Consider the following 576,716-nt stretch of genomic DNA (forward strand, 5'->3'; position numbering starts at 1 on the left):
CTCCCCCCCTCCCCTCCATCCCCCGATCTCTTTCCCCACAGCCTCCCAACACTGTACCTGGTAGTCTTGTCTTGTCGCAATACAGCACCTGAATGTCCTGTTAGGCAGCGGTCATTTCTCTCACCCCACCCATACCCCACTATTCTTTCCCTATCCGTGCCCCATTCAAGACTGCTGCTTCCATTTGACACAGTTGCATTCTGGCCTAAATGACTGGAGATAGTGATCATATGATCATGATGCATGGTTGCTTGTGTGAATGTGTGTGTGTTTCCTTTCTGAAGAAGGCTTTGGCTGGAAGCTCAATGTGTAGCAGGCTTTTCATTGTGCCTGTCTACAGCTGCATGTGTCATCTTTATGGTCAGAAAATCATGCATAAGATCGTCAGCTATATCCCAAAAACTTATGCGTAACTAAAAACGAAAACATGGATTGTGAAAGATTCCATTGACAAGATGGAAATTTAGTTAGCCCTTCTAAAACAAGATCTTTCAAAACATCTCGGGTTCCTTGGTTGATGTTTGTTTGATGATTTTTCTGTTATTTCACCAGCATGAGTGGTTAGCATTGTCAAAGCTTCACCCTTCACCACCAGCAGTGGTGGTCAAAGAACCTGAGGCAGAAGCCACCATAAAAAATGATATTTTGTCAGGATATGATTAACCTCAAATGTCTTTGTTTATATTTGCTATTGTTTGCTGTGAACGTCATGTAGCTTTTGTCTAGATCTTATTGGATATGTCAGTCCCTCACTTTTCAAGAACGTGACAAGGGAGGTCAAGATAAACTATTGTCCTATCCCAGTTCCCCCAGTCATGTCAAAAGTATTTGAGAAATACTCTTACTCAAACAAAAAATTGAATATCACAATGGCTTTTCATTCTGTAAACCATGCAGGACCATTTAAAAACTGGCCATGGGGGGGGGGGGGGGGGGGAAGATGGTTTAAGAATTAACCAGAGAGGTATGCGAGTTCCCCTACTTTTTGTTTTTCTATATTCTGGCTGTGTGAAGAAGCCTTTCTTTACCTTGTTACCAAAAATGCACGCTGTTATAACAGTTTCAAGCAGCATCATAGAGATGCATAGTTCATGAACAAATTAGTTCAAGTGAACTATTTTTGGAAAGGGACTGTTGAGAGTTGTCTTTCTTAAGACAAACTTGGCTGTTGGCTTCTGTCTTGGCTCTTTGGTTGACGTTTGTCAATGATTTTTCTGATGTTTCACAAGCACGAGTGGCTGCCATTGTCAAAGCTTCACCCTTCACTACCAGCAGTGGTGGTCAAAGAACCTTAGGCAGAAGCCAACAGATAGTTTGTCAACAAGTGGCCACAAAAGGCTTAACAATTTTGTCTTTCTTGTAGTGAACTAATGGTCATTTACTCCTCAGTTCTTTTAACCACTGCAAGTTATAATGTGCATGGGTGAATCTCCCCTCCTTTGATACTGAATACACACCACTCCCAGGACCTAAGATTTCATAGTTCTGAAGTCATAATGGTGAACCGTTTGAACTGCGTCTGCTTGTAAGACTGAAACCCTGCTCATAAGACTGAAACCATTCCCTTAGTTCAGTCTCCAGTTACAACCTTCCCCTCCCTTGATCTTGAGTACATCTCACTTTCTGTAACACGATTGCTATTAGGTCACACAAATTTTATTGTTTTTTTAAACCTGATTTACCCAGTATCTAAAGTTTTCTTTCACAACTTTAGAATTAATTTTTGTGAGCTATTGAATAAGAATGAAATTGTTTCTTCTTCTATATCTTTTCAGATAATATAAAGAACTACAAAGCAGATAAACACTGTTGGTGGGAGTGAGAATAATTTAGTCTAGTAGTTTCCACTATACCAGTTCTCAAAGAAAGGCTTAGGTAAAAATTGAAAGTGCTCAGTCAATCCTAACAAAAAGATTGTGTGTAAAAAAATAAATAAAAATAGAAAAATAATTTTTTTTGTGGAAATATGCACACTGGGTTTGTTTCTAAAGTCCATTCAATTTTTGCAGGCAGCAAAATTTTGCTTTTTGAATGACTAGTTTACGGGTTTTTCTATAGTCTGATTAAAATTATTTGATAGTTGGCATTTAACATGTTGTAGTTGGTTTTCTCCAGTCAGAGCACTCAACATCGCACCTAAACCATTTGCCATTGCCGTACTGCTGCAACAATTAGTTCACTTCCAGTACCTCATCCAGCTTTCTTTCCTGAAGTGTTTGGATCCTGAATCCTGGGTCTGGTTCTTTTATTTCACATTTCATTAAATGTGATACCCACATCGAAAACAACACACACACACACACACACACACACACACACACACACAATGATGTTAACGACATCCACAGGTTTCATAAACAGCACAACCAAATGCTACTGGATTCAATATGATTTATACAGTTATTATAATAAGATATATCGGCTTAAATTAAATAAACTTTGCACAACATTGCATGAAACTGAATTTTAGAAGGCTGTCAATTTATCATTGCAACTAGGACACTAGTCATAAATACAACAGCATCTTGCAGTGTGATGGTATAGCAGAGCAGTTAGCTTATTGAGCTGGCATGCTGGAAGTTTAATGTTCGTTTCTCATTCATTGAAGTGAAATTTTTAATTTTCCTAAATCTAATCCAAAGATTTTGATTATTGTTGCTCAAGCAATACCTATGTTTTAGCTTTTTTTTGTTATTCTAGCATGTATTCCACTCTGATGCACCCTAAAGCATTACAAGTCTTAAGTTTCCTTCTTAATTACAGTGCTACGCATTTAATCCAGGTAATTCTTGTACCAAAATTCACCGGACAGTCGTTTTCCTTGTGGCCAGTCATGTGCATATTGAAGTGTCATTCAAATAAGTATATCAGAAAAAACCACAACAATATAGCATAATGGGTGCATGTTTATTGCACTGGCGATTATTGGGTTTGTTTCATTACCACTGGACTACACCGGTGACAAGCCAGCAGAGAGGCAGCAGCATAAACCTCCATAACCGTAAGCAACTGTGCATGAAGAGGCAAAGGCTTTGGAAGAGAAGAATTCAATAATGTAACAACACATGCAGAAGTACGTACAGCATGTTGTTGACAGCCATGTTCAGCTCATCATGAACAGACTACAGCAACTTTGCTCTGGCTGTGAGTGATGCACAGGTTTGAGAAACTGTGCTGCTGTTATGCTGAGCACCTCTTCTCCACCCCCATTACTCTGTTACAGGACTGTTCACCGATCTGCTCGCGCGAGATGGTTTTCACTCATGCACCGAGCAAGGTGGCATAATGGTAAGCACACTTCATTTGTATTGAGGAGGATGACAGTTCAAATCCGTTTCCGACCGTCCTGATTCAGGTTTTCCATTATTTCCCTAAGTTGCTTCAGCAAAATACTGGGGTGATTCCTCTAAAATGGCATGGCCGATTTCCTTCTTCATCTTTGTCTCTTTCTGAGATTGTGGTCCATCTCTAATGACTTCAATGTCAGTGGGGTGTTAAACCCTAATCTTCTTTCCTTCCTTTTCACTCACACCGCAGCAGGAGCAGTTGGCCGGTTCACAGTGACTTAAGGGCACTGATGGTAGTTCTTCAGAGATGTATCATTTCACAGTAACTACTTAATGTATTTATTTTCTAAGTCTGTCGTATTGAAGACAGATGACAATAAAATGTAACTTCCATTTCTTTTAATTTTTGAAGCAAAGAACATGAGGAAGCTAAGAACTAGATATGATATTTCTTACGACTGATGCAGGTGGATGAATAATGTCGTTTTCAGATGAAGTTTAAATTGACAGTGTGTCTATTATTTCTCAACTGTGTTTTTTGACAGTTCACCATACCCTCCATGTTACTTAATCAAAATAATGATTGTGACATAATTTTCAAGATTTTGTTGACTAAAGAAAAATACATAAATAGTTTAGTTTTGGCTTTTGTTGAAAAACTTTAGTTTGAGACCATTTTTATAAAAATTATTTGGAAGGTGCCATCTATTGACAGTCTGTTTAACTTATACGCACAACAATGTATAGCTGTTTAGTTCTGTATGCAAGAGTAGTATATCACGTGGTTTCGATCATATGTGCAGATGTACAGAAATTGGCAATCTGATTTTACTATTATGCAAAACAGCTGTTCGAGATGTTCACTTTCTTTGAGCAATCATTGCATAATGTGTGATACTGTGTAAAAATGATAAAACAATGTCCATTAAAAGTAATCTTCTCTATGGCCTTTAATAAAGCACAAGGTCCTGACCTCAAAGGTCAGGATTGTATTTATCAGACCCAGGCAGCAGTGCCAGCCAAGCAATAGTAGCAACAGGGAAGTAACCTATTTTGTGCCATTTTACAAGCTCCTAACCAGGAATGAATTACACAGTTTCATCTATGTGCTTTTGTTGTTTAGGTTATGAATTTCTGCTTTTAATTTAATATCTACTAGACAGTTCTCATGATTTCATTTGTGTCAGAAAGCAGTAGATTTTTGACATTTTACAAGTTCCTAACCAGGAGCAAACTATTTAGTCTCACTTGTTTGCTTTGGTAGTTCAGTTTTTAAATATCTTTTTCTTAATCTAATTTACTTGACACAGTTCTTAAATTTTTGTTACTGTCTACAGTAGAGTTACGCAGTGCCTGTCGATAGTCATTTACTTGTCTTCGTATTGCAGCTTTCCACCATGTATGGATAGGAACTGTGGTTACTGTGTGTGGATGCGATCTAAGTTTGTGACACTTTGATCTCAGCTCCAAGCTGTGTTGGCTTTGGTTGCACAGCTTGAGGCTGCAGTTGATGGGCATCACTGTTTCAGACCGGCTGTGGGCCAACTGATGTCCAGCCCGACCCACAAGTCGGTCAATCAGTCCACACCGGTGGCCAACCCGGTTACTACTCACATTGAGGTTGACACCTCACCCATGCTTGAGTGAGAGGTCACATTGGGGCATGGCAGGCTGCAAAAGACTTCCAGAGGGGCCAAATGTAAGGCCTCCCTGGTTAGTCTGACAAACAGGTTCCAGGTGCTATGTGTGGCTGACAATTTCCTCAGCCAGATGTACCTCTCAACCTGCTAGATCCAGGCAGTTACAGAGGGTCAGATTGTTGGTAGCTGGAAGCTCCAATGTTGAGCATGTTGTGGGGTCCTTAGGGCCAAGGCTGGCAAGGAGTGGAAGAAAGCCAGTGTCCAAACTGAGAGGAGTCATTCCAGACATGGCATAGATCCCACTGGATGCCATGAAGAGCACAGGGTGCAGCCAACTGCATGTGGTGGCTCACATTGGTGCCAGTGGTCGGCCAAGATGAGTCATAAATCCAGAAATCATTACAAAAGTGCATGAAATGGTCATGGAGGATCACCGATTGAATGTGTGTGAAATTACTCACACTTGTCAGATGTAATCTGAAAGGGTATATGACATTTTAACTGAAGAATTAGAAATGAAAAAATTATCTGAAAGATAGGTGCTATGACTCTTGACACTTGCCCACACGAATGTGATGTTGCCATGGCAAAATTACACGAACTAAAGAATGAATTTGTTGCCACACCCATGTTATTCACCTGATATGGCTCCATCAGACTGCCATCTCTTCCCAAAACTGAAAATTTTTTTTGGTGGATGAAGATTCACTTCAAACGAAGAATTGATAGCTGGAGTTAACAACAATTTTGCAGGCCTGGAGGAAACATTTTCGAGATGGGATTGAGGGACTGGAACATTGTTGGACCAAGTGCATGAATCTACAAGAAGACTACATTGGAAAATAAAATAAAGTTTCAGTGATTTAAGTACTTTTTTTTCTATTCCATTCTGAGAACTTTTCAAATCACCCTTGTATTTGAAAAATACTGTTGTGTGCCATGCTATCATGCATTAAAAGTGGACACAAAGTATAACTTCTGAGCTGTTCTACACAGCTCTAGAGCTACAAATCCATACACAATTAATGCAGTGCAGTGTGCACATTGCCTCAGGCAAACTATGTGTGATATGGAGCAATAAGTGGTACAAATGCTACTACAAAGCACACAGTGACTATGAATCAACAATGGCTGCCATCAGAGCTTTTATTAACAGATTTGTGGGCAGGCCCCACACTGGTCTGCTTACAGAATGATTCGCATTCAGTTTTTGCAAGAACAGACATAGTGCTGATTGTATCTTCTGGATCGCCTTGCCATGATTGCCAACACAACCACCTTATACACACAACCTTTGTGCAACACGAGCATCACGTTCCCTTTGTCAAGTGCACTATGTTCGATGGGTCCAGCAGAAGTTGGTTCTGATAGTATATAAAATATTGGTATTCACAGGATAGTGTTCTGCTACACAACAAGCAACACTCCCACCATTCTGACCTGAACAACTGTCTTTGTGGTTTTAGATGGCTGAGTGTATTCTACCCACATGAGGCACTGTTAATGACAATTCATAATTGGTAATGCTAATCTGTCACCTTGCGGAACACGCAGAACTGATAAGCGACATCATTCTTCCTCCTCCACCGCTCAACAAATATGACACAATGAAAACAGTTCTACTAAAACCCATCACTTGCACCCCTGAACAACAGGTGCAGCAAGTCATTTACAATGAACAGCTCATCAAGGGAACTCCCTCACAATTCTGGCACCATTGTTTGCTAGGGGATGGATTGTGAATGTTACATCTCAGCTACAGGTTGCAGTGATTGATCAGAAGACGAAACTACTGGACAGGAAGTAAGCCATAGCAAACAGACTCAGACATTCAACACAGGCAAAACATCAAATTGGGCACCCATGCCTCATCTGCTCAGCTGGCTGTCACATGTTCCAAACAATTGTGACACCGCCCAACCTCAAGTGAAGCAGACATCACGAGTTCCCCTACATGCACCGAGTCACCACCTGACATGGCACCACAGCAACAGCCAAGTCCACTGCATTAGCTGACACTACCCACTCTCACTCGCAATACTGGTGGCGTCATGTGCAATACAGTATATTAGCACATAAATGTCATCAGCCTTGCTAATACCCAAACTACAACCATGGGACGAAATAGGCATACTGCACCACATTACATCAACAAGTTACCTCCCCTCATCCATAGCAACTTCATACAACAGAGGCCTACATGTTTGAGATCATGATACTAATCTCTACTTTCCCACTGACACAGGATCAGATGTGTACACCTTGACTCACCCACTATATGAACCACACGTTGCAAACATAGGACTGCAGTGGAAATTCTAAATTTCAACCTCTTGTCTGGCCTCTAACATGATGCTGTGACTTCATCATAGGATGTGAATTTAAATTCACCCCTGCGGATGACCCACATCATGGCCTTCATCAACAGTGGTCTAGTACTACACGAGTCAGCTACCACGCTACAAGCAAGTTTTAGATTAGATTGACTTTGATTCCAATTGATCCGTGGTGAGGACATCCTCCAGGATGTAGAACATGTCAGAAAAAGAACAATACATGACAAATTTTTACAACTAAAACAAATAAGCTAATGTACCATTCCACTGGTCCCAAATGGAATGATCATCATTTTTTAATGAACACTATACTCAGCTAACATTGTTTGGACACTAAAAATACAGATAAGCATTGTTCAGAATATGAGTACTGTGTGTCAGAAAGAATCATAGCATCCATTATTTACATATCTACAACTACTGGCACTCTCATCCATATATATTTATGAAATTATTATCTCTTTTACACCAGACAAGAATTATTTGAGTAAAATTATTCTATTCACTCATAAGTACAACTCAAGAAACAATATTTTATGCTTCCCACACAATGACTGTATTGATAATTTGGGCTCGACATAAGCTGTTACATATACCACTAAGTATATATAGCTGTTTATAGAAATATCATATTAGTATTGCATTGTTCTTTATTAGTGTAAAACTTTTTGTAACTGTAGTCCAAATTTCTGAGATTTCTTCTAAAAGCAAACCAAATGGTTTACAAATGTGTGTCATGAGATGAATAAATTGCAATTCACATTTCAGTTATTATTATAAATTAGTAACAAAAAAGATACATTTACAGTCGTCTGCAACCCATCCCTTCATCCATTTCCCAAATCACTGTTATATGAAGGTTTAATTCTTACATGTGGGACAAAAGTTGATGAATGAAAAATAGTAGAAATTTAGATTTAAGTTTTTTTAAATTTATTTTTTATAAATAACTTTGACAATGTGATATTCATATATAATACTCTGTATACAAAACACATATACTGTTAATAACAACTTAGTGGAAGAATCAGATTGTTTTCTTTGTTAATATCTAACCGTCAATTTTCTATCACACCTGAATGGGTGAATTAGAAATTTTGGTAGATATGATTCTCTGGAGTTTTATTTCTGTGTTAGCTTCTCTCTTTTATACAAACACAATCATATAATTTACTTCTTGCAATAGCAATGACATACTGTACTATACAATTCTCAAAATAAAATGGAATGAAATAAATAAGGTGATACACATCATGAACAATGAGGCTTTCTTAATAGTTTTTGAAGACTCCTTTCAATGCCATCATATCTTCCTTGTTCTGTTTCCCATTAAGGCTTTTATTTATTTGCTAATGACCATATGCAGTCTCACATTTCTTCATTAATTAGTCTTCAAGATGATTTTTTATGCATTCTGTTCCTGTAAGACTGAAGAAAACAAAAAAAATCAGTTGTCTATATGAGTAGAAAGTGTATGACACCACAATTGCATACATAAAATAAAAATATTTTAAAATTATGCACTTATATTACATTAGTACAATGATCAGTGTTTGTCTTTTATTTTATATTTCTCATCACATTTTGTTTTATACTGATTTTAAACTATAATAACTATGACCTTAGATTAGGGTTTTAATAATATTTAGAAACTGGTTTCTATATTAAGAAAGTATGTGGTTCACTGCTACAGTGTGCACAGCTAGCATTTTAATGTCTCCAGTTTCTCTTAAACCTGTGTAGATTACAGAAATAATAGCATAAATGTATTAATGTTTTAATAGTATGTTGAGATGGAGAGGGGGGGGGGGGCAGAAAAGGAGTTAGTATCTATGTTTGTCTGTCCAGCTTCTCTGATTGTCCTTTTAGAGACAACAAATCTTCCTCAACTGAACTACCTACTGTGGCATTCATTATTGTAAATCTTTGATGCACGGCAAGATGTGCAGCACATATTACCTTATTACAAAAGTATAAACATGAATTTCACTCATTACACACAGTAGCTTCCGAAGCACTGAAATCGAGACTGTGATGTGCTTTTGTCAGCCAATCATAACTCATGTCACATGATCTTGCCAGCCTATGACAGCAGATATTCAGAACGTAGGAAACATCATATTATAGTCTAGCTACATCATTGTTAAGTAGCATGAACACACAAATAGAGAAGTTAATTATTTAAATTAATATACACTCCTGGAAATGGAAAAAAGAACACATTGACACCGGTGTGTCAGACCCACCATACTTGCTCCGGACACTGCGCGAGGGCTGTACAAGCAATGATCACACACACGGCACAGCGGACACACCAGGAACCGCGGTGTTGGCCGTCGAATGGCGCTAGCTGCGCAGCATTTGTGCACCGCCGCCGTCAGTGTCAGCCAGTTTGCCGTGGCATACGGAGCTCCATCGCAGTCTTTAACACTGGTAGCATGCCGCGACAGCGTGGACGTGAACCGTATGTGCAGTTGACGGACTTTGAGCGAGGGCATATAGTGGGCATGCGGGAGGCCGGGTGGACGTACCGCCGAATTGCTCAACACGTGGGGCGTGAGGTCTCCACAGTACATCGATGTTGTCGCCAGTGGTCGGCGGAATGTGCACGTGCCCGTCGACCTGGGACCGGACCGCAGCGACGCACGGATGCAAGCCAAGACCGTAGGATCCTACGCAGTGCCGTAGGGGACCGCACTGCCACTTCCCAGCAAATTAGGGACACTGTTGCTCCTGGGGTATCGGCGAGGACCATTCGCAACCGTCTCCATGAAGCTGGGCTACGGTCCCGCACACCGTTAGGCCGTCTTCCGCTCACGCCCCAACATCGTGCAGCCCGCCTCCAGTGGTGTCGCGACAGGCGTGAATGGAGGGACGAATGGAGACGTGTTGTCTTCAGCGATGAGAGTCGCTTCTGCCTTGGTGCCAATGATGGTCGTATGCGTGTTTGGTGCCGTGCAGGTGAGCGCCACAATCAGGACTGCATACGACCGAGGCACACAGGGCCAACACCCGGCATCATGGTGTGGGGAGCGATCTCCTACACTGGCCGTACACCACTGGTGATCATCGAGGGGACACTGAATAGTGCACGGTACATCCACACCGTCATCGAACCCATCGTTCTACCATTCCTAGACCGGCAAGGGAACTTGCTGTTCCAACAGGACAATGCACGTCCGCATGTATCCCGTGCCACCCAACGTGCTCTAGAAGGTGTAAGTCAACTACCCTGGCCAGCAATATCTCCGGATCTGTCCCCCATTGAGCATGTTTGGGACTGGATGAAGCGTCGTCTCACGCGGTCTGCACGTCCAGCACGAATGCTGGTCCAACTGAGGCGCCAGGTGGAAATGGCATGGCAAGCCGTTCCACAGGGCTACATCCAGCATCTCTACGATCGTCTCCATGGGAGAATAGCAGTCTGCATTGCTGCGAAAGGTGGATATACACTGTACTAGTGCCGACATTGTGCATGCTCTGTTGCCTGTGTCTATGTGCCTGTGGGTCTGTCAGTGTGATCATGTGATGTATCTGACCCCAGGAATGTGTCAATAAAGTTTCCCCTTCCTGGGACAATGAATTCATGGTGTTCTTATTTCAATTTCCAGGAGTGTACATACAATAGAGCCACAAGGAAAGCTTAGCTTTCACATATAATATTTATTGTAAAAAATTTGTTGTTGTTTCTTCTGAGGCTCAGTGAGGAAGGATCCCAAGAGCACCAGCTTAAATTGCAACAGCTGAATATTTCTGACAAACATGATTATATATGTCACAGCAGTGCACTGGACATTTCATGGGTCACCAGGGTGACACCTTTTTAAGATGTAGGCCTATCGAACAAAATTGTGCCAGTAAAATTTTAAATAATAGCATAATGCTTCTTAAACAACCATTCACAATATTTTCCTGCAGCCTGTTAGAGAGTAAACAGTTGAGACATCATGCTCATTGAAATGACACCCACAAGAAAGACCAATCAAAAGCAGTTTGTTGTTACAAAGTATTGCATAGTCTTTTGACGCATTTTGGTGTCAGCAGACACTAGGGTGTGCACTGTATTTTGTTGTTATACATGGTGCATTTTCTTTGCACTAAAGTTTTATTTTGGTGTTACTCCGTAGTTTATGTTTTATTGCTGCAGTAGCAGCCTAAAGTAAAATTTTTTGCTAGGATACCAGTTCTTATCAGTCAAAATTACAAAAATTTAACAGGAAACTAAAACAATGAAAGTTCACAGAATTCTAAAAAATTCCCAGGTTTCTCCCAGATAAAAAAATTCCTGTGTTTTTCCTGGATTTCCCGGTTGTCCCAATGTGTATACATCCTGTGCACACATCCACAAAAGATAATTTTGTGCAGCTCATGTGACAGTGATGGTGTTGTGTAATACGAATTGTTTCCCTGAAGTGTAACAATCACTGCTGACATTTACTGTCAGTGAGTGAAGCATGCTGCACATGCAGTCTGAGAACAATGACCAGGAAGACTGTGTGAAGTGATGGTACTCCATGCCTGCATTCTGCTATAGTGACAAAAAACACTGTACAGGAGTTGGGTTGGGAAGTCATTCCACACCCACCTTATTCACCTGACATTTCCATCTTTTCCATTCTCTATGGAACATCCTTCAAGGATTATCCCCCCCCCCCCCCCCCCCCACACACACACACACACACCGGATGAAAATGTCCTCGAAACAGGGCTTGATGAGTTCTTTGCCTCAAAACCACGTGAATTCTACAATTCTGGAATTGAAAAGTAACCCCAACATTGGCACAGTTGTAAACAGTGAAGGATATTATAATATTGATGACTAATGTCTCTGTTATGCGTATCTGTTGTGTTTATTAGAGTCATGGATAAACACTATGAAATTGTGCACCAGACTAATATAGCTAGATCAAGCCTTTGCATTTCCCTTTCCAGATTTTGTAGCTACACAACCACCTTAAAAGTTCTGATATTCCACACTCTTGACTTGTAGAATGTTGTTCTTTCATCGGATAGCCTATATAACAATTTAAAATAAAATTAATGCAAGACAAGAGTATTTAAGAATAGAGTTTACAGCTGTTAATGGGAATTATATGCTGGTACGAAGATGATGAAATGAAGTAATGAAATAAAGTAATGCTGCAGAACAACCATAGTTTTGTACATTTCATTGATAACTATATTTTTTTGCCAAGAAGTGACAGAAGACTTAGTTCACATATTTAAAGCAAATTGGTGGTTGTGATGGTGATGATGGTGGTGGTGCTGATGGTGTGTGTGTGTGTGTGTGTGTGTTCACACGTGTCACCACTTATTTTTTATTTTATTTATTTACGTGCCAAGTTCCATAGTACCAAATTGAGGAGCAAATCTCCAACCAAGGTCATGGGATGTGTCAGTACATGAAATTACAATATCAAAGTAATAACTGATAAAAATAAAATATTTATGAACCCAAAAAAGTCAAGCCATAAGTTTCAGTAAATGCAGTCAACAATATGACATAAGAATCAGCTTAATTTATCAATGAATTCCTCAACGGAATAGAAGGAGTGACCCATGAGGAAACTTGAGTTTTGATTTGAACATGCTTGGATTACTGCTAAGATTTTTGAATTCTTGTGGTACCTTATTGAAAACGGATGCAGCAGTATACTGCACACATTTCTGCAGAAGGGTTAAAGAAGTCTGATCCAAATGCAGGTTGGATTTCTGCCAGCTATTAACTGAGTGAAAGCTGCTTATTCTTGGTAACAAGATGATATTTTTAACAAGAAACAACAGTAAAGAATATATATATTTAGAGGCCAATGTCAAAATACCCAGACTAGTGAACAGGGGGTAACAAGAGGTTCACAAACTTACACCACTTATTGCCAAAACTGCCCATTTCTGTGCCAAAAATATCCTTTTAGAATGGGAAGAGTTACCTCAAGATATAATACCATATGACATAAGTAAATGAAAATAAGCAAGGTAGACTAATTGTCAAGTCAATCACTTACTTCAGATACCGTTCAAATAGTAAAAATGACAGCATTAAATCTTTGAACAAGGTCTGGAACATAGGCTTTCCACAACAGTTTACTATCTATCTGAACACCTAGAAATTTGAACTGTTCAGTTTCACTAATCATATGCTCATTTTGTGAAATTAAAATGTTGGGTTTTGTTGAATTATGTGTTAGAAACTGTAAAAACTGAGTCTTACTGTGATTTAGTGTTAGTTTATTTTCTACAAGCCATGAACTTATGTCACGAACTGCTCTTATTGAAACTGAGACAATGTTGCACACAACATCCTTTACTCCCAAGCTAGTGTTATCAGCAAACAGAAATATTTTAGAGTTACCCGTAATACTAGAGAGCATATCAGTTATATAAATAAGGAACAGGAGTGGCCCCAACACTGATCCCTGGGGCACCCCCCATTTGACCATACTCCACTCAGACCCCACATCACATCCATTCTCAACACTATGAATAATGACCTCTTGCTCTGTGTTCCTAAAGTAAGAGGTGAACCAGTTGCGAGCTACTGCCTGTATTCCGTAATGGTCCAACTTCTGGAGCAATATTTTGTGATCAACACAATCAAATGCCTTAGTTAAATCAAAAAATATGCCTAGCATTCAAAACCTTTTGTTTCACCCATCCAGTACCTCACAGAGAAAAGAGACTATAGCATTTTCAGTTGTTAAATGACTTAGAAAGTTGTATACATGGAAAAACCCTGGAGATACAAAGGTATCAGATAGATTATATAATGGTAAGACAGAGATTTAGGAACCAGGTTTTACATTGTAAGACATTTCCAGAGGCAGATGTGGACTCTGACCACAATCTATTGGTTATGAACTGTAGATTAAAACTGAAGAAACTGCAAAAAAGTGGGAATTTAAGGAGATGGGACATCTACATCTACATCTACATCCATACTCCGCAAGCCACCTGACGGTGTGTGGCGGAGGGTACCTTCAGTACCTCTATCGGTTCTCCCTTCTATTCCAGTCTCGTATTGTTCGTGGAAAGAAGGATTGTCGGTATGCCTCTGTGTGGGCTCTAATCTCTCTGATTTTATCCTCATGGTCTCTTCGCGAGATATACGTAGGAGGGAGCAATATACTGCTTGACTCTTCGGTGAAGGTATGTTCTCGAAACTTTGACAAAAGCCCGTACCAAGCTACTGAGCGTCTCTCCTGCAGAGTCTTCCACTGGAGTTTATCTATCATCTCCGTAACGCTTTCGCGATTACTAAATGATCCTGTAACGAAGCGCGCTGCTCTCCGTTGGATCTTCTCTATGTCTTGTATCAACCCTATCTGGTACGGATCCCACACTGCTGAGCAGTATTCAAGCAGTGGGCGAACAAGCGTACTGTAGCCTACTTCCTTTGTTTTCGGATTGCATTTCCTTAGGATTCTTCCAATGAATCTCAGTCTGGCATCTGCTTTACCGACAATCAACATTATATGATCATTCCATTTTAAATCACTCCTAATGCGTACTCCCAGATAATTTATGGTATTAACTGCTTCCAGTTGCTGACCTGCTAGTTTGTAGCTAAATGATAAAGGATCTATCTTTCTGTGTATTCGCAGCACATTACACTTGTCTACATTGAGATTCAGTTGCCATTCCCTGTACCATGCGTCAATTCGCTGCAGATCCTCCTGCATTTCAGTACAATTTTCCATTGTTACAACCTCTCGATACACCACAGCATCATCTGCAAAAAGCCTCAGTGAACTTCCGATGTTATCCACCAGGTCATTTATGTATATTGTGAATAGCAACAGTCCTATGACACTCCCCTGCGGCACACCTGAAATTACTCTTACTTCGGAAGACTTCTCTCCATTGAGAATAACATGCTGCGTCCTGTTATCTAGGAACTCCTCAATCCAATCACACAATTGGTCTGATAGTCCATATGCTCTTACTTTGTTCATTAAACGACTGTGGGGAACTGTATCGAACGCCTTGCGGAAGTCAAGAAACACGGCATCTACCTGTGAACCCGTGTCTATGGCCCTCTGAGTCTCGTGGACGAATAGCGCGAGCTGGGTTTCACATTACCGTCTTTTTCGAAACCCATGCTGATTCCTACAGAGTAGATTTCTAGTCTCCAGAAAAGTCATTATACTCGAACACAATACGTGTTCCAAAATTCTACAACTGATCGACGTTAGAGATATAGGTCTATAGTTCTGCACATCTGTTCGATGTCCCTTCTTGAAAACGGGGATGACCTGTGCCCTTTTCCAATCCTTTGGAACGCCGCTCTTCTAGAGACCTACGGTACACCGCTGCAAGAAGGGGGGCAAGTTCCTTCGCGTACTCTGTGTAAAATTGAACTGGTATCCCATCAGGTCCAGAGGCCTTTCCTCTTTTGAGCGATTTTAATTGTTTCTCTATCCCTCTGTCGTCTATTTCGATATCTACCATTTTCTCATCTGTGCGACAATCTAGAGAAGGAACTACAGTGCAATCTTCCTCTGTGAAACAACTTTGGAAAAAGACATTTAGTATTTCGGCCTTTAGTCTGTCATCCTCTGTTTCAGTACCATTTTGGTCACAGAGTGTCTGGACATTTTGTTTTGATCCACCTACCGCTTTGACATAAGACCAAAATTTCTTAGGATTTTCTGCCAAGTCAGTACATAGAACTTTACTTTCGAATTCATTGAATGCCTCTCGCATAGCTCTCTTCACACTACATTTCGCTTCGCGTAATTTTTGTTTGTCTGCAAGGCTTTGGCTATGTTTATGTTTGCTGTGAAGTTCCCTTTGCTTCCGCAGCAGTTTTCTAACTCGGTTGTTGTACCACGGTGGCTCTTTTCCATCTCTTACGATCTTGCTTGGCACATACTCATCTAACGCATATTGTACGATGGTTTTGAACTTTGTCCACTGATCCTCAACACTATCTGTACTTGAGACAAAACTTTTGTGTTGAGCCAACAGGTACTCTGAAATCTGCTTTTTGTCACTTTTTCTAAACAGAAAAATCTTCCTACCCTTTTTAATATTCCTATTTACGGCTGAAATCATCGATGCCGTAACCGCTTTATGATCGCTGATTCCCTGTTCTGCGTTAACTTTTTCAAATAGTTCGGGTCTGTTTGTCACCAGAAGGTCTAATATGTTATCGCCACGAGTCGGTTCTCTGTTTAACTGCTCAAGGTAGTTTTCAGATAAAGCACTTAAAAAAATTTCACTGGATTCTTTGTCCCTGCCACCCGTTATGAACGTCTGAGTCTCCCAGTCTATATCCGGATAAACTGAAAGAACCAGAGATTGTACAGGGTTTCAGGGAGAGCATAAGGGAACAACTGAGAGGAATGGGGGAAGGAAATACAGTAGAAGAAGAATGGGTAGCTTTGAGAGATGAAATAGTGAAGGCAGCAGAGGATCAAACAGGTAAAAAGATGAGGGCTAGTAGAAATCCTTGGGTAACAGAAGAAATATTGAATTTAATTGATGAAAGGAGAAAATATAAAAATGCAGTAAATGAAGCAGCCAAAAAGGAATACAAACATCTCAAAAATGAGATCAACAGGAAGTGCAAAATGGCTGAGCAGGGATAGCTAGAGGACAAATGTAAAGATGTAGAGGCTTATCTCACTAGGGGTAAGATACACTCCTGGAAATGGAAAAAAGAACACATTGACACCGGTGTGTCAGACCCACCATACTTGCTCCGGACACTGCGAGAGGGCTGTACAAGCAATGATCACACGCACGGCACAGCGGACACACCAGGAACCGCGGTGTTGGCCATCGAATGGCGCTAGCTGCGCAGCATTTGTGCACCGCTGCCGTCAGTGTCAGCCAGTTTGCCATGGCATACGGAGCTCCATTGCAGTCTTTAACACTGGTAGCATGCCGCGACAGCGTGGACGTGAACCGTATGTGCAGTTGACGGACTTTGAGCGAGGGCGTATAGTGGGCATGCGGGAGGCCGGGTGGACGTACCGCCGAATTGCTCAACACGTGGGGCGTGAGGTCTCCACAGTACATCGATGTTGTCGCCAGTGGTCGGCTGAAGGTGCACGTGCCCGTTGACCTGGGACCGGACTGCAGCGACGCACGGATGCACGCCAAGACCGTAGGATCCTACGCAGTGCCGTAGGGGACCGCACCGCCACTTCCCAGCAAATTAGGGACACTGTTGCTCCTGGGGTATCGGCGAGGACCATTCGCAACCGTCTCCATGAAGCTGGGCTATGGTCCCGAACACCGTTAGGCCGTCTTCCGCTCACGGCCCAACATCGTGCAGCCCGCCTCCAGTGGTGTCGCGACAGGCGTGAATGGAGGGACGAATGGAGACGTGTCGTCTTCAGCGATGAGAGTCGCTTCTGCCTTGGTGCCAATGATGGTCGTATGCGTGTTTGGCGCCGTACAGGTGAGCGCCACAATCTGGACTGCATACGACCGAGGCACACAGGGCCAACACCCGGCATCATGGTGTGGGGAGCGATCTCCTACACTGGCCGTACACCACTGGTGATCATCGAGGGGACACTGAATAGTGCACGGTACATCCAAACCGTCATCGAACCCATCGTTCTACCATTCCTAGACCGGCAAGGGAACTTGCTGTTCCAACAGGACAATGCATGTCCGCATGTATCCCGTGCCACCCAACGTGCTCTAGAAGGTGTAAGTCAACTACCCTGGCCAGCAAGATCTCCGGATCTGTCCCCCATTGAGCATGTTTGGGACTGGATGAAGCGTCGTCTCACGCAGTCTGCATGTCCAGCACGAACGCTGGTCCAACTGAGGCGCCAGGTGGAAATGGCATGGCAAGCCATTCCACAGGACTACATCCAGCATCTCTACGATCGTCTCCATGGGAGAATAGCAGCCTGCATTGCTGCGAAAGGTGGATATACACTGTACTAGTGCCGACATTGTGCATGCTCTGTTGCCTGTGTCTATGTGCCTGTGGTTCTGTGAGTGTGATCATGTGATGTATCTGACCCCAGGAATGTGTCAATAAAGTTTCCCCTTCCTGGGACAATGAATTCACGGTGTTCTTATTTCAATTTCCAGGAGTGTAGATACTGCCTATAGGAAAATTAAAGAGACCTTTGGAGAAAGGAGAACCACTTGCATGAATATCAAGAGCTTTGACGGAAACCCAGTTCTAAGCAAAGAAGGGAAATCAGAAAGGTAGAAGGAGTATATAGAGGGTCTATACAAGGGCGATGTACTTGAGGACAGTGTTATGGAAATGGAAGAGGATGTAGATGAAGATGAAATGGGAGATATGATACTGCGTGAAGATTTTGACAGAGCACTGAAAGACCTGAGTTGAAAGAAAGCCCCCGGAGTAGACAACATTCCATTAGAACTACTGACAGCCTTGGGAGAGCCAGTCCTGACAAAACTCTACCATCTGGTGAACAAGATGTATGAGACAGGCGAAATACCCTCGGACTTCAAGAAGAATATAATAATTCCAATCCCAAAGAAAGCTGGTGTTGACAGATGTGAAAATAACCAAACTAACAGTTTAATAAGTCACAGCTGCAAAGTACTAACGTGAATTCTTTACAGACGAATGTAAAAACTGATAGAAGCTGACATCGGGGAAGATCAGTTTGGATTCCATAGCAATGTTGGAACACGTGAGGCAATGCTGACTCTATGACTTATCTTAGAAGAAAGATTAAGGAAGGGCAAACCTATGTTTCTAGCATTTGTAGACATAGAGAAAGCTTTTGACAATGTTTATTGGAATAATTTCTTTCAAATTCTGAAGGTGGCAGGGGTAAAATACAGGGAGTGAAAGGCTATTTACAATTTGTACAGAAACCAGATGGCAGTTATAAGAGTTGAGGGGTATGAAAGGGAAGCAGTGGTTGGGAAGGGAGTGAGACAGGGTTGTAGCCTCTCCCCGATGTTATTCAATCTGTATATTGGGCAAGCAGTAAAGGAAACAAAAGAAAAATTGGGATAGGAATTAAAATCCATGGAGAAGAAATAAAAACTTTGAGGTTCGCCGATGACATTGTAATTCTGTCAGAGACAGCAAAGGACCTGGTAGAGCAGTTGAACGGGAATGGACAGTGTCTTGAAAGGAGGGTATAAGATGAACATCAACAAAAGCAAAACAAGGATAATGGAATGTAGTCAAATTAAGTCGGGTGATGCTGAGAGAATTAGATTAGGAAATGAGACACTTAAAGTAGTAAAGCAGTTTTGCTATTTGGGGAGCAAAATAACTGATGATGGTCGAAGCAGAGAGGATATAAAATGTAGATTGGCAATGGCAAGGAAAGTGTTTCTGAAGAAGAGAAATTTGTTAACATCGAGTATAGATTTAAATGTCAGGAAGTCGTTTCTGAAAGTATCTGTATGGAGTGTAGCCATGTATGGAAGTGAAACATGGACGATAAATAGTTTAGACAAGAAGAGAATAGAAGCTTTCGAAATGTGGTGCTACAGAAGAATGTTGAAGATTAGATGGGTAGATCACATAACTAATGAGGAGGTATTGAATAGAATTGGGGAGAAGAGAAGTTTGTGGCACAACTTGACTAGAAGAAGGGATTGGTTGGTAGGACATGCTCTGAGGCATCAAGGGATCACCAATTTAGTATTGGAGGGCAGCATGGAGGTTAGTATTGGAGGGCAGCGTGGAGGGTAAAAATTGTAGAGGGAGACCAAGAGATGAATACAATAAGCCGATTCAGAAGGATGTAGGTTGCAGTAGGTACTGGGAGATGAAGAAGCTTGCACAGGATAGAGTAGCATGGAGAGCTGCATCAAACCAGTCTCAGGACTGAAGACCACAACAACAACAACTTCTAACATTTTGATATAATTCCCACTTTGTTCTACATGATATCTGTATCCCACTAGTCAGACACCCAGGCTGCCTTTTACTGTTAGTATCCCATTTAAAACATTCTAATGGAAAGCAACTCTCAAAGAGCATGAGATGTGTTAATGAAAGCATTATATTTGTCATCTATGTTATCGGCACTATAAGCATCCTGCCACTCTTACTCCTTGATGAGTTTTAAATAACTCCCTATTGCTGTTGGATTAACTTTCCAACATAGTTTGTAATTATATGTGACATTTGTTTGAGTAGAAAAGCCTTTTAGTGTTAAAATTTGTGCCTCATTATCTGAAAGGTCATTCACCCTATTACTAAGGGAATGCCCATCAAGTAATGAAGAATGAACAAAAATATTGTCTATGGCTCTGCTACTGTTCCCCTGCACCCTAGATGGAAAAACACAGTCTGCATCAGATCATATGAATGTAGGAAGTCTACCAACATCCTTTTTCTTGCACAATCATATGCAAAATTAATACTGAAGTCACCATATATAACTAATTTCTGGTACTTCCTATAAAGTGAATCAAGATCCGTCTCTAGCTTGAGCAGAAATGCTCTGAAGTCAGAGTTAGGGTACCAATAAAAAACAAAAATTAGAAGTTTAGTTTCATTAAATTCAACTGTCCCTGCACGGCATTCAAATATCTGTTCAGTGGAATGCCGTGAAATGTCTATGGGCTCAAGTGGAATATTGTGCTTTCTCTCTCTCTCTCACTAATCTCTACCCTGGTAAAGGAAGCCTCTGAATTGTCAAATTATTTAAGTGGTGCTCTGATATACCAATAATTTCAGAGTCAACATCTATGAGCAGTTCACTAACTTTAATATCTCTTATATTCTAATGAAATGTGCTAATTCCTCCTTTACTTGGAAACATGACATGCTCTGAAGGTGATTCCTTAGTTAGAGGGACTTCCTCTAAGCAGGCATACCTATCAGCTGACTTCAATCTAAAACAGGTGCAGCTCTAACACCAACTACCACAGGAATTTTTCCATTAGTGATCCCACCACCTTCCAATACAATGTCAGCTATAAGCTTTGCCAGCCTTCCCTTCCCAAACCTATTGAGATGCAGGCCATGCCTAGTGAAACTCGATCTACTGATAGACTCGACTGGCACCACTGCAGTATGACACATGTCCTCTGCCATCAGTGCCCTCTCCAGCCCCATTTTAATGCACCTAACAGCGCATTAAGATGAGGCCAATCATGATGCTGAAACAATTGCAAAAAATGCACATTAGTGCCACCAGTTTGAATAGCTATCTTTACCAGGCCACCACCTACATCATATTCTCCATCCCTATCAAGACTGTTCCCTGCTCCACCCACTATCACTACCTGACCCTCCTTCATAAAATTCCTACATAACTCCCCTATGCTGTCAGTCACCAGAGCCAACCCTGCACTAGGCTTCACAATGCTGGTGACCTGGTACTCGCTCTCCAACACTTTCTGCAACTGCTGGCTCACACATCTACCGTGTGAACTACCTAGCAGCAGAACCTTCATCTTTCTGTTAGACTTTATAACTGACTTAGGGCTCCTATCTGCTGAGGACTGCTTCATGTTTCCTACACTTACAGCTACAAGAGGATCCTCTCCACTCAACTCTGACAGTTGGTCAAATCTATTTCTTATACACAAAGCACAACTGTCTGAACACCTCCTCCTCATAGTTGCCTTCTTGTCAACCGCCAGTTCCCATTCCCCAGCACCCTTCACACCCTCAGCCTGTCTAGTTCCTCCTTTGTGTATTGTAACTGCACCTGAAGGGCACAGATATTACTCTTCTGCTCCTCTATCAACTTATTTTTACTACAGATTCTGCATTCCCAAGAGAGGATCTCACTAGAATACCCACTGGCTTCCCCACTGCATTCCCCCCAATGAAAATACTTTGAACAAATCACACACCGTAACCCACTTCTCACAAACCTACAACAGAGCCCACACTTCTCACTCATTGTACAATTTTACAATTACTGAAAATAACTAAACATCTACGTTACCTAGGTTCAGTTTCACCAATAGAACTATTTATAGAACTAACAATAGCAGTCTCTAAATTCTCTCTCTACTAAGAAAGAAACAATTTTTGTTAAACTACTAAACCACAAAACTAACATTACATCATCAGCAATCAACACATCTACTTATTAGCAAAATGTAAAATATACTAAGAATGTGAATGTTTACATACTGACTAAGAGAAAAAATATTAAAATGTAATTCACACTGCATTCAGCATTCAGATACAGTATGAACATAATGAACAATTTATATTTTCAGATACAATCAGAGAATCTAGCAAAGTTCATATTACATACAGACAACTTGTATAACCACTGAAGTACATGTTTCACAGTTCTAAAGTTGTACTGATACCCAAGCTACCAACTTTTTTGATTGATTTTTACATACTGAATTCAGGAAAGAATAAGACTTGTTTGGATAATTATTTCATTTTGATAACTCGATATAATGACATGAAACAGTAGTAAAACAGTAGTAAAACCAACTGATTTGTATATAAGTACAACATAACTTCTGCACAATTTCAGTGCAGTAATGTGTTCACTGAAAATTTGTGTGTGTGTGTGTGTAAGTATAATCTAACTTCTGCACCATTTCAGTGCAGTAATGTGTTCATTGTAAATAAGTATTACAGTAGTTGTATTATATGTTTATTACCTTATAAATAAATAAAAAACTTTTTTATTTTAAATTCAGTGCATTAGTATTTGTAAAATGACTCTTAGTGTTCATTAAAAAATGACGATCATTCCACTTGGGACCCGTGGAATGGTACATTAGCTTATTTGTTTTAGTTATAAATATTTGTCATGTATTGTTGTTTTTCTGACATGTTCCACATCCTGGAGGACCTCCTCACTACGGATCAATTGGAATGAAAGTAAATCTAATCTAATCTAACAACATATGAAGACTGTGGTCAGCTGATAATGTTGATAGTTGTATGCTTTGTACTTAACAGTAAGGAGTGTTAATGATTTGCTTCCCAATCACCGTTTTGTATTGCCACTTGACATAAAACCACAGTGTGCAATTTAAATGTCAAAAGAAAGACATTTAAGGACAACCTGAAGCCAAAGGAATGTCTAAGAGTCAAAGACACTCTTTAATTTCAGCTACAGCTTGAGTTGTGGCCTGTATATTTTTCATATATATTACTTTTTCAATTTTCAGATTAAATTTTTGAGTTAACAGCTTTTTAATAACTTACTTCCTCTGCTATGATCTTCAGCTCTTCTGAGACAACCTTGCCTGTTTGTTCAACCATACTGTGGAATATACCGTTCTTGTCACTGAGCAGGACATGCGGATGGTCAAATTCCTGAAATTAGATTCAGTAGTACGTATCACTGACAGAAAGAGTACAAAAAGAGAATATTTGTTGTTTGAATCAGTGAGTTGTGACAGTATAAGACACAATATTTCCTTGTAAATAAAGAGTATGATATAATACTTATGAAATGTCATGAAGATCACTGGTTTTTTCTCATACTGCACAAATATTTTACAGGACTTTCATTTGTCACAACACACTAATTCCACTAACATGAGTTATACAGGGTGGTCATAAAATGTCTGAAAAGCTTGTAGTGATGTTGTAGGGAAAGTTGTACTGAGACATAAATGTTAAGAAAAAAATTCGATACGTTGTGCCGTTTCCAAGTTACGTAGCTTAGAAGCTAGCCAATTAGGTCGTTTCGCGCTCAGATTCAAACAGCCTAGAAGGGGCGGTATTGCCAAATGTATTCTCCATGTGGTTTGCTCAAACTGAACAAGAGAGCAATAAAAATACGGGAAAATATTCACCTGTAGCAGGGATCGAACCCAAGACCAACGGGTCAGCAATTCCGTGCGGTACCATTTACTCTATGACAACATCCGACTCCAATCGTCTTGGCCTGTGTAGTGAACCTTTATCTGCTTGTCATTCGATCACCATCGGGAAGTGTATGTATGCAGTCGATCTTTGTTGGAAGCCTTAGCTGTGAAGGTACATGGAAGCAGGTGTGACAGAACAACAACGGAGGTAGGCTTGACACACATGTAGTGGTAACACAGCATGACATCAGTACTCCTTCGAGAAATATGCTGATATGCATTTAGCATATGGTGCTGTGGGTCAAAATGGACCGCAGGCTCGCAACATTTACAACACAATATTTCCCAACCACGTTATTCCGTGTGCGAATACCTTCATAGCAGTTGACAGACGGTTAAGGGAGACCACAAGTTTTGCTGTAACAAATGTTGACGCTGGACGAGAATGCTATGTATGGAACGTTCAATTAGAAGAAAACGTTCTCGATATGGTTGCTAGAACACCTAGTACCAGCTCGAGGGCCATTGGTAATGCTTTGGGGGTAAGTAAAGTTATTCTGATGTTCTTAATGTATGCCTGCAAACCACACATGGTAAAATTTATCCGTTTGTTTGTCGCTACAGGTTTCGCATGCTGTAGTATTGGACATCCTACGTGATGAAGACCTATTTCCGTACCACCTACAGAAGGTGCACGATGTGGTGGAAGGGGACTATCCCTCTCGTTACTAATATTCTGTGTGGCCTTTAAATAAATTTAACGAATATCCGCATTTCAAAAGGATGGTGTTGTGGACAGACAAGGCATATTTCACCAGAGAAGGACCATTCAACTCCTGAAACAGCCACATTTGGACGGATGCAAACCCGCATGGTATTTACGTTAAATCATATTAGCTGAGGTTTAGCATAAACATTTGAGCAGGTATCGTGGGTGACTGTTCAGTGGGTCCCGTCCTACTTCCCCCCCCCCCCCCCCCCCCATTTAAATGGACAGACTTATTTAGCATTCCATGAAAATGTCCTTCCGCTGTATGTAGAAGATGTTCCACTGGCCAGAAAAGAAGAGAATGGCAGCATTTTTTGCAACTGATGTTGGATACAATGCACAAGAGTCATACAGTGAGAGAAAATGTTTTTCATCTGAAAAGAAAGGTGCATTGGTCATTGGCAGCCTTAAATTCTGTCACTGTTTTTTCATCAGTCGAAATCAACATGCAGCTAGGCATTCATTTCAAAAATAAGTCTGTTTTATTATTATTATATAATATTATTATTATCTGTATTATTTATTTATTACTCAGCTTCAGCTTCCTCTGTCACATCTGCCTCTCCTATTATTTTAATATTATGGAAGCCAAAATGTTGCTTGAAGTAATCAAACCAACCTGAGCTGGCCAAGATAGGTGTTGGATCGACTTCTTCCTTTTGTTAAATTGGCATACAAGGTCTTCGCTTTAGCTTGGATAGTTGTTTCAGGCAGAGCCATGCACTATTGGTTATGATGCCCAGTCCACTGGCTTAGCATTTTTTCCATTATTTCCATCATTTTTCCAGCAAAATTTACTCATTTCAGTCAGAGTTAAGTTAAATGAAGATAGAGCAGTTTTTCAAATTGATCCCGTATGTCATAAATAGTTCTCACAGTGGTTCAGTAAGTACCAAAGCACACTGAATGTGTAGTGATACAAAACTTCTAACCTTGTTTCTACTGAACATGACCTCCTTACACAAATCTTTCTTTTGACATGGACACCTTCTCTCCTTTACCCAATGTTTTAAATACAAACCCTGTCAAGTGTTCTACTGACCTGAAATGATGATTCATGTGTCAACAAACACAACAGAAGGTGCATGGTGAGGTATGCTGACGTATTAGTGCTTCCACATACTGTTAACAGAATGCAACACTGGAGTTAAAACTAAACTCATGTATATGCAAGAATGTGGATAATGAATGTGCATATAATGGGGTCTATCTGTATGTATCTGTAATGTGTAATAAAGCAAGTATGTATCCTATTCTTCAACATTTCTTTCAAATTGACCCTATACTTTAACTGAGTTTAAGCTAAAATACTGTGTGCATCAGGTTTGAAAATTTTATGCTAATCTACAAACTGAGCTTTTAATCTCCAACTGTGCAAATATAGGTACAGTTTCCTAGCCAGATGTAAGACATTATTCAGTCAGAATATTATGATACAGGCATACTGTGGGAATGAGAAAGTCTAAGTCACATGAAGGGGATGCGACAAGTGTTGCTGATATTGAGAAATAATGGGGAAAATGGGAAAAACTGCTGATTTCATTTACCCTAATGAGGGCAGAAAGTTGTAGCATCAAAACTGAAAATAAGAATCACGTAAATTGCAAGGCTTATCACAAGCCCACATCCTGCCATTGTGAGCATCTAGTAAAGATGATTCTCATCTCTGTCTCATCCCAGAATGTGCCCACTGGATGTGTGCACATGTCATAGAGTGTAGCAGATGGCAACCTGTGGCATATATGGCAGTATAGTACTGTGACAGAAAAACACAGAGCACACCATGCAAATGCTCATAGGTATACCATCACTGACTGAATAACGTTCTCAATTAAGAGACATGGGCAGTCATGGTTGAGATAGCTGATTAGGTGAATCACCTTTCAGTTACACTGAGTTACAGTTCTCTTGTATTTCACATGGTCTAAAAATATATTCTCTGATTTTTACTACAAAGTGAGAATGATGAAATAATTTTTCTCTTATATGGAAGACTACTGTAAATTTGTAGCAAGCTATTTGTAGTGTAATTTGTAGAAATTGATGTCTTTACTGACTGGACACAGAATTCTTCTTTTTGTCTTCTATCACCTTCTTTGATATTAAAGTTTTTACTTATGTCATTTAAATTATTTCAAGCATATTTACAACTTTCTAGTATAGATAGCCCTATACAGTGGAGCAGGAAGAGTGATGACTTTTCAAAGAGGGATTTGCAAAAATCTGTTGCCAAGAATATTGCATTGCTCTTACACTTTTTTTCTAAGTTAAGAAAATGACTAAACTAGGTGACATATTACCACAAAATGGGCAGAGTAGGCAATTCAGACAGAATGAAAGTTGTTAAAACAAAAAGTAACTTCTAGAGCAAGAAGAAGAAAATAACAAGAGGGATTGTTAAATTTACAAGTAAAACATAAATGTTAACAGTGATGGTAAATGCAAATATAGTACTGAGAATATTCTCTGATAAATTCCACAGAGTGCAAAATGAAGTCATCCAGGTATAAATGAAAAACTGAAGTAAAATAAAAATGGGATAGGGTGTCAATTATTTGAGATGAACACATTGCCCTTAACAACAAATAAAACTGAGACATGTCAGTGACTGTGAGTTTATTACTATTTCCAGCAGATGATTTGGAAGTTTCAAAAATCATTAAGGAACTAAAAAATAAAGACACAGATGGATTGGACAGAAAATCAGCAGACATGTTTAAATATCATGTTAAATATCTTACAAAGCCTCTGACATGTTGATAAATCTAGTAATGAAAGAAAGAGTACTACCAAAATGCCTAAGGAGAAGCAATGTAGAAACAATATTTCAAGGAGAGGATAAAGGCTACCCAGGAAACAACAGAAGCATAACTATTTATTACACCTGTTCAGTCTAAAATAGCAGAAACAGTCATTAAGGACAGAATGATAAATTTCACACTAAAATTGCAATGGCAAGTTTCATACCAAAGATAATTGGATCCCTGGATGATCAAGAAAAGTATCTAGTGTACTTACACCTTTCCAAAGCTTTTTGTTGTGTCTTTTCTCCTAGAGAAACCACAAAGCTATGACATAAGAGGCAAAGCTTCCATTACTATAAAACCTTTTCTTGAAAACAGACAGCAGTGTATAGAGAGAAAACATAAATCTGGAAATATTGAAAATAGTGCGTAGGTTACACTGATTCTCTGGTGGTAAAGCATGAAGTAGCTCAGGGTTCAGTATTGGAACCTAGATTCTTTATCTTGTATATAAATGACATGCTCTGTGCTATAAATGAAAAGATGCTCATGTTGCTAGTGACACAACTCTACTGGTGTGCAGTGACTTAGTAAAGCATCTACAAAGGAGAGCCAGGGAGGACATGCATATGGCAGAAATATATTACAGAGAAAAAAAAAGAAACCTGTTCATAAATAAAAAGAAAAAATACATGCACAGAAATTCAAACAAACAGAACTAACAACACAGAGGATTTTATTCTTTGCAGTGGGGAACCAGACGTAGCATAATTTCCTAGGAAGAGAGTTGGACAGACTTCTGCTATGGGCAAAACCACATTAACAAAATCTACTCAAATATAAATTCAAATATATTTTGCTGGGTACTGAAACTTAACTCAGATCATATTTTAGACATTTTCTGACATCCAGAGTGTAAAAAAAGCTATTTGTGTCTTACATCTTGTGCTGGAGAGGAGCAGCAGGAGGAATGGCATTCCGGCCTGAGATGCTACAGCTGGCGGTCATGTGCATGAGGAGTACTTGCTTGTGCATGTGAATGGTGTGTGTCTGACTTTTGCTGATGAAGACTGTGGCCAAAAGCTTTTTGTAAGTGTCTTTTAATTGTGGCTGTCTGCAACTTAACATATCTTCTTTATGGTAAGTAGCAATCTGTCTTTTCCTACATTGTTGATATTCCTACCTGGAATTTCCATTGTTTGATTTAACTAAAACAAAAGATGTTTATGTACACTTTATTATTTTTTTATGCATATAATATAAAAGATGCTTCTATGAGTTTGATAAACTCATTTCAGATTAGAAGAAGAAAGATTAAAAATGGTGGTGGGCCACATCATCTAATAAATACAACAAATACATGAGAAGTGAAGCATTTAGCAACTGTTAGAACTGAATCCACAATTTGCTCTTCATGGCAGAAGGCTTTGGTACAGGCTGACTTCTTTAACACTTATAACAATGAAGCAAGTATATTTTGTGAATAAACATCCACTGACTGCCTATATTTTGGTTTTTATATTTTACTTCTGATAAATATTAGGAATGAATCTGAGGTCTAATCTACCTGCATTTTTATTTTTAGATTTCATTTTCAACATGTATCAGATATAAAATCTAAAAACTGAAATACAGAAGGCTGACAAACATTTATTCATAAAACATATAACTTCTATTCTCTCTATGCGCTGCATGAAAGTATTATGGATTCCTTGAAAAATTTTACAAAGTGTTTCATTTTTTGCATCTCTATTGCTATACTCCTAGTGTGATGTGTCCCACAAACTTCTAATTTCTTTAAATTTCTCCAGAAATGGAGTCATTAAAGTTTTGTCTGTTTTGCACTCTGTCATGAATGATAGAACAGCATTTAATCCCATAAGCAGTGACAAAAGATGAACTTTTCTCAGGTGGTTGGCAAGACAGCACTACACATGAAAGAATTTGTTGGGTGAGTATTGGAGGAGATCAGCTTGTCAGGTGGTCATACTTGACTGACATCATAACAAGAAAAGTTGGTTGGTCGGTTGGCCAAAGTGTCTACATACATCCAATATGTCAGTTGGTCGAAAGATGCATGTGTAGGGGCCTTAAGTGGTATTTTGTCTTTGGTTTTGTACACTGTAAAGAAATATTTCTGTACCAAATAGCATACTGTAACATAATCACGTAAAGGCTGTTATAGTTGCAGAGGTACTTTCATTATAAAACATATTTAAGATTCTTAATGATACAAAAGTAAAAAAAGTAGTGTGATGTATGTAGTCATATTGTAAATTCTGTACATTTGTCCTAAACAATGTGAAAGTATTATGCCCATATACAGGGTGTTTCAAAATGAATACGTGGGTTTAAAAGCTTTGTGGTATTTATTACATTCAATTTATAATTATAAATAATACATCAAATGAAAGAGCAACTCAAATAGTTTCGTTTGTATACCACTGTGCAAATGGAATACTATGGACCCAAAAGTGAGTGGAGGACATGTTGAGCAAGTGAGAGATTTTCACGAGTAGCCCCAAGATATCAGTTTGCTAGGCTAGTCCTCATGAACTAGCAGTTCTAGTGAGGTATGTATGGAGGCTTTTAAGGAGATACTTTCTACAATGTCCTTATCATTTGCAGTTTTTACAGACTTTACACTCTACAGAACATGATTTACCTGCAAATTTTGCAAACTAAATGTAACTTCATGATGATGAAGATCTTCAGTGATGAATCGACATTTCACCTTAGTGAAAATGTCACCACACATAATGTGCACATCTGGGGGTCACCAAATCACCACAGGATGGTACAGATGCAGCGAGACTCTCCTAAATTAAATGTTTTATCTGTCATATCCTGGCAGAAAGTTTATCAGTGAAGTAACTGTAACTGGTTTTCTTATCTTCATGTGTTAGTACAATAGCTCTTTTCTCAACTGGAAGAAGGTGAAATACAGAACTTTACTTGGCAGCAAGATGGTGTGCCACCTGCCTGTCATAACTCAGTATGCAGTTGGTTAAACAATGTTCTGCCTGACTGCTGAACTGGCTGCAAGGGGCCAGATGACAGAGACTGTTTTGTATGATCTCCACCTTCACACCCGATCCGATGCCATGCAACCTTTACCTTTGAGGGTTCATAAACCATCATGAGTAGTGTCTTTGCTACCAGCTGATCCAACTGCCTTTCGAAATAGCGTTGTTGCACTGATCAAGACATGGGAAGAATTCACATATCGACTAGATGTGTGGTGAATGGTGCTCATATTGAATGCTTGTAAGAAAAACTGTTTGAGTTGCTCTTTCATTTGATGTATTATTTATAATTGTTAGTTTAATGTAATAAATACTCCAAACCCTTAAAACCCGTATATGCATTTTGAAACACCATGTATGTACAAATATATTGAGCTGAGGTCAGAGCAGGTTGATAAGCCTACTCTGTCAAAGGTAGAAGGAGGAGTGTGTATATATTTTCTTGTTTTTACATTCATATGTAATGAAAAATATAACATTTATACATATGCTGGATGACATTCATGCAATGCAAATTTTCAGCAAATGAATATATAAATAAGAATAATTGTTCCAATAGAGATAAAATAATAACAAGTTACATTTAAATACTAAATTTTTCTGTAAGTATTGCTAGTAAAATTCCTGTTGTAGATACACTGAGTTTCAGTAACTAGTGTACATAAATTTATTGTGCTTGCTTTCTTAAATAAAAATTTGATGTATTTGGGCCTGCACTATAACTCATATTTTGTTGTAAGTTTGATGATGACTATGTCCACAGCCTTCATGAAATTTTTACATTAAATCATTCCACTTTAGGCTGTTGAAACATTACTTATTGTGATTGCAGTTTCGCAACATGGTCATTTTCAAACATTGTGGGTGTTGTAATTTAAGTGTTTAGATCATTATTTCACCATATTTCTAATGTGTATGGTATATAGACAGCAGATAAATTCACATCATCAAATACAACTTCTGTTACACAGCTTTATATTATTGAGTGCGTTACAACATCCCACAATGCTTGAAAATGACCATGTCTCAAAATTGAAATCAAATAAATAATGTTCTAACAGCCCAAAGCAGAATGATTTCATTTAAAACTATTTTGTTATATTCCATGCAAAGTTTTCTTCTTTCATTATTTTGTTGCAGCTCTACGACCTGAAGTAATGTCTACAACCAAAACTATGGACCACAACTTGAGCTGTGTCTTATATCCTATTAGCATACAATCTTCTGCATCCAAATCTTTAAAAAACATGAATTACCTCTTCATATTTGTAAAATAATATTGTCTTCTTGCTGGAAATGCATTCTTACCTTGAGTTTACCATTGTCCATAACTAGAACCTTATCACTGTCCATAATTGTATGCAATCGATGAGCAATGGTAAGTACTGTACACTCAGCAAACCTCTCACGGACTGTTTGCTGAATAAGTGAGTCAGTCCTGAAATTACAGTTATCATTCAGTCAAAATGAGATTTCAAAATGGGGGTACCTACCTAAAGCACATAAAATTAACTATACTTTGAAACAAACACTGATAAACTGTGAAATCCATTTGATCACATATATTACTATATATGTCGCTTTTGTACATTTGTGACTTTCACTATGAAGAAAAAAGCTATTTGCAGTCAATAAGTTGGTGTATGCATCTCAAAGTAAATTGGAAGTTTAGTGAATTCACATGGTTCACAGCAGGGATGGCTAGAGGACAAATGTAAGGATGTAGAGGCTTATCTCACGAGGGGTAAGATAGATACTGCCTACACGAAAATTAAAGAGACCTTTGGAGAAAAAAGAACCACTTGCATGAATATCAAGAGCTCAGATGGAAACCCAGTTCTAAGCAAAGAAGGGAAAGCAGAAAGGTGGGAGGAGTATATAGAGGGTCTATAAAGGAGCCATGTTCTTGAGGACAATATTATGGAAATGGAAAAGGAGATAGATAAAGATGAAATGGGAGATATGATACTGTGTGAAGAGTTTGACAGAGCACTGAAAGACCTAAGTCGAAACAAGGCCCCGGGAGTAGACAACATTCCATTAGAACTACTGACAGCCTTGGGAGAGCCAGTCTTGAGAAAACTCTACCATCTGGTGAGCAAGATGTATGAGACAGGCGAAATTCCCTCAGACTTCAAGAAGAATATAATAATTCCAATCCCAAAGAAAGCAGGTGCTGACAGATGTGAAAATTACTGAACTATGAGTTTAATAAGTCACAGCTGCAAAATACTAACGTGAATTCTTTACAGACGAATGGAAAAACTGATAGAAGCTGACCTCGGGGAAGGTCAGTTTGGATTCCGTAGAAATGTTGGAACATGTGAGGCAATATTGACCCTACGACTTATCTTAGAAGAACGATTAAGGAAAGGCAAGCCTACAGTTACAGCATTTGTAGACTTAAAGAAAGCTTTTGACAATGTTGACTGGAATACTCTCTTTCAAATTCTGAAGGTGGCAGGGGTAAAATACAGGGAGTGAAAGGCTATTTACAATTTGTACAGAAAGCAGATGGCAGTTATAAGAGTCGACAGACATGAAAGGGAAGCAGTGGCTGGGAAGGGAGTGAAACAGGGTTGTAGCCTCTCCCCGATGCTATTTAATCTGTATATTGAGCAAGCAGTAAAGGAAACAAAAGAAAAGTTTGGAGTAGGTATTAAATTCAATGGAGAAGAAATAAAAACTTTGAGGTTTCCCATGACATTGTAATTCTGTCAGAGACAGCAAAGGACTTGGAAGAGCAGTTGAACGGAATGGACAGTGTCTTGAAAGGAGGGTATAAGATGAACATCAACAAAAGCAAAACAAGGATAATGGAATGTAGTCGAATTAAGTCGGGTGATGCTGAGGGAATTAGATTAGGAAATGAGACACTTAAAGTAGTAAAGGAGTTTTGCTGTTTGGGGAGCAAAATAACTGAAGATGGTTGAAGTAGAGGGTATATAAAATGTAGACTGGCAATGGCAAGGAAAGTGTTTCTTAAGAAGAGAAATTTGTTAACATCGAGTATAGATTTAAGTGTCAGGAAGTCGTTTCAGAAAGTATTTGTATGGCGTGTAGCCATGTATGAAGTGAAACATGGACGATAAATAGTTTGGACAAGAAGAGAATAGAAGCTTTCAAAATGTGGTGCTACAGAAGAATGCTGAAGATTAGATGGGTAGATCACATAACTAATGAGGAGGTATTGAATAGAATTGGGGAGAAGAGGAGTTTGTGGCACAACTTGACCAGAAGAAGGGATTGCTTGGTAGGACATGTTCTGAGGCATCAAGGGATCACCAATTTAGTATTGGAGGGTTGCATGGAGAGTAAAAATCGTAGAAGGAGACCAAGAGATGAATACACTAAGCAGATTCAGAAGGATGTAGGCTGCAGTAGGTACTGGGAGATGAAGCAGCTTGCACAGGATAGAGTAGTATGGAGAGCTGCATCAAACCAGTAGTCAGTAGCTAATACACATATGCTGATCTAATGTAGCGATTCAAGAATTTCTGTGTAAATTCTACAACCACTCAACCTTCTAACGTCTTGAACACACAATATTCTGGATATGAGTGTGGGATGGTAGAATCCTGCCTACTGTGCATCACATGTTAGTGTGTGCAGGTTTAAAATCAGTTGCATGGAGAAAGTAGACCCAGTGGTCAGACGGCAACAACAAGTACCTGTTGGGCAATCCGTAGATGTTTTAGTGAGTGTGTAAGGAAGAACCATGGAGTTTATATACAGCTCTATGCTTATAGTGTCATTGACTATTGTTATTAAAACAAGAACAGCTGAAAAAGTACTCTTGTAGACTCTTGACGCAACATCATTTGAGGTAAGACTCATTTTTATGATTCCTGTTAAGAAAGGTCATGGTATCCAAGAAAATGTTCTTTTAACTGTAATTCAATTTGTTTCTAACATCCAACTATATAAAAGACTTGCAGGAAGTTACACATTCATGTGGAAAGTGGAATTTTTATTGTGTATGGAGGTCAAATACATCATTAGTTGATGAAAAGTAAAGTTTTTATGTCTACTTATTTCATAAGTAGAAAGAGTCTAAAAATTCCTGTACCTAGCATTATTCGACAGAGAAGAAGTCAAGAGGGTTTCTAGCAGCCAGTTATCCAGTAAAGAAGAGTGGCTACAAATTCCAAGTAAGTCATCTCGTAAAGAAGTGGGAGGTGGTTTGGGGGAATATGCTGATATAACTCAGATCCACACTCACACTTTAAGTCATCAGAACGTTAGACTAACAATAAAGTAGATCAAATCCAGAAGAAGTATATAAGTCTTGGAATGTGCTAGAAAATATAATCTCCAAATTTCTATAATCATATAAAAATGCTAATGGGCACTTTTAAATCACATTTATGGAAAGAGAGAAAATTCAGGAAAATGGAATAGTAACAAATAAAAAAATTTCAATGATATGATGCTGACAATAAATGAAGCTTCTTACTCAATCAGACAAACAAAAAGACAATATGAGGGCAGTTGTGACTGTGAAACTGAGTAAAATTTTCAAAAGAATAACACCAGAACTATTTATACAACTAAAACTCAGCCAAATAGGTACCAGCTGCAAAATACCTGCTTTCAGAAAGGAAATGGACAACCAAGGTAATTATAGAGACTTTTCTAAATATTTCAAGAACCTTCTAAAATGCATTAAGCCCACATAAAGATTGCCATCACAAATTGCTCTAAAAACCAATCCAACTTGACAAGCACCAAGAGAAAAGGAAATTGATAGAGAAATCAAAAGCCCAAAAAAAAGTACAAAGCATTAGTGGAGATGGAACTATCACAGAACACCTGAGTCTGCTGGCCCAAAAACATTAAAATAAATTACATTTATCACACTTGACCCATGAAGCCATTTCACATGCTATTTACATTTGAAAGAATTAACCCATTTGTGTCATAACATTGATCTATTTACACACATAATACCTGATATGTAGATACTGTGTTGAAACATATAGTCCAAACCTTTATATACTGTTGTTATTATTAATTAAAAAAAGCTCAACTGTGCTGTCAGAAATAAATTATGGGAACCACTGACTCAGTTTGGAAGAGCAGGAGCAGAATGTGGTGCTACATGGGGCATGGGAAAAGGACTGATATATCAATGCTGAACTCTACCTGTGCTGCAGTGTTTTAATGTAGATTTTTTTTTCTTTGTATTCTTCCTGTTCGTACAGCGCATAATTGAAGCAGAAATGCTTATCTAGCCCTCCACTGCCTATACAATTGTGGGTAACCATCTGTAAAACATACTGAGGTTGTACAGCAGAACTGAACCAGTACAATATGGGCTCGAAATGAGACAGCACTCACCTCCACAATCTAACAGTCTTGATTCATTACCACACAGCCACCTTCGTGGCTTAACAGTTTAATTATTTCAATGCAATACAACACACAGTGTGACATTTAACTATTTATTTGCCTAACCAATGAGTTTTCCTTTGCTATGTGATTGAAGGTAAACTGAGATAAGTAGCTTTGGTATGCATGCAAAACATTTAGCAGACAAAGAAAATTCTGGATGTCTGGAAATCTGCATTGACACACCCACTAAATAAGATGGGAGACAGAACTGATGTTAATAATTATAAGAAGGATTTCCCTTCTTCCAGTCACATATGAAATGCCATTAAAATGTCTCCTGAAAAGAGACAACAACAGCAACTTGAATGCAAAAGTGGCAGATGTAAAAAAAAAGCGTTTCAGACCAAATAGTTCTTGCCCATTCAAATTTTAATTCTGAAATTAATCCACAGACATAAAAATTTGAGATATGAAAGTAGATTGCAACTTTGTAGATTTTTTAAGAAGTTTATGACTCAGTGGACCACAAGTCTCTCTTTCAAATTATGAAATAACAAGGACTAAACCTCCAGATGACTGCAGTTATTAGTGAAACACTAAGTAGTACAAAATCTAAAGTAAAGTTCAAGGGAGAAATTTTGAAACTTAAAACAGAAGTGAGACAAGGTGAGAGACTCTCTCCCATTGCTTTGCAACAGTGTCTTCCAAAAGTAATCCAAAGGTGGTCAAAACTAAGATTAGAGATTAAAATTGATGAGCCAATCAAATTAGAAAGAACCAATATTAGAACAGATAGAAAACTGAGACACTAATACAAAGCAATCAAACCAGAGTGGCTTTATAAGTCTGAAACAATCATTTCAAAAAGAAATAAGGACACTGCAGAAATTCAAAAGAGAGAAAGAGAAGTCTTTATGAATATTGTAGGTCCAAATTACACTAAAGAGGGAACACATACACTAAGAGCGAACAATAAAACTGAAAAGATTATTAATAGTTCCTGGATATCAAGAAACACAGGCTAAAATTTTATGGACATGTTAAAAGAATGAAACCGACCTGCTTAACTAGACAGGTTGTAGAATTCTACAATAACTGCAGTAAAAGAACAATTTAACCAGTAAAATGACTCAGTTTAGTGGAGGACGAAGTGAAAGAAGCAAGAATAACACAACATGATACATCTAACAGAAAAAAAAAATAGGTACAAATTTCACAGTTGGATAGTTGACCTGGCAGAAAAATCCATGGAGAATCAGAACAAATAATGATGGCAAATGTGCCCACACTGAGAGAATGAAAGTGATATGGACACAAACAAAAGCTAAAGCGAAACTCTAAAATCCCATTTGTTGTAGATGGTGTGGTCTGGTAAGTGAATAATAGTAATATTTGATGAACTGTTAACCAACTCCTTTTCAAGGTCAGTGAAAAGTGAAAAGGCTGTAAAGTTATTATGAGCTAACAGAGATGATTACTATTTCATATGTAGTTCTCATCAATAACTTGTTAATAATTTCCAACAGATATAGCATTCAGTTGCTAATAAACAACCATCTCATATTTTCTCAGTTATGAAACAAGCATCCATAATGAATGGAAACAACTTACACAGGATCCACATTAGCTGTTGCTTCATCAAGAACAAGTATTTTGTTTTTGCGAATAACAGCTCTTGCTAAGCAAATCAGCTGCCTTTGGCCAACACTGAAATTTGATCCACCCTCAGTTACCTTAAAATTAAGCCCTGCTGATGTTTCATTTATTACTTCTTTCAGTTCAACCTGTAAATTCAGAGAAAACCAAATATTAACAAGATCTGAGACAATATAAAAGCACTATTTGCATTGTCAAATTAGCAACAAATAGAGCAGACTGATCCACACTTAAATGCTGGACAAGACAGATGAGGCCACTGAAGTCTCAGCAGCCACTGAAAGTGGTCATGTGTGTGTGTGTGTGTGTGTGTGTGTGTGTGTGTGTGTGTGTGTGAGAATTGTGCTTGTGTGAATTTCTGTATTTCTGTGTGCATTTTTCTGAGGCCATGCAGCTCATGTTGATGCTATGTTTGGAGAAAGACAGAGGCATTAGCACGAGTTTGTACATATCTTAGGAAAACAAAAAGTCACTACAACCCAGACATAAGCTGCAAAATTAATAATGGAAAATTCAGGACAGAATAACAAGAATATTAAGAAAATGTTACATTGCTACCAACCACATACACTGAAGATCCAAAGAAACCGGTACACCTGCATAATATCATGTAGGGCCCCTGCAAGTATGCAGAAGTTTGGAGAAAGACAGAGGCATTAGCACGAGTTTGTACATATCTTAGGAAAACAAAAAGTCACTACAACCCAGACATAAGCTGCAAAATTAATAATGGAAAATTCAGGACAGAATAACAAGAATATTAAGAAAATGTTACATTGCTACCAACCACATACACTGAAGATCCAAAGAAACCGGTACACCTGCATAATATCATGTAGGGCCCCTGCAAGTATGCAGAAGTGCCACAACACGACATGGCATGAATGCGACTTATGTCTGAAGTAGTGCTGGAGGGAATTTACACAATGAATCCTGCAGCACTGTCCATAAATCCATGAGAGTATGAGGAGGTGGAGATCTCTTCTGAACAGCATGTTGCAAGTCATCACAGATATGTTCAATAATGTTCATGTCTGCGGAGTTTGGTGGCCAGTCGAAGTATTTAAAAAACCATTTTTTCTTTGAAAGCAAAAAATTCAACTGGTGTTAATGACATCTCTAGCAAATTTTTAAAAGCCTGCTGCAATGGATTCAGTGAAGTCCTAGCTCATATATTCAATGCCTCTCTCAAACAAAGTATTTTCACTGAAAGGATGAAATATGCTGTTGTAAAGCCCCTCTACAAAAGAGGCAATGCCTCAGATGTTACAAACTATGAGCCTATCTCTCTTTTGACTACATTTTCTAAAGTTCTCAGAAAGCTAATATATGCCAGAATAGTCAGTCCCCTAGAAAAACATGCAATAATTAGTAAAAACCTGTTTGGATTCAAAGAAGGTATCTTCACAGCTAAAGCAATATTTTCATTTACGAATAACGTTTTGGAATGCCTCAAGAAAAAGACATTGCCTGTGGGCATATTTTGTGATATGTCTGAAGCCTTTGACTGTGTTAGTCATAGAATACTTATAGAGAAGGCATGCCACTATGGACTCCGAGGACAAATGGGCAACTGGCTCAAATCCTAACTACAGGGCAGACAACAGAAAACAGTGCTATGTGGTAACAATAGGCTCTGTCCCTAGTTCCCTGCTATTCCTCATTTATATCAATGACCTACCATTGTCCTCAAACAAAACGAGCAATTTTACAATGTTTGCTGATGACACAAGTATTGTGATAGACAGTAAGATACCCTCTGATCTAGAATTAAATGACAACCATTTACTTGAGGATGTTATGAACTGGTTCACAGTAAATTCTCTATCAAAACTAATTATATTCATTTCCATTCTGGTCACATAAGTCCACAGGAAATAAACATCTTACATGAGAGTCAACAGATAGAGAGAGCAGATTGTTTGAAATTCTTGGGCACATATATAGATAGCAGGCGTAACTGGAAACAGCACCTCAACCAAACCCTGAAAAGGCTCAGCTCAGCAACATTTGCCAGTCAGATAATCGCCAAAATCGGAGACGTCAATGTCTCACGATCTACTTACTTTGGCTACTTTCATTCACTTACGTGTTATGGAATAATCTTCTGGGGCAATTCACTACTATTGAAAAAGGTTTTTACAAGTCAGAAAAGGTTGTCCAAATTTTGTGTGGAGTGCCTCCAAGAATCTCATGTCGCAATGTTTTTGAACAAATAGGGATCCTGAACACTACTTCACAATATATCTTTTCAATCATGACATTCATGTTTCACACTCCTCCTCAATATGAAACAAATGAAATGTACCATCACCATAACACAAGGAGGAAATGTGACATACACTTTGACCTGAAAAATCTGTTCCTGGTGCAAAAAGGTGTGAAATACACAAGCACAAATATCTTCAATGCACTTCCAAGTAGTATAAAGTGTCTACGAGATAAAAAAGTACTATTTAAAAATAAGCAAAAGTTCTTGCTTGAAAAAAGTTTCTATTCTCTAGACGAATTCTATAGCAGAGATAGCTAATTTAATTTCCCAACTACTATTGTATATTCCTGCCTCAGTATATTTTACTGTGTTAATCATATTAATTGGTGATCTGTAAAAAATTGTTCGGACAAAATCAGAATGTTATATCTGGAACTCTGCTTGTGAGTGTAATTTTATCCTACTGATTGTGTTTCCCACTCGTATCATTAATCTTTGTTTATTGTCCTTGTGGAAACTAATGTAAGAATGAACTAATGTATTTGACTCGTTCCACATCCATGCCTTAACACGCAGAACTGGATCTATGGAATACATATTGCAATAAATAAATAAAATAAAATAAAACTCAAAAGAGTGTTTCTGGAGCCACTCTGTAGCAATTATGGACATATGAGGTGTCACATTGTCCTGCTGGAATTGTCCAAGTCCATTGGAATGCATAATGGACATGAATTGATGCAGGTGATCAGACAGGATGCTTATGTACATGTTACATGACAGAGTCATATCTAGACGTATCAGGGGTCCTATATCACTCCAACTAACGTCCCCCACAGCATTACAGAGCCTCCACCAGTGTGAACAGTCCCCTGCTGATATGCAGGGTCTATGGATTCACGAAGCCCATGTCGATCCTGTTTTGTTGAATGGTTTTAATATGTTGATGGCCCAATCTGCAGCAATTTGTGGAAGATTTGCACATCTGTCATGTTGAACAAATCTCTTCAGTTGTCATTAGTCCCATTCTTATAGGATCTTTTTCTGGCCACAGTGATGTTGGAGATCTGATGTTTTATTGGATTCCTGATATTCATGGTAGACTCATGAAATGGTTGTATGGGAAAATTCCCACTTCATCGCTACCTCGGAGACGCTGTGTCCCATCACTAATGCGCCGACTATAACACCACATTCAAACTCACTTAAATCTTGATAACCTGTCATTGCAGCACCAGTAACCAATCTAACAACCATGCCAGACACTTGTTATCTTATATAGGCATTGCTCAGTGCAGTACCGTATTCTGCCTGTTTACATATCTCTGCATTTGAATATGCTTGCCTATACCAGTTTCTTTGGTGCTTTGGTGTAGAAGAGACAGTGAGTTGCAGATAGACACAACAAAAAGACTGCTGCACATTTGAGCTTTTGGCCATAAAGCCTTCTTCTGAAGTAGAAAACACAACAATTCGCACAAGCACAATTCACACACACATGACCACTGTCTCTGGCCACTGAGGTGAGCCAAGGCCACTGAGGCCTCAGCAGCCAGAGACAGTGGTCATGTGTGTGTGAATTGTGCTTGCTTCAGTTTCTGCGTGTATTTTTACAAGGGCATGCAGCTCTACTCTATGGTTAAATGATGATGGGTAAAATATTCTGGAGGTAAAATAGTACCCCATTTGGATCTCTTGGTGGGGACTATTCAGAAGGATGTGTTCGTCAGGAGAAATAAAACTGGTGTTCTACGGGGGGAAGTGTGGAATGGATCCCTTATTCAGGCAGTAAGGTTAAATAGTTTAAGAAGGGGAATAGATAGTTTGAAGTTAGATATAGTGCAAATTAATGAAGTTCAGTGGCAGCAGGAATAGGACTCCTGGTTGGGTGAATACAGAGTGATAAATATACAATCAAATAGGGATAATGCCGGAGTAGGTTTAATAATGAATAACAAAATAGAAATGCAGGTAAGCTATTATGAACAGCACAGTGAAGACACTATTGTGGACAGGATAGACATGAATCCAATAATAACAACAATGTCCCCTTGATTCCAGCCAATCACAGCACCAGCACAGGAGGGCCATTTGGCTGATGTTACAAGACCCAATCATTTAGTAATCCAGAATTTTCCTTCTGCAACTACTGAAAAGGCTGCTGCCCCTCTTCAGGAACTACACATGTGTTTGGCCTCTCAACAAATCCTCCTCACAAATAGTACAGGTATCTGTATCAGTGAGGCACACAAGCCACCCCACCAATGGCAAGGTCCATGGTTCATGGGGAGTTGATTTGAGTATCACAAATGTTAACATATGTAAAGGATGTAACTTGTCATGCAATTCCAGTTTTATAAGCAAGAGGTGTTCTTAACTTTACTCTTATGACATGGAATTTTGGAACAGAAAGGAAATATGAAATATTCATACTTCAAAATTTTCTAGTAATCTGTGTAGTAGTTCCTCACTCCCCTATTTCTCTATGTATCTTACTTTTGGTGATCACTTATTTATATGAGTTTATTTATTTATTCCACATTCCATGGATCCATGTAGGAGATGAATCATAACTCCACTGATAAACTTTCGGGGTTTTTTCAGGGATACCTTCTGAGCCCAAAACTCTGGCAGCTTGTTACAGAGTTATTGCATTTCATTTAGTTTCTTGCCTCAATTGGATTTGTACCTATATTGCCCTGAAAATAGTGCACAATAGTACAATTGTCAAGGGTATGTGATGTGTCTTGTTTGGAAACAAACATGTTCCATTTATTGTTCTAACAACAGTGATGCCCACTTTACTCTTCATTCTCAATGTTACATTCAGTACTGCTTGGTTCCATCTCTGGATTGAGTTTCTAGCAGTATTGGTTATATGTTAAAAGTGATACCTAGAAGTATGGATAGGTTTACTGACAAAGAGTTCAAGTCCAGTCTACCATAAACTTCCATGTGTCACTAATACATTGTATATCTATGACATCAAATGAATTTGCAATCTGTGTATAAGTTTAATAATATCTAATGCAACTGTAACTCATCAGACATGTAAAATAAAAGAAGTATTTATACAACAGTTTTAAAATCATTCTTCAAGTGTATAAATTATAAGAAACCAAAAATTATAAGAAATAAATTCTTATAAGGATGTAAATGTGAGTAAAGCAGTGAAAAAAACCACTGTTCAAAAACTTACTGCTTCCAATGCCTGCCACAGATCAGCATCTGGAAATTCATCAAATGGATCCAAGTTCTTACGGAGAGACCCAGAGAAGAGCACTGGTTCCTGAGGGATTATTGAGATTTTAGGACGGAAGTCATGGAGGCCTATAGTACTTGTGTCTATGTTGTCAATCGTAATTTCTCCTTCTATGTTTGCTAGCCTGAAAAGTGCAGCAATAAGCGATGATTTTCCAGCTCCTGTTCGACCAACTATGCCAACCTGTAACAGAAATTTTGCAATAATCAGTCTCAGTGAAACAGTCTATTAATTTATAAATTAAATGCATGAAACTATAGTTAATCTGTCTGTAAGTGTGTCAGTTACACTGTGAAAGGCATACTTGATATTAAGAATGTGATTATCAGTTATTTGTAATATTGTGGATCACCAGAGTATTATAGTTTTCTTTCCTTGTATGTCATTTTGTATATTTCAGTCTTTGATTTTTTTGGAACAATGTACAGTTTAGGCTTTTTACATGTAATTAAATGTACTTTCCCAGTTCTGAGGCTATTAAAACATTATGCTAAATGTGCTTCTTCAGTTTCTCCATGTATATTTCTTGTTCGAATATCCACAGGTGTGCTGCCGGTCCATAGTGTCCAACGGGCATAATATTTTGGGCGATCAGACATGTTGTCATTCTCATGTGCACTGACGAACTGAGAGCTGAGTAGGAACTGTCTTTTGCCCACCAAATAAAACACGAGCATTATTGGGAAGTGTCAAAGATGATCTCGGTTTGCGGAGGGCCAGCATGTACCAGACTCCATGTCAATGTGGGAAGACCTATATTGGACAGACGGAGCGCACCATCGAAGATCGTTGCTGAGAACATCAGAGGCACACTCGACTTGGGTACCCCAACAAGTTGGTGGTCGCAGAGCACTGTTTGTCCGAAAATCATGAAATGGACTACCAATATACCAGGGTCTTGGCACAGACATCTAGATAATGGGACAGTGTTGTTAGAGAGGCTATTAAAATTCATACCAGGGACAGACTCATCAACCAAGATTGCAGCTACAACCTCAGCAGGGCATGGGAACCAGCACTGAGTCTAATTAAAAAGATGCTCAGCTAAGGAAACGAATGGGCGACTTGGGCGGATGAGGCAATTACACCGACACCATCACAGACGCCGACGCCAGCATCTCAGCGAGCGCTTATGCGTGGGTATGGACTGCAGAGAGAACGCCTTGCAAGGGGAGGAGATTTAGGATGGCCACCCGCTCTCAGGAGCTCAGTTCATCAGTGCCCCTGACGATGGCGACATGTCTGATCACCAAAATATTGTGCCCATTGGACACTATGGACTGGCAGTACACCCATGGACTGTTCGAATTATGGCAGTTGTTTCCAGTTTAGTTTAATTTAAAATTAATCAACTTAAGTTCCACTCTCTATTAAAAAAATGAGGAACTCTATTCATTTGCTTAATTTTGTTTAGTTATGCCTGCTAACTGTAGTTTCCTCTTCTTCTTTCTTCTATCATTTCTTTTGTCTACCACATTTTCTAGCTATATTATCTGTCAGTAGCTTAAAAAGGTAACCACTGTAGGTTTTCTTGCATTATCCTTTTGTCATTCACTTATTTTATCAACTCTGTCCTGACAGACATTTATACTATATAGTCAAAAACTCTTCGGCTCTGTATACTCTATGCACACCGATCAAATATTCAATTGCATCAAATATAAATGATGCAGACCATTCTTAGTTTGAGCATAAGAAACCCATAAAGTTTTCACAGTATACCGTATTTACTCGAATCTAAGCCGCACTCGAATCTAAGCCGCACCTGAAATATGAGACTCGAAACCAAGGAAAAAAAAAATTCCCGAATCGAAGCCGCACCTGAAATTTGAGACTCGAAATTCAAGGGGAGAGAAAAATTATAGGCCGCATCTCCAAATCGAAACAAAGTTGGTCCATTTTAATATGAGACACAATTTAGGTCGAATGAATGACTATACAGCTACAGTAGTTTGGTTCGAGTTGTAAGCTTAGCAGTTAAGCTTTACCAGGTAGCCATTGCAATGTGTCGGGCGCTCCGTCCGTATTTATACAGGTACCCTTCCTTTTCCATGTGCTTCGTCTGGTTTGAATTGATTGCTTATTTTTCTTTGATCTGATAAGCGCAGTTTTCTTTGTTATAGGTGTTTATCACTCTAAGCTGAAAATGCATTACTGTACTGTGTCATGCATTGTTTGTCGCATTCTGATAGTGCGTGTTTACGGTCTGTCGCCGCTCGCGGCATGGCTTGCTTTTGTGCGTGCTACCACCGCTTTTTTAAAAAGAGAGAGAGAGAGAGAGAAACAATGGCAAGAAACTGCTATTTGTTGTTACTTACACTGCTGCTTTCTTTGATAATGATAAACAAGAACCAACTAATAGACTGCGTATGATAAAAGATGTTCTGAACGAGACTTTAGCGAAAATTTTTCACCGTTTGAAAATCTTTGCATGCGCCTCTTTATTACATTACATTCTACACAGAAATTAGAGTCATCTTAGATTTAAAAATCTAGTCAATGGCTGTGCTCCATTTCTCACTGTATCACTATTAAGCATAAGAATAATACGAATATAAGCATGACATGATATGTATATTCTTCCGCGTTTGCTGTTGTCTCACTCTAGTTTCGTAGTTTATTAGGCAGACAGGATTTAAATGAGACAGCAGCAAACATGAAACAATACATGGCAAAATGTTTATATGTGTATTAATCATATGGTGATGAGAATACTGCATGTGATTCACAATTTATAAAAGTTCCTATTAGCAACCATCTCTTCTCACAGTTAGGAAAAAATTCAGAACGTAGAGCTGGCCATATTGACAAACATCCCAAACAGTCTTGCCAGTCGGATTTTCGAAGTACATTGAAATGCTGCTACATTCTAAGATGAACAACACAGAATTTGTATTTACTTCATTGGATAATGTATGAAAATGCAGTGGTCGAAACTCGGGGCAGAGAAAATAGCTCGTCTTCCACCTTTTTTTTAAAATTTATTTACTGACGCACAGGTTTTGGCGCCAGTATTTATCTTTGTGCCTACAACGCATGCCTGTGTAGTGCTACATATATTCGATGGCAGAAGTAAGTTGTGGCGGCACCCACCAACTTTTTTCAGAATTTCCGCTTGCTTTGCACTTGATTCTAAGCCGCAGGCGGTTTTTTGGATTACAAAAACCGGGAAAAAAGTGCGGCTTAGATTCGAGTAAATACGGTACATATACAGGGTTATTACAAATGATTGAAGTGATTTCACAGCTCTACAATAACTTTATTATTTGAGATATTTTCACAATGCTTTGCACACACATACAAAAACTCAAAAGTTTTTTTAGGCATTCACAAATGTTCGATATGTGCCCCTTTAGTGATTCGGCAGACATCAAGCCGATAATCAAGTTCCTCCCACACTCGGCACAGCATGTCCCCATCAATGAGTTTGAAAGCATCGTTGATGCGAGCTCGCAGTTCTGGGATGTTTCTTGGTAGAGGAGGTTTAAACACTGAATCTTTCACATAACCCCACAGAAAGAAATCGCATGGGGTTAAGTTGGGAGAGTGTGGAAGCCATGACATGAATTGCTGATCAAGATCTCCACCACGACCGATCCATTGGTTTTCCAATCTCCTGTTTAAGAACTGCGGAACATCATGATGGAAGTGCGGTGGAGCACCATCCTGTTGAACGATGAAGTCGGTGCTGTCGGTCTCCAGTTGTGGCATGAGCCAATTTTCCAGCATGTCCAGATACGCGTGTTCAACCGTTTCTTCGCTCACTGCAGGCCGATCCGTTGATTTCCCCTTACAGAGGCATCCAGAAGCTTTAAACTGCGCATACAATCGCCGAATGGAGTTAGCAGTTGGTGGATCTTTGTTGAACTTCGTCCTGAAGTGTCGTTGCACTGTTATGACTGACTGATGTGAGTGCATTTCAAGCACGACATACGCTTTCTCGGCTCCTGTCGCCATTTTGTCTCACTGCACTCTCGAGCGCTCTGGCGGCAGAAACCTGAAGTGCGGCTTCAGCCGAACAAAACTTTATGAGTTTTTCTACATATCTGTAGTGTGTCGTGACCATATGTCAATGAATGGAGCTACAGTGAATTTATGAAATCACTTCAATCATGTGTAATAGCCCTGTACTTCTGAGAATATTATTATAATTAGTGCAATCACAGGCTTACAGTTTTGTAACAGCAGTAATAATAATAATAATAATAATAATTACATATGTCAACACCCTAGACCAGATTCCATTAAAAAAACAGTATTATTACTTGGAGACTTAAATGTACAAATTGGCAAAGTCAGTACAAATCTATAGTAGGACAATTCGCTGCACATGAAAGAACCTATAAAAATAGAGAAAGACTCTTAAACCTGTTCAGATAGTTTAACATAGGACTAAAACCAACATTCTTCACAAAACTTCCTAGAAAACAAACTACATGGATATCAATCACCATATCCGATTTGTGGTGGAAAACAACTTGATCGTGTTGGTCAAAGTAGACACTCTGCAATGGAGGTACTTATTGTACAAGTTGCCAGGAGAGTACAACGTCTTTATCATTAAATTCAAGATTAGACCAGTATTTAGAAAAAAAGAACCAAAACCAACCCAAGAAGTTTGATATGTAGAGAAAATAACTACAAAATGCAGTTTGAAAAATAATGCATGAATGTTGGGAAGTGCTTCAAAGACATTATTCAGTCTGCAGAAGAAGCTATTCCCCTTAAAAAGAAATTAAAAGATTCTTGGTAGAATGATGATTGTGATGATTATCAAGAGGCAATGTGCTTGGAACATCTCGAATCCAGATAAAAATAACAAAAACAGAAAAAAAATTATAGAAGCAAGGAAACATGCATCTAAAGATCTCAAAAATATCAGGTTACAACATATAAAAGATTAACTACCGTCAATTGAGCCACATTTTAAGCACAACAACACAATGAACTTTTATAAAACAGTCAAAATAATTTAAAGAAATGCACACCACCAAGTTGCAGTTTATACATCCAAAAACAGAGAAGACTGCACATAATAGGACAGTGAGCTGCAGAATACTTGCGGACTACTTCAAAGAACTACACAACTGTGATCCACCAAAAGAAGACTTTCATTTTGATAATGTAATCCAAATATTTATTTATTTACACATCAAGTTCCTTAGGACCAAATTGAGGAGCAAATTTTCTAGGTCATGGAACATGTCAGTACATGAAATTACGATGTAAAAGTAATAACAGATTAAAATAAAATGTTTATGAACCCAAAAAATGTCAAGTCATAAGTTTAAGTAAACAAAATCAACAATACAACACCAATCAGATTAATTTTTCAAGGAACCCCTCGACAGAATAGAAGGAGCAACCCACGAGGAAACCCTTCAGTTTAGATTTGAAAGCACCTGAATTACTGCCAAGATTTTTGAATTCTTGAAGTAGCTTACTGAAAATGGATGCAGCAGTATACTACACACTTTTCTGCATAAGAGTTAAAGAAGTCCAATCCAAATGCAGGTATGATTTCTGCCAAGTATTACTTGAGTGAAAGCTGCTTATTCTTGGGAGTAAGTTGATATTGTTAACATGAAATGACAGTAAAGAATACATATATTGAGAGGCCAACGTCAAAATACCCAGACTAGTGAACAGGGGTCGACAAGAAATTTGCAAACTTACACCACTTATTGACCGAACTGCCCGTTTCTGATCCAGAAATATCCTTTTAGAATGGGAAGAGTTACCCCAAAATATAATACCATATGGCATACAACCAGTCTCAAATACCAACAACAGAGGAAATCCTAGAATCATAAAACAACATAAAAATAACAAAGCATCAGGAGAACGTAGTATAGCTGCTGAATTGTGGAAACACTCTAATGAAAATGTTAGTCTATGTCTAACAGAAATCATTAATGAAATTTGAACAACTAACAGTTTACCATCAGACTGGACATTGGTGTTGACATGTGCGCTACATAAAAAAAATGAAAGAAAACTGAACCTAACAATTATAGAGGGATCTTGTCCATGGCAGTTTTAAAGAGATCAGAAGGCATACTCACCCACAACTAGGAAAGTATCAAGAATGATGTAGGAAGGGAAGGTCTTGTGCAGAGCAAATACTAAATCTAAAGAACATAATAGAAATGGAGAAAACCAGGATCTTGAAATACATGATAACTTTGGCATAATTGAAAAAAGGTATATGACTCAACTTACAAATGCATTGATCAGCATTATAAAAGAATTCAGACTCAACAATAAAATGACAGTAATAATTAAAGGAACTTTAACAAACACAACACTGAAAGTAAAATTAATGGATAAACTTTCAAAACCTTTTGAAATAAAATCAGGAGTAAGACAGGGTTGCTTCACCACTTTTACTTTTCAACTGCATTAGAGAAGGTAGTGAGAGAATGGAGGAAATCCATCAATACTAAGGATGTTCAATTAAGAATAAATTCAAATAAAAACACCATAGATTGTCTAACTTCTGGAGATGACATGGCATTAATTACTGACTCACTGAATAATGCCAAAGAACAAATCTCAGAACTACACAAACAAGAAGATGCATTAGTGCTAAAAATATCATTTGAAAAGAACACAAAAATAATACAATAATAGTACAAGGAACTAAAATTCTGGAACCCCTTTAAACTTTTAAAGACAGACTAAGAAGAAAAGATTGGAGATAGACTATTTAGTTTTTACAGATGACATAGACATAAAGATAGACGATTTTGAAATATCAGCAGTAAAAATGAGTAAATTACTGTCCTGAAGTATGCAGCAGAATAAACATACTTTCAAATATCTCCTTTTTCTTCTTGTCACTCTCTCTCTCTTTTTTGGGGGAATGATGGTAGTTGGGGGTGGGGTGGGGGGGACCCAGATGTTATGTCAGATTTCAAGGACAATACAACATATTAAACACCAAATACCAGACACGCTACAGAACAGCTTTAAATATCTGAGTGAATGGATTATAGCCAAGGGGCTAGGTAAAGAAGCCCTCAAAGCAAGAGCCATAAAAAGCAATAGCCTTCCATACCACATGACATTTACAACAAAAAGTGCTTTTCCATAACACTACAATTCATCAACTCTGTTCATTCACAAAACCAGTAAGTTTATGTGCATCTGAGTGTCTTATCCTCTTTGGGGGATCTTTACTAGTAGGATTACAAAGAAAAGAGAGAAAGATCTAACACAGTATACTGGAACCAAATTATAAAAACTGCATCTACCCAAAAAATCAAATAAATAAAGATATTTTAAAATATAAAACATTATGGACACATTGCACAAATCCAAAGTTCAGTTTTATCGCCACATAACAAGAATAAATAATTCCAAAAGGACAAAACACATCTTTAGCATGTTTCACTCAAAATCGGAAAAAAGAATACTGTGACCAAAAAATACCTAGAGGAAATCGGTACATAACTGGAAGTGTCACAAAACAGAGACATCTTTAGAAAGCTGTAGTTATGTTTGGAACTTCTAAGATGAGAAGTAAACAGCTGGTGCCAAATGGTGAGACCCTGCTAGACAAACTTCACTGATGAAAAAAATCTGGCTTCAAACTGAGAACATACAAAGTTGGCATCTGCCCGTAATGCTTTGTGTTGTTACACACTCTGTAAGTGGACAGTGCTGCATGCAGAAAGTGCTTCTCTTTCTGAGTTACATGAAACATGGTCCTGGGGGATATCATAATGGTTGTAAGCTTATCTGCATCTTTAGATAGGTGTCTAATAAAAAATAAATAAATGAATAGTTTTACTATTACATATAATCAACAGTAACTTCATAAAAATTTATTAATGGTGTGGAACATGGATATACTTCAAATGCTTGGAAAGTTAATGAAGTTACTACTGGTTCAGAACTAAATAATTTGAGTGCTTCATAATAATAAATCAGTAACAAAACAATTCACAACTAACCTTTTCTTGAGGCATTATAGTGAAATTTAAGTCCTTGAGTACAGGTGGAGCATTTTCACTGTACTTTAAGAACACATGATGAAACTTGATTTGTCCTGCTGCTGGCCAGTTGGAAAGTGGTGTTTTACCTGAAGCATTAAATACAATACACAGCAACTATTAATTACATATATAATTAAGTTTTCAGAATAGTGGAATATGTAGCACATTTGTGGCTGTGATGTTAATATGCAACTGTTGCTATTTGATAAATATCAGTGTGGTTGTGTAGACATTTATCTACTGTTATGTGTGAGTTGTGTTTTCATGTGTGTGTGTGTGTTTGTGTGTGTGTGTGTGTGTGTGTGTGTGTGTGTGTGTGTGTGCGCGCACGCACGCACATGCGTGTGTTCACATGTACGTCTGTCTATTGTTGATGACGGCTTTAACGGCTGACAGCTATAACTGTGAGAGTCGTTTTGCTGTGCCTATCTGCGGCCTTGAGGCAGTGTAACTCATGGTATACAAATGATGCAGTCTATATTCATCCAGTATTGCAGAATAAAAGAACTTAGTAACTTCCAATAAACTTTATACATGATCTGAAGCCTCTATGAAACATTTTGTCACCGCACCCATCCCCCTCCCCCCCTCTGCCTCCCCACTTCCCTACCCCCCCCCCCCCCTCCACACACACACAAAATGGCAAAAGCAAAAAAAGTTCATCATTTACTACATTTCTGCTGTTCATGCAGTAAAACTTCAGCATCCAGAATGACATTTAAATTTATTACATCTTTATTACAAACACTATTATGAAAACATTCCATAGACAGTATCCACATACACAACTGCATGTATCTGCATCATTATATAACACATAGTTCAGGAGATATTACATCTAAACACTGAAATGCGTTAAAAACTATCTTTTGATGAAAGCAATGTTCGATAATGAGGGTACTTAGTGACTTCTACCAAACTTTTAAACATAATTCAGACATTTTCTAAAGTTTTTCTCACTTACATATGTAACATCAAATATTTAACACATAGCTCAATTTTAAAGGAATCAGATATTTGAAGCTGTTTCATAAATGGGATTTTGTTCTTTAATGAATCTGGGGTGGGGAGTATTGTCACTTTTTCAAAACCTCTTAAGTGAACCAGTGCTCCAAAGAAGCTTTAAATTTTTGGCTCAAATGTGTCTATAACTTTCCTCTGTAATGGTGTGAAACTGTGGCAGCCTAGGATGTACCACATTATTCTTTTCTTTCTTTTACATATAAAAAATTCCAGCATACATGCAGCTGGCATTGTGCATTTGGGCTCTGAACTGGTCTGGTGTATGATCAATTCCCTATAAATTTAAAGGAAACAGTGTTAATTTTTTTTCAATTAATTTTATATTTCATATACAGTTTTATGCCAGACCATTATATATACTTTTAGTAATACACTCCTGAAAATTGAAATAAGAACACCGTGAATTCATTGTCCCAGGAAGGGGAAACTTTATTGACACATTCCTGGGGTCAGATACATCACATGATCACACTGACAGAACCACAGGCACATAGACACAGGCAACAGAGCATGCACAATGTCGGCACTAGTACAGTGTATATCCACCTTTCGCAGCAATGCAGGCTGCTATTCTCCCATGGAGACGATCGTAGAGATGCTGGATGTAGTCCTGTGGAACGGCTTGCCATGCCATTTCCACCTGGTGCCTCAGTTGGACCAGCGTTCGTGCTGGACGTGCAGACTGCGTGAGACGACGCTTCATCCAGTCCCAAACATGCTCAATGGGGGACAGATCCGGAGATCTTGCTGGCCAGGGTAGTTGACTTACACCTTCTAGAGCACGTTGGGTGGCACGGGATTCATGCGGACGTGCATTGTCCTGTTGGAACAGCAAGTTCCCTTGCCGGTCTAGGAATGGTAGAACGATGGGTTCGATGACGGTTTGGATGTACCGTGCACTATTCAGTGTCCCCTTGACGATCACCAGTGGTGTACGGCCAGTGTAGGAGATCGCTCCCCACACCATGATGACGGGTGTTGGCCCTGTGTGCCTCGGTCGTATGCAGTCCTGATTGTGGCGCTCACCTGCACGGCGCCAAACACGCATACGACCATCATTGGCACCAAGGCAGAAGCGACTCTCATCGCTGAAGACGACACGTCTCCATTCGTCCCTCCATTCACGCCTGTCGCGACACCACTGGAGGCGGGCTGCACGATGTTGGGGCGTGAGCGGAAGACGGCCTAACGGTGTGCGGGACCGTAGCCCAGCTTCATGGAGAAGGTTGTGAATGGTCCTCGCCGATACCCCAGGAGCAACAGTGTCCCTAATTTGCTGGGAAGTGGCGGTGCGGTCCCCTACGGCACTGCGTAGGATCCTACGGTCTTGGCGTGCATCCGTGCGTCGCTGCGGTCTGGTCCCAGGTCGACGGGCACGTGCACCTTCCGCCGACCACTGGCGACAACATCGATGTACTGTGGAGACCTCACGCCCCACGTGTTGAGCAATTCGGCGGTACGTCCAACCGGCCTCCCGCATGCCAACTATACGCCCTCACTCAAAGTCCGTCAACTGCACATACGGTTCACGTCCATGCTGTCGCGGCATGCTACCAGAGTTAAAGACTGTGATGGAGCTTCGTATGCCATGGCAAACTGGTTGACACTGACGGCGGCGGTGCACAAATGCTGCGCAGCTAGCGCCATTCGACGGCCAACACTGCGATTCCTGGTGTGTCCACTGTGCCGTGCGTGTGATCATTGCTTGTACAGCCCTCTCGCAGTGTCCGGAGCAAGTATGGTGGGTCTGACACACCGGTGTCAATGTGTTCTTTTTTCCATTTCCAGGAGTGTATAAAAGTTTACCTAAAAGACATAATAACTTTTCTTGTACTATGGAACATAATTAGAAATTGCAATATAATCCCATCTAATTCTATAACCAGAATATTATTTAATTATGTTGAGCTGTGTTAAGCATTTTGGGAACAGTGAGAAAGTGTATGGAGGACATATGTGAAGTGCGGATGTTTTATTTTATTGAAATTTATGGAAAAGTATGCATGGGAAAATCTCGTGCAATTGTGAATCATGTGACATATGATATGTACAGTAACCATGCTTTTGTATAAAGCCATCCAGAATGAAAGCTAGAAGTTAAGTGAATTAATATCTTATTTCTGAGAGTAATTTGGGCCTTCTTTTGTTTTTATTTGAATTTGGTTTCATAAATTTAGAAGTTCTTCCTTATTTACTTTCTGCAATATACCACTGGATGAGTTAGGGATTACCTTGGTTAATTGGGAGCAGGAAGTTTTCCGATTGGCCCTTCAGATCATCAGCTAATGAGAATTAAGTGCTTCCTGCACTTAGTGTAGGGCACTGTGCTGTAGTTTAGGGTTTAAGGGAGTCACTCAGTAGCCACCTTTCAATTCTTTTACCATAAATGTGAAGTGACTACAGTTTCAAATCATTCAGTGAAATTTTGAGATTTATATGTGAATTAGTTTGGAAGCTATTTGCAAAATTTCTGATGCACTGACAACTCCACGTGGCATGTCTCATGAACATTACAGAATATTATGATGATCATTGAACAACCTAAAGTAGTAAGTTGCAAATATCTGTGGGTCAGTGACTATTTACATCATAGAATTTATTCAGGTTCAACATACACTCCTGGAAATGGAAAAAAGAACACATTGACACCGGTGTGTCAGACCCACCATACTTGCTCCGGACACTGCGAGAGGGCTGTACAAGCAATGATCACACGCATGGCACAGCGGACACACCAGGAACCGCGGTATTGGCCGTCGAATGGCGCTAGCTGCGCAGCATTTGTGCACCACCGCCGTCAGTGTCAGCCAGTTTGCCGTGGCATACGGAGCTCCATCGCAGTCTTTAACACTGGTAGCATGCCGCGACAGCGTGGACGTGAACCGTATGTGCAGTTGACGGACTTTGAGCGAGGGCGTATAGTGGGCATGCGGGAGGCCGGTTGGACGTTCCGCCGAATTGCTCAACACGTGGGGCGTGAGGTCTCCACAGTACATCGATGTTGTCGCCAGTGGTCGGCGGAAGGTGCACGTGCCCATCGACCTGGGACTGGACCGCAGCGACGCACGGATGCACGCCAAGACCGTAGGATCCTACGCAGTGCCGTAGGGGACCGCACCGCCACTTCCCAGCAAATTAGGGACACTGTTGCTCCTGGGGTATCGGCAAGGACCATTCGCAACTGTCTCCATGAAGCTGGGCTACGGTCCCGCACACCGTTAGGCCGTCTTCCGCTCACGCCCCAACATCGTGCAGCCCGCCTCCAGTGGTCAGTGGTGTCGCGACAGGCATGAATGGAGGGACAAATGGAGACGTGTCGTCTTCAGCGATGAGAGTCGCTTCTGCCTTGGTGCCAATGATGGTCGTATGCGTGTTTGGCGCCGTGCAGGTGAGCGCCACAATCAGGACTGCATACGACCGAGGCACACAGGGCCAACACCCGTCATCATGGTGTGGGGAGCGATTTCCTACACTGGCCGTACACCACTGGTGATCATCGAGGGGACACTGAATAGTGCACGGTACATCCAAACCGTCATCGAACCCATCGTTCTACCATTCCTAGACCGGCAAGGGAACTTGCTGTTCCAACAGGACAATGCATGTCCGCATGTATCCCGTGCCACTCAACGTGCTCTAGAAGGTGTAAGTCAACTACCCTGGCCAGCAAGATCTCCGGATCTGTCCCCCATTGAGCATGTTTGGGACTGGATGAAGCGTCGTCTCACGCAGTCTGCACGTCCAGCACGAACGCTGGTCCAACTGAGGCGCCAGGTGGAAATGGCATGGCAAGCCGTTCCACAGGACTACATCCAGCATCTCTACGATCGTCTCCATGGGAGAATAGCAGCCTGCATTGCTGCGAAAGGTGGATATACACTGTACTAGTGCCGACATTGTGCATGCTCTGTTGCCTGTGTCTATGTGCCTGTGGTTCTGTCAGTGTGATCATGTGATGTATCTGACCCCAGGAATGTGTCAATAAAGTTTCCCCTTCCTGGGCCAATGAATTCACGGTGTTCTTATTTCAATTTCCAGGAGTGTATAAATTCTGGCTGCTTTATGTGTGAAGACTTCTAGCCAAACAGTATAACAGTGAACTTGCAACAATAATAGATTTCTGACAATAATTGCATATTTGATATCCATTTAAATTTGTTTTAGAGGCAATAAAACAGAATTATGTGAACTTTAAACTTTAATGCAAGTAGACAGAATCCCAAACACCTAATATTTTGTTATGAACTTACAGGTAGTGTCTCTGAGCTTGAGTTATGCAGACTCTGTTAGGCGAATATTAATCAGTGTTTCTTCAAGGCTACTTTTCATTGACTGAACTAGTATCTATTTTCACAGAGTGAAGGGGATGGAATTCAAGAAGCCTATCGAGACAGGAAGACTGAATTTTCCACATTGGAACTAAAACACAGACTTTTAGGCTGAACTGTGATCTGAAGTATGTGTAGAAAGAGCTGAAAAGAACCCTCCCCACTGCAACCCTGCAACATCACCATCAGGTTCAGCAATGCTTCAAACAGCAAGGTGTTGACAAATGCCAAAAAATGGCCAGAGCTGAGTTCAGATGAGGTGTAATATGTTTTAATGATGTCTCATTGGCACCAAATTACATAGAAATTCTGCCCAATGCCACTGTGGACATGTCACATGATGGGAAGGTCATCACACTATCTCTTACCCACATTTCACTACTTCTTCTGATGCCTCTGCTATGGAAGTCAGAACCATGATGTCCACTGTTGAAATCATGTGGTTTTTTATGAGGGGCTGAGGAAATCATTTCAGACAAACTGCTGCTCAGAATTGACATGAAAATTCCTCAAAGGGTGGCATAAAGAGTGTCAATGAAAACACCCCTTCCCTGAGGTAATTGATTCCCAACATTTTGTGATGAAAAACGACAGTTTACAGGGTGATGGACAACAGGATAACATTCTTGAAATCCACTGACATTGCTGACAACCCCCTGGATGATTCAATTCTTCTCTAAAGACGATGGGGGCCTGCAGTCCCATTGAAAATGATTGCAACCTTTTGAAGTGTATGGAAATGACAATTTTTGCTGTGGTGTGCAGAGTGAAGCACCAGGAATTGTTCAAAACCATTCCATGAAATCTGAATATGATCCACAGCAGCAAAGGTTGTTTATGCTTTTTCAGTCCTCGTATGGCATGATCATGGGAGTGTGCGACAGTGACACATTCATGAATCAAACAACAAATTGTGATGTAATTTGATGCTAATGTGATATCATTAACCCACCTTACACCTCTCCTGAACTTCTGAGGTATAGCTTCCCCCCCCCCCCCCCCCTCACATAGTTGACCCCTTGCTGTTTGAAGCATCACTGAACCTGAGGGAGATGTCACAGGGTTCCACGCTTGTGCACCATCGCAGAGGAATATTTAGGCACCTTTGAGACAAAATTCAAACTTCTGTGTTGCAATAGGAGATAATTAAGGAGTTTTGAAAAAGTGACATTCTAATTTTTCTTGCACAGCGTATTTTTCCAAAGCAACACTCTCTTTCTAATTCTGCTATGTTACGTTTAGTCTTACTTATGACTTGTTCTATATATTTGAAGATTCTCTTTTATGCTGTGCTTTATGTGCCATGAATGAGTGAAACATTGAGGGAAAAAATGGAAATTTTCATTTTCATAATGTTTTGTCTTTTCTTGTGAACTGTAGATTCCTATTTGTAGCTGCTTCTCTGAATAACTTTATATTTTCGTTCTCCTAACCTGGAATGACTGCTTCAGTTAACTTCCTTGCCTGTCCATTTTACAAACAACACATTTCTTTTTTTTTTTTAAGTATAGCAGTCTTCCAGACTATAGAGTAGTAGGAGCCTTTAGTTTCACAGAAATCGTATCTGTATAATGATATCATCAGATGCACTTAATTTCCAGCTATATACTCTTAGTCATTCTGGTGGCCACAGAAAAGTGTCTAACAATTATTTCACTATGTTCGTCAACCTATTTTGGTCTTTACCATCCTGGTATGGCATAAATAGAGAAACACTGTGACAAAGGAACAGTCTTCAAAATATAATCAAATGTTTAAAAAATTGAAATATTGTATATGTTAAGAGCATTAACTGCATGTTCCAGCAATTGGATTTCATTTCAATGGTCTTGGGAAGCAAATGATAACATAGAAGCCACTTGAAGAAATATGGAAATGTCACATGTCCACTACAAGCAAGACAATGTTGAAATGGTACCCAAGCTTGGAACATGAGCCTTATTTATTGTAGATACCCCATAAAATGGCAATTATATGGAAAATCATCATACTATAACAATCAGTGTAAAAATGAATAGAAAAGACCATTACATTTGATGTACTTAAATATACAGTAAATAAAAAATAAATTGTACTACTTGCTGCAGGCATTCATGGCTGAATATAACACTTATGTTTTGGTAGTAATAGAACATGAGCCAAAGCAGGATGAAATAAGTTATTTTCTGTGAATCTTAAACCACTCTGTAAATACTTTTTTTAAACTCAAGTAAATGCATGCACTCTCCAGGTGTCACTGCTTCTGAATTGTGTGGATGAAAACCTGCTGACCAACATAAACTTGGCTCTCATACTTGTTTAGTTAACTCATGTTCAATCAATCACTATGTGTCATTGCTTTTTTATTCTGAACTCACTGTTTTTAGGGTTCCATACCTCAATTGGTAAAAAAGGAACTCTAATAAGATCACTCTGTTTCCCATCTGTTTGGGTGCCTTTCTAAAAAAATTGGTAGATATATCAAGTTGAAATTTATATCACTTCCTAAGATCCCTGGTTCCTAGGCGATGTAACATACTACAGCTTCTAGATCAAGACAATCAAAACATACGGCCATTTATGCCACCTATTTTGATACATGCAAAAACACTCATCAAAACCTATAGCGTACTTCCTGTTGGCACATAATAAAGAAATTTGGCAATAAGCAAGATTACATACAACAGCCAAATGAAAAAAAAAAATCTGAAAATTGTGAATTTGTAATTATATCACATGAAAAAAGAAAAAAAAAATTATTTTGTTCACAGATTGCCTGTCTATCTGTTAAGACCCATTTTCCTCAGTAATAGGTCAATGTATTTGTTTCAAATTTATGTCACTTAATGAGGTCAATGGGCCTTGCCAGTGTAAAAATTTTAAGCATGTAAGTCAATGCAGTCAAAAGACAGGCCATATATTTTCATACTCACAAACTCACTCATTAAATCCTATAGAGTACTTCCTGCTGACTGAGAATCATGAAACTTGGAGAGAAATAAGATTTCACAGCACAAATAAAGTAAACAATCAGAAAACTATTAATTTGGAACTACATCACACAAATTTACTTACTTTTTTGTCATATGTTATCAACTATCTCTCTGTCCGCCCATCTGTTAAGGCATATCAAATTGAAATTTATGTAGTATGCTTAGCTCTATAAACACTCAGTGACGTAAGATAGTAAAGCTTCTAAGTCAGTGCAATCAAAAGATACAGTCATTTACATAACATATTTTGATAGTTGCAAACTCGCTCATTAAAATCTACAGGGTACTTCCTGTTGACCTAGAATCATGAAATTTGGCAAGAAGCAAGGTTTCACAGCACAAGCAAAGGAAAAAAAAAACACAAATTGTCAATTTGTAATTATACCACTTGAAAAAATATTTCTTTTGACATTCTCAACAGTCTTGGAATTTCTGGAACCAATATCTTGCCAGTTGTTGTTGTTGTGGTCTTCAGTCCAGAGACTGGTTTGATGCAGCTCTCCATGCTACTCTCTCCTGTGCAAGCTTCTTCATCTCCCAGTACCTACTGAAACCTACATCCTTCTGAATCTGCGTGGTGTATTCATCTCTTGGTCTCCCTCTACGGTTTTTACCATCCACGCTGCCCTCCAATACTAAATTGGTGATCCCTTGATGCCTCAGAACATGTCCTACCAACCAATCCCTTCTTCTAGTCAAGGTGTGCCACAAATTTCTCTTCTCCCTAATTCTATTCAATACCTCCTCATTAGCTATGTGATCTACCCATTTAATCTTCAGCATTCTTCTGTAGCACCACATTTTGAAAGCTTCTATTCTCTTCTTGTCCAAACTATTTATCGTTCGCGTTTCACTTCCATACATGGCTGCACTCCATAAAAATACTTTCAGAAACGACTTCCTGACACTTAAATTTAGAATCGATGTTAACAAATTTCTCTTCTTCAGAAACACTTTCCTTGCCATTGCCAGTCTACATTTTATATCCTCTCTACTTCGACCATCATCAGTTATTTTGCTCCCCAAATAGCAAAACCCATTTACTACATTAAGCGTCTCATTTCCTAATCTAATTCCCTCAGCATCACCCAATTTAATTTGACTACATTCTATTATCCTCATTTTGCTTTTGTTGATGTTCATCTTATACTCTCCTTTCAAGGCAATGTCCATTCCATTCAGCTACTCTTCCAGGTCCTTTGCTGTTTCTGACAGAATTACAATGTCATCGGCGAACCTCAAAGTTTTAATTTCTTCTCCATGGATTTTAATTCCTACTCAGAGGTTTTCTTTTGTTTCATTTGCTGCTTGCTCAACATACAGATTGAATAACATTGGGGATAGGCTACAACCCTGTCTTACTCCCTTCCCAGCCACTGCATCCCTTTCATGCACCTCCACTCTTATAACTGCCATCTGGTTTCTCTACAAATTGTAAATAGCCTTTCGCTCCCTGTATTTTACCCCTGCCACCTTCAGAATGTGAAAGAGAGTATTCCAGTCAACATTGTCAAAAGCTTTCTCCAAGTCTACAAATGCTATAACTGTAGGTTTGCCTTTCCTTAATCTATTTTCTATGATAAGTCATAGGGTCAGTATTGCCCCAAGTGTCCCAACATTTCTATGGAATCCAAACTGATCTTCCCTGAGGTCAGCTTCTACCAGTATTTCCATTCATCTGTAAAGAATTCGTGTTAGTATTTTGCAGCCATGGATTATTAAACTGATAGTTCAGTAATTTTCACATCTGTCAACACCTACTTTCTTTGGGATTGGAATTATTATATTCTTCTTGAAGTCTGAGGGTATTTCGCCTGTCTCATACATCTTGCTTACCAGATGGTAGAGTTTTGTCAGGACTGGCTCTCCCAAGGCTATCAATACTTCTAATGGAATGTTGTCTACTCCTGGGGCCTTGTTTCGACTTTGGTTTTTCAGTGCTTTGTCAATCTCTTCATGCAGTATCATATTTCCCATTTCATCTTCATCTGAATCCTCTTTCATTTCCATAATATTGTGCTCAAGAACATCGCTCTTGTATAGACCCTCTATATACTCCTTCCACCTTTCTGCTTTCCCTTCTTTGCTTAGAACTGGGTTTCCAACTGAGCTCTTAATATTCATGCATGTGGTTCTCTTTTCTCCAAAGGTCTCTTTAATTTTCCTATAGGCAGTATCTATCTTACCCCTAGTGATATAAGCCTCTACATCCTTACATTTGTCCTCTAGCCATTCCTGCTAAGCCATTTTTCACTACTTGTCGATCACATTTTTGAGACGTTTGTATTCCTTTTTGCCTGCTTCATTTACTGCATTTTTGTATTTTCTCCTTTCATCAATTAAATTCAATATCTCTTCTGGTGCCCAAGAATTTTATTAGCCCTCGTTTCTTTACCTATTTGATCCTCTGCTTCCTTCACTATTTCAACTCTCAAAGCTACCCATTCTTCTTCTACTGTATTTCTTTCCCCCATTCTTGTCAATCGTTCCCTAATGCTCTCCCTGAAATTCTCTACAATCTCTGGTTCTGTCAGTTTATCCATGTCTCATCTCCTTAAATTCCCACCTTTTTGCAGTTTCTTCAGTTTTCATCTACAGTTCATAACCAATAGATTGTGGTCAGAGTCCACATCTGGCCCTGGAAATGTCTTACAATTTAAAACCTGGTTCCTAAATCTCTGTATTACCATTATATAATCTATCTGAAACCTTCCAATATCTCCAGGCTTCTTCCATGTATACAACCTCCTTTCATGTTTCTTGAACCAAGTGTTAGCTATGATTAAGTTATGCTCTGGGCAAAATTCTACCAGGCAGCTTCCTCTTTCATTCCTTACCCCCATTCCATATTCACCTACTACATTTCCTTCTTTTCCTTTTCCTACTCTCGAATTCCAGTCACCCATGACTATTAAATTTTTGTCTCCCTTCACTTTATGAATAATTTCTTTTATCTCATCATACATTTCATCATTCTCTTCGTCATCTGCGGAGCTAGTTGGCATATGAACTTGTACTACTGTGGTAGGTGTGGGCTTCATATCTATCTTGGCCACAATAATGTGTTCACTATGCTGTTTGTAGTAGCTTACTCGCATTCCTATTTTTTATTCATTATTAAACCTACTCCTGCATTACCCCTGTTTGATTTTGTATTTATAACCCTGTATTCATCTGACCAGAAGTCTTGTTCCTCCTGCCACCGAACTTCACTAATTCCCACTATATCTAACTTTAACCTATCCATTTCCCTTTTTAAATTTTCTAACCTACCTGCCCAATTAAGGGATCTGACATTCCACGCTTTGACCCGTAGAACGCCTGTTTTCTTTCTCCTGATAACAATGTCCTCCTGAGTTGTCCCCGCCTGGAGATCCAAATCGGGGACTATTTTACCTTTGGAATATTTTACCCAAGAGGACACCATCATCATTTAACCATACAGTAAAGCTGCATGCCCTCAGGAAAAATTACAGCTGCAGTTTCCCCTGGTTTTCAGGTGTTCGCAGTACCAGCACAGCAAGGCCATTTTGATTAGTGTTTCAAGACCAGATCAGTCAATCATCCAGACGGTTGCCCCTGCAACTACTGAAAAGGCTGCTGCCCATCTTCAGGAACCACATGTTTGTCTGGCCTCTCAACAGATACCCCTCCATTGTGGTTGCTCCTACGGTACGCCTATCTGTATCGCTGAGGCACGGAAGCCTTGCCACCAACGACAAGGTCCATGGTTCATGGGGGGTGGATCTTCCCAGTATCAATATAAATAACAGGCAAAAATCTTTGATTTTCTCAATTCCTGGGCATAGATGAACTGTCTATATACATTATTAAGTTTGTACAGAACCTTCAGTCTCTGAGTCCCACTCCCACCTGGCCAGTTTTTATTTAGTTAAATCATTTTAGCCTCTTACTATTTGGCATCCATTTCTTATACCAACTCACTAATTTTACTTCTTATTTTTTTGTTTTCATATAACTTTTTCCCTTTCTGGTTCTTTTGTTCCTTTTTTAAAAATTTTTCACTTTAATATTTTTTTTTATATAGCTAGCACACCCAGCAACAATTCGCAATTGATTAATATGTATGGGAATTGCAGCAATGTAGGAAAAGATAGATTGCTGCTTACTGTAAATAAGACATGTCAAGATGCAGACAGGCACAATAAGACACTCACATAAAGCTTTCAGATATAGCCTTCATCAGTAAAGACACACACACACACACACACACACACACACACACACACACAAAAGCAAGCACACCTTTTAAATGCACAACTGCCAACTCCAGCATATCAGGCAGGAATGCAACATCATGCAGGGTGCAAGCAGCAATCTGGAGGAAGTGGAAAGGATAGTAGTGGATGGGTGGGGAGAGAGACAAATGCTGTCTGGTGCAGTGTGCAGAGACTAGACTGCAACAGGTGTAGCACCAGGAGGTTGTGGTGCAGAGAGGTGGGGAAAAAAGGAACAAAAACAAAGAGGAGTGGGGAAGGACAGATTGATGCACTGGCAGAGGGCTACAAATAAACAGGGTGGGAGATGAGAATGCAGAGGAGATGATAAGATAGAGGGAGTGGAAACTGTTGGGTGGAGAATGTGAGGACATTATGTTACCATAGTTAGGACTGGGATAATTATGCGAGCGGAGAATGTGTTGTAAGGATAACTCCCATCTGTGTAGTTCAGAAAAGGGAGGGAAGGATCCATGTGTCTCGGGTAGTGAAGCAACCATTGAAATAAAGTGTGTTATGTTCAGTTGCATGTTGAGCCACAGGGTGGTCTACTTGGCTCTTGGCCACAGTTTGGCAGTGGCCGTTCATCCTGGTGGACAGCTGGACAATATAAAAAGCAGGGCTGGTAAATAACATGGCTGCTTTTACAGATGGCCCAACCTCTGATGGGTTAGGATAAACCTGTGACAGGACTTGAATAGGAAGTGCTGGATGGCTGGACTGGGCAGATTTTGCACCTGGGTCTTCCACAGGGATATGATCCTTGTGGCAAGGGGTTCGGACTGGGAGTGGCACAGGAGGGCTAGAATGTCGTGGAGGTTGGGTGGCAATGGAACACCACTTTATGAGGAATGGGAAGTCCCTCATTTTAGGGCACAATCATTACGTAGGTAATCAAAGTCCTGGTGAAGTGTGTGGTACAGTTGTTCCAGTCTGAAGTGCTACTGGGTGACGGGGAGGACACACCACTGTGGCTGGTTTTCGGGGTGGTGGGAGGATTATGGTTGTGAGTAGAAATGGCACGGGAAATCTGTTTGTGGACTAGGTCTGTCTGTGAAGGTGTGGAGGCCTTTGTGAGACCCTCAGTATACTGAGCAAGGGAGTTTTTGGGACTGTAGATATGCCTCCCGGGGTAGACAGACTATACAGGAGGGATTTTTTGGTGTGTAAGCGATGACAGCTGTCAAAATGCAGGTACCGTTGGTAGTTGGTGTGTTTAATGTGGACAGAGGTGCAGATGGAGCGATAAGAGAGGAGAAGGTCAACACGTAGGAAGATGGCACGCTGGGTTGAGGAGGATCATGTGAAGCAAGTGGGAGAGAAGGTGTTGAGGTTGTGAAGGAATGAAGATTGAGTGTCTTGACCCTGGGTCCAGATCTTGAAGATATCATCAATGAACGTGAAGCAGACTATGGATTTGTTGTTTTTGGAGGCTAGAAAGGTCTCCTCCAGATGTCCCATAAAAACGTTGGCATAGGAGGGTGCCACGCAAGTGCCCATGCCTGTACCGCAGATTTGTTTATATTCCTTCCCATCAAATGACAAGTAATTGTGGCTCAGGATAAAGTTAGTAAGGTGTATGAGGAATGAGGCATTGGGTTTGGAGTCCGAATGACATTGGGAAAGGTAGTGTTCAATAGCGGTAAGACCATGGGCATGAGGGATGTTGGTGTATAGGAAGGTGGCGTCAACAGTGATGAGTAGGGATATAGGAGGCAAAGGGGTGGGGATAGTGGGGAGTTTCACTTTTCATGCATTACTTGTGTACACCTCATTTTGCAAACTTATTAATGAACTCAGAGCTTCTTCATTATAACTTTCCACACAGATGTAATGTCTGCACACATCGAGTGCATTCAGTTTAGGTGTTTTAAGATTGAAGTTGTCATCTCTATCTTCTCACAAGCACTTGATGCTGGTCCATCTTCTTGATCATCCCTGCATTGTTGGCAACCATCTGTTATAATCTCTTTATCCTGTAGTTCAGCACACTTGGTGAGATTATCATCACAATGTACAAAATAGTCAAAATCTCCACCCTCCAGTAGAGCTAGCTTATTACCAGACATGACTTCACCATCACCACCATCATCATCATTGGTGGCAGTCTCTAGTAAAGCACCATTTTTCTGGAAACAGTTGTTGACTGTGGAAGATGACACCAGCTGTCAGGGAGCCAAAATTTATTCCATGGCTTGTAGTAATTTGATGGAGAGGTGTTAATTTCCTGCATCAGTCAGTGCTATCAAATGATGAAACAGTTTTTTTCTACAACACACTTTGAAATTTGCAATAAAGCTCAAAACAAGCAGCTGCAGAACACTGGTACAGTTTGGAGGGAAAAATTCCATTGAAACATTTTCTAAAGCTACTAAGACTGGATGTGCTGCACAGAAATCCATAAGAAGAAGGATCCTCATTTTTCCTTTTGCATTCTAATGTTCAATTTTTTAAACCACTGTTCCATTAAAATTACAGTTGCCCAAGAAGTTTTCCTGGATTTGTATTCCATAGGTTTTCTCTTTACACCTTTGAAACACACCAGATTCTTAGATTTTCCTATCACAAGTGTGGGAAGTTCATCAGATCCATCTGTATTTGCAGAGAGAAGAACTGTCACAGGAAAGTGCCTTTTCCAAATCTCCTTATCTCTCTTCTTACTGACAGCCGTATTTTGTTGGTCTTGCACCCAATTCTAAAAACTTGTTCAAAATGTTTTTTCTTTTGCTGATGACTATATATAGGAGCAATTGGCAACTGGTGGACCACAGTCCAGGTCCAGATTGCTGAAGGTCAAAAACTGGACAGCCAAAAATATTTTGAAATTATAAATTATGTACTCAGATTATGTAAAAAACTTTTCTGTAGATAACAATTCATTTGAGTGCCACCCTTACAATTTTTTTTAGTAATGTATAGTTGACTGCTGAATAATTAGAATTCTTAATCATTAGCTGCAAGTACATTAAATGTAATGTTCCTATCATGTGCAGCACAGGAGAGTGCACTGAAGAGCAGGTTCAGAAGAGAGGAAACTGGCTGGCAGTCACAGCATATTATGTTGATCCACATAAAAGCTCTGTACACATGAATGCAACAAAAATATTATTTAATGAACAAGAAAATTTTGTAAATAAATTTCAGACTCTGGTAATTTCTGAAATCTCTATTAAATCAACCATTTTTTGTGCTCATAACTCGAACGATAGCTTAATGCTACTTTATGAAACTGCGAGTGTGATCACTCGGTGCCGGCAAGCTTTGACAATGAAGCACCTCCTTTGCAGTGCAGCTCCATTGCAGTGTGGCTCTTTTGACGGGCAGCAACATACACTTTGACATTGAGGTACCTCCTTTGCATTGCATCACCACTTGCTGTGTGCAGAGTGTTGGTGTTTTTATACAGACTGAATCTAAATAAAGCACACTACTTCGTCAGTAGTTGTTGGGATCTTGTACAGAGCATTTCATTATTATCGAGTCTTAGAACATTTCTTTTGTACTGATATGGATTCTAAAAAGCATAAAGTTTATAGTCAACATAGGAGGTTTTTGACTGAGTGGACTGAATAATATTGTTTTACAATGCCTGATAGGTCTGGAGCTGTTCCAATTTGTTTCATAAGCAACAGAACTGTTACTCTTGTTAAAAGTGCCAATTTAAAGTAACAAATCTTTAGCAGTTCCATAAAAATTTTCCTCTAGGTAGTGAAGCTTGTCAAGAAAAACTCCAGGCATGTTTAGCTTCTTACAAAAAAAGCATGGCATTCCTAGTTTGCTCACTGAGTGAGTGGGAAAAATCTGCAGAAGCAGTGACGCACATGTGATGGACAGCTAATAAACACCAGAAGCCATTTTTGGACTCTGAGATAGTAAAAAATGTGTATTGGAAGTGGACTTGGTATTTTTTGAAGATGAAAAGGATCCTGTTACCGCAATTCAATGTATTCCATTGCCAGCAAGAAGTAATACAAGAAGAATTTAAATTCTGGCTGCTGACAATAAAAGTAGTTTGTTCGAATTTCTGCAGAAGCTGCCTTACTTTGGCTTAGCACCAGATGAATCATATGCCATTGTTGATGAAGGACAAATGTCCACTTTTGTGTGATTTTTTTATATCAAAAGCAAAGAATTTAAGAAAGAATTGGTAATAGTATTGCCTTTGAGAAGCAAGACTCATGGAGAAGATTTATTCAAGACTGCAGATGACTTAATGACAAAATCAAACAATTTTTATTATAAAATGGTGCCACTTTCAACCAACAAGGTACCAGCAATTATAAGTAAAGAAAAAGGAATAATAAAGAGAATCAAAGATAAGACTACTGGGCTACTATCATGTCAGTGCATAATTCACCAGACAGCCCTTTGTGGAAAACTTAGGGTGACTCTGAAAGAAGTAACATACAGGTTGATCAAGGACTTGTTCTGCTCTTCAACACAGACAGTTCAAAGAGTTTCTTTCCAAGCATGATTCGGCACATTCTGACTTACTGTAGTACAACAGTGTTCATTGGCTAAGTGAAGGTCCGTGATTGAATGTTTTGGGAAAATACAGTAAAAGAAGAAAACTTGGATTCATAAGAATCAAAAAACTGTTGGAGTTCCTAGCAAACAAATTCAATATGCTAGCTGTGGCTTTCTTGAGAGACAGTCTGGAACATTGAAATGCACTCAATACTGAGCTACAAGGAAATGGGAAATTAATCAGATACAAGGTGTGTCTTCTTTCTGTCACAAGCTGGATATCTCTGAAAAGCAAGATGTTGTTGGGCATACAATAATCTTCAGCTTGTTAATTATTATTGCAAATCAGATTCTGTAGTAGTATTCCAATTATATATTGATGATCCATAAATACTACTTTCCTGTTTTCTGTGAATGCCAACTGTGAGAAATGAAACAAAACAGAATGTTGTTGGGCATACAATTTTGTTTAAAATATATATAGTGAGCAAGAATATGTATGGGGAAAACAATTTTTCTAATGCTTTAATTGCATTACTATCATAGTTAAAACTGACTGAGACAAAGAACACAAAACCACACATATTCACAACAGAGCTGTGCATAGTACTTTCATTCTCACAGTCGGTTTTAAAGGAAAATCTGTACACTGTTGTTTAAAAAAATATATAGCCTATGTTCATATGAATGTTTAAAGAGTGACTTTCAAAAAGCACTTTCCAAACTTTTTGCTCATAATGTTTTCCTATTATATGTACATTTATGTATTATATGCATAAAAAATGTATCTATATCCTACAGTCATCATAACATTTATTATAGTAATGTGTATAAATACGAAGTAAATCAATCAAGAACCTTCCAAGATTTTTGGCAACAATGTTTTCTCTTTATACATGGTATATATATTTATGTATTATGTGTATTATAAAATCTATAATGTATGTTCACCAAACATTCATTAGTGTATCATGTAAAAATAAGTAGTAAATTGAATAAATCAGTCAAGTACTTTGCAAGATTTTTGATAACGACATCCCCCTCCCCCCCCCCCCCCCCCATTATATTAAAAATGTATTAATGATTATAAGATGGCACTGCAGTAAATGTATAATAACGCTCATATTCAAATGCAATGCTGTGTCAAAATTTGAAACCAATTGGTAAAGAACTTTGGGAATTTATTATTTTGAACAAATGAAGATTTACATTTTTATTTATATAGATGATGATGAAAATTTTACAAATATCAGAAGTTTCTTAAGTATAGTATCCAGCAACACTAGAATGTCATAAAATCATATATACCTTATTCTGAAGATAAGGAAGAAATGGGATGTGTTGTAAAATATGGGTTTAAGAAACATGTGTAGGTTGACAAGACACCTAAAGAGTAAGCATTTTTTTTGCATACATGTCTTTAAAATGAGGTGTTAAATGATGTAACTGCATTAAATCTCTGACAGCCATAATTTCTTTCCTATTTTCTACCATTCCCTACTATAGTCAGGACTTACATTTACTGACTCTACTTTTATATTTCATTTGTGAGATTATTTGATTTCCCACTGCACTGTTTTTAAATCTTTCTTTTCAATTTTTCTTTTTATTTATCTTTTTGTATATCAGTTTCCAAGTTAGTTTTACTTTCACTAATTGTTTCTTTGCTCTTCACTTTAAGTACAATGGGGTCAATTTGTTCACAGTTGAACCTTTCGTTATTATTTGTATGTGGTGTTCTTCCATTCTTAAGTGTTATGAATGACTAGTATCTCTCTTTTCATCACACTGATTTCCAGAAAGCTGTCATGGATAAAATGCATGAAAAAATAAGTAAATAAATAAAAGGACAGCAGAGGACTTCAGCAAGTGGCACTATCACACAGAGGCAGTGCACTGGAGAAGAGTATGCTGAAAGACATTTGTACTATTGGGAGTCATTGAAGGCCATCAGGGTCTCATGTCGCTAATACAACAAATAGTGACAGAAAAGATATGAGGATTTAGGACATCTGTTAATGTTGAACCGAAACAGCAGGAAGTAGCAGTATTGAATGACACCATCAACAAGGAGGAAGTAACATTGCTATTTCAAAAAGAAGTTTTTCAATCATTGTCACCAGCCCATATGAGGTAGATGTACATTGAGGGATGGAGTCAAAAATTCCAGACATATGCTGCAACTGTCACACAATACCCAAGTTCTTAATGATCATTTACAACTGACTACCTCAAAAATTCTATGGCTGTGCAGGAAAACTTGGAGACTTGAGAACCGCTTGGTGGTATACTTTTATTATAGGTGCCACTTGCATTGCATATACTATTGTATGGAAAGAAGAACATCAATTAACAGTCCCTTCTGAGCACAATGAGCATCTGCAGGTGACTACAACAAGCCTATGAGATGAAGTCCACTGCTGTAGTCCAGTTAATATCTCTCTCCAACATGCCACAGAAGTTCTCCATCACCCTTCAGAGGTTCCAGCTGCTCATTCAGCTGTTGAAATCAAGAAAACTAAATGAGGTAACCATCTATTGAACTGAGACCACCACAGATGAAAATCCAACATGGACAGCAGTTGCCCCAGTATTATACAGCTACCAGAACTGCTTTCCAGATATCATCTAAAAAGGTGAGGATGATGATTCTACACCAAGTAAACAAAAGAGCATAGACATTGTCCATGTTAATCACACGAAGTCCTATCACTGTCCTGGAATGTAGAGTGGTGATAGAGCCAACTGATGCTACAAAAATGAAGACCTGTCGAATGATCGCAATGCCTCGATGGAAGGATTTATATTTTACTTTTGCATGGATTATGATGATATGACTACATAACCAAAATTTGAGAATCCGTCAGCAATGGCATAAGAAGGATTACTAACTATATCCAGATCCAGGATTCTCTAGTCCATTTTGAAACAGTGGGTCATTGTTCTGTGAAGAGGGAGAGAGCAATGCTCCATGCTGTGCATCATACACCATAGTGTAGCAGTTATATGAGTAGTTGCTAGTTGGCAATTTGCACATCTCTAGTTTGATTCCCACCTTCTGCTATAATTTATGAATTAATGTTTTTAATTTCAGAAAGATTCCATGACTTGCTTATTTATCAAATATTGTAATTCACTAGAAAATTCTATTTAAGAATAGACAAGGGTCTTCTCAGCTGAAGCAGGCAATTTAGCTTATAATGTAACTTCCCAGCACACCTCTTTGTTCATGAAGTAACAAAGTAGCTGATACACTATAATTTAAAGTTCATAATATTTAAATTCAGTATTACAATCATACTTATCACTCTCCATAAAAATTAAAAAAGATAAAATTGGTGGAAAAATGCTTTTGTTTATGAAATATTAATTGACTATGTCTCTGTGGTTAAGAAACATAGTTTATATAGACTTTACACATCAATCTTTGTGTGTAAACTTCATATATCTTTGTAATTGGCAGCAAGTAGTGTGAGTCTGCCTGTCCTGCAGGGATGGAGAAAGTCAGATTTTCATGGTTGCCCTATGGAGCCAGAATGTCTTACTCTGAGTAGTAGTTTAGCAAAACTGAAATATTGTAAAGCTACAATGAGTGTTACCTGATGTTAAAATAAGTCTGATGTTCATTAAAACTTTTATATGAGTAAAGTAACCAGCATCATAATATTATTTTATCTTACATATCTTCAAGTTACAACTCAGCTTTGTCTAGCAGGAAGGAGAATCTATCATCTAGACAAACAGCCGAGCAACAATTACGACAACCACAAAGTAAAGTAGAAATAATAAACTTTGATTATTCTACCTGGTTTGTATTTATTTTGCAAATGCATGCACAGTCAGTACCTTGGGAAATTTGCTAATTTCTTTATTACTGTGATTACTGTAGTCAGCTGAGCAAGGGACAATTCAGAACTTGGAGTCACTATGTTTGGGATAAAAATAAAGATATTGTTAACTGAATTAAACAGAAACTTATTTCCAAACAAAGGATGATAATTATGATGTACAATAAAGAACTGGCCTAACTAACAATGTCAGTGCATACAGACAAGAGAAGTATAAAATATTCATATTTTTAAAATTCAGTATTTTTATTAAATTTTGTGTTGTGTAATGTAAAAGTGAGTAATATTGAAAACTGTGGAACTAATGTCTGAAGCAGAAATGTGTGGGTGTGAGAATCTGTCAGACTTGGGAGACTACACAAAAACAATGGAACAAGAAAGTAGTGTGTTTGAAGTATTAGAACTGAGAGTAGTAGACTTGAAAAGTTCTTTTGTTGGGGCTATATCAAGAAAAAATTAATGCTTTGAAAACAATAGGACTATTGATTGAACAATCTACACAACAAATCTGAAATTTAGTACAAGACATAAAAACATTACATGATGAAGTACAGAAACTTGTAAAAATGTATAGGGTTCTGCTTTGAAAAATAGCTTTATCTCTGCTGACAGTAAAAGTACAATGGTCATTTTGTAAGTAAGAACTGATAGTGCTTCAGGCCTGTGCAACCTGTCACGTGACGTCCATTCATGGTCGACCGCTCTTGACCAGTCTCTCACAACATCACTACTATGTTTCACATCTCTGCCAGTGTTGGTCATATGGATATACTGCTTTGTTTGTCACCATGTCAATCAGTAATTCCACAAATAATGAATTGCACTCAGTTATTTAGTTCTTAAATGCAAAAAGAGTTCATCCTGCTGAAATTCACTGGCAGTTTGTTCATGTTTGTGGTGCAGGTATAATGAATGATGGTAATGTGTGTAAATGATGTTGGCTGTTTAATGAAGGAAGAACAAATTTTGATGGTGAAGAATGATATGGATGGATACTGTTATAAATGAAGACTTGACACAAAAAGTCAATGAGGCAATTCCCCAAAACAAGTGCTTCACTATTGACGAGCTGCATCAGAAGCCTCCGCAACTCTCAGGACCAGTAGTTTTTCACATTGTTACTGACAAACTTCACTACAAAAAAATCTGCAAGATGGGTGGTGAAAATGTTGACAGAAGAACACAAAACAATGTGAATGGAACATGCTTTGCCCATTTTGGCATGCTATCACAAGGATGTGATGAGTTCTTGAGTCACATTTTGATCAGTCATGAAACATGGATTGTGTACTACACTCCAGAGAATAAACATCAATCCAGTGAGTGGCATCAATCAAAGTCCCTGATGAAAACTCAAAAATTCAAACAAGAACCTTCAACAAGAAAAAGCATGGCCACAGTTTTTTGGGACAGGAAAGGCATTCTTCTGTTAAACTTTTTGCCAAGAGAAATGATAATAAATGCTGAGAGGTACTGTAAAACATTCTTAAAGCTTAGGTGTGCTATTCAAAATTGCTGGAGGGGCTGCTCTCTAGTGGTGTCAATCAGTTTCATGGCAATGCTCAGCCTCACATTGCAAAATGAAATCATCATGTGGCATTGAAGGTCAGGAGGCCCCAGTCAGGGAAGTCTGGCCGACAGGTTGCAAATCTTATTCCAGGTGACACCACATTGGGCGACTTACATGTCAGTGATGATGAGATGATGATGATGGGGACAACAAAACACCCAATCCTCGAGCAGAGGAAATCTACAGTCTAGCTGGGAATTGAACCACAGCCCGCAGCACGGTACACAAACATGTTACCACTCAGCTAAGCAAGCGGACATTTCATGTTGCAGAAGAACAAAGATGCAATTGGACAAAATTGATTGGAATTACTGGATCATCCATCATTCCATCATAAAGCTCTGACTCAGCACCATCAGACTTTCATCTGTTTCTGAAACTGAAGGAATTTGTTGGTGACAAGCCCTTGGAAAATGTGACATGTTGAATGAATCTGTTACTAACTGGTTTAACAGTCAGGTGGCAGAATTTTTTGATGCTGGCGCCATGACTTGACAAATGTTTAAATGTACATGGTGACTATGTTGAAAAGTGAAAAAAAATGTGCATATTGGAGTTTGTAATACAACTTATGTTCATAAATAAAGTTTCTATTACTCCATTACAAATTGTTCTAACTTTAAAAATGACCCTTGTATTTTTTAACTATCAACAACTGAAACATAGGAAATGTTGACAAAAAGAACGTATATAGTGCTCATGAATGACAATGCTGAAAATAAAGACGAAAATGTAAATAAAAATGTGAGTGGCCCAGATAAAGTGTTGGTAGCTGTTATTAACCCTGTAGCTAGTGCTGAAGAATTGGGAATGGCTGTTGTAGCTGATACAGAGGACACTGTGACTAATTCATGTAATGTTGTGGTAGATATTGGTCTTTGAGGGAAGTAGAAAATTTTTGTAGAGATGCTACAGATGATCATGTTGTTATTAACCCTGTAGCTAGTGCTGAAGAATTGGGAATGGCTGTTGTAGCTGATACAGAGGAGACTGTGACTAATTCATGTAATGTTGTGGTAGATATTGGTCTTTGAGGGAAGTAGAAAATTTTTGTAGAGATGCCACAGATGATCATGTTGTTATTAACCCTGTAGCTAGTGCTGAAGAATTGGGAATACCGTATTTACTCGAATCTAAGCCGCACTTTTTTTCCGGTTTTTGTAATCCAAAAAACCGCCTGCGGCTTAGAATCGAGTGCAAAGCAAGCGGAAGTTCTGAAAAATGTTGGTAGGTGCCGCCACAACTAACTTCTGCCGTCGAATATATGTAGCGCTACACGGGCATGCTTTGTAAGCACAAAGATAAATACTGGCGCCAAAACCTCTGCGTCAGTAAATGAATTAAAAAAAAAATATGTGGAAGATGAGCTTTTTTCTCCGCCCCGAGTTTCGACCACGGATTTTCATACATAACTCAACGAAGTAAATACAAATTCCGTATTGTTCATCTCCGAATGTAGCAGAATTTCAATGTAATACGAAAATCCGACTGGCAAGACTGTTTGGAATGTTTGTCAATATGGCCAACTCTACGTTCTGAATTTTTTCCTACATGTGAGGAGAGATGGTTGCTAATAGAAACCTGATGAAATGTGAATCACATGCAGTATTCTCTTCACCATAAGAATAATACGAATATAAACATTTTGCCATGTATTATTTCGTGTTTGCTGCTATCTCATTTAAATCCTGTCTGCCTAATAAACTACGAAACTAGAGTGAGACAACAGCAAACGCGGAAGAATATACGTATCGTTTCAAGTTTATATTCGTATTATTCTTATGCCTAATAGTGATACAGTCAGAAATGAAGCACGGCAACTGACTAGATTTTTAAATCTAAGATGACTCTAATTTCTGTGCAGAATTTGATGTACTAAAGAAGCGGCCACAAAGATTTTCAAACGGAGAAAAATTTTCGACTAACTCTCATACAGAACAATGTTCTATCATACGCAGTCTATTATTTGATTCTTGTTGATCATTATCAAAGAAAGCAGCAGTGTAAGTTAACAACAAATAGCAGTCTCTTGCCGTTGTTTCGGTTATGAGACAATTCCTCTCTTTGTTTTAATTGTAAGCGGCAGTAGCGCGCACAAGAGCAAACCATGCCGCGAGCGGCGACAGGCCGTAAACACGCACTATCAGAATGCGACAAACAAAGCATGACACAGTACAGTAATGCATTTTCAGCTTAGAGTGACGTAAACACCTATAACAAAGAAAACGGCACTTATCAGCTCAAAGCAAAATAAGCAATCGATTCAAACCAGACGAAGCACGTGAAAAAGGAAGGGTACCCGTATAAATACGGACGGAGCGCCTGATGCATAGCAATGGCTACCTGGTAAAGCTTAACTGCTAAGCTTACAACTCGAACCAAACTACTGTAGCTGCATCGTCATTCATTCGACCTAAATTGTGTCTCATATTAGAATGTACCAACTTTGTTTCGATTTGGAGGTGCGGCCTAAAACTTTTTTCTCCCCTTAAATTTCGAGTCTCAGATTTCAGGTGCGGCTTAGATTCGGGAAAATTTTTTTCCTTTATTTCGAGTCTCATTTTTCAAGTGCGGCTTAGATTCGAGTGCGGCTTAGATTCGAGTAAATACGGTAACTGTTGTAGCTGACACAGAGGAGACTGTGACTAATTCATGTAATGTTGCGGTGGATATTGGTCTTTAGGGGAAATAGAAAATTTTTGTAGAGATGCCACAGATTATCATGTGGTTGAGACAGACTGTTTTCCTGTTGTGAACCTCCAACATGAAATGCAGAAAGTCTTGTAGAACACAAATTTAAAAACAACAAAATTGTCAGGGAAGGGCTGTCAGAATTCTGTGAAACATTAAAGCTTGACTGGTGGGAGGAGTACCTGTATGTACTGTGCAGGAAGTTTAACATTAGTTGTGAAGAATTTAATATTAATGCAGTAAGCAATGATGAAAAATTTTGAGTATCCCACTCTCTTGAAAGAACAGCTAATCAGAACTTTGCAGTGAAACTAATGGAAAAGAATACTAAAGTATATGAATGTTAAGTTATGCATGTGCTATTTAACCAACTACACAAACTTGGAGTGAATGATAGATTAGTAGTGAGACTGTCTGGAAAAGGTAACAGTAAATTTATTTTTTAATTTAACTTTTTAATGGATAAATTACTATAAGATTCTTACTGAAAAAGATCAAGCACCCATCAGATAAGAATATATTTCAAATGAACAACAGTGATCATAAAAAAATTCTTGTCTGTTACAGACTATACAAAATATTTTACTTTATGTTTTGATAATGAACATTGTCCTGTCCTGTTAGGCTGTACTTTATGAATGAATTCTAATATATGTAATGGTAGGACTGGTAATGTACAGTGATTATCTAATCCTTTTGCTTCTGCTATGTCTACTGTTTATGATTTGAACTATATTGTAGGATGATTAGCACTATAAAAAGAAGCATGTTATAATTCTAGTGAACTGAATCAAGATCAAGGAATAAACTACTTTGTGATATGTAAATTTTTAATTCTGTCCGGTTTGTCAGAAAACTTTGAAAGATAAATGTTTGCCAGTATTTAAAAGTAATATTATCCCCCCCCCTCCCCCTCCCCCAGTGAACCATGGATCTTGCCATTGGTGGGGAGGCTTGCATGCCTAAGCGATATCAATAGCCGTGCCATAGGTGCAACCACAACAGAGGGATATCTGTTGAGAGGCCAGACAAATGTGTGGTTCCTGAAGAGAGGCAGCAGCCTTTCAGTTGTTGCAGGGGCAATAGTCTGGATGATTGATGATTGACAAGCAGCTCTACCGAATGGTTAAATGATGATGGAGTCCTCTTGGGTAAAATACTCCAGAGGTAAAATACTCCCCCATTTGGATCTCTGGGTGAGGCCCACTCAGGAAGATGTAGTTATCAGGAGAAACAAAACTGTCATTCTATGGATCGGAGCACGAAATCTCAGATCCCTTAGTCAGGCAGGTAGGTTAGAAAATTTAAAGAAGGAAGTGGCTAGGTTAAAGTTAGATATAGTGGGAATTAGTAAAGTTCAGTGGCAGGACGAACAGGACTTCTTGTCATGTAAATACAGAGTCATAAATACAGAATCAAATATGGGTAATGCAGGAGTAGGTTTCATAATGAATTAAAAAAAAAAAAATAGGAACGTGGATCGACTACTATGAATAGCATAGTGAACACATTATTGTAGCCAAGACAGACACGAAACCCACACCCACCACAGTGGTACAAGTTTATATGACAAATAGCTCTGCAGTTGAGGAGGAGATTGTAGAAATGTGCAATGAGATAAAAGAAATTTCCCAGATATTTAAGGGAGATGAAAATTTAATAGTCATGGGGGACTGGGATTCGACAGGAGGAAAAGGTACAGAATGAAAAACAATAGGTTAATATGGACTGGGGGAAAGAAATGCAAGAGGAAGCCACCTGGTAGAATTTTACACAGAGCATAATTTAATCATAGCTAACATTTAGTTTAAGAATCATGAAGAAAGGTTGTATACATGGAAGAGACCTGGAGGCACTGGAAGGTTGAATACAGAATAGTAAGACAGAGATTTAGGAACCAGGTTTTAAATGATAAGATGTTTCCGGGGGCAGATGGACTCTGACCACAATTTATTGGTTTTGAACTGCAGATTAAAACCAAAGAAACTGCACAAAGGTAGGAACTTAAGGAGATGGGACCTGGGTAATCTGAATGAGCCAGTGGTTGTAGAGAACATCAGATGAAGCATTAGAGAATGATTGACAAGAACAGGGGAAAGGAATACAGCAGAAGAAGAATGGGTAGCTTTGAGAGACCTGGTAGAAATCCTTGGGTAACACAAAGAGAGATTTAATTTAAATAATGAAAGGAGAAAATATACAAATGCAATAAATTAATCAGGTGAAAGGCAATAGAAACTTCTAAAAAATGAGATTGACAGGAAGTGCAAAATGGCTAACCAGAAATGGCTAGAGGGAAAATGTCAGGATGTAGATACATATATCACTAAGGGTATGATAAATGCTGCCTACAGGAAAACTAACGAGACCTTTGGAGAAAAGAGAACCACCTCCATGAATATCAGGAGCTCAGATGGAAAAACCATCCTAAGTAAAGAAGGGAAAGCAGAAAGGTGGAAGGAGTAAATGTAGGGTCTATGCAAGAGAGGTATACTTGCAAGAAATATTATGGAAACTGAAGAGGAAGTAGATGAAGATGAGAAGGGAGATATGACACTGCATGAAGAATGTGACAAAGCACTGAAAGACTAAATTCAAAACAAGGCCCGGGGAGTAGACAACATTCTGTTAGAGCTACTGATAGCCTTGGGAAAGCCAGACATGACAAAACTCTTCCATCTGGTGAACAAGATGTATCAGACAGGTGAAGTACCCTCAAACTTCAAGAAGAATATAATAATTTCGATTCCAAAGAACGCAGGTGCTGACAGGTGTGAAAATTACCAAACTATCAGTTTAATAAGTCACAGTTTCAAAATACTAACATGAACCTTTTACAGAAGAATGGAAAAACAGGTAGAAGCCCACCTTGGAGAAGATCAGTTTGGATTCTGGAGAAATGTAGGAAGACATGAAGCAATGTTGATCCTACGACTTCTCATAGAAGGTAGGTTAAGGAAAGGCAAACCTATGTTTATAGCAATTGCAAACTTAACAATTATGGCTGGAAAACTCCCTTTTAAATTCTATAGGTGGCAGGGGTAAAATACAGGCAGCAAAAGGCTATTTACAATTTGTACGGAAATCAGAAGGCAGTTGTAAGAGTTAAGGGGCACAAAAGGGAAGCAGTGGTTGAGAAGGGATTGAGACAGGGTTGTAGCCTATCGCTGATGTTATTGAATCTGTATATTGAGCAAGCACTAAAGGAAACAAAAGAAAAATTTGGAGTAGGAATTAAAGTCCAGTGAGAAGAAATAAAATTTTGAGATTTGCCAATGATATTGTAATTCTGTGAGAGACAGCAAAGGACTTCAAAGAGCAGTTGAATGGAATGGTCAGTGTTTTGAAAGGAGGATATAAGATGAACATCAACAAAAGCAAAATGAGGATAATGGAATGAAGTCAAATCAAATCAGGCAATGTTGAGGGAATTAGACTAGGAAATAAGAAACTTAAAGTAGTAGAGGAGTTCTGCCATTTGGGAAGCAAAATAACATGATTGTCAAAGTAGGGAGGATATAAAATGTAGACTGGCAATGGCAAGAAAAGCATTTCTGAAGAAGATAGATTGCTACTTGCTGTAGAGAAGACATGTCAAGTTGCAGACAGGCATGATTAAATGACACTCACATATAGCTTTTGGTGAAAGCCTTCATCAGCAGACACACGCACACACACACACACACACACACACACACACACATGCACTCACACACACACATCACACACACACATACACACACACACATACACACACAAAAAGCAAGCACACCTCACGAACACACAACCACCAACTCCAGCATCTGAAGCCAGAGTGCAACATCCCATGGGGTGCAAGCAACAAACTAGATAGGGTGGGAAGGGGAAGGGACTGTGATGATGATGATGATGATGTTTGGTTTGTGGGGCGCTCAACTGCGCGGTTATCAGCGCCCGTACAATTACCCAATCTTTGCTCAGTCCAATTTCGCCACTTTCCTGGATGATGATGAAATGATGAGGACAACACAAACACCCAGTCATCTCGAGGCAGGTGAAAATCCCTGACCCCGCCGGGAATCGAACCCGGGACCCCGTGGGAAGGGACTGTAATGTATGGGTGGGGAAGGAGACAAACACTGTCTGGTGGAGTGTGCAGAGACTGCACTGCCAACAAGTGCAGTCAGGCTGAACACCTCAGACACACTGTCCAGCAAGTTCAACAAGGTGGAGGTTTCCTGCTGTTTTGGTGTGGCATTATGTGAGGCCGACGTACACTGCTGGTGGTCATGGAAGGCACCGTAATGGCTGTACGATACGTGAATGCCATCCTCCAACCAACAGTGAGGAATTCGTCTTCATGGATGACAATTCATGCCCCCATCGTGCACATCTTGTGAATGGTTCCCTTCAGGATAACAGCATTGCTTGAGTAGAATGGCTAGCATGTTCTCCAGACATGGACGCTATTGAACATGCCTGGGATAGATTGAAAAGGGCTGTTTATGGATGACATGACCCACCAATCACTCTGAGGGATCTACGCCAAATTGCCATTGAGAAGTGGGGCAATCTGGACCAACAGTGCCTTGATGAACTTATGGATAGTTTGCCATGATGAATACAGGCATGCATCAATACAAGAGGACATGCTACTGGGTATTAGAGGTACTGGTGTGTACAGCAATCTGGACCACCACCCCAGAAGGTCTTGCTATATAGTGGTACAACATGCAATGTGTGGTTTTCATGAGCAATAAAAAGGGTGGAAACGATATAGATGTTGATCTCTATTCCAATTTTCTGTACAGGTTCCGGAACTCTCAGAACCAAGGTGATGCAAAACTTTTTTTGATGTGTGTATAAGAAAAAGATCATTTGCTACTCACTGAAAATGTGACATGTTGAGTTATAGACAGGTACAACCAGAAGACACTTTACACATTAGCCTTTAGCCAAAACCTTCTTCATAAAAGGAAACACACACACATTCGTTCACACAAGCAAGAACATCTCATGCACAAATGACCACCAGCTCCAGCAGATTGGGCCAGAATGCAGCTGTCTCTTATAATGGAAGCAGCAGTCTGGTGGGAGTGGAGAATGGGATGCAATAGTAGGGTATTGGTAGCACATGTGAAGGAGCCATTCCATACCAGACTGGAAGTGTGTGTTGCCACTGTCAGTGGTCATTTGAAACACAACCTGTGACGCTAAAATGTCTTGCTACTGTGCAGAATCTACATAAATGTAGGAAGATACAAGGTGACTTAAAACAATTTTCACGGTGAATGCCAGCAAGCCCTAACGTGGAAAAATGCAAATTAATGTGGATGAGTAGGAAGATCAAACCTGTAATGTTCAGATACAGTGCTACCAGTGTCCTGCTTGACACAGTCAAGTAGTTTAAATATCTGGGTGTAACTTTGCAGAGTGACATGAGGTGGAATGAGCATCTGAGTACTGTGGTAGGGAGGGAAAGTGGTCGGCTTTGGTTTATTGGGATAATTTTAGGAAATAGTGGTTCTCGTGTACCGGAGACCACATATAGGATGCTGGTGCAACTTATTCTTGAATGCTGCTTGAATGTTTGGGATCCATACCAGATTGGATCGAAGGAAGGCATCGAAGCAATTCAGAGGTGGGTTGCTAGATTTGTTATCGGTAGGTTTGAACAATACATAAGTGTTACGGAGATTCTTCGGGAGCTCAAATGTGACTCCCTGGAAGGAAGACGATGTTCTGTACAAGAAATGTAATTGAGAAAATTTAGAGAACCAGCATTTGAAGCTGACTGCTGAATGGCTGTACTGCCGCCAACATACATTGCATAAGATATGAGAATTAGGGCTCATATGGAGGCATACAGACAGTCCTTTTTCTCTCACTCTATTTGCATGTGGAACAGGAGGGGAAATGACAAGTAGCGGTATAGGGTACCCTTCGCCATGCACCGTACGATGGCTTGCAAAGTATCTATGTACATGTATATGTAGAACTAGTGTATGCACATGCATTGTTCTTTAGTGGGATCTCACAGGTATTGTATAAGTATCAGTGTGCAGACTTTTCAAAATGTGATCGTTCATACTAAAATCCTGCAACAAACACCACTGACATTCTAATCTACCCTACTTTTAGTTTGTTAAAGTTGATAGGCATTGTTTCATTTAAAAATTGCATGTTTGCACCAAAAATATGCTTTTAAGTACAATTACAATCTGTTGATTGACTAACAATATGAGCCCCAGACAACCAATCCATTCTGTGACAACTGCACTTCATAGCTCTTTCCAGTTCCGCAATATGTATGTTGCATGTTTAGGGGATTCACCCTGTATATTCAAGGCAATTTCCAATACAGCATCAGCTCAGCATCACCTTAATCACATCATTTCTAGAAAACATGTAGACAACTTACAAGAGCAGTGTCCTCCGCATTACAAAAATAAATAAAAATATTCCAACCCTAGTATATGTACTATCCAAATTATAACCACTCAGTACCTGTTCATGGCTTTCCTGACTTTCAACTTATGACATTTTCAAAATCTACTTATGTGGTCTGAAATGTAATTTTCTCCTCTAAAAACAACAGTCTCCTCAGAGATGTAGTTGGGATAAGTGGCAGATACATATGGGGGGCGTGCGGGGCATGCGCCCCCCCTTGCGGGACTGCCTGCTTTGCCACCCGCCCCGCCCCTGGCCATCAGCCTGCACGCTATTCGTTCTTATCTTTCGACAGTCGACTCGACTGAATCGAGTTATCGAGTAACTGTACTTTCCTATGTAGCATGCGCTTCGGTGTCACAGTATTTTATACATTTCTGTCTGCCACGTAGATAGCTAACACGTACCCATGAGAAAAGTCATGGCAATTCTAGTGATCTCGATATGTTATTCTGTCTGGCATTTGTTCAAGAAAAGTTGTGAATATTCTACTGTTTTCTTGTACAGAGAACCTTCAATACATAGCGTTATAAATATGGACTATTCACCGAATAGAAGCTAGTTTACATTCAGAAGCAGAAATATTAAGACTGAAGAATGAATAAGTAAAAAGTCATAGTTGTAGCAAGCGCAAGTGTGGAGATTTGTCAAGAGTGAGAGTTTTCAATTGATTGTGAAGTATTAATAATAACTGTGAAGTATTAATAATAATTGTGAAGTATTAATAACAATTAATCAATTTCAATAAAACTTTGTATGTGACTTGATTATTTTTTATTATGGTAAAAGTAAAGTTAGCTCAAGATGTCTTTAGCACCCCCTCCTTGAGGTTCTTCCGTATCTGCCACTAGTTGGGATGAGATAGAAAGTTATTTGGCATGAAATCTACTACATTCTTAAGACAAAATTCACTTTGTTGATTCAGCTTTCCATGACCATTCTGTTCATGTGCTGACAATAAAAAATAAATAAAAAAAAATTAATTAATTATCCCACCCAACAATTTTCACCCCTCTGTCCTATCATCTCCTCACCATTCTTGCCTCCCACCCTGTTTATTTGCAGCCCTCTACCAATGCATCTGCCCATCTTTCCCCCCTTCTCTCGTGTTTTGTTCTTTTTTTCCCCACCTCCCTGCCTCACATTGCTTCCAAACACATCTCCGACGATTGTCTGGTTGAAGCCATATGTGAGACTCATCAGTGAAGAGAATGTGATGCCAATCCTGAGCAGTCCATTAGGCATGTTGTTGGGCCCATCTGTACTGCACTGCATGGTGTCGTGGTTGCAAAGATGGGCCTCGCCATGGATATTGGGAGTGATGTTGTGCATTATGCAGCCTATTGCACACAGTTTAGGTCATAACATGACGCCCTGCAGCTACATAAAAAGCATTATTCAACATGGTGGCATTGCTGTCAGGCTTTCTCTGGGCCATAATCCATAGGTATCTATCATTCATTGCAGCCTTGGGTGCACTGAGCAAGGCATGTCATCAACAGTTCCTCTCCCTCTGTATCCTCCATGTCCGAATAACACCGCTTTGGTTCACTCCGAGACGCCTGGACACTTTCCTTGTTGAGAGCCCTTCATGGTACCAAGTAACAATATGGACATGATAGAACTGTGGTATTGACGTCTAGGTATGGTTGAACTACAGATAATACAAGCCGTGTACCTCCTTCCTGGTGGAATGACTGGAACTGATCGGCTGTTGGACCCCTCTGTCTAATAGGTGGTGCATGTGCATGGTTGTTTACATCTTTGGGTGGGTTTAGTGACATCTCTGAACAGTCAAAGGGACTATGTCTGTGATACAATATCCACAGTCAACATCTATCTTCAGGAGTTCTGGGAGCTGGGGAGAGTAAAAACTTTTTTGATGTGTGTATTATTAAATAATTATTATAATAAATGGGAAATTTGGACAATAATAATGATACAAATAGTAGGAGGATTGAACATGAAGGAGTATTTGTAGTAGAAGACTACCAATATCCATTTAATAATATCAAAAAGTTAAAATAAGTCCTACCATAACAAAAATTTATTATGAATGGTATTTGAAAATGTATTAGCTAGAATTTTGAGAGGGTAAGTTATGAAATATGTTGAACTAAAGGATGACAGCACTAATTTTGCAATCTCAAATTTTGATAATGTATTTTAAGAAATGGTTTAAATATTTATAGCATATCTACAGTTTCAATTTTGACCTATTCTTTATGACTTCTCTGAGAGAGAGTTCACATTATTCTATTTCTGCCAGAAACTGTGTCACTCCCAGGTATTTAAACTTGGTACCCATTAAGCTATGCATAATGGGTAATATCACCAAGAACTAATTAGTGATGTATTTTGTAGCTGACATTACAATTATGCAAGGACATTTTATTAAGCTAACATGTGAAAAGAGTTTACACTCATGTAAAGGACAAGCTATTAAGTCAAGATGTGAAAAGGGTTCACATTCATGTAAATGACATTATATCAAGTCTGGATGTAAAGAAAGGAATGAGATGATGTAATAACACCGACCTGGAAAAGACTGAGTGAAGGTAAAAAAGGTTTTTCACATTGTTTTGTAATGTGAAAACTATGTACATGTTTTATCAGCTGTGAAAAACACTTATAAATGAAATAAATAGATCATTAGGAATTGTATGCCAAATACAAAAAATATTTTATATGAGAAATATCAACACTAATTGTTCCATGTTTAGTACTGTTTAGTTAGTTAACTAATTATTTTCTAATGGCATTTGTAAATGTCTGTCAGTTTTCTGTTATTATCTTTAAAATAGCGCTTAATTATCATGAAGTCAATACATGTTAATACATGTTAAACACATGCAATTTTTAAAAAAGTCAGTTGTACCTTTTATATTTGTTGAAAAAAACAACTTTGGTCAGATTTTTGTTCTCATGATGATGCTTAAAAAGGTACTGATGGGCTGTTATAGAAATGCTCAACACATCTCGTTTTTGGGAAGTATCGAAGTTGCTAATACACAATAATTAAAAGTTAATAATATTTAAATTCAGTATTATAATCATACTTATTGCATTCCATAACTATTCAAAAAGATGAAATAAGTAGAAAATTGCTTTTGTTTATGGAATATATATATATATATATATATATATATATATATATATATATATATATACCTAAAAACAAAGATGATGTGACTTACCAAATGAAAGTGCTGGCAGGTCGACAGACACACAAACGAACACAAACATACACACAAAATTCAAGCTTTCGCAACAAACTGTTGCCTCATCAGGAAAGAGGGAAGGAGAGGGAAAGACGAAAGGATGTGGGTTTTAAGGGAGAGGGTAAGGAGTCATTCCAGTCCCGGGAGCGGAAAGACTTACCTTATGGGGAAAAAAGGACGGGTATACGCTATATATATATATATATATATATATATATATATATATATATATAAACAAAAATGATGTGACTTACCAAACGAAAGTGCTGGCATGTTGATAGACACACAAACAAACAAAAACGTACACACAAAATTCAAGCTTTCGCAACCAACGGTTGCTTCATCAGGAAAGAGGGAAGGAGAGGGAAAGACGAACGGATGTGGGTTTTAAGGGAGAGGGTAAGGAGTCATTCCAATCCCTAAGGTAAGTCTTTCTGCTCCCAGGATTGGAATTACTCCTTACCCTCTCCCTTAAAACCCACATCCTTTCGTCTTTCCCTCTCCTTCCCTCTTTCCTGATGAGGCAACAGTTTGTTGCGAAAGCTTGAATTTTGTGTGTATGTTTGTGTTCATTTGTGTGTCTGTCGACCTGCCAGCACTTTCATTTGGTAAGTCACATCATCTTTGTTTTTAGGTATTTGTATATATATATATATATATATATATATATATAGTTATAATAGAAGGAAACATTCCCTGAAGGAAAAATATACCTAAAAACAACTCTTTGTCTTTAAATATGTCTGCTTGTGTCTATATATGTGTGGATGGATATTTGTGTGTGTGCGAGTGTATACCCGTCCTTTTTTCCCCATAAGGTAAGTCTTTCCGCTCCCGGGACTGGAATGACTCCTTACCCTCTCCCTTAAAACCCACATCCTTTCGTCTTCCCTCTCCTTCCCTCTTTCCTGATGAGGCAACAGTTTGTTGCGAAAGCTTGAATTTTGTGTGTATGTTTGTGTTCGTTTGTGTGTCTGTCGACCTGCCAGCACTTTCATTGAAAGCTTGAATTTTGTGTGTATGTTTGTGTTCATTTGTGTGTCTGTCGACCTGCCAGCACTTTCATTTGGTAAGTCACATCATCTTTGTTTTTAGGTATTTGTATATATATATATATATATATATATATATATATATATATATAGTTATAATAGAAGGAAACATTCCCTGAAGGAAAAATATACCTAAAAACAACTCTTTGTCTTTAAATATGTCTGCTTGTGTCTGTATATGTGTGGATGGATATGTGTGTGTGTGCGAGTGTATACCCGTCCTTTTTTCCCCATAAGGTAAGTCTTTCCGCTCCCGGGACTGGAATGACTCCTTACCCTCTCCCTTAAAACCCACATCCTTTCGTCTTCCCTCTCCTTCCCTCTTTCCTGATGAGGCAACAGTTTGTTGCGAAAGCTTGAATTTTGTGTGTATGTTTGTGTTCATTTGTGTGTCTGTCGACCTGCCAGCACTTTCATTTGGTAAGTCACATCATCTTTGTTTTTAGGTATTTGTATATATATATATATATATATGTTTGTGTTCGTTTGTGTGTCTGTCGACCTGCCAGCACTTTCATTTGGTAAGTCACATCATCTTTGTTTTTAGGTATATATATATATATATATATATATATATATATATATATAAAAAAACTCTTTGCCTTTACAAATGTCTGCTTGTGTCTGTGTATGTGTGGATGGATATGTGTGTGTGTGCGAGTGTATACCTGTCCTTTTTTCCCCCTAAGGTAAGTCTTTCCGCTCCCGGGATTGGAATGACTCCTTACCCTCTCCCTTAAAACCCATATCCTTTTGTCTTTCCTTCTCCTTCCCTCTTTCCTGACGAGGCAACCGTTGGTTGCGAAAGCTAGAATTTTGTGCGTATGTTTGTGTTTGTTTGTGTGTTTATCGACCTGCCAGCGCTTTTGTTTGGTAAGTCTCATCATCTTTCTTTATATATATATATATATATATATATATATATATATATATCATTATAATAGAAGGAAACATTCCACGAAGGAAAAATATATCTAAAAACAAAGATGATGTGACTTACCAAATGAAAGTGCTGGCAGGTCGACAGACACACAAACGAACACAAACATACACACAAAATTCAAGCTTTCGCAACAAACTGTTGCCTCATCAGGAAAGAGGGAAGGAGAGGGAAAGACGAAAGGATGTGGGTTTTAAGGGAGAGGGTAAGGAGTCATTCCAGTCCCGGGAGCGGAAAGACTTACCTTAGGGGGAAAAAAGGACGGGTATACACTCGCACACACACACATATCCATCCACACATATACAGACTCAAGCAGACATATTTAAAGACAAATATCTTGTCTTTAAATATGTCTGCTTGAGTCTGTATATGTGTGGATGGATATGTGTGTGGTTGCGAGTGTATACCCGTCCTTTTTTCCCCCTAAGGTAAGTCTTTCCGCTCCCGGGACTGGAATGACTCCTTACCCTCTCCCTTAAAACCCACATCCTTTCGTCTTTCCCTCTCCTTCCCTCTTTCCTGATGAGGCAACAGTTTGTTGCGAAAGCTTGAATTTTGTGTGTATGTTTGTGTTCGTTTGTGTGTCTGTCGACCTGCCAGCACTTTCATTTGGTAAGTCACATCATCTTTGTTTTTAGATATATATATATATATATATATATATATATATATATATATATATATATATATATATATATATAGAGGGAAACATTCCACGTGGGAAAAAAAAATATAATTAAAAATTAAGTATCAATCTCCTGGTTTCCCACCTCCGGAAAGGCAACTCACTCACCCTTCACAACCATTCCAGCAAACCTCAACCTCCTCTCATTGCACACAAACCCAGTCTCTCCCATCTACTCAATCTCCCACTTCCAGCTCCACTCCCTCCAAAGCCTCAAAATTCCAATCAACACAATCTGGAACCACAACACCCCAATTCAGTAGTTAACCTCTCCTCCAAACCTCTCTCCCAATCCGAAACCTCTGTCCTAGCCAAAGGCCTCACCTTCAGCCCCACTCCCAGATTTAACCAAACAGCCCTTGTCAAAGATTTACTGTCCTACACCCGTACTCTCTGCTGGAAATATCACTTTGCCACGAAGAAAAATGATCCTAATCCTACTCCTAATGATCCAACTCCCCAAGATACTATCCAAATTGAACCATGCCTGGAACAGTTCCGTCCTCCGTCACAGCGGGACCCACCTCCTCTTCCTCAAAATCACCCTCTCCTAACCTTCCAGGAATTTCTGACTTCCAGCCTTGCCTCTCAATCCTTCTTAAAAAACCTTAATCCTACTCCCAACATCACCACTGCTGAAGCCCAGGCTATCCGTGATCTGAAGGCTGACCGATCCATCGTCATTCTTCCGGCGGACAAGGGTTCCACGACTGTGGTACTTGATCGTCGGGAGTACGTGGTTGAGGGACTGCGTCAGCTTTCAGACACCACTACTTACAAAGTTTGCCATGGTAATCCCATTCCTGATGTCCAGGCGGAACTTCAAGGAATCCTCAGAACCTTAGGCCCCCTACAAAACCTTTCACCTGACTCCATCAACCTCCTGACCCCACCAACACCCCGCACCCCTACCTTCTACCTTCTTCCCAAAATTCACAAACCCAATCATCCCAGCCGTCCCATTGTAGCTGGTTACCAAGCCCCCACAGAACACATCTCTGCCTACGTAGATCAACACCTTCAACCCATTACGTGCAGTCTCCCATCCTTCATCAAAGACACCAACCACTTTCTCGAACGCCTGGGATCCCTACCCAGTCTGTTACCCCCGGAAACCATCCTTGTAACCATTGATGCCACTTCCTTATACACAAATATTCCGCATGTCCAGGGCCTCGCTGCGATGGAGCACTTCCTTTCACGCCGATCACCTGCCGCCCTACCTAAAACCTCTTTCCTCATTACCTTAGCCAGCTTCATCCTGACCCACAACTTCTTCACTTTTGAAGGCCAGACATACCAACAATTAAAGGGAACAGCCATGGGTACCAGGATGGCCCCCTCGTATGCCAACCTATTCATGGGTCGCTTAGAGGAAGCCTTCTTGGTTACCCAGGCCTGCCAACCCAAAGTTTGGTACAGATTTATTGATGACATTTTCATGATCTGGACTCACAGTGAAGAAGAACTCCAGAATTTCCTCTCCAACCTCAACTCCTTTGGTTCCATCAGATTCACCTGGTCCTACTCTAAATCCCATGCCACTTTCCTTGACGTTGACCTCCACCTGTCCAATGGCCAGCTTCACACGTCCGTCCACATCAAACCCACCAACAAGCAACAGTACCTCCATTATGACAGCTGCCACCCATTCCACATCAAACGGTCCCTTCCCTACAGCCTAGGTCTTCGTGGCAAACGAATCTGCTCCAGTCCGGAATCCTTGAATCATTACACCAACAACCTGAAAACAGCTTTTGCATCCCGTAACTACCCTCCCGACCTGGTACAGAAGCAAATAACCAGAGCCACTTCCTCATCTCCTCAAACCCGGAACCTTCCACAGAAGAACCCCAAAAGTGCCCCACTTGTGACAGGATACTTTCCGGGACTGGATCAGATTCTGAATGTGACTCTCCAGCAGGGATGCGACTTCCTCAAATCCTGCCCTGAAATGAGATCCATCCTTCATGAAATCCTCCCCACTCCACCAAGAGTGTCTTTCCGCCGTCCACCTAACCTTCGTAACCTCTTAGTTCATCCCTATGAAATCCCCAAACCACCTTCCCTACCCTCTGGCTCCTACCCCTGTAACCGCCCCCGGTGTAAAACCTGTCCCATGCACCCTCCCACCACCACCTATTCCAGTCCTGTAACCCGGAAGGTGTACACGATCAAAGGCAGAGCCACATGTGAAAGCACCCACGTGATTTACCAACTGACCTGCCTACACTGTGAAGCGTTCTATGTGGGAATGACCAGCAACAAACTGTCCATTCACATGAATGGACACAGGCAGACAGTGTTTGTTGGCAATGAGGATCACCCTGTGGCTAAACATGCCTTGGTGCACGGCCAGCACATCTTGGCACAGTGTTACACCGTCCGGGTTATCTGGATACTTCCCACTAACACCAACCTGTCTGAACTCCGGAGATGGGAACTTGCCCTTCAGCATATCCTCTCTTCTCGCTATCCGCCAGGCCTCAATCTCCGCTAATTTCTAATTTCAATCTGCCGCCGCTCATACCTCACCTGTCTTTCAACATCATCTTTGCCTCTGTACTTCCATCCCGACTGACATCTCTGCCCAAACTCTTTGCCTTTACAAATGTCTTCTTGTGTCTGTGTATATGCGGATGGATATGTGTGTGTGTGTGTGAGTGTATACCTGTCCTTTTTTCCCCCTAAGGTAAGTCTTTCCGCTCCCGGGATTGGAATGACTCCTTACCCTCTCCCTTAAAACCCATACCGTTTATATATATATTTTTCCTACATGGAATGTTTCCACAAACACAAACATACACACAAAATTCAAGCTTTCACAACCAACGGTTGCCTCATCAGGAAAGAGGGAAGGAGAGGGAAAGACGAAAGGATTTGGGTTTTAAGGGAGAGGGTAAGGAGTCATTCCAATCCCGGGAGCGGAAAGACTTACCTTAGGGGGAAAAAGGACAGGTATACACTCGCACACACACACATATCCATCCGCGCATACACAGACACAAGCAGACATTTGTAAAGGCAGAAAAAGCTTTTGCCCGGGGTGATTTAGGGAAATCATGGAAAACCTAAATCAGGATGACTGGGCATGGGATTGTACCGTAATTGTCCTGAATGCAAGTCCAGTGTGATAACCACTGCACCACCTCGCTCGGTATGGTAGAATTGATTTTGCTATTGTAATTATGGAGTAATTAATGATTAAGGTTCCAATATTTCCAAGTCATAAAGAGACAGCTAATTTTATGTTTTGAAGCCAGAAATTGTTTGGATACCTAATAAAAATATGACACAATGATTTTTCAGTCAGAATAATACATACTCATGTTTTAATTTATGTTAGTTAACAGAATTTTAATTGCAACCATATTTAAATGTAAAATTTTAAACATACAAAAATTAATTATTTGCATCTAGGCCTTTCAATCAATAAAACTAATCACTCTGTTCACCTGAAAATGAAAGCATGATTTTTCTTTAAGTCAGTTAAATAGTGTATGCAAATTAACGAAGTATACTGCTGCAATGATAAAACATGTATTTATAGTCTTAACAGAAACAGATTCTTTCCTATCTTTGTATGAAATTATTCACTTTTATTCCATGTAAATTTCTATGTAATTTGGGAAGATATATGTAAAAAAACTTTAATTTTATAAAGGCAAAATTCAGTATGTAACAAAGACAGTAATTGTTTGAAACCATATAAAAAGAGGCAATTTGTATGCTGCTGAACTTCAGTCTTAGACTGAATTTTGTATCAACAGCATGTCGTCAGTCTTTGTAAGTTCTACAATGTGCGTTCACTGCTGAACATCTAGCGTGCGAAATAAAATCATTCGTACACTTGAAGCACAAAACCTTATTTGCATCATTACATAATTTCTATGTGATGACGCAGTAACATCAAAATGAACCTACAACAGTATCAAGAATCAGCACCCCGGATTACACAAGATATGTATAATAGTTGTGGAAGATATTTTTTTTATGCTGATAATGTGTGGTAAAACATGGCATACTGAACATTGTTTTTCTTGTGTTTAACTACACTACTCATCCAAACTTCACCACAAAAACATTTTTGCCATGTTTATTACAATAACAATTTTGTGCATTTTGTATATCTTTGGAATTGTCAACAACTAGTTGGAGTCTATCTGTCGTGCTGAGATGGAGTAAATTGGTCCATCATTGTTGCTCTATGGAGACAGAAAGTATTAGTTTGAAGTATATGTTTAGTAGAACTGAGTTGCTGCAAAGTTACAGCGTGTGTTATGTGATGTTAAAAAATGTTTGGTGTCCATTAAAAACTTTATCTGAAGAAAGTAACCTGAACCGTAATATTATTTCAACTTCAAGTTACAACCCACCAATGTCTTGCAAGAAGGAGAACCTACCATATTAGACAAACAGCCAAACAACACTTCTGATGACCACAAAGTTCAGTAGAAATAATAAACTTTTGATTATTCTACCTGCACTTGCTCATACTAATTTCTATGTATTATGCAAGTGAATGCAAAGTCAGTGGTTTGATAATTTGTTTATTGCTATGATTACTGTAATAAACATAGCAAGGAATGGGTCAGAAGCTCAATCTTTACTTGTGGGTGTGCTCAATAAACATGCTTTTAGCATAAAGTGTTAGCTTTTGTTCACAGCTCTGCTCTCATAACTGGTACTCATTTCAGGACTCTACATGAATTATCCACTTCATAATACTGTTACTGAACTTTTAATAAATAAACTTACCAGAAGATGATTCAAGAGATGGCTCTGGCTTCAAACCAGCAAACTCTAAGACACGTTCTACGCCTGTCATCTGGTTTATAAGTTCAGCTGATTGACGTATTCCCCACTGGAACATTCCCATTAGATTGAGAGACTGAGTGATTGCCAAGCCCACACTACCACCAAACATATCTGCAAGAACATTCAATTACAGGAATTATGATTGTAGAATTTCAAAAAAATTGTCACTTAGCATTACTTATAAATGTTTCTTATGTAAAATGATACCCTGTTTAGTATAATTATCCATCCAAAAGGAGTACTTTCCATTTCACGACAGCTTTCTGGACAAATAAACATTCATTATTATTAATGCAGTTTACGAGCATTTTCTACAGCATATGGAATTAGAATTACCTAGGCAAAACAATAAGGTGTGTGAGTCATCTTTACATGTATTGCAGATCACCAGCCCAGTAAATAACTTCAGTTTTCTTTTTCTTGGTTGGAGATATAATCGTATTGGATGTTGGGTTATTATGGATATGACACTAGTTCAGGTTGTGCAGGATGTGGGAATATATCATATGTTAACTTGTTAAAGAGTGTGCATGATGCTCAACTGAACTGATTTAGAGGAACCATGAAAAATTTAATTTTGATGGCCATTTCAGGCGAATGTTTAATCAGAATCCTAGTACCTTATCAGTGTCCCACTTCATTCTATTACCATTACCTTGTAATTTTAATCAGTTGCAAATTTTCCTGCAAAAAAGTAATCATGTAACTACCTCCAACACATATGTAAAATTAAAAGTATTATGTAAGTGTAGTCTGTGGCTGAAAATGTGGGAAGTGGTGATGATTTTTTGACATACAAGTTCTCGTTAATGTTGACAGTCACCATGCTCATTTATTCAGAGATGCCACAGTAACTCACAAACATAACAACAGGTTTGATTAAAGGAATGGAAGTCTAAGAATAAACAGCATTCAGATGCTAATGTTACAGGCAGCATCTACAGTTTCATTTAAACCAAATATAAAATCAAGAAAAACTGACAAGGTACTAATCCCCATTCAAATATAGCAAATCCAAACTGACAGCTCTAGAATGAAGGTTAATTTTTTGGAATGTTATGAGAAAGTATTTCCCATTAGCAGTGTCAGGCACTAGTGTCTGTGAAACATTAGACAAACTAAACAACACAAATTATTCCAGAATCTGAAGAATTACTCAGTAGTAAATAAAAAATAAACTGTCTCCACAGTCAGGATTCTTCTGATTTGTGGCAGTTTTCTAGGCAATGAAGAAAAAGGCAGCTGCCTTTTCTGCACTCTTGGTGGAATGTGGTACATTCATATTGATTAATGGAAAATCTCATATAAAGATGTGAAACAAATACTAACAAAGAGATAGAGGGGCTGGCCAGTACTTACCTCAGCTCAGTACAGCCGATAGATACACACAGAAAACAGAACCGAAAATTTACATTCCTAGCTTTCGGAATAAATGTTCATTCATCAGGTAGGAGAGAGGGGAAAGGGGAAAGGAGAGAGGGGAAAGAAAGGGAAGAAGGGAAAGTGGATTTCTTTCCCCTCTCTCCTTCTTGATGAAGGAACATTTATTCAGAAAGCTGGGAACATAAAGCTTCGGTTCTGTTTTTTGTGTATCTATCGGCTGTACTGAGCTGAGGTAAGTACTGGCCAGCCCCTCTATCTCTTTGTTAGTACATTCATATTGCTAGTATCGACAGTTTTGAGAGGGCTCTGTGTATACGTATGTACAAAAGTCGATTAGCTCTGTGCTGTGAGGGGTTCACTGTGTAAAGAGAGATGTAAATTGTATTCAACTTTTCATTAATAAATATTCTTAATGTGGTAGCAGTTCACAGCTATTAATTAAAAAGAATATTGTTATACGGAAAAAAAGTGATTGGGTTGCACTGAAAGGAAGGCTGTTATTCAAAAAGTGTGCTTTGTGACAAGCTACAATTGTCTGATGAAGAAGACTATAGGAACTGGAATTGGCAAGTGGAAATGTATCTGAAAATGAAGAAATGCTATACTGTGACTTCAAGAGCAAAAATCAGTAAAGACAATGCCAGAACTTGGGGCAAGAAAATCTGATCACAATGAACTGCATATATGGAGCAATTTTGAACAAGCATTTAGAATTCATGAGCGATCAGGAAACTGCAATTGAGATAATGAGCAAGTTTGATGAATTATACTCAACAGTACTGGAATTTGTGTGCAGGAGGTTGGGTTGGGTTGTTGTGGGGGAGGAGACCAGACAGCGAGGTCATCGGTCTCATCGGATTAGGGAAGGATGGGGAAGGAAGTCGACCATGCCCTTTGAAAGGAACCATCCCGGGATTTGCCTGGAGCAATTTAGGGAAATCACAGAAAACCTACATCAGGATGGCTGCACACGGGATTGAACCGTCGTCCTCCCAAATGCGAGTCCAGTGTGCTAACCACTGCGCCACCTTGCTCAGTGTGTGCAGGAACAAATTGGACAAGCTGAGGTTAAAAGACCATAGTGACATGGCAATATCCGTCAGCATTTTTGGGAAAAAAGTGAACAAATTAAAATCAGCAGGTACAAAAGTGACGGAGAAGCTAAACTAGATGTTAAGAACCTTGCCAGAATCCTTGAGGTATATTGGGGGACTTGATTTTTTAATGCACTTTAAAAGAGCCTGTGAATGTACAAATTCCAGATGGAATAAAATCTAATTAGTTATTTTACAGTTGACAATTACATGATCCCAACTGAAACGAAAAATTTATATTATGTCAAATACATGGAGAAATTTGATTACCTATGCTAAAGTAAAAGAGAAACATAAAATTATATCTATAAGCAATACCTCAAAAGTTTTTGATGAAGACAATACATATCTTATGGTTGCATAGAAAGAAGATAGGCTGTACAAAATGAGAAGTAGAATTTATAAGAAAGAGATTACTGTAAATAGTGTGACAGTAAGGATAGTGTGTCAGTAAAGGAATGGCACTGTAGACTTGGACAGTTAAATTTTAGTGATCTGAATGTGTTATGTAAGGATCAGTTAGCAGATGGATTGCCAACAAATTTAGAACCATAGTTTATGAGGTGTAAATTCTGTGTTGAAAATAAAATGCACAATTTACCCATTGAAAACAATAGAAGCAAAGCAAAAGAAACATTAGAGCTTGTTCATGCTGATTTGAATGCCTCACTCAACTCACAGTTTGCTATGGGGAAAGATATTTTACCACTTATATTGATGATTACTATAAAGCAGCTAGAGTCTACACTATCAAATCTAAAAATCAAGTTTATAATTGTTTTGTGTGACCTGTTAATGAAATTAAATATCTAAATGGTAAAACTATTAAGAAATTGAGATATGACAATGGATAGTAATATTGAAATTCAGATATTATCAATTTCTAAGAGACAAAGGAATCATCTTAAATGTTTGCCCTCCCCTATATACATGAATTAAATAGTACAGCTGAAAGATACAACAGGACAATTAGGGATATGTGAAGATGGCTGTTTGCTGAAGCAATAATATGTAGAAGATTTTGGCATGATGTAGTTTGTTCAGTTGAATATCTTGAAACCAGAACTGTAGGTAATACTACTTGAAGAAAAACTCCTTATGAAATATTGTTTGGGAAGAAACCTAATGTTAAACATTTAAAATTGTATGGAAGTAGAATTTTATAAGTGTACCAGAACAGTTGAGAAATTCAGAGTGGGATTACAAAGCAGACTTGGGAATTTTAATAGGCTACTGTGAAGTTGGATACAGGGTATTGATTAACACAAAGTTATCATTAGCAGACATGTTGATATTGTGGAAGAGGTTGTCAGGTGAATTGATCTAAAGGGCTCTGATTCACAGTGCAAAACTTTTAGTGATTCTGAGTGAAAAAGCATAAAAAATGAACCTGTTAATGAACAAATGGAAGAAAAGAGTATCAAGGAGTGTTTAAGCAATCATAAACAAGAACAAGAATTTAAGCTGACAAGGTCAACTAGAGAACTTAGAGGGCTTGACAGATTTAATGATTATGTCATGAGTAACTTCATTTACGTAAATTCTGTAGTGCTGACAGCTCAGAAAATTTTGAGGAAGCATTGAATAGTAATGAGTCCAAAGGTTCGAAGCAAGCAATGGATACAGAAATTGACCGCTCAAATAAAAACAAAACTTTGGAACTAGTAACCAAGACAGTGAACATAAATGTTCTTGCTGTAAACTGCATTTTTACAAGAAAATCTGTTAAGACTTGTAAATAAAGATTTGTTGTAAGGAACATTCAACACCAAAAAAAGAGGAATGATATTGATTCACCAGTTGCTATGACACAAACATTGAAAACATTGAAACTTTTGTTGTCATACTGTTGTCAAAAGGGCTTGATTGTGGACCAAATGAATGTACAGACCACATTTTTAAATAGCATTTTTTTTTTCAGAAATTTGTGTAATGCAACCTCCAGGATACAGTGATGAAATACGCAGAGTTTGTAAGTTACTTAATGTGTTATATGGTTTGAGATAAAGTCACAGAGCATGGTATGATTGTTTGGATGATATTTTAAAAAGTCTAGGTTTCAAAAGAAGTAAATATAATTACTGCCTGTAGATACTGATGACTGCAAATTATATGAACTATATAACTGTGTTTATGATGATTGCTAGTCTGTGGTGAAAGTTACAGGGAAATACAAGAAGCAAAGAATCTGTTGTCCAAGCTATTTTGAATGGCAGGCTTAGGTGAAGCAAAGAATTATCCTGTGGTAAACATTGAGTACAACTATATAAAGAATGTAACGAAACTTTGCCAGGAAAGCTATATTGAATATATAGCTAAGAAATATCAGATTTAACATTCAAAGTTGTGCAGCATGCCAATGGAAATTAATTTTAGATACAACCAGCACAATGATATTAAACAATGGAAAGTCCATGATGGAGTTACAGCAGTATTATGAAAAGGACAGGCTGCTACCCATTACGTAAAGGAGATGTTGAGTCATAGGTAGGCCCAATGAAGAGACTGCTTCACATTTTAGCTTCAGCCAAAAGGCCTTGTTCTGTAGTAAACACAAACACATTAACACTCACACATATGACCACCGTCTGTGACCGCAGTGGCCAGAGTATTGTTCATGTTTGTGTGAGTCTTGCTTGTATGAAAGTGTGAGTTTTCTACTTCAGAAGAAGTCGTCTTGGCTGAAAGCTAAAATGTATAGCAGTTTTCAAATCATGATATTAAATACAGGAACTTGACAGGTGACCTCACGTACATTACTTAAGGAACATGACCAGATATAAGTTACAGTGTAAATTGCTTGAATAGATTTCAAAATGTTACAATGATACTCACTTTAAATATGCTTTGTAAATATTGAAATATTTATATCTAACAAAAGATTTGTAGTTAACATATGGAAGGACTTAAAGTATTGAGCTCTTAGATTGATTTGTAGATACACACTGGGCAGGTCATTTCATAGATCGTAAGTCCATATCAGGCTACAGAATTATGATTGGAAATCTAAGAAACAAAGAGGTGTTACAAAATCTTCTGCATGTGCTGAGTATATAGCATTGTAAGAAGCTGCCACAGAGGTTACATTAGTTCTGGATTTTCGAATATTTTTGTTGCAAAGCCTGATGAGGCTGTTAAAGTATATGAAGACAACTCAGGGACAACCAATATTGCTAGATATGTTAACTTTACAAAAAAATCAAAGTATATCCAGCACACTATGATTTTGTGAATGAATGCTATAGGAATGGAATTACAGACTTCTGTAAAGTAGATTCAGAAAACAATGTAGCAGACATTTTTACCAAATCTTTGAGCAAGGATAAATCTGTAAAGTTTTGATAAATATTGAATGTAATTTGATTGCAATATAAATGTAAGGAAATGTGGACTATTTATGTCAATAGTATCGACAGTGTCATGAGGGCTCTTGAAAATAATAGTCCAGTAATGACACCACAAAAAAGACTGTTTCCTTGCAAAAAATGAGGTAGCAGATTTTATTTTCTATCTTGAGTATATAATTGATAGTGTGTAGAATCCAAGTTTTAGACCTGCAAAACCCTCACGACAACTTCTTGTGGGAAAAAAACCATGAACTTTTGTTTTTTTTTTTCTTCAGATTTTTGCCTCTTACTTAGAGACTATGTATTCTAAAGGAAATGTTTCCATTACCAAAAAGAAAGAGCACTAAATTTTGTGTCAAATGACCTACTTAAATGTCTAAATTGGTGCAACTGTTTGCCCACGATCAGTTATCACATTTCGGTCATTTTTACCTACTTGGCTAAAGAGTTTGCTGCAGTGCCTGTAACTCAAAAATGGCTACTCCAAATGAAAACTGTCGAATTATTAAAGCTGTAGAGCATGACATTTCATGTTACAAAAGCATACAGTTTTTCAGTTTTATGCACTATTAAGTGTTCATATATTTGAAAATCAAAGTAATTCCATTTTGTTGTTTTTTGTAAATCGAAGTTATCCAATGAAATGACATTTCCAATAGAAAGACATTAATATTTCCTGTCAAAACACTGATGCTGCTGTCCTCTACTTTTTTTCTGTTTTTCTTGGCAGTGCTGAGTGAAGGCCAAGGAATTACAGAAAAATGAACTATATCATCTTTGGTGCCTTTTATAATGTACTTTTGATGGCATTTTTTGTGAATATTATATAAAATATATGTATATTTACTGTCTTTTTGCAACTAGAAAATATATGTAACAGTCAGCCTATAAATGCAAACATACACAAAGTGATATATATCACTGCATTTTTGCTATCTATATGTACGCTTTATGTAAACATGACGCATCCAATATCATTGTAAGAAATGATCCACAGACAAATTAAGAACAAAGAACAATTAATCTGTCCCATCTTCAAGTGTAAAGGTATTTATAGATCTCCCTCGATTGACATGTTGTAAACAGCTGAGGCTGCCATCCACACTATTCCTTTGTTACTGTTTCCATTGTTCACCATACCCAGTCTTCCTTTGTTGTGAGAGGGATGCGTTCAAAACTCCTTGTGTCTTGTAAAATTCTCATTTCTTCATTTTGGTTTACTTTAGTGGCACGGCCAGTGCATTTAAAATGAGTGCTCCAGATTGTACAGATATGTGTTTTATATATGATGTCAATTTGGCCGATGGTGATGTGGTTAAAGTGAAACAGAAAAATCCAGTAAGGATAGGAAAATCGCAGGACAACGTAAGTTAGTAACTTACAATCTGTGAAGGATTCATCCAGTGCATCTTCAATAACACTGATTTTAACATCATTGATGGGGTGAACACTTTCCACTCCATGGGAGGAATAATGTCAGTGACTGTCTACACAGCTATGGAGTCTAACAAGAACATTGATTGGGAAAGGAGACATTCAACTTTTGAATTTTTGTCTACAGTTGATATTCCTCAGTCAATCACCTACCAAAAAGCAAATGATGTTGCCTTAAAAGGATCTCAATTTTGATTACCCTGAGTGCTTGAAGGTATTGCTCTCTGAATATGAGATTCTGTGGTTTTATGGAAAGAGGAAGAAATTCACTGATGTTCCAGGGTGGAAAGGATTCATGGAAGAAGCCACAAATTGCTGACAGTCAGTTTGTTCAAAACCAATGTGCCTCCCATTCTTAAAGTATGCTCCAATCCTTTATAACATGCTATATACATGTCTTCTAAGAACATTGAAAAAATACATAAAATATGTTCAAAGGTGATGTTTTGCCACTTTCAATCAGCCACTTTTATTGAAGGCAATGGATATTGTAAGAAGCAAAGGCAGCAATTTAGAACATATCATTGTACAATTAGGTGGTTTCACCTTCTAATGCCCTTCTTGGGGTGCATCAGTATAATAATGGCAGGAAAGGGGCTTGACAGACTTACTGTCCACAATATTCACTGAAAACAGTTTGGATAAAGTTTTGAGTGAGCATGTGTATGCAAGAGCTGTAAGAGCTCATACACTGATACATATGGGATTGTCACATTACCTTTCAGGAGATCGAGTTCAAAGAAGTTTAAATGAAAATAACTGAGGAATTGTTGCTTCTCCATAACAGACCATTAGTATTTGAATGTCATGAAAATGAAGATTATATAAATGTGATAATCTTGTCGAAAATGTGATTTGCAGCATTGAACCATGAAGAAAAATATATTTGTATTAAAAATGAAGAAATTCCTCCAGCTGTATTTAAGGTGTCGATTTTATTTTGGAAACTAGTTTCAATGTTGCTACAACATCATCTTCAGGCCCTTCCACACTACCCACCTTCCACACAGAACACGTCCATACCTCACCACTGACTTCCACTATCAGCCGCACGCAGTTGATGTCAACAAGTGTATGGGCCTGAAGATGACATTGTTACAAAGTTGAAACTAGCTGCCAAAATAAAATTGACACCTTAAATACAGCTGGAGGAATTTCTTCATTTTTAATATAAATTTATACAAGATGATGTCCCACTGTCCTCCATTTAAACTATGGATGTACAAAGATGAAGAAAAATAGCTAAATTATGGGTCCAATATTACAGCATGGTTATGCTCACAAAACACTTCACTGAAGCTGAGTGTACTGGAAAATGGAATCAGCATTTAAACACCATTAAAAAAGCTATCATACTTTCATGCCACTGGTCATTTCCTGTATGCTAAAAGTGCTAACCTTTACTTACAAGAGAACATCTCTTAGGAAGACTGAATTGCTGCTGCTGAATAAAACAAATTTACAACTGAAGGCTACTTCACTATCAGGTGAAGTGATAAATTTTGGTGTGTTCTACGGTCTGACATGATAACAGAGAAGACTTTAATGGAAACAATGAAAGTGAAAAGCAGTTTAACCCACAGACATGGGTTATCAGAGTCATTGCTCACAAAGGGGACTTCAGGGATGGCATCCTCCTGTGATGTTTGTCAAAAAGCTATATCCTCAGGAATAAGCAAGCAACATGTGGCTTTAAGAACTTCATGCAGAGATAAAACTTTCCACCTTTTCCAACATGTAATATGCTTATGTCAATAAGCAGTGGAGTAATTGGTGATGAATTGGTAAATTGTCATGAGGCATTAGTGGAAGGAATTAAGGGGATCAACAGAATTAGGGGAGAGAACTTTGAAAACATCTCATTTCAACGCAACCTCAACATTATAACACTTGCATCCTGCACTACAGCTCTCAAGATCGGAATGAAGAGGATTCCTGATAAGGACTTGAAGTTCTGTTTCTTGTTTGAACTTTCCCCATACCCCATGTCGCTGTTCACAGAAGACAGACACAATAAGGGTACACAGTCATTGCCCTATGATGCATTCACATCTCTCCAGCAGAATGAAGTGCCAAAAATAAAAAGCTTTGTGGTAGATGGTGATGACTTGCTCCAAAAGGTCGTTTTGCACATCAAAGAAAAGTTTGGAGCCATCTGTGTGAAATATGAAACCTACTTGAGAAAGCACTAAAGATCCAAAATCACAGTTCTATGTTGTGTGTTCATTATGTAAGGAGAAATGTAAATTGTATTTAACTTTTTGTTAGTAAATATTCTTAACAACTATTTATAATTCAGTTCTGTAAAATGCAAATATATGCATACAAATGCTTTGCAAGTGCTACCTTTCAGTGATCTGCAATACGCCAGTTCCACAGAGAACAATTAATATCAAGGTAAAGCCAACTGCACAACCCATATGTACATTGTGGCCATCTTAATTATAGTGTCCCTTTGCTTACTTGCTACCATTACAATAGTGTAGATAATCAGAGCACCATACATTATTGAGCAATCACTCAAGTTATTTGGGTGGATATTAAGTTACTCACTAAGCAATTACATAGTGTTATGTTTACACATAATATGTGCAACATTGTGGTCTCTGAATGCGTATGAATATGGAATGGCCAACACTGATGAAATTCCAGATTTCAGCAACCTTGTTATTAGTAATTTGTGAAGTATTAACATATTAGATTTAAATGACAGAATAACAACTTTCTCCTGCACATTCTATTTGAAATAGTATTTCATCTGGCTTCACACAGAGTGAAGAGGAAGTTTGCAGAAGTACGGACTTATTATTTTTTGCCTGATGAAATGATATAATAACAAGTATCACAAAGCTTTATAACATTTACAAAAGTAGACCATTACAGATTAAGTTTCAATGACATTAACTATAAACAGATGCTAATGAGTTAACTTATGACTAACAATGGCATTGGATGTAAATAATTAAGCAACTACAATTTAAATCTATGGTAATTGGAAGACATGCAAATAAAAATAGGGACAAGTTCCTTATTAAGTTGTATTATTTTTTTATGACATCAGTGAATTGGATTATTTAAAATTTCAGTATTTTTGTCTACTTTTGAATAGCTTACCTTGTCCCAGGACTAGAAAGCTGTATGTGACAGCAGCAAGATACACTACACAAACTAAATCCAGCCATAATCCGAAAGCTCTACTGATAGCCATAAATAAGTAATAGGCAGATGAATTTACATCCTGTAAAATGTAAACATAATTAATTAATGTACATTCTCAACACATCGAGGTGTCATAGAAAAATATCAAACAGACTTACTTGAATACAATCAAACACTTACTTGAATACGATCAAACTCTTTTTCCAGCACTTTTTGAGCACCAAAGGCACGAATAGTTGAAAGACCTTGGAGGGATGCAGTGGCATGAGAAAATACAGGACTGCGTGCTGTAAAACAGAGGAAGATCGTCATTTTATTTATTTATTTATTTTTATTTATTTGGTCCTGTTGATTACATATTATACAGCCAGTGTACAAGTAATATAGGACAAGTCAATTGATGCAATTACAGTAGTACATTAACATTTATACATCACATTGCACAGACATTGGTTTATTTTACAAGAACAATTACTTGAATGCAGTATTAAAGCCTGCATTATGCCAAAAACAGTTTAAGTGATTGTTTAAAATAGTAGAATAAGTTACAGTGCATATTTTCATGCTACTGACATATATAAAGAAGTAAATTTTCTTCATGGTCATGGTTTGAATGAATACAAGTTTTAACTGCATTCCTTAAGAAGAGGTTTAAGCGAATGCTCAAGAGAGTGGGATACATGGGAGTTCACATTTTCTCATAATGAAACAGATAAATTTACATTTTATCACCACAATTTCAGTTAAACTGCAAGTAACAGCATCACACGTTATCTTTAAGGGAGTGCTTTACTTAGGCAGTTTCCCTCACTCTTGTACATCATAACTCTAAGTATTCATTCATTTTATAGAAAGTATGTTCGATGAGAAATAATTTTAGTTTCCTTTTGAAAACCTGTACATTATTTATCTCAACTATGGATTAAATTTAGCATATAATAGTCTCTGTACAGATAAAGAGGCAAACAAGAATAGAGCACAGAAAATGGAAGTGACTTATCAATTAATGAAAGACATTTACAATAAAAATCATTCCCAGTAAACACAAATATCCAACACTACAACACTGTTACCACACTGGAGTGCCTTTATGAAGCAGAATGTTTATCATCAACAGAAAAGGAGAAATTGAAAAGTTGGAGAAAAAGAAACAGTAGATCCTACAGAAGAGGCTTGGTCCAAGAAAAGTTTGGAGTACGTGGAAGAAATAATGAAGAAATCTACACTCAAACTGGAAAGCTATCTGGTGCTGTCAGGAAAAGGAGAATTTTATTTTATGATTTGAATGAAACTGGAAAGACTGACTAAAAAAACATTTGACCATTTGGACAAAAATCCCAAAATGCTAGTCAGTTGGTTCAGGAAAGTAGAAATTCCAGACAGGTCAACTTTTTGAAACAGGTTTAGGAAGTTTGAGGGTTTCCAGGAAAAGGTCAGATGCATGGCTATATGGACAGATGAAAGAAGAAAAGAACACAGTGAATAATGAAGAAATACTGGAAAGATGAAAATCAGGAAAAAAGATAAAATCATGAGGCAGTTATTTCATATGGTTCATAGATGGTCGAAATTAAAGGAAGTGGAAGAAGAAGAAGTCTCTGTGTGTGATTTTTTCGGTGCTCACATGCACAGATAGCCTTTTTCAAAACATATATATAAAAAAAGGACTTTTAATAAAGCAAAAGAATGACAGCCTTGTAATTAAAACAGTAAAAGCTTAACAACACTACAGAATGCATCCAACTTTCACATTTTTTTCTTTCCACGGACTACTTATTTTTCAAGAGGTTTAATGGCTCTTAATTCAAGTACTTCTATCACCATATAATTTATCACTGATAAACCAATGAAGCTGTAAAGTAAACTATAGGCCCCTTTGTTTAGTAAGCCAGTCAGTCAGGCTCCAGCCCTCAACTGATTTACTTCTACCAACTTCCAAGTTAAGGTTTTTTTTCTGTATTTTCCTCATAGTATATTTATTAAATTTTGAGCATGTTTTTCTGTTTAAGAGATTCAACCTCACGTTTTTGTGAGGGTGAATTCCTTCAGTCATTAGTTGCTAACTGAATAGCCAGCTACATAGCTCATTACTACATCAGCGTCCATTGGTGACACATTAGAGAGTAGCAAGTTCCATATCTAGGACTCTGTCAGCTTTTGTAGTTAACTTATGCAGTTAGTCTTGCTAGGATGGTTAGGATGGGTGCATGTTGTGTGTGGATACAGAAGAAGCTGGTCGCAATTTGCAAACAGCTGAATTCACTTTTGACTGTGGTCAGTCACCTTCAGGCTGCTGGCTTGGGGTGTAGCTGTGGTGGAGATTGTGGCACATCACATGGGACACCTCAGGTGTCACTTGTTTTGCCAATGGGCTCTGTTTCTGAGGCATCTCCTAGTGGACCCAACACAGTGGATCCACCTACTCAGCAGGGTGAGTGACAGTGGTAACGCATTCACTTTGCTCAAGGCAGTGGGCCAATTTGGAGACTGCCCGCCTGACATCACCCATTCATCCTGCGAGTGGACAGGTGGCCTCTCCTTCAGCAGGGTCCAAGCAGGCAGACAAGTAGAAGTGTTTACTAGTTATCAGGAGCTCCAACATTAGGCACCTCATAGAGCTGCTTATGCAGACAGCGTTCAGGACTGCAAAGAAAGCAAATGTGGACTCAGTATGTCTGCTAGGGTGCCTCATCCGAGAAGTGTAGGTGGCCTCGACTGTAGCTACTGAGCATGCAGTGTGCAGTCATCTGCAAGTTTTGGTTTATTTCAGCACCAACGAAGCCTGTTGCATGAGTTTTGAGATCATCCACAGCTCATACAGGTGGCTGGTGGAGGTGATTAAGACTGGTAGCCTTGAATGCAGGGTGTAAGTAGAGCAAGGAATTTTCAATATTGTTCCCAGAGTTGATCGGCATCCTTTGGTTTGGAGCCAAGAAGAGAGTCTCAATCAAAGGCTTTGTCGACTATGTGAGAGTCTTGGCTGCAAATTTCTAGACTTGTGCTATCATGTGACGTTTGTAGGACTCTCTGTGATAGGTCAGGGGAATTTATTTATTAATTTCATTACCAGTATAGAGTAACCCACTATCTTGAAATGTAAGGGGCTCAGATGCTTCTAAATCTAACAGTAAAGACATCTTATTATTGCAATATTATTGGCATACAGTTACTAATGCTTTTTTAAATAATACAAAGAAAATAATATAAAAAAATCTCTAAGGTTACAGAGAATTGAATGCTTAACAGTACTTAAAATGGTTCTAAATAGTTTGTTTCTGCCTAGTTGATAAGAATATAATTTATATAATGCAAATGGAAAGAAATTAATACAATAAGAGTGGTGAAAATAAGTTGCAATATGTAGAGGGAAGTAATATACTATATTTGGATGTGTAATATAATTTAAGTAGCTTGTTGGTTGATGATAGCCTATTTCTATCTATTTCAGGTGAGAAGGTCTCGATAGAACCTCAAGCTATTCCCATCTGAAATGGTTTGCATTTATGTCTGTTTATTATGTTTGTATGTATTGGTATATTACTTGGAGTGTTGCATGTCAGGACACTACATGATATTCAGCAGTTGCTTGTTTGTCTTATTGTTGACATTTGTCATATATTCTATGTGATGCCTTAGATTCATACGCCTGGTATTATACAGATTAAATACTGATTGAGCATTTGATACATGGAATACATGAATTTTAACTTTAAATGAGGAATACACTTTGGTTGTAAATTTGTTAGCAGAAATAGAATGTAGTTCATTGCTACATGAATGCAGTATTTCTTAAATAATTTAATACATTACATTTTTAATTTTATATAAACTTTGTACAGAAAATATATCTGATACAGAAAATTCACTGATTGTAACTTTACATAAAGAAGAGAATATACTTGTGTCTATATGTAATAAAATGAATAATACATTACTGCTTGTGTGCAGTATACTTTAATCAACATGCAATGTGTCATTGGGGAGGAGGAGCCTCTGAATAAAAGTTGTTCAAGCCTTCTCCTCCGAAGCGACAGTACCTTATTATTAAAGCCTTAGTAGGTATTCTTTGTTTCATGATTGTTACTGCCTGTTGTGTTGTTTGTGACTGTGTTATGGCATGCAGTGCCATCTGTTGTTGGTTTGGGTCCATTATGTGTTGATCCCTTCTGAATCATGTTCACACAGTGTGTTGGTTTCTTCCTCGGTTTCGAAATCTGGTCATGCTTGTGTCCTCCCATATGGTTTATTGTGTTGTTTGTGCTTATATACACCTCATTGCATATGGGAATTGGCGCTTGTATTCTTCATGGAGTGTGTTTTATACAATATCAGCTACACCATTTATTGTGTTCCAATTATCAGGATTACGCATTATCCTGGCAAAGTCACTGCATTCTGTATAAGTCTCACATGTGCTAGATTGTTGCATAGCAATATAACATGTTCTAGTGTTCCAGTTTCTCTGCAAATGCATATTTGATCATTAGTTAGTCCCATGTAGTTTAAGTGTACCAGGTACAGCCCTTGGCCTGCCAGGAAATAGACCATCCCCTGGCTTGAGTTGACATGTTCCAGTTGTAATCTTTCGCGTATGTCAGGAAAGAAAGAGTGTACATGGTGACCCTTGTCAGATGCATCCCACTCTCTCTGCCATGTTTGAAACCACAACTGTTTCATTATTGTTTTGTTTATTATGTTTATTCCTGTAATTTTGGCAACTTTATCGAGATTGTCTCTGTTAAGCTGGTAAAGTGCAGATCTATAATGTATTGTTATGTCTATATTGTAGGTCCCAAATGTTCAGTCTGTGAGCCCAAGTACTTGTGGTGAAGTATGGGATGGATTCAAATATCACAATGTGGTAGATCCTCACCATCTTAATTGGCAATCTGTGCTGAGTTGTCTTGGGTCTTGCTTGTTTTTGCATAATTTTGGAGGCTTTGTCAATTGTCAGGGGTTCTATTCAGGTAGCAGAGGATTTGCAGAGTGCACATGAGGGTTTTTTATGCTATATGGTAGTTTCAGATGCTTTGATGAATGCTCACCAGTTAATACGCAGCAAAGGAAGTCAGACAGCATCAGATTAAGAACACTTTGACTGTAAAAAATTTATCAGTAAACTGTCGAAGTATTTATAATAAAGTCCCTAAATTTACTGCTCTCCAGAGAAGTGTTCTCACACCCAAATTATTCATGGGACTGAGAGATGGCTGAAACCCAAAGTGCAAAGCTCTGAGATATTAAGCAAGTTATGTAACGTATATCAGAAAGACAGATTAGAGGCCATAGGAGGGTAAGTGTTCATTGCAGTTGACAAAAATATTGTTTCTACTGAAGACGAAGTTGGGTGTGACAGCGAAGTTACCTGACAATGGAAAATACAGGATGAAATGTAACAGTATTATGAAAAGGAAAGTTGCTACAGACCATATAGTGGAGATGCTGAGTCACAGGTAGGCACAACAAAAAGACTGTCACAAATACGTTTTTGGCCAGCAAGGCCATCATCAAAAATATATAACAGACGCACACACACACTCACGCAAACACAACTCACACATACATGACTGCAGTCTCTGGCAACTGAAGCTAACTGTAGCTTCTCTTGTGACAGACTGCAGTCATTTTTGTATGAGCTGTGTTTGCACAAGTGCGTGTGAGAGTGTCTGTCATCTATTTATGATTATGGCCTTGCTGGCCGAAAGCTTATTTGTGACAGTCTTTTCACTGTGCCTATCTGTGACTCAACATCTCCACTCTATAGTGAAATTATCTGGTTGTGTATAACAGGTGTAGGTGAAACCAAGTTATTTGCTGGGTGTTTGGCCACTCAACTCCATTGTGACAGTTCCAGAGTCATTCAAAGAAAGTCTACAGCCAGTAGCACAGAAATACGCAGATCATGCAATACTAGTTCAAGGTGACTTTAACCTACTGGGTGTAGACTAGGATGTCTATGAATTCAGTATGGGAGGGGGGGTTACAGATAGACAGTCATGCAAAATCCCGTTGAACAAGTTTTCTGAAAACTGTCGGAGCACCCAGCTTGGCAGCCCACATGTAATAGAAATATCTTAAATGTTGTAGCTACAAATAAGCCACACCTTATCAACAATTTCAGTATAGAAATGGGGATAGCAATATTGATGTCATTATAGCAACCATGGTTACAAAAGTTAATAAATCAGTCAAGAAGGCTAAGAGAGTGATCCAGATAGAGCAGATAAGCAGTTGTTAGCTTCTCACTTAGACAATGAATTAACATCACTTAGTTCCAGTAAGATGGACACAGAGGAATTATAGGCAAAGTTTAAGCAGATTGTAAATCATGGTGTGGAGAGTTACGTGCCTCGTAAGTGGATGATGGATGGAAAAGATCCACCATGGTTTAATAACGAAATCTGGAAGATGCAGAGGAAGCAGAGGCTGTTGCACTCTCTGTTCAAAAGAGAACACACATATGACAACAAACAAAGGTTAGTAGAGATTTGCACATCTGTGGAAAGATCTATAGATGAAGTGTACAGTAACTACTACCATCACACCTTAGCAAAAGATCTGTTAGGGAACCCAAGAAAATTCTGGTCATATGTAAAATCACTAAATGGGTCTAAGGCTTCCATTCTATCCCTTGTTGAGCAGTCTGTTGTAGCAGTTGGAGACAGCAAAACAAAAGCCAAAGTTTTAAATTTCACATTCAAGAAATCATTCACACAGGAAGATCATACAAATATGGTCCAGATGGAATCCCAATTCATTGTTACAAAAAGTACTCTGCAGTTTTTGCCCCTTACCTAGCTTCAAATTATTGTGAATCTCTTGCCCAGCATGAAGTCCCAAGTGACTGGAAAAAGGTGTAGGAGACTTCAGTATATAAGGAGGGTAAAAGGATGGACCTGCAAAATTACACCCCAATATTCCTTAATTCGGTTAGCTGCATAACCCTTGAATACATTCTCAGTTTGAATATAATAAACATTTTTGAGGCTGAGAAGCTAATGTCCATGAATCAGCATGGTTTTAGAAGGCATCGCTTGTGTGAAACTCAGATTTCCTTTTTCTCAGATCACATACTGTCAACTATGGATGAAGAGCAACAGGCAAATTCCATATTTCTAGATTTCCAGAAAGCATTTGACACAGTCTCCCATCGCAGGCTGTTAATGGAGATATGAGTATATGGAATACATTCACAGATATGTGAGTGACTTGAAGACTTCTTACGTATAGAATCCTGTAACTTGTCCTTGAAGGGAAATGTTCATCGAAGAAAGGGTATCGTCATGAGTGCTCCAAGGAACTGTAATAGGTTGGCTGTTGTTCTGTGTATACATAAATAACTCGGCAGAAAGGGTGGGCAGCACTCTGCAGTTGTTTGCTGATGACACAGTGCTGTACAGAAAGGCGTGAAAGTTGAGGAAAATACAAACAACTTAGACAAAATTTCTAGTTGGTCAATTACAGCTAGCTCTAAATGTGGAAAATTGTAAGTTAATGCACATGTGTAGGAATAACAAACCTGTAATGTTCAGTTACAGTATTACTTGTGTCCCACTTGACACACTCAATTAGTTTAAATATCTGGGTATAACTTTGTAGAGTTATACGAGGTGGAATGAGCATCTGAGAACTGTGGTAGGAAAGGAAAGTCGTTGACTTTGGTTTATTGTAAGAATTTTAGGAATGAGTGGTTCACTTGAAAAGGAGACTGCATGTAGAATGCTGGTGCAACTTATTCTTGAGTACTGTTTGAGTGTTTGGGATCCATACCAGGTCAGACTGAAGGAAGACATCGAAGCAATTCAGAGGAGGGCTGCTAGATTTGTTACCGGTAGGTTCAAACAAGACACTCCGGGAACTAAAATGGGACTCCATAGAGGAAAGACAATGTTCTTCTCGAGAAACATAAGTGAGAAAATGTAGAGAGCTAGCATTTGAAGCTGACTGCCGAATGATTCTACTGCTACCAACACGCATTGTGCGTAAGAACCACAAAAATAAGATTTGAGAAAGTAGGGCTGACATGAAAGCTTATAGACAGTCATTTATCCCTTGTTCCAGAAAGTTTCATATCAGTGCACACTCAGCTGCAGAGTGAAAATTTCATTCTGGAAACAACCTCAAGGCTGCGGCTAAGCCATGTCTCCACAATATCCTTTCTGCTGGGAGTGCTAGTTCTGCAAGGTTTGCAGAAGAGCTTCTGTGAAGTTAGGAAGGTACGAGACCAGGTACTGGCAGAATTGAAGATGTGATGATGGGTTGTGAGTTGTGCTTGAATAGCTCAGTTGGTAGAACATTTGCTCGTGAAAAGCAAAGATCCCTAGTTTGAGTCTCGGTCCAGCACACGTTTTTAATCTACCAGGAAGTTTCATATCAGTGCACACTCCACTGCAGAGTGAAAATTTCATTCTGGAGACAACTCCCAGGCTGTGGCTAAGTCGTGTCTACACAATATCCTTTCTTCCGGGAGTGCTAATTCCGCAAGTTTCGCAGAGGGGCTTCTGTGAAGTTTGGAATGTAGGAGTTGAGGTACTGGCAGAATCGAAGCCATGATGATGGGTCATGACTTGTGTTTGGATAGCTCATTTGGTAGAGCACTTGCTCATGAAAGGCAAAGGTCCTGAGTTTGAGTCCTGGTCTGGCATACAGTTTTAATCTACCAGGAAGTTTTGTTTCCCTCACTCTATTTGTGAGTGGAACAGGAAAGTAAATATCCAGTAGTGATACAGGGTACCCCCACCATGCACCATATGGTGACTTGCGGAGTATCCATATAGATGCAGATATTGTTCTCATCTTCTTTTAAATGAAAATTTTACTTTTTGAATTTCTGGTTTTAAGTGGCTGTCAGTCCTTGCTACCTTGACACAAAATGACACTGATCGTATTACTTAGAAAATATTTGTCATTGGACTGGCTGTTTTTCCAACCTTGAACAGCATCCTCATGCTGTTACAATTTTTATTAAAATTGATCCTCTCGCATGCATTGGGTGAACAATTTAGTACTGGTGTGTTGTTGTGGTCTGACATAAAATGTCACACTTAGACTTGTCATAAAAGAAATAAGTGTCATGCTGAAAATTTAGGTACTCACCACCAGATATATTCATTTGTGTTGTCATAGTGACTTCACATACATTGATGATTTTCTAAGACATGATAATTTATATTTCATTCAATTCATAGTTCACTTTTTATTCATATGGTGTGCCACTTACTCAGGTGTCGTCTTCTTCATTTAGTGAACATACTTTCATATTTTTCTATAGTAAGGCCCCTATTAATTGGGATTTGAATGGGTTATTTTTTGCTTCTAATTATCCAAGGCTCTTTCAGGATTTGATGCCCCATATATATTAGATATGAGGAGGCATTCAACAGAAAGAGGAGACTGTTATGTGGAAAATTAGATAAAGGTCCAAGGAAAATGCATGGCAAATGTTTTGTCTGGGATGTGGCACTATATGGGGCAGAAACATTGACACTGAGACAAGAGGATGGAAAAAAGGTCAGAAGCATTTGAGATGTGGATGTGGAGGAGAATGGAGAGGATAAGCTGGACGGAAAGAGCGATTAATGAAAGAGTATTGGAAAGGGTTGGTGAAAGAAGATGTCTACTGAAGAATATAAGCGAAAGGAAAAAGAACTGGTTGGGACATTCATTGAGAGCAATATCTACATCTTTATGAATACTCCACAAGAACAATATCTACATCTATATGGATACTCCGCAAGCCACCATATGGTGAGTGGTGGGGTTACCCCGTATCACTACTGGATATTTATTTTCCTGTTCCACTCACAAATAGAGCAAGGGAAACAAAACTTCCTGGTGCATTAAACTGTGTGCCAGACCAAGACTCGAACTCAGGACCTTTGCCTTTCGCAGGCAAGTGCTCTACCAAATGAGCTATCCAAGTACAAGTCACGACCCATCATCACAGCTTTGATTCTGCCAGTACGTCGTCTCCTACCTTCCAAACTTCCCAGAAGCTCTTCTGCGAACCTTGCAGAACTAGCAGATACTTTGGAAGGACTGGTTTGTGGGAGAAGACTGAGAGGAAGAAGGAGATACAATATGACAGATGACGTAAAAGGAAGAGGAAATTATGTGGACCTGAAGAGTATGGCAGAAGACTGGACAGCCTGGAGAACTACCACGTGAAAATCTGCCTTTTGGCAGAACACTGATGATGATGATGATATATTACCCAAAGGCACAGGACAGAATACCAGTTTAACTTGCTATTTAACTTATACATGAGTTGATCTGGTGGTTTTATTTAGAATGAAAGATTTTTATCATTGTCATTCCAGTTCCATCATACATACAAGGCCTTTAAGGACACTCAGCATTAAATCCTGAGCTTTCTGGGGTCATGGCTCATGGCATCAGGCTACTAAGTACCCAGTGCTGCCAGCAGATGTCACAATCAGAGATTCACTCTTTTTAAGGCTTGTAAAAATGACTGCAATGTATTTGAGTCATTGTTGGATTTTTTATGTACTCTTACGTGTTTTCACACTGGTCAGATTGTAGGCTTATAGATTTTACGCCTGTGAACATAGATATGGCCTTTTATCTAACAAGAGGACCTTACAGACTGGCCCTATTCAATTTTCTTGTTAAGTATAAAACATTGGAGATGCAAAAGTCTCTAGTTCGAATATCCATTACTGTAGTATTTTTTATTTAAAATCTACATAATAACTTTTCACTCTGCAGCAAAAGGTGTGCTGAAATGAAAAGTCCTTACAGATTAAAACCAGATTAATCTGCCAGGAAGCTTCATCAATAATTTTGGTGCATTTACTATGCTCGTTTCTCCACAGAATGAAGAAAGGAGAAATTAGTGGGCATTAGCAGTAAACAGAGGAGATACTAAATATCCAGGAAAAAAATGTATTTGCAGTTGACCACCACATCTTTCTCTAATATTGTCCAGCCTTTTGATTTTTTTGGTGGACTACATTTCTTTAAGAGTTCCACTGAGGCTCTGCAACTCTCACAAAAGCCCAAAGGGCAGTAACTGAGTCAGGAATAAAAGTATACAAGATTCCGATCAATATAAAAAAGGAAATTAATAGCATACAGGTATTCAAAAAGAAATTAAAAACATTCCTCAGAGAAAACTGCTTACACACAAAAAAAAAAAAAAAACAACAACAACCTAAACTTTTAGTCTATGTTCTTGATACTCAGTGCTTTGTCTTCCAAACAAGCATCAGAGCATAAATATGCAGCTGAATAATTGTCTTTCACAGTCATTACATTGAACTCCATATACTGTCAGTGTAAATAGTGCTAGGGAGATGTATTATTGGTCCAGAAAGTATACAATAGTTCAAAAACACATTTACTAGTTTATTTTCCGCAATCTAACCTTACGTTTTCACCACAGTGCCAAAGGTATAACAGTGTACTTCACACTTGGATATTGTCAGTTTGTACGTGCCTCCACAGTTTGGCAGAAACATGGCTGCCGTAGAGGCATTAGCCCCCTCTCTCACTATATATAGGCCTCAAAAGATGACTTGCTGAATGTGACATCTACTGGCAGCAATACATATCTGGTGGCCTGACAACATGAGCTGCAACCTTATAAAGCTCATGGTTTAGTGTTGATTAAGGACACTCCGTTTCAGTGAAAATACTCTGACTAGGAATGTTACTGGCTGCTTTCTTTATATGATTGTAAGACTTGTTTCTATTCACAAAACACAAACATGATTGTTTTTGATTGAAATTTTAGTTAGCTGCCAGCAACTAAACAGTGTCATATAAAATGTTATATCCAAGAAAACCACAATGTTAAAACAGACACACATAGTCGTTTCACTTGAAAAGAAATTAAAAAAACAAAACGTATTCCTAATTGTTAGAAATTGTGTTAAATTGTTAGTTACTATAATTTATCAGTTCAAATTACTGTGAGATTGAGAAGAAACAGAAAAAAAATGATAAATTAACAGAACAATAAAAATGTCTGTTAGTGTTGATGAGAGAAAGTATGAAGCAGTTGACTTTCCCAAGAGCAAATCACTGTTGTATGTGCCTAATTGTATGAGCAGCAAATCAGACATGTGCATTTGGATCCCTGGTTATAGCAATATTGACGATATCTTCTGGTAATTTTGTGATGAGGATAAACTATTGGCAAGTGATTTTTAGCTACATGGTTGGGAAACATGTTATGGGATATGAAACATTTGCAGTATACAACAGTCTTAAATCTTAAAAACTTACCTACAAAGATATTAACTTCATGAAATGGCAAGAGTGCCATAGGTGCTAAGAATAAAAAAGGAAAAACTGACTGCAACAACATGAGCCAATGTTTCAGGTCCTCATTATTTACCACTCATGGCAATTGGCAAACCAGAAAAGCCATCTGTTCTGGAGAAAATACTCCCACGAGTCTCCAGCCCGCTATAAAAAACAATTTGAAATATATGGATGTCAGCATATGTCTTTTATGACTGGTTTCATACGTCAGTTTGAAAAGTTGAGCAGTGATCATCTAGCAGAAGCTCGACTTCAGTTGAAAAGTTGAGAAATAATTGTGTAGTTTACTGCCATCCAATGTTACATACATAATCCAATCCATGGACAAAAGGATTTATTCTGAACTACATTATAGGAAGCTGCTGCTTCAGATTCTCCTTCTGAATCACAGTGGTGCATGTCCATCGGGTGAGATTTTTAATATCCTCTCAGCCTTTTATGCCATCAGATTTCATTAAGATCATTAAGTTAACAAATTATGCAAAAGCTAATTATGTTTCCAGTTACTTATAAGCACAGTTTTCTCATAGTAAGAAGGCCAGAGAAATAAAACAATACAATTGTTAATATCACCCTCCTAAAATTCCTAAAACTGTGAGTTAAAATTTACACAAAAATCAATTTTACAATTTGTAAGTGTATAACTAAGTCAATACCATAACAGATGTTATGTGGCAGATGGTGCTCTGTAGTAATATTAAGTTGTGAAATGCAGTAAAACTTCACACAAAAAATGTAGCTCATTCCAGACTGGCTCTAGATTCCATCATTCAGCAGGGGGTTGTGGCAGCTTTTTGCTTCACAACTGCCTTAGCAGTTCTGTATGCCCCTAGCTTGCCACAGTCATCTGCTAACGCAGAAAATTTCTTCCTTCATGCATTTACTTTTATCCCAAGTTGTTGATCTTGCCATGTGACTGGACAGCTACATAAACAGTCACTGGCTACTGGTATAGGACAATGACATAACAGGCTTCGGAAGACCCAGCCTCGCTCTCAGTCTTCATCTTCTCCTCGTGATGTCAACATCAGCTTCTGCTCTGCACCCACACTGCAAGGGACATACCACATGGTGCCACTTACCATGAAGTTTTGAGACGCACTTGCACTGTGCTGTCTCTATGCCCGCTATGCAGCTGAGACCATAAATCAGATTCACACTGTGTCTTCCACCAGAGATGATTATTGTGCATCCCACATAGAAAAATATCAGTGTCATCCTGGTAACACTGTCAGACAAGATCGAAGCTTTACTCAGTGTCTGCAATTTCTATTACATCATACCACTGTCTAGTGCCACCAAATCAGTTGCAAATTTTGAGGCTATTTCTTTCTTTTTTCTTTAAGTGGGGTAGTCATCAAATAAACGTGTTTCGTATCCACTTATACACTGTTTTTTTTTTTTTTTTGGGTGTCTACCATGCCTTGTTTTACTATTTTGTAATCAAACTTGTAAATTACATAGGGAAACATACTGGCAATGCAGTCAGGTATCTGGCAAGTGGCTGTAGCTCCCACTGAATTGGTGCTACAGTTAGGTGGACTAAGTGGCGTGGTAGCTCACAGCTTCCATCATTGCTATGAAATGTCACTCCAAACACCAAGTAATTAAGAAAGAAAGAAAATTTCTTCCTCCTGAGAATTTTCCTGGTGTGCACTGCTTAAACAGTTTAAGTTGTATGAAAGTAATACATTCAGTTACCTAATATTGTTCTCTGAATTTTTATTATAGCTCTATGCAGTACCCCATCAACAAAATGACCATTATGCTAGACAAGTCTTCTAGCTGTAGAACTTAGTGTTACCCATATGAAGCCAGGACGGGTCACTAGCAACAAATACATTCAAATAAAAACAGTAGAAATAAAAAATATTGCTGATGACCTTTTGCATTTAGGGCTGTTGAATAGAATGACTGGTTGATGGAAAAAGAAATAAACATAAGAGGAAACATGACCCGAAGTGCTTTCGGTAAACTAAATATGATTTTCAAAACTAAGATTCTGATGTGTCGAAAGAAGATTTACAATTAGTATGTATTACCAGTTTTGACACTGAGAGATGGATTTTTTACATGAAATACATTCAAAAACTAAAGACTACTCAGTCTGTCCAGAAGAGACAGGAGAATAATCTATGTGTCAAACAATTGACTGAAAAGGATGATATATTTGTGACCATAATTAAAATTAAATGGTGGTGGGCAGGATATGTAACAAGGAAAATGGGTGATAAATGGACTGCATAATTTCTTAGTTAAACTGCAAGTGATTAATAAACTGTGGTTAGTGTACCACACTATTCTACCATAACAAATTTGTACCTATCGATTTTCCATTACCTAACAAATATTTTCATTCATACTTAGTTAGCTCTTTCTTCCTTTTTTTTAATAAAAAAGAAGAAAAACCCATGATGATTTCACATTTTTTGCAGGCATTATCTAATTCACTTCATTTCCTCCAGTAGTAAATCAGAACCAACTGATTTCTTCATCTAACACAAAAATATTTCATTACTACCAAAGATATTAAATGTACTGGAAATATAATTTGTATGAATTCTTATAATGAACCTGCAATAGACATTCACATTCACAAACACATGAGTTATGGCACATGAATAGACTATTATATACATTTGTTAGTCATACCAGTACAGAGGAAAAAAACTGTTATAGTCTCTAAAGTACTCACTTATTGATTCAAGACGTTTCAGACTGCGTGATGCACTAAGGAATACTGTTCGAATCACCCAGAATACACCAATCAATACTACAGTTGGCACCAGTGTCCAAAAATTAACTATAGCAACTGTGATAACCGTTCCTATAAGTGTAAGAACAATCTGAAAGAACCACAAGATCATGAGCATGCAAATATGATACTTGGAGGTTTACATATAATTTCTACATTTTACTTTCCATTGAGATTTAAGTATTACAGAAGTACTGAAAGAAAGTGTGTATTAATTTTTTATCGACTCGTCAGAACAACCAAAAGGGAAAATCATTCTTTTCATGTGCTAGTTTATTATGTTCACTGCATAAATTAAATTTCGTTTCCTGGTTTTCATGTAATGTATCAACATTTTGTCCAACTTTATTGACAGTTGATTCTACAGCTCATGAAAAATTCTTGATGGTTCTGATTGAATATGAATATGCTACAGCATGCTGAAAGTGTATGATATTGAATCTATGTTCAAGTAACAGTAATGTAGCTAATGTCTTACCACATTCAGTTGGTAGAAAGTTCTTTATGATTTGCATTATGACTCTGTCCAAAAGTCTGTACTTGTTGCATGCCATATATTTTGATATTCAACATTCTAGTTACATGGATTACTTCACTTCTTCTAACATATTTTTCTATGTAAACTTTATGAATAGCCACTTCTGTGAGCTGCATAATGTCACACTCTTCTGCTACATCAACAATGCCTGTGGCTATTAACATGAATGGTACTCTAGCATGGTTTTTAGTGATATTATTAACCACTGGATGTAGCTGTAAAAATCTTTCAGTAATACAGAAAGTTGAATTCCATGTAGAGGGTTCTTCTTAAATTAGTTTGAGGTCTGATTCTTTTTTTAGCTCATCACTTGCTACTACATTTATTTAAAGCAGATTACAATCCTTTTCATAGCACTAATCAACTTTGACAGTCTGTCAGCCTTTTCAAAAAAATTTTTTTTAACTATTGAATTGAGCATGTGGCCAAATGCCATATGACCTTTTCTTCCAAATGCTCTGATGTTATTATGAGACATGTTCAGAAAAAGATTCACAGTGGCAATAAGTTACCTAATTTTTGCAGACATTGAAGATCAACTTTTTGTTTGCATCTTGATGTTATGATGTTTCAAGGACTTAAGTATCGATATTGAAACACTAGTTTTTAAGCCACCTTTATCAATTATCATTGACCAGCCTTACTTGTAATTGTGTGTCTGACTCTCTTTTCATGGGCATTACCTTTCAATCAAATTTTTATAGCTATGAATGTCTAAACAACAACATAGAAACAGTTCAGTTAGTTGTTTTATCATATTTCAACAATAACAGTCCTTTTGATTATGGTGTACATACAAAGGGTGATGAGAAACTAAGGTTAAAAGGCTGATATTCCTCGAGTTTCATCTGTTATACAGAAATTAGTAGTATGCTGCAATTCCTATACATGCGGTTGGCAACTGTGCAGTTTCAGTCATCTGCCACCTACAGCATTAGCTGTAGGTAAACACAGATGGCAGCTTGTTTGGAAAACTAGTCTTGTGAAGAAACCTACTTAGTTATGCAACTTCTGTGGGAGAAACATGTAACTGCAGCTGAAATTCACCAGCAGTTTGTAGAGATCTATGGGGAAACAGTAATATCTCATCAGTATGTCATGGAATGGTGTCAGAAGTTACTGACCAGTAGGGAAAACATCACCGAAAAAGGATTGCAGCTACTGATCCAGTACGGCAACAACAGTTTGAACACAGCTCACCTGGAGAAGCAGATTCAGGATAACAGGGGGATCACATTATGGCATATGATGGTAAAACTGGGAATGTTGCTTGGAAGCACTTGTCTCATTGTAGATAGTATTTTACAGTACCAGAAATTCTTGTTCCTGATGGGTTCCTCAAATGTGAACCAACCAACACAAGGCCAGAGCATTGTCATGGACGATGAAACATAGGTCCGCTAATACACCTATAGCAGTAAGTGGTCATCAAGGGAGTGGAAACACTCGTCCTCTACAAACACAGACCACCACACCGTCAAAACAGTTTCACTGGGATGTCATCAACCACCCTCATTGCAACTCAGACCTCACTCCAAGCATCTGGCTGATCATGTAAGGACAGGATTTTTATGAGGGGCTATATTCAAACTCATCCCGCAAAGTAACAAGTGCTTAAACCAATATGGAGCCTTTGTCAAAAAATAGCCTAAAGTATACATGAAACATATTCAAAGTTGCGTATACGGACAACAATAATGGAATGATTGCAATGAAAATTTGAAACAAGACTCAAACCCGGGATTTCCACTTATTGCGACTGGTCGTTTTCTGATTCCTAGTGTAATGTGCTATTTCCAGGGTTTCCAAATCACCTTTTTTACTGCTACATCTGTCTGAATATAATTAACACAATCAAATGCCTTTGACATGTTAAGAAGATCCCTATTGGTCATGTTCTATAATTTAAAAAAATGTTACTATGTGCTCAGTAAATGTATAAATAGCTAACTCAGTAGAACGGCCCTTATGAAATCCAAACTTTGATTGTATTACTGCAAAGGCGAGTCACAACAACAGAATACATTGCCTTTTCAAAAATTCTAGAAAATGATGTAGGGAGTGATACTGGGTGGTAGTTATTAATGTTTTGGAGTTACCCTCGTTATAGAGAGGCATAAAAATGGTGTATTTCAGTCTTTCAGGGAAAACACTCTGAGTTAACGATGCTTTACACAAGTGGCTATGAATGTTGCATATTATATGGCCACGGCTTTTTAGTGTCTTTTTGCAAATATTCTCCTCATCATATGAATTTTTACTCTTTAGAGTCATTATGATCTTTCTTATTTCAGATGGGTATGTGAGATTAATTTTTAATTCACTAAGCGTCCTATGTATTTATTCTACAGTGTGTTGTTTTGCTTTCTCCTTTGAACTATTTGCACTAATTTTCTCACCTAGTTTTAAAAAGTAATTATTAAAAGTATCTACTACACAAGAATTTTCTTTTACAATGCTTCAATTTTCTTTAAAAGAAATAATGTCAGCTTCTACTGAGTCTTTCCCTGTCTCTCTGTTAATAACATTCCATACTGATTTGATTTTATCATCTAAATTGCCAATTTCATACAATAAGAGTGTATTCCTAGATTTTTACAATGTTTCTTAGTATGTTTCCATATCACCTTTTTTCCTGCTACATCTGTCTGAATATAATTAACACAATCAAATGCCTTTGACATGTCAAGAAGATCCCAATTGGTCATGTTCTATAATTAAAGAAATGTTACTATGTGCTCAGTAAATGTATAAATAGTTAACTCAGTACTGTTTATACTAAGACAGTATTTCTAGCTCATTATTTATTCTGGCTAGTTTGTACAAGACCTTTATTCATTGTGAAGAGACTCAGATATGTGTAGTGATCCCAGGTTATTTAATGACTTGCCATTATTACATTTAATTTGTGGTTTTCTTAGAGGGTTTCCAAATCATACATGAAGCTTAACTTATACAGTACAATGTGACTGACTGTGCACTGACGTCTGACAATCTGTTTACCACTGGATAGGTATGTGCCTCTTTAACTTCAGTTTGTTGAATGAATACATTATCTACAAGGCTACTATTACCTTGAGCAACTTGAGTAGGGAAATTTATGACTCATACCAAGTTACAAGTGGTTACAAGCACTTCTAGATCACTCTTACTGTCCCCCATGAAATTTATGTTACAATTGCCACAAATTAATAACCCCTTCATTGTATCTGACAGAGAGCACAATAATTAATCAAAATTTTTCATTAAAATTTCCCAATTACCCAGTAGACCCTGTATACCATAAAAATCACATTTCCCAACAGTACCTCACAAGCACTTGCTTCTGCATCCTGATCTATACAGAATTTACTTTACTTTATTCCATTTTACAAGTATGATGACTCCGTTATTGGATCTACATGAATATACAGTTAACTTATAATTATTTACACTAAGATTTTCTAATAATTATTTACATTAAAATTTTCCATCCCAGCAGTTATATGGTGGCCAAACAGATAGATGACATCAACATCTTTTTAACTACTAAAATCTTGCGCACACATTAACAACACATAGTGCTTCTGTCACAGTGGAGCAACAATTAGACAGGCAACACTCCTCACCAGTGTTCCAAACAGAATCCAAATATATATATATTTTACAATTTAGGACATTAATCTCAAAAAATTGTGACTATCTCATACAAAAATTGTTCCCTTCAAAGTTCATGTTTTTAGGGCCATCATTTTAGGTTGGGCATTGACAGCCATTCGCAGAGTAAGTCAGTTTTTGATTTCATAAATGTACAGAAAAACCAATACATATTTAGAGATATTTAGTAATGGAAAAGGAGTGCACTGTGCAACAAAAATCATGGGGTTGGAGAAAATTCATAATTTGTGAATGGTGCCCTGTGCAGAACAAATTACACTGTTGCATGGTCACCATGTTTTTGTTCATGGAAGTTGCTCAGATATGCAAAGAATCAATATTATGAAAAGTACTACAGAGTCTAGAGAAGTCCTCTAACTACACACAGCAAATCTTCTATGCTGATGCACCAGTCCTCTTCATGTTAGTCACAGCAATCATTGCACTGCTTGTGGGCTTGGTTCCTCTATCCTTGCAGCTTGCTGGACTCAGACCTGGATCACCAGAACAACTGGCAGCATTACAAATTGGCCACTTTACCATATCAGATGCTACAGTCTCAGACTAATGCCATTAGGCCTGGATGCTAGAGAATCCTAGAGAATCCACTGGTCACTGAGACTGTAGCTGGCTCACACCATACAGCTATGAAGCCATCTGCCTATCACTATCACCACCTGCTCCCCCCATGGTTTTAATCTAGTCACACAGTCAGAGGACCAATAAAGAAATGAAGATGTCTTTGCATTATTTTGAGTATCACTAGTAATGGTATGCCAACAACTATATTAAAATTAAAATGATGAAAAATAAACATTAAATGGAGGATGGATAAGGTAGCTGAATTTGCACCCTGACAATTAAGATCACAGTAAGCTTGAAGTAAAGATGTCTGACCAGTTATAAGCTGAAATTAAAATGCTTACCTGGAAGCAGTCTACTACAGTAAGAGGAAGCATTTCATCCACATTTCCTATGTCTTTTGAAAACCGGTTGAGGATTCTACCTAAAAAATATAATAAAATGTTAATGAGACATGTATTGTAGCCTTCTAGTTGATAAAACATGCTGTAGAGAAACAATGATGAGAATGAAAGCTCTGGAAGAGGGAATAGTAAGTGATGACACAGCTACAAAATTATTGAGCATAATATGAGGTGGCAAGTGTTAAGATGCTGGCAGCTACATGTAATTACATTACTTATAGGATTTAAACTCTTAATTTGGGAGCACTGAAATATCATCTGATACTCCACATCAATAACATATCTCAACCTGGGTGGATTTATAGAAGATGTGTGTGCCACAAATATGATGATTGGAAAAAGAAGCAAATGCCAATTATAAATAAAGTGTGCAATGATCTGAATGATGTCATTTGATGTTCTCATCCATTTATTATACAATCCTGATGTCAGAGCACATAATACAGTATGATTCCACGTCCCCAAATGGAAACTTTGGAGTGAAAGTTCTGATGTGACATTTCAGCCTTCTTCCAGGACCTGGCTGTAGAGTGTCCATACAGTTATCTTTTTGTTTGCATGAGTTTATATAAGTAGATAATAAGTGCTCTACACTACACCTTTACCAAAAGTGCAATGAGATCAACATCTATAGATAGGTCCTAGAAGTTTTTGAAATCAGATAAATATCATGATGCCAGGAATAAATCTGAATCTTTGTGGTCGAGCTTTCACCCAAAAATGATAATAATAACTCATTGGTAAATCAAAATATACAGACTTAACTAACTTTATCATTTTTAAATCATACATAGGTATAAACATGAGTTCTGAAAACAAACACAAGTTACTTGCTAATAAACAAAAACATACTGTCAAGTTAAATTTACTCCAATAGACATCGTTTACACCACCAATAAGCATTAATTTCAAGATAAAAACCATAAGAAATAACAAATATTGTGACCCCAGGAATATATCCTGTCATGTGTCACTAATTAAGTCCTTTAGGAGACAAATCATGAAAACTATCCTGTTTATACATTCAGTGACTTTTCCAAGTTCTTTCCCTGTGAAATGTCATTAATAAAATAAAACTAGTAAAACTTAAGTTTCATAGCTTATATGGCATCATTTATGCATGGTTTAAGTATTAAACACATATCACAAAGCAGAGGGCAAGAACAAAATTGAGATCAGAAAGAGAGAACATGAAATTTGGCATTTCAAAAGGTCTGCCACTGTACTTAACCTTACATTACTGACATTTCAATAAATAACTTTAAAAGACTGTTGAAGGACTGTATCATTTGCTGATGATCATACTAATCAGAATCAAACTCTGCCATGGGACACAAAACTTCGATGATAGCTGGTTCACAGCAAAGAGCTTAAGTCTTAATCTCATTAAGGTTTATTTTATAAAATTTCAAATGGACACTGATTAATTATCAGTACCATAAATAAATATGAATGGTTAAACAACAATGAAACAATATATGTAAAATGCCTTGAGATACAGCAGGGTAACTATAGACATACAGTTAATACATAGGTGTAGATAAACTAAACAAGACTCTCAGGGCAGCATGTTTCGCACTTACAATGGGATCATAAGAACTGACCCTCACCAATTTGATTCTTATTGGCAGGGTGTATAAGACACAACTGGAACTTCAACATATGTAAAAAGGAAGATGCAACTCACAACCATTTTAGACAAAAACAGGTTTCACAATTTTGGACATGCGTATCTACTTTTTAGGGTCACTACAATTCAAGAAATCCACAGCCAAATGAGTAAGCATGTAGTTTCATAAGCATGAGGTAACTGCACTGAATGTCATCACAGCACCTCCCCCTCCCACTCTCCCCAACTACCATGATTCTAACAACAAATTTATTATGACTGTGCAAATTATCAAATATATTTGTTCAGATGCAGACCCTTTACATCAATATAAAGCCATTCTCACATCAATCTTCACTGGACATAGTTATTGCACCAGCCTAGTTCAAAAGCAGATTTCCCAGGCCATAAAATCCAATCCTGGTACTACTGATCCTTCCAAAAAACTGCTTACAAGCACACCTTTCATCATTCAATATTAACCTGGTATTTGACAAGGCTATGACTTCCTAAAATCATGCCCTGAAATGAGGTCCATTTTGTCTGACATTTTGCCCAACACACCGAGAATAGCTTTACATCACCCTCCCAATTCCCACAATATCCTTGTCAGACCCTATGCTCCTTCTGCACCCATTTCTCTACCCTACTGTCCCCACTGTGGGACTTGCCTTATGCACCCTCCTACCATCACCTATAACAGCACTGTAACAGGTAAAACATATACTATCAAAGGGAGAGCCACCTATGAATTGACACATTTCATGTACCAGCTGTTATGTAAATAATGTTTGGCATTTTACATTGGCATGATTACCACCCAGTTATCAGTTAGGATGAATGGACATAGGCAGAGGGTGTATACTGGTAACATGCTATATCCTGTTGCAGAGCATAATCTACAACATGACAGCCGTGACCTCAGCGCCTTTTTCTCCACACGTGCCATCTGGATTTTTCACCCAGCCACCAGTTTCTCAGAACTCTGCAGGTGGCAGCTGGCCTTACAACATGTCCTCGGTTCTTGCCACCCAGCTAGCCTTGAATTACATCAATTTCTTCTGTCCCAGTATTTTTTTCTCAGTGACTATTCCTTCTTGACTCCCGTTTAGTTTTCTACAACTTTAATTTTCTAACTTGTCTGTCTTCCCCTGACCCCTGCCCTCCACCTCTACCACATATAATGCACTTAGCTTTCTGCTCTTATTAACTCATGCTCAATGTTTGGTCAATAATCTCTGTCTTGCATATTACCCTATCTTCCACTTTTAAGCTCTCAGGTTTTCAGATCTCATTCTGTGCACTCCCCAACAATCAGCCTTTTCTTCTAATCCAGTTCAGTAAGTCTCCCCTGATCTGGGGTTCTGGTCAACCTTTCTGAACTCTCCCAATTTCCTAAACCTCACCAATCTTTTTCCATCACCCCTCTTCATTCCTCTTCAACTTTTCTGCCAGAAGAAAGAGCCACTGGCTCCAAAAGCTTACAAATTCCAATAATTTGTATGCAGCTTCTCCTGCCACCTCTTGATGAATAAATTTTTTATCTATGCAATTACATTATATTTTCAAAAACTGATTGTTGTTGTTGATGTGTTACCCTATGAGGCCATTGTTCCTTTTTATGTAGTCCCCTTGTCAGTCATTGCTGTCATCTATCTTGTTCAAATAGTAGTCTGTTTTCAACATTGTGTGAAAGTTTGCTTGTTTATTTATCTGTATCACCTACATTAACAACATCTTGCCCCTACATCTTTTTTAGTACTGATTTCCATACACTCCATTGTTATTTATGAATTTGCTTATAACACTTTGCTTGCAGTTCATTACATTGCAGGGCCTTCCCCTGATCACCTTTTGCCAATTTATTTGGAAATTTGAGAGCAATTTTCTTTTCTAGTCTCCAATTACCTTGCTTCTACATAACTCCTTCATGTTCTTGTGCTTTTGTTCTTCACCAAACTGCACAAATTGATTTTTACTGCAATCTCCTGCATTAGTTTATTTGCCAAACACAATAGCCTACATTTTCTCAAATGACTTCGTTTTCTATTTGCCATGTATTTAAATTTTTTTCTGTTTTCATGACTTTCTCGATCACAATTTTTTCCCATAATTATTTTTTTTATTTATTTTTTATCATATAGTCAACATTTCTGGTGAGAAATTCTTGCCCACTCGTTACCACTTGTTAACTTTTGTCTGTTATTATGATTTTTGTACAAACTTTTCAAGTCTATTGTTCTTGCTTTTCTTTCATTTTTCTCTCTTTTTTCCACCTCTGCTTCTTTTTTGCCATTCCCATAATCTCTAACACTCCAAACCCTCCTTCCTTGCCATGATGAATCCCATCATCTATTACATTTGGTCATTTTGAAATCATTTTTTTGTACTATCAGAACTTAGGTCCCATCCTTGAACTTACCCAGATAATCAGTGACCTATCCTGCAGTTATCTGCTCCTGACATTTCCTTACATGGTATCATCCACCAAGCCAACTTCAAACTGTAACAACAAACCAGACTTCACCTCAAAAAGCTATTGTACCTTCACCTAAACTACCTCAACAGTGATGTTTCCCTTCCTGTCCCTTGCCATCTACCTAAACAGTAATACCATCAACCACTACTCATCTCCTACAAACTGAGCTCAGTAAACCTTCTTAACATCCCCTAGCCTTCACCACTGCCTTCCGAAGCAAGGATAACCCATGATCACAAGAACCAGTCACAACAGTGCAGTGTTATCAACCTCCCATCTAAGGCAGTCTCCCTTCCTGAATTGTCTGTATTATCCTAGAGTCTCACATACAGCCATAAACCTGCATTTAATCATGCTGCTTTGGTGAAGGACCTACTTCCCTTCACATGTAATGCCAACTGGAAATATCTCTTTACAACCCTGTCTCAAAACCTTTCCACCAGCTAATCTGACATTGACCACAGCCTTGAATAGTTCAGACAACATTCCCAACTTGATCCACCATAGCTACCTCAAAGTCATTCCTTACAAGCCTTCCAAAATTCCTAACATACAGCTGTCCTTTACAACCTTTCCTCAGGCCCCTACGACATGATCCTAACCTGTACTCTGCAGAACTGCAGGCTCTTCATTCCCTAAGAACTTATGAATCCATCATTACCCTCCCAGCAGACAATGGACCTATCTCTGTGATATTTGACTGACGGTAGTATGTAAGCAAGGGTGTATTCCAACTGTCTGACACATCTATGTACAACATCTACCATCAAGATTTCATCCCTGTGATACAAATTGACCTACTGACAATCCTGAAAATCTCAGGCTACTCCCAAGGACTAACACCTCAATCCATAGAATTTCTTGCCCCACCCAAACCACACACCATTACCTTTTGCCTTATTCCCAAGATCCCCTAACCTGATCACCCAATCAACCAAGCTGTTCCATAGCTGCTGACTTCAAAGCACCCACCAAACATTTATCTGCCTTAGTTGATAAACACCTGCAACCTACAGTACAAAGATTTCCTGCTTATATTAAAGAAACTAACAATTTTCTTGATTTTCTAATATCTGTGCCAGACCCACTCTTACCACACACCTAGCTTTTCACCATTGATGCCACCTCCATCCACATCAACATCCACCATATACATGATCTGTCTACTGCTGAGGATTTCTTCAAACAGCACCCAAACCTATGACATCCTTCCTGCTCAACTTAATCAACTTTATATTTTCATGAATGCTTGGCATCTGTTCTTTCACACTTATCCAAACCAATTTACACAGCATGTGTCACAGCTGCAGATTCTGCATAATCTGCAACTGTGATTCATGTTATGTGAATTGAAGGTGGAAGGGGGAGAAACAAAAGGAACTATCAATGTCAGTTGTATTGGGACTTTACGCGGAATCAGCGGTGATGAAGTAAAATGTGTGCTGGACTGGGATTCAAACACGGGATCTCCTGCTTACTAGGCAGTTGGTTAACCACTGCACCAATCAGATGCAACTGACATCAGTAGTTCCTTCCCTTTCCTTTCCTTTCTGCCCTTCCTCCTTTAATTTACATAATAAGTATCACAGCCATGGATTCCATATGGTTTCTGTTCTTTCAGACATGTCCAAAAGAACAGACACAATGCATTCATATAATTGATTTGCCTTGATAGGCAATGAACCTACCACCTTCAGTGTGGATGCACAATTTTGTTCCACCTCCTGTGGGAATCTCAAACTGGCAAGCACAGAGGACATGGACAGGGACTGCAAATATGTGATGATGGGTGAGAATATGGGCCGGCCAGGAGGCATGCCACACAATTGCACAAAACACTGTGTCAAGGTGGTGCAGTGGTTACAGCAACAGCCTAGTAAGCAGGAGATCCCAGGTTCAAATCATGGTCCCACATATATTTTCACTCGTCACCACTGATGTGACATAAAATCCCAATGCAGCTGACATCAATTGTTCCTTCTCTTTCCTTTCCTTTCCTTTCCTTTCCTTTCCTTTCCTTTCCTTTCCTTTCCTTTCCTTTCTTTCTTTCCCCTCCACCTTCAAGTAACAACTACTTTAACTGTGAGGGGCAGACATACAAAAAGACCAGAGGCATGGCCATGGAAACCAGAATGGCTCCCCTCTATGCCAAACTTTTCATGGTTCATTTGGAGGAGGCTTTCCTGAGATCCATAAGCCTTCAGTCCCCGATTTGGTTTAGATACACTGGTGATGTCTTTGCCTTATGGGTTCATGGTGCGGGTGGCCTGTTAAAATCCTTGGGATCTCTAAATACACTGATGGAAAAAAAAAATTGCAACACCACAAAATAACTAATGTAGAGTAATGAAATTTTGTAACTACATTTGTCTAGGTAACATATTTAAGTGATTTACAATGCAAGATCACAGGTTAATGTAAGCAAGAGTAAGCCATTGCAAATGTGAAACAATGGTACATTAATGACCAGGATAACTGCCAGAATGTTAAATGCAAGCATGCAAATGGGCATCCATAGTGTGGTTCAGGTAGTGGATGTCAGTCTGTGGGTGGAGTCCCATGCCTGTTGCACTTGGTTGGTCAATATGGGGATGGTTAATGCTGTTTCTGTATGACACTGGATTTGTAGTTTGATGATGTCCCATATGTGCTCAGGTGGAGACAAATCTGGTGATCGAGGAGGCCAAGGCAACATGTTGACACTCTGCAGAACATGTTGGGTTGCAACAGTAGTATGTGGGCAAGTGTTATCCTGGAATGCTGCCCCCTGGAGTGTTGTTCATGAATGGCAGCACACCAGGTTGAATCACCAAACTGACATACAAATTTTCAGTCAGGTGCACAAGATAACCACAAGAGTGCTCCTGTTGTCATACGAAACTGCACCCCAGGTGATAACTCCGAATGTTGGTCCAGTGTGTCTAGCACACAGACAGGGTGGTCACAGGCTCTCAACTGGTTTCCTTTCAACCAGTACAAGGCCATCACTGGTACAGAGACAGAACCAGCTATCATCAGAAAGACAACAGACCTCCACATTGCCCTATAATCAGCTCTCATTTGACACCTCTGAAGTTGGAAATGACTCTGGTTTGGGGTCAGCGGAATGCACACTACAGTGCCTCTTGCCTCTTGCTCAGAGCTGTCCTTCAAGTAATTGATTTGTAACAGTATATTTTGTCACTGCAGTGCCAACTGCCGCACAAATTGGTGCTGCAGTGCAGTACAATGTTATCTTGTAGCAGAGATGCTGACTCAGCATCTCCACTATATGGTGAGTAGAAACTTTCCGTCTCATAATATTGTTACATCCCATCCTGGATTTTCCATTGTTTGATTTGTAAAATGTTATCTATCATTTGTGATCAAAGAAAACCTTAAAAATGAAGCAGTACAATGTGCCAGAGCCACACGCTGAACACTACTGGTCTTCCCTCTCTGTAGAACCATGTGACAATACATTCTCGTGATCACTGCTTCCAGCAATCATGTACAGCAGCTACATTGCTGCTAAGTCTTTCTGCAATATCCCATCAGTAACATCCAGTTTCTTGCAGCCCTATTAGATGACCTTGTTTAAACTTAGTGAGGTGCTGATGATAGTGTCTTCCTCACATTAAAGGCATTGTGGGCTAACCTCAACGTACCACATCCAATCTGAAAGATAACTGATGTACATGTCCGTTATGGCATGTATTTGAAGCAACCTGATTTGGACCCTCATTGTGGCACAACTAGTGCCACTCTTATGCAACAGGTGCAAAATATCAATCGACATTATCTTTCAGATGTAGAAACACACCTACCAACTTACGTTTATGTCGCGCAACTCATTCTTGCTACTGTGATTTTTTTTCCCCATCAGTGTGCATTCCCCAAATTAAATTTCACAAGCCTACTAATGAATGACAGTACCTACGTTTTGACATTTGCCATCATTTACATGTCAAATGTTCCCATGCAGCCTTGCCATTCAAAACAAATGTATTTGTTCAGATGCAGACTTTTTACAGCAATAAAACACCAATCCCACCTTAGCCATCACAGGATGTAATTACCACACCAATTTAGTTGAAAAGCAGGTTTCCTGAACCATCAAATCCAATCCTGGTACTGCTGATTCCTCCAAAAAACAACTTATGAGTACACCTCTCATTACTCAGTATTATCCTGGTCTCAAACGTATTAATCTGCTAATTTGACAAGGCTATGACTTCCGAAAATCGTGCCCTGAAATGGGGTCCATTCTGCATGACACTTTGCCAAACACACCTAGAATAGCTTTTTGTCATCCTCCTAATCTCTGAAATATCCTTGTTAGAGCCTACTCCTTCTGCACCTACTTCCCTACCCCATGGCTTGCCTTATGCACCTTCCTCATTGTGGCACAACTAGTGCCACTCTTATGCAACAGGTGCAAAATACCAATCGACATTATCTTTCAGATGTAGAAACAGTGTGCTATAACAGGCAAAACATATACTATGAAAGGGAGAGCCACCTATGAAATGACACATGTCGTGAACCAGATGTTACGTAAATACTGTCTGGCCTTTTACATTGGCATGACTGTTACCAAGTTATCAGGATGAATGGGCATAGACAGAGGGTGTATACTGACAGCACACTGTATCCTGTTGCAGAGCATAATTTACAACATGACAGCCATGACCTCAGTGCCTGTTTCTTCACACACGTCATCTGGATTCCTCTGTAGACACCAGTTTCTCAGAACTCTGCAGGTGGCAACTGGCATTACAATATGTCCTTGGTTCTTGCCATCCACCTGGCCGTAATTTACATTAATGTTTTGGGTCTCAGCATTTCTTCTCAATAACTATTTCTTTCTCCAATACCTTTTAGTTATTTATATCTTTTATTTTCTGGAGCGTTTATTTTTCCCCGCCCCTCACCTTTGCCATGTACAATGCCTTAACTCTTCACTCTTATTAACTCATGCTCAATGTTTTTGACAGTAATATCTGCCTTGTGTATTATCCTGTCTTCCACTTTTAAGCTTGCAGGTTTTCAAATCTCATCATGTGTAGTCCCCAACGGTCAGTGTTTCCTTTTCATCCCATCTGGTAAGTCCCCCATGGCCAGAGGTTCTGGGGAATTTTCTGAATTCTCCCCATTTCCTAAACCTCACCAGTCCTTTTCTTTCACACCTATTCTTTCTGTGGTGTCACCGCCAGACACCACACTTGCTAGGTGGTAGCTTAAATCGGCCGCGGTCCATTAGTACATGTCGGACCCGCGTGTCGCCACTGTCAGTACTTGCATACCTAGCGCCACCACATGGCAGGTCTAGGAAGACGGACTAGCACTCGCCCAGTTGTACGGACGACATTGCTAGCGACTAGACGTACGAGGCCTTCCTCTCATTTGCCGAGAGACAGTTAGAATAGCCTTCAGCTAAGCACATGACTACGACCTAGCAAGGCGCCATTAGCCTTACCTACTTTGAGAGTTATAGTATAAATGTCTCAAGAAGAACGCTGTATTCATCAGAGAATAAAAGTTAAGTATAAAGCAACTACGTACTTTTCTTGCTACCATTCAATAGTTATCCTGTTTCAGACTTCACGCCCGTCTGCATTAGTTAGCGTGCCTTTCGGCTACCTCCGAGTGGTGTGGCTGTCTTGCTACGCCACAACAGTTTGGCGACGAGTCAACGTGTTCTTCCTACTTGTTTTGCTCTGATTTGATTTGCTTGTGTCATGGCTTCGCCACAATCTCCAGATGTACTGTCCGAATTTTATCGCTTGCAGAATCAGCAGACGCAGGCGTTATTGGATGCCCTGGGACAGCTCGTCCAGGGTCAACGTGCGCTGCAAAACGATGCGGCCGCCGCCGCTTCCTCACAGCTACCGCAGCCACAACATGCAGTTGCACCGCCGTTTCGCCAGTTCGATTCCACTCAAGAATCTTGGGCGGAATATTCCCGACAGCTGGATTTTCATCTGGCAGCCTACAGAATTCAAGGTAACGAGCGGCAGCCTCACTTATTGGCTTGTGTCGGCGTGCAAACTTACCGTGTGATAGTGAAATTGTTTCCCCGACGCGACGTAGCTACTCTGTCCTACGAAGCAATTGTGTCGGCTTTAGATTCCTATTTCAAAGAAACAGTTAATGTGGTTGCAAAACGGTATACGTTCTTTCGTACGAAACGTACGGCCGGTCAAACTAATAGGGAGTGGGTTGCAACTTTGCAAGGCCTTACTAGGGATTGTGAATTTCAGTGTGACTGTGGCCTTCCTTATTCAGATACAATGGTGCGTGATGCAATAGCACAGAACGTTTCTGATGTTCGCATAAGAGAACAGATTTTGAAACTAGTTAATCCCTCCCTTCAACAAGTGATAGACATCTTGGATAGGCAAGACACACTTGACTGTGCTCAGGAATCTTTTGAAACTTCGCCAGCAGTGTGTAACATTAACCGGCCCGCTGGACGCGCTGCGCGGCCCGGTACCCTGCCCTCGCGCACTTCGACGCAGCTGCCGCCGCGCTCTAAACCAGGTGTGCCTCGCCAGCACACAAATGCAGTGAAATCATGCCCGCGGTGTGCTACTAGACATTCGCGTGAAAATTGCCCGTCACGCCAAGCTATTTGCTTTTACTGTAACAAGAAAGGACATGTTCAAAGTGTTTGCCAGAAAAAGCTCAGATCAGACAATCACAACCGTTCCAGGCCCTTTGCTTCGCGCCGGAATCGAACCAAGGACATTCAGGCTCGGGAACCTTCGCCCATGGACATTCACGTAGTTAATGCCACTCCGCCCAGTGTTACTCTTTCTAACAGTGACTGTGTTCGTCCCACAAAAAGTGTGCGTCGACGTCGACGGCAATCCCGTCACGTCGCAAGTGATTCTGTACCAGTGTCTGTTCACGTTGCACAAAACAGTCGCTCTTGTCGTCAGCAGGACAATAAACTTTTTGTAGATTTGGACTTTGCCGGACAAGTGATACCATTCCAGCTCGATACCGGAGCTGCAGTTTCATTGCTCAATCACGCCACGTACAAACAACTGGGCGCACCGCCGTAGCGTGCCGCGAAAGTTCAACTAACTAGTTATTCAGGACAGCATATCCCTGTGTTAGGACAGTGTAGCCTTCTTGCCACATACAAGGGACAAACAAAACTTGTGTCGTTTTACGTTCTTCGTTCTTCTGCTGCAGTGAACTTGTTTGGTTTAGATTTATTTCAATTGTTTAACTTGTCTATTGTGAATCAGGTTCTCTCAGTGAACCAGACTGTGCCTTCAGCCAGTGTTTCTAGTCTATGTGAGGAATTTGCAGACATTTTTGCACCGGGCCTTGGTTGCGCTAAGAACTATGAAGCACATTTGGAACTAAAAGTCAACGCGCAACCGAAATTTTTCAGAGCGCGCAATGTTCCCCACGCATTGCGTGATGAGGTCGCAAGAACATTAAAAGATTTAGAATCGCAAGGTGTCATTGAACGTGTGCAGGCTTCTCTCTGGGCCTCACCCTTAGTGATTTTGCAAAAACCTTCCGGCAAATTGAGACTTTGCGTGGACTTCAAAGCAACAGTGAATCCACAACTAGTGACTGCTACTTTTCCTTTGCCCCGCCCGGAAGATCTTTTTGACAAACTGTGCCCGGGAAAATATTTTTCAAAGTTGGACCTAGCAGATGCGTACTTGCAAATACCGGTGGACGAAGAATCCCAGCGCGTATTGGTGGTTAACACGCATCTTGGACTATACAGATTCAAAAGACTGCCATTCGGGTGTGCATCCGCCCCTGCATTGTTTCAGCAATATTTACAAACTATTTGTGCGTCGGTCCCTACTGCAGCTAACTATCTGGACGATATAGTGATCTCAGGAAAGACAGAAGCAGAACATTTACAAAATCTCAGAACACTATTTCAGGTCTTGCGACAGAATGGTCTTCGCTTGCGGAAGGACAAATGTGTGTTTTTTGCTCGTGACTTGCCGTATCTGGGACATGTCATAAATGCCCAAGGCATCCATCCGAGTCCAGAGCACCTCAGTGCCATACAGGACTTGCCTGCACCACAAACTTTGAAGCAGCTACAGAGTGTGTTGGGAAAAATTATTATCATCGCTTTCTGCGCAATGCCTCTTCCATTTCAGCTCCGCTTCATCGCTTACGCCGTAAAGGTGTTCCGTTCGTCTGGTCGACGGAATGCGAACGCGCCTTTCGCCAATTGAAATCGGCGTTGCTTTCAAATACTTGCCTTACGCCATTCGATCCCCAGAAACCCCTTTTGTTGATGGTAGATGCATCGGATTTCGGGATCGGTGCTGTGCTTGCGCACAAAGATGGTTCGCATGATCGCCCTATTGCCTTTGCGTCCAAATTGCTCTCGTCAGCGCAAAGAAATTATTCCCAGATAGAGAAAGCTTTGGCTCTCGTGTTTGGTGTTACGAAGTTTCACGATTTCTTGTATGGTCGTCACTTTCCCATCATTACAGACCACAAACCTTTGACATCGCTTTTTCATCCGAACAAGCCTGTACCTCCACGTACAGCGCAGAAATTCATTCGCTGGTCTCTTTTCCTCTCGCAGTACCGCTACGATATCTTGTACCGGTCCACTGCTAAGCACGGAAACGCAGATGCGTTGTCCCGTTTGCCTGTTGCCGAGGATAAAGCATTCGATTCTTCCGAACTTGCTTGCATGTTCATTGATGCGGACACTGATGACGTGGTCGAATCGTTTCCGATTGATTTTCGTCGTGTAGCTACAGCCACAGCTGCTGACCCTGTCCTTGCTACCGTTTTGCGTTTTGTTGCTACACAATGGCCCTTGTCGAAGTCATGGATCGAGGATCCGTTGGTTCGCAGATTTTTTGCTCACAAGGAGAGACTTTTTGTACGACGTGGTGTTTTGTTGTTGCGTTCTGATAATGATCAGTCTACGGTCGTGGTCCCACGTTCGTTACAGTCCTCTGTCTTAAAGCTTCTCCACCGAGGACAGTGGGGTATAGTGCGTACGAAACAACTTGCTCGTCAGCACTGTACTTGGTTCGGAATCGATGCTGCGATTACGAATATGTGTTCTTCTTGCATGGCGTGTGCCGAACAACAGTCCGCGCCACCGCGGAAATTCTTTGCATGGCCGAAAGCCACTTCCCCTTGGCAACGCTTACATATCGATTTTGCTGGTCCATTCTGGAATGCTCGATGGTTGGTTGTTGTCGATTCCTTCAGTAATTTTCCTTTTGTTGTCCGGATGTCTTCCACGACGTCATCTGCCACCATCCAAGTGTTGTCTGCTATCTTTTGCATTGAAGGTCTTCCACAGACTATTGTTTCCGACAATGGTCCACAATTCATGTCCGCAGAATTTCAGTCATTCTGCAAGGCCAATGGTATTCAACATCTGACATCCGCGCCGTTTTCGCCTCAGTCAAACGGTGCCGCTGAACGTTTGGTCCGGACTTTCAAGTCACAGATGTTGAAATTGAAAGAGTCGCATTCTCGGGAGGACGCGTTGTTGCTCTTTTTGTCTTCGTATCGCTCTCAGCCCCGCGATGGTCGCTCGCCGGCTGAGTTGCTTCACGGTCGTCCTCATCGAACCTTGATGTCTTTGTTGCATCCGCCGCATCAGGTTCCTATGCAGCGGCAGACTCCAGCTTTTGCTCCCGGCGACGCTGTATTCTATCGCAACTATCGCGGTTCACGGCGTTGGCTCGCAGGGCGCTTTCTTCGCTGCCTCGGACGCGCGATGTATTTGGTTTTGGGGGCCTCTGGTGAGGTGCGTCGGCATCTCAATCAGCTGCGCCTCTGTCGTCGCCTGGGTTCTGCCACTCCCCGTCTGCTTTCAGCGACGGAGCCGTCCGGTCAGCGCCCTGGGGACCCATCTACTGGCTCGCCTCATCCCCAGGTGTTACCGACGATGCCTTCCATTTTGCCTCATGGCGTCGCGCAGCCGCCGTCGCCGCCGCAGCCGCCATCCGCCTCCCTGGGTCACGCGCCGCCGATCGCTTCCCGTGACCAGCTGTCGTCCGCCCTGGACCTCTTGCCCGCTCCGGACCACATGGCGTCATCGCGCGTCGGATACCCCGACGCAATGGAGGTCGACCCTTCGGACACTCCTGTCTCTTTACGGGCGCATACGCCGCATGTTGACGTGCACCCTGGAGTAGGTTTCCAGGCGTTTCCTAGCTCCCCTCGGACCGAATGGCCGGGTGCGGGTGGCACAGCCTCGCCTGTTGTTAGGCTCCCCACCTCATCGCATACGTCAACATGGGGCCCTCCCCACGGCGGGCGGAAGCCTTATAACACGACCGTTCGCCGATTTGCGGGGGAGGAATGTGGTGTCACCGCCAGACACCACACTTGCTAGGTGGTAGCTTAAATCGGCCGCGGTCCATTAGTACATGTCGGACCCGCGTGTCGCCACTGTCAGTACTTGCATACCTAGCGCCACCACATGGCAGGTCTAGGAAGACGGACTAGCACTCGCCCAGTTGTACGGACGACATTGCTAGCGACTAGACGTACGAGGCCTTCCTCTCATTTGCCGAGAGACAGTTAGAATAGCCTTCAGCTAAGCACATGACTACGACCTAGCAAGGCGCCATTAGCCTTACCTACTTTGAGAGTTATAGTATAAATGTCTCAAGAAGAACGCTGTATTCATCAGAGAATAAAAGTTAAGTATAAAGCAACTACGTACTTTTCTTGCTACCATTCAATAGTTATCCTGTTTCAGACTTCACGCCCGTCTGCATTAGTTAGCGTGCCTTTCGGCTACCTCCGAGTGGTGTGGCTGTCTTGCTACGCCACAACACTTTCCCCTTTAACCCTTCTGTGAGAAGAAGGAGCCATTGGTCCCAAAAGCTTGCAAATTTCAATACCTTTATGTTCTGTTGCCACTTAGTGAGTAGATTTTTTATCTATCCAATTATATTATATTTCCAAAAATTGCTTATTTCATTGATACAGTCAAAGCAGTACAATAAAGCAATAATTTTTTGGGACTAAATTATTAAAGAATCTATGAAAATATGCATGACAGAAAATCTGATGAACTACAATAGTAGATACTAGTTGGATAATTCATGGAACCCATCTTTACCATGATTTGTTGCAAACAAAGACAACAGAGATTGCTGATAGTCAAGTGACAACCCTGAGGACAGCTGAGTTCTTCAATTCCATTGCAGATGGGGAGGGGAGTGGGGGATGGGAGGGGGGGGGGGGGCACAGTGCACTCTTCACCATGTGGTATGTTCAGTCTGTCACCATAATTTTAATGAATGCACAAAGTACACAAAGTGCACTGATAAATTGCAGAAAGGGAGGAGGGGAGGTATTCATCAGTCTTTGCTGTATCACTTGAAGATGACTGGCAGGTTTACAGTCAAAAGACCATGACTTGTACTAAATAATGACTGGCTGCTAAGCCCAAAATTTCTTTGAATATTCAATTTGCTGAAGTTTCTTCACAAGCTCTAGAGTTCAGTTTATTTTTACAATTTACCCTCTTCCCAACCCTACACCTTCCTTTCTATGAGAGTCCTTACTTCACAGTACTTTTTTCTATTAGTGAGTCATACATGTACCAAGGTTGACTGAAATCGCCCCAGATATTCCTGAGCTATGCTGGAACAGACATGAGTACATACATCATTTCTTTATATATCACTACCTGTGCATGCTTTGCAAAGTCTCTTCTTCTTTTTAAGTAACAACACACATACAAAGCAGACACATTGACATGTACAAAGTAAATGAAATAACGATTTTTTTGTTACTTGATTAAATTTGAAAAATTCTATTCAAATGCTTGCTTTTTGCATTATAAGCTTCGCCTGCATATGCAAATGTTACATATGTTCCAGATATATTTAACATATTTCACACATATTTATATGAATATTTCATCCATATTCCTAGCGAATTTCACTCAGCGGTTTCATCTGAATTCTAAAGAAATGTTTAATTCTGTATGTAGCTGCAATCATCGGTCAGTCTGTCAACCATTTAGACCCCCCTCCTCCCTCCCATCACCACTCCAACCCATCCCTCTTTGTTTATACATTTTCAAATGGATTAGTCTATAATCATACATTCAAGTTATTTCACTTACTTTTGCAAAATTTAAAAAAAATAATGATAATTGAAGTGTTTTTAATACTTTCACATTATACGGGGTAGTTTACAACCCCTATTAGAGGCTGATAGGTACTGTAGAGGGGTCTTAGAAAATAAAGTTTAGGTAATGAACCCACTCCAGAAATGTGTGCTTTGGATGTAAAGTAAGTTTGAAGATTATATCACTTTCAAATCTCCTGCTTAGTGGTACGCACAAAGGGGAGACAATGAGCTCTTACCTGTGTGCCCTACAGGAGCCCATGGTATGGGCTATGTTTCGAATACTTGCACTATGAAGGGGGAGATCTGGAAGTGATCCAATCTTCAGACTTGTTTTATATCCAAGCAGTACATTTCAGAACATGGGTTCTTTACCAGAGTTTTATATACTAACTCCTCTGTGCAACCCCCAGAAACATGTAAAACAAATTGTGAAACATCCTGTATCTGTACTGTTCCCCATTGACATATAGCAATGAGATATAATGGATTAGATATTTGTAGTGGAAAGAATAACTAATTCATAATAGCTATTTTTACTTGATGTGTGTGTGTGTGTGTGTGTGTGTGTGTGTGTGTGTGTGTGTGACACTAAAATTTATAAAATTGTCACTTTTATTTCATAATGAAACAAGCAATAGGAAGAAATGACAATCTTTTGATTATAAATTAGTGTAATTATGATAAATATTAGAAGACATACATGAATACAGAAATTAACAAATACCTGCAGGATTGTTGTTGAAGAAATGCATAGTTGCTCGTGTTACACCAATAAACATTTGATTGTGTAGCCTCATTGATGCACGTATGCAAAGGATGAAGAATGATATGGAGCGAACTACAGTAACTACAACTGTAGCAACCATAACTGCAGTATAGATATAGACACTTGTAGTTGTATCTGGTATCCAACCATATTCTGTCAAATATGTGTCAGTCTCATTGTAGTATGTGGAGTTACTTTCTGTGTACATGGTTTGCATTATCTCTTCTGAGTTGGTCCTGCAAAAATTATATATATATATATATATATATATATATATATATATATATATATATATATATATATATATATATATATATATATATTAAGTAAGAATGCTTTAATGAAAAGTCTATTGAAATATAACATAGAGGAGGGTATCTCACTACAAAGCTAATGGCTTTGAATAATACAGAGGAATGACTTGTAAACTGGGAGGTAACAAACATTATTTTACAATTATAAATTAAGAATTATACCTCTACAGTCACATGGCAACTGGATCAATGAGCAGAATACAAGTTGCTAGGAATTAAGAAAATGGAAAAAAGGTCATAGGTACTACTCACAGATTAAGCCTTAAACCTGATTTGACTCACAGACTCTTGCCTATAAGGCCTATAAGCCAGTACGAGGAGTCGTGATCATGGGCCGTGTGAATTAATGTTCCTGTATAAGCTGCTATCCTGCAGATCATCCAGGATCTGAACTCTCCCTCACCTCCTGTTCCTTTCCACAAGCTTCTCTTAAGACTGTTTCTATAAGCTGCTGCTTCTTTCTTAATAAATGTCCAATCCAGTTTCTTTTCCTTCTGCTTATTACATTCAGTAATTGCTTTGCTCTCCCATGCTTCTCAGTACCTCCTCATTTTTCACTCTGTCCATTAAGCATATTATCTCCATTTTCTACCATGTTGAAACCTCAAAAGCATAAAAACCTTTCTTCCTCTTGTATGCGTTTCAGCACCATAAAGGAGGACATTCTGCACAAAAATATTTTACTAGACTTTTCTAAAATCTTTGTCCATATTGCTGCAAAAACTCTCATTTTCTTACAAAATGCCTCTTTCGCCATTGCTATTCTGATTTTAATTTCTGTGCTGCTTTTCCAGTTGTTTTCTATCCTGATTCCTAGGTATTTAAAGCTTTGTACATGTTGTAATATTTCTCCATTCAGCATTATCTTTTCTCTTTTATTTCTACCTAGTAGCATTACTTTCATTTTCTTTGAACTGATTTTCATTCCATAAATGTTTCCTTTAGTTTCAGTGGTATCCACTATATCTTGAATATTCTTTCTCACCTGTTACTAGAAGGACTTCTTTCTCCAATTTTTACCCTCTCATCATCTAGTGGGCAGTGGTCAACAATACTTTCTAGGTACAGATTGGAAAGGGTAAGTGACACACAGTAGCCTTGTGTTACTCCCTTTCCTACTTCTGGCCAACTGGTACTGTCTTTTGTTTTTAAATTATTTATTTTTAATTTAAATATCACGAGTTTGTAAGTTGATTGATTTCCCAGTTCACTTTATTTTCCTTCATTATAGTTGCAAGCTCATTTTGAGCCACATTATAAAATGTCTTTTACAGGTCTATAAAACAATTACAGGGTGGGGCAAATAAATGCAGCCCCGATGAGGGGATACATTTTGAAACCATTTGTGGCAGTTTTAACAGAGGAGGAAAACACCTACAGTTACTTCCAACAGGATGGAGCAACTGCTCATACAGCTGGACAAACCTCGGAGAGCATTTACACAATCTTTATGCCTGACAGCTGTTAGCAGTGGCCAGTCTGGTCACAGCCCTACCGGATCTGTCAGTGTGTGATTACTTTGTGTGGGAGCCCTCAAGTCTAAGGTATATCACAACAGCCCTCTTAGTCTTCAAGAACTGCAGCAGAACATTTCAAATGAGACTGCAGCAATTCCAGCACTCCAGCTTCAAGCCAGCATCAGCAGCTTGCTGACCAAGGCCCAAAAGTGCCAAGTGATGAATGGTGCTCACTTTCAACATCTGCTATAGTCAGGTGAGTACTGTATCTCATTTCCTCTGCTGTATTTCATTGTATCCCTTTAAACAAACCTCTCTCCCAGAATTTAAGAGCCACAGTGCATCTTTTGTATCAGTATTTCATCTAAAACCAAATTGCTCCCCTGCCAAATGCTCATCCATTATCTTTTCTAGTCTTTTATTAATGACTCTTAACACAACTTGGCTGCATGTGAATGAGGCTACTTGCCCAGTGTTCAATGCATTTCCTCATTTTCTGTTTATATTACTCCTTCTTGGTTAAAACATTTTAGTATTTCTCCTGGTGTTACATCTGTATCAGCTGCTTTCTCATTTCTTATTTACTTCTTCATTAAGATTGGCAGTCCTTTCTCGTCATCTTTTGAGCATGCACCCAGGATAGTATCAGTTCTTCTTCCAGTATTTCAGCTGATAACCTTACACCCACATTCAATGTGAGTCATTGGCAAAATTTAAAGTACTTGACATAGTACTGCAGCATAAATGCAGGTGCATCACAGATAACTCTTATGGCAACAAGACCTCAGTCAGAGATAAAGTTTTATTCGCCTAAGAGTAAAACAAAGCAAATGCAGAGCCAAAAAATCAATAGTGTTTACAAATTGTGGCTATTACTATAATGGATGTCATTTGCTGGATTGCCAGGCAGTGAAAACTCAAAAACATAATTCTTCTAAGAGCACACAGGTGAAATTAGCGGTTTCCATAACTTGCCAAGCAGGAAATCCTCATCTTGGTTGAGTAGGTTGTCTGCTAATTATATTTCCACAACTTCCTTTACCACTGAATCCCGTAGGATAAGGCTGTGGCCAGTTTTGACTTTCCCATAATCCATGGAATGAGCAATGGAAATATAACGTTCAGCTGCTGCAGATTTGTTGGGAAGTGGTAGATGGTTGTGTCACCAATATTCGATAAACCGTTCCTGTGCAGTGCTTATTGCTAGTCCTAGGTGCTTCTTACCACACTGATCCACCTTTCGTAAGAGCTACCTGATAATGCTGCTGAAAAGTAAGAGTTGAAGCATGCCAAGCACTTACAAGACCCCATCCACAGAAAAATAACATATACAAATCTAAGAGAGCTGCACTTTATAATCTCCAGAACGATTCCCAGTTAATGGTTTTCCCTGTAGGTCTCTCAGAGCATAATAGTGGATATTACCCATTATTTTGCTGCTGAGTGACCTCTCCATATAGAGAAGATTTACAACTTATCACAAGACGGTCAAGGACCTCACAGCTCAAGGATTAAAAAAACTGCTCTACTTCTAACTCCATCCATCTACTTGAGGACTGAAGCTTCCCATATAATTTTACCTTACCAATATCCACACAATTATACAGAAAAAAAGAGGTTCAGAAGAAAATGTAAGTTACAAACCATGTTTGGAGCAGATACTACAAGTGTTAACTATTAAACCAACATTGAGTAATGCAGATGCACCAACTTATTGGATGGCCAAATATTTTGCTCCATTGTTCAAACCTTTTGTAAGTAAATGTGGCAATATCTAGATAGTGTCACTGTCTCATACGTCATACATACAGTTATGTACATAGGCTTCTGTGGCTTCACATACTGTATCAGTTGCCTGATTTGGAGCATTCAGAAGTGATTATATCAGTGCACTTCACAAACTTGGATGAAGTGAAGAGTTCTCAGTATGATGCTAGTTGTGTACAGAATAGAAGGAATTAACTGATTAGCACTAACAGATGTATCAGGAACTGTGTTTTCTACAACCCCAAAGCACAGAACAGTCTACTCAATTTTCTCTTTCTTCTCTTGGTGGTTCTTTACTATTTTTCTTTCTAAACTGCTTATACTCATAATAATTAATTTCATCTTCTTCATCTTCATTAGTAAAATTGATTTCTAAAGAAGTCTGGTACATACTGAAGAAGTCATTCTCATCACATTTATCAACAACTTACTCCTCCAACAGTAATTATTACAATCATAAACTGACAAATCACCACACAACATCACATTCAAAAAGCAAGAGACAATAGTAAAGTCTATTTTGAAACACAGCACATTTACAATTAAGCAACAACATGCAGTAATACACTGCTCACACGCAGCCTAATTCACTTAATGTCAATGGCCACAAAAGACCACTGTGACACCACAGTATCAACACCACAGACTGACAAGAATTTCTTACTGGAGGTAATTAAAATGTGTTAAGATACAATTATTAATAAACAACACTGTTTGCCCACCTGGAAATTCTTCTTATTCCACATTGGTATGTGGCATCTATATGGTTAAACAAAAAACAAACAAGACTAGTAACACAAATGAGATAAAGTAAACTGAACTTCTTTTTGGAAACAAAACCTTAACAACATTACAGTTTAACAATACAGGTAAATTAAATGACTAAGAAAATATTACCAGTATGAGAGCCAGTAATCACCACCCAGAACAACCACTGGTGTCAATATAAATGCAACAGCCACAAATAACTGTAGACAGTAGTTGCCACCAGAAGAGAAATATGAGAAGTACACAGCACTTCTGACGCCACCTGAGGTTCTCAATTCTGCTTCTTGTCGTGGTGCTGATGCTTCTTCTATAGACGCCATTCGCTGCAAATAGCATGCATTTATATGGAGGCTGTAGCTCTTACTGAATTGGATCCTGTAAATGCTTGACTTATTTTACACAGCAAATTACCACAGCAGATAAAAAAAACACAGAATGTATATCCATATTAAAAAAAGATTAAAAGATTGTTTAGCCTCAGCCTGAATACACAGTGTGCAATAATATTTACCTTTCTAGAACACAGGAAGTTACTCAAATAGTCCGTGGCTGAAATGGTGTGAGTAGAGGTGGAGTACAAATGTGTCAGAGAGAAACATATTACAAATAATAATAGCTCCAATTAACACATGCATGCACTTGAAATGTACACTGTATAAATTTAACACAATTTGACAAATAAAAAATCTACTCACCATGCAGCACCAAGAGAGCACACATACAAAGTTACTGAAATTTGCAAGCTTTTGGAGTCAGTTGCACATTTTTCTGACAGAAGGGCTGAAAGATAAGGATGAGTGATGAAAGAAAAGGATTAGCAAGGTTTAGGAAAGTTCTGAAAACTCACCCAGAACCCAAGGTCAGGGAAGACTTACTGGACAGGATGAGAAGGAGGCTGGACTGGACTGGACAGGATTTGAAAACTTGAAAGCTTAAAGGTGGAAGATGCGGTAATATGTAAGACAGAGATTATTGCCAAACATTGTGCATGAGTTAATAAAAGCAAAAATATAAGTGCATTATTTGTGAGAGAGATGGGAGGAGAGTGGCGAAAGATAGACAGGTCAGAAAATGAAAGATGTAGAAAACTATAAGGGAGTGAAGAAAGGAATAGTCACTGGAAAGAAATGCTGAGACCAAAGAAATTAACGTAAATTAAGGCAGGGTGTGTGGCGAGAACAAAGGATATGTTGTAACACTAATTCCCACACGTGGAGTTCTGAGAAACAGGTGACTGGGGGAAGAATCCAGATGGCATGTGTGGTGAAACAGGCGCTGTGGTCAGAACTGTCATGTCAAAGAGCTTGCTCTGCAATAATATGTTGTGTATTGCCAGTATATACTTGATGCCTATGCCCATTCATCCTAATCGACAACTTAGAAGTAGTCATGCTAATGTAAAAGACCGAACAGTTTTTACGTATCAGCTGGTAGGCTATATGACATGTGTTACTTCACAGGTGTCTTCCCCTTTTCTAAACCTCATCACTCCTTTCTCTTCACCCCTCTTCCTTCTTCTTCAACCCTTCTGCCAGAAGAAGGAGCCACTATTTGGGGAGCAGATTTTTTATCAATCCAATTATATTATATTTTCAAAACCTGATTATTTTAACTACATAAATTTATTATTTTTACACTGCAAAGTTTCCTTTATCATCTTTTGCCTGTTTTTAAAACTTTCTAGTACATGGCAATTTCCTGAAGTCTGTTGCTGAAATTGTGTGACTGGAAGTGGAATACAAATCCATGTTTGTGTATGTAATTTAGGACATAAATAGGATAATATTGTAACTATAAGTGTAATTAGGTTTGTAATATGCTTAAATATACCTCAGTACTACTTAAAGTTTGAACATAAATTTGTAAAACAATGCAAGGGTATGAAGATCTATTGCACTAAAATAACTGTATACTACTTCTTCTAACATTTATGACTTGTTTCACCTCTAGAAATGGTTTGTACTTGCAGAATGCCATGTTGCACTGTGGTTCAAAATCTATGTTAAATTTTAGACCCCCCCCCCCCCCCTCCGTCTAAAACTGACTGGCTGGGTATGTCAGTTCATAGATCAGAGGGAAGCAACAGCATATCACTTGCAAAAGTTCTACATTTAGCAAAACACTGTGGTGTTTAAACCAACCTCTGGGTTATGAACATCTTTATGTCACTACTTTAGCAAATTACACAAATAATTTACTAACTTTGACTTTCCATAAGAGTGAAAGTTTATTCAGTAGAATGTGTTTCTTCAATGACAATTGGTATACTTGTGTTAAAGACTTTTTATAACTGTAAATATACTTCATAAAAACCAACATTGTCAAATATATAAAAGTAAGAACTAAAATAAGTTTCATTCTGGAAACATACCCTAGGCTGTTGCTAAGCCATGTTTCCACAATATTCTTTGTTCTAGGAGTGCTAGTCCTGCACGTTTTGCAGGAGAGCTTCTGTGAAGTCTTGAAGATAGGAGATGAGGTACTGGTAGAAGTAAAGGTGTGAGGTCGGAACATGAGTTGTGCTTGGGTAGCTCAGTCGATAGAGCACTTGCTTTACAAAGGCAAAGGTCCCAAGTTTGTGTCTCAGTCTGGCACATAGTTTTAATTTGCCAGGAAGTTTCAGAAATAAAATAGATTAGAGAAACATTTGACACACCTTTGACTGATGCTCAAAATCACATACAGCAAATGAGGTGCTGATTGAGAAAGTTCAACATTTAACTTAGAATCTTGCAATTTTAAAGAGTACGAGAGGATATCTGTCTGTGGATTATGTAGATACCTGACAATTATCCTTTAATACTCTATAAATATTGAACTTAAAAAATTCTCAATCAATACCTCATATGCTGTACATGATTCTGAGCATCACTCAAAGGCACATAAATTGTTACTCCAATTTGTTTTCTTTCTCACTTTTAGATAAATCATTTCCCACAGCATCTGACTATTTTTTCAATTTTTTTTATTTTCCAGTTTTGTTCAGAAAACACGAAAAATTATATATTAAACTTTCAAGCAATTAAGTACATGTTTTTTTTTCCAAAACCACACCTCATGCTGGTCAATTTGTCCAATTCCAACTTGTTGTTTGGCTATGAAAATTGGACAAATATCCACTGTGTGACTTCTATGGAGTCTTGCTTTCAATCTGCTCATATAGTTGACCAAAAAGTGCAAAATGCAGACAGAATACTGAAGAATGTGAGTGAAAACTGTAAAATGAAACTCTGCCTTTGAAGTGCACTGTTCTCCAAAATTAAATTTCCATGAAGATTAAAAAGTGGAAAGAGTGGAAACTGCTCCCAGAGGCTTGTCTTCTATGGACAACATTTAACATATGAATTTTCTGAGAACACTTCAATGACTGACTACATGGTCCAACATACCTCACCTACTTTTCTAAACCTCATACAGTAGTGGTCGTCAAACTGTGGTCTTTTGGCTGCATCTGGCCCAAGCCAAGTACTGTTGTGGCCAGTGGTTGTCAGCTGTATTTTATAGTGATGTTCATCTACCTACTCAAAGGCACATCCAAAAACATCAGGTAACATTAAGAGCTTCTTAAGAGTGTAGATTTAATAGATGTTGGTGAATTCGACAATGAGGTAAGTAAATTTGGCCACTTACCTCAAGGGCAGAGAGGTAAACAGTGCATCTACTGCAGTATTGAAGGATATGAGAGGGGGAATGTTTTATTGTTTGTCTTCTAGTGCTGACAACTTAAGGGCAGCATCCAATAGCTGCCATGGTACAAATTTTGACACAGAAGTAACACAGAATTGTCAGTGCACATTATAGGGATGGTCATCTTCAAAAGCTTTACTTATTTGTAACAAGGAATGATAAATTAATTAAGGATGTTGTCATGCAACATAGTGGCTAGAAGAAAACTGGCATTTAAATCACTTATCAAACTTTTGTGATGGTGTCTCATATTCAACAGTGTATTTAAATATAAGTACAAATACTATTATTAAGGACAGTCAATCATGCACATGGTAAAACCAACACTTCTCCATGAAAGTATAGTGTCACAAGTGTTAGACTGCTGAGGTTGACACCAGTCTGAAACAGACCATAGTCAACATGAAGTGTTCAAAATGGTGCTGACTTTTAACTATCAGTACTTGGGGGCGAAAGCCAATCTCCCATGCCTGTAATGTAGTTGGTTTACTGGGGGTTCATAACATGCTAATTTATACAGATTACCAATTAACAATAAGATTGGTATATATGTGGCCTGAGGTGCTGATTCATCAACATGTTATCCCTGCTCTACAGGAGGAGGTGCTTTGGGCTCATCTTTCTGAAGCATGAAGGAGCTCCTCAACACATTGCTCATGAGGTCACTAGGTTACTGTGTAATACATTTGGAGAAAACCAAAACATTGGCCAATCGTTCCAAACTGTGTGGCCACCAAAATTACCAGATTTGAACCTGTGCGATTTCCAGAAGGGGTAGGGTTTATCAACGGGACACTAATGCACGTTGGAATGTGGGTGAAGAAATATGACAAAATTCTCGTCATTCATTCACAGAGCATGTTCCAAAAATCCTATCCTGAAGGAGACCCTTCAAAGGAGTGTATGAATGTATGAAATGAGAGAAAGATGCCATAGAAAAGTACTTGGGTCTTAAATTAAGGAATGTATAGATATTAGAATATGTAACAGGAAACAATAAAATATTACACATAAGGAATGTTCATAACTAGTAATGAATATATGGTATCCTAACAGAAAGAATTCAGTTAACTACTGTTTCTGAGAGCAAAAATGTTTCCTTGATACATGGATGAGTGCCCAGTGGCCTGCGTGTTTTGTGGTATAAATTGTTGGGATGGACTATCAGAAAACGGGTGCCATTCATGTCAATATGTTTCCTCACATGCTATAGTTTTGATCTCATATGCTAAGAGTGCTGCTGTCACATCACATGACATGGTGGCCTGTGTGTTTAAGTAAACTTAGGAGCTATTTAGGCACAACTCATGATTCAGAGATAATTTATGAGAAGAACAATTTGAAGTAAGCAATGTAAATGCTTACAGAAAAGTTATGTAGCCTTTGCAGCTCAAATATATAGGATAGTTAGACATGGACACTACAGGTTAAGGTTAGTTACAAGTTTTAATCTGGCTCACCTCAATAGGATCTCGTTTTCCTACTTCATCTATAGGCTCATTGTCTTCCTCCGCACTTGTATCTTCAAACTCAGAATTCATCAGTTTTGCAAAATCCAGACCAGACTCCTGAAGTTCAGAATAACTGCCTTTTGCTTCAACCAAGCCCTGAAAATAACAGATAATTCCTTTTCTCAAATAGCTCATATTGCAAACAGTATTCTTTTTTTTTCATTTTTCATCAACACACAATTTTTCAGGTCCTAAATTGGTATATGTGAATGAATAGGAAATACAGTAATATATCCCTTGACAATTAAAGTAATTAGTTATACTGTAAGAATAAATCATCAAAATAAGTAACCATAACATCCTTTAACACATGTGTTTCTCCTAACATTGCAGTATATTATCTTTGGGCCCAGAGTTCTACGAGAATGCAGTGAATAGAAAATTAAGGAAAGGAAGGTCAGAGTTTAAAGAGCCACTGACCAAGAGGTCATAAGAGATGGAGTGCAAGCTCAAATAGAGGAGGGATGGGGAAGCAAACTGGCCATGTCCTTTCAAAGTGAACCAACTTATCATATAAATCATATACTGAAATGTAGGAAAAGTTACTCTGTGTAGCCACACTTTGATTTGAATCCTACTGCTTCTGAATGTTAATCCAGTGTCATCACGTGCTACATATGAAACAGAAATGAATTAACGAATAAGTAACTGTAATCTACGCTTCACATCTTGAAATGATTCATTAAGTTCACAGCTTTCTACTGCCAATGTTTAGTTATCTGAATTAATGCATACCTGAGAGTGTATGGATAACACACAGTGGAGATTAATGGACCTATGCCAGATGAAACTTTGTGTGCAAAATTACTAGACATCCAGATGGATTACAAATTGAGGTATGTAAGTTAACAATAAAGTTCAGTTCTGTCTGACTTGGACTTTAGCAATCTCTGTCACTATGTTGATCAGCAGGTGGGACTGTTAACATGATTTCATTCAGTACTGCTCTATTGTAAAATCTTCTGCGGATATGCACATAAGACCAGAAAACCATTTATAACAAGTAAGTGTGCAGTAGGAATATTGTGCAGGGTAGGTAAATAAACATCTTGCTAAAGCTCTTCAGGGAGATTGAGAGTATATAATGGTACATTTGATTAATAATAAGTATAAATTTAAGGTGAACTGTTAATTTCATAATACTATAAGTAAAAGTACACTACTCGCCATTAAAATTGCTTCACCAAGAAGAAATGCAGATGATAAACAGGTATTCATTGGACAAATATATTATAATAGAACTGACATGTGATTACATTTTCACGCAATTTGGGTGCATAGATCCTGAGAAATCAGTACCCAGAACAACCACCTCTGGCCATATTAATGGCCTTGATATGCCTGGGCATTGAGTCAAACAGAGTTTGCATGTCATGTACAGGTACAGCTGCCCATGCAGCTTCAACATGACACCACAGTTCATCAAGAGTAGTGACTAGTGTATTGTGACGAGCCAGTTGTTCGGCCACCATTGACCACACATTTTCAATTGGTGAGAGATCTGGAGAATGTGCTGGCCAGGGCAGCAGTCGAACATTTTCTGTATCCAGAAAGGACCGTACAGGACCTGCAACACGCGGTCGTGCATTATCCTGCTGAAATCTAGCGTTTTGCGGGGATCAAATGAAGGGTAGAACCATGGGTCGTAACACATCTGAAATGTAACGTCCACTGTTCAAAGTGCCGTCAATGGGAACAAGAGGTGACCAAGACCTGTAACCAATGGCATCCCATACCATCACGCCGGGTGATATGCCAGTGGCAATGAAAATTACATGCTTCCAATGTGCGTTCACCACAATGTCGTCAAACATGGATGTGACCATCATGATGCTGTAAACAGAACCTGGATTCATCTGAAAGAATGATGTTTTGCCATTTGTGCACCCAGGTTCGTCATTGAGTACACCATCGCAGGCACTCCTGCGCATCAAGGGTAACCGCAGCCATGGTCTCCGAGCTGATAGTCCATGTTGCTGCAAATGTCATCGAACTGTTCGTGCAGATGGTTGTTGTCTTGCAAACATCCCCATCTGTTGACTCAGGGATTGAGACATGGCTGCACGATCTGTTACGGCCACGCGGATAAGATGCCTGTCATCTCGACTGCTAGTGATATGAGGCCATTGGAATCCAGCACAGCGTTCCGTATTACCCTCCTGAACCCATCGATTCCATATTCTGCTAACAGCCATTGGATCTCGACCAATGCGAGCAGCACTGTCGCGATATGATAAACTGCAATCATGATAGGCTACACTCCGACCTTTATCAAAGTCAGAAACATGATGGTACACATTTCTCATCCTTACACAAGGCATCACAACAACGTTTTACCAGGCAATGCCAGTAAGCTGCTGTTTGTGTATGAGAAATCGGTTGGAAACTTTCCTCATGTCAGCACATTATAGGTGTCGCCACCAGCGCCAACCTTGGGTGAATGCTCTGAGAAGCTAATCATTTGCATATCTTAGTATCTTCTTCCTGTCAGTTAAATTTTGCATCTGTAGTACTTCATCTTCATGGTGTAGCAATTTTAATGGTCAGTAGTGTAATTTCCACATAGACTGCGTTCCTGTCTAGATCTCAGAATGGAGTTTCATATTTTGGTGGAAAGGTCTTTAACAAGTTACTGGCAGAGATCAGGAAGGAAACAGAAATCACCAGATATTCAAAAATAAAATAAAAGAGTGCTGTATCATGTGTTCCTACAATTGATCAGACTACATGGACTAGGGGACATAAATGTCAGTTAGTACTTATGTTTATATTAAACAATTTTAACCATGTAGGAACTGATAGATTGCTACTTGCTGTAAAGAGGACACATTAAGTTGCAGGCGGTTAAAATTAAAAGACACTTACACATAAGCTTTTAGCCATAGCTTTCATCAGAAAAAGAAAGAGAAACACACACCAGGCATTCACACAAGTGAGCACACCTCAAGCACACAACTGCCAACTCTGTCAGCTCAGACTACACTGCTGCCGTCAAGTGAAATGGAAGCCGCATTGTGGACTGGGTGGGAAGGGGAAGGGGGAAGGGATAGCAGTTTGTGGGTGGGAAGAGAGAGGAGCGCTGTCTGGCTGAGTGTTCATGGACTAGACTGCCAGCAGGTGCAGCTTCAGGAGGTGGGAAAAATGGAGCAAAAAAGGAGAGGAGCAGGAAAGATGGTCAGGTGCATTGGCAGAGGGCAGCACACAAAGTGGGTGGGTGTTGAGAATGGGGAGGAGGTTACAGGGCAGAGGGGGTCGAACCTGCTGGATGGAGGGTGTCAGGCTGTGACAATTACGGGAGCGGAGAACGTGTTGTTAGGATAGCTTCCATCGGTTCAGTTCAGAAAAGCTGGTGGTGGAGGGGAGGATCCAGATGAGTCAGGTAGTGAAGCATCAATTGAAATCAAGGACATTATGTTCTGCTGCATATTGTTCCACAGTGGGGTCTACTTTGTTTTTGGTCACAGTTTGGCGGTCGATATGCATCCTTGAGGACAACCATATGAATATAAAACAATGTGCAATGATTGCAGCAGAGCTGGTACATGACATGGCTGCTTTCACAGGTGGCTCAGCCTCTGATGGGATAGGATAAGCCTGTGACAATATTGGAATAGGAATAGCGGAGTGGGTGGATGGGCAGGTCTCACACCTGGGTGTTCCAGTGGAATATGATCCTTGTGGCAAAGGGTTGGGATTGGGAGTGACATAGGGATGAACTAGGATGTTGTGGAGGTTGGGTGGCAATGAAAGACAGGGGTGGACCGATCTTGTGTAGGATATCCCTCATTTCAGGTCATGACAATAGGTAATCGAAGCCTTGTTGAAAAATGTTGTTTAGCTTTTCCAGTCTGCAGTTGTATTGGCTCATGAAGAGAGCACTTCTTTGTGTGCAGATGGGAGTTATCCTTACAAACATTCTCTGTTCCCATATTTACCCAGGCCTCAACCTATCTTAACATACTGTCCCCACCATCTCCATCCAACAGTTTCCACCCTCTCTGTCATATTAGTTCCTCCCCATTCTTGTCACCAACCCTCTTTGTGTGCCGCCCTCTGCCAATGTCTATCTTTCTCTATTCCTCTCCTTTTTGCTCAGTTTTCCCCACCTCCCTGCCCCACAAGCTCCAGACACTGCACCTGTTGTCCGTCTAGTGCATGCACACTCTGCTTGATGACACTCCTCTCTTCCCCTACCTGTACACTGCTATCCCTTCCCCTATACCAGCCCCCCCCTCCCCCCCAAAGATTTCTGCTTCCATGCCTCATGACAGTTGCTTTCTAGTCTGAGCTGCCAAAGTTGGTGGTCACATGTGTGTGAGGTGTGCTTGCTTGTGTGACTGAACTGTGTGTGTTTCTCTTTCTTTTTCCAACAAAGGCTGTAGCCAAAAGCTTATGTGTAAGTGTATTTTAATTGTGCCTGTCTGTAACATAATGTGTAATATTTACAGTAAGTAGCAATCTAACTTCTCCTACATTGTTGATATTCCAACCTGCAGTTTCCATTTTTGGTTTAAACAGTTTCAACTTTCACTGCATATGGACAGTTCATAGTGTTCTCTAAATGAGTATTAAGTATTAAACAAAAACAACGGCTGAACATTTTAAGAAGAAGAGCAGTGATTTTGTTCAAAGAGTAGTACATTTTTCTTTTATCTATAAAAATTAATATAGAAATAATTCCCATTATTATTGGTGTGAGAAGATTAGCACTGATTGTCAGTATACTTTACAGTGGTAGCCTGTAGTGGCTGGTTCTGCACCTAGTGATAAATGTTAATACAATGTTCGTCACAGTTTTCACAAATGTGAAAAATAAGCAGTTTGTACACCGATACTGTAACCATATATTAAAGAACAAAATAAGACTTACATCTTGAAGGATAACTATTTCATCTACATGATGCAGAAACTGGATCTGATGAGTAACAAGAATACATATGCTATTTTTGAGCAATCCCGTAATACACTGATCAAAGAGATGTCTGCCTACATGTGGATCAACAGCAGAAAGAGGATCATCAAGAAGATAGATGTCTGCTTTGCGATAGACGGCCCTAAAATACATAAAAATGAATTGATGAAGTTCAGAATTGGTAATATTCACAAGAGAAAAGCATATAGTACATCATTCATAATGATAGTAGTAATGAACAGCACGCATGTAAAATTACAATTCATAGTTCACAAGCAAGCAGTGTATGTTTAACACAAGTACTGTGCAGTTTGTGGTCTTTCCTAGCAGATGTCAGAAGGATGACATCTCATACAGCTTGTTGGGTAAAAGTATTGACACTTACACCTGACAAGATACATGAGAATACTTTCTTTTATCACTGTATAGTTTTGATTTACACATGCCAAAGCATGCAGAATACTGAATAATACACAAAATATTGAGAGCTATAAGAAATTTTTATAAAACTGTTTTATGTTAAATGCTCTAATTATGAAAATAATAGAAGTTTTAATGACTTATTATAGTAAAAATTTATAAACATTATTAAAATGTTTCTGCATTTGAAACAATGTATAAAGCTCATACAACCACCTATTGTTTACAAAATACTAAAACAAATAGCTGATATGATACATTTATTGTAACACTATTCTTGGAAATAACTAAAAACCAATTCTTGAACAATGCCTATGTTCAAAGTAACTTAAATGTAACTGTGCACATGTTGAGTAGCAATAAATTCCTGTATTCAGTTTTTAATAAAACTTGATACCAGTGTGGAAGTTTAGAATAACTGTGCCTTTCATAATCCACTATTGTGGCACAGCATTCAAAGAGCTGTTCAGCCCAAAATTCATTAATCTGAAAATCCTAGCACTTAACCTCTTTTTTGCATGAGTAACTCACTGCACATTTCTTTTTATTGGTTCTATAATAGTACAATTTTAATTTGTACCATTAAGGCACATCTGTTCAATTTCAATGATTTCCACGTGATGTTCCGATATGCACAACAAATCTGCTGAAATTTCATCTGTGATTTCATTTTTTTTTAGTACTGTTCCTTCTTTTTACTAATGAAGGTGTTGATGTTTTCATGGAAGAGACTAAATGCAGCTTTAAAAAAATGTCTGCACTTCATCAAATGTTTTACTTTTTCTGAACACTTAATTTTTCAAAAGTTATTTACATCTAAAATTTTCATGTTCTAGAAAGTTTCAATCTTGAAATGAAATCTCTCAAAATGCTACTGTTATAGTTTTGTAGTTATGATTTTACTTATTCCAAAATCTATATTTTCACTAAAATAACAAGTTAGCTTATGAACAACAATAGTATGGAAAGGAGAGATTAGTTCTCACCACAGAGAAGGTGTTGAATTTCAGACACACACAATGAAAAGACTGCTAAAATATTAAGCTTCCACAAAAAGTTCTTCTTGAAAAATGGAAAACATACACGCACATTCACACAAGCACAACTCACACTAAAATGACCACTGTCTCTGGGTGCTGAGCCAGTCTTTTTCATTGTGCTTAAAAATTGTAAGCTCTAACATAAAATTAATTACCACCTATCTTCCTCATTTATAGACGACTAGACTACAGAAAACTATGCACCTCTGAGTCTTATGAGAAAAATCTGAATTTATTTCTGTAAAAATTTTGTACTCTCACATATGCTACCACATATAAAAGAGTAATCATGTTACCATTTTCTAAGCAGTCTAATTCAAATATTAAACATTACACTAAACATCTCTGTCTGCATCTTACACTGTCTTCCACCTTCACCTTTAAGCTCTCAGGTTTTTAAATCTCATCTGATGTAGTCCCTAAGAATCAGTCTTTCCTTCTCATTCCATCTCACCTGACCCTCTGGGTGACTTTCCCAAAATCTACCCCTTTTCCTAGACCTCTCCAGTCCTTTTCCTTCACCCCTGTTCCTCCTCCTTCAACACTTCTGCCCGAAGAAGGAGCCACTGACTCTGAAATCTTGCCAGTTACAACTTTCTTTTATATGTGTGTTCTGCCAATGCTTGGTGAGTATATTTTTTTATCTATCCAATTAAATAATTTTGTCAATAAATGATTGTTTTCGTTGTTATATTAGCCCATGTGGCCATCATTCCTTCTTATTTAAGACTCTTGTCCATTTATGCTGTCATTGCCCCTTCATCTATCCAATTAAAAAACATTACAGTAAGAATCATTTTTTATTCACGTACACTAGGACATCAAAAAGTAAGTTACACATTATTATGGCTGATCAAAAAAGTTTTGCTGAATGCTGCACTTCAAAGTGACACAGATACATGACACTACTTTTCAACAATCACTAAGTTTCTGTCAACAATGGCCAGAATGTTTTGCCAAACACTCATTTCTCAGTCTTCTCTTTGGTCATAACAGCCATTTGAGAAATGCAGTGTGGACAGCCTCATCATCAGAAGTTGCTACAAATCAGTTCCTCCAGAGCCTGAAAATCATTGTCTGTGATTGATGTCAGTGACCTTCCTTCCCAGTCAGCACCACATACCTCTGTACAGCCTTGGTCAAATTTTTGGCAACATTTCACTACGGGTGGACATAACATTACATTTGGTCCACGAACCATCTGAATTTCATGATGAATCGATATGCAATGTAGACTTTTGCTCTTAAGAATTGTACTGTCCAGTATACTTCAATTTTGGGGCACATTTCCAGTATCATGCCACTACACTTCAGTGCTGTGATGCACCTGATATCCATACTACAGCAGAACTGTCTCTGCATGGAACCCAGAACATGTACTCCCTTCTGACAAGGCACCACGCAATGGTCTTAGGATGGCAAAACATGTGTAACTCACTTTTTTAAGTCCCCTCATATAAAAATAACATTTGATTTTCCTTTTTATTACTTAATTATTCTTCTACTCAAAAAATTTATACCATTTTTGGATTTGCTTTAGAAAACTATAGGTTTATGTGTTATAAAAGGTAGGTATATAATTTTTTTGTATTATTTATAACAATAAAAGTAATCAATTTTTGACAATATAATGTAAATGGATAGGTGAGGAATCTACTCACCAACTGGTGGCAGCAGAACACACATAAAAAAGGTTTTTCTTATGCAAGCTTTCAGAGCCAGTGGCACTTTCTTCTGGCAGAATGATTGATGGGGAGGAAGAGGGGTGAAAGGAAAGGAATTGGAGTACAAGGATATAGTTCAGAAAAGTCTCCAGAACTCCAGAACAGGAGAGGTGCAACTTTTCCAAACTCTACCCCTTGTCCTAAACCTCTCCAGTTCCTTTCCTTTCACCCCTCTTCTTCCCCTTCAACCCTTCTGCCAGAAGGAGGAGCCACTGGCTCTCAAAGCTTGCATAAGTAAAACATTTTTTATATGTGTGTTCTCCTGCCACTGCTTGGTGAGTAGATTTCTTATCTATCCAATCACATTGTACACTCCTGGAAATGGAAAAAAGAACACATTGACACCGGTGTGTCAGACCCACCATACTTGCTCCGGACACTGCGAGAGGGCTGTACAAGCAATGATCACACGCATGGCACAGCGGACACACCAGGAACCGCGGTGTTGGCCATCGAATGGCGCTAGCTGCGCAGCATTTGTGCACCGCCGCCGTCAGTGTCAGCCAGTTTGCCGTGGCATACGGAGCTCCGTCGCAGTCTTTAACACTGGTAGCATGCCGCGACAGCGTGGACGTGAACCGTATGTGCAGTTGACGGACTTTGAGCGAGGGCGTATAGTGGGCATGCGGGAGGCCGGGTGGACGTACCGCCGAATTGCTCAACACGTGGGGCGTGAGGTCTCCACAGTACATCGATGTTGTCGCCAGTAGTCTGCGGAAGGTGTACGTGCCCGTCGACCTGGGACCGGACCGCAGCGACGCACGGATGTACGCCAAGACCGTAGGATCCTACGCAGTGCCATAGGGGACCGCACCGCCACTTCCCAGCAAATTAGGGACACTGTTGCTCCTGGGGTATCGGCGAGGACCATTCGCAACCGTCTCCATGAAGCTGGGCTACGGTCCCGCACACCGTTAGGCCGTCTTCCGCTCACGCCCCAACATCGTGCAGCCCGCCTCCAGTGGTGTCGCGACAGGCGTGAATGGAGGGACAAATGAAGACGTGTCGTCTTCAGCGATGAGAGTCGCTTCTGCCTTGGTGCCAATGATGGTCGTATGCGTGTTTGGCGCCGTGCAGGTGAGCGCCACAATCAGGACTGCATACGACCGAGGCACACAGGGCCAACACCCGGCATCATGGTGTGGGGAGCGATCTCCTACACTGGCCGTACACCACTGGTGATCATCGAGGGGACACTGAATAGTTCACGGTACATCCAAACCGTCATCGAACTCATCGTTCTACCATTCCTAGACCGGCGAGGGAACTTGCTGTTCCAACAGGACAATGCACGTCCGCATGTATCCCGTGCCACCCAAAGTGCTCTAGAAGGTGTAAGTCAACTACCCTGGCCAGCAAGATCTCCGGATCTGTCCCCCATTGAGCATGTTTGGGACTGGATGAAGCGTCGTCTCACGCGGTCTGCACGTCCAGCACGAACGCTGGTCCAACTGAGGCGCCAGGTGGAAATGGCATGGCAAGCCGTTCCACAGGACTACATCCAGCATCTCTATGATTGTCTCCATGGGAGAATAGCGGCCTGCATTGCTGCGAAAGGTGGATATACACTGTACTAGTGCCAACATTGTGCATGCTCTGTTGCCTGTGGCTATGTGCCTGTGGTTCTGTCAGTGTGGTGCCTGTGGTTCTGTCAGTGTGATCATGTGATGTATCTGACCCCAGGAATGTGTCAATAAAGTTTCCCCTTCCTGGGACAATGAATTCACGGTGTTCTTATTTCAATTTCCAGGAGTGTATTTATCATTATTATCATTGTTATTTTTCTTTCAAAGTCAAATAATGATATGGGCTTTAATAAAATTGGTCATATTAATTAATTTATGGATTTCTGTTACAGATACAATATTTCAATATAATGGAATCATTTTTGTAAATATCATACCGGTAATATCTTCATATATTATTTCATCATTGTTCATTCTTTACCATTGAAGCTCAAAATGTGCCATACTTATAAAGCAATAGCTTCTATTGGCATTTACATGGCCATAACGTATTGTATTTGCATAGCCTATGTTACTTACACTACTAAATTAACATGTAGTTGAAAATAAAATCTAGAAAATTTTTAAGATTCATTTTGGTGTTAAATATTAGAATTCCTCAGCCTGAAGCTACTTGGACAATGCCCCAAGGTCATAACAACTCGTCATTCATCCTTCCTCAAATTCTACAAGTATGCTACAATAATAATTAGCTTGAGTACTTATTGTTAAGGTAATCATCATTGCCTAAATTTTTAAATTAATTGATTAACAATCTTCAGGAAATTATTAAAATCCAATCACATTATCATTCAGTATACTCAAAATAGCACAAATTTCTTTTGTTCAAAACCCATATACATTTAGCATTACCACCCATTAGAAAACTGTACACATCCTCATCAGATTCTGTCATTTAATAAATTTAACCTACAAAATTTCATTATAAAGATGAACAAAACTATATTCGAGTAACATTCATCTAGAATTTGTCATTGGTGTATTACCATCAATAATTTAAAACAATACTATTATTCCCAAAACTTATTAAGCGGTTGATACCATCATTAAAATAAACCATTTCTCTCCCAGTGGAAGATTCCAAGAAGGTGTTGTGTTTCCTCCTGCATTGCTACAACTAGCCTTACCATTTCTGGTGGACTCTTCTATATGAGCATTATTCCAAACACAAAACTGATACTTCCCAGTAGAAAAAAATATTGCTTATGTGCACAGAAGACAAAGGGTAGAAAGATCATGTTGATTATGAATAAGCTAGTACCTACGTGTAACAAGGATAGAAAAGGTATTACCTTAAACAGAAAGTAAATGGTACTAAATCCGCAGTCATTATTGGCACACTTTCCCCAACTCCCCACTCATTTACACTACATTAATATACAGGGAAAAAGAAAATGGTTCCATGATGACATTCTTAATTAATACTACAACTCTTCTTGAGCCTTTATATTATATAAGCTATTATAATGCATCAAAATATGGTCCAAGTGAGCCCCCATGGGGCATGGGCACCTGCAGGTGCTCAAGAGCTTGCCCAGTGAGCACGCACTAGGGGATAGGCCACCCGCAGGGGCCCATTTCACCATACATGCACAATGCTGCATTATGTGCCTGTCACTTAGTTACATCTTGAGCTTCTTAGTGGAAGTAGTGACAACAATGAGTTCTAGAAGCAGCCTGTTGCCATTTTTGCCAAGTTGGGAAGAACAGTTTTCATTTTTTGAGAAAGATGTGTTGCCTCAGTGGCTTGTGTGCCATAAAGTTCTGAGTACAATTAAGAAGTATAATACACAGCATCACTATGTGTCCCTTCATGTGATATAGTATGATGAGGTGGACAGTAACACAAGAAAGCAACTCATTGCCACACTGAAGAGCAAAGTTCAGCAACAGGCAAATCTGACATAAAATAAATATCACAAATGAATACATACTTATTCTACACCCTCTGTCTTAGTATTGATTTCATTTACTACACACGTGTTATGGAACTATTGTAGACTGCTGACACTGATGAAGATTCAACTCTGATGCGATGCTTCAAGCAAGCTACAAAGTTGCACACATCATTGCAACAACTGGAACACCATTCTCAATGGTTTCCTTGGTGAAATCATGTCTGCTTGCCATTGTCGAGTGCTTAGCTCCAGCAGACATTATAGAATTTGAAGGAGTTTGCCTCTCCAAGCAAATGGTACCTCACCGGATTCCGAATATGGACGCAGATTGGAAAATCAACTGAAGCAGAAGTACCAGACTTTACAACTTTTTTGTTAGCCCTTGATGAAACCACAGATGTTGCTCAGCTCACAATATCTGTGAGGGACATTAATTCAGAACTATAGGTTTTTGAGGAGCTGATAGATGTGATACCAAAGGAGTGCACAATCCAAGGTCACCACATATGTGTGGTTGTCTGTGATTCTGCAGAAAACATGTTCTTGCCATGGGACAGGCTCTATTCTGTGGCAACTCCAAGTGGTTGGGAGCCAGTAAGGTTACATGACTTATTTGAATCAAAAAATCAAGACAGAATTTTAGAAAGAAAGAAATTTTGGAAAGAAATATCAAGCGTACTCTGTTTCGAGCAGCAGGAAGTCCGTTTTGCTGAAAGTGTGAAACACACTGACATCATGAAGGCCATGGTAAAGTGTGTAAATTTTGCGAGATGCTATGGTGTCAACCACCACCAGTTCAAAGTCTTTTTGCATGACCTGGAAGCAGCCTATGGCAATATTCCTTATCACTGCACAGTATGGTGGCTTAGCAGAGGCAAAGTTCTCGACATGTTTTTCGCAATTTGGGAAGAAACTGCCTTGTTTATGGAAATGAAAGGACACAGGCAACCATCGCTCCCTGATGAGACATGGGTAGCACACCTGGCCTTTTTAACTGACGTTACAAGGCATTTAAACAGCTTAAATGCATCACTTAAAGGAAAGGATCTATTAATTGTTGATATTTACAATAAAATGTATGCATTCATGGACAAAATTCATCTATTTGAACAGCAACTTGGTAGAGGAAATTTAACATTTTCTGAGTGTTTTTCATTCCTTCAGTTGCCTGAAGAACTAAGTTTTGGCAATTATCAACAAATTATCATACAACTACATCACGGTATTGAGGTGTCAGGACAAGTGATGCCTACAAAACGAGATAAACTGTTTAGTGCTCCATTTTCAGTTGTACCAGATAATGTTCCTTCAGAAATGGAACAAACAGCTTTTGCAAAACATCACACTGCTCAAGGACAGATATTACAAAATCATGAATTTCGTAAGATTGGATCATGATCTTTATACAAAAGACTTTCCCAAATTACACAGGAATGCAGCTGACAACATATATATGTTTGGCTCAACACATGGTTGTGAACAACTGTTTTCTACAATGACAGGAGTAAAAACTGCAGAAAGGCCCCAGCTGCACGACCCAACACATTAAAAATTATAATCAACCATCCTTTACTGCCTTGTACATGGTCTTCCCCCAGCCAGTGTTTTGTGCACAGTGCACAGTGCTATCCAACTATGACAATGCACACATGTGTGCCAGCTGTTTACTCACTCCTGCCTGCCAGTGTCCGTAGGTGCCCAGCCACTTGCAGTTGAGTTCTTGAGCTGGAACAGCCTTGTCTAAACGATTATCTAAATTGTGTATCCATTGAAGATCTACATTATATAGTCCTCCTCTGAATTTAGAAAATATATTTGCTATTTGAGAAAATACTCTGTTCAGTTCTGCTATTATTTCTTCTTCCATTTGAGAAAATCTTTCATTTTTCTGTGTGAATGCCTCCATAACTGAATCAAATGGTTTACTCCTCTCTATGAGAGCCATTTTTGTCAGCCTAACAAATATTAATGTATTAAGTCCCATAGTTAGTGTTGCAAATTAACTAAAACAGTACTAATAATAAATGATATATTTTTCTTGTCTCTGTATCATTCACTAACCAACAAAATTTCTGAAATTTTCTGTTCGAATTAAATTTTGTCTTAGAAATCTTCTGTGTCACTTGATATTCACCTAACAAGTTCATTTTCAATGTATGAGTTGCAATTTAGAAATCATTCCACAATCAACCATACAGTGGACTCTGCTGAGCATTTGTGTACTGAGTCAATTGCATCTGTTCTTCATCTGCAGCTGTCTCACACACCCACTGCATGGCTTTGTCGTGCAGCACCGGTTGTTGGTTGCCAACTGTGCTGCATGACCACATCATATAGTAACTGTTGACTGTGAACTTCAGGCTGCTATTCACTGCCCAAGTTGATGAGGAAGCTTACTGTGCTCTCTGTTATTGGTTTCTCAAACTATTCTTCTCATAGACTGAACTGAGTGTTTAGCATACAATTAGTGCAAACCAAAGTTACCTTTGATTTCCAGGTTTTGACTTTTCATTGTCGAAGGATAATCAAAATTAAATTCAATCAGTACAAAATCTTGTTTCCCCTTTAAATTGCCTACCATATGTCACTGGATAATGATTACTAGTGTACTGATATTGTTGCTGAATTACCTGACAATAGTTTTCTTGTTAATGTTGGCAAGAAACATGTATTTTTGTTTGTTCTTTGTAGCTAATGACAAATCTTTTACAATTATTCCTAGTTTGCATACGTGCCACTTAATACCATATTGGTGTATTAAATAAAGAATTATATCATTTCCAGTTAATGTCAATTCTTCTGTGGTGTAAATATTATGTAGAATTAATTCACACCACCTATTCACAGTACTTGTAGATAACTTTGAAATAATTTCTTAAATCACTTTACAGATGAAATGTAAAGTCCAATGTTCAGTTCTGTCTAGCATTTCAAGCAATAACAAAGTATTCAATTGTTTTTATTTTGTGCAGTTGCCTAGCCTTGTTTACTGTATGGCAAAACTTACAAATGTATTGACACTGTCTCTCTTCATTAATGTTCTTCATGTTCACTTGAGAGTAGTGGCATAATCTCCAATCTTGAGAAACCAGGTCATAATTAAAATATTCTTCAAAACAGTGTTTCCTATTTTTAAATTTTCATTCTTCTTCATAAGTCTCACATTTTTTTGTTAATCTCCAAAAAACCATTTTCACTGCAAATTTATATTTTACACACAGTCACCACATGAGAGGGATCTGGGTTTCAAAACCATAGAACAATCTTGATGTAGGTTTAATATTGATACATTACTTATTAAACTTTCTCCAATTTCTAGTCTCAAAATGAACTTCAACTGTTCTAGATGACAATTTGCTTTTATTGCAAGTTGAGTCACATCAATCTGTATCAAGTGGATCTCAAATTCACACTGAGTTGAACTGCAGACTTTTTACAAAAGTGTTTACACAATAATTCTTCAATTACTACTTCATTGATGGGAGCTTACTCCAGTGCTCCCCTTAAGCATTCAGTGTGTTACTGGAAACTCCATGCCACACGAAACAAATGTTTGCCCTCACACATAAGGCCACATATGTGTAAATAAATGATCTGCCTTTATATTTAACACAGAATTAATCATCATTTTTTTCCAATCACTTTGAATATATATTTTTTTTTTTCTCAAGTGACGCTTAGTAACTTGCTGCTAGAAGAGGGAAACTTATTTTGCATAATCTTTGTAGAATCGTACTAGTATCCCATCAGATCCAGTTGCCCTTTCTGTCTTGAGTCATTTTAGTTGATTTTCTATCCCATGTTCATTTATTTCAATAGCTACCATTTTTCCAATTGTGTGACAACTGATAAAATGTTCTTCTGTGAAACAATTTTGTAAAAAGACATTTCATATTTCAATCTTTTCCTGTGATCTCCATTTTAACACTATTATGATCACTGAGTGTCAGAACAGTTGGCTTTGATCTTTTTACTGATTTTTGTGTCAAATTGGTGGATTTTTGCTTTTCTTGAACATACCAGCTATGCTAATTTAGCTTAGTTCAGTTTTTGTTTGTCCATGAGGTTTTGGATATGTTTATTTCTGCAGTAAAAGTCCCTTTACTTTCAGAGTAGCTTACTAATCAACCCATCCATCAAGACTATGCCTGCTACACGCCTGTCTGAAATTTATTGTGTAGGTTGAGGAAAACAAAATTGCCATGGAAAATATTTAGAAGACCAGCACAAAACTGACCCTTGTTAATGAACAGGAGAAATGCCCTTCTCAGAAAATGATAGAAACCATGATTTCAATGCACCAACTGGTTGCTGTCACATGTCTGCACATGCACATCCCCTGTATGCTTCATCCCAAATACTTCACTGCCATTACATTTGAATGTATAAAGACCAGTTGAATGTAACACAAAATGGTGCTCATGATAAAATAGTGTGTTTCATAAGAATACTGTGCCTGCTACAGTCATACACTTTTGGTTAGCATGCAATAGCCACAGCCTGACAGTCTGGAACCTGTGGTACATTACATGCCATTTTTAGGCAGCAGGAATGTTGTGTCAAGTCGAACTGGCAGTCTTGCAGTATGTAACAACTGGTCAGGAGAGTAGGTAGGTATCCGAAGCTAGATGTGTTGGTTGGATCATAAAGACAGAGATCAGTGGCAGTAAAGCTAAGATGGTGCTTATAGGAAGAACTGTATTAAGAAGTCAAGTGGTTATTAATTAATAATCATCTATAATTGTACATGTGAAAGTTAAGTACCAGCAGTGAATGTTAGCTTTCTAGTATGAGTAGAACTGAGTTAAATATTAGAATTTATGTGAATTAATAGACTATAACAGTCTACAATAAAATTTTCAACTGGTATGGATGAAAAAAAAAAATTAAGATCTATTAAATGGTGACTTCTCTGGAAGTCTGTGGATTATAAAAGTGTGGATAGTATAGTGAAGAACATGAATTGTTGGGAACAAATAAAATAAGTATATTTACATTGTGTTGTCATTTATAACATATCTTCATCATGTGTAATTGTCAAGTTGATGGCCATTAATTACAGACACAACACAAACAACAGGAATATGGTTTATTTCTGTTGTTGGTCATCAAGTTGATAGGCTGGAAATGACAGGTGCCATGACTCCATTTATTGGACCAGAACTATGTGGCTGGGTCATGAGGTAGCACACAGAATGCTGGACTCTCCACATCTACATCTACACCTACAGTATACTCTTCAACCACCGTGACATGCAGGGCATAGGGTACATCCCATTGTACCAGTTATTAGGGTTTCTTCCTGTTCCTCTCTCTCTCTCTCTCTCTCTCTCTTTTCCACTAATTAAGCAGAAATATCTACTTACCTTTCTTCATATTCCTATTGACACATGCTTACCTTTCTTCATATTCCTATTGACACATGCAGTTAGTATGGTGTAATAAACGTACAATCTTTGATTACCTGCTCTACTTTAACTGAGCTGAAAAGTTCAGGCCTCTTTGTAGCTAGATCTCACATGTTACCCTCTTGAGTCAGTTCTCTGATTAACTGCTCAAGTTTATCTTAGGATAAAGCATTTAGTCATTTGTCATTAAATTGTCTGTCCTAATACCCATCCTAATGGCTTGGGTCTCTAGCTTGCAGGTTGAAGTTGGCCTTAATACTATAATATGACTATGAAATTTTATGAAGTAGGTTCTTGTTATTTACATGAATAGAGAACATACTGGTCAAAAGATTTTTCTTATATGGGAAAAGATAAATAATGTGGACAAATACAGTCTGTCTGGGTAGCATATACTTGCATCAAAAGGTTGTAATAATTCTCTCCTAATAAAGAATGTAGAAAACATTTACCTTTGCTGACACTGCATGTGAGCAAGCAGCACTGCGATGACAATGTATCTGCATTGTAAAAGTCACTTTATAAAAAATAGTTTACTTAACTTGCAAATTGCATTGGTATTTAGGGGTGTGCATCTTTTTAATTAGAGTAATCAGGTGCTGGATTGTTTGTTAAAACAGGCTTGAAGTGCTAGCTCTTGATTTCAAAATATGTGGTTTTATTCTTATTCATTATAAAACCACCCACAATGATAAACACAGTTCAGTATCACAAGAGAGAAAGTAGATTCAGAATGAACACTAATACTTGAAAACAGTTACACTGTCCTTCTAAAACCCACACCTCCAAAGAGCTTCACATGATGTTAACCCTTTGAACAGCAAAAAGAGTCTAACACCACTGACACCAATCAAGGATAATATAAACAACTTCCAGAATGTTCTATGAATCAAAACATTGTTTATGTAACTTCTGTTTTTAGATCTGAATTCAGTTTTAATTTATTGAGTATTTTCCACAAGTATTGATTCCTTTGAGGATTTTTGAAAATAACCAGTTGATGATGGAGTTTTTAAGTCATAGAAAATATTCTTAAAGCTGTTAATTTCAGGTTATACTGAAAATCTGGTTGATTATCAATAGAATCACAATAAAAATATACATAGTAACATATGTTTAGTCTAATATTATTATTACATTGTAAAATAATGATAAATCATATAGTTTTGTTTTATTAGCATTTGCTGTCATTTATTTGCAAACTAATATTAATAGTGTAACATTGCAGTAAATTAAAATATTAATACAAAAAAACAAAAAATTATATTTGTGGCAAATTTGTTCCCAAGGACTAGAAAACTTTGCAAACATCTACAATCATAAATGCCATAGTTTATAAATAAAAATGGGCTCAAATCTGGCCAGAATTTAGCTGGTATTGAATATTTCTTTAACCAAGGAAAGTTCCATTGGGTCTTGATTTAATTCAACTACATGGGAGAACCCAGAACCTAAACAGACCAGAAACAGCCATCAACCTTTCTTCCAAAAGCCTTAGTCCTACAGAAGTATCAGTCCTTTCCCAAGGCCTTCCCCATTGCCCCACCCCCACAATCAATCATGCTGGACTTTGTGAATGACCTTCTCTCCTTGTCCCAGTCCTACAGTAGAAACACTTTTTCGCCACCAACCCTACCAATCAGACTCAACCCAAAACCAATGCTGAACTCTGCCTGACTCAGTTCATCCCTTCATCCAACCATGATCCACCCCCTTCCTGCCACCACCAAATCAACCCCAGTTAACATTTAAGAATTTCTTAACCTCAAACTTTGCCTCACCATCATTCCCCAAATCCCTCAATATGGAAGTTAGCATTACATCCACAGAAAGAACCACAATCAACCACCAAAAAACCAATCCTGACCTTATAATCCTAGCTGCTGACAAAGGCTCCACCACTGTGGCTTTGAACCACAGGAATTACCTGGTGGAAGGACCCCACTAGCTGTAACATTGTCAGATTTGTCCACCTACAAACTCTGGCACAGTGTCCCTACTTCCTTCCAGGTCACCATGACCAGCTATATCCTCACCCACAATTACTTCATCTCGGATGCATCACCTACAAGCAAATACATGATACAGCAATGGGCACCTGCATGGCACCATCCTATGCCAGTCCATTTGTGGGCCATCTAGAGGAATCCTTCCTAACCACCCACAATTCCAAACCCCTCACCTGGTTTAGATTCGCAGATGGCATCTTCATGATCTGGACTGAGAGTGAGAACATCCTATCCACATTCCTCCAGAACCTCAAAACCTTCTGATTTGCTTTATGTGGTCCTCCTCAACCCAACAAGCCATCTTCCTCAATGTTGATCTCCACCTCAAACATGTCTGCATCAGTACCTCTATCCATATCACACCATTCAACCACCAGCAATCCTTCACTTTGACAGCTGCCACCCATTTCATAACAAGAAGTCCCTTCCACACTGCCTATTCACCCATGGGTGTCATATCTATAGTGATGAGAGTATCTATCAAAATATACCAAGAGTCTCAACGAGGCCTTCACAGACTGAAATTACCCTCCTAACCTTATCCGTAAGCAGATCTCCTGTGCCTCATCTCTTCTGTCATGCACCAGTTCCTAACATCCCACCATCCAGCCACAAAAGAGCACTCCTAATCTCCTAATGCATGTCAGCACCACCCGGGAATGGAGCAACTGAATCACATTCTCGGCTACCTCTCATAGTGCCCTGAAATGAAGATTATCCTTTCTACTGTTCTTCCCACCTCTCCACAGTGGTATTCTACTGACCACCAAACCTACATAATATTCTCATCCATCCCTACTCCATCCCTGCTCTGAGCCCCTTGCTTCATGGTTCATTCCCCTGTAATAGACCTACACACAAGACTTGTTCCATGTATCCTCCCACCACCTCCTACTCCAGACCAACCACAAGCATCGCCTTCACCATTAAAGGCAGGGCTACCCGTGAAACCAGTCATGTGATCTACAACTTAAGCTGCAACCACTATGCTGCATTCTATGTGGACATCACAACCAATGAGCTCTCTGTGCACATGCATGGCCACCGATAAATTGTAGCCAAGAGACAGCTGGACCATCCAGTTGCTGAGCACACTGTCCAATATAAAATTTTTCACTTCAATTACAGCCTATGCCATCTGGATCCTTCCAACCAACACTAGCATTTCTGAACTGTGCAGATGGAAGCTCTACTTGCAATGTGTCCTATGTTCCCGTAACACCCCTGGCCTCAACCTTCATTAGTCTACTATACCTACATCTACATCTATACTCTGCAAACCACTGTGAAGTGCATGGCAGAGGATATGTCTCATTGTGACAATTATCAGGGTTTCTTCCTGTTCCATTCATGTATGGAGTGCAGGAAGAATTACTGTTTGAATGTATCTGCATGTGCTGTAATTATTCTAATCTTATCCTCATGATCCCTACGTGAGCAATATGTAGGTGGTTGTAGTATATTCCTAGAGTCACCATTTAAAGCCAGTTCTTGAAACTTTGTCAATAGACTTTGAAACCTTGTTAATAGACTGTTTTAGACTTCCAATCTTCAAGAATCTTCTAGTTGAGTTTCTTCAGTATCTCTGTGGCACTCTCCCACGGATTAAAAAAACCTGTGACCATTTGTGCTGCCCTTCTCTGTAGAGGTTCAACATCCCCTATTAGTCCTATTTGATACCAGTCCCTCACACTTGAGCAATATTCTAGAACCAGTCACATGAGTGATTGTAAGCGATCTCCTTTGTAAACTGACTGCACTTTCCATGTTCTTCATCCACCTCACTCCTCCCTGTTCCCTCTCGAGCACTATACAGCCTTCTGTTCTACCAGCACACCCATAGACTTTTTTCTTCTCCTCTCCTTCTCCCCTTTTCTACTTCTCCCCCCCCCCTTCCTCCCTCTTCACGCATCAAACCACCCAACTGCACCTAACTGCCCTACCCTCTACCTGCCACATCCCTGTACATCCCACAAGCAGCACCTTTCCATCTCCCACCTCTAACTTGCTATCCCTCCCCCTCCCCCTCTGCACCTGGCCTCCTCTTTATTCTCACCTCCCAGATTGGCTCTCCCACCAGGAACAACTGTACACTGTCCAGCCTTGGTGGCCAGAGACAGTGGCCACATGCATGTGAGTTGTGTGTGCCTGAACATGTGTGTTGTTTACTTTAGAATAAAGCTTCCTGGCTGAAGGCTCACATGTTTAGCAGTCACTTTGTTGTGCCTGTCTGGGGCTCAACATTGCCACTGTATGGTAACAGTAATCTATCCTTTTCATAATATTGTTATTATTCCATCCTGGATATGGTTTGTGTAAAGAATATACATATATAACTGATGAAATACGCAGATATATACCCACCTGGCAAGATTAACACGAGCTTTCTGTCCTCCACTTAGCATAATGCCTCTATCACCGACAAGAGTCTTATCACGGTGTGGGAATGTGTCAAAATCCGTCTCCAGTGCACAAGCTTTTATTACTTGCCAGTACCGATCTCTGTCATAAGGTTCACCAAAGAGGATGTTCTGTCGGAGAGTTGCAGCAAACAGCCATGGTTCTTGTGATGCGTATGAAACTTTGCCTCTTATAGATAATGTTCCTGAAGTGATTGGCAGCTCACCCAGAACAGTCTGAAGTAAGGATGACTAGAAAAAAATTAATGCTTAATTAATAACAACAACAAAAAAATAAGCTCACATTAATCGAAAAACATTATTTTTTCTTACCAAATATTTCTCACTCCTATATTATCTATCATCTACCTTTTATTCTATGAGGGTCAGTCATAAAAACATAATTATCACCTGGAAAAATAAAGTCATTGATTTGTGTTTGTATGCAGACAGTAAATAGCTGCAGTTCTGGTATACATCGATATCACTGTGTCACAGTAGCATAGGGCACCAAAAGAAGAGCTACAAGAAAATGTTGCAGCTGACTCAAAGTGCAGTATCATGCAGTAATTCATTTTCAGCAGCAGCAGAAATATTGTAACTGTGTCAGGCCAATTCAGATGACTTCTTTAGCTGTCTGAAGTGGCTTGACACAGGTGCAACATTAGTGCTGCTGCTGAAAATGAATTATTGCATGATACCCCACTTTATCAGTCAGTTGTAACAGTTTGCTTTAGCTCCTCTATTGGTGTACTATGCTACTGTGAGCTATGGATATTGATATATACCAGAACTGCAGCTATATACAGTTCAAAAACATGTAAAAAATCAATGACATTTTTTTCTATATGATAATTTATTATGTCTTGATAATGTCAGACATAAATATGGCAATGAATAATAATATTTAAGAACAGATCACAGTCTGAGATTGACACTACAGCAAAAAATTCTGGGGTAAATTTCAATTCACTTTTTATTACATTTCCTGCTGCGGTATAAATGCTAAGGACAGGAAAGGAAATGAAAGGACAGAATAAGGAGGCATTAACAGAAAAATCTGGTGTAAAGAAAGAGCAAAGTGAAACCAGGAACCTGGAAACATAAGATATGGCACACTGTGCAATGCCCCAGTAATAGATGGAGGTGGTGATGAATGAAGTAACTAGAACTGAATGCACATCATAGTAAAAGAAATGGCAGACATATGAACACTGGATTTTTGGACTGTAATTGGACTGCTACATTAACACAAGGATAAATTAGATGATTGTGGCAGAAGCCTTGGTTCAATAGTAAGATATTAATACCCAGTAATGATGACAGCAACAGAAAGAAACACAGCAATGAATTCTTTGCAAAGTGTATAAATTCAACTCAATCAATTCATTTTCTCACACAGCTAGCAATATATTAGCCAATTTTTACATTTTCATCTATAGAATAAGGGTTGACTTTATACAATAAACAATAATAATAAACCTCATTGGTAGATTTGTGGGCTGTACTTAAAAACACAGCACTTAAATTACATGTGTTAATCATGCTATGTACTGTATACATTGATATACATGAGATTGTATATCGTATTTACCCCTACAAGCTGCTGACTGGTAAGAACACAATGTAATATTATGTTTATCTTAACAGGAATGTGAGGGGAGATATAAGAGCAAGAAAGAGGGTAGAATGTGAAGGTAAGTACAACAGGTTCAGCTAAAAGAAGGATAAAATACGTGTGTATCTGGGGGAGGGGTTGGTGGGGAGGAGGTAAGAAGGCATTCTGTCTGATTTCTGAATCATCACTACACATAACGCCCATATTTTATAACAGTGCGGAGAGATCGGAAAATTAGTTCAGGATGGTTGCACAGAAGCTGCTAACAAAGAATTCACAAGTACTTACATACCTCTACAGTCCCTACAATAATGAGATGTTTCCATTGCAGTAATTTTATGATCTGAGTTCTGAGACAATCATGTGCAATTCTTTGACCGGTACAGATATTTCAAGCTCAATTACAACACTTTAACTATAAACAAGTATGACTGAGAAAACAGTTACCAAGGACTTCATTAAACAATATAATGTGGTTCAGTTTTCTCCTCAGACTAGAACATATAGAAGAAGACTGCCTTTTGTACCTACCTTTCCTGAACCTACTGGTCCTATAATGGCAAACAGCTTCCCTGGCACAACTTCAAGAGTCACATTCTTTAAAGTATCATCAGCATTGCTTTCCCATTTTGCTGTGACATCCGTTAATTTGATACAAGGAGTTTCTTTCTCCACATAATCCTTTTCAGTTTTCATTTGAATAATACTTCTGTCATGAATAGCATCTAGGTTCACTGACTTTATTTCATCATAGTTGAGGAAGTTCTGTAGAAAGATGTAAAAGTGGTTAGGAATTTTAGAAATACGTAACAGTGTTCAGCACTTCTACACCCTTTTGTAGATATCCAGCATATTACCTCAATACGCTTGCCAGAAATGAGACCTTCAGCTAGTGCTGCAATAGCTCTGGGGAATGAATCACTCATTGCTTGTTTCATGATATTGTAATATGCAGAAACAACAAAAACCTAAAAATAAAAGAAACAATTATAATCTCTAGTTAAATACATTTAAATGACATAATGAACTAACCTTATATAAAAATGCAAAGCATACAAATTATGACGGGTTATTAAGACTCTCATTCAGAAAGGTCAAATGATGGAAAATACATAATGGAATAATACTGTCAATCAGAAACATAATTTTTATGTGAAGTAATATTTTTTTTTATTTTTTTTTTTAATTATTTTACACGTCTAGTTTTGTAGGACCAAACCGAGAAGCAAATCTCCAATGTCATAGAACACATCAGCACATGCAAGTACATCATAAAAGCAATAACAGATAAAATAAAATGTTTAAGAACCCAAAAAAAGACAAGACAAGAGTTTATGCAAATGCAAACAACAATATAACACAGGAATCAGTTTATTTTTTCAAGAAACTTCTCAACAGAGTAGAAGGGGAGACACATGAGGAAACACTTCAATTTCAATTTGAAAGCACATGGATTACTGATAAGATTTTTGAATTCTTGTGGTACCTTATTGAAAATGGATGGAGCAGTATATTGCACACCTTTCTGCACAAGAGTCAAGGAAGTGTGGTCCAAGTGCAGATTGGATTTCTGACAAGTATTACCTGAGTGAAAGATGCTAATTCTTGGGAATAAGCTGATATTGTTAATAGGAAATGGCAGAAAAGAGCATATATATTGAGAGGCCAATGTCAGAATGCCCAGACTAATGAATGAGTTGACAAGAGGTTCACAAACTTGCACCACTTATTGCCAGAACCTCTCACTTCTGAGCAAAAAACATCCTTTGAGAATATGAAGAATTACCCCAAAATATAATATCAGACATCATAAGTGAATGAAAATAAGCAAGGTACACTACTTTTTGTGTCAAACTATCACTTACTTTAGATACCATTCAAATAGTAAAAATGGCAACATTAAGTCTTTGAACAAGATCTTGAATGTGAGCTTTCCATGACAATTTACTATCTATCAGAACACCAAGAAATTTGAACTGTTCAGTCTCACAAATAATACACACACACTCTGTGAAATTAAAACGTTTGGTTTTGTTGGATTGTGTGTTAGAAACTGTAAAAAGTGAGTCTTGCTGTGATTTAACATTAGTTTATTCTCTAAAAGCCATGAACTTATATCTTGAACTGCACTATTTGAAACAGTGCCAACATTGCAAACGACGTCCTTTACTATCAAGCTAAAGTCATCAGCAAACGGAAATATTTTAGAATCACCTGTAACACTAGAGAGCATATCATTTATATAAATGAGGAACACAAGTGGCCCCAGCACTGTTCCCTTGTGTACGCTCCCCCCCCCCCCCCCCCCCCCCCCCCTCTTTCACAAATTTGACCATGCCCCACTCACATCCCACATCACAGCCATTCTCAACACTGTGGTTAAGAACCTTTGCTGTCTGTTGTTAAAGTAACAATTTGTGAGCTATTCCCCATATTCCATAATGTAACATATTGTGATCAACACAATCAAACACCTTAGTTAAATCAAAAAAGATGCCTAGCATTTGAAACCTTTTGTTTCATCCATCCACTACCTCACAGAGAAAAAATTCTAAAACTGAGCTGTACACTTGATAGCAAATTACGGGAAATAAAATGATCAATTATTCTTACATACACAGCCATTTCAATAACTTAAGCAAACACTGATGGCATAGAAATAGGTCTAAAACTGTCTACATCATCCCTGTCTCCCTTTTTAGAAAGCAGCTTTGCTACTGAATACTTTAATCATTCAGGAAACTGACCATTCTTAAAGGAAAAATTACAAATATGGCTAAGTACAGGGCTAACATGTGCAGCACAGTACTTTAATATTCTGCTAGGCACTCCATCATATCCATGAGAGTCCTTAGTCTTCAGTGATTTAATTATTGAGTCAATCTCCCCCTTGTCTGTATCACAGAAGGGTATTTCAGACATCAATCTCGGAAAGGCATTTGCCTAGAAAGTTATATGATTCCCTGTAGACATTAAATTTTTATTTAATTCATCAGCAATGCTCAGAAAATGATTGTTAAATACAGTATGTATATCTGATTCATCAGTGACAGAAGTATTTTTACTACAAACTGACTTTATATAGTCAACCTTGTGCTGCTAACCAGACATTTCCTTCACAATTGACAATATGGTTTTAATTTTATCCTGTGAATCAGCAATTCTATTTGCATACCACATACTCTTTGCCTTCCTAATAACATTTTTAAGTACCTTATGATACTGTTTGTAATGGGCTACTGTAGCTTGATTGTGACTACTTCTAAAATTTTGATATACTTCCCAGTTTGTTCTACATGATATCCTTATCCCACTAGTCAGCCACCCAGGACACCTTTAATGCTAGTACCCTGTTTAGAGTGTTCTAATGGAAAGCAACTTTCAAAGAGCATGAGAAATGTATTAAGGAAACCATTATATTTGTCATCCATGTTATTAGCACTATAAACATCTTGTCATTCTTGTTCTTTAACAAAGTTTAAGAAACTCTCTATTGCCATTGGATTAGCTTTTCTACATAGTTTCAAGTACGTATAACATTTGTTTGAGTAGAAAAACCTTTCAGTGTTAAAATTTGTGTATCATGGTTTGAAAGGCTATTCATACTTTTACTAACAGAATACCCATCTAGTAATGAAGAATGAATAAAAATATTGTCTATGGCTGTGCTACTGTCCCCCTGCACCCTGGTTAGAAAAACGCAGTCTGCTTCAGATCATATGAATTTAGGAGATTTTTCCAACATCCTTTTTCTTGCACAGTCACATACAATATTAATATTGAAGTCACCACATATAACTAATTTTTGGTACTTCCCATAGAGTGAACCAAGAACCCTCTCTAGTTTGAGTAGAAGTACTCAGATGTCAGAGTTAGGGAACCTATCAACAACAACAATTAGTTTAGTTTCAAATAAATTCAACTGCCCCTGCACAACATTCAAATACCTGTTCAGTGCAGTTCTGTGATACAGCTACAGACTCAACTACATCTACATCTATATTCATACTCCACAAGCCACCTGACGGTGTGTGGCGGAGGGTACCTTGAGTATCTTTTTCGGTTCTCCCTTCTATTCCAGTCTTGTATTGTTCATGGAAAGAAGAATTGTCGGTATGCCTCTGTGTGGGCTCTAATCTCTCTGATTTTATCATCATGGTCTCTTCGCGAGATATACGTAGGAGGGAGCAATATACTGCTTGACTCCTCGGTGAAGGTATGTTCTCAAAACTTCAACAAAAGCCCGTACCAAGCCACTGAGCATCTCTCCTGCAGAGTGTTCCACTGGAGTTTATCTATCATCTCCGTAACGCTTTCGCGGTTACTAAATGATCCTGTAACGAAGCGCGCTGCTCTCTGTTGGATCTTCTCTATCTCTTCTATCAACCATATCTGGTACGGATCCGACACTGATGAGCAGTATTCAAGCAGTGGGCAAACAAGTGTACTGTAACCTACTTCCTTTGTTTTCAGATTGCATTTCCTTAGGATTCTTCCAATGAATCTCAGTCTGGCACCTGCTTTACCGACGATCAACTTTATATGATCATTCCATTTTAAATCACTCCTAATGTCTACTCCCAGATAATTTATGGAATTAACTGCTTCCAGTTGCTGACCTATTTTGTAGCTAAATAATAAAGGATCTTTCTTTCTATGTATTCGCAGCACACTACACTTGTCTACATTGAGATTCAATTGCCATTCCCTGCACCATGCGTCAATTCGCTGCATATCCTCCTGCATTTCAGTACAATTTTTCATTGTTCCAACCTCTCGATACACCACAGCATCATCTGCAAAAAGCCTCAGTGAACTTCTGATGTCATCCACAAGGTCATTTATGTATATTGTGAATAGCAACGGTCCTATGACACTCCCCTGCGGCACACCTGAAATCACTCTTACTTCGGAAGACTTCTCTCCATTGAGAATGACATGCTGCGTTCTGTTATCTAGGAACACTTCAATCCAATCACACAATTGGTCTGATAGTCCATATGCTCTTACCTTGCTCATTAAACGACTGTGGGTAACTGTATCAAACGCCTTCCGGAAGTCAAGAAACACGGCATCTACCTGTGGACCTGTGTCTATGGCCCTTTGAGTCTCGTGGACGAATAGCGCGAGCTGGGTTTCACAGGACTGTCTTTTTCGAAACCCATGCTGATTCCTACAGAGTAGATTTCTAGTCTCCAGAAAAGTCATTATACTCTAACATAATACGTGTTCCAAAATTCTACAACTGATCGACGTTAGAGATATAGGTCTATAGTTCTGCGCATCTGTTCGATGTCTCTTCTTGAAAACGGTGATGAACTGTGCCCTTTTCCAATCCTTTGGAACCCTACGCTCTTCTAGAGACCTACAGTACACCGCTGCAAGAAGAGGGGCAAGTTCCTTGGCGTACTCTGTGTAAAATCGAACTGGTATCCCATCAGGTCCAGCGGCCTTTCCTCTTTTGAGTGATTTTAATTGTTTCTCTATCCCTCTGTCATCTATTTCGATATCTACCTTTTTGTCATCTGTGCGACAATCTAGAGAAGGAACTACAGTGCAGTCTTCCTCTGTGAAACAGCTTCGGAAAAAGACATTTAGTATTTCGGCCTTTAGTCTGTCATCCTCTGTTTCAGTACCATTTTGGTCACAGAGTGTCTGGACATTTCGTTTTGATCCACCTACTACTTTGACATAAGACCAAAATTTCTTAGGATTTTCTTTCAAGTCAGTACATAGAACTTTACTTTCAAGTTCTTTGAATGCCTCTTGCATAGCCCTCCGCACACTACATTTCGCTTTCCGTAATTTTTGTTTGTCTGCAAGGCTTTGGCTATGTTTACGTTTGCTGTGAAGTTCCCTTTGCTTCCGCAGCAGTTTTCTAACTCGGTTGTTGTACCACGGTGGCTCTTTTCCATCTCTTACGATCTTGCTTGGCACATACTCATCTAACACATATTGTACGATGGTTTTGAACTTTGTCCACTGATCCTCAACACTATCTGTACTTGAGACAAAACTTTTGTGTTGAGCCATAAGGTACTCTGAAATCTCAAATGGAATACAGTTTTTTACGTACATGGCCACTGCCCACTCTGCAAAGAACTCCTTGAAAAACAGTCATCTAATGTGTATCCTGCTAAAGGAAGCCTCCAAATTGTCAAAGTATTAAAGTGGTGCTCCAATATACCAATAATGTCAGAGCCAACATATATAAACAGTTCACTAACTTGATCTCTAATACCTCTTATATTTTGATCAAATATGCTAATTCCTTCACTACTGGATACCTGACCTTCTCTGAAGGTGATTCCTTTGATAGAGGGACTTCCTTTAAGAAGGAATACCTATTAGCTGATTTTAATCTAAAAAAGGTGCTGCTCTAATACCCACTGCTACAGGAATTTTTCCATGAATGATTACATCACCTCCCACTGCACTGTCACCTATAACCTTTGCCAGCCTCCCCTTCCCATATCTATTGAGGTGCAAGCCATGCCTAGTGGAAACCAGTCTATTGATAGACTCAACTGGCACCACTCCAATGTGAGCCATGCCCTCCGCCATCAGTGGCTTCTCAAGCCTCATGTTAACATGCCTAACAGCAGCATTAAGATGAGGCTGATCATGACATTGAAACAGTCACATGAAGTGCACTTTAGTTTCACCACTTTGAGAAGCTATCTTAAGCAGGTCACTATCTACATTATACTCCCCATCCCTATCAAAACTATTCCCAGCTCCACCCACAATCACTACCTGATCCTCCTTCGTAAAATTCCTACATAATTCCCCTATGCTGTCAGTCACCTGAGCCAACCCTGCACTAGGCTTCACAATACTGGTGACCTTGTGCTCACTCCCCAACACTTCCTGCAACTGCTGGCCCACACCTCTGCCATGCAAACTACATAGTAGCAGAACCTTCTTCTCTCTGTTAGAATTCACAACTGACTTAGGATCCCTAACTGCTGAGGACTGCTGCATGTTTCCTACATGTACAGGTGCAAGAGCCTCCTCTCCACTAAACCCTGACAGTTGGTCAAACCTATTGCATATACGCAAAGTAAAACTGTCTGAATACCTCCTCCTTCTAGCTACCTTCTCGCCAAGTGCCAGTTGCCATTCCCCAACACCCTCTCCCCTTCTCAGTCTATCTAGTTCCACCTTTGCATATTGTAACTGCACCTGGAGGGCACAGATCTTAAGCTCCTGCTCCTCTATCAACTTACTTCTACTACAGATTCTGCATTCTCAGAGAAGATCTTGCTAGAATGCTCACTGGCTTTCCCACTGCATTACCCCCAATGAAAATACTTTTAACAAATCCCACACTGTAACCCACTACTAAAAAACACAGCACAAAGTCCACACTTCTCACTCATGGTAAAATTTTAACAGTTACTGAAAAAACTAATTGTATATTTTACCTCAAAACAGTAGAACTATTTGAAGAATTAACAATAGTGATCTCAAATTTTGCTCTCTACTAAGAAAGCAACTACTTTTATTAATAGTAATAAACCACAACTAATACCAATACTACAATTTCTTATCTAAAACCAAAACTTCATGCGAGCACTGGAAAACCCAACAAAATTAAAAACAGTGAACGGAAATTTTACTGAAATATTTCACTACAAACAATAAGTAATGTCAGCCGAAAACTACCATACTAAATTTAATAAATGATGTAAGTGCACTCTAAAAAAAAAAACAATTGGCAAAAGTTTCCAGAAGTTTATTAAACCATTATTTTGCCAGAAACACCATGAGCACTGAAAACTACTAAATTTAGTAACTGAATAACAGTGCACAAACAACTTTGTCAGAACTTCATGTAAGAACTGCTCTAGCTGCAACTGCACACTGCGAAATGTAAACACACAGCTAATATTTGGATGAACGATTAAAAACTGTTAAATTTAATACAAATGGCTATCTTTTCAAGCAAACAAAAATTAATACAGTTTTTAGTTTGGCTTAAAGCAACATTATTTCTTAGTTCTTTCCTTCTTTCTTTATTTTTGCCTTCATTGGACCACTCTGCTCAGTTATACAAAAGTCTACACAAAGAGTTTTATTCTTCAACAATATAATTCACTTCAATAATAATCCAATAATACAATGGTTATAACAAGGATTATTACAATATATTATTGCATAAACCTTTCTCTTTTTTCCCTTCTGTTTGCACAGCATTTCTTCATTCTTTCCGATTTTTTTTTCTTTCTTTGTTTGAGATCAGCCTTCATGTAGTCCTTTTATTGATGCCCATATATAGACTGATTTGTGCATCTTACAATATTTTGGTTTTGTCTGTTTTGTTTCTTAGGTCATCTACCATAATTTAGAGTTCACTTATATCATCCTTGAGTTCCACCATTGCTTTTACTACTCTATAGCTGGCTGTGGTGACCAAGCGGTTCCAGGCACTTCAGTCCGGAACCACGCTACTGCTACAGTCGCAGGTTCAAATCCTGCCTCAGGCGTGGATATGTGTGATGTCCTTAGTTTAGTTAGATTTAAGTTGTTCTAAGTTCTAGGGGACTGATGACCTCAGTTGTTAAGTCCCATAGTGCTCAGAGCCATTTGAACCATTCGAACTATTCCATAATTTTTCTATTATTCTCTTACCAATTCCGTTTCCTTATGTTCCGGTCAGATGTCTACAGAATGGGATGTACTTCTTCTTGATTGTGTTATTTTATTGTATACTGTTTCATTTGAAGCTCTTCTCTAATGTCCATTTACTCAATATTCATTTTTGCATGTTCCCTTATTACTCTTCTTTCTGTTCTGTGAATTTCTGCTGTGTGTATTTGAAGGTGGTTTTAGCTGCATATGTGATTCCTGGTTGGGTAACTGTTTCATAATGTCTAAATATTGCAGCTATTGATGAGCTTGATTTGTTGTACACATTTTTTGTAATGCAATTTGCTTTGCCATGTTGGTTTCCCATTTATATTGGGTAGGAGAGTAAGACCATCTGTTTCAACCAATGTCATTTTTGGAACTTACAACTCTCATATTCTTTGGGATATCTTAGCACTGTTATCTCATTATTCATTTCAGTTCACAACAAAATAGTAATGGTGGTAGGTGGTCACACTATCTTTATCCTGTTTTTATGAGGAATGGTCCAAAAATTTCTCTTCTAAACATGACTTTTTATTTGGTGCTAGTTAGAGTAACTTCCACTAGTTTAATTAACTTTGGATGAATTCCTAGATTCCTTCAAATTTTTAATACTGAGGTCTATGGAGATAATCATATGTCTTCTTAAAGATTACAAATGTTATTGTCAGTAGTGTTGTTACATTTCCTGTTATATACCACAATCAATTTTAAACTAATGAGCTGCTTTGCACAGCTTCTGCATGGTCTGAAATCTCTCAAGTATTTATCCAACTCCCATTCTGTTTGTTCATTGATTCTCCCACACAGGATAAATAATATCTTGTACCTGCAGCCTAGGATAGAGATTCCTCTGTAGTTCTGTAGTTGTCCAGATTGCTCCTATCCCTCTTCTCGAGTAGTGGGTGGATGATAGCTATGGTTAAATGTTCAGGGAATAAATCAGTTGTTAAAGCCATGTATAGGGAGGTCTTGATTGTGTCACTTGGATATTTCAACATTTCAACAGAAACCTGACAGTGTCACCAAAATGAAATGATAAAACGACAGTGATGGTCAAGAGTCCCCACCTGGGGAAGTTCGGCTGCCACGTCGCAATCTTTTAAGTTGACTCACACCGAGTAACTTGCATGTTGATGATGAAATGATGATGACAACAACATGACAACTAGTCCCCAAGTGGAGAAAATCTTAACCTGGCCAGGAACCAAGCCTGGGCCCACTGCATAGCATTCAGACACGCTGATGACCACTCAGCTAAGTGGGCAGACAATGTCACAAAATATCCAAGAAAAGATAAACCAACTACGACACTATCTAAGAGATTGGTGTGAGCAATCCATGACCTAAAACTTTATAAGCATGCCTCACTTGAGGTCAAGGAGCTGGTCATGCACCATCACCTTTAAGCCCAAATCTTAAACAAATAAATATTCAACAATCCTTTTAAAAGTAGAATGTCTGGTTAGTGAAAATTAATATACACAATAAACAAAATATCGGAACTGAAATGTGGAAAAAAAGCTAAAAAGCCCATAGGATATTAATCTTAGCTAAACCAAATTGTTTATTGTTAAAGCCATATATTTATTCAAGAGATATGCACACAAGCATGTGAATGGTGACCTTACATGGACTTGCAAAATTTAATGAATTCTATGACAATAATTAATTAAGCAATGCAAGATGTAGTCACATAGTGCACGCTGTGCATTTTGACACAGTAGCGCTCAGAAATGAAGTTCATGCAGCAGCACATTAATTCTCAATAATCAGCCACAAAACCTTAAAGTTCATCAGCATGGAATTGATACTAACAATCATGACAAAAATTAAAGTTCATTACGCACCATTACTATAGTGAAGAATAACTAGCACCAACAGATTTCAAGATACAGAATCATTCTCATCAATTTACTCAGAGTCTCAAGAAATTTTCAAGTATTCAGCTTGTGATGACTAGAAATTTTATAGATCCAACAAATGCTATCTGAAGACCACAGCTCTCTGGCCGACAATATTTCTCATGAACCCACCACTCTAAATTCTCAGTAACGAAAGCCCATATGCTTGTCTCTGCATGCCCCTTTACACTTTCAGTCATGAGATGACTGCTGAATTCATGTTAAATATTTACTACCATTCGTTATAAAAGTCAGTTGTACTTACATATAACATATTAGTGCATACAGAAAAATCTGTCATTTTGTCACTTCTCATTACAATATTTATGCATTTTTATAATAGTTAAGAACAAAACACACAAGTATCTTACCAATACAGCACTGCAACATTTGGTTGCTGGTTATGATAATAAGGCCTTCAGATTCAACTATGCCTGCTACAGGAATAACATGTACATCAGACTATCTTCAACACAACAGTGGAACTTTATTTGATAATGGAATGCTAAATACAGAGTTAATGAGGATGAAAGCTAAATACCTGGCTCATGAGACTAGGAATGTGAGAGCAGATCAGTTGTGCTTAGTGAGCTCTTTGTTTGCTATGTTACTAGGTACATTGCACATAGCAACCTATACAAGACTAAAGGAAAAAACATAGAATAATCAACATAAAAAAGTACCAAAACAAGAGATAAAAACTCTGCACACTGTGAGAACAAAACACAGTGCGAAACTATTTGGTGCAAGTGTGAAAACAGACACTTGGGCTCGAGCTGACACACACACACTAACACAGCACATGCCAGATGATTGCTGGGATTGCAACAGCCCACTCATTGGGAATGGAGACCCATCTTGAAAACACACCAGAAAGTACACATGATAGCCAGATCTTGTTGTGTGGCATGATACAGAAGCTGCTGGTGAAGGCAGTGCAGTTGTCTGGGTCGCTTCTTGGGCACAGGTGGACACTAGATCAGATGGCATAGGAGGTGGTGGTTGTTGGCCCGTGGGTGGTGTGGAGACTCATGGAATATGTAGGCCAGCTTCATTCTGTCTATAGTGAGTGTGGCACATTTTCCATTGAAGAGAATGTCCATGGTGCAGTTTCCCCTGATGACAACCTGGTGTAAACCTGTGTAGGGTGGCTGGAGAACCGGTCTGATGCTGTCGCTATGTAGCATCAGATGTGAGCATGAACTGAGATTCTTCTGTGCAAAGAGTGGACCGGTAACATGTCTGAATGGCTGTGTGAGGCATATCTTCCCTATGTGCTCTCCAAGATGCCCAACGACTGTAGATGGGTCAGTCTCTTGTCACAGGGCAGCTTCTACAAAATTACGGGGTAGTCTCAGTTTTTCCCCTTACACCAGCTCTGCCAAGGAACCACCCAGGTCTGGTCTGTAAGTGTTGCAAAGCCCAAGGAGGACAACTGGCAGAGACTCAGTCCACCTGGCCAAATGGCACATCAGGGCCTCTTTTAGGGTACAGCACCATTGTTTACCATTCCATTGCTGGCCAGTGGTAGTTGATCATCTAACAATGACTCATGCTGTAAAGTGCTGCCAGTTTTTCGAACAACTTGGACTCGAATTGTCTGCCTGTCCAGTGCATTAGGAAGGCCTGCACCAAGATTTTTTGTTGAGATATTGTCTATTGGAATTGCTTCAGGGCGACAAGTGAATCTGTCTACAATGGTGAACGGGTAACATTGGCCATTCAAAGATAGTAGTAGCCCAGTGGCATTGACATGTCTAAAGCACACTGTGACATTAGGGTAATTACCTACTGGTACATGAAAATGCCTGCTAACCTTGCTGCATTGGCACTGAAGACAGCACTTCGTCCACTTTCTGTAATCCTCCTTTACCCTCACTCACATGAAGCGAGCTACAACTAGATGGAGCGGCTCAGGTTGCGCAGGGAATGCTCACTGATGGGTGTTCAGAGGTTGGTATGGACATGGTCTGACTGTGGACACATCATGGTACAGTTGTTCACCAGTGTCAAGAATGTCCATGAGCTGTAGCTGTAATGATGACAGCATGTCTTGTAACAGGTCTTGAAGCTCATGATCCAGTATCTGTGCTTCTGCAAGTGCCATATAGTCCATTGTAGAGATACTTCCAATGCGAGAGAGGGAGTCTGCCATGATGTTGTACATATCAGAGATTTGCTGGATGTCCGTGGTGAATTAGGTTATGTACAGGAGCTGATTGTGTTGTCTCAGCAAACAGCTCACACTATTTTGCTGGAAGGCAAATGTCAGCAGAGCGCTGACATTGGTGAATTTGTACATCACCAGTAATTCCCTGTCATACATGCTCCATTTCTTCTGTGAGGTGGTCAGGGTTTTAGAAAAAAAGCTAGCAGCTGCCAGGTCTTGATGACATGCTGTCGAACTACATTGCCTATTGCTGCCTGACTCACTTATGACCACAGCCAACAGTGCTTTCAACTCAAGATGTGCCATCGCTTGTTTAGACTTCTCAAATACTATGATCATATCATCTTCCAGGTAATTACTAAGTTGCATTTAGACAATGGGCCCACCAGTGCACCTGTCAGTGGCCCTTGTACTTCACCTACATGTGACAGGTACTGCCAATAAAAATTCAGCATGCCTAAATAGCACCTTAGTTCTTAGTATGTGAATGGCCGGGGCAGCTGGCAAGTAGCCTCAACCTTGTCCGGCAAATGGTAGTGATCCAGAGGGGGTAATGCAGTGGCTTACAAAGTCAATCTGCAACTCTCCAAAGATACACTTCACGATGTTCAGTATGAGTCTGTGTTCACTCAGTCATTGGAAAACATGGACAAAATGCTGGCAATGTTCTTCTGGTGATGCAGAGGACACTGAGATGTTGTTCAGGTACACAAGACAAAACAACAGACCATTAGCACTGAATCGGCAAACCTCTGCCACTACTGCACCACATTATGGATGCTGAAAGTCACAAACTTCCTCTCAAATAGGCATAAAAATGGCTGTCTTTGGGATGTCCTTGTCTGCCATTGGAATATGTGTTAGACCTTGGCACAATAAAGTACTCTACACACAAGAGCACTGCTCAATACAAAGTTGTAGTTGTACAGTAGAGGTACCAGGTATCTGTAAGGAATCATGTGGGTATTCAAAGTTCTGCACTCTCCACAAGGCTGCCATGCACTGCACATTTTAGAAATGAGGTGCAGGAACAAAGATCAGGAGCTATCAGACACATGCATAATTCCCTCTTTGGTTGTGTTATCGAACTTGGTCTTCACTATCTTCATCTGGCCTGACACTAGTCTTCGAGGTCAGTAAGAGATCGGCAGCCCCTTAGTCATCTTCATGTGATGAACAGTGTTGTGTTGGATGTCCTTCAGAATGCCTGGAGGCTTCGTTAATGCCAGAAAGTCTGTCAGTAGCATGGCATATTTGTTGTCCACAGTGGTTATCAGCTATGCAGATTGGATGGGTGTCTTGTGCCAGAAGTCTGTGGCCGTCAGCCTGGTGGTCTGGTCTACAAGATGAGCATTGGACATGTCTGGCAAAAGTTCATAGTATGCCAAGAAATCCACACCTATAAGTGGTTCACCCTTGTCTGCCACAGCAAAATTCCATGGAAAGGTGCAACACAGGCCAAAATCCAGCTCTATTCTGTGCAGGCCAAATGCAGAGATAGGCGAATTATTCACAGCCACCAGACAGAATGTCATATGTGGTCAGCACTAACGTAGCAGCGTGCATGGGTGGATGCATAAATTGGATCCTTGTCTATTGGGTACTTATGGCCAGTGCATTGATCACTGATCAATAGGTATTCTGACATTGGCCAGCAACGCGACAAAGCGCCTATGGTTGATTGCCATCAGCATTTGGGCATGCACACAGCTTCATGAATTGTTGTACAAGTTTCTCAAAATGCCCTTGGTACCAGCAGGTATCATTCTACACATCAGATATTGGCGCCAGTGAGTGAGATGTGGCCCTTCTGCAAGAGTGCCTTCTATGCCTTTGCTGGTTGTGATCTCCACCAACACTGCCGCTTGCTACCAGGTGTCTAATCTGTTGCATTAGCTTACTGACTTTCACTGCTAATGCCTCATACTCAGCAAGCACTTCCATGGTGGTTGCACTATCGCACTGCGCATCTGATACAGTAACAGGTGCAGACGACACAGCATCCAGTACTTTTTTGGCCAATTCTTCTAAGATACTTCAGTGACCAATATCCTCTTGGGTCTATACCTGTCTAAAGCACTCCTCTTGAGATGCGCAAACACTGCAGATCAGTTTTGACTTCAAGTGGTCGTATGCATTCCCTTCAGTTGGAGTGACAATGATGTCCTGAACTTCTGCCGCATATTGCTGTTCCAGTTGGCTCACCATCAATGTGAATTTAGGAGCATCTGCAGTCAAACCAGAATAGAAAAGAATTGCCTCTACCTGGGCAGCCACAAGTCTGGGTTGTGCGGTCATAATGGTGGTAGCCTCACAACCAGTTTGGACACTGTCGGGTTCACATGCTCCATACTTTCATCCACTGTGTTGTTTACTTGTGTTACATAGATGCAGGCCGTTGATCATGTTTGCGCCACAGTTTGGTTTCTCGGTATGAGAATCAGGCCTTGGGATCCCTACTATGCCTGGTACAAGAAAAATACGGACACCAGAGTATCTTCACCACAACAACAGAAGTTTACGTGATCATAGAATGTTAACTACAGAGCTCATGAGGATGAATGCTAAATACCAGGCTCATGAGACTAGGAATGTGAGAACAGATCAGTTGTACTTAGTGAGCTCATTGTTGGATACATTATTGGGTATGTTGTATATAGTAACCTACTACAGACTAAAGAGAAAAAAAATAGAATAATGAACATACAAAAAGTAACAAAACAATGAATAAAAGCTCTGCACATTGCAAGAACAAAACACAGCGGCCCTAGTGGAACGTGCAGGACTACTTGGTGCACACACGAAAATTGACACTTGAACTCAGGCCAACACTAGTGCACTGAAACAACACATGCAGATGCTGGCTGTGGTTGTTACAAACATGTTCAAATTTAACTATGGTTGATTTTATAGCAGGTATTGTCAAGTAGGTCTGGAAGACTCATGGTGATCTCATACTACATTTTTATATGGAGAATTCATAGCAATGGCTCAATTTACATATAAATGTAGTAAATTGTTTATAGTTGTCTGTATGGATAAAAATTAATAACAAAACAATCAATAATGCAATATGCAGTTATGATATATTGTGTGATGTCAGTAATAACCACAAAATATTACTTTTACACTCAGGAATTTGCCTTAGAGACATGCACACCTGATCTCCCAGTCTGTTACCTACCAACCCAATGGAGCAGTCACAAAATTTACCCAAAGTGATGGAACATTCTGAGTATTACAGTTGCCATCCACTGTGTGAAGGAGTGTGTTGGGAAAAAGAATGAACAATGCATGAAGTGTAAATAGTGGTGTGGTGAACAGGGTACAGCAGGGCAGGGGGAAAACTGTATACACAATAGTACTATGTTGGCTTAGTAGTTCACAGGTTCAGCAGCAGTCTGGAATTTGGAGAACAGAAGGAGGGAGGAGCATAACCTCATTAAGCAGCCACATTGAGTAGCATTAGCAACTAGCAACTGATCTCTGGGCTGTCAGCAAGCCCTGATGATGATGATAATGATGTTGGTTTGTGGGGCACTCAACGTCATGGTCATCAGCACCTGTACAAGTTCCCAATCTTCCCAGTTCCAATCTCGCCACTTCCCGAATGATGAGATGATGAGGGCAACACAAGCACTCAGTCCCTGGGTGGAGAAATCCCTTGCCCAGCTGGAAATAAAACCTGGGATCCCATGACACAGAGGCAGCAATGCTAGCCTCTAGACCACGAGCTGCAGATACAAGCCCTGATGGTTATTGGCTTTGAAGTGGATCCACCAAGGCAAAGCTACCCAGTAGGTTCCATCACCTGACACTCCAGAGGGTCTTTCATTTGATGTGGGGTCTGCATACTTCCCACTAACATCACAGAGCACCGGAGCTACTTGAATGCCAACTGGTTTAGATTTTTGTCACTAAATTGACAGAGCAAATTGCCTCAGTAAAGCCACTGCTCAGCATCAGTGACTTTTTAATTAGGTCAGACAGTATAGGCGGCTTTTTTCGTATCTGTCTGCCTCCATTTTGATGTCCAGAACACTTTCACATGAACTATATTAGTTCACACTTTAACAGTGACACTTTACCAGCATCCAGCATGCGCTTTACAACTCAAAGCATATGCTGGATGCTGGTAAAGTGTCACTGTTAAAGTGTGAACTAATATAGTTCATGTGAAAGTGTTCTGGACATCAAAATGGAGGCAGACAGATACGAAAAAAGCTGCCTATACAGACGCAAACCAGCACCCAGCATTATGCTACTACCAGTAATGATGTAACTTCCCAGATCCTCCTGAAATCATCTGAAGATGAACCTGAAAGGGTTCGAAAACCGGTTAATGTAATAAAGCATTATTATTGAAAAAAGTGACTGGTTGCAGTTGTGTATAACTTATTTACATGTACACCATCTCTGGCCACTTTGACTGGACTGTAGCTGTCACAAAGAACAGAAGCAGCAATCTTGAGGGGGTGGGGAATGGGAAGAGATAGTAGGACATGAGTGGGGGGGGGGGGGGGGGGGGGGAGAGAAGAGCACTATCTGGTGGAGAATTCAGGGACTACACTGCCAACTGCCAACTGGTGCAGCATAGGAAGGCTGTCGGGCGGGCAGGGAGGTGGGAATATGCAGTGAAAAGGAGCAGGGAAGGAGAAATATGGGCAGGTGCAATGGCAAAGGGCAACACACAAAGAGGGTGGGAGATGAGAACACGGAGGATGTGATAGGACAGAGGGAGTGGAAACTGTTGGGTGGAGGGTGTGGGGGTTGTAGATCACCATAGGTTGAGGCCAGGATAATTTCAGGAGCAAAGAATGTGCTGTAAAGATAGCTCTCATCTGTGCTGTTCAGGTAATCTGATGGTGGAGGGGAGGTTTCATATGGCTCAGGTAGTGAAGCAGTCAGGGAAATCAAGCATGTTATGTTCAGCTGGATGTTACACCACAGGGTGGCCTCCTTGCTCTGGTTCAGAGTTTGGCGGTGGCTGTTCATCCCGGTGGGCAACTGATTGATAGTCACACCAAGTAAACAGCTGTGCAATTATTGCAGCAAAGCCGGTATACAACTTGGCTGCTTTCACAGGTGGCTCAGCCTCTGATGGGATAGGATAAGACTGTGACAGGACTTGAACAGAAAGTGCTGAGGTGTGGAGTGGACTGCTATTGCATCTGGGTCTTCCACAGGTTGGGACTGAGAATGGCATAGGGATGATGTGTAGGTTGGGTGAGCAATGGAACATCACCTTAGGAGGGATAGGAAGGATCTTGGGTAGAATGTCCCTCATTTAAGGGCATGATGATAGATAAGCAAAGCCCTGACAAAAAATGTGGTTCAGTTGTTCCAGTCTCGGGTGGTACCGACTGACGAAGGGGGCATTCCTTTGTAGCTGATTCTTGGAGGTGGTGGGAGGATTGGGGATACGAAGGGAAAGGGCATGTGAGATCTATTTGCAGATTAGGTCTGCATTTTAGTCTGTGATGTAAGACAATGAAAATAACTTTTTATGGCACATTGGACTAAACTTTTTTTTTAATTTTTTTAATTTTTTTTATTAGCTTATCAGTGTGTTGTTACCATTTTAATCAAATGTCAGCTTGAGAACCAATCACTTCAAACACTGAATTTTATCTAGTAAGAGGTTAACAGTAGCTTTTTCATGAACAAAGAAATAGTTGTTCCCTTTCATACTATATGACAGATTTTTGTAAGATTAAGAATGAAACTTTGTTGTGAACTAATTACATGCCTGTCCAACAACCGTTTTTGTTGTGTCTGGCATGGCTGTGTTTCTGTCATTTCTTTTTAAGCACACTTCTTATGCAAGAGAAAATAATAAATATTTAAAAGCCTGTTAATTATATAGCTACATAACAGAAGTGAACCAAGTAGCAAACTTTGTGGAAACACACTGAATATTATCACTGACCTTGTCGGCAGTTATGTTTTCTCCAGTCATGACAAATATTACAATGCTGACAAATGTTGACAGTCGAGTAACAAAAAGACCCATTGACAGAGTAACAGCTCGAATGTACTGCATAACTTTTATAGCATTCATTTCCTTCCTGGAAAATAATTAAATAAATGGAAATTCAAAGAATATACATGTTACAATAGACAATTAAAATGCCTCACAGAGATTAAAATAATATGTTTGGTAAACACAATTTAGTGATAAAATTACAGAGAGAAAGGGAAAGTATTCTGTTAAGTTAAAGGGCATTTAGGTACTTCATGAATTGAGAAAATATTACTCATACAATTAACAGAAGAATATTCAGACAATAATTGCAACACAAAGCTACTGTACAACACAAGGCATACAGTTCTGGGCCTGACAATGAAAGTCCATTTTTTCTGTCAAAATTGCTCTTCTTTTTGACATAGCTCCATTTTAGGTTAATAAACCTTGTCCAGTTTTTCCTTGGTGAGCGTATACCATCACTGAAGCATGATTCTGGAAAGTTTGGAAGATACACATCTCCTGCCATGCCTTCTTCATTAAAATAAAAACATTTTACAGCTGTAATCTAAGAGGTGGAAGGAAGAGGTCTCTGTTTCTGAATACAACAGAAGTGATACAACTTATACCAAAGCACCTTTGTTGCTATGTACTCAACAAGGCTGTGACCTGAAATGAGGTCCATTCTGTCTGGGACTTCCCCACCACACCTAGATTATCTTTTTATCACCCTTCCCAATCTCTGCAATATAATATTCTGGTCACATCTTGTGCTCCTTCTGCACCCATTTTCCTACCCGATGGCCCCTACCCCTGTGACCCTCTCTGCTGTAAGACTTTCCTATGCACCCTCCTACAACACATGTCATGCACCAGCTGTTATGTAAACACTGCGCAGCCTTCTATACTGGTATGACTACCACCAAGTTATCAGTTAGAATGAATGGTCATACTGGCAACACTCAATATTTCTCAAAATTCCAAAGGCCAGAACTAGCATAACAACAAGTCCTTGGTTCTCACCACCCGCCCTATATATGTTAATTTCTTTAGTATCAGAAACTCTTCTGAGCAACTATTCCTTTCCTCACTCCCTTTTAGTTATCTATATCTATTATTTTCTGCTCTATTTTTCCCTGCCACTTCACCTCTCATATCCACCACGTATAATGCACTCTTATTGACTTATGCATTATGTTTTGTAAGTAATCTCTGTCTAGCTTATAATTCTATTCCACCTTTAAGCTCTCAGGTTTTCAAATGTTGTCTGGTGCAGTCCCCAACAATTAGACTTTCCCATCTGGTAAGTCTCACCTGACCTGGGGGTTCTGGGTGACTTTTTGTGACTCTCCCCATTTCCTAAACCTTGCCAGTCATTTCCTTCATCCCTCTTCCTTCCCCTTCAAACCTTCTGCCAGAAGAAGGAGCCCCTGCCTCTGAAAACTTGCACGTTTTCTTAACTTTATTGCTGCCATTTTGTGGGTAGATTTTTTATCTGTCCAGTTATATTACATCATGTAAAATGTACCATGCACTTTATTCCAATATGCCTATACCACCTACATCACACACATTTAATCAATGACCATCCAACTATGCACTTTTTCAAGTTTCCATCTGTAGTTAGAGTTTTGAGATGTCCATCACTTGGATGATTTTCAAAAGAAGTACGAGGGTTGTTTTTTAAGTAAGGGCCGTTCGCACGTATAGTCCCGTAGTTTGCGCGGACGCCACAACAAACCACCACGCCACTTGCTGGCATCCTTCCCGTTCACACTGATGCAAGTTGCAGTTCTGTAGCTGACGTGTAAGCATCGCTGTGCTACTTTATAATGTTTATGATTATTGAATCGCCCGCCGCATGTGAGATACGGTCAGTGATACGTTTTTTGACCGCGAGAAGCCTATCAGCTGCAGAAATTCATTGTCAGTTAACAGAAGTTTATGGCTTAAATGCAATGAGTGAAGGTAAAGTGTGTCAATGGGTTTGAGAGTTTAAAAATGGCCGTCAAAACGTCCATGACGAAGAACGCTCAGGCCGGCCCTCTGTGATCACTGATGATTTGGTGGCTGCAGTCAAAACAAAGATTCGTGAGGACAGAAGATTCACAATTTCCACTCTTTCTTTGGAATTTCCACAAGTTTCAAGATCGGTTTTGTACAAAATTGTGTCTGAAAACCTAAACTTTAAGAAACTGTGTTCTCGGTGGGTACCCAGACTCCTCACAGAGGACCACAAAGGGAAGAGATTTGCCACTTCATTGGACTTTTTGATTTGTTACGAGGAAGAAGGGGATGACATGTTGAGTCAAATTGTCACTGGAGATGAAACATGGGTATCCCATATCACTCCCGAAAGCAAGCGACAATCGATGGAATGGCAACACACAACCTCACCCATCAAGGTCAAAGCCAAACAGACGCTGTCAAAGCGCAAGATTATGGCAACGGTGTTCTAGGACCAGCGCGGTGTTTTGCTAGTGGACTTTATGCCACGAGGAACGACAATCAACTCAGATGCCTACTGTGCAACTCTAAAGAAGCTCCGCAGAGCAATTCAAAACAAAAGGTGTGGGATGCTGACAAAAGGAGTTTTGCTCCTGCACGATAACGCTAGGCCTCACACCTCTCAAAAGACTCGGGATTTGATTGATTCTTTTGGCTGGGAAGTTTTGGACTATGCACTATACAGCCCCGACCTTGCTCCTAGCGATTTTCACCTTTTCCGGTACCTGAAACACCATCTTGGCGGGCAGTGCTTCAATGACAACGATGAAGTGAAAGCGGCCGTGAACTCTTGGCTGTCGGAGCAGGCGGCCGAATTCTTTGAAGAGGGAATTAAAAACTTAGTTGTACGGTATGACAAGTGCTTAAATAAACAAGGCAACTATGTAGAAAAATAGGTAAAAGTGTGTAGAATCAGAAAATAAAAGTTTTTTTACAAAAGTATTTGTATCTTTTTTTAAAAATAAAAACGGCCCTTACTTAAAAAACAACCCTCGTATGTCCATTATTTCAATTAAGCTGTAAATTTCTAAGTTCTGAAAATGGATGAGCAGGCTCCTTATACACCTTCAACAACTTTTAATGCATTTTTGTGTGCATTCACCATCAAAATACATAATTTTATAGCAGTATGATTTTCACTAAAGACACATGCTTACTTTGAGAAGCCATAGAAACAAAACTGGTCTGTGAATTAAGTTGACACTTACATTCTGTTATAACACAATATGCACTAACATAATGAAAGCCTAATTTCATCAACATCAATGCTGTTCTCTACCAAGTAAAGAATTTTTCAGTTTAGCTTCATAATCAACAATATTTAATCCCTGAATATGATAAAAACATTTGGTTCTGCGAATATCTTCACTTGAACGATGGAAATTCCAGGATAAAATAACAAAAATATGGAAAGCCCAGATTGCTACTCACCACATAAGAGAGGCATTGAGTTGCAGACAGTCAGTATGAAAAAGATACTCATTTCATTGTGTCTGTCTGTGACTCAATGCCTACTCTATGTGTGAAGCAGCAATCTGCACTTTCTGTATTGTTTTTAACATCTTCACTTGCTTTTAATTTATCTGCCACAAGCCTCTATACTAGTGTGCATTTGGTATCAATATTATTTGTTCTTATACCTGTATAGTTCTTCACCATTCAAATGGGAAATTGACTATCTGTACTTGTGGTATCCACCACTATTAATCTCCGCACCGAGCAGTGGCGCAGTATTACGTGCGGCCAAGAAATGCATCAGTGGCTGCACTTCTCCATACATGGCCCACTGCTAGAATTGCAGGCTGCCTTTGCACACACATGCTTCAAACCACAGTGATTGTCCACCCATAGAACTCAGCAATTGGCCACCCGGAATACACAGTGACTCCACTTGGTGGCTCCATTAACTCTGGAGCCTTATTTAACGCCACTATTGATGTCCAGAAGCCAGTTCTTATCGTGCTAGTTTCTACTCCACAACTAGGAAATGCTATGCTGTGGTGGATCTGCTGTTCGAAGTTTATTTGGCTGCACTCTGGACTTAGAATCTGAATGCTATATTGTTACTTGGACTTCAACATTCACTAGGCTTTTATGTCAATGGACTTGTGATTTCTGCCAGAATTCTGCATTTAACTTGCACTTCCTTGACGTAACTAGCATGCATTTCTATAATTTTCCATAAAGTGTTCATCTACAGCTTGGTGCTTGGTAACAGAATTATTTTGTATCAGTGTTGTGTCAATCAACTGTAGAATGGTGATATTTATTGTGTTATTCCTGATATAACAGTACTCTTCTATGACGCACTACTTCTGATATTTGCAAAATATGTGTTTTGGGAGAAGTATTCACAAAGAAGATAAGTTGTTAATTATTTTCAAGCAATCCTTCATATATTATAGTAAGTACAATGTCCCAGCCTAGAGCATCTCATATATATCAGCAACTCGTTTGTGTTGGGCAAATAAACTCGATAGATAATGCTTACATGTAGGTGTACATGTAGTTGTAGATGTAAATGTAAATGTATACAAATCTGTTCAGTTAGTCTGAGATTTTCAAAATTTCAAATAAAAGAGTGACATTAAAATTGTTGTATTTCATGCAAGCAAGTTTATTTGCAGATAAACTACACTTTTACATAATTCATCCTATGAATCATAATCTGGCATACATTTCTTTGATTTCTCACAAACTCACACATTGTTTTACACAACTGATATAGTGAAAAATCTTCAGACAAATGGAGTAAGTCAAGAAGTTTATTGTTAGTTAGAAGCAGCTACTTTAAGCTGCAACTATGCACTACAGTCTCAATTAATGGATTCTTTTCTGACTGTGTTCTCTGTTTTGCTATGTATAATGAGTACTCACTCTCTCAGCTATTGAGAATCACAGAAATCATCTGTAAATGAATGCCATTTCTGTTGCCACACCATCATTTATCCAAAGATATTTATAAAATCATATAAATTTAATGGTGTGGGCCTTCATGAATTAATTGTGTGTGCATTTGAGTGTCAGATGAAGGTACAAAAGCACACCAGTATTTGCCTAGACTTATGTGGGAAACCACCAAAGAATTATACTCAGGCTAGGTAGTGCACTGACCATAGGTCGTTAACATGACGTGCAATTCAGTCCACATTTGGTACACCTTCCTGCCTAGTGAGCTGGTGCACTATGCATTATGCTGCAAAAGCTGCTAACAGTTGTACATCACTATCTAACATATATGTTACTTTGCCAAAATAAATAATAAATGAAACTGACTATGCTCTACAAACAATATGTCATCAAAAGTATCCGGACACCTGGCTGAAAATGACTTACAAGTTCATGATGCCCTCCATCAGTAATGCTGGAATTCAGTATGGTGTTGGCCCACCCTTAGCCTTGATGACAGCTTCCACTCTCACAGGCATACATTCAATCAGGTGCTGGAAGGTTTCTTGGAGAATGGCAGTCCATTCTTCATGGAGTGCTGCACTGAGGAGAGGTATCAATGTCAGTCGGAGAGGATTCAGGTTGAGACACTGTGCAGACCTGTCCATTACAGGGATGTTATCATTGTGCAACCACTCTGCCACAGGCCATGCATTATGAATATGTGCTCGATCATGTTGAAAGATGCAATCGCCATCCCTGAATTGCTCTTCAACAGAGGGACGCAAGAGGTGCTTAAAATGTGAATGTAGGCCTGTTCTGTAATAGTGCCATGCAAAACAACAAGTGGTGCAAGCCCCCTCCATGAAAAACATTACCACACCATAACACCACCGCCTCCTAATTTTACTGTTGGCACTACACACGCTGGCAGATGACGTTCACTGGGCATTCACCATACCCACACCCTGCCATCAGATTGCCACATTGTGTTCCATGATTTGTCACTCCACATAACATTTTTCCACTGCTCAATTGTCTAATGTTTATGCTCCTTCCACCATGTGAGGCATTGTTTGGCATTTACCGGCATGATGTATGGCTTATGAGCAGCCGCTTGACCATGAAATCCAAGTTTTCTCAGAGTTCTGTGGAGCACACCATTCTGCTCTCTCATGATGTCTAATGACTACTGAGGTCGCTGATATGGAGTACCTGGCAGTAGGTGGCAGCACAATGCAACTAATATGAAAAATGTATGTTTTACGGGGTGTCCGGATACTTTTGATCACATAGTGTATGTTGAAATGAATGTAAGTAAATATCCTGAAACATTCTAGATTCCTCAAGTGGTAAGAGGATTGTCTTTGACAGGCATGGATTGAGGTTTAGTTCCTGGCCAAACCCGCAGTTTTAATCTGCTGACTAGTTTCATTGTGGTATATACTCCAATGTAAAATGAAAGATTAATAGTGGAAGTAACTTTTACACTGTGACACAAAAATTCTTCCTTCTTAGTGCACTACACCACCAAGGGCAGCATTAATAATTGCTTCAAAGCTGTATAGAGGTATCAGTGATCTGAAAAATAGCATTTTAATTGAAATGTAATGCAAAGAAAGTCTGCATGAATTGTTTCTCTTAGTGAGAGTTCATTCCCTTGCTCATCATATTCTATAAATTCCATCATGAATGAGAGCCTTCAGAGATGTGGAGTGAGCCATATTATCTACATCTACATCTGTACTCTGCAAACCAGAGGCAGAGGTTACATCTCATTGTACCAATTATTAATGCTTCTTTCTGGTCCACTCACATATTGAGTGAAGGAAAAATGATTGTTTAAATGCCTCTGTGTTTGCTGCAATTAATCTTTTCTTGTTGACATGATCCCTCTGTAAGAATAAGAGGTGATTGTAGCACATTCCTAGAATCATCATTTAAAACCAGTTTTTGAAACTTTGAAAGTAGGCCTTCTTGGGGTAGTTTACAAAGTAGGAACTGGAGGTTCCTTATGTTAAGTATGTTAACAACAAATTATGATTAGTGCTGATCTACTCACATTGATAATTACAGGAGCTGCTTCAAGGTTACTTTGTAAATGTATGTGACTTTGAAAAAGAGCCATTGCTCTTCCTCTTATATTACCCATCTGCCGTTTTCAACTAATACTTCAACCAAAGCATTTGCATAACTTTACATGCACCACTATCAGCTGCCTATATACAGTAAAAGTAAAGAACTGTTTAATAAAAAACATTGGAGTTAACAGGAATTTACAACCCTAAGATCCCAATAACATGATAAATTATAGAATGAATGGCTAATAAGGCACTGTTCTACTTTACTTTTGAATACCAGAGGATTTTCAATTTGCTGCTTGATATCTATCAGCAACCTGTTACAGACTTTTACGCCAGAATTCACAACTTTGTTTTGAAGCCCAGATTTGGATGTAAAGTCTACAGTGAAATGATTTTTACTTCTAGTATTGTGGTTATGAATTGTGTGATTAATCCTAAATTCACTCTTGTTATTAATCCCAAATACCATTAGGGATTATATCTACTGTTAAATAAGTGTAAGAATCCCTAGGCCCCTAAACAGGTTTCTGCATGATATTCTGTTATCAAATACATGCAGTATTCTTAGTGTTATCTCTCATATTTTTTATGATGTGCTTCCAGGTGAACATTTGGAAGCACACCATTAATATTCTTATAGCATGTTTCTATACTTTTTTTGACCTTAGATGCATTGCACCAGAAGGTTATGCGACAGAATAGTAGTGAGAGAAACTATGCTGACAATCCCATCTGCAGGTCAACATAATGGGGAAAAGTTACAGTCGCAACCAGTGATCTGCACTAGCTTTGCACAGGAAGCACAGAGTATGTATGGCCATACAAATTGTCCAGCATAGTTCTTTAAGGCCCACTGAAGGCCCACTGCATGGAGTTATGATTAAAGTTCAGAGAACAATGTTAGATAACTGCTAACATCATTTTCAATTAACTGGAACTACTTATGCAATGCTTGCCAGGAAAGTTCTCAGGAGGCATGAATGTTACCCTTTCCATATTTAACAGGCATTCACAATGACTCTCATGGCAATGATGGGATATGTGAGCTAGTGTACTGCCAGGTGCAACCTTAATCAGTGTATCTGTTAGTGAAAGCCATATCAAAATCCTGACATTAGCCTTCACAAATAAATCAAAAAATGCAGCAGGGAACTTTTATTTTGATATGTGTAGAAGAAGAAGACATGTATAAATTGTTGAATAATAATACTTCATGTCTGTACTGGACAACATTGAATTGATCCATGAAGATGCATGGCACCACAGGGAGTGGTAAAGATCAAACAGACACTCTTGACAACAGCCCTTGCTGTGAGTTCTGCCACTGATCACTACACAATGAAGGCATCATTTTCACAGCAGTGCCACATGGGGTAGCTGCATGGTCTTGGGCGCTTTGCCACAGTTCATGTGGCTCCCCCCCCCCCCCCCCCCCCCAGAGATCAAGTCCTCCCTTGGTCATGAGTGTGTGTGTTGTCCTTAGCATAAGTTAGGTTAAGTTAGACTAAGTAGTGTGTCAGCCTAGGGACTGATGACCTCCACAGTTTAGTCCCATAGGAAATTACTAAAAATTTCAATTCACAGCAGCAGTTGACCATAATTCATCATAGTTCAGGCAATCTGCATGAAATATTTATAAATCATATACACAAACCTTCCTTGTTCATAAGTCTACCTATTAGTAAAAACCATATCAAATTCCATTCAGTAGTTCCTGAGATTAGCCTGAAAATACAGGCAGAAGTGTGCAGGGCACATAATTTTATATATGTAGAGAAGAGAATTGGGAGAACTGAGCTTATAGTCAGATTAACCCCAAGATGGCATGTCCTCAGTTTTTTTTATTATGCATCTAGACATACAGGGACATCATAAAGGAAGCTCTAACCACTGTATGCCCACCAATCTCTACCTATCATTCCTTTAAAACAGCCGGCCGCGGTGGTCTAGCGGTTCTAGGCGCTCAGTTCGGAACAGAGTGACTGCTATGGTCGCAGGTTCGAATCCTGCCTCGGGTATGGATGTGCGTGATGTTCTTAGGTTAGTTAGGTTTAAGTAGTTCTAAGTTCTAAGGGACTGATGACCACAGATGTTAAGTCCCATAGTGCTCAGAGCCATTTGAACCATTTTGAACCTTTAAAACAAGAATGGAAATTCCTGGACAGAGCAGTATGTAAAATAAGGGCAAGGCAAACACTCACCTACAGCAGATCAGTACATGGATCACAGAATCACATAACAGAACACAACACTCACACTATCTTTCAAGCACTAGCTCTTTTTCTAGGAATAGACACACATTTGTTTACAACCATGCAGACATCCAAACACATACTCCCATGTCCCACGGCCATGACAAGACTATCTGTGCGACATGCCTGTTGCTTGCTTTCCTGGAGGAATAGTTTGAGATAATGGGCAGGAGAGGTGACTGCTGAAAAGATGCACATGCGAAGGAGTACACTGTCACAATAATGTTGACCATTGAGTGCAGGAACATTATTTAATATTGTGGTCTTGGGACCAATTTCTTTTACCTTCTAAGGTATGCACCTACAGTGGCACATATTGAAGTAGTGTGGAGGAGTGGAGACTTGTGCAGAGTCAACAAATAATTACCATGGTCTTAGTACTCTTTATATTCTGTGCAATGAAATACCTCTTCATACCTTGTTACAGGGAAGTACCAATTTATTGGTAATAATTACTGTGGTCTTAGTAATCTTTGCTCTCTGTGCAGGGAAGTATTTTTTTACTTGCGTCTGAAGCTCGTGGTCGTGCGGTAGCGTTCTCGCTTCCCACACCCGGGTTCGATTCCCAGCGGGGTCAGGGACAGGGATTTTCTCTGCCTCGTGATGACTGGGTGTTGTGTGATGTCCTTAGGTTAGTTAGGTTTAAGTAGTTCTAAGTTCTAGAGGACTGATGACCATAGATGTTAAGTCCCATAGTGCTCAGAGCCATTTGAACCACTTTTTTTTTATATATATATATATTTTTTATTACTTGCAACAGGGGAGTAGCAATTTTCAGTTTGGAATGTTCATACAGAAGAGTCTGCCAGATATAGTAATGCTAGTATTGACAATACTGGAGAAAGAAGCACATTCTCTGGGAGACTTTTGCTGTGAGAGACAAGCTCTAATTTACTGATGGTGTCAATAACCTGGCGCTTTTGTAGATTCAGGTTATTGGTTTATGATTTTATTCACTTTTTATTGCAGGATTTCTTTGGTTTGGTTTATTAAACAATGACATCTGGTAAGGGTACGTACTGTTTTCTGCTGCGTAGTAACATTAAAATGGTAAAGGTTTTGTACAAAAGCAAATTTGTACTGTTTGAAATTTTCTGAATGTTAATATCATTGTACAATTTTATGAGGCTGGTTGCTTAACTACCACATAAAAAGTCATGCTTATTCTCAATTTTGCCATGCCTAATGAATTTAAGAATGGGCTACAGGTGTGGCCAATTTGAATCAATGTCCAAATAGCTTCCTGTCAAGTTATTTATTATGGTTTTGTACTACTAAAAGGAGCATAACATTTTTCTGGACACTAAATAAAAACAACACCGTCCACACAGGCCTTGAAGGCCCAATTGTACTGACCAGCTGCCGTGTCATCCTCAGCCTTCCGGCATCACTGGACGTCAATATGGTGGGGCACGTGGTCAGCAAGCCACTCTCCTAGCCATTGTCAGTTTTCATGACTGGTGCCACTACTTCTCAATCAAACAGCTCCTCAATTGGCCTCAAAGAACTGAGTGCACTCCACTTGCCACAACCACTCAACACTCAGACAGTGACCCATCCAAGTGCTAGTCAAGCCCGATAGCACTTAATTTTGGTGATCTGATGAGAACCAGTGTTACCACAGTGGCAATGTCACTGGCTCTGGATACAAAATATGAAATAAACATTTTTATGCAAATCTGTAAAAGAAACAAATTACCTAACACCTTTTAGTATTGGCATTAGAAAGCCTATAGAACCCTTTGCTGTAGTAAGTAGAGGATTGTGATATATTCAATGGAAGATCAAGAGGTCCTCTTTGTTGTAATAAATGGCTGACCACAGTGAGATATGGCAGTCCTGTAAAGTAGAACCTAGTTTCATATGGTATACTTAATGTTTCTCCTGTGAGGAATAATGGCCCTTTGACTTTGAAAGAAAAACACAGATAATAATAAAGGATAGTGGTATAAAAAAGACGTGTACATACTTACCTGATGTAATTCCCAGACAAGTAGCTTTCAAAAGCAAACCAAGGATCATAGAAATGTTCTGAGTAGGTTAATAATTCATAACAGGGAAAATCAAGCACAATTAAAGACTAACTGCAGTCACATGAGTGGGCATTTGAATGTCCAAGTTAATGTGTGTTTCCTTTTGTTAGACAAAGAACAAGAGCTTGAAAGTAAGTGTGAATATTGTTTACTGTTATGAGTGCCTGTGTGTCACACATCAGTCTGCTATAGGTGAGTGTCTGCCTATCCTTTATTTCACGTATTGTTCCATCCAGGAATTTTCATGAGTAATGTTCAAGTATTTGTTGTACAGCTAAAAATAATAATTATTCTTGTAATATTTGATATTTGAATTAGATTAGTTAGAAAACAGAAACACACTTGCTCATTAGTATGGGATGGCATGTGTGAAGGTATAGAATTTGACTGAACTTACTTTGGGAATTTTTCCATAAAATTAGAGGTGCAAAATATTCTGTAACTTCATTATCTATAAATAAGCAAACATGTCTACATCTAATTTTATTATACATAAAATAACGCACCTGTAGTTGACTGATATGTGGCACAGAGAAACACACAACACAAAACATTATTTGCACTAGCTATTGAGATCTTGCCCTTTCTCTAGTTGAAATACACATATGCTCACACACAACTATACAGACACCAGAATTTACACTTCCACAGCTGTGTTAAATATAATTTTTATGATAATTAATTAGTATAAGTATGATGTTATTTCAGGCAGAAGTTATTCTCTAAATGTCGAAACACTTATTTTGAATTTTCTTATTTGTTTGAGTTATTCCTTGGGCAGTATGTAGCTGATGGAGCTCATCAGCAGATGTTATAAGTTGTGTGTTATGGAAGTATGCCATTTTAAGGCAATGGCACATCCTCACATGGGACAAGTTAGCTAACACTGATGTGAGCTGTAGTTTTAGGACATCACTCCCTGTTATTTCATGTTGAGGAGCTATTGCCTCGTGTGAAACACAAAATGAGGTCTGTGATATTTTGACAATGTGCCATGACAGGTTGAACAAAAGGCAAGAATGTTTACTATGTAAGAAGCACAACTTGTGTGATGACATATTGTATTTGTTATTTTCAGTTGAAATCATTATTTGGTAGGATACACCCTATGAATATATGATGTTTCTAAGAACCACCTGATACTGAGAATCTCTCAAAAATACATAATTATTGGTACAATATGTTGTAATAAAATGATGGGAAATGTAATATTTGTTCTTAAAGAATTTTTTCATTTCGTTATTTTCATGTTATAAGTTCCATGTTATGGAAGTATGCAATTTAAAGGCAATGGCACATTGAAGATGCATAAAAAATGCATTATTCTTGGTGGTAATTGTTACAATTAAATATCGGTTTATAACATTAAAGCTGTTAAAACCTTTAGAATATCATAATGTAAAATACAAGGTTGTTTGTCGTAGAAGTTCAGCATAGTGTAGTTGGTAGAGATGCTGAGTCACTAAATAATGTGTAAAAGATAAAGTTGTACATGAGTCTTGGAACCAACAAGTGACAAAACCAGGGCACCACCATGCTGATCACAGCCAGTGAAGGAGCTGTATGGTCAATGACTTTGCAAACACCAACACATGACACAGCCTAAAGGAACCAATTATGACAGCCAGGGTTCACTGACATGTACCAGGTGGTTGAACAAATCATGGTGAACAATAGACATCAGTATGGAGAAACAATATTTAACAATTCTCAAACCAGCACCTCATTGTCAAAATCTGGGCAGTGATGTGACATCGGGCGTGTGCTACTCTGTGGTGTGTTGATGACGCAGGCACTTCTGCTGTAAGTGGGACACTAATTGCTGCCTGCCACTTAAGCCTCTGTGTGCCTGGTCAGCCCCACACTCTCCCACCATCCAAACATCTCTGCCCTCACTGGGGCTCCAACAGAAGATACCTACCCTCCGAGCCCGGGAGTGTGACACAGCTTGATGCCCCTCTGGCTGCCACTGCCAGTTACTCTCGCTACATCCAGGAGACACAGGAATCTGGTGACACAGTGCCAGTCACCCAGCAAAGGAATGCACAGTCAGCAGCCAGTGGCTGTCACCTCCAGGGAGACACTGTCATATTCTCTGAACCACTAATGGCTGCAATCAAGCCTCAATAAAGAAGTCATTGTAACCATCATCAGACCTTCTTCATCTGCCCAAATCCTCCCTCAGCAGAGAAAACTAGTGCACTCTAAGCTATCAGAGCCATTTTGTAATAAATGTATAATAAATGCTAATAATAAATATAATAAATGTATGTATCTTCCCGTATCCAATTTTTTCCTCCATTTTATAAAAGGCTGTGGGTCTGTCTTATTAAATTAATAGAAATATTTTCTGTAATATTCAATGATATGTAAATATAAGTACATTCTCCCTCAGAAACGAGTTTGTCCAATTTTGTGGAGTTTTAGTAGCTGATGCCCTTAATGACTGGACAAGGAACTTCCTTTTTTCCTAATGACATATTCATGGATCTTGCAGTCTTTATTTATGTGTACTACAGACAAAATATCATAGCTAGCATATGGACAAGGGAGAAAATGTATGTTTTAACAAAGCTAATGTAGATATTTGATGTATGTTCATTTTCGTAAACAAACTGTGTGGTTTACGAGCCAGACACAGCCAACAGCTGCCACTGGATAGTACTGGAGTCACAAATCCCATCAACTAGCACATTCCATGTGATGTGAGTGGCAGTGTCTCCTGGGGTTGGATTTCCCATCTGCGTCCTACATGAGGATAGCTTAAGTCACAACAGGTGCTGCTTGGAGCTACCAACACACTACAGAGTAACAAGGAGGATCTCACAGGACTCCATGTCAAGGACATCGAAGATAACAACATCAAATTTAGATTATGAAAAAGGTTTAGTTTCACTTTGAACCTAGCCTCTGCTCAAGACAGATGTTTGTACCTACATCTGAAAAAAACAGGCATTTCAACTAGGATAAGTTAATAGAATGAAATAATAGTACAATTAATTAATTAATTATGAGTGGTATTCACTCACTCCATTGATGGCTGATTGATACAGCAACTGATTTTCATGTTTATATTGAAAACAAATCAGTCACAACTGCAAAGTTATTGATATTCAAAAATAACGTGTTTCACTATAATTACGCATCATCAGATTATCTAAAAGGAAAAAAGGAAGCTAATTAAATAACTATCTTATAAACATTATAAGTAATGGTTCTAAGCTGCACCAATAATTTAATTATGTAAAACATGTAAAACAGTCAAATGAAGGTCATTGTGCCAGCTACCAAATCTCTATGCCAACCACATATATATAAAACCATCTGGATGAAAATCCAGTCATCAGAATAACTAAAAAGAACTGTGATAACCTAGCTGGAAAAATTTCAGAAATCAACACACAGCCGCAAAGTAAACAAGGTCTGACATACTTATAAAGGAAACCAATGGAGAATTACAAATACCTTTGAACCATTGTAGCAGCAAGCAGATCACTGCATAGAGTCATGCATACGTCATATTGACCTAGATGCCAAAGTGCTGGGCAGCCTAAATTTAAGATTATTGAACAAGTAATAATGCACATACTAGGTAAATAGTACTGTGGTAATTAATGATAATATTAAAAGTTAACCAGCAAGTACAACAAGGATAAAGCATAGAAAAGCAGGATCCTTGAACAATTAAATAAATAAACCAACTGTAAAATTGCAATAAACTCCCAGAAATCTTAAAAATGTAAAAAAAATTACATATGTCTGTGTGAGGAGCAGAATGCTATGACCCTCCTCTATTAAATGCATGCTCAAAAACCACACAATTATAGTTAATGTTCATACAGGGCAATAAAAAAGTTCTCTTGAGCACCTGCATGATGGTCATGGGATTAAAACACATTGTACACCATACAAAAAGACAATAAATTGAAGTTCCAGAGCCAATGGTACACACTAAATAGATCTTAGGTTATAATATGGAAAAACATTGATTAAACAAATTATTGCACTAATAGTGCTAAGTCAATGGAGGAAAAAAGAAGGAAGGAAGATTGGGTTTAATGTCCCATCAACATCGAAGTCATCAGAGACAGAGCACCAGCTCGGTTTGTGTCAAGGATGGGGAAGGAATTGGCCATGCCCTTTCAAAGGAACCATTCCAGCATGTGCCTGGAGTGATTTAGGGAAATAACAGAAAACATAAATCTTAATGGCCGGAAGCATGTTCGAACTGTCATCCTTCCGAATGTAAGCCCAGTGTGCTAACCACTACGCCACCTCGGTGGTGTCAATGAAGGGACCTTATGATAGGCATCATTGAATCATAAAATGGCTGATTCTTGCCAACAAATTGATTATTAAGAAGAGTACCACCATGTTCACATGAGTGTGTAGCAACTTTTATCTCTTCTAATAAGTTCAGCTTTTTTCCCTTTTTGGCCAAATGAAGTACTTTTAAATTGCTTTCAAGTGCTCCACAAATGCTGAATTATGTACCCAGAGCAACACACACAAATTGGCTTATTGAATACATCCTATATCCAATGGCATCAGTAACCTGGGAGAACCTGCATCTAAATAAATATGCAAGCTTCTACTTCAGAAATATGTTTTTTAGGAGAATTTCTTGGTTCACATTAGGAAGGAATTGCTCAATCCTATCAGTAATAGTGTCTTCCTACCTAATTGCATTTTGCTATCACTAGATATTAAAAATATGTATACTAACTCACTCATCAATGACACTATCACCCTCATATCAAAAAATGTTCTAGAACACAGTTGGCTTATGCTGAAACAGACCAGTGAAACTACTTCTATTCTCAAAGACTTAGAGCATATAATTATTTTTCTTTCAATAACCAACATTATATACAAACTGATGGCCTGGCATTTACCTAGCAGGTTTTATTGCTGGCACCTTCATAAACCATTTAAAATGTGAGTACTTCAGTAAAAATATGAGGAGTTCTAAGCAAGTCATCTGTCAACAATATGACATTTTTATTATTTTAATGGGCCAGTGGCTGAGGATGAGTTGTTGGTGGATGGTTTCAATAAGTTTCAAGCAAAACTGAAATTTGGTCATGGATGATGGATGAAAATAAAGTACTCAGCTACCTGGATTTACAAGTACAGCTCAACAATGGCTTTACATTTGGTTTTACATTTACCAGAAACCAACCACAAGTGACTCTCTGATACACACCTCCTCCTGTAACTCATTCTGCTACAAGCATGCTTTTTCCAAGAATACGGTCCACAGCATTAGTGAAATCCCATTACGTCAAGCAGAATTGTCTAGTTTTAAGTACATTGCTGTTCGTAACAGTTGTAATCCAGTGGTGACTGACAATCTATGTACAAAAAGACCTTTGCAAAATGAGTACAACATCCCACTTGCTTCACCAACTGCTAATCGTAATTTCATGAGAATCCCTTCATAGGAAAGCTTTAATACGAGTTAGCGAAACATTTTTAAGAAACAGCGTGTAGACATTATTTTCCTTTAACAATCAACCTATAGAATGATTATATCCACAATGAATAGCTATATGGAGATAAATTTGCTAGATCAGGAGTGTACAACATCAGTTTCAGTGAATGTGATGCTTCATATATAGGATAGATAGATAAAACATTAGATTTTGTGACATTTACTGAACAGAAAAAGGCAGAGTGGACACCACTCAGCATCCACAGAGCATTAAAGGATAGTGACCACCAGCCACTGACGCTAAGCAATTTAAAAACACTCCATTGGGGCAAAAGTGGATGAAAGCTGAACTTATTAGAAGAGATGAAAGTTGCTATATACTAAAGTAAACATAGTGGTACTCTACTTAATTATCAGTATGTTATCAAGAATCAGACATGTTATGATTTAATGATACCTGTCACAAGGTCCCTCCATTGACTTAGTGTTTTTATTCCATTAAGTTGTTTTATCATAGTCTTCTTGTAGTCTAACTCAAGACCTATTTGTTGTGTGCCACTGGTTCTGGACCTTCTGTTTATTGGCTTTTTGTATGGTGTACAGTGTATTTTAATCCCATGACCACCACGTAGGCAATCAAATGTTAACATTTTTATTGCCCTGTATGAACATTCACAATAATTGTTTGGTTTTTGAGCATGCATTTAATAGAGCAGTGTCATAGCATTCTGTCCCTCACACACACATATGTAATTTTTTAGATTTGTAAAAGTTTTATTGCAATTTTACAGTTGGTTTGCTTATTCAATTGTTCATGGATGCTGCTTTTCTATGCTTTATCCATGTTGAACTTGCTGGCTAATTTTTAATAAAATACCAACATTTACCACAATACTGTTTACCTAGTATGCACAGTAAACCGCATAGTATTGCACATGATTTGGATAGCCCATGTTACCCGCTCCATAATTTTAATTTTCATTGCATTTTAATGTAATTTAATTCCTCTTATCAAGTGTAGGTCATCAGTTCCATATTAGCCTTGTCCATAACTTAAGATACAAGTGCCATCTGTTGTGCTTTTGATATATTAGCATGGCTATATGCAGCCATCTGCCATTCAGTAATTCTACTGCCAATGCCAATTAGACCATCCAGCTGTTTGGCATCCAGGCCAGTTTGATTTATGCATGTCTCTGTGTTTCTATAACAGTTCAAAGGTATTTGTAATTTTTCATTGGTTTCCTTCAACAGTTTGTCTGACCTCGTTTCCATTGTGGCTATGGCTTGATTTCTGAAATTCAGTTCTTTTTAGTTATTCTGAAGACTGGATTTTCATCCACATGATTTTATGTGTATGTGGTTGACATAGAGCTTTGGTAGCTGGCACAGTGAACTTCATTTGACAGTTTTACATGAGTGTAGTTGACAGTTTTAATTAAATTATCAGTGCAGCTTAGAACCATGACTTACAATGTTTATAGGATAGTTATTTAATTAGCATCCTTTTTTTCCTTTTAGATAATCTGATGATGCCTAACTACGGCTTAACAAGTCTTTTTAAAATAAAAATAACTTTGCAATTGTGACAGTTTTATTTTCAATATAATTAATTATGATTTAATAAAGCATGAATACCCAGAATTTGTGCCATCTATTGCCTTCAAAGATTGGCATAAAACAGAAACTATATGCATACAAATGTAAGGTATAAATTATTTCACATAGACTAAAATGCATATACATATCACTATACATTTGCACTTCATTACTGACAGTATAATGCTGTGGCAATACATATCATATGCTGATGATTACAATTAATAGATCATTAAGTTTTTATACATGATTGTCACAAATGATCACAGTAACATATGATATGCAATATGTATAATCATAAAGGTATTAATCACTGTACTCATAGGGCAAACACTGATGTATGCCGACACACTTATCCTCTTTGGTTGACTTGTAAACATTAATTTATCACCTGTATTATCAGTAGTATGTAGAGTGCCTCCAAGTGAAACTTAGAACCAGACTTAGTATATTGAAAAATGATTAACAGTGCTTCGTACATTTTACTATTAACAATGTAATATATTTTACTTCTTGATGAGGCTGCTAAAACTGCAGAAATGTCTTGTCTTTAAGTATTTTTATATGTATGAACACTGTCAGTCTTATTACTTTATAAGTGAGTATGTAACACCTTATTCTGGGAGTTCTTGTGTGTGTGTATAGTTAAATATATTTCCTTTGTTCTTTCCACTGGTATACAGGATACCTGATGATGATTTGAGGACTGAAACTGACTGTAATAAAAAAGTATTTATTAGCAGCTCTTGGCAGTGAATCATGAGGCTTTTTTAAATATTTATTCACATCTTTCACTTTATTTTGTGAAAAGGAAAAATATTTAGCAGGTATCAAATTACCAAGTTCTGAGACATATCTGAAAAATGTTCTAGAACTATCTCCAGAGATAAGCCTTAGAAAGTGCTTCTGTATTCTGAAACACTATCCCTGAAAATTGTAATTTACAAAAAATTGGTTCACTGATTCATTTGTACCTGCAAATAAGTGGAATAGCTTGATTTTTTAAATCACCTACAACACAAGTCAAGTATACTTCAAATGTAGCTGCACTAATTTGCTTAATTAATTCTAGGTTGTGGATTTTCCAACTGAGGTTGTTATCTAGCTGTCATTCTCAAAACTGAAGTTTCTATTTCTTGTATTTCACTGTTTGAGTATACTTTTTTATAGCTTGAGGAGTTGTAAGAGAAGTAGTCAATTGTATGTTTTATGCCTTTTCCAAATTTAATAATAATCCATGTGCCTTTAATAATTTACTGATATTTTCAAATACCTGTCTTTCTGGTAAGAGGTTTGGTATGACTGTTTATTCCTATGCTTTTAGAATTGGCAGAAATGATAAAATTTGCATCTCCTGAAATATGCAAGTGGAATATCATTCATTCGAGTATGTATCAGAAACAACAGAAGGCCCAAAACAGAACCTTGTGGTATACTACACCATAATGCTTCCAATTTTATGTTTACAAGAGCTGAAATTGGCCCCCTAATGTCTGTCCCCATCACTCACTGGTGAAACACAGTCAATCAAACATGACTGGTGTATGTAGATATAACAGTATGACCATTTGTAATTTTAGAAGAAAACATCTTTCATGTATGTAAATACCATTATTTTTTGGGTTACCAGATATTCACATATGAGAGGAGCAAAATAATTTTATGCAACTTATTTTCATTATTTTCATGTTTACAGATGTTGGCATTATTCTTACACTGTGCCTGGAATAAGGGCGCCAATACGTAGGAAAATCTCCAGAGATAGCAATTATGAGATATCCATATTCTTCATAGGGGAAGGTATATAAGGAAAGATGATTAAGGTCCATATTCTTGATAGGGGAATAGGTATAAGGAAAGAAGATGAAGATTTAATGTCCCATCAACAATGAGATTATTAACAATGGAACATCAGCTCACCCTGGGGAAGGATAAGGAAGGAAATCAGCATTCAGCTGTGCCCTTTTCAAAGAAATCATTCCAGTATTTTATTAAACCAATTTCTGGGAACAACAGGACTCTAAATTTAGATCATTGAGTGGGGATTTAAACTGTTGCCCTCCTGAATATGGGTGCTCCACCCACCCCCAACCCTGTCACGCACAAAGACACAGAGTATATGCTCGTAATATACACTAAGTTTCAGTAATATTCCTCTTACAGCTTACATTTTAAGGTGATACAAGGAACATTGTAAAAATAATGATACTCACTTTCGTGCAGCAGCAACTAAACTTGTGAATGACTTCTCCCATGCATACATCTTGATAACCTGGATTCCAGAAACTATCTCATTCATTATGCGTACCCTGTTATCTGTGCGAATTGCTGTCTTGTACCTGAATCTGGAAGTTAGTCTACCAAGATAACCTGTAGAATATTGAACACTGTGAATTTATTTTCAAATAACAATTTTAAACAAAATTTTAAATTGGATATTCCTTGCTAAAAATGCACATAGAATCATGAACTTCATAATACAAGAACATGAATATCAATGAAATGTAAGTATTAGCTATAATTAAGCAAGACAGGACAACAAGGAGTAACTCTAAAAGGAGATGCCATGCTGAGCTTCCAGGAGCTATGTTCCACAGTGCACTATAAACTAAGTGAAAGAATTAGATAACAATAAATAGCTGACCAGGAATCACAAGAAAGTCATAATGATTTTTGCTTTTAATCTGTATGAAGTTATAGTTGGATCTGATAATTCTTGTTAGTGTGGTCATTTAGAAGTTACAATTTAACAGAAATTATGAGATAAATTAAATAACGGTGACTCCAGGTAGGAATTCAACTACGTACGAAAAGACTGCTACATACTGTAAAGAAGCACACTAAGTCGCTATCAGGCCCAATTAAAAGACACTTACATAAAGATTTTGGCCATAGCCTTCATCAGCAAAAGAGAAACACACCATTCATACACACAAGAAAGCACACCTCATGCACACACGACCACCAACTACAGCATCTCAGGTTGGAATGCCTTATAAATTAATGAGTTATAAAAGAAGACAAAGGAATTAGTTAAAGTACTTAACCTTTTTGGATTACACTTGTTTATTATCATGATTCCTTCAAGGCCCAGCCTTTTTGAGGGCTATGAAATACTTTAATCTCTATGAAAGAATACCTGGGTAAGTCTATTTAGAAAACGAAAGTGAAGTCGGCAAAGGTACATGGTTAAAGTCAGTGGCAGGCACAAAATATCTGAAATCATACTGGATGCTTTCTCAGAAAATTAGTTTGAACAGTTAGTCCAGGATCCCATTCAAAGTGTAAATGATTGCAAAAACATACTTGACCTCTTGGCAAAACTACTCCTGAGTAAACAGGGAGCATTATCAGAGATACAGGTATTAGTGACCACAATGTCTTAGTAGCAAGACTGATTACCATAACATCCAATCCACCAAAAATAAACACAAAACATATATATTCAAAGAAGGAGACAAAATTTGGTGCTGCTTTTCTAAGAGGCAATCTCCACTTCTTCCATTTGACCATGTAAGCTCAGGCCGACTGTGGTTTAAATTAAAAGAAATAGTATCAATGGAAATTGACAAATGTATACTAAGTAAATTAATGAGGGATGGTACTGATCACCAATAGCACACAAAGCAGGTCAGAACACTGTTGCAGAAGCAACAAAAAAAGCATGCCAGATTCAAAAGACTGCAAAATCCCAAGAGTGGCAAAGTCTCACGGAAGCTCAAAATTTAGCACAGTCTTCAATGTGAGGTGCTTTCAACAGATTTCACAAAAATACTCTATCTCAAAATCTGGCAGAAAACGGAGAGAGAGATTCTGTCTATTGTAAAGTTCACCAATTGAGAACACAATCAGTACCTTCACTGTGCAATAGCAATGGTAATGTTACTGATGACTGTTACCAAAGCAGAGTTACTAAACTCAGTTTTCTGAAATTCCTTGACCAAAGGAGATGAAGTAGATATTCCACAATTTGAACGAAGAACAACTGCCATCATGACAAGCTTAGACACAGGTATTTTTAGTGTAGCGAAACATCTTAGATCACTAAGGAAAGGCAAGGTCTCTTGTCCAGATAGTATACCCGTTAGGAACCTTTCAGAGTATTCTGATACAATTGCTCCTTACTTGCCAATTACATGTAACTGATGCTAGTCAAATGATCCATATCTAAAGCCTGGAAAGTTCCACAGGTCACATCAATACTCAAGAAAGGCAATAGGAGTAATTTGCTGAATTACTGACCAATATCACTGATGTCAATTCACCACAGGATTTTGGAACATATACTGTGTTCAAAAATTATGTATTACCTCCATGGAAACAATCTATTAAGATGTGGTCAGCAAATATTCAAAAAATGTCATTCTCGTGTAATACAAACAGCTCTTCATTCTCAGGAAGTAATGATTGCCATCAATAGGGGTCTTGAATTGATTCCATGTTTTTAGATTTCCAGAAGGCTTTTGACAGCGTTTCTCACTAGCAACATCTAATAAAATTGCTTGTCTACCGAGTTCCGTCTTATTATGTGACTGGGTTCATGATTTTCTGTCAAAAAAGTCATAGTTCACAGTAACTGAAAGAAAGTCATTGAGTAAAACAGAAGTAATATCTGGTATTCCTTAAGGAAATGTTAATTGAAGCGGCCCACCAGAGCTGGTGTCACCAAATGTATATTCCATTTGCTTTTCTAACATCGAACAAGAGAGCAATACAAAAACTGGACACTGACCCTGAGCCAAAGGCTGAGCAGTCACATGCAATGTCATCTATACTATGAGAACAACTGACACTAATTGTATACGGCAGAACGTTTGAATTGGTATGCACAACAGCTTGCTTGGCTATCTTTATTGACAATTAACTTGAAAATGGCACAATGTACTGATTTTTTTCTTAAGAGTTACTTCTCAGCACAACCTATCCTGCAACACCTTTACAAGCTTTTCAGACTATTTCTGACCATCCAGTATAAATGATTTAGGAGACAATCTGAGCAGCCCTCTTAGATTTTTTGCAGGTGATCCAGTCATTTATCATCTTGTAAAGTCATCAGATAATCAAAATCATTTACAAAATGATTTAGACAAGGTGCCTGTATAGAGCAAAAAGTGGCTAGTGACTCTGAATAATAACAAGTGTGAAGTCATGCACATGAATATTAAAAGGAAACCGCTAAATTTTAGATACATGATAAATCTCACAAGTCCAACACCTTTGAATTCAACCAATACTTCAGGATTACAGTTATGAATAACTTAAATTGGGATGGTCACATAAACAATTTTGTGGGAAAAGCAAACCAGAGGCTGTGATTTATTGGCAGGACACTTAGCAAATGCAACAGTTCTACTAACAAGACTGACTCCACTATGCTCGTCCATCCTCTTACGAGTATTGCTGTGCAGTGTGGGATCCACAAAACATATGAATGATGGAGGACATTGAAAAAGTTCAAAGAAGGGTAGCTTGTTTTGTATAATTGCACATGAGGGTTTTGTAGATTAGTCTATGGTCCATCCAGAACGACAGCTATAGGAGACCCAGAGGTATAAGAATGAGATGCAAAAGAATGCTGCACTGCTCACAGATGAGAGCATTAAAATCCTAGTAATTAACTGCCTAAGATTCACAACAAAAAGCCAGAATTTGAAGTGCTCCTGAAAAGTTGTGAAGCTCACATAATACTAACTACAGAAAACTGACTGAAAACTGAAATTGACAGCAGTGAGATATTTGGGGAAAATTTTAAGTGTGTATTGAAAGGATAGGCTAATAGGAAATGGAGATGGTGTATCTGTCACAGGAGATAAGAAACTCAAATTCAAAGAGATGAAAATTGAAGCTGGATGCAAGATTGTTTGGCCAAGTCTCAGGTATCAGGGTAAGCATAAAATAGTAATTGGATCCTTCTATTGCCCACCAGACTTATCTCCTGATGTAAGCAAAAACATTAGACAAATCCTTAGTTCACTTATAAGTAAGTTCCCCAATCATAATTTAAAAATCAATGTAGACTTTAATCATCTAACAATCAACTGGGAAAATTACAGTTTTGTTAGAGGTGGTTGTGACAAGACACCCTGTGAAACATTACTAAGTGCCTTTTCTGAAAACTATCTAGAACAGAGAGTTTGGAACGCCACTCATGATGGAAATATACTGGATCTAATGACAACAAATAGACCTGACCTCTTTGAGGAGACCTACACTGAAACTGGTATCAGTGACCATGACATGGTTGTGTCAACAGTGATTACCAAAGTACAAAGGACAATGAAACAAGTAGGAAGGTACATATTTTCAGTAAAGTGACAAAGAAGCAGTAGTGTCATATCTGAAAGGAACTTGAAACTTTCAGAACAGGGCAGAGCTTGGAGAGGAACTGCTCGAGGTTGAAAGAATAGTTGACCATGCACTGGATAGATATGACCCCAGTAGAACAGTTCCTAATGGGAAGGGCCCTCCATGATGTGCAGTCACTGTAAAGAATCTTCAAAAGAAACAAAAACTACTGCATAATAAGTATGAAACAATGCAGAGGACTATGAAAGTGCTGAATGAAATGAATTTGACTTACTTCAATTGACTGATGAAAGAAGGAAGTGCAAAAATGATCAGCAAAATTCAGGAATACAGAAATTTAAGGTTCTTAGGAATGAAATAAATAGGAAGTGTAGGGAAGCTAAGAGGAAATGGCTGCATGAAAAATGTGAAGAAACTGAAAAAAGAAATGATTATTAGGAGAATTGACACAGCATGTAGAAAAGTCAAAACAATCTTTGGTGACACTAAAAGCAAGGGTAGTAACATAAAGAGTGCAGTGGGAATACCACTATTAAATGCAGAGGAGAGAGTGGATAGATGTAAAGAGTACATTAAAGCCTCTGTGCGGGGTATGACTTGTCTGAGGTGATTGAAGAAGAAAAAGAAGTCAATAGAGAACAGATATCCATCATTTTGATTTGCAGCTCCTTGTATTGGCTGTGTTTGCAGTTAAAATTGTTGGATGTGAGATCCGCCAGTTATGCAAACACCGTTTTCCTCAGCACCCAAACATGTTTCGGCACCACTGTGCCATCAACAGTGGGTTCAAATGTAAAGAATAAATAAAAATGAAAACCCACTGTTTATGGCGCAGTGGTGCCGAAACATGTTTGGGTACTGAGAAAAACAGTGTTTTGCATAACTGGTGGACCTCACATACAACAAAGGGAACAGATAGGTGATCCAGTATTAGAATCAGAATTTAAAAGATCATTGGAAGACTCAAGATCAAGTAAGGCAGAAGGGATAGATAACATCCCTTCAGAATTTCTAAAATCACTGGAGGGAAATAGGCAAGAAAACAGCTATTCACACTGGTGAATGTATGAGCCTGGTGAAGTACCATCCGACTTTTGGAATAATATCATCCCCACAGTTCCCAAGACTGCAAGAGCTGACAAGTGTGAGAATTATAACACAATCAGCTTAACAGCTCATGAATCCAAGTTGCTGATAAGAACAATATACTGAAGAATTGGAAATAAAATTGAGGATCTCCTGAGTCGTGGCAAGGTAGGAGTAGGCAAAATGAAACAGGGAATAAAAATATTAATGTGCTAATAGCAAACTGCAGGAGCGTCTATAGAAAGGTCCCAGAACTGCTCTCTGTAATAAACGGTCACAATGCCTATATAGTACTAGGGACAGAAAGTTGGCTGAAACCAGACCCAAACATTAATGAAATCCTAAACTCAGATTGGAATGTATACCGTAGAGACAGGCTGGACAGTGAAGGGGGAGGCGTGTTTATAGTGATAAGAAGTGCAATAGTATCGAAGGAAATTGACGGAGATCCGAAATGTGAAATAATTTGGGTGAAGGTCACGGTTAAAGCAGGCTCAGACATGGTAATTGGATGTCTCTATAGGCCCCCTGGCTCAGCAGCTGTTGTGGCTGAGCACCTGAAGGATAATTTGGAAAATATTTTGAGTAGTGGAGATTTTAATTTGCCGGATATAGACTGGGAGACTCAAATGTTTATAAGGGGTGGCAGGAACAAAGAATCCAGTGAAATTTTTCTAAGTGCTTTATCTAAAAACTACCTTGAGCAGTTAAATGGAACACTGACTCGTGGCAATAACCTATTAGACCTTCTGGTGACAAACAGACCCGAACTATTTGAAACAGTTAACGCAGAAAAGGGAATCAGCGATCATAAAGCAGTTACTGCATCGATGATTTCAGCCGTAAATAGAAATATTAAAAAAGGTAGGAAGATTTTTCTGTTTAGCAAAAGTGACAAAAAGCAGATTTCAGAGTACCTGACAGCTCAACACAAAAGTTTTGTCTCAAGTACAGATAGTGCTGAGGATCAGTGGACAAAGTTCAAAACCATCATACAATATGTGTTAGATGAGTATGTGCCAAGCAAGATCGTAATAGATGGAAAAGAGCCACCGTGGTACAACAACTGAGTTAGAAAACTGCTGCGGAAGCAAAGGGAACTTCACAGCAAACATAAACATAGCCAAAGCCTTGCAGACAAACAAATATTACGCGAAGCGAAATGTAGTGTGAGGAGGGCTATGCGAGAGGCGTTCAATGAATTCAAAAGTAAAGTTCTATGTACTGACTTGGCAGAAAATCCTAAGAAATTTTGGTCTTATGTCAAAACAAAATGTCCAGACACTCTGTGACCAAAATGGTACTGAAACAGAGGATGACAGACTAAAGGCCGAAATACTAAATGTCTTTTTCCAAAGCTGTTTCACAGAGGAAGACTGCACTCTAGTTCCTTCTCTAGATTGTCGCACAGATGAAAAAATGGTAGATATCGAAATAGACACCAGAGGGATAGAGAAACAATTAAAATCGCTCAAAACAGGAAAGGCCACTGGACCTGATGGGATACCAGTTCGATTTTACATGGAGTATGCGAAGGAACTTGCCTCCCTTCTTGCAGCGGTGTACCATAGGTCTCTAGAAGAGCGCAGCATTCCAAAGGATTGGAAAAGGGCACAGGTCAACCCTGTTTTCAAGAAGGGATGTCGAACAGATGTGCAGAACTATAGACCTATATCTCTAACATCGATCAGTTGTAGAATTTTGGAACACGTATTATGTTAGAGTATAATGACTTTTCTGGAGACTAGAAATCTACTCTGTAGGAATCAGCATGCGTTTCAAAAAAGATGGTCGTGTGAAACCCAGCTCGCGCTATTCGTCCACAAGACTCAAGGGCCATAGACACGGGTTCACAGGTAGATGCCGTGTTTCTTGACTTCCACAAGGCGTTCGATACAGTTCCCCACAGTCGTTTAATGAACAAACTAAGAGCATATGGACTATCAGACCAATTGTGTGATTGGATTGAAGAGTTCCTAGATAACAGAATGCAACATGTCATTCTCAATGGAGAGAAGTCTTCCGAAGTAAGAGTGATTTCAGGTGTGCTGCAGGGGAATGTCATAGGACCGTTGCTATTCACAATATACATAAATGACCTTGTGGATGACATCAGAAGTACACTGAGGCTTTTTGAAGATGATGCTGTGGTGTATCAAGAGGTTGTAACAATGGAAAATTGTACTGAAATGCAGGAGGATCTGCAGCAAATTGATGCATGGTGCGTGGAATGGCAACTGAATCTCAATGTAGACAAGTGTAATGTGCTGCTAATACATAGAATGATAGATCCCTTACCATTTAGCTACAAAATAGCAGGTCAGCAACTGGAAGCAGTTAATTCCATAAATTATCTGGGAGTACACATTAGGAGTGATTTAAAATGGAATGATCATACAAAGTTGATCGTCGGTAAAGCAGATGCCAGACTGAGATTTATTGGAGGAATCCTAAGGAAATGCAATCTGAAAACAGAGGAAGTAGGTTACAGTATGCTTGTCCACCCACTGCTTGAATACTGCTCAGCAGTGTGGGATCCGTACCAGATAGGGTTGATAGAAGAGATAGAGAAGATTCAACGGAGAGCAGCGTGCTTCGTTACAGGATCATTTAGTAATCGCGAAAGCGTTACGGAGATGATAGATAAACTCCAGTTGAAGACTCTGCAGGAGAGATGCTCAGTAGCTAGGTACGGGATTTTGTTAAAGTTTCGAGAACATACCTTCACCAAAGAGTCAAGCAGTATATTGCTCCCTCCTATGTATATCTCGTGAAGAGACCATGAGGATAAAATCAGAGAGATTAGAGCCCACACAGAAGCAAACCGACAATCCTTCTTTCCACGAACAATACGAGACTGGAATAGAAGGGAGAACCGATAGAGGTACTCAGGGTACCCTCCGCCACACACCGTCAGGTGGCTTGCGGAATATGGATGTAGATGTAGATGTAGATGTAGATGAGGAGCAGTTTGTCTTTAGGAAAGGTAAAAGCACCAGAGAGGCAATTCTGATGTTACAGTTGATAATGAGAGCAAGACTAAAGAAAAGTCAAAACACATCCATAGATTTATCAACCTGGAAAAAGCATATGACAATGTCAAATAGTGCAAGAAGTTTGAAATTCTTAGGAAAATAGGGGTAAGCTATAGGGAGAGATGGATAATATGTGACATACCCAAGAGCCAAGAGGAAAAAATAAGAATGGGAGATCAAGAACATAGTGCTCAGATAAAATGGTGTAAGACACAGAAGTAATCTTTTGCCCCTACTGTTCGATCTACACATTGAAGAAACAATAATGGAAATAGAAGAAATGTTCAAGAGTGGAATCAAAATTCACAGTAAAAGGACGTCAATGGTAAGATTTGCTGATGACATTGCTGTCCTCAGTGAAAGTGAAGAACAATTACAAGATCTGCTGGATGGAATGAATGGTCTACTGATTACAGAATATGGATTGAGAGTAAATCAAAGAAAGATGAAAGTAATGAGAAGTAGCAGAAATGAGAACAGCAAGAAACTTAAGAGTAGGATCGATGCTCGTGAAATAGTTGAAGTTAAGGCATTATGCTACCTAGGCAGTAAACTAACCCCTGAAAGATGGAGCAAGGTGGACATCAAAAGCAAACTAGCACTGGCAAAAAGGGCGTTCCTGGCCAAGAGAAGTCTAATAGTATCAAACATAGGTGTTGCTTTGAGGAAGAAATTTCTCAGAATGTATGTTTGGAAAACAGCATTCTGTGGTAGTGAAACATGGACAGTGAGACAACAAGAACAGAAGAGAAACAAAGCATTTGAAATGCAGTGCTACACACAAATATTGAAAATTAGTTGGCCTGATAAGTTAGTGTCCACTCACTCACGAATGAGACAGGAACTGAAATTGAGGGTAGGAAAGGAAAAACTGAAATGCTTAACTCTGTTTTCCAATGTTCCTTTACAAAGGAAAACACAGGAGAACTTTCCAGATTTAATCCTCGTACACTGAAAATATGATTGAAATAAATGTTAGGGTCAGTGGTGTCGAAAAACAGTTGAAATTGTTGAAACTGAACAAAGTTCCAGGGCCCGAAGGGATCTTTATCATATTCTATATTGAATTTGCAGCTAAGTTAGCTCATCTCCTAACTATAACCTATTGTAGAGCTCTCAAACAAATAGCTCTGCCAAGCAGTTGGAAGAAAGCACAGGTCACACGCAGTTAGAAGAAGTGTAGAGATCCACAAAACTACCACTCAGTATCCTTGAGATTGATTTGTCATAGAATCTTAGAATATATTGCGAGCTCAAATGTAATGATACATCTCAAAAGCACTGATCATGTGAAACCCAACTCTTACTTTTGTCACATGATATAATGAAATCTTTGGATCAAGGCAAGTAGGTAGATGCAGTAGTTCTTGATTTCTGAAAAACATGTGACTCAGTACTACATCTATGTTTATTGTAAAAAATATGATCATATGGTGTATCAACTGAAATTTGTGACTGGACTGAGGATTTGTTGGTAGGGAGGGCACAGCAGGTTATCTTGGATGAAGGGTCATCGTCAGATGCAGAAGTAACTTCGGATGTGCCCCGGGGAAGTGTGTTGAGACCGTTGCTGTTCATGCTGAATATTAACAACCTTGCTGCCAATACTAATAGTGATGCAGTTATCTACAATGAAGTACCATCTGAAAGAAGCGGCATAAATAGTCAGAACTTTATAAAACTTCAAAGCAGTTTGAAGACTGGCAACTTGCTTTAAATGTTCAAAAATGTAAAACTGTGTACTTCACCCAACAAAAAACATAGTATCCAATGACTATAATATCAGTGAGACACCGTTGGAACTGGCCAACTCCTACAAATACCTGGGTGTAATACTTCATAGCAACATAAAATAGAATGATCTCACAGGCTCAGTAGTGGGTAAAGTAGGTGGTAGACTTTGATTTATTGGTAGAATCATGGGAAATGCAATCAGTCTACAAAGCAGATTGCTTACAAATCACTCATGCAACCAGTTCTAGAACATTGCTCAAGTGTGTGGGATCCACATCAGTGTTGGATACAGAAAAACCTCAAGGAGGGGGCACTGGAGATATCTTGAGCTACCTTTACTTTTACCATAATAAAAAATAATCAAGTCACAGGCAAAGTTTAAGAAAGTTTTATTTAAACTGATTATACACATATACAAGACAATGCCATTTTATGATATAAAAAAGTAACAATTGTGGTTCTCTTCCTTAAATGATGAATTGTATGGACCTATTCTTCCTGGCAAACTGGTTAATTACATCATCAATAGGACATGTGCTATGTGTTAGCGATCTATGTGCCAAACAGAAATGTATAAAATATGATGACGCGGACACACATGCTACATAGGAAAGTACAACTACTCAATAACTCACTTCAGTCATGTCGACTGACGAAAGAGATGAACAAATAGCATGCGGGCTGACTGGTGGGAGCAGCATGGGTGGCAATGCGGGCGGCCTCGCAAGGAGGGTGGCATGCACCCCTCATATGTATCTGCCACTGGTATCAAATGGGACCAACAGAGGATTTTGAACGTACACAAAGAAGGGCAGCACAAATGGTCACAGGTTTGTTTGACGCGTGGGAGAGTGTCACTGAGATGTTGAAAGAACTAAACTGGCAGACTCTTGAAGACAGAAGTAAACTGTCATGAGAAAGTCTACTAACACAGTTTCAAGAATCAGCTTTAAACGATGACTCTAGGAATATACTACAATCCTCTATGCATCACTTGCATAGGAATTGAGAGGATAAGGCTAGAATAATTAGTGCAGGCACAGAGGCATTTAAATAATCATTCTTCCTGCACTCCATACGTGAATGGAACTGAAAGAAACCCTAATAATGGTTAGAGCAGTTTGCAGAGTATATATGCAGATGTAGATGTAGAGTGCCACAGATGTGACACACAAATTGGGCTGGCAATCATTAAAACAAAGGCATTTTTCGTTGGGGCAGGATCTGCTCATGAAATTTCTATCACCGACTTTCCCCTCTGAATATGAAAATATTTTGTTAGCACCATCCCACATAAGGCGATATGATGATCATAATAAAATAAGAGAAATAATAGAACAGAACAATTTACGTGTTCATTTTTCTCGTGCATTATTCAAGGGTGGAACAGTAAAAAAAATAGATTGAAGATGGTTCAGTGGAACCTCTACCAGGCACTTAATTGTAAACTGCAGAGTTTTCATGAAGATGTAAATGTAGATGTAGAAGAAAGGATATAAAATGTATATATGGTATATGTACATTTAAAAAATCCTTTGATCAATATATTGTGAAAACATAATACAATAAATTCTTTCTTGCTACAAATTTTAGTTTGAATGAGTATTTATAAACAAAAGTTAATAAAACAGGGGGTATTCTCATCTTTAGACTTTATGATTTTGGAAAAAATTTGATATTTTGTTTGCTGCATTGAGACTTTATGATTGCTCACAAACCATTTCACCATAAGTGGGAGCATGCTGGGAACCCACTATGCACAGAAAAGTTACCATTCAATTGGTCATGGCTGTAAAAGGCAGCCATATATATCAATATGTAACATAAATGTAACATAAATGTGTATACTTCAAGTAATACCAAAAATTCTCTTTTGGTTTACTGCTAGATTTTGGCTAAGTAGTTTCCCACTGCATACTGTTCAGGTTATCAAGTGGACTACAACCATATCATCTACAGAAGAACATGTAATTCTCTGGATAAGGCACAATCATGACATTAAATTGTAAAAGGCACATGCCTCCTGAACGCACAGATGTAATGGAAAAATAACAATGGAGGAAAAGCTGGTCGAAAAGGTTTAAGACTACCACTAAATTTAGAATAGAGAAACTACAGAATATAGCTCTCACACTTCAATCTTGCTATAGCTTACTTTAGATTAGTGATTTCCCAATGACTGGTTACCAGAAAATGGCCAACAATGCAAGAATCTGCAATAGGATTCCAGCTGGACAATCACCAAATGCATGTGCAAATTTTATACAATTCTTGCTAGAGAATAATAACTGATAAGTATCTAACAATACAAACAATGGAAATTCAAGGGTGGGAATGATACACAAAAATGAGGAAAGATAGCCATTCACTTGTAGCTGATCAGCAAGTGATCCACTTACATAACAGTATAGGTTTTATTAACTTTTGAATACCATACTTGTCTATTTGATGCAAACACTATCCCATAGACAACTAAACACACCCAAATATCTTGACCATGGATTACATGTGTATATGCATCATACAATTACAGATGAGTGGTTGTCTCTCCCCAATTTTGTTCACTGTAAATATATGAAGCAAAGATTAGAAAGACAGAAATAATAAACAAACACAGATATAATTTTTGTGCATCCAAATGAACCATCAGTGAAATTTCATTAAGTCCACTGACCACTCACTCACATAATTAACCATAACATGCACCTTTCTGGGGGCTGTTTCCCATTAGCAAGTAAAGCTGTTACTGTGTGTTGCATGTTTCTTTTCTCTGCTGTCTTACAGAATCTAACTTATAGATATATTTCATCATTATCATATTTCCTTACTAACCTTGCAAAGGAATGAACAGCAAAACACAAATAATACCACCAAATGCTGCTACTCCAATTTTTGTCCATATAAAGTATGTTATGATAGCTGTTTCTATAGGTCCAATCCACAAGTAATGTCCAAGTATAAACATCATATCAAACCTATTGACATCGTTAGCCATAAGATTTACCACTTGTCCAACGGTAGTTTGTGCCAAAGCAGTCTTGTTAAGCTTCAGTGCCTACAAAATATCAAATAAAACAGTAATTGTAAGCAGCTGTGCATAATGAAAGCTGCAACATACATTAAGTTAGATGTTTTTGCACAAAACTGTTACTTTCATTTGTATTCATTTACTTCATTTCGTCCATTGTTCTCAAGCAGAACAAATTCAGTTTAAAACATCAGAAGACAGAATGCGCGTAGTTACATCATTGCATATGTGACTAATTTAACAGTATGTGGAACAAAGGAAAATCAATTGTTGAATAAGGATAAGAAGAAAAAGACTTGACATTACAAAATATAGTGATGATATTAACTCATTTGTTATGTTGGAATTTGTTGTGCACTTAGGTAAGAGGAGGGGATTGAAGGTCAGGGCACCCTCTTGCCTCTGGAGGTGACAGAGGGCAAAAGGGAGAAGAATCAGCAATAATGAATGAAATAAGAATGGAGAAGGCAGCAGAAACCATTGCATTTAAGACACATGATGTATGTCTAAAAACAGTCAAAGAACAGTATTAGTCTACAAGTAAGAGCATGAAATGTCGGAAGTCTGAATGTAGTAGGGAAGCTAGAAAATCTGCAAAGGGAAATGGAAAGGTTCAATCTAGATATAGATAAACCTGGTACATGATATCCAAGAAGATATTCACCTTATTAAAGAAATTTTATATGTAGGATTGCTGCAGGCTTTAAATAATAATGAGGCAATGAAATAAATGTTGGAGAAATTTGATACACAAGATGAGCAGACCAAGGGATTAAAGACAGATACCAGGGAAATAAAAGATGAAAGAAAATCTGGTACTGGAATCTCAAAACATAACATTTCAGGATACACTGAAGACCTGACATTCAAAGTATATGTCAATAATGAACATTTAGGAGTATTGCATGCACAGCTTGGGATCCATATGCAAGAATGTATTACTGAAATAAGGTACTGTATAAATAAAATTACTAATGAAATATATGGCATAAAAGTGCACATACATAGGTGTTTTGGTAAAATGACTGAGGATCTTCAGAAAGAAGTGTACAGTAATATTGACTTAGCTGGAAATGAATTTCTGTGTCCCAGTGAGTGTATTAGGATGTATGACGATCACAAGCCTGCTACTGAGAAATATTTTGACTTTAATGTATTCATAGGTGAACATGGAAATCACATGAGGAGAGATCAGGACAGTATGGAAGATCTGTAATGGCTTTTTCCATACAGAAGCCATTACATACCTTCCACACAGTCCCAATTACTCCCCATATGATATCAATATTTTTGTAGTCCTGAAGAAAGACAATCATGCTTATCAATTTGCTTCAAACAAAGAGATGTACATCTGGGTACATTCATGGTTCTGTAGTTACAAACATCTTCTCATGGCACTGACCACTTGTTTCACAGTGGCACAAATGTTTTAACATTTATGGTGATTATTTATAGAATAATAAATAGTTACTTAAATTTTCTTACATCTGTCTGGTTTGCATTTGACTGCACTTAACGTATTGTAATTGATTTTTGTTATGTTAATTGTGTCGTTTCTTGATCGACACTGTAGCAAATCTTAAACCCTGTGTTGTTCACCTTAAGGGGAGGATATGTAGTGTGACAGAATTTGTGAACACACTGCTGCCTTTGCCACCTCAGCAATGTAAAGATACATATTTCTTTTAAAATGTAAGTAAAGAATTTCTACTCATTACAATTTTATGAAATAATTACAAAATGTTTATTTTTTATGTTTCATGTTGAACATGCAGGTATCAGAATAACATGGCCACATATATTTCTCTGGGACTGGACCATCGCTAAGTCAGTCAGCGCGACACCTTCAATCGATGGCCAGCAACCGCAAGAAGATACCACTTTTTTGTTCTGATTCCCTGTGACAATTATTGCTGTGACTGTCAAATAGAGAAACATCTGTTCTTTTCATGTCCAACCACACTTCAATATATACATATGAATTTAAAGTTTCTATGGGGCATATATTGTACGCTAATACGGAGACGTATACTGTGACAAAATAGACCAACATGAAGTTGTTATATGGAGAAAAGTATCTGCAGTGTTTAAATTTCTGAAATAGTGAATAGAAAACCTCTTCTTCTCATTTGAGATATCATGAACATTTAAAAGAAAACTGACTGTTTTAGAAAGAAAAATGACTGGAGTATTGAATTCTATGTAAAAGACAAAGCTAATGAAATCTCTGGTTTTACTCTACAGTACTTCACAAAGTACATTTCATGACAGGCTAAAATTAAACAACAAAAAATCCAGAATGGAGTGCAACAATGGCTGAAAGCTCATTTTGTGACAGTCTTTTTGTCGTGCTTATCCGCAACTCAGCATCTCTGCTATATGGTGAGTAGCAACTATCCTCTTCATAATATTGTTTTATGACAGGTTATCTGATATGTTACAAAAAGGATACTATAAGTGATCTAACCTTGACAAGCACAGTACCTATTAATATTGAGATTGCTCATGGTCAGCACAGTTCCTATAATTATAACAGGAACTTCCATACACAGTGAAATTATGCTTGTATACAACAATCACATATACAGAAGAAATATGATGTATGTGATATGTCAGTGCATGGTCACATAAAAAGAGGTGTATCATGGCAATATCGGTATCACAAGCAGAACATTAATAGGCAGAGAGAGTTATGAGGATGTTGAACAGTAATTCAATATGTAAAGAAGATGAAAACCTAATAATCATCAGGTTTTGGAAAAGTATAGTAGAGGAAGGAACAGAATACGTAGTTACAGGAGAATACAGACTTAGCAGTAATAATGATAGAGAAGAAATTTTCCTTGACTTCTGCAATTAACTTCACCTAATAGTAACAAATACGATGTTCAAGAATTATATCACAGTGGCACATAGATTCAGAGATCAAATATTGCAATGTAATTCATACCTATGAGCAGATACTGATTTAGATCACAATTTAATAATGTTTGAGTTTAAGAGAATTATCAGAAAGAATCAGTGTTGAAAGAAGTGCAATACTGCAAGTACTGAGGAATGATACTGTGCATTTGAAAGCCTCAGAGGAGGTAGATACTGCAATAATGAATACCACAGAATATAGTTTAGCTCAAAAGAAATGGACATTCCTTAAAAGGGGAATCACAAAAGATGGCGAGACATATTTAGATACAAGAAAGGTAAGTGCAAAGAAATGTTGAGTAACAGAATAAGTACTTCACTTGATTAAAGGAAATACAAATACGAAAGACGAAATACAAATACTGACTTGAAAAGACAGGACTGCAGCAATATTTCACTTAGCAATGAAATGAATAGAAGTGTATGAGAGTAAAGCAGAATAGCTGTAGGTAGGACAGATTTAGCAAACAGAAAAGTCAGCCGGCCGCGGTGGCCGTGCGGTTCTGGCGCTGCAGTCCGGAACCGCGGGACTGCTACGGTCGCAGGTTCGAATCCTGCCTCGGGCATGGGTGTGTGTGATGTCCTTAGGTTAGTTAGGTTTAAGTAGTTCTAAGTTCTAGGGGACTTATGACCTAAGATGTTGAGTCCCATAGTGCTCAGAGCCATTTGAACCATTTTAAAGAAAAGTCAAAACAGCTTTCAGCAAAATTAAAAGCAAAGGTGTCAACACTAAGACTGTCCAAGGAATTCCTCTGCTAAACAAAGTGGAGAGACTAAATAGGTATATACTGAAAGGGAAAAGTACAGGGTTATTACAAATGATTGAAGCGATTTCACAGCTCTACAATAACTTTATTATTTGAGATATTTTCACAATGCTTTGCACGCACATACAAAAACTCAAAAAGTTTTTTAGGCATTCACAAATGTTCAATATGTGCCCCTTTAGTGATTCGGCAGACATCAAGCTGATAATCAAGTTCCTCGCACACTCGGCACAGCATGTCCCCATCAATGAGTTCGAAAGCATCGTTGATGTGAGCTCGCAGTTCTGGCACGTTTCTTGGTAGAGGAGGTTTAAACACTGAATCTTTCACATAACCCCACAGAAAGAAATCGCATGAGGTTAAGTCGGGAGAGCGTGGAGGCCATGACATGAATTGCTGATCATGATCTCCACCACGACCGATCCATCGGTTTTCCAATCTCCTGTTTAAGAAATGCCGAACATCATGATGGAAGTGCGGTGGAGCACCATCCTGTTGAAAGATGAAGTCAGCGCTGTCGGTCTCCAGTTGTGGCATGAGCCAATTTTCCAGCATGTCCAGATACACATGTCCTGTAACGTTTTTTTTGCAGAAGAAAAAGGGGCCGTAAACTTTAAACCGTGAGATTGCACAAAACACATTAACTTTTGGTGAATTGCGAATTTGCTGCATGAATGCGTGAGGATTCTCTACCGCCCAGATTCGCACATTGTGTCTGTTCACTTCACCATTAAGAAAAAAATGTTGCTTCATCACTGAAAACAAGTTTCGCACTGAACGCATCCTCTTCCTTGAGCTGTTGCAACTGCGCCGAAAATTCAAAGCGTTTGACTTTGTCATCGGGTGTCAGGGCTTGTAGCAATTGTAAACAGTAAGGCTTCTGCTTTAGCCTTTTCCGTAAGATTTTCCAAACCGTCGGCTGTGGTACATTTAGCTCCCTGCTTGCTTTATTCGTTGACTTCCGCGGGCTACGCGTGAAACTTGCCCGCACGCGTTCAACCGTTTCTTCGCTCACTGCAGGCCGACCCGTTGATTTCCCCTTACAGAGGCATCCAGAAGCTTTAAACTGCGCATACCATCACCAAATGGAGTTAGCAGTTGGTGGATCTTTGTCGAACTTCGTCCTGAAGTGTCGTTGCACTGTTATGACTGACTGATGTGAGTGTATTTCAAGCACGACATGCGCTTTCTCGGCTCCTGTCGCCATTTTGTCTCACTGTGCTCTCGAGCACTCTGGCAGCAGAAACCTCAAGTGCGGCTTCAGCCGAACAAGACTTTATGAGTTTTTCTACGTATCTGTAGTGTGTCGTGACCATATGTCAATGAATGGAGCTACAGTGAATTTATGAAATCGCTTAAATCATTTGTAATAGCCCTGTAGTTTAGAAGCTGCAAAATGGCATTTTCACCATTACATGTCAGAGGTATATAAAAGAATTGGTGTAAGAAAGATAATATAAGTAACATAGCACTAATAATAAAAGGGACTGACAAACTTAGGAAACTATGAAGGTAACAAGAGGGAGGAAACAAAACAACATGGAAAAGGGTGAAAGATCTCATGTAAGCTGATTTATTTTCCTCTTCCTATTTTTTATCATCATCATCATCATCATCATCATCATCATCATCATTTAAGACTGATTATGTTTTTCAGCGTTCAGTCTGGAGCATAGCCCCCTTATAAAATTCCTCCATGATCCCTTATTCAGTGCTAACATTGGTGCCTCTTCTGATATTAAACCTATTACTTCAAAATCATTCTCAACTGAATCCAGGTACCTTCTCCTTGGTCTGCCCCAACTCCTCCTATCCTCTACTGCTGAACCCGTGAGTCTCTTGGGTAACCTTGCTTCTCCCATGCGTGTAACATGACCCCACCATCTAAGCCTGTTCGCCCTGACTGCTACATCTATAGAGTTCATTCCCATTTTTTCTTTGATTTCCTCATTGTGGACACCCTCCTCCCATTGTTCCCATCTACTAGTACCTGCAATCATCCTAGCTACTTTCATATCTGTAACCTCAACCATGTTGATAAGGTAACCTGAATCCACCCAGCTTTCGCTCCCATACAACAAAGTTGGTCGAAAGATTGAACGGTGCACAGATAACTTAGTCTTGGTACTGACTTCCTTCTTGCAGAAGAGACTAGATCATAGCTGAGCGCTCACTGCATTAGCTTTGCTACACCTCGCTTCCAGTTCTTTCACTATGTTTCCATCCTGTGAGAATATGCATCCTAAGTACTTGAAACCGTCCACCTGTTCTAACTTTGTTCCTCATATTTGGCACTCAATCCGTTTATATTTCTTTCCCACTGACATTACTTTCCTTTTGGAGATGCTAATATTCATACCATAGTCCTTACATTTCTGATCCAGCTCTGAAATATTACTTTGCAAACTTTCAATTGAATCTGCCATCACAACTAGGTCATCCGCATATGCAAGACTGCTGCTATTTTTTAAGAAAGAAAAAACACTGTGTTATCTAGCTATCAAGTTCTCATTACTGTGTGCAGAATGATAATCGAATTCATTTTCTGCTGGTAGTTGTCCCAATATTCTTATCCTGCTACCCTGCACCAATCCTCTCCACACTCTTATACAGCTGTCCCCATTCTACACTTCCCACCTATTGGAAATCTTAACACTTTCCATTAATACACATCTATTTCTATTCTGTTGCCTTAACTTCCCACAACAGTCACTAAAAGGTTGTAAGAACACTGTACTACACTAATTTGTAAAACAAATGTGCAGTGAAATACATTGTGTATCCAATATTTGGCATACCTTCCTGTAAAGAAGTGAACAACTGGCAACCCTCATTTTGAGGGCCAAGTGCATCATTGCCATCATATACGGATGAATGACGATGGCAGAAATCAAAGAACACAATATCACCGCAGTAGCATACAGATATGCTTCCGATACTGGCATGGTACTTCCTGGTGAGAAATACTGTAACAGAAGACCAAGAAAGAGTGGCTGTGCCACCCTTCACATTTCACCAAAAATTATCAGATACATTCATGATACTAAAAAGCTTGTTTTCAGTAAAGATATATGAAAAATATTTCAAATGTATAACCCTAATTTCTCTAGAACATGACAGGAAGTTGTTAGCTCATATTACATCACGGCAAAAAAGTCTGAGGTGAGTGTTTGAAAGTTCTGGCCTGTAAGTTATCAATAAAATCAAAGTTTTCATTCATGGTACATCACAATTTCAGATTATGTCAGTGATTATGAACAGAAAGGGAAGATAAGCTAATGAAAATCTCTGAAAGGAAAGTAGGAATATCAAAAATTACGAAAATGATAGATGTACTCACCATAAAGATGACATGCTGGGTCACAGATAGGCACAACGAAAAGACTGTTGCACACTAAGCTTTCAGCCAAAGTCTTCTTGAGAAAAGGAAGGAAAACGAACACACATTTACAAAAAGTGCACCTCGTGGTCCACCTCACACACATATAATCGTGAACTCTTGCTGCTCTAGCTGCCTAGAGCAGCAGTAGATAGTAGTTTTCTGTGTGTGTCATATTTATGGTGAGTAGCAATATATTCTTTTCATAATTGTTGAAAAGAAGGTAGTTCACACATTTTAAAATGGAGGGAAGGTTTTAGGTGTAAAAGTTAGAGAGTCCACCTCATCTTATCTTGTTTTCTTTCTTAGTCAACTATGCTACAAGTAAGACATTATATATTTGCGCAGAAATAAAAAGCATTGTATAAACAACAGAAGATAAGTAAGATGAAAATCTTTAAAACTTCACCAAAAACTACATTCCTGTATGTGTAGAAAACATATCATCAAATTTATTTGTTGGTAGTGCGACAGAATCCACATCTGTGGAACAGCACACACTAGGAAACTCTTCATCTGGGTATTTAATGGTGATGAGATTCATTTTTTGGCTAAGATATTTTAAAGTTTTAGAAATCAACTGAACTATTGTAATCATTTTTTTCAACGTGCATTAGTTAAGTCACATAATGGTCCATATATTGTGAACTCTGCGGGTGATAAACTTCAAAGTTGGGACAAAAATTTATACCGGTCTCAAGAAACCCAACGAAACTATTTGTTTCTGAAGTTTTAAAATATATGGTTCATTGACCAATTTTGAAAGCTTCTTCAGTTAATCTGTCGAAGATGTGTCTATATACAGACCAGTATTAATATCCACATGTACAATAAAATTCACAATCTAAAGCAAGGAAAATTGTACAAATCTTGCAACTAGCAAAGTAATAATAAATGATCATAAGGATTCATATTCTTACTCCAGTAATTTTTGATATTCCAAAAATTGTAAGTACAAACCGGACAAACAATTCAAGAACTGCTCGAATACACCCATACATCATATATTTCCACCCGTATGCACTGAGCATAACACGCAGATAGCTTGGACTTCTATCGTTCTTCGCTGCTGTTCTGCAGTCTTGTTTCCACAACCTGTAATATATTGGGACTTGCTATTAATAATGTAATTAAATATTATAAGATAAATTGAAGACAATGTCCAACATGTAAATGAACTAAAAACAATAGACAAGAAAATAGAAGAAATAAAAGATCACACATGGAAAAAAGTGATAGGCAATGAATACTACTTCTTCAATAGCTCAATTGATTTCTAGTGCCAGATACCTCTTCTTATGCAAGGAACTGACCTGATACTGGGCAATAGTTTTTTCCTTACATATATGTACATCAGTAGCTAGGGTTCCTTTCCATAGCATTTGCATTTGGAAGATACTAAGAATAACTACGGTACTTACATGCCTCTGTGTGGTCTGTAATTAATTTAATCTTGTCTCTTGTAATGGGTCACCCTCCTCTAACATTACCTTTTTTAATAGAAATAGTCGATGCCACGTATACTATAGAGTCTTGTATAGGTGAATATTGTATCAGCTGTCTAACTGAATGAACTTCATATCATTTTGTATACGATGTGTTAAGTTTTGGGCTAATATATGTAAAAATAAATTAATTTGTTAATACTCTGTACATACAGTCAAAATTCTTTTAAAATTATTTGAAATTACGAAATTTCTGGCACATTTAAAATAGATATCATTAACTGTACAATCTAATGTTAATTATTAAATTTATTTCTGGAATCATTTATAAAATAATGATATAACTTGGTGATGATTCTTCTTCTGTCGAGAAAGTTTGTGAACTCTTTTGCTTTGTACACTCTTTGGAACATTGTGAATACCGCAGAATGGAATCAGAAGTGTTCTTGAGTGTGTCACTAATAATGTAATTTTTTATGTGATAGAAGTGAAAATTGTAAAATTGGTGTGATTTAGAAGAATGGGATAAAACAAAAAGATATTCATAGCAACAGGCATTCTTCATCAGTTATTCAGTTCAATAAGAATCTGCAACATTATAAAGATTACAGCATCAATAATGTACCCTAGATGCAAGACTTGGAGCCAACAACAATGAGATAATGACGATAAGTAAAAGGATTTTCCGTCGTATATCTTACACCTCCCCCCCATGAACCATGGACCTTGCCATTGGTGGGGAGGCTTGAGTGCCTCAGCAACACAGATGGCCGTACCGTAGGTGCAACCACAACAGAGGGGTATCTGTTGAGAGGCCAGACAAACATGTGGTTCCTGAAGACGGGCAGCAGTAGTTGCAGGGGCAACAGTCTGGATGATTGACTGATCTGGCCTTGTAACACTAACCAAAACGGCCTTGCTGTGCTGGTACTGCGAATGGCTGAAAGCAAGGGGAAACTACAGCTGTAATTTTTCTTGAGGGCATGAAGCTTTACGGTATGGTTAAATGATGATGGCATCCTCTTGGGTAAAATATTTCGGAGGTAAAATAGTCCCCCATTCGGATCTCCGGGCGGGGACTACTCAAGACGACATCGTTATCAGGAGAAAGAAAACTGGCGTTCTTTGGATCGGAGCGTGGAATGTCAGATCCCTTAATCGGGCAGGTGGGTTAGAAAATTTAAAAAGGGAGATGGATAGGTTAAAATTATATATAGTGGAAATTAGTGAAGTTCAGTGGCAGGAGGAACAAGACTTTTGGTCAGGTTAATACAGGGTTATAAATACAAAGTCAAATAGGGGTAATGCACTAGTAGGTTTAATAATGAATAAAAAAAATAGGAGTGCGGGTAAGCTACTACAAGCAGCATAGTGAACGCATTATTATGGCCAAGATAGACATGAAGCCCATGCCTACTACAGTAGTACAAGTTTATATGCCAACTAGCTCTGCAGATGATGAAGAAATTGATGAAATGTATGATGAGATAAAAGAAATTATACAGGTAGTGAAGGGAGATGAAAATTTAATAGTCAAGGGTGATTGGAATTTGTCAGTAGGAAAAAGGAGAGAAGGAAACATAGTAGGTGAATACCTGAAATTTGAGACTCGAAATTCAAGGGGAGAGAAATGTTTTAGGCCGCACCTCCAAATCGAAACAAAGTTGGTCCATTGTAATATGAGAGACAATTTAAGTCGAATGAATGATGATACAGTTACAGTAGGTTCGAGTCGTAAGCTTAGCAGTTAAGCTTTACTAGGTAGCCATTGCTATGCGTCACGCGCTCCGTCCGTATTTATACGGGTACCTTTCCTTTTTCACGTGCTTCGTCTGGTTTGAATTGATTGCATATTTTGCTTTGATCTGGTAAGTGCCGTTGTCTTTGTTATAGGTGTTTACATCACTCTAAGCTGAAAATGCATTACTGTACTGTGTCATGAATTGTTTGTCGCATTCTGATAATGAATGTTTACAGCCTGTCCCCGCTCGCGGCATGGCTTGCTTTTGTGCGCGTGTAATGGATCTGGGAGATGTTATTTTTTTTTACCGTATTTGTCGATACCGAATTTAAATGTTTTCTTATATTTTTGTCAGGATTTATTATAATTTGTCTTATTATATGTTAATTTACTTCTGTTTTTGAGAGTAAAAGCATATTGATTATTATTAGAAAATGTATCGAAGAATAGCAGAGAGACTGATTACAACTGGAAGATTGTGTGTGGTGTAAAACATCTTTGACGTTGGAGTCATCTTTGACTGTACTTAGTCGGCAGCTAACGGTTGGTGTGTGTTGACCATGGTGTTGTTGGAAGAACAATGTGAAGGTCGCCGTCATAAATAATTTTGAAGTATGTTACTATTATTTTTGTATTAACTAAAAAAAAAAGAAGAAACTACATTTGAAGAAACTGTATTTGAAACACCAAAATGAGAGAAACACGTTGAACCACGTCAATTCTGCAACCAACAAAGACACATTGTGGAATCATACTGAGACAACTGAAGCCAAGACTATATCGCCGTGTAAACGTCTAATGAAAAAGGTACTGTCACGAAATATGGCAAATTTAAGTAAATAAAAAATAGTGAGCATATTTTCAACTTGTGTCATTGCCGCATTTCAATTGTGGGCGTCAGCCGGGATAACAGTTAGCCGTATTTTCAACTTGTGTCTCGTCCGGGATAACAAATTTGCAATATTTCACGCGCTACCGCCGCTTACAATTAAAAAAAGAGAGGAATCGTTTCATTAGCAAAACAATGGCAAGAGACTGCTATTTGTTGTAACTTACACTGCTGCTTTCTTTGATAATGATCAACAAGAACCAAATAATAGACTGGTTTTGATAGAAGACGTTCTGACCGAGAGTTTAGCGAAAATTTTTCTCCGTTTGAAAATCTTTGCAGACGCCTCTTTAGTACTTTAAATTCTGCACAGAAATTAGAGTGGTCTTAGATTTAAAAATCTAGTCAATTGCCGTGCTTCATTTCTGACTGAATCACTATTAGGCATAAGAATAATACGAAAATAAACATGACATGATATGTATATTCTTCCGCATTTGCTGTTGTCTCATCCTAGTGAGACAGGATTTAAATGAGATAGCAACAAACACGAAAGAATACATGGCAAAATGTTTATATTCGTATTATTCTTATGGTGAAGAGAATACTGTATGTGATTCACAATTCATGAAAGTTCCTATGAGCAACCATCTCTTCTCACAGGTTGAAAAAATTCAGAACCTAGAGCTGGCCATATTGACAAACATCCCAAACAGTCTTGCCAGTCCGATTTTCATAGTACATTGAAATGCTGCTACATTCAAAAATGAACAATACGGAATTTCTATTTACTTCATTGGATAATGTATAAAATGCAGTGGTCGAAACTCGGGGCGGAGAAGAAGGCTCATCTTCCACCCTTTTTTTTTTAATTTATTTACTGACGCAGAGGTTTTGGCACCAGTATTTATCTTTGTGCCTGCAAAGCATGCCTGTGCAGCGCTACATATTTTCGACAGCAGAAGTTAGTTGTGGCGCCAACTACCAACATTTTTCAGAACTTCCGCTTACGTTGCACTCGATTCTAAGCCGCAGGCGGTTTTTTGGATTACAAAAACCGGAAAAAAAGTGCGGCTTAGATTCGAGTAAATACGGTAACTTAATCATAGCTAACACTTGGTTCAAGATTCATAAAAGAAGGTTGTATACATGGAAGAATCCTGGAGATACTAGAGGGTATCAGATAGATTATATAGTGGTAAGACAGAGATTTAGGAACCAGGATTTAAATTGTAAGACATTTCCAGGGGCAGATGTGGACTCTAACCACAATCTATTGGTTATGAACTGTAGATTAAAACTGAAGAAACTGCAAAAAGGTGGGAATTTAAGGAGATGGGACCTGGATAAACTGACTAAACCAGAGGTTGTACAGAGTTTCAGGGAGAGCAAAGGGAACAATTGACAGGAATAGGGGAAAGAAATACAGTAGAGGAAGAATGGGTAGCTCTGAGGGATGAAATAGTGAAGGCAGCAGAGGATCAAGTAGGTAAAGAGATGAGGGCTACTAGAAATCCTTGGATAACAGAAGAAATACTGAATTTAATTGATGAAAGAAGAAAATACAAAACTGCAGTAAATGAAGCGGGCAAAAAGGAATACAAACATCTCAAAAATGAGATCGACAGGAAGTGCAAAGTGGCTAAGCAGGAATGGCTAGAGGACAAATGTAAGGATGTAGAGGCTTATCTCACTAGAGGCAAGATAGATACTGCCTACAGTAAAATTAAAGAGACCTTTGGAGAAAAGATAGCCACTTGTATGAATATCAAGAGCTCAGATGGAAACCCAGTTCTAAGCAAAGAAGGGAAAGCAAAAAGGTGGAAGGAGTATATAGAGGGTCTATACAGGGGCAATGTACTTGAGTCCAGTATTATGGAAATGGAAGAGGATGTAGATGAAGATGAAATGGGAGATACGATACTGCGTGAAGAGTTTGACAGAGCATTGAAAGACCTGAGTCGAAACAAGGCCCCAGGAGTAGACAACATTTCCTTAGAACTACTGGCGGCCTTGGGAGAGCCAGTCATGGCAAAACTCTACTATCTGGTGAGCAAGATGTATGAGACAGGTGAAATACCCTCAGACTTCAAGAAGAATATAATGATTCCAATTCCAAAGAAAGCAAGTGTTGACAGATGTGAAAATCACCAAACTATCAGTTTAATAAGTCACAGCTACAAAATACTAACACGAATTCTTTAGAGACGAATGGAAAAGCTGGTAGAAGCCGACCTCGGGAAAGATCATTTTGGATTCCGTAGAAATGTTGAAACACGTGAGGCAATACTGACCTTACAACTTATCTTAGAAGAAAGATTAAGGAAAGGCAAACCTACGTTTCTAGCATTTGTAGACTTTGAGAAAGCTTTTGACAATGTTGACTGGAATACTCTCTTTCAAATTCTAAAGGTGGCAGGGGTAAAGTACAGGGAGCGAAAGGCTATTTACAATTTGTACAGAATCCAGATGGCAGTTATAAAAGTCGAGAGACATGAAAGGGAAGCAGTGGTTGGGAAAGGAGTGAGACAGGGTTGTAGCCTCTCCCTGATGTTATTGAATCTGTATATTGAGCAAGCAGTGAAGGAAATGAAAGAAAAATTCGGAGTAGGTATTAAAATCCATGGAGAAGAAATAAGAACTTTGAGGTTTGCCGATTCCATTGTAATTCTGTCAGAGACAGCAAAGGACTTGGAAGAGCAGTTGAATGGAATGGACAGTGTCTTGAAAGGAGGATATAAGATGAACATCAACAAAAGCAAAACGAGGATAATGGAATGTAGTCAAATTAAATGATTAATGGAAAATCTCATATAAAGATGTGAAACAAATACTAACAAAGAGATAGAGGGGCTGGCCAGTACTTACCTCAGCTCAGTACAGCCGATAGATACACATAAAACAGAACCGAAAAAATACATTCCTAGCTTTCGGAACAAATGTTCCTTCATCAGGGAGGAGAGAGGGGAAAGAAAGGGAAGAAGGGAAAGGAGATTCAGTTACTCACAACCCAGGCTATGAAGCAACAGGGAAAGGAAAATAGGGAGGGTAGCAAGGATGGAGGCATGATTGTCAGAGGAAAGCCAAAGATATTCTACTGTAAGTACTGTGCCAGCTTCAAACCAAAGAGGATGCATACAGAAGTAAAGAGGTATATAATGTAAAGATAAACACAGCTATGTAGGATGAAAAGATGCGTGAATGGCTAAAGAGGAAAGGGAAAGAGGAGAAGACTGAAGAGTAAATGGGAGTGAGGTTGTTTAACGTAGGTTCAGTCCAGGGGGATGGCGGGATGAAAGGATGTGTTGGAGTGCAAGTTCCCATCTCCGCAGTTCAGAGGGACTGGGGTTGGGTGGGAGAAGCCAAATGGCACATACAGTGTAGCAGGTTCCTAGGTCCCTAGAATTATGCTGGAGGGCATGCTCCGCTACTGGGTATTGGGCATCTCCTAGGCGGACAGTTCGTCTGTGTCCGTTCATGCGCTCAGCCAGTTTAGTTGTTGTCATGCCGATGTAAAAGGCTGTGCAGTGCAGGCATGTCAGTTGATAAATGACATGTGTAGTCTCACACGTGGCTCTGCCTTGAATTGTGTATGTTTTACCAGTAGCGGGGCTGGAGTAGGTGGTTGTGAAGGGATGCATGGGGCAGGTTTTGCAGCGGGGTCGGTTACAGGGGTAGGAACCGCTGGGTAGAGAAGGTAGTCTGGGAATATTGTAGGGTTTAACAAGGATGTTACGGAGGTTAGGGGGGCAACGAAAGGCAACTCTGGGTGGTGTGGGGAGAATTTTGTCAAGGGATGATCTCATTTCAGGGGTTGACTTGAGAAAGTCATATCCCTGGCGGAGTAATTTGTTGATGTTTTCGAGGCCAGGATAATATTGGGTGACAAGGGGGATGCTTCTGTGTGGTCTGGGGGTACGAACATTGTTGTTGGACGGGGAGGAATGTATTGCTCTGGAGATCTGTTTGTGGACAAGGTCTGCAGGATAGTTGCGGGAGAGGAAAGCACTGGTCAGGTTATTGGTGTAATTGTTGAGGGATTCATCACTGGAGCAGATGCGTTTGCCACGAATACCTAGGCTGTAGGGAAGGGAGCGTTTGATGTGGAATGGATGGCAGCTATCAAAGTGAAGGTACTGTTGTTTGTTTGTGGGTTTGATATGGACAGAGGTGTGGATGTGAGCTTCAACAAGATGAAGGTCAACATCCAGGAAGGTGGCTTGGGTTTTGGAGAAGGACCAGGTGAAATTCAGATTCGAAAAGGAGTTGAGGTTATGGAGGAAATTAAGGAGTGTTTCTTCACCATGAGTCCAGACCACAAAGATGTCATCTATAAACCTATACCAGGCCAGGGGAAGCAGCTGTTGGGTCTTCAGGAAAGCCTCCTCCATGCGGCCCATGAAGAGGTTGGCATAGGACGGAGCCATCCTGGTTCCCATGGCCGTTCCCCTGATTAGTTTGTAGGTCTGGCCTTCAAAAGTGAAGTAGTTATGGGTGAGGATGAAGTTGGTAAGTGTGATAAGGAACGAGGTTTTTGGAAGATCTTCTGGTGGGCGTTGGGAGAGGTAGTGCTCAAGGGCAGAGAGACCATGGGTATGTGGGATGTTTGTGTAAAGGGATGTAGCATCTATGGTGACAAGAAAGGTTTCAGGTGGGAGAGGAGTGGGAATGGATTTGAGGCGTTCTAGGAAGTGGTTTGTGTCTTTGATGTAGGATGGGAGTCTGCGGGTGATAGGTTGGAGGTGCTGGTCTACCAGAGCTGAGATACGTTCGGTTGGGGCTTTGAAGCCTGCTACAATGGGACGGCCAGGATGGTTCTCTTTGTGGATTTTGGGTAATAGGTAGAAGGTAGGGGTACGTGGCTCAGGTGGAATGAGTAAGTCTATGGAAGCCATTGTGAGGCCTTGTGAGGGACCTTGGATTTTTAGGATTTTTTGCAGCTCAGTCTGGATGGAGGGAATGGGATCCTGGGTAACAGCTTTGTAGGTTGAGGTGTCGGAGAGTTGACACAGTCCTTCTGCCACATACTCCACACGGTCAAGTACGACAGTTGTGGAGCCTTTATCCGCCGGGAGGATGACAATAGAGCGGTCTATTTTCAGCTCCTTAATGGCACGGGATTCAGCTGGGGTGATGTTGGGGGTTGTCGGGATGTTCTTCAAGAAGGACTGGGAGGCAACACTGGATGTGAGGAATTCCTGAAATGTCTGCAAGGTATGGTTTTGGGGGAGGGGAGGAGGATCCCTTTGGGAAGGCAGTCGGAACTGTTCTAGACAGGGTTCAACACTGGGTCTAGTATTTGGGGGCTGTGTTTGGGTAGTGAAGTGATATTTCCAGTTGAGGTTCCGGGTGAATGAGAGGAGATCTTTAACCAGGGCAGTGTGGTTGAATTCAGGTGTGGGGCTAAAGGTTAAGCCTTTTGATAGAACAGATGTCTCTAGAGGAGAGAGGGATCTGGATGAGAGGTTTAGGACTGAATTGGAACTAGTGATATGTGGCATTTGACTGCGGTTATAGTTGAGATTTGGTCTGTGTGGGGTATGTGCTGGGATGGGGAGATTGAGTAGGGTGGCTAGGCTAGGTTTGTTGGCTATGAGGGGGGTTTGTTGAAGGTTCTGTTGTGGTTGGTGTTTGTGAGGGATAGGGAGAGGGACCCCACTTCTTAGGTGTTGCACTAGCACTGTGGATAGTTTTTTTCAGGTGGTGTGTGGCATGGAACTCAAGTTTGCAGCTGGCTTCTAGGATGATGTTCCTGAGTGTGTTCTCCAAGCAAGGGTTTGAGAGGTGAAGGACTTTGAAGAGAGATAGGAGCTGTTGGGAGTGGTGGTTACATGAAGTAGTGTAGAGATTCAGGACAAGTTGGGTAAGGGCTAAGGATTGAAGGTTCTGGAAGTCCAGGAGAGACTGGTGGAAGGAGGAATTGCATCCGGAGATGGGAACTTTTAAGGTAAGCCCTTTAGGGATAATTCCAAAGGTTAAGCAGGACCGGAGGAAAAGTATGTGGGATTGCAGTTTGGCTACGGTGAATGCATGTTTCCGGAATGAATGTAGATAATGTGGTATGGGATTAGGGTACATAGTGGATAACTGGTGGGTAGGGAAATTAAATAACTAAAGTTGAAATAGTAATCATAAGAAGGAATAAAACGGGGAGGGAGGACGAGAAAGAAAGAAATTGTCTTGGTGATGTTCAATACCAAAGGAAGACCACTAAATAAGAAAAATACAGAAAAAGTTGACCAGACCAAGCAAGTATGTCCAGATCAGGGGAAAAGAACACACGTTGCTCAAAAACAGAGATAGCGAGTGGCGAAAAAAGATCGCGCGTGCCGCAAAAAAGATCGCGCGTGCCGCAAAAGCGATCGCGCGTGCCGCAAAAAAGATCGCGAGTGCCGCAAAAAAGATCGCGAGTGCCGCAAAAAAGATCGCGGGTGGCGCAGAAATGTCCCAAAAAAATTTTCTTGTGGCAGAGAAAGAGAGCCAATGGCACAAAAATATCGCCAGCAACAAGAAATCGACGGAAATGGATGATACTGGTAAGTGTGGAAGAGATTGTTGGCAGTGATTGTTGGCTGGGAAACCTCGAATAACGAACGTTAAAACTATGGAATGTTGAATAAATAAATCAATAAATAAAAAAGAGAAGAGGACTATAAACGGAACAAGATAATAGGAGGAAGATGAAACTAGCACAGTTGGTGACGACAATATTTATTTATGTATATATAAAACACTGAAGAAGAGAAAGTGTTAAGATGACAGACGTAAGTGATAGCTAACAAAAGGGACAAAACAATGAAGGATGTGGACCATATAGGTGATCTAAATGATTAATGGAAAATCTCATATAAAGATGTGAAACAAATACTAACAAAGAGATAGAGGGGCTGGCCAGTACTTACCTCAGCTCAGTACAGCCGATAGATACACATAAAACAGAACCGAAAAAATACATTCCTAGCTTTCGGAACAAATGTTCCTTCATCAGGGAGGAGTCAAATTAAGTCTGGTGATGCTGAGGGAATTAGATTAGGAAATGAGACACTTAAAGTGGTAAAGGAGTTTTGCTATTTGGGGAGCAAAATAACTGATGATGGTCGAAGTAGAGAGGATATAAAATGTAGACTGGCAATGGCAAGGAAAGTGTTTCTGAAGAATAGAAATTTATTAACATTGAGTATAGATTTACATGTCAGGGAGTCGTTTCTGAAAGTATTTGTATGGAGTGTAGCCATGTATGGAAGTGAAACAGGGACAATAAATAGTTTGGACAAGAAGAGAATAGAAGCTTTTGAAATGTGGTGCTACAGAAGAATGCTGAAGATCAGATTGGTAGATCACATAACTAATGAGGAGGTATTGAATATAATTGGGGGGAAGAGGAGTTTGTGGCACAACTTGACAAGAAGAAGGGACTGGTTGGTAGGACATGTTCTGAGTCATCAGGGGATCACAAATTTAGCATTGGAGGGCAGTGTGAAGGGTAAAAATCATAGAGGGAGAGCAAGAGATGAATACACTAAGCAGATTCAGAACGATGTAGGTTGCAGTACGTACTGGGAGATGAAGAAGCTTGCACAGGATAGAGTAGCATGGAGAGCTGCATCAAACCAGTCTCAGGACTGAAGACCACAACAACAACAACATCTTACACCTCTTGAAGGTTTTGAAAATACTGAACAGACTAATAGGAATTTAATGGTGATGTGTGAGAGGGTAAGATTACACTCTGTGGCTGCTCCATGTATGATACATGTAGGGGTACCTTATATTCCTGTTGCCCTTAATTAATACTGCTTCTTGAAACTTCATAAGTAAAGGCTTTAATGGGATAGTTGATATCAATTTTCAGGGGTCTGTATGTCTATGTTTTTAAGAATTTATGTGAGTCTCTCCCATAAGTCAAACAAGCCTGTGACAATTTGTGCTGTCCTTCTTTGTACACACATAATATGCCCTTTTAGTTTTACTTGATATGGATCCCAAATACTTGAACCATTTTCTATGACAGTTTGCATCAGTGTTTTGTAAGTTAATATGTTTTGTAGCGTGATTGCACTTTTCCAGTATCCCCTAGTGAACTGAAGACTTATTACCTGCCCTAGCTACAACTAAACCTATGTGATCGTTTCATTTTGGATCCCCAAAAATTGTTGCAACCAAGTATTTGTATGAGTAGTCTGTGTCCAGTTTAACTCACTGATATTTTAGTCACAAGATACTGCATTTTTCCATTTTGTGAAGTCCACGATTTTACATTTCTGAACATTTAAAACAAGTTGGCAATCATTGTTACCACTTTGAAGTTTTATCAAGAGCTCAGTAGATACTTCTGGGACTTTTTACAGATAAGCACCTCATTATAAAGAATTAATTCATCTGCAAAATGTCTGGTGCTACTATTAACATTGTCTTCCATGTCATTAAAATATAATATGAACATCAAGGATCCCGATATACTTCCCTGATGCATGCCTTATTTCTGCATCTACCATTGACTGTCCATCACAAAATCCTCAATCCAGTCACAAAATTAATTTGTTATTCCATTTGCTTGTACTGTCATTAATGTTTGTTTGTGTGGTATGGTGTCAAATGCTTGTTAAACTTTGTACTGTTACATAAGTATGTAACTGAAATTTCTATTATATCTTCAAACAATTATAATTATTTCACAGGAAACAAAGAGACATTTCTAAAGTCAACCTACCATCCAGAATAACTGGCTCACTCAATAGAACATCAATCATGCTGCTAACTACTCTGTGTTAAGCTGTATGAATGGCGCCTATTCTGTGTTCTTAATAGAATATCTGTTTGCAAAAGGAGGACCATTAATGTGATCATCTCATTTTGCAACCATCACTATCATCAAATGAATACCCAGTCTTCATTAAACACTTATACATACATTTGGTACTTACCTTTCAAATCTTTCACCCAACAGTGATGATTTGTGCTCTTTCAGGGGTGCATACAGGTCTTCAATTTCGATGTCTCTCTTTAAGCCTGTTTTGAAGGTTTTGAATGTCCACCTGAAATACATATTTCAGTATTTACATTAAACTTAAATCTTTCTATGAAAACAAAACACAGACTTTTACAATGATCAAGCTGTATTTGTGCAGCAGCACACAAGGAACTCCATGCATGGGTAGTTAACATCCTTCATACAGTAATTGCTTTACCCGGTGTGAAAGCGAATTAAAGTATCCACAAAGGTAAATCGCAACACTAGTCTGTGATAATCTTTGTAAATTCAGTATAAGCTGCACAGAATGACAGATTTATTAATTTATGTTCCATTTTTAGCAACTACCATGCTGCCTTACCTACTTACCGGTAATCTGTATCTAAACAATATGTACTGTTCAATACAGTATGCTTTTAATGTCTTTTTAAATATTTTATTTTATTTATTTTTTGTTAATTAAGTTAAATGTAGCTTCTACTGTACGGATAAGGATCAAGCTATTTGTACAATATTTTCAAATACTTTTTGTTAATCACTATAACAGACTGACGGAAGTACACAAATAGTGCAATTAAGACTATTTGCAGCACACTCTCTTACTATTTTAGTTGTTTATTTTAATGTCCCTGTTTAAAAATTGAAAGCTGTTTACCCAAAAAAACAATTTCACAGCTAAGGACTGAGTGCAAACAGTAAAAATTACACTTCACTGTATGTTAAAAATTGGTGACAGGATTCTAAAAGTACACTGAAGGCATTCTCTTTGTTAATGTCTTTACAGATGTGTTCCTTCCATTTGAACTGACAGTCAACATTCATTCCTAAAAACTTTGTGTTTGTTATACGGCCTACTCAATTATTGTCTATCTTTGATTTGACAGCATTATTTTCCCTCTTCAAGTTGGAATTAATGGTGCTGTTTTTTTTCCCTCATAAAAAAAATCACGAGACCTCACCTGATTTTTCTACCACAGGACTTCTGCTTTTTAATCTGAGACTTCAGTGCTGATGTCATCACATAATTTTTCGCTCAATCTAATATTATCGAACTAATTACTGCTGTACAAAATGTTCTTATAAAATTTTAATTATCATATTGGAAAAATAAAATCAGATGATTAATAATTTTTTGTTTGCTTGCACCACTTGTCTACAGTCCTGGTACACATTGAAATCCCCACTGACAACACAGTTGCAAAATGCTGAGGAGCCAAAATAAAATGCCACAGCCCATTGATAAAGCGAAATGCTGTCCAGTAAAGAAGAATACAACAGAGGCCAACCTCCAGCGACTAAAGGTAGTGAACTTGAGAATCAGATGGAAAAAAGACAGTTACTGTAATAAGGTTACAAACCTTGAAAACAGCATAAAGGTAATGGCAATTCCACTCGGAAATCCGCAATGAAGTGCAACATACTTTTGCTTGCTGACAGCCATGGAAGAAAGTTACATGATACTCAGTGGTGCAGCATGGGGAAGAGAAGAGGGGCAGAGGGGCCTCGGCCTTGGGCAGCAAGGAAGTGGGAGGCGGAAAGGAGCGGCCAAGTTGGGTAATCCTGTCAGAAGCACCAGGCCGTGGTCATTACATCAAATAACTGTAACGTCATTGGGACCACATAGGTACTTATGCAGAATTTCATGCCAATTGGACAAGTGGAAGTGGTTCAAAATTTAGTTATAAGATTTGATCTAAAAAAATATCCCACAAGCTAGGGTTACTTGAAACCTTATGTTTATTTTGAGCCTGAAATGGACAAATGTTGCAGTCTCTTGACAGAGGCAACAGTTTCTGATGAGTTAGTAGTATGAGTTTCTGATATGTAGCGTCTTTAGTACAGACACCTACAGGCTCTGTTCTAGTTCTTTTGTCACAGTGGGAAAAAGAAGAAGAAGAAAAACAAGAACAACAAGAAGAAGAAGAAGATTGTTTGGTTTAGTCCTCAAACTTTTGTCTATACATGCAATTTCAAAGGATACAGATTGTTGGTACCTTTTCTTACTATCAAATTTCATACCTTTTACAACTTTATCATAGCCAGTTGAATATTTTTTATAAAATAAGCCATATAAACAGACCAATTTAAAATTTTGTCAACATAGCAAGCAACAGTAGGATACTTGAGCCCGCTGTTTTTCTCTTGTGATTTGCACTCAAGAAACCCTGAACCACTTTTCTAACCTTCAGATGTGACATTAATGTGGGCTCAAGTAGTCTGTAAAATGCATTCATGTACAAAACTATACTTCTGTTTGTAAAATGTAGTTTATTAAAGCTTTTTCTAATAATTATCAAAAAGAATATGAGCATGTTTTAATCAAATGTGCTTGAAGCTCGTCAACAGAGACTGGAAATGGCCAACACTTAAGAATATTTCATTTTTCTGTTGCGATACACTGCTGCACATTTGTGGCCACCATCCATTTGCTACAGCAGACAATCTCACACTGTAGTAGATGATGTATCGCCTGACAGAAGAAAAAAGCCGCATCAAGAACTGTACATGTCTGAGGACAAGAGTTTTCTCTGCCAAGTGCCTCTTTACTGCACAATGTAGCATTTTCCTCTAAAGCATGGTGCAGGAAGCATTCCCAACTCCCAGTACTTCCTGCACCAACAATGAACTGTCCACACAACAAGTGCAAGTTCTTAAATGTTCCTTTGGTCTCAAATTTATGTTCAAGTTATTTCATTGTCAGAACTTAACAGTTTGCCATGGTGTTGCCAGATAGGTGCAGGATCCATGAAGACATCAATAATGAGTCAGTTTTGCATGTCTACAAAGCGAACAACATTGCAAGCTCCCATGACTCCTTTGGAGAACTAGTGGGCAAGACTGATAACATATTTCAGAGGAACTTTATTCAGCACCCACTTGGGGATCTCATGTCCTGAGAATGGAGTATCCCATTCACAAAGCCTGTTAAATTCTAGTGAGTGAAGCAAGATATAGTCTCTTTTATGAGCTATATGCAAACCCCTGTGGTGCAACACGTGTAGCTGTTAGAGACTGAACTTCCCAATTGTGTAAGATTAGCTTCCCCTACAGTACCTCAAGTTGTTTATTTGTATTTTGTATTTGCTTTAATCACTGTGTTAGATTAGTTTCACTTCTGGCACCTCAAGTTCATTTACTTGTATATTGTATTTTGCTTTGATCATTGTGTTACATTATATATGTTTATGGTATCTCCAAGTTCATTTATTTGTATTTACATATTTTCTTGATCACTGTGTTAGATTATCCCCATTTACTACACTCCATGGACATTAACAATGTTTCTCATATTGTCTTAAAAAAAGTGTGTAAACTAGTTTCCAACACACCTATGTGCATCCCACATGTGTACTCATAACAGCTTCATGAGTGATGGGGATTACTGGACTGATTAAATAGAGACTTTCTGTTCAGCTGTTCATACACATTTTAGTGGGCATTTACCTTTGTAAATGAACTCTGCAGTTAATTCTGCCTGTTAACACTCCAATAAAGAAACTGTTCAGTATTCGAATGTCTGTCCATTTTACCCTCCACACCTAGCAAACCCATGGGCAACCCCCATCCCCCCAGGCCAAGCTGCACACGACAGGCCCCGCACCAAGTGGCTGCTGATGTCAAGCTCCCACCACCTGTCTAGTGCTTGACACACTGGCACACTACTCCACCATTCCAGTGCACAACACAGTGAGTGAAGTGTCACATCAGGATGAATCGATCCCTGCTTGCCATTACCTTTGAGTTGAGCCCTGGCTGTCAACCAATCCACCTTCAACCCCCCCCCCCCCCCCCCATACATCTGCCCTCTTTGGGTCCACCAGCGCATATGGCTGGGTTTCACACTTTCTTCCACCACTGTGCGCATATTTGCAGGCTCCTCAAGTACCAGTGACTCCACACAATTCACCCTAATGGTTGTGCAGCTCCAGCCTTCAGATGATGTGGAGGTGCACGACATCATCACAAACCTGCCACAGTCAAGCAGATTTGGTGCCCTGAAAGTCAGGCCAAAAATGTAGCTGTCTGAATCAGAAATGCATTGCATGCACGTACTATTTTCATCAGAGGAATGCACCAACATGCGTCCCTTACTACTCCTCCATTACCTCCATGCACTTGACGAGTCAACAATACACGAATTGGGTCATGTGCGTGTCTGACGCAGTCCGCGCCATATTAGCCATGAAGGTCTATACAAATGTTGATGTGGCAGCCATCATGGTGAACAGTGTCTTTGAGTCTCTCTTCTCACTCACCCAGGCTCCCATACCAGAGCACTGAGGTAGGCCGTCATTTATATATCCCTATCGCTTCTTTCCCTCTGGTGAACCATCATTCTTCCCCTGTCCATACTAACATTGTAGGTCCCCTTCCATCGTCCAATGGCCACCACTACATCCTCACCATTATCAATAGTTTCACTCGGTGGCTGGAAGTTGTCCTGCTGGCTGACATCACATGGACACAATGGCCAAGGCTTTCACAGATGCCTAGGTCTTACATTTTGGGCATCTCTGCCATGTGATGATGAAACATGGATGACAATCAATTTAAAACGCTCACCAAAACTTACTGTGCACTTATCCATTTTAAGACAAGTTAACACCCTGCCACTAACAGCATGGTAATGAGATTCCACAGGACGCTAAAAGCTGCCCTTACCCGTCAATCCATAACTTGGTCTACCGCCCTGCCACTAGTTCTCCCAGGCTTTTGAGTGGCCCACAAAACTGACCTGGGTGTGACTGCCACCACAGTGTGTAACAGCAACCACTTGCTGTCCCAGGAAACTTCATTAAGCCACAGTCCCTGTTGGTTACCACCAGCACCCTGGCATCTGTACACCAGCTCCACAACTTCACGACATGCCTGGCCCTTGCAATCCTGCAATACTACAGCAAGCACAGCTCTTTCATGCATCTGAGCCTCCACACATGCAGACATATCTTGCTCTGAATGAACGCCAGGCAGCCAGCAATCCTGCAGTACACTGGCCTGCACCTTGTGCTGAAGTGTGGGGAGAAGACCTTTTCTATCCATCTCTGCAGTGCTGCCAGCACAGTATCCATCGAGATTGAAGATGGCATGTGCATTCTATGTCCCCAGCCCTTGTGCACCGCCAGTTGTCAGTACTGTGATGGCACTAAATGACAAAAATGGTACCCAGGCAATGCCACTGAACAGCACTTGGGATCCAAGAATGGAGGCCACCCCACCATTCACACCACCCTATATCCCAGCAGAACTGCCCACAACACTCACTGCCTAACCACCACCACCAGACCCATCCTCTGACATCGTGCCTGACTCGCAAGGTGCCACACCAAGCATTCAGCACAGGGGCACCAGTTAAAACAAAAGAAAAAAAAGACAAAAGAAAAACACACACAACTCCCAATCCAAGGGGATAAAGATTAAACAATTCCCAATCCCTGGGGAAAAAAAGAGTTGAGTTGAAATTACAAGCTAGGTTAGTCAAGCTCTATACAGGGTGAGTCACTATTTGCACCAAAAATAACTACGAAAGTATGACAGGACCTGAAAAGTTTGTGAAACAAATGTTGCATGGGACAACAGGGGCCATAATATGACACTGGTTTTTTGTTGCTAGGTGAGGTCACATCAGAGATATGAAGGTCAACTTTGTTTTTTTAAATGGGATGCTATAGTTTGGTACTTATTTTCTGACAGCAGCTATCAAGACAAATCCAATGATGTGTAACAGTAAGGTCTTTGAAGGCCAACAAAGGTAAAAAAGGCGGCATGAATGTCCATTTACAGAAGGTGTTCAAAGTGATGATTATTGGTGTCAATACAGTGCTGCAATTTTCTTATCATGGATTGAGTGGTATTCCTTATCACTTTGGCACTTATCGAAGCACATGCTTTGACAATTCTCTCTTGTATATTGTGCAAATAGTAACTATTTGCCGAATATGGTGTATCCATCTAACATGCCATTGACATGTAAACACCATTCAATGGTTTCACAATTCAACACTAACGGTAAGACTAGTATCATCAAATCAAGTGAACGTGAATGATGTGTTCCTTCGAAGAACAGTTGATATACTTCTCATTTACGGAGAATGCCAATGAAACTCAGTGAGAGCTAGAGATTTATAAGCTGAAAGATATCCTCGATGTACTCACCCTATGTGTATGATAAATTGAGAACAACTGGATCATTAATGCATCAGAAACATATCCAGCAAAGGAAAGTTACTAATGAGCAAATGGAAATTGGTACTCTTGCCACTGTGGTTCGAGATCATTGTGTCAGTTCACGTCAAATCGCAAGGGAATCTGGCATGAGCCAGAGTAGTGTTATTCTTGTTCTGCATCGCCATAAATATCATCCTTACCACATCAGTCTCCACCAAGAATAAACTGGTACGGATTGTATGCATCACATTGAATCTGCCGATGGGCTCAACTTCAGATTCAGAGGGATGACACATTTATTAATTTGATTTTATTTACTGATGAGGTTACATTCACAAACCATGGAAATGTTAATTTGCATAACATGCATTATTGGGCAACTGAAAATCCATGTTGGCTGTGGCAAGTCGCACACCAAAAACCGTGGTTGGTGAATTTATGGTGTGGGATTCTGGAGCACAGAATGATAGGCCCCTATTTCATTGAAGGAAATCTTAATGGTAGGAAGTAAACCACTTTCCTGCAAGAAACATTAGGTCTGTTATTGGAAGAAATACCTTTAGGAACAAGGAACAGAATGTGGTATCAACACGATGGGTGCCTGGTACATTTTTCGCTGATGGCTAGAAATGAGTAGCAGACACAATTCCCAAATCGTTGGACTGGATCATTGTTTATAAAGACGTTCCAACTACACCTGAAGATATGCAAGAGAGAATTGTCAGAGCATGTGCTTCGATAAGTGCCAATGTGATAAGGAATACCACCCAATCCACAATAAGAAGATTGCAGCACTGCATTGATAGCAATGGTCATCACTTTGAGCACCTTCTGTAAATGGACGTTCATGTCACCTTTGTGACCTTCGTTGACCTTCAAAAACCTTACTGTTACACATCATCGGATTCATCTCGATAGCCACTGTCAGAAAATAAGTACCAAACTATAGCATCCCATTAAAAAAAAAAAAAAGGTTGACCTTCATATCTCTGAGGCGACCCCACCTAGCAACAAAGAACCAACATCATATTATGGCCCCTGTTGTGCCACGCAATTTGTGTCCCACAAACTTTTCAGCTCTATCGTACTTTCAGAGTTATTTTTGGTGGCAACAGTTATTGACTCACCCTATACAGTTTACAAATCATCTAAGCTGCAAATTTTCAAGGAAAAGTAAACCAGTCTCAGTTAAAGTTTCAAACCAAAAATCCTAAATCATAGGAAACAACTCCACTGTTAATCAATAGCACAGTCAGCACATGTAAGTGAGCCTCCTGGAACATCATTAACAAATACCGAAAAACATCTATGAACACAGAAAGGGAAGCAATAAATATCAGACATGAAGATCGCAAAAGCAAAAAACTGTTTGTCACATTCTTAACAAGGATGTTATCTCATCCACTGGCACCATAATTCTAGTCACAGACCCACTCAACATCCTGATACATAGCTAACTTTGAATGTGAAGAAATTAGAGAACAATACATAAGCAAAATAATTCTGCACTAAAAAATAAACACTCGAGCTTGATACTGCAGTGCCTTTGTTGTTCAGAATGACAATACAAAATTCCTTCCAACATGCACGCATGTCCAAAGGAACAAGTAGTGTGGCAACTACAGCCATTATGAAATACATGAAACATATTCACAGTTGCAAATAGGGACAACCATCAGCTGTATAATGGTATGACAGGAATGAAAATTTGTGCAAGACTGGGACTCGAACCCAGATTTCCTGTTTATCATGAGTGGTTGCCTTACCATTAGGCTATACGAGCATGCTTGAGGGCTGACAACATTTGGAAGTTTGGGTATGGCCACGGAGCATGCTCAGATAGCCTAATGGTAAAGTGAGTGCTCGTGAAAGCAGGAAATCTGGGTTTGAGTCCTGGTCTGTCACAAATTTCCATTATCATAATTCCATTATACAGCTGATGATTATCTGTATTCACAACTGCAAATATATTTCATGTAAACACTCTTTCCAGCACAGAAATCAAAAAATGCACAAATGTTGTGATTCAGCTAATTACATTACATCAACTCCCTCATCTCAAAGAAGGTACATTTCCCAATGCACTGAAGAGGAGCATTATCAGACCAGTGCACAAAATAGAATCAAAGGAAGAAAAATAAAACTGCAGACCAATATCACTGATTCCTGTGCATAGTACAATCTTTGAGTCAGTGATGCTGGCACAGCTTAATGACCTTTTTGCAGACAACAGTCTTCTCGTATAAAGATCACAGCACCACAGCAGCTGTCACAGAATTTTTGCACAGTGTCTCTATCTATCGAAACGAAGAAAAAACACTGTGGGATTATTGTTAGATCTCACAAAAAATTTTCATCTGGTAAATCATGTACTTCTCTTGCAGAAACTGATGTCATGAATATCTCTTTGTAATGAAGTCAGCTGTCATAAAATAGGCGCAACTTCATTTTAAAATTACAGTAACAATACAAATATGTGCACCCAGCAACATTTAATTTTATTAAATTCATTCCCACCATGCCCTTCACAGATAGGCAATATCTCCCAGACCTAGTCCGCAAACAGGTCTCCTGTGTGATTTCCGCACACAACCCCAATCCTCCCACCACCCCCAAAACCAGCCACAAAGGAATGTTCCCTTTGTCACTTTGTACCATCACAGACTGGAACAACTGAACCACATCCTTCGTCAAGGCTTTGATTACCTATCATAATGCACTGAAATGAGGGACATCCTGCCAGAGATACTTTCCACACCCACTAAAGTGGTGTTCTGTCACCTACCCAATCTCTGCAACATCCTAGTCCATCCATAAGCCACTGCCAATCCCAACCCCTTGCCACAAGGCTCATATCACTGTGGAAGACCAAGATGCAAGACCTGCCAAATCTATCCACCCAGCACTTACTGTTTCAGTCCTGTCACAGGTTTAGCCTACCCCATCAGGGGCCAGGCCACCTGTGAAAGGAGCCATGCCATTTACCAGCTCTACTGCAATCACTGCACAGCTTTTTATACTGGTGTGACTACAAATCACCTGTCCACCAGGAAGAACAGCCACCACCAAACTGTTGCCAAGAGCAAAGTAGGCCAATCTGTGGTACAACATGCGGCTCAACATAATGCATTTGATTTCAATGGCTGCTTCACTATCCTAGCCATCTGAATCCTTCTCTACACCACCAGCTTTTCTGAACTGTACAAATGGGAGTTATCTTTCCAAAGTATTCTCCGCTCCTGTAATTATCCCAGCCTCAACCTACAGGAACATATGTCCCCACACCCTCCACCCAACAGTTTCTACCCCCTCTGTCCTATCATCTCTTCCCCATTCTCATCTCCCACCCTGTTTATTTGCTGCTCTCTGTCAATGCAACTGCCCATCTTTCCCAGCTCCTCTCCCGTTTTGCTCCTTTTTTCCCCACAGCCTTGCCCCATAATCTCCTCATGCTGTGCCTGTTGGCATTGTAGTACCATACCTAGCACATACCATCAGACAGCGTTCGTCTCTGCCCCCACCCATACACTTCTATCCCCTCCCCTTCTCTGTCTCCTCCAGGTTGCTGCTTGCATCCCACATGATATTTGCATTCTGGCTCGAGATGCTGGAGTTGCCTGTCATGTGTGAACAAAGTGTGCTTGCTTGTGTGTATGAATGGTGTGTGTTCTTATTTGCTGATGAAGGCTGTGGCTGAAAGCTTTATGTAAGTGTCTTTCAATTGTGCCTATCTGCAACTTAACATGTCTTCTTTACAGTAAGTAGCAATCTGTCCTTTCCTACATTGTTGCAAATATTAATACTATTATCTAACTGTTATAAAAATATTTACTGTTATATGAACAGAAGGCAGAAAGTATTCTGAAATACACTCTTTTTCGTTGTCTAAGACTCTCTTCCTATCAAAAGTTGGGACAATTTCCTGATTCCAAGACCATTCAGAACTTGGGAAATTGTTGACCATCATTTTATAAACCCTCTTTATTACTGCAGAAATTCTATCAAAGATTGTTGGATAGTGAACGAGGATATCCTGTGCCTGAGAGCTTTGTAACAAAGAGTACTGTAATAACCGCCTAACTGAGGATCTGCGTAACAATATTATGAAAAGGAAAGTTGCTACTCACCATATAGTAGAGATGGTGAGTAGCAGATAGGCACAACAAAAAGACTCTTACAATTAAAGCTTTTGGCAGTTAAGGCCTGCATCAATAATAGATGACACACACACACACACACACACACACACACACACACACACACACACACATGCACATATGCACACTCATGCAAATGCAACTTGCACACACAAGTGCAGTCTCAGTCAACTGAAACCACACTGCAAGCATCAGCACTAGTGCATGATGGGAGTGGTGACTGGGTGGGGAAAAGAAGGGGGCTGGGGTTGGGGAGGGAAGGGATAGTATGGTGGGGTTGGTGGACAGTGAAGTGCTGCAGGTTAGATGGAGGGGAGGGGAGAGATGGGGAGAGGGGGGGAAGTAGCGGAAAAGGAGAGAAAGAAAAAGACTGGGTGTGATGGTGAAATGACGACTGTGTAGTGCTAGAACGGGAACAGGGAATAGTCTGGACAGGTGAGGACAGTGACTTATGAAGGTTGCAGCCAGGAGGGTTACGGGAACGTAGGATGCATTACAGGGAAAGTTCCCACCTGCGCAATTCAGAAAAAATGGTGTTGGTGGGAAGGATCCATATGGCAGAGGCTGTGAAGTAGTCATTGAAATGAAGGATATCATGTTTGGCAACTGAATGACCTTCTCCACCAGGGTTACAATTAACTCTCGTCATGCCCTGAAATGAGAAATGTCCTGACCACTATCCTTCCCACCCCTCCCACAGTGGTGTTCCACCTTCCACCGAACCTACAAAATATACTCATCCATCCTTACACAACCCCTGCTCCCATTCTGTTACGTCATGGCTCATACCTCTGTAATAGATCTAGATGCAAGACCTGTCCCATACGTCCTCCCACCACCACCTACTTCAGTCCGGTCACTAACATCACCTATCTCATCAAAGGCAGGAGGACTACTTGTGAAACCAGTCATGTGGTCTACAAATTAAGCTGCAACCGCTGTACTGCATTCTATGTAGGCATGACAACCAACAAGCTGTCTGTCTGCATGAATGGCCACTGACCAACTGTGGCCAAGAAACGAGTGGACCACCCTATTGCTGAACACATTGCCAAACATGATATCCTTCATTTCAATGACTGCTTCACAGCCTGTGCCATATGGAACCTTCCCTCCAACACCAGCTTTTCTGACTTGCACAGGTGGGAACTTTCCCTGCAATGTATCCTACATTCCCATAACCCTCCCGGCCTCGACCTTCGTTAGTCGCTGTCCTCACCCATCCAGCCTCTTCCCTGATCCCATTCCAGCACTAGACAGTCATCATTCAACCATCACTTCCAGTATTTTTATTTCTCTCCTTTTCTACTCCTCCCCCCCCCCCCCAACCTCTCCCCTGCCTGCCATCTAACCTGCAGCATTTCACTATCAGCCATCCTGACCATACTATACCTCCCCTGCCACAGCCTCCACCTTACCCCTCTCCAGTCACCACTCCCATCATGCACTGGTGCTGCTGCTCGCAGTGTGGTTTCAGTTGCCTGAGACTGCACTTTTGTATGTGAGCTGTGTTTGTGTGTGTGTGTGTGTGTGTGTGTGTGTGTGCGTGTGTGTGTGTGTTTGAGAGAGAGATCTATTCTTGATGCAGGCCATAATGACTGAAAGCTTTAACTGTAAGAGTCTTTTTGTTGTGCCTATCTGTGACTCAGCATCTCCCCTACTTGCCAAGTAGTAGCTTTCCTTTTCATAATATTGTTACATTCCATCCTGGATTTTCCATTGTTTGAGGATCTGAATAGCTTCTTTTGTCATATCGTATCAAGTTTCAGCAGCACTTGGTGCAGCTTTTTGATTGCTTTTCATCATTTTCAGATTTTCTTTGCACCTTTAATAACATCAAAAAGAAAAAGTGTTAGACATATTTTTTTCTGTACAGCCTGACTCTTCGTTATATATTTTTCAGTTTACAAAAAAATGCAAACTTTTTTGAAGTCAGCAGGATTCAGTCACATATTCAGTCACATATTTACTTCATACTACAACTGCTAGGTGACAAGAAAGACATTTTATAAATAAAGTATCTGGACACTTAACAAAAATGTAGTGTAACTACTTACACAGGAACTGAAGTGTCTTATGCTTGAATGTAACATATTAACATATCATTAAATTACATGTTTCTAGAAATGAACAGTTATTTTTGTCTGTTCTCTCTATCATGAATAAAAATATTGGATTCCCTTACCAGAATGTGAGTGCAGAGAGTGGGTTTGCTGAACCCCTCGGGTGTGGTATGGCATCAGTGTCCTCCTTCTCATTCATTGTTGCACTCTGAAAGTCATAAAATTCTCTTTGTTAGTAACTTAACCCTAATATAAATTCGAAAGTATGTGACCATCTGCACAAAACAAATAAAAAAATTAAAATGGGATAAACACATAAAAATACATCTAAATATTATATTTGCTTTTGTGTCCAACACTTAAGTCCCACTCATTTAAATGGAAATGACAATCTGTAAGAAAACATTCAAAATGGAGATTATGTTACTCTTCATTACAGAATTGAAAATTTCTTTAGCAGAAGGTTGCAGAGGCAGTCATATAATTGCGAATAAACAGTGCAAAAGAACTGTCAAGTTCTGTTGTCATCACTGTTATAAAAACTGAGTTACGAGAAAGACAGTACATGAAAATCTGGTTGCCTGTTCCAATAGCTTACTTTGTCAATGAATTTTATCAACCTTAGAAAAAGCTATAAAATTACAAGAAGATATCATGCATAGCCACTACTTACCTTTAGATGGCAACAGTCTAAGTAATGCTACTAGACACATTTAAGTACTAAAAAGCTATCCTAGTTTTCAGAACTGTTGGTTCCTTGCTCAGGGTGGAAAGAGGAATATACTGGAGAAGGTTGAAAAGGAGGGGTAGATCATTTAGAGGCCAGTATGAAAGGGATGCAGCTGTTGTGAAGTTACGAGACTTAGAAGAGCAAAGCATCAGAGGGAGTAGGAGGTCAAACATACTACATTACTTTTCACTAGGTCTGCATCATTTACCAGTCATGACTGAACAGATTGTGTCAAATTTCCATTCTTTATCACTGTGACAGTTTCAGTCCAGAGATGACAGAAGGGCACATCAAGAAGTAAAGATGGAATAAGGGAAAGAGAAATTAATTTTTAACATTGTATGTTGAAGAACTAGATACAAAGCGGAAAAAACACTGGGAAAAACCAAAAGTGTTTCAAGAAGAAGGGAGCTGAGGAGATAAAGTAAATGGCACTTAAGAGTATATTCCCAAAATAAATAAATAAAAATATAAAATAGTAGAAAAGGGTGAGGGACATAGTGCTAATGGAGGTTAAATCCATGGAGGTGTCTGGACGTGATGACATGTTCGTTGGTAAGTTCCCATCTCTTGTGTACATAGAAACTAGTATTGGAGGGTAGGATCTAAGTAGTTCTTGTGATGTAGCAGACACTTGGGGTCCTTGGGTCAAGATGTACAGTATGCTCAGTAACTGGGTGTCCTCAAGGTGGACAGTTCTTCTATGTCCATGTGTGAGCTTACCAAGTATAGTGGTGAATATTCATATATAAAACGTGACACAATGAAGACGTGCAAGTTTGTAAAGATGTGTTGCACAGTCTTTGATGTTGTTTGATTTATCTGGGTTGAGGCAAGAGTAAGTGGTAATGGATGGGCACATAGGGCTGCTGAAGTATCAACTGTTACTGATAACTCTTATATTCCTACGAGCTTTTCATAATCCCTCCATCATGTCAATTTTGTTGTATTATATTATCTAACTATTTGAATTTAATGTTTTTTTCCAAATCTGCTCTCATGAAATCTGATATGTTTTTATTGTTTTATTATGTTCAGTTTTTCTGAAGGATACCAGGATACTATTGGGCTGCAGAGTTCTTTTCAGTTTTGTGATTTGTTTTATTGCAGTTTCTGTTATTAGCGATAACACTAGTTTTTCATCATATGCCATAACATAATATCAAGGTTCCTATGTTTATAGCACAATCTCATTTCATGATGTACAGTACTTCGGATCATGCTCCTATTCACAAATTAGGCTACATTCTAGCTCTTAAAAGAAAAGGGTAGGGTAGGGTAAAACTGGAAATAAATAAATTCTGCAATCAAAAACCTGTTTAAATTTGAAAAGCACCAATTACCTATAAGTAAAATAGTGTGTTTCATGGGGCACGTCATTGTATCTACCAAACTGCACATTTTTGTTAATAGCCACATCAGTGTCTTCTACTATTTTCAATATGGATGTCCTGTCATTAAATTTGTATCTCTGAACTGCAGTTTCTTAAGAATTAGAATAAATAAATGTCCCTTCTGAAATTTTACTTGATACTGTGTGACCACACAATCTGCCTGTTCCTAAGCACGCTACCACACTGGGATGCCACAGCAGATCTGCTCACAGAGATGCCAGACAGACGCAAGAGACACAATGGAGCCTCCCGCACCTGGCATCCACCTGAGTGTGGCAGTTCTGCTGGCAAGCCTGCCAGCACTGCTGGCTTATAGCCGCTCCCGTACCAGGACCTGCCACTCAGCCGTACCTAGTTTTATCCGCTCTCGTGAATGCCGTGGGTAGTTTTGATACTGAATCTTTTATCTGGGAGATTCAGATGAGATCAGCAACTTGGAACACTCCATCTCAGAACTATTTGAAATACAAATGGGAAAAAAAAGTGTTGGGGTTTATGAAGGTCGTAAATGGAGCTCAGTTCAGAGACTAAGTCTCTCCACACTACAATCCCGTTCAAACTACATACAACAATGCACATTCTGGACTCTGCCTGGATGATTGTGGAAACTATCGATCCTCGGTTTCCTCATAGCCAGTTCCTGATGTTCCACTCCAATCACAAGAGCTTTATACCACACACAAAGAACGTTCACTATCCAGGCAATGTAAATTTTCCTCGAAACCTACTTCCAGACTGACGTAGCACACCTAACTTCCAGACTGACGTAGCACACCTACATCTTCTGCTGCAGCAAGTGATGCTAATGGGCCCGATATATCAGACAAGCTAGAATTATTTTAAGAAAAAAGTATATGTAAAAAAAAGGAGATAGGTTTCAGGCATATTGTCTAAAACATTTGTAAATTTTATTTTATAATAACGAAAAAACTTTAAAGTACTACCATGTATAGTTTACGGTTGCAACAAAAACTGTAAATACAGCTGTAGTCAGCGAATTACTATCTACCGAGTACACGGGTCACGAAATCTGTTCCTCTTGTGAGATCACTTTCCTTGAAACAGTGACCTTTCTGTAAATTAATATCGGGAGACTTCCACTACCTCGTAAAATGAACTGAATGACTATCTCACGATAATAGCAAATTCAGCACCGTAATTTCTTAAATCATTATAAAGCGTGTCAAATAATCATTTAATGTCACGATCAGCAATGAAGGGATGAGCCCAGGACTTCTTTTTCTGCATTCCCTTTCTATTTCGAACTTGCACACAAAGCTTGTGGCTCTTCTACTGAGCAGAGACTTAAGGCCTTCCTCTGGCGCCTCGTACTGCCAAGAGCCGGGTGCTGCCGGCAGACCTGCCGTGGTGTCCCAGTGCGGTAGGGCCCTAAGGCCTAGTTAGAAGTGGTTCAGAATGAATTGTGACTTGACTGGTAACAATGACAGTCCCTGCTACAGCTGAACCACCTTTATCTACTTTCTTACACATAAAACGGACCTACTTGCTCTAACAAGCTTTTGTAGTTATCTATGAATTCCATTATTAACCGTGCTTTATTTGATATGCGCGGTATATTTTCACTGGTGTTCTTCCACAGTCTCGTAATAACTGTATTTCTACAATCTGCCTTGCAAATTTTTCAGGACTGGTATTATATTTTCGTTTTCAGGGTTGGAATTACATTTTCGTATGTTTTCTCATCTGGATGGTCTGGCAGAAAATATTTTATCTATGCAGCCATAATTCCCCATACTGGTTCCTCCTAATTCTACTTTTTTCTAAATTTCATGCTTAAACTTAAGAAGGGCAGGCAGGCACAGCGAAACTGACAGTCCTGCAAAAACTTCAAGTGTTAAACCTACCGTATAGCACAGTGATAAGCAAGGAAATTTGAGACTTTCAGTGTTTTAGCATGTGTCAGAGTTCATGTAATAACTGTAATTCCAAAGAAAGCAGGTGGTGATAGGTGTGAAAATTACAGAACTATCAGTTTAATAAATCGTGGTTGCAAACTACTAACACAAATTCTGTACAGAAGAATTGAAAACCTGGTAGAAGTCGACATCACGGAAGATTAGTTTGGATTTCGCAGAAATTTAGGAACACGCAAAGCGATACTAACCCCACGATTTTTCATAATATTGAAAATACGTAATACATAATAATAACAGTGATAATAAGAAGAAGTAAGGCATACTTCCACTGCTCTTGCACGACATCAGATGCTTGAGCAATGCAGTTGATGTTCAGTGGCAGAGCATACGTCTGTTTACACGAGGGTTCAACGTGGATAAACGCAGCATTGATGTCTATTGTCACAACGTTTAAAAACTGCAGTAATATTATGATTAGCTACATAAGGGTTGGTCTCGAATTCTTTTTTATTTACTTAGCAGATTGCACCAACCCAAAACTTGGGAGCGACAAAAATACTACCTGGAGGGGCAACAAAATTACATACCCCCTCCATCTTTTTTTGCTTATTTCCTCTGTTGTCACCTCTTGCTCCAGTACTCAGTCAGCAAATATCGAAAGCCTTCCATCAAATAGCACTTGCTTCCCAACCTTTATACCACAACAAAGTAGCACCAAAAACGGTATTGTTGAACGTGAGGAAACTTTGTATATGTCACCCATGTGAAGCAACCAAGCGCAAGGTTTCCATATAAACCATGCTAGCGACAAGTATCTGTGTAGTAGTAGTAATTTCTTCACGAGTTGAGTGAATTGCCGTGCTTCTCTCGGTTAATCCTGAAACCGTCTTACTTTCTTGGTTTTTCCAGTCAAGTTTTGCGCCCCCTCCGTGCCTGAACTCTCAGGTACGCCATTAGCAGAAGTTTATCTTATTAGCCCCCCAGTATTAATACTATACTGTTACAGTCAAAATTTGTAAACATGTATGACTGTGCAAGGGAAATGACTGCCCGAATGACCACCCAAGAGATAGACAATTTGTTTCAGTACATCCACGGAATGATGCTCACAAACAGAGGAAACTCCAGTCAACAGAATAATAATAATAATAGTTACAAGAAATAACCATTAATTATAGCAACTGAATAGGTTTTGCGATAGAAATTAATACTTGGGAATGTGAAATAAGATAGAGTAAATCAGTTTCAATAAGTTTACAACACTTTACACTCTGGTAGGATATGGCATTGTTGAATGTTCTATTTGTAACACTGCTCTAAATTTAGGATAACTTACAATTACATGAAGCTTGACTTCAGTTGCTTAAGGAAGCGTTCTTATACAGGTCCTTTATTAAATGGTCGCAGACAGATGTGCGCCGGCATAGACAGCAAAAAACTATCAATATTATGAGATTTGTGATTAAATAGACGAGATGACATAATGACAAACTTATCACCACAAAAATCCATCATCGCTTTCAAACCGGAAATCACATGCTTGTGTATAAATCTCTGGCTGGGTTGTACACGTTCCAAATTGTTAATGAAAAGACAAACAACATCCAGGTTGTTATCGAATGTTTCAAGCGTTGCTTTCGTCTACGGCCATATGTATATATTGGGAAAGAGCCAATACAGCGCAATGTAGATTTCTAATGGTGCAATCTACACTGAGCCGCCCCTGTTACCTGTATCTGGCTGCGGGAGTCTTAGCCACAGATTCCTGACCCCTGCGAAGCTACAGCTATAGTCCAATTAAAATTAGGAGGCAGTTGATATCTGTCACTTGCCACTACAATGTTACAACATCGGCTATATGCGATACACAAGCATGGCGCATCACTTCACAAATGCTGTTAATGTGCTACGCGAAGCAGTGTTACAAATGGCTCTCAGCACTATGGGACTCAACATATGTGGTCATAAGTCCCCTAGAACTACTTAAACCTAACTAACCTAAGGACATCACACACATCCATGCCCGAGGCAGGATTCGAACCTGCGACCGTAGCGGTCACGCGGTTCCAGACTGAAGCGCCTTTAACCGCACGGCCACATCGGCCGGCGAAGCAGTGTTACGAGCGGCCGCTGCGAGGTAGGGCCTACGTCGGAAATGCGAGATGATCTATCGGCAGCTATTTTTAGGTGACCAATGACTGAACCGCGACAGACGACGCTTGTAGTAGCCATGAATTAAACTCATGTCCTAACTAACCACAACCTCGTGAGTGCAATGTATGCGTGAAAACGGCGGTCATCAATCTGCTGCAGAACTAAAGTCACGATCACTTTGTTCACGATGATTAAAGCTAACCTCTACGAACAAACTTAAGACAGAAAAGTTTCAGTGCTAAAGGCAAACTATTTCTCACTCGATATCATTTGTTACGTGAAATTATCCTCACACTGTCTAGACGAGCTGCTGCGTATCAACCAATGAGCAATCCTGGTCGGCACTTGGATGCAGACTATAGGCGACACATGCAGATTGAAAAAGGAACGATAGGAAGAAAAATAAGGGCAAATTAAAAAGTCAATAGGCTGATGAAAATCACGTGGGAAGGTATTAGATACAAAAAATTCATTTAAAACATTTCATTGTGTACAAATAATAGTCTTTTGATTAGATTTAGAAATAAAAAAATCCGCTATATCGACGAGATTCGTATCGACAACGTTCTGAAATGGAAGCTTTTACGCTAACCACTCCTCTACTGCAGTACGCTGCATTATAACGTGCTGAAATACAAAATAAAAGGTTCAGATCTAGGAGTCGTGATCAAGACACATCAAGAAGAAAGCTGTATAAGGAACTGAAAATGACTTGCACAACTGTTCTGGCGGTATGGCAACGGCGAACGGTTCGGGCATGACATTGAGCTTTCTGATTGGAAGAAACCAGCTAAAGCGTCATGTATCAACTATCAAGTAATTTTAATTAGACTATAGCTGCTACGATGTCAGAAGAACTGATGTAATTACTTTTGTTTTTTGTTTTTTCTTTTTAAGTACATAATGAAGCTCTTATATCCGACACGAGCCACCTAGTCTCTCCCTTAATTTCCAAAGGCCTTCTAACTACTCTTTATCCGATTTGCCAACAACCTGAAAGTATATTCAACCATCTGTCATGCTCGAGACAATCCGTAATTCAACACTGTTGCTATAGTCATTAGAAAGAGCTGTTGAAGAATCACATTGTATTCTCAAGGAATCGTTATGCTTCATCTCGCACTAGAACCTAAGACGTAACTTTCCTTTGATTGTGTATTTGATCTGATACTTGGTTTCGTAACGGTTATAGTATATTTCCTGTCTACTGCGTCGCAGCAATGTGAAAAATATGGAATACAGACGCGCCGTCATGCTCACAAACGAGCGGCGCAGAACACTGGAGAATGGAGCAGGGTGTTGGCAGCAGTGTTCCCAACTCTAAAAAACCCGAGTCGCTAGATTCAATATCAAAAGTCGCTAGAAAGTCGCTAAAACTGATTTTACTAGGGGTGTACTGAAAATTTCGTGCTGTGAATGGTGCAATAAGCCAGTGTGTGTGTGTGGGGGGGGGGGGGGGGGGGTACAAAATATTAATAAAAACTCTCATACGTAATTGCTATATTGTCTTAATTAAATGACGCATCGCTTGCAACAACATATATATAAAATACGCAAACGTTTAATTAAACGTGTTATAATTGACGCAACACAAATTGTTGTTTCAATCACAGTAGTCAAATATACTAGAAATATACAACTATATTTGCGACAAAAGAAAGCAAGAAAACAAATTAGGTTACAAAATATATACATACCGGTATGTGAGCTATTCATCGCCGTCACTCAGAAGATCGAAAAACTTCTGTTTCATGCTCTGACAGAACTGTAGTTGATGTAGAGGGTTGAACGTCGTTCAAAAGATGATGTTGCAGTTCGACTGGTTTTTTCGCAAATGGGTAACTTTTGTTCGTTCCAACAAGCTCCAATACGTCTGACGGTATGTCAAAACACGCACAATCTTTATTTTGTTTCTTCAGCTGGGCTCAATATGATCAAAGCATTGATTGTCTTTAACGATAATCCGTTACGTTGTGTGGATTTTATAATGTTCATAAAACTGAATATTCTTTCCATTTCTGCATTTTAATGCGGTAGACATAGAACAGTCATTGCTAGCTGTGAAATCAAAGAAAAAGAATTCTCCCCTGTGGCATTTTCATACTGCAAAACCTCACTCCAAAATAAAACAGTGTTAATAGTGTTATTCCACCTAATGAAGTTGATATTATGCCATTCTTGCAACATACAGTCTATGAAATCGCCACTAAAACCCAGTTCTTTGGCTACATCCGCTACAGAATTATTTTTATTCACTTTTAGTGTTTCTTCAACATTCAGCATTGAAATTTTTTTCAGGATCGTAACTTTACTTGCCAGTCTTTGTTGAATTTCTTTTATGAGTTTCAGGCTAAACTGAATGCATGTCTTCTTCACATAAACTTTATTTTCTTCAGACAAACTTGACTCAGACAATGTCTATAGTTAAAAATCTTAGTTTTGTTAATGAAAATACTGGCCCAAAATAGTTTTGAGTCGTCAGTACTCCAAAAGTCGCCAGATAAGTCGCTAAATAATTTTTGTCGCTAAAAAGTTTTTTTTGTCGCTAAGACGAAGGCAAAAGTCGTCATTTCTAGCGACAAAGTCGCTAAATTGGCAACGCTGGTTGGCAGGTGCGTAACAATGTTCCGCTGCGAGCGGGCGCGTCAATAAAGTGAAACGGATGTCGGCGCCCAAACAGTCGTGCACGAACGAACTATTTCCTTCTATGTACCGACCCTGCGCGGAACTTGGCCGTTGTTTGCAGTAGGGATCGCGATTATCGCTGAAACCGGTTTTCTGTTACATCGGTTCTTTTCGTGTCTAGATTAACCTGACTGTTCAAACCGCTCAAAATCAGTTTCCGGAATAAGCGATTTTAAGTTTGTATTGTTACTACTTCCAGTAACAAACGTAGAATTCTAACAGAGATTGAAACATTGTAATGAATATGAAGGAGTCGACGATCATGACCGATATGTGGTTGAGGCTGCGGCAGCAATCGGTCACACTGTTTCCAGACGAGATTGCAAAAGTGAAGGGGGCAAACGTAGCGACAGCTAGAGAGAATGGTGACAAATTGACAACTTCCCTGCAACGGCACTTTTGTATGATATCAATTTTTCACTCGGAAAGCACCACAAAATTAAGCGTTCAGTTATTATTCATAGTTTATAGCATATAAATAAAACTGCGGACATAATAATCAAATTTACCTCCAAACAAGGTATGGGACCATCCTGCAATACAACTGATGTCCGGGGACGACAGCGAGAAGACATCATATAGACTAACAAGGGGAGGCCACGACGTTTGGAACGCGGATTTACTGCAAACTTCGTACACTCGCTGTACTCCATTAGGACAACAAAATGTGTAAGCAGTAGCGCGTACTTCTCAAGCGTTATTGAGGAAATCGCAAGATAATTTCGATCGTCAAATATATACACCTGTGCGTGACCATTTTTACCGTGAAGCACTGATAGACGAGTGGAGCCGGCACGGTAACTCAGCGTGTTCGGTCAGGGGTTTAGCTGCCCTCTGTACTAAAATAAAACAGAGTTAATGGATCAACGACGAACTGAAACGGGTGTCTTGCGACGTCCGCGACGAGCAGATGCAACGAAGGAAACCGAACAAAATGAATTTTTTTTTTTTTTTTTGAAGTGGTTAGCGTTCAAGCTCAGTAATCGCTGGGTCGCTGGATCGAGTCCTGCTCGTCACTTTTTTCTCTTTCTAACACAGTCATTTTCTTTACTATTTATATTACAATTGACGTAATGGGAAAATACGTGTAATCGGATGAACCTTCTTAAATATAGAATGTTATTTGGCAGTCTACAAATTTTTACTATCACAAATAATATAATATTCATAACTACCGACTCTTAAACGGCCAAACGCATAAAGTGATACTGAAGATGCATGCTTGTCCGTGATTTGAGAAATCCCTTATACCTGGAAGGAACCCGAAACGACTTGTTATCTCCAAATTTTGTCCGCAGCTCGTGGTCGTGCGGTAGCGTTCTCGCTTCCCGCGCCCGGGTTCCCGGTTTCGATTCCCGGCGGGGTCAGGGATTTTCTCTGCCTCGTGATGACTAGGTGTTGTGTGATGTCCTTAGGTTAGTTAGGTTTAAGTAGTTCTAAGTTCTAGGGGACTGATGACCATAGATGTTAAGTCCCATAGTGCTCAGAGCCATTTGAACCAACCTCCAAGTTTTGACCGGCACAGCCGGCTTTCGAAAGATGTGCAGTTAATTGTCGCTTTCGACATTACAAGTTGCGGGATGGTATTTTTCGTAAAAACATGAAAAACAAAGTTAAACGGCACCAGATGCATTGAATAAAGACTGTGTTTCCGCACACGCAAGGTCTTACGAGGTTTTCCGTGGAAAAACAAACCTCGTCATTTTCAAAAACCTCTCTTTCAGCCGATAATTTGAAAGCAAATCATGCGTAATGCAGTATTTCCTTAAATATCGGCGCTGATCATTGGTCTTTGCAGTATAGAGTGTATTTTAATAGTGTCTTCACGAGAAGCAATTTCTCGTTTTCTTTCGATTAAATACGAACAATTTTTAATACACGGACAAGCATACATTTTCAGCATCGTTTACTAGTCGGTAGTTATGAATATTATTTGCGATAATAAAAATTTGTAGACTGCGGAATAACATTGTAAATTTAATAAAAGTTCAACCGATTACACGCTTTTTCCTCCATTACATCAATTGTAATATAAATAGTAAAGAAAATGACAGTGTTAGAAATAAAAAAAACTGTCGACTGGGACTCGATCCAGCGATTACGGAGCTTGAACATTAACAACTGTTTTTTTTTCTTTTTTTTCGCTGTGGGTCGTTGCATTTGCTCGTGGCGGACGTCGTAAGACACACGATTAACTTCATTGTTGATCGAATAATCAGTTTTTGTTTTTTTTTTTTATTACAGAGGGCAGCTAACCCTCTGGCCGAACAAGCTGAGCTACCGTGCCGTAACCACGCAGCTGCCGGTGCTTGCAAACACATTCTTTGTCCTAATGGTGTACTACGAGTGTATACTACGAGTGTACGAACTTTGCAATAATTCCGCGTTCCAAACGTCGTATTCTCCCCTTGTAAGTGCGGTCATGTCTTGCACGCAGCACCTGCACATGTACAGTTTAATAGGCCATGGTGCCACAAGGTAACACGTACATTACTGTCTTTGCAATACTGTCCCGATTCGTATGTCATGTGTTTGTCGCTAGTTTATAACGTTGTTATTAAAATAGTGCTGACTGCTTTTCCCAGTTTCTGTACTAACCCAATTTTTCAAAGCAAGGGAAATTTTACGAAAAAACATCACTCGCTTTTACAAAAAGTTTTATGCAGAAACAAAACATTTTAACACTGCTGCTATTGCAAATTGATATACCATTTTTTATCCGGCTACTAATGAAAAATGAAATAATCCTGTTGTAACCGACACCAAAAATATCGGTATCGGTTTTAATCGGGGCGGCACAGTTTGCAGTCCACATCGGATGTGCCACGCTGCGCCGAACCTCCATTAAAATTTTTAAAAGGTTATGCGCGGTGCGGCCGGTGTGGAGTTGTGAGCACGGCTTTACGACTTGTATCGATACAGGACTAGGGAGCTGACAGGCCAATTTATGCGTACCGCACTGTATAAGGTAGAGACACGTTGCTCCTCGGTCTAATCTGTACGTGAAAATTTCTTCCATTAGTACAGCTCGAACTGGCTGCCTTCGTTGTGTGGCGCTTTTATAAAACTGTGGTGTCGTTCGCCACAGACACAACGCGAGGTATATCACTTCACAACTCACAGTTTGGCACCAGACGTGACAAGTACAGCCGCGAGAAAATTAGGTGTGGTAAAAAAAAAATTAACTGATAGAAATAACTGGATACTGAGAAGTAGCAGTTACTGTAATAACCGCTCATCTGTTACCAGCTGTTATCTCAGTAACTGCGAATACTGCATAGCGGCACCGAAGTGCGTACTACGTTTTCGCATCATTTCAGATCCGACCACTCGTAAATGAAAACAGCAAAGGGGCAAACCATCTATGAGGTATTCTATAGTTCATGGAAGAAACTGTCAGACCGCGCGCCATCTGTTCATCGGAGTGTGTTTTGTGCTATCGAATTACGCAGAGTGACCGTAAGGAATTCGTCTGACTGTGGAAATAACCGTCAATAACCGCGAATTATTATTCTGCGGCCGTAACTTTTCGCTCACAGTTAACTTTCTCGGAGACTTCAAGCTGTCACTAGAGGTAAACGGTTCGCCGCTCCTGGTCTCGCGGTAGCGTTTCCGCTTCCCGAGCACGGGGTCCAGGGTTCGGTTCCGGGCGGGATTCCGGGATTTTTACCTGCCCCGAGATGGACGTCTGTGTGTTGTTGTGTCGTCTTCTTCTTCATCATCATCATCCCCATTACGGTCGGAGGAAGGCAACGGCAAACCATCTCCATTAGAATCTTGCCTAGTACGGTGGTGTGGGTCTCCCGCATCGTTCCCCTACGCTCTGTCAAAAAGCATGGGACTTCATTTCATTTCCACAGGTAACCTATCACTGCCAGAAAAACAAGTTCTAGGCAAAATAACCTTTACTGAATGCAGGCGCAAAATGGGCATTGCTATTGCCAACAGCGAGGCTAGTGCGTTGTCCTTATCGTTTCATTTCATCGATGCGCAAGTTGTTGAAGTATCAAATAGTGTCATATTATCACTTCATTTCATTTTTCTATGAGTGAATGGAGAATTTTTTTTTTTTTTTTTTTTTTGCAAAAAACGATACACAGCATACACTGTCGATATTTTCACTGATCTACAGATATTTTCAGTGCAGTTTAGATACCACACGGTCCAGCCACATCAGCATGACCACCGCCTATGTTCGACATCAACATGCAATAATGACTCAGAGACGTCAGTTGGAAGCACTTGCAGTGAAAGGTATGTAAATCGTGTCAGGGGATGTGGAAAACACTGCAGTCGTTATCATTATGCGGAAACGGAGTGATTTATCTGACGCCCAAATGGGCACGATCATTGACTTTCAGACGAAGGGTGGATGCATTTCCGAGACGCTTAAGTTTTAAACTGTTCGCTTGCTGCCGTGGCTGAAGTACGCCGTGCTTGGTAAAATGGCGCAATCCGACGCGGCACCGACGCAACTGTGGTGCACCACGGGCCATAAATGACAGGGGTGAACGACAGTTGTGATGTGTTTTCTCGAATACACGTGCAATTTTTAGGCAACTGGCAGCCCAACGAACTAAGGGGCTACCGACAGTTTCTCCTCAATAACAGTTCAGCGAACGTTGGTAAGTATAGGTCTCTGCAGCTGGTGCTTGATTCATGCACCCATGATGACTGCTGTTCATCGGCGATGAAGGCTGCAATTTACACGCCAATACCGCAACTGCGCGTCCAATGAGAGGCGACAGGTGGCATTTCCAGATGAATCACGTTTTATGCTCCCCTAGACAGATGGCCACTGCTGTGTATGGCGTGAAACGTCTGGAAGCAAACACCCTGTATGCGTTATTGTATGGGGAATGTTTTTGTGGCATTCTGGAAGGCACAATGGATCAACACATATATCCTTGGGGACCACGCCCACCCCTACATAGTTTTTTTCCCCTTGGTGCGATGGCTTCTACCAGCAGGACAACGCTACGTGTCACATAGCTCGCAGTGTATGTGCGTGGTTCGACGATCATCCGATTTAAACCCCATCGAAAATCTATATGACCACCTCGATCGGACTGTTTGCATCATGGATCTTCAACTGAGAAACCTAGCTCATCTGGCCAGAGCAGTGGAAAAATGGATCAAATGGCTCTGAGCACTATGGGACTTAACATCTGTGGTCATCAGTCCACTGGTACTTAGAACTACTTAAACCTAACTAACCTAAGGACATCACACACATCCATGCCCGAGGCAGGATTCGAATCTGCGACCGCAGCGGTCACGCGGTTCCAGACTGAAGTGCCTAGAACCCCACGGCCACATCGGCCGGCCAGGGCAGTGGAGTCAGCATGTTCCATATCCCTGTCGATACTTCAGAACCTCACTGACTCTCGAATGAAATTACAATTAAATCAGTACCTTTAGCTGCTGACAGGCTTTGATATACATCAACGGGGACAGTTGAAAATGTGTGCCCCGACCGGGACTCCAACCCGGCATCTCCTGCTTACATGGAAGACGCTCTATCCATCTGAGCCACCGGGGGCACAGAGGATAGTGCGACTGCAAGGACTTGTCCCTTGCACGCTCCCTGTGAGACCCATATTCCCAACTTAATGTCCACACACTACATTCGTAGTGCCCCTGCCGTTCTACCCATTTTCGCGGCAGACAATCCACTGAGTTCCGTAAGAGTTCAGGGAATTCGTGTGCATCCGCACTGAAGAAGGTCATCAGCCGATTAGCCTTAACAATATGTCCCTACATTCGTAGTTCCCCCTGCCGTTATACCTATGCCATGTAAGCAGGAGATCCCGGGTTCGAGTCCCGGTCGGGGCACAAATTTTCAACTGTCCCCGTTGATGTATATCAACGCCTGTAAGCAGCTAATGGTATTGATTTAATTGTAATTTCATTCTAGAGAGCTGCACGGTCACCACTGCTGCACTCACTCTCTTCCTGCACGTCTCGCAGCGATCTGCGCTGCATAAGGTGGATATTCAGGTTTGGACAGTTGGTCATATTAATGTGACAGCAGCATAGAACTGCCTGCTTTGAGGAAATTTAATTTCATTGTAAATTAATTTCTTTTGAAGCAATGAATTCTTTAACACAGATCGATCTGGCGATCTTCTGTTTGCTCCAAAGTCAGTTAACATGAGTCTGTGGTGGGAATCACACATGGCCGGCAACATCAAGGAGAAAAAAATTCATTGCTGTATAAAGCGACCCACAGTCAGTTGACTTTTATGGCACGTACATATTTACCATTTGTAGCCGCCACACAGTCGGCTGCTTTTTACTATTCCGTTAACTATTATTCTCTCGAGAAATGGTGGCACCCATTATTTTTTTATTATTAAACTAGGAAATAAAAGAGAGGGTTCCTGCTCATGAGATTCCATGACAGAACCGAAACACGGCGGTGGCAAAAGCGGCAGATCAAAGCAACAACAGCGGCAGATCAAAGCGATGCTTCTCTTTGCAGTAGCGCCGCGCCGCACAGCTCCGTACGAAAGCTCTGTGCTCTGCACAGAAGCGCTTGTCGGTGGCTTCTTGCGGAGGCCGTTAACAGGGATACCCAGGTGTGTGGATGAGCCTGAACGGTTGGGCGATATGCCCTCCTCGAATGACTTCACTGAATGTAATGAAGAACAGAAGAGTGAAGATTTGCCGAGTTGTTCACGCAGCGACAGCAAACACATGACAATAATTTTGCATCTAAGGTTTTGTGTTGCATGTTTGGTGCATTACCGGCTTTCGCGCTGTTGTGAAGTTATTTGCGTACAAACAAATATAATTGAGATAATAAATCGTTTATATCGTAGCAACCAGGAATGTTCAATAAGTAATGCAACATACTTGTTTCTGAAAGGAGGATGGTATTAGTCGGGATCCCAGTCCACCATATCATTCTTCATTGTTCTGGCTACAAAGCCCTATTTTTGAATATAATCTCCATTCAGTGCGTCAGCCTTACGCAACCTTCCTGGGATGGTCTGTAAGCCACATGGTATCACTCTACTGCTTGACATCAAAGTCAACATCTTGCTGCACCAATAACATCGCCACCATCCGCGTACTGACTCCCTCAAGCACTTACGCACAGATGATCCTTCTCTGATCTTTATGGTCTTACATTCGGCGGCGAGGAACCCATCTGGTACACACCTTTGGGTACCCCAACTAATGGACGAGTGTGTCAGCACTGCCAACAGTGACGTCCAGTTTGATTGTGGTCCGTCGATCACCTCGAGTTAGAGCATCCGCACTTTCCAACATTGCAAGAGTCAGAGCTGCGTGCGGCCGCCTGGCGCGCGGTTTGTGCGAACTCGTTGCGATGATGGCAGATGCCTCGTCCTACGACTCACCACGTTGTTGTTCACTGCCAGGTCTCCGTAGACATTCTGCAAGCGCCTATGAATATTTGTGATGCTCTGGTTTCCCGCCAAAAGAAACTCAAATGCAGCTCTCTGCTTGGCACGCACGTCCGTTATAGACGCCATTTTCAAAACTAGGTACAGCGCCGCCACCTATTGGACTTCGTGAAGCTATAGGGGCTGAAGCGGGAAAATCCCACGGTGCCCACAACAAATTCTGCATTTTTTCAGCCGAAACTGTGTTGCAGTAGTTACTGAACGCGCCTCGTACATTATTATTATGTGACGGGCCATCGGCGATTACTGGTAGCTCGCAATAAAATACTCGGAAAATATCCCTGAACAAACCCAGAAATTTTGTCGGTGCTCTGTGGAGTCTGGGTTCACCTCGCACATGGGCGCGTTTACATCTTTCAACGACCTGCGTTAAGACGGAGAATGAACATTCATCACAAAGTAGTTAAAAACACCATAATTTCGATGGCACTCTATAGCCAGTAACTGTGTGCGGATACACAGTTTTACCTTCGTACTGGACTGCGGACAAGACATAATTGTCGACGGCAACCACAATGATTGCAATACAGGGCGATTAATTTATTGGAGGCTGCAAAGAATCCCGAAGAACTCGTGCGAAAATCGAGAAATGAAAAAACGCTATACACCTCAATGATTCTGTGGGTGACCGCGATGTATACTAAGCGGTGTTAACAATAGTAATGATGATAATACTAGTAATTTCGTGTGGCTCAACACGCTGGTGCAAGTCTTTCAGTTGAATGCCACTTTCATGACTTGTGTCTTCTTAACGTACCTTAGTAATCCTACCGCAGAGTTAGTTAATTCGTCAATTTCATGTTCCATGTAACATCTTGCACGATAAACCATAATGATGTACAACGAGTCATTTTACATTCACATTGCAAATTAATTTGTAAATATGGCTAAATGCTGAACATTTATAAGATTTTATTTATGAGAAACATTCTCATTTTTTTCCAATTTTACTTTGCCGTCTGCCAGACATTTTATATCACTGCGTAAGTGATGAAAAATTTTAGTTACAGCATTGTGCATTCATTTTTGTGCTAAAGACAATGTAGTAATGAACGTCATTTTTCCTTATGGTATTGTTATTATGGACATCACTGTACCCTTTGAACTGCGGTGGATTGGTCACAACAAACTTCGTGAGGGAGCAAATATACTGTAGTCATAATGGACAACTCTTTAAACAGATGTCTACCATATGATCGTCGGAGAGCACCACATGTTAGACTGAAGAGCCAAAAAGAAACTGGTGCACCTGCCTAATATCGTGCAGGGCCCCTGCGAGAACGCAGAAGTGTCCCAACACGACGTGGCATGCACTCGACTAATGTCTGAAGTAGTGCTGGAGGGAACTGACACCATGAATCCTGCAGGGCTGTCCATAAACCCGTAAGTGTACGAGGGGGTAGAGATCTCTTCTGAACAGCACGTTGCAAGGCATCCCAGATATGCTCAATAATGTTCGTGTCTGGGGAGTTTGGTGGGCAGCGGAAATGTTTAAACTCAGAAGAGTGTTCCTGGAGCCACTCTGTAGCAATTCTGGACGTGTAGGGTGTTGCATTGCACTGCGGGAATTGCCCAAGTTCGTCGGAATGCACAATGGACGTGAATGGATGCAGGTGATCAGACAAGACGCTTACGTACGTGTCACCTATCAGAGTCGTATCAGGCATCCTATATCACTCCAACTGCACACGTTCCGCACCATTACGGAGCTTCCAGCAGCTTGAATAATCCGCTGCTGACATGTGGAGTCCATGGATACATGAGGGTGTCTCCATGCTCGTGCACGTCCATCTGCTCGATATAATTTGGAACGAGATCGTCCGACCAGGCAACTTGTTTCCAGTCATCAACAGTCGAATGTCGGTGTTGACAGACCCAGGCGAAGCGTAAAACTTTCTGTCGTGTAGTCATCAAGGATACACGAATGAGTCTTCGGCATATCGGTGATGTTTCGTTGAATGGTTCGCATAGTGACACTTGTTGATGGCCGAGCATTGAAATCGAAAATAGTTCAAATGCCTCTGAGCACTATGGGACTTAACATCTGTGGTCATCAGTCCCCTAACACTTAGAACTACTTAAACCTAACTAACCTAAGGACATCACACAACACCCAGTCATCACGACGCAGAGAAAATCCCTGACCCCGCCGGGAATCGAACCCGGGAACCCCATTGAAATCGGCAGCAATTTGCGGAAGTGTTGCACTTCTGTCACTTTGAACGATCCTCTTCAGTCGTCGTTGGTCCCGTTCTTGCAGGATCTTTTTTCGCCCGCAGCGATGTCGGAGATTTGATATTTTTCCGAACTCCTTATATTCACGGTATACTCATGAAGTGGTCGTACGGGAAAATCCCCACTTCATCGCTACCTCGGAGATGCTGTGTCCCATCAGTCGCGCGCCGACTGTAACACCACGTACAATCTCACTTAAATCTTGATAACCTGCCATTGTGGCTGCAATAACCGAAACAACAACTGCGCCAAACACGTGTTGTCTTGTACAAGCGTTGCCGACCGCAGCGCCGTATTCTACCTATTTACATATCTCTGTATTTGAATACGCATGGCTATACCAGTTTCTTTGGTGCTTCAGTGTATTCTTACAGCACGTTACTGAGAAATGAACTCATTCTTTCTTAAAGATGAGTTACCGCAGAACATTAATCCATATGACATTACTGAATGAAAATATGCAGAATATGTAAACTTAATGATTTGCCTCTCCCCAAGATTTGCAATGATTCTAAGCGCAAATGTAACTGAACTAACTTGTTTTAGGAGTTCGAAAACGTGCTTTTTCCCGTTTAAATTTACATCAACATGGATACCTAAGAATCTGAAGCTTCCAGAATGAAATTTTTTTTCTGCAGCGAAGTGTCTGCTGACATAAAACTTCCTCGCAGATTAAAACTGTGTGCCAGACTGAGACTCGAACTCGGAGCCTTTGCCTGTCGGCCCCGAGCTCTACCATCTGAGCTACCCAAAAGCACGACTCAGCAGCCGTCCTCACAGCTTTACTTCCGCCAGTACCTCGTCTCCTACCTTCCAAACTTCACACAAGCTCTCCTGCGAGACTTCCAGAAGTAGTACTCCTGGCAGAAAGAATATTGCGGAAACATTTCTTTGCTACAGCCTGGGGGATGCTTCCAGAATGAAATTTTCACTCTGCAGCGGAGTGTGCGCTGATACGACACTCCCTGACAGATTAAAACTATGTGCCGGACCGAGACTCGAACTCAATTTTAATCTGGACAGTGAAAGTTTCATTCTGGAAATATTCCCCAGGCTGTGGCAAAACCATGTTTCCGCAGTATCCTTTCTTCCAGGATTGCCAGTTCTGCAAGTTTCACAGGAGAGCTTGTGTGAAGCTTGGAAGGTCGGAGGCGTGGTACTGGCGGAAGTACAGCTATGAAGACGGGTCGCGATCCGTGCTTAGGTAGCTCAGATGGTAGAATACTTCCCCGCGAAAGACAAAGGCCATGAGTTTCAATCTCGATCCGGCACACAGTTTTAATCTGCAAGGAAGTTTCAATTTTGAAGATTCCAACCTATTTATTATTTCTTCACCAAGCGTAGCATCGCTACATGTAGAGAACTGAAGACGTGTCATTTTAAAATTGAGAGTGAGGCCATTCGCAGAAGTCAATGATACTTTTAAGAACATTGTTTGCCATTTTTTCTGTTTCTGTTTGGATTAATTAAAATATTAGTGTCATCTGCAAAAAGAACTAATGCTGCTTGTTGTTTGTTAGGTAGAATGTCACGTACTCATATGAGGAACAATAGTGGCCCTAAGACTGAGCATTGGGGAACCCCATTCGTGATTTGGTGGATATCTCCCCAGTCAGAACAGTGTCTCTAGACCACATTGGTTGAATTACTAAGTGCAACTTTCTCCATGCTTTTGGCTAGAATTATTGTTGCTCAGATGAGGGACTATTCTAGAATACACAACTTTCTCAAAAATTTTGGAAAATGGTGTCAGCAGTGAAACAGGTCGGTAGTGATTGACTTTGCTCCTATCACTTTTCTTCAGTAGCTATTTGACAATGGGATTTTTCAGTCTGCCTGGAAAAATGCCTTAAGTTAGTGATGCACTACACATTTCAGGTAAGACCTGACTTATTATGTGGGAACAAATCTTAAAGTTTAACGTGGAATCCAAATCACGTGTCTCACCTGCGGAATATTTGCATCATTAAGAGGTTAGACCCAAGTTAAAGGTGCGTGGTCCGACACGAATTCGATGCCACGACATTTTGGTTTCCATGCACGTAATTTACCTCTACACCACAAGGCCTAAGGGCGTGCACACGATAGTTTGTAGGAGGAGGGGGGGGGGGAGAGTCTAGACCAGGAGGTATGGAGTATTTGTAATATTTTGCAAGATGAATGGCGGCTTGTAAGTAACCATAAAAAAACTCCAATTACGACCCAGCTAAAAACCTGCGTAATACCGATTTTTAAATGATTTCCTTGAAAGAAAAGTGCCTGACTACAATAGACTTTTTTCGTACCCTGAGATCTGGAAGGGGAGGGTGGGGGGTGGCACCCCTCCTGAACCAGGTATGGGCGCCCTTGACCAGGGTAGGCTATATGCTGTGTTAAAATTCGTCGCAACACACAGGAAGCAGCGTTCCATGTTACGTAAATACCGCTGAGCTTTTTTTGTATTATCGCAGCAGGAATATCACGAGCTCTGTATTCTGTCTCATTAGCAGTATGCCCAGCAAGGATGTGACGCAAACCCAACAGACAGGCGTATCAGTTTAGCATCAGTTTAAAGAAAACGATAACATTTCCTGGATATTGAGTAATTGCAAGAGTCAGAGGCGGTTTACCCATGCTACGGTATGGATCCCTGATTGGCCACCCATATAACGTGTCTGGAATGCAATGGGGAAAACATAATACTTTCATACAAGCCTCGCATAGCAAGAAATTACTCAAGATACAACAACGAAGACAAACCTGAATTTGTACTCTTAATATTGGTAACGGACATCAATTCCACATGTAATGAAGGTTTAACCGCTTAATACCCATCATATGGTATTTCCACGAAGTTTGATAAATTTTGGACTGGTGCTTCAGTATTTATAAACCAGTTTACACCGTTTTGGGAGAAGCCATAAAGACAGCGATATCAGGAGAAAACATAAAGCAGTTGTCAGGAATGTTCAAAAGCCTGTTGTCGTGGCAGCAGAAAACTAAATTGACATGCAGGCTAGCGGCCTAATCCGCTTGGGTCGTCTGCACTTAGCAGACAACTGTCTGAGCATGGGGCGACAGACATCTTGGTGAGATTTAGAAGGAAGGGCTGCGCTTAGGCAACATGTTCGAGAGGCGTCGAGCCGTTATTTTCTCGACAAGTTGCGGTGGCATGCACTTGACAAGAGGAAGGCAGGTGATACGAGTTGACCTAGGGTGGTTTGTATACTATGCTGCTTCTGATGATGATGATGATAGATTTAGTTTTGGCCTCTAGATTTCTTGCTATGTAGCAACCACAGTAACAAAGCCTGAGGGATAATTTCAGCTTAGGCAACCGGAAGGTTCAGCCAAAAGTGACGAACGCCGATGATGGATATTTACAGCTACGAAAGGGAAACCTGTACCGGAAGCCTCTCCCATTTCTCATCAGGTTCGACTACACTCGTGTTTCCGAAGATATTATAAATCAACGATTCGGTGTTATGTAGACGGAATCTCCTGAAACTAAAACTGTTCATGATGGTTAACGGAAAACACGGTTCTGGTTTTCATAACACAAAATATGGTTTATTTCAGTAAGATTCATCTGATTGCACAAAGTTGACTGTGTCACTACGTAAATACAGAAACTTGGGTAAATTTTATCTTACACATCTCTATTACTAATCGATAATTAGAAATTTATGGACTATATTAATGCATGCATTTGTAGTGTTTGGGTAGCTCAGTTGGTAGATAGAGAGACCAGTTGCCCGCGAAAGGCATGCACATGTAAAAGTTCACATTGCAGTGATCAATAAAATTTTCTGCAGCTGCACTATCCTTAACATATCGCACTGTAAAATGTAAGTTGTCATACAACGGTATTGTGAAACAGTATTATGAAACATAATAAAATTATTTATTTCAGTTCAAGTACGCTTCAAGTGGGTCCTACTCATTTGGCTAGAACCAAAATGCAAGCTCTAGTTAAAAGGTTCAGGATTACACGTTCTTCAAAATTCAGAAAATGATGTAAATTCAGTCAATTTATTTTACTGCTCTCAAACTAATACTTCTAACCGGAGAAACATAAAACTGTCTCCATTAGCGGTACAGCATTTTACAGCCAAAAATGGAATTCAAAATAAGTTCACAGATTTGTATGAAAATAGTGATAACTCTGCTGGTGGCTTGTTTCAGGCAATTCAGAAGTCAGTGGAAAAACACAAATTATGTTTTTGTAATGTATCTTGGATAAATATTGACAACAGAAATGTATCTTGGATAAATATTGACAACATAAATGCTAGTTTTGAAGTTCGCCATTTTTTTATTTACAAATAGGAAAAATTCGGTGCCAGATTTTATGAAGGGGAATTGTCATGCACACGTAGTGCATAATTGAATGGGACATACCTTGAGTTCACGAACAACGGATGTTCGTCTCAACAAGTACAGAGAGCGCTAGTCATACAAACAAAAGAACAAGGAAAAGGATGAGGCCTCCAAAGCGTCTGCTTGTGTACCATATATTGCAAATGTTTCAGCTAAAATAGGCAGAGTATTAATAAGAGGTAAAGTAAAAGTAATGTTTCGACCTCCTTTCAAAATATCAGCGCTTTTGGGATCCGTTAAAGACGGCTTAGGGTTGCGCAAAGCAGATGTTCACAGGATTCCGCGTGAATGCGGCAAATCTTTATACAGGGCAAACGACGTGCAAAGTGCACTGTGCAGGATCACTTTATAGAACAGCAGGGGCATACTCGCCATCTCAAAGTAAATAAGTATCGCTGAACACTGTATTTCCACTGATCATTCGTTGAAATATAACGAATCGAAAATTGCGCCCCATCCGTCAAATTTTTGGAGCTCAATCATCAATGGAAATATGACTACGTGAATCTTACGTGAACCGAGACGGTGGTTTCTTGTTACATTCTGCATGGGACCCGATTACAGAAAAACTTCGTGCTCATCGTAATCGGCACCAACCTGCGATCTTACCGTGCGAAGACAATCGCTCTGATAGTGAAGGGCGAGCTTTCATCACGGAGGGCGCGCGGAGCAATGCCAACTAGAAACACTGTGCATATGCCAGTGGCCTCTTAAACAGGGGATCTTAGTGTATAGCTCGTCAGTATTCAACTGAAGGTAGCCAAAAGCCTTTGCGCCGAAATATCGTACCAGCTAGTTACAGACACCCGGGAGTTTCCTCGAAACTTTATAGAGCAACTTCTGATGGTTTTCCATATTCATAATAACGTACCTACACACGGTAAAAAGAAAGGCATTGTTTCCACATGGTGATTCATTGGGTGGAAGACTCCATCCACTGATTCTATAATTTTCTTGTCCTCATTTACAGCACAGTCGGAAAAATGAGCGTATATTTTCGAAATTACGTTTCTGTGTCATATGATAACAAAACTTATTGCATGTTTCATGCCATTATTCAGTATTCGTGCATGTCATTTTCCTTAATGAAATCTGGCACCAAATCTTTTATATTTGTAAATAAAAATGGATGACTTCAATATTAGCATTTCTGTTGTCAGAATTTATCCCAGATACATCACGAAAAGACAGTTTATATTTTTCCACTGACTTTTGAATTGCGTGAAACGTGCCATCAGCAGACGCATCACTATTTTTATAAAAATCTGTGAACTTATTTTGAATGCCAGTTTTGGCTGTAAAATATTGTGCTACTAATGGAAACAATTTTACGTTTCTCTGGCTGGAAGCATCTGTTTGACAGCAGTAAAATAAATAGTCTGTATTTATATCATCTATTGATTTTTGAATAGCTTGTAACACCAAACCTCTATAACCATTTTGAAACACCTCACTTTATATACATGTAATTTTATGCCCTCTTTAGTAGTGTTGCCGCAGTTTTCAGTTAGACGATATTTATTGAAGTGACAGCCAAACACAAAGAATAATCAATGTTCCCGGAAGTCTTTTTTTTAATAACATTATATTCGCCGTTGACTATTTATTATAATATTGCAAAATAAGCAGGTGGTTACAGATACAATCAGTGTATACGTCAACGTTAGACACACTACTGGCAAAATACATACATGCTTCGCAGTGTAGTCATGGAAAGTCTAGATCAAAAATTAACCAAAAGTTCGTGCTGAAAACGCAATAATAGTTAGCATTAATAAAAATAAGTTATGTGAGCCTCTATGGGTCATGTCAACATTTGTCTCATATACCACATGTGTGAGGCATTAAGTACACTATCACGTTACGAGAACACATCATAAAACAAGAAGATAAATGCAGCACTTTTAACTAATGTTACCGTTATGTCATAGGTGAGACAAAAACTCATAAAACTAGATTCGTTGGCTCAAAGCACTATGGGACTTAACATCTGAGGTCATCAGTCCCCTAGACTTAAAACTAATAAAACTTAACTAACCTAAGGGCATCACACACATAGATGCCCGAGGCAGGATTCGAACCTGCGACCGTAGCAGCAGTGCGGTTCCGGACTGAAGTGCCTAGAACCGCTCGGCCACAACGACCGGCAAACTAGATTCGTGCTGACTGCAAATGTCAGTAATGAACACCATACTGGTTAAGACAGGTGGTATATCTAAGGTGCTGAGCTTAAGGTAATGGGAAAATGAGGACTATTACACTTTACTGACGTGGTAAAAACACACCATTATCTATGAAATGGAAAATTCATTAGTACACTACATGGTCGTGAAGGTACATGCAATATTGAAACATGGAATAGTTAACGAAGTTCTCGTATTACGTTGTTTTGTGGACGGTATGTATCATATATTGTCATGTGTTGTTTTACTGAAAAGGTGGATGTAAAATGGCTGTGCTTTTATATCTGACAAACAAGAACGTATTTGCATTGTATGGTTCTTTGTGGCATGACATCTGCCATACATTTAGTCGTAAAATACATGACATTTTATACACTGATCAGCCAGAACATTACGACCACTTAACAGCCGGTAGGTCCACTTTTGACCACGGATACAGCTGCGGCGCGGCGCGTCGTAGCATGGAAGCAATGATGCCTTCGTAGCTCGCTGGAGAGAGTTGGCACCACATATGCACACACAAGTCACCTAATTCCCGTAAATTTCGGGGAGGTGGGAGTTGGGCTCTGAAGCCACTTTCAATCACATCCCAGATGTGCTCGATCGGGTTCAGATCTGGCGGGCTGGGGGCCAGCACGTCAATTGTTCCTCGAACCACTCTACCACACTCCTGACCTTGTGACGTGGCGCAGTATCTTGGTGAAAAAGGCCACTGCCGGCGGAAAACATGATAGTGATGAAGACGTGTACGTGGTCTGCAACCGGTGTATGATACTCCTTGGCTGTCATGGTACCTTGCACGAGCTGCACTGGACCCATGGATGCCCACGTTAATGTTCCCCTGAGCATAACACAGCCGCCGCCAGCTTGTATCTGCCCCGCAATACAGTTGTCAAGTAGCTGTTCCCCTGGAAGATGACGGAATCGCACCATCCCATAGGCATGATGAAGAAGGTATTGGAATATATCAGACTGTACAATGCTCTGCCACTGCGCAAACGTCCAGTGCCCATAGTCACGCGCCCATTTCAGTCGTAGTTGCCGATGTCGTGCTGTTAACACTGGCACATGCATGGGTCGTCAGCAGCGGAGCCCCGTCGTTAGGAGTGTTCGTTACACTGTGTGTGTCAGACATTGTTGTACTCTACCCAACATTAAAGTCTGTCCTGTTTTGCCAGTACGCGCAGGCTACGACGTCCGACATCTACACACACCAAAAAAAGTTTTGCATTACCTCGATTCCGAGAGCTCCGGAACCTGTACAGAAAATTGGAATAGAGGTCAACATAAACATCGTTTCCGCCCTTTTTATTGCTCATGAAAACCACACATTGCATGTTGTACCACCATTCAGCGAGACCTTCAGTGGTGGTGGTCCAGATTGCTGTTCACACCGGTACCTCTTGCGTTGATGCATGCCTGTATTTGTCGTGCCACATTATCCACAAGTTCATCAAGGCATTGTTGGTCCAGATTGTCCCACTCCTCAACGGCGATACGTCATAGCTCCCTCATTGTGGTTGGTGGGTCACGTCGTTCATAAACAGCCCCTTTCCATCTATCCCAAGGAATGTTAGATAGGGTTCATGTCTGGAGAACATGCTGGCCACTCTAGTCGAGCGATGTCGTTATCCTGAAGGAAGTCATTCACAAGATGTGCACGATGGGGCGCGAATTGTCGTCCATGCAGACGAATGACTCGTCAATATGCTGCCGATATGGTTGCACTATCGGTCGGAGGATGGCATTCACGTATCGTACAGCCGTTACGGCGCCTTCCATGACCATCAGCGGCGTACGTCGGCCCCGCATAATGCCACCCTAAAACAGCAGGGAACCTCCACATTGCTGCACTCGCTGGACAGTGTGTCTAAGGCGTTCAGCCTGACCGGGGTGCCTCCAAACAGGTCTCCGGCTATTGACTGCATACGCGACACTCATCGGTGAAGAGAACGTGATGCCAATCCTGAGCAGTCCATTCGGCATGTTGTTCAAAATGGTTCAAATGGCTCTGAGCACTATGGGACATAACATCTTAGGTCATCAGTCCCCTAGAACGTAGAACTACTTAAACCTAACTAACCTAACCGATTTAGAAGAGATAGGAGATCCAGTATTAGAATCGGAATTTAAAAGAGCTTTGGAGGCCTTACGGTCAAATAAGGCAGAAGGGATTGATAACATTCCATCAGAATTTCTAAAATCATTGGGGGAAGTGGCAACAAAACGACTATTCACGTTGGTGTGTAGAATATATGAGTATGGCGATATACCATCTGACTTTCGGAAAAGCATCATCTACACAATTCCGAAGACGGCAAGAGCTGACAAGTGCGAGAATTATCGCACAATCAGCTTAACAGCTCATGCATCGCAGCTGTTTACAAGAATAATATACAGAAGAATGGAAATGAAAACTGAGAATGCGCTAGGTGACGATCAGTTTGGCTTTAGGAAAAGTAAAGGGACGAGAGAGGCAATTCTGACGTTACGGCTAATAATGGAAGCAAGGCTAAAGAAAAATCGAGACACTTTCATAGGATTTATCGACCTGGAAAAAGCGTTCGACAATATAAAATGGTGCAAGCTGTTCGAGATTCTGAAAAAAGTAGGGATAAGCTATAGGGAGAGACGGGTCATATACAATATGTACAACAACCAAGAGGGAATAATAAGAGTGGACGATCAAGAACGAAGTGCTCGTATTAAGAAGGGTGTAAGACAAGGCTGTAGCCTTTCGCCCCTACTCTTCAATCTGTACATCGAGGAAGCAATGATGGAAATAAAAGAAAGGTTGAGGAGTGGAATTAAAATACAAGGTGAAAGGATATCAATGATACGATTCGCTGATGACATTGCTATCCTGAGTGAAAGTGAAGAAGACTTAAATGATCTGCTGAACGGAATGAACAGTCTAATGAGTACACAGTATGGTTTGAGAGTAAATCGGAGAAAGACGAAGGTAATGAGAAGTAGTAGAAATGAGAACAGCGAGAAACTTAACATCAGGATTGATGGTCACGAAGTCAATGAAGTTAAGGAATTCTGCTAACTAGGCAGTAAAATAACCAATGATGGACGGAGCAAGGAGGACATCAAAAGCAGACTCGCTTTGGCAAAAAAGGCATTTCTGGCCAAGAGAAGTCTACTAATATCAAATACCGGCCTTAATTTGAGGAAGAAATTTCTGAGGATGTACGTCTGGAGTACAGCATTGTATGGTAGTGAAACATGGACTGTGGGAAAACCGGAACAGAAGAGAATCGAAGCATTTGAGATGTGGTGCTATAGACGAAAGTTGAAAATTAGGTGGACTGATAAGGTAAGGAATGAGGAGGTTCTACGCAGAATCGGAGAGAAAAGGAATATGTGGAAAACACTGATAAGGAGAAGGGACAGGAAGATAGGACGTCTGCTAAGACATGAGGGAATGACTTCCATGGTACTAGAGGGAGCTGTAGAGGGAAAAAAGTGTAGAGGAAAACAGAGATTGGAATACGTCAAGCAAATAATTGAGGACGTAGGATGCAAGTGCTACTCTGAGATGAAGAGGTTAGCACAGGAAAGGAATTCGTGGCGGGCCGCATCAAACCAGTCAGTAGACTGATGCTACTCTGAGATGAAGAGGTTAGCACAGGAAAGGAATTCGTGGCGGACCGCATCAAACCAGTCAGTAGACTGATGACAAAAAAAAAAAAACCTAAGGACATCACACACATCCATGCCCGAGGCAGGATTCGAACATGCGACTGTAGCAGTCCCGCCGTTCCGGACTGCAGCGCCTAGAACCGCACGGCCACCGCGGCCGGCGGCATATTGTTGGGCCCATCTGTACCGCGCTGCCTGGTGTCGTGGTTGCAAAGATGGACGTCGCCATGGGCGTCGGGAGTGAAGTTGCGCATCATGCAGTCTATTGCGCACAGTTTGAGTCGTAACGCGACGTCCTCTGGCTGCACGAAAAGCATTATTCAACATGGTGGCGTTGCTGTTAGTGTTCCTCCGAGCCATAATCCGTAGGTAGCGGTCATTTACTGCAGTAGGAGCCTTTGGGCGGCATGAGCGAAGCATGTCATCGACAATTCCTGTTTCTCTGTATCTCCTGTGTGTCCGAACAACATCGCTTTGTTTCACTCCGAGACGCCTGGACACTTCCCTCGTTAAGAGCCCATCCTGGCACAAGGTAACAATGCGGAGGCGATCGAATCGCGGTATTGACCGTTTAGGCACGGTTGAACTTCAGACAACACGAGCCGTGTACCTCCTTCCTGGTGGAATGACTGGAACTGATCGGCTGTCGGCCTCCCTCCGTCTAATAAGCGCTGCTCATACATGGTTGTTTACATCTTTGGGCGGGTTTAGTGACATCTCTTAACGGTCAAAGGGACTGTGTCTGTGATACAATATCCACAGTCAACGTCTATCTTCACGAATTCTGGGAACTGTGGCGATGCAAAACTTTTTTGATGTGTGTATAATGTTATAATGAGGGCTTGCCGCCCTACCCCACGACGTCTGACGTTGTTTCACCATGATGTTGCCACGTGTTCAAGACACACACCGCAGCATTCCTCGAACACTCGAAAAGTCGTGCAGTTTCCGAAACGCTCGTGCAGAGCCTCCGGGCCGTCACATTTTTCTCTCGGTCAAACACAAGATAGATCGCGCCCCTTCCCCATTCTACAGACGGACAACATACTCTCTGATACTACCTACACCATGCTTGTGTCTGACTAGAAGTTATTCCTCGCCAGGTGACGCTGCTGTCGTCTGGACGGGTTTATATCGATAGAAGGTCGGTGGTCATAAAGTCCTAGCTGATCTGGGGCATATTGTCCATAAAACCATGTAACACAAAAACATTTATAACTATGCCATGTGTCTGACGATACCTTCATGACCATGTAGTGTTGCAACGATTACACCTTCGACCCTGTTCTTCCTTACTCCTTTCTTTTTCTTCTACGGTAGAGTTGTTCTGATGACGATTTATATGCAGCTCCCTTCGAGGTTGCTGATGTGAGGCACGATTCGTAGACGACCACTTCATATCTCAGTGCTACAGAAGAACTGAGTATTAGACGGGTATGTCGGATTACTAGTGAGGAGGATCATCCACATTTACATCTACACCGTACAAACAAGACCGTGGGTCTTTGCGTGCTGTTCACGTCGTGAATGGTTGACTGTTGGTATGTTCTCGTGCGAGTTCGAATCTCCCTGACCTTGCCTTAATGACTTTTTCGTGAAATATACATAGGTAGAAACAGTGTATTAGTTGATTCTTCTAGAAACTTCCACTCGCAGAATTTTAACAATAAACCATAACGTCATGTACAACGTCCCTCTTATAGGGTCTGTCAACAGAACTGGGTGAAAATCTCAGTGACCCTTTAGTACCTATTAAACGTACCTCTGACGAAACCTACTGCTCTTTTTTGGATCTTCTTTATTTCAACTACCAATACTATTTTGTAAGGGCCCAGATTGACTACAATATTCAGGTATCTTTCGAACTAGAGTTTTGTAAGCTACCTCTTTCGTTGGTGGACTGCATTCCTGAGAATTCGTCCAATGGTTGTGAATAGAATTGAGGAAAAAGTAATTTAGGGCACAACAGGCCACAACTTGACTGAAAGAAGGGATCAAGTAATAGGAAATAACCTGAGGCGTGAAAGAATAATTAATTTGTTAATGGAAGGAAATGTGAAGGACAAAGATTGTAGAGGGAGACCATGGTTTGACTTTCATAAGCAGGTCCAAATGAGTGTAGATTGAAGTAGTTAAACAGTGATGGAGAAGCTTGCACGGGCTTAGTGTGGAGAGCTGCATCAAACCAGTTTCTGAACTGAAGAGCAGAAGCAACGACATTGGAAGAAATTTCCATTGCCAGTACCTCGCAGGCAACTCTTGAAAAGGAGGCAGCGTAGTGTTTCTTCTCGCCAGACTGCACATCAGCGGAGGGGGGGGGGGGGGGGGGCAGTTGATACTAAACTTTTCCACAGTGTCTCATATCTAATTATACAGTACATACTCCACAACACTGTAAAGAGCTTAGTGGAGAGTACCATGTATCATTACTAGTACTCATATGCTTTCCTGTTCCATTCACAAACAGAACGAAAGAAAAATTACCGTGTATATGCCACCGTACAAGCCTTAATTTCTCTTATCTTATTTTTGTGGTCCTTACGTGAAATGGCAGCAGTAGAATTATTCTGCAGTCGACCTCAAACGTCGGTTCTCTAAATTTCCTCAATAGTGCCTGGACAAAAGAACGCCGTCTTCCCTCCAGGGATCCACATTTGAGTTCGCAAACCATCTCCGTAATACTTGCGTATTGATAGAATCTACCGGTAACAAATCTAGCAGCACACCTCTGAATTCCTTCGATGTCTTTCTTTAATCCAACCTGGTGGGGATCCCAAACACTCTAGCAGTGCTCAAGAATGGGTCGCACTAATGTTCTATACGCGGCCTTCTTTACAGATGAACCAGTTTCTTAAAATTCCGCCAATAAACCAAAGTCGACCATTAGCCTTTCCAACTACAATTCCATTTCATGTTGCTTTGCAACATCATGCCCGGATAGTTAATCTGCGTGACTGTGTCAAGCAGCACACTACTAATGCTGTATTCTAACATTACGGGTTTTTCCTAGTCATTCTCATTAACTTGCGTTGGTCTACGTTTAGAGCAAGCTGCCATTCAATACACCAAGCAGAAACTAGAGACGGCACTTCCCTGTCTGTGAGATTAATAAATATAGACAGAGAGAGAGAATAATAGCGGTCCTATCACACTTTTCTGCGGCACTCCTGACAATACCTTTGTCTTTGATGAAGACTTAAGAAGTCTTCGAGTCACTCACATATCTGAGAACCTATTCGGTATGCTCGTATCTTTGTTAACAGTCTGCAGTGGGGCACTGTGTCAAACGTTTCCTGAAATCTAGGAATATGGAATCTGCCTGTTGCGCTTTATCCATGTTTCACTGGATATCATGTGAGAAAAGGGCAAACGGGTTTTGCACGAGCGAAGCTTTCTAAAAACATGTTGATGTGAGGGCAGAAGCTTTTCTGTCTCAAGGATAAATTTGCTATATTAGAAATGAGAATATTTTTCGCCGGCCGGAGTGGCCGATCGGTTCTAGGCGCTACAGTCTGGAACCGTGCGACCGCTACGGTCGCAGGTTCGAATCCTGCTTCGGGCATGGATGTATGTGATGTCCTTAGGTTAGTTAGGTTTAAGTAGTTCTAAGTTCTAGTGGACTGATGACCTCAGAAGTTAAGTCCCATAGTGCTTAGAGCAATTTGAACCATTTTTTTAGAATATTTTCAAAAATTCTGCAGCAAACCGATGTTAAGAAGATCGGTCTGTAATTTTGCCGATTCATTCTTTTATATTTCTTATTTACAGTAATCACCTGTGTTTCTTTACAGTTACTTGGGATTTACCACTGGGCAAGAGATTCGCGGGAAATGCAAGCTAAGTAAGAGGCCATTGCTGTAGAGTACTCTTCGTAAAAACCGAACTGGGATTCCATCCGGAACTGATGACTTACTTGTCTTGCTTTCTATGCCAGTGATGCCTAATATTATGTGGTCAGTGCGATGGTCATTCGACGGTATGCTTGTACAGTCCTCCTGTGTGAACGATTTCTTAAATGTGAAATTTAAAACTCTAGCTTTCTTTTGCTACCTTCTATTAACACACCAGACTGCTCAACTGGACAGAAGTCAGACCCGATTAGTGATTTTACGTAGTGCATGGTTTTTCTCGGGTTCTTGGCAAAATCTTTTGCTAAGGTATGACGGTGATAGTTGTTGTATGGTTCGCACATCGGTCTGTGTAGAGATACACGAATCTCTGCTAAATTTTGCCTGTCGTCATTTGCGGGTTCTCTTTTGAAACGAGAGTGCAATAGTTTTTGGTTCCTCAGCATTTTCCGATATTTGTTATTAGATGTCGGTGGGTGTCTTCCAGCGTTAATCCATATACTCGGCTTTCTCCAAAGTGCAATTTACTATCTGCTTTTACTTTGCCCATAATTCCTCTACGTCCATCATACTGGAACTAAAAGATCTCAATTCATTGTCTAACATATGCTAGGAACTGCTTATCTGCTCTTTCCTGTAAAATTGAAGATTTATTAACTTTAGTAGCCATCATATCTATCATAACATCATGATCACTAATCCCTGCCTCTATTCTGACACCTTCGGTAAGGTCGGCCTCGTTTGTAGTTACAAGATCTAAAATATTTCCATTGCGTATGGGCTCTCGAACTGACTGCTTAAGTCAATTTTTGGAAAACGTGTTCAAAAGTGCTTCACAAGACTGTCGGTCCATACCGCCTGCAGTGAATCCATAGACGTCCCATTCTATACTTGGTAGGTTAAAGTCGCCTCCGAATTATACTGCATGATCTACTATTCATTGTAAACACATTCCAATTAAACCTCAACAGAGACAATATTTTTGTCGACTGCAGTGAACACTCCGTCTCCTGTAGCGTCTAATCCGTGTTTCCTATGTACGTTCCACGGCTTGTTAAATGTTTCGGAGCTTCCTACCTCAGTTCTCGGTCCCGAGAATAATCTGAGCGCGAGAAAATTCTTTAAGGGCAGTAAGTTTAGGAACACTGTAACGAGTACTTCGACAATTTACTGTTACAATTTTGGCAGTCGAAGTGTATTTACTCTGAACACGGTCTGTTTTTGCTACCTGCATGTCGACTGACGAGAGTTGATCAGAGTACCTCAAGCTACTGCCTACCCCAAAAAATCCCCATGTACAGTCCAGTTGCTTCCTCTGTGTAGTGCAACCCGTGACCTATCAAGACGGCCGTTCTGGCCGAGCGGTTCTAGGTGCTTCAGTCCGGAACCGCGCTGCTGCTACGGTCGCAGGTTCGAATCCTGCCTCGGGCGTGGATTTGTGTGACGTCCTAAGGTTAGTTAGGTTTAAGTAGTTCTAAGTCTAGGGGACAGATGACCTCAGATGTTAAGTCCCTTAGTGCTCAGAGCCATTTGATTTTGACCTATCAAGGGGAGTCCACCCAATAATGGAGCTCCAGAAATCTGCAGCCAAGACTCTTACAGAGTTGATGAAGCCTTTGGTTGAGGCCCTCCACTCTGCTCCAATCGCCGGCCGGTGTGGCCGAGCGGTTCTAGGCGCTTCAATCTGGAACCGCGTGACCGCTACGGTCGCAGGTTCGAATCCTGCCTCGGGCATGGATGTGTGTGGTGTCCTTAGGTTAGTTAGGTTTAAGTAGTTCTAAGTTCTAGGGGACTGATGACCTCAGATGTTAAGTCCCATAGTGCTCAGAGCCATCTGAACCATTTTTTCTGCTCCAATCCGAAGGACCTCGTCCAACTTTCCGAACAATGATGCGAATTCCGAACTTTGCTCGCATCCAGTGAGGTCAGCAGCCTTCATCACCTCCGCCAGCCGTCTGTATGAACTGAAAATGGTCTCAGAACCCAAGTAATAGGTGTCAGATGTGTCGACATGAAACACAACTTGCAGACGACTGCTGCATACTGCGTGGTCGGTAGACACAGGCAAGGCCTCCACATCTCGGATGAACCCCCTCCCCCCCCCCCCCCCCCAGTAGACATACTGAGTGCAGACTGGTTCTCTTTCTGGCCCGGAAAGCTGTCCCTTAGGGACTCCATAAGGTACCTAACATTGGAGAGACTGGTAACTAACAAACACCTCTCCCTGTGTGCCTGCTTGCACGCTGCTGAAGGAGCGGCCAACTGTGCACTCACAGGTTGAATGGGTGAGGCCAGATGGCCAGCCTCCACAATGACTCTCCGCCTCGAGCAACACGAATGCGTTACCACCAGCCACTCACCCTGTGGGAGCCCATGGGCGAAACAAGCGACGTGGTATCCCACTACAGCTATTATTAGAGAGGTTAGACCGCGTCAAGCGACCAGTGCCCATACTGGAAGGGCAGTGAGACAGGTTGGTCACAAGAGCTAACTGGTTGACACTCGCAGGCACCAGCTTGTCAGGTTCTGCAGTGACTCCAGCTGTGCTGTTCAAGAACATCTACCAAATGGTCAGTTTCTAAACGTTGTAATAAAATTTTAATTTAATGGTCGCAAATAAAACGCTTATATAAAATGATAAACAAAGAAAATATGCTATTTATTAGAATATTTTAATACATAGAGTTATTCATAGCTATCTAAAGAGTTTCAGAAATGAATGAGAGAAAACTAGAAGACATACAGAAGACAGACATATATCAGTGGATAGAGCTTACCTTCAAGCTCTTAACTCACATTATAGGTGCTCAAAACCATTCGACGAAATTTGTACGTGATCCGAAGCTTGTGCTTTTCTAGCCCTATTGTTTCACGTCCTCCTGTGGCGTAATCACGGAGGGTTGCGAATTTGACACATGCGGGAATAAAATGGTAAAGGGTCCCACTAAGGCCAGCCATCTTTACTGAGAATTTTAAAAATGTAGGTTGAGACGCCTGCAGACAGATAACCCTTTGAGACCACTGCGATTCCAGTTGCCTGCCTACTGGAGCATCGGACTACTTTACAGATTGTCTCTGACGATTGCACAGCTTCGGATCACGTTCAGATTTTGTTGAATGGTTTTTAAGTGTCCCTAGAGGCTACAGCCTGCACACAAGAGCAAAAAATGCAGTCGCTCTGTGCTCTGAGGAGGTGTGACCACGTTTAATGGGGGTGCAGCCCCACGGTGTCCTAAGAGAAGGTCTGGAGTGTCCGGGGGTGTCATCAGTGCCAAAGATTGCTCATCGCACTCCAAACTAGTTTCCGACCGCGAAATGTGTGGAAATCAACGTCCCAAGAAAAGGAGTGGTTTGAGGCGGTGCGTCTCGGCCGATCGTAAGAAAACCGGGTGATTACAGCGCTGGGCATCGTGGCTCTGAACTCCATCCCAGAGACGTCAAAAGAAGGGGTGAAAAGTGGGAAAGAGGGGCTGTGACGACCTTCCTATAGTGTGACACGTCCACGGTGGTTTTGGGCAAAATTGTGGTGAAATTTGTTTCTGATGTGACATCATTAACCCACCTTACAGAAACTCTGTGCTGTGGCCTTTTTTCTCCATTTGTCGACACCTTCCTGTTTGAAACGTCGTCGAGCCCGAGGCAGGCGTCGCAGCGCTCCACGCATTTGCACCATTACAGAGGAAATTGCAATTAGATAAGTACCATTAGCTGCTGACGGGCGTTAATATACATCAACGGGGACAGTTGAAAATGTGTGCCCCGACCGGGACACGAACCCGGGATCTCCTGCTTACATGGCAAACGCTCTATCCATCTGAGCCACCGAGGGCACCGAGGATAGTGCGACTGCAGGGACTTGTCACTGGCACGCTCCCCGTGAGACCCACATTCTCAACTTATAGTCCACACACTACATTCGTAGTGTCTCTCCCATTATACACATGCCATGTAAGCAGGAGATCCCGGGTTCGAGTCCCGGTCGGGGCACACATTTTCAACTGTCCCCGTTGATGTATGTCAACGCCTGTCAGCGGCTAATGGTATTGATTTAATTGTAATTTCATCCTAGAGAGCTGCACGGTCACCAACGGCATCTGCTCTTTCGGACATGTCCGAAACAACAGATGTCATCTTCATATTACGAAGGAAGGTTGTATGCACCTTTGAGCCAAATAAGGAAGTTATGCGTCGCAAAGAGGTAATTATGTGGTTTCGAAAAAGTGATTATTTACTTTTGTTGCGCAGTTTATTTTGAAAGAAATAATTTTGGATGTTATGTCGCGTCGTTATAAAACTCTAAAGTCACTAACTGCCAACTTTTCGACCGACTTGCTGTGGGGCGGTTAACTGCTGGACAGGACGAATGTCTTCCCCTATATGTACTTTTTGCATCACGTAACAATTTTTTGATAGTAGTTTTCTTAACATATTGATGTTGGAAACAAAAGTAGAGGTCATCAAACGGATTGCTACAGTGAGATTAACATAGTTAAGAGCATTCCTTATCTTTTATTTCACTAATTTATTACTTAAAAAAAAGCTTCAACATAAGTATGAAACCACAGCAGACTCAAGCATCCATTTTAAGCAATTGCGGGAATTATTCAAGAGGAAAATTCTACTAAAAGATGTCAACATTTTGGGCAGCTCTTGGGTGTCATTGCCTTACTTCTTCCTGAGCTAATGCTCATTTTATTAGTTTTAAATTATGGAAACCAGGTGTAGTCTATCAATGCAAACTGGTGTAACATCACATTACGTGAGCACTATTTTTTTGAAACAGCCCACTTGGGAACTGCAACCGGCCACTTTTTTGAATACGTATTTATTATTCCATGAACCGGTTTTCTAACCTTCTCAGATACATATTCAGACGGTTTTCTGGAAGTTACATCACTATTTCTAGCACAATGCTGGGTGCTGGCTTGCGACGACAGTGTGCGCGGCTTGTAACAAGCAACAGTTGTATAGTACAAGCTGGATGCTGACCAGGTTTCGCCGTCACTGTGTAAATGCATACAGAGTTTGTAAAAGTGTGTGAACTAGCCATCGAAATGGAAGCAGACAGAGGGACACTAACAGAAAAAAGCCGCCCACACTGGCGCAAGCCAGCACCCAGCATTGTGCTAGAAATATTGATGTAACTTCCAGAAAACCATCTGAAGAAGAATCTGAAAAGGTTCGAAAACCAGTTCATGGAATAATAAATAACTATTCAAAAAAGTGACTGGTCGCAGTTTTATGTATTTACATACGGGTAGAAACACGGCCCACCGCGAGATCCTATACTGTCTGGTGGTGTTGCAGTCACGTGAAGCGATAGGGAAAGTATACAAGCGGGGCAAAAAAGGATGGGATGCCATTATAGTGGCACGTGTCACAAATGGGGAAATCTACTGGTGTCGACAGTTTTGACAAGAAGCAGAATGACAGTCAAACCACAAGACTCCAAGCCTCGCCGTAGTACGTGGAGGTTGCGTGACAGCTCCGTAAAATAGTATAGGGGGCTATCTGTAGCAGATCTGGCGACAGAGTACAATACTGTTGCAGGGACAAGAGTTTCGAAACACATCGTTTTGCGCACACTGTTAAAAATGGGGCTCCGCAGGAGTCGACTGTTACGTGTGCCGACGTTGACCCAACGACAATGTCAGTTAAGATTGGGAAAGAAGTGGAGTCATCGAGATTGGACCGTGGACCAATGGAAACGTGTCACCTGGTCGTATGACGCGTTTGTTTATTTTATTTATTTATTTATTTATTTATTTATTTATTGTTCCGTGGGACCAAATTAAGGAGAAGTCTCCATGGTCATGGAACGAGTCAATACATGAAATTATAACACGATATTAGAAACAGATAAAATGAAATACAAAAAAAACATATTCAGGTGACAAGTCGTAAATTTAAATAAAGAAAATCAACAATGTAACAATGGAATTTGCTTAATTTTTTAGCTCTTCCAGGAGCTCCTCGACAGAATAGAAGGAGTGAGCCATGAGGAAACTCTTCAGTTTAGACTTAAAAGTGTTTGGGGTACTGCTAAGATTTTTGAGTTCTTGTGGTAGCTTATTGAAAATGGATGCAGCAGAATACTGCACTCCTTTCTGCACAAGAGTCAAGGAAGTGCATTCCACATGCAGATTGGATTTCTGCCTAGTATTAACTGAGTGAAAGCTGCTAACTCTTGGGAATAGGCTAATATTGTTAACAACAAACGACATTAAAGAAAATATATACTGTGAGGGCAATGTCAGAATTCCCAGACTATTGAATAGGGGTCGACAAGAGGTTCTCGAACTTACACCACATATAGCTCGAACAGCCCGTTTTTGAGTCAAAAATACCCTTTTAGAATCAGAAGAATTACCCCAAAAAATAATACCATACGACATAAGCGTATGGAAATATGCGCAGTAGACTACTTTTCGTGTTGAAGTGTCACTTATTTCAGATACTGTTCTAATGGTAAATAAAGCAGCCTTTAGTTTCTGAACAAGATCCTGAACATGGGCTTTCCACAACAGCTTACTACCTATCCGAACTCCTAGGAACTTGAACTGTTCCGTCTCGCTTATAATATGCCCATTCTGTCTGATCAAAATATCGGTTCTTGTTGAATTGTGTGTTAGAAACTGTAAAAACTGAGTCTTACTGTGATTTAGCATCAAATTATTTTCCACAAGCCACGAACTTATTTCATGAACTACGTTATTTGATACTGTTTCAATATTACACACAAGATCCTTCACTATCAAGCTGGTGTCATCAGCAAACAGAAATATTTTTGAATCACCTGTAATACTAGAAGGCATATCATTTATATAAATAAGAAACATCAGTGGTCCCAGCACCGACCCTTGGGGAACGCCCCACTTAACAGTGCCCCGTTGGGACTGAACATCACTACCACTCTCAATATTGCGGAGAATTACCTTCTGCTTTCTGTTCTTAAGGTAAGAGGCGAACCAATTGTAAGCCACTCCCCTTACTCCATAATGGTCCAACTTCTGCAGTAACATTTTGTGGTCAACACAGTCAAAAGCCTTCGTTAAATCAAAGAAAACATCTAGCGTTCGTAACCTTTTATTTAATCCGTCCAAAACCTCACAGAGAAAAGAGAATATAGCATTTTCAGTTGTTAAACCATTTCTAAAACCAAACTGAACATTTGACAGCAAATTATGTGAATTTAAATGCTCCAGTAACCTTGCATATACAACCTTCTCGATAACTTTAGCAAACACCGATGGCATAGAAATAGGCCTATAATTGTCAACATTGTCCCTGTCTCCCTTTTTATAAAGTGGCTTCACTACCGAGTACTTTAATCGGTCAGGAAACCGGCCACTCCTAAAGGAAAAGTTACATATATGGCTAAGTACTGGGCTAACATACATGCCGATGATCATGTTCGGATATGCAGTTATCCAGGCGAATGAGTGCTCGAAACAAGATCCATGCAAAACACGTAGGTTGTTGGGGGCAGTACATTCATTGAGGGACATTCATCTGAGATCTGTGGTAGGAATAGAAGGCATTATGGGACCTGTGGACTATGTGAGCATTATTGTTGACCACCTGCTTCCCATCTCGCTTATAGTCGTCCGGCAGGATAACGGTCCACTTAAAAATGTCAGAATGCGTGACCTGTGTGTAGACGTCTGGTTCCACATACCTCCGGAGAGCTACCACGCATCCGTCGAATCCATGCCATGCAGAATCGCTGCTGATTTGTGTTCCGAAAGTGGACCAGCACGATATGATGTCTTGTCTTAGTTTATTTTGCTGAGGCCAAGAGAGCTTATTTTTGATGGGTATTTTACGACAGGTAATTGCAAATCATGACCGATCATCATTACGCAAGAGCTCCCTTTTTTTTCGAAACCAGAGAATGCCAGATGGTTCGTACAACAACGTAACCTTTATGTCATGTCCGCTTCATCGTTCAAATGGCAGTGAGCTTCCCTCTGTCCTAGTGATGTGGCAGTCAACGCGGGGTTAGTGTTCAGTTTTAAAAAACGGAAAACTAAACTCACTTAGTGATCCATAAAAATCTTAATTTGCAAGAAGAACAATATTTACTTTGTGATTTTCTTGTTATTGTTCTGCTTGCTGCAATGCTGTTGTCAGAGTCTGAGCAACAGCATGCTTCCTTTCCCACTGGCAGGTCAGTTAACGGCATTAACCCAGTTAGATGTGAGGTCAAATGGCGAATTGCTCACAGTCAACAACGGCAGCTGGAACGCAGGCATTTGCCTGGAGGGCAGTGTTATCTCACATGCAGTGGTGTTACCTAGCTCAGAGGTAAACCTGATTTTATCAGGTACCCTACACTAACAGGTGGAGTAAGACGATTGTGATGACATCTGGGCGTGGGTCAGAGAAATTCATCCTCGTTTCCGATTGTGTCGTAGTTCAAATTTAACTTTCTAGCTGCAGTTAGAAAATTGACAGAGCGACATATGTACCATTCATATGTCACCTCATGTTTGCCCCTCTTGGATTTCGTGCACGAACCGACTTCTCGATTGTTGTTGTTGTTGTGGTCTTCAGTCCTGAGACTGGTTTGATGCAGCTCTCCATGCTACACTATTCTGCGCAAGCTTCTTCATCTCCCAGTGCCTACTGCAACCTACATCCTTCTGAATCTGCTTAATGTATTCATCTCTTGATCTCCCTCTACGATTTTTACCCTCCACGCTGCACTCCAATACTAAACTGGTGATCCCTTGATGCCTCAGAACATGTCCTACCAACCGATCCCTTCTTCTAGTCAAGTTGCTAATTATTATGTCCCCTAAATGTTCGATGGGATTCGTATCGGTCGATCTGGGTGGTCAAATCATTCGCTCGAATTTTCCAGAATGTTCTTCAAACTTATCGCGAACAGTTGTGGTCCGATGGTCCAATAGCATGGCGCATTGTCATCCACAAAAATTCCTTCGCTATTTGGGAACATGAAATCCAAGAACGGCTGCAGATGATCTCCAAGTAGCCGAACATAACCACTGCCAGTCAATGATCGGTTCAGTTGGACCAGTCCATGTAAACACAGCCCACTCCATTATGGAGCCACCACCAACTTGCTCAGTGTCTTGTTAACAACTTGGATCAGTGGCTTCGTGGGGTCTGCACGCAAACGTCGGTGCTCTCGGTCGTTAAGTCAAGACTATCGACCACTGTGTTGTCAGTGGTGTGAGGAAAAGCAAAATTTGGTAATCTCGACACAGTCTTGACACTATGGATCTTGAAATATAGAATTACCTAACTATTTCCGAAATGGAATGCTCCATGCGTCTAGCTGCAACTATCATTCCGCGTTCGGTGTCTGTTAATTCCCGTCGTGCGGCCATAATCGCGCCGGAAACCTTTTGACACGACTCACCTGAGAACAACTGACTGCTTCGCCAATGCACTGCCCCTTCATACCTTGTGCACGTGATACAACCGGCATCTGTATATGTGCATATCACTATTCCATGACTTTTGTCACCTCAGTCTATACATATTCGTTATATATATTCAATCGCTTTTTTCTTACTTCTATATATCTAATATCCAGATGCATTTCGCCTTTTTAAAGTCTTATTCAGAGTACTTTTTCTGGAATAACAAACGGTTTCGTTTTTAATATGTCTTTTTGTTGAATGATTCAAATCTAAAAATACCATAAGTAGAATTAAAATGGAGATACGTTACAAAAGGCAAAACGAGACTGTAAATTACATATAGTGCAGCGAGAAAAAGACGTCTCAATATTTACAACTAATATTTATCAGAAGAGTTTATGTTGATAAGAACGACGACAATGGCAATAATTCTTCGTTGCATGCAAAACTTAAATTTTTTATAAAGAAATTTGTCTGAACTACAGCAGTGGGAGAGTAATTTGCTCTAACCTCACAACCATCCTTGTTTGCTTGTTTGTTTAAAGTTTGAAGATTTAGCATATGTCTCAGATTTATGATCAATTTACGATCTTTTATCTGCGAAAGATCGCGAAAAACTGCTAGAGTTATTGATAACGTACTCATTCATCTGAGAATAACAGTAATTAGCCAATTTCTATCTTATCATATCGTCCGTTGATCGCGGTACTTAGGGAGTCACTCTGTCACCATGAAGAACGTGATTAAAATTCTGATTTAAATTGATAAATGCAGCCACTAGGCGCTACTGGATTTTACACTCTAGAAACTGAGAAATGCACACTTCGAACTCATTCATGAAGACTGGAACACGATGGCACAAGGACAATGGGAGACGAAATTAAATGCCTACATCCTAAGAAGTTGCATTTTTCTCATTCATTTGTGACTAAATTTTGATAGAGAAGTACAGCACGCTGAATGATACAACTGAGTCGGTGTCATTTCTTTAGAGAATTTGCAAAGAATAACAACCCACTTTCGGAAGATGAGGCAACTGAGGGAAAGAAACAATATTTCCATTCCCTGCACAGAGAGGTGATGTACGAAGTCTATTCAAAAAATTCCGGAACTTTGTCCATAAAATTTTTCTACGCCTACCTTTTACTTATTATGCATACTCTCCTTCGAAATACTCTCCTCCACTATTGATACACCGCTACCAACGCCGTTTCCATTTCCGGAAGCAGTCTTGGTGCGCCTCTTGCTGGATCGCGCGAAGCGCGTCTGCGAATTTTCTCTTATCTCGTCCATAACTGCCAATCTTCGTCCTTTCCACGGGGTTTCCAACTTTTGAAATAAAAAAAGTCCACAGGGGCCATGTCTGGAGAGTATGGAGGACGAGGCAGCACAGTGATTTCGTTTCTTGTGCAACAGTCAGGCACCAACAGGGATGAATGTGCGGGTGCTTTATAGTGATGTAAGAGCCATGAATTATCTCGCCACATTTCAGGCCGTTTCCATCTCACATTTCCTCGTAGGCGTTGCAACACGTCCCGATAGCACCATCGATTAACAGTTTGTCCCTGTGACACGAATTCATTATGAACTAATCCTTCAAAGTAAAGAAAACTGTCAGCGTGGCTTTGACATTTGACCTGGCCTGACTAGCTTTTTTTGGTCATGGAGAACCTTTCCCGATCCATTGAGACTGAACCTTCGTCTCAACATCATAACCGTACCGATTAAAGCCGTGTGCCGGACCGAGACTCGAACTCGGGACCTTTGCCTTTCGCGGGCAAGTGCTCTAACAACTGAGCTACCCAAGCACGACTCGCGCCCCGTCCTCACAGCTTTACTTCCGCCAGTACCTCGTCTTCTACCTTCCAAACTTTACAGAAGCTCTCCTGCGAACCATGCAATACTAGCACTCCTGAAAGAAAGGATATTGCGGAGACATGGCTTAGCCACAGCCTGGGGGATGTTTCCAGAATGAGATTTTCACTCTGCAGCGGAGTGGTAGGAGACGAGGTACTAGCGGAAGTAAAGCTGTGAGGACGGGACGTGAGTCGTGCTTGGGTAGCTCAGTTGGTAGAGCACTTGCCCGCGAAAGGCAAAGGTCTCGAGTTCGAGTCTCGGTCCGGCACACAGTTTTAATCAGCCAGGAAGTTTCAAATCAGCGCACACTACGCTGCAGAGTGAAGATCTTATTATAACCGTAGTCCCACGTTTCATCACCAGTTTTGATTCTCTTAAGGAAGATCTCGTTCTCATTTGCGCGATCCAAAAGCTCTTCACAGATTGAGAGGCGAAGGTCTTTCTGGTCTTGACTTAAGAGCTAGGGGACGAACTCGGCGGCAACACGATGCGTTCCAAGTTGCTGTGTCAGGATTTCATAATATGACCCAACTGAAATGTTAAACTCCTCTGCAATCTCTCGGACAGACAGTCTTCGATTGGCGTGCACAATTTCGTTGATGTTCCTTACATGAACGTCGCCAGTAGACGTCGAAGGGCGTCCCAAACGAGAACTTTTAACTTCCCTCTGGCCATTTTTAAACCGTGTGAACCATTCGTAACACCGAGTAAGGCTTAAGCACTCATGCCGTAGGCTTCCTGCATCATTTGGTGTGTCTTTGTAAAGGTTTTCGTGAGTTTCACGCAAAATTTAATGCAGACGCGTTGCTCCTTTAACTCTGGTTCAAATGGTTCAAATGGCTCTGAGCACTATGGGACTCAACTGCTGTGGTCATAAGTCCCCTAGAACTTAGAACTACTTAAACCTAACTAACCTAAGGACAGCACACAACACCCAGCCATCACGAGGCAGAGAAAATCCCTGACCCCGCCGGGAATCGAACCCGGGAACCCGGGCGTGGGAAGCGAGAACGCTACCGCACGACCACGAGATGCGGGCTTTAACTCTGCCATCTCGAAATTCGCAAACTGTGGGTCACAACGTTCTACTCAATAGAGCACTGGATAATACCTAACAGACATATAACAATCAAACTTCCGGCAGTTATGCGAGTACTTTTAACACAAGCGTGTGCAGGGAAGCCAACAGCATTTCGCTCCTACACGCCATTGGTGCGAAATTACCAATGTGCTGCCCGCATCTCGTGGTCGTGCGGTAGCGTTCTCGCTTCCCACGCCCGGGTTCCCGGGTTCGATTCCCGGCGGGGTCAGGGATTTTCTCTGCCTCGTGATGGCTGGGTGTTGTGTGCTGTCCTTAGGTTAGTTAGGTTTAAGTAGTTCTAAGTTCTAGGGGACTGATGACCATAGCAGTTAAGTCCCATAGTGCTCAGAGCCATTTGAGCCAACCAATGTGCTGGAAGTTTTTGTATAGACCTCTTATTGGGTCTAAAACTACTCCCGTAACTTGGAGGTCTCGAATTAAAGTACTCATTGAGATGTATCGCTGTTCGCGACATAAACCAGGAGGAGTGCTGGCCAGCTCGTATGGTGTGGCACGTACAGCGGTAGTCTCCGAGGGATGGAATTGAGATCGGTAGGCCCATTTCGTAACAACTGCACGTTCTGTATACAGCCAACACGTGTGCGGCTATCAGGCGGGTTCTTACACTTCGAGAGGTGAATGCTGTTCTGATTCCTTATCTCAGCCACAGCAAGATAACATCAAAACACAGAGAACCGGAAATAAATCTTTCACCCCGTAGTGGAGTGTGTGTTGGCTTTTAACTGCACCTAGATGGCAGAATAGAATTTACGTGTTCAACACAAACGGCGTAAGCGAGACTTCATTTTTTATGACTGTATATAGCCATTATAAGGGTGTATCATAAGTAATAGAACTGACACGGTTAAAAGTATGCGATGGTAACAGCAAAGGCGCTGCAATGAACATGGGTCCACAAAAGAGCCGTTTGCGAGATGATTACAAATCCATCGCCTGTGAAGTCGCTGCAACGTAGAGGATATTATACATCATCGTCTAATATGCAGTGAGAAGCCCGAAATTTGGCAGCGGAAGAGACAAAAACTTGCAATCAAAACGCGTACTTCGCCATCCATGTATCATTCGGAACACGTTTTACCCCCGGACAAGTCCATTGAACCAAGAATGAAAAACAACACGTTTCCCTGGCTCCTAGCCAGTTATGCCTAAAACTCAGTCAGCAAGAAAACCGAAATCAGTTTTCAAGATTATTGGTATTATCTGACAGTGGAGCACAGTAGACTGCTACATTGCACGAAATACAAAGAAAAACTTTGCCCGAATTTCAACCGCGTTATTACCATACCGACCCATGTTACAGCACAAAAGTTCTGGTTAAAGAAATTATTTAATTTTGCAGTCGCATATTGCTCTTTACATACTATAAAATCACCACTCTTAGAAAGAAGTTTTTAAAAGTTTTTCTTACTCTCGAAAAAGAAGAATTTCACGTTTCTGCTTTCCTTGATGAAGAGCAGATGCACAATACCGAGAAGCCAGGATGTATTTGTTCATGCGGCTCGCCATTGATTTCATGGCGATCCGCCTCTCAGCGTTTGTTCTTTTAATATTTTTAATCATCTTTCATTTCCTCCCGGAAAGGATAGGGCGGACCGTAGTAGAACTTAGTTCTTTTGAGTTATATTTCGATAGAAATAATTTCAAGTTATTGGTAAATCATGAATGAAAATGCGGTAGCATCTTTGGGTCAACTTTCATAAGTGAACAAACTTTTTCCATAATGAACAAGTAGGAACCGATTGATGAACGACAATTTAGAGTCAATTTTGCGCTTCTCTACACAAAATTTGAGCCAAACATCACGTCTGAAATTAAATTCTGCAAATGCCTCCCTACAAATTTTGTTTAATTACATTTGTTAAATAAGATGAATGTTTTTGAAACAGTTTATGTGAACTAATTACACACACACGCCCAGTTTGTAGACAGCAGTACAAGCAAATCTGTATACCAAAGAATGGCTCTGAGCACTATGGGACTTAACATCTGAGGTCATCAGTCCCTAGAACTTAGAAATACTTCAAACCTAACTAACTAAGGACATCACACACATCCATGCCCGAGGCAGGATTCGAACCTGCGACCGTAGCGGTCGCGCGATTCCGGACTGAAGCGCCAGAACCGTCGGCCACACAGACCGGCTATTTGTATACCATTGGTCTACGGATTATAAGATCGCGTCTCATTGTCCTGAGTCAAAACTGTTAGTACGAATTTTTTGTTAACGTTCAGTTTCACACACAGTAAAAACTTCACTTTGAAAGTTTATTTAGTTTACCAGCAACACACAAGGCCAACTTTTCTCTTGTATTTGTTGCATATGCTCTCCATCTAGTGGTAGTAATCACTTGCCGTCAGTAATAAACTTTAATGGTAACTACTTCAGTAATAAACTTTAATAGTAACTACTTTTTCAGTCTGTAAAATTGACCTAGGTTCTAAGGCCTATTTCAGTGGATGAGGGAATATTTTTAGCTAATAGTACAATTTCTTGGACCTTGCAAAGGTAACACTCTTTAAACATACAGCAGACTGACATTTTTTAGCGAACAGCCTTTATTAACAGCTATTATAATTGAAAGGATTCTTAAGAATATCGTTTTTTTCGCCACAACTTACAGATATGAAAGTATACTTTGGATGACAGTAACAATGAAAACCAAAGTGAAGAACTGACTTGGATCTTGAATTTCGATACCCAATGGCGGACACCAAGTGAAACATAAAAAAAGGTTGTTAGAAATAAGCAGAATCAAACACCCCGTGAGTAATTATTTTTTTGGTTCAGTAAAAAACGTAGATATACCGGGACGTACAGTTATTTGAACATTAGTTAAGTATTGTAAATAATTTGCCACTTAAAAACCGGAGTGTTAATTTTTATTGCAATCTGTTTAATTAGGCCCCAAACTTGGTTTAGGGCAGGTCTGGCCAATACTTGAGAGCTCAATGGGAGTGCAGCAGAGTCTGCTGAGCGTTCCTGCTTACCCAAACACTGCGTTATCCCGAGAAGGTGTGAGTGAGGCGGCTGTAGGCCGAAGGCAGCACAAGCGGGACATTTAGGACCACGTGTGTGCAACATAATGAGACTATTTCTAAGAGGCAAATATCGCAGTATACTTCTCTGAGCAGGATTTTATCACTAATGTTTATTTACAACTTTTTGTTTTTCTACTGAAACTACACTACCGGCCAATAAAATTGCTACACCAAGAAGAAATGCAGATGATAAACGGCTGTTCATTGGACAAATATATTATACTAGAACTGACATGTGATTACATTTTCACGCAATTTGGGTGCATAGATCCTGAGAAATCAGTTCCCACAATAACCACCTCTGCTTGTAATAACGGCCTTGATACGCCTGGGAATTGAGTCAAACAGAGCTTGGATGGCGTGTACATGTACAGCTGCCCATGCAGCTTCAACACGATACCACGGCTCATCAAGAGTAGTGACTGGCGTATTGTGACGAGCCGGTTGCTCGGCCACCATTGACCAGACGTTTTCAGTTGGTGAGAGACCTGGAGAATGTGCTGGCTAGGGTAGCAGTCGAACATTTTCTGTATTCAGAAAGGCCCGTACAGGACCTGCAACACGCGGTCGTGCTGAAATGTAAGGATTCGCAGGGATCGAATGAAGGGTAGAGCCACGGGTCGTAACACTTCCGAAATGTAACGTCCACTGTTCAAAGTATCGTCAATGCGAACAAGAGGTGACCGAGACGTGTGACCAATGGCACCCCATACCATCACGCCGAGTGATACACCAGTATCGCGATGTCGAATACACGCTTCCAATGTGCGTTCACCGTGATGTCGCCAAACACGGATGCGACCATCATGATGCTGTAAACAGAACCTGGATTCATCCGAAAAAATGACGTTTTGCCATTCGTGCACCCAGGTTCGTCGTTGAGTACACCATCGCAGGCGCTCCTGTCTCTGATGCTGATAGTCCATGCTGCTGCAAACGTCGCCGAACTGTTCGTGCATATGGTTGTTGTCTTGCTAACGTTCCCATCTGTTGACTCAGGGATTGAGACGTGGCTGCACGATCCGTTACTACCATGCGGATGACTGTCATCTCGACTGCTAGTGATACGAGGCCGTTGGTGTCCAGCACGGCGTTTCGTATTACCCTCCTGAATCCACCGATTCCATATTCTGCTAACAGTCAGTGGATCATAACCAACGTGAGCAGCAATGTCGCGATTTGATAAACCGCAATCGCGATGGACTACAATCCGACCTTTATCAAAGTCGGAAACGTATTGGTACACATTTCTCCTCCTTACACGAGGCATCACAACAACGTTTCACCAGGCAACGCCGGTCAACTGCTGTTTGTGTATGAGAAATCGGTTGGAAAGGTTCCTCATGTTAGCACGTTGTAGGTGTCGCCACCGGTGCCAACCTTGTGTGAATGCTCTGAAAAGCTAATCATTTGCATATCACAACATCTTCTTCCTGTCTGTTAAATTTCGCGTCTGTAGCAGGTCATCTTCGTGGTGAAGCAATTTTAATGGCCAGTAGTGTATAACTTTTATTACTTAAATAAATACATTTGACAGTGCTTAAAAGGTGAGCAGAACTACGAAAAGCTTCATATATCGACATTTAACATTGAGTTGTGATGTTTATAAATTTATGCACATTTCGAGTTTAGAATGCGTAATGTATCAGGAACTGTGGTCTGTGATAGTCAATCACATAGAGTTTGACAAATTAAAATCTGTTAAACGCCAAAGTTGGCGGGACTTTGTCAGTTGCATAATATAAGAGAAAATGATCACACGGCACGTGTTGAGTCTAACACTGGAAAAACTTTAGTGGCTCGTCTGTGCAGTGGGCGATTTTGTTCTTGGCATGGCATTTCATCAAAGTATTGTAAATTCGTGGGTTGATCTAACATGTCGTTGAAATGGTTACTACAAAGTACGCCTTTCAGCTCAAGTTGGAAGTAATGAGAAACATCAGCAGCCAAAAACGAGAACGGCTGACAAATAAAGAGAAATCAGTCTTCAGTCGTGTAGTGTCTTGGAATTTCTATGAGAACTTATGATGGAATGCTTCACTTACGGAAACGTAGCCAATCACGTCTGCTCCATAAATGTCTCCCTTGAGTTCAGGGAAATGTTCCATGTTATGAACCCGATTTTTCGACAGGATCAGTTTTTGTCTTATAGCATCAATCTTGTCCACCACATCTATTGCCAAATGATTCTCCCCTTGCATTTAGACGCTTATTGAATTCAAATAATTGATGCCGACTATGAAATATTTTATCACTAGTCTGTTTACCATTAATTCAGTTTTTTATCCTAATGGCCACCTTCTGTTCAGCCAGAATTCATTGTCGTTCATCAGAACACAAATGCATCATTGTGTTTGTGGCTGATACTGTAATGACGTTCCAACAAGTGTTTCTGAAGCTCCTAATAGTGCGATGGCATATTAAGCACTTTGCAGGGCATGCAGTTTCCATTCGGCATTGAACGATGCGGCTTCTCCACTTTTTTTTTTATTTTATATATTTTATTTAACGCCAGCAGTACTGTCAACAAACTGCCTGGCGTCTAACAAGGCGACTGCTCTGCATTGGGGGCGCCCGGCTGCAGCCTTCGTTTTCCGCTCCCTCGTCGCCCACAACGACCACACAACCGCTGCATTAGGAGCGTTAGGCAGGGGCGCGGCCGGAGCGCTGTACGTATTTACTTTTCAGCATAGTCACCCTGGCGACAAACACTCTTCTCCCAACGCTCTAGTTTGTTGTTACCGGCACTATAGAATGTTTGACTTTGTTGACGGAGCCACAACCTCACCTCTGCTTGCACCGCTTCATCACTATCAAAGTGAGGTCCTCGAAGGTGTTCTTTAGGTTTCAGTAACAGATGAAAATCGGATGGAACCAGGTCGGGACTATATGGAGAATGATCGATGACAGTGAACCCAAGGCGTCGGACTGTTGCAGGTGTATCAGCGCTCGTGTGTAATCTGGTATTGTCATGCTGAAGGAGAGGGTGCTCCATGTGTAGTCGAACTCTTCGTACACCGACATGGTTGCGTTACACGCCGCCATGTTACACGCTGCAATTCGGAGCCCTCTTGTAATGTCCCCACATCAAATACCCTCTACCACGCACCAATTAATCATTTTCAATCAAACAATCCATATTTATTCACTTTGGAAAAGTTATCTGATCTGATTTTCTCGTAATATATGCGGCGGCAGCTCGTCGGCGTCAAAGTATTTTCTAGTGCATTTATTCTTTGAAATAACAGAGATGCATATATGCATTCTCCATGGTTGTTAGAGGGGTAACTAGGACAGCTTCTGGAGTATCTGTTGAGGGATTGACGTGTTTCTGAGAGATACATATTCTGCTTTTCTTCTCACTAATGCGAGCCAATTAACATTTGTGGCGCTAGCGGTTTGTTTGGAGAGAAAGAGATTGTAAAAGGAAAATAATTAAGGCGTGGAATCACCGGAGATCTGGAAATGTAATGGAGATGGATTTAATACACGATTTCCTCCATAAATAAGGTTTGTGACTTTTTTGTTCTGGAGTGAATGAACGAATGAGTTTTTTCTGAATCATTTGTTGATCACGTTGGCCCTGTAATTAGTGGGGAAGTTTCAGCTGTATCGAAGAGAGCCTGCAATCACTGAGTCTGTGTTAAATCGTCGAAAAAGGCTTCGTACACACCTGGAAATCGCAATCTTTCGTAAAAGGAACAAATTGTCCAAACGATTTATTCTCCCGACTGACTGCAGTGTTTAACAGTAATAATAAATGTATAGATCTCTTACAGCAAGCCAGCCGCTGATTACCAAGACGAAGGACTCCACCAAAGATTCTATTTGGCTGATTCTTTTTATCACTATATCACGTAATGAAATCTTATATTAAAAACTATACATAGATAAAGGAGAGAAAGAGAGAGAGAGCGAATGAAAAGGGGATAATACTAATAATCCTCCATTAGTCTAATTTTTCGCCAAGAACTGGGAGGGCCTTACTTTACTGTATAGACTTATGTGTGAAGGTGAAGGGACCTTAAAGAACAACTGATACACTTCTATACAGACAAGACATTACACAGAGATAGCGGCTAGCTGCATTGATCATCTATTCTTAGATTAAAGAGACGGCAACTTATTATCCGAACATTAAAAAGTTAAACTCTGTTGGCAGAGGACTGCAAATATGTAGACATGAAGAATAAAGATGTAGAATGTTAATAACTTTTGTTTTATTTAAAAATCTTTAAGAAGTTTCACGTAAATAATTCGGAGGCATTATCTTTCAGCACATCCTCGCATTACGCTCTTCAAAATTAAGAATATACGTAAGACCCGATCATTCTCGTCGCTTACTTTCACGGTTTATACACACTTTTAAAAAAAGTTTTGCATCACCCCAGTTCCCAGAACTCCTGAAGATGACGATGCCTATGGGTATTGTATCACAGACACAGTCCCTTTGACTGTTCAGATATGTCACAAAACTCGCCAAAAGATGTAAACAACCACGCATGAGCAGCGCGTATTAGACGGAGGGGGTCCGACAGCCGATCAGTTCCAGTCATTTCACCAGGAAGGAGGTACACGGCGCGTATTTTCTGTAGTTCAACCAAGCCTAGACGGCCAATACCGTGGTTAGATCGCGTCCGCGTTCTTACTTTGTGCCAGGAAGGAACAAGGGAAATGTCCAGGCGCCACGGAGTGAACCAAAGTAATGTTGTTCGGACATGGAGGAGATACAGAGAGACAGGAACTGTAGATGACACGCCTCGTTCAGACCGCCCAAGGATTACCACTGCAGTGGATGACCGCTACCTATGGATTAGGGCTCGGAGGAACCCTAACAGCAATGAGTATATGTTGAATAATGGTTTTGGTGCAGCCACAGTACGTCGCGTTACGACTCAAACTGTGCGCAATAAGCTGCATGATGCGCAACTTCACTTTCGACGTCCATGGCGAGGTCCATCTTTGCAACCACGACATCATGCAGCGCGGTACAGATGGGCCCAACAACATACCGAATGAACCGCTCAGAACCGTTCTCTTCGCCGATGAGTGTCGCGTATGCCTTCATCCAGACAATTGTCGGAGATGTGTTTGGAGGCAACCTGATCAGGCTGAACGCTTTAGAGACACTGTCCAGCGAATGCAGCCAGGAGGGGGTTCCCTGATATTTTAGGGTGGCATTATGTGGGCCCAACGTAAGCCGCTGGTGATCATGGAAGGCGCCGAACGGCTGTGCGATACATGAATGCCATTCTCCGACCGATGGTGCAATCATATCGGCAGCATATTGGCGACGCATTCGTCTTCATGGACGACCATTCGCGCCCCCATCGTGCACGTATTGTGAATGACTTCCTTCAGGATAACGACATTGCTCAACTAGAGCGACCAGCATGTTCTCCAGACATGCTTGGGATATACTGAAAAGGGTTGTTTATGGACGACGTGACCCACCAACCACTCTGAGGGATCTACGCCGAATCGCCGTTGAGGAGTGGGACAATCTGGACCAACAGTGCCTTGATGAACTTGTGGATAGTATGCCACGACAAATACAGGCATGCATCAATGCAATAGGATGTGCTACTGGGTATTAGTGGTACTGGACACCACCTCTGAAAGTCTCGCTGTATGGTGCTATAACTTGCAATGTGCGGTTTTCATGAGCAATAAAAGGAACGAAAATGGTATATACAGTATGTTGACCTCTGTTCCAATTTTATGCACATGTTCCGGAACTCTCGGAACCGAGGTGATGCGAAATTTTTTTGTGTGTGTGTATAATTACTTGGGAGTTGTACCACTGTTATGGTACAGGTTTTTAATGATAAATAAAAATAATTGACATGTAAATTGAAGGTGGAGAAGGAAAGAAAGGAAAGGGAGGAGATCACTCCTGTGAGCTGCAGCAGGACATTACGTGAAATCAGCGGAGAGTGAATATATATACAGGGCTAGAATTCGAACCCGGCACACATTTTCACTCGTCTCCCCTGATTCCGACTAATGTCCGGCTGCAGCTGAAAGCAGTCATCTCCTCCCTTTCCTTTCTTTCCTTCTCCACTTTCAGTTTACATATAATGTATAACAGCTGCGGAATCTGTGTGGTGTCTGGTCCTTATGTTATGTCCGAAAGAACAGACACCACGCATTCATATAAAAAATAGTTTACCTGACATTAAGGCATCTGCCCTCTAACAAATCAGACGGGCCGGTTTCTATATTCCACGTGTCATTAATCATATTTTATTGACCTTATATTCCTTAAAAGTTCTTTAATAACATCCTTGAAGCGCTTTGCATATGTCACTGCTGACATCACAAACTGTCTGATATAAAGTAACTATTGAAATGCGAATCAATCACTGACGTAAATATCTCCAGTTGCTAATAACCAGAGTGTAAATGCCAGCATGCGTTCAGGTCCTGTTGGTCGTCTGGATTGAATATTCTTCCTTTAAATTTCCTTCCCAGTTGTAATGAAAAGCCAGCGAATAGCGTCAACCGACATGTGTGCAACGTTTTGGATTAATGCCAAGGAAAGCTGGAGCTGCAAATCCAGTGTTAAGCGCGCTACCGCTAAGCTTATCGCGTTTACTTACAAACTGAGACACCTAAATTCTTCCTTTCCTACCCCAAATTATACTTTTTTGTTCTTCATTGTGGCTATAAAGCGCTGTACGGAATATAAGTTAAGTACTTTACCGCGATATTGCTAGTGCAAAAACAAAAACAAAAAAAAAAAAAAACAAAAAAACAAACAAAAATGCACAATCTATGCTTTGATGTTCGTTCCTGGTGTTAAAGTCGAGTGATGCGCACTAGCGAATGCCCTGCGCATTGTTTCTGCTAACACGTTTTCGCTTGTGTTCGCTTCGGTGTAAAGTGGGCTTCACGTTGCAAAAACGCGCGCAGTCTCCCAGGGCTTCCCCATCGATGTAGCTTCCTGCTCTGTCTTCTTGAAGTCAAGTCCGTAGACGGCTTTGATGACGTCACGCTTTGAGTCAGCAGTGAGACGGCGGAATCGTCCTCAGCCGTTAGTCAAATTCGACAAGCGCGATTGTTTTCTCGACATAAAATTAACCACGAGTTACATGGTTTTGCATTCAAAATATTTCAAAATACTGTTAAGTGATTTACATTCGCAATTAACAACAGAAACGTGCAATGACAGACATTATATCGCGCTCTCTTTGTCGTACATAAGATATATGTATATTACATTAAATTACTTCGTAATCAGCTTTAGTGCTAGTATACGGTTTAATATTGCATAGATAGATACATACAAAAAAACAAAAAATGCATACGACAGAATATGGTATACACTTTATAGAACAGTAGTGAACGACTCTGGGGTGTCAGGTTAAAGACGAACAAGTCAAAAACGCAGTACCTTTCTGGAAACACTTAGTTTTGAGTTGTTAGTCTTTTACCTACCATACTAGTACTGAAATAGAACAACATAATGCTTAAGTTTTCGACTGTCCTACATCACTACAGTGCCAGTATTGTACATGGGGGCTCCCCTAGGTCTTTTTGCAGCTGCTTCATACTGAACGTTTTTTGCGGTTTTGTGAGCTATTTCTTCGATACGAGAACTGGCTTTGATCCTGATAGTTATTTAGTAGCACATTCACCCAAATGTCTATACTATTGCCAGAAATTTCCATTACAGCTCTACAGCATCCACAGGATATTTGAGAGTACTTTAATTCCAACATATCTAAAATTAAATCCCTTGCGGTTATCAAGTTTTACAAGCATTGTCCCAGATTTGTGAGGAACAACAACCTGAAGTATTTGGTAGCTACAGATTTCAATTTCAGCTATTAAGAATGGTGAGTGGTATTTTAGAAATCCGTGATTGAAACTGCTAAGGTATCTAACTTCTACTGGCAATCGAAAGATAAGAGCTGTATTGGACATAAAAGGTTTTTAAGTGTCACACACGTTAATCTATTACAATCCTTAAAGCTACCATAACCAGCAATAAATATAATAGAAGTCTAAATCACAGCAGTCTATATACATTTCTGCTGCTTCTGCTACAACTTCAGGAAGGAATAGTTCAACATTTACATTCTGCAAAGGGGAAGGATTAATATCGTGAATATTGTTAGGGACATTCAACCTGAACTCAAACACTGTAATTATAATCACTCATTCTTCTATATTTTTTACAAACATCTGTTCTAAATAATCTGTACACGATGTCCCTAACATTACACTAAGCAGTCCTAAGTCACTGAGCAGATATTCATGCACCTTCACTAATGTCTCAATGGTATGTAATAAAGCTGAAAATGTTTCTATGCTGAATTTCCCACAGTTCTTTGGAGAAACGATTGCAATCATAACATCCCAATTTTGAAAACAAGTAGCAAATACTTGAGATTTTCTTGATTCATGCTAATGGGATGCGCTTATTTGCCTTAAACGAACCCTCTTTTTTAGGATCCTTGAGATTGTCACCTACTAGTTTCTTATGACTGCTAATCACTCTTTAATGCCATCAACATCAATCCCTACTAATTTTGATACTCTTAACTATTGTGTTCTCGTCAGACAGATACACAACAAGTACAGTATTTGGATAACAAACCCTGTATGAAAGGCCAGGAGCAAGCTTTACAATGTTAAGTTTTTGTTTTCATATATTTGTCAGGTATGCTTAAAACTACAATGTTTTATGTTGTTTACATCAGACATAGATGGATAACAGATGTATTATTCTTCTCATTCACTTACTTCTAAGGTTTTTGAGTAAGAGCACTAAATCAAAAACTAGAAAAAAATTTTACTGCTGTCACATGGATGAACAATGTAAGCATGAGTTGTATCACTGCATAATATTTTATATAGCATGACATTGATGTTACTATTATCAGTAACGATATATATAACATTACAACAAATTTCGTGATGCATTCTTAGGATAATCACTGTTGTCAGAGTAAAAATTCAACATATAAGTTTTTGCAGGAGCTAATACCACTATATCCTTGTTATTAGACGAAATTGATTTAATTATGAATGTCTGGACAGTAGAAGCTGCTTCATATCAATCAAATTACTGGCCATCCCTACCAATCTCTTACCTTTGTATTTAATTTTTGGTTTCACAGAAATTGCATCCAGTCGACAGCACACCAAATTTTCATATGGTTCAAGGTGTTCAAGCATAGTTTACGAATACTTTTTAAGAGATTCGCTTATTCCAATCTTAATACCGGAAAAATTAAACTTTTTCAAATGGTGTGAATGTGGCATAATAGTAATTTTCAACTCTCGCAAAAATGTATTTCTGGGAATGAAAAGAAAGCATTGTAAGCAGCGATAAACAATACTGAGGAAATCCTCAGCTGCACATTTATGAAATTAAGACCTAATATTGCATCGTCATCATCTTTACATTTTTCTATGCATTCAGTTAGTAGTTCTGGACTCTACATACATTTTTCTTAAGCTAATTTCTCTACTCGCAATATTTTTAATAGTGATAAATAAATTTTCCGATTTAGCATATGTATTAGATGTTGTTGTTGTTGTGGTCTTCAGTCCTGAGACTGGTTTGATGCAGCTCTCCATGCTATTCTATCCTGTGCAAGCTTCTTCATCTCCCAGTACCTACTGCAACCTACATCCTTCTGAATCTGCTTAGTGTATTCATCTCCTGGTCTCACCCTACGATTTTTACCCTCCACGCTGCCCTCCAATACTAAATTGGTGAACCCTCGATGTCTCAGAACATGTCCTACCAACCGATCCCTTCTTCTGGTCAAGTTGTGCCGCAAACTTCTCTTCTCCCCAATCCTATTCAATACTTCCTCATTAGTTATGTGATCTACCCATCTAATCTTCAGCATTCTTCTGTAGCACCACATTTCGAAAGCTTCTATTCTCTTCTTGTCCAAACTATTTATCGTCCATGTTTCACTTCCATACATGGTAGCATAAGGTAGAGTAGTGACAGAATTCGTGTTAGTAAGGTAGAGTTGCCCAGATTTTCCAAATAACTTCATCTTCAGGAAAATGCAGGCTGCGAGCTCTGTCTTCTTTGTAACTACCAGATCTTCCACCGGATTTTTTTGTATCCACATCTTCCTCTTTCTTTCAGGAGAAGGAAAAAACCACTGGCACATAATCCCCTTTACAATAATCGGATTTTCAGCTATGGACAGACGGTTTCTACGTATAGCACCAATAAAAAGGAACGCGAAACACACACTCGCCTGCACGATTGTCTGACCCATTGAAACACTTGATAGTGTTCCAGTCAATTCTGCACAAGACCTATGTTTATCACGAAGGCAGTGCTACCTGACTTTCAAGGACGCCAAAGATATTACAAGAAAATGAGCTGCTGATGTCGATATTTTTATTAATCAATAATGGTACCTTTACAAGCTCGTTTCTGAAGAACATTGAAGAGCTTTATTTCCGGACAGGCCTTCAATCGACGCCCATAGACTTATTGCGGAGCTAATACAGATTTACATCGGAGTCGACGAGGTAACGGACGGTGAGTAGAAGGCACTAGAAAACACACAGGAGCAATATGTATTAAGACCACAAAGAGATGTCTTTATCCTGCAGAGGAGACCAAATGACGAGTGCTGATGCAGATGAAGTTGTCTGCCTGCCATATGGAGGACCGGTGGTTTTTTTGTTGGTAGGAAGGCAGGAACTGGATATACTCAGTCACATGAGGCTAATTGACGAGCTGTATGAACAAGAAGCAGCGTCTCATAGGTCCGAAAATGTGCCAACCGCTGGAAGAGCAGTGTTCTGACCCCATGCCCATCTCGGAGTAGCACTTGAAAACTACGTCTTCAATTATTTGCTAGATGTATTCCAATCTCTGTCTTCCTGTACAATTTTTACCCCCTGTAATTCCCTGTAGTACCACGGAAGTTATTCCCTGGTGTTTTAACTGATGTCCAACCATCCTACCCCTTCTTGTCAATGTTTCCCGTACATTCCTTTTCGCACCTATTCTGCGGAGAATCTCCTAATTCCTTTCCTTATCAGCCCACCTCTCCACCCTTCCATACTGCATCCTAATCACACTGTAAGGCTGAGGATGACATGGCTTCTGGTCAACATCGTGGCCAACATTGTTCCCGATCGTAGAAATTTATTTTTTTACTTACTGGGCGACTTTGATGTGTGGTTCACCCTCATCGCTTTAGAACGATTTTTGAAACTGGGATTCATTAACATTCTTCCTTCGTGAAGTATGACAATTCTGCTCATTGCATATGGATGTGTGAGAGTCCAGAGTTAAATTTATGTTGTTGATAATGGACATGGTTAAAAGGAAAATCTGTTCTTGTGAGACATCCTTTACGATGTCCCTCTCCGGCGAATAAACCACCTTCAGCAGTTTCCCATATTCTTTTTTCGTAAAAGACTGTAGAATGAGTTAAAATTTAATCCAGGACACAATTTGGAGACCATAAATCGCGCGCTTGCGATCTTCCTTGTCTTTCTGCTTCAATTTCAACCACGAAAACACGTCTTTCGTGGCTGGGCTTTGAAGCCGCTAGCTACAAGCCTATCGCGAGAGCGTACAGTGACTCGGCAATCTGGATGCCTCCTCTAAAGTCCCGTTACCTGCAAAAAGAACGACCTGCGGCAAAGCAGTGACGTGCCATTATTTGCTGTGCTTGCGGCAGACTTGGAACTGTGAAATGGAGAGCAGGTATAGTAAACTGACACTGTGAACGACTCGCGAGCTGTCAGATGCATGCTGAATCGCAGAGTATATATACAGTATTCCGAAAGTGCAGATACATTTATCCCGAACGGATTAAGTAAACACAAATGATATCATGAACAGTTTCCCCTTGAATTGATGTAACAAAATTTTGCAGAAATTTGTGCATCCACATCAGCAAGTTCTTCTTTTTTTTTTTAGGGTATAGTACCAATTCTCTTGCGGCGAAAGTGTATATTTTTTACGGCAGTTCTGGTGCAATAAGTTGTGATAACTGATATCACTTGTTTATTCTTAGCCCAATTTTTCGCATGGTAGAATCGCTGTAGTCTTAACACTGTGGGACTGTGGAGTGGAGTGGAGTGTACGCTTTACTGATGCAGCCAGACGTAAAAAATGGGAGCCTGATTCCAAATTCCAGCTCGGACGCTTCCCTTACACTGGCAAATAACGATCAAGATATTTTAACACAGAATACATTCCATTGCGGAGATAAAAAAATAATTCCGCAAACAATCTATATTCCCATCCATAAGTTTTCAGGTATGCAGCGAGAGAAACTTCATTTCATGAACTAATATTTCGGCCGTATACCTTTCGGCTATCTTCCCACCGAGCTGATAGACTGAAGCTATAGTAATTGCATCCGTTACTCTAAACACGCCCTAAAACTAGTAGATTAGTCAATATGAAAAATATCAAGATGCAAAACTATATGATTTTAATTAACCTTTCTATGCATTATCCGCTCTTGCAGTAGTACTAGTCAAGGGCATATCCCGAATCTGAGCTGATGCGGGCTAGAGGCGGCGTCCAATTCGTACACCATCTGATCAAACGTATCCGGACACCTCTAAGTAACTAGATATCACGAAAGGCGGACCCGCCAGTACAAGAGGAGGCGGAGAAGCAGGAACAGCAGGAGAGCTCTGTGTCTTCGAACGTGGACTAGCCACTGGATGCCACGTGAGTATAAGATCCATCGAGGACATTTCAATCCTTCTAAAGCTGTCCATCTCGACTGTTGGTGAAGTGATTGTGACGCGGAAACGTGAAGGAAGAACTGCAGCTAAACCAAGGCCAGACGGACCTCTAGTACTGACGAAGAAGGACTATCGGTCATTGCAGAAGGTAGTTGTAAAGAATCGCGTGAAATCGGCGGAAGGAATTGACATTATTTGAATTACTGCGAGCATGTAATGAGAGAACGAACTCGTGAAGGTAACGTCTTAGACCTCCTAGAAACAAACAGACGCCGGCCGCTGTGGCCGAGCGGTTCTAGGCGCTTCAGTCCGCAACCGCGCCGCTGCTACGGTCGCAGGTTCGAATCCCGCCTCGGGCATGGATGTGTGTGATGTCCTTAGGTTAGTTAGATTTAAGTAGTTCTATGTCTAGGGAACTGATGACCTCAGATGTTAAGTCCCAAAGTGCTTAGGGCCATTTGAACCATTTGAACAAACAGAACTGAACTTACGAATCAGTTAACGTAGAGGTAGGTATCAGTGATCATAAGGCTGTGATAGCAACTATGACTACGGATGTTACAAGGAATGTTAAGAAACGTAGAAAAATATTTTTGCGTAGGAAGAGTGACGGTAGGAAGAGTGACAGGATACTAATGGCAGAGTATCTGAGGAGTCAACATCAAATATTCGGACTGAAGACGAAAGTATAGAGCGCAAATGGAAAAAATTCAAAAGCATCATTCTCCCGAGCAAAGTCTCAACGGGTCGAAAAGACCTCCCCGTGGTTTAACGGTTGTGTTAGACTGCTGCGTAAACAAAGAGAGCTTCTTCACAGATTCAAGGGAAGTCAAACCCTAGCTGACAAACGAAAGCTGAACGAAGCGAAAGTGAGCGTAAGGAGAGCAATGAGAGAAGCGTGTAATGACTTACAAAGCAAAATTTCATCAAATGAGCTGAGTAAGAACACTAAGAAGTTTTGCTCTTACCTAAAATCAGTAAGCGGATCGAAAGCATCTATTCAGTCATTCAGTGACCATACTGGCTCCGAAACGAAAGCTAACGGAGAGAAGGCCGAAATACTGAATTCGGTCTACCGAAGTTGTCCCATTGCGGAAGGTCGTAATACGGTCCCTCCTTTCAATCACTGTGAGAATGTCGGAACCCATCGAGATAACCGATCGCGGAGTAGAAAAGCAACTACAAACGCGGATTCTACAGAGATTATGCGAAAGTACTTGCTCCCTTTTAGCAGCAGTTTATCGTTGTTCGCTCGAGCAACGAAGGGTGCCTAGCGACTGGAAAAAAGCACAGGTCATTCCCGTTTTCAAGAAGGGTCATAGGACAGACGCACATAATTATTGACGTCGATCTATTATACAACTATGGAACGTGTTTTGTGCTTAAGAATTATGACGTATCTGGGGAACAAGAATGTACTCTGTAAAAATGAACATGGATTACGCAAACACAGTTCGCTCTTTTCTTCCATGAAATCCATAGCGCTGTAAACTACGACGCTCAAGTTGATCCCATGTTCCTTGACATCAAAAGGCATTTGACACTTTCCCGCGGTGCTGTTCCGTTCAAAAATGGTTCAAATGGCTCTGAGCGCTTTGCGACTTAACTTCTGAGGTCATCAGTCGCCTAGAACTTAGAACTAATTAAACCTAACTAACCTAAGGACATCACACACATCCATGCCCGAGGCAGGATTCGAACCTGCGACCGTAGCGGTCGCTCGGCTCCAGACTGTAGCGCCTAGAACCGCACGGCCACTCCGGCCGGCCTGCTGTTCCGTAAAAAGATTGAGTTTACCGAGTATCGGACCAGATTTGCAACTGGATTCAAGACTTCCTTGCAGACAGAACTCAATAAGTCTCTCTCAACGGAACGAAATATACGGACGTGAAGGTAATTTCGTGAGTATCCGGAGGAAGTGTGGCTATTTACAATATACACAAATGACCTAGTAGAAATAGTCGGAAGCTCTTTAAGACTGTCGCAGATGATGCGGTCGTCTATAAGAAAGTAGCAACGCCAGAAGACAGTAGATATTTGCAGAATGACCTGCAGTGTTGATAAATGGTGCAGGCTGTGGCAGTTGACCCTGAGCGCAAATAAACGCAACATATTGCGCATACACAGGAAAAGAAATCCACTACTGTGCAACTACAGTACTAATGATATATCTACCGTAAAATATCTAGAAGTAACTATCCAGAGCGATCTTAAGTGGAATGACCACATAAAACAAATAGTAGGGAAAGATCCATAAGAAAAATCTTAAGGAAATGTAATTCAACCACGAAGGGAGTGGCTTGTAAGTCGCTTGTTCGACCTACTATTGAGCATTGTTCTTTAATCTGGGACCCTTACCAGGTAGGACTGATAGAAGATATGTAGGCTGAACGTCAACAAAACCGAAAAATTGCAGGGACGGATTTCTGACTGGAAATGGAGGAAAAAAGGTCCTATGAACATGTGTCTGGAAATGCACCATTGCCACGGTAGGTAGTGCTGACGAGTGAGAGTTCCTCTGACTAAATGCCGTGCCTATAGCCCACAGATGACGTTTATGCAGATTGATGACGCCTGTTCAGGTAACGGTTGCTTTGTCGGTAATGAAGACTGATGACAGATATCCTATAATTCTGGTGGTCTGGTGCAAAAACCGTGGACAAAATCTTTCCCATACAGGGAAATCCGCTGCTGGTAATCCTTGCACTCGTTGCAGGTAATAGGGATAGTAGTGGTTGTCATGTAGGATAGACATAACCGTACTTTGGCTTACACCATGTTGGCGGGCTACTTGCTTGGAGTTCGTCTCAGTATCCTGTTGAACGTGGTCCTTCAAATCTAGTGTAGGCACAGTCAACCGCCTCCCTGCACGTTCTGAAAGGCGCCATGATCACACAAATGCCCAAAGAGGGTTTGAAATGTTATATGATGTAGTTCGAGTCTGTGAGGGTACTTGTTTTGATATACCTGTGCTACCTCTCAACCGTTTCCATCTGCTTGGCAATACACAAACACCATCTCGGCTTCTTCCCGTCATGAATACCGGACCATTTTGCATTACTCTGTGTCAGTTATACAGCCCGCGACACACAAGGAACGCCACGTAGTCAGAGGAACTTTCATCCGTCAGCGCCATCTACCGTGGCAGCGACGCATTTCCGGACACATCTTCAAAGAACCTTTTTTCCTCCATCTCCGGCCGGTCGCTGTGGTCTAGCGGTTCTAGGCGCTTCAGTCCGCAACCACGCGGCTGCTACGGTCGCAGGTTCGAATCCTGCCTCCGGCATGGATGTGTGTGATGTGCTTAGGTTAGTTAGGTTTAAGTAGTTCTAAGTCTAGGGGACTGATGACCTCATATTTTAAGTCTCATAGTGGTCAGAGCCATTTGAACCATGTGAATCTCCATCTCCAGTCAGGAATCAGTCCCTGTGGTATGTCGATCTCATTAAGTTCAACCTGTAGCAAAGATCCAACGAAGAGCGGCGCGTTTCGCAGTAGGATCGTTCGGTTGGCGCGAGTTGCAGATGATACAAGAGAGGCATTGCGTATCACTGAGAGGTTTACTATCGTAATTTAGAGAGTACGGGATATCAGATTACTTCGTACCACCTACATCTTACTAAATGACCTCGAGGAGAAAATTCGAGAAATTAGAGGTAATCGAGACGTTCATTCTTTCCACGCGCCGTTCGCGATTGGAACAGGGAAGGACGGATCAATTAGTGGTACCAGAAGTATACTCCACCACTCAGTCAGATATCTTGCGGAGTATTTATGTAGTTATACATGTAGATCATCGCTTTTCATGCAGAAAACTGCAACAACAGGCATAACGTTTAAATATATTATTTCTTTACTAGTACCTCTACTCACACGGCCTTTTGCAGACTGTATCCATAGCTCGGTTATGAAATTCAGCACTTTGTGGACAGTAATGGTTAGCCTCATGTACATTTTAAACATGAAAAGCAACGATCATGTTACAGGGATCATTTTGCTGTTTTCTCCTGGTATAATCTCGTAAGGCGAGGTAACGTAGTGCGAAATGAAAACTTTTGTTTGTATAGAATGTAGTCAGGGTACATACAGAATGTTATACAGCTAGTCCCAAGAACATTTTCACAAGTCGCTGAACATTTCTGCTGTTTCAGCAAAATAATGGTCACCCCTTACCGTTCGTACGTTCTGAACAGTTATGAAGAGCACCGTTCAAACTGCACTGATTTTCACACTCACTACACTAGATGTCAGCAGCTCGTGGTCTCGCGGTAGCGTTCTCTCTCTCCGAGCCCGGGGTCCCGGGTTCGATTCCCGGCGGGGTCAAGGATTTTCACCAGCCTCCAGATGACTGGGTGTTGTTGTGTCGGCTTCATCATCATCATTCATCCTCATTACGGTCGGAGGAAGGCAGTGGCAACCCATCTCCACTAGTACTTTGCCTAGTACGGCGGTGCGGGTCTTCCGCATCGTCCCATATGCTCTGTTACGGATTATGGGACTTCATCATCATCACACTAGATCATTTCGCTCTTTCATCAACCGAATATAATATTGTAGCCGTTCATGGTGCAATTCGAATAACGTAAAGATTTGTACACAGAGGTTTATGGATGTCTGTGAATGTTTGCCGATGACGCTGTAGTCCACGGAAAAGTGTCTTGTTTAAGTGACTGTAGAAGTACACAGGGTGACTTGAGTAGCATTTCTATTTGGTGTGACGAATAGCAGCTTGCTACAGATGTGGAAAAATGTAAGTTAATGCAGATGAGTAGAAAAAACAATACTCTAACGTTCGAATAGGGCATTAGTGGTGTTCTGCTTGACACATTCACGTCGATTAAATATCCAGACAGAACATTGTAAAGTGACATGAAATGGAAGGAGCACGCGAAGTCGGCTGTAGTGAAGGCGAATGTTCGACTGTCGTTTACTGCGAGCAGTCGAGGTCAGTGTAGCTCATCCACAAAAGAGACAGCGTACAGAACACTTTTGTGACCTGTTCTCGAGTACTGCTCTAGTATTTGGGATCTCCACTTACGGAAGTACCGTACTCGGTGAACTCTAATGGGAATCCCTGGAGCGAAGAATATGCTCCTTTTGTGAAAGATGTAGAAGAAGTTTAGAGAACTGGAATTTCCGACAGACTGCTGAACGATCCTGTTCCCATAAACAAGCATCTCTCGCAGGGATGGCGAAGACGAGAGAATTCAGGGCTCATATATAAGCATATAGCTAGTCGCTTTTCCCTCAATCTAGTTGTGTGTAGAACAGGAACTTGCAATGGTACTAGATACCTTTTGCTAACCACCACATGCTGATTTATGGATACGTATTAAATGAGCTGGCCTCTGAAGTCAAAACAAAGACGCTTTAGAATACAGCAAGCCCCAAGTCAAACCACTATAAATTTCACGAAACTTCATGGAAACCGTGAAATGTATTACAGCAGACAAAAAATTACCAACTCCTGTTTTCAGCAGTTATAATACTGATTGTGGTATATTGCTACACGTCCACATGGAAGCGGAATTCCTTTTTTATCCTCTGTAAAAATTTACACCGGATCTTCCGCCACAGATGCAACACGCCGATTTCTGCACGCCACAACAATGCGCGATAAGCATTGTAATGTTGTGGTTTTACACGCTTACCTTCGCTTAGGACAGATGCACTCGCCGCCAAACACTGACTCAGCTCTCTGCTTCCGCAGCCACTGCGACGTCAGAGCCGCTACTAAGCCGTGGGCTGTCGCGTTGCTTATGTTTGACATGGACAACGAGCTCCCTAGTGCGCGTGCGCAAGTTGGCGACTCCCACCACGTGAGCCTCGCGCGGAAGGAGATAAGCCGGTGCCGGCTGCATCAGTAGAACCGAGCTGCTACGGGAAATAACTACTGGGACCAAAATAAAACGTAACGGAATGTGCGTAAATTTACAAAATTATTCAATATCGATCTTTCCAATATCGGCGAACAGTCGCTGGACTAGTCAAAATCGCAAAGTATCTAGGAGTGTCTCTTCGGACCGACCAAATACAGCCTCAGGGAAGGCAAATGTCAGACTGACGTTTATTGGAAGAATAGTAACAAGTGCAATTCACTTAGAGAACAGATACCTTACGAAACGCTTGTATCGATCAATTCTTGGTTATTGATTGTTCGGTGCCCAAATGAAGTTGGAATAATGGAAAAGAGGTAGATAGAGAATGCGAGAAAGAGAGAGAGGGGGAGATGGAAAAGGAGCCAACGTGAATCTGAGCTTCATCCTGCTAGCCTCATGTGCAAAAATGGTTCAAATGGCTCTGAGCACTATGGGACTTAACATCTGTGGTCATCAGTCCCCTAGAACTTAGAACTACTTAAACATAACTAACCTAAGGACATCACTCACATCCATGCCCGAGGCAGGATTCGAACCTGCGACCGTAGCGGTCACGCGGTTCCAGACTGAAGCGCCTAGAACCGCACGGCCACACCGGCCGGCCCTCATGTGCACTTCGGTGCACTGACTCGAATACGAACCGCGGAATGTCAATCCGAAAAGCTTCCATTCTAACTTCTCCTCTGACGATCAGCTCCTGTACCTCAACCACCTATGGTCTCACCGACTCAGTTATTATAAATCTGCCATTTCTGTGCCCATTGACCTTGACAAAGCGTGTGACCTTGTACGGTATTCCAGCTCCATGCATGTCATGTACTTCCTATCAATTGTGCCAGCCTCATTACTCCCTTTCTATCCAACCATTCAGCCTGTGGGACCAGAAACTACATTACTCGTCCCATCTTCTATCTCGCCATCCCGCTATAGGTGTGCTTCGAAGCTCTGCCATTCAGGCTCTAGCCGGCATTATTGTCTTGAGAGATTCAGTAACTGTATTGAAAAATGGTTCGAATGGCTCTGAGCACTATGGGACTTAACTTCTGAGGTCATCAGTCCCCTAGAACTTAGAACTACTTAAACCTAACTAACCTAAGGACATCACAAACATCCATGCCCGAGGCAGGATTCGAACCTGCGACCGTAGAACTGTATTGAAATTTAAGATAACTATCATTATTGTTTCGTCCCACCTGTACGTTTTTAATTACATTACATGTTTCAGTCACTCTTGATATGTGGTTCTGAGTAGACAAGACGGGTTGCTGATGCAACTACATAGATCTGAAGATAATGCAGAGTGATTTAAACATGTAATATAATTAAAAATGTGCAACTGAGATGGAACATTAAACGAGAATTATCCTAAATATATCGCATTCTATCTCTCATTCATTGTCAGGCCATACCTGGCAATTGGTCCTGAAAACGGTCCTGTATACCATCTAAACTGCTGATATCTTAAGCCACTCCTCGTGTCCACCTCCTCCAGCACTCTGATGACATAACTTCCCTAGTACTATATCCCACCCACCAGAAACCCCAACGACCCCCTCATCTCCAGGCTACGTCCTGGTGTGACCAGTGGCTCTCAAAATCAACCATTCCAAGGCTCAGGCAATAGTTATTGAACGAACCATTCACAACTCCATGACTTCTACCTCACCACTTTATCTAAACACTAAAATACCTAGGACTTGCCCTTGACAGTAAACTGACATTGAAACAGTACCTACTAACCAGCCAACAAAATGCCCACAACAGACTAAAACTGCTAACCTGTCAAAGATAGAGATTGAAACCCCTTCACCATACTCTACATCTACAAAGCCTTAGTCCAACCAGACGTGCCAATGTCGCTTGGGTACCTGCTCAACGAAAATGTAACCACTTTCTCCAAATCCTCGAACCCCTTGAACTCCCCCTTTCTTCTCCCACACTGTACAACTGTAGATTTCTTACACTTCCCACAACCTCAGACACCAATCAACCTATCGTTTCACCAAAGCATATTAATCCTCATACTCTCCCACACTTGTACCAAGACACCCCATAAAGCTTACACATAGACAATCTCAAAGCCCAATTACAATGAAGCTTTGACCACTCCCCATACCAAACAATTTAATACACCCAGAGATCTAACAGTCTTTCCTGCTTCCTCTCCATGTCAACAGAGCACCACTTTACCCCACCCCATTAATTTCCTCCACATTTCCTCCACAAACGCTTGGTGTTCGGGAGTCTTCCTCAATCTCTTCCATTCCACATCTTCTCCAAAACATTCTGCCCCCCTCCACCACCACCAACAGCCGTCCTTACCTGCTGCTCCAGTTAAGTGAAATATTCCGTTTTTATGAAGACTATCGTCAATTTTCTGTGTTTCAAAAATGGCAACAAGATTTTACTTAACATCTGAGTCTTGCCTCAGTGGTAACACCAGTTCTCATCAGATAACCACATTAAGCGCTGCCATGCTTGGCTAACACTTGGATGGGTGATCTACCAGGTCTGCCGAGTGCTGTTGCCAAGTGGGGTGCACTCAGCTATTGTGGGGCAAATTGAGAAGCTGCTGGACTGAGCAGTAGCAGCTTCGACCTTGTAAACACGGAAGAGCGGTGTGCTGACCAAATGCCCCTCCATATCTGTGTCCATTAACACATATGGGCTGAGGATGACAGGGTGGTTGGTTGGTAACGTTGGGCTTTCGAGGCCTTTACGGACAGGTAGTATTATGTACAACCACCTATTCCAATAATTTTAAAAATACTTATATGTTTTATACGTTAATTTTTTTTTAGAAATTGCACTGGTGAGCCAAAACATTACCACTTGCTTAAAGTGTCGTTACAGAAGCGATTCTGCGTTGCCGATAAGTTTCCTGAGGTGTGTGACACCAGATGCCTACACACCAGTCACGCAGTTTCCGTAAATTGCGTGCCGGTGACATTCATGCATGGAGCTGGCGCCCAACACCATCCCAGATGTGCTGCGTTAGGTACAGATCAGGCGAATTTCGTGGCCAAGGCATCTATGTGAGTTGACTATCATGATGTTCAAATCAATGTAACACGGTTCTGGTCTTCTAACGTGGACAGTTATCCTGCCGGAAGGTGCCCGTTGGTATCGGGATATTAAGCACGAGGGATGCCAGTGTTCCACAATAATGTTCACATAGTCCACTATTGCCAAGGTGCCTTCGATTACTGCCACAGATCGCAAGGTAGCCCAGGTGAATGTCCTTCATAGGATTATACCGCCAAACTGGACTACATTTGTGGGGCAGTCTATATTTCGAGCAGCCATTCGTATGGATGACGACATATCTGGACAGGACCATCGACCTGGTGTAAAAAGAAACGAGATTCACCCGACCAGTAACTAGTCTCCATTGATCAAAGGTCCACTCTCAACAATGTCATGCCCACTGCAGTTGTCACAGACGAGGTCATTGGGCCAACATGGGAACAGGAAGGGATCGTCTGCTGCGGAGTTCGATGTTCAAAAACGTGCACTGCACGGGCGAAGGAATGAAATACTAATACAGGGAAACACCATGTCCAGGTGACTATCATATGTACATATCTGTGATTGTTGTAGTTGTGGTCTTCAGTCCAGAGAGTGGTTTGATGCAGCTCTCCATGCTACTCTATCCTGTGAAGTTTCTTCATCTCCCAGTACCTACTGCAACCTACATCTTTCTGAATCTCCTTAGTGTATTCATCTCTTGGTCTCCCTCTACGGTTTTTACCCTCCACGCTGCCCTCCAATACTAAATTGCTGATCGCTTGATGCCTCAGAACATGTCCTACCAACCGATCCCCTCTTCTAGTCAAGGTGTGCGCCACAAATTTCTCTTCTCCCTAATTCTATTCAATACTTCCTCATTAGTTATGTGATCTACCCATCTAATCTTCAGCATTCTTCTGTAGCACCACATTTAGAAAGCTTCTATTCTCTTCTTGTCTAAACTATTTATTGTCCACATTTCACTTCCATACATGGCTACACTCCATAATAATACTTTCAGAAACGACTTTCTGACTCTTAAATCTATAGTCGGTGTTAACAAATTTCTCTTCTTCAGAAACGCTTTCCTTTCCATTGCCAGTCTACATTTTATATCCTCTCTACTTCGACCACCATGAGTTATTTTGTTCCCCAAATAGCAAAACTCATTTATTCATTTCCTAATCGAATTCCCTCAACATCATCCGATTTAATTCGTCTACATTCCATTGTCCTCGTTTTGCTTTTGTTGATGTTCATATTACATCCTCCTTTCAAGACACTGTTTATTCCGTTCAGCTGTTCTTCTAGGTTCTTTGCTGTCTCTGACAGAATTACAATGTCACCGGCGAACCTCAAAGTTTTTATTTCTTCTCCACGGATATTAATTCCTACTCCGAATTTTTCTTTTGTTTCCTTTACTGTTTGCTCAATATACAGATTGAATAACATCGGGGATAGGCTACAACCCTACCTCACTCCCTTCTCAACCGCTGCTTCCCCTTTGGTGTCCCTCAACTCTTATAACTGTCTTCTCGTTTCTGTACAAATCGCAAATAGTCTTTTGCTCCCTGTATTTTCCCCCTGCCACTTTCAGATTTTGGAAGAGAGTATTCCAGTCAACACTGTCAAAAGCTTTTACAAGTCCACGAATGCTATATACGTAGATTTGTCTTTCCTTAATCTAGCTTCTAAAATAAGTCATAGGGTCAGTATTGCCTCACGTGTTCCAACATTTCTACGGAATCCAAACTGATCTTCCCTGAGGTCGTCTTCTACCAGTTTTTCCATTCGTCTGTAAAGAATTCGTGTTAGTATTTTGCAGCCGTGGCTTATTAAACTGATAGTTCAGTGATTTTCACATATGTCAACACCTGCTTTCTTTGGGATAGGAATTGTTATATTCTTCTTGAATTCTGAGGATATTTCACCTGTCTCATACATCTTGCTTACTAGACGGTAGAGTTTTGCCAGGGCTGCCTCTCCCAAGGCCGCCAGTAGTTCTAAGGGAATGTTGTCTATTCCCGGGGCCTTGTTTCGGCTTAGCTCTTTCAGTGCTCTGTCAAACTCTTCACGCAGTATCATATCTCCCATTTCATCTTCATCTTCGTCCTCATCCTCTTCCATTTCCATAATATTGGACTCAAGTACACCACCATTGTACAGACTCTCTATACACTCCTTCCACCTTCCTGCTTTCTCTTCTTTGCTTAGAACTGGGTTTCCATCTGAGCTCTTGATATTCATACAAGTGGTTCTCTTTTCTCCAAAAGCCTCTTTAATTTTCCTGTAGGCAGTATCTATCTTACCCCTAGTGAGATATGACTCTACATGCTTACATTTGTCCTCTAGCCAACCCTGCTTAGCCATTTTGCACTTCCTGTCGATCTCATTTTTGAGACGTTTGTATTCCTTTTTGCCTGCTTCATTTACTGCATTTTTATATTTTCTCCTTTCATCAGTTAAAATCAATATATCTTCTGTTACCCAAGGATTTCGACTACTCCTCGTCTTTTTCCCTACTTGATCCTCTACTGCCTTCACTATTTCATCCCTCAAAGCTACCCATTCTTCTTCTTCTGTATTTCTTTCCCCCATTCCTCTCAAACGTTCCCTAATGCTCTCCCTGAAACTCTCTACAACCTCTGGTTCTTTCATTTTATCCAGATCCTATCTCCTTAAATTCCCACCTTTTTGCAGTTTCTTCAGTTTTAATCTACAGTTCATAACCAATAGATTGTGGTCAGAGTCAACATCCACCCCTGGAAGCGTCTTACAATTTAAAATCTGGTTCCTAAATCTCTGTCTCACCATTATATAATCGATCTGAAACCTTCTAGTATCTCCAGGGCTCTTCCATGTATACAACCTCAATTTATGATTCTTGAACCAAGTTATGCTCTGGCCAAAAATCTACCAGGTGGCTTCCTCTTTCCTTTCTTACCCCCATTCCATATTCATCTAATATATTTCCTTCTCTTCCTTTTCCTACTACCGAATTTCAGTCACCCATGGCTATTAAATTTTCGTCTCCCTTCACTATCTGAATAATTTCTTTTATCTTATCATACATTTCATCAATCTCTTCGTCATCTGCGGAACTAGTTGGCATATAAACTTGTACTACTGCGGTAGGCGTGGGCTTCGTGTCTATCTTGGCCCCAATAATGCGTTCTTTATGCTGTTTGTAGTAGCTTACCCGCATTCCTATTTTTTTATTCATTATTATACCTACTCTTACATTACCCCTATTTGATTTCGCATTTATAATCCTGTAGCCACCTAACCGGAAGTCTTGGTCCTCCTGCCACCGAACTTCACTAATTCCCACTGTATCTAACTTTAACCTATGCATTTCCCTTTTTAAATTTAATAACCTACCATCCCGATTGAGGGATCTGACATTCCACGCTCCGATCCGTAGAACGCCAGTTTTCTTTCTCCTGATAACGATGTCCTGCTGAGTAGTCCCCGCCCGGAGATCCGAATGGGGGACTATTTTACCTCCGGAATATTTTACCCAAGGGGATGCCATCATCATTTAACCATACAGTAAAGCTATATGCCTTCGGGAAAAATTACGGCTGTAGTTTCCCCTTGCTTTCAGCCGTTTGCAGTACCAGCACAGAAAGACCGTTTTGGTTAATGTTACAAGGCCACATCTGTCAATAAACCAAACTGTTGCCCCTGCAACTACTGAAAAGGCTGCTGCCCCTCTTCAGGAACCATATGTTTGTCTGGCCTCGCAACAGATATCCCTCCGTTGTGGTTGCACCTGCGGTACGGCTATCTGTATCGCTGAGGCACGCAAGCCTCCCCACCAACGGCAAGGTCCATGGTTCATGGGGGGTAGAGTCCGTATTTTTCGCATTTTACTTATCAAGGATCGTTCTTGTTTTAGGATCGCTCAGTTATGATGTATCGCCACCAAAACTTTTCTTGGCTTCACCAGCATCGGAGCGATGGCATTCCACTCAAATCTGCACTATTGCCAGACGGAATGAAACGCATTTGTCTATACAAAGTGACGGCACTAAGCTAGTTCCTGCCTCGAAGAGACCAAAATCCGCAGTTGTTGCATCTGGGCGCTTTACAGGTGCTACATATCTAAGAGCAACAGGCTCCTGAAATACTCCGGCGGACAAAATATAAGCCAGAATCAGATGCAACAACACAATGACTCTGCTCGAATGAGAAATAGAACCAACAGTAAGAAGATGGTGTTCTTTTTTAACTGACTGTAGATCACATATTATATTGTTATCCTGATACAGATTCTGCAGAGTCTGGATGTAGACATATTGCAATTGTAAGTAGATGTTCATCCAAGAAGTGATGCGGATCTCAGTGGTTGAATGCTAAAAACGCACTTATGTTATAAGCGGTTCTTCCACATATATTATAAATATTCTGTACCGCCGGCCGAGTGGCCGAGCGGTTCTAGGCGCTACAGTCTGGAGCCACGCGACCGCTGCGGTCGCAGGTTCGAATCCTGCCTCGGGCATGGATGTGTGTGATGTCCTTAGGTTAGTTAGGTTTAAGTAGTTCTAAGTTCTAGGGGACTGATTACCTTAGAAGTTAAGTCCCATAGTGCTCAGAGCCATTTGAACTATTTATTCTGTACCTGTTTAACACAGAAAATATTAGTGGTTCCATATGTGGGCTGGCAGATTCATTTCTACGTCACATCTGTTGCAATGTGTTGCACATAGGTTTCCTGAACGTCAGACCTGAGTTTCTCGCGGCTTATACACTGTTCAGACCCTGCCATTTTCAAGGCAAAACTGCAGCAGGTAAGCACTATGCAAGGGAATTTAAAACCTCGGTTTTCAGAGAAACTTCGGGAAGATAAAACACACACTGTAAACAATTGCACCAACATAAATCAAAGACGACCGTCGTCAGATGTTATCGTTAGTGAAATTGATAGTCAACGAGTGGGGTAGCATAAGCTCTTCTCTCCGTTTTGACAAGGGAGAGAGCAGGATACCATGCAGAATTTAAACACAAAACCACCACCTCTATTTATAAGGTTATTTGCTAATTTAATTTCAACAGCTTCCGTAATGACACTATCCCAATAGCTGTAAGTGCGTGCCAGAATCTCCGTGTTGTTATATTCCACGGGATGACCGGTGCCACTACAGTGTTCTGCAATGGTGGTTTTCCTCGGTTGTTATAAGCGTGTGTGCCGCTTATACTCAGTACACCAGTCCTCGACAGTCCTGATCGTCTGACCAGTATACGAGTGTGACATGTCACGACTGCAAGGAATCCGGCAGACGTGTGTTGACTTCCACTTACTTTCTGTTCAATGGCCAGTACTACGAGCAGACAAATGGAGTTACGATGGGAAGCTCATTGCCACCTATTATTGCCTGTTTGTTTATGAAAGGTTTCGATGAACGCGCCTTGGAATTGGCAGCTTTGAAACCTGATGTTATTTTTTGATATATAGACGATACTTTTGTTGTTTGGCTTCATGACAGTGAGAATTTGCATGACTTTTTAAAACACCTGAATTCAATCCGCCCAAATATTTGTTTCAGGATGGAGGTGGAAAGAAATGGCTGTCTTCCCTTCCTTGATGCGTTGGTCAGAAGGAAGGTGGATAGTACGTTGCAATATGCTGTTTATAGAAAACCTGCTCACACTGACTTGTATCTGCAGGCTGATAGTTGTCACCATCCGGCTCAAGATGAAGAGGTATTTCGTACCTTGGTTCACAGGTCCCATGTCATATCTGACCCTGTGAGTTTGTCAGCTGAGTTAGCGCATTTCGAAGTCACGTTTCGACACAGTTGTTATAGTGAAAGACAGATCTGATACGCGTTGCGCTATCGGCCAGTTGTATCCCGGGTGAGTAATGACAATACCGATGTGGCACCAAATTTTACAGTATTTTTGCCTTACGCAGAAGCATTTAGAACGGGATTGGTCGCATTCTGCGAAAATATTATGCTCTTTGAACACCGTCTGAGATCAGGGTCCTTTTAGGATCCGTGAAGGATGACCTTGATTTGCGTAACGTGCACGTCTATCATATTCCTTGCAGTTGTGGCATGTCATATATTGGTCAGACTATCAGGACTGTGGAGGACTGGTGTACTGAGCATAAGCAGCACACACGCTTACAACAGCCGAGCAGATCTGCCTTTCAGAACATTGTCTTGGCACTTGGTATCCTATGGAAGATAACGACACGGAGGTTCTGGCATGCACTTCCAGCTATCTGAGTAGCGTTGTTATGGAAGCTGTTGAAATTAAATTTGCAAGTAACCTTACAAATAGAGATCGTGATTTTTGTTCAAATTCTACATGGAATCCTGCTCTCCCCTTTGTTAAAAAACAGAGGGCCAGAGCTTATGCTGCCTCACCCGTTGATTATTAATTTCACCAACGATAACTTCTAGTGACGGTCATCTTTGATTTGTGATGGCGCTAGTGTTTGCACTGTGTGTATTATCTTTCCGGAGTTCCTCTGAAACACGAGGTTTTACATTCCCTTCCACAGTACTTAAATGCTGCAGTGTCCGCGTGCTTAGCTGGGTGGTAACGTGCTTGACTCCGATGCGCTGGGCCCGAGTTCGATTCCCGGCCGGGTTGGAGATTTTCTCCGCTAGGGGAACAGGTGTGGTGTTGACCACATCATCATTTCATGCTCATCATCGGCCGCAAGTGGCCCAATGTGGCGCCGGCTGAAATAAGACTTGCACATGGCGGCGAACCCGACTGGGACCTCCCGGCCAACAATGCCGTACTATCATTTCATTTCACTTGCTGCAGTTTTGCTTTGAAAATGGCAGGGTGTGATCCAGTAGAAATATCGGCGCTTGTCGACGACATTACCTGCCTGCCTTCCCATAACTTATTTGAATACCTTAATGTTGCTTGATATAGGCTAAGAAATCGAAACTGGCAATCAGCTAAGAAATTGAAAATTTTATGTCCCATAACGCGCAATGTTATCATTAGAAAAATTATGTAACTGTCTTGCAAAGACCTCGTGAGAAAGAAATGTGATTAGGTTGCCAAGTCACTAACTCCTTCCTCATTCAACAGTAGGTATGTCATCCAGGTGAGACACAGTGAGCAGTTCCCGTTGAAGTTATGTGTAAAATAGGCTTTCCAAGGGCCATCACGTCAGTTGTGTAATGTTGATGCGAAGATTCATGAAAACTACCACACCAGCGCCAACTGTCGTGGAGAATAACACGTGAATGTTTTCAATGCTCTCTCCACACGTTGGTCCATCATCCTGTTCAAACCAATGTAACACCATTCTGGATATAGCAATATTGCTATTCTACACAGTAAAAATCCAGAATAATATCTCGGCCAAAATTTTTTTCCCTGTATTAGTATTTCATTCCTTCACCCGTCCAGTGAACGTTTTTGAACATCAAACTCCGCAGCAGACGATCCCTTCCTTTTCCCATGTTGGCCCATTGACCTGGTCTGTGACAAATGCAGTGGGCATGACCTTACCGGGTCCTGTCCAGATATGTCATGATCCAGACGATAGGCTGCTCGAAATATAGACTGCCCCACAAATGTAATCCAGTGAGGGCGGTATAATCCTATGAAGGACATTCACCTGGGCTACATTGGGATCTGTGGCAGTAATCGAAAGCACCATGGCAATTGTGGACTATGTGAACATTATTGTGGAACACTTACATCCCTCGTGCTTAATATCCCGACACTAACGTGCACCTTCAGGCAGGATGACTGTCAATGTTAGAAGACCAGAACCGTGTAATATTGGTTTGAACAGCATGATAGTCAACTCACGTTGATGCCTTGGCCACGAAATTCCGTCTGATGCCAGTGAAGCCGAGAATGGAGTGGGTGGCACAGTATTATACATTACTGGCCATTAAAATTGCTACACCACGAAGATGACGTGCTACAGACACGAAATGTAACAGACAGGAAGAAAATGCTGTGATATGCAAATGATTGGCTTTTCAGAGCGTTCACACAAGGCTGGCGCCGGTGGCGACACCTACAACGGGCTGACATGAGGAAAGTTTCCAACCGATTTCTCATACACAAACAGCAGTTGACCGGCGTTGCCTGGTGAAACGTTGTTATGATGCCTCGTGTAAGGAGGAGAAATGCGTTCCATCACGTTTCCGACTTTGATAAAGGTCAGATTGTAGCCTATCGCGATTGCTGTTTATCGTATCGCGACATTGCTGCTCGTGTTGGTCGAGATCCAATGACTGTTAGCAGAATATGGTATCGGTGGGTTCAGGAGGGTAACACGGAAGGCCGTGCTGGATCCCAACGGCCTCGTATCACTAACAGTCGAGATGACAGGCATCTTATCCGCATGGCTGCAACGGATCATGCAGCCACGTCTCGATCCCCGAGTCAACAGATGGGGACGTTTGCAAGACAATAACCATCTGCACGAACAGTTCGACGACGTTTGCAGCAGCATGGACTATTAGCTCGGAGACCATGGCTGCGGTTACCCTTGACGCTGCATCACAGACAGGAGCGCCTGCGATGGTGTACTCAACGACGAACCTGGATAAACGAATGGCAAAACGTCATTTTTTCGGATGAATCCAGATTCTGTTTACAGTATCATGATGGTCGCATCCGTGTTTGGCGACACCACGGTGAACGCACATTGGAAGCTTGTATTCGTCATCGCCACACTGGCGTATCACCCGGCGTGACGGTATGGGGTCCCATTGGTTACACGTCTCGGTCATCTCTTGTTGGCATTGGGGGCACTTTGAACAGTGGACGTAACATTTCTGATGTGTTTCGATCCGTGGCTCTACCCTTCATTAGATCCCTGCGAAACCCTACATTTCAGTAGGATAATGCACGACCGCATGTTGCAGGCCCTGTATGGGCCTTTCTGGATACAGAAAATGTTCGACTGCTGCCCAGGTCAGCACATTCTCCAGGTCTCTCACCAACTGAAAACGTCTGGTCAATGGTGGCCGAGCAACTGGCTCGTCACAATACACCAGTCATTACTCTTGATGAACTGTTGTATCGTGTTGAAGTTGCATGGGCAGTTGTACCTGTACACGCCATCCAAGCTCTGTTTGACTCAATGCCCAGGCGTATCAAGGCCGTTATTACGGCCAGAGGTGGTTGTTCTGGATATTGATTTCTCAGGATCTATGCACCCAAATTGCGTGAAAATATAATCACATGTCAGTTCTAGTATAATATATTTGTTCAGTGAATACCCGTTTATCATCTGAATTTCTTCTTGGTGTAGCAATTTTGATGGTCAGTAGTGTATTTGATCAGTTCCAATGGAAAAATTGCACTGGATAAGTAAAAACGCTAAAACTACAGACAATAACACAGGCATGTTTATACGATACTCACCCAGAGAGTGTGTCACTAAATAATTGTCGAGAATTTTAATTCTATGGTTCACACTAGGCCGCTGGTCCTCCGATGCTGGTGGAGCTGAGAACAAGCTAGGTGGCAATACATTATAATTGATCGATATTAAGACAACAAGAACGACAGTGGACATGTAAAATGCTAAAATGCTAAAAACTAACGCATGCATGTGTACTGTGTGTTCAAAAATTCTCGTTACAAACTTCTAGGACTTGCATAGGATAGTGAGAACATAATATATTGATATGAACTCATGTTCAGAAACGTACCGTTTCCGTCCTATGACAGCTTCAGTTCAGACATGCAACGCATCCATATGTCCTTTCACTCAAGCTAAGTGGTCCTGCATACTTGTGATCTTTCTACAAAACGTACTGGATCCTTTCTTGGAAGTTGTGTCCTCAATGTGCGTCAGAAAAAGTGATTTCAACATGATGGTGCACAGCATCACTTCTCACATACGGTTCGAAGAGATCTCAACAGACGATATAGTGAAAGATGGATAGGCCGACGTGATCCAACAGTGTGGTCTCCACATCGACCCGCAGTTGTAATACATCAGTACTGCTGTGTACGTATAGTATTCTGGTTTCGTTTTTGTTTTGTAATTATGTAAACATGTAATGTTTAAGTGTTCATAAAATAAATGTGCAGAAGTTCTAAATGGATGTTTTGTTGTGTTTCCTTTCGAATTGATAGCTAATAATTGTCCACACCACGCCTAATTCAATTCCTCAAGCAGAAGTGGATGAGTTAAACATCTGAAGTGAAACCGTTTTAGAACGGAAACGGTATATTTTCGGGCAGAGGTTCCTGCTCAAAATATTGTGTACTCACTCCCCTCTACAAGTCCTAAAAACGTGTAACGGGAATTTCCAAACATTCTGTGTATGATATCCCGAGATGATGTGTAAAATCTACAGAGGTTGCCCTATAATCACCATCATAATTCAATAGTCCTAAAACAATAACAACAGTTTATAGGTATCGAAAACGTATACAGATACATGCTCACCCTCCCCCTAAGTTATTTCTGTAATCAATCTCTTATCAGTGGAACATTTCCAGACTGGCTAAAATATGCTGACGTTAAGCCTCTTTACAAGAAGTGGGATAAAGAGATACCATCAAACTATCGACCAATTTCACTTTTGCCAATTTTCTCAAAAATATTTGAAAAGGTTGTGTTCAAGCGTCTCCTTAAGCATCTGACTGCAAATAATATATTGGTCAAGTCACAGTTTGGATTTCTTAAGAGTTCTGATATAGGGTGAGCTATTTACACTCACAGTGAGAATGTACTTAATTCATTAGATAATAAATTAGAGACTACTGGCATTTTCTGTGACCTGTCAAAAACCTTTGGCTTGGTGAACCACAGCATTATCTCAAGCAAATTAGATATTATGGTATCATTGGCAAAGCTGTGAAATGGATTGAGTCTTATCCACATAACAGGGATACAAAGGGTGTCGTTCCAAAATTCCTGTGAAGTAAGCAGTTAGTCTTCATCTTTTTGGGAAGTAATTACATGTGGTGTTCCTCAAGGTTCCATCTTGGGTCCATTGCATTTTCTTGTGTACATTAATAAACTCTCGTTTGTTACATTGCCTGATGCCAAGTTTGTTTTGTTTACACAAGATACAAACATTGCAATAAGTAGCAAGTCAAGTACAGATTTAGAAATAGCTGCTAATCAAATTTTCACTGATATTAAGAAATGGTTTAAAGCTAATTCACTGTCTTTATACTTTGAGAAGACCCACTATATGCAGTTCAGAACCTGTAAGAGATTTCCTTCCAGCATGTTTTTAGCATATGAAGACATGCAGATCGAAGAGATTGACAGTGTTAAATTTCTGGGATTACAACTTGATAATAAATTCAGTTGGGAACAGCATACCACAGAATTGCTTAAGTGCCTAAACAAGTCTGTATTTGCAGTGAGAATGATGTCAGATGTAAGAGATATAAGTATAAAAAACTTGCATACTTTGTTTACTTTCATTCTATTATGTCATATGGGACCATATTCTAGGGTAACTCATCAAACTGAGGAACAGTTTTCAGAGTGGAAAAGCGTGTGATTGGAAACATTTTTAGTGTAAATTCAAGAACATCATGTAGAAATCTGTTCAAGGAACTCCGTATTCTAACCATTGCTTCTCAATACATTTATTCCTTAAAGAAATGTGCTGCAAGTAATATATATCTATTTCCAACCAATAGCCCAATACATAGTATCAACACTAGGAGTAAGAACGATCTACGTAGAGACCTAAAATCACTTACCTTGGTCCAAAAAAGGGGTCCAATATTCAGGAACACAGATTTTCAATAAATTGCCAGCATCCATTAAAACCTTGGCTTCAGATAAAGTATGACTTAAACAGAGTTTGAAAGACTTTTTGATACTGTTAAGCCAGCTTCAGTAAAAACGTCTGTTGGATTTGAGATCTGATAGCACTTGGTCACAACAGTCAAGATTAGTTATTTTGTGCATGATAAATTTATTAATAGTGCATAACAGTGTTTCATTCTGACAGCTTCTTAATTCTGTAAATATTAGCTGTTTCAGTTTTCCGCGTTGTATTCACCTGTTTCGACTGTCTCCTGACAAATGATCAGTGTAGTAAGTATTATATTTAAATGTTTTATGTTTTTATGTTATACTTTCTGACGTGTTCCACACCCACGAGAATCATCTCATTTTTGGGTCTATGGAACGTAAACTGGACCTAATATGATCTAATCTAATCTTGAAACGAAGATACCTGCTGCCACTGCAACTGCCACTACTTATCCTGTCAACTCTATTAATGATGATGTTACTGCTGATGCTAATGACCCACATGATGCTATTAACTGACTGGAGTGAAATATGGCCTGTTCGCGTGCCTTTTATATGCGGGGCCGAGGGAAATGGTGAGTAAATGTTATCCAGAATCAGTGTAGCTTTCAGCAGGGATGGACCCATATTGCTGCAGCTCCTGTGATGTGAGAGCACTCTGGGCGCATTTGTAAAATTAGAACACGTGAGGGATCGTTCTAAATCATTTATTTGTAATCCAGTTTAATAGCTGTTTTACGTTGTCTAACGCATACACAAAACAACTGTTTATCTTCTTATTCTTCAGCCCAATGAGATGTAGTGGTGGACATCCATTTGCTTCAAGCTTTCCAACAGTTGTATTCTTTAAATATCACATAACCATAATGATGTGTCACTACCTTTTACGTAAACAGATTAGTCAGTATGATCGATATTTAGAAGTAATGCCACCATATATTAAAAAATCATCATGATCCATTGAACTTCTTGATAATTTCGACTCAACCATAACGCATTTCTACACGTCTGGATGAATTTAATGCGTCTGAAAGACTTTCTTTAAGCGACTATTGTAAAAATGTCGTGGTAACTCGTCCAATGTTCATGAAGGTGATGAAGTAACGTCTTTAAATACTAAATGTCCATATTCATCAAGGACGCCTTGGACATGAGTTACAATGTTTGCAGCTTTAGGTGCCATCTTGAAATGGTTTAGTTGTTACACAACACTTATTATTTTATACAGGTCTCTGCACAGTTCTGGTAAGTAGGTTGTAGTTGACGATGTGATCATGCAGTATTAATTTGAAAGCTTCTGTGTGTGCTGGGAAGTTTTGAGAAGCTTCAAATTCAACACATATGTCAGTCATTCCATTCTTCACACTCTCGTTCTGTTTCGAGCGATCTAGAATGAGAAGTGGAGCTAACTTCTTAAACTCCTTTGGACTGAGCAGACATACATCATTCTCTTCACTGTCGTAGTCTGCTGGATGAAACAGTGCATACATATCAAACAGCAGGCTCTATACATTATTAGACCAACATTGATGTATGTTGTCATGTGTGTAGAACTCAGAATTAAGGTAGACTTTTGTATTTGTCAAATTACAGCTGTCGAGTTAATTTAAATCACGTTTCAGGTTCACTTGCCGATTGGTTTGAAATGCAACTGTAAGAGAGCGTGGTGTTCTAATTGAACTGACGTTTTAGTAGTCCATAATTGTTGGGATGAGCTTGGAAGTAGAAGACATTCAAACAGCGCCAATGATCTGAAATTTAAAGGCAACTGAATGCCAGGGGAAATTATTTTTAACAGTTTTTAAATGTTCTTCATCTCTTACAGTGAGATGGAGTATTTTCTAATTTCTCTAGCACAGTCTTGTTTTTCTCTGTACTGACACCTACTCCTTGGAAATATGCAGTGCCATCCATTCCACTTCATACTAAAACAAGTTCCTGCTTAACATGAACCAGAATGTGCTTCATATCTTCACAGTACCCCATCAACATCTTGAGAGGTATGTATGCACTAAACCATTTGTACTCATCTGTTGATCCAAGTTTTTTTGTGAACCATCCTGTATTTTTTAAACCATTCAAGTCCAACCTTGACGCTGAAACATATGTTTTTAAAGTTGATCTGATGCCTATATTATGAGTGTGATCAATTTCAACACCATTCATCTCATATCGTATTCCTGAAACAGAAAAGCGAATGGATCAGTGTAAAATGAGATTTTGCTGTATGACTTCCATCATTTTTACAAATGTCCCTTCCAAATATAGGAAACCGTTGCTTGAAATGGTCAAAACATCTTGATACTGGATCATAACCTGCATCAGGTCACTGTTCCCGAATGTCACTGAAGAAAAAGGTATTTGCTGGAAGTATACTTGAGGTAGGAGTTAGACATCATATTCAACTAGAGCGAAGTGTTGAGTGATGACGTTGTTCTTGCGTGGTTTTGAGCCCAACGAATTAAGAAACTGATGGTTCCTTGGTTTTAACACATGGTGTTTTGTGTAAAATGGACGTTTGACCATCAGCTGCTTTTATTTTAAACCCAAATATCATCCAGTTTCAGTCATGAACCATCTCCACAGACAAGGGTTAAAATGGATTAAGCCACCACATTACATTTGTACACAGAGCAGTACCCAAATGAGTACTTCTAAAAGTCCTGTGCCATGCATTGATATGAATATCACACACATTATTTAAGTAATGACAAATGTAATGTGGTGGCTTAAACCATTTTAATCCTTAACTGTGAAGATGTTTCATGACTAAAACCGGTTGATATTTGGGTTTAAAGTAAAAGCAGCTGATCGTCAAACATGTATTTTATGCATGACTTGATGGCATTTGATAGTCATCTTCCAAAAGTATTTAAAACACGGCGTTTTGGTTGTAAAGTGGTGTGCTATTGCCTGTGTGTGCTGATTTTATACTACACACCCACCAGACTTCAAATGTAGCTGTATTATGATTCTTGACTGTGAAAATCGACTAGATGATCGTTTCGATTCACAATCTTCAACTCGAGATGTCATTGAGAGGTAATTGGCATTGCTCGGCATCTCTAAAATTTTATATCCTGCGCTGACTGTAGGGAAGAATTTGCAGACGGTGTGAATCAATTTATCACTAAGAAATCAGGTTGGCATAGTATTGTATTCGACATGAATTGTGGTGACCAATAATATATCCACTGATTCGTTTGGTAGGGAGAGTTTCTCAAATGCTGTCTTGTATTTGAAAATATATACTAAATCACAATCATTGAATTTCTATTTTCATGCACTACCATGTTAACATGACTGTACACAGTATTTAGAAGCTCAGTATCACAAAATACAATTGATCTCATTTTTACTGTTTGATGCATGGTCCAGTTACCCAAGTCAATGTTTTGTTGGAGAATATTCACTTATAAAAACTGCTTAGATTAAATTGCATCCACATTCATACTTTTATCATTTGGTTCAAACATTTCACGATACTTGTCTTCATGTAAGAGACTGTCGATTTGTGGTATATTCCACACTGTTCCGTTACTGTCTTGAAATATTTGTTACAAAACTCGCCATTATGATCTTTTTGAAGACTATTTGGGATGCAACTGGTTCTTGTCCACAGTAGTTGATCAAACCCGTATGCAACTGCTGCCCTGTCTTCGTTTTCACAGGTAAGGTCCAGGAAAACTTCGAATACATTTCAGTGAACATTAAAATATATTTGAAACCTTTTATTCTCCTGTGAATATTGTTTCATATACATAAAATCCACCTGCCATAAGTTGTCCAAACCTTAAACTATTAATCGCCTACACAGGAATGTCTTCCATGCTCAGTTATGGAGTTCTTGAATTACTACCTCCACAATTATTTGATGATAAATCTTTCTCGGGAGCCTTGAAGTTCTTACAGTAATTTCATTGTGTTTTATTGTATTCTAAGCCTCAGCCAATCCTGTGAGAAGTCATAATTGTAAAACTATTTCATTGGTATCATCGTAGTAGATGAACTGGGGAGATCAGGTGTTAATTTTCTTAATCTAAATGTTGATAATGCCACTGCCAAGTATCCCCTTTAATGCAGGTTTAATAATGTTTTTATGTTTCGAACTGCTGGACCATTTTGGCCATATTTACTGGTTTTCTTATTCACTTTATCATAAGTCTTATTAGACCATATATTCATATATATTTTGGTGAACAGCCGCCGAATTTTGTAGTTTTTAAGAACAGTGGATTCAGTAAATCAGTGTTTCTTGAAATTCCCTGTTACCACAATCAGTTGCTTCTGGATCCTGGAATATATATGACTTACGTAGAAGACATAAAACCCTCTATGCCAGCCAAAGCAGAAGTATTTTCATATTTGATCTTGATTTTCTACAGCTACGTCATGAAATAAAAACGTGGTATTCGGCTTTTACTCATTCAGGTGGTGAGGCATCATCACTTTCTGCTGTACCACCGAACCCTGAAAGTGTCTCTTCAAGTAGTTATTATTTGGGCTGGAATAGTGTTTTAGAAAAAAAAATATATTTCTGAAGTGAATACTGTCTGGATGCTATAACTGAAGCATTAGAATGTTCGTTTTGCCGCAATCAGATAGACCAACATTATCGATCTAACGCTGTCCAGCAGTGGTAATCCACTCTTATTCTGTTTTTGCAAAGCATTTTCATGCTTACCAGTTACCACAAAGTCTTTGTGATATGGATGTTTCATCCAACTGCTCAAGGTGAAGACTGCATGACTGCACTAACATATGTGGAGTTTTAGAAAGAGGGAAAAAAGAACACAGATGTCATGTACACACACCTTTCATTGATTTTTACATATATCTGAGTATAAATACATTCTCAAGTAAGTTGCAGTTCTATGCTTACCTAAAGTGTTGTAAACTCTTTTATAGTTCCTTGTATTTATGTTCTATTGCATCGAAATATTGGGCTTCCTCCACATGATTTGGAGCTTGCTGCGATTGTTCTAGTAAACCATTCCATATAGTTCCATAGAAGGTATGAGCGTGTAGCTGCCAGCTCAGACGCTGGTTGAGTGCGTACTGCATGTGAGTCGATTCTGTTTCTTTAAAAGCATAATTGTTCATGGAAAATCGTGTGGACTGATCTTGTGATCGTCTAAAACCACTGTAGGTGTTTGACTGTTTCGAGCAAACATGCCTACAAATGCAGTTGAGTTATCACACAATTGACACCACTCTGTAGGCGATAATATTAGTGCCACAGTAATGTGGGTTTTCAAAAGTCGCAAGTGGCATGTATACTTCCACTTGAATATGGATAGGTACTCCTGTTGAGACAGCTTCGTCAGAGGACAACTGAAAATAAAAATGAAACGAGTTAAACCATGCACATACATGCACTTACACACAAACACATATATGCTAGCACATTGACAATACTTAAAGGATGGTGGCGATGCAGGTTGGCGGTCTATGGCGGCGATGTTAACTGTTCTGTCACACATTTTTTTACTGAAATCAGTACTTATCAGCGATATACGCACTATTTGTGATATGAAATGCTCTGAGGACCTTCTGTTTGAATCTTCAGTGGGATAAAAGATTGTATGGCCTACTATTCGAATGTGTGGAACCACAAATAATCTAGCTGCAACAAATGTATGCATGTTTATTCACTTGTAGGTGGGAGATGATCTAATAGGAAAACTATTGATGGATGATTATCATTTTCAAGTTTCTTTTGTTCGCTGATAGAGTTCTACCAGTTTTGAATCAATGTATTTTTTGATTAGCACATCAGAGGATTTGTGACATTCATTTATTATTTGATAAATTGTCTTAGGTTGATCGCGCACAAATTTATTCATAATGTAAACGTGTAGTGTAACTTGACACTCTAAAACTCTTAACACTAAAAATAATATATCCACATTCCTATTGGATAAAATTCATGAGTGATGGAGATATCTATAAATAGGCCTGTAGACCACAAATAGAATGCCTAAGTGCTTTTCTTTGTGAATGAATAATAGGTTTCTACATGCAGGGGAAAGACAAGTTTATACCTACAATATTGAGTTTCACGCTGCTTAAAATACTCGACCTGAACAGGCCTCAGAAGGCCCAATGGTAGAAACCAACTCTCTTGTGACCCTCAGCTGACAGGCGTCACTGAATGGAGAAATGGCGGGGCAAGTGGTCAGTACAATGCTCTCCTGGCCGTTGTCACTTTTCGTGACTAGATCCACTACTTCTCAGTCAACTAACTACTCAATTGGCCTCACAAGAGTCCTTTTTGGCGATCTGATGGGAACCGGTGTTACTGCTGCAACTAGACTATTGGCCTACTGAAAACATGTCATCTATAAATTGAATGTGGAAAACCACGAATATTCTGCATGCTCTGACACATCTGCTCAGGCTCCAGCCTCCAAGGAGACCTGTGAGACACTATACACAGTATCAGGAGTGTACGAGTGGTTAGCATCTTAGTGGTTGAGGTGGGGGGGGGGGGGTGGACAGTAGGCCACAGTGGCTATCAGTGTGATGTCACATGGTGGGGTACTGTATTGGCCAGCACAGCACAGCATTGGCGGCCCTCTTTGGCAGCAGCATGGGTGAGCCAAGCTAGCACAGCATGATGCAGTGTAGGACTTTACTGGTGGTGAACTTCATGATCAGTGCGCCTGGAGACTCTCCCACATAAATACATAATTGTTCGTGTCTTATTGTAGCAAATGTTGAAACATTAAACATTAGCATAGCATAAGCAAACTTAAACTGAGAGAAAGTGAGCTCTTGGGTTTCAAACTTAAAGTAACCAGGGAAGAGTAAATTTTTAAACCGTTATATCAGAGGAGCGGGGGAACTGTTTAAACATACAGGCTGCACTGTTCTTAAACTTAAGGTTAGTGATCTGTAACACCCTAGGAAAACCAGTGGTTTTTGAATTTCCCACCATTTTAAATATAGCACAAACGATCTGGCAACCGTGTAGCCTGTACCACTATTCTCAGATCACTGTATTGGATTCTGACATCACAGGGCTGAGGAAAACTCAGAAGATCTGACAACCGTTCTGGCTATACCCATCTCCTCAGATCCACAGCTTGGATCGCCATCTTGGATTTGTTTGAATTTCACACCAAAAAGATTTTTTTTAATTTCCTGCCATTTTAACTGGACTCTAAGTTTTGACGCCATAGGTGTGGGGAAACTCTATATTTTCTAAAAATTTCCACCAGTTTTTGAACTTCCAGCTATTTTATACATAAGGCAATTGATCTATTTCGAATTTACTGCCAATTTTTGATTTCCAGCCATTTTATAAACAGAGATCTTAGCCTAAGTCAGAAGGATGGGGTGAAATCAGGCAAGAGTGCATAATGTAATAAGTGGGAGGTAGGAAATCTGGCAAAAATACAGATTGCACCCTTACCCACTTAACCCCTCTACTTTCTTTCTCTGACCAGAAATTCTTACCTTCTTCGTTTGGGAGACGATGTATTTGATAAGCTGTATGGTGAGTAGTTCCTTAGGGGTCAGATTATCCCGAAAACAGTCTCTGAACACATCCAGCTGAAAGAGTACAGAAAGGAAAGAGTGAGTGGATTAATTGAAGTAATTAGTAGAGTGGTCCTTACAGCAATGCCAGAGGACATGTCACGGTGGAGTGTCACAGTCACGTGCATCAGCCACGCTATCAGTTTCTCCTAGCTCCAGTCTCGATGTTCACTGGGATTCAGCAGCCGCAGGCAGCGCAACAGATCGCCGCAAACGTTTACCTTGTTGCTAGAAGTTAATTTGTTATGCGTTTAAATATTTCCATTTATTTAGAAAAAACGAGTAATACAGAGTGAACTATGTTTATCATTCAGTATACTATGGAAACTATGTGCAAAAAATGTTCAAATGTGTGAGAAATATTATGGGACTCAACTGCTAAGGTCATCAGTCCCTAAGCTTACACACTACTTAACCTAAATTATCCTAAGGACAAACACACACACCCATGCCCGAGGGAGGACTCGAACCTCCGCCGGGACCAGCCGCACAGTCCATGACTGCAGCGCCTAAGACCGCTCGGCTAATCCCGCGCGTCAACTAAGTGCAAATTCCACCGCTTTGATATAATATACCATTGGTTGCATATTTAATGTTAACAAAGAAATAACAGTAATTTCTAATGTTAACAACACTGCTAATCGATATTTTTTTACGTTTTGAAAAAAAGACGTAAGGACTGCAAAAATAAACCAGTATAGAAGTAAAACAAGAAATATAAACATTACTTTTAATAGTTTAGAAACCTCCAGTTTTGTAAAGCGGAAATAAGAAAACCCCCTGCTTTTAAAACTTCCACCACTTTGTGGAATGCACCTTTGGTAGTAGATTTGGTTTCTAAAGGCACCATACAATGCGATTCAGCTAAGCTATTCGCATATAGTACTCCAGGAAAATATCGTAATTTGGCATTACCTAGATTAATTGTAAGAATGTACTCACTAAAAGATGTATACTTTCTTGTCGTATTAATTATCCTCTTTTTCTAATAGAACCATACTAATTTCTGCTGATAGTATTATATATCTAAAAGAGGTGAAGTTCAGTTGCATCGTTTCCAACATCAAATGGATTGCTATCTTATGCTGAAGTACATGATTTCGTATCCAAATAAGGAAAAAACCGTGTCCACTGCAGCGAACTCAGCACTGAAGGGACACAGAGGAAATGGACGTTACTGTTATGTCTGCGTAGGTCATGTCTATCGAGCGTTAAAATAAACTTTCAGAAATCAATAGAAATTTAATATCCTACTTCTTCACCGAGACTGCATGCAATGGAAAGCTGCATTGTATATGGAAGTTGCCCTCACAGCTTCTGTCTGAGTCATGTTATGCACCATCAGTATCACATTGTAGAACACATAGACTTCTATCGCTCATTTCTTATACCATATCAGCAAGATATGGTCTTTCAAAGAAGACCTTTACAAATCTTGGAAAGCTGAATGTAATAAGAAATGTGCTTTACTGAGCTGTTGAGAATCCGCAGCCGGCTTAGGTGGCCGAGCGGTTCTAGGCGCTTCAGTCCGGAGCCGCGCGACTGCTACGGTCGCAGGTTCGAATCCTGCCTCGGGCATGGATGTATGTGATGTCCTTAGCTTAGTTAGGTTTAAGTATTCTAAGTTCTAGGGGACTGATGGCCTCCGATGTTAAGTCCCATAGTGCTCAGAGCCATTTTTTGAGAATCCGCAATGGCTGGGATAGGTCGAGCATCAGAGGTAGTGCAGCGTGATTATTCGAGATAGTGTACTTTCTTATTTTAGCTAACAAACGTTTACAGTAACAGATACACCTAATTTTTAAACGAAATTCTAGTTAAACGAAATCCTATTATCCTAAAGCACGGGAGGCCTGCAGGCAGGACCCGGCCCGCGATTGGTTTCAATCTGCCCCCCGGAAGAAATTCAGGAGAGATCTTATTGTCAATACGTCAGTATAATGACCATTTGAGGGCAAATATTGTTGTACTGTCAACACTAGAAATATTGGCGAACAGTTTTAATGCCGATCTAAATATTCTCAGTACTAAAAATACGTATGGAGCGTGTGAGGGCGAATATTATCGGTTTGACAATTCGCCATTCTGTTGTTCGCATTTTTCCAGTATAATACAGCCACTATATGCTCACCCAAGCGACTTAAAGTTTTAAACTGTGGGAGTCGCCCCAGTCAGAGAAAATAAATGCACAGTGAATCAAAGTGTTGTGCTTCGAAGGGAGTAGAGTGACATTACTATGACTCTTTGTTTTTTTTATAACGCTTCCACTGTTGTTATGGATTTGTTATTCTCGATTGATTCTGTTCTCGCTAAGATGAATAAAGAGATTTTTCATAGCTTTACGTCAGTGAGTGTTATTTGCATAGTATTTATAGCGAATATCGCCATACTACTTTTTAAAGTGAAGAAACATCTGGTGACTTAATTTATTAGATGTTACAAGAACAACCCAAACCAATACGATCAGTCATAAAAATATTTTGGACAAATATTTAAAAAATGCTTGCTTATATTGTTTGGGGATATGAACACACTAAAGTGGTCTGCCAGTGGCCAAAAAGCTCAAAGTGAATCCTTACTGCTTGTCGACTGGGACTGCCTATCTCGTTGGTTCAATCCTGTCTCCGGCCATCCTGATTTAGATTTTCCGTGATTTCCCTAAATCACTTCAGGCAGATGCCGGGATGGTTCCTTTGAAAGGGCACGGCCGATTTCCTTCCCCATCCTTCCCTAACCCGAGCTTGCGCTCCATCTCTAATGACCTCGTTGTCGACGGGACGTTAAACACTAATATCTCCTCCCCCCTATCTCGTTGCCGTATTTTGGTTTTCTATTCTTTCTCGCATTAACATAAATAGATGACTCTCGTACGATTTGGACGTATTAGAACACTGAAAATTTTGAAAATGAAGGTAATTTATAATCAATTAGCTGTAACCAGTATCTTTTACAGGCGTTTATTTACCCATGATGATATTTCAATATGACTGGCGTCCCATTTTGAGACGTTTAGATTTATTTACATGTTGTAAACATTGTTTCTTTACTAATTGCATTTCAGAATTTTGCAGCATAAAGTTTCGAAAGAACTATTGCAAAAAATCAAAAGCAAACAGTGTTCACGACGCGAAAATAAATAAAACGTCTGAAGATGGGGTGTTCGTTCTCTAACGTCACTTCTTCCATCTGTCTTTATGCCTTTTTGGGCATGACCAGATTCTAGTGCTCTTCTTCTACCCTCAAGTACAGGGTGACTATAAATAAAGTTAAACTTTCAAAACGCTGTAAAAATAACACCACTGGTCGGAATGACGTCAACTTGCAACAGCATATTATCGGAGAAAAGGGGGGGGGGGGGGGACGTATGGCAGAAGAAAAAAATAGTGTGAAAACTGATCAATACATGGCGCTGTATGTCTCAGAATACATAAATGAAACCATCTGTTACGCGCACGATACATTGGCCGGCCGCGGTGGCCGTGCGGTTATAGGCGCTCCAGTCCGGAGCCGCGCTGTTGCTACGGTCGCAGGTTCGAATCCTGCCTCGGGCATGGGTGTATGTGATGTCCTTAGGTTAGTTAGGTTTGAGTAGTTCTAAGTTCTAGGGGACTGATGACCACAGCAGTTGAGTCCCATAGTGCTCAGAGCCGTTTTGAACGATACATTGAAGATGTTATAAACACGCCGGGTACTCGGCTTTTCCTCCTTTCGCGTCTGCGACGTTCGCTGTGACTCTCAATGCAGGATCGCGCTCTGTTTGTAAAGCTGTATTACAAAAATGATGACTATGCACACCTCGCTCTGCAGAAGTTCCAGACACTGAAGGGTTTGAAAAACGGCGTTGGTCCGATGGCTGCCGTGGATCTGGAGAAAATGATCCGGAAATTCGAAAAGACGGTTTCTTTTGGTGTGCAACCTCCTAGAGGGAGGAAACGAATTGATTCGACGTCAGTGGAAGCTGTGGCCACAGCAATGCAGGAGGAGACGAGTGGTTGTGTTCTAACAATCTGCGTGGTGTCCGTTTGTTCTAAGTCGTGTCTCCCTACCACTTTCGCGCAACGACGCTCTGACCGTGTTTTTTAGGAATTGACTAGTTTGAACCCGGGACCTGTTGCTGGTAAGGAGACGCCAGACCACACATGACACGTAGAGTTCAGAAGAATTCAGTGAGACTAGCGATGATATAATCAAATACTTAATGATTTCAGCGTCAGCTCCACTGCACTCCCTGTAATAGAATCTTAGTACTAACTAAATTTAGTGGAAGGGGTTCAAGGCTTTCCTATTTTTAGTTAGCTAGTAAAATAACGTCGAAAAAGCAGTTAAGTTTACCATTGGAATTTTTATTCTACTCACAAAACATTGTTTATGAAATGCACTATTGATAAAAGGAAATATTTTAATACAGGATGATAAAAACCAACTGCGTTCAACAAAAATGTGAACGAATATTCCCTGAATGGGTTTCCAAGTTCTACAATGGATCGAAGGTTGACCTATGCCATATCACATCTATAATCTAGGTTTAGGTTAAGTTTCATAAAAGAGAAAACTATCAAAATGTTCTACAGTGACCCTCAATTATCTTTAATTACTTATTTAACTTGTCGTAAATTACAGTGGCTGGTATGGCTTCTCAATAATTATATAACAGAAAAATCATCGCGTATCAGATTTTAACTTCTAGTAGCAAATGTGAATACCACGAAGTTTAATTGACGATCGACACTACTATTACGTAAAAATGGGTGTAACAAATGAGACTTCTGCAGTTCTAAGTGAACCCTTATGCTTCTTATGCGGCATCACGTGCGTTCATTACCTTGTCGGTGGTTAGGCAGTGTCAGGGGGCGGCGGGCAGCGCAGCTCCACACACCTCGACGTCTCGGTAGCCACTCTCGAACTTCTCTTTACTACAATTTACTGAAGTGGGTTTAAGAAAAAGGTATCTGGCCGTGTTTTCAACTGACCAATCAGGGTCTCAATGTTAACCTTAAGCTCCGCCTACAAAAATTCTGTCTATCCAATGAGAAACATCATACTTTTCGTGGTGGGGCAATGTTTTTAATGTTTGCAATGTAACAGAGACACGTACAGTCTCACGCTAAAACTTGCAGCTGCTGTGGCCATTTAAGTGTTATCGTAAGATCTATACTGTTCTTCTGCAGGGTTCTATCTTTTAACATGGGCTGGGGGCTGCTATTGGCAATCGGCCGGCGATGTGTGTGTCCGTCCCTTATCGTAGGGCCTTCTAGCTTACATGGCTCTGCTCTCGGCTTATGTTATCGTTTCTCCCCTCGGAACTGCGTCTGTTTCATGGTGGGAAGGTATGACATGCATTTAGGCGTTTTTGTGTTAGTCTGTGGTATTCCATTTGCTCACTCGTTGATCATATTACTTTGGTTAATTTAATGTCAGGATTTATTCGGAGCTATGTGTCACACTGCCGGATTTGCTATCATGTCAGGGTTGTCATGGAAGGTGTTGGATTTGCCTCACACTTTACAGTGTGCAAACGTGAAGTGCACGGATAATTGCCCGAGCATTGGACATACCCATGAGCTCGGTGTGTAAAATCCTACGAAACATCCTTCTTTGCGATCCATTCAAAGCTACCTATGTCCAAGAGTTGCTTCGTGGTGATCTGCCAGCAAGAGAGACCTTTGTTTTAGAATATCTTGCTTGGATGGAAGTGGACAATGATTGGCCGTGAAAGATTTTGTGGTCAGAAGAGACTCTCTTCCATCTGACAGGATATGTCAATACACAGAATTCTCTATATAGGAACGGAAAAACCACTCGTAAATCAACCAGTACCACTTCATCCTGAAAAGGTCACTGTGCGGTGCGGGTTTACGGCATCATTTATCACAGGGTCATTTTTTCCAAGAGACAGGTGCTTCCAATCCTGTTACCTGTACCGTCACTGGTAAGCGCTGTGAGTGTCGTCCGCCGCCGTAGCGTAGCAGGGGGCCTGGGTTCGATTCCCGGTAGAGGACTGGGTGTTGTGTGTTGTGTGTCCCTCATCATTGACTCGCAAGTCGCCGAAGTGGAGTCAACTAAAAAGGACTTGCAATACGATGGCCGAACTCCCCCGCTGAGGCCTCCCATCCAACAATGCCATATGCTGATTTCCATTTTGTTTACTGTGTGTGTCTTTTGCGCAACCACGTCATTCCAGCTATCCAACAGCGTGGATGTGTGGATTGGATCATTTTTATGCAAGATATCTCACCTACGCACATTGCAAATCCAGTTAAGCAGCTGCTGAAGCGCCATTTCGAAAATGCTAAAATTATCAGCCGTCATTTCCCTACAGCCTGGCTGTCCCGATCAACTGATCTTAATCCGTGTGACTTCTGGCTGTGGGGCTACCTGTAAGATGTTATGTTAAGTGTTCCGATTGGAAACTTAGCCGCATTGAAGGCACGCATTGCGCAACACATTCTGAACGTGACCCGGAAAGACTTCGATCAGTTGTGGAACATGCTGTTTCGCGATTTCAACTTGTTGCAGAAAACGGTGGACAGCATATTGAACATGTTTAGCGCCATTCACACGAAAATTAATAATCCGATTTGATTTTGACTGATGCTTATTAGGCTGTTTATGACTTCAAGACAAATAAAAACCGATGTGAGTGATGTTTTTTATGCTGTTTTTAGCCTGAGGACAGTTAAAAACCGATTTTTCCCATCCGATGTGATATGACCTTGCCGTGGTGGATGGGCTTACGTAACTAACAGTATCATACCTGTACAGCCATGCACACTGAGTGGTACAGTTTATTTAACGTCAAACGTACGCCTTAGGCATTGTTGTATGATTCATTTGCCATTTGTAGTCGACCACTGTTAAATTATGATGCTTGCAGCGCCATCTATTGGTACATTTTGTAACCATTTATTTTTCTTCTGACATACGTTTTCTCCCTTCTACGATAATATTCTGTTGCAATTTGACGTCATTCTGAGCAGTAGTGTTATTTCCACAGCAGTTTGGAAGTTTAACTTTAATTATAATCACCCTGTATACAAATTTGGACAACGTGAAGAAGGCAGATCTGAATTGATTGTATGTAGCTTTTCGATGTTGAAGTTCTGACGATGTCTCCCAGGCTGGTGTGTGTGTGTGTGTGTGTGTGTGTGTGTGAGAGAGAGAGAGAGAGAGAGAGAGAGAGAGAGAGTGGTAAGGTCTTATGGGACCAAACTGCTGAGGTCATCGGTCCCTAAGCTTACACACTATTTAATCTAACAAACTAACTTACGCTAAGGATGACACACATACCCATGCCCGAGGGAGGACTTGAACCTCCGACGGGGAGGGGGGGGGGGGGGGGGGGGCAGCCGCGCGGAGCGTGACAAGACGCCCTGGACCGCGCGGCTCGCAGGCTGGTGCTTCTTCTTGTGCAAGCTAGTAAAAATAGGTTCTGGTAGTAGGTTTAAGTTGACGTCTACCTCAAAATAAATAATCTTGGCCATGATGGCATTTTCCACCAGCTGGTTTAATTGTAGATTCTGATACACTTTCGCAACTGATCACAACATACACATATATTAGTAGTGACAACAGTTTATAGAGCGACCCTTTAACACACGTATATGCCTGACAACCAAGTGCGTCATCTTTATTGAGACGTCAAATAGCTCGTAAAACCTCCAGTTCAGGCCGGAGTTGTTAATCTGGTGTTCGTTTTAAAGCCTTTGACACAGGTTAATGCCATAACAAAAATTAGAAAAATGTGAACCTTACAGATTGAGAATAACGCTTACGGTAACTATTGGTAATTACTTATGAGAATATGATGCTTACATTGTGCTGACAATGGTGCACTTAATTTGATTTGTGCGTGTTTTCCACTCTGACTGTAAAACAAACGTTTTGCAGTTTTGTGTTTTTTACGAATAGGTTACATCTGGAATGAGATTTTCACTCTGCAGCGGAGTGTGCGCTGATATGAAACTTCCTGGCAGATTAAAACTGTGTGCCCGACCGAGACTCGAACTCGGGACCTTTGCCTTTTGCGGGCAAGTGCTCTACCATCTGAGCTACCGAAGCGCGAGTCACGGCCGGTACTCACAACTTTACTTCTGCCAGTATCTCGTCTCCTACCTTCCAAACTTTACAGAAGCTCTCCTGCGAACCTTGCAGAACTAGCACTCCTGAAAGAAAGGATACTGCGGAGACATGGCTTAGCCACAGCCTGGGGATTGTTTCCAGAATGAGATTTTCACTCTGCAGCGGAGTGTGCGCTGATATGAAACTTCTGGCAGGAGAGCTTCTGTAAAGTTTGGAAGGTAGGAGACGAGATACTGCCAGAAGTAAAGCTGTGAGTACCGGCCGTGAGTCGTGCTTTGGTAGCTCAGATGGTAGAGCACTTGCCCACGAAAGGCAAAAGGTCCCGAGTTCGAGTCTCGGTCGGGCACACAGTTTTAATCTGCCAGGAAGTTTCAAGTTACATCTGTTTTATGTTTCCTGTCAGGATTCACAGACAATGAAAGTAATTTTAGCGTGAACAGTTTTGAGAATCAACTATGTTTTTTAATACGAAATTACGACGCAATTTTCAATTTTTTCTATTTTCTGTTTCGGATAGAACTGACAAAAACTAGGAAGCATTTCAGTGCTTCTATCTTCTAAGTTTTTGGATGGGACAAAGTTTCAAAAGATGATTTAATTAATAATTTAACAATATTGCACAATTTGTAATTTTCGTCTTTTGCTTCGTTATTGAAATTAACATCGTTATTTCTATGATGTTAGTTCTCAGAAGTTTGTTTACACATAATATGTGTTTTGAGAATGAGATTTTTACTCTGCAGCGCAGTGTACGCTGATATGAAACATCCTGGCAGATTAAAACTGTGTGCCAGATCGAGACTCAAACTCGGTACCTTTGCCTTTCGCGGGCAAGTGCCCTACCAACTTTTTTTTCTGATCTCATTTTGTTGGTTAATGTTCGTTGCGTTGCAGAAGGGAGCTATCCCTCTGACAGAGCACACTGAGCTACCGTGCCGGCTCACAGCTTCAAGTTTCATATCAGCGCACACTCAGCTGCAGAGTGAAAAACTCATTCAGGAAACATCTACCAGGCTGTGGCAAAGCCATGTCTCCGCAACATCCTTTCTTCCAGGAGTGCTAGCTCTGCAAGTCAAGCTGGAGAGCTTCTATGAAGTTTGGAAGGTAGGAGGCGAGGTACTGGCAGAAGTGAAGCTGTGAGGATGGGGCGTGAGTCCTGCCTGGGTAGCTCAGCGTGTTCGGTCACAGAGGCACTGCCATCTGTAATAAAAAAAAAAAAAAAACTGAGTAAAGGAATCAACGATCATCTTGAACGAGTGTAATGTGACGTCCGCCCACAGCAAACGCAACGAGCAATACCGACCAAAATGAATTAAAGAGAACAAAAGGTGGTAGAGCACTTGCCCGCAAAAGGCAAAAGTGCCGGGTTCGAGTCTCGGTTCAGCACACGGTGTTGACAGGAAGTTTCAATATGTACACTTGACAGCAAAAAAAGTGGGTCACTGCCGAATACTACCAACATAACGTAGCTGTGTCGCAGGTCCTCTAAACACCAAAACCCCATGGGGTACAGTCATTTGACGACACACAATGGGTACCGAAAGAGACTACTAAGAGACCAAAGGTCTTAATGGCAGGCAGTCTAAGTGTCAACTAATATAGTCATACAAAACATATTAGAAAACACGTTCTTAGCGATGAGACACCACATAACACTCATAAACTAACCTTAATTACAACAAGTGACATTCCAAAAGTTCTGAGAAAACGGATAATTTTACATATATCACACCGTAATCCTTAGTCAAAATTAAATACTTGAGACAATATATATAGTTACAAAGCTGTACGGCAATTGAAAAAGTTTTTCACTCTCTAAAAGGTTTTCCATCCACATGCTGAAGGTCGCTCAATGGCGAGTGGCTCTGGAGACTGGATATTGGACGAACCAGAAGAAAAACACGATTAACGGCAACAAGCACTCTAAGGAAATCTCAACATTAACAGCGAATCACCAGTAATATCATTGTTCTCGTAACAGATCAACAGCTACATGTACACAAATTTGAACTTTAAATGACATGACCAACGTCGTCGTTCTGGACCTGGATTCAAACCCAGCACCTATAGCCGTTTCTAACTAAGCTAAGCTTTGTTTGTGCCTTATTGAGACCAGATCACTAGCCATAAAGAGACATGAAGTATAGACGTTTGCACCAGTATCAGTTATCAATTCAGATCCTGAAAATAAATGACGAAAATATTTGTATTGAACTGGGAATCCGGTCATAACAGTTACCGTCCTGGGAACTACCCCCAACGACGTTTAATATGGTGTCATTCACAAGGAACAAGGTATGCTCTTGTTTGAAATTGAAATGCCATCATATAAAGCTTGTGACAGGGGTGCGAACCCAGTACCTAATCGGATTGTTGACGAAGTACAGTCATGCTCAAAAGTATCCGAACGACCTGGATTGCATTTCGCCTGATTCCCATGCAACCCACATAACGCAGTTGTCTAGCAGGTCCTCTAATCGCTCCTTTATACAGTCGTTTGACTATTGAAAATGGTTCCAACAAGTCACCATTAGAAAACACTGCTCTGTATCGCAATAAGTCAGGATGTAAAGTAATACCACGATACTAAAAATATCAGGGAAACGCCTCATCACAGATAAGACTGTCCTTAAGGCTTGTAAGCTCGCATTTATTGCAATAACTGACATACCTGAAATGTTAGCACTCTCATTATTACGTCAGATAGGTAATGCACGTAGTTGTTGTTGTTGTTGTGGTCTTCAGTCCTGAGACTGGTTTGATGCAGCTCTCCATGCTACCCTATCCTGTGCAAGCTTCTTCATCTCCCAGTACTTACTGCAACCTACATCCTTCTGAATCTGCTTAATGTATTCATCTCTTGGTCTCCCTCTACGATTTTTACCCTCCACGCTGCCCTCCAATGCTAAATTTGTGATCCCTTGATGCCTCAGAACATGTCCTACTAACCGGTCCCTTCTTTTTGTCAAGTTGTACCACAAACTCCTCTTCTCCCCAATTCTATTCAATACTTCATCATTAGTTATGTGATCTACCCATCTAATCTTCAGCATTCTTCTGTAGCACCACATTTCGAAAGCTTCTATTCTCTTCATGTCCAAACTATTTATCGTCCATGTTTCACTTCCATACATGGCTACACTCCATACAAATACTTTCAGAAACGACTTCCTGATACTTAAATCTATACTCGATGTTAACAAATTTCTCTTCTTCAGAAACGCTTTCTCATTATTACGTCAGATAGGTCATGCACGTAGTAAGTTTGTCGTATTCATGATTTCCTCTTCAAAGTAACATACCATTCTTGTTATTTAACACAAAATGTCATTAAAAATTTACGTTATTCACGAGCAGCTAGTTGAGAATATGTATGAACTTCAAATGACACGACGAACCGACTCGTTATGCATATGGATTCAAACCCAGGTCATGCAAACTAAGATTTCGTGACTGACGGAAATTAACAGTCATTCCTGACTAGGCATAAAGAGAGTGATATACCTCGATTTTAGACAGTATCAGTTAACAAATATCAAATTTAAATTACATAACGTAAACATTTTTAACGGTCGCGAATTCCTACCTAGCACCTATTGTCCCTGTTAACGAACTACCAGAGATGTTAAATATTGCTTCTTCACAAGTAACTTAATTGAAGGGCCGTGAGGCAAAGCTTTGTGTTGGACAGGGATTCGAACACAGAACCTAATCGGATTGATATCGAAACACAACCAACTGTGACATATCGGATTTTCTCGGCAGTAGCTAGATGTATTAACTGAAATGACAAGACGAAACATTATTTTTTTCCTTCCCAGGACTCCAACCCGGCACATACCGCTGTTATATTCTAGAGAAAAGGAACGTTAAGTATGGGTTTGTTACACCCGCAGCGACATGTGACCATGTTTGAACTAGAAATAATATGACGAAGTGTTCAGTGCTGACTGAGAATCGAACCCCAAACGTATCGTTGTTGACCACACACAAAGAGGCGACACCTACCGAATTTTTCTCCACCAGCAGCTCGGAATAACATCCTTGAACTTACAGTGATCTCGCAAATAGTTCTGTGTCTCACTGGGAGTCAAAATCGTCAGATATCGTTAGTGTTGACAACGAATGAAAATGCATTAAAAATAAAAATTACTATCCACCAGCAGATAAGTGTTCTCATGCTAGAGCTTGATAATACATAGTGAAAAGTTAAGTGCTGGGCCAGGATTCCAACACATTCATGCGCAATATGTGGAGATGTTGAGGAATCTGCAGTTTCGAACAAACAACAAGTTGTAGTCGAGCTGTATTGTCACGAAGGGATCAAATTCCGCGTTAAGGGCGGTCTGAGTTGCATTCCCAGTTCAGAACCAATTTTATCGACATACAGAAGCTCAAATAAAAGATGGAGTAAGTGTTCTGTGACCATACACAGGGTTTGTTTCGTCACTAGAAATAAATAACTAGTAAAAGAAAGGTTACTGGTGATAGTGTTTCTACATGTCGCCACACCTTACTTTATTGTGGTTCCACCTAACGTCTACTTGGTAGAGAAGGAATATTATGTTTAATGTGCTTTTCAGACCACAATGTCATTTATACCTTCTTGACTTGGCGTAGCCAGAAGAGAATAGAATCTGCCTCTCCCTATCAAAAAACATCGGCGGAAGTTGGAATCGAACCGAGACCAACATCATATGAAACTATCATAAGTCCAACAGACCACCAAACCCTCTTCTCTACGACTCATTTCTCTATCATAACACCATTGCGGCACACAAGATGAGAATTCTGACACACAGGCTCCCTGTAGTGGTTTGCAGGATGTTCAGTACATTCATTCGCATATATCGTTGATGATTAATTTCTCTCTCATGTTTAGTATTGTTTTAACAACACTAAAAGAAACCTTACGAAAAATGTGCACTGTATTGTAAGAAATGAAACAAAACTACCCACGATAACCTTACGACGAAAGTCTGTTTTAACAAAACTGAGTATCTGTACGCAAGCGTGCCTCTATCTGCACGAATTAGTAAAACACTACTCACTTAGGCTTCGATTGGGTTTGTGTTTAAATGGTATGCTGTGTCATACTCAACAGGTATGCAATCGTGGCATTTCATAAATAAAGTTACGTATTCCTAGAAACCCAAAATTTGCTTGTCAGCAGCGGAAAGAGGCGTTGTGCAGCATTGTAAGTTTCTTACCATTGCACTATGAGCTGAAAGTATTTTCTTACGATTTGCTTATCGATGTTTGATCTGACTGCATGCAGCTCTTACACAGAAGGGATAAAAACATTACATTCAGCGAGGCTGGAACCGCGAACCATAACAGACGCATTTCCAGAGGTAAGCACGTCAACACGGAGCCAGCGGATATATATCGTTACGCCTTCCTCTTACGGGGCCAATAGCGGCTGGAACCCGTAAACCGCTATTTACAGGACGAGATTAGTTGCGATTGCCACTTTCAATGACTTTGCTGGGCAGCAAACCGTAAATTTACAATCTTCTGTTACACCTCAAGCGATAACAACTCAGGTTATTCAATGGAAATGATACGAGAAATCAAGTGAACTTTGAGGCTTAATTCCGTGCACACCAGGAAGTAACTCGTCGATCACAGAGTTGCCAAACATACCTTGCATTGTTGCCAAATCTCAATTACATTACCAACAGGAAGAAGACGAACCGATGTGATCCTACAGCGGGCTGGGACATAGCTGGTGTCTCAAAGACGCGGCTGCTATGGCCTGGAATACGTAATGCGACTGATTCGCATTTCTGTAACTAGGTTTAGGGACTGGAGCTTAGTTGCTAATAATACTCAGAACTGACTGCTTCTAAGCATCATAAATCAGTAACTCTCATAGTTGTTTTCATATTTCTTTCGTAACTGTACTCAAAACTAAGAAACTCATTCACGGACGTTTTCGTGCCTCGCCGATAGTCGAGCACAACAAACAAATAAAAATAAAAAGAGAATGTGTGTGTGTGTGTGTGTGTGTGTGTGTGTGTGTGTGTGTGTGAGAGAGAGAGAGAGAGAGAGAGAGAGAGGGTAAAAAATTGTTGTAAAGAAATTGAATACTGGTATGTAAAGTAATCTTTCATTAAAATGACTCGTTCCACATCATTACGAAATTTCGTATTCATGATCTATGGAACAAGTATTAATCTAATCTAATCTAATCATATCATATTGCTGACTATCCATGAAGTCATGAAGTACCGAAATTTTCGCCTATATCAGTAACCAGATCTAAACTTGAAAATAAAAGACGACAGCTTTTGTAATAAACCGAGACTCCTATCAAGACCCTTTCATCCCTGTTAACTAACCATGAAAGATGTCTGAATACCTCAATTCATAAATAAAGAAGTGTGTGTGAATCTAAAGATGAAGCGCATAATGTGAAGTTCTGGACGGAGATACGAACCCAAGACGTAGCCGGATTGTTAACTAAGTAAAATCAAATGTTACGTATCGGTTTTTCTTGCCAGCTGCTAGGTGTTTAATCTAAAATAAGGATACAAATTTTTGTGCCTGAGCGACAATCGAACCGCACTCCTATCGTTCTTCTTTATTGTCCACGAATATTGCTTAAGTGTCAATTGCTTACTCACCAACAGTAAGATGTGTGCGTGTTTGTCCAGAAATTGTGGGAAACATGAACAGACATTAAAAATGCACGTTAATTTTCACTAGCAGGCCGGTGTGCACGTGATAGGGCTTGAAATGAAATTATGAATGCTTTTGTACTGGATAAGGATCCGGACCCACATATTTACCTTTGGAGGAGACCTAGAGAAGACTGCAGTCTTGGGAAAAGGAATGAAATGATTGAACTATACAGTTCCGAGAGATTCAGATCCTGGAAAGATGAGATACGAATTCGAATCACAGACCAGCACCAAATTTTTCAACGTCTCTAGTTCAATCAAGTACAAGTAAAATAAGAGCTCATCAAATAAAATAAAATTTTCTAATGTAAGTAAGTTTACTGGTGACGTATTTCTGTTTACCCTGACCTCCACCTATGTCATTTTCCAACGTAAACCGGCTCTGCCCAGTTTGGAATGAAGGAACGTGATCTTTAATGCGGATTCTGTATTATAAGAGCTTTCTCTTGAGTTTACCAGAGGTAAAGTAAATCTGTTTGTGCCTCTTAAAAGTAAATGCCTGAACCCACGCATTGCACTTGTGATCGTTCCATCAGACCATTGTGGCCACATTTCCCAGCCCCAGGAGTGTGCTGTAATGGATGATGTGCTTAGCTTACTAATCTAGTCACGGTGGAAAAAAACGCGAGTCTATTAAATGGTTAAGTGGTTAAGTAGAAGCAAGCTTCTGACGTGGAGATTAGCTATTCTCGTGTCAGCAGGATGTAAAGACTCTTCTAGGCGTCATAGCCTCGATTTGAAGCCATTTTGAAATTTTCACTAATTCAGGAAATTTCTTAGCTCGAGAAAAGTGAAGTGTGAAGTTACCGGATAATTCGACTATCACCGTCATTATTACTATCATTTTCTTCATACAGCTGCTGGAACACATATGCTTGAAGATTATTTAAGTCCTTTTGGTCATTATAGAAGTAGATACCCAAGAACAAGTTATTTCCCTGTCTACGGAATCCTTTTCATGTTAATATCAAACATCAGCAATTACTTGTAGATCACATTAAAACTAAAGTAATTGATGAAGACGTTACTTGATAACGAAAACGCGCTGCCTTTCTTCATTTACTTGCGCCTAGAAATGGCTGTCGAATGGCGCCAAACCAAAAGCCAAGGGATCTTACTGCCTTCCAATATACGTCGCTGTCGGTTCTTCCATATGATTTGGTCGACGTGACCTGTTTCAAGTTGTGTATGACACAGAATGTTTTAGAAAATCAATTGTTTTCCTTTGCAATAAACAGAAAGATTTTCATTCTAAGCTATCCAAGTCCAAAATTTTCGCAATATTAGTTCAAATTTAATATTCGCTTGCATAACGCAAGGAAAGTATTTCACAGTTGCAAAACCCGCATCCGACTCACTGTCCTTACACTTAGTCGCTGGCCATAAATTGTAGCCAGTTTAAGTAACCTAATGTAGCGAAGACTGTTTGCCAGTGATCTTTCTCACCGGAAAATATGCAATGCATACGGATTGCAGAATTTAGTGGTGCTCTCTCTTCCACTTCTGTGTACAATATGCCTGACCTAAACGGGCCCTTCATCATTACAGGCCCTGGGTGGTGCAACATCATGTTGACAACAGTAATGTGCTTATACTGACAACCTAATTGTTCGTTTTACCCGATTTTGTAATCATTTAAGTAAAACAACATGACCTTCGAGTGGGAGACATTTCGTCCCCCTTTTCCTTCTGTGAAATTTGTCAGTAAGCTTTTTGCCTTCGAACCAGCGAAATGCGGTAGAGTACGGCTGGTAAACGATTTACAAACCACGATTTAGTGCCGTTAACACGATTTCTTTAAACATTGGCGTAGCTGAAAGGATTTAGTTTTTCTTAAATCGTCTTATACAGCAACGTTCACACATATCTCAAATAGGAAAAGCTCTTTATCCAGGTACGAAGGTTGTAAAACAAACTTCCCACAGTTTGTGTCAGGTTGATCTTTTCGTCTGATAGCATTGCGTAAGTATTTTGTGTAAGAGGTATTAAAGTAGTGTTCCTGTAGCTGTGGGAATCATTGGTAGAAAACGAGTTTCACACCAATGGGTATAGTACTGATAAATATTCAAAATGATTATCGACCTAAGTCTTCGTTCATCCACAAACAGAGGAGTATTTGTAATATTGAAGCTAGACTAGGTATCCTTGTCTTCCTTGAGTGGGCATTGGAAGGCGTTTACACACACGTATACGAGGTATACGAGGGTAATCACAAAGGCAAGGTCTCCTAAAGGACACGCAAGTGCCAACGCAGGCACAAACGAGAGATCATTAATTTTAATGGCAAGCAGAATCCACAGTGTTGGCTGCATGGTGGCAAGGTGATAAAGAGCAAGACTATGGATACGAAGGTCTCAGGTTCGATCCCTCACCAGTCCCACGATTTTTATGTGCCGTTTTACACATATTTCCCCTGAGGCAGTGTTTGTTGATGTGAAAAATCCCGAGTTGTACTGTGGTCCGAAAGCCACGTAAAACTGTAGGTTCCCCTATTAACTGGCTAGGTAAGTCAACTCAAAGGTCGGATGAAAGCAACAGCATACCACCTCCAACAAGTCCGTGCCTATGAAAGCACTGTGGTGTTCAAACCACTCTTGCGACTGATGACTGCTTTCTTTCTATGGGTTCCAAAACTAATGATCTTCGGGTTATTAACATTTCATGCTGTAGCTTTGATACCAGTAAACGTAAGTAACCGGCCGAGCACTGTCACCGTTCGAGTTGTCAAGGTGGTAGACGACGATGATGTCGACCTCAGTTACAGTTTTGGTCATGGCTATGTTTCAGTCGAATACCTCTATGGACCTTTCTGCGTATTTCAAGATATACTTTTATACACTTGGTACGCTTCCAAATTGATATCTGATAGAGCTGTATTTAGCAACATGAATCAGATATGTTTTCCGTGCAATATATCGGACAACACGTCAGTGCTGCGAGATTTCGTTTATGTGTTGCGCATGGTGCAAGAAATATTTGCGTTTTGCTTGCTTCTGTGATAGGTTTCACCCCATTGAATGCGAGCAAGCTCACGAATAGACTGTCAATAACTGGAATTACGCAATAACACACTTAAAAGTTGTATTTTTGCATTATGTATCCCGATGAAAATAACTGTAAACAGGTTATATGCCTACTTGCTTATTATCGCGCTTCTCGATGCTTTCCTCAAAAAATTAAAATAAAAAAAAAGAGAGAGAGAGACAGAGAGAGAAAACAGAAATGTACACTCCTGGAAATTGAAATAAGAACACCGTGAATTCATTGTCCCAGGAAGGGGAAACTTTATTGACACATTCCTGGGGTCAGATACATCACATGATCACACTGACAGAACCACAGGCACATAGACACAGGTAACAGAGCATGCACAATGTCGGCACTAGTACAGTGTATATCCACCTTTCGCAGCAATGCAGGCTGCTATTCTCCCATGGAGACGATCGTAGAGATGCTGGATGTAGTCCTGTGGAACGGCTTGCCATGCCATTTCCACCTGGCGCCTCAGTTGGACCAGCGTTCGTACTGGACGTGCAGACCGCGTGAGACGACGCTTCATCCAGTCCCAAACATGCTCAATGGGGGACAGATCCGGAGATCTTGCTGGCCAGGGTAGTTGACTTACACCTTCTAGAGCACGTTGGGTGGCACGGGATACATGCGGACGTGCATTGTCCTGTTGGAACAGCAAGTTCCCTTGCCGGTCTAGGAATGGTAGAACGATGGGTTCGATGACGGTTTGGATGTACCGTGCACTATTCAGTGTCCCCTCGACGATCACCAGTGGTGTACGGCCAGTGTAGGAGATCGCTCCCCACACCATGATGCCGGGTGTTGGCCCTGTGTGCCTCGGTCGTATGCAGTCCTGCACGGCGCTCACCTGCACGGCGCCAAACACGCATACGACCATCATTTGCACCAAGGCAGAAGCGACTCTCATCGCTGAAGACGACACGTCTCCATTCGTCCCTCCATTCACGCCTGTCGCGATACCACTGGAGGCGGGCTGCACGATGTTGGGGCGTGAGCGGAAGACGGCCTAACGGTGTGCGGGACCGTAGCCCAGCTTCATGGAGACGGTTGCGAATGGTCCTCGCCGATACCCCAGGAGCAACAGTGTCCCTAATTTGCTGGGAAGTGGCGGTGCGGTCCCCTACGGCACTGCGTAGGATCCTACGGTCTTGGCGTGCATCCGTGCGTCGCTGCGGTCCGGTCCCAGGTCGACGGGCACGTGCACCTTCCGCCGACCACTGGCGACAACATCGATGTACTGTGGAGACCTCACGCCCCACGTGTTGAGCAATTCGGCGGTACGTCCACCCGGCCTCCCGCATGCCCACTATACGCCCTCGCTCAAAGTCCGTCAACTGCACATACGGTTCACGTCCACGCTGTCGCGGCATGCTACCAGTGTTAAAGACTGCGATGGAGCTCCGTATGCCACGGCAAACTGGCTGACACTGACGGCGGCGGTGCACAAATGCTGCGCAGCTAGCGCCATTCGACGGCCAACACCGCGGTTCCTGGTGTGTCCGTTGTGCCGTGCGTGTGATCATTGCTTGTACAGCCCTCTCGCAGTGTCCGGAGCAAGTATGGTGGGTCTGACACACCGGTGTCAATGTGTTCTTTTTTCCATTTCCAGGAGTGTATTTCAAATGTCAGCTCAGTGACGCCATGTTCGTCTCGTGATGTAAAGCAAGGATAGTTGATAGGTAATATCTCGTTGTACTAGCGATATGTATGGCTACAGGATTCTTTGTTTTCTCTCTGCAAACAACTAGAACAGAATTCAGTAACAAAGTGGTAAGAACACCTACTCAGTGCGCCAATTAAACACTCAGCCATTCTTGGTTATTTTGTTAATCGTCTGTAATGCAGTAAATATCCTTGATTATTGATTTGTAATTACTACCATTGTTATTGTTATTCGTCACCCCACAACAGCTTTCCTATCACTCATTGCCGCCGATGCAACTAACGAATGGATCAGGATGAATGGAACGTGGGATGGTTCGTCACGGAGAATGTACACATTTATCTCGGCGTCTTGTGTCAGGGTAATATGAAAATCTCAATAAGAAAATTCGACAATAACACCCGACTGTTTCTGTCCACTTAACACCATGACGACAGACAAATTGGCGTCTCACTGTATTTTGGTTATAATTCGTTAGCCTTTTTGCAACCTCATTTTAATACCTCGTGTGAGCAGGCATAATATTTTACTTTTTGAACACCGAACAATAACACACAAAGAGAGTAGATGGAAGGATACAAAGAAAAAATCAGACTCATGGGTGTGGATCCAGTTCATCATAAGAAGACTAAACAAGAGGGAAACATTACGAAAGCAATGAATACCCTGGTTAGTATACATTATTTGTACAGATCTGAAGATGAAAAAGCGCAGATCTGCACAGTGCCCGCGCCTCCACTTTAGTTTCTGTCTTAATTGGCATAATTTTTAGTTTCTTCTCTTCTGAATTATCAAATGAATTGATTATTACGTGGTACAGAATAATTAGGTAACTGTGTTTCTTACAGCTTCCATTCGCACCAACATTTTTCTACATTCTCGTGCAATTCATGAAATTCTACTTGTATGATCACAAGACTGCACATAGATACAATCGATTTCGTGCAAAGCGTTTGTTATCTTACTTTTAATGACAGGTTGGCAAAGTTGGTTTCCAAATACTTTTTATTATACTGAAATAATCTTTTGTAACAAAGTTACAAGGTAAGTGTTTTATTCGTACATATTTTGTGGGAAACTGTAATCGTGATGGAAGATTACACACCTGAATGTTTGACACAGCTGGTAGGAGAAAACGCTGCATATTAAACAAACCCCGCGCCACCTCTCCGTATCCTCCTATGACACGAGCACAGGATTCTCCTCTTATAACGCTAGAGAGCTGTTCCTAGCACAGCTGAGAATTAACGACATCGCCACAAACATTTGGCAACACTGTGACAGTGCAATCACTTCCGCGTATGGTACTGAACTGACTCGCTAAATTCACTTGATATTCCCTTTCCATTTGAATGACTCGTGGTATATAATTCTCAAGTAAACTAAGACACTGAGACAGAAATTTCAGTGTTTTGGCTAAAGAAATGCTATTCTTCACATAAGTGACAACTTTTAATATCTTTCACGATGCGTTGTTATGAGGCTGAGCGACCAATACCATGACGAGAGTGGGGTGCTGGCAGCAGTGTGTCCGTAACCCCGTGGTACCGCCCGTGTCTCGTGTTTCAATGGTTAATAGAGAATCGAGAGTTCTAACCGTGGTAGGGGCGGCGCGTGCGAGCTTTTCTTTGTGTATTACTAAATGTCTTTTTCCAAAGTTGTTTCACAGAGGAAGATTGCACTGTAGTTCCTTCTCTAGATTGTCGCACAGATGACAAAATGGTAGATATCGAATTAGACGACAGAGGGATAGAGAAACAATTAAAATCGCTCAAAAGAGAAAAGGCCTCTGGACCTGATGGGATACCAGTTCAATTTTACACAGAGTACGCGAAGGAACTTGCCCCCCTTCTTGCAGCGGTGTACCGTAGGTCTCTAGAAGAGCGTAGCGTTCCAAAGGATTGGAGAAGGGCACAGGTCATCCCCGTTTTCAAGAAGGGACGTCCAACAGATGTGCAGAACTATAGACCTATATCTCTAACGTCGATCAGTTGTAGAATTTTGGAACACATATTGTGTTCGAGTATAATGACTTTCTGGAGACTAGAAATCTACTCTGTAGGAATCAGCATGGGTTTCGATAAAGACGGTCATGTGAAACCCAGCTCGCGCTATTCGTCCACGAGACTCAGAGGGCCATAGACACGGGTTCCCAGGTAGATGCCGCGTTTCTTGACTTCCGCAAGGCGTTCGATACAGTTCCCCACAGTCGTTTAATGAACAAAGTAAGAGCATATGGACTATCAGACCAATTGTGTGATTGGATTGAGGAGTTCCTAGATAACAGGACGCAGCATGTCATTCTCAATGGAGAGAAGTCTTCCGAAGTAAGAGTGATTTCAGGTGTGCCGCAGGGGAGTGTCATAGGACCGTTGCTATTCACAATATACATAAATGACCTGGTGGATGACATCGGAAGTTCACTGAGGCTTTTTGCAGATGATGCTGTGGTGTATCGAGAGGTTGTAACAATGGAAAATTGTACTGAAATGCAGGAGGATCTGCAGCGAATTGACGCATGGTGCAGGGAATGGCAATTGAATCTCGATGTAGACAAGTGTAATGTGCTGCGAATACACAGAAAGATAGATCCTTTATAATTTAGCTACAAAATAGCAGGTCAGCAACTGGAAGCAGTTAATACCATAAATTATCTGGGAGTACGCATTAGGAGTGATTTAAAATGGAATGATCATATAATGTTGATCGTCGGTAAAGCAGATGCCAGACTGAGATTCATTGGAAGAATCCTAAGGAAATGCAGTCCGAAAACAAAGGAAGTAGGTTACAGTACGCTTGTTCGCCCACTGCTTGAATACTGCTCAGCAGTGTGGTATCCGTACCAGATAGGGTTGATAGAAGATATAGAGAAGATCCAACGGAGAGCAGCGCGCTTCGTTACAGGATCATTTAGTAGTCGCGAAAGCGTTACGGAGATGATAGATAAACTCCAGTGGAAGACTCTGCAGGAGAGACGCTCAGTAGCTAGGTACGGGCTTTTGTCAAAGTTTCTAGAACATACCGTCACCGAAGAGTCAAGCAGTATATTGCTCCCTCCTACGTATATCTCGCGAAGAGACCATGAGGATAAAATCAGAGAGATTAGAGCCCACACAGAGGCATACCGACAATCCTTCTTTCCACGTACAATACGAGACTGGAATAGAAGGGAGAACCGATAGAGGTACTCAAGGTACCCTGCGCCACACACCATCAGGTGGCTTGCGGAGTATGGATGTAGATGTAGATGTAGATGTATTATTTCATGGAGCTTGCGACCGAACCGCTGAATCTTTCCATCAGTAAATGGGGTATGTTCTCCACTGACTCGGTTGTTTTAACCCCCTCCACTGACGGAATGACCCACTTCCCAATTCCGTATGTATAAAACCAATACGGACTTGTAGCTGTCACGCCTTTGCGCTTACTGCTACGTATTTTAACTGTAAATAGCTCAGTCCCAATGGTAAGAGGCAGTAGTGAATTCACGTAGTTAATATTTGAATCCAGCACAGCTGCCACAAGCTCAGCTCACTTTTACTCCACTCCTACCCTCGCCATTGCACCACATTAACTAGGTGCTACGTGGACCTTGCTAAATTCACTTGCGTATACATTTTTGACCGTTACTCGCCAGTATTTACCTAATGAATAGTACACTCCTAACCGGACTATTTCCCTAAGAGCTGTGATGATTGAACGGGTTTGATCCATGGCCTGCAGTGCCCTACAGTTCACACGGTAACACTGCCTACCTGACCCACTTAACTTGGTAGTGAGCTTATGTATCCAATCACCACTGCTAGCAGCAGTGGATAATCCTATCAGCACGACGAGAGCAGCAGACTTACCGTCGAATCCTCCTGAAAATACTTATAACTACGGTCGCCAGCTCTGAAGGAGCAAAAGAATAAATCAATTTTTGGGCTCGTTTCAAAGTGAAATGGCTTGAGTTGAATTTAAACTTAATTCTGAATATTACTATTTCTGATCATTCTAGATGATTCTACAAAGCAAATACTCTCTCAATTTCTGTGAGGTGGCTTGGTAATTACTACCAAGACAGGTTATGCAACTTCGGTTAACAAAATTCTATCCTTCAACTTATTTAATGATTTTGGATATTACTCTTTGGACCATTGATACAGAATTAGTTACGTGACTTTACTTGAAAGGTTGCTCAGAAAAATTTAAGTAACTGTAAATAGGCGACTCATTCTGGTGTGACCATTGCTCTTTTCAACATTCTTATACGCTAAAGTATTCTACAACCAAAAGAATTGTAAATGAAAGAGGCGATGGTGGCCTCAGTCTGATTTCACTATACTATGTTTGAGGTTACTACACTTTACAATGAACAACATGCATCGTAATTTTACTCATTACTATATTCTGTCCTCTGCACTTGCATAAAAGAAAACTGGTATTCTCCTTTTACATGTATACAAAGTTCGACTTAACAATTGCAAGCAGTCTTGCCTTGGGTAGACGTGTCGGTGCTGGTGGTGAGATGCATGTGGCTAACGCAGTACTTCACGCCTCATGCCCTTAATGGCGGCTGGAACTACGAGCTGTAGCACTCGTATAAGCTACTGCACGTCTGCCATAAAATCTGGGCACAGGAACTCTTACAATCAGCCCCAGTGGCATAAAGGCGGCTTCAACAACCATTCGTCGCGTTTTACTCCAAAAACGGCGACGATATTCGCCTCTTCGCTGTTGCACGATCACTTTTGCGTGAGCACAGTTACGCACGTCCGATCACGTCAACACTCCCCAGGCCATTCCATTGTTCAGTCCCTGTGTCTCCAGCTACCTCTAGCTACGCTCGTATCACCAAGAGTGGGGGCCTTCCCCTACCACCTTTTTACCGAAATCATTTAGTATTTAAGAATATTTATATTTACTACCCTGGAGTCCATACCAGTCATAATAATTTACTACTAGCGTTTTACAACATTAAATTATACAGTAATAACTTATAATTACCAAGAAAAAGAATACATTTGACTCTGAGAGCTTAGTGCATTGTCTGACAGCGCTAATTCCCAGTTTCGCCAATAGATGGCATCAGGGTGCACTCCCTGGCAGTCTCACACAAGCGCGCCCGTTTCAGACGCGCGGGCTCCAAATTACTGTCAGCCCACCATCATTTCAGTTCCGTTACAAGCTGCGAATTCCCAGAAAAAATTCTGTACCAAAATCAGAAGAAACCTTTACACATTCACTGGGTAGCCAAGGCAGCTAGTTCACGGCGATTCGGTCAACCAAATAAATGAATGTACTGAACATCCTGCAAACCACTACAGGGAGCCTGTGTGTCAGAAATCTCATCTTGTGTGCCGCAGCGGTGTTATGATAGAGAAATGAGTCGTAGAGAAGAGGGTTTGGTGGTATGTTGGACTTATGATAGTTTCATATGATGTTGGTCTCGGTTCGATTCCAACTTCCGCCGATGTTTTTTGATAGGGAGAGGCAGATTCTATTCTCTTCTGGCTACGCCAAGTCAAGAAGGTATAATGGCATTGTGGTCTGAAAATCACATTAAACACGATATTTCTTCTCTACCAAGTAGACGTTAGGTGGAACCACAATAAAGTAAGGAGTGGCGACATGAAGAAACTCTATCACCAGTAACCATTCTTTTACTAGTTATTTATTTCTAGTGACGAAACAAACCCTGTGTATGGTCACAGAACACTTACTCCATCTTTTATTTGAGCTTCTGTATGTCGATAAAATTGGTTCTGAACTGGGAATGCAACTCAGACCGCCCTTAACGCGGAATTTGATCCCTTCGTGACAATACAGCTCGACTACAACTTGTTGTTTGTTCGAAACTGCAGATTCCTCAACATCTCCACATATTGCGCATGAATGTGTTGGAATCCTGGCCCAGCACTTAACTTTTCACTATGTATTATCAAGCTCTAGCATGAGAACACCTATCTGCTGCTGGATAATAATTTTTATTTTTAATGCATTTTCATTCGTTGTCAACACTAACGATATCTGACGATTTTGACTCCCAGTGAGACACAGAACTATTTGCGAGATCACTGTAAGTTCAAGGATGTTATTCCGAGCTGCTGGTGGAGAAAAATTCGATAGGTGTCGCCTCTTTGTGTGTGGTCAACAACGATACGTTTGGGGTTCGATTCTCAGTCAGCACTGAACACTTCGTCATATTATTTCTAGTTCAAACATGGTCACTTGTCGCTGCGGGTGTAACAAACCCATACTTGACGTTTCTTTTCTCTAGAATATAACAGCGATACGTGTCGGGTTGGAGTCCTGGGAAGGAAAAATTAATGTTTCGTCTCGTCATTTCATTTAATACATCTAACTACTGCCGAGAAAATCCGATATGTCAAAGTTGATTGTGCTTCGATAACAATCCGATTAGGTTCTAGGTGCGAATCCCTGTCCAACACAAAGCTTTACCTCACAGCATTTCAAGTAAGTTACTTGTGAAGTAGCAATATTTAACATCTCTCGTAGTTCGTTAACAGGGACAATAGATGCTGGGTAGTAATTCGCGTCCGTTAAAAATGTTACGTTATGTAACTGAAAGTTGATATTTGCTAACTGATACTGTCCAAAAATGAGGTATATCACTCCCCTTTATGCCTAGTCAGGAATGACTGTTAATTTCCGGCAGCCACGAAATCTTAGCCTGCATGGTTGGTTCAAATGGCTCTGAGCACGAAGGGACTCAACATCTGAGGTCATCAGTCCCCTAGAACTACTTAAACCTAACTAACCTAAGGCCATCACACACATCGATGCCCGAGGCAGAATTCGAACCTGCGACCGTAGCAGTCCCGGGTGATGCTGAGGGAATTAGATTAGGAAATGAGATGCTTAAAGTAGTAAAGGAGTTTCGCTATTTGGGGAGCAAAATGACTGATGATGGTCGAAGTAGAGAAGACATAAAATGTAGAGTGGCAATGGAAAGGAAAGCGTTTATGAAGAAGAGGAATTTGTTAACATCGAGTATAGATTTAAGTGTCAGGAAGTCGTTTCTGAAAGTATTTGTATGGAGTGTAGCCATGTATGGAAGTGAAACATGGACGATAAATAGTTTGGACATGAAGAGAATAGAAGCTTTCGAAATGTGGTGCTACAGAAGAATGCTGAAGATTAGATGGGTAGATCACATAACTAATGATGAAGTATTGAATAGAATTGGGGAGAAGAGGAGTTTGTGGTACAACTTGACAAAAAGAAGGGACCGGTTAGTAGGACATGTTCTGAGGCATCAAGGGATCACAAATTTAGCATTGGAGGGCAGCGTGGAGGGTAAAAATCGTAGAGGGAGACCAAGAGATGAATACACTAAGCAGATTCAGAAGGATGTAGGTTGCAGTAAGTACTGGGAGATGAAGAAGCTTGCACAGGATAGGGTAGCACGGAGAGCTGCATCAAACCAGTCTCAGGACTGAAGACCACAACAACAACAACTACGTGCATTACCTATCTGACGTAATAATGAGAGTGCTAACATTTCAGGTATGTCATTTATTGCAATAAATGTGAGCTTACAAGCCTTAAGGGCAGTCTTATCTGTGATGAGGTGTTCCCCGATATTTGTAGTATCGTGATATTACTTTACATCTTGAGTTATTGCGATACAGAGCAGTGTTTTCTAGTGGTGATTTGTTGGAACCATTTTCAATAGTCAAACGACTGTACCAAGGAGCGATTAGAGGACCTGCTAGACAGCTGCGTTATGTAGGTCGCATGGGAATCAGGTGCAATGCAATTTAGGTCGTTCGGATACTTTTGAGCACGACTGTACATAAAATCAGAAGTTAAATATCAAATGTTTTCACCAATATCGAAATGCTGGAACCTTCATTGACGATAGAATTGTTTTTGCCTGACTGGGATTCGAACCCAGCATCTAGCACCGTCGTTTTCTAGCCAGGAACAGACGATAAATAGCTATTGTTTGTTCACCAGTAGCGAGATGGGCGCATGTTTAGCTAGACATCAGGCAACGAAAAGTTCTTCGCTGAATGGAATTCAAACCCCGCACACGTGGTCATGAAGAAACTTTAACTATCAAATTCTTTTCCAATAAAAGCTAGGAATGGCATGTTTGTACTTTTAATGATGTGATGGAAAATACTCTGCTGGCTAGAAGTTGAATCCACAACATGTCGTCGTTGGTGATCACAACGAACACAACGTCAAACACAAATCCGTTTTCACCAGTACGATGGAGAGGAATGTTTGAACTTGAAAAGAGGTAAGGAAACATTTGATCTTGTAATGTTGTGATAAAAAGCTCATCATGTGGCTGTGAGTTGAAACGAACACGTTACAGCTGACAACGCCCGAAGAGACGTTGAAAATGCAACTATTTTTCACCAGTAGTTCGGAGTGGACATGCTAGGGTTTGAAATGAAATAATGGATATTTTGTGCTGGTCAGGATTCGAAACCAGATAGGTGCCTTTCGAGGACGCCTAGAAGAGTTTGCAATCTTCGGGAACACAGTGAAATCGAATTCTTATCCCAGTCCAGCACCACAATTTTCAACGTCTTAGTTTCAAATAAAGTAAGAGCCTTGTGAACTTACATGGTCATTGGCTCATTAAATGAAATACGTTTTCTAGTTTACGACGGCTTGCTGGTGTCAGAGTCTCTGCCTTACGGGGTTTCTCCATCTGTCACAGCTCAAACGAATGCCCAGTCGGCAGCGAAGGGATGCTATCTTTACTGCGGATATTGAACTACGGAGCTTACTGGCGTTCTGCACTTGGCGTTACTAGGGGTGAAGGAGAGCTACTTGTATGTGTTAAAAATCTACGCCTGACGTGAGATGTGAACCTACACGTTTTACACATCAATACAAGATTAATCCACCAGACCACAGAACCCCCTGCCAAGCACATAATTATGAATCGCAGAGTATTCATTTAGATGTAGATGCAGATGTCAAGGGACGCGTAACAGGAAGAAGGACGGGATCTGGGAATGGATAGAAGTGCAGAAGTGCAAAATATAAGCGTGAAATGCTTCCAAAGTATTGCTTACTTAGATGTGTACCACAGTTCGTTTTATCTTATGACCGAGAGATAAGGAAGGACTGTTCTCACAATGAAGAATGGGTTATAGGGAAGGGGGGATCAAAGAATAACGGTTTCATAGGTGGTGAGAGGAATGATAGAGAGTAAAGACAGCGGCAATTAAAAGAGAAAATGTAGCGTCATTGGAAACCGCTAGAATTGTTTACAAAGTTTTGGGGGAGTGTAATAGAAGGGCATTTGCGGCGATAGTGTCAGAGAGAGAGAGTGTGAGAGAGAATAGAAGAGATATTAACAACGAGTAAACATAAATGTTCAAATGTGTGTGAAATCTTATGGGACTTAACTGCTAAGGTCATCAGTCCCTAATCTTACACACTACTTAACCTAAATTATCCTAAGGACAAACATACACAGCCATGCCCGAGAGAGGTCTCGAACCTCCGCCGGGACCAGCCTCACAGTCCATGACTGCAGCGCGGCTAATCCCGCGCGGCGAGTAAACATAATACGAAATGGTTGGCGTATTGTGTGGAAAACGGAGGGTGTATTCGTGGATGGAGGGGAAGAGAGAGACGTATTTGAAATAACAAAAACTACTGTGACAGAGTCCATCTACGCTGATTAGTTTGTAAGTATGTAGACAGGGTGTAAATGAAATCAAAATACACTCCTGGAAATTGAAATAAGAACACCGTGAATTCATTGTCCCAGGAAGGGGAAACTTTATTGACACATTCCTGGGGTCAGATACATCACATGATCACACTGACAGAACCAGAGGCACATAGACACAGGCAACAGAGCATGCACAATGTCGGCACTAGTACAGTGTATATCCACCTTTCGCAGCAATGCAGGCTGCTATTCTCCCATGGAGACGATCGTAGAGATGCTGGATGTAGTCCTGTGGAACGGCTTGCCATGCCATTTCCACCTGGCGCCTCAGTTGGACCAGCGTTCGTGCTGGACGTGCAGACCGCGTGAGACGACGCTTCATCCAGGCCCAAACATGCTCAATGGGGGACAGATCCGGAGATCTTGCTGGCCAGGGTAGTTGACTTACACCTTCTAGAGCACGTTGGGTGGCACGGGATGAATGCCGACGTGCATTGTCCTGTTGGAACAGCAAGTTCCCTTGCCGGTCTAGGAATGGTAGAACGATGGGTTCGATGATGGTTTGGATGTACCGTGCACTATTCAGTGTCCCCTCGACGATCACCAGTGGTGTACGGCCAGTGTAGGAGATCGCTCCCCACACCATGACGCCGGGTGTTGGCCCTGTGTGTCTCGGTCGTATGCAGTCCTGATTGTGGCGCTCACCTGCACGGCGCCAAACACGCATACGACCATCATTGGCACCAAGGCAGAAGCGACTCTCATCGCTGAAGACGACACGTCTCCATTCGTCCCTCCATTCGCGCCTGTCGCGACACCACTGGAGGCGGGCTGCACGATGTTGGGGCGTGAGCGGAAGACGGCCTAACGGTGTGCGGGACCGTAGCCCAGCTTCATGGAGACGGTTGCGAATGGTCCTCGCCGATACCCCAGGAGCAACAGTGTCCCTAATTTGCTGGGAAGTGGCGGTGCGGTCCCCTACGGCACTGCGTAGGATCCTACGGTCTTGGCGCGCATCCGTGCGTCGCTGCGGTCCGGTCCCAGGTCGACGGGCACGTGCACCTTCCGCCGACCACTGGCGACAACATCGATGTACTGTGGAGACCTCACGCCCCACGTGTTGAGCAATTCGGCGGTACGTCCACCCGGCCTCCCGCATGCCCACTATACGCCCTCGCTCAAAGTCCGTCGGCATGCTACCAGTGTTAAAGACTGCGATGGAGCTCCGTATGCCACGGCAAACTGGCTGACACTGACGGCGGCGGTGCACAAATGCTGCGCAGCTAGCGCCATTCGACGGCCAACACCGCGGTTCCTGGTGTGTCCGCTGTGCCGTGCGTGTGATCATTGCTTGTACAGCCCTCTCGCAGTGTCCGGAGCAAGTATGGTGGGTCTGACACACCGGTGTCAATGTGTTCTTTTTTCCATTTCCAGGAGTGTAGAATACTTAACAAACCGTATATTCAAAAGAAACCCAATTGAATTAAAAGGGCAAGTCAGAGGAAAGCTAACCCATATTGTATCGTTTCTGTTGCCACGCGATCTTCCACTAGCTCCCAATGAGGAAAAATGACGAAAAAGAAGACATAACAAAACATTTTAAGAACTCAAATATTTTATCCAGAATCCTTCATTATTTTGTACTTCTATCACGAGTCTTGGCATGGAATGTATAAGCCGTCGGACGTAACAGCCTGAAGAAGCAACTTCCTCCCAGGCTTCCAGGACGCACTCCCAAAGAGCGTGCACAGTAGTTGGTTGGTTTCGTGGCCAGTTCTCTGTTAATGTTCTGGCGACCTCAACCCACATATTTTCCATGGAATTCAAATCAGCCGCCCGTGGCGGCCAGTCCATGACGTTGACGCCAATCGTGGAGAGCCGCTGCTGAACAAATGCAGACTTGTGAATGGGAGAATGGTCCTCTTCCAATGTGACGTCCTATTCCGCGTACAGCATTCGCACTGACGTAAGCATCACATTTTCCAATGTGTGGGCACACTGCGCGCTGTCCAGAGTTCCTTCTATCCTGTGAAGAATTCCCGCCCCTCTCGCAGAATTCCAGCCCCATCAGGTAACAGATAGCCGGCCACTTCTTCTCGTCGTGGTTACATATTCGCGTCGATGGCAAGTCCCTTGCGGCCTGTAAACGATTCGTGGACCGTCGTTATTGGTGGAAAACACCTTCTCATCAGTGAAAATGACGTTTTCCCACGACGCCCTCAGCTCCGCAAATGCTAGCCGGTATAAAACGTTGTCTTCGCTGAGCTCTTGTTTCACGGCGGATCGTCGTGCATGCAGTCAAGCGTCCCTCAGCCTTCGGCGAATCGTGTCACTGGAGCCGGGGAAGTTGGCCTCCCGCCGCAACTGCTTCGCATTCAGAAAGGGATTTTCTCTGCTCCTAGACACTAGGTCCCTGTCTTCCTGCTGTGAGATCACTCTCTTCCTGCCTGAGCCAGGAGCACTGTTGGTGGTGCTTCTTTCAAGGCAGATCCTCCACCATCTCGTTGCAGTGGTATGTGGTACGCCATACCGTCTGCCAGCTTCTCTGATGGAACATCCTCCTTCCTCCTACCTCGGCCGGCCGGAGTGGCCGAGCGGTTCTAGGCGCTTCAGTCTGGAACCGCGCGACCACTACGGTCGCAGGTTCTAATCCTGCCTCGGGCATGGATGTGTGTGATGTCCTTAGGTTAGTTAGGTTTAAGTAGTTCTAAGTTCTAGGGGACTGATGACCTCAGATGTTAAGTCCCATAGTGCTCAGAGCCATTTGAACCATTTTTTGACTCTACCTCGAATAGACCTCTCCCAGTGAGCCATTACGGCAGACAGCCTGATGCGTATTTCTTCTTGCCGCTCTTATACTGATTTCAGGAGAGGAGGTAAACATATTTACGTCAAACGGAGCGGCAGAGGCAGAGGCATGCGGTGCAGCCGTGCTGGCTCGTCCCGCGCTGTTGGCCCACCAACGCCACCGCCATCTCGCTCACTCGCGTCTCGCCTCGGCCAGCCTGGCTGGCCCGTAGCTGGCGAGCCGCGGCTAGTACAGACCCGGGCCGCATGGCCACGATCACCCCTTGAAGGATCAAAAGTTACACCTAACCTACACAAGTCTGTAGTACAAACTAACGCAGCTACAGCTATTATGCTGTAACATGTGCAGGCACACCTACAGTTGACGATTTATTCAAATATTTGACGAACAGTACTTTCAAAAATACATTCATTTTAAACATAGCTATCACAAAATATTTCACCTTGCTAGCAATAGCATGACGCAGGAAACTATACTTTCTTGTAAGCGCTGTGCATTAGATGTAGCCCTAAGAAAACCTGTATTCAACCACGACAACTAAGCGGAATGTAAAAGTAAACAGGTTCGGCGGCAGCTTCTCCAAATAATAGTATATACTTAGTATATGGTTCAAATGGCTCTGAGCACTATGGGACTTAACATCTATGGTCATCAGTCCCCTAGAACTTAGAACTACTTAAACCTAACTAACCTAAGGACATCACACAACACCCAGCCATCACGAGGCAGAGAAAATCCCTGACCCCGCCGGGAATCGAACCCGGGAACCCGGGCGTGGGAAGCGAGAACGCTACCGCACGACCACGAGATGCGGGCACTTAGTATATAACACACGTTTTGTGCACTTATAACATGTACTCAGTGTCTCTGAAACAATACGTGCTGCACGACGGAAATTACTTTCTGCGAGGCACTTCATTTACATCTCAATGATACACGACTGTTAGAGAACATTGCTCTTTACGGCAGTCAATCCACTTGTAAATTAACATCATGATATCGCAGATATTAGGCAACACATTACTAGGGATGAGTAAGGCCTTAAGGTTTGCAACTAAACATGCTACTCCTAGCTACTACTGAAAATGAAGTTGATTATTAACGTGTCTTCATAACCATGTGTGCGGTGTTCGACTCTCAGTCAGCATAGACGTTTTCGTCACCTTATTTCTAGTTAAACGTGTGCATATCTCACTGATGGTGGACCAACATTGGACATTTCTCGTCTGTTCCTAGTTAGGCAACGACGGTGGTAGGCGCCGGGTTCGAATCCCGATCAGGCAATACAACTTCAGTCGTCATTTAAGGTTCCAACCCCACTACTGGTGACAAACTGTGATATCTACATTCTGATTTTACGTACTTATTCAACAATCCGGTTAGGTGCTGGGTTCGCATCCTTGTCCCCAGCATTACATGATGGCATTTCAATTTTAAACATGTGCATCCTTTATTCCTTGACAATGCCACACTAAACAAAGTCTTTCGAGGTTAATTACTAAGAAGGTAATTGTCATGTTAGGGTTCCTGCTTTCGTACAAACATTTATCGTCATTTACGTTCAAGTTGAGAACTGATAACTGATACTGGTGCAAACGTCAATATTTGACGTCTCATTCTGCCTAGTGAACGAGTCTCGATAAGGCACGAAGATTTGCTTGGTTAACAATGGCTTTACGTTCTGGGTTTACATCCGGATCCAGAACGAAGACATTAGTCATGTTATTTAAAGTACAATTTCGTGTACAAGTAACTGTTGATGAGTAATGTGAACAATGATATTACTTATGATTCGCTGTTAATGTTGGATTCCCGTAGAGTGGTTGCCGCCGTTAATCACGTTTTCTTTTAACTGCTTAGTATTACATAAAGTTGATGCGAAACCACTCCCCGTTGAATGTTGAACGACGTTCAGCATGTGTTGGGTAAACCTTTTAGATAGCAAAGAACTTGTTTCCAATTGCCATACAACTTTATAAATCCATATACTGTCTCAAATATTTAATTGTGCCTAAGGATTACTGAACGATTTATGTGACTAAACTAGTTGTCCCATAACATTTGAAATGTTACTTATTGTAATTAAGTTTAGTTTACAAACGTTAAGGACTGTCTGATCTCTTCTGTACTATCGTGGTGTTACTGTACATCTGGACGGACTGTCATAAAGACCGGTGTTCTCTAGTAGTCTCTAGCAGTACCCATTGTGTATCTTAGAATGACTGTACTGTGGAGGGTTGCGACTACATGTAACACAGATATACTATGTTGGTTGCATACATTCAGGTGCAGCCTACACGTTGGAATTCAGGGGTGACCCACTTTTTTTGCTGTCGAGTGTACATGTTTTGTCTGTTTCAAAATTTTATGTTTTTTAGATAACTGTATGGTTGCAAATTTGGTTGTAAGCCTACATTGAAGACAATTTTCGATAAGCTGTAAAAATCTGTTCAAAAATGTTGAAGTGGCTCTAAGCACTATGGGACTTAATATCTGAGATCATCAGTCCCCTAGACTTAGAACTACTTAAACTTTCACTATCATCACGAGGGCAGAAAATAATAACAGACTTTCCTGTCACAAATGTTGATATGTACATAATAGTTTCCGCCGGCTGGAGTGGCTGAGCGGATCTAGGCGCTTCAGTCTGGAACCGCGCATCCGCTACGGTTGCAGGTTCAAATCCTGCCATGGGCATGGATGTGTATGATGTTCTTATGTTAGTTAGGTTTAAGTAGATCTAAGTTCTAGGGGACTGATGACCTTTGCTGTTAAGTCCCATAGTGCTCAGAGCCATAATAGTTTCCCTTTTACCCGCTAAGTTAGCTGAGAGCGCTAATGCGCTGCTTCATGGACTCGGGTAGGCGCGTCGGCCCCAGATCGAATCTGCCCGGCAGCTTAACGACGGAGGCCGGTGTGCCGGCCAGCCTGGATGTGGTTTTTAGGCGGTTTCCCACATCCCACTAGGTGAATACCGGGCTGGTCCCCACGTGCCGCCTCAGTTACACGGCTCGCAGACATCTGAACACATTCGCACTATACCATGGATTACACTAGACACAGACAGTTGGGGTACACTAATTCCGTCCTGGGGGGTATGGGGTGGCGGCAGGAAGGGCATCCGGCCACCCCTTAAATTAACCTTGACAGATCCGATTAATCACACCGACCCTGCGTCATTGCGGGAAAAAGGCACAAGCGAAAGAAGTTTCCCTTTTGCGCGCTTTATTTACCTAACACACTATGGAACAGTTTCGGTCAGTGTACACCGACCCGTTACATTACCCATTACAACCCGCCGCCTCTGCAGTTGTGTAGTGGAGCGGACCGCAGTCGGCGCTATGTGTGGGAACAGCATACTACGAAGCAGGCTGATCTGTGTGGAGGTACGTACAGGTAAATGGTACTGGTGTACTGTACACTATAGTTGGCGTCAGTGTTGTAAAAGTGATATTAATTTAGCTGTCCATCCGTTCTGGTCATTCAACATGGTTTTCACAAGTGAAGAAACAGTTGACGTGTTATTACTTTATGCGGAATGTCACCAAAATAGCACATGAGCGGCACAACTGTATGCTCAGCGTTACCCTAGTAGACGACATTCGAACCGCCATACCGTCACGAATATTGTTATAAGGCTTCGCGAGACGAAACGTATGTCTCCGGGAATGCAAGTCCGGGACAAAAGAGTTACACATGAACCAACAGAAATAACTGTTCTAACGACCGCTGCAATAAACCGTCATGCCAGTTGTCGTCAAATGGAGAGAATGGTAGGAATCCCTCGAACAAGGGAGTTGCACATTCTTCTCAGGCATAAGTATGACCTGTACCACGTGTCGTAACATATCAATGACTTTCAAATTCGCCCGGAGTACTGTCAGTGGTTTCTGCGGCGAGGCTATGACTTTAGGCGTTGGGTACTGTTTACCGATGAAGGTTCAAATGGCTCTGAGCACTATGGGACTCAACATCTTAGGTCATAAGTCCCCTAGAACTTAGAACTACTTAAACCTAACTAACCTAAGGACATCACACACACCCATGCCCGAGGCAGGATTCGAACCTGCGACCGTAGCAGTCCCGCGGTTCCGGACTGCAGCGCCAGAACCGCTAGACCACCGCGGCCGGCTACCGATGAAGTCACTTTACAAACCATCATCAACTTACCTCATATGTGCTACTGCTCACCGCAAAACCCACTTTGGCTTTGGCAGATAGAACATCAGCTTCAGTGGAATGTCGTGTATGGTGTGGTATGTGGAACAACATACACTGAAAAGTCAAAGAAACTGGTACACCTGTCTAAAATCGTGTAGGGCCTCAATGAGCACGCAGAAATACCGTAACACGACGTGGCGTGGACTCGGCTAATGTCTGATACAGTGGTGGAGGGAATTGACACCATAAATCCTGCAGGGTTGTCTATAAATCCGTAAGAGCACGAGATGTTGGAGAGCTTTCCTGAACAGCACTTTGCAAGGCATCCCAAATATGCTTAATAACGTTCATGCCTGTGGAGTTTGGTCGCCAGCGGAAGTGTTTAAACTCAGAAGAGTGTTCCTGGAGTCACTCTGTAGCAATTCCGGACGTGTGGGACGTCGCACTGTCCTGCTGGAATTGCACAAGTCCGTCGGAATGCACAATGGGTATGAATTAATGCAGTTGATCAGGCAGGACGCTTACGTACGTGTCGCCTGCCAGGGTCGCATCTAGACATATCAGGGATCCCATACCACTCCAATTGCACACGCCTCACACCATTACACAGAGCCTCCACCAGCTTGAACAGTCCCCTGCTGACATGCAGGGTCCATGGATTCATGAGGCTGTCTCCATACCCGTACCGTCCATCCGCTCGATACAATTAGAAACGAGACTCGTCCGATCAGCAACATGTTTCCAGGCATCAACAGTCCAATGTCGGTATTGGCGGACCCAGGCGAGACGTTAAGCTTTGTGTCGTGCAGTCATCAAGGGTACACGAGTGGACTTTCGGCTCCGAAAACTCATATCGATGATGTTTCGTTGAATGGTTCGCACACTGACACTTGATGGCCCAGCACTGAAGTCTGCAGCAGTTTTCGCAAGAGTTGCACTTCTGTCATGTTGAACGATTCTCGTTGGTCCTGTTCTTGCAGGATCTTTTTTGGCCGCATTTGATGTTTTACTAGTTTCCTGATATTCATGGTACACTCGTGAAATGGTCGTACGGGAAAATCTACACATCATCGCTACCTTGGAGATGTTGTGTCCCATCGGTCGTGCGCCGACTATAAAAAATGGTTCAAATGGCTCTGAGCACTATGGGACTTAACATCTGTGGTCATCAGTCCCCTAGAACTACTTAAACCTAACTAACCTAAGGACATCACACATATCTATGCCCGAGACAGGATTCGAATCTGCGACCGTAGCGGTCACGCGGTTCCAGACTGAAGCGCCTAGAACCGCACGGCCACACCGGCCGGCGCGCCGACTATAACACCAGGTCCAAACTCACTTAAATCTTGGTAACCTTCCATAGTAGCAGCGGTAAGCAATCTAACAACTGTGCCAGACACTTGTCGTCTTATATAGGCGCTGCCGACCGCAGCGCCGTATTCTGCCTGTTTACATCGCATGCCTGTACCAGTTTCTTTGGCGCTTCAGTGTATAATTGGTCCATACTTCATTGATGGCACTCTTAATGGGTGAAGTAGGGCGGTTCTTGAGATGTAGTTTACCAGAACTGATGAAGTCTGCTTTATTGACTAATCTGGCCTTGTAACAGCAACCAAAATAGCCTTGCTGTGCTAGTACTGCGAACGGCTGAAAGCAAAGGGAAACTACAGTCTAATTTTTCCCGAGGACGTGCAGCTCTATTGCATGCATGGAGAGCTGCATAAAACCAGTCTTTGGACTGAAGACCGCAACAACAACGGCATGATTGATGCCCTGCACATAACTACATAGTGCCAAGAAATGCGCTAAACCAAAATACCCAAACCGATGGATAAGGCCAGGTAGTCTTATTCGGAGATTTACAGCGCGGTAGCCGGACCTCACCCCCATCGACTTTTTTGTCTGGGTACACGCGAAAAATAATATGAACAATTTCCAAATAAAATTGACAATATGAAAGCCCATGTGCAACAACATCAGAAAAGATAGCAGTGAGTCGATCAGTGTTGGAGCACGCAAGAGGTGTTGTTATGGAAATAGTGATCTCTTCGAACTTACATTGGAGCATTTTTGCTGTGATGGATGTGATTGCATGCCGGCATGCATTTTGTGTGTTGCTGAGAACGCTCATGTCTCTTTTGAAGGTATTATTGGACGTTTTTGTAATCATTTCACCATGTGCAAAAGTTATATATAACTAAGTCATTGAAAATGTTCGGTGACATGTCCTGTATTTGTCGTGTACAATTATGTAGTTGATATACAACTACGTACAACTATCATTCACCCATGGGTTAGAGCCTTGGTCAGCATTTAATTATGTTTTCCCTGACCGATGATATTCCGTATTTCGTTACCGTTTTGTCAAAAAGGTTCAAATGGCTCTAAGCACTATGGGACTTAACATCTGAGGTCATCAGTCCCCTAGACTTAGAATACTTAGACCTAACTAACCTAAGGACATCACACACATCCATGCCCGAGGCAGGATTCGAACCTACGACCTAGCAGCAGTGTGGTTCTAGGCGCTTCAGAACCGCTTGGCCACAGCGGCCGGCTGTTGCCGTTTTGTCCATTCTAGTACTGTAGTAAAGATCAACAAAGTACGAAAGTGTAAACAGCTTGTTTATTTTTCATTGTGTGTGACTGGACCTCTGTATTGTTTCCCGTGCGCTTAATAACGGTGTGAACAGTAGTCGGTAACACATCAGTAATACATCTTACAAGGGAACCTCCCCATCGCACCCCCCTCAGATTTAGTTATAAGTTGGCACAGTGGATAGGCCTTGAAAAACTGAACACAGATCAATCGAGAGAACAGGAAGAAGTTGTGTGGAACTATGGAAAAAATAAGCAAAATATACAAACTGAGTAGTCCATGCGCAAGATAGGCAACATCAAGGAGAGTGTCAGCTCAGGAGCGCCGTGGTTAGCGTGAGTAGCTGCGGAACGAGAGGTCCTTGGTGCAAGTCTTCCCTCGAGTGAAAAGTTATGATCTGTCCGTTCGTTCATTGACGTCTCTGTTCACTGTAATAAGTTTAGTGTCTGTGTATTGCGACCGTCCCGCAAAACCGTGCGATTAGTAGACGAAAGAACGTGCCTCTCCAAAGGGAACCGAAAACATTTGATCGCAAAGTCATAGGTCAACCGATTCCTCCACAGGAAAACACGTCTGATATATTCTATACGACACTGGTGACGGCATGTGCGTCACATGACAGGAATATGTTTCAACCCACCTAACTTGTACACTTGGCGAATGGGTAAAAAGATTCTTCTACATTGCCCGATTTAGGTTTTCTTGTGGTTGTGGTAGTCACTCCCAAAAAAGTGATGAAAACATAAGAGTTTGTCACATAAACTGCAACAAATGAATGCAACAGTTTCACAGTCGCACAGTTTTCCCTGTGATCTGTCAAAACATATGTTTTTAACGTTTTCAAATTTTTCCGTGTGTAGACCGTGACTTGAACCGAGGACCTCTCGTTCCGCAGCTGCTCACGCTAACCACGGGACGACAGCGCTCCTGAACTTATACTATCCTTGATTTCATAGTTCCACACAATTTCTTCCTGTTTTCTCGATTGATCTGTGTTCAGTTTTTCAAGGCCTATCCACTGTGCCAACTTATAACTAAATCTGAGGGGGGTGCGATGGGGAGGTTCCCTTGTTAGTATGTCAACCACAGAGCGATTGCGAGCAACGTTGGATTCATGCTCGCATTGTGGGATGTGAAATAGCGGTGGGTTTTGTTTATTTCAAGTGTTAACTTCGCTATGCAATTTCTAGGGACGCAAAAAACGTATTGCGGCGCAACCAAGCCATTCTTTTGTAATTTTTCATGTTACTGATTGCGTAAAAAATAATATGTGTCCATTAAAAAAACCTAATATTTGCTTATGTTTCAGAATGCCTCATAGTATTTACTTTCATGAGCCGCTGCCTTACACTCATACCTTCGAAAGTCATTTTTCAATGTCTGTTGTAGTTCCACAGATATTTGCACTGAAAAGTTCAAAAGGCCAGCCTGTATATGTGTATATTCATTACGCTAAGAAATTTCCATTACAAATTTTTAGGAAATGTACGATTTGTGAGTCACGGTCGGGGGGGGGGGGGGGGCTTAAGTCGGATCGGCTGATGTCATTTGACGTCTATCCCTCCTCTCTGAAATCGTTCGAGCCTCATTCACATGTCTGTGAGTCTTAGAGCAAGAGGGTCGAGTACCCGTTTGCAGAATACACCGGCGTGATCCTTCTGAATGGCGAAGCTCATAGTAATGAAAGAGCAGCTCGTCGCCTTTATCAAGATCGTTATCCACAACGTCCGACCCCGTCGCGTACCCTTTGCACCACAATTACGCAACGGTGTTGCGAAAGCGGTACCTTTACTGTCAGCAGGCGTGATCGCGGTGTTCCGAGGAGACGTCGCACGCCCGAACTGAAAGCGACCGTACTGCCTCACGTTTCCTCTTTGTTTCTTTGATTATTAGCGAGGGTAACTGTAAAACAAGTGATGTACTGGGTCACGCCTAATAAATAATTGCAAAAGTGGTGCGTCACCAACATGTTTACAAATGGATGGAGCACGGAAACTGTACGTTTCCGGACATGGGTTCCAGTTGTAAATATTATCTACTCATTCCCCTCTACAAGTCCTAGAAGTCTTTAATGGGAATTCCTGATCACCTGACAGTTACAGGACCGAGGAGGTGTCGGATTGTCAAAAACATCGTATCATCGAAGGTAGACTTTTTAAAACTGAATTTAGACTTCTAAGCCTAGAAAATTTAGGTTGTTTCGTACAATTATTGAGTGTATACTGTATGTACTATGGTAAGCCTAGTGTTACAATACATATTGATTACATGAATATGTATTTTACGGCCAGTGAGGTTTTAAAAAATGTAAATATGTACATATAATACAAATTTATTATGCATTTATATGTGTGTATTACAAATGTATACAAAAACATATATACATAAAAATGTATACAAATAGCGTATGTATCGCTTAAAAATCTACTGTATAATAGTTTTTTGTTTTTTATTTCGTAATGAGTCTGACATGGCTTTTTCTTGAATGGCTTTTAACATTAAAATGTTCTTGTAGTCGAATTCGCTTTCTTCACACCAACGTACCGAAGTGTTGGTAGCCCCCATAACCTCATCGCAAGTGATAGTGCATTTCACTCCCTTGGCCGTCTCAATCGGATCGTCGTCTACAACATGAGGCGTAACTTCCTAGATTATCTCCTCTTCTGTCAGTTCAGAGCCGAAGTTATGGTGTAACACCCATTTTCTCAATTCTTCTCCATCTTTTTGCGGAATGTTAATTTCATCATAAAAGTGGAAGCGCAGCACTGGTAACTTTGTTATTATCTTCAGACTTGTTATCTCTGTCGTCTTTCTTCGGAAGGAGGGGTTTTTCTGGCCAAATATTTTCCCAAGATATTATCAGAGTAAAAAGCGTTACTTGATGCCAAGCAAATGCTGCGCTGACACTGGCATCCTTGATGTTAATTTTTTTCAGACAGATGTGACGTCTGCATCAGGTTGGCTACTGATATCAGTCAGTAGGCGCTTTTCGTAATGTGCGTTCAGTGTTTTGATAACATTATGGTCCATCGGCTGAATCAGTGCAGTCGTATTTTTTGGCAAATACAAAGCCTCTATGTGACCATCAGCCTTCTTAACTCTCAATTCTTCCTTGTCAGGGTGTCCTGGAGCATTATCTAACAACAAAAGGGCCTTCAGTGGCAGATTTTTTCTCAAATACTCTTTGATTTCTTGTCCAAAATTGTTGGAAAACCATTCTACAAAAAACTTCTTGGGTAACTCATGTTCGGCTTTAGCTTTTGTACGTCACTGGAAGATATTCGACTTTTATGTTTTTAAATGTCCGTGGGGACTTGGATTTGACCACAGCTAAGATTTCAACATATGGCTTCCAGTGGCATTTGCGCACACCAACAACTTGGTATGCTCTTTTTGAGGTTTTCTTCCTGAAACTTTTTTTCTTCTTCCATTACAAAGGTTTTTGTTCGGTGCTACCGCCAGCTGAAGCGTGCTTCAGGGTGAAAGGCATAGTTAGTCGATTTTGGCGTTTGAAACTGAAATTAAATGAGAAACTTCAGTCTCGTTAGTGGATAGTTTTTCTCCGCACATCTGCAAGAAACGAATGCCATACCGCTTCTTAATATTTTCAAATCAACCATCGCTGGCACGAAAATCATCTTTGTTCGTCATTTCACGATAAAAAAGTTTGGCTTTTTGTTTTAAAATATCTGCTGAAATAGCGACATGTCTGCTTCTTTGACGTCTAAACCAAACACGCAGACCTTCCTCAACTTGAGGTTTTTCGCTCATGCGAATGGTTTTTCTCTTAGAGTCGTCTACCACAGCTTTTATAAATTGTTCTATTTTACCCCCATTTTTTATTATGCCATAACGGTAGGTCGCTTGATATCAATAGCTTTAGAAATGGAAGCTGGAGATTCACCACAGTCATACCATTTAATAATTTCCCATTTATTAGTAAGAGTTAAAGCTTTATGCTTGCCCCCATCTCGTGGTCGTGCGGTAGCGTACTCGCTTCCCACGCCCGGGTTCCCGTGTTCGATTCCCGGCGGGGTCAGGGATTTTCTCTGCCTCGTGATGGCTGGGTGTTGTGTGCTGTCCTTAGGTTAGTTCGGTTTAAGTAGTTCTAAGTTCTAGGGGACTGATGACCATAGATGTTAAGTCCCATAGTGCTCAGAGCCATTTTTGTGTTTTATGCTTACATTTAGCGTTTCCATTTTTGCTCGCCATCACACAACTCTTTTCAGCAGAAAAATTAAAACAAAACAATTAATCCATGCAGCAGAATTCAAATTCACTCCTAACACATTTTTATATGGGCGTGTGGTACGGGCTGCACGGGAGGAGGCGCCTGTCGCAAGTGTGTGCTTGTCTGTGTCGACGTCACCCGTACGCCCGAATTTATCAATCGTAGTGGCTGGTGGACTGTGACTTCCAGTCTCCGAAATGCTTACGGATGTTCTTGTGACGTACCAAGAAAGCAGCCTAAGTTCGTAAATGATTTCTGACATGACAGCGAGGTCATTTCTTAATTGGCCGACTAAGTGTATAGTTAGAGCATTTTGTTCAAGGTAACGCTCACAGGTAATTGCCACGCGATACACCTCCTTTATCAGCTTAGAGGCGTTGCGGCGGTGAAGGTGGCGAAAAGGCGGCACAAGTTGAAATACAGCTAAGCTTAAGAATATTCACCGTCAGGAACAGCAAAGGAAGGGGCGTTAGATGGTTGACAATACGATTAATGTGTTGTCTGCTGTTGTCAATGAATATACACTATTGGCCATTAAAATTACTACACAGAGAAGAAATGCAGACAATAAACAGGTATTCATTGGACAAATATATTATATTAGAAATGACATGTGATTACATTTTCACGCAATTTGGGTGCATAGATCCTGAGAAATCAGTACCCAGAACAACCACCTCTGGGCGTAATAACGGCCTTGATACGCCTGGGCATTGAGTCAAACAGAGCTTGGATGGCGTGTACAGGTACAGCTGCCCATGCAGCTTCCACACGATACCACAGTTCATCAAGAGTAGTGACTGGCATATTGTGACGAGCCAGTTGCTCGGCCACCATTGACCAGACGTTTTCAATTGGTGAGAGATCCGGAGATTGTGCTGGCCAGGGCAGCAGTCGAACATTTTCTGCATCCAGAAAGGCCCGCTGCAACATGCGGTCGTGCATTATCCTACTGGAATGTAGGGTTTCGCAGGGATCGAATGAAGGGTAGAGCCACGGGTTGTAACACATATGAAATGTAACGTCCACTGTTCAAAGTGTCGTCAATGCGAACAAGAGGTGACCGAGACGTGTAAACAATGGCACCCCATACCATCACGCCGGGTAATACGCCAGTTTGGCGATGACGAATACTCGCTTCCAATGTGCGTTCACCGCGATGTCGCCAAACACGGACGCGACCATCATGATGCTGTAAACAGAACCTGGATTCATCCGAAAAAATGACGTTTTGCCATTCGTGCACCCAGATTCGTCGTTGAGTACACCATCGCAGGCGCTCCTGTCTGTGACGCAGCGTCAAGGGTAACCGCAGCCATGGTCTCCGAGCTGATAGTCCATGCTGCTGCAAACGTCGTCGAACTGTTCGTGCAGATGGTTGTTGTCTTGCAAACGTCCCCATCTGTTGACTCAGGGATCGAGACGAGGCTGCACGATCCGTTGCAGCCATGTGGATAAGATGCCTGTCATCTCGACTGCTAGTGATACGAGACCGTAGGGATCCAACACGGCGTTCCGTATTACCCTCCTGAATCCACCGATTCCATATTCTGCTAACAGTCATTGGATCTCGACCAAGGCGAGCAGCAATGTCGCGGTACAATAAACCGCAATCGCGATAGGTTACAATCCGACCTTTATCAAAGTCGGAAACGTGATGGCACGCATTTCTCCTCCTTACACGAGGCATCACAACAACGTTTCACTAGGCAACGTCGGTCAACTGCTGTTTGTGTATGAGAAATCGGTTGGAAACTTCCCTCATATCAGCACGTTGTAGGTGTTGCCACCGGCGCCAACCTTGTGTGAATGCTCTGAAAAGCTAATCATTTGCATATCACAGCATCTTCTTCCTGTCGGTTAAATTTCGCGTCTTAGCACATCTTCGTGATGTAGCAATTTTAATGGCCAGTAGTGTACTTTCATAGACCTGAATTCGGGTTGTTAAGCCAGGTAGATTGTTAAATGCATACAATTAATGCTGACAACACATAAAATTTTAGGGACTGCTGACACAAAATTGTCGAATTATGACTGATGGAAACAGAGAAATCAGTTGGAAATGGAGTTCTACGAGAGATGCACTTTCTTCATTCTGTTTTTTGTTTATTTGGTTTTTATGCCATTCGAGATCTGTCTTAATGGTATATATCATAGAATATGTGAGCTGAACGCAGATATTAATGAAATAAAGCACAAAAGAGTAATAAAATGTGCAACCAGACGATCAGTTGTAAGTTCTCGTCTTAGTCCAACCTGAGAATTGCTTCATCTAGCTAGAAATGACGATATTCAGCAACGGCCGACTCTTACTTTGTTTTATGTGACGCATGTGTTCAGCACATCGCTCAGCGATAGTGGAAATGGGTTAACCAATGTAGACGCTATTTCAGAAGACGCCAAACACGTCTTGCGCTATGTTTGACGGGCGTAACGTATCCCGAACTCGGAGGCGGCTAGAAAACAGATTTTAATCTATGTCACTGGAGCACCCATCTTATTCTCTCTATTATCGTTCCACAGCACACGCAGTAGCCAGTAGATACCAGCGTCCTGACTTGCCGAGTTCCTCGACGTGAGCCTAGTCCACAGCACCACCTCTTTGTCGGCCAGCTGAACTGAGTCTGAATCGACACTGTTGTGATTCAGACCTACATGTTCCCATGTGTCCGAAGTGTACTGCGAGTCTAAAGTGATATAAGATTTGAATCCCATCGAAACGGGACACTTTTAAACAATGTTGCGCAACATTGCAAGTGTGGTCGTGTTTGGCACAAGATTGCTCATTCTGGCAAGTAGTCGTCAGTGTTATTGTCGTCATCTAGCGTCGTTGTATTTTATGTTTTCCAGTATGTGAATGAACGAAACTACTTTGGAGCTATTTGAAGATCTTCAAATCAAAAACTGCTTGCAGGTATCAGCACTTATTGAATAGAGAAACTGCGACAGATGAACACAGGTATTAAAACGTTCGTCGGACAAGTCTGCCGTTTTAAAAGCAGAAACGGAGAAACATTCACACTTTGAAATACAGTTTTGGCAGGAACACAAGAAATTAATGGGAAGTGGGAAGAGTGGGACTTCTCCTAAAAAACAGTTCATGTTTCATATACAGGGTGGCACAGAAAAACGGGAACATTTCCAGAATCCAATAAAACTAGAAGTGATGAAGAAATGAAATAGCATTCATAGTAATTGAAACCTTACAGTTTTGCTATTTACGAAACATTCATACACTACTGGCCATTAAAATTGCTACACCACGAAGATGAAGTACTACAGACGCGAAATTTAACCGACAGGGAGAAAATGCTGTGATATGCAAATGATTAGTTTTTCAGAGCATTCACACAAGGTTGGCGCCGGTGGTGACACCTACAAGTGCTGACATGAGGAAACTTTCCAAGCGATTTCTCATACACAAACAGCAGTTGAACGGCGTTGCCTGGTGAAACGTTGTTGTGATCCCGCGTGTAAGGAGGGGAAATGCGTACCATCACGTTTCCGACTTTGATAGAGGTCGGATTGTAACCTATCGCTATTGCGGTTTATCGTATCGCGACATTGCTGTTCGCGTTGGTCGAGATCCAATGACTGTTAGCAGAATGTGGAATCGGTGGGTTCAGGAGGGTAATACGGAACGCCATGCTGCAGTCCAACGGCCTAGTATCACTATCAGTCGAGATGACAGGCATCTTATCCGCATTGCTGTAACGGATCGTGCAGCCACGTCTCGATCCCTGAATCAACAGATGGGGTCGTTTGCAAGACAACAACCATCTGCACGAACAGTTCGATGACGTTTGCAGCAGCATGGACTATCAGCTCGGAGACCATGGCTGCGGTTACCCCTGACGCTGCATCACAGACAGGAGCGCCTGCGATAGTGTACTCAACGACGAACCTGGGTGCGCGAATGGCAAAACGTCATTTTTTCGGATGATTCCAGGTTCTGTTTACAGCATCACGATGGGCGCATCCGTGTTTGGGTTCTGTTTACAGCATCATTATGGGCGCATTCGTGTTTGGCGACATGGCGGTGAACGCACATTGGAAGCGAGTATTCGTCATCGCCATTCTGGTGTATCACCCAGCGTGATGGTATGGGGTGCCATTGGTTACACGTCTCGGTCACCTCTTGTTCGCATTGACGGCACTTTGAACAATGGACGTTACATTTCAGATGTGTTACGACCGTGGCTCTACCCTTCATTCGATCCCTGCGAAACCCTATATTTCAGCAGGATAATGCACGACCGCATGTTGCAGGTCCTGTACGGGCCTTTCTGGATACATAAAGTGTTCGACTGCTGCCCTGGCCAGCACAATCTCAGGATCTCTCACCAACTGAAAACGTCTGGTCAATGGTGGCCGAGAAACTGGCTCGTCACAATACGCCAGACACTACTCCTGATGAACTGTGGTATCGTGTTGAAGCTGCGTGGGCAGCTGTACCTGTACACGCCATCCAAGCTATGTTTGACTCAATGCCCAGGCATATCAAGGCTGTTATTACGGCCAGAGGTTGTTGTTCTGGGTACCGATTTCTCAGGATCTATGCTCCCAAATTGCGTGAAAATGTAATCACGTGTCAGTTCTAGTATAATATATTTGTCCAATGAACACCTGTTTATTATCTGCATTTCTTCTGGCTGTAGCAATTTTAATGGCCAGTAGTGTAGCATTTAATATTTTTTAAAAATTACGTCCTTTAGATGGCGCCCTCCTGTGCGAATACATTCGTGAAATCTGCTGCTGAGATTTCTCGTTGACCTTTGCAACATCTCAGCTGGGATACTGTGAATTGCATTCCGAATTCCCTGTTTTAACTCATCCACGGCTCTTGGTCAAGTCGTGTAGACTTTGCGCTTGAGGTAGCCCCACAGGAAGAATCACAAACGGATAAATCTGGCGATCTAGGGGGCCAGGGAATGTTACTGAATCGTGAGATCACATGGTTGCCAAACAATTGTCGCACATATGCCATTGATTGCCATGCAGTGTGTGATGTAGCACCGTCCTGTCGAAACCAGGCTTCCTGAACTTTTGGAAAGTTCTTCAATGCAAGTGTAACGAAAGTTCGTAACATCTCCACGTAACGATCGGCATTGACACTTATTGTGTTTCCCTGTTCATTTGCGAAAAAACACAGTCCGATAATCCCATGTGATGAAACACCACACCACACTGTCACTTTACTAGCGCGTAAAGGGCGCTCGTGAACGTCATTAGGATTTGTGTTTGTCCAGGGACGGTAGTTCTGCTCATTCGCATAACCTGTGAGATGAAAATGTGCCTCATCTGCCATCCACAACTTGTTTATAAATTCATCGCCATTGTTTATTTTTTTTATCCTTTGTTGAAAGAATCCTAATCGTAAACGGTAATCGTTGTTCTTCAATTGTTGCACCATCTGTGGTTTGTACGGATGAAATTTTAAATCAAGATGAAGAATTCTGCGCACACTCTCTCGAGACATTCCAACCACTGCTGCTTGCTTACGAATTGAACGCCGTGGGCTCCGTAAGACAGACTCGCGTACATCAATGTTCGCCGGAGAGCGCACACTTCTTGGTCGTCCTGTTGCTTTCTGCTTGAGGGCAGATCCAGTCTCTTCAAAGTTATTGATCCAATATTTTATCGCGTGATTCGACGGAACGGACCATGACGTCCTAAATTATAAAAACATCGAAACTCCCTCTGCAACGCTACCAAACTACCATTGTCTTTATAAAACATTTTTATGGCTAACGCACGCTGTTGTCCGTTCCAGTAATCCATGATTACTGAAATGGCGGACTGCTTACTCGCTAACTGTCACAAACTCGCAGTGTTTCCACCTTCCCATGGCTGCCACTACTCATTTCAAACATTCCCGTTGTTCTGTGCTACCCTGTATTAACCTCTCATGTTTTTCGTACCTACCAATCAGGTACGAGGAATTCGTAACACTGATGTAGAAAACTATGTAAAAGAATATGAAATTGATAATTGTTTAGAACTTCAAACTTATAAGTTGTGATTGTTGTAGTTCTGATCTATACGCATGATTTATCAAGTTCGCATCAGAATCTTTCTTGTCAAGAGAGCCAGGTGGAGTGTTATTCGGTTGTGAATGGCATCGTACAAAATTATGCGAATATACACTTGCAAGGACCATTGTCTCCCCTTTACCGCCATGTACTGCTATAGGTTTCAGTAAAACACGAAATTTCGCGGCCCATATTCCGAAAACATTTTCAATAATGCGACGTGCACGACTTAGACTGTAATAGAATATTCTGTCAGCAAGTGATAATGATCAGTAGTTGTAGTCAAGGTGTGGTTTCATCAAATTTCGTAGGCAGAGGAAAAGCATTATCTACTAAAAACACGAATGGGACAGAGTTTTTTCTCCCTAGCAATGGGTGGTCTGAAGCAAACCCGAATGTTCCATTATCTAGTTTTTCATGAAACATAGTATATTTAGAGATTCCATTGTTAGAAATTCTTCCTTGTCACCCCGCATCCAAGAAAAAATGAAACTGTAGTTGACGTCAGCTGCAGCAAGCACAATAATGCTGTAAAGCCCTTTATAATTAAAAAACAAAACTGTCTCTTGTAGTGTGGAGAAGACTCTTTACTGAGAGGCTATCCCTGAACAGATGCGAGGTATTGAATCACAGCAGACTCACAACAAAAACCTGGGACATTGTTAAGGTGTGGACTACGCTTTAGGGGTCAGGGGCACCGGAAGTATCCGCCTCTCCCACCGAGAAATGGCTTGCGCAGTACACCATACACTGCTGGCCACTAAAATTGTATATAACGAAACAGGAGCATATTTTACTTGTGCATACACAGTACACAAGAAAGAGTACGCCATTAAATTTGTGGATGATCTGGAGGTGTACTCCGCAACAAAATTAAAGGATTACTTTTTGGAAATCCCATAACTGTCTCCCAAATTTGGTTCAAAGGTGCCTTGAAACTTCCTCTGTAACGGTGCAGAATTGTGGTGCCTTGCGACGTCACCTTCGTACTCAGAGACGCTTCAAATAGAAAAATTTGCAAAAGAAAGACCACGATTCAGAAGTTCGTGTAAGCTGTAAGGTGAGTTATGTCGCACTGGCATCAAATTTCACCATAATTTTGCTCAATGCTACCATGGACGAGTCACACGGTGAGATGGTCGTCACAGCTCCTCTTACGCAAATGTCACCGCTTCTTTTGACGTCTCTGCAATGCCGGTCAGAACAGAACCGCGACCCCCAACGTTGAAATCACGCGATTTTCTTATGGGTGGACGAAGAAAACATTACAGACACACTGCCGCTCAGAATCGGCGCGAAAAGGCCTCGTGCAGTGTCATTTAGGGCGTCAATGGAACATCTCTTTCCCTGGGGTGCGATAAGCTACAGGACGATGTTCTTGACAGCCTCTGACACTGCTTGCGCCCTCCGACGTTTCAACCCTTCTGTCACGATATTGTGGGGCTGTATCCAACTGAACATGATCGCGCCGCTTTGGCGAGCAGCGCGAGCGAAAAGTTTTGCTCTTGTGCACAGGTTGGAAACATAGGGACCGTTCAGAATCATTCAACGAAATTTGAATGCGATCAGAATTGGCAAAGGATACTTCTGCTTTTTGAGACTTCTTGTTTTGCGCCCTCCTGTGGCGTGATCATGTGAGAGTGCAACATTAACATGTGCGGGAATAAAACGGCAAAAATTGTTCTAAGCCCCCTGTTCGGCAATACCCTCGGGGCTGTCCAACCGACTTTTTTGAGCACCTTACACGTGTACCTGTCAGAAACTTCAACACCAATGCTGCCTGGCGGCTACCCTAGCGCCGGAAGGTAGGTAGATCCCAGCCAAGGGGTACGTCAGCAGCTAGAACAGCCCCAGGCTGACTTGGTGACAACCTTTCTGAAGGTACATTCCTAATGTGCTCAACAAAGGTGTGTGGGTGATACCGAGGGTGCTGTCAAACTTGAGGGGGAGGGGGGTTCTTAGAGGGAAGCTTTGCCGTTTTATTCACGCACATGTTAATGTTGCGCTCCCACATGATCACGCCACAGGAGGGCGGAAAACAAGAGGGCTGAAGAAGCACCAGTATCATTTGCTGCTTCCGGTTGCGGTCAAATTTCGTTGAATGGTTCTGCACGGTCCCTATGGTTTCATCCTGAACACAGGAGCAAAAATTGAGGACGCGCTGCACTGCAATGGGGACGCAGCGCCATAATATCCCGACAGAAGCGTTGAAAGGTCCGAGGGTGTAAGCAGTGTCAAAGGCAGTCAAGATATCTTCCCCTTGCTCATCGCAATGCGAAATGTCGTTTTCGACCGCGAAATGTGAGGGAATCAATGCCCCAGGAAAAAGGGTGCTTCATTGACGCTCCTTATGCCACCAGCCGAGGCTTTTTTGTGTCGATCCTGAGCGGTGGTGTGTCTGCAATGTTTCCCTCCGCCACCCATAAGAAAACCGTGTATTTCAACGCTGTGTGTCGTGGTCCTGATCTCCATAACAAAGACGTCAAGAGGGACTGTGACGACCTTCTCACCGCGTGACACGTACGAGGGGCGTTTGTAAAGTCCGTGCAAAGTCCGAGAGATGACACCACCGGCACGTATCGAGGTCATGTTTAGTTAGTAGCATCTTTGGAAAGAACGCACACGAAGTTTCAGCCATATTGGTCTATTTCTTTGTATTTGGAAATCGTGTGCATCAAGAAATTCGAGTGAATGTCAAAAAATCGACGAAAAAGAATTTCGTGTGGTGATTAAACATTACTTTATGAAAGGCAAAACACCCTCAGGAGACTAAAGAGAAGCTTGATAAACATTACGATCACTCTGCACTTTCGATTCGAACAGTTTATAAGTGGTTTCAAAATTTTCGCAGTGGCCATATGGCCACAAGTGATGCTGAACGTTCTGGACGCCGGAAATCATTGATAAAATCCATGATATGTTGGTAGATGACAGAAGAGTTAAGGAGCGTGAGATTGCTAGTGCTGTGGGCATCTCGAATGAACAGGTACATAATATTTTGCACAAACATTTGGACATGAGGAAGCTAACCGCAAGATGGGTTCCGCGATTTCTCACGCTTGACCAAAAACGGAATCGTGTGAAGTTTTGCAAGGATGGTTTGCAAATGTTCAGGAAGAATCCACAGGACTTTATGCGTCGTTTCGTCACTGTGGCTGAAACATGGATATATTACTATACTTCTGAGGCAAACAACAATCTAAAAAAATGGTTACGAAGGGAGAATCTGCACCAAAAAAGGCGAAGACCATTCCTTCGGCGGGAAAGGTTATGGCGACTGTCTTTTGGGATTCGCAGGGGATAATCCTCATCGACTATCTGGAAAAGGGTAAAACTTTTACAGGTGAGAGACCTGAGATTGTCCTGGCGTATACAACTTTCAAATAACTTCCGGGAATTCAACCAGGTAACACTTTCAGCGACCGCCGATATTTCGGCGGGAGAACACTCCGCCATTTTCAAGGCAAACTGCAATGGAGAGGCGGCGTACATGCAAATTTAAAACCTCGGTTCTCGGACTGAAGCATGAAAGATAACACGCACTGAAAACTAGTGCCACCAAAGATGACCAAAGTCAGAGCTATCAATAGTGAGACGATGAATTCGCAGGTGAGGTAGAATTGACTCTGTTCCTCTGTTTTTTGACAAGGGAGAGAGCCGGATTCCAAACAGAGTTTAAACAGAAGCCTCCATTCCTGTTAACGAGGTTGCTCGCTAATTTAATCTTAACTGCCTCCCTAATAACACTGTCCCAATAGCTGGACGTGCATACCAATATCTCGGGGTTATTATATAACATGGGGTGACCAGTATCCAAGCAATGTTCGGCAATAGCAGATCTATTTGGCTGCTGTAATCGTGTGTGCCGTTTATGCTCAGTACATCGGTCCTCCACGGTCCTGATAGTTTGACCAATATATGCCATGCCGCAGCTACAGGGAATACGATATACACCCGCCTTACGCAATCCAAGATCATCGTTAACGGAACTCAAAAGTGCTCTAATTTTAGATGGAGGTCGGAAAACACATTTCACATCGTATTTCCGTAAAATACGACCAATATTGTTGGACGTGTTTCCTACGTAAGGCAAAAAGGCAGTAGACTTAGGTGTTGACTCAGAATTATCATCAATCACCCGATGTACAGTTGGTCGATAGCGCAACGTACGTTTAATCTGTCTATCACTATAACCATTTTGACGAAATGTAACTTCAAGATGGGACAGCTCAGCTGGTAAAGGCTCAGCGTCAGAAAAGACATGTGCCCTGTGTACCAAGGTACGAAGTACCCCTTCACGCTGAGCCGGATGGTGACAACTATTAGCCTGTAAGTACAAGTCGGTGTGAGTACGTTTCCTGTAGACTGCATGTCCCAATGATCCATCATCCTTCCTCCTAACCAACACGTCAAGAAAGTGAAGGCAACCATCCTCTTCCACCTCCATCGTAAAACGAATGTTTGTGTGGATCGAATTCAGATGTTCTAGAAAGACATTCAAATTCTCCCTACCATGTGGCCAAACAACGAAAGTATCGTCAACGTATCTAAAGAAACAGGCGGGTTTCAAAGGCGCCGACTCCAATGCATGTTCCTTGAAGTCAATGCTACCTCACCTGCGAATTCATAGTCTCACTATCGATAGCTCTGACTTTGGTCATCTTTGGTGGCACTAGTGTTCTGTGTGTGTGTTATCTTTCCTGCTTCAGTCCGAGAACCAAGATTTTAAATTTGCATGTACGCCGCCTGTCCGTTGCAGTTTGCCTTGAAAATGGCGGGGTGTTCTCCCGCCGAAATATCGGCGGTCGCTGAAAGTGTTACCTGGTTGAATTCCCGGAAGTTATTTGAAAGTTGTCTCACACTGTTTACATCTACGGGGAGGAAATGTATCGGTGTTTACGTAAGTTGGATAAACTTCGTAGCCGGCCGAAGTGGCCGTGCGGTTAAAGGCGCTGCAGTCTGGAACCGCAAGACCGCTACGGTCGCAGGTTCGAATCCTGCCTCGGGCATGGATGTTTGTGATGTCCTTAGGTTAGTTAGGTTTAACTAGTTCTAAGTTCTAGGGGACTAATGACCTCAGAAGTTGAGTCCCATAGTGCTCAGAGCCATTTGATTTTTGATAAACTTCGTAGATGTCGAGTTGGACTGCAATGTGCTTTGTCGTATTTATTGAGGTGTCGTGACGAAAATCATGTCCCAACATTTGCCAATGTTGTGCACCATATTAATTCTCCTGCCGCCAATCGTATCAAGCAACGTGCTGGCTTGGCTCTTGTTCGCGAAAGGATTCGTTTTACTCGTCGACGTTTGGTTTCTGTTTCCAAAGAATTGTATCGTTTTCATTTAATGGTTGCATCTGAAGTGTCTGATTTTACATGGGGTTGGTTGGACGGTGCCTCGTGGACTCAAGCTGACTGGAAATACAACTCCGTCACTGCCCGGCATTTGGCCAAGTTTCAACGTTTTCATCGCGCGGAGTCGGATATTATATCTCGACGTTCTGTGATAAATCTCACAGAGAAATCTTTTGACGACGCAACCTTATCCGTGCTTGGGGAGGGATAAATTTTGCACCCACTCCGAAGAGTTTGTCGGTAGTTGATTTTATTAGTTCAATTGAAAAGGCAGTTTGCAAACTACCTCCTGACGCTGCAGAGGAGGTTAGGAGGAAGGCATGCCGTGTTTTGACTAGGGTTAGGTTAGTGGTTAGGTTAGTGGTGTTTAACGTCCCGTCGACAACGAGGTCATTAGAGACGGAGCGCAAGCTCAGGTTAGGGAAGGATGGGGAAGGAAATCGGCCGTGCCCTTTCAAAGGAACCATCCCGGCATTTGCCTGAAACGATTTAGGGAAATCACGGAAAACCTAAATCAGGATGGCCGGAGACGGGATTGAACCGTCGTCCTCCCGAATGCGAGTCCAGTGTGCTAACCACTGCGCCACCTCGCTCGGTTTTTGACTAGGGCTCGTCCACCCAAGAGTAATGTAACAGCAACAGAGAGGGCTGCTTTACGCTTTCTCAGAGTTGATCCTAGTATTGTTATTTTACCTAGGTACCCGTGGTCTAGGGATGCCGGCACGGTAGCTCAGCGTGTTCGGTCAGAGGGTAAGCAGCCCTCTGTAATAAAAAAAACTGAGCTAATCGATCAACAACGAACTTAAACGGATGTCTTACGACGTCCGCCCCGAGCATATTCAACGAACGAAAACGAACAAAATGAGATTAAAAAAAAAGGGATAGCGTATTTGATTCATAATCAAAACCGCCTTCGGTCCCGGGTTCGATCCCCGCCACTGCCTAAATTTTGATAAATAATCAGCATTGGCGGCCAAAGACTTCCGGCATAAGAAGTCAGCCTCATTCTGCCAACGACTTTGTCCCACCCCTTGTCCTAGGGGTGGGAAATTGCCCCTAAAGGCGGAAGAATCAGCAATGATCAACGACATGAGGATGCAGAAGGCAATGGAAACCACTGCATTAAAGACACGTAACGTGTATCCACAGGACATGTGGCCTGTAATTGAAGAAGTGTCATGATGATCTCTCCATTGGCAAAAGATTCCGGAATAGTCCCCCATTCGGATCTCCGGGAGGGGACTGCCAAGGGGGAGGTTACCATGAGGAAAAAATTGAATAATCAACGAAAGGATAACGTTCTACGAGTCGGGGCGTGGAATGTCAGAAGCTTGAACGTGGTAGGGAAACTAGAAAATCTGAAAAGGGAAACGCAAAGGCTCAATCTAGATATAGTAGAGGTCAGTGAAGTGAAGTGGAAGGAAGACAAGGATACTCTTCAATCTGTACATCGAGGAAGCAATGATGGAAATAAAAGAAAGGTTCAGGAGTGGAATTAAAATACAAGGTGAAAGAATATCAATGATACGATTTGCTGATGACATTGCTATCCTGAGTGAAAGTGAAGAAGAATTAAATGATCTGCTGAACGGAATGAACAGTCTAATGAGTACACACAGTATGGTTTGAGAGTAAATCGGAGAAAGACGAAGGTAATGAGAAGTAGAAATGAGAACAGCGAGAAACTTAACATCAGGATTGATGGTCACGAAGTCAATGAAGTTAAGGAATTCTGCTAACTAGGCAGTAAAATAACCAATGACGGACGGAGCAAGGAGGACATCAAAAGCAGGCTCGCTATGGCAAAAAAGGCATTTCTGGCCAAGAGAAGTCTACTAATATCAAATACCGGCCTTAATTTGAGGAAGAAATTTCTGAGGATGTACGTCTGGAGTACAGCATTGTATGGTAGTGAAACATGGACTGTGGGAAAACCGGAACAGAAGAGAATCGAAGAATTTGAGATGTGGTGCTATAGACGAATGTTGAAAATTAGGTGGACTGATAAGGTAAGGAATGAGGAGGTTCTACGCAGAATCGAAGAGGAAAGGAATATGTGGAAAACACTGATAAGGAGAAGGGACAGGATGATAGGACATCTGCTAAGACATGAGGGAATGACTTCCATGGTACTAGAGGGAGCTGTAGAGGGCAAAAACTGTAGAGGAAGACAGAGATTGGAAAGAGTCAAGCAAGTAATTGAGGACGTAGGTTGCAAGTGCTACTCTGAGATGAAGAGGTTAGCACAGGAAAGGAATTCGTGGCGGGCCGCATCAAACCAGTCAGTAGACTGATGACCAAAAAAAAACCTGCGGACAAGGGCAATGCCACCATTGTTTTAAATAAACATGATTATGTACGAAAGATGCAACGTTTACTATCTGATTCAGCGTATCGTAGAATCGATGCTGACCCCACAAAAAGTGTTGAGAGAAAGACCAATAGCCTCCTGAAGAAAAGTGGTTTGTCGCAGAACACTATCAAGAGTCTTAACACCTATAGTGCTGTTCCCCCTAGGTTATGTGGCCTTCCAAAGGTTCACAAGGAAGAGGTTCCTTTCCGTCCTATAGTGAGTAACATCGGCGCTCCGACATATCGTGTAGCCAAGCATCTTGATTCTCTGTTGAGTCCACAAGTAGGTCGGTGTGAACATCATATCAGGAACTCAGCTGATTTCTTACGTCGTTTGGAGGGACTGAGGTTGAATGACTCTGACATTTTAGTGAGTTTCGATGTGGTCTCTCTCTTCACTCGTGTTCCTCTGTCTGATTCGTTGCGGTTAATTGAGGCCAGGTTTGGTGCTGAATTAACTAATCTCTTTCGGCATTTGTCGACATCCACTTACTTTTTATTTAATGACCAGTATTACGAGCAGACAGATGGAGTTGCGATGGGTAGTCCGTTGTCTCCTGTGGTCGCATATTTGTTCATGGAAGACTTCGAGGAACATGCATTGGAGTCGGCGCCTTTGAAACCCGCCTGTTTCTTTAGATACATTGACGATACCTTCGTTGTTTGGCCACATGGTAGGGAGAATCTGAATGTCTTTCTAGAACATCTGAACTCTATCCACCCAAACATTCGTTTTGCGATGGAGGTGGAAGAGGATGGTTGCCTTCACTTTCTTGACGTGTTGGTTAGGAGGAAGGATGATGGATCATTGGGACATGCAGTCTACAGGAAACGTACTCACACCGACTTGTACTTACAGGCTAATAGTTGTCACCATCCGGCTCAGCGTGAAGGGGTACTTCGTACCTTGGTACACAGGGCACATGTCTTTTCTGACGCTGAGACTTTGCCAGCTGAGCTGTCCCATCTTGAAGTTACATTTCGTCAAAATGGTTATAGTGATAGACAGATTGAACGTGCGTTGCACTATCGACCAACTGTACATCGGGTGATTGATGATAATTCTGAGTCAACACCTAAGTCTACTGCCTTTTTGCCTTACGTAGGAAACACGTCCAACAATATCGGTCGTATTTTACGGAAATACGATGTGAAATGTGTTTTCCGACCTCCATCTAAAATTAGAGCACTTTTGAGTTCCGTTAACGATGATCTTGGATTGCGTAAGGCGGGTGTATATCATATTCCCTGTAGCTGCGGCATGGCATATATTGGTCAAACTATCAGGACCGTAGAGGACCGATGTACTGAGCATAAACGGTACACACGATTACAGCAGCCAAATAGATCTGCTATTGCCGAACATTGCTTGGATACTGGTCACCCCATGTTATATAATAACACCGAGATATTGGTATGCACGTCCAGCTATTGGGACAGTGTTATTAGGGAGGCAGTTGAGATTAAATTAGCGAGCAACCTCGTTAACAGGGATGGAGGCTTCTGTTTAAACTCTGTTTGGAATCCGGCTCTCTCCCTTGTCAAAAAAACAGAGGGACAGAGTCAATCCTACCTCACCTGTGAATTCATCGTCTCACTATCGATAGCTCTGACTTTGGTCATCTTTGGTGGCACTAGTGTTTAGTGTGTGTGTTATCTTTCCTGCTTCAGTCCGAGAACCGAGTTTTTAAATTTGCATGTATGCCGCCTGTCCGTTGCAATTTGCCTTGAAAATGGTGGAGTGTTCTCCCGCCGAAATATCGGCGGTCGCTGAAAGTGTTACTTGACTGAATTCCCGGAAGTTATTTGAAAGTTTTACAGGTGGATATTATTCATCGTTATTGGACCGTTTGAAAACCGAGCTGCAAGAAAAACGCTGACGATTGGACCGCAAAACGTCCTTTTCGATCACGACAATTCACCAGCACACACTTCAGCAGCTGTGGTCGCAAAATTAATGGAAATAGGATTCCAACTTGTTTCACATCCCCCCTATTCTTCAGACTTGGCTCCCTCGGAGTACTATTTGTTCCCCAATTTGGAGAATTGGGTGGTGGGACAAAGATTTTATTCAAACGAAGGGGTGATTGCAGCAACTAATAGCTATTTTGCAGACTTGGACAATTCCTATTATTCGGAAGGGATCAACAAATTAGAACAGCGTTGGACGAAGTGTATAAGACTAAAAGGAGACTATGTCGAAAAATAAAAAAGGTTTACCCCAAACACGTAAGCACGGACTTTTCAAACGTCCTTCATACATATTAACGTTGGGCAGAACTGTGGTGTAATTTGGTGCCAATGCGATATCATTAACTCCCTTACAGTTCACGTGAACTTCCGAGCTGTGGCCTTCTTTTGGCATGTGTCGACACCCTGCTGTTTCAAGCGTCGCCGAGTCCGAGGGCGACGTTGCAGGGCGCCACACTTTTGTACTTTTACAGAGGTAGTTTGAAAATATCTTTGAGCCAAATTTCAAACCTATACAACGCAATGGGAGGCAGTTACGGGATTTCGAGAAAGCTTTTAATTCTGTTACACAGTGTGCTTACAGAGCCGACACTTCTGGCAGCAACAATGGCTCTAACTATCTTTCCATATATTCTAACCGTGCTTAAATGAGAGCCAGTGAGATGTACTGGTACATCATTCCATGCTGCTTTACTGCTATACCAGACTTTATCAATCGCAGTTGCTGATGAGCGGTGGGATGCCAGTCTCTCGGCAACCCATGACTAGACGTTGCCAGCGGGTGAAAGATCTTTAGGAACGGGAACAATGGAACACCCTCCGCAGTGAGGTAGGTCAGAACAGCACAGGCCCCATGCCATCTAGCGTTATCGTGTCAAAAGATAACGTAGTGAAGACTTCAAAGACAGGACACAGCCACCGGCCTTAACGTCGGAAATGAAAGGCTGCTGTCCAAATTACCCACTGTGTGAACCAGAGGTGGCGTGTACCGTCGTTGTGCCTAACACTGTCAGTGCACCTTTCTAATGCAACGTCGAGAGACACCATCACAATGATCTCCGTGCTGGCAGTTCGTGGTGTTTCAAACGTCGTTCAAATGGCTCTAAGCACTATGGGACTTAACTGCTGAGGTCATCAGTCCCCTAGACTTAGAACTACTTGAACCTAAATAACCTAAGGACATCATCTACATCCATGGCCCAGGCAGGATTCGAACCTGCGATCGTAGCAGCCAGCAGCGCGGTTCCGGACTGAAGGGCCTAGAGCCGCTCGGTCACAGCGGCCGGCTCAAACGTCGTCACATTGTCCATGTGAATACCTGTCTTGCTGCAAACAAGCTCCTGTCCTGACTAACGTGGCGTGGCTGAATGATCCTAATTGTGCTCTCAGGCGCTAGTCGCGTGGAGTCGATGAGTTCTTGAGTATTGTTCTTCTGAGCCCATGTATTCAATACTCACATGGTAGTGGTGGGATCCTGACCAATGTGAGTAGCAATATCTCGAAACAGTTAAGAACAGTCTCGATAGGCCAAGCTAGATCCTGCCGCTGTTGAATTCTGATACGTACTGTAAGGCGTTTGTAGTTTTCACGCGATGTAAAATGAACTTCTTACGAACAACCAACATTCAAATACTATTTCTGGCCGGTAATACAGTTCTCTTTGTCTCCGTTATATACAGAATGCTGATGACATTATTCCTACCTTATATATTATACTTTGTGCTGAAATGCTAATATTTGCACACTGATCAGCCCGAACGTTAAGACCACCCACCCATTATCGATATAAATCCACCCAGGCGATAGCAGCGTCACCTGGCGACGAATGACCGCTTGTCACACACACGCACAGTGCGTGTAGCATCAGTGAGCGTGCTGTTCGTGTGTAGAATGTGGAGGGAGCGTGATCTGAGTTTGACCGAGGGCAGATTACGATGGTCTAGAGACTCTGCACGAGCTTTCCGGAAACTGCACGACTTGTCGGGTGTTCGAGGAGCGCTGCGGTGAGGGTCTTCAACACGTGGCGAGACCAAGGTAAAACCATGTCCAGCCGTCGTGGGGTTGGGCGGCCATCCCTCATTACACATATCGGACGTAGTAAGTTGGGAAGACTAGTAAAACAGGACAGTCGACAAACTGTGGCGGAACTAACATCAGGCTTTAATGCTGGGCAGAGTGCAAGTGCGTCTGAACATACAGTGCACCGAACACTTCTTACGATGGGCCTTCACAGCCGACGACCCATGCATGCACCATTGTTAACACCACGACATCAGCAACTACAACTGAAATGGGCACGTGATCATCGGCACTGGATGTTGGCTCAGCGGCAGGGCGTTGCATGTCTGATGAATCCCGATACCTTCTTCATCGTACATTTGGAAGTGAGCAAATCCGTCGTCTTCGGGTGGAATAGCTCCTTGGCATCTGTGCTACGGGACAGAGACAAGCTGGCGGAGAAAATTCACGTGGTCGTCCATGGGTCCAGTACAGCTCGTGCAAGGCACCACGACGGAAAAGGAGCATCGTACACTGGCTACAGACCACGTACATGACAGTCATGTTTCCCGACGGCAGTGGCGTTTTTCAACAAGATAATGCGCCATGTCGCAAGGACAGGAATGTGATAGAGTGGTCCGAGAAATACAGTGTCGAGTTCCAATTGATGTGCTGCCCCCCTCAACTCACCAGATCTGAACCCAATCGAACACATCTGGGATGTGATTGAATATGACGTCAGAACTCATCGCACCTCCCTGGACTTTACGGGAATTAGGTGGTTTGTGTGTGCAGATGTGATGCCAACTCCCTCCTGCAACATAGCAAGGCCACATTGCTTCTGGCCATGACGCGTCGTCGCTGTTATCGGTGCCAAAGGTGGACATACCAGCTATTATGGAGGTGGCCATAATGTTCGGGCTGATTAGTGTGTAGTCAACCTTGTTGCACACTTCATGCTAATTTGACGTTGTTCGTATGCTATCATCAGTTTTCTGCAATTTTAATAGCAAGCAATGTAGACGTAGAAAAGTTAAAAAGGAAGGCTCTCGTCAGTCCCGGCTTAGATTAGTGAGAAGAAACGTGATTCCGGCGTAACAATTAACGACGGCACGAAGATGAAGTTGTGGAATGTTTTCAAAGAGATGGTATCAACAGCAATTGAGAGATATATACCACATTAATTAATAAGTGATGGTACTGATCCCCCATGGTACGCAAAAGGGGTCAGATCGTTGTTGCAGAAGCAACGAAAAAAGCATGTCAAATTTAAAAGAACGCAAAATCCCCAAGATTGGCAAAGTTTTACAGAAGTTCGAAATATGGCACTTACTTCAATGCGAGATACTTTTAATAATTTACACAACGAAATTCTGTCTCGAAATCTGGCAGAAAACCCAAGGAGATTCTGGTCATACATAAAGCACACCAGTGGCAAGATGCAATCAATACCTTCATTGCGCGATAACAACGGTGAAGTCACTGATTACAGTGCCACTAAAGCAGAGTTATTAAACACGGTTTTCCGAAACTCCTTCACCAAAGAAGACGAAGTAAATATTCCAATCAAGAACAACTACCAAGATGAGAAACATAGAAGTAGATATTTTCGGAGTAACGGAGCAGCTTAAATCACTGCATCCGGTCCAGATTGTATATCAGTCAGGTTCCTCTCAGAGTATGCTGATAAAATAGCTCCATATGTAGCAATTATATACAACCACTCGCTCACAGAAAGATCCGTACCTAAAGACTGAAAAATTGCTCAGGTCACACCAAGACCCAAAAAGGAAAGTAGGAGTAATCCGCTGAATTACAGGCCTATATCACCAACGTCGATTTGCAGTAGGGTTTTAGAACATATATTGTATACGAACATTATGAAGTACCTCGAAGAAAACGATTTATTGACACATAGTCAGCACGGTTTCAGAAAATATCGTTCTTGTAAAACACAACTAGCTCTTTATACTCATGAAGTAATAAGTGCTATCGACAGGGGATGTCAAATTGATTCCATATTTTTAGATTTCCAGAAGGCTTTCCACACCGTTCCTCACAAGCGTCTTCTAACCAAACTGCGTGCCTACACAGTATCGCCTCAGTTGTGCGACTGGATTCGTGATTTCCTGTCAGAAGTCATCGAGTAAAACAGAAATAATATCTGGCGTACCCTAAGAAAGTGTTATAGGCCCTCTATTGTTCCTGATCTATATTAACGACATAGGAGACAATCTGAGTAGCCGTCTTAGATTTTTTCTGATAATGCTGTCATTTACCGTCTTGTAAAGTCATCAGATGATCAAAACGACTTGCAAAATGATTTAGATAAGATATTTGTATGGTGCGAAAAGTGGCAATTAACCCTGAATAAGGAAAAGTGTGAAGTTCTTCACATGAGTACTAAAAGAAATCAGCTAAATTTCGATTACGCGATAAGTCACACAAATCTGAAGGCTGTAAATTCAACTAAATACTTAGGGATTACACTTACAAATAACCTAAATTGGAACGATCACATAGATAATATTGTGAGTAGAGCAAACCAAACACTGCGATTCATTGGCAGAACACTATGAAGGTGCAACAGGTCTACTAAAGAGACTGCTTGCACCACACTTGTCCGCCCTATTCTGGAGTATTGCTGTGCGGTGTGGTATCCACATCAGGTGGGACTGACGGATGACATCGAAAAAGTACAAAGAAGGGCAGCTCGTTTTGTGTTATCGCGAAATAGGGGAGATAGTGTCAAAGACATGATACGTGAGTTGGAGTGGCCATCATTAAAACAAAGGCGTTTTTCGTTGCGACGGGATCTACTCATGAAATTTCAATCACCAGTTTTCTCCTCCGATTGCGGAAACATACTGATGGGACACACCTACATAGGGTGAAATGATCATCACGATAAAAGAAGAGAAATCAGGGGTCGAACAGAAAAATTTTTAAGTGCTCGTTTTTCCCGCGTGCCGTTCGAAAGTGGAACGGTAGAGAGACAGTTTGAATGTGGTTCATTGAATCCTCTGACAGGCACTTCATTGTGAACAGGCACTTCATTGTGAACAGACAAAAGCGGGACGTATGTTCTCGTCACTCATGTCCGATCGCCGCAAGGGTAAAACCATGTGTCATCGCCGAAAATACCATGTTAGAGACGGCACTCTACGAAAAAAAAAAAAAAAATTCCATTCGACGCCACGTTGGGCACTCTACAGTATCTTTGATTACAGTAGTTCAAGATGACCAGCAGGATAAGCGCAGGGAGCGGCGTTGTTTTGGCGTCTAACCAAATCTGTGTGGAAGAAAACAGTTAGGCTTGTGTTCTGTACTTTTGATGTTCAATTGTAAAAATGATGTCGGTAACAGAGCAAATCCCACTAGATAGTGTTGTGGGAGCTTGGCTTGGTAAAGAGGGAAAATAGGATGGAGCAGGATTCAAAGGTTCCAGTTTTGAGGATGTGACTAAGGGATAATTCCCTGGACAAGGGACTAACGATGGACTTATGTGCTAGTAAAACCTCGACGCAACAGATACAAAAACTGGAAGATTAGAGAGAACCGCGCTGAGTAACTAAACAGTGCGTAAGCCTTCTCAAGGTGTCAGTCGGTTGGGTATAGTGACGCAATTCAACATGATAAAGAAAGGTCAAGAGAAAACAGCGAAGAAATTAAAGTCGGAATTTAGGGAGAATCAAGACAAAGCCACGAAGGAATAAAAAGCTTTCATGGAAAGTTGCGAGAAAACAGCAAAGAGATGAAGTCTAGTGAAAACTCTGAATGAATTAAAGGAAAATCAAGAGAATATTGCGAGAGACTATAAGAAGGTATTAGAGGAGAGTCGGGAAAACCCGCAGTAGAATTGAAACTATTCAAAGAAAGCCAAGAGAAGGTTATCTCAAATCTTAAAGAAAGGCAACAAATGGTAATCCCTGAGCTCAAACGGGAGTAGGAAATGTAACACGCGGCCATATACGAATAGGTCACTGGGGTCGAAAGTACATATGACACACGTTTAAGTAAGGTACAACAAGAAGTCGAAAAGTACGCCAGAAAACTAGATGAGACAGAAAGAAGTACGTACTAAACTGAAGGAAGAAGTCGTTCTACAGCTAGGAGACATGATAAGAAAGATGGATATATTAAATACAGTGCTAATGGAGTTTCAGTAGAATGTTGATCAGAACGTAGAACAAACAGACAAGAAGCAAAAGAAAAAAGTTAGGTGTGTTGCAAGTCAGACTGAAATAAGGGTGAAAGGAGACCCGCCAAGTGGAATTTTTAAATAGCTGTAAATTTGTTAAGTTCAATCCGAGTGGCATATTACACCTTGCTGCTATCAAAAGTACATTTGGTTCGTTGGTTGATTCGGAGGAGGGGACCAAGCAGCCAGGTCATCGGTCCCATAGGATTAGGGGAGGATGGAGAAGGAAGTCGGCTGTGCCCTTTCAAAGGAACCATCCCGGCATTTGCCTGAAGCGATTTAGGAAAATCTTGTCTAAAGGCAAACAAGAGGAAATTTTAAATTCGATTTACAACCGTCCGTGCAACCAGAGATATGGCGTAACATATTCTAAATGTTGTTCGCCCTCCATCTTATCAGATTCGTTGGTACGGACAGCCATGACAACAGAGTTGGAGTTACACAGCGATGCACATAGCATGTGCAGCAGCCCAAGACTTTAGCGGTCTCAACCGGTAACAGACGTCAAAATCAGCTATTACACTCATCTATCACCGAGCGTGCGTATGGTTTGGAGTTTTGTGTAGGAAAGGAGCGCAGTATTTTCTTTCAGCCACTAATAACAACCTGTACTGCTTCATCTTAGAACGTTTATTAACTATAAAATCATATTTTAATCCCTGTGTTAAAACCTTACATTGAAACAAACTTCTGTCTATGTATTGGTATCACGCTGGATAGTAAAACTTGAACTCCGATCACACATTACTAGACCATTCTTGAGTTATATATTTTCTGTTTGAGGTCTTCTCCATGATTAGGAGCACTGAGACTAAAGTAGTAAAAGTTTCTTGAGACTTGTTTCTCTGTTATCTTATAGACATAATGATAATAAACTGATTTCATTTTCATTTTGAGAAAAGAATGCTGTGTTTTATGTAAAGTCCTAAGGTTCTTTACTATAAGTTAAAGTTAAAATGATAGATGTTTTTCATATTTTGTTGTTGTCTTGCATGAGACCATTTCCTTGTGTGTAATATGTCTATGTAGCACTTGTACCAACAGAAATGTAAACAGATTGCAACTTTAGGTATAGGGCTTAAGAAAACGAGAAGTATGCCTGATACACTCCTGGAAATGGAAAAAAGAACACATTGACACCGGTGTGTCAGACCCACCATACTTGCTCCGGACACTGCGAGAGGGCTGTACAAGCAATGATCACACGCACGGCACAGCGGACACACCAGGAACCGCGGTGTTGGCCGTCGAATGGCGCTAGCTGCGCAGCATTTTTGCACCGCCGCCGTCAGTGTCAGCCAGTTTGCCGTGGCATACAGAGCTCCATCGCAGTCTTTAACACTGGTAGCATGCCGCGACAGCGTGGACGTGAACCGTATGTGCAGTTGACGGACTTTGAGCGAGGGCGTATAGTGAGCATGCGGGATGCCGGGTGGACGTACCGCCGAATTGATCAACACGTGGGGCGTGAGGTCTCCACAGTACATCGATGTTGTCGCCAGTGGTCGGCGGAAGGTGCACGTGCCCGTCGACCTGGGACCGGACCGCAGCGACGCACGGATGCACGCCAAGACCGTAGGATCCTACGCAGTGCCGTAGGGGACCGCACCGCCACTTCCCAGCAAATTAGGGACACTGTTGCTCCTGGGGTATCGGCGAGGACCATTCGCAACCGTCTACATGAAGCTGGGCTACGGTCCCGCACACCTTTAGGCCGTCTTCCGCTCACGCCCCAACATCGTGCAGCCCGCCTCCAGTGGTGTCGCGACAGGCGTGAATGGAGGGACGAATGGAGACGTGTCGTCTTCAGCGATGAGAGTCGCTTCTGCCTTGGTGCCAATGATGGTCGTATGCGTGTTTGGCGCCGTGCAGGTGAGCGCCACAATCAGGACTGCATACGACCGAGGCACACAGGGCCAACACCCGGCATCATGGTGTGGGGAGCGATCTCCTACACTGGCCGTACACCACTGGTGATCGTCGAGGGGACACTGAATAGTGCACGGTACATCCAAACCGTCATCGAACCCATCGTTCTACCATTCCTAGACCGGCAAGGGAACTTGCTGTTCCAACAGGACAATGCACGTCCGCATGTATCCCGTGCCACCCAACGTGCTCTAGAAGGTGTAAGTCAACTACCCTGGCCAGCAAGATCTCCGGATCTGTCCCCCATTGAGCATGTTTGGGACTGGATGAAGCGTCGTCTCACGCGGTCTGCTCGTCCAGCACGAACGCTGGTCCAACTGAGGCGCCAGGTGGAAATGGCATGGCAAGCCGTTCCACAGGACTACATCCAGCATCTCTACGATCGTCTCCATGGGAGAATAGCAGCCTGCATTGCTGCGAAAGGTGGATATACACTGTACTAGTGTCGACATTGTGCATGCTCTGTTGCCTGTGTCTATGAGCCTGTGGTTCTGTCAGTGTGATCATGTGATGTATCTGACCCCAGGAATGTGTCAATAAAGTTTCCCCTTCCTGGGACAATGAATTCACGGTGTTCTTATTTCAATTTCCGGGAGTGTATTTTTATGGTATTACTGTTGCGATGGCTTACGCGGGGGAAACCATTGTTATTTATTAGTGCGCAGATATTTGTTGAATCCAAAAATTTTAGGATTTATTTTCTAGTTTCTTTTTGAGTATTCAAAAAAAGGTTACTTTTTTTTGTTTGAAAAAAATTCTAGTGTTGGGGGATGTAAGGGTAATCCTATCAGTAGTGATATGACGTAGAAAATTGCGTGCCTTTTCCACCCGGGGCATTGTCTTGTTGTTAATTCAGAAATTCCCAAGCACTACCAGGACATGCCAGACTCTGAAGTAGGAGTCGCAGTTTGGGTTTTGCGCAAAACAATTACGTGCAGTAGCGTCTCACCATAATTTTTTTGAATAGTTTGCTGACATGATGAGATCTGAGTCTGGACTGTCCATTGCTAGGGCAACAGTGAGTAATTATTTGGTATACTCACGGAGGGCGCTCGTAATTAAACATGAAACCATTCTTAACGAGTGGTTTCCGTTGGCGAACATATTATCACCTGAACAGTTATAAATGCTATCATGGTCTGTCGTAGCGCGAAAGATTAATTTGGAACTGCAATATGGCAATGAAAGACCTCATTGTGAAATGGAATATATGTGACTGTTAATACGATAATATTCAGAACTAGGCAAGTGTGTTATTTAGAAAGTTACTAAACAGAGTAAATAGTAAGTACGAAGCTGTTATTCTACGGAAGCAACAGTTTTTCCATTTAAATTTGAGGAACATTAATATAAGTACAGAGACACATTTTCGGTTTAGGCAACACGGTCAGCCATCCCTTATTCAAGTCTGATCGCCACAAACTAAACTGTTGAAATGAAGTGGCTCTGAGCACTATGGGACTTAACATCTGAGGTCATCAGTCCCCTAGAACTTAGAACTACTTAAACCTAACTAACCTAAGGACATCACACACATCCATGCCCGAGGCAGGATTCGAACCTGCGACCGTAGCAGTCCCGCGGTTCCGGACTGCAGCGCCTAGAACCGCACGGCCACCGCGGCCGGCTGAAATGAAGTGTGAGCAAAAAATGTAAGGAGGGGAGATTGTAAGTTGGCGAATGGAAAGTGACAGATGCGATGATAAGGCCTTGGAATGAGTTAATACTACCTGAACAATAAGTAAGATTACATTGTTTAACTAAGCCTGTCGCAAAAGAGCAAACAAAGATCCTTTCCTGTAGCTACGTGTACAGCGTTTACACAGTCATTGACTCTTACATGCCTGGTGCAATCTGATGTTTTGCGAAAAAATAAGAGTGACTACTTGTTCAACAATAGCTGATACAAAACAGCAAATCAACATCCTCTCTCGTATTTGAATTTCCTTTCTTTGTTCTCTACGCCTTTATCTAAAGCACTGTCATTATCAGAAATAAACGTGAGAGCCAGTGTTTCATAGTGCCAGCTTAAATTTTTCTCCAAAAATTAATATTCTCTTTCGATTTCCTGCACGATCAACAGTGGTTGTATAGTTAGAAGTCCGATATGGTTATCCTTTTATTTTCTCTGGCCTCAACCTCGTTGTGTTGGACGTTATTATTTCTGTGTAGTTTTGTTGTTATTTATGTGTAGTTTTGTTGTTGCTGTTGCTGGATGCTCTGCCAAAGGCAACGGCTTTCACTGCAGGTGTTTTTAAGTGCACCCTTACAGGTAAGCCAATGGCAGCAGACGAGAGAAGATGGCTGCCGTTTTTCGTACGACGCATGTCCTATAAAAAAAAAAAAATATGGCAATATCCAGAAAAGAGTGATCAAAGCCGAATGTTTGTATCAAGTATGAATGCTTCCAAATGTCGGGAAAATCTGGGCTAAGAGAAGCCGAGAAGTCAGAGCGCAAGATTTTGCGCAAAATTATGGGTTCTAGTATACCGTAACAGACTGACGGTATATATAGACTTCGAAGAAGAGATTAGTTACATGAAAGGAATAGCTGATTATGATTGAAGTTCTATGGATATCTGTTCAGTATAGATGAAACCCGACAAACGAAGCAGATTTTTAATGTATTGGACAAGTCTCTGCTAAATGGTTAAAGCAAGTGAGGTAGGACATCAAGAACACTGAAGTGAATCAGGAAGATATCTCTTACCGATCAAAGCTCAGATCACTGACCGAGAACTTCAAGGGCTTCCACGCAGAGCAATAGCGGAACAGCGGCTGAACAGGGGAGAGGTAGGTCGATAGATAGATAGAGAGAGAGAGAGAGAGAGAGAGAGAGAAAGAGACGGGCGGCCAGAGAAAGAATGCAACGCGTTTGGGTTGCAGAAAAGCTTCCAGAAATGTCATGCAGTTACCTGTTTGACATGGTATCTGATGACCATAAAGGAGAATAAAAAATAGTTTTGTCTTAATAAACTATCGTCGACAATTTCCTCTTTCTCTACCTTTTGTCCACTACTTATTCCTTCTAATGCATCCGTTTTACCACATTCTGTTCGGATCTAGTGCTCTAGCTACTTACTTCTCCAAGACTTGCCTGTGCTTGATATTCAAGTTTTCACTGATACCGCCACATTTACTTCTAGTTGGCATTTACTGCCTTTCTACCGGCACACATTACAATATCCCATAAATACAGCACTATTTTTCCCACTATCGTAGTATCTTTGTTTCAGCAACTCTGCAAGAAACACTTCACTAGTGTTTTATATAAATGTTTACACAGTGGTTCACTGTTAATCATTTCTCTATACAGTATAATGTTTTCTTTGGTTTCAAGTATTTCAGTCTGTTTCCCATCTTTACCATTTCTCATGAATTCCGTTTTCCATCGTAACGCTCCATTGCCTTTTCAGTTTCATCTTTATCTTTAAGGTACGGTCTTCACGGCATTTCTTTTAATTTATAAACATATTAACTACGAGGCAATTTCTTCGGGTTTGCTGCCAGACCCTAAAATCAACATAACTCGATATTTCGGATTTCGGCGACCCATCTGTCCGCCATCTTCAGGAGAACGCCACTGCTGCTGAGTCCCGCTGAAAACTGATGCCAAGGCTGCGAATCGTTGTCCTATGTAGGCTCCGTACCGCACATGGTGCATGCGCCACCCTTTGCAGAACACCTGCGGTAACATACACCGCACTCAAAGACTATTTTCAGGCATTCGGGTTGGTCGCACCGAAGATCTTTGTGTTTTCATGCGGGACAATACATGGTTCCAAAGAAAAAGAACTGTCTCTAGTAGTGAAGTTGTCTGCCAATCTAATTTTAATAGCCTCTTTGTAAACACTGTTCCTAAAGCCCAGACTGTCGCTGTATCGTCAAATTTCATCCTGTGACTCTCGTTTAAGTAAAAGAAAAATCGGTCGTAGAACAGTGTCATTACTTCTAGTTTTTGGAACAGTGTTTATACAGAAGCAATTGAAATTAGGTTGGCAATAATTTGATTAACAGAGACAATGATTTTCCTCTTAGCACACGTGCAACCCAGTACTATCCCGCATCGAAACACAACGTTCTTCGGTGTGGCCAGTCCGAGTGCTTGAAAATAGTCTTCGAGTGCGATGTATAGTTGCCACCTGCTTTCTACTGTTCAGCTGGCTCTAACCACTATGGGACTTAACGTCTGAAGTCATCAGTCCCCTAGACTTAGAACCACTTAAATCTGACTAATAACATCACACACATCCATGCCAGAGGCAGATCCGAATCTGCAACCGTAGCAGCAGCGCGGTTCCGGACTGAAGTGCCCATAACCGCTCGGTCACAGCGGCCCGCCCTCCGTAGGCTTACGAACGTGTAACAACGCCATTTATAGAACGGCGATTTGCAGACTTGGCATCAGGGAGCGAGATTTCGAGTTAGTCTTCCTTGCGGACGGACCTACGCTTGGCGCTGCGATGTTCACTCGTTAGGATGCTAGCACTGCGAGGGGTGTGGCGTTAGCATCGTCGTTAGCAGCCGCATCCGGTGCTCCTCCTTTCGTCTAACCAGCCTACGACACAGGGCGCGACTACGGAATGCGGAGTGGCTGCTTTGGAAGTTCCACTGCCGGTTTCAGAACACGAGTCGATAGCGCGTCACGAGCCGTCGACGACTTCGAGGAAGACGGAGAGGTGGGCGCAAGCTGCCTCTGGAAATTCCCGCTTTTCGCCCAAGAGAAGTAAGCGAAACAGGCAACTCTAGAAGACGCAGAAGGCTTCGAACTCGTCAAGCGACCCTTTTGTAGAGCGCAACTTACGTCAACGCCTCAAATGCTGACGAACAGAAGAACGAAGGCGCTGGAACAACTGACAAAGGGGGCTCGAAGCCATCTCCGATCTGCGTGCAATCCAAGGACGATCACAATGGTCTCTACAGCATGTTGATGCGACTTGTCGGTCAGGACAGCGTAATCATCAAATTGTGGGGATGGAACTTTAGAAAGTGATGCTGAAGATAGAGGAGGATTATTGGAAGGCCACTGCTCAGTTTGGAGAGCAACAGATGTTGACAGGACAATGAAGATCATGTTCGAGGCCTACCTTGCAAGTGCAGCTTGGACCACATCCTGCAACAGCTGTACATGGGCCTTGGCTTTAGACTGCAGTCCATATCCCACTTGCCATCACCAAAAAACAAGAGGGAATCACCGCTAGTGCGCAGTAGTTCATACACACGCGACAAAGAATACCCCTATTGTGTCAGTCAAGTAACAGTCAATGATCCATTAGAGAAGACAAACGCCATTGCTGACGTTTTCGAGGCCAATTTCACTCCAGTGGACTACCCAAATGATCCAGAGCATGTACACCTCACTGAGCAACGTCTACTGGTTTTACTGGAAGCTGGTGGGGCAGATGACTACATCAAAGAAGTTGCAGTTGAAGAAGTCGACAGGGAACTTTCCACTAACTGGAAAGCATGGAGCCCCGACCCGCTCAGCAATGCAGTTCACCGTCAGGAGCCATTGGGTGACACAGGCCATCTAGCCAGAACTTTTAAATGAATCCTATCTACAGAGAAATATCTAGAGGCACGGAAGCATGGGGAAGTTGTGCCCATACATAAACATGGGAGGGATCCAAGGCTGCCAACAAGTTGTGAACCAATTAGCTTTCTCATAGCTTTGAGCATGGTGTTTGAACACATCTACCTACGTTAACTCCATCAACACATCCAAGCTGAAGGTCTCCTCCTGGATGAACAGTACGGATTCTGGTATGATCAAGCCACAACACACCAACTTCTACGACTTGTGCGAGAAGCACTTGATGCAATGGAACAAAGAGAATACTTTGGGGCACTGTTCCTCGATGATTCAAGGACATTTTATTCGATATGGCATGAGGGGACTTCTCTATAAGCTCCTGGTTATAGGAGCTCCTCTGGCGCACGTCCGTCTCCTGAAGTCTCACCTGGAAGGACGCAGCTTTCATGTCAGGATGGAAGGCCTTTCCACACATCATAGACTCGCTGGGGTACCGAAATGATTTGTACTTGGCCCACAGTTGTATATCATTTACACGGTGGACACCAAGGGTTGACTGGGTAAAGCTGGCCTTGTATGCAGATGACACGACGTTAATGCTAAACACCTCCAAGATGCACGTGACGTTCTTAGTCAATGGGCAATGAAATGGTACCTCAGTTTCAATGGTACCAAGACACAAAACATTATCAGCGCCAGGAACACCGTGCTAGAACGTCTAACACCACTCTACATCAGGGGAGCAGCCGTTCCTTGGTGCAGCACTACTAAAGACCACGAGGTGATGTTCTACAGGCGACTAACTTGCAAGAAGCACGTGGACGCTTTCGTCAAGAAAGAAAGAACACGCCTTATGCAGCTGTACCGGTTTCTCAACCCGGAGTCACGGATGCTGCCACGACTTGGGATCGTCGTCTACCTCACATTACAGCAGCTTGTGTTCGAGCACGCTGCGGCAGTGTGAGGAAATAAGCAGAGACCCACATTACTCGACTGTGGCGACTTCAAAACCCGGCAATCCATCTCGCAATGCACCTGCCGCGAGACTTACCACGGGTCCCAGAGCTCCGTCTACTTGACAATTTTTTCGCTAGGCTGCTCAGCAGTTCTATACGCCGGCTACGCAGTCTCCAAACAGATATATCCATGCTCCGGGGCGCAGACCGTAGCACCTCAACACTACTGGGTGGCTATTGCATGACGACTAAGTCGTTAGAAAGGACATGACAAGAAAACAAAGCAGACATGAAAGGGCAACAACTCCAGACAGGACAACGCCATAACCATGTAAAGAGTTTGGAGGAATAGCTCACCAGTTCAAACTCCAGTGACGGCTGGGAATTTAGCTGCTCCAATCAACTGCCTCAGCTGCGTATGCCATCAGTTTTCAGCGTGACTCAGAAGCAGCAGTATTCTCCTGAAGATGGCAGGCAGACGGACCGCCGAAATATCGAGTCATGTTCATTTCAGGATCCGGCAGAAAACTCGAGGAGATTATCAATAATTATTATGCCGGAAAGCGAATGAAGTCATATTAACTGCTGTCTTATTGCCTCATCTAACAATGTCATACCATCACCAAATCGTATGCATATTATTTTTCTATCGCCTAGCTGAACACAGCGATATTTTTGGCGCACGGTTTCAAAGTCAGGAAAGAACATTGGAAGTTAACATTCTACAGATACGAAAGTCATGCGAGAGGAAGCCTTGATCAGCTGATGTAGAGTGATACAAAATACTGAGGAAAGCCTTGTTAAGAAAAGTACACTGATGTGACAAAAGTCATGGGATAACGTTCCAATATGATGCCGGACCACCTTTTGCCCAGTGTAGAGCAGCCATTCGACGTGGCATGGACTCAGCAAGTCGTTGGAAGTCCCCTGCGGAAATACTGCCCTCACACTGCCTCTACAGCCGTCTATAATTGCGAAAGTGTTGCCAGTGCAGGATTTTGTGCACGAACTGACTTCATGATTATGTCCCATAAATGTCTGATGGGATTCGTGTCGGGCGATCTTGGTGGCCGTATGATTTACTGTCACCTTCCAGAATGTTCTTAAAACCGATCGTGAACGACTGTGGCGCAATGACATGGCGCATTGTTAGCCATGAAAATTCCATCGCAGTTCGTGAAAATGAGGTCCATGTATGGCTGCAAATGGCCTCCAAGCCTCCAAGTAGCCGAACATAACAATTCGCAGTCGATGATTCACGTCAACGCCCCCCACATCAATATGGAGTCACTACCACCTCCCTAGGTGCCTCGTTGACAACTCGGGTCCATGGCTTCGTGGGGTCTGCGCACACTCGAACCCTACCATCAGCTCTTACCAACTGAAATCGGGACTCGTCTGACCAGGCCATGGTTTTATCTGTGGTCTAGAGTCCAACCGATAGGATCACCAGCTCAGGAGAGGCGCTGCAGGCGATGTCGTGCTGTTAGCAAAAGCACTCGCGTCGGTCGTCTGCTGCCATAGCCAATTAACGCCAAATTTCGCCGCACTGTCCTAACGGATACGTTCGTCGTACGTTCCACATTGATTTCAGCGGCTTTTTCACGTATTGTTGCTTATCCCTTAGCACTGACAACTGTACGCAAACGCCGCTGCTCTCGGTCGTCAAGTGAAGGCCGTCGGCCACTGCGTTGTCTGTGGCGAAAGGCACTGCCTGAAGTTTGGTATTCTCGGCACACTCTTGACACCGTGGATCTCGGACTATTGAATTCCCCAACGATTTCCGAAATAGAACGTCCCATGTGTCTAGCGCCAACTGCCACTCCGCCTTCAAAGTGTGCTAACACCCGTCTTGCGATCACAATCACGCCAGGAACCTTTTCACGTGAATCACCTCAGTACAAATGAAAGCTCCGCGAATGCACTGTCCTTTTTATACCTTGTGTACGCGATGCTACTGTCATCTGTATATGTGGATATCGATATGCCATGACTTTTGTCACCTGAGTAAGTGTCGACGCCAGCCGAAGGAGGTAAAATTCTGTGTACCTGATATAATCTAACTCCCTTAAAATGGGGACCTGAAAGTGTAAAATACACAGTTTAGTCCTCCGTGAAACAAGCGTAAGCACGGATGATTCCTTCTGTCTCCTCGCTTACATTATAGTGCCTAAATTGTCTTAGGATGTTTCTATTGCTGTGTGAGAGTACTTTGGCAAACAAATTGTCTTAGCCTAATCTGAGCACGAATTAAAATATGGCAAGACTGATTAGTCACAATAATTATTACTCATATGCACATTTAATGTCAACGTATTTGGGGCCGTTGTGGCCGAGCGGTTCTAGGCGCTACAGTCTGGAACCGCGCGACCGCTACGGTCGCGGTTCGAATCCTGCCTCGGGCATGGATGTGTGTGATGTCCTTAGGTTAGTTAGGCTTAAGTAGTTCTAAGTTCTAGGGGACTGATGACCTCCGATGTTAAGTCCCATAGTGCTCAGAGCCATTTTCCAACGTATTTGAAACATAGGCGAGAAGAGCTACGTTATGACATTTTTCTCACGACGTGATTACACTGGTTGGGCGAAAGTCATTGGAAGTGTGACGGATCTTTATAATGTAATTTATTCTTAAAGACATAATTATACTGCAAGTGTGCGTCGCTAATGTGTTTAACGAAATCTCTGTAAAATTTGTGAATCATCTTTTTCAAAAAATTGGTGTACGACTTACTCTTGCTGCAACTCTTGTCTTTTACTGTTTGCTGGCTCTCTCGATTGGATGTGGAGAGGGAAAGGTTCTGTATTTATTGTATTAAATTACTTGATATTTACAAATTTACTCTGTTTTATTCATTACCACAGTCGTTATGATTGTGATCTACTAATTGCAGACCATTTACATGATTTCAGCTAATTAAGGCAGTTGGAAGTGGCCGCGACGCGACGGTCCCGCGGCATCAGCACGTCATCGAATGTGCATTTACGTTTTCACAAGTCGAGCTCGCAGTCTGATGTCCTTTTCGAAGTCCGACTATCACTGCTGTTTTTAAGCAAATTATATGTTGTAACTAGATATTATTACAGTCTTGTGTCATCAAGCTTTTCCGCTCGCCAATGACGACCTCTACAACTGACTTCAAGATTTTGAGCTGTCAGATGTTTTAATATCCATTGGCGCAGTAGGAGTTTCAGTTTTGTCATTAATACAAGAAATCTACAGCTTCATGTTATTACGAGGGTAATCCCAAAAGTAAGGTCTCCTATTTTTTTTGTAAGTACAGAACTCTGTTTGTGTGGCAGTTGGTCACACTGTTAGGAAGAGTGCTTCACGCGCTGTGTGTAAACATGCGCACGCCGCGCTGAGGCGCTCAGTCTTAGCTTGGCACTCGTTGAGAATGGAGCTCCCGTTGAATGTTTACGCCAAGTGCGAATTGCGCGCAGTTATTCGGTTTTTGAACGCAAAGGGCACTGAAATCCATCGCCAATTGACGGAAGTGTATGGTGAGTCGTGCATGGATGTCAAAAATGTTCGTAAGTGGTGTAGAGAGTTTGCAGCTGCTCGGACCGAAATTCACGATGAACAAAGAAGCGGGAGACCGTCAATTTCTGAAGAGACAGTGTTGAAGGTTGAGCAAAGCATGCGTGAAGATTGGCGGATCACCCTGGATGATATCTGCACGTTGGTTCCTGAGGTTTCCCGAAGCACCGCTCACAGAATTTTAACGGAAACATTGAACTACTGGAAGGTGTGCGCAAGATGGGTGCCACGCATGCTGACTGAGGACCACATGCGGCAACGAACTGATGCTTCCCGCGCATTTCTTCACCGCCTTGCAGCCGAACAGGACAACTTTCTGGATTCAATTGTCACGGGTGACGAAACCTGGACATACCACTTTACACCTGAGATCAAACAACAATCACGCCAGTGGCGGCATCCTCCTTCGTCAAAGCCGCGGAAATTCAAACAAACTCAGTCTGCCTGTAAAGTCATGACAATCGGAAAGGGGTGTTGTTGGTCGACTTTATGCCCACTGGGACCACAATTAACGCTGACAGATACTGTGAGACTCTGAAAAAGCTCAAATGGACAATTCAGAACCGGAGAAGAGGAATGTTGAGCAAAGGCGTACACATTCTCCATGACAACGCCCGCCCACACATCGTTCGGCAAACCGTTGCTCTCCTGCAACAGTTTCAGTGGAACATAATCACCCACCCACCCTATAGTACTGACTTGGCGCCCAGTGACTGTAATCTCTTCCCTAGGTTAAAAGAACATTTGGTCGGAAAGCGATACAGCTCCGACGACGAGGTGAAAGAAGAGGTTCACAACTTTCTGAACAGCATGGCGGCTAGGTGGTATGACATGGGCATACAAAAACTGCCACAGCGTCTGCAAAAATGCATCGACAGAAATGGTGATTATGTCTAAAAATAGCTAAATGGTCAAGCTGTAAACTGATGTAAACCATTGTAGAAATAAACAGGTCTATGTACTAATAAAAAAATAGGAGACCTTACTTTTGGGATTACCCTCGTACTATGCTCTTGCTATCGTCAATGTGATGTATCCACCACTCAAATAATCAACATTAAAAATATCATATCATCATTTCACTCTTTCTATTTTATTTATTGCAACACATTACAGAAGGCAAAGGCTTCATATCGGTCGTCGATACCTGTGCAGTGCGTTTGTTGACGTGCAGTCCGGGAATTATGAATTCCTGATGTTCCACGTCCAAATTGGTGGCGATATGACTCACTGTGGACCAACGATCCTCCTGTATGGCCGGCTGAGGTGAAATGACATCCGTTCGTCAAAGACCTGTCTGTGGCCGTTCTGCACGGCGGTTTAGGCTTATGGAAACATTGTCTCTGCGATACTGAAGATTCAACCAAGACACTGCTGACTTCGGAAAACTGAATTCTTCTGTAATCTCTCATATACTATGAACCATGAGTCTTCCACCAGTTAACTACCATCCCACGCTCAAAGTCGGTAAACTGGCGATGTGCTGCCATATTTACCAAACACTTCTGTAATAGACTGCTCAGACATCATCTCTACACTCGCACCGTGCTCTGCATGTAACCACAACATTCGGATTGATATACGTGTTGCACAGCCCTTCCCTATCTTTTGGCCACTCTTTTATTTACTGGTTTTGCTGTGTCGCCAACAATGTCGTCAGAGGTAAACGAAAGGAAGGGTGATTGAAATTTGACATGTCCCATCGATGTAGAGGTGATTAGAGATGAAGCACTCACCTGAATTCGACATGGAAGAGGAAATAAACCGACCTTAGCCCTATCAAAGGGATCATCTTGGCGTTCAGTGGATGACTGCTGGATCATGTGTTTTCTGAAGTAGTGACGGCTGGGTCAGCTCCTTTCCAATCATCCTCTTCCCTCCCGACAGACTGCAAACCCTTTGTCGATGTGACTTAATCAGCATGTTCTGTCATTTTCTGCGCACAAAAGTCGACCGAATAACATTTATGTATGCCTGGCAGCTGTTGTACACATTTCCTACTTCGGGACGAATATTCTACGCAATCTAGAAGGGCTAATTTTCACGGTAGAGGAATGCGCATTGTGTTGTCGTTAATAAGTGTATGCATCGTACTTGAAAGTATTGGTCATCTCCCAATACTTTTGTTATAAACAGAAGTTAGTGCCCTCTGCTATAATAAAAATCCAGAGATATGAAAACAGGCAGAATACGGCGCTGTGGTCGGCACCGCCTATATAAGGCAACAAGTGTCTGGCGCAGTTGTTAGATCGGTTACTGCTGCTACAATGGCAGGTTATCAAGATTTAACTGAGTTTGAACGTGGTGTTATAGTCGGCGCACGAGCGGTGGGACACAGCATCTCCGAGGTAGCGATGAAATGGGGATTTTCCCGTACGACCATTTCACGAGTGTGCCGTGAATATCAGGAATCCGGTAAAATATCAAATCTCCAACATCGATGCGGCCGTAAACACCAACGGGACCAACGTCGACTAAAGAGAATCTTTCAACGTGACAGAAGTACAACCCTTTGGTAAATTGTTGCAGATTTCAATGGTGGGCCATCAACAAGTGTCAGTGTGCGAACCACTCAACGAAACATCATCGTCGTGGGCTTTCGGAGCCGAAGGCCCACTTGTGTACTCTTGATGTCTGCATGACACAAAGCTTTACGCCTCGCCTGGTCCCGTCAACACTGACATTCGACTGTTGATGACTGGAAACAATTTGCCTGGTCGGACTAGTCTCGTTCCAAATTGTATCGAGCGGATGGACGTGTAAGGGGACGGAGACAACCTCATGAATCCATGGAACCTCCATGTCAGCAGAGGACTGTTCAAGCTGGTGGAGGCTCTGTAATGGTGTGGGGCGTGTGCAGTTGAAGTGATATAGGACCTCTGATACATCTAGATACGACTCTGACAGGTGGCACGTATGTAAGCATTCTCTCTGATCACCTGCATCCATTCATGTCCATTGTGCATTCCGGAGGACTTGGGCAAGTCCAGCAGGACAATGCGATAACCCACACGTCCAGAATTGCTACAGGGTGGCTCTAGGAACACTCTTCTGAGTTTAAACACTTCCGCTGGCCACCAGACTCCCCATACATGAACATTATTGAGCATTCTTTGGATGCCTTGCAACGTGCTGTTCAGAAGAGATCTCCACCCCCTCGTACTCTTACGGACTTATGGAGAGCCCTGCAGGATTCATGGTTCCCTCCAGCTCTACTTAAGACGTTAGTCAAGGCCATGCCACGTCGTGTTATGGCACTACTGCGTCCTCGCTGGGACCCTACACCATATTAGGCAGATATACCAGTCTCTTTAGCTCGTCAGTGGATTTTGGCGATCGTTGTGGGAGGCACGTACTACTTAATGTATTCTTCTATGACGCCAGTAGAACTTCGAACTACCTGTAATTGTGGCATTTATTCTTAAACAGCCTTTAATTCTGAAGTGCTATTATAATTAGTGTAAGATTTCAAACTGTCTCCTTCACTTTACAGCGAATTGGTGTTACTAAGGTTAGTTTGTTTCTTAATTGCGCTGTGCTTCCATAAATTGTTCTTATATAACTAAGTAGTGATCTGCTGCCTGCTTTGGTTGTGGTTACGTAAGAAAGGCGGAGTAGCTGTTTCATTAATTTTCACTTTCTTGTGTGGCAGTTTAAAGATAGAGTTACGTTTGGTCATATGAACCGCAGTAGCTGCCAGTGTTGAGATTTACTCCAGGAAAAAACTTTTTCCTTGCTTTCACCGCTTGGTTAGTTGGAAATTTTATCTCCTTATACTGATGATTCATAAAGATTGGTGGCTTGGTAACTACCATCACACTTGGCCGTAAAATCATTGTTCTTTCGTATGTTGTAGAGGGGGTATATTTTGTGTGTGTCGTGTCGTGTCGTGCGCTGCCACAGGCGTTGCCGCCATCCACTGCAGTCAGGAGAGCCTGTGCTCTCTGAAAGAGTGCCATAGCGGAATGACAACATAATTGAGGTATTGCAGGTTGGTAAGAAACCGCTTCTTCTTTAAACTATAGTTTGTATTCGTACTACTCTAAGTTAAGAGTTAATAGTTCTGATTCTGATGGGCCCATCAGACCGGAAGTTTGATGAACTAGATTCTTGCCTAAAGATTTTCTCTGCAGTAATTTTGATTAATAATTTTTTTAAGTTGAGTTTTGCTTAAAGTTCCCTTTTTGAGGGGGTTGGTTGAATCTTTGGTGCTAATTCTGTTCATAATTCACGAAATTATTATTATTGGACTTTAATTCTAAATTTAGGTTATAAATATTATTCTACTCGTGATGCCTCTCGGTTTGTGTTAAAAGGTCTTGTAATGATTGCTGATTTTTATCGAATTGAAGCACGCGTACATGCGTCTGCGCGTCTGCACATACAGACAACACATACACACACGCACACACACACACACACACACACACACACACACACACACATATATATATATATATATACTTCTGAATTTACGTTTTTAAATTTTTATGCGTTAAGTGACACCGGTTGTAATATTGTAATCTGGATATCTATGCTTTTACCAGTGTGTAATGCTGTTATGTTTTGGAAAATAAAGAATACCGTTATTTTGTATCCTCACTTGTGTTTGGTTCTTCCACTCCAGCAGCTCTGTGACCTGATATCAGCTATCGCAGATGTATTGGTTGCATTTGATGAACTTATGACAGTTAACTGATTTAGATCAAATGAGTGATCCTCAGAACTAAAAATGCAAAAACGTGAACTTACTGCTGAATACTACGTTGTAAAAATATTAAAAGCGTAAGAGAAAAATAAGAAATAAAGACCTCGGACTTCCAACATACTGCATACCCACATTGTAAGAAGCTGGTGCTCAAGGTTTCACCACTGCTAAGCATACCCAGGTAGCGAAATAGAATGGGCAGAATGTGTACAGTCCGCAAGTGTCTAGATCGACGACACATTTTCACATTTACAGATAATCGGAATTTAAAAAAAAATAATTCTGAAAAAGCTGTAAGATTCTCCAACTTAATGTTCAGCGTTCGTTATTTTGTCTGTGTCTTGTCCTCGCGCCAACGCTGTTCTGTTCAAAACGGTAATTTCGTTTCCAGTATAAATATTATTTGCGCTACGAGTTGTCCATTCTTTAGTACAGATCTAGAAACCACAGATTTACATCCTATCTTACACTTACAGACTCTCCAGCCAGCACCATATTTTCACACTGATGCGAGAGGTCCGCATAGTTGTAGCACAATGTTTCCTAAGGCGACAGACTTCTGTAACTAAGAAAAGCTAAAGTTTATCCTGCCTTATAACAAATATAGAAATTGCTGTGATGTGGAGAACCGTCTTGACAATTGCTGCCTCTCTTTCGATACATGTTTGCAGGTAACAAGTTTTCTTTCTGTTTACAATGCAAAATAGTGTTTCTGGATAACCATGGAGAACACATACAGTATCATCACCTGTTTAATAGTTCAGTTTTTATTTAGGTACATGAACCACTGAAGCAAGAGAACAGCAAATGCTAGGTCACTAGGGCAGGTTCTGGAAATGGCAGTAATAAAGTTAGTATGGAGGTTTTTCCAACTCTGGCGCACATGATCTATTACCTGTCATTCTTATCTCTTGCACCTGTCATCCTTATTAATGGTTTATGATCGCACATGCCCCTCCTCCTCCGAAACTCCACCCCTCTACCTTCTTCAAGGTTTCTATCTTCCCTCCTACACCCACTTTTTCCCACCCCTCTACGCCATCCAAGGATAGTTTTCGTATTGGCTCCCTCAGGCTCAAAATGACTGCCCCAGTGACGTCTTAATCCAAGGATCCTACCTCTTTGAACTGTTGTATAACTCGAATGTAAAAACAGTGGAAGACCCAAGCGAGATGGCTAATTTTAAACAATTAGACAATACAAAAGTGGTGGGAATATAAACAGAGTCTAGTTTGTTTCAAACAGTTAAATACTGCATGGTGTATTAATTTAAACATTTAGGAACATTTGTAATGCATTGCACCTTTTAAGGGCATGGGTGAATCAGTATTTAGCTATTGGGATGTCACAAACACTTTGGAGGTCACATGGTCTATTTATTTAAACATTTACAAACGTTCGTTACAACCAGCGTTTTTATGCGTGCCCACTGTACCGCCAGGGAGACTTGCCTCCCAGTGCCTGTTGAGCATCTTAGGTGGGAGATATATCCTTCACCCGCAGCCGTATCTGTCCCCTATGAGCCACTGACCAAACAGCAGCAGCCACTATCTATCTTAGAAGCCTCCCAGCCGTGAACTCACGCGACACAATTTTCTGCTTTCGTACGGAAAGGGAACATAGCACAAGCTCTGGACCAGCACGTCCCAGAGACATTGAATATTACATATGTTACGCGTTGTTTAAACACAGAGTGGTCTATAGCAGTCATTGTATAAGCTTAGATATTACATCGAGTGGTCGCACGACACCAATCTTGTCTCATTTTTTGAGCGCAGATGGAGACAAATTTTTCAACTGTAATAATGTAATTTTTATTTCATCCACCAGCCGAAACCAGCGACAAAGGTACCAAATGGGATCAGAGGTGTAACACTGATGTCTTCCTTTCCATTAAGAGTATGCTCTGTCATCAGCTGTGAATTCTGTAGTAACTTTTCTGATTTAAGTTTAATTGTACTATGCTCAGTATTGCATTCACAGGCCAGCATAATTTCTTACAAAACCTTCTGGCGAGGTGGCAGCGAAATGCCAAATTAATTAACAGTGTGGAAAGATTTGGGTGTTTAACACACAAATTGTTCATTTTTTCCCATACACTGCTCGAGAGTAGAAGGGAGAATATGGCTGACTTCTATATCGGATGTAGCCAAACTTAGACGAGTGTTTGAAAATAACACAGATAATTTGGATGTGGGAATGCCATTGTTAACTTTGCTACAAAGATCGAACCATTTTCATTGACAAGCGCATTTTAAGCTATGTTAAATCAACGGTGGTGCCATGTGTGCTTTATAATGTCACAGAAGAATTCTTTACATATTTTGAATATCCATAGTGCCAATATGTGACCCATAAGTAACTTTTTTTACAGCTATAGAACAATGTTAAGACCCTAGTGTCATCTACGTTTTTTATCCTTTAATATTCTCATCGCCAAATGTTTAATCCTGTCTAGTCGTCGAATATGGGATGTCTAGGACACCTGATTTCTCTGATCGCTAGACAAAAATTCAAGCAAATCGCATTAATGAGTTTTATTATGAAAAGTAAACGACAATACTTTGACAGTTACATAGATGTGTCGCAAGCAAAGAGCGACATGCAAAATAATCAATGTTCTTCAGCATATACAATTCCTAAGTCGCCGCTATACAAGTGCCTAATCTTGATGCTGCTGTTCAACTGGGCCGCGACCAGTTGGCCGCGGTGCTTGTGTCCTCTTCGCATAGAGGGCGCTGCATCCCGTTGTCGTCCTGCAGAATGGTCGGTCAGCGTGTAATTGGCTGACGTCTTGTCACAGCCCTCTTTGTTCTATCGTTCCCGACTGGCATGCCGGCGTTTGACTTCACGCCGTAATAGTGTGAGTTACCTGGGTTTTGGCTGATTGTTTTGTGGATGGCTGATCTGTTTTCGACCCCTGATGGAGCTTCAACTCTCTCATTATTCTCTCGTACTAGTCTTGATTTCCATCGCTCCCAGGCTTATCCGTTTATTTCTTCCTGTGTTTGAGCCTACCTTGCCCCTGTTGGTTGCCATTACGATCAAATAGATCACTTCTGTGTGTCCTATAATGACTCTTGCTATTACTCCTTCTACGATTTCTCCCCCACAGTGGGAGAATGTATTGAATGCATTCCCACTGATTTTTACATGGCAGAGTCTCACCTGTATCATATTAGAATTCAACAATGTCCAGCTATTATGATGCGTCGAACGTGTACTGGTAGTTTCATCACACATAAGCAGATCAATAATGCAGGACTATATGGGTCATACAAGAACTTATTCTGATGAATCATGTGTTTGAAAAACCGCACAGAACTGGATAAGTCTGACTGCTAGTAGGTTTGAAACACTATTATGCCATTCTTTACCCTATTCTGCGCCGCTTCCGGCCAATGTATCGAAGAAACGCTTGACAGAATTCTCTGAATGTTGAACAAACGTGAGCAGAAGGTCGTATCATCAGGGCTGATTCATCTTCCAAGTAAGCACACACAAATTCTGTTCTAAAATTACTTGGCCAGATGGTAGTAATGAGAACTGGAACTGTTCTAACGAGGTCCTTGGATGTATTCCGTTAGAAGAGTTCTGGAAAAACATAATATTAGTTTGCTGCTAATGTACTTTCCCCTTTCTCTCATAGTTCATCACACACAAAAAATTTTAAAATTCTCTCTCTCAAAGAATCACTCATTATACATAATTTGCATATGTAGGTGTCAGAAATCATCAAAAAGAACTCTCAGGGTGACCTGTGTACCAGACAAATGGTCGCAAATCCAATGTGCATGTCTCAGTCTTGTCAATCTCCATTTTCTTGTCTCGGAACATAATGAGCTGCACGTTTAGCTCTATGAGCAGGTAAAAAAAGGACTAGAAAATGTCGAGCACATGCCCACTGCCACATGCTTGTCTTTTTTCAGCTTATTCTCTCTGCAGTTGCCTTGATTGTAGAGATAAGTATTCAACCATAACACTTTAGTTCCTGCAGTATCTACTCTCAACAAGTTACATGATGGATTAATCAGATATTGGCTGTGTACTGGAGGCTCTAATGTACAATTCGTTAACCTATGAGACTTTATTGTGTCTTCGGAACATAATTTAAGTAATCGGTTGGTTTTTAAAACAATATTTTTTTCTTCTGGTAGTCAAGATTTTCTTTGTAAATACGGTGTGCGTGTCGACTGATCAGTGGTGAGTGTCATTATTTCATTCCCAGTTCTTCAGATACAGATTCTCGAAAATTATGTAACATGGTTTCCCAAGAACTATATTATCTTTCTTCCAAGGAACCCTTTAAAGTTCCTAAAATGCACATTCTCGTTGCTTGTCATAATGTGCAAATGTGACTACAAATCTCTGATCGTAAATGGCGAAATTTGATCTTGTGTCCCAAATAAAACTATCTGTATTAGTTAACAAGGTTTGCCTGAAGTCACAGTGCCGAACAACGGCCCTCAGTTCACGTCACATGAATTTGAAACATTCTGTGAATGCAATGGCAACTAGTGCACCGTTCCATCCATAGTCAAATGGCGAAGCGGGACGTTTTGTCAGAACCTTCAAGCAGCAGATGACCAAACTTCGCACCGCACACACCAGGGATCCAGCATTGCAACTGTTTCTCGCCTCCTATCGTTCGCATCCACGAAATGGACCATCGCCGGCGGAACTGATTCACGGCCGCCTCCGTCGGACACTGCTCCACCGTCCTCAGCATCCGGCACAAGGAAGGTCGCAAGTATCGCTTCGCGCCACATGATATTGTGTTTTACAGAGTATTTAGCGGCAGCAGACGGTGGACGCGAGACGAGATCCTTCGTCGACTTGGCGCACGCATGTATCTCATTTCAGGCCCAGACGGACTGCAGCGCCGACATCACAGTCAACTTCACCGTCATGTGCGCGGTGATCCTTCTGTATCTTTTCCCCCAGGTTCACGGATCCCGAGGACAGCGCGGCCACAGCAGCCGTCAGAATGTGTCATAACGATACCACGGGACGACCCCATGGAGACGGAGGCATTGTCTCCTTCGCCTCCTCTTGTCCTACAGATGGAGTTGGCCCGCCCACACCGCAGCAGCCGACGCCTTCTACATCTTGTTATGGGCCCCAAGAGGTGGACGCGTACCCTCTGGTCGTTCTCCGGGGGACATTTCCACCAGAGGGAATGCGGTGAGGACATAATCGCCGCTCCCGGTTGGTCGCGGCCTAGCCGAACAGCAGCATCAAGATTAGGCGCTTGTATAGCAGCTACTTAGGAATTGTATGTACCGAAGAACACTGATTATTTTGCATGACGCACTTTGCTTGTGACACATCTATCTAATTGTCAAAGTGTTGTCGTTTACTTTTCATAAAAAAAACTCATTAATACGATTTGCTTGAATTGTTGTCTAGCCATCCGAGAAAGCAGGTTTCCTGGATACCCCATATTTGACGGCTAAGCACCATTTATCACCCACCACAGTGACATTTGTTAGCGGTTTATGAGCTCACAGAAATTGGACGGAAACAAACACTTTGCGATTAGTTATATTGGACATGAGGCATAAGAGAGGATTTATTACAATTGGTGAGCAGTAAAGTTCCATCTGTAAATTTGGTGGTAACCATCTCATTGGGTCGGTATTTCTGATGTGTGTTCTGGACATGGGCAGTCTTTTCAGCACTATTCGCGAAGCAGCGTTTCGGAAATTTCAGGAAGCTGGGACTTGACCGGTCTAGCCATTGCGAAGAATATGCGGAAAAAACGTGGAAGTTAAAAGGCAATCTAAGGTTATGTTTGTAAGGTGCAATATTTTGTGGTTTACTTATTCTAGGGTTGGAGACAACTGTGTAAATTGAAATGACATGTTTAATGTCGCAATATTAGCACAAAAATGCACGCTTTTACACAGTTTTCAATGTGACAGCAAAAAACAGTTGTCAGGATAACGCATCTCGTCAACATCAAAAGTGAAATAATCCTAAACACAACAATACTAAATATTAACTCTCAGAACGTTAAATTATCCTAAACACGACAATATTAAAGTTTAACTAGAGGTTTCTTTAGAAAATTGTTCCTACACTTACGTCATGATGTTGGTCAGTACTAAGAAAAACGTCTGATTCCGGTTCAAAGTTCGGTACTAATTTTAGAATGACAATCAAGTCTACGGTGGATGGTAAGTTATGTGACAAATTGAGCAAAAGATTACCCAAGGTCGCTCGAGTTTACAGTGGACGCAGACTGGTGAACCAACAAAGTTTACGCCTCTGCACGCGGTATTTACCTTAAGCTGCGCTCACTTCCGCTGAAATTCCTAAAAAACTAATTACACCTTTACTGAATTTTCCAGCAGAAACTTTCCCTATGTTCCTAGTTATGCGAGAGAACATGTACTCATCCCTAGTCTTAGAATGTGGCGATATACACGTGCATGGTTGGAGCAGTGTGCATATTATAATGCTCTCTCAGTTCTCCAAGAACAATTAACTAATTGGCTGGTTCGTTTCTCCACAGTTGCAGCTAAACGATGCTACAGCTACTTTCTAGCTGGATATCAGCCGCTGTGAACGTAGTGTTCACACAAATTACTCCTCTGCGTCGTACAAAGGGCTATACGCTCCGCTCTGCACTTGACACCAGTTCAGAGAAGAGTCTTCGAAAATTTCCGTCTTGTCTTACCCATAGCCGAACTGTCTCCCCACCTGGGTGCTTTCATTCTTCACTTCACAGATTTTTTTCGACCAATAGGAGCGTTCCTCTTAGTTTGTGGCAACTCTCTCCACCAATCGCAAGGTCCCTACAATTAAATTGCGTCGAAATTTTGGCTATTTTCTGCTTCCTAGCGCGTTTCCGCTAATCGGACGTTTTGTGCCCATTCCAGTTGCCTAAATGCGTACATTGACTCTCTCACAGATGTACCACTTGCTGGACACGTGATCGAAAATGCGTCACTGGTCTTGTTTCGTATCCATTTGGAATTCCGAAATGCAATTTTCTAAAGGCTTTCTTTCCTGTCCTCCCTCAGATGGGCCGTTATACTCGCTCTCCCTGTCTGACTCACCTGGTCGGTCATTGACTTTCCGCCTGGGACACCCCTTTAAGTGGTTTCTGTGATATCCGCTGTAGCATGGCCTTGCCTCTCCCCTCGTCCCTCTCAGTTCCAAACTAAAACGCCTCTCGCTGCTTGTTTCACCTTCCGTTCAAGCATGCATTATGGGAATGATGTGTTAATTATTGTCGATTGACTGTCATCCCTTTTTGCATTACATTCTGATAGGCAAATTTGCTCATTACCGTTGTCATATTCTCCTTCCCATTGTGATGTATAAAGCTCTCATGTAAGGTGTGAGTCTGACTGTCATTTATTCTGCCACTTACATGTTTAAGTGCCAGTATATACCGAGTCTCTTCTTTTCTTGTCTATTGATCCTGGCTTCTTGAGGTCTCTTGTGAAGAATCGTGATTAAAGATTGGTAATGGCATGGGACAATCTGTTGTGGGTAAATTCGTTTCCGACTAATAATCTGTCCAGTTAATGTGAAATAATAATGTTCGCAGCACGTGGTCTTGTGGTATCCTCCTCGATCCCTGCGCACGGGGTCATGGATTCGAATCCCGGTGGGGTCAGGGATTTTCTCTGCCTCGAAATGACTGGGTGTTGTTGTGTTATCATCATCATTCATCCCCATTACAGTCGGAGGAAGGCAATGGCAAACCACCTCCGCTACGACCTTGCCTAGTCGGGGTGCATGTCTCCCACATCGTTCCCTATGCTCCTCGGAGTCTGGGACCTCGTCATCATCAATAATGTATGATGGAAGTGTTCAGATAAACCTTATTACACTTCCACAAGATTTTAATAATTCCCCCTGGTACAGTTTATCCTAGAATTGGAAGCTGATTGCTCTGTTTTAATGAAGTAATGCCCGTTCAGTTATATTGGCATTTATTACTGGTTGTGATGTGAACTGCTGCTTGGCAGTGTTGGTGAGTATTCAAAATCTACTTGCAGTTAATGTTCATTTATCAATAAGAATAGTGTTCGCCAGTGAAATGCAATATCAATGAAGTTACACGAAAGCTGGTAAATTAACTTTTGAAACCGCTGGTTTATTAGCATTTCCGGGAAAGAATACCCTTATACTCTCATCCGATCAGCAAATATCGTGTAATGGGACTTATAATGTCGCAAATCGTTGTAATGAATGAATTGATTTGCATTACAGAGTTGCTAAGCAACGTGATCAACAAGGTGATATGTGTCCTAATTAAAACAGAACCTCGATATTTTGAATAAATTTTCGGTTCGTTTTTATCAAAAATCAGTATTTGTCTCGAAAAGTAATTTCAAGCTTTGTGCAATATCTCCAAGTACCTTTGCAATTATTATACACAATTTAATGGAAAGCTCAATCACACGCTAGCGTGTAACGTGTTTCAAAACGAGGGCGAAGTTTTCAATTTTCCCTGATGGGCTAAGCGACTTTTTGTAATAACGTGATATGTCTATCACATGTAAACTCTAAATGAAACTGGATTTGTCTCTATTCTAATGAAATTCACCGCACAGGTCACCGAATTGTACACGCACACTTTTAACACTCTAAGTGGTAACTCATCTAAGGGTAAAAGCCGCACATAAATTCACACTTTTTACACGTATACATAAATCAAAACATCTTTATCTTAAACAGATAAATTACGGCATACAATGACTAATCAAACATTTCCTATTCTAAATAAACTTCAAGAACTTGTACTTCAAAATAAATAAAATTTTATCCCATAAAAGAATATATTAGTCTGCTAAAACGGATTCAGATTGCTGTCAACTCATGTCTGGACGATGACGTCACGAATTGATACTTGCTTGGAATGAACGAAATACCTGTACGGAAAAATACTGTCAGTTGAGTAATTTACGGACTTTTATGACAAATATTGTACCCCTTGCATCGCTACACTGCCCCCGAATCTGTAATGTCGCGATAAGATCGAAGACATTACAGGATTCACTGGAGCATGCTAGGGGTTGTGTACTGTGCTGTTGCACCTTAGTTCAGCCATCCCAAGATTCATATCACAAGTTGTAACATACACTTTACATCAAATTTTACATGAGTAATTGTAAATGGGGGCCTAACAGAAACGGCCTGTTTAAAGGAATCTCCAAAAGTCAATGAATTTGTTCGAATTTCACTTTTTGACACGATGTACTTCACCCTAACTACACAACACACACATAACACTTCACTAGTTGGTGAGAAGCTCTTTCATCTGGCTGCACAAGGCAGAGATTGAAGCCAGTGCTGATAGAAAATGGATAGAACTGCGACCTCCACCGAGCCGTATACACAGCTACAGTCGGCTTGGTCATCATCTTATTTTTTGCTTTACAAATGAGCCGCGTACAATGTCGCTCCGTTACCGAGTGGTATAGGTCCTTGTGGTTGTTGTGCTTGTTGAGTTACCCATCGAACTTCAGGTGTCGAAGGGTCTTTCCAAGGTTGTACGCTATCAAGACTGTCTTCTAGGTATATATCACGTCCACGTGAATTACCATACTGATTATTCGAATCATTATATCTGATTTTACGACTTGGTTTCCCTGTACCAATTTGATTCACTAGATTATTATTATTTCAATAGGTTTCTTTAGTATAATAGGTGTTACGTTTATATTGATTATTATTATTAGCTTTACTATAGCCATAAGATGTCGCTTGCCCTCCTTCGTGTAGTATAGGTTTAGCATTATCTCGGTTGTTGTTATTGTTATTAGTATTACTATTATTGTTGTTACGTTGTGCGGTAGACATTTGATTATTATTCCATACAGGGGCGTCTTCTAGTATCACATCGATCGAGTCGACTACAGACAGAAACTGTTCCACGTCATAGTCAAGGACATTTACAAGTTTCTCACGTATATGAATAGGTAATCTTCCTTTCAAAATACGTATCACTTCTCTATGGGAAATAGGATAACTCCAGTACCTCGTTTTACTAACGCATTTCTCTAAATACTGTTTTAATGAACTTAGTTTACTATTATAAAACTCCGGTTGATACACCTCCTTTCGTAGCCTCTCTTGTTTGCTACTCGACCAGTATTTTGCTAAGAAAAGTTGTTCAAACTCTGCGCATGTATAACAATTCTCACTCGCTTCAGCAGCCCACAGTGCTGCTTCACCTGTGATCTTGGTCACAATAAATTGAGGTCTATCATGTTCAGACCAACTGCGAGCAAAAATACGCTTAAAATTGTTGATGAAAATTTTTGGATGGATGTTATTTTTTCAGTCGAAAAGGTAGGAGCTGTCTGCTATTGAATAAGCTTGTCTCAAACTTTAACGACAAGTACCCTCTTTTGTGACGGCTCCGAAACCCAAGGTCCTCGGCGGTACTTTTGGGGCAGCCACCACAAATTGTATAAAGCGTGGGTAGTGACCAGGATGTAGCTATGTCTGTTGGCCGAAAAATAATTAATGACAAGAATTGCGTCAGCTAGAATGAATTGATAACTTATCTCTATTTCTGACGAAACGTGCACCAGCAATACAAGTCCAAGTAATATCCAAGAGTAATCCGCGTACTGAGCCTAGTCGAATACGATAGCAAATATCACACTGCAATGGCTCCGCTATAAATTCCACGAAAGGCTAGCAATAGACAATAGACAATAGACTGTCGTCTCGGGGCCAGCGCTCCTCCTTACATGCAAAAGGCAGAGGGCGCTGCGGACCCGAGCTCAGCCATGGCGCGACCTCTTCCGTCGGCTGTAACGGCCTGAGACGCCGACGGCCGCGACAGGAACTGTGGCCAGCGATGTCACGGTCAGGGCGCACGTGCCCGAGTTGGTTGGTTGGGTCCGTGGATACAACACCCTCTTTGGACAAAAGCGTCGTTTTCATTTCCATAACAGTCACAAAATTTATCGGGTGTATTCCCACAACAGTTACAATTTTCTTCACTACAGGGTTTATTATCCCTAAGCCTGTTTTCGGAATGGTTGTCTTTAGTCAATACATTTCGTGAAGATTTTTGTTCCAATTATGACAATTTACAATTTGTTTTACGTTGCCACTTTGGTAACTCTTCAATTACTTTATCTTTAATAGCCTGAAACTCACTAGTAAACAATTGGATAAGTACATCATTTCCCATCTATTTTTCCTTAACTACCTCAGCTTGGTGAACTTGAAAGTGCCTATTGACTTTCTCTTCGATTTCCTTAGTTTTAACTTCTATCCACTCAGAAAGATCATCACCTAATTTCTTGGTTTGGTCTTTTAAATATTTATCTACGTCCTTGCAAGTGTCTATTTCGAATTCTGGATTCTTTTTAGACAGATCCTCGATTTGCACATTAGTCTTCAAGTAACTACTTTCACAGTTACAGATTTTATCTGACAAATCACTATGCCCCTTTGAAATAGTTTCACGTTTATTCTCCATCTCATTAATTTTACCCATAAATTCAGCGTGTTGGTTAGTCATATCCATGGAAAATTTTATTTGTAATTCACTAAATTTAGTATTTAATCTTTCTTCCCACCCTACTTTTACGCTATTGGATTTAATTGTCTATTATCATCTTTAAGTGAAACGATTTGATTTTCAACTGTCTCGAACTTGTCATCAAATTTTTCGTTCAATGAACCATTAGTTTCTTGGAGTAAACCCATTTGAGTGTTGAATTTTTCAGTTTGGGTATCAAATTTAGTATTAAACTTGTCATCTAAACATCGAATATTCTCAGTTAACTGACGTTGCATACTCGTGATGAATTTAATAATAATATCATCTTTAAGTTCTGTAACATTTGATGTAAGATTCACACTTTCCTGTGTAACTATGGTCTTTATAGACTCCTGTATATTACTATTTCTACTTGTACTGTGGTTTGCTTCTACTGTCACCTCAATATCAATGATATTACTATCACTTAAATTATGTGATTGCTGTCCTACATTTATTACATTTGACACTTCTTGGCCAAGATTTTCCTCACTCAAGTTATGTGATTGCTGGTCCATATTTGGTTCCTTAGTAACCTCATTATGAAGATTATATTCACTTTCACTTCCCTCACCCATCACTTTCAAACCTTGGGTTGCACTATCGCGCGCTCTCCTTGTTCGTGTGTACTTTTTTCTAATATCTTTATGAACAGTTCAAATATCAATATCGACACAGCACACAAATCATTTGCTCACAACATATATGAACAACTGCGCTCTGTTCGAAGATGATTGTTTATGATAAAATCCAAAATGTACTTTCACCAACAGTAGAACTGTTCTTTTACACTATGTCTACCCTTCTCATACTTGCGAGTGTCTCACGTTAGCTGTGAGTACTTATCCCTTCCAACAGGTCGAGGTTCGCGCCTTGGGCCTGAAGTTATTAGTATATCCTTTTCAGGCCTCACGTTGGCCAGTACACCGATGCCTCTTCTTTTCTTGTTTCTTGATCCCGGATTCTTGAGATAACTTGTGAAGAGTTACGATAAAAGTGTAGTAGTGGCGTGGGACAATCTGTTGTGGGTGAATTCGTTTCTGTCCAGTTAATGTGAAATAATGATGTATGATAGAAGCGTTCAGGTAAACCTTATTGCACTTCCACAAGATTTTAATAATTCCCCCTGGTACAGTTTATCCTAGAATTGGAAGCTGATTGCTCTGTTTTAATGAAGTAATGCCCGTTCAGTTATATTGGCATTTATTACTGGTTGTGATGTGAACTGCTGCTTGGCAGTGTTGGTGAGTATTCAAAATCTACTTGCAGTTAATGTTCATTTATCAATAAGAATAGTGTTCGTCGGTGAAATGCAATATCAATGAAGTTACACAACAGTTGGTAAATTAACTTTTGAAACCGCTGGTTTATTAGCATTTCCGGGAAAGAACACCCTTATACTCTCATCCGATCAGCAAATACCGTGTAATGGGACTTAAAATGTCGCAAATCGTTGTAATGAATGAATTGATTTGCATTACAGAGTTGCTATGCAACGTGATCAACAAGGTGATATGTGTCCTAATTAAAACAGAACTTCGATATTTTGAATAAATTTTCGGTTCGTTTGTATCAAAATGGTTCAAATGGCTCTGAGCACTATGGGACTTAACATATGAGGTCATCAGTCCCCTAGAACTTAGAACTACTTAAACCTAACTAATCTAAGGACATCACACACATCCATGCCCGACGCAGGATTCGAACCTGCGACCGTAGCAGTCGCGCGGTTCCGGACTGAAGCGCCTAGAACCGCTCGGCCACCGCAGCCGGCTCGTTTTTATCAAAAACCAGTATTTGTCTCGAAAAGTAATTTCAAACTTCGTGCATTAAGTCCAAGCACGTTTGCAACCATTATACACGATGTAATGGAAAGCTCAATGATGCGCTACCGTGTAACGTGTTTCAAATCGAGCACGCTGGTTTCAATTTTCCATGATGGGCTAAACGACTTTTTGTAATAACGTGATGTGTGTATCTCACATTAAAAGAAATGGGGTACATATCTCGTGGCATGAGTAATATAAAGGAAAAATAGCGCGAAGAAAATTGTTTTAACATATTTTAGTGTCATTGTTTCGTCCAAGTTAAATGTCTGAATCCGAATTATCCTGCAAAACTTCTTTCCGATGCAGAAAACCGGTGATTTCTCCGTATTTCTCTGGAACGATGTACTGACTGTTTATTAGGCATTATTCCGGCTGGCTGAAAAATCCGTTACACTAACACTTTACAAGTGTTGTGTTTTTCGGAAGATTTTTGTTCGAATAGACCGTTATGCTTTGCTGGCTCTGACGAGAGGAATTCCCAGTGGATGGTGAGCTGCTGCAACCGCCAAGTTGCGTTAGCAGTCTGTGACGTTTTCACGTACGGAGATCTTTCTGATGCGTACGTTCACTATTTGTCTTTGCTGTGTTTACGCTTAGTTACACCGCACTGCAGAGGTTTGACGTCATGGCAGCACCCACGCGTCACTTTTTCCGGGACTTTCTTTCTTTCTGCTAAAGCTTCTGTCTTTTAACTGCTTTTCTGACGAAAAATTGCTTTATATCGTAGTATGACCGATGACATTCTACTGTGATGAATGACATAAACACCATTGCTTCACGCGTATGCGATTACAACAGCATACTGTTATGTATGCCTTGAAACCTTAGATCTTTCAATCGCCCTGGACAGTGGTCTCCGTAGGTACACGCAGTTCGAGATTGTCCAGACACAGGATAAATTATCCACCTTCATTTTCGAGATCGCAAAGGCACGTTTGTAATAAGATGCTCGACTCTGATGATTGTTTTACTTTGGGCGCATGACGTTGGTGTCTATTGCATTTGGCGGTTTTCTCATCTCCTTCTGGCGCTTACTATGCTCAGGAAAATGTGTTTTGTAAAGCAATTGGTCATTGGGAACCTAGGCGCACCGAGTACTAGTTATCGGCTTAAGGAGACACCTCTGGAATATGGGGCGCGTATAATTACTCCCGTATATGTCGCTACATCACGATAGTGATCCAGCCCCGAATTAGCAACTTGTCTGACTACTTAGAAATTACTTTTGAATACATTACGGGAAAGGCAGTGATCAATGTCTTACAAATATTTACTATTAAAAACAGTCTTGATCACGATTTATTTATCAAAGTGACCGGTTTCGACCACTACTGTGGTCATCTTCAGACCATTGAGTAGGAACCCCTTTCTGTTGGAGAATTCTCCAACAGAAAGAATTCTCCAACAGAAAGAGGTTCCTACTCAATGGTCGGAGGATGACCACAGTAGTGGTCGAAACCGGTCACTTTGATAAATAAATTGTGATCAAGACTGTTTTTAATAGTAAAAATTACTTAGAAATTGCCGAGGGCGAACTTTAATGTTACAAATCTTGAGTAAAATAACAACTGCCTAAGAGCAATTCACTAGCACATAATAAATTCGGCCGGCCGGAGTGGCCGAGCGGTTAAAGGCGCTACAGTCTGGAACCGCACGACCGCTGCGGTCGCAGGTTCGAATCCTGCCTCGGGCATGGATATGTGTGATGTCCTTAGGTTAGTTAGGTTTAAGTAGTTCTAAGTTCTAGGGGACTTATGACCACAGCAGTTGAGTCCCATAGTGCTCAGAGCCATTTGAACCATTTTTAATAAATTCAAAATCAACTCTAATCAAGGTAAACATCCAAATCAGTTACATAGTAGCACTATCGCTCAGCAGAGTAAACCTTCCAGAGCAGAGCTACAAAAATCTCATCCAGCAGAAATTAAATCCCAAGCCACTTTATTTTTCCATAACATGTGCAGTTAGGCGACACTCAAGATTATTAACTATCCTTTACAATCAATCATTATTTTAAAAAATCGCAATCTATCATGCTTGACGCCGTACAAATCATTACCAGTGCCATACAGATTCGAACAGAACAGAACAGAACTTCTTTTAACATTTTTTAAATCTTTGGCGGCGTCCCTATTCTAGCACGGCCGTTGGCTGTCCTCTGATAACGACTAGCTAGTCGATTCCCCGATCCTTCACCAGTAGCGGCGCCACATAACTTACGCTAGGCTTTCTGCAACAGTTTTCATTTCACATGAAAAACGTGTCCAGATAGTGATTGCCCCTCTCAACTGTCTATGTAAGTTCCCAATCCGACATGCTTACCTCGTTTGATCTCTGTGTATAATAATTTAAGACGGTCGATTCAAGCGGCCCGCAGGCACTCTCGATTCGGATACAGCAGATCCGAACACTGGTGCTAGAACATATTTTTAACACCAGTATTTTGTCGACAAGGGAGCAGCGATAGGAGGTAGGAGGTCGACGCATGAAATTCCTGATCACTTACTCCGTCTACTGCTTGTAAACATGGAGCTGGAATAGAGAAGGAAAGGGGACGAAGTTGTGGTGTTAAGTTCCTTATCCCCTTGCGATATCTCGGTACATTTCGTAGGTTAAAAGCTACTCATGAAGTGAGAGTGTGTGGCACTATTAATGATGATACTTCAGTAGAATGGAGACGTTAAGCTCGTTAATCTATTCAGAAGAAACAGGCACTGCGTCAGTGTCGAGTTTCATCTTGCCTCTCCACTCTCATTGTTTCCAACCATATCTACACAACACTACCTTTTTCGCACCACAAATGCCTATAGGAGAAGCACCAGATCCATCATCTATAGTGAGGCTGGTGATTTGCCAGTAGACATTCAGTGGAAGATCCTGATGAAGTGTTAGGTGTACAAGTTCTCGTTTTGTCCGCGATTGCCTGCATTCCAATCACCTGAACATTCAACTACGGATATGACTTTTCCTAACGACACACTTTCGAGCTACGATATTACCTATATGCTCTGACGCGCTAAATGCCCACAGGCTATGCAGTACATCTGCCCATCAGCGGAATCAGCTCTTTTCAAGCAGAACACACTCTTCTGCCTACAGAATTTAAGGAAAAAGACAATAAAGTGATGGGTATGTGTGGCCAGCCGCGGTGGTCGTGCGGTTCTAGGCGCTCCAGTCCGGAGCCGCACTGCTGCTACGGTCGCAGGTTCGAATCCTGCCTCGGGCATGGATGTGTGTGATGTCCTTAGGTTAGTTAGGTTTAATTAGTTCTAAGTTCTAGGGGACTGATGACCACAGCACTTGAGACCCATAGTGCTCAGAGCCATTTGAACCATTTTTGAACCATTTTTATTTGAACCATGGGTATGTATGAATCATGGAAAATGGAGTCAAGGCTGTAGCAGGCAAGGAGGCATGCACGCAGCTGACATTTTTACAAAACACAGTGTTCAGAAAGGATATATTAATTTGTGGCAGCGTCTTTGTTGCTGTTAGAAGTAGTTTGTCTTGTACCGAAATTGAAGTAGACAGTACCTGTCGGGCAGTATAGGTAAAGGTATAAATGACAACCGGAATAAATTAATAATTGGTTCGTTTTACCGACCCCTCGACTCAGATGATTCAGTTGCTGAATAGTTCAAAGAAAACTTCAGTCTCAGCACAAGTAGGTGCACCACTCATACAATTATAGTTGGCAATGGCTTCAATCTACTATCAATATTTTTAAAAGACTAAAACGTCATTTGACTGTGTATCATTATATTTATCTTTACTACAAAAGATAAATACAATAATACACAGTCAAATGGGGGTTTACTCTTATAAAAAGTATTGCGTGACTGTGGTTCAGTGCCATCGAAAAATGTTTACTCTCAACATGTTCGTGAAAATACGTGTTCAAAGCTGATGACATGTATAAAACATCTCAGAAATTGTACTAAATGGTTTCTCCAACCATTATTTTGAGCAGTTAGTTCAGGAGACCATTCGAAGTGTAAATGGTTGCGAAAACATACTTGACCTCTTAACAACAGATAACCCTGAGCAAATAGGGATCGACATGACAAATACAGGGATTTGTGACCACAAGGTCGCTGCAGAAAAACTCACCACCGCAACATGCAAGTCCACCAAAAGTAAACGCAAAATCTGTCTGTTTAAAAATCTGTGTAAAAATTCACTTGACGCCTCCATAAGAGACAGTTTCCACCCCTACCAATCAGGTTACGTAAGCGTAGACCATATATAGTTTATAAATTCAAAGAAATAGTATTGGCGGCATATATACCAAATAAATTTATAAGATGTGGTCCTGATACACCATGTTATACAAAACTTGTCAGAACAAGTTGCAGAAGCAACGAAAAAATCATGCCAAATTTAGAAGAATACTAATTCCTAAGATTGGCGAAGTTTACCACAACCTGCATTTCGAGATACTTTTAATACTTTCCATAATGAAACTCTGTCTCGAATCAGGCAGAAAACTCGAAGCTGTTCTGGTCGTATGTAAAGTACGCCAACGGCAAGAGGCAATCAATACCTTCGCAGTGCAATAGCACTAGTAATGTTACTGATGACAGGGCCACTAAAGCAGAGGTACTAAATACGGTGTTCTGAAATTCCTTTACCAAAGGAGATTAAGTAAATATTCCAGAATTCGAGTCAAGAATAACTGCCTACATGATCAACATACATGTAAATACCCTTGGTGTAGCAAAGCAGCTCTGATCCAGATTGTATACTAGTTAGCTTCCTTTCAGAGTATTCAGACACAACAGCTCTATACTTTGCAATCATATATAACAGCTCGCTCATCGAAGACCCATACCTAAACCCTGGAAAGTTCTACAGGCCACACTAATACCCAAGAAAGCAAATCGGAGTACTTCACTGAATTACAAATCCAAACCTGTAAGATCGATTTGCAGTAGAACTTTGGAACATGCATTGTGTTTGAACATTATGAGTTACGTTGAAGGTAACGGTCTATTGACAAAAAATGAGAAATTCAGAAAATAACGTTATGAAACGCAACTAGCTCTTAATTCGCACAAAGTAATGAGTGCTATCGGCAGGGATCTCAAATTGATTCCAGATTTCCAGAAGGCTTTGGACACCGTTGCTCACAAGAGACTTCTAATAAAATTACATGCTTATACAGTGCTGCTGGATTCGTGATTTCCTGAGAGAGTCACAGTAAGTAATAATCGCCAGAAAATATAGAGTAAAACAGAAGTGATAGACTGTAGGCCGTCCACTGTTCCTAATCTAAAAAAAAGATTTAGGAGACAATCTGAGCAACCCTTTTAGATTGTTTGCAGATGATGCTGTCATTTACCTTCTAGCAAAATCAACAGAACAGCAAAACCAATTTCAACAAGACATAGACACGATATCTGTATGGCGTGAAAAGTAGCAACTGTCTTTCAGTAAGGAAAATTGCGAGGTCGTCCACATAAGTACAAAAAGAAATCCATTAAATTTCGGTTACGTGATAAATCACACAAATTTCAAGGCTATCAATTAGGCAAAATACCTAGGAATTACAGTTATTAGCAATTTAAACCGAAACGATCATACAGGTCACACATGTTGTGGGGAAGGCAAACCAGAGATTACGTTTTATTGGCAGAACACTTAGAAGAAGCAACAGGTCTAGTAAGACTGCCTACACTACGCTTGTTCGTGCTCTGCTATATTATTACTGTGCTGTATGGGAGCCTTACCATACAGGTTTGACAGAGAACATCGAAAAAGTTCAAAGAAAGACAGCACGTTTTGTATTATCGCGAAATAGGGGAGAGAGCGGGTTGGGGTGGGAATCATTAAAACAATGGCGTTTTTCGTTGCGTCGAGATCTTTTCATGAAATTTCAGTCAGGAACTTTCTGCTCCGAATGTGAATATATTTTATTGTCGCCAACGTACGTAGGAAAAAATGATTATCATAAAGTAAGAGGAATCAGAGCGAGTAAAGAAAGATTTAAGTGTTCTTTTTTCGCACGCGCTGCCAGAGTGTGGAACGGTAGAGAAACAGTGTGAAGGTGGTTCGAAGAACCCGCTGCCAAGCACTTAAGTGCAGTCATGTAGATGTAGATGTACGTATGGAAACATATTTTACGTGTTCCGAGATATTCGTTTACCAGGCCTCCTGCCACAGCAAACTGCCCATTGTAAAAATCGCTTTCATTAGTGGATTTCCCCATTTGCAGTCCCATTCTGGCAATTTCAGTGATTCCATTGTGTTTATTAGGTAAGTCGCAATTGTATTACACCAAAAATACACATTTACTATTACAAATTTTTACAATGACCACAATTTTCTTTAAAAATTTTCATGATCTGTTAACATCACATCCGAAACATGTAATTTACTAACTAACCAAGTGTCATTCATTCTCTCGTCAGGTAGTGGTGATAAATTACTGGCTCATCCGTGTAGATGGCATGAAATGCTGTTAGCACGTCTGCTACCTGAGCGCTGTCGTTTGATGCATGGCTTCATCCTTCGGCTAGAAAATCCGGCAGTGTCCCGTGCATTAATCTGAACACAGCAATTCAGGTGCGTGCAAACAGTCCACGGTACACAGGGTAGCGCAGAGTATGGCTAAGGACTTGCCTTCTACTGTAGGTGAACAGGGTGTGTCATACGATCCCTAAATTCTGCGCAAATTATTAGAATTAAGTACAGATTTCATTTTCATCTTAGGTGCTTTTTTGTACGATTTTGTACACTTATTATTAATCCCTTTGATTAAATTTAATATGGTAACCATTCACTACAAAATATCAGAAATACTCCAAGGACTGGTTTCTAGTGCTCTGAGCTCTTAGGAATAGACTGTTTCTGCCCACCCGGGAAGTTTAAATATCTTGGCAGTGTACACTCACTATTACCTCGAATTCGAGAAGTACGACTGTAGTGGTATGATAAGCGAAGCACAGTAGCTTAACATGTCAAGAGGCTGCAAACTATCATTTGTGAAGGATACCACCGCGAAAGCGATTCTCCTAGGACAAATGAAAGAGAACAGGGTATTTAAGACATGCGTGAAGAAAAAGTGTATAACAGCTGGAATAGTGGCCTAAAAATTAGGAGACAGAACAGAAAGACGAGTTCCAATCCAAAAGACAGTGAATCGACCGCTCCATCCCAGTGGTGAAAATGAATGTTTTCCTAGTATTGAAGAAAGTGGTACAATACCATAGAGGAACTGAGTATAGACATATAGCTGGAATAAAATGCTTTGTATTCGACAAATTGCTGTGGTATGGGGCAGTGTTGTCAGCGTGCAGTCAACCACCATTCTCAAGGCTTTGCAACCACAGTGGGTGCACAAAAATATGCAATGCCAAAATAAAACACTTAATGATGCCTAATGCGGCTGGAGGAAAACCGCTGGCTTCGAAACAGCTTCCAGTCGTCTCGGAATGGATAAACACATCTCCTGTATGGTTTTCAAGAAAATCTTATACTATTCATCCTGCAAAATAGTGGCAAACTGAGAGGAGATTGCGTATGCATCATTCGTGCAACCCATCCTCGAATACTGCTCAAGCGTGTGGGACCCATACCAAATGGGACTAACAGCGGATATTTAAAGTACACACAGAAGAGCAACACAGGTTCAAAATGGATCAAATGGCTCTGAGCAATATGGGACTTAATTTCTGAGGTCATCAGTCCCCTAGAACCTAGAACTACTTAAACCTAACTAACCTAAGGACATCACACACATCCATGCCCGAGGCAGGATTCGAACCTGCGACCGTAGAAGTTGCGCGGTTCCAGACTGTAGCGCCTAGAACCAATCGGTACTCAGGCCGGCGCACGAATGGTCACAGGCTTTTTTGACGCACGGAGAGTGTCAATGAGATACTGAAAGAACTGAACTGGCGGACTGTTGATGATAGAACTAACCCGAGGAAGTGTACTACCGAAGTTTCAAGAACCGGCTTTAAATGATCACTAGGAATATTCTACAACTCCCTACATATAGCTCTCATAGGAATCGTGAGGATAATATTATATTAATTACAGCATACGAAGTGGCATTTACAGTTATTTTTCCCGCGCTCCATACGCGAATGGAACGGAAAGAAACTCCAATAACTGGTACAATGGAAAAGTACCTTCTGCCATACATTCCACAGTGGTTTGCACACAATAAATGTAAATGTGACGATGATGGAGCTGGATAGCGTTCACGCACCTTCCTCTCTTATGGACAAAAAAGCTAAAATTCTTCACTAAACAAAATAAAAAACTATACATTCTTGTGCGTCGGAAGAAAGCTAAATTACAAAAAAATGGTTCAAATGCCTCTGAGCACTATAGGACTTAACATCTGAGGTCATTAGTCCCCTAGAACTTAGAACTACTTAAACCTAACTAACCTAAGGACACCACACACATCCATGCCCGAAGCAGGATTCGAACCTGCGACCGTAGCGGTCGCGCAGTTCCAGACTGAAGCGCCTAGAACCGCTCGGCCACGCCGGCCAGCGCCAAATTAGACAACATCCTCTCTAGTACTTTTCTTTGTTCATTCGGCGTTTATGAAAGAACACCATTTCGACGTTGGGATTATGGTCTGGAATTGCGGATTAATATTCCGTCGTGTGTGAAACCACGAGCGACACGCTTTCCTAGCGAAGGTTTAGCGCAGACACTCTCGTTCGCACTTGGCTTTTCTCAAGACGGGTAGTAGCGACGTGCAAGAGTGGTGGAGCGGGGTGGGTTGTTTTCGGCTCTTGGGCACATTCTATTACCCGACTACGATATTATTCACTTTGCCTCCCGTGGCCATTTTCGGAAACACGCGGTGACGTCACAGTAAACAAATACAGTGGTGAAGGAGTAAAATGCATCGCACAATGAATGATTTCATGACAATTATGCATATACTATCAAGTAGTTCAGCGTGTCGTCATGAAACATCACGATTAAAACTTGCTATAAGCGCACCGAAGCACGCTCACTCCCAGGTGCAGTAATATCGAAATCGACTAATTCATTGCTTCGGTCGCTCTGCACGTAGCGTGATTGTGATACTGTGTGTTAGGCCCGTTGTGTTTACGAAGAAAAACATAGAACACAGACATATCGTAGAGGTCCTTATTCCTCCTCATTTTTTATGCTTACGTCGTTACCTTGGAACAGCCCTGAGTTGTGCATTCTCTAATTCATCACTAGAAAGCCTAACAAAAGCCATAAATGTTGTACGGGGTGTTCAAAAAGTCTCTCCGCAGTGCCGTATGATTTGTTAGCCGCGCGTGCCGTATGTCGCAGTGAATATATCGAAATGAAACTCAGTGAAATACAAGTTATTAATTTATTGAATAGTCATTTTTACTTACAAATTTTCACATTAAATGTTGAAAGTGTCCCCCCTGTTGTTGAATACACAGTTCAATTCATCTCATCATGTTTCCAAATCAAGCTGTAACATTTTTCTGTAACAGAAGCAGTGAAAGTAGATATTGCAGTTTTCAATTCGTCGATGGATTCTGGACGGTTTTTATAGACAGTTGCTTTCGCTGCACCCCAGAACAAAATGTCAGGTGGTGTTAGGTCAGGCGATCGTAGAGGCCAAAGTCCCTGTGAAATTATGCGATCACCAAAAACATCAGCAAGCAGTGACATTGAAACGCGAGCTGCATGCGCGGTTGCACCATCTTGTTGAAAATAACCGTTCAGTATTTCACTTAACACAAGGTCTCCTATGAATGGGTACAGAATATCACTACAGTATCGTTGTGCGTTTATTGCTTCGTTGAAAAATATGGGACCCACAATCCGACGTCTATAAATTGCAATCCAAACTCCTATTTTCACAGAATGAAGTGGTTCCTAATGAATACACAATGGATTTGCAGTACTCCACATACATTTTGTAAGAGACTGTGACTGGGTGGACTCGTTGTTGGAACTTTGGAAGTTAGTCGCCAGCAGTGATGGAAGTACTGTTAGGCAGCTGGAGGTGAACAGCCAGCAGTGATGGATGTTAAATGTGAGAAAGTAGCATTGATGGAGGGTAGAGGTCTGAAGTGTTAGCGTAGTTTAACGATCTGAAAGTATCCGACTTGGAGACTGAAAATTATTCATGATTATATCTGTCACATTATTAAGGTAAAAAATACATTCTTTGGTTTGCAACAAAATCTTGCCTTTGCTACCTATACGCCTGTTAGTAGTTAGTGGCTTTAGCAGCGAGAATCTTATTTAGCTGGCGCTGTGTAGCGCTTAGCATTGGATCTCTGACTGCGCTTTCTTTGTAAGAGACTGTGGCTGGGTGGACTCGTTGTTGGAACTTTGGAAGTTAGTCGCCAGCAGTGATGGAAGTACTGTTAGGCAGCTGGAGGTGAACAGCCAGCAGTGATGGATGTTAAATGTGAGAAAGTAGCATTGATGGAGGGTAGAGGTCTGAAGTGTTAGCGTAGTTTAACGATCTGAAAGTATCCGACTTGGAGACTGAAAATTATTCATGATTATATCTGTCACATTATTAAGGTAAAAAATACATTCTTTGGTTTACAACAAAATCTTGCCTTTGCTACCTATACGCCTGTTAGTAGTTAGTGGCTTTAGTAGCTAGAATCTTATTTAGCTGGCAGTATTGACGCTCGCTGTATTGCAGTAGTTCGCGTAATGAGGATTTTTGTGAGGTAAGTGCTTAATGAAATGTATAGGTTATTGTTAAGATTTCTTTTTAGTCAGGGCCATTCTTTTGAATTAATTACCTGAAGTCAGGTTGTAATTTGTTTGAGCAGTCATATTGCGTTGCGCTAGAATATTGTGGGTCAGTGTTCACATGATAAGAAAAAAGTAAAGAGAAAGTAGGCTCAGTACGTTCAGTTTTACTCAGCTGTTTCAGAATCAAATAACGAAGTTTCATCTTCTCAGTCATTCAGCGATTTAAGTACAGACTCACTCATTTAAATAAAGAAGTTTCACTATCGCTGACCCTGGCGTCTCACAGACACGTCTTCGGCCTGAATATCATTGGCTGGAGTAGCACTGTCTTCAATGGTGGGTCTCGTTTCGAACTGAGCCTCGAAGACCAGCGAAGACGTATCTGTAGAAACCGTGGACAGCGATAGTATACCAACCTGACTGTAGCCAGCCTTAAGGCCCGACAAAAAGGGGTTATGGTCTAAAGTGTCATTTTATTTCATATCAGGACTTCCTTGGTTGTCATCTGTGGCACAGTTACAGCACAGCGGTACGTCGACGATATTCTGTGCCCCGTTTTGTAGCCCTCATGGCAAGCCATCCTAGGGCTACATTTCAGCAAGACAATGCCCTCGCAAAGTTTGGTCAACTCTTAATCGCATCAGAACCAACTGTGGGAGATACGCCGACTCCTTACACAGATGGGGTAAACTTCTTCGGCCGCTTGCGACTGTGGCGCTGAGAGACAGGCGGTCGAACACATCGTGCAGGAATACCCACTGAGGGCATATGAGGGTGACCCACAGGACTTTCTAATGGCGACCCAAGAGGCAATCGACTATTTACTATCTAAGCTGGACGTTTGTTTGTGATTGCTCTTCTGTGAGTGTAAATTGACAATTGGTGGTGTCCTTATATACAAACTGTCATTTACTGTTCTGTTTATACATATGCAATTTTTTTAAAATCGTGTTGTTTCTGTAATTTTTACTGTGATGTTATGAGCCATACGCTAAATAAGTAAATGCCCACCTGCACACGACTTTGTACTGGCTGTCTCTGTGCTTGCCAAATCATTCTTTGGCCAGCAAATTCGCCAGATCTCACTCCAATTGAGAACGTTTGGAGCGCTGTGGGCTGGGTCCTCCAACCAGCTAGGGCTTTTGTCAGTCTAATGCGTCAGTTGGACAGAATTTGGCACCATATATTTCAGGATGGCATCTATCAACTCTATCAGTCATTGCCAAGGTGAATAACTGCTCGCATAAGGGCCAGAAATGGACAAACGCATTACTGACTTCCTCAGTTTGTGAAGCTCTTTCTCGTGGATAAATCATCCAATTTTTCTGAAACTGTAGTCTTTTACTTGTCTCTATATACAGATCACATCTACTGATTTGGGTTCCATTCGGACAATTCCTTCATGGTGCGGTTTTTTTTTTTTTTTTTTTTTTTCAAAGCGCTACAGATACAAGTGTTGGTAACTTCAAGAATTCATTCTAGGAACTTCAAGAATATTTGCCTATCGAAGCCGCGGGCTCCAAACGATAGATATCGAACGTGCGATTCTAAATCGATCATGCGGCTGTGGTGGCGTGAGTTATGACAAATTATTTGTGAGATGCTTCGAAAACTCAAACGATTTATGAAGGTAGTGAGTGGGATGTCTGGTGTTGTAGACGTTTCTTCGGCCGATTGGCTCACGTGGAAGAATCTAATTGCTTGCTTATAAAATGTAGAAAATTGTTTGAATTTTTGTCGGAAATGTGACACTCTACCCATATTTTTGCGTGACATTGGCAGAGTCTACCCAGGTTACGGCAAAAAGGGGATGTTTCTTGTGGCATACACAGCAAATGGACTTTCTCTTGTCGACGACGAGTGAGGTAAGTCGTTTTCTTTGTAATTACAACTTCTATAGCCACGCTGTTCTTTTGTCGTTGCTGTTGTGCCCACTATAAACATGCTCTTGACGCCCGCCACCACAGTCGCGTGATCGATTTAGAATGATACGTTCGATATCTATCATTTGGAGCCCGAGGCTTCGATACGTAAACCTTCTTGGAAATTACCCTAGTGTTAATGGCGGTAACAAATCAAACAAAATACAATTATTCTGTCCTGACGAACCGGAGACCATTGTTCCCTGGTACCAAAATAACCATAAAACATCCCTAAACAATTAGGATATTCTGTCGGTGGGGTTGGAACTCACTCTGCACATAGCGTTTCGTGCTCGCACCTGCGTGGCTCGTCTCAAATCGCGCGATTAGGAGCCTTCGTACGATAGCCTCTAATGAGTCAGGCGCATGGCGGTGCGACTACGTGTAGTTCCCCACCTGCTCGCCTTATCTTCCGCGTCCCTCACGTGCCTGGTTCGCTACCGATAAAAATTTCACCTGTGCGGCTGGAGGTGGCTGTCGTACCGTCTGACCTGGTGGTTTTCTGAGGAGTGCACGTAGAGTTTGCGATTTTGACGATTGGGAATGAGAAATGCCAGACAGCGTGCAGAGCGCCACTTTTCTTTGCTGTGCGAAGGTTGACAAATTAATTAACAGATAAAAAGGGAATTATGATATGTAATGTCTGCTGTATTTTGTCTCGTTATCTGCCGACCTAAGTTAAACGATTTTTCTGACGTCTTGTTACTACTAGTGACTGACATTGTTAGAGGTTCCTCCTACATTGCTGGTGGCGGGCTGTGTGAAGAAGAAAAGTCGTTAAACTAATATTGACTTAAGATCCCGAGACTAAAGCCAACCGGTAGGACAGGGAGTGGGCAAAAATATGAAAACTCCAAAAACAAAACACATTGCAATCCTCGGAGGAGGAGTAGATCAGTGTTTAACATCCCGTCGACAAAGAGGTCATTAGAGACGGAGCACAAGCTCAGATTTAGGGAAGGATGGATAAGGGAAGTGGCTGTGCTCTTTCGAAGGAACCATCCCGCCATTTGCCTTAAGCGATTTAGGTTCGATTCACACGGTGGACAACGTTACGTCAACGTCAACGCGTCCAGTGCTTTCAAATGGTAAGGTTCACACGGTGGGCAACGTCACGTCAACGTCAGTTTGCCAGCCGGCCGGTATACTTCGAAAGAATATTTTGACGTTGACGGTGGGGGTCACGTGGTTGGCGAACTGCTTACGATTGGCTGTTACTTTTCTGTCTTTTCTGCGGCTGCTCGCATGGCACGCATTTGATTCTGCTAGCAGTGTTCTCACATCGAAAATATCTACTCAGTTTTTAGTTATAAAATGTTTTAATATAAATTTGAACGACAAGAAGTTAATCGAACTTGTTCGCCAAAATGTGGAGTTGTATGACATGAGCTGCAACAAATACAGCGACACTTTGTTTAAAGAAGAAATATGGAAGAAAATTGGATTGGTTATCGGTCGCCCAGGTATATAACTGTATGAATATTGTAGGCCTACTGCAGATTATATTTATTTTGTATGTAATGTATTTAGATGTATAACATAGCACCTGCATCTATTTATGTATGTATGTACTCACGACAAGGAGGTGAAAACTCTTAGCAGAGGTTAGAGCCTTCCTGCTTTCCAATTTCACAATTATTCGCGAGTCGTGAAAGTTTATTTCGACCATGTTTATATGTAATACTTATCATTCCGAAGCAAATATGAGTATTCTACGCCACATAGTCATTTTGGCTAGTAGTTTACTTATGTACAGTATTTATTTACATACTTTCGGGTGCTGAGTCTCACTCAACATTTCGTATGGATACAGCTTATTTAAGTACAACTGCAGTAAAAAGTTCGATGTTCCACATTCACATACAGTGTGCAGTTGGTTCTATGCAGTGCCAAAATTATGCAGGACGAACTGTAGCAGATTTAGATCTACATAACAAGGAGCCCTAAATTGTGAATGTTTAGCCTATAGATCAATTGGCCGGCCGAAGTGGCCGAGCGGTTCTAGGCGCTAGAGTCTGGAACTGCGCGACCGCTACGGTCGCAGGTTCGAATCCTGCCTCGGGCATGGATGTATGTGATGTAATAGGTTAGTTAGGTTTAATTAGTTCTAAGTTCTAGGGGACTGATGACCTCAGAAGTTAAGTTCCATAGTGCTCAGAGCCATTTGAACCATTTACAGATCAATTTGTTGATAGTGTGCAGTATTACAATAAATATCCTGTTCTATAAAATACGTAAAGGTACAGAACAGGAACCCCCAAAGGAATTGTCAATTTACACTCACAGAAGAGCAATCACGAACAAACGTCCAGCTTAGATAGTATATAGTCGATTGCCTCTTGGGTCGCCATTAGAAAGTCCTGTGGGTCACCCTCATATGCCCTTAGTGGGCATTCCTGCACGATGTGTTCGACCGCCTGTCTCTCAGCGCCACAGTCGCAAGCGGCCGAAGAAGTTTACCCCATCTGTGTAAGGAGTCGGCGTATCTCCCACAGTTGGTTCTGATGCGATTAAGAGTTGACCAAACTTTGCGAGGGCGTTGTCTTGCTGAAATGTAACCCTAGGATGGCTTGCCATGAGGGCTACAAAACGGGGCACAGAATATCGTCGACGTACTGCTGTGCTGTAACTGTGCCACAGATGACAACCAAGGAAGTCCTGATATGAAATAAAACGACACTTTAGACCATAACCCCTTTTTGTCGGGTCTTACGGCTGGCTACAGTCAGGTTGGTATACTATCGCTGTCCACGGTTTCTACAGATACGTCTTCGCTGGTCTTCGAGGCTCAGTTCGAAACGAGACCCACCATTGAAGACAGTGCTACTCCAGCCAATGATATTCAGGCCGAAGACGCGTCTGTGAGACGCCAGGGTCAGCGATAGTGAAACTTCTTTATTTAAATGAGTGAGTCTGTACTTAAACCGCTGAATGACTGAGAAGATGAAACTTCGTTATTTTATTCTGAAACAGCTGAGTAAAGCATCAGACTCATCTCAAACAAACCATTAGTTTTCCTCGTGCAGAAATTGCACGGCGCATGTTTGTGTCTGCTTTCTTGATGCTGTTGCTTATCAAAGACAGCAAATTAAAAAATTTCTGTCTCGACATTCGTAAATATTTATAAAATGACGTCTCCTCTTCTTCCAGTTCTCTATACAATGTGTGATATTCGCCTTCACACATTCTCTTCAAAATCATTTTCTTCACGTACGTTCGTTTTGATTGCCTTGCCAATTTCCGCTCTCTTTCCTCATCATCTAAAGCAATTGCATTCGTAGCAAGTTCATCAAGACTAAATATAATGTCTGCCATCCTCTCTCGTAAACACTTCTGCGAGTTTCCAATAACGCGCCAAAACGTAGTTGAAGTTTTGCCGTCGCTTGACGTTCCGTCCAGTGTGAATGCAAGCGGATTTTTGACGCTGTGTGACGTCACTGACGTTGACGTGACGTTGCCCACCGTGTGAATCGAGCCTTTGGAAACTCACGGAAACCTAAATCAGTATGGCCGGACGAGTGTTTGAAGTAGTCCTCCCGAATGCAAGTCCAGTGTACTAATTGCTGCGCTACCCCGTTCGGTTACCGTCCCTAACACGATATAGAAAATCCGTTGGCGTTCAAAACAGCTTCCAGTCGTCTCTGAATGGATAAGTACAGTCCCCATATGGTGTTCAACGGAATTTTGTACCATTCTTCCAGCAAAATAGTGGCAAGAAGGATGGAGGTGGATAGCGATCACGTATTCTTCTGTCCAAAGTAAACCTCAGAGGCACAATAATACTGAGATGTGGTGGCTGTGGTAGCCAGTGGAGACTTGATTGAATTGGATTTTTTGGGGGGACGGGAGACCAAACAGCGAGGTTCAAGGTTCAAATGGCTCTGAGCACTATGGGACTTAACTGCTGAGGTCATCAGTCCCCTAGAAATTAGAACTACTTAAACCTAACTAACCTAAAGACATCACACACATCCATGCTCGAGGCAGGATTCGAACCTGCGACCGTAGCGGTCGCGCGGTTCCAGACTGTAGCGCCTAGAACCGCTCGGCCACCACGGCCGGCAAACAGCGAGGTCATCGGTCTCATCGGATTAGGGAAGGATGGGGAAGGAAGTCGGACGTGCCCTTACAAAGAAACCATCCTGGCATTTGCCTGGAGGGATTTAGGGAATTCACGGAAAACCTAAATCAGGATGGCCGGACGCGGGATTGAACCTCGTCCTCCCGAATGCGAGTCCAGTGAGCTAACCACTGCGCCACCTCGCTCGGTCTGGAGACTCGTAACATTCCTTCTAATGCCCATAAAACCTATCCTGGACGAAGCGAGCTGTGTGAATAGGAGCCGTGTCGTCCTGGAACTCATCACCTTTGGCGAACATTGTATCCAGGGACGTACCTGATCAGCCAAAATGATCACACAACCCTTGTCAGTAATGCAACCCCACAGGGTAACCGTGGCGTCCATGGAAAACCAACATTTATCTCCGAACTCCCGCCATGTTTCACTCCTCGGCTTAAGGTCGGCCAGAAGTTGGAAACAGTGTAAAGATAGACTCATCCCTCCCAACTGACTTTTTTCGGTTGCTCCATATTCCAGATTTTATGGCTTCAGCAGCACGTTTTCCTGTTACGGCATTTGCGTCTCTGATGAGTAGTTTTGGAATTCCAGCACTTCCTGCAATTCCATGTTTATGGAGCTGTCTTTGTACCTAAGCTTATATGATAACGTTGACGTTTTTATAATTACGAAAATAAACACTTTGTTAAAGTAATCTGCGTGTGATTTCTTACTTTGTCAACTCGACGGCGACATTTTCTGGTGCGAAAACCCGTGAACTGGGGGCTCGTCTTCGAACTGACGGTGGACGGAGCCGATAACATTCGAAACTATAAAGTAAGTGCGCACTCCAGAGTAGACACACTACACAGTAGATTATTGACAAATCCAATGCTCTTTTGGCTGAGAAGTAAATTATCACGGCTTGCGGACACTCTGTTGTCGCTAGAAAAACACCCGGAAATGTCTTGTCCAGCCAAAAAAAGATCATATAGTTGTGCGTATTTAATTTAAAAATTGATCGTCCGTTGTCGCAAGCGGCAGGCACTAGCATCCCTGGACAGCAGCGAGTTGCTTTATGTAGTCAACTTTGCTTATTTGAAACAATGGAGTATTTTGGCAACAGGCGTAGCATATTTTTTGAAAGCTAAGAACAACGATGTTTGAAAAGGAAGCGATCTCGTCAGAGAAGTCTTATCACGCGTGTAGTCAGCCAGGTAGTTAGCTAGTTAGTTTCATGTTTCTTGGATCATTTTGCACGGTAGATCGAACTGATGTGGAATGAGTCATTTTACATTCACATCGCAAATTAGTTTGTGAATATAGCCACATGGTGAACATTTATAAGGGTTTTATTCTTTTTATAATACAGGATGTTACAAAAAGGTACGGTCAAACTTTCAGGAAACATTCCTCACATACAAAGAAAGAAAATATGTGGACATGTGTCCGGAAACGCTTACTTTCCATGTTAGAGCTCATTTTATTACTTCTCTTCAAATCACATTTATCATGGAATGGAAACACACAGCAACAGAACGTACCAGCGTGACTTCAAACACTTTGTTACAGGAAATGTTCAACATGTCCTCCGTTAGCGAGGATACATGCATCCACCCTCCGTCGCATGGAATCCCTGATACAGCCCTGGAGAGTGGCGTATTGTATCACAGCCGTCCACAATACGAGCACGAAGAGTCTCTACATTTGGTACCGGGGTTGCGTAGACAAGAGCTTTCAAATGCCCCCATAAATGAAAGTCAAGAGGTTTGAGGTCAGGAGAGCGTGGAGGCCACGGAATTGGTCCGCCTCTACCAATCCATCGGTCACCGAATCTGTTGTTGAGAAGCGTACGAACACTTTGACTTAAATGTGCAGGAGCTCCATCGTGCATGAACCACATGTTGTATCGTACTTGTAAAGGCACATGTTCTAGCAGCACAGGTAGAGTATCCCGTGTGAAATCATGATAACGTGCTCCATTCAGCGTAGGTGGACGAAACTAAAATGAGCTCTAACATGGAAATTGAGCTTTTCCGGAAATTTTAGTTGCAGCATTTTGCTCCCATTGTTCTGCTAAAGACACACTATTGCATAGTAATGCAATGTCATTTTTCCTTTTGTATCGAAGTTTTGTACATTGTTGTTCCTTTTGAACTGCAGTGGATTATATACAGCAAATTTCGTGAGGGACTAAAGATACTGTGCAGTCAGAATATCCAGCTCCTTAAGCAGATGTCTACAAGATGACCGTTTGTGAGCACCAGATATTATTCTTACAGCACGTTTTTGTGAAATAACGACTTTCATTCTTAAAAATGAGTTACACCAGAACAAATGTATTATTGAATCAAAATGTCACTTTTCCAGTTTAAATTTTCATCAATATGACACCTAAGAATTTTGAATTTTCCTCCCTAATTATTGTTTCTTTATCATGTGTTACACTTATCACTTGTGTAGTACAGCTAGATGTACAGAACTGAATGTGATGTGTCTTTTTAAAATTCAGGGTAAGACCATTTGCTGAAAACCAGTCAATGATACTTTTAAGAACAATGTTTACAATTTCTTCTGTCTGTAGGTTTGGGTTGATTTCAGTACTATTGTCATCTGCAAAACGAACTGATTTGGGCGCTAATGACCATAGAAGTTTTGCGCCCTAAAACCACAAAAAAAAAAAAAAAAAAAAAGAACTGATTGTTGTATAGTACATGCAAAATAGTTTACATGTACGAAGAACGACAGTCTACCTAAGATTGAGTCTTAGGGACCTCATATATGATTTCTCCCCTGTCAGAATTACGCCCCCGGACTCTACTGGTTGAATTACTAAGCGCAACTTTCTACATTCTTTTCGTTAGATATGACATTGTCCATTGGTTGGCTATAAAATCGTTCCCATAAAACTTCAATTTATCTGGGATGATACTGTTATTTCCACAGTCAAATGCCTTAGATTGGTCGCAGAAAATAACAACCAGCGCTATTTCATTATTTAGCACTTGTAAAATTAGATAAGTGAACATGTAAATGGCATTCTCAGTAGAAAAACTGTTGTGAAACACAAACTGTGATTTGCTGAGGTTATTATTGTTGCTAAGGTGAGATTTTATTCTAGAACAGATTTTCTCAAAAATTTTGGAAATGATGTCAGCAGTGAAACAGGTCGGTAGTTATTAACACCTCTCCTATCATCTTTGTTAAATGGTTGTTTGACAGCGTCGTATTTCCGACTCCACAGTATCCACAATTGAAGAATTTTCAGATAACAAACCTATAGAAGGTATCAAAGATCGCAAGGAATGCTTGGAAGAAGAACTGTCACTTTTCACAGCTTGACGACACATTACACAAGCTCGGGTGAGGAGAACATATCACACTTAGTTCTTTGCAAAGAATATCTTGACAAGGCGAAACAGCCGGCCGGAGTGGCCGAGCGGTTCTGGGCGCTATAGTCTGGAACCGCGCGACCACTACGGTTGCAGGTTCGAATCCTGCCTCGGGAATGGATGTGTGTGATGTCCTTAGGTTCGTTAGGTTTAAGTAGTTCTAAGTTCTAGGGGACTGATGACCTCAGAAGTTAAGTCCCATAGTGCTCAGAGCCATTTGAACCACTTGAACAAGGCGAAACACGAAATTTTTAAAGCCCAAGAGCGTGTCGAGAACATCGTGTGACAGTGATCCAATCTCATCAGTGGTTCACATACCTACGTCAATTAAGCTGCCGTATATTAAGTTCGAACCATTCTCTGGAGACACTGAGACCTCGCCCACAATTCGGGAACTTTATCTGTTTTTTCATGTAATCTATGGCGCACAAAAATCCTAATTTTTGCTTTATACTGAATCCAAATTGCGCTTTAACTCTCATAAAGGCATTATCGATTTTGTCACATCAGGGGCCAAAATATGAGATGGAAATATTGGAACGCCGTCTTTAAGTGAAACTGTCCTGTCGGGTGGCGAAGTTAGGACTAACGGTTTTATTATCATCAAAGAATTTAATACAATAGAACAGGTTGGCTCAGCTAAGTTTTGCAGAAAAAAAGCTATTCGAAGTTGCGGTAAAGAAAATTTAATAAACTAGAGAAGTAGACGATTTCTCTTAAAGACAAGGTCGTCCAAATCTCCGTCTCATATTCTGGCCCTGGGTGCTTACATGCTACGGCCAGTAATAATTTTTTTGTTTGGAAGATACTGGGTGCATCAAAATCGCGAATTCCTTTAGGAGGTCTAACGTGCAGTTGCCATAGTTTTGATGAAATGGGAACAGTTTTTAAAACAAGATTCAGGGAGCACAATTATGCAACTAATAGCGGCGTGCTAAGCTGTCATTTATGAGAAAATGGCCACCAGATACGTCATATTGACAGTAGTTTAAATACACTACATTTTGAACCCAAAGACAGGAATTTCGACATTTTAGAAGGCCTTGAAATTGATGTTCATCGTCGTAATAACCCATGCAGTGTTGTCACTGAACAAGTTACAAGTAATAGATAATGCATTTTTGGCAACATGATAGCTTTTTTTCCCCTCACTAAGACAAATGTAGTATCTTCCATTTCATTTGTGAGGTTCATGTAGAGTAAAATAAAACTAGTTACTTGTGTAGCTACGATTTAATACTTAGCTTAAAATTTTCTATTTTATCTTTTTGTATCTTGTACTAGTTGTTCTAAATGTGTTTTCATTTTGCCTATATGTTGGTATGAAAGGTACACTACTTTAAATTATTACTAATTTCTATTATTGTTACAGAAAAACAAACCTTATTGAAAATAATGTTTGGCTGGCTACAGCGCCACTACTCACATGTCATCTAGGGCAAGGCTGTTGCTTAACATACATTTTAATTAAATCGAGTATGACTGAGACAATAACTTACTGAGAAAAATAGGTACTAGGAACTGGTACTGACTTGGGGTAAATAACAATGTGCCACTAACTTTAAAACTTGTATTTTGACTCTTTCAAAATTAATAATGCTCACAATTAACACACTCAATAAACTAATTATACATTAACAATTATCTTTACAAAATCATTGGATGTAATGCTATATATTGTGTCAATCATCACTTATAAATCCGCGCATGGCGTTGGCAAGAAAAAAACTTTAGCTTAATTATTTCCAACTTCTGTTGAAATCTTTTTACAGTTAGCAAACATCATAGTATCTTTCAAACAAAAAAATTATTACTGCCCGTAGCATATAAGCATATATCCAGCACATATCATATACAACAAGTCTTTACACTTGAGAGTCCTCCATGCATCTCTCGATCTACAGTTACTCCAACAAATTACCCATAGCACCTTGACTCAGCCATCCCTGTTGAGCAGCGACGTTATTACACGATCGATACTTCATTTGACCATCTCTGGTTGTATATAGTACTTTCTTACAAAAGCTAATTAATTTACCCTTTGTATATACCTTTCAGTATATATGTATGAATTTTGGCTTTCAAACCTATGTACCTTTAATAATACACTCCTGGAAATGGAAAAAAGAACACATTGACACCGGTGTGTCAGACCCACCATACTTGCTCCGGACACTGCGAGAGGGCTGTACAACCAATGATCACACGCACGGCACAGCGGACACACCAGGAACCGCGGTGTTGGCCGTCAAATGGCGCTAGCTGCTCAGCATTTGTGCACCGCCGCCGTCAGTGTCAGCCAGTTTGCCGTGGCATACGAAGCTCCATCGCAGTCTTTAACACTGGTAGCATGCCGCGACAGCGTGGACGTGAACCGTATGTGCAGTTGACGGACTTTGAGCGAGGGCGTATAGTGGGCATGCGGGAGGCCGGGTGGACGTACCGCCGAATTGCTCAACACGTGGGGCGTGAGGTCTCCACAGTACATCGATGTTGTCGCCAGTGGTCGGCGGAAGGTGCACGTGCCCGTCGACCTGGGACCGGATCGCAGCGACGCACGGATGCACGCCAAGACCGTAGGATCCTACGCAGTGCCGTAGGGGACCGCACCGCCACTTCCCAGCAAATTAGGGACACTGTTGCTCCTGGGGTATCGGCGAGGACCATTCGCAACCGTCTCCGTGAAGCTGGGCTACGGTCCCGCACACCGTTAGGCCGTCTTCCGCTCACGCCCCAACATCGTGCAGCCCGCCTCCAATGGTGTCGCGACAGGTGTGAATGGAGGGACGAATGGAGACGTATCGTCTTCAGCGATGAGAGTCGCTTCTGCCTTGGTGCCAATGATGGTCGTATGCGTGTTTGGCGCCGTGCAGGTGAGCGCCACAATCAGGACTGCATACGACCGAGGCACACAGGGCCAACACCCGGCATCATGGTGTGGGGAGCGATCTCCTACACTGGCCGTACACCACTGGTGATCGTCGAGGGGACACTGAATAGTGCACGATACATCCAAACCGTCATCGAACCCATCGTTCTACCATTCCTAGACCGGCAAGGGAACTTGCTGTTCCAACAGGACAATGCATGTCCGCATGTATCCCGTGCCACCCAACGTGCTCTAGAAGGTGTAAGTCAACTACCCTGGCCAGCAAGATCTCCGGACCTGTCCCCCATTGAGCATGTTTGGGACTAGATGAAGCGTCGTCTCACGCGGTCTGCACGTCCAGCACGAACGCTGGTCCAACTGAGGCGCCAGGTGGAAATGGCATGGCAAGCCGTTCCACAGGACTACATCCAGCATCTCTACGATCGTCTCCATGGGAGAATAGCAGCCTGCATTGCTGCGAAAGGTGGATATACACTGTACTAGTGCCGACATTGTGCATGCTCTGTTGCCTGTGTCTATGTGCCTGTGGTTCTGTCAGTGTGATCATGTGATGTATCTGACCCCAGGAATGTGTCAATAAAGTTTCCCCTTCCTGGGACAATGAATTCACGGTGTTCTTATTTCAATTTCCAGGAGTGTACGTTTCTGTGTGCTTTCACAGTTGTAAAATGAAAGTGTGTTATTAATTCAGCAGGTCATCTGATGTCGGGCTTCATCTGAAACGCGTTGTGGAAAAAAAAGGAATTCCGTCAACATCTAATGACTACTTTTGCAATCTACCAACTTTTTTTAAAAATCATATCAAAATTATTAATGTGCAACAGTTAACCAAACTTTGGTAATTAACAGGATTTTAAAATTGTTATGGAAGTTTTATGACATTGCAATAGCAAGAATAATCATTTTGTCTTAATTAAATAACTGTGACCGAAATTCTGATTTTCTAGCATATTTAATATTCACAAATGCGCTACTTAACACATATATAGCTACTTTATTGTTGTTGATGATGTTATGTTAGCAGCATTGTTCATCTGAACTAAAATTAATTCTCTGATTTTTAGTACTTTAAAAATTATATAAAGGTTTTGAGCAATCACTCTTGTTGGTTCCCTTACATGGAGCCCGATGCGCCCAAGAAAGCAACAGGCAGTGCAGCATCCCTGCTTCGCTTCATGATTGTATGTAGGGTGACCAAGCGTCCAGATAAATCCGGACATGTTCTCCCTTTTATCTCTTTGTCCTGAGTCCAGACGGATTCTTACATTGTTCTCTTTTTTCACAAAAATGACCGTAATAAAATTATATTTGAAATTTTTCCCTTTCTGTTGCTCTTTTCTTAAATACCTTATCTACAAATGGCAGCAGGATCGACGGTTTTATCGATTTTTCACTACTGATCATTCCGAAATAGGGCGGACATGTCGTTCCTCTTTTAGGCACGCACGTGCGCGTCAAAGATTGAACAGTATTTGCAGAGGGCGCGGATTTCGCCAGAGGACGCTCCTGTGATGGCAGCCAATGCGCATGCCTTTCCGTCCCAAATTTTGCTATAAAGCCAACACTGTGAACTAGTAGTCTCATGTCGAGGGTTGGGTCCTCTCACTTTCAAATCGGTGGATTACTCTGCTTGGCCTATTCTCGGGGTACAATCGATGCTTTTAGAACAACCCCCTGCCGCTGCCGGCTGTCTGTCCGCCACCGCCGCCGCCGTGGTGGGGCTTTGCATCGCCCCAATTGTTGCCGTTGCCGCCGTCCACAATCAGGGATACCGAGCCACCCCTGTTGCCATCATCGTCAAAGCACTGCCCAGAGGTATTCGCCGGACCATCTTCACCGCTTGCCGGAAGGGCTGCCGCCCCGCCCTGCTCGAGCCGCCGCTGCCCCCTCCCCCCCTTGCTGAGGGCTGCCTCGTCACCGATGCTGCTGCCGCCATCGCCGCTGTCCTCCACCGATGTCACTGTCATCGCCGCTGCCGCTGCCCCCTCCTCCCCTCGCTGAGGGCTACCTCGTCACCGATGCTGCTGCCGCCATCGCTGCTGTCCTACACCAACGCCACTGTCATCGCCGCTGCCGCTGCCCCCTCCCCCCCTCGCTGAGGGCTACCTCGTCACCGATGCTGCTGCCGCCATCGCCGCTGTCCTACACCAACGCCACTGTCATCGCTGCTGCCGCTGCCCCCTCCCCCCCTCGCTGAGGGCTACCTCGTCACCGATGCTGCTGCCGCCATCGCCGCTGTCCTACACCGACGTCACTGTCATCGCCGCTGCCCCCTGCCCCCCTCGCTGAGGGCTACCTCGTCACCGATGCTGCTGCCGCCATCGCCGCTGTCCTCCACCGATGTCACTGTCATCGCCGCTGCCGCTGCCCCCTCCCCCCCTCGCTGAGGGCTACCTCGTCACCGATGCTGCTGCCGCCATCGCCGCTGTCCTACACCAACGCCACTGTCATCGCTGCTGCCGCTGCCCCCTCCCCCCCTCGCTGAGGGCTACCTCGTCACCGATGCTGCTGCCGCCATCGCTGCTGTCCTACACCGACGTCACTGTCATCGCCGCTGCCGCTGCCCCCTGTCCCCCTTGCTGAGGGCTACCTCGTCACCGATGGTGCTGCCGCCATCGCCGCTGTCCTCCACCTATGTCACTGTCATCGCCGCTGCCGCTGCCCCCTGCCCCCCTTCCTGAGGGCTACCTCGTCACCGATGCTGCTGCTGCCATCGCCGCTGTCCTCCACCGATGTCACTGTCATCGCCGCTGCCGCTGCCCCCTGCCCCCCTTGCTGAGGGCTACCTCGTCACCGATGCTGCTGCCGCCATCGCCGCTGTCCTACACCAACGCCACTGTCATCGCCGCTGCCGCTGCCCCCTCACCCCTCGCTGAGGGCTACCTCGTCACCGATGCTGCTGCCGCCATCGCCGCTGTCCTACACCGACGTCACTGTCATCGCTGCTGCCGCTGCCACTGCCTCCTGCCCCCCTTGCTGAGGGCTACCTCGTCACCGATGCTGCTGCCGCCATCGCCGCTGTCCTCCACCAATGTCACTGTCATCGCCGCTGCCGCTGCCCCCTCCCCCCCTCGCTGAGGGCTACCTCGTCACCGATGCTGCTGCCGCCATCGCCGCTGTCCTACACCAACGCCACTGTCATCGCCGCTGCCGCTGCCCCCTCCCCCCCTCACTGAGGGCTACCTCGTCACCGATGCTGCTGCCGCCATCGCCGCTGTCCTACACCGACGTCACTGTCATCGCTGCTGCCGCTGCCACTGCCTCCTGCCCCCCTTGCTGAGGGGTACCTCGTCACCGATGCTGCTGCCGCCATCGCCGCTGTCCTCCACCAATGTCACTGTCATCGCCGCTGCCGCTGCCCCCTCCCCCCCTCGCTGAGGGCTACCTCGTCACCGATGCTGCTGCCGCCATCGCCGCTGTCCTACACCGACGTCACTGTCATCGCTGCTGCCGCTGCCGCTACCCCCTGCCCCCCTTGCTGAGGGCTACCTCGTCACCGATGCTGCTGCCGCCATCGCCGCTGTCCTCCACCGATGTCACTGTCATCGCCGCTGCCGCTGCCCCCTCCTCCCCTCGCTGAGGGCTACCTCGTCACCGATGCTGCTGCCGCCATCGCCGCTGTCCTACACCAACGCCATTGTCATCGCTGCTGCCGCTGCCCCCTCCCTCCCTCGCTGAGGGCTACCTCATCACCGATGTTGCTGCTGCCGTCGCCGATGTCCTACACCGACGTCACTGTCATCGCCGCTGCCGCCGTTTCTCATTCCTGCCATCGTCACCGCCACTACTGTCACTGTCACCATTGTCTCCATCTTCACCCCCCCCCACACTTGCACACCACTAACATGGCCCACCCTACCACCTCCATCATTTTCACCTCCCCTTCTGCTGCTCCAACCACCATCACATGGAGCTAATCAGCAGACCCCATCCCCGTTATCCCTTCCTACATCAGGCTCCCAGCCAGCACGAATCTCAGTACGCCTTGCTACAGTCTCTGCCACACCCATGCCCCTACCCCTGCATCACCTGCCCCTCAGAGAGGACCTGCCCCCTGACACCAACCCCTCGAACCCATACCCCAGCCCCTTCCCAACCTGCCCTATTGAAGAAACCTACCAAATGCCCTAATGCTGACCCTGTCTCCACCCTCTCCACAAAGAAATCCCCGTGACCCACTCACCCCCATGGATGCGACCCCATCCCACACCCCTACATGTCCTTTGACTCTCACCTTCATCCTCTCCAGTTCTGACCCTTAGTTCCTCGATGCACATGCTGTCACCATGGCCATCAGTAAATACTTCCCCAATGCCCCCATCTCCCTTCTCATTCCTCGCAAGGACTTGGTCCTTATCAAATCCCCCAATACATCTTTCCACACTGATCTCTTCTCAAAAATCGCACATGTCCACTTTGGCCCACAGGCCACCCTTACCCCCTACCATACCCTCTCCTCTCCCTGACAGCCTCAACCTCCCCGATGTCCGCCTACCTTCACCATCGTGATCATGAAGCTTAGCCCCATGGTTACAGAGACTGAGGTGTTGGCAGAACTCAATTCCCACCCCAACCTTGAAATCTGCTCAACCCGCCACATTTTTAATGATGCTGGGCCGACTTACCGTATGAGAATCTTCACTGAATCCTCCTCCTCTACTGACCGCCTCCTTACAGAGGGAGCCCTCATCTTTAACAGGCACCACATAGTTGACCGATCCCGTTCCCCTCTCCAATCCTATCACTGCGAACAATGTCTTAAATATAACATGCATGTCCCTGCTGATTGCAAGAGTCCCCCTACCTGTCCGCAGTGCAAAGACTGACACTTCCTCAAGAGCTGCCCCAACCTTGCCTCTCTCCCCTCCTGTAATAACTGTAATGAATCCCATCCTATCTACTCATATAAATGCAAAGCAAAGCGTCCTCCCATCACTCCAGAGCTCATCATCCCCATCTGTCCAGTAGACGCTTCCATCCACCCCAACAACTCCCTCGGCCCTCCTCCTACTGCAGAGGACATCATTCGCTTTGACATCATAGTCCTAAAAAATATCCACCCTTTCCAATGCCTCCACACCCTTTCCCAAATTGCCCTCTCTGCCCATCCTGTCTTTCACCTCATCACCTATGCCACCTACTCCCACAACCAGGCCCACTTCACCTTCACCACTATCACCACCCTCGTCTAAATCTCCCCTACCATGGTGCGACAACATTACAGTACCCTTTACCATAATATCCGCTCCCTGCCCACCCACAAACACCGCTTCCTGCACGAACTCAATCAACACCGTGTGAAGGTTTTCATACTCAATGAAACCTTCCTCCAAGCCTGTCTCTCCATCTCCACAGCCCCTTACACCCTCCACTGCTCTGATAACCCATACCCCTAGCACGTGGTGGGGTTGATATCAGTCACCTTAAATAACTCCGTGTTTGGCTCCAACCTCTCCTCAACAGTCCCACCAAGCGTCTCACCCACATGCCATTTCTCCCCCCCCCCCCCTCCCTTATCATCACATGTGTCACCATCTACATCTGCCCTCGCACCCCCATTCCATATGATTTCCTGGCCCACATTGATCACCTTCTCCACCTTTGTAATTGCTACAGACCTCAATACCCACAGCTGTGCTGTTGCCAACCTCCAGTGGTGGCATCAGTTGATCACCACCATCCAGGGAGACCTGGTTGCCCACCCCAAACATACCCGACCTGAATCCAACACCATTGCTGACGTGATCCTAGCCTGTCCCAACCTCTTTGGGTGTATCATCACGTAAGTCCTTGACCTCACTGGCAGTGACCACGCTCCTGTCCTCCTCACCATCACTGATGGTCGCCATCCCCACTCCTTTCCTCGTCCTGGGGTTTCTCCTAAATGTACCCATGATTACTCCCACACCAATTGGGATGCCTACTTCGACTCCATATACACCCAGGTTGAACGCCACAACCTTCGGCTCCAATCTCCTGATGACATCTCCCGCACTGCTACCTTCCTCCACCAGACCTTGACTGACGCCTTGGCCACCCATATCCCTACCAAAGCCATCCACCCTCACTGTCCAGCCCTGCCCTCACTGGCTATCTTTCTCCTTCATGAATCCCATCGACTCTACCAATCATCCTCCGCACTTGTGACCGGGACACACTTACTCGCCACATCAATTACGACGACACATCTTCAACATGCTTACTGCAAAGAAACACCGTGTCTGGTGACAAACATGCACACAACTCAATGCCACGCCCCAATAAACTCTTCCAAGTATTGATCTGCTTTCCACCACCTTACTGGGAACCGTCCTACCCCTCAATACCCTCTTCTCCATGATAACCGTCCCTTTCCTGGCAACTACTTCGCCTCCCCCTATTTGAAGTCTTATCCATTCCAGATGATTCCCAATTTCCCTTGCTCCTAGATTCCAGTACTTGGGCCACATACTTCCATCAGAACTTAACACTCCCATCACTACACAGGACATCATCCCCACACTCCTCACTAAACGCAATACTGCCCCAGCCACGACCACATCACCTACCGCCACCTCAAATACTGTCCTCCCTCCTTCCTTGCAGTCTTTGCCGCCCTCTACAACTACTCCTTGACACCAGCTTCTATCCCAAACCTATGGAAAACCACGTGTGTCCTGAAGTTCCCCAAACCTCACCAGCCTCCGTTTGATGCCTCTTCCTATCGCCCTATATGTCTCACCTCGATGTTTAGCAAGCCCTTAGAATCCATCCTTACCCAGCGCATCCGTCACCACCTCCACCAACACCACCTCCTCCCCAACACCCAACGTGGCTTTCAACCTTCCTTCTCTGCCGACGACCAACTCCCATGCCTCACCCATCTCCTCTCCCGTCGCTCCGCCATTTTTATATCCCTACACCTCGAAAAGGCCTACGACGGCATATGGCATCCCGGTCTCCTGTTTAAACTGAAGACCTACGCCCTTCCTATCAACTTTGTCCGCTGATTGCCTCCTTCCTCTCCCGCCGCCCCTCTTACGTCACCGTCCATAACACCAATTCCCGCACCTTGTACCTCCATTGGTGTGCCCCCCTCTGTCCTAGGCTGTGGTGTGTCATCTTCGTGCCAATTTTTTAGTGCAGTGCTTTTACGTGAGTGTTAAATGTTGTGCGTCTTTTCCTAAATGTAGCGAACAGAAACCACAGTGTCGCTAGATGTGTTTTTTTATCTCTTGCGAACAGAAACCAAACTGTTTTTTTAATTGTCTGTCTGCTATTATACATATCTGCTTATTGTGTTTTTTAATTATCATCGCCAACTCTTGTTTTATATTCTAACATCCACAAGTTTCTGCCATTTTTAACATTTAAAAGTCACCGTTTTTATCACCTGCTTTTATTATTCTTAGCTTCTTATTGTGTTATTCAAGTTCTGTAGACTGAAGAGCGGCGTACTAAGCTGTTGCCATCCCGCCCCCTCCGGGGAGAATTGAAAACCAATAAAGGAGAAAAAACAAAACTAGCAGTCCCCAGTGGCGGACAGTCATCTGAAAATGGCTGAACGGTTGCCAGCCGAAATGTTGTGGCAAGAAGTCAACATGATCCGCCTGCAATCCTGGAACCTCACAGAATATTCACTACGCCAGAGAAAGTTCAAGAATCAGATCATCTACCAGTTTACTTTTGGAGACTGTCTTTTTCTTTAAAAAATTTCAACAAACTCCCTGCTTGCGTCATCATCAGCCGAAAGTTTTTCACCCGAAATAGCGAGTTGCTTAACTAGGTGACGATTTTTCCACAGGTGAAGTCAACCATCACTTGCTTGGAATCTGTCTCCTTCACTGTCCCTCCTCCCTCGGCCCCCGCCTCCCCCCCCCCCCCCCCATCCCTTAAGTCTTTCCTGACAAAACCAAAGCCATATAGCGTCACCCAAGAGCTCAAGTTCAGGTTTTTCCACTGATTTTCTGATTTTCACCATATATTGTTAGCGTAAAACTTCAAGATCTTTTCGGTTCTTTTTCCAGTCTTTAATGGTTGTCACTCTAACACACGTTCAGACGTTAATTTAGTAACCGACTCACCTTTGTCAAGTCTTTGCAGAACACTTAGTTTCTGCTCTATTATGCACAAAACACGTTTCCTTTTCTTATTTGTAGCCATTTTTAGTCTTTCAAAATATCACAACTTAAAAAACTGTATGAAATACATAGCAACTTTTAAATTAAAAGGAACTCAGTAATATACGTAAAAGCGCACAGATAAAGCAACAGAATAGAGAGCACAGTAAAGCAAACAGTCTAGCAATACAGTAGTCTGTCAACTGGGCATGTGTTAGGAGGGTCACTAAGACGAACACCAACTGTGACAGAAGGAAAATCTATCGACAACGTTGGCACACTGTTCACCATGGAGCGCAGGTAGATGATTGGACCCATGGTCGGATAATCCGAGGAGTCGGTTAATCGAAGCTCAGATAATTAAAGTTCTACTGTATAACATTCGCATCAGAAACAACCTCTGAAAGAGTCAAAAGAGTAACGTTAATATAGAACGGAGCCAAATAACGGGTAAAAGTGTATTCAACAAACTGCCAGGCCATATCAAATGTCTAATACACTATGTGATCAAAAGTATCCGGACACCCCCAAAAACGTACGTTTTTCGTATTAGGTGCATTGTGCTGCTACCTACTGCCAAGTACTCCATCAGCGACCTCAGTAGTTATTAGACATAGTGAGAGGGCAGAATGGGGGGCTCCGCGAAACTCACGGATTTCGAATGTGGTCAGGTGATTGGGTGTCATACATACATACATCTGTACACCAGATTTCCACACCTCTAAACATCACGGTCCACTGTTTCTGATGTGATAGTGAACCTCGTCTGTTGACTGACAGAGACCACCGACAGTTGAAGAGAGTCGTAATGTGTAATAGGCAGACATCTATCCAGACCATCACACAGGAATTCCAAATAATATCAGGCTCCACTGCAAGTACTATGACAGTTAGGCGGGAGGTGAGAAAACTTGGATTTTTTGGTCGAGCGGCTGCTCATAAGCCACACATCACGCTGGTAAATGCCAAACGACGCCTCGCATGGTGTAAGGAGCGTAAACATTGGACGATTGAACAGTGGAAAAACGTTGTGTGGAGTGACGAATCACGGTACACAATGGACGATCTGGTGGCAGGGTGCGTGTATGGTGAATGAACGGTGAACGTCATCTGCCAGCGTGTGTAGTGCCAACAGTAAAATTCGGAGGCAGTGCTGTTATGGTGTGGTCTTGTTTTTCATGGAGGGGGCTTGCACCCCTAATTGTTTTGCGTGGCACTACCACAACACCTTCTTGCTTCCCACTGTTGAAGACCAATGCGGGGATGGCGACTGCGTCTTTCAACATGACTGAGCACCTGTTCATAATGCACGGCCTGTGGTGGCGTGGTTACACGACAATAACATCCCTGTAATGGCCTGGCCTGCACAGAGTCCTGACCTGAATCCTACAAAACACCTTTTGGATGCTTTGGAACGCCGACTTCGTGCCAGGCCCCACCAACCGACATCGATACCTCTCCTTAGTGCAGCACTCCGTGAAGAATGGGCTCCCATTCCCCAAGAAACATTCCAGCACCTGACTGAATTATGCCTGCGAGAGTGGAAGCTGACATCAAGGCTAAGGGTGGGCCAACTCCATATTGAATTTCAGCATTACCGATGGAGGGCATCACGAACTTGTAAGTCATTTTCAGCCAGGTGTCCGGATGCTTTTGATCACATAGGATACATGATACAGTTACATTTAAGATTGAATTAATGAACTTTGTGTCAAGCAACTTCCACACCATTGAAGAGTATCTTCGCAGAAACTCTTACAATTAATGTTATGTGTTAATTTACAATTCAAAATAGCACTATCAAAAATACAATAATGTTTCTTTATATATTTTTTTAATGACTCCATGATGCCTGCAACTGTTTATTCAAAATCTTCGTAGCAACCTTGAACGCTGGATCAAATAAAATCATTTCACTGTATTGCACTTAATTGAAATGTACACTTTGTGCTTTTGAAATGTCATATATCCTTTTCTCTGGGATCTACAGAATACAAATAGTGTAATGATATAAGATGTAAGTAAACATTGTTGCAATTACTTACAAAAATTAAAATATGTGCTATGAATAATATAGCAATATAAAATCTTACGATGAATATAGCAAACCAACATGTGTAAAAACAAAATAAAAAACACTTAATACCCAGACAGGAACTATTCATCTCTAATCATATCTCTACCCTATTAACAAATTGAAATTAACTTCTTAATTTCCCCCCGGGTAAGTAACGCAAAAAATTGGAAAAATACCAATGTATGCCATACTGTATAAAAGAAGCAAAATAAAACAGCTACAGTAATTAGAATAGGACTTTGAAACAAGCTCCATACAGTAACTTGATATAGTTCGAGATAACAAATTTTAAATAATACTTCCTCCGTTTTATTGCAGTCTTCGCACTAACAGAAGAAACCAAATCTGGAACCGCAGATGGGTCGTCTGGGGAGGTGCAAAAAACTGTAGTGCAAACTTAACAGATGAGAGAGGAAGGAAGAAAGAAATTGGGACGAGGAACGAATAGTGTTAGCAATGAGACAGGAGTGCCGGTTCGCTGTTGAACAGAATTAAGACAGCTGGGATATGTGTAGCAGGAAACTATGTTGATAATCACAGATGAGGATCTAGACGCCTCTTGAATGGGGCTTGGCTTTGAGAGGGTCATAGGGTACTATGGTTGAAACGGAGAAGAATACGGTGAATTATTCAGTGGTGTCAGTGAAGCCGATGGACATATCGGATCTACTATTGTAGTAGGTACCTGATTTCCGAGGAGAGGTACTGAAGACACTCGTGACTAAAAAACCGTTGTAGGAAAGAAAACGTATGGAAATGTAGTCACCTATCCAGTCACTTCTGCCTTAAAATATTCTGCCCTAAAATATTCGTGTGTAAACAACAGAATTTTACACACATGTATCTTTTGCTAGCGTTCATGGATAGCTCATTTCGTCTGACGTTTACAATATTTGTATCTTTCTGAACCGCACAACAGTTGCAAATGTTTGACATAACTAAAGAAGGGACTAAAATATAGCTTTTCTTTGTTTCAGGTGGCAATATTTTCTAAAAATTTTAATCACGCTAATACAAGAAAGATATCATGTATGCTTTGAAAATTTATTCTTCCCAGTTTAGATGCTGATCAAGATTTATTACTATTTTGATGGGATAACTTGACTGTGTGTGGTTAGAATGAATAGCAACCCAAGAGATACTGCACAGAAATGAGAGTAAAATACCTTAATTGTACAACGGGTCGACTGAGAGAGCACATCATGAGGCATCAAGGAATCGTCAGTTTGCTAATGAAGGGAGGTATGTTGGAAAAAATAGTAGGTGAAGGTCAAGGTTGGATTATAATAAGGAGGTTCCAATGAATGCAGGCTGAAGTAGTTATGCAGAGATGAGAAGGCTTTTACAGGATACACATTGCTGAGAACTGCGTGAAACCAGTCTTCAGATTGAAGACCACAACAACAGCTGGATATCATCAAGGAGTAGAGAAGAAATTGTTTCACGAAAATGTTAGCTGGCCAACTTCTAGTGTGATATGACGACGACATGTGACTTTTGAAGGTTTAATTTAAGACACAGGTTTATTGCCCACCTTGATAATGAATAAAGCTCATCGTCCATACCTGAAATGCCTGCAGCAATGTTAAAAAAAATGTGTGAAATATTATGGGACATAACTGCTAAGGTCATCAGTCCCTAAGCTTAGACACTACTTAACCTAAAGTATCCTAAGGACAAACACACACACACCCATGCCCGAGGGAGGACTCGAACCTCCGCCGGGACCAGCCACACAGTCCATTACTGCAGCGCCCCAGACCGCTCGGCTAATCCCACGCGGCTGAGCAATGTTAAACGCAACTGAATATCATCAGCATTATTGTATCGTGCTATCATCTTTAGCATCTCCAAATTGATATTGTTTTATAGTTATTCTGTCCTGTGACAGGTCATTTGTTTCAACTCTCTATTTGTTATTTGTCTAACCAAGTATTTGTTATGTTCAGCTTGTCAAAATGTTGTAAATTTAGGGTACATTGACCTAAGAAGGGGTGTATATTACTATATGGAATGTCATAATGAAATTAGAAAATAAAAAAATGCACCCCAACCCAGGATCGAACCCTCGACCTCCTCAGGCTAACCCAAAACCTTATTCAGTGCACCAACTGTACAGCACGACTAACAACTGCTGACAGAGGTAGTTACCATACATATGGTCACAGTGTTGCCAGAGTGCCACTCTTTAACGTCCTTTTTCTGTCAGATGTATTCGCCAGACTAAATTTCGTGACATACATTTTTTTATACTGGCATGTGAGGAGTCACGCTGCGAACCCCGAGTGCGCGAATTTCGCTTCACCCTGTATATATCCTTTCTTAAGTTGCAGTTTTCAGTAAAAAGTAATATTTCGTTTTTTTTTATTTCTATGGTTTCATTATTTATTACAGAGTAAGTTAATGGTACACCCTTTTTCAGGAATAATACCTTGGTCTACAGAAACACCTAATTTCTGCTAGTATGTACGTTTTGGGAGTTTCAGCATACCCTACATTCTTGCCTTACCTCCCCCACCCTTATCAGTGATTTATGAGACCCCCATCCATCCTTATCTCCCACCCTTTCCTCATTCCTCCACCCCTTTTGGGAGTTTCAGCACACCCTGCATTCTTGCCACATCTCCCCCACCCTTATCAATGATTTATGAGGCCCCCACCCATCCCTATCGCCCAAACTCTCCTCCTTCCTCCACCCCTTTTTTGAGTTTCAGTGCATCCTATAGTCTTGACACATCTTCCCCACCTGTATCAATGAGACGCCCTCCCACCCCTATCTCCCACCCTCTCCCCTTTCCTCCACCCCTCCAGGCCATATACTACCCTGATTTTCTTTCCTCTGCTAGTCACTTGTCTACAGTGATATCTGCAACAGTTTATGGCATAGTTTAAGTGCTTAAAATGTCCGCCTCAATAGCTGAGTGGTCAGCACGACGGAATGCCATGCAGAGCGGCCCGGGTTCGATTTCCAGTTGGGTCAGAGATTTTCTCCACTCAGGGACTGGATGTTGTCATCATCATCGTCTCATCCCCATCGCCGAGCAAGTCACCGAAGTGATATCAGCTCACAATACTTGCACTTGGCGACCCGACAGGAGGCCCTAGTCAGACGACATTTCATTTCAGTGCTCAAAATCCGCGCTACGGAACATTACGTTCTTTGTCGCGACAGCATCTGCTTATTTGTCGATTTGCGCGCTGTGCAGGAAAAGCTGTACAAACCGCTGTTTTAAGAGTTCTTTGTGCATCAAAAGGGGGTAAATTTAATTTTAAAAAAATGCTCCAAGTCCGCGCTAGCAGCTAAAATTTTAACAGTGCATTTATTTTGGCGTATTCTTTGTATGTGAAAAGTTTAAGAATGCGTTTCGATACGGAAGATTGGACCATTCCCTTGTTAAGAGTATATAGCAGTTGCTCCTTACAATTGTTTCAGTGTTTGGATATAAAAAATTTTGTTGAACAATGTCTATCACTTGAAGGTCAAATTTAATAATGTTACTTAAAATCCGTCTTGTGAAAGCATGTGAAAGTTGCTGGATATGGACGGGTTACTCCTGTAACTGAAATATCAGATCTGAATATGGTTCTGAATGAACCGAAACCGGTCATATGAATAAAAAATTTGCAATCAAGACGGATTTTAAGTAACATTATAAAATCACTGATTGCTGTTATCCCATAAGACATTATGTCTGTTTTTGCAAAGTCAAATTTAATGTTGAGTTACAGGAAAATCACTCAGCGTATGGAAATTGACGTAGTCTGACTTGGACGCAGATACAAACTGGTATCTGTATTACTAAATGGCTAATATGGACTCACGGAATGTCTTGCAAGTTGTCTTTTTAATGACTTCTAAGAGAAACAAAAATTTGATTTTTAAGTATTCCATATTATTACTGACAGAAGTTAAAAATTCAAAATACTGTCATAATATATCATTAAATAATACAATTTACGTTAATGGTATAACACAATAAGCCAAGTATTAAAGTTAGAAACTGTTCATATGACTTGAAGCAGGGAACTCAGAGCACCCAAATTATCCAGATTATATTAAATATGTATTTGAGGATGATAGTACGTAGTGCCCTCCAACAGGCTTTACACATAATTGCAAATCTGTTCGAAATTTTTTCTCGCCGACACAAGCCCACACCACCCACAAAATAATGAACGCAATAAAGATTATTGCTTACTTCATTTTCGCCATTCACACAGAAGAACTTCAGAACGATGCTTCAATTTATTACTTCTTCATCACAAACTCCATTCGCAACCCGTTTTTCAGACGGTATCTAAATATACTACTGAAGGTACCTGCAAAATTATAGCACTTTAAACACTAGGTTCATGAGATATGATTTCATGAACATTGAAATGAATGAAAAATTAGCTTTTCGTAAAACGGAGCACAAATTACCCACATTATACACATGGAGTATTTGATGATACACTGTGCGGCGTAGATGGGGGGTGGGAGAGGGGTTACTGTTGATTACCAAACAGGCATTGTTGGGGACGACGCCATATGGGATACGCAGTTGGAATGTTCGGTCCTGTCTGCACGAAGACAGCGATATAAAGCCGGAAGTGTACAGATAGTAAAAGCTGGAAGTGAAGAAGGTCAGGAGATTTGTTATTTTGAAACGAGTTTCGTCGAACTGAGGCTGCAATCCAACCCATAGTCGAAAACTCACAGCCTCCTCTACCTGTATTTAATGTCTAGTTATAATGTAATTGTAGTTTGATGAAATAGCGAAACTCAAAATTCATGTTTTAGCAGAATAGTTGTAGACCACTTTATTAAAACTATCAGTTTCAGATGATTCTCCGATATTAAAAAAAGCGATGTACCTGAAAATGATATTTTTTTGAGCGAATCTGTTAGCTTTAACAAAGCAACACACGTTTATCGCGCCAAATTACGATTTTTCTAAAATATTTAAAAGTTGTAAACGTTCGCCTTCTTAAAACAATATTGTAATTAGCGTCTGCCTCTAAAAATGCGAACGAAGTGAACAGGTATGCTTCATCTGTTAACAATTGTTTCAGAAACAATATCGTGACGAAATATTGTACTTAGCATTAAAAACGTTTCACTGTGCGACTTCAGACAGACGGAAGAATGACATCGTTATACCGTAATCGCTCAAAATAACTTTTTAATTGTATTCACAAGTGTTTTCTTAAAATCTGGTATACTGATAGGCGAATTATAAACGAAACCTATGTAGACAAACAATTATGTAAAAGAACTGATAGACACAAATTGGTGGGACTACCGATCTGTGAGTCGATAATGAAGTACTTGAATAACTTATCAGTTTTTAACCAGACACCAGAAGCTGTTACATACCATTTGCTATCACAGATAGTCATCATTACAGCATCCTGTGCACGTGGTATCACTCCCATATCTGCGTAGGATGAGAGTACATGAAAATGTAAACATCTAGATTTATTTAATCAGCGTTTAACTAGATTTGAACTTTGTGTTTTTGCGTAATTTTTCATCAGAGTCCAGGTTTTACTTTTCTGAAATCCCCAAGTTTAATGACGTCGCATTAAGTGTCGCAGATCGTCATCTCTCTAATGTGTCTCTTGAGTTTCTGTGCATTGCAGATGAACCACAATCTTTATCATGACAGTTGCGGGGTATATCGAAAATAGAGGGTGTACACAGGGCGCCCGAGATGTCAAATGGTTCAAATGGCTCTGAGCACTATGGGACTTAACTACTGAGGTCATCAGTCCCCTAGAACTTAGAACTACTTAAACCTAACTAACCTAAGGACATCACACACATCCATGCCCGAGGCAGGATTCGAACGTGCGACCGTAGCGGTCACGCGGTTCGAAAACTGACGCTCTTAGAACCGCACGGCCACACCGGCCGGCCCGAGATGCCCATAGCCATTTCTAGGACAACGCTCATTTTTGTTTTGTTGTTGGAGGTAATATGAAAGATGTTTATCGCAGTGCAACGAATCAGCGTCGTAAGTTGGAGACTGAATGTAAGCCCACTGCTGAGCTTCGACCACGTTAAAACTGTGAATGTTTTTGACGAGAAACGTTCTGGGCAGCCGTCGACGCGGCAGGAAGCAGTGGAGAGCAAACGACAAGCTATCGAGAAGAGTCCAAAACCGTCGGCAGGTTGTCTCAGCCGGGAACACGGAGTTCCCAAGTCCAATGAGTGGCAGACCTTGCACAGTGTGCTGAAGAAAAGACATTATCACATCCAGCTGCTCCATCGTCTTGAATCTGACGTCTATGCGACATGCATGGCCGTGTATCGCAACGTAATTGAGGCGGTAAACAATGAACGTTTGTTGGCACAATTCCTGTTCAGTGATGGGGGTACTGTTAATATTAGTGGGCTCGTCAGTCGCCACAACAGCAGGATAAAGCCTGATGAACAACCTCACATGGCCTTGTAATTGGAACCTTACACTCCAAAGGTAATTGTAAATGTCGTGTGACCAGGGCCTCCCGTCGGGTAGGCCGTTCGCCTGGTGCAAGTCTTTCGATTTGACGCCACTTCGGCGACTTGCGCGTCGATGGGGATGAAATGATGATGATAAGGACAATACAACACTCAGTCCCTGTGCGGAGAAAATCTCCGACCCAGCCGGGAATCGAACCCGGGTCCTTAGGACTGACATTGTGCCGCGCTGACCACTTTTTTTTGTTTTTCATAAGGGCCTGAGAGAAGGTTCGGGGGCAAAGAGGGTAGGGGTCGTCTACCGAGGCCTGGCCTCAATGTCCCATTCCCGCCATCCCAGGAAAGGGGTTCGATAGGATCTACAGAACTTTATTGGATCAAATTCACATACAGGGTGGTCCACTGATCTTGACTGGGCCAAATATCTCACGAAATAAGCCATCTATCACGTAGCGAAAAAAGTGGCCCAACTAAAACATTCATATTTCTTCATGTTCTACACGAATATGTAATAAAAATGGGGGGGGGGTTCCTATTTTTAAAAAAAACGCAGTTGATATCCGTTTGAACTATGGCAGCGCCATCTAATGGGTCAACCATAGCGCCATCTGGTTTCCCCCTTCAAGCTAGACGAGTTTCGTTCTTTGTAGTTTTCTCGTTTGATGCTTATTTCGTGAGATATTTGGCCCGGTCACTATCAATGGACCACCCTGTATTCCAACTACCGCCACCAGAATCTTCCGAGTCGGCTTCGCGTAATGAATGTAAGGGGGGACTCCCTCTATACCGTTTGCTCTGAGGATCAATCGTGCGCCGTGAATCATTTTTAAGTGTGCCTTCTAGTACTCGGAACGCCCCTGTTGGCAGGAAGATCCTCGAATAATGCGCCTAAATAGCTCGATAGTCGTGTGCGGTACAATGCATGGTGGCGGAACGCCTCATGAGTCGTTGTCAGGTGGACCCACAAGTCGAGAGCGTTTTCGGGAGCGGCTTGCAAAATGTAATACAGCACCATGCCCTTCAGTCAGTTGACGGCGTTCGTTCTTGTAGTGGGAAAGTAAGTGGTATATGGGTGTAGGAGTTCGTCCGGCGTGACAGACTCTGACCGTCGTCGCAACAGGTGCGCCAGCATACGTTGTACAAGATCCCAGCATCTGCCTGTCACAGTACATGTCAGGCGGTGGGCATCCGAATCGACGACGGCACAATGCGGACACAAAGGGTCGTCGGTGAGATGGATGGAATGGAGATGCTGGCGTGTGGCTAATTTGCCGTTCACCACCACATACTACAGGGAACGAGCGTACGTGGGCATGTATGGGGTGTGGACGGCTCGCCACACCCTGGTCCAGCGGATGGTTGGGTGTTGTTGTTAAACGTTGTTACGGGGTTGTCGTGCCTGATAGAAGCGGTAGTAATCTCTCGTGCTCGGCGTCCTCGTCGCCGGTAGATCCTCAGTCATGTAACTCAGTTCGACCAGAAAATCGCGGATGTGAGCAAAAGACGGAGGTGGCCCACGGCGACCGATGGACGAAGATCTCGAGGCGCGACGATCTGTAGCAGAGTTCCCGTCAAATAGTTGTTGATCGCTGTCCATGCGAACCGCATCGTCCGTAGGTACAATGCCCGCGCTCGGTTGTGGACGTGAGTCAACCCCAGGCCCCCTGCCAGTGGAGGCCTCGTTAAAGTAATGTAGCGAACTTTGAATATATGACCTGCACTCACAAATTGTCCGTACGCTGCCTGGAAAGTGCGGACCATGGCGGCTGTTAGCGGTAAAATGTGGGCAAGATAATTAAGTTTGGACGCTAGGTAAGTGTTGACGTAACGCGTTCGGAGAATCGTATCCATATTACGGAATCTGCTATCACAGAGCAGCGCCCGTGTCCTTTGTAGTAGCCGGCGATATGCAGCTGTCGCAGTTCGGCGAACTGTGCTGGAGAACTGCACCGCCAGTGCTTACAGTGAGGGAACCTTTCGGAAGGGGATCGCTGTCGGGTGTAGAAGGCCTCTCCCGACATCCATGTATGTTGCCTTGCGCATGTTGACGACACTGCCCGATACCGCGTCGTTGCGGCACGACCACTGAAGCTTCGCTTGGATTGCGTCGCTCGACCGCACCAAGAGCGCCACGCCGTCTGCAAAGGCAGCACATCGGAAGGTCACGTCTCGAATGCTGATGCTTTCCAATCGTTGGCGATGGCCGTTCAGTGCAGGTTCGAGGGCCGCCGCGAATATGACTCCTGATAAAGGACGTCCCTGTCGCACCGACCGTCCAAGGTGATGGTTCAGTCTGATGTCCGTTGATCATAATCCGGGAGTGCGCCCCATGGATTAGACCACTCAGCTACCGGGGGGGGACACTCCAAAGGTGTGCCTGGGCATTATACAACAGCGCATTTACGGTCAATTCTTTTACCCCGTTAAATAGTAGTGGTTTCTCTCTGAATCCACCCGTTTTATTAATGTTTTCCTGAAGTATCAGTACTGCCTTTCGCATGAAATCATCGATGCTATTGCAAGACAGAGACATCTAGTGGTATGCTGAGGTTCTTCCACGAATATAGTGCACTGCAGCAGTGACTTATAGCGTTCAAAGCAACAGTTTGTGCGGAGATTGTGCTATGTGATTGATAGAGTTTGTGGCTTTTTTATTTTATTTTATTTTTGGGTGGTCATATTGAGGAGACTGTTGACAGTGAAAGTAAGTTTATCTGAAGTTGTTGTAAAGTATATTTGAGTTTGTACTACTGCTTTTAGGAACGATTTCGAAATGAAAGCACAGGGGCAGTATCCACTTTTGATATCAATTTATTAAATTTTACGCCTATTTTTTGCTTGTTGTTTAGGATTATAGTTTGTTTAGGCATTATGAGTTCACTGAAGTTTCGAGGTGTGGGATTGTGTGTGCAAAAATGCGAAATTGCTGTCAGATATATCTCATGAAATTAAGTTTGGTTGAAAGCTGTATGTGCCAGTAGTTCCAAAGTGAAAGCACCTCCTTAAAACAACTAATTGTTCATTCTTTGCCAATTTCTACTTGTATTCGTTGCTTACTATGCTAATATAAGTTAATTTTGCGAAAAATCTTGAAATTATGTTGTAGAGTGAAACAGCCTTCTTAAAACAATTTAAGGCATTGATACGGGAAAGGCAGTAACTGCCAAACAGAAAACTTTTCAGGGAAACGAAAAGCAAATTTATGAATTCGTTTTCACTAACATTATTACAAGACTGTTCGGAATGGAAGGCATACACTCACACATTGTGTTACAAATGAATTTGAAAACATTGACATGTTTTGGTCTATGAAATCCCACTTTCTGTACATAAAACATACAAAATCACTCCTTATTCAAAATCAAAATTACTGTTATTTGTATTTTATGCATAGATTTTGCGGTAACATGCATTATACTTCTCATCAAGGTAAAAATTCTGTGCTCCGTCCACATTTCAGTGTCATTCAATGGCTGTCTTGTTTGTATGACAGGAAAATCATTTCTTGACAGTCTAATCCAGCTGAGGGAGTTGATTTGTAAAGGATTTGTGATCAAAAAATTGTCACATTCTGCAAAAAGTCAAAGAATTCCTCAGTATTCATCATTATTACATTATTAGGCCTTACAGCTTTTGCTTTTCGAATCATTTATGGTACCGTTTCTGAAATAGTTGTCTCGTGTCTCTTTTTAGAGTTCCGTACCTCAACGGATAACAACAGAACCCTTATAAGGTCACTTGTTCTCTGACTGTCTGTCTGACCGAGTGTCAGAAACCCTTTTTCTCACGAACGGGTAGATGTTTCAAGTTGAAATTTGTGTCACATTCTGAGGCCTATGGTACTCTGGCGGTGTATACCATTGAAGCTTCTACTTCAACGCACTCAAAAGATTACGTCGTCTATTTTAATACTTGCAGACTCACTCATCAAAACCTATAGGGTACTTCTCGTTGGCCTACTTATAGAATCATAAAGTTTGGCCAGAGGCGAGGTTTAACAGTACAAGTAAAGGGAAAAAATCTGAAAATTATTAATTTGTAATTCCCAAACAGAAATAAAAATTCGTTTGTAATTTGTTATGGGATGTCAAACTTGAAATTAAAACTGTCAGTAGATCTGGATTCAGGCTGAATAGGTCGCGGCAGTAAAAGTCAACATCAGTCAAGGAATGACTTTATTGCTCATATGACGCGTTTCGGTATTTAGCTGTCACCAGATATCCAGAAGCGATTATTGCACGTATACAAGGCGTTTCAAGTTTTCTGTGAAAGAAGCATTCGCAAACTAGTCCGAAACGCGTCTTATGATCAATACAGTCATTCCTTGCCTGATGTTTGATTTTTGCCATTGCGATCCAGTCCGCCTGAATGCACCCACTTATGATTTCTATAATATTGGTCGCCTGCCTCATACATGACTTTATGCCACATTTATATTATTGAAATTAAAAAATTCCCGCAAGTCTTGGTATCCCTGGGACCGATATCTTGCCAGTATCGATGTTAACAGACAAAAATGTTCGTGATTCTCGATTCCCGGAATGGATGAACTGTCTAATTAGCTTTGTACGGAACCCTCAGTGCGGGAGAGCTACTCGTACTTGATCAATTTTTTCTTTTCTCAATGACGCCGAATTACCTATCACAGGGCATGAAGGAATCTCCTGAAACTACAAATTTGAACTTTCCATTGTAAATGGAGGCGGTTTGGGCGGCGTACTGATTTATAAACATAGATCCGAGACACTAAAACACTACTGTTTGTTACCAACATGCCTAGACACATTGTTGTCGAGACACAGTAAAAGGAGGTACTACCAACATCTCTTACCTCTGTATGTACAACCTACAGTATCTAGAGACTACGTTTTCAGCTAACTTTGATTTTATCTAGTCCTACTACCTTCTCTGTGCATTTGACGTGGCCACATACTATCTGCTTGATACAAAATCTCAAAATAGGAATTTTTGCCAATTACGACCTTTCCCATGTAGGTGCTTCATTAATTGTTTCTTTTTGCCAATTTCTTCTTGTATTCGTTGACTACTATGATGATAAAGGTTCATTCTGTGAAAAATATTAAAATATATTTTTTTGTACCACTGGGACTCGAAAGGTTAAGCGGAAGCAACAATCACTGCAACATCCTACCTGAATGTTTGCCGACAACGTTCTGGATTCGGTGGTGTTCCAACACGACGGCGCTGCACACTGCGTGATTACCTCAACGAGGCGTTCTCAAGACAATGGGCTGGACGAGGCTCATCTCGGTTCTGTGCAGCACATTCGCCTCGTCTAACATTCTTGGACTTCTTTGCGTGGGGCTCATCAAGAGACATGAGTAGAGGTGAAGATTAGGGATTTGCAGCATCTGCGTGGACGCATTTCTGCAGTGGTGAGTACAATTACACCAGCAATGTTGAGCGTGCGTTCAGGTGCACTGAGGAGAGCTGGCAACTCGCTTGGGTATGGAGGGCAAGTTACATCGTGTCGTCTTCCATGTTATATTCATGTTCTTTCATACTGCAAAATTTTATTGGAATTAAAGTGTTCCTTCCCAGAAGTAGTTGGGCATCCAGTGCTTAGGGTACAGATTTTGCACGCAAGCTTTGAACGCTGCTCTCGTTCGTTCGCGAAGCTACCGGTGCGTAGTACGAAGTCCCAATCCTGGACGCAGCTAGACTTGGCTATTGGCAGTGAGAGGTGCGCGAGACAAATTACACAATGCATTGCTTCGCAGAGTTACACGGAAACATTTACTGGCGGACCTGAACGAATTTTCCTCATTGCTACAGTACCGTATCAGTCACGCTTCGACCCGCGAGACAGAGTTAATTTCCCACTAATACAGCCATTACAAGCCCTGCTGTTTCCTAACTACGAAGATTCCGATATCTGACCACTTGTTTCCTAACTACTCCCAGGAAGATTACGATATCTGACCCCTTGACTGGAATACATACATCGAGCCTACAGTTCACACATCGACTTCAACTGACTCCAAGCAATTTCCGACAATGACCTTCGCAACAACAACAATAGTGTGATGCAGTTCAAAGTCAACAGAGAAAAGGTTACCCAAAAACACAGCATTCAGAGACATTAGTAAAAAAAAGCACTAAAATTTCTTCAGAAACAATTGTAAGGAAGGCACGAAGATATTTCTATTTAGCAAGTGCCACAGATTATATAAGCGATCAAAGTCGACCATTCATCTCTGAGTCTGAAAATATGAAATTGTTAGGTATGAATGGACAAAATTCACGAATACGTATAGTACAATACATGTTCGACAGGCAGAGTCGAACAAATTTGTGAGAGATGCGAAAGACCCATCGTGGTTTGACAGATGTTTTAGAAAGCTGCTTCTAGACCAAAGATACACTGTCTAATCACACTAATGTGACCACCTGTCAAAAGCCTGAATAATCACCTTTTGCAGCGCAGGCCACTGCGAGACAAGCAGGAGGAGAATCAAGTGGTTCTCGAAGAGACCGACGGGGATGTGAGGCTCTATTAGCTCCAGTACCATGACCAACTGCGCTAGATTTCTCGGTTTAAATCCCTGGAGTCTGGCGATCAGTGGAGTTCGGTAAATCCATCCTGATACGCTTCAAACCACACATGTACAATGAGAGCTGTGTGATGCGTTCCATTGTTCTGCTGGCAGATGCCCTTATAGCGAGGAAAAACAAACTATCTGTAGGGGTGGACATGATATCCAAGAACAGATGCCTATTTGTGTTGATCTATTGTGCCTTCCAGAATGATGAGATCACTTGGGGAATCTCATGAGAACATTCCCTGAACGTTAAAGTTAGTGGTTGGGCAAATTGGGTTCTGGTGGGTTGCCTATATTCAGGGGCAACCATACATTCAGGGGTAAGCCTATTTTGAGAAACTACCCACCCCTCCCCCTCCTCCTCCTCAGCCCTCTGCGAAATCCCCCAACCCTCGCTCCTCCCACTACCAATACACACTTTCAATATCAAACTAATTGACTAATTAATTAAGTTTATGAATTAATTACCCCCTCCCCCCATGGGAAATTCCCCAGCCCTCCCCTCCCCCACTTCTCCCCTCCCTACCCAGAAAACAAAAAAAATGTTCAAATGGCTCTGAGCACTAAGGGATTTACCTTCTGAGGTCATCAGTCCCCTAGAACTTAGAACTACTTAAACCTAACTAACCTAAGGACATCACACGCATCCATGATCGAGGCAGGATTCGAACCTGCGACAGTAGTGGTAGCGCGGTTCCAGATTGTAGCGCCTAGAACCGCTCGGCCACAGCGGCCGGCCCCAGAAAACATTAGTGGGAAAATCGTTTAGTCTGAGCAGTACTGTTGGTATGTAAGGTGCAAGTATTATCCTGTCCAGCGGGTACACGTCCTAATTGCATAATTACACTGCTTCAGATTGGAGGTATTGTCTTCTTTGAACATGTTCACGTGTGTGCTCACCTTGATGTGCAGGAATCCACAATGCCACCACCAGAGGATGTCCCTCCCCTCACCAACTACCTCCCCACCCCTCCCAGAAAAAAATCTCATGAAAAACCGCTGAGCGGGTGGACTGGGAGGACCGCATGGCAGGAAATTCAACTATATTGCATAGATGGTGCAATAATATATTGTTTATTTATAAAATTAGATTTGCAGGGATTGGGTCTCTTTATTTGGAGGGAAAAACCTCATCATTCTCTGTTGTTTTGGACGATACAGGTCTTGTAAAATACATCGAAAAGAAGTAATTAAATGCTTAAATAGATTTTTTTTTCCTTTCAGGCAAGCAGTACCATGACGAAATCCTTATAAACGTAACTCACCACTCGTAATTACATTGCTAAAAATCTTCCAGTCGCATCTTTGCACCGATCACAATCTTTGCACCGATCACAAGGCAGACGTTTCTTTCCAGTCAAGCAAGGAATATCATGACGAAATCGACATCAACATAACTCACCACACGTAATTAGGTTGTTGGAAATCTTCCGATCACGTCTTCGCATCGACCACAGGGCAGATGTGCCGTGGGCTGCACTCGCCGGGACATCGCGTCTTCAGGGACAAACACACTGGCTGCTTCACCAGTGACCACATGATGTGCCACCAGCACCAGCCAGGGCAGGACTGAAGATCGATACGTGCACCAACCCCTCTCAAGTGGCTACACCCTGTCAAACAAAACATTAGGTGGCGGCAACCCTTTGATATTTGATACGTAAGAAACAATCACCATTCTCTCTCAAGTAGCTACTTCCTGTCTGTGAGTGAACCAACATGTGGAAGCACACGTAAACCAAGGTGTTTCCACCAACCTCACTACCTCTCATTCAGACTTGGTGTTAGTAGTTGGTATATCCCTTTGTTCTGATGCTTCTGGTGCTATGGAAACCTGAAGTGGATGGAACAAAGGCGTTCTAGAAGAACTAGATAGCATCTGTTGTGTGCCACCAGAAACCACACTAGCCTATCCCTTCTCCTGAATAAAATAGTGGATACCTAGGAAAACTCCAGACCTTCCAAAAATGCAGGAATGAAGATGTCTTGGAAATAGGTCCCCCCACTCTATCACATTGACTGGATACATAATTAACTAGATGCCCTCTGTGTGGGATAGTTTTTGCTTGCATTCTATTGGAGGATACTAGGGCTGGTATACGAAGTAGGGAAATCTGGGATTCGATCCTGCAACTGCCCAGTTTCCTAACCCTATTCTTCCCTTCCTGGATTTTTTCCTTGCATCCTGTTGGCAAATACAGGCACAGGTAGGACATTTGTCAGGAAGTATGTTATGTTGTAAGTAGCTGAGAATTTAAAATTTCAGTGCAGTTGCGCTGTGTTCTTAAGCAATTTGCAGGAGACAGGGTAGGGCTTGACTGGGGTGTGATCATGATACCACTATCGGAAACCATAAATTGGTTCGAATGGCTCTGAACACTATGGGACTTAACATCTGAGGTCATCAGTCTCCTAGAACCTAGAACTACTTAAACCTAACTAACCTAAGGACATCACACACATCCATGCCCGAGGCAGGATTCGAACTTGCGACCGTAGCGATCGCGCGGTTCCAGACTGAAGCGCTTAGAACTGCTCGGCCACAGCGAAACCATAAATTGATCAGTCAGGAATTATGTATATGAGCGAGGTTTCTACGACTGCCGCCGCCTCTCGCATCCCAATCTCCATCGCTTACAGTCATTCCAGTCTCCTTCACTAAAACCTCCCGCCGCCATTGCTTCGTTGACACCGTCTTTCCAGCATCTCGCAGGTCTACTGCGCTTTCTTCTTTGATGTGAAGTCCATTGCCATACACGTTTTGGCCATCTTGTGTCTGGTATACGCTGTAAGTGACCATAGGAGAGTAGGCGCTTGCTTTCTGTGTATTCTAGGATTGTGCTTTCGACATTCATAACCTCTCTGATCCTACCATTTCTGATATGATTTAACGATAATTTTACATTGCTATTTGTTTTTAAATCACTATATAATCCCTAAGTTTGTTCCCTCAGCTACACCAGGGCGAAGATTGAGGAGGAGGAGGGGAGGAGAAAGGTGTACCATGTGATAGGATAGTAACAACAACAAATACCACTCCCACCTTTCAGCTGCAAGACAGAGTCCAGTAGACTGTGTTGAGAAGCAGTAAACACACTTAAACCACGTTCCATTCCGTAGTAGTAGTTGCCACGGTTAAATGTTGCACATCGCTGGAACACTTGGACATCATGCGCGCTCATGTCCCAATGTCCACATGCTGCCATGGACGTGTGTCTCAGTGATTGCGCCAATTCTGAATCTGGACTTGGCCAGTCAGAGAGGACCATCCGGATGACGATACTGAATCTTCTCAAATACGCACGTAAAAATTGGAGAATGCTCGCAACACACATGATCGCTGTGGCTGCCCAACACATACTGAATATTGGTTTGCTATTAGAGGGCGACATGATGAGGTCAACTGCGTCCCTGTACCCCACCTGACCAGTTTGGGAGGCTCAGTGGCAGCTCGCTCCTTAAGCCAGAAATGTCAGTTTATTCTGGTCACTGGCTACCGTCATCACATACCCGGACTCAAGGCAGAGTCGTCCTAGAAAACCAGCCACAAATTTATCAGTGTAATTGCAATTACATATTACGATAATAGCGCCCATCTGGTGACATTCGACAATGAGCAAAGTATCAGAAATACCTCCTCCTCTGACTGTGTCACTGGAAACATCAATTTCCCACATAAATCTATATCCTTCATATCACTGGACATAATTTTCTGCTTAAAATCTTTCACCCCCCCCCCCCCAATACAGCTGTCAATGCACTGAAATTACAGTTTTCCACATCAAATGTATACCTCCCTTATGACCAGCCATTGCGATTTTCTTTGCACATGTCGGAACGCTGACTGCAGTAACTTTACACTCCAACACATACACATTTTCGATTATCTTTTATATGTGTATAGCATCCAAAAAAAGTATGGTGTATCCACACGCACACCTGCTAGGTGTCTCGATTCTCCTCAGTTCTAGGAGACTGATATTTGAGTCTTACAGCCAATCAAATTCGAGAACAGACTGCAGGTGCTGCATCCCCCCCCCTTCCCCCCAAGTCTCTCTCAACCAAGTAAAGCACACGTGTCTGGCACTATCCGATTATCAATAGCGCTCCCGCCAACGAAAGGTTGGAAAAACATCACCGATTTGGGTTGTGTTCTGTAATAAACATCGCAGTTGATAGTGAGGATCTGCTTTTGGTTACAGCCATATTGCCTTCCCTGTTTGTACACTTAGCAATCCAGTTGAAACCTTTCGTTGGTATGTTGTGTACGTGTTTACGAAATGAATCCATCACCCCTTACGGTCACAAATACTCCTCAATGCGTTGAAATCACAATTCTCCACGTCAAATCTATCCTCCCCTTAAGATTAGACACACATAATATTCTTTTACAGGAACAGTAGTCCGATCATTTCCCACATTTGTCTGGTGATATGTCAGAACAGTAACCACTGTAACGTTACATTCCAACAGCATAACATTCCCGATAAGTAGCGTGATTATCATTTATAGGTGCACAGCGTCCGAAAAATTACGATAGGTCCCCACTCATAGGAGCTGGATGTCTTTCGCATAGCCTACCGTAGCTTCCCGATAGCAAAATTTTACCTCCACATCGTCGTTATCAAATATTTTTCGCGGAATAAAGGACATAATTACAATTAAAAAGGCCTCGCGTTTTTTATTTATGTTATGTACGTTCTTGCGCGATAGTTGGTGTTTCCCAAACCGGGAAGAACTGATACCCCCAGCCAAGTCACAGACCCGTGCAAATTCTCTCGAAATTCCATCACGTTCTGACAGCACAGTTCGATAGTTAGAAGACAGTCTAGTCCTCCACCCATCACTGACTAGGTAGAGGGCTATCACAAAGAAAAAGTAACACACTAACTAATAAGAAGAAATTCGTATCCCTGTGATTACTATGTTAGAAATGCGACAGTGTAATGGTGTCAGAGACTTTGTTGACAGCACAGTCTATCTCTCTCTCTCTCTCTCTCTTTCTCTTTCTCTCTCGCTTCCTCTCTCTCCTCCCTCCCTCTGCCCCCCCCCCCCCGCCTCTCTCTCTGTCTCTCTCTCTCTGTCTCTCCCTCCCTCGTTATTTTTGTAACATCGAAAAAAAATACCGTCTGCGTGTTGACATCGACCATATGTGTTGATCTCATTAGATGTACAAATATTGGTCCATCGGAGCAGGCAGCGAGTGATCGAAATTGCTTCCACGGACCTGTGTAATGTTTTGTTGCCTGTACTGCAGGAAGACCATATTCCACTGACTATCAATCACAATAAAGGATTCTCATCTTGTTGTTATAAGCAGTTTGATATTTTGTTTTTTGCTGTAACACATCAAAGGAGTGTATGACTATGTCTGTGTACACATCCATACCTTCTGTTTTTCTACCATGACTTTGAGGTTTGTGTCAGTTACTAAACCGACATTAACACGTTTTGTTCCACTGACTCTTACAGAAAGCGGAACATCACATGGTGTAAACTGAGCTGCTTCCACAACACACATAATGGTTGAAATAAAAGACAGAGGCGGTGTTTCTTATTGGCAAAAATCACAATATATGGAAATTGGAAGAGTTTGCGGAATTGCGGAGTGTTTCCCAACAGCTACTTGAATGTGACGAGCTATACATTAAATCTCATCTTCCACAGTGACGGGGTAGTAGATGTCTCAGTGTTCTGGTTTTGAAGAGACCCAGAGCATTGATTCCTCATATTGGTAGGGCATATTGTACCCAGGTATATGATCACTGTTTCGCCGTTCCAGGCAGTAGTCACCCCTAAATGTTTGGACACTGCGTCTTTTATTTTTATGACTTATAGTGCGTAACAGAATGTTTCCACATGTGCAGGGGTTATTCTGCAGGACTTAAACCCAGAGAGCATGGAAGTATGCATCATCAATTGTCAATCCTACCGGTGGAGGAATGGAATGATTTTCATACGCCCATGCGAGCATGTAAGGACCCTCATCCCTCCACATTTTTGCCATATTTTCATCAGTTTTACGTATTTTCCATCAATTTTTGTAATTTTACCGGGTCTTCTGTAATTTCAACGCATTTGCTCAACTACTCAATGTCCAAACCACCACTATCGACGATTTGCCATGTCAACACAACGTCTCGTCGCGTCGATCTCATGATGCTGTCAGCCAATGACGTAGCACGGCTTTCAATTTCTGTATCATTGCCCAATCACCCTCTCCATTACTTTACCGGAGTCATATAGATGTGGACATATTGCAAATCCTGTTACACTGCCTACATCGCTGTTTGTTACTGTAAGAAATATCCATCAGCAGACAGGAGGTGCCAAAACTACGCTTCTTAGCCAAAACAGTTTATAAGTTCGGTAAGATTTTATTACAATTTGCCATCTCCACCTATGTGGATGGAGTCACAAAGTATTCTCACAATCGTGGGATAAAGTGCGAAATTGAAAGCTCTAGCATTCAGCCCTCTACTTCGAAATGAACCTGTAGGCTAAGGACGCTAAGCAAAATTCTAGATGGCTTCTCTCTATGCATCTCGTAACTCTTTCTCTATCTTTATCCATCCTTCCCTGAAACATTGTCTCTGATTTAATTTGGAACTGATCAGAAGTAGGAAAGTACTATGCCTACTACATAGATGTCTCGTGAAGGAACAGAACGAATTGAGTTCCGTGTAATCAATACACTTCCATAATTATGCTTTCGCAAAGGCGTTTTCCAGACTTGTACTGACTGACGCTAGTAATACAAGCCGGTGTTCTCATTCTAATGCCGTAACTGCCGTTCTGCGAAGATTGTTCCGTACCGGTCTTACTCACATCACCCGTTCAGTTACAAATGATCTCTTTAGATGCTGCAAGCTGAGGAATTTAGCATTCCTTACTGGTGCATAGTAGATACGAGTATAAATCATTTGAGAGTATTGTTGTGGTATAGCAGACGATAAAAAAGAAGAAGAAACGTATGATGTATGCATAATGAAGCTCCAGATGAAGGGAGTTTTAAACATTTTACGTAAAGCACATCTGCTATCAAGTCTACAGAATTGTTGTAGTGTTTTATTCCGTACTAAGATGGTATTGGCAAAAGATAAATGATCATAGAACGTAAACACACACTCCGAAGGCTACACGGTTCTGCACTTAAGCGTACTATTATGTTAAAGCAGTGTGACTCGTGGTATGTTAGTCGCGTGAACTGAAACTCCAATGAAGGAAATATATTTCCAACACTTGACATACATCCACCCTGCAAGTTTTCTATCCCCCTCACTATGGTGAGAAACTTTAAGATGACAAGAGTACTACCTTCTACACCAAAGGAAAACAAAACACAGATTCTCTGTGTTCCACTCTATGCTGCTCTAACTCCATGAACATAAAACAGTCTCTTCCACACGCAACATCTGCCAAGAAAATGTATACACATGGATTGCAGTACCTCACGAATCCCCGTCATTAACTTAGAATCACCGCAGTTATAAAACAAGACTCTGTTTATGTCCAAGATGTGGTAGGGGAGTGGAGTACTTCGCATACATCTTCGTTCGTCTAGAGGAGGGTGTCGAAATAGTTTTCTATCGGTTTGGTGGACATGATTCATCATCACACAAGCATTGGAAGCCCCTGCTGACTGCGATATGGAGAGGTTTGCTGTTAAAGATCGCAGGTAGATAGCACTCTTAGTCACACACAGAACACGCAATTCGAGTCGAAGGCAGGTTACACCACACAACTGGTACATTCCTAGAGAACAACAGAAAAAAATGGTTAAATGTGTGACAAATGAAGCTCGTTACAACCTCTGTCAAACGATTACTCCACCTACCTTCTATCATCATTTAACGCAGATGTCCATTTAGAGGCAGATGGTTCTCTTTTCCAGGAAAGCATCAAAGACAGCAATCAACTTGTATGCTTTTTGTTAAAAATCGTGCAGGAATAGATCTGTAAGGTATTTATTAGCTGACACCGCACGGTTCTGATTGGTACAGAGTACAGAGAAGCACATTCTAAATAGTGTTTATTAGCGTTTAAAACACGTAAACAGTCTTTCGCAGGGCCAAACACGCCATCCATTCTGCAGTCGTATATTGCTGTCCCCAAGCTGGTAATACAGTGCTCTTAGGATAACCACAATTTTTTTTCGTGTATCGACGTCTAGCTATCTGAAGCGTCGTCCAGCCCGAGGGTGACGACACAGGACGCCACAATTTTGCACCGTTACAGAGAAATCTTGTACGCACCTTTGAGTCAAATTTCAAACCTATGCATCGGACTGAGAGACAATTAAGGGGTTTAGGAAAAGTGATCCTTTAACTTTGTCATGCAGTGTAGATACTGTACTGGATGTTTGATTACGTGCGTTCCATTGTTAGTGTACAGCAACCCACACAAAAAAATATCTTCAGTGAGACAACAAACCACACCGTTTGTTCATTTTAGAACGTAATCAGAACTCAGAGATAATGAGGTATCACGAACAGAACCATCTCCTCCACGCTAACCAGCATGTATTCCGCAAACTTGGATCGTGCGAAACACACCTCACTCTTTTCTCGCACGACATCTTGGTATCCGTGGATCGAGACGGTCACGTAATGTAGCATTTCTTGAGTTTCAAGAAGCATTTGACTCAGCGACGTACCAGCACTTATTAATAAAGGTACTATCATATTGTGTACCAAACGAATTTTGTGACTGTATTGAGGATTTATTGGTAGGGAAGTCGCAGCACATTATTTTGGCTAGAGTGTCATCGACGGATGCAAAAGTTACCTTAGGCATGCTTCAGTGAGATGTATTGGGGCCATTGGTTTTCATGTTGGATGTTGATGAACTGGTATACAGTATTAATAATTGCCTCAGATTTTTTGTAGATGATGCAGTTGTCTGTAATGAAGTACCGCCTGAAATACATCTGCATATACAGCCAGATCCTGGTAAGATTTCTAAGTGCTGCACAGCTTCCCCATGTGCTTCAAACGTTCAGAAATGTAATATTTTGAGTTTTGCAAGAAACGAAAACATGACCAGAATGCTATAAGATACAACGGTTTTGCGTTTTGTGAAATTTAGAATTATACGTTGCAAGGTAATGAGATCGTGGGATGTGCTTAGATCATAGCCTGTCATCGTTGGCAGCAGTACCCACCTTTGGTACCAATCAGATGGGAACAAGTTTCCGGGAGGCGCCAAGGCGGCACAAGTCAGAGCTTTCCACCTCGAAACGGCCGTTGATGGACAGACGGGCAAGTTCTCCCTCCCACTACCCCGGGAAAGGCGGGAGGTTTTTCAAACTGAGGGATCAGACGCTAAAACGTGAGTTCCTAAACTACAAGTAATTCGCACAATGAGCGATTGGTTTATTAGCGACTGGTTTAATAAATAAAAAGGGAAAAAGGGCAGACAGAGACTATTGATGTAAGGGGGCGTTCGTCTCGTCTAAAAAATAATAAAATATTATTGTTGCCAACTGGGGGAATAGCCGTGGCCTCTGGTGGGTGGTTTGGGGATGGCCTATTGGTCCAGTTCGAAATCGAACAGTTAGAGGCAATACGGATGCTAGGCTACTAAAAACAGTGAGATAGGAACTCACTCTTAGCTAAAACTCGATAGAAGACAGACGTACCTCAGGAACACTATAATTCTGGACTGTTAGTTCCATGGGAGTCCATTGTCACTCATGGACGTGTACCTTGATTTACCTATTTGCATATATTTACGTTAGTATATAAGGTATTTGTAGGATGTTTTTGCCAAAACTACTGTGTTTTACCGGACGAAACAACACTCGTCGGCACAGCGGTGGGTTCTTATCGTCGCTCTTGGAGGAGGTCGAGTTGATACTACAGCGTATAAATTACTAGGTCACTTTATTGCTACTTGAAGAAGATAAATACTTAACTTTGTTACAATCCATGTCCACAGGAATGTATGGGTATTTTATTACTGTCAATGGACATTGACGTAACGTGGGAAAAGAGTGGAAATCACCATTTATCCCGTCCTCCTGGATGCTTTTCACTGAACTTCGAGAGCTTCAATAACGTGATGAGCTCCTAAGCGTTTATCACTGCCTGACATTATGTGGCATGCTCCATATAAGTCTTCAGAGTCACGCTGTGGAATCCGATCCTATTCTTCAATGAGAGCACTTGGGAGTTCTCGGAGAGTTTGTGGTGGAACAGGAGCGCCACTAACACGTCTATCAAGCACGTCCCACACATGCATGAAGAGGTTTATGTCGGGACTCTCCACTGGCCATTCCGTTACTTCAATGACCAGGCTTCCCAAGACATCCCTGGTGACACCCGTCACACTGTCCATGGCATTATCGCGCATGAGAAGGAATTCGAGGTTCCACCATATTCACAAAACACCACAAAGTCCAACAGGATCTGACATATTGCATGGCGGTAAGGCGACCATGGACACCGACAACATCCGTATGGCTGCCAGCGCTGATGCCTGTCCACACAATCACAGAACTTGCGGATTTCATGGACATCGTCTGGCAGGTACTGCTCACCATGGCGTCTCCACACGCGAATACGGCCATCACTTTGCGTCAGAGGAAATCTGGGCTCGTCTGTGAGTAAGACATTTTGCCAGTGACGAAGTTGCCAGTTGACATAGGAACGGCAGAACTAAGGCGAGCTATGAGATGTTGTGTCAAGCGGGCTACTCGAACAGGACGTCTGGGTCGTAAGGTCCTTTCTCGTAACCCGTTCCTATCAGTCTGATCGGACACAGCGGCTCCAGTGGGTCTTCTGAGACCGTCCTGCAGTGCTCTTTACCCGCACAATGCTGTGACACAAAGATGCATAGATATCGATCTTCACATGGAATTTTAATGAGTCAGCGTCCTTTCCAACCCGCCTTGTGTACTGACCTGTCTCGCTGTAGCGTGTTCACAACTTATGGATTACAGACGAAGAGACATTGGCATCTGCAGTAACACGACGGAAGGTACACCCTTCTTGGATCAAACAGGCTTTCACTGCATGAAGATGTCGCACCCCGTCGTATGTTCGAGTCCTCCCTCGGACATGGGTGTGTGTGTGTGTGTGTTGTCCTTAGTGACCGATGAACTCAGCAGTTTGGTCCCACAGTAAAAAAAAAAAAAAAATATTGCCGCATTGGAAGTGCTTGTTTGAATACAGCGTTCATAAATGACAACAGCCATCTGTGTGCCGCACTAGAGAACTCTGGAATACGGGTACTCACTTCGTTCTGAGGGGCCACCTGATACTGTAACGCGTAACACAGCCGATAGATGGCGAATGACTTAGGTGTTGTGTACATTGAAAGCGAGGATCTCAAGCTATGCAGTAAAACCACATGTACTGTCGTGTATCATAACGATTTAATATCAGACCAAGAAAGAGTAAGCAGGGAGTGTGGAGATCAAAAGAAGGTCACATAGCATAGTACATGTATTATCTTGTCAACTGCGGAATATTTGAAAAGGTATAATGAGATCACCAAAATAATGCACAAGAAGGTGGGGCAGCAGTATCAAGTAATGAATGACTTCCCTCTCACTGCTCTAGAAAACGAAAATTTCAAAAGTTATTCGAACCACAGCATAATAACTGATAAAATCATGTGTTGTAATAGACTTAATAAAGCTAAGCATTCCGTCTTCCTTATACAGATTCCGTTACCCAAGACCCATAATTTGCAAACGATGAGCAATGAGACGATGGCTAATACATGGGCCTGGAAGATGGGGTAAAAGCCAAGTGGAAACGTAAGTCATTACATACAGAAGTACTAATGGACAACAGCATTGTCCCAAAATGGAATTTGAAGATCCTACAGGACCAAAATATTCATATTTTGTTCTTTTGGCAATAGCATATGGCAGTAATTAGGGGGGCTGAGTGGGTTCACTGGTCTCTGATTTATGACCTGTCACCCCTTCTCCCCTCCCCCTCACCTTCCACTAATTTATGATTGCACTCCCCACCATGTCGCTTAAGTTATGACCCCACACCCCCTGAGATCCTATCATGGACAGTAGAGTTTTCTGATTTGCACACCTCCACATGTCACATGTGGTCTAGGACAGATAAAGGAGCCGAAATAAAGTATTACCCTCCCTTGCCCTTCCCCCCCCCCCCCCACCGTCCCCCAGTCACACAGCTGAACTGATTAAGATAATTTATTAATGTACTATAATCAGATCCACATCCCTCTCTACACCAATTACCTTATGTACAAATAGCAGTCCAGGATAATTTATTACCCTGCTGTAACCAAATCCTTATCCCTCTGGCTGAAGCTGAATTAATTATGGTAGACCAAGTGGAGTGCTTATGTGATAGACCACCTATTCCGACCATAGACCTATATGAACTGATGACCAAGAGAAGGATTTTAGGCCCTATCGTCCCTACCACAAAGATAAAGTGTCATCAAGATGGCGTCCAAGATGGCGGCTGGTCAAAAGCAGACAGAACTATGATGTCACAATCCAAGATGGTGGTACTACCCCACTTGTCCTTGACAGTTCTAAAGGATGCCATCTTCTTCCCCTCTCCCCAAGAACAAGGTCAAAAGTACACACTTCCTGGTATACAACTATGCCTGACGCCATGGTTAATGAAACAATAGAGAGGGGATGTCTAGCACAACTGTGGGTTGTCCAATATGATTTATTAGTATTTGGACAAAGATAAACAAGACCACCTGTACGTGTAAGAGACTTTTTAAACAAAGTGCACCCTTGCAACATAACAGTTATATTGTGGAGGTACGGTGTTCATTTAGTAGACTCTTGCTGCGTAACTATTAAACTGTGGAGGATGTCTTGCACACCTGAGGGGTGTCTAAGACAATTTATTATTATTTGAACAAGAACAAACAAGATCAACTGTATGTGTGAGAGATACTTTTTTAACAGTTGCACTCTTGGTACGCAACAGCTACAATGAGGTGGTGGTGAATTCATTTTTTAAACGATTTACACTAGTGATGATAATAGTTACACTGTAGAAGTGATGGATTAACTTTTTTAAAGAAATTTCATTGTATTCTAACCGGTTACACTGAAGTAGGGTTGGGAGTGCTGGATTTATTTTTTAAACAATTAGAGGTGTTTTATCTAACATTTGACCAAATATGCAAACACTTTACCAGGTGCCCGGTATGATATTAGCGTTAGCATACAAATGTGTCGATAGGGAACATTTGTTGTGAGCGAGCCTTAATTTTTGTTTTTGTTTGGTTGGTATGACATCTGTCAAAGTCATGGAACAAACAACATCATATGTTTTCATCGTGTTAACAATGCCGAATTTTGTACCAGAAAGTGATGATTTGCGGAAAGCATTAATTTTTTGTTTTCATTTGAAAAAAGTGCTGCAGAGTCGCATCGAATGCTTGTCGAGGCAAATGGTGATCATGCTCTAATAGAAGCAACATTCAAAAGATGGTTTCAACGCTTCAGAAATAATGATTTTGATGTAAGTAATGACGAACGTGGAAGACCACGAAAAAAGTTCGAAGACGCCGAATTGCAAGCAATATTGGATGAAGATGACACTTTGAGTCAGAAGCAAATGGTAGCAATGCTAAATGTTGCACAACAAACAATTTCTGACCGTTTAAAAGCTATGGGAAAGATCCAAAAGTGTGGAAAATGGGTGCCACATGAATTGAATGAAAGACAGATGGAAAACCGAAAAACCACTTGTAAAATTTTGCTTCAAAGACATGAAAGAAAATCAATTTTTCATCGAATTGTTACTAGCGATGAACAATGGATTTTTTTAAGAATCCTAAACGGGAAAAATCATAGGTTAATCCGGGACAACCATCAACATCGAATCCAAAACCGGATCGATTCGGCAAGAAGACAATGCTCTGTGTTTGGTAATATCAGAAAGGTGTGGTGTACTATGAGATTCTAAAACCCGGTGAAACTGTGAATACTAAGCGCTACAGACAACAAATGATCAACTTGAACTATGCATTGATCGTAAAAAGACCAGAATGGGCCAGAAGACATGGCAAAGTAATTTTTTCACACGACAATGCACCTGCACACAAAGCAAAACTGGTTCAGGATACAGTCAGAACACTTGGCTGGGATCTGCTACCCCACCCATCGTATTCACCAGACTTGGTCCCTTCCGACTACCATTTGTTTTCATCAATGGGACACGCATTGGTTGAGGAACACTTCGATTCCTACGAAGAAGTCGAAAATTGGGTGTCTGATTGGTTTGCTTCAAAAGACGAGCATTTCTATTGGCCTGGTGTCCACAAATTGCCAGAAAGGTGGTCAAAATCTACTTTGAATAACATGTTTTTACTTTTTAGTTCAAAATTAGTGTTTCATTTTCACAAAAAACGCTCATTTCATACCGATACACCTGGTACATGCTTCGAAAATGCTGCTATCGAGTCTCACTTGCCCGCTGTCATTAACTGTCCGCTGGGGAGCTGTCAGCCCCGCACAGATGGGCCTTATGCCTGAGTACATCGTGAGTCTGCCGCCGCCACGTATCACAGACGCGAATGTCCGCCCCGACAGCTGAATGGTCAGCGTGATGGACTACCATGCCAAGGGGCCCGGGTTCGATTCCCGGCTCCGGCTGGCTCAGAGATTTCCTCTGCTTAGGAACTGGGTGTTGTGGTGTCCTCATCATCATCATCTCATTCCCATCGACATGCAAGTCGCCAAAGTGGCGTCACCTAAAAAGACTTGCACCAGGCGACTGGTCTACTCGACGGGAGGCCCTAGTCACACGACATTTCCGTTTCCAGGATGCGAATGCACAGCCCATTGACAAGCCAACCGTCAGTCCACCTGCATGATGGTGTATGCCTCTCATCTCTTGAAAAGCGACTGCCACTCTGTGACATGATAGATTCCTTCCTCTGTGCCCCCAGCCCTCACAACTCCTTGAGTAGAGGCTGCAGCCCCCCATCCCTACACCAAGATGATTTACCCAGATGGAGGGGAGCACAATGTCCACCATACCCACTAGCTCGCGGGCGCAGCCTTGTGGTCGCTCAGCGCCGCTTTCAGAGGTTGAATATTACAACGTTTCCCATCCTACAAATGACTGCATAAATTAAAAAAAACTCGAGAATCTAATTACAATTCAAATTTGCCACCAAATATTAGGAATTTATTGACGTCAACTGTAAGCTACGCAGTAGTGTCAATATCTTAAAATATTCTTCACACATGACACAAACATTTTATAGATGTGGAATTTATGCTGTAGTACTTAATTTTCCTTGATAGGCTCCTTGCACACTGAAGTTATAGTTTGAGTTTAGATAATCACATACTCCATTTTGTTAAAAATCTCAGCAAAATCGTGCGTTATATCCACGTCCATAACATAAAAGTAGTCTACACAGAGCTGCTACAATATTTCCGGCAGTTGTTCCATCGAAACATCTATTGTGATGTCACTTAATTCCACCTTTTATGCCCACAGAATTTTTATCTCTCCTGGATGCTTTCCAGTGCTTCTTTGTCGATTTTTCCTCGTATTCCTCTCGCTATTATGTCGTCTTTATCATGTAACAGAAATTGTATTTTTGATTGACACAGTGTTGCGCAAAGGTGTATAGCAACTTTGAAGTTCGTCACTTAAGTTAGTAATCACTATACGTTGCTTAGTGTGTTTCATGTTTTAAATAATGTCTTTAAATGAAACATGGCGCAGAGCCTGTGTTGACGAATTTTCTATATATATGTCACTACCACAACGAGAACATAAACAACTAAAACTACGTACAAAATTCACAACCTGGTAAGATTGTCCAGAACTCGCTTAACCCCTGTACCGGCATTGAACGCACGAAAAATAGTACATAGGTTTCTTTGAGAACACAGTTAATTTGGTGATAACTTGTTATTTAAACTGTTGTAATTACACGACTGGCCATTAAAATTGCTGCACCAAGAAGAAATGCAGATGATAAACGGCTATTCATTGGACAAATATATTATACTAGAACTGACATGTGATTACATTTTCACGCAATTTGGGTGCATAGATCCTGAGAAATCAGGCCCTAATAACGGCCTTGAAACGCCTGGGCATTGAGTCAAACAGAGCTTGGATGGCGTGTACAGGTACAGCTGCCCATGCAGCTTCAACACGATACCACATTTCATCAGGAGTAGCGCCTGGCGTATTGTGATGAGCCAGTTGCTCGGCCACTATTGACCAGACATTTCAGTTGGTGAGAGATCTGGACAATGTGTTGACCAGGGCAGCAGTCGAAGATTTTCTGTATCCAGAAAGGCCTGTACAGGACCTGCAGAGCTAGTGGTGTCACTGAATTGTCTTCCTTATCTGGTAGGAAGGCAGCTATCGACGCAAATACGTGCAGACGCACACGTATTTGCTGCCTTATGAGGAAGCTCGAGTATCGAGTTGTTGATAAGCTCTCTTAATGTGTGATATCGGTCGTGCATTATCCTGCTGAAATGTAGGGTTTCGCAGGGATCGAATGAAGGGTAGAGCCACGGGTCGTAACACATCTGAAATGTAACGTCCACTGTTCAGACTGCCGTCAATGGAAACAAGAGGTGACCGAGACATGTAACCAATGGCACCCCATCCATCACGCCGGGTGATACGCCAGTATGGCAATGACGAATACACGCTTCCAATGTGCGTTCACCGCGATGTCGCCAAACACGGATGCGACCATCATGATGCTGTAAACGGAAACTGGATTTATCCGAAAAAATGACGTTTTGCCATTCGTGCACCCAGGTTCGTCGTTGAGTACACCATCGCAGACGCTTCTGTCTGTGATGCAGCGTCAAGGGTAACCGCAGTCATGGTCTCCGAGCTGATAGTCCATGCTGCTGCAAACGTCGTCGAACTGTTCGTGCAGATGGTTGTTGTCTTGCAAACGTCCCCATCTGTTGACTCAGGGATCGAGACGTGGCTGTACGATCCGTTACAGCCATGCGGATAAGATGCCTGTCACCTCGACTGCTAGTGATACGAGGCCGTTGGGATCCAGCACGGTGTTCCGTATTACCCTCCTGAATCCACCGATTTCATATTCTGCTAACAGTCATTGGATCTCGACCAATGCGAGCAGCAATGTCGCGATACGATAATCCGCAATCGCGATAGGCTACAATCCGACCTTTATCAAAGTCTGAAACGTGACGGTACGCATTTCTCCTCCTTGCACGTGGCATCACAGCAACGTTTCACCAGGCAACGCTGGTCAACTGCTGTTTGTGTATGAGTAATCGATTGGAAACTTTTCTCATGTCAGCACGTTGTAGGTGTCGCCACCGGCGCCAACCTTGTGTGAATGCTCTGAAAACTAATCATTTGCATATCACAGCATCTCCTTCCTGTCGGTTAAAGTTCGCGTCTGTAGCACGTCATCTTTGTGGTGTAGCAATTTTAATGGTCAGTAGTGTACATCAATGCCACGTAATATAAGTGAGTCAATAAATAATAGTAATACAAGCAGTGGTTTTATCATAACGGAATTTCCTCCACTTAGGACTTGAGCGCCAATCCTTGATTTAAAGATAGAGAATTTTACGTATTGTCAACATCAATATCATTAGAAATATCGAAGAGCGATTATATAGTGAACTACATTTCTTTAATTAAAGTAACTATGAATGGCGCGTGCTGTGCATTGCAACGCATTAGCTTCATAGAGGTCACAAGTCAGCAGATTGCTGGGTCCTATCTATGAGCAGAGACAGTGCAAGAGCGTGTATGAGTGAGTTTCTCCTCAACACTTACGACGCTTCAGAGCTAGTGGTTTCACTGAATTGTCTTTCTTATCTGGCAAGAAGGCAGCTATCGACGCAAATACGTGCAGACGCACACGTATTTGCTGCCTTATAAGGAAGCTCGAGTATCGAGTTGTTGATAAGCTGTCTCAATGTGTGGTATCGGCAGCTATCCGTCTGCACTGAACGCATCTACTGAGGGAATAGGCTGCAGGTATTCTACGGCTTTCTCATATTTTGCACTTCTCTAATAGAGCTATAAAATCTCAAAGACAACGTGGTCATTACAGATAAAGCATTAAGTCAGTTTCTGTGAAGCTAGGAGGGAAATCGATTGTATCCAGGCAGAAAAGATCATCGCAGCATTTCTGCATGGAGATGTATGTAACAGAGATATTTTGGGTTGGGTTGGAGTTCAAGACTTAATCTACTATATATGAGATTCGAGTACGTTCTACTTGTTATTAGATATCATTGCTTTGTTACAGCAACTTCTTAAAATGATACCAGGAGAATCTTCAGTAACAATCGACTGACACTAACAACGTATTGCCCCCTTGTACAGTCAACTTCCTTGTCATCTCATTGTTCACCGTAAAAAGATGCTATGGGCGGTGAAAGTACTCTCAGTGATTTTGTAACAAAACACAACAACGTTCATTAATAAATATCGACAATCACTTATGGATATTTAAAACTAGGGAGCGACTTCTCACCCACCCTGTATTTCAACTTAAAACTTATTTTGTCAGCATCCATAGCTGAATGGCCAGCACAGCTGAGGACCCAGGGTTCGATTCTCAGTACTGCTACCGACTTTTCCTTGGCGGGAGGACTGGAACTGGATGCACTGAGTCCTGTGATGCCAACTGAGGAGCTTCTTGACCGAGTAGCAGCTGCTCCTTGTCACGAAAACTGACAACGGCCAGGAGAGCAGTGCGCTGACTCCACGACTCTCCATATAGCATCCAATAACGCCACTGGCAGAAGATGACACGGCGGTCGGTCGGTACCAATGGGCTGCCAGCTACTGTGGAATTAGTTTATGCTTTTTTTATTCCAGTTTTCACATCTATTATAGGGACAACATAAACTGACACCAAATAAATGCCACCTACTAAATACACGTATTTGAAAGCATTATAAATGATCAAACTGATTAACTGAAACTACTGAAATTTAATTAGAGTTCAAAACCAAGGCTTACTTAATTAAATTAGCAAAGAGTGAGCTACACTGACCAACCATCAAGATATTTCACCGTCCCAAACCCGATCACTCATGAAAAGCTTGTCTTTTAACTTACACTGCGAATTTTTCTGAGTATTAGAAACTATATTGAGTGAAAATCCCAATCCCTGTTATGGTTACCTCGACATGCAAACTATTAGGACTACACTGAACTACAATCATCTGGCCACAAGTGTGCGTTCTTTGTCAGCAGCGTTACCGCCTACCACACAGAGGTTCCAGGTTCGATTCCCAGCAGGGGACTGGGTGTTGTGTGTCCTTCACCATCATTATCATCATCATTGACTCGCAAGTCGCCGATGTGGCGTCAACTAAAGAGGACTTGCAATACGGCGGCCGAACTCCCCCGCATGGGGCCTCCTGGTCAACAATGCCATACGATCATCTCTCTCTCTCTGTGCATTCTTTTAGTGGTCTGGAAGTTAGCCCATTTTTAACTGCAGCAGATGAAATACTAGTTCATTTAATTACATGAATAAATAAAAAGAATTACTTAAATTGAGACTGTTCTTTGCAGCAAGAGAGTATAGAATATTTACAACCGCCATTGACTATGAAAGCATCACTTGATGGATACAATCACAAACTGCTCTCTTAAATTATGAGGTTCAACTTTAACTAATGTACAAGTTCATCTGAAACGTCGACTAAAACCGTCCTACTAGATGATGTTGACTGTTGAAGCAGAGGTCACAAACTAGGCTGAGCTCTTGCATCCTTGGCACTGCATTGACATCAGTGTGAGGGCGCTGCAGTGCTGGGGAAGAGGCATGGTTTTCAGGAGCGCCTTCCATATGTTGTTCGGATTGCAGCGAGCCCTTGCTAACGTCTGTGATATTAGTATGCATTGCAGAGTTTGGTTTGGCACCATGGTCTCTGGACAAAACCACACAAACCATCACAGGATCCGAGTCTTCTGCCGACCGCTGTGGCCGAGCGGTTCTAGGCGCTTCAGTTCGGAACCACGCGGCTGCTACGGGCGCAGGTTCGAATCCTGCCTCGGGCATGGATGTGTATGATGTCCTTAGTTTAGTTAGGTTTAGGTAGTTCTAAGTCTAGGGGACTAATGACCTCAGATGTTAAGTCCCATAGTGCTTAGAGCCATTTTTGAACGAGACAAATTACGCAATGCATTGCTCCGCAGAGTTACACGAAAACGTTTACTGGCGGACCTGCACGAATTTTCCTCATTGCTACAGTGCCGTATCAGTCACGCTTCGACCCGCGAGACAGAGTTAAACTTCTCACTAATACAACCATTATAAGCCCTGTTGTTTTCTAACTACTCCGAGGAAGATTCCAATATGTGACCACTTGTTTTCTAACTACTCTCAGGAAGATTACGATATCTGACCACTTGACTGGAATACATATATCGAGCCATTTGAACCGGGTCTTCTGATTGACCTATACAGTAAGCCACACAGAGAACTTATCTACCTGCGGCCAGATGGTCAAAGATGCGTATTGTAATTTAAGTGTGCAAAATATAGACTTTTTATCGAAAGGTTTTATTTGGATCTGTTTATAGCACTGAATGCGCTTTCTGACGCTGATCAAGATGATACTAAACAACGTAAGAATACTGTAATGTTTCATTCGACTTCCACTTTCATTAGCCACTTCGACTAGGTGCGTGTAACACAGCCGGTTTGGAAAATTCGACAAACGAGTGGCGTTCAGTAAGTAATGCAACACATATTTTTCTCGTCCAGTTTCCGTTGGGAAAACGCAGAATTTGTTGTGGAACATCGTACTGTATTCCCGCTCCTGCTTTTACAGTTTCACAATGTTCCAATAGGAGGCGGCGCTGTATGTAGCCTTCAAAATGGCGTCTGTAACGGATGTTTGTTCCAAGCAGTGAGCTCTCATTGAGCTTCTTTTGGCGGAAAACCAGAGCATCGCAGATATTCATAGGCGCTTGCAGTGTGTCTACAGGGACCTGGTAGTGAACAAAAGCACGGTGCGTCGTTGGCCGAGGCGTCTGTCATCATAGCAACATGGTCGCGCAAACATGTCCAATCTCCCACTTGCCGGCCGGCCGCACACAGCTGTGACTCCTGCAATGTTGGAACGTGCGGACTCTCTCATCTGAGGTGATCGACGGATCACAGTGACACGCATCGCTGCTCGATTGGAAGTCTCTGTCGGTTGTGCTGACACACTCGTCCACCAGATGGGATACTCAAAGCTGTGTGCTCGCAGGGTTCCTCGCCGTCTAACAGAAGCACAATGGAGGACCATCTGTGCGGAATTGCTTGCGTGTTACGACGCTGATCGTGATAATATTTTTGTCGAACTTTTTACAGGTGATGAAATATGGGTTCATCACTTCGAACCAGATACAAAACGGCAATCCATGGAGTGGCGCCACGCCACCTTTCCTCCGAAGAAAAAGTTCAAAGCCGCACCCTCATCCAGTAAAGTCGTGGCGATGGTCTTCCTGTACTCTGAAAAAGTTTTTCTGTTTTATGTCCTCCCTTTCAAGGTGCAACGATCAGCTCTGAAGTGTGTTGTGCTATGTTCAGAAAATTGAAGAACCGACGTCAGCGTGTTCATCTCCACAGAAATGCAAACGAACTTTTGACAAACTGCCTATTGACTTCTGTCTCGGGTTCTTCTGCGGACGTTCATCTAATGATTTTACTGACGTTTCACCAGCACGAGTGGCTGGCATTGTCAAAGCTTCACCCTCCATTGCCGGTGGTGAACTGTAGCCGAGCTCGCGGCCGCAGACTGTAAGTACCTGGCGCGCCAACGTTCGAGGGCTTCAAAAATGGTTCAAATGGCTCTGAGCACTGTGGGACTTAACATCTATGGTCATCAGTCCCCTAGAACTTAGAACTACTTAAACCTAACTAACCTAAGGACAGCACAAAACACCCAGCCATCACGAGGCAGAGAATATCCCTGACCCCGCCGGGAATCGAACCCGGGAACCCGGGCGTGGGAAACGAGAACGCTACCGCACGACCACGAGATACGGGCACGTACGAGGGCTTCTCCGCGGTCATTTCCGGTGCGGTTCTCCTCTTGTTACCTGCGACGGTCGTTCGCTGCAGTACGGGAAGCCAGGTTCCTGGCTTCAGTCTGCGGCCGCGAGCTCGGCTCCAGTTCACCATCGGCAATGGAGGGTGAAGCTTTGACAATGTCAGCCACTCGTGCTGGCGAAACGTCAGTAAAATCATTAGATGAACGTCGGCCGAAGAACCTGAGACAGAAGCCAATAGGCAGTTTGTCAAGAAGTGGCCACGAAAGCTTTAACAATTTTGTCAACGAACTTTTCCTTCTCCATGACAACGCAAGACATCACACGGGAGAGGAGCTCACAAAACTTCATTGGACCATTCTTGTTCATCCATCCTACGCCCGGATCTCGCACTTTCCGACTTCCGTCTGTGTGGCTCAAAGAAGGATGCGCTACATGGGAAGCCATACATGGATGATGGGGTGATTGTTGATGCAGCAGGACGTTGGCTCTGTCGTCGACCAGTAGAGTGGTACCACGCCGCCATACAGGCCCTCCCAGTAAGGTGGGTCAAGGCTGTCGCATTGAGATGATGTTGAAAAACAAGACTTTGTAACCCAAAAAGCGGGGAATAATATGGTGTACTGGAATGCTGAGTAAAACCAACCTGCTCCCAGAGAAAAAAATATGTTGCGTTACCCCTCGTATACTGATGAAAAGTACGAAGTGGGAATTATATTTGTGGAAACTGAAGAACACGCGAACATTTGTGCGTCACATATTTATTATGACTGAGTACAGGACAGTACAGGTTTGATGGTGCAAAATGGTTACAGCAAAGAACACATCTATTTGATATGAGAAAACTGGATCTAAATGGCTATGAGCACTATGGGACTTAACTTCTGAGGTCATCAGTCCCGTAGAACTTAGAACTACTTAAACCTAACTAACCTAAGGACATCACACACATCCATGCCCGAGGCAGGATTCGAACCTGCGACCGTAGCGGCCGCGCGGTTCCAGACTGTAGCGCCTAGAACCGCTCGGCACTCCGGCCGAACTGGATCTAAAGTCCCCCCTAAATAGTCTCCTGCAATGTCGCCACACACTGCTAACGATGTGGGACGCGCTGAATACTATTTGCGTCACCACTTGCCCGCACCATGTTTGAATCGGGTCATCTGTTGCCGCACAGTATCGGCAATTTCCTCGACGTGTGGCAAACCGCCTACCACGTATTTGTTTCTTTACCTTTCGGATCAGATCAAAGTCACAGAGAGAAAGGTGACTAGTGTTCCAATTCTTCCTTTCCCCAGCGTCGCAGTTGCCGCTGTATACAGGGTGGTCCATTGATCGTTACCGGGCCAAATATCTCACGAAATAAGCGTAAAACGAAAAAACTACAAAGAACGAAACTTGTCTAGCTTGGAGGGGGAAACCAGATGCCGCTATGGTTGGCCCGCTAGATGGTGCTGCCACAGGTCAAACGGATATCAACTGCGTTTTTTTAAATGGGAACCCCCATTTTTATTACATATTCGTGTAGTACGTAAAGAAATATGAATGTTTTAGTTGGACCACTTTTATCGCTTTGTGCCAGATGGCGCTGTAATAGTCACAAACGTATAAGTACGTGGTATCACGTAACATTCCGCCAGTGCTTCGTGATACATTACCCGCGTTAAAATGGACCGTTTACCAATTGCGTGAAAGGCCGATATCGTGTTGATCCATGGCCATTGTGATCAAAATGCCCAGCGGGTATCCTGGACGACATCATCCAAGTGCCCGGACAGTTCGCCGGATAGTTACGTTATTTAATGAAACAGGAAGTGTTCAGCCACATGTGAAACGTCAACCATGACCTGCAACAAATGATGATGCCCAAGTAGGTGCTTTAGCTGTTGTCGGGGCTAATCTGCACATCAGTAGCTGACAAATTGCGAGACAATTGGGAATCTCAAAAACGTCGGTGTTGAGAACGCTACATCAACATCGATTGTACCCGTACCATATTTCTATGCACCAGGAATTGCAGGGCGACGACTTTGAACGTCGTGTAAAGTTCTGCCACTGGGCACAAGAGAAATTACGGGACGATGACAGATTCTTTGCACGCGTTCTATTTAGCGACGAAGCGTCATTCACTAACAGCGGTAACGTAAACCGGCATAATATGCACTATTGGGCAACGGAAAATCCACGATGGCTGCGACAAGTGGAACATCAGCGACCTTAACAGGTTAATGTACGGTGCGGCATTATGGGAGGAGGGATAATTGGCCCCCATTTTATCGATGGCAATCTAAATGGTGCAATGTATGCTGATTTCCTACGTAATGTTCTACCGGTGTTACTACAAGATGTTTCACTGCATGACAGAACGGCGACGTACTTCCAACATGATGGATGTCCGGCACATAGCTCGCGTGCTTTGAAGCGGTATTGAATAGCATATTTCATGACAGGTGGATTGGTCGTCGAAGCACCCTACCATGGCCCGCACGGTCATCGGATATGACGTCCCTGGATTTCTTTCTGTGGGGAAAGTTGAAGGATATTTGCCATCGTGATCCACCGACAACGCCTCACAACATGCGTCAGCGCATTGTCAATGCATGTGCGAACATTACGGAAGGCGAACTACTCGCTGTTGAGAGGAATGTCGTCACGTATTGCCAAATGCATTGAGGTTGACGGACATCATTTTGAGCATTTATTGCATTAATGTGGTATTTACAGGTAATCACGCTGTAACAGTATGCGTTCTCAGAAATGATAAGTTCAAAAAGGTACAAGTATTACATTGGAACAACCGAAATAAAATGTTCAAACGTACCTACGTTCTGTATTTTAATTTAAAAAACCTACCTGTTGCCAACAGTTCGTCTAAAATTGTGAGCCTAATGTTTGTGACTATTACAGCGCCATCTATCACAAAGCGAAAAAAGTGGTCCAACTAAAACATTCATATTTCTTTACGTACTACACGAATATGTAATAAAAATGGGGGTTCCTATTTTAAAAAAAACGCAGTTGATATCCGTTTGACCTATGGCAGCGCCATCTAGCGGGGCAACCATAGCGCCATCTGGCGGCTTCAAGCTAGACAAGTTTCGTTCTTTGTAGTTTTTTGTTTGACGCTTATTTCGTGAGATATTTGGTCCGGTCACGATCAATGGACCACCCTGTACACACTGCTTTATGTGATTTAGAGTTGTGGTAGAGTATGTCTACACTATCCACTGTCAGCGCCTCCCACTCCGTTGGCAGCGTGTAGTGAACGTGGTAAGGGACCTTTAGACCCAGTTTTGTCTTGTCAACTGTATGTATGCTGTGCTGCAATCGTTTTGCAGCATGAAATCAGTATTATTCTGTACACTAGCGTAATAAATATGTGAGGCACAATGTTCGCGCCTTGTTTATTGTCCACTGACGTAGTTCCTACATCGTCCTTTCATCTGTGTATGCCGGCCGGAGTGGTCGAGCGGTTCTAGGCGCTTCAGTCTGGAACCGCGCGACCGCTACGGTCGCAGGTTCGAATCCTGCCTCGGGCATGGATGTGTGTGATGTTCTTAGGTTAGTTAGGTTTAAGTAGTTCTAAGTTCTAGGGGACTGATGACCTCAGATGTTAAGTGCCATAGTGCTCAGAGCCATTTCAACCATTTTAACCATCTGTGTATGTCGCCTTTTCCAACCGGGCTGGTATCTGCAAGAAAGAATAGTTGCAATGACTTTTGGCTCAAACTTCGTATTTTAGATCAAACTAAATAACCAGCATAACTAATTCATCACATGTGTGTATTAAATTAACGAAAAGAGATTACGAGCGAGGTCGGAGTGAGTGATTGAATGAATGCCTTTTTGTAGGTTTACCCTCACTGTGTGATAACATTCTTAGCCATTTCATCCACATTCGTTTCTTTTAATATTTATAAGGCCGCTGAAAACATCGCCTTTGAGCGCTCCAGACACAGACTGAAATGAGACTGAGGTGGAAATGGATCTTTTGTCAATACGTTTAATTCGACTTTGTAATGGAAAATTACAAACTGGTCTTTAGTGTGAGACGACATCTGGTCAGTGGATTCGAGACAGAGGAGCCTGCGGTTAACCGTCCGACCACATCGTGGAGCGACGCATTGCTGACTGTGATATGACGTCAAAAGGAAGTCACAGCAGATTACTTAGCTGATGAGACACATGCAGTGTGTCCACAAACAGATATGTCAAGTACCGCAACATTGCGTAATCTAGACTGGTTTTGGTCGCAGAGCTTCGCAACGGTCTGTTCCCGTTTTACTGTAATTGGAACATGAAACAATAGTTTAAACAAAAGAGGCTTTGCTTTATTGCACATTATGTCATTTGGGTGTGTCACTTCGTGCATAGTAAACAATTTAGCCTTTAGAAAATGTTTGATGCTACTCCTCTCGTCATAGGTTGAAACTTACATAAATTAAACATTCCTTTCTGGTATTCACTCTCTTAAAACTATATTTAATAAGTCTGTTTTGTCGTCGTTATGTCTGACATACAACAGTCTTTGCCATTCCACTGTCTCCCTCGCTCCAATGAAATTGCAACAAGACATAAAGAACTGTACCAAAACGTTTATGACGGATGATTTTAAGGTGCCTTGCTCACAAATACCAACATGGGAATCGGGGTTCAGATGTCCAACAACATGTAATTAGTTTACTGATGCTTACCATAACTGACAGTATTTTTTTGGTTCGGAGCTTTAACTCGCAAAGAAATGCTCGAAACTCTTCATAGCACTAATATCGCAACACATATTTTCCTACAGATCTTAAATTCCACAACTATTTGGATGCACAAGAGCGATCAATGTGTATTGCAACACATTATTCTTTGAAAGCAGGTTGGTTTTCTTAAGGATTCCAGTACACTATATTATTCCTCACTCTTTTGGATACAAAACCGTATTTTTCAAAATAATCTCCGTTCAATGTGACGGCCTTACGGCACCTTACTGGGAGGACCTTTGTGCCCGCATGCTACCAATCTACTGGTCGAGGTAGGAGCCTATGTCTTCCTGCGTCAAGACCCTCCCCATCGTCCACGTACTGCTTCCCGAGGAATGCATCCTTCATTGGACCAAACATATTGAAGACGCGAGGTTCGGGCTATGGGGAGAATGAACGAGAACTGTCCAATTGATACAGGGCATTCCACGAATTACAGTGATGCGAAGATTTTAACATCCACCTCTTATTTTTCGGAATCTGTCTTCAAGGAAGCTATAGAGATTAGGTTAACTAATAATTTAATAAACACAGATCATGGTTTTAATTTGGACAAAGCATGGAATCCGGCTCTTGGGGTAATCAAACTGCAGAGAAGTCGTCATGGTGTCACCGTCGCCAGTCATACATCGATAAGTAAATCGAATGTCTGTATGAGATACGGGCTGTAGGGAGAATGAACGAGAACTGTCCAATTGATACAGGGCATTCCATGAATTACAGTGATGTGAAGATTTTAACATCCAACTCTTCTATTTGGGAATCTGTCTTCAAGGACGCTATAGAGATTAGATTAGCTAATAATTTAATAAACAGAGATCATGGTTTTAATTTGGACAAAGCATGGAATCCGGCTCTTGGGGTAATTAAACTGCAGAGAAGTCGTCATGGTGTCACCGCCGCCGATCGTACATCGATAAGTGAATCGAATGTCTGTACGCCTTCGCCACAGGCGGCGCATGTGTAAACGTATTTCTCTGCCGCCGACCAGCATCTATGACCCGCATGCGCAGTACCAGCGCGGTGGAGAATATAAGGTCGCTCTTGGCATCTTGTCGTCAGTCTTGTGACTCACTCTGAGGATGGCCGGACGATACGCGGCCGAAATACCAGTGGAGGAAATTTTACTTGCGCGGCTCCGTGCCCGAAATTTAATGGACTGTCCAATTAAGTTTTGTGAGCTCCTCTGGTGTGCGCAGGATTATGTAAGCTGTCAAAATGAATAGAGTGTAAATTCTGGCGATGCATAATTTGACAACGGCGATAGCAACAGACGCCGCTTCACCACCAAGAGGTTGTGCTTCTAAATTTTAAGATAAGCAGCAAAATGCAGGTTTTAGTCCTGATAAAGGATTATTTCAAGGTAAACTGAATGAAGGGACTAAACTAAACATTATAAACAGCAGAGCATGCACGTCTCAGGGTCCTTTCTCTAGAGACACCAACTCCAAAAGATTGTTTATCTGGGATTATTATTATAATCATACTAAAACACGCCAGTAAATTGAACGATTCCTGCTATGATGTTCCCTTACTTTGAATGCGGTATGCTATGTAGGGCGCTGGTTATTCGGAGATAGAAAAAATGCTTGACCTGATGTACAAGTTAGCGATTGACAAGTTCCAAGCAAGAAAAAAATGCATGAAACCTGCGCTGCACATTTAAATTCATTTATTACTTAAAGCATGTGGGAGCATGGCAAAACCTTTACACACCTTTCGACGAATGGCACGACGAAATGAAAGCTGGAATTTGTAGATTACTGAATGTAACAAGGATGTTAGCTCTGCATTAAATTGCTTTCCACGGCTATCGTGAAAAGAAATAGAAGAACATAGAGGCCGTTTCTTAAATATAATAGACCCCTTCTTCGGATATGATCCTCCTCTGAGGACACACCTGTGAAATTAAAAAACTAAAACTAAATATTAGAGCCCACAAATTCAAAACGCGATGATACAGCTGTTAAATGACGGTGATTTAGGGTTGTGGTATAGGACGGATCATTGGTGAAATTAAACAGCAGTCTTTCTCAGATATTATTAGTGTTGCCGGCTTAAGCTTGCTGAAATTAAAGAATAACGTTACGCCAGACGCGTTTAACTTCACTGTAGTGAACCTAAGACGGAGAAACCAATAATAATTGATTATAACAGCGTCTGCGGAAGATGGCCCTGCAAACAAACATATTAGCTGTCATTTTTTTCATTCACTCTAGGCGCAACGCTCAATATATCAGGAAAGGACCAACGTCAAAATTGGTGTAAGATATTTGCATCTAGATTTAAGCAATCCTAATAGAATGGTGTTTGAAATAAAGGAATCGTAGGAGGTAATGATGCAGAGAGTTTTGAAAAAGAAATAATAATTGATTTAGAGAAGATGAACATGCAACTGGATAGGTGCAGAGGTCAAGGATATGATGATGCTGCATCTGCGAGTGGCAAACACTAAGGTCTGGAGTTAATAATTAAAGGACGGATCCCAAATGTTGAGTTTATACATTATTCAACACTTAGGGCTAATTGAGTAGTGTGGAAATGCAACAACTGCATGAGAAAATTGCATGTATTTACGTTTTCCTTAGTACTTCTGCTGTTCAATAGCAAGAAAATAAATGAAACTATTGCAACTGACAGACGCTTTATGATTCAGAAGAAACTATGCCCAACTAGATAGACAGCCTTCTAGATTTGATTGATTGTCATGAATCAAAATGGATTTCATAAAAATTTTTCATTGTGAACCCAGCATCATTTTAAAGAGTAAGAAGAAACTAGAGAGGCTTCTAATTTCATAAAAAAAGTGGAAAATTTTGATTTTATCCTGCCTCTCACATTTTAGAGTAAGCTGTTGGAAAATGTTAACCTAATTTCCAAACTACTGCAGTCCCCTAATGCTAATATAGAGAGTGCCACTCAACTTCATCAAACTGCAAGAAACTATCTAGTCGCCATTGACAAACAATTCTGAAGTTGTAGTAGATGAATCGAAAATTTGGAGCATTGATCCAGAGTTGACCTCAAAATGTACCTATAAAGTGAACAAACTTTTTGACGAGCTTATTGCAGATCTAAGAATTGTGGATACATTATGACCAAAGTCTTTAAAAATCACATTTTCAATGCTTCTGTTGATGTTTCAATTCAACAACTAAGCAAAAGTTTTACCAACGTGTAAAATCTTAATCAGTCCCTAATTATTTTTCTTTCTTACATACTGTTAATCATTTTAACTTACAAAATGAAGATATTCAGAAAAACAAAGAAAAGTGGTTAGAAACCACGAATCAGATTTCACGGTGAATCTTACATATGACCTTATTGGCCTGAAACTCTTGCTATGAAAGAGATGGGAAAGAAAACATGTTATCAATTAAAGATTTCGCTAAATTTTTGTTTGTTGAAAATACTTTTCTTTGCAAGCAGCCTCCCTCTCTTATGCACAACTCTTCAGTTGTACGGCAGAAATATCATTTTATAAACTGAAACTAAGCAAAACGTTTCTTAGACACTCAGTGTGCGAGTCTAGATTAAGTGCTCTAACAGTCTAGGCATTGAACGTGAAATACATCTTCCTGTCAACTAGGATGACTTTGCCGAAAACTATTTTGAAAGATAAGCGTAGGAGAACTAGAAAGATGTGTTAGCATTGGCATCTATCATCACAAAACTGAAGGCCGTGTTTCTTTTTTTTTTTTTTACAAGAAGTGCATCAATAGTTGATTTTATTTCACTTTTAATCCAAATCATGGTGAGAATGTCTAATGTTTTCATATTTGTTCTTCAAATGTGTATTAGTAAACAAAGCTATCAAAATTTGTTTGCCGGGGGCTCCCAAAACGTTAGTCACGCCAATGCGTGCAATCCTGTCCTTTAGTGTCTCAACCACTGCGTCATCTCACTAGGTGAAGGCGACGAAGATTCCGTTATTATTTAGCTTTCAAAGCTTATCGATCAACGAAAAACTAAAAGTAAAGGGTACAAAGGGTTCAGAAAGATGCCTCAAACGATTGTGCCGACTACGAAGGCTATATAGAACATTATTCATGCATGATTGTATAGATTGTATTCATCAAGGTATTTTTCTTCAACATAGTCGAAAGAAGAAGTCATTCTCGTTGCTGACATCACCAGGTGTTGTTGCGTCTGAGTATAGTTTACAGAAGCTCAGAAATGAGATATGGGCATTAAACGTGCGTTCGTGCTTGCTTGTGTACTTCTGTTTGAAATGCACGGTAGATCGGTGTATTATAAACGCCCTGAACTGGCATTTTAAAACTTGTTTTTGAGGAAGCGCATTATGGTAACTTACATAACATTAGTAATGTTCGCAGCGGAACTGCTGCGCATAAGCAGAGGTATACCACGGTGTTCATATTTAAAGCCTTCCCATAAATCCCTTGAGAATATGTATGAATTTAAATAAATGGATATTTTGTATAAGCAGTGATACCTGAAGGAAGTGAATACATTTTAGATGAACAGAAACATTCAGTTACATTTCAGAGAATAAAAGGAATTTTCAAAATTACAGTGTACTCTTTCCAGCGAACATTCTGTAGTTTTGTACTACCTACAACAAATATTATAGAACAATCAGTCGCCATTGGTCGTGAAGTGCGAGATGCGTAAGTAAATAAACTTAATATACATGTCAGGAATTATTGTTGCCATGAATTGCCCAGGTATTTATCAGCTAAACATAAACTTCTCAATACTCAGACAAAGCATAAGTATGTCATTTACAAGTAAAGTACCATAGTTTATTAAATAACTCATAAATTCTTTGTGATAATGTTTCTCAGAGTGCCATATCCACAATTCCCCCCCCCCACCCACCCCCCACCAAAATGCTTGGAAATAAATGGAAGATTGCGTTCCCACATGCACTACGAAGGAAAGGAAAACCCGTGACAAGGCCTTGAAGACCACGCGATAGTGGGTCGATCGTTGTGTTATCCTCAGTCATTTATCATCGGATGCGGTGTGGAGGGGCATGGGGGATTCAAACCCGCGATTCCCTGCGTGAGGATCTGTCGCGCTGACGACTGGCCTACGGAGGCGGCATCCATTACAATGCAAAGTCAGAAAGGAAGATGTATTTGAATGGTAACTCTCTGAACAAATTACTTGAATATTTGAGAACTTAAAGTTGATGAAATGGACCCCTAAATAGCATTAGAAACTTTCGTTAAGCATTAAACTTTGTTAGTCCATTAGCAGCCTATTAGGTATTTCTCTGTTTCATGAATCATTATCGTTATCTCTTGTTACGACGTGCAATGTTTCAACTGATTTACGGAAGTAATGTTTGGTACTGAACATTCGGCTGTCCAATCAGGTGGCAAAAGTCATAGGGTACATCCTACTACCATGTTGGACCTACTTTTGCCCGGAGTAATGCAGCAACTCGACGTGGCATGGACGCAACAAATCGTTGGAAGTTCCCTGCAGAAACACTGAATCATGCATCCTCCATAGCCGTCCATATTTGCGAAAGTGTTTCCGGTGCAGGTTATTGTGCACGAAGTGACCTCTCTATTACGTCCCATAAATGTTAGATGAGATTCATGTCGGGAGAGCTGGGTGCCCAAATCATTCGCTCCAGTTGTGCAGAAAGTTCTTCAAACCAATTGCGAACAACTGTGGCCCAGTGGATTGTCATCCATAAAAATATCATCGTTGTTTGGGAACATGAAGTCCACAAATGGCTGCAAGTGGCCTCCAATTAGCCGAAGATAACCATTTCCAGTCAATGTTCGGTTCAGTTGGACCAGAGAACCCAGTTCATTCCACGTAAACACAGCCTACACTGTTACGGAGCCAACAGTGCGCTGTTGACAGTCTGGGTCCATGGCTGCGTGGGGTCTGCCCCACCCTCGAACCCTGTCATTAACTCTTACCAATTAACATCAGGAGTCATCTGACCAGGCCACGGTTTTCCAGTCGTATAGCGTCCAATCGATATGGTCACGAGCCCAGGAGAGGAGCTGCAGGCGATTGTCGTGCTGTTAGTAAAGGCACTCGTAGCGCTCGTTTGCTGCCATAGCCCATTAACGCCAAATTTTACCACACTGTCTTAACGGATACGTTCGTCGTACCTTGATTATTGCATGCAGTGTTGCTTATCTCTTAGTACTGACAACTCTACGCAGACGCCGCTGCTCTCGGTCGTTAAGTGGAAGGCCATCGGCCACTGCGTGGTCCGTGGTGAGAGGTAATGCTTGAAATTTGGTATTCCCGACATACTCTTTGACACTGTGAATGTCGGAATACTGAATTTCCTTACGATTTTCGAAATGTGATGTCCCATGAGTCTAGCTCCAATTACTGTTCCGTGTTCAAAGTCTGTTAATTCCCGTCGTATGGCGATAATCGCCCCGGAAGCCGTTCCACACGAACCGTCTGAATACAGATGACAACTCCGCCGATGCACTGCCCTTTTATACCTTGTGTACGTGGTACTACCACCATCTGTATATGTGCATATCGCTATCCCATGACTTCTGACACCTCGCTCTATGCTGACCATTTGACTGACAGGCTTTTATTTACGCTTACATTAATCAAGGTTTCATTGGACTATTTAGAACATGCTGCTCAAAATTTCCCTTATGAAGTAAAATGAGTTGTCCAACAAAAATAATAATAGCAATTAAGATAGGTTTCTGTTACGGCGTAAAGTCAAGCGCCGGCACGGCAGTCGGGAACGACAGGGAAGAGAAGGCTGTGAGAAGAAGCCAGCCATTCGCACACTGACCGGACCTCCCTCCAGGACGACAACGTGACAGCAGCAGTCCTTATGTGAAGAGGACATAAGCGCCGCGACCGACTGATGAGGTCCCAGTTCTATAGCAGCTTCAAGATTACCCCGTTGAATAGGAGTTTCAAGATTAGACACTTGTACAGCAGCGTCGACTTTGTACCTTCTACTCTCTATGTTGCACAGACTTAGATTGTCTGTACTGAAGAAGTTTGATTATTTTGTATGTCACCCTTCGCCTGCGACACATCTGTGTAGTTGCAGAAGTTAAGTACTGTAAAGTTTTTATTATAATAAAACTCATTAATACGACTTGCTTCAATGTTTGTCTAGCGAACCGAGTACGCAGGTTTTGTAGACACCACAGTTTCATTGTCTGTAAGCTCATTTTGTTCGTTGGTTATAGTTTAATTTTTGCTTTCGTCTGCTAAAATAAAGTGGGGAACGGCATAATGATTTTTATTCCTAGTATATCAACACCAACATCTACATCTACACTCCTCAAGCCACCTTGCGATGTGTGGCAGTGAGTAATTCTGGTACTTCTCCTTCCCTCATCTATTCCCGAGTAGCGCCCGGGAAGAGTATTTGTCGATAAAACCCATTATTAGCAATTTTTTCAGATTTTCTCGTTGTGATTATTTAGCGAGATGTGTGAGGAACGAAGTAAACTATTGACTGACCCTTCTCGGAACGTACTCTCTCGGAATTTCAATAGTAAACTTGTGTATGATGTACAACGCTTATCCTGTTGCGTCTGACACTGGGTAGTGTTTATTGAACATTTCTGTACTATTCCCACGCCGACTAAATGATTTCGTGTCAAAACGCGGCGCTTTTCGCTGGCTCTTCTATTAATCCTACTTGGTAAATGTCCCAGACCTATGAGCAGTACTAATGACTCGGCCAAATAAGCGTCTTGTAAGCCACTTCCTTCGTGGATGAATCTCAGCCTGGCATGTGCTTTTCCTGCTGTTTATTGTATGTTGCCAGTCTGAGCAACATGGCATCACGTTGCCTGTGGAAAACAACCAGCGCTTAGATGCAATTGGTTTGATGGATACCGTTCATGCATCATCTGTCACTCTGTGGACACGCTAATACTCATGAAGTCTGGACGCTGGGGCGGCAAATGATGGCCTGTTCGTTCCTCGCCCCTCCATCCATGGTCGAATCGTACATTTTCATTTGCCTGGAGTACGTGCATCCAATACTCATGTGACACCCTGAGTCAAAGAATGGACGGTCACCTACCTCATGGGGACGGCATCAGTCACGACTTGGGTTTTGGACCCTCCTACAGAATGCACATGCGGTGATTGAACGACGTCCACGCTACCGCACCTGTTTCGCCAATTACCTCTGTGGGGTTCTGCACGATCTTCCACTCTGCTGAAATGTTGCCGGCACGGATGTCCCGACTGTTGTCGAGCGGCACATCTGACACTCCCTCGTGGCACAGTGCCTCCTACAACGTTTTCTTTCCTTTCCATTTCCCCTCTGCCCTGCCTACTAATGCCGTAGACAGAATGGAATTATGTGATTATAACTGAGTATCTCGTTCCTTGTCTGCCCTTCCTGAGGGTTTACGGTTGGTGGGTGGTGATGGGACACCACGACCAGGCCTCATATGGTCGACCCCTACCTACCGCTCCCCGCTCTGTCATCCAGCTGGAGGCGCCCCACGCGTTCTCGTCTTCCACCTTCCGTCCGCTTGCAAGGAAGTCAGTTTTACCCATCTGCGTTTTGTGACGTTATCTCTGATTTGCTTTCTTTTTTGGAAATAAAGTTCTCATATTGCCTTAAAAACTTGCTTAAGGCAACCAGTCGTGTGAAGCGGGAGATCCGGGTTCGAGTCCCAGTCCGGCACAAATTTTCAACTCTCACCATCGAGTTAGTTCGATGCCCGATTGCGGCTGGCGTCGGTCTTTGCTTCGAAATTTGAAACTATATTTTTCACAAATGGTTGTCTTGCTACTTTTTATAAGCTCTCGTCGTTTTTATCATCATTCATTTCTCTGTCTAAATAATAAAACTCATCTACCGCTTGCAGGTTCTCAATTCCCAATATAAGTCCGTCTGTATCGCCTTATTTAATGCGACTAATTTCCATTACCTTTGGCTATTTTTTATGTTCATCTTTTAAGTTCTTTTCAAGCCATTATCCATTCCTCTCAACCGCTCTACCAAGTCCTTACTCATTTCTTACAGGATTGCAAGGCCATCGTTTCCTTCACATCTTGTTAAGTGCACATATTTAATAACATCGATGATAGGCTAAAACCCTCTCTCATTCCCTTCTCAGCCACTACTACGCCCTTCGACTTTTAGAACTACAGTCTAGCTTCTGTACAAGTTGAAGATAAACTTTCGTGCTCTGTGTTTCATCCCTGCTACTTAACTTCAAAGAGGATATTTCAGTCAACATTGTCAAAAACTTTCTCTAAATCCACAAATGCTGGAAACGTAGGTTTGTCTTTTCTCAAATTATCTTCTAAAGATAAAACGCACGGTCAGTATTGCCTCGCGCGTTCCTTCGGAACCCAAACTTACTTTCCCTGAGATCGGTTTGTATCAGATTTTCCATTCTTTTACAAATAATTCGTGCCGTCGTCACTGATCATATGAATTATTCTACTATTATTCAAATTCAGAGTAAAGCAGTTGCTGTCATCAGAACCCCAAACAACCTTCAGTAAGAAGATGTTTTCTGACATAGCAAAGCCTTTAAGAGATCTGGCACAGACCATTACTTACTTCCGCAAGTGAGTCACATTATAGATAAGTTAGTACAAACATATTTTATCTTTTCGTGGAAGATAGTAGATGAGACAGAAAAGACGCAATTCTTGGTACTTGAACGCGTATAACTGAAGACAGTAATGCATAGAAAAATCTGGATAAGGTCTTCATCTACCCGTGGGTATCAGTTGGCTGAAGACGAAACATCTCATGTAATATGTGCGCATTACTGATTGCCAGAAGGAGAATCTTGTGCGAACACATGTGGACAGTCTACGAGTCCAACATTCACTAAGACTCACTTACTATTACTAATGATGTATTTCCACGTCCGGACGGTATGTAGGAACGTGTATGTAATTTTTTTGTTGGGAAACAACTATAACTCTTTTGTTTTCAGAAGACAGAGCAAAATTAATTCCGTCACATTTCAGTAGGGTTGTAGCCCCATAGATGACAGGTACAAAATTTTTAGGATGGATACTGACAGTCAGTTGAAGTGGAATGTGCAAACAAACTAGCAAAAGAGACTACATGCTCTTATAGTCCTGATATAAGTGTACATCTGTAGTTGCCGCGTAATTACATACTAGTCCTATTTACTCAGTTCTTACCGGTGGTACCATTTTTGGGAGATAAAAACACAAAACGTGGTGATACAGAAAAAAACCGTAAGAATAATACGAAAAGCAATAATCGAGCTCATTGTAAAAATGACTTTAAAGAAGTGGAGATTCTGTCTTCACGATAGGAGTGTATTTACCAAACCTCTATGTAAATGAAGAAACACGTCAGTGACAATTACATTAACATTTCTATCCATTACCATGGAACAGCAGCCCCACTTACCCGACACATATCAAGAAAAATTAACAAAGAATCCAAAACAATATTTTCTACTATTTAATCAAATTGTACATTTAACTGCCCGAAGAGATGAGCAAAACCTACATATTTAAAAGCACGACTGCAGCACGATGATATATAAGAATAAGACCATTCTCAGTATACATCCTCTTGGTATATCCTTAGTGATTACTCCCCAGTCTGAAGACATTGTTTCGATTAGTACACTCCCAGAATTTCTTGACGCGATGCTATGCATCCTTTTACTTAGATAGCAGCAAGATTACAGCTACCATAACATTTGACCTTTTCTAGGAGAATACAGTGAACTGCACAATCAAACGCTTTGCAAGTCACGGAAAATACCAGTTGGCAATATTTGTCTTTTAAATTTTGTATAATTTGGTTCGCGAATTGAAAAGTGCTATGTTCTGAGAAAAAACTCTTTTGAAATCCAAATTGACATTGTATAAGTATCTTATTTTGGAATAAGTGTGTTATAATTCTGGCGTTCATCTTTTCTATTACCTATGAGAAGGAGGTAAGTATTGATAGTAGTACACAGTTGATAATATCTGTGAAGTGCCACTAAATTTCTTGTAAAAAGGCCAAGCAATAGCATATTTCAGTCGGTGTGGAAATACATCCCGTTGTAGTGCTGTATAGGACATGTCACTGAATACCAGTACATTGCATATGCAGGGTGTTACAGGCTGTAACTGTAACTGTAAAACTTTACCATGAGTGTGAAGAGTGGGCTCTGTCGTAGGTTTGTGAGTAGTTGTTTACCGTGTGGGATTTGTTCAAATTATTTTCATTGGGGGGAATGCAGTGGAGAAGCCAGTGGGCATTCTAGTGAGATCCTCTCCTGGGAATGTAGAATCTGTAGTAGAAACAAGTTGATAGAGGAGCAGGAGCGTAAGATCTGTGCCCTTCAGGTGCAGTTACAACTCGCAAAGGAGGAACTAGATAGGTTGAGGAGGGTGAAGGGTAGTGGGGAATGGGAACTGGCAATTAGGAAGAGGAAGTATTCAGACAGATTTACTTTGCGTATATGCAACAGATTTGACCAACTGTCAGAGGTGAGTGGAAAGGAGCCTCGTGTAGCTGTAGCTGTAGGGAACATGCAGAAGTCCTCAGCAATAGGAGGCCTAGGTTAGTTGCAAAGTCTAACAGAAAGAAGAAGGTTCTGCTGCTAGGTAGTTCACACGGTAAAGGTGTGGGCCAGCAGTTGCAGGAAGTGTTGGGGAGTGAGGAGTGAGTACCAGGTCACCAGCATTGTGAAGCCTAGTGCAGGGTTGGCTCAAGTGACTGACAGCATAGGGAAGTTACGTAGGAATTTTACGAAGGAGGAGCAGGTAGTGATAGTGGGTGGAGCAGGGAACAGTTTGATAGGGATGGGGAAAATGATGTAGTTGGTGACCTGATAAAGATAGCTACTCAAACTGGTGGCACTAATGTGCATTTCGTGCACCTGTTTCAGAGTCATGATCGGCCTCACCTTAATGCGGCTGTTGGGCGCTTTAACATGGGGCTGGGGAGAGCGCTGATGGCAGAGGGCATGGGTCAAATCTCAGTGGTGGCAGTTGGGTCTATCAGTAGATCGAGCTTCATTAGGCATGGCCTACACCTCAATAGGTATGGGAAGGGGAGGCTGGTTAAGCTTATAGGTGACTGTGTAGTGGGTGGTGGTGGTGGTAGGGTCACTCATGGAAAAATTCCTGTAGTAGTTGGTGCTAGATCTACACCCTTTTTAGATTGAAGTCAGTTGATAGGTATACCTGCTTAAAGGAAGTCCCTCTAACTAAGGGCTCACCTTCCGAGGATGTTATTTTTCCAAGTAGAGGAGGAATTAGCATAAGTCATCAAAATATAAGAGTTATTAGAGATAAAGTTAGTGAACTACTTATAGATGTTGACTCTGAAATTATTGGTATAACAGAGCACCACATAAACAATTTGATAATTCAGAGGCTTCCTTTACCAGGATTCAGATCAGCTGACTGTTTTTCAAGGAGTTCCTAGCACTGTGGGGGTGTGCCTACGTACGTAAAAAGCATTATTCCATTTGAGTCCATAGACGTATCACGACACTGCACTGAACAGATATTTGAATGCTGTGCGGGGCAGTTGAATTTAGTGAAACTAAACTTTCAGTTGTTGTTGTTTATAGGTCTCCTAACTCCGACTTCTGAGCATTTCTGCTCAAGCTAGAAAGGGTTCTTGATTCACTTTGTAGGAAGTGCCAGAAATTAGTTATATGTGGTGACTTCAATATTAATTTTGTATATGATGGCGCAAGAAAAAGGATGTTGGTAGATCTCCTAAATTCATATGATCTGATGCAGGCTGTGTTTTTCCCAACTATGGTGCAGAGGAACAGTAGCACAGCCATAGACAATATTTTTATTCATTCGTCATTACTAGATGGGCATTCTGTTAGTAAAAGCGTGAATGGCCTTTCAGACCATAATGCACAAATTTAAACTCTAAAAGGCTTTTGTACTCAAACAAATGTCATATTTAATTGTAAACTATGTAGGAAAGTTAATCCAAGAGCAATGGAGAGTTTTTTAAACCTTGTCAAGGAACAAGAGTGGCAGGATGTTTATAGTGCCGATAACATAGATGATAAATACAATGCTTTCCTTAACTCATTTCTCATGCTCTTTGAGAGTTGCTTTCCAGTAGAACGTTCTAAATGGGGTACTTGCAGTAACAGGCAGCCCAGGTAGCTGACTAGTGGGATAAGGATGTCATATAGAACAAAGCGGGAATTATATCAAAATGTTAGGAGTAGTCACAATTAAGCTACAGTAGCCCATTACAGACAGTACTGTAAGGTGCTTAAGAATGTTAGTAGGAAGGCAAAGAGTATGTGGTATGCAAATGGAATAGCTAATTCACAGGATAAAATTAAAGCCATATTGTCAGTTGTGAAGGAAGTGTCTGGTCAGCAGCACAAGGTCGACGATATAAATAAAAATATTTCTGTTACTGATAAATCAGATATATGTACAGTATTTAACAATCATTTTCTGAGAATTGCTGGTGAATTAAATAAAAATTTAGTCTCTACAGGGAATCATATAACTTCCTTGGCAAATACCTTTCCGAGATTGATGTCTGAAATACTCTTCTGTGATACAGACAAGAGGGAGATTGAGTCAATAATTAAATCACTGAAGACTAAGGACTCTCATTGTTGTGATGGAGTGTCTAGCAGAATATTAAAGTACTGTGCTGCACGTGTTAGCCCTGTGTTTAGCCATATTTGTAATTTTTCCTTCAGTTACCTGAATGATTAAAGTACTCAGTAGTAAAGACGCTTTATAAAAAGGGAGAAAGGGATAATGTAGATAATTTTAGACCTATTTCTATGCCATCAGTGTTTGCAGAAGTTATTGAAAAGGCTGTGTATGTAAGGATAATTGATCATTTTGTATCACACGATTTGCTATCAAATGTGCAGTTCGGCTTTAGAAGTCGTTTAACAACTGAAAATGCTATATTCTCTTTTCTCTGTGAGATAATGGATGGGATAAACAAAAGGTTTCGAACGCTTGGTATATTTTTTTGATTTAACTAAGGCGTTTGATTGTGTTGATCACAAAATATTGCTCCCGAAGTTGGACCATTAAGGAATACGGGGAGTAGCTCACAATTGGTTCACCTCTTACTTTAGCAACAGGCAGCAGAAGGTCATTATTAACAATGTTGATAACGGCTGTGATGTGGGGTCTGAGTGTTCCTTATTTATATAAATAATATGCCCTCTAGTATTATGAGTAATTCAAAAATATTTGTTTGCTGATGACACTTGCTTGGTAGTAAATGATGTTGTGTGCAACATTGGCTCGGTTTCAAATAGTGCAGTACATGATCTAAGTTCATAGATTGTGGAAAATAAACTAACGCTAAATCACAGTAAGACTCAGTTTTTACAGTTTCTAACACACAATTCAACAAAACCTGACGTTTTAATTTCACAGAACGGGCATATGATTAGTGAAACTGAAGAGTTCAAATTTCTAGGTGTTCAGATAGACAATAAGCTGTCGTGGAAAACCCACGTTCAGGATCTTGTTCAGAGACTTAATACTGCCATTTTTACTATTCGAACGGTATCTGAAGTGAGTGATCGCTCGACACGAAAATTAGTCTACTTTGCTTATTTTCATTTTCTTGTATCGTATGGTATTATATTTTGGGGTAACTCTTCCCATTCTAAAAGGATATTTTTGGCTCAGAACGGGCGGTTCGGGCAATAAGTGGTGTAAGTTGACGAACCTCTTGTCGACCCCTGTTCACGAGTCTGGGGATTTGACATTGGCCTCTCAATATATATATTCCTTACTGTCATTTCTTGTTAACAATATTGGCTTATCCCCAAGAATAAGCAGCTTTCACTCAGTTAATACTCGGCAGAAATCAAACCCGCGTTTGGTTCGAACTTCCTTAACTCTTGTGCAGAAAGGTGTGCAGTATACTGCTGCATCCATTTTCAATACGCTACCACTCGAATTCAAATATCTTAACAGTAATCCATGCGCTTTCAAATGTAAACTAAAGGGTTCCCTCATGGGTCACTCCTATTCTGTCGAGGAGTTCCTTGAAAAATTAAGCTGATTCTTATTGTATTGTTGATTGCGTTTACTAAATCTTATGGACTGACTTTTTTCGGGTTCATAAACATTAATTTTTGTCTGTTATTACTTTTATGTTGTAATTTCATGTACGGACGCGTTCCATGACCTTGGAGATTTGCTCTTAGATTTGTTCCTACGGAACTTAACGCGTAAGTAAATATTCTCTATTTCTTCCAGGGGCGCAGGATCACCTCGGTACGCCTCTACACTCTACTTCGCAGGTACTCTCACTGGTGAGTTATATCGAGCTTTTATCGTCGACAGTTTCGGTGCTCTCCTTGAAAGTGTCAGTCAAGACGAGTGCTCGTCAACCTCTTTTGCTGAAGAGCCAGTACATACATCGTGTGGCGGCCGCATACGTATCAGTCTTATTATGAATTGGTGCCATACATATTATGAGCCCCCTGTATTTTAGCTAGAGTAAGGGCGCGGTAAGTTGCCCGCTAGCTCGTTAAGTAGTCGTCGATGAAACTCGGCACCATTCGGAATACTTCGTATCTACTGTTCTCTGTTTCAGATTGCTGCAACCCACAGTGACACCAGAGCAGTGGCACTGTAACTGCCTGATAAAGTGGTGTTGTGTTGTCTGTGTGAGCGGATGGATAAGGCCGGTATTAAACTATCAAATTTCTTTGTCAAAGATTTGATCAAAGATGTGATCAAATATTCCGTCAAATATATTTGACAAAGATCTTTGACGTAGCGCTAGAAGTGGTATTACACTGTCATCATATTTTTCGTCAAAGTTCAAGATGGCTGACAACAACAACTTGTTATTAACCACAGCAGTTGCATGTACCACAATTGCACTGTGTGCACATGCCTAGAGATGGGTCGAACTCGTTCATTCCAGTGAACTACTTCATTCATTTCACTCTTTGCCGTGAAGCGTTCAAATGAAGTAGTTCATTCGTGAAGTACGGAAGCCTGTCGAAGTTGCCCAGTTCGCCGCTCAGCCGCTGCTACGCTCGCTTCGCCTCGCTCGTACAATGAAGCTTCGTAATACTTCATAATTTTACCAACAGATGGCCGAACTATGCAGTAACGTGCACGCAACGGTTTACCTCTCACAGCGTCTGAGTTAAATAGAGCATGGTCGAAGGGGACAAAGGAAAGATAAACAGAGAAGCCTGTCACATATAAAGAAGGTATTACATTTAATCTTGCTCGAAATTTTCTCATGAAGCGTCCAAAAAAGTCTTTATCTGCCAAATGAAATATTATTTGTTGTATTCATGAACTGAAAAATAGGGCTACCAACGAAATGTAGTCCAATTTTATGTTCCTTGTAAAATTTAATCCAAAATAGAATGAGTATGTTTACCACTGTCACAGTCTATATACCTACGTTAAGTAATTATTCAGATGTTTTCCTGTAGATTTTATTTTTGTTGAGAATAATAACCCTCCAGATTCAAAACGTAAACTGTCACCTGTAGTCATTGGTACGAGTTCAGGTAAAATCCCTCTTTCGGTGTTATTAACAAACATTTTATTTTCATGTTGGCTGTGCGTGCTCACACAGCCAGCCCCTTTGTTTATATCTTTAATATTCATTTGTCTGCAAGCGCTGCCAACGGTAGGCTACCCGTAGACGCGAAGTATAACTGCACAAATAGTCACGAGTAATGTCAGCACTGCACGTACCAGCTGACGCTGCCTTCCCTTCACCCTTCACCTCCCCAACCCCTCATAAACCTATCGTTCCCCACAAACCCCGCGCGATTCGTCGACAGGCAGCAGAGGGAAGACTGAAGTGAAGGGAGGATGAGTGACGTATCGCCGATGTAGAGGGAGAGGGGAAGAGAGTGAGTGAACTAGGAAAAAGTGTGGAGTGTGCTATCTGTGAAGAGTTTGAAGTACCAGTTCATTGAAATTGAATGGTTAGTTCACACTTCACTGGAGTGAAGCGTTCATTTGAACGACTCATTCACGAGCTCCCCATCACTACCACAGTGACACCAGAGCAGTGGCACTGTAACTGCCTGATAAAGTGGTGCTGTGTTGTCTGTGTGAGCGGATGAATAAGGCCGGTATTAAACTATCAAATTTCTTTGTCAAAGATTTGATCAAAGATGTGATCAAATATTCCGTCAAATATATTTGACAAAGATCTTTGACGTAGCGCTAGAAGGGGTATTACACTGTCATCATATTTTTCGTCAAAGTTCAAGATGGCTAACAACAACAACTTGTTATTAACCGCAGCAGTTGCATGTACCACAATTGCACTGTGTGCACATGCAGAAGAGAAACGGGGGAAAAAAGGAAACATACCTGAGTGAAGCCGTGGGTTTTACGACGACACGATAAAAGCATTCAACGAAACTTGTTACGTGAGCTTATAGTGAAGGACGTCAAGTCGTACACCAGTTACTTAAGAATGGATGAGCATACATTTCTGTATGTGCTCAATGAAGTGTACCCTCATATCACAAAGCACAATATTCACTTAAGAACTGCTACATCTGCAGAAGACAGGCTCACTGTAACACTCCGATTTCTTGCTACAGGAGAGGGTTAGGTTAGTTCAGGTCTCCAATCTTCGTAATCTATTTTTGTATTCAGCGTGCGTCACGTTGTAAAGCGCCTCATCAGCTTCATACATCTCTATTAATTTTGTAGTTGTCGGCACACCCAAATTCTATTTACCGGCAATGTTTATAAAAACACTACAGACGACAGAATGCAGCGATGCTAGCGCTCCATGTGGTAACATGTCACATTGCAGTGAACAGAAGACAAGCGACTTCTTTGATCAAATCTACAGCGAGGCTCTAGATTTGATCAAATATTGGACGACATTTGACAAAGTTCCCTGTTACACCATCAAATATCTTTGACAAAGATATTGGACAAAGATATTTGACAAAGAAATTTGATAGTGTAATACCGGCCTAATTGATTATTAATAATAATAATAATAGTACTTATATTTAAATGTGTTATGAAATATGAGACATAATGACAAATGTTTACTACTACTCATTATGTTGTATTATAACAGTCTTAACTTGATTTTATGTTCCTTGCTACAAATGTGTACCGCATTTAAAGATGACCGTCTCTGTAATGCGCATTCAGGAATCCATGTTACTTCCGAGCCAAAATTTATGCCGTAACAGCTCATCGGTACTAGTCACACACGCTCGCCCTCTCAGATGCTGTAATCCGGCAGTGGCCGTGCTACTTACGACACTGCTATTGAGGTAAACGGCTAATTTTACTTAGTCAACGGCCGAATTCACGAACGTCAATTACAGCGAAGCACATCTTAAAATACTACTGTCTCTATAAGTATTCTTGTTTGTTACTGAGCAGAAAAAGTACACTCTTAAAACGGTTTGAAGTCAGTTGACGTTTCTGGATTTGGCTGCATATTATTGCAGAATACAGGTGAGAACCACGGGCCGAACGAATGCTTCATTCGGGCTACATGCAGTTCGCGATTGCAGTTTGACGGCTACTAGCCTAGACATTAGAAGCAGCACGACGCTCACCCAATCCATTCTGCGCGTGATATTGTGCAAGAACTGAAACCAGATTTCCTGGAAGATTTCTACGTCGCCTGGTCCTCAGGATCTGCCGGCAGGTCACCCAATTTCTGTTTGAGGAGATATTAAAAGAATCGTGTTTATGCAAAGCCTTCTAGATACAGGTACTGTCGGCTTACGTCACCAAACCCACTACCCCAAATGACTTCAAACAGCACATCGAGGAAGACTGTCGTCCAGTGACGCCAGCAGCTTTACATTCGTCCGCAGATCGTCTAGTATGCGCTTTGAGTCATGCATTCAGAAAAATGGGCTTTCGTTGGAACAACTCACTTAAATGAACATTCCCTCTCTAGAATATCCATCTGAACACAGCCATTTAAGGACAGCAGTTAAATCCACCTCTAAAACTTTTATCATGTCTAGCCCCATAAATAAAATTTATAGGAATTTGAGCTACCATCTGATGAGCAAGATGTATGAAACAGGCGAAATACCCTCAGACTTCAAGAAGAATATAATAATTCCAATCCCAAAGAAAGCAGGTGTTGACAGATGTGAAAATTACCGAACAATCAGTTTAATAAGCCACAGCTGCAAAATACTAACACGAATTCTTTACAGACGAATGGAAAAACTAGTAGAAGCCGACCTCGGGGAAGATCAGTTTGGATTCCGTAGAAATACTGGAACACGTGAGGCAATACTGACCTTACGACTTATCTTAGAACAAAGATCAAGGAAAGGCAAACCTACGTTTCTAGCATTTGTAGACTTAGAGAAAGCTTTTGACAATGTTGACTGGAATACTCTCTTTCAAATTCTAAAGGTGGCAGGGGTAAAATACAGGGAGCGAAAGGCTATTTACAATTTGTACAGAAACCAGATGGCAGTTATAAGAGTCGAGGGGCATGAAAGGGAAGCAGTGGTTGGGAAAGGAGTGAGACAGGGTTGTAGTCTCTCCCCGATGTTATTCAATCTGTATATTGAGCAAGCAGTAAAGGAAACAAAAGAAAAATTTGGAGTAGGTATTAAAATCCATGGAGAAGAAATAAAAACTTTGAGGTTCGCCGATGACATTGTAATTCTGTCAGAGACAGCAAAGGACTTGGAAGAGCAGTTGAACGGAATGGATGGTGTCTTGAAGGGAGGATATAAGATGAACATCAACAAAAGCAAAACGAGGATAATGGAATGTAGTCGAATTAAGTCGGGTGATGCTGAGGGTATTAGATTAGGAAATGAGACACTTAAAGTAGTAAAGGCGTTTTGCTATTTGGGGAGCAAAATAACTGATGATGGTCGAAGTAGAGAGGACATAAAATGTAGACTGGCAATGGCAAGGAAAGCGTTTCTGAAGAAGAGAAATTTGTTAACATCGAGTATAGATTTAAGTGTCAGGAAGTCATTTCTGAAAGTATTTGTATGGAGTGTAGCCATGTATGGAAGTGAAACATGGACGGTAAATAGTTTGGACAAGAAGAGAATAGAAGCTTTTGAAATGTGGTGCTACAGAAGAATGCTGAAGATTAGATGGGTAGATCACATAACTAATGAGGAAGTATTGAATAGGATTGGGGAGAAGAGAAGTTTGTGGCACAACTTGACCAGAAGAAGGGATCGGTTGGTAGGACATGTTCTGAGGCATCAAGGGATCACCAATTTAGTATTGGAAGGCAGTGTGGAGGGTAAAAATCGTAGGGGGAGACCAAGAGATGAATACACTAAGCAGATTCAGAAGGATGTAGGTTGCAGTAGGTACTGGGAGATGAAGAAGCTTGCACAGGATAGAGTAGCATGGAGAGCTGCATCAAACCAGTCTCAGGACTGAAGACAACAACAACAACAGGAATTTGATTTAAATTGATTTAATAGAACAGCTGAGCTACATTATAGGAAAAACATATTCCGTTAAAACAAATAACAGCTCGTTGCAGTAACTCTCTGAAAACAAAACAGCAAATAAACTAGGTTCATAGCTCCGCAGAAAGAGTAACGTTTCTTACGTTTACCTACGTAAATAAACATATCTTTCACTTATTATTTTATAAGTTACAGATAAAAAGAAACACCTTGCATACGAAGAACAAAATTTTAGTAATTTTCTTGAGATATTGTTCGCTGCGTGAGACTTTATGCTTTTGTGGAAGATAATTCCGTCCTTAATTTCTTTGGCAGAGTATGGAGTAATTTGATTTGCCTGGCATGTGAGGCATTGGCATTGCTTTATCCTTTAACTGTCCACGGGAATCTTCTGAATTGCTCCAGGAAGTGACTAGCCAACAGGATGTTGGCTACATGACTTCTGTAATTTATTATTTGGCTGTATCCTTCAGTAACAATGTCCTTTACCGATTTCCCGATTTTTCGTTTTACTATTGCCCACAAAGATTTAATTTTAATTTGTGATTAGTAATTTCAGATGTTTTCTTAAGACAGTACAGTATTTCTTGTAATATTTAATTTCAAATTCTCTTTCTGTCCTTACCATATTATCAGTTGCATTTTCGTTGCACATAATATTTTGATTCTTTTCGTAAGCCAAGGCTGTTTTTTATGTTGTTTTATGTTTATGTTGTGGTACTAGCTGAAAGAGTGGAAGCCGTGCATATAATTAACTAAACACGAGATGTTTGTACATTTCATTGTGCCCAAAGTATTATGACCAAGCGTAGTGAACACTCGGGTTTTCATGGGGCACCTTGCCACAAATTAGTCAGCAGTCCCTATGGTGGATTGTTGCGATCAACAAATCAAGGGCCGGCCTCTGCGCCCGAGCGGTTCTAGGCACCTCAGTCCGGAACCGCGCGACTGCTACGGTCGCAGGCTCGAATCCTACCTTGGGCATAGATGTGTGTGATGTCCTTAGGTTGGTTAGGTTTAAGTTTCTAAGTTCTGGGGGACTGAGGGACCTCAGATTTTAAGTCCCGTAGTGCTCAGAGCCATTTGAGCCGTCAGAAATCATAGACAGAATCGCTCTATAAGGAACCACTACTTTAGAAGTAATGGGCTTCCTTGCATATCTGATATCGCTCCTTCGAAAGGGCCCCATGGCTGGTCATATGCACTCATTGTTTGTTTACAGCATCCCACTCAAAATCTGGTTCAAAGTGGTGCAAATGGCTCTAAGTACTATGGAACTTAACTTCTGAGTTCATCAGTCCCGTAGACTTAGGACTATTTAAACCTAACTAACCTAAGAACATCACACACATACATGCCCGAGGCAGGATTCGAACCTGCGACCGTAGGGGTCGCGCGCTTCCAGACTGAAGCGCCTAGAACCGCATGGACTCTGCGGGGGGCGACAGTATTGTTTTGAGAATGAGATTTTCACTCTGCAGCGGAGTGTGCGCTGATATGAAACTTCCTGGCAGATTAAAACTGTGTGCCCGACCGAGACTCGAACTCGGGACCTTTGCCTTTCGCGGGCAAGTGCTGTACCATCTGAGCTACCGAAGCACGACTCACGCCCGGTACTCACAGCTTTACTTCTGCCAGTACCTCGTCTCCTACCTTCCAAAGGTCCCGAGTTCGAGTCTCGGTCGGGCACACAGTTTTAATCTGCCAGGAAGTTTCAGTATTGTTTTGGTTCGTAGCTTTAACTCGCAAAGAAATGCTCGGAACTCAAAATTTGGATCATGTACTAGAGAATGTACTGCCCCATCGTTCTCCAACTCTGTCGGAAAATTTCACGGCACAAAAGTGACATCTCATTCTATTGTGAATATCTTAGATGCTGGGGTTGGAGAAATGTTTCTTGGAGTTGAGTTGTGCTGTTGTGGTTCATCACAGATCCCAGAAGCTTTATGTGGCTTATAGAATTTGAGGCATGACGAGGCACCGCCGTAAGATCGAAACAGTGTGCTAAACGCTACGTTAATCGTAAAATAGTTATTAGGACTTGCTAGACGTGAAAATGTGGTTTATTTTCCCATAAATGCCTGCAACTCTTATATATACTGACGATTAGCCCAAACACAGGTCACAGAATTCTGTCCCGATTTTCTTCAGTGCACTTTGATAACGCTACTTATATTGCTACGAAAACCGTGATCAAATTTGTAGTGTCAGTTAACTCTTACTGAAGACGTTTTTCTCATCCATATTTTTAAACGTACATAATGAAGTTTCCCTGTTGTGATGTAGTGCTTATACATTTTCTGCTGTTTCCATCCTAGAAAAATAGTATTATAAACACTACATGTGTATTCTTACTGGAAGTGCACTAAGCCTAAGGCTTGCTACTATCGCCCATGTTAATATGCATCATGCATCTCAAGGTATAGTGACTCTCAGCGATGAGGTACGACAACAGAAAACCCGACTCCTGATAAGCTATCTGTTAATTACGCAGCTCAACACGTCCCCTTTGTCTCCACAAGATGCCAGAAATATATGGTATAATTGCTATTAAGTGGCATGACAGGCCGTGCTTACGCAAAAAGCCAAAGCTCATCGTGTTGGGAGGCTCCCAGCAGTGAAGTATAATTTCAGAAAAATGAAATCTTGATAAACTGTCCTTTGACCACACAGCTATTTTTAGCACGTCCCCTTTGTCTCCACAACATACCAGAATGATATGGTCTAATTTTCTGCAAGTGGCATGACAGACCGTACTTACTCAGGAAAATAATCTACCGTCGTGTCCCGAAATTTCCACATCTGACGCCTTGTGTATTAAAGAAATAGAGACATCACATTATTTAGGAACGCAGACACTTTTTAAAGGGAAATATCAAAATGACTCAAACGAGGAAACACTCCTCAGAACAGAGTCCTTAAAAATGAAGAAGGTAAATCTGTCGCGCTCCGATGGTTACTATATCTCTCAACAAACATGTTATGCAGAGTCTGCATAATCCTCTTCTGGTGTTGACGGCTTGGTATTAATCGGTTATGAAAAGAAGCAAATAAAACCGTTCTGACATGTGCCACTCCAGGAAGCAAATAAAACCTTTCTAACATGAGACATTCCAGTTTATTCAGAATTATTTGCAATATATATGAGGGGCAGTGAAATGAAAACCAAACACCCGCCACAACGGGACCATGGAATGGTTCCATTTAAAAGTAATCATCACACGCGTCAAGACACTTTTCCCACTAGGAGACGAGACAATCAATTCCTGGTTCATCGAACGCTGTCGGCCGCCTACGGTTCTACAACCGCACCTAACCATGCACTTCCTTGTCGACTAAACCGACGTCCATGCATGTCTTGCTTCAGATCTCCAAAGATGTGAAAATCACAAAGTGAAAGATCCAGGCTGTAAGGAGATCTTGTAGTGTTTCCCAACTAAATCTGAAGCGTTGCCTTCGTCCAATTGGCAGTGTGGGGGCGGATGTTATCGTGCAGCATAATGATTCCACCCGAAAGCATTCCGCCTGAGGTCATATGACAAAGCCAACAGTGGGAACATCCCACATCTTCCCCGCCAAAGAAAACCAAAGCTGTTCGGACAAGTTCCGGTGAGATCACAACGACCTTTTCCACCGTCTCGTCGAGTTGCTCGTGAGTGGAACAACAGCCAATGTGCAGCGCTATGGTGACACTTCGCAGAAACTGCGGCGTGCCATTAAGTCAAACGCCCAGGAATGCTGTCGGATCTGGCGACCTGAAGAAATACATGCATGGACTTTGGTTCTAGTTGGACGGAAAAGTACAAGCGCGGGTGCAGCTGTGGATCTGCCAGAGTCCGACCATGTTCTATGAAGCAGGAACTGATCGTCTCACATCGCAATGGAACAAATGTCCTAATGCATGTGCCGATTACTTTGGAATGGAACCATTCCGTGGTCCCATTGTGGTGGATTGTTCGGTTTTCATTTGACTGCCCCTTATAGATTTATAATATCAAATGCTTATGGGGTATCCAAATTCCCAGGATTTGGGGGGGGGGGGGGGATGCCGACAGGAAAGACATGCGGACACCATCTATCACTAGCACTGTGAAATCCTAAAAATTAATATTCCAACACCATGAACCCCACGAAGACACAGGATAAAGGTCAAGAAAAGAAGAAATGTTTATGAGATACACCCACTGTCAATATTTTCAGTGTTCACATCCCTTTGAACTCCGAATTTATGTATTACCTTTTACGTATTAAATACATTGTACCTCTCACGTTTCTGTTGATACCTCACTGTCTGTGAAAAGGTGTGGGGAGTATCGGCAGTCATTTTGTCATTTTCTTTCTTATTTGAGCTAGTATTTTTACCTCCTCATTGTTATTGCACACAATAGCCTGTTTTACATATTATAATCTTCATCTGGACCTACAATTTTTCCCACCTATTGCTATTACCAAGCAAAATGTTGCAGTGGTTAACACATGAACTCTTGCTTCAAATCCCCATCCAGCCATATAGGCTTAAGTTTCCTGGGGTGCCAATAAATCATTTACGGTGAATGCCTCGATAATTCTTCAGGAAAGGACCCTGTCAGTTACCTTCCCACACTTGGCCCATTCGAAACAGTTTCGCATCTGTAATACATTGTCATCAACTAGACATTAAATGCTCATCGCCATCACTTCTGCTGCTCCTTCCCGTACCAAGTTAAATATTGTTGAAAAATATCAGTGAATTTTCATAAAACCCGCTCCCATAGTCGAGATGGGTAAACAATTTTTGTCTGGCAGTGTTGTAACATCCACATATACACTGGTGAGCAAAACATAAGGACGAAAATAACTTTTGCATGAAGTGTCACTGCCATGCATGGAGTATAGATTGTGAAGAAAAATTACTTTTAAATTTTTTCCAGATCTGTCAAGCATTCCATAGAACAACACTAGACTCAGACAGATGATCTACACAAATTCCGTCCCGGAAATGTGGAGGGACGATACTCAACCACGATGTTATTGTATTTGGCCGTTATCAGAAACACGGGGCGATGTTACATTAAACAAGTACAATGGCGACTAAGGAAAACGTATCGCACTGTCAGTGCCTTCTGGCCAGTTGTGCATATAATATCTGTGCAGTTATAAAGCATCCACTGCACACGGACCAGTGCAGCGCCGCCAAACAGCATTAAGAAGGCGCTGACCGCGCATCAATGGAACGAACGGGCAGCGCCACTACTTCAGGAAGACAGAGTTCAGCGCTCCCTCTCAAGATTGACTTTCGCCCATCGCTGGTCGGGGAGTTCGGTCGCAGACTTCGAGAGCGTTTGTACCGAGAATAGGAAGCCTGCATTCTTCGAATACTAATTGTGTGAAAGTAATTGCATCAAGGGGGCACATCAAGCCATCTCATAACGAGAAGTTATGTTTCTTTCCTTTTTAGAAATAAATCGTTCTATTAATCTACAAGTGGCCATCATACCTTCTCTGCTTCCTTGTTTATGTCGGTGCTGACTCGCACAGGAGCCGACACAACAATATCAATACCGATTACGCGATGACTCACGATAAGCCGACAGAGGCGCCCTTACACCTATGCGCAATAATGTTGTGGTAGACTAATAAGTAGAAACTTGGACCATACATAATCGACAATGTCCTTGGGTGCATTACGTGTTACCACCTCCCGCCATGCGAGGAACGTCCTGCATTGTCGAACATGATCGTTTTGGTGGTCCAGTTGTTATGGTGTTTGGAGGCAGAATGTTCCAGGGGCGTACTGAGCTCTATAACTTTGAAGGTGGTCCACTCACTCGTCAACGTCATTGTGACACTGTACTATTTCCCCCTGTGCGTTTTTTCAGAGGAGCATTCGGTCCCGACTTTATTTTTATGGATGACAGTGCGCGACTGTATCAAACCGCGCACATGGAGAACCTCTTGGAACGAAAGGATGTCCCCTTGACTTAAATCCCGTCGAGCACGTGTGGGATGCGTTGAGGTGACGTATTGCCGCACGTCCACATACACCAACGACCATCCTGCAGTTGTCAACAGCACTGGAACGTCCTACCACAAGAACTCCTTACCGACGTTGTGGCCAGCATAGGAGCACACTGCAGAGGATGCACTGCTGTCCGTGGTAATCACACACCCTTTTAAGAACCGTGTCCGAACTCTTGTAATGTCCAGGGGACTACAAACAATCGCGGTGACTTCAGTGTAACTACATCTTTAAACAAAAGTGCCATTTCTTCTCATGTGGAAGTTATTTTCCTCCTTTCCTTTTGGATATCAGTGTATTTCTATCTGCCGAGAATTCTTCCGAGTTGTATGGCCGTGGTCCATGGAACTAATCTATCCCTGACTTTTTGTCCAAAGCTACGTTGTATATATTCGGAGATCCTCCTGGTTGTGCTGAGTCTTGCCGACTGACGAGTCGGACGTCGAAGAACGGCCTAAATACTGTCAAGGATAAAATATAACTATCGATCGTAGTACACCAAAGATAAAAACTTCTCATCGATTCTGTAGCGCCACTGTCCATATATCGCTGAGTTTCATAGTTTCTTCTTTTCTGTTAAAATTATCCCCATGTTTATACATTTCGATGGCTTCTCTATATAGCTGTGGATAATAGTTCGTCACAGTACATAAAACTTCAGTCTCCGAAAATTTCGCTACGTGATCACCTGACTGAAGAGCATGTTATGCCATGGCTGACTTGTCTGTTTTCCCTAGTCGGCAAAGACTTTTATGTTCCTTCAACCGTGTATTCACACTTTTCTTTGTAATTCCAATGTAGACCCTACCACATGTACACGGAATCTTGTATCTGTCTGCAAGTGGTGTATACAAGATTCTGTGTATCTTGTATCTGTCTGCAAGTGGTGTAAACAAGATGTTCCACGGACCACGGCCATACAGCCCGGAAGAATTCTCGGCAGCTAAGACATCCGGTGGTGAAAGCCTTCGTTGTATGAGCATATATCTATACCCTGCATGCCACCTAATGGTGTGTGGTGGAGGGCACTTTGAGTACCCTTGTCACTTCCCTTCTTACTCATTCCAGTCATATAGGATGAACGATTGTCAATAGCCTCCGTATGGCTGTTTCCCGGAACACGCACACGACATATATGAATGTCTGGAGTTGGATGAGGATCTCAGTGAGACTTTCAAGCTTAATAACCGAATCTGAAACGAAACGCGCTGTTCTTCTTCAGATATTCCCGAATTCATCTGTTAATCCTTTCTGATACAGTTCCCATACTAACGAACAATTTTCAAGTATCGGTCGAAAAATATTTTGTGGATGGTGTACATTTCCTGAGGATTCTCACTAACTCTCAGTTTGGCATCTGCCTTTCCTACGATTCGGTTTATATTGTCGTTCCAATTTAAATCACTCCGTTTTTTGTTTTCTGTGGGTATCCTCGTGAGTTTAGTGGCAAGTGATAGTGCTGCTGTCAACACCCAGACACCGAAGTATCTTGGGCGCCCACAGAATTCTGGTAACTGTGCTTCTTAGTGCAAACGTCCTGCCAATGAGGGTAATGTGCCTGTAAACTTTGGTCCATGGCATATACTGAAACTAGTTCGTAATACTTTAGTTGAGAAGAAAATAATTAATTGTGAAGCTGAGGATGTGAAGTGGGGTTTTATTTTGAAGTCGCATTATCTGCAAGAGTGTGAGTCTTTAAAATGCGCGAACTCACTTTCTGGTTCACATGTGAAACTCTATAATAAGTAAATGAAAGTCTGTTTAGCGGCACAGACAATGAGCTCGTGTTGTTTATCCCCTACAATTTCTAGAGAGTTCCTAGGATCCTGATAACAAATACAAAATAAAATTTAATGTTTACATGTTACTAATTTCAGTATGATTCCTATCTGCACATAGTTCACATAACAACCTGTTAAATGCTTCACATTTATATCAAAGTTTTTTTCCTCTGTTTGTAGTCAGTTTATCTGGAATGAAAAACGAAGATGTGGTTCAGCAATTTTAAGGCCTCTAATGAGTACATAACTTTTTTCCGCGTAGGAGTAGAGAGAGAAGCATTTTCCACAACATGATTTATTGCCTAAAAAGTCCCCACCTATCTAGCAAGATAACCACAATAAAAAATGTATCATGTCAATGTTTTGCTCATTTTGTGTCGCCATATAGTCTCCTTATTCAAGAAATAAAATGCGGAAAGTGAAAGCAAAATACCTCTTGAATATATGCAACATTTTTGAGGAGTATAATTTGTGACCATCTTTAGCAGCGGTAAGGAAATTGCGAATGGAAACGGAGTAGACTAAACACGAAATCATCTTGCAGAAAGGGTTAGCAGATACACAAAGGTATTAACAGTGAACTATAAACGAAAACCAGACAGTGTCACACAGTATCTATAAATCGTAATGGGATTTATTCTGAATAGCAGCACAATTTGACAGTTTGCCTCAGTTCAACATGGTGACTATGGCGTCACACATCACGGCTTTACTTTGTGTTGTACCCTCTCCAGTACAGCACTGAGCTCATGTATATATGTTTCGTTCCTTTCAAAGATGTACAATGGATGAAGGACTTGGGCAACGCCTTATCGAATTTAGTTATTGACAGTTAAAGCTTGTATTTTGTGAATTTGATATTATAATTTATGTCCTATGCATAGATGCTTCTTAAAACACCAGCACATTTGGTGCCTCTCGAAAACGCATTGGTAATGGTATGATTTGTAGTAATAAAATGACGAAATGCCTCATATAGGAGGTTAAATGATTTAGGTATTTGGTTGTTTTCATATTACTGTATAGTTTGCATGTTATGACAATATGACATTTCAAGACAATGCCACATTGAATATTTATCAAAAACAACCTGTTCTTGGTACAATTTGTTACAGTTAAATGTCAGGAAACGACAGATCAGCAATTAAAACTTACAAAAGGTGTAAGATAAATGACACAATTACCAGTTGCACAAGTTCGCCATCTACTAAAAATTTGAAAACATTATTCCTATCAGTAACATAAACAGAGACTATTCATTGTCTTGTAAGACATGTGAAATTCTTATTGTAGCAAATAACTTAAATTGTGTAGATATTCTGCAGTTTAATTTATCCAAATTATTCTAAAGCAGTTTAAAAAATATAAAACACAGCAGAAAGAAAAGTTCTGCAAGAAGAACTAAGGGCAACTTATGTTGTTTAAAAAGAAAATATGTTCCTGTGGATGCAAAATATTCATTGCCATAGTCGACCTCTTTATCACCATCATTATATTATTATTATTACTATTGTTATTTTTGTTTTGTTATTATTCATTTCCTGTTTAATATAAATAATTTGAGGAATATACTGATTATGATTAAGCTACATATTAACACTGGTAAAACATTGTAATTCTTGTATTTCATGTCAATAACAGATTTAAAAAATCATAGTGTAGAGGATAGAGGCATGGAGTTACAAAGATTAAAGCAGCTGGCTATGTCCTACTATTTCCAAATGCTTTTAATTCACCTTCACACTTCTAAAAAAGCCTAGGACTATCTTATTGACTTAACAGAAGTAAGTTTATAATATTCGCTGTTATGTATATACAAGAGCACTCTCTCTCAGGAGTGAGTAGTGTAATGGAACATATTAAAGGCTTTACTGTACCAAAGTATGTGATACCCTCCAAATTCAACCAGTTTAACGAGTATTTATGATTATAGAAAAGTTATTGTGTATGTTAACAATGATTGCATAACATGTCTGCATAAACAGTCAAACCATTAAATTATACTGAGTAACTGACTCACACAAAAGTTTATATCACTTGATCACTGATACAGCAAATGTCATCATGTAAAAACACTAAGTTCATCTTAAATAATTAATATGAAGTACGAAAAATAGTGGCCAACTTAGGTATTTTGGATCTCCTTAAATAAAAATCACCCAGTGAAACCTATTTGTTCACTAGGAGCGTTTTCACTCAGCATTCACGTAATCAATCCTATTTTAGACGAAAACCAATGTAATTCTTAATAATTCATGTTATTTACTTATTTATGCAAATTAGAGAAGTCAATTGACAAACTTCTAAAAAACGGCCTTTTTGTAACAAATGGCTCTGAGCACTATGGGACTCAACTGCTGAGGTCATTAGTCCCCTAGAACTTAGAACTAGTTAAACCTAACTAACCTAAGGACATCACACACATCCATGCCCGAGGCAGGATTCGAACCTGCGACCGTAGCGGTCTCGCAGTTCCTGACTGCAGCGCCAGAACCGCGCGGCCACTTCGGCCGGCTTTTTGTAACAAAGAATTATTCTGTCAAGTCAACAAATCTGTCTGTCATTTTAATAACATGTTAAATTATGTCACTCGATGCAAATTAATAACTTTTCTGCACAAATTATGATAACAGATGTACATGTGACTTGTAAACTATATCTCTTATTAGTATTCTTTGACAATGTTATAAATACAAGCAGCAAGAACGGTCGAGAGGCAGTCGGAATGTCACTTTGGTAAAGTGTGTTTGTGTGTTATTGTTTGAGGTGGATAAACAATGCAAAGAACATGTAAAGAAAGTACTACTTTGTGTTGTGTCATGGTCTTTGGTGGACAGTGGAATTAAGACGGCCACCAGAGTAATAAATATTTGAAGTTTACATATTTGTTGGTTTCGCTCGTTCTTTATCATCAAAAGCACATAAAAAACATGGGACCTCATGTTTTTAACCCTAGACAACCAGATTTAGAGCCAGCATCAGCATCGAGACACAGCAGTGATCCAGCAAGTAGCAGCGATTACCACAACACAATGCATTTTAATGGCGCCAACCTAACATCAAGTGCTAACAAGCTCCGTAAATAGGAGTTAAATAGTGCGATTATAGCAATTAGCTATATCTACGACTAGGCGACCATTACAGTAGTCACTGTCAAAAATTAACAAATTAAGCATATGAGTAAATATTCAAAACACATTGATCATCTGGTAAAACAGTCTACTGCTCATAATAAAAAGCATGGACATGGCTGACACATTTGAGAAAGACTTAACAAGTAACTTACTCTTAGCTATCTAAGCAAGGTAGTTTTTTTGGTCAGATTCGTTTCCTAATATAATCATCTTCAATTAAATTACATACTCAGATGAAATGTATTCTGCTACCAGTATAGAAATATTTTTGTCGCAGTTTTATCCCATTGTTTCAGTTACTTTCAAGTGCAAAGGAAGAAGTTGTGGTCACAGTGAACTGCAATTTTTCTCATAAATTAGAACATACTTCACAAACCAGCACACTTATTTAGCACCAGGGGAGCTTATAGTTAAGGACTTTTCGTAATACATATGAAATTGGCATGTTCTCACTTTCAAAGTAAGAAAAGGCAGCAATAGTTTCCGAAATTGCAGTGAATAAACCAACTGAAGTTATAATGAGCTGCTGCTTTAATTCACATGCAAGAATGACTACCTCAGTCATCACGATACTGTGAAAACAGAAACATCAATTGGTGCTCATAAGGACATCTTTGAAAAGAACAGAACCACAGTCCCTCTCATAACGTACATGTACATAACGGCATGGGACACAGGTTGCTTGGCATCCTCCCATTGGAGCAGTACTAGCAGGCAGTCATGATCGAAATAAAGTGAACAGTGACTTTTATTGCCCAACCACCTGCATGCATCTTAATGACTCATGACTTGCTGTAAAAAGCTGGCACTGTAAGGTGGCCAAGAACTGAATCTTACATCATCAATATAGAGCTAAAAGTAGACAGGAACTTCGACATGAGTATTTTGAAGCCTGTAGTGACACTTGGGGCTATAACTGGGAGCTCAGTCAGAGATGTTTGGACCATAGCAGTCTACCTGAAGACAGCGTATGTTGTGGCCAAACACAGTGAAAAAGGCTTTGAAGGCAGTTCAGCGTGCCAGTAGAAGAGTGGTGACAGACCATAGAGTGAGAATCATGTGGGCTGTGATCGATTAGGTGTGGCAGCAACTTCTGGGGTTACACATAGCAGCAGTGGAAGTTGGATAGTTAAGTAAATATGGAAGTGTGCAGTTTGTGGAGTATTTATTGTTGTGAGCTGCAGACTTTTATTAAAGCAGAACGAACACCTACAAATGATGTTGCAAGCAATTTGGAGTCGTCACATGAGAATATTAACGTTGTTTCAATAAACATTATTGATGTGCTTGCGTTGAAAGAAATTATGAACACTCTAGCACAATTGCAGAGGAGCGTGACTGGGACTCAAAATAGCATGCAAATGCAACATGTGGAATTAAAAACCAAAGAGAAACAAATGAGTGAACAGTTATAAGAACTTCATGGGACTAGTACATGAATATGTGTCAAAAAATCAATTTTTAATTTTTAGTCTTACAAAATTATCTGTAGTTTTCTGAACAAGAAAGAGTTTACTTTGAAGTAGTTTGACTGAAGAAAGCTCCAAAATTAAAGGAATTTAAAAGTGGCTGCACACATGACGATGCTCCCATCTCATGCAGACAGTTCTGTTAAAAACAGTATTTTGTTCTCACTTGTTTCTTTTTTAAGACTTTTTAGTTTCTTGTGTTGGCTAAGCTATGAAAACATCAAGGCTGCTCCGCTTTTGTTTCCACAGAGACTTTAATTATTGTTTTGTCGCTAACATCTGTGTTTACAGTGAAGTAATAAAATTAGTTGTGGTAGATTGGTAGATCTGTATGGGCCCTTACCAAGAAAATCGTGAAATTTTACATGTATTTCAACAGTAGTTGAAATCTTTCAAAATTTATCAGATTATATTACTTAGTAAGGCAGTATGGGCTATTTTCTTTCACAAAACAACCACAGATGACGATGGCAGTGAGCCACAGTGAGAGTACCAGAGAGCTGTTATTAAAGGTATAACCTACAACTATAAACGTTATTTACAATTTGCTGTAATGAAAGTTCTAAAGAGATAGAGATTTTAGTGACACAAGAGAAGAAGATAATTGTTCACATGGCAGGACTCAAAACTCAAAAGAGAGTTTTAACAATTGTGTATTAGAACAAATACCAAAAACTACTCTGGTAGGAATAAATACTTTGAAGATGTTCTGCTGTGTTTCAGTGATGGTGCAGTGTCGAAGTATAAGATTGTGGAATTGACGGGCGTGTCTTGTAATGAGCAAATCGTGAAAGGTTGCCAGAAAAAACGAAAAATTATCTAAGTATTAATATTAGCAGTAAATCTTATAACTTGGTTAGAGACGTACAGTGCAACTAGCTTTCGTCAGTCCATTATGAGGTCATATGTATTGAGAAACCGCTGATTTCATATTCACTGATTACGAATTGAACGTAAAAAACGTCACAGTCACGTCCCATCTGCAAGCAAAGACCCCAGACGGCTTATACAGAGGCCCTCAAACACCAAGAAGAGTACAGCAATCAGAAGAGTTCGTTGTATGACCGACAGCCTACATTGGATATCATAAGAGTGAGCATTGTCTACAATTAAGCTTGTACTCTAAGAGGGACTTGCAAATATTGACTGTAGGTACCTCTGAGCTAGATTATTGGTTTTCATCGTACGTTTGTCTACATGTACCCATGTCTGCATGTCACTCTCATTGCGATTATTTCAAACTAAGGGCTCGATTAGAGCAGTAGTCTCTAGCACTACAACGGTTCGTAGTCTGTAGTAGCAAATGTTGCTATGTATATCCGAATATTACTAAAATTATAGGCTTAGGTGGCCTTTTTTTCTTGTAATTTATTGGAGAATCTAGTAAACTGCATCTTTGGTTTACACTTAGTGTAACTGTAAACCAGTGTCTGAACTTCTGTGTATGTTCGTTGCAAATGTGAAGCAACAATAAACAACAGACCTGTAAGCCTACCCAGAGACCCATTCGATTGTCATCACCGCATCTGTATCCTTAAGTTAATATTCAAGTCTTTCTGTACTGTCTCCAATCATAGAGGTCTGAAAAATCTCATCTTGATCCCATCACCATTTCACTCCTGTGCACAGCCACTCGTGTACCAAGAAATGGATGATCTTAAATCCTACCTCACCTCCGTCCTGAGCCTGAGCTTTTAAGAAAGTGTGTCATAATCCATTTCAGCTTACGACACATAAAACCGATGTCAGATGTGGGGTCCAGGCTCCGATACCTCGCTGAACACCTTTACTAAGAAGTGTAAGTGACTAGCCCCCGACTCTTACAATTGTTAGGAGAGAGCCAGTCGCGGTGTTGAGGGCCTGGTTATCCTCGAAAGTGCCAAGAAAACATCATTGACAATAACAAATTTATGAGGCTGTAATACAAGATTGTCTTCCGAAGCACCGCGCCTCAGCCGGGCTGGCAGAGCAGCGCCTCATCAGCAGTGGAACGCCGCCTCGCGCTCAACTCGCAGTACCGCCGGACCAGCGAAGTGTTGGGTGGTGGCTGTTTCATTATGGGCAGCTGTCGACCCGCGGCCTGCAGCTCTGAGTATTGATCTCCAAAGTTCACCCACTGAAGATATGTTTTAGGAGACAAGAGCCGGCAGCATCGGTGTCTGCGACAGGAACTGGATGAGCAGCATCAGTGCCTCCCAGTCCCAAAGGCTGATCACGGACAGTGTCCAAGTCACGCAGGCCAAGCCTCCAGCAGACCTGCAGGGCGATGGCAGTGTTGTCTGGGAAGTTGGCAGTGCAGTTGGCAGTAGCAGCTTCCTTCCAGCAGGACTAGGGGTTTCCTACACAATCGAAGGCAGTTCGACGTGCCGAGGGTCGACCTCCATAGCGCCCTCTCTCGCTGGATAGCTACAACTGACACAAAGGCTGAGACTAGACACTGGGCAGTTGGCAGTCAGCACTCAGTAGTCAGACTTTTGTTAAGATGGGTGATGTCAGCACTTCCCGTGCACTCTACAGCGTTGGGGAAGGGTATGGCATCGTTGTTCTGGGTTTTCCTCGCTGTCAGCTCTCTTTTGCGTTTTCCCTAGCCTTTCCTGTCACTAGTCTGCTTTGTCACTAGTACACTACTGGCCATTAAAATTGCTACACCAAGAAGAACTGCAGATGATAAACGGGTATTCATTGGACAAATATACAGGGTGATTCAAAAAGAATACCACAACTTTAAAAATGTGTATTTAATGAAAGAAACATAATATAACCTTCTGTTATACATCATTACAAAGAGTATTTAAAAAGGTTTTTTTTTCACTCAAAAACAAGTTCAGAGATGTTCAATATGGCCCCCTCCAGACACTCGAGCAATATCAACCTGATACTCCAACTCGTTCCACACTCTCTGTAGCATATCAGGCGTAACAGTTTGGATAGCTGCTGTTATTTCTCGTTTCAAATCATCAATGGTGGCTGGGAGAGGTGGCCGAAACACCATATCCTTAACATACCCCCATAAGAAAAAATCGCAGGGGGCAAGATCAGGGCTTCTTGGAGGCCAGTGATGAAGTGCTCTGTCATGGGCTGCCTGGCGGCCGATCCATCGCCTCGGGTAGTTGATGTTCAGGTAGTTACGGTTTCATAACTAGCCTTTTTCGTAGGACTCTCCATACAATTGATTGTGGAATTTGCATCTCTCTGCTAGCTCTGCGAGTCGATTTTCCTGGGCTGCGAACAAATGCTTGCTGGATGCGTGCTACATTTTCATCACTCGTTCTCGGCCGTCCAGAACTTTTCCCTTCGCACAAACACCCATTCTCTGTAAACTGTTTATACCAACATTTAATACACCACCCATCAGGAGGTTTAACACCATACTTCGTTCGAAATGCACACTGAACAACTGTCGTCGATTCACTTCTGCCGTACTCAATAACACAAAAAGCTTTCTGTTGAGCGGTCGCCATCTTAGCATCAACTGACGCTGACGCCTAGTCAACAGCGCCTCAAGCGAACAAATGTACAACTAAATGAAACTTTATAGCTCCCTTAATTCGCCGACAGATAGTGCTTAGCTCTGCCTTTTGTCGTTGCAGAGTTTTAAATTCCTAAAGTTGTGGTATTCTTTTTGAATCACCCTGTATTATACTAGAAGTGACATGTGATTAAATTTTCACGCAATGTGGGTGCATAGATCCTGAGAAATCAGTACGCACAACAACCACCTCTGGCCGTAATAACGGCCTTGATACGCCTGGGCATTGAGTCAAACAGAGCTTGGATGGCGTGTACAGTACAGCTGCCCATGCAGCTTCAACACGATGGCACAGTTCATCAAGAGTAGTGACTCGCGTATTGTGATGAGCCAGTTGCTCGGCTACCATTGACCAGACGTTTTCAGTTGGTGAGAGGTCTGGAGAATGTGCTGGCTAGGGCAGCAGTCGAACATTTTCTGTATCCGGAAAGGCCCGTACAGCACCTGCAACATGCGGTCGTACATTTTCCTGCTGAAATGTAGGGTTTTGCAGGCATCGAATGAAGGGTAGAGCCACAGGTCGTAACACATCTGAAATGTAACGTCCACTGTTCAAAGAGCCGTCAATGCGAACAAGAGGCGACCGAGACGTGTAACCAATGGCACCCCATGCCATCACGCCGGGTGATATGCCAGTATGGCGATGACGAATACACGCTTCCAATGTGCGTTCACCGCCATGTCGCCAAACACGGATGCGACCATCATGATGCTGTAAACAGAACCTGGATTCATCCGAAAAAATGACGTTTTGCCATTCGTGCATCCAGGTTCGTCGTTGAGTACACCATCGCAGGTGCTCATGTCTGTGATGCTGTGTCAAGGGTAACCGCAGCCTTGGTCTCCGAGCTGATAGTCCATGCTGCTGCAAACGTCGTCGAACTGTTCGTGCCGATGGTTGTTGTCTTGCAAACGTCCCCATCTGTTGACTCAGGGATCGAGACGTAGCTGCACGATCTGTTACAGCCATGCGGATAAGATGCCTGACATCTCGACTACTAGTGATACGAGATCGTTGGGATCCAGCACGGCGTTCCGTATTACCCTCGTGAACCCACCAATGCCATATTCTGCTAACAGTCATTGGATATCGACCAATGCGAGCAGCAATGTCACGATACGATAGGCTACAATCCGACCTTTATCGAAGTCGGAAACGTGATGGTACGCATTTCTCCTCCTTACACGAGGCATGACAACAACGTTTCACCAGGCAACGCCGGTCAACTGCTATTTGTGTATGAGAAATCGGTTGGAAACTTTCCTCATGTCCGCACGTTGTAGGTGTCGCCACCGGCGCCAACCTTGTTTGAATGCTCTGAAAAGCTAATCATTTGCATATCACAGCATCTTCCTCCTGTCGGTTAAATTTCAATCTGTAGCACGTCATGTTCGTGGTGTAGCAATTTTAATGGCCGGTAGTGTATTAATGCATGTCTCAGCTTCAATGATGTCATTATGCTTCGCCTGCAGACCTGGGCGCCCAGCAGTTCCCCTGTGCTTAGGTAGCTTCTGCGTTTGACGCAACTCGCTCAGCATTTCCTAGTTCCTGGTAGTCTACTGGTCATTGTCAAAGGCAGTTCAGGTTCCAGGAACTGCCAAGGTAGAGCTTGGACGTATTTTTGGTGTCGGCCAGGGATAACATCTCCCCCTTCCTTCATAAAATTCGTCTCGAATTTCCCAGTTTGAAGTACGTGTGATAAACTCATCCGCCATATTTTGTACCAGTAGTTACACAGTATACAACTTAAGTTATTCTTCCATTACCATACAGCTAATTTACATGTTTTTCCATACAGCTAATTTACATGTTATTCAATGACTGATATATCCAAGCGATAAAGCAGGTCTTTGCAGAAGTCATTTCTTATACTCTGACACAATTATTCATATATTTATAGGCTCATCTATTAGTTTACACGTAATTCCCTTACTACGTCTGAGCTTTATTGACACACCAATCAATGGTTATCTGATGCACAGGTAAATCTGAGCGGTGCACTGATTTTCGTTTAAAATACAGGTAGATTACACGAATCACAAACAGAGCCGCTACAGCGCTGGTAGATGTCACTCCTATCATCATGATACTATGATGTTGTATATCACGTTATTCCTATATGCGCTGGAAAACTTGTTCTGCTGTAATTCTCCATTTTTTCATTGCTACTAATTCGTCTAATGAGCGTAAATTTTCTGGATTCAGGGTACTGTTTAGGAAGATTAAGTCTTGGGTAGGCAGCACCTCTAATGGCTTCACCAGCCAGTACAGCATTGGTTGTTCCCACTTAAGTGTAGTCGTAACTGAGATCGTAACTGGTAGACGCTGTCGCGTAATTCCACTCTAATTATACCTGTTGGTTTCCCGTGATCGTAACAGTTTACTGTGACTACTTTAGGTGAAAAACTGAGTAAACCCAGTGTTTGGTTACTCTCTGGAAATGTGGACACGGCGTTAACTCGACCCTTTGACATTCATTTGCTTTGATTTTTCCAAGAAATAACTGTACCTCGCATGCCCGTAGGCCAGTCTATGTCATCCTACTTAACAAGATCATAACACTTTCCCACTGGCATCTCTGTAGTTCTTCCAACGACATTAAAGCGTAACTATCTCCTTGCTCTGAAATTATTAATACATTTTTGGTCTGTCCCTGTACCCATTTGGGTATGTGACCTGAGAGAAATGAACCTTTGCCTCCCTCGCTTCCGAAGGCGAGATAACCCAGACAAAATTATACCCTCATATACAAAAGGAACATTGTATCAATCTAATATAAGTAGAACAAAATAAAACTGAATGTATACAAGAGCCGGTCGTCGTGGCCGAGCGGTTCTAGGCACTTCAGTCTGGAACCGCGCGACCGCTACGGTCGCAGGTTCGAATCCTGCCTCGGGCATGGATGTGTGTGATGTTCTTAGTGTTCTTAGATTAGTTGGGTTTAAGTAGTTCTAAGTTCTAGGGGACTGATGATCTCAGATGTTAAGTCCCATAGTGCTCAGAGCCATTTGAACAATGTGTATACAAGAACAGACGGAGTGCAATATAGGCAAACAATAATCTCAGATATTATGTACCGACGTGGCCTAAGGACCTAAGGCATTTTAGATGTGCTCTGGTTTCTTCTTTGTTTCTGTACTGCAAATGCTTCTGGTATCAGTAGCAGTGCATCGACAGCTCCCTTAAAAAGCTTAATATGTCCCACGTGAATAATCGAAGTCTTCATTGGTATCTATATTTTAACATTGACTGGTGACGTCACTTTATGTGGTCCATGGCATCAGAGCAGGAATTTCTTTGTTTTGCCTTTTGATGTACATGGGTTCGCCACTAATATCCCGTATTGTAGTAACCTTCCTACACATTGGCCTATCTTTTCTTGTCGTTCTAAAGCTTTCGTATTCGCGCTTTTTACTTGTTGCCAAATGTCTCGCAATTTCTTAGCAGACTTTTTTACTGATTCGACGTCAGATCCAAGCTTCAGCTTAATCACTTCAAAAGGTGAAGGCATTTTTCTCCCATATATTGTTATGGTGAAAGACCAGTAGATGTATATAGAATTGTACGTAGAGGTTACAAAATTTAAATATCAGAACTGCCAAGTATCGTCGCCAGAGTGCAGCATGGCGCATGAAGTGAAAATGGCGACTCCACAGCAGTGCAGGCTAGCGGTAATGTGGTTTGCAGAAACAAAATCGCCAATTATTGTGCAAAGAAATTATTTTCGTGTGTATGAATGTGATACACCTGATGTGAAAACAATAAGGAATGGTATAGGAAGTTCCTGGCAACAAGTAGTGTTCTGAAACATTCTGGCGGTGCACGTTACAAAGTTTCAGAAGAGACAGTGGAGGACATCAAACAAACGTTTCTCACAATCCCACGTAAGTCAATTCAGCATCTAGGCAACTTGATGTACCTCGATCAACATTGCATCATGTAGTTCACCAGCGTCTTGTATGTATGGTTACAAAGTGCAAATTCTGCAACATCTGCCGCCAAACTACAAACCATGCTGACAACAATTTGCTGCAGATATGCTGCAGTGTATTGATACTGATGCCAGCCTCCTCGAAAGATGTTTATTCTCAGATGAGGCAACCTTCCATCTATCAGGAAGGGTTAATAGGCATAATGTTCTGATTTGGGTTTCCCAAAATCCGCATGTTCGTGATAGCCCTAAACTAAAAGTCTAGTGTGGGCTAATGCACGACAGCATTGTTGGACTGTTCGTTTTTGTGGAACAAACAGTGAATGGGTCAGTATATCTGGACATGTTGGAGCAGGTTGTGTACCCTGTGATACAAGACTTGCAACCCAACATCATTTTTCAACAAGATGGAGCTCTGCCGCATTGGTCAACAGCTGTTCGCAAGTTCCCGGGTAGAAAATTTCCCAATCATTGTATCAGACGTGAAGGACCCATTGCCTGGGCACCACGTTCACCCGACATTACGCCGCTTGATTTCTTCGTATGGGGATTCGTGAGGACCACGTGTATGTGACCAAAGTGGACAATATTCCTACATTACGACATTGTATCACTAATGCGATTGCAACAACAACAACAGAGGAAATGTTACAAAGAACTTGGCAAAAAATTGAATATAGACTCGATATTCTTTGTGCTACAAACGGTTCACATGTAGAGGTATGTTGATGATAAATAAATAAATTCTTTGAGATGCTCTACGATGTGGTGCATTTTTCATTGTCTTATCTGCTGTGGTTTTTTTCCTGGATCTAAATCAGGGATGTTTGAGTGGGACACCCTGTATAATTAGTCGCCCTCCCTTACCAGATGGCACACGTATAGTTCCATGGTGTGTGTCGTCTGTCCATACGACAGAACATGCACGATGCATGTTGACCCATGTTTCGTCAATCCATATTACGTTTTCCAGATTCACTGCTAGCAACTCGCCCAGGAAACGACATGTCCATGCTACAATGTCTCCATGTTTCATTAATACCTTTCATCCTGAGAACATTTTCCAATGGAAGTCAAAACAATAGAGACTAGTCGTTCTGCCGACAATGATGCCATCAACTTTTTAAGTGTCGGATACTGCTGTAGTATGTGTGTATGTGTTTCATGATAGCTCTCTCGTCAAAGTTGTCTGTTTCAGCTGCACGACACGATCTCTTCCTTGACTTTCCAGGCATCGCAATAACAGGGCTCGCAGCTGAACTGGGAGCCTCTTTCTCATTTGTGATTCTCTTCACTGTCACTGTAGAGATGTTCATTGCTTCTGCCATTCTGTCAACCACTTTACTCACTGATATCAAAGGCCCACCATTGTCCCTTTCCTTTTCAAAGTAAACACGCAATCTGTGGGTCTAGTTTAGCAGGGGATACAACCACCACCACCTAGAGACAAGGCCGCGGCGCGAAATTCATAGCAGGTCGTGACGTCACTCCAAGCGGGCCACCATGTTGTGTTTCGCAGCGTTTGTTAACATGTTTGTTGGATCGAGTGCTATATTCGTGCTTTAAACTAGCAATTGCAGAGTTTACGTGTAGTGAAGCTACTGTGAACATGGTTTATAAATGTTGTGTGCCAAGGTGTCGTGGGAATTACGGAACTGGACCGAAAGTAATGTTGTTTTCGTTTCCGAAAGATGCGAATCTGCGTTGGAAATGGCTTTCAGCGATCCATCGAGACAATTTTCAACCCACTGAGCACACGAAGGTATGTAAAAACTATATACCTAGTACAATTATTATTTTTCTGGTGGAATATCTTGCATTTTGGATACATTTGACTAAAATTGTGAGCAAAAGTTCGCAGTAAATAAGCCTAGTATTCGTTTTCATGTGGCATTATTTTGATTTTGAGAAACGAAATATAAATTTGTGGCTCGTGTTACCTTTTATTTGTGTTTAAATTTCTCTGCAGTTCGTATTTTGTTACGCATTACCGATACGTTTTATTCTCTATTTGTGAGTGGGTAATGTTTTTCACTCTCGCATTAGTTAGCATGAGTACTAACGAATGTTGAAACTGCTGTTTTCATGTTTAAAAAGCGATCTCTCTGTATGAAGTATATCTGCGTTGTTTTTATGTATGTTACTTTTTCCTGTTAGACATTCGTCAACCCACGATCAAATAATTATCTTTCAACCAACCTAACTTCAGGTTACGATGCAGAATAGGTGTCTTCACAAACAGATTTCAATGGCGTTCTGTATCACTTGAGCCGCCTCATATAACGGCATTCTCGTTAATAACGCATCCAGTTACTTAATCTGTCCGGTATTTTAAATGTTTCAGGTGGTTAATTGAAATGACAAGTGTCATTTAGTTCATACAGCACAGCTTGGCACGGAATGTTTAGTTGATATCATCTTAACATACTTCCAGTTGGATGTTCATGACTGTCTTACTGAGGTGTGTCATTTATGTTGGCATCTGTTCAACTTTATTTTGTGTTTGGCATGCGTTTGCTTTGGAGTTGTTGTTCTATCCAAACATGAAATTTGTGCTAGGCATATATCAAGACCCTCATTCAGTGTTACCTGCAATGACACAGTTTCAATATGTGCTGGCATAAAAACACCCACAGTGAAATAGTATTCTGCAGCTGTTGATATCTCTTATACCAACAATGAAGAAACTGTAAAGTCAAAATTATAAAATAATTGCTATGTTAACATGCCGAATCCAACAGATTACTGAAATTTGGTGCCACTTAATCCATAACAGGAACTGCACTCTTATAGTTCCATAAATATCACAGTACTGCTGTAACACAAGCAGTTCACAGGTATATTCATCATATACTGATGCCTGGTGAGGTATGCTCCTAGTGCTTATAGTACTAATTAATAAAAGAATATTAAAATGGAATATGCATGTTGTTGTAGAACATGGTATATTGCTGTTAGGCCTAAATAATTTGTGTACGTCCACTAAGGTGTGACCTGTCAAGCTGATATTGGTGGAAAATGAATGAGTATCCAGTGTTTTTTACTTTCACATAAAGACACACATCTCTAGATCTTGCTGTATGTTGTACTGACTCACACTACTTTGTTTTAGGTTTGTGAACTTCACTTCACTGAATCTGACATCTGCCGGCATACGGAATGTTATGATGAAGTGAAAGGCACAAAGCTTACCGTCAAGCTTTCAAGACCAAGGCTTAGAGAGGGTGCTGTCCCATCAGTGTTACCAGGCTGCCCAAGCTATTTGTCTACTCCATCCACCAGCTCTCGAGAAAGTGCAGAGGAAAGGAGAGCTAGATTGGACAATGAACATCTTCTACAAGCAATTAAAGACAGTATAGTAACCAAAGCAGAGTATGATTCGAGGAAGTTATTTTCTACTTTTGAAGCATTTCTGCAGTGCCTAGAAAGAGAAACTATTCCCAGTGAATGGACCATTGTTAGGAGAAGTGACTGTGTCCTATTTCTATTGCTTACTGTATTGCCTTCTCCATCTGTATCTGTATCTGTTGTAGTGACAAATGATTTGCAGTTGTCTGCCTATCGAAGTAACACTGAGATAAGAAAGATAGGCAGTAGAAAAATATCACACAAACTTTCAAATATGAATGATTTGTTTACAGTATTAGACAAAGTGAAAGAATTAGTCAGTGCAAAAGAAAATACACTAAAAAGCCAGTGCCTTCTTATACAGGACATTTTAAATGACATGTGCAGTTCTGTAGATGAAGAAAAACAGAAAAAAATTCAATTCTTAAGTGAGCAAGTTAAGTTGCTATGTAGCTGTGAGGAAAACTATAGGTTTAATCCTCACTTTTCTGTATTTTGTTGTATCCTGCATTCTATCTCCCCTCATGCCTATAAATTTTTGAGGTCATCTGGCAATCTTATTCTTCCTCATCCAAGAACTTTACAGAAAATATGTTCCTCATATACTAATGGTCCTCATAATGAACAAAATGAAGGTGCTATGCTGCTGTATATTAAGGAAAGATTTAAATCTTTGCAGGAAAGTGATTGTACCATTTCTTTAATGATGGATGAAATTCATATTAAACCTTATTTTGATTACAAGGGAGAAAACATTGTGGGGGCAGCATTTTATAGTGACGAGGCTGCTACTACAGCATATGTCTTTATGATACAATCATTGCTGTCTTCTTTTAAAGAAGTAGTGCATGTCCTTCCAGTGAGAAACCTTGTAGCTGAACAGTTATTTTTGTATGTTAAGAAAATATTATGTGGCCTTTATGACATTGGTTTCAAAGTTATTTGTGTAGTTAGTGATGGTTTCAAAGTTATTTGTGTAGTTAGTGACAACAATGCTATAAATAGGAAATCTATGGCACTTTTTAGCTCACCTCCGAAACTCAGTATAGTTTACCCACATCCAGCTAATCCTACTCAGCCACTATTTTTTATAATTGATTCTGTCCACATCCTTAAGTGTATACGTAATAATTGGGTTAATCAAAAGGACTCTCAAGTTTTGCTCAAATATCCACAATTTGATGGAAGCAGTGATGATTGTCAGGTGTTAATGGCATCTTTTGAAGCATTGAGGCAGCTTCATAAGATTGAGTGTAATGGTCTACTTAAGCACTCTTATGGTCTTTCTTTGAAGTCTCTTTATCCATCTTCACTTGAGAAACAGAATGTGAGCCTTGTTTTGCAGGTATTCAATGAATATACAGCTGAAGCCGTTTCAACTGTAGGAGAACAGAAAAACTTGTTACATTACCAGACCACTGCAGAATTTATTAAAATTATACTTACATGGTGGAAAATTGTAAATGTTAAGACAGTTCACAAAGGTGTTCGACTGAATGATCTCTTCCAGTGCCCTCTGTCTTTAAGTAATAATGATGAAAAATTAGTTTTTTTGGAAAAGTTTCTTGTGTGGCTCGATAAGTGGAAGGACTTAGGCCTGAAAAATAATACCCTTTCAAAAGATACACATATAGCTCTGACACACACAACCTATGGTTTGATTGAGATGGCAAGGTACTGTACTAAAGAGCTTGGTTTCACTTATTTTTTGCCTGGAAAAATTCAAACTGATTCTCTGGAAGCAAGGTTTAGCAGTTACCGATCAATGGCTGGCTCTCAGTATCTCATATCTGTGAGACAGATTTTTGAAGTGGAAGCGAAGATGAGGATGCAGAACATGTAACCACTCATGTTGAATTCAAGTACTTTTGGTAAACTGCCTGTTGCAGAAGGGTTCATCTTTAATTGTAATGATGACACAAAAGAGACTGTACAAACAGACTGAGTTTCTGGTTGACATTATGTATTTGGAGGAAGATTTCAGGCAGGCAGAAACATACCTTCCAGTATTAACATATTTAGCAGGGTATTGTGTTCGCAGTGTACTGAAGAAACAGCAGTGTGAGGTGTGCAGCAAATACCTTCTCTTAGACAAAGAAATGTGTCTGCATGGTGAACAACATCTTAGTTTAATCAAAAATTTGGACAGGGGTGGTCTGTTTTTCCCTCAGCCTGATGCTGTGAATGTTGTTATGTACAATTGCATTACTGTACAGAAGTTAATATCTGCCCCTAATGAAAAAAAATTTTTGTCATCCAACAGTCAAAGGGTGCTTGTTCAAAATGTAACCATAAATGCTGTTCAGAAGAAAAGTTTCTTCTTAACAGACTTTATTTGCAGTAATGGTCATTCGGCAGATAAAATACTGAAGTTGTTAGTCAAAGCATCCACCAACGTATTATTAAATAATTACATTAAGAAAAAGAATGACACCTTTACTGCTTCTTTTAAGAAACGGAAGCTTAGCACATTTTAATTTGCATACAGTTTACATGTTAGGACATTTATCAGGTGTCACAGGAAATTTCTATTATGTCTCACACATTCAGTTCCACTGTATTTGGTCCACTGAAAGCAGTGGCAGGTTCCATAATCCATATTGGTGTAGTACCTTCAACTGAATGCACACTAATTGTCATTTGGTCCATATAGCCTGTAAGTTTTGGGTAATTTGCTTCCAACAGTTTCAAATGTCAGATGGTCACAACTGTTTCCATGCAGGCTATTCAGCTGAAGTAAATACTTTGTCCAGCACTAATGGCTAGTTTCAATCTCATCATTGTAAACTTTTATCAGTTTGTGTATACATCCATCTGTGCACCTGATACTGGCCTAAAGCTGAAACTGGGCCAGTTTTTCCTAGTAAAGTTTTTATGTCTTTCATCTATTCTGTGCAGAAATATTTACATCTTCCTTTCAATTTGTTGAGCCTGTGCTGCCCAACAACAAGAAATCTGTTAAAGTAATTCTGTATTAAACCTCATGTAATTCATTATAACTATGTATGTAATTAGAGGCTATTATTTTGGCATGCAGACATATAAAACTTACAGTAGAATATTACAATAATACAAAAGGGAAAGCCAAAAATGGATTTCTCCCATTTTCCTGAATCAGAATGACACCAGGGTGTTTCCTAATGTAGTTACTTCTCATAACAGCTGTTCATCTAAATTTTGATACAAGCTGTCAGTATTGTTGCATATGGGTAACAATTAGTTATTGCTTTGCATATATTATTTTACTGAGACATAGTTACATTCCAGTAGTTGCTTATTCCACTCACAGCTTGGAATAGTTTAATATCAGACACAGTAGTTGGTCTCCATTCCCAAATTTGCATCTCATCCAGACTGTGATCATTAATTTGTTACTAATCTTATTGTGTTCCCTTGGTAGTGTGACGCTGTGTGTCAGACTTGGACCGCACATGTGTTTAATATGCTAGAAAATTTCATAACAGCACACACTTTGGTACTGAGTCAAAAGTGTGTTCTTGAACTGTTTGTGCCAGTAGCTGTAGAATCTTCTGTTACAGAAAACCACTTCACAGCATTAAAATACAGCTTCGATGTTCCATACTGTCAGTTTAATTGAAATAGTTTATTCTAAAAGGAATAATGTGAAAGGTGGTGTTTATATATTAATTAAGGAAAAGTTCTTCCCACCTATATAGAGGGAGAGTATCCTTACAACATTAAGGAGTGTCATGATACTGCATTTTATTTGAATGTGTAGGACATTATATCCTACACCATTCAGTTTAATTTGGAATCAGTGTAAAATTGTTACAGTTTTGATTTATGTTGTACATCTTTCGTTAATCCCAGAGTTAGTTCCTCTGATTTATTTTGTTTACACTTAAGTTCATTACAAGGAAATTGGCCTACTTCTAGCTTGTGGCAGGTTTTTCAACAAATGTTGCATAGCTGTGCAGTAACAGTATAAAAGAGTTCTTTCAGTTTTGTATCAGGTATTCAACTGTAATGTGAGGTTGGTCTGATATGTTGTCGTACTCAGTATTACTGAATGTCCTTCAGTAGTGCCTCATCCCAGTACACCTTTATATCATGTTGCATACATGCCAACAAATGTTTGTTGCTCTACTACTCTCTCTGAGTTAATACTTTTGACAGCAACATAAGTAATTGTTAGTCACAATTATTAAATTTTATAGACAGTAAGACTGGTAATGTAACCTGTTATACGCATCTGACATGTTTTGCAACTGTCATTTTTCACAAAATACAATATATCAAATGTGTACAACTAATCAATCATTCTGAAAGTAGATAAGGCTTGCTGTCTTTTAAGGTGGAAATCGTGATCTATTTCTGTAATGGAACCATGCTGTGCCCTGGATGTTGTATCAGCATTTTCAGGAAGTAGATGTACATATAGCTGACTTAAATAAATTATAGTTCATTACTTCCAGTGTTTTATAATTCTACATTAACATAAACTATTAATAATTACATTATTTTAAGCATGCTGAGTACTACCTTTCTCATGTTACAGTAATCTGTCTACATATTACAAAGAATTTAGCTTGAGCTGTAGTCACCAGCAGTGATTTCTGATCTATCCCTGGAGTTACTAAAGTGCAAATGTGAATTGTAGTGTCCCTTGTTCTGAAGTTTAATAAAATTCTTAGTATTGTATACAGAATTCCCTTTTTTTTCTTTCAGGATCGCTTGATTCCCTTAATGAGTCACTGTCTCCTGCAGTCACGTAGGTAGACACTTAATGAAATTCTGTTACGAAATACAGCTTCAAACAATGGAACAAATTACTCTAGAAGTAGGTTAAATTTATTATTGACATTTTTAGCGTGACACATTCTCATTCCAACTGCTGCAAATGTCTGCTGAAGGTTTGTAGATTTTCACTGTTGACTTATATAAAGGTCCTGTTGATAAAACTACTGTTGTTTGCAGGGCTCACAGCATGCATTTTGAACAGCTGACCATTATGGTCAGGAATACATCTAACATTTCACTTAAACATATGTTGCTAATTCTTTTATCTGCAGAGTATTGTCAATCAGGCTCGTAAAGTTCTTTGCAACTCTTGTGAGAAAGTCAACACCTGCAGACGGCCCATTACATGCTCAAAATCTGCCATATTTTTACAGGAAAGAAAATTTACATTACAATAACAACGCATAATTGTTTTTGTTTCTGAGAAAAGGTGAGTTAGGGATTGTTTGCTTGGGGAATGTACTCAGCTTTCCTGAGGGCGCTCTATAAACAGTTACAGAATATTTATTTAGGATACTGAAGGCAGAGGAATTTAATATTATACACTGTATTAGTGCAGAATTTTTCAAGTGAGTGTAAATAATAGTCGTCTGGTCCAGAAAATCACAGTGCATTTTTCACAAATGTACCTTGTTTTATCATGTATATCGCAATATTATTTACATCCCGCACTCGTACGTTTTCACTGGCTATTGGTAAGTCTTAAGCAATTACATTACCGGCAAAAAAGAATTATAAACTATAGCTTCTGCTATATCGCGATTGATAAAGTTACGTATTTTAACCATACGGCAAAGTACTCTCCTCTTTGCGTGGTATCATTTGCCAAGATCTCGTTACGTTATCTCCAGCGGTTTACGAGATATGAGAAGCGTTATGAATATTTCATTCCCGCGCGTTGCGATCGGAAGTGAAGTTGCTGCAGATGCTCAAATTTTTCGAGATTGGAAGCAGATATTGATCCAAAGTTTTACGAAAATTTCCAAACCTCATCTGTATTTCACACTCAGCAATAGAATATATAATATGCATCAAACACAAATTCATAGCGCCCCCTATTTTTGATGGCAACGTTCTCAAATTTGATACTCATCTGTGAAATACCACAATAGTTATGACCATTATCGAAATGATTGGCACTTCATCATGAAGCTGCCATATAAAGCTAGAAGTATTTCAGAAATTAATTATTTTCTACGGAACAGTTTCTGTAAAACCGTTTGACAAAGATTTGCAGGCCGTGCGTCTCGAATCCTTAAGCGCAGCGCAAAGCCAACCCTGGCCCGCTCTGGGTGACGTCACAAGAGCGCGCCGCGGCCTTCTCTTTAGGTGGTGGTGATACAACCCTTTGGCTTTGACCAATGACGTCAGAATTGGCCAGAGATCATGTATTATAAAGATGAAAGAGCTGACGTCATTGGTCAAAGCCGACAGGTTGTATCCCCTGCTTCACCAGACCCCAATCTGTTTATAAATTCGCGTGCTTGGGATTTCAGCGTAGCTCCTTTCCCAAAAGCCATCTTCTCTGCACTACAGGCAGCCATTTTCCACTTACACACACTTATACACACTTTTCCACTTATACACATGACAAGAAACTCACAGAAGTAGCGGAATGCTTACGTATACACACAAACCTGAACGTAGTACGTGTCGCAAATGCCTGAAAGCAGTGGTCGCCCAGCATAACGACAACACTGGAGCATTGCCATGGTAACGTAAACAAAAGGTTACGATCTGATTGGCCATCATAGATGCGCGAAGCACGTGCTCCAAGGCCACGTCAATTGTCAGAGCTTTTCTCTCGCCGTATGGAGTATAGGTGTGTCGATGGTCGACCTCCACCCCACCCCCTCTCCCGCTGCGTGGCTGCAACTGACACAAGAACTAAGAGCACACACTGGGCAAGTGGCAATCAGCAGTCAGACATTTGTTAAGAGGGGTGGGGAATTTATGTTGGTGTTTACCGTGCACTCTGCAGTAGTGTTGATGGCTATGAGATCATGTGCCTTGTTTTTCGCTCGCTATCATCTCTCTTAGAGACTTCGACTTTCGCAGCTTCACATTTCAGAGGCTCTTTTCTGCTAGCTCAGCAACTGAATACTTATTGTTGCGTTTTCTCTACTTTCCTTACGAAACTCTGCTTTGCCACCGGTATGATGGTATCTCTCAGCTTCCATGATGTCATTATACTTCGTTTGCAGACCTGTGCGCTCGGTCGTTCCCCCGTGCTGCGACACCTTCTGTGTTTGACGCAACTCTTTCAGCATTTCCCCCTAGCAGGCAGTCTACTGGTCATTGACACAGACGGTTCTGCTTCTGGGAGCCTTGAGGTAGAACTTGGGCGTATTTTTAGTGTCCACCAGGGATACTATCCTGGGGCATAACATCTCCACCTTCCTTAATAAAATTCGTCTCGAATTTTTGCAGTTCAAGGGCAGGAATGATTTCGAAAAAAGGGTTGAATATTAATGAAACACACAAACTGCAGGGACGGACTCCTGATTGGAAATGGTGAAAAAAAGGTCCTGTGAACATGTGTCCAGAAATGCATCGATGTCACGGTAAATGGCGCTGGCGAATGACATTCCTCTGACCACTTGCCATGTTTTTCTCGTGTGTTGCAGGCTGTGTGTGACGCAGTGTACTGCAAGCAGCAGAATGCCCCAACATTGACGTCGGGAACAAGCCGAGATGATATATACTAAGATGGTACAACAGATGGTAGAACAGATACCATCGGTGACCATGCAGCTCATTAGAATGAAATTACAATGAAATGAACACCCTTCGCTGCTTACAGGCGTTGACATACGTCAACGGGGACAGATGAAAATGTGTGCTGGAACCGGGACTCGAACCTGGGATCTCTTGCTTACATGGCAGACGCTCTATCCATCTGAGCCACCGAGGACACAGAGGATAGCGCGACTGCAGGCATTTATCTCTGGTACGCCTCCCGCGAAACCCACATTCTCAACGTATTGTCCCGCAATACATTCGTAGTGCCCCCGCCCATTATACTCATTACTCGCGGTGCGTTGCCGATTCCCGTAAGAGTTCGGGCACTGTTTGTGCATTCGCACAGAAGAAGATGGTCAAGTGGCCGGTGAGCCTTAACTATATATACACTAAGATGGCATCTGTTCTTTTTGGACATGTTCGAAAGAACATATACCATCGGTGACTGCCATTTTCTGTGACCTGCCAAAAGCCTTTCACTATGTGAATCACAACATTCTCTTAAGCAAATTAGAATATTATGGTGTCATTGGTAGTGCTGCAAAATGGTTCGAATCTTACCTAACAGGAAACAAAATGTGTCATTGCGAAATAACTGTGGAGTAAGAAATCAGTCTTCGTCTTGTTGGCAACTAATTACATGTGGTGTTCCTCAAGTTTCCATTTGGAGTTCATTGATTTTTCTCATGTACATGAATGGCCTCCAGTCTATTACATTGCCAGGTGCTAAGCTTTTTTTTTCAGATTATGTAAACATTGCAATAAATAGTGAGTCAAGCACAGATTTAGAAATGGCTGCTAATCAAATTTTCACTGAACATTTTAAACAGAGTTTGAAAGATTTGCTGATGGACAACTCCTTCTACTCCACAGATGAATATCTTAGCAGGGACTGTTAGACCAGTTTCAGTAAAAATGTCAGTTAGATTTCAATTTTGACAGCACTTGGTCACAACAGTCAAGATTAGGTACTTTGTGTATGATAAATTTCTTAAATGTGCAGAACCATGTTTCATTAGGACAGTGTATTAATTCTGAAAATATTAGCAGTACCAGTTTACTGTAATGTATTGATATATTTTGACAATCTCCTGATAAATGATCAGGGTAGTGAGTATTATAGTCAAATGTTTTATCTTTTTTAATGTTATGTTTTCAGACTTTTGCATGTCCACATCATCTCATTTTTGAGTCAATGGAACGAAAACTCAATCTGATCTAAACTATATTGGCGCCATTATCATGTCATTATCCTCGACAGTTTTGGATATTTAGGCCATTATTTTCTACTATAAAATGGCATTTGTTAAATGGTTCAAATGGCTCTTAGCACATGGGACTTAACTTCAGAGGTCATCAGTCCCCTAGAACTTAGAACTACTTAAACCTAACTAACCAAAGGACATCACACGCATCCATGCTCAAGGCAGGATTCGAACCTGCGACCGAGCGGTCGCGCGGTTCCAGACTGTAGCGCCTAGAACCGAACGGCCATTCCGGACGGCTATTTGTTAAATACTCTCCCACTGTTTCTGTGACTGCAGTAAACCCAACGAAACATTCTTCTATGTCTCCAGTTGAGGAATTGCAAAATCTTATTATTACTGACATTCGTTCCACATGGCTCACATCCCTGGCACAATTGAGCCTGAAAGCATAATATTTTGCTTGTTTGACTCTGTTCATAATTTTGTTAATAACAGATTTGGAAATTAGTGTAATTAATTCGTCTTGCATGTCTTGACACAGATGATATTGACAAAGTTGCTTTTCAATAATACATTGCAAGTGCTTTTATAGTGTTAGACCTTATCTGGATAAGATTTTAAATACGTCTATATAACTTCAAATTTTCCGCTAAAATTCAGGTTAAGGGATTCTCCATGAGCTCTAAATGTCAGATCTTGTGAGGTTACGTAATTGATAATATCAGTCAATCTTTCAAACAAGCTCTACCAATACTTCTGTGATTCCCCAATCAGTCTCTAGTTCTCCTTATTTATTGTTTTTCCATATTTGATTCCTTTACAGAGTTCCATCCATTTAATCATGCACTTCATGTGTCCTTGACTTTGTTTAACCTGACACGTTCCACATCATTACAAAATGTCGTATTCATGATCTATGGGACAAGTACTAATCTAATATAATCTAATCTGTTCATGTCTCTTCATTATCCTACTCAGATCTTTCCAGTCACAACATCCTTCTTTTACCATCTGTGTCTGCGAATGTGAGAAAGTCTACATAAAAAGCAATAAGCTTTATCTTGAAATATGGAGTAAGTGGACCATCTGCGGTGTTGCTTTCCACCAGTACTCAGTTTTCTAGTAAAAATACAGAGTTCCATCCATTTAATCATGCACTTCATGTGTCCTTGACTTTGTTTAACCTGACACGTTCCACATCATTACAAAATGTCGTATTCATGATCTATGGGACAAGTACTAATCTAATATAATCTAATCTGTTCATGTCTCTTCATTATCCTACTCAGATCTTTCCAGTCACAACATCCTTCTTTTACCATCTGTGTCTGCGAATGTGAGAAAGTCTACATAAAAAGCAATAAGCTTTATCTTGAAATATGGAGTAAGTGGACCATCTGCGGTGTTGCTTTCCACCAGTACTCAGTTTTCTAGTAAAATGTCTTTCATTTGCGTCTTTGGGTTAACTTTCATCAGATTTCTGTAGGTTTTGTTGGGAACCATTTTGAATTAAGTCATGATGCTGCGATCTTTATTCGGCTCAGAATTTTTGATCACAGCAGTTTCGCCAAACTCTGATGCTGTATTAGAAATGGTAACAGATTCATTCAACCCTGAAGCTGCTTCTGTTTCAGAAACTGTGAGAAGAGGCTCATTGAAGGCCTCTGGAGTAGTTGCACCTGAAGAAGGTTTCTCAAGAAATTTCATCACACTCGATCTCATAGCTTGGTTGGATATAACTCTCTCAGCATTTCTTCTTCCTTTTGATGCACCATATTCCCGTTTCCTCTCTATGGTTTTGTCCCTTGAGGGTCCTCCAGACATGGTGATCTGAAAAATATTTTCTGTTAAGTAGGTTGGTACAGCACTCACTGCTATAGTATAGAGAGGATAGGATGTGTGATCATCATACATAACAGAATACTTTTTTCATCCGCCATATAAACGAAATAAAGTATAAAAATTAATAATATAAAATATAAAAATTGTTTACGAAATACTTATTTAAAGTTTATGTCGGCAAAATCAATAACGTTTTACATAAATCACAACACTATGATAAATTATCAAAATATAAGTAAAAACTTATTTACAATAAACCAGTTTTTTTACTTAATAATGAAAAGAAACGTAGCCAGAAGTTTTGCACATGAGAATCTCTGACTTTCTGAGTTTCGTGCTTACTGCCAAACGTGTACGCTTGGGGCGCTGCTGAATGGGTGTACACCTTAGTACCTATGTACCCTATGTAATAGGGGCTTAACTCTGATAGTGTTGACAGACGATCCTAGATAAATACTACTACAGTCGTAGGGAAATAAATACGGATAACTATATAGCTAAAATTTCAACAATTTGAGCGACCTTTTTCCGAGGTCGGACGGTTAGCGATCGCCGACACCTAACGTCGGCACGGTCAGTAAGCAACATTTAGTCTGACCACTAACTCATGCAGTGTTACGATCCATCGGAACTGCTTTCTGATGGTCGAAGCACTTCCGTTTGATTCTCCCGAAGGCCTTTTCCATTTTTCCTCTTACTACAATCCTATGCTCCGTGGCCCCCTTCCACACAAGAGAAACACCCTGGTTGCCTGCATTCAACCCTGAAGCTGGTTCTGTTTCAGAAACTGAAGAAACCTGGAGAAGAAAGCTTTTATTAAATCGCTCGTGTTGTCAATGCAAACTCTTCGTGAGCTTTCTGCGAGTATTCCGCGCAAGAAAACGTCTAAAGCCGTGTTTTCTGTTTCCTGCAGTAACACGTTATTTGGATCCGCATTCTGGTTAGGCATATGAATCTTGAGCACTGAGTTTGCAAATCCTATCGGAAAATACTTCCATTGACTCATTAAGTTTTGACAAAGTACTGAGCTTCTCGGAAAAAACCGTGTGATATTTTGTTTTTGGTAAAGCTGGCGTAGTGCTTTACTGTGGATCTCATAATATAACACATACCTTTTGCCTTTCATTGTTAAACGCAAGTAACATACTAAGGTTCATCTGACCAACCGCTCATTGTAACAGTAGCTGTAACATCATTAATGAATATTAACACATCTTTTGTTGTTTTACCCGAAAAGGGCTTTTGTTGTTTTACCCGAAGAGGGCTTCATCTGTGCGGCTACAGCCGGATCAAAAGAAGAAGACAGCCACAACTCTGCTTTATTTTCCCCTGACTCGGACTGTGACTGAACCTCAGTGGTTTCCAAAACCTCAAATCTACGAAGAATATCCTTATTCTCCTGCTTATGGTGAAAATTTTCGTATGTTAACACACGTACTTGCTCTGTTCGAGTAGCAATGGACTCTGTAGTAACAGCAGCACGTGTTTCTAAAAAATTGTTCAAATGGTTCTGAGCACTATGGGACTTAACATCTGAGGTCATCAGTCCCCTAGAACTTAGAACTACTTAAACCTAACTAACCTAAGGACATCACACACATCCATTGAAAGGTGGCTACACTGAGCCACAGCGCCAAAAATCGCGCCAGAGAGTATTGTTCCGCCGCCTCCACTGGCAGTGATTATTGAGACGTAGCGGCAAGCAGTTCTTGCCGAGAAGTTGTGGTGGACACTGCTTGTAGCTGAAGTTAGAGTGAGATGTGGTAGTGGAGAGTGTTGTTCCATGTTTTATGCAGTGGTTTGATGGGAGAGATAGCAGATGTTGTTCTAATGGAGATATTGTAATGGTCAGAGTGCATTTCGTCAATATATATGGAGGTATTTTCTTTTATTCTTTTATTATTTGTGTGTCCTGAATAATGTGCCATTACAGGTTCAGTCAACAAAGCATCTGGCTTGTGTTCTTGTATTAGAGTGTAATTTTGGTTTTCTTGCACAATTATAGTATTTGTAATTTTCTCTTATCACGTCAGTATAATTGGTATTTTAAAAATTCTTGTCTTGTTGAAGAAGAACCGTGCCAGATGTGCGTTGAGTCATACTACCACATACAGAACAGCTACACTAGTGCTTTGTTGGTTTCGTAGGTTTTATAGTTGCTGGGGACTTAATTAATTATTTGTATTAACTGAAATTTTCATTTCATTCTTTGTGGTTGTTACATGCAGTCAGATTGCGTACAAAAACTAGTCAGGGCCAGCCGTTTACGAGACTTGCGTAACCGGACAGACAGCTACTAAATACTAAAAATATTTGCATTCATATTTATTTTAATTGAGCCCCCATGCACGTGGCGACCCTGCCAGGATCGTCCCTTGGAATTCTTCTGATTGCAAAAATAGTAGACAGTAGTATTGTTGTAGTAATCTGTAGTTCAGTAATTGTAGTCTATTTTGCATGTGTAGATTGGTAATTGTCATTCTTCTATTGTTCGTTAATCGTGTTTGAAGGAAGCATTTCGTGTGATTGATATTGTTGGTGATAAAGTGTCATTGTGTGTAATTTTCATATAGTGACGAGTTTTGTATATTTTGTAAATGATTACGCGATCAATGAAAAAGGCAAAAATGATGAATAGTGAGAATGACGAAATTGTTAACATGGCGAACTCCCCAACACAGGAGAACAGTGTGATGAATAATGAAGTTGAAAACAATTTAATAAGTCGGGAAAATAGTCCGGAACCATTTCAAAATTTTTCTCGATCAGAAAATTCACAGAATACGAGATTAACGATAGAAGATTCTGGAATAGTATCGAACACGGATAGCTTTATGGCTATGCAGAAGGAAGTTAGTTTTGCGGGAAATGTTAGGGGCGAAAAGAATTTTGAACCATTTAGTATGGAGCAGTTGATGGGTGTAATATTAAATTTGGGATCTGAATTAAAAACAGTGGGATCACAGATACGATCTGAATTTAAAACAGAGATAGGTACAATTAAAACAGAGATGGGAACTTTACGATCTGAACTACAAACAGATATGGGAACACAAATAGGAACAATTAAAACAGAGATGGAAACAATGGAAACACGGTTAGGATCTGAATTAAAAACAGTGGCAACACGTTTAGAAACAGAGATGGAAACAATGGAAACACGGTTAGACTCACGAATAGGGACATGTTTCAAAAATATGAAAGATGAATTAAAGAAAGAAATTAGAGAAGAAGTACAACCGATTTTGAATGCTCACAATAATAGATTAATTGCAGTAGAGATTAGACAAAAGGAACAGGATAGAGAACAGGAAGAAAGAGATCGCGTGATAGTACAGAAATTTTCAGAGTTAAATTTACAACGTGCAAAAGATAAGGAAGAAATATTTGAGAGAATCGAGGAATCCGTACCAAATGACAGATTAAATAACCTAACACAACAGTATGAACAGTTAACTACTAAATGCGTTAATACTGAAACGCGAGTCGTGACACTTACGGAAGACGTAAATAAACAGAAAGAACAAATTGGTGACTTATCGGAAAGAGTGGAGGAGATTTCAGATAAATTGACAAATCTTAGTTTAAATGGGGACAGAGATTCAGATGACACAGCTCCATTGCCATTTTCAGAAACCGAAGAGTACCAGAGCATAAATAAACATGTTGAAAATCAGGGAAAATTTAATGAACGCGTGAAAAGGGAATTTGAGGCATTAAAAAAGCAAGTCAAACAAATTGAAGGCGAAATCGTAGGAAAAGACGGCAAAAGAAATTTAGAATCACAGATACCAGAGGGGTTTGAAGAAAATAATTTGTTTCATTTACGGGATGCAACAAGAGAGCGCCATGCGCGCGAACTTGACAATAATCGACATTGGGACAGGGACAGACGCGATAGGTCTTTGTCGCCACGAGGCGAAAACTTTGACTATAAACATTTTTTGACTGTTCGGAAATTTAAGATCTTCCGCAATTCTAAGAATGACATACATCCATGTGCATGGTTAGGTCAATTTACGTACGCACTTCCGCCAGATTTGCCCCAAAGTCACAAACTGGAATTTATGTGCAGCTATTAAAGTCCTCAGGGGATTCACTACACTAAGTGAATATGTGCCGTAGCGAGCATAGGGCCCCGAGCTGTAGTGGTGCTATTTCTCTTTTAGTTTTCTGTACCGCTGCCTACTCTTTCACTATTCTTTGCATCTATCAAAACAACTCTTCGACTATCAATCTATCTAGAGAGCGTGTAAAAAATTAACCGGATATGACTGTTTTACCCAAAAGTGACTTTGGAAATTACCGTTTGAACTTACTGTATTTTCAGCAGCATTCATTCGTAGTTTAAATGGAATTTTACCTGTTTATCTTCGTGACAATATTACTTCATATGTTGACGACATTCTTATTGCTAAACATTCTTGGAGTGAGCACAACAAAATTTTGGATTCATTATTACGTATTTTTGCACGAGTTGGCATTACAGTAAACTTGGAAAAATCTGAATTTGGTCGTTCTCAGGTGAAATTTCTTGGCCACATTATTTCTACAGAAGGTATTCTTCCTGATCCAGAAAAATTAGACGCTATTCGTAATTATGCTGTTCCTACTACAAAACGTGATGTTCGTAGTTTCCTTGGTGTCTGTAATTTTCTTAGACGCTTTGTTAGATTGGACAATTTGGCCACACCTCGTTTTTGCGATCTATCTGGAAAGTTCTTTTTAAACGAAAATCGGTCGACAACTCTGTTTGGTTAGTTTGTATTCCTGATGAGTGGGTTAATAAGCTGATTTGGTATACGCATTTCAGTTATGCACAATTTGGTCCCAGAAAATGCTTTCATAAATTACGAGAAAATTGCTACTTCAATAATATGGAAAAACGTATTCGATTTGTTCTTGCCAAATGCAAATTATGTCAAAAGGCTAAGCCGCCGACAGTTTCTCACAGAGCACCGTTGTTTCCTATCATTCCAGCAAAATTAAAGGACATGGCTGCAGTTGATTTGTTCGGTCCAGTGGTTCGATCTACTAATGGTTTTGCGTACATTTTCGTAGCAGTGGAGTTGACATCAAAATATGTGTGTTTTACACCGTTACGCAAAGCAACAGCTCGTTCAGTATCTAATGCTTTCATCAAACATTTTCTTAAAGAAGTGGGTCATGTTGATAAGGTTATATCAGATAATGGATCACAGTTTCGTTCTAAAATTTGGCTTCGTACTCTACAGCGTCGTAAAATTAAACCAATTTTCATTTCACTTTTTCACCCTCAATCTAACGCTTCAGAGAGATGGATGAAGGAAATCAATAAATTGTGTCGTCTTTATTGTCATCAGAATCACAGAACTTGGGATCAGTATCTTCATATTTTTCAAAACATTCTGAATGAACTTCCTAATGACTCAACTTCTTTACCGCCTTTACTGATATTAAAAAACAAAGCACCGACAAATCGCATTTCTGAAATCGTTCCTTTTCCGCCTACACGGAAACTGCGGCATTCTGAAATTGTCAACCTGGCTCTACGAAATATTACATCTGCGGCTGCTAGAAGAGAGAAATCAGCTAAGCGTCCTGGTCGTTTAAAAATCTTGTCAGTTGGTCAGAAGGTGTTAATTAAGTCTCATCGTTTGTCTCACAAAGGAAAAGGCTTGTGTCGCAAATTTTTTCTGCTTTATAACGGCCCATATAGAATTCGCAAAATTATTCATGATAACACTGTTGAAGTAGAAACTCTTAAATCACGACGCTCTAAGGGAATACATCATATATCTAACGTTAAAATTTTTGTGGAATGATATACTTTTGAAAAATTTTTGTAGAATGACATACTTTTGAGAAACTAACAGTTGTATGTAAACACACGGAGAGTACAAGGATACCGCGCTGTGTTTTGGCGGCGGCATATACTCAAAGCAACAGTCAAGTCTCTGCGCGCCGCACAAGGCAGTCGTTGACCGCAAACAATCACTTCCTACGTCACGCGCCTACAGCTAATCGAGCGCTCAGTGCGAATGCACTGACAGCCGTAAATAAATACACAGTCTAATTTCTCCGACTAAATTCAGTATAAAGCTATAGTGACTTGATGAATTCTGTTATTAACATTCAGTATTTTTCAGGATAAGGTTCTATAAAATATTTAAGAACTTCACGTAAATTCTGTGCGTGTCCGACGTTAAGACGACTTGCTATCGAGAAAATTTCAGGAAAAATGTCATTTCGAAGAAGAAAGTAATAAACTAAAAAGGTAATTATTAATTGAGTTTGTTTTTCAGGTAACATATTTCCACTTAGGTACGTACTTTAGACGTAATTTGCTGCTCGCGATTACGTGATTCGTACTTGGTGCTAATTACATGTTCTATGAATTTACTTGTGAAGCGACGTGCTTGCGTACGTTAACTGATTTTGACAATGATTATTAATGAACTGAGTTGTTACTTGTGTATATTATGCATCGCTTGGCTGCACTGCGTTTTCACTGATGTCATATTTTTAATTATGTGCCTGCTGTGCCTATTTATTTAAATTATAATTGTCACCTGATTAATTGTGCTGATGTGGTTAGGTATGTAAGTTATACTTTGTGATTTATCTGCTTGCGCCTTCATGTTTACTTATTATAATTACATATGAACATTTATTTGCTTACGTTACGTAAGATATGTTTGCTGCTATGCGTATGGATTGCACATTTATACATTTCTGTTTGTTGTCACAACTACTCTTTAATTTGGTATATAGAAATGCTGTTGTACTGTGTATGAACATAGAGTTTAGGTTACACTATGGTATTAGTTATAGATTGTTCGCTTGGCAGAGCCTCGTTGTAAGATTTGTGCTGCATCCACTTGTTGACATTCTGTTCTCTACTGGTATATTTACTCGCTATTGCTTGTTTTGCTTACGCTCAGTGCTTTATATTTTTAAGATAAGAAAATGAACTGCTATAATTCGACGAATGACATTAGTACAAGAAACTTCATAGAAGTCACATGAGCTGGAGGTTTTATGAAAGCTGTATAAATGTATGCCAATAGGAAGGAAGCTAACGACATGACATACCAACACAGTTATTACACTGCATTTTTCGTGAGCAATTGAAATAGGAAGTGACACTTGACACAAGAAATACTCCACATGTTTGCTTCTGTTTGCCATAATTCTTGAAGTGGTGTACACACTGTGAAATATTATGATCATTCACACTCCGTAATTGTACTTAATTACTGAGAGTTATTCGAACTAAGTCTGTTAGAGGTCATGTATGCATTCTTTGTTTATAATTCATAATGAGTAGAAGATTTTGGTCAGATGGATTACACAGAGGTTGTGTGTTGACAGTGTGTCTTCGGATTGTATGGGATGAGAAGGTTTGCATTAGGATTTTATCTGTACTCGATCGAGGAGACTGACTAGAGGAAAGAGTTGTCATGGAAGTAAAATGATACTGGCAATAAGGTTTATATGTATCGACGTATTGAAGAGGTATTATGGAGGTATTGAGATTATATGAAGTTGATTGGAGTTATGGTGTATAAGAGGTAAAATAAGTGAGGTGCATATTTTTTTTTTGTTGTTGGTCTATATGGAACAAGGAGGATGAAGATAGCAGACTAGAACACTAATATGGAAGGAAGATTGTCTACACACACTTTGTTAAATCACTAAGCAGTATGTACTTTTTTTTTGGAGAGAGGAAGTTGCATATCTTGGCACACTGACAGTTGTTCAGCAACCGTACATTTTGATCTGGCTTGGCAAACATTGGTCTTGACATGATGACTATGATGTTGACTTAACTATTATTGACTGTTATACATTGCTGTCACTACTACTTGATACACATGATGAACATGAAATTTTGACAGAAGTGGATTCACACAGTTAACACTATTCAATTACACAGTAGTACTTAATGTGGATGAAAGATGAGTGAGTGTGTTTTGTGTATTTTCCTTTCCTAATCCTACCCACCTATCTCCTAAATATTATTTTATTTGTTTGTAGTGGCTTGCACTGACACCCATAAATATTATAGGTTTACTGATGTTTGTGTACTTGTAATAGTTAATATGACAATTATCTGACATCATTTGTGTGTTTGTTATGATTTGTATGTTTAGTGTAAGAGCATTGATAATAATTTTGTAAAA

The 576,716-nt window shown here is 41.1% G+C and overlaps 1 protein-coding gene across 1 annotated transcript; it reads right to left on the reverse strand.

Moving 5' to 3' along the window:
* Positions 1 to 8,179: 8,179 nt before the first annotated feature.
* LOC126162653 (probable multidrug resistance-associated protein lethal(2)03659) lies at positions 8,180 to 324,272 on the reverse strand. Its single transcript, XM_049919291.1, has 26 exons — positions 324,193 to 324,272; positions 258,023 to 258,108; positions 245,469 to 245,579; positions 233,490 to 233,624; positions 231,949 to 232,153; positions 225,266 to 225,488; positions 212,486 to 212,642; positions 191,939 to 192,077; positions 174,159 to 174,269; positions 173,833 to 174,066; positions 171,649 to 171,935; positions 155,218 to 155,401; positions 150,297 to 150,443; positions 145,279 to 145,472; positions 140,802 to 141,079; positions 123,828 to 123,907; positions 118,668 to 118,818; positions 103,865 to 103,971; positions 103,640 to 103,763; positions 93,208 to 93,378; positions 50,941 to 51,068; positions 42,920 to 43,165; positions 37,464 to 37,636; positions 31,827 to 31,956; positions 23,372 to 23,482; positions 8,180 to 8,691 (listed from the first exon to the last, which is right to left on the reverse strand). The coding sequence occupies exons 2-26, from the start codon at positions 258,097 to 258,099 to the stop codon at positions 8,656 to 8,658; spliced, it is 3,939 nt and encodes a 1,312-aa protein (XP_049775248.1). The 5' UTR covers positions 258,100 to 258,108; positions 324,193 to 324,272; the 3' UTR covers positions 8,180 to 8,655.
* Positions 324,273 to 576,716: the final 252,444 nt, after the last annotated feature.

The sequence above is a fragment of the Schistocerca cancellata genome, chromosome 2, assembly GCF_023864275.1.
Source record: "Schistocerca cancellata isolate TAMUIC-IGC-003103 chromosome 2, iqSchCanc2.1, whole genome shotgun sequence".
Classification (NCBI taxonomy): Eukaryota; Metazoa; Arthropoda; class Insecta; order Orthoptera; family Acrididae; genus Schistocerca; species Schistocerca cancellata.

Coding starts and splice junctions, on each gene's coding strand:
- LOC126162653 (XM_049919291.1), bottom strand. CDS start 258,099: ATGAATGAGAAGGAGGACACTGATGCCATACCACACCCGAGGGGTTCA. Junction 118,819..123,827: donor CTGTAGTAGACTGCTTCCAG/GTAAGCATTTTA, acceptor TGGTTCTTTCAG/ATTGTTCTTACACTTATAGG. Junction 23,483..31,826: donor TGGACAATGGTAAACTCAAG/GTAAGAATGCAT, acceptor ATCTAATTTCAG/GAATTTGACCATCCGCATGT.